This window comes from Parasteatoda tepidariorum, chromosome 6 (genome assembly GCF_982258835.1).
Source record: "Parasteatoda tepidariorum strain Cologne lab strain chromosome 6, Ptep-v5.0, whole genome shotgun sequence".
Lineage (NCBI taxonomy): Eukaryota > Metazoa > Arthropoda > Arachnida > Araneae > Theridiidae > Parasteatoda > Parasteatoda tepidariorum.
This window is the reverse complement of record NC_141760.1, coordinates 83,785,689-84,342,417: the sequence shown is the minus strand read 5'-3', so window position 1 is coordinate 84,342,417 and position 556,729 is coordinate 83,785,689. Positions and strand designations below refer to the sequence as shown.

General features: G+C 28.5%; 19 protein-coding genes and 2 long non-coding RNA genes across 30 annotated transcripts; 11 read left to right on the top strand and 10 right to left on the bottom strand.

Annotated features, from left to right (window-relative positions):
- The first annotated feature begins 28,608 nt into the window (after positions 1-28,608).
- LOC107443895 (L-gulonolactone oxidase) lies at positions 28,609-61,465 on the top strand. The gene is made up of 12 exons (XM_016057909.3): positions 28,609-28,795; positions 29,811-29,912; positions 32,837-32,962; positions 33,058-33,152; positions 34,406-34,496; positions 35,022-35,207; positions 41,267-41,374; positions 43,199-43,293; positions 44,265-44,414; positions 46,291-46,455; positions 47,182-47,272; positions 61,207-61,465. The coding sequence occupies exons 1-12, from the start codon at positions 28,715-28,717 to the stop codon at positions 61,345-61,347; spliced, it is 1,431 nt and encodes a 476-aa protein (XP_015913395.2). The 5' UTR covers positions 28,609-28,714; the 3' UTR covers positions 61,348-61,465.
- LOC147808190 (uncharacterized) lies at positions 48,772-55,280 on the bottom strand. Its single transcript, XR_015434764.1, has 2 exons — positions 53,491-55,280; positions 48,772-48,915 (listed from the first exon to the last, which is right to left on the bottom strand). It is a non-coding gene; the product is annotated as an uncharacterized LOC147808190 (long non-coding RNA).
- A 5,411-nt stretch (positions 61,466-66,876) lies between the features above and the next one.
- LOC107443903 (lethal(2) giant larvae protein homolog 1) lies at positions 66,877-99,163 on the bottom strand. Of its 4 annotated transcripts, none has more exons than XM_087166127.1 (26): positions 98,982-99,163; positions 97,725-97,822; positions 97,230-97,327; positions 95,931-96,012; positions 95,410-95,519; positions 95,187-95,330; positions 94,318-94,474; positions 93,715-93,841; positions 92,785-92,839; positions 91,073-91,227; positions 90,630-90,847; positions 88,447-88,662; positions 86,236-86,388; positions 85,136-85,311; positions 84,099-84,187; positions 82,913-83,060; positions 82,044-82,216; positions 81,010-81,126; positions 79,734-79,900; positions 77,895-78,000; positions 76,766-76,886; positions 74,952-75,149; positions 73,598-73,678; positions 72,787-72,845; positions 72,627-72,700; positions 68,405-68,647 (listed from the first exon to the last, which is right to left on the bottom strand). In XM_087166127.1, exons 2-26 carry the CDS (start codon positions 97,806-97,808, stop codon positions 68,546-68,548), a joined length of 3,210 nt encoding a protein of 1,069 aa, XP_087022253.1. In that variant the 5' UTR covers positions 97,809-97,822; positions 98,982-99,163; the 3' UTR covers positions 68,405-68,545. The 4 variants fall into 4 exon arrangements, with proteins under 4 accessions (XP_087022254.1, XP_087022253.1, XP_087022252.1 ...); XM_087166126.1 differs by having other exon boundaries at positions 98,978-99,150; XM_087166128.1 differs by lacking the exon at positions 73,598-73,678 and having other exon boundaries at positions 66,877-68,647; positions 98,978-99,150.
- Positions 99,164-105,950: 6,787 nt separating this feature from the next.
- On the bottom strand, positions 105,951-122,594 carry LOC139425203 (uncharacterized). Its single transcript, XM_087166125.1, has 9 exons — positions 122,262-122,594; positions 120,548-120,660; positions 120,246-120,474; positions 118,628-119,444; positions 116,362-116,682; positions 115,538-115,641; positions 113,001-113,269; positions 110,518-110,681; positions 105,951-106,283 (listed from the first exon to the last, which is right to left on the bottom strand). Exons 1-9 carry the CDS (start codon positions 122,519-122,521, stop codon positions 106,122-106,124), a joined length of 2,439 nt encoding a protein of 812 aa, XP_087022251.1. The 5' UTR covers positions 122,522-122,594; the 3' UTR covers positions 105,951-106,121.
- Positions 122,595-135,798: 13,204 nt separating this feature from the next.
- LOC147808189 (zinc finger MYM-type protein 5-like) lies at positions 135,799-136,593 on the top strand. The gene has a single exon (XM_087166921.1). It carries the CDS (start codon positions 135,799-135,801, stop codon positions 136,591-136,593), a length of 795 nt encoding a protein of 264 aa, XP_087023047.1.
- A 79-nt stretch (positions 136,594-136,672) lies between these two features.
- On the top strand, positions 136,673-137,434 carry LOC147808188 (zinc finger MYM-type protein 1-like). The gene has a single exon (XM_087166920.1). The coding sequence runs from the start codon at positions 136,673-136,675 to the stop codon at positions 137,432-137,434; it is 762 nt and encodes a 253-aa protein (XP_087023046.1).
- A 1,796-nt stretch (positions 137,435-139,230) lies between these two features.
- LOC107443846 (tryptase alpha/beta-1) lies at positions 139,231-173,827 on the bottom strand. Its single transcript, XM_043041741.3, has 8 exons — positions 173,687-173,827; positions 155,925-156,135; positions 151,904-151,979; positions 150,868-151,094; positions 148,582-148,679; positions 146,544-146,824; positions 141,003-141,154; positions 139,231-139,596 (listed from the first exon to the last, which is right to left on the bottom strand). Exons 2-8 carry the CDS (start codon positions 155,937-155,939, stop codon positions 139,432-139,434), a joined length of 1,014 nt encoding a protein of 337 aa, XP_042897675.3. The 5' UTR covers positions 155,940-156,135; positions 173,687-173,827; the 3' UTR covers positions 139,231-139,431.
- LOC107443855 (phenoloxidase-activating factor 2) lies at positions 173,780-188,456 on the top strand. Its single transcript, XM_043041780.3, has 6 exons — positions 173,780-173,918; positions 176,263-176,536; positions 182,957-183,136; positions 184,469-184,575; positions 186,655-186,923; positions 187,908-188,456. The coding sequence occupies exons 2-6, from the start codon at positions 176,285-176,287 to the stop codon at positions 188,252-188,254; spliced, it is 1,155 nt and encodes a 384-aa protein (XP_042897714.2). The 5' UTR covers positions 173,780-173,918; positions 176,263-176,284; the 3' UTR covers positions 188,255-188,456.
- A 3,477-nt stretch (positions 188,457-191,933) lies between these two features.
- On the bottom strand, positions 191,934-258,027 carry Gp210 (nucleoporin 210). The gene is made up of 45 exons (XM_043041779.3): positions 257,792-258,027; positions 247,951-248,093; positions 245,356-245,487; positions 244,523-244,610; positions 243,333-243,483; positions 241,720-241,849; positions 239,196-239,324; positions 238,125-238,193; positions 237,927-238,033; positions 237,708-237,848; positions 236,766-236,906; positions 236,295-236,468; positions 234,686-234,791; positions 234,517-234,603; positions 233,204-233,352; positions 231,737-231,845; positions 229,586-229,645; positions 229,458-229,501; positions 227,013-227,086; positions 225,287-225,374; positions 223,761-223,953; positions 221,444-221,547; positions 220,284-220,388; positions 219,098-219,199; positions 218,035-218,163; positions 217,696-217,823; positions 215,453-215,594; positions 214,595-214,657; positions 213,395-213,571; positions 213,224-213,304; positions 211,839-211,970; positions 210,871-211,029; positions 206,927-207,018; positions 204,802-204,985; positions 203,838-204,010; positions 203,482-203,566; positions 203,193-203,325; positions 202,340-202,473; positions 201,211-201,349; positions 199,689-199,838; positions 198,689-198,936; positions 197,347-197,563; positions 197,151-197,261; positions 194,986-195,084; positions 191,934-193,803 (listed from the first exon to the last, which is right to left on the bottom strand). Exons 1-45 carry the CDS (start codon positions 258,007-258,009, stop codon positions 193,646-193,648), a joined length of 5,778 nt encoding a protein of 1,925 aa, XP_042897713.2. The 5' UTR covers positions 258,010-258,027; the 3' UTR covers positions 191,934-193,645.
- Positions 258,028-262,814: 4,787 nt separating this feature from the next.
- LOC147808187 (uncharacterized) lies at positions 262,815-270,843 on the bottom strand. Its single transcript, XM_087166124.1, has 4 exons — positions 270,229-270,843; positions 267,147-267,318; positions 264,257-264,353; positions 262,815-262,953 (listed from the first exon to the last, which is right to left on the bottom strand). Exons 2-4 carry the CDS (start codon positions 267,307-267,309, stop codon positions 262,854-262,856), a joined length of 360 nt encoding a protein of 119 aa, XP_087022250.1. The 5' UTR covers positions 267,310-267,318; positions 270,229-270,843; the 3' UTR covers positions 262,815-262,853.
- Positions 270,844-275,776: 4,933 nt separating this feature from the next.
- On the top strand, positions 275,777-305,455 carry LOC107450118 (uncharacterized). Of its 5 annotated transcripts, none has more exons than XM_087166121.1 (24): positions 275,777-275,855; positions 277,626-277,794; positions 278,342-280,144; positions 280,967-281,031; positions 282,389-282,492; positions 284,812-284,929; positions 287,067-287,122; positions 287,507-287,577; positions 288,074-288,170; positions 289,979-290,064; positions 290,752-290,813; positions 291,719-291,835; positions 293,752-293,949; positions 294,912-294,966; positions 295,647-295,748; positions 297,123-297,315; positions 298,095-298,164; positions 299,633-299,725; positions 299,805-299,900; positions 300,996-301,145; positions 301,983-302,108; positions 303,049-303,159; positions 304,485-304,509; positions 304,786-305,455. In XM_087166121.1, exons 2-24 carry the CDS (start codon positions 277,653-277,655, stop codon positions 304,788-304,790), a joined length of 3,945 nt encoding a protein of 1,314 aa, XP_087022247.1. In that variant the 5' UTR covers positions 275,777-275,855; positions 277,626-277,652; the 3' UTR covers positions 304,791-305,455. The 5 variants fall into 5 exon arrangements, with proteins under 5 accessions (XP_087022247.1, XP_071034530.2, XP_071034525.2 ...); XM_071178424.2 differs by having other exon boundaries at positions 275,789-275,928; XM_087166122.1 differs by lacking the exon at positions 275,777-275,855 and adding an exon at positions 276,212-276,347.
- Positions 305,456-307,898: 2,443 nt separating this feature from the next.
- Positions 307,899-311,845, bottom strand: LOC122269319 (uncharacterized). Of its 2 annotated transcripts, none has more exons than XM_043041773.3 (3): positions 311,519-311,845; positions 310,758-310,864; positions 307,899-308,160 (listed from the first exon to the last, which is right to left on the bottom strand). In XM_043041773.3, the coding sequence occupies exons 1-3, from the start codon at positions 311,693-311,695 to the stop codon at positions 308,049-308,051; spliced, it is 396 nt and encodes a 131-aa protein (XP_042897707.2). In that variant the 5' UTR covers positions 311,696-311,845; the 3' UTR covers positions 307,899-308,048. The 2 variants fall into 2 exon arrangements, with proteins under 2 accessions (XP_042897707.2, XP_087022249.1); XM_087166123.1 differs by lacking the exon at positions 307,899-308,160 and adding an exon at positions 309,412-309,457 and having other exon boundaries at positions 311,519-311,831.
- An 8,803-nt stretch (positions 311,846-320,648) lies between these two features.
- LOC107450116 (short-chain dehydrogenase/reductase family 9C member 7) lies at positions 320,649-341,645 on the top strand. 2 transcript variants are annotated; one of them, XM_043041770.3, is made up of 5 exons: positions 320,649-321,037; positions 328,210-328,428; positions 336,285-336,467; positions 338,076-338,208; positions 339,899-341,645. In XM_043041770.3, the coding sequence occupies exons 1-5, from the start codon at positions 320,833-320,835 to the stop codon at positions 340,269-340,271; spliced, it is 1,113 nt and encodes a 370-aa protein (XP_042897704.2). In that variant the 5' UTR covers positions 320,649-320,832; the 3' UTR covers positions 340,272-341,645. The 2 variants fall into 2 exon arrangements, with proteins under 2 accessions (XP_042897704.2, XP_087022246.1); XM_087166120.1 differs by lacking the exon at positions 320,649-321,037 and adding an exon at positions 326,179-326,325.
- Positions 341,646-343,465: 1,820 nt separating this feature from the next.
- Positions 343,466-379,572, bottom strand: LOC107450117 (tubulin polymerization-promoting protein homolog). Its single transcript, XM_016065852.5, has 4 exons — positions 379,242-379,572; positions 353,567-353,824; positions 347,272-347,404; positions 343,466-345,906 (listed from the first exon to the last, which is right to left on the bottom strand). The coding sequence occupies exons 2-4, from the start codon at positions 353,809-353,811 to the stop codon at positions 345,724-345,726; spliced, it is 561 nt and encodes a 186-aa protein (XP_015921338.1). The 5' UTR covers positions 353,812-353,824; positions 379,242-379,572; the 3' UTR covers positions 343,466-345,723.
- On the bottom strand, positions 350,042-352,296 carry LOC147808186 (uncharacterized). Its single transcript, XR_015434763.1, has 2 exons — positions 351,835-352,296; positions 350,042-351,338 (listed from the first exon to the last, which is right to left on the bottom strand). It is a non-coding gene; the product is annotated as an uncharacterized LOC147808186 (long non-coding RNA).
- Positions 379,573-392,959: 13,387 nt separating the features above from the next.
- LOC107436866 (solute carrier family 35 member H1) lies at positions 392,960-409,872 on the bottom strand. Its single transcript, XM_087166119.1, has 9 exons — positions 409,344-409,872; positions 406,797-406,947; positions 406,045-406,108; positions 404,135-404,207; positions 402,587-402,755; positions 401,214-401,297; positions 399,994-400,169; positions 398,092-398,221; positions 392,960-393,674 (listed from the first exon to the last, which is right to left on the bottom strand). Exons 1-9 carry the CDS (start codon positions 409,590-409,592, stop codon positions 393,535-393,537), a joined length of 1,236 nt encoding a protein of 411 aa, XP_087022245.1. The 5' UTR covers positions 409,593-409,872; the 3' UTR covers positions 392,960-393,534.
- A 2,601-nt stretch (positions 409,873-412,473) lies between these two features.
- On the top strand, positions 412,474-412,890 carry LOC147808185 (uncharacterized). The gene has a single exon (XM_087166919.1). It carries the CDS (start codon positions 412,474-412,476, stop codon positions 412,888-412,890), a length of 417 nt encoding a protein of 138 aa, XP_087023045.1.
- A 20-nt stretch (positions 412,891-412,910) lies between these two features.
- Positions 412,911-415,411, top strand: LOC122273639 (uncharacterized). Its single transcript, XM_087166918.1, has 2 exons — positions 412,911-413,634; positions 413,949-415,411. Exons 1-2 carry the CDS (start codon positions 412,911-412,913, stop codon positions 415,409-415,411), a joined length of 2,187 nt encoding a protein of 728 aa, XP_087023044.1.
- A 4,304-nt stretch (positions 415,412-419,715) lies between these two features.
- LOC147808184 (uncharacterized) lies at positions 419,716-420,225 on the top strand. The gene has a single exon (XM_087166917.1). The coding sequence runs from the start codon at positions 419,716-419,718 to the stop codon at positions 420,223-420,225; it is 510 nt and encodes a 169-aa protein (XP_087023043.1).
- Positions 420,226-420,374: 149 nt separating this feature from the next.
- On the top strand, positions 420,375-421,406 carry LOC147808183 (uncharacterized). Its single transcript, XM_087166916.1, has one exon. It carries the CDS (start codon positions 420,375-420,377, stop codon positions 421,404-421,406), a length of 1,032 nt encoding a protein of 343 aa, XP_087023042.1.
- Positions 421,407-421,449: 43 nt separating this feature from the next.
- Positions 421,450-422,121, top strand: LOC147808182 (uncharacterized). The gene is made up of 2 exons (XM_087166915.1): positions 421,450-421,713; positions 421,759-422,121. The coding sequence occupies exons 1-2, from the start codon at positions 421,450-421,452 to the stop codon at positions 422,119-422,121; spliced, it is 627 nt and encodes a 208-aa protein (XP_087023041.1).
- Positions 422,122-556,729: the final 134,608 nt, after the last annotated feature.

Below are 556,729 nucleotides of genomic sequence, written 5' to 3'. Positions count from 1 at the left end.
TTCCTCGAAACCTCTTTTTGCTTTCAAAGTTTTACAAATATACATATGCAACATTCTAACTTAAAATACTATATAATGGCCAAACGTATGTAATCTATGGAAAACGTGCTATTTAAAATAAATCTGTTAAATTTACAGAAAAAACAATCAGATAATATGTCAGTATATAACCATTTAATTCGCAGAAAAATAGTGTTATTTAAAAACGGATAACAGTTTTTAAGCGGATGAGCATTGTTATTTTTAAAACACAGTTATTTTGACAAAACACTCTATAAAATAACTATATCAGCAATTTAGTCGGTGCGAGCATCGAGCAGAATTCACGTGAGCACTGAATGCCGGGATTCGAACTCGGGTCACCTCATTGAGAGACGAACGCTCTGCCTCCTGAACCACGACAGCTCTAGTGTTTGGTTATGAAAAAAAATTCCTGAAACTGTACTTATCTTAAGAGTCTTACTTAATGAAATCATATTTAAGCGTAAAAGCATTTAAAACTTTACTGGCCCACCTTTCTAAAAGAGCCTGGCTATTTTCCTTACCAAAAAACTATACAATTCAGACACGAGACTCAAATAGACGAATAATAATCAGATATAGTATTAATTCGACAATGATGTCAAATTGCAATATTATTTATACAATGCTTAAGACAGTAAAATAATTTCCGTCAAATGATTTGAAAAAGTATGAAATTATCTTACGGTAAGCAAAACTACATAGTGAAAACTAGAATTTGAACATTTTATGATTTGTATGAAAAATATAGAAAAACTGTTTCGTGAAAAACAACTTTATACCATCAAATATACCGAAAAAATCTGTAAAAAAAAATTTAAAAAAAAAAAAAAAAAAAAAAAAAAAAAGACGGGCATTTTTTGAAACGAGTGGGTAACGATTAAAAAAAAAAGAACAAATCTGTATTTATCATTAAAAAGTTTTTTCTATAAAAGAAAAAAAAATTATAGAATTTACAGGTATTTTTTGCAGTATCATTTTAAAATCTTTATTTGGTTTAAAAATTTTACTGACACATAATTTGCCTCATTCTGACTTTCATCAGATAAGCTATTGGCGAAATACATGTAAATTATAGAAGACATATGTGCATTTTACGACTTCGCTTACATGAAAAATTTTACAGATGCAGACTATCATTAAGTTACATTACATACCGAAGGCATTTAAGCTGCAGAAACTATAAAAATGTGATAATGTAAAAAGCAATTTATGTAGTATGTTATACATTTTACCTCGCAGCTACTGCTTACGTGTTTTGTGACTTATTTAATATTTAAAAGAAGTATAGAATACTTATTTAATATTTGAAAGATCAGTATACAATTTTTCGTAATTCACATTCCCGTCACAATTCATTAGTTTTTCTGTTTTGGAAGTTTTTGGTAACTTCAAGTATTTATAAATTACATCCCTACGATTTCATTTTCTTTTGGCAATGATAAGCCTTATAGCCAGACTAAACAATTTGTCTTTTAGTCTTTCCCCCATTTATCTTAGTATAACAGTTCCTTTATAACATGATTTATAACTAGTATAACTATCAGAAATATTATTTTCCTCCTTATTTTTGTTTAGAAATACTTGACAGAAATTCCTAACGCCCAACGCAATTTACTATTATCTTTGTATGAAGACACAATCGAATATCGAAAGATCGAATAGTGAGAGATAGCGTTCTTAGATAGAAAGAAAAATAGCTTTAATTTAATAGCTTTTGAGAAATGAAAATTTTAAAATAAAACAGTTCTGAAATTTAATTCTCAACTCTGCAATCAATTTCATTTGTTTAATTTTATTTATTTATTTTAATTTCGTGTTATATCATGTTGTTACTTAGAACAAATGTTATTAGGGGGATCGGAAAGTAATGTCGTTTCTATGCATTTGATATTTGTTGTCAAGATTTTATTTTTAATCAATAATATATTCACCCTCGTTAGCAACAACCTTTCAATGCCGGATCAACAATGAATAGAAACGGATCGAAAAAAATGATTTAGTTTTAAAGACTAACGAATATTTAATCCGCCGAAATGACATTACTTTCCGGTCTCCCTAATATAATTCCTGTGATTATGTTTTAAAATAGCTGAACTATTGCTGTATCTTTTGCAATAAACTTATACCAGTTAATTATGTTTTAGTTCTTTTATATGAGAGATTTCATTTTTCCGGAAGGAGCTTGTATTTTAACTGCAATGAATCACATCAAAAAGATCGATTACAAATAACTTTCGTCATGTTTAGAACTTTCTTTCCAAAAAATAACATTGGCATTTTTTCTAGTTTTAGATTTTGTCATTTAAAATTACAAAGTTTAAAATTATGTATTTTATATGGTATACCATACAATTCGATATTTCTCACATTTACTAATTAAATTAATCGAAACTCATAGATTATTGATAAAAATTATTTTACTCGGAAAAAGATTATCTTTAAATAAATTAATTAAATAGTTTTGTTCAAAAATTTTTTGATTCGTTTAAAAACTTTTTGAGATATAGTAAACATGAAAAAACTGAAATCAACATTAGGGGTCAAACGACTAATCTGATGAATAAACTATTGAGGCCATATTTTTCATATTGTGACTACCCCTCCCATATTTTGATAGCCAAAACCCCAAATCAATCTTAAAAAAAGTTTAACACAGAGAAAAAGATTTTGGTCTCTGATTCTGTAATTTAATTAATTATTAACACTTATTGATTAGCACAGTAACCCTTTAAACTCTTAATATTGGCGGTTATTCTTGCGAAAAAAACTTATCATTAGAACAAAAGTTGTGCATGATGATATCTTTTTTCTTTCGTGTTTTTTGCCCATAGTAATTCTAATTTAATTCTAAGTTTCACCACATAAACGTTCCAAATTTATGCTGAAGTATAAATAATTAGATACATTAAAAACAAGTAAACAACTTGAAATTATTCAAATAATATTAATTAAAAGGTACTTAAAGGTTTAGTTTAAAAAGCTTACAAGAATTTAAATGTTTTTTTTTTATTTTTTACATTATTTTTAGCAACAGTAATTTTAACTGAATTAAACAGTATGGTATATTTAATAACAAATGAAAAATAATTCGGATTTATATAGTTAGTTTGATATACAATATAAAAGCATAATTTGGAGTAGACATCTCATATTAAAGCAATTGACTACGCCCCTTACCGCAACCACGAGAAAAAGCGTCCTAATTTAAAGGCATGTTCAATAAACGATAGGCATCCTTTAAAAACTATGCGTATCCACTTATTCATCGTATAAGTTCTTATAAAATTATTGAAAATCCAGAAATTAAATTAAATCTGAACTTGATATTTTTTTTAAATAATATTTTGCATGTTGATAATAAATATCGTGAAATCAATTGGAAATTTATTTAATGAATCTTACTTCCTGTTAAAGTATTTAATAATACCTGATGGGGAATAAAGAGGAAAAAATTAGATGGCAAAATTTAATAAACATTCTAGTTTCAATGTAGCTTTTGCAATTTTTGTGCAATAATCCAAGCTGCAAATATGCTGCGATCGTGAGCAAAAGATCAGCTCTGTACAGAAATAATTAGGGGGAAATTGTAAACTGTTTTAATTGTGGTTTGGGCTCAATATGAAATTCTAAAGTTAGCTGTCTTCCGAGAAGTAAGCTTAAGCCACCATCTTGAATTTACAGAGGTGGAAAAGAAGGTCATTGGGGAAGAAAACCTAAACGATGCTATCCAGACAAAAGAGATATTGTTGCCTTTTTATTTTCGACATTGAATCCAGTGAATCCAAGAATTGAGATGACAGTTAATCCAAGTTGATAGAATTAATTGTTCAGAAGTCATAAAGAATTTAAAAAGTATGAAATATAAAAAAGTACAATCTTTTACTGTACCTTTTTAAGCGTCTCAAAGTCCTTACTAAACAAGTAGGATTATATTATCTCTGTACTTTTAAGGGACAATATTGACACTGAACACAAGAGTACAATTTTCTATTTTGACTTGTTAAACCCAGCAGAAAAAGTTATTGCTCTTTAAAAATTAGTATTTTATTCTTAGAGAGGAATCAGAATTTAATTTTTTTATATGTTAATTCTGTTTTCAAAAATAAGCAACATAAAATTGTATTTTTCGATCAAAATGATTGATAAAATATCTCAACACCCCAATTTCACAAAATCAAAGAACATGACTGGAAAATCTGAAATGGTCACCAATATAAAAGGTATCACCTGTTGTTACAAATAGTAATTTGAAACATAAAATGCAAAACACAATACTTCACTAGGTGGCGCGCGCAAATATTTATACTGGTCCTAGATACATGCCTACCAGAATACAAGACTTTATTAGATATGTTATGTAATGCTTAAAGCACCAAATTTGCCCTTACTTCTGATACTAAATAATTATTTTTTGATTAGAAACTGCAACTGCATACTCCTCTCTTTCAATTTTAAAATTTTTTTCTCAACATTTCACCATATATATCACGTGTTTTGGGACTCGAGACACTGCAACGCTGTTCTATATTCACCAGTTTTTTTCTCAACATTTCGCCATGTATATCACGTGTTATGGGACTCGAGACACCGCAACGCTGTTCTATATTCACCCGTTTTTTTTTTCTCAACATTACGCCATATATATCACGTGTTATGGGACCAGGACTTGAGACACCGCAACGCTGTTCTATATTCACCCGTTTTTTTCCCCGTTTAAAACTTAATTCAATGAAATTCACACTAGTTACAGTATTTTACCAAATCTATGACACATAAAATGTTTCGCTGATATAATCTAGTCTTCCGTTTTTCAAAAGCACATGCTTTTACTTAAAAAAAGAAAGTATATATTTCGGAAATGAACTGAAATAAAAATGCAATGTACGCTCAGCCTTTCACCTGAACAACACGAAAAAAAATTCTTTTCAAAAGCAAATATAGCCTTTTATGGTGAGTACATCCTGGCTATTAAATAATATCAATCATAAAGAGTCCATATCACTTTTTGTCATAATACAGACGATTTTTAGAGCACAATGTTTTTACTTTTATTAAAAGCAAATCTTTTAGCAATAAAACGTGGGTACGCTTTTTGTTCAAAATGTATTGAAGAAATGGGGCCAAACTGCACAAACTGAAGTGTCCAATGAACTTTCTCTGCATTTTTTTTATTAATTTTATTGTTATCGAAAAGCTATTCATCATTTATTACTTACTTTTTCCCAATCGGATCTGTTATTTTAAAGCTCCAGTTTTTGATTATCTATTCTTCGATTCTGCTTTCAATTTCAGAAAGGATTGGGAATCTGTTTTATTTCCTTCTTTGGTGTATCGGTGGCCTAGACAAACTGAATTCATACAATTAAATAGTTGCAACTTAAATCGCATTATTGGACATTGTAGAAACGGTTTTTTCCGAACGAATGAACTGAATAAACTTATTCTAAATAATAAAAATGAGTCATTAAAAAGCATAAGCTTATGAAATAGGAAATGGCATAGACGAATCACATTGAAAAAATTATGTATTTAATGCTTTGAATGTCAAATATGAAACAGATTTTAAGTGCAAAGCTCTTAAAATCTTTTCAGTAAAAAAGATTATGTTGAATTAAAATAAATATTTGTGAAATTAAAAACTTCCATCAACATTCAAATTTCTAAGTATTTATTAAAAAAAACATTTTCTAAAGATACATATATTTGGCATATTTAAAATAAATTTCTTGTTGCAATCCGTAATGTAGCTTAATTTCGTATTTACAATACAATAGCTTAACTTCTTTTTACACTACTCTGTAACTTAAATTTCTTTTTACCCTTCTGTAACTTAAACTTTATTTTTACACTTCTATAGCTTAGCTTCGTTTTTACATTCCATAGCCTGAGTTCTTTCTTACACTATTATCTTCTAACCACGTTTTTAGACTATTATATCCTAACTTCGTTTGATAAACCCTAGTAATCTATTTGTTTCTATACTCAAATTCAAATTATTATTTACTTAACTTATTTTATTTGTTAATATTTATAACGATGCAATTTTTTTTGTTTGTAGGTAAAAGTTAGAATACTGAATTTTTCAGTTTCATACAATTTTGTATTTCTGATGATTATTAATTGTTTCAATGCTATTCAGTTTTAAAAAACAAAAATACTACTTTTTTTAATTCCAATTTCTTAAAAATGCCTTTATATTCGTGTTATAAAATTTTAAGAGAAAAAATTTTCAAAACCTCTTGGGGTAATAACAAAGATTGCAAAAGATTGTAAATTTTGAATTTTAAAAACTCAACTTCATAATATTTTATTTAAAAAATAAATTGTGCAGTAGAAAATAGGTTTAAGCTCATTTACAATACATTCTATTTTTCATTCATTTCAAAATTTCAAGCATATAATATTAGTTAAATTATTAAGGGGGAGCAACACAGTGGAAACCTGTAAAAAGAAGAACTTTTAGAACATTTTGCAGCTATTGTGATAAACTTAACTTATTACATTTTTTTTATTTTATTGTACATAGTTTAATCTTAATTTTATCATGTTGCAATATACAAAAAAAATAATAATAATAATAATAATTAGAGCTTACATGATACAATAATTATACTCATTTCTCATAATTTGAAAAAAAATCATCCAAATTCGATCCCGTTTTGATTTCCTTAAACTAAATTAATGTAATTTTCGTTGCACGTAGGATTTAAAAAATAAAAAGAAAAAGAATTCCCAAATCACGGTGTTTTGAGGAAAAAAATTACTTAAAAATACGTTACATTTACCTGTATTACTCAAAATTACGTCTTCTTCTAGTTCTATTTGCATGACAGTCCTTTGTGGGCCAGAGCCTTCCCTTGAACCTTCCTCTATTCTGCCCGTTTCTTTGCGATGGTTCTCCAGCAAGAAATTCTTAGGATTTTAAAATCTTCTTCCACACTACCAAACCATCTGATCTTAGCCTACCTCTAAGACTAGTTCCCATTGGTTTGTAATTGAAGACTTTAAATATCAAGGAAGGAGGGTCCATTCGACAAATTTGACCAGCAAGCTTTAAGCTACTTATTTCGATGCATTTGTTGCTATAAGCTTCCTTGAATGTTCTATATAGCTCAAAATTATGTCGTTCTCTCCTTAAGACATCCGCATGATAATAATGATAATAATAATAATAATATATATATATATACATATATATATATATATATATATATATATATATATATATATATATATATATATATATATATATATATATATATATATATATATATATATATATATATATATATATATATATATATATATATATATATATATATATATATATATATATATATATATATATATATATATATATATATATATTATTTTATGTTACTTGCTCGTTATTCCTGACACTAATACTTTTAAGAGTGTGTAAAGGCCATTGCCCAGTGCTTACTACACAGACATTTTTTCGAACTTAATTAATTCCTATTCAAGGGGAAAAGAAATGATCCCAATTACTAAAGCAAAATGATTGAATACAACAATAGGAAACAAAAAGTAATACAAATTGTGACAAATTCGAAACGTCGAAAGGCTTTTAAATACCTTTTTTGTAGAAAAATCAATACTTTTCTATTGTGTCTGTTTCAGAAAAATAGCGTCATGCATTTTTTTTACCTTTCTGCACTTGCAAAAAATGTGGAGTAGTTCACTCCTATAGGAATGCAACTTGGAATTGAAAGATTAGCGCTACACACTTGATGATCTGTAATATTGCGTGCAGAGTCATAGGAGTCTGAAACCTGGGAATGGAGCCAACACGTCACAGCTGTGAGCTCGCTTGCAGGAAAGTGGTGCCCGGATGGGAATTCTTTCATGTACTAGAACAGATTTAGGTGGCAGTCGATCTGGGAGAAAGATCAGGACTATAAGTTAGAAGGAAGGACTTCTGCAGCTTCAGTGAAGACACTTCTGAAGTTTCTAGCAACATGATATCTATGATATTATGATCATTCACAACGATATTAGACTTCTATAATTACCTCCCTATCATTTTACGCTATAGTATACCTAGTATACTATAGCGTAACGCATAGTATACCTAGTATAACATATAGCATACCTAGTATAACATATATTATACCTAGTATAACATATAGTATACCTAGTATAACATATAGTATACCTAGTATAACATATAGTATACCTAGTATAACATATAAGTATACCTAGTATAACATATAGTATACCTAGTATAACATATAAGTATACCTCGTATAACATATAGTATACCTAGGTAGTACAACTGTTACGACTTTGGTGGTTCTTATTTTGAGAATTATCTAAAATACTGCCGCGTCTTTCGCAATACAACTTTCCAAACAATTAAAGTATATATATATTTTTTGGCTGTAAGAAACTTAGTTTCCAATTGATCTTACGATTACTACCTATATGATTACTTCCTATAAGTGTCTCTTCTCTTGTTGATGCAGTAACGAGTGCGCTCCGAGTTACCAGTAGCCCCTGAATGCCCCCTATGGGTGTGGGACTGAGTTAAGCCTTACTTATGATTACTACCTACGACTGATATTAGACTCCTATAATATTAGACTACAAAACGTATAGTATACTTCAGTAGTAAAAATGTTACAATTCGGAAATTTCATATGTTGAGAAGTTATTGAAATATTGCGATGTCTTTTGCAATACATCTTTCCAAAAGATTTAAATTTGTTTCTTTTTATGGGCTGCAGGAAACTTAGTTTCCAGTTGATCTTATGATTACCTATGATATTAGATTCCTATGATATTAGATTCTTATGATTACCTCCCTATGATATTAAACAGCAAAACGTATAGTATACCTCGGTAAAATAAATGCTATAATTCCGGAAGATCATAAGTTCAGAAATATCTGAAATATTGCTGCGTCTTCTGCAATACATCTTTCCAAGCAATTATATTTTGTTTTGATTTATGGGCCGTAGAAAACTTAGTTTTCAGTTCATTCTTGTAATTTAAAAATTACCAAAATACAGAATTGATTTTCGTGAAAATGTAAGCGATGCATCATAATATGTGCAGATATATATACAATATATATATATATATATATATATATATATATATATATATATATATATATATATATATATATATATATATAAGTTCAAAATGAAGAATAAAACAAAGAAAAATTATAGACATATGAAAAAAAGGGGGTGGGAAATAATAAGTAAAAAAAAAACAACAAACAATATTTTATTTAAGGAAAAAAAAAAAAAAAAAAAAGTGAAATGTTAATTAAAAAACCGGAAAAAAAAGATATAATCTTTTCTTCAGCCCACACGATTATATCCGCAAAACAGAGTGCTTTCTGATATTGTATCAATAAAGCCAAAGCAAAATATATTAATACAATAGTGTGAGGAGCACTCAAAAAATTTTTTTATAAAATAACTACGTAAAAATAGATCATAAAAAGTAAATATAACATGTAAAAACAGATAATAAAATAAAATAAAAAGAAAAAATAAAATAAAAATAAAAAACATTAAAAAGGGGGGACTATAAAGCGACTAGCAAAATCATAACAACTTACTTGGACAGTTATTTTTCAAGAATGATTTAAAAATGTTTTCGCAGAAAGATTGCCAGATTACAAAATATGAAAACAAAAGCGCAAATTGAGTGTAACAAAAGGGTTCTAAAGTGTCGTTCTTACTGCACTGCTGAAGTGATTTGTTATTCTGAGTTTTGATTTGTTAGTTACCAAGGATGGGCCCGAAATGGATGTGCACAAGGTAATATTATACTGGATAATTTTAAAAATTGATCATAAATAGTTTTAGAAGATAGATGTTTATTTAAGAAAAAATATAAAATAGAAAAGAGAAACATAAATTGCCTGCTTTGTAAATAATTTTAGCCGCGGATTTGCACGATATGGATTAGTACATAGAAAAATTATTTAAATTATCAAAGAAAAAATTTTAATAGATAATTTTTAACACGGATTTGCCCGAAATGGATTTGCACATGGAAAAATTAACAAAGAAAAAATTTTAGCTGATAATTTTAACCACGGATTTGCCCGAAATGGATTTGCACATGGAATTGTATAAATTAATAAAGAAATTTTTAGCAAACAATTTATCCACGGATTTGCCCGAAATGGATTTGCACATGGAAAAACTGTATAGATTAACAAGGGAAATTATTTAGCAAAGGAATTTTTAGTAAATAATTCTAACCACGGATTTGCCCGAAATGGATTTGCACATGGAAAGAAGATTAACAAAGAAAAAATTTTAGTACATAATTATAGCCACGGATTTGCCCGAAATGGATTTGCACATGGAAAAATTACATAAATTAACAAAGAAATTATTTAGTAAATAATTTTGGCAATGAATTTTGGCCTGAAATGGATTTGCACATGGGAAAATCATAAAAATTAACAAAAAAAAAAAATGTTTAGAAAATATATCCACCAAAATATACGATTAATTCAATGATTTTATATAAAATTTTATTACATTAGTTGGGTATCCATTGTTTTTTATCAGATTTTGAAAGAGTTTATCGATTTGTATTTTGGATAAATAAGTATTACTACATATTCTTTTAATTCTGTTCATTTCATTAAAAGTGGCATTTAAATAGATGCTCCTAGAAACATTAGAATTCCAAGTAACTAGTTTATTAATATTAAAATTAAAATCATTTCTTTTATCGTATAAATCAACAAAGCAGATATTTTCAACTTTCATAATACTCAAATCCAAAAAATTGAAATTAATATTATCATCATGATTACGAAGTTAGATTAATTCCTCAGGGTATATATCACTCAATAAAACAGTAAAATCTTGGAAATTAAAGATAATTAAGTCATCAATATATCTAAAAACAAATTTAATACTCAGAGTAAAATTTTTTTCATAATAATGCAAAAATAAGTTAGCTAAGAGAGATGAATAATTAGATCCCTGTGGTATTCCATTAATTTGAAGAAAGATATCCCTTCCATTGTAAAGATAATTACTAAAAAGACAAAAATTAATCAGAATTTCCCAATAATCAAAATCGCAACAAAGGATATTTTTAAAATCATGGTAATAATTCAAAAGGACATCTTTTAGTTTAGAAAGGGGAATGCTATTGAAAAGATCCTGGAAATCAAAAGTCGCAATAGAATTAATTTTATTATGTTTAATGAAATCTAAAATCGGTTGATTATTAGTGATTATCCAAGAGAAACCTTCTTTAGTAATATAGTTAATAATCTTATTTAAGTAGTTAGAGAAAATGTTACTTATTGTTTTTCTTAACTTTCTTAGTGTTTTCTTGTATTTATTTATTTATTATATATATATATATATATATATATATATATATATATATATATATATATATATATATATATATATATATATATATATATATATATATATATATATATATATATATATATATATATATATATATATATATATATATATAGGAAGGTCTGTATCGACAATTTACCTAAAAAAATCAGTGGTGAGAATACAATATCCACTTCCCATAGGGAAGCAGCTTGAAATGAAATTTCTGGCGCTGCACACTATGACATATTGGACAACAACACTTTATACCGCGTTGTTGCTTATAACAAAAGGTTCCAATTCTGGGTGTTATGTTTAAAAATAGTTGAGCTATTGATGTTTCTTTTGCAATAAACCTATATTAGGTAGTTATTTCTTTTTTCTTTTATATACTATAGTGAGAAGCTTCAATTTTTTAGATGGTGTTCAACTACAATGAATCACATCTTAAAGATCTATCAAAAATAATTTTCTTCACGCTTCGAACTATCTTTCCAAAAAATAACATTGGCATTAATTTAAATTTATACACATTTAAAAAAAAATTTAAATGCTACTCGCGTTTATAAAATCTTATACTTCTATAAAATAAATTTATCTTTTACTAAATTATTCTAAAGAACACATTTATTTATTCTTGAAGTTTTGCCTTATTATACTCACTTCCCTCCTTTTCAGAAGGTTTTTCAGAAACCTATAAAAAGATAAAAATATTCCTACTTTGTATCTTAAGCAAACAGAGACACTTAGATTGGGTTGTTGATAACTATTTATTTTAAGTTCGAAAAAAAATCTTTTTGTCTTCTCAATAAACGACATAAAATAAAGATGAAAATACTCTTTTTGAGGAAAAAAAACGGAAATAAATGTAACATTTTTCTTCATTTTCAACTTTTACTTTTATTTTAATTAAACTAATAGAAAATAATGTGCTCTTGAATAATTTTTTTTTTTTGGAAAAACTGACAAAAACGCTTTTTTTTTTAAACGTGAAAAACCAAATAAACGGAAAGAGAATGTTAACAAAACAAAAAATATAACATAAAAGCTTTTTTATCCTTATTTGTGATAAAAATTAATTACCCTAGCATTTTAACATTTCGTTTTTACTTACGTGATTATTACACTTTACGTTTTTTGAAGTAATACTATTTATTTTTATTACGACTGATAAGAACCTTAACATTTATAGAAAAAGTTTTAAAAAATAAAAGAGTCAAAAATCTATTAGAATTATTTTGAATTGCTTTTAATAATTTAAATTACCGGTTTATTTATAATTAACTGCTGTAAATCTAAGCATTTGCAGTAAAAAATCTGTGCTTAAAATAAAGCTTCGCTATATTGCAATTTGCCTGAATTAAATAGTCTATAGAAAATAAGTCGTCTTTAATATTTTTAACACAGAACAATTTTATACAGAACAATGCAGAACAGCATAGCAGATACAGAGCAATACAAAGCAGCATAGCCATAGCAGCAGCATACGTCAGAGCAGCATCGGTCAGATACAAAACAATACAGGGCAACATTACATGCAACCTAATGAGACATAAACAGCATGTTCCATTTCTTTGTATGATTTTATTAACTCGGTTTCGTGTCAATTAGAATGGAATTTTGCAATCAAACTTTCGACCACGTTCCGATTAGCTAGAGAACTCAAACCTTTATAGGAGCTCCACTCCCATATATGCATATAAATATATACTACAAGAAAAATGCTTATTGGATGTAAAATAATGCTAGGAATGCTTTATGAAACATTCCGTGGTTCCTCTCATATGCAACAGGGTTTCTTACTTAATGAGTCATGTATAGTTTGTCAATAGAAAGGACTCCCCTCGTCTCAAAGTCTAAGGAAACAAGACTATAGTGCTATGGAAACAAGACAATAATGCTGTGGAACAAAGAAATAGCGTATTTCAAAGAGGAGAGCTTCTCTGTCTTCTAATTCCTTTTCTCTCGGGTACCTGAGCCAAAACCTGTTTTAAATATTGACCCTACGCCCCAAATTAAAGTAGTGAATAGTGAATCATAGCTCCAGACAAATGGCGAGGAAAGTTCTTTCAATGGTCAGACTATAAGTGTTTATAAAAACATAATGTTTACTCATATTAAGAACAGTTCAATTACAAAAATACACACAACTTTTGACTTTCATTTTTTAACAGTGTTCATTTTTATCTTCTGGATAATAAAGCTTACCAATTATTTAAAAAAATAATAAAATAATTGACGTTTTACATATAAGATGTACGATTTGCACATATTTCGATGCATTATTTACCGCCAACCATTTTAAGCTAATTTAAATTTGTTTTTAAGAAATTATTTCAGCATTTTTTGTAATTTATAGCTTAATTAAATCAAAAATGCATCAATTATTTTAATTGTATCAAATAAGCTGAAATGGCTAAATTTTATTAATCCTAAACGTTTTTCAGCCTTAAATTATCGCATGAACTTTAATTCTTGCAAGTTTTTTTAAAAATAAAACATTATATCCTGAACGTTTATTTAACCCTCCTAACCCTCCTAACCCTCCTAACTATTTAACCCTCCTCTTAGCTTTACTAATGCGCATGTCTTTACAAATGCGTATGTCGCATGTACTAGGTGGGTCTTAGCGGCTCTGAGGATCGAACCACGACCTCTTCGGACCGTAGCTCGATGCTCTAACCTCGGGGCTACCACTTCCCATGTTTTCAATAATGACTGCTAATTATTTAAAAAAAAACTTAATGTGTCATATTTCATTGTGTTTGAATAGGACATATCAATCTACTTTGTCCTTAGCTTCTTTACAAACCTTCAAAATATGTAATATCCTAAAGTTTTCAGATATTTGAACTTTTTTTTTTTCTGAACAATACCAGATGAATTTTAAGATAAGAATCTTCAAACACTTTTCATTCAAACTTTCAACCGTTTTTACTTAAATAAACTATTGCGTTTACCAAATTTGCATACAATAAAAAACATTATATCCTGCACGCAATCCTTTGAGCTATGATTTCAATAATTACTACTACTAATAAAAAACCTTAAATATGTCATATTTCATTTCCAAACTTTCAACCGTTTTTACTTTAATAAACTATTGCGTTTACTAAATTCGCATACAAAAAGAAAAGCATTATATCCTGCACGCAATCCTCTTAGCTATGATTTCAATAATTACTACTAATAATAAAAAACCTTAAATATGTCATATTTCATTATTCTGGGATATGACACCTTTCAAACTATTTTGCCCTTGGCTCTTTGCGAACAACCTTCAAAAATTTTAATATCCTGCAGGTATTTTAACAAAGCAGGTATTTTAACAAAGCAGATATTTTAACATTTTTTTTTTTCTTATTACTCTCAGATGAATTTTAAGATAAAAAATTTCTGAGCAACTCTCATCATTTTTTATTTTTAATCTAGATGATATTCACACTTATGGAAGCAGGTTAAAAGCCACCCTGTCCTCGATTGGGCGTGTCATGGCCCCTGATCCCTAAATCTGATAAAATTGTTCGAAACTAAAACTTTCTTGGTCGAAGTATAATTCCCATATCAACAAAACTGGAGCAAGGATGCATACGGTAGCAGATTCACCATAGAATCATATAGCGATAGAAATCGGATAGTAAGATCGCTCGGGCGTGTGCTTTTTCATGCGGTTTGTTTTATCAGAACAGTAATCGTAGCGGAACTTTCCTTTTGAAAATCAATTTTGCAGTTACTTTCTGTACCGTATCAGACTGATTTTTAGTGCACCGTCTTCCGCATATTTTTCTCGATCCATTTGTGGTAAAATAAGGTAGCTATTTATTTTTTTAAGAGAAATAATGATGCATACAGCATCGTTATGATAGTATTTTATCGTTTTAAACTAAACTATATATTCTCCTCCTCTTTTGAAGAATCGATATTATACCAGAAGAAAACTTATGCTTTTAGTGAAGGGAGTATCGTATCTTTGATAATGATTGAGGAAATAGTCATAGCTTAAGTAAAGTATAGGTTGTTTAAGAATTTGTTGGTTAGAAGATTTATATCTGAAATAAACATAAATTAAAGCATTCTGAAAAGAGAAATATGTTTTCAATTCAGTATGGAAAAGAAGAAAATATTTCTGAAATGCTGTTCTTGCACACTTTACTACTCCCATCTTTTTCTTTCAGGTTACATTGTGCAGAGATTAGAAACTTATATTTTATTTTATTTAAGACGGAACACTGATTATATTATAATCTATTATATTACTTTAAATTTTTCATGCATCTAAAGATAGTTTTATCCCAGTAGATTACACTCCCCTTTTTATTCGTGTTGTTCTAGAGCTTCAAAACTTTGCACATGCGTGTATTCCTGATGAAAACACTTTTTTTCTTAAATTTTAAAAATTGAAGAATAATAAAAATTCAACCTTCCATAAGTATATATTCCTGTTAGAAATTCCTTTTTTTTGTTCTAATTTTTAATATAGAAAATAAAAGCAAAATGAAAATCGGCCCACTTGAATTTTGGATAAAAACTGAAAATAAACTCGTTCACCTTTAACACGCAACATTTTGTCGTGAAAAAATAACCTTATTTATGAAAAAAAGGTGAGATGATACCAGTGCAAAGATGAAATTAGAAATTATAATATAGAATAGTTTTTTTACAGAGTTTTCTTTTTATAAATGTGAATCATTTTTGTGAATTCTCATTTGATGCAGATCGGTAAAAATTTTCAAAATACTTTTTTGACAAATATAAAATTTATTTCATGCATCAGGTGTAAGACAAACACGTGGAATATGCCATTGGTTGAACAAGAATCTCTAACAGAGCCATTCATGATCGAAGGTGCTAATTTTGATGATTTTTTAATAACAAATTTAAAGATACAATAGCAAATTTCTCAGGACAAAAATAATGAAAAATATGCTTAAGGTCATGGTTAGATGATATGTATGCACTGTCTTATGATTTGTCCGAAGAAATCCAAAATTTAAAATAATTTTCCCTACTCTAAGCTTGAATTTCGTTACTTTTTTCAGTAAAATTTACAAACAGAAACTTTACAGATTGAAGTCGCTATCTTTTAACTTTAACATCGTTTCTCAAAAATAATTTTTAAAATATTTTACGTAACACTAACAAAGTAAATGCACTATTTAAATTTTGCTAAAAATAGTTCGATATATTTTAAGAAACTTTAATTTAAAAGAAAATTTCATTAAAAAGTAATTAATTCAAAATTAAATTTCTAATTTTTTAATTGAAAATTAATTTTAAAAAATTAAATTTATCATATTTCATTGTGTTTAAAAAATGACATTTTTCAATCTATTTCGTCTTTGGCTTCTGTACAAACCTTAAAAATATATAACATCCTAAAGTTTTCTGACTTTTGAATATTTTTTTTCTTAACAATAAATTAAAAATTTATTAATTCAAATTAATTTTTTAAAAAAAACTACGAGCTTTGCATTACAGTAGCAGTATAAATTTTCCTCCAAAGCAGTATGAAACTACCACCCAAAACTTTGCCAAACTTAAAGAATACAAAAAAAAAATTCATTCGCTATGCAACAACCCCTGCGAATCTCTTACATCTATTAAACTTCTCTAAATGTTAGATAATTTTATTCATTTAATATTTTCCCTTGCTATGAAGATCTTGTTTTCGATAACTCAGAATTAGCTGAGTGATGTAGTCTATTATTAATGTCGATACTGTTTTACTCAGGGAATAAGCCACAATTTTTAGCTCAGTTTTTCAATGTTATTACAAGGATCGTTTAACAAAAAAAAGCACGTTTAATTTTGATTATAATGAATAAGCATTTAGGGTTATGCGTAATATAAATTTTCAATGGTATTGTAGGCGCATTTAGTGTTATTGTGTCAATGTAAAAAAGTAGTTCCCAAAAGATATTTTGCAATAGGCTAAGAAAATCTGACGTCAAAAAAAGAATAAAGTATCTGATATATTTAAATATTTCAGCTTATTTCAGCTGATATGTAATTCGAATTAGCTGTTTTTGATTAAAAAAACTTTACACAGCAACATTTTTTTTAAATATACAATGTTATTTTTTCTTTTTTTATTTATACTACCTTCAATAATTTGCTCCAATTTCAGAACTTTTTTATTGACGTTTCTTTTTTTAACACTTTATAAATAAATAAAGATATCTGCTAATCAAATTAAGCTTTTCGATAGTTTATCTATAATTTGCGAGATATTTTCATGATTATCACTTTTACTGAATATCTTTAAAAAAATTAATGGATTTTAACTCTGTATACTTTGAATGCAACAATTTCAGAGAAACAAAACTTTTAGCAGAGTTGTTCTTTGAATCAATTTTAGCCTTTTTATTTTTGAATGTTGAAAGTAATGATTAAAGTTACTTAAAAAAGAATTTGGTTAATACTTTATACACTTATCGATCAATCAAGTTTTTATGTCCACGAATTTTATCATACACTTTAGAAGAAAAAAAATTACTTAATGTGTGGAAAAGTGGCCAAGAATTAGCATAGTAGGGTAATACCAAATGTTGTACAGAACAAAAGGGAACACTCTGAATAACTTTTACTCGTATTTTCACTTATTAGGACTTAATATCAATGGTTTAAAGGGGTGGCAACAAAAATGCTAATTAGTTAGAGCAGACGATATTTAAAATGCAAAATTCAACACAAAAGCGTACTTTCTTTTAAAAAAATATACCTTTTTGAGAAAAATTATGATTTCCGGCCCTCAAATTATGGGGGTAAATCGTAATCTGGAACATATTGTCTCACTAGTTTTTTCAGTTAAACGATCGAAATGTTAATTTTACTTATTGCGAATTTCGCAATTTAAAAAATTTTTGCACGCAAGCATGAGGGACGATTCTTTAAAGAAAATTCCATCCAAAAAATTATTTTTAATTATTATTGACAATTTATTTTAATTTCATTACATATTAGTCATTAAAAGAAATTGTATACAAATATATACAAACTTTTAAATCATTTTTCAGAAACAAAATACAAAATTTGAACAAAAACGGTCTAACAGTTTCTGAAGTAAAATTCGATTTTCCTACAGAAAATCGAATTTTAAAAATAGGACTTCCTTAAAATTTTATAACTCAGAAACTATTCAACCGATTCGTTCAAATTTTGTGCTTTTTCATATAAGAATGCATTCTTTAAAATGATGCAAAAATTTGCAATTTAATTTTTTTTACTATTTTTAAATAAGATATAATAAATAGTTATTAAAAATAATCATGATTAAAAAAAAAATTTCTGCATTCAATTTTCCTTGGCTTACGAGTTTAAAAAATTTGTGTGCAAATTTTTTTCTTTTCGAGTAAGAAGTTCTCGATATGATGGCATACGCAAAAAGTGAAATAAACATTAGGGCTCAAACTTTCGACCACTCTCCTAGCCAAAAAATTGGGAGGGGTGAAAAAAAAAGTTTTCGATAATTAAATACTACTACCTCCCAAAAGTTGAATATGGACTAGAATATCACTCGTGAATTTTTTCAAAATTCTTATGCACCATCTTCATTCCCCTCAAAGGTTTTAAAACTTGGAAATTTTTCAAAAAATCACAGAATTTATGGAGTTTATTAAATTTTTAAAAGTTTTCGAACAGAAACAAATAACTTTTCAAAAGTTGTTAATTGAATGAAATATTCCTAGTGATTTTTTTCTTTTTTTTCAGAATTTTTGTGCAGTATCTTCGTTTTCAAAAAAAGCAGTTAAATATTGAAAATTTACAGACAAAATCAAATTTTGAAAAGAACTACCAGGGATTTTATTAAAGCTAATTTTGTTTTTAAATAAGCAATACTATCGTGAGGTTCATAGAAATGCAACTGTTTACTGGTACGATGAACCATAAAAACTCACCCTGACGAGTTCTGCCTCTGCCCCTGTCCATCCCAACCACCCTACCATTCGGCATTGTATTCTCACTGTTTCATATTTTTCCGCAAAGTCCTTACTCTAGCCTTAAATCAGCATTGAAATCTGAATTGAATCAGCATTGATTTTGAACACATCTTTCGACAACCTGGGTGTGGCATGGAAAGCAGAAAATGTGTGTAAGAAATGAGGGACCTTCTTCAAGTCTTCGTATGATAGATAGGACGTTGGCGGTGGCTCTGTTACTTCACATTGCTGCAAATCGATGGTGTCAATGTAGTGTTGTACATTGACGTTGATTGTTGGCATCTTGAATTTGCGTATTGGCAGGCATGGTTTCCTTGCTCTTGACTTCGCAGCAAGAATTATCTGTCTCGGATGTGTTCGTCTTCATTTACTAGCATTGCTACCAATAAATTCTCCGGGTGTGTGGCATAACTATTACACTAAATAGAACCAACCACGATGCTCTTTAAGTAATCACTGAGGTATTGAGAAAACCAAAGAGTACGCCATAGGTTTACAGAAGCAGCAGTCTTTATAGTAGATTTGCATTTGATATAAAACTACATTGGAGCATACACTTTCATGATAAAAGAAGTTAACTCTAAGTTTATCGATAAATCTGACCTACTTATGTAAACTCGAAGAACTCTGTTAGCCATAGTGAGCCATCTTGCTTTAGAAAGCTTCCCAGGATTTAATGACGCCAGATTTGGAGAATATTTACCAAAAGAAATGGCTTGGTTTATATTCCACATATATTTTTGGTCTGTGCTGAGAGCTGAAATGTCATATTGTCCGTTCGCTGGTAAATTTCCTTAGGTTGAAATTAACAACAGGTAGGTTTTCACAGTTAATCAAGCTGTTGCCAATAGACCCAGAAAACCCTTGAAAGCTCACTATAGACCATTCAGATACTTCGTCGTGTATCTTAGCGGTATCTCGTTTGAGTGAAGCTCGCATATAACCCACTGCAAAGGTTTTTTAAACTATTTTTCAAGCAAACAAATAACACCTCTCAAGTTTCCCGCGTTTACTGCAGTTCCGTCGCAGCCAACCACATTAAGTTCAGAAACATCAGTTTCTTCTTTACTTAGAAAATTCAAAATAGTTTTTGCTATATTTGATGCTGAAGGAGCTAATGAAGAAACGTGCCCAAGATATACAGTTCCTGATTCTTGAATAATTAAGATATCTTCGTCCATTTTAGATCTGCGGGGGGAACGGCGATCTTTCGCCTCTCAATGACCAATGTCTTGGCTTTCTCTCCTGTCAAATTAAATACCTTAAAGCTTAATTTCTCTTTCTGCTGTTTAATGCTGCAGATTTCTTCCCATTTTTCTTCTTTCACTTCGAACTTTACATCTGTCTACGATGATCGGAGATGCTTTAATATTTGGTAATTCAGGATCATTCGCTTTTTTTTTCTCTATGCAAATCGTATATTAAGTTTGACGAGAGGGCCAGCTGCAGGTCTGTCTGGAATTCCATACCTGTCACACGTTCTCGCAAATGTCGCAAGTTGGATTCTGGTTTAAAATGTGACTCAGTTTGAAGGCAATGGGTAGTCTGGGCAACTGTTACTTCTTTAATATCAAATTCAGAAATTTCAGAATGCATTTCTTGCACTTTATTAGTAACTACAATATTCCGATTTTGCTTGTTTTCATAACATTTAGAAACTTGTAATTCGCCTGAAGATCGTTTCATTTTCTGTTTTTTAATTTTTCTATTTAATATTTCTGACATTCTCAAATCAACAGAACCAATATTCATTCGTCTCACAATGGATAATTATAGTCATTTTTTTTAAAAAAAATTCTAATCCATTCAGAATCCCTCATAACTCCCAGATAAAATTCTATTACTTTTCTAAAAGTGCTAATTATTAAATTATTTTTATGCAAAAAACGCTTACTTTCGTTTTTATCTGAAACTGGGAGTCACGTGATTATTCACGAACTGACGTCATCCGCATCCATCAGTCGTTCATTTACAATCGTTATGCTGTGAAATCCATTACATTCAACCTTCGTTTGAATTTTCTTTATGAAATCCAGCTCTTTTAGATTATAAATAACAATGTAAGAACAAAGATATACATAATAAATTGTCCCCTAAAGTAGCTTAATGAAAATGTGAGCTTACTCTAACATAATTTAATAATATTGTTTTGTTGAATTTCAATGGTACCCATTGAAACATTGTTAACAGTTGGCGAAATTTTTTTGTTCTAAATATTTAAGATTGTTCAGTTCAGTAAAAAAGGATGCCTGATATTACTTATTAATACGATGCGTTATAAATATAAAATAATTTCGTCACTTTACTTTTTTTAACTATGTTAAACTTAATTTTAAAGTATATTTAAAATTCATTTCGAAGATTTATTTTCTTGTTAAGTGAAAGAAATGTTGATGCAATTTTTTTATAGAATAGTTTCAAATTTCCAAAATATAGAAAAGCTTAAGTTATTAATTTTATTTATTTATTGTAGCTTGAATTTAATGCAGTAAATTATCTTCAGCATAGCAGTAGGCTTTTGAAAAAAAACTTGTGAACACAGCAAAACTTTTAATTCATTCTTACAAAGAAAATAATAATAATAAGTAAGAAGAAAAAAAGAAATTAATATATTCCAGTAGATTCTATTATCTTTATTTTAATTGCTATAATTTATGTTATAAGACTACTGAAATCAAACATGTGTATTTATTTAGTTCTACATAACAGAAACAGGAATTCAATTTTATGAATAACAATAAAAATATTTTTTCGCCGTAGCGAAATTCCTATTTACTCAAAGAATAAAAACTTTGAGAAAAGATATCAACATTATTGTCCTTTTAATTATTTAATAAGTAATAAAGAATGTGAATTGGAATTTCTTTTCATTTTACATATTTTTTTTTTTTTTAAAGTTCTTTGTATTTAGTGAAACGAAAACGTCTAGCTTAATGATATTTGCAGAAATTATGTTTCTAAACTAAATTACATTCTGCAGCAATGTGCAATCAACCTTTTGAGAGAAAAAAAAAAAGAATTCCGCGACTAGTAGTAGAAATCCATATTTATTATATTTCGAAAAATTTCTTTGTATTTTTCTTTTGACACTAAAATTTTTTTTGGAAACAAAACTGCAACGTATCGCAACATCTTGGAAAATTAGTGAAAAAGAATGGCGAAATGGAAGGAGTTGGTGGAAAATTAAAATATGTAAAAATATTTTGAAAAAATTTACTGGTACTATTACATTAAATGCAAAACGTTTGAGAGTTAATTTGTTTTAATTCGACAAGTTTTAAAGATTTTATAAATTTAAAAAATTTAGTTGTTTTTTAAAAAATTCAAAATTTCAGAATTTTTGCGGAGAATGAAGATATTGCGAGAAAAATTCTGAAAACAATCACGAGCAATATTTCACTCAATTAACAAATTTTGAAAAGTAATTTGTTTCTGTTCGACAAATTTTAAAAATTTAATAAATTCACAAAAATTGTGATTTTTTTGAAAAATTTCGAATTTTTAAAGCTTTTGCGGAAAATGAAAATGGTGCATAAAAATTCTGAAAAAAACGCACGAGTAACATTCTAGTCCATATACAACTTTTGGGAGGTACTGCTATTTAATTATCGGAAAAAAAATTCGCCACTCCACTCTACTCTGTCATTTATTATTCCGCCTTTTTGTGTTCTCAATAGATGCAAGAGTGTAAAAACCAAATTAAAAACTATTAATTTGTTTGTTTATTTTCCTTCTTACATCTATTGGGGATATAAAAAGGCGAAATATTTAACTATACATAATTGCCGAATATAATTAGCCTGTTCTTTACACGTCTTCACTTAAACTTTTCTAAAACCTTAAAGTTATACTAGAGCAAATGCACTTAAGGAAATCGAATGTTTTCGATGATTTATAAAATCCTTCAGATTCCTAACTACTCAGCCAATGAAAAAAAATCGTCTCAGTTACAAGCTTTTTGAAATCCAAATGTGTTTTTAAAAGCATAAATGTGTTGCAATTTGCATCTACATCTTCTTTTAAAATCATCAATTAGTTTATGTTAATAATATGAACATAAGAAGAACTATTTACAGTTTGAATTAAATCAGTACAATTCACTTTTATGATGATTGTATTTATTAATTGACTATTTGATTTAATGAATAAATAATAATCTGATAAAAAAATTAGAATTTTGTCAATTATTTAGACTAAATTTAATAGAATTAGTGAAATTTAATAGAATTAGTGAACTTAATGTGATCAAATTTTTTGAAGTAATCTTTTTTAAAATTAAATTACTAATTAAAAGTAGGCAAAATTTTCTTATTTTATAACTACAACTCAATAAAGCTTTATACAACAAAAAATATTTTATTATAAAAAATACACATTATTGACATGAACTTTCACAGTTTTGTACACTCATTATCATGGCAAGCAATATGAATACATACGTATCTAAGGTTACGCCTAAGTTCTCCACAGCATGCACGTTTGCAATTTTTTGAAGAACAAGAGAAAGTTGATCTCTTACATAAACTTGAATCAAAAGCTCCTCTCTTCCTAAGATGGCTTATAGTTTTTTCCTACACATTTAATCTCTACACGGAAGAAAACTTTAAATCAACTCCTGAGCAATGCTACCCTTCACTATGACTTAGTAAGTACGAAAATTAATCATGATTATTGAAATCGGGATCATTATTAAGTTTTTAAAACAGTTCCCAAAAGCATAACTGTCAAAATTATTGCAAGCTTTAAAAAATAATCTTCGATATAGTGTTCAAACTTAGACTAAGAACCTTATTGGTAACTCCCTTGCCTTGTTGTCTAACTTTATTGGTAAGCACCTTTTTTTTAGTATTTACCAATTTATAGCAAAAGTTTTCAAAAGTTCTAAATTCTACTTGAGCTCCCTTTATTACCCCAATATTATTTTACCCATCGGAGATCTATTAACATAGCAATTTATTTTAAGAAATGAATAAGATATATGAGAGAGAAATTAATGATAACACCTGAACATTAAATTCTGTCTATTACTAACTAATGTTGCAGGCTTTCCTGCAGGTAAATAGTACACAACATATCACATAGCATAACATAGCGCCTTGAGTACATTTTTGCTCTGAAACTCAACGCTATGAACGAATTCATTTCCCGATTTTGTCCCTTAAATTTCTATTTCCTTTTTTGATCTAATTAATATTAATTTGAATTTTGCTTTACGTTTTGGTTGCAATATAGTTAGGACCTTGGCGAACAAAAAACAAGGGGCGCGCTCAAATGATCAGAAAGTCGGGTCCACAATCGTGGTTGCCGGGAGAAAAGTGTTGCACCAAGCAGACTCCTCAATTCTGCTTTTAACATGTAAAGCCTATGGCGGGCTTGTCATACTTTGAATCGATTTTTCTTGTTCAAGAATCGGAGTGATCAATTAAAAAAAAATACTAATAATTTTTTCAATCTTTCCTATCCACGAAAATGTAGGTTTATTTTCTTAATCTTTATTACTTTTCGTAATATTGCCTTTGAAACACAAGTCACTTTCTACCTTTGAGTAAGGGAGGAAGGCAACTTCCACCCCCAAGTTCACTAATCTTCTCGGTGGGAGGTCTTGCTCCCTTTTGAAAATCTTTTTCTCTCTCTGTCCTTCTGAAGAACTGATATGGGGAACGCTTTAAAAACCGATAGCTTTCTTTTTAGTTATAAACTTGTAATTTATTATGAAAATTATATTTGCTGATAATTCGTTCATTCTATATACATTTTATTTATTTAGAAGTAATAATTTTCTTGTTTTTATTCATTTTGAGAATGGAATTTATTTTTTAAATACATGATTCCCCTTTTTTTAAACTTTGTTTCTTGTCTTTTAGAGATGTTTCAGAATTAAAAAAATTAGCTGCTGAATAAAGTGAGATTAATTAAAATCGAATAAATGACGTTAAGATCTTCCAATATACTATAAAGCATCACAAAACTGCAGTTTTCCTTTTTTTTTTTTTTAAAATATATCGTACACTCATTTGTAGGTTTAAAAAAACATTTACATTAAAAAAATTTAAAAGGTTCCAATTTTTTCATTCCATAAATAGTTTTAATTACTCCAATAGCTGGGATAGTATGTTTTTTCACGGTAAGGAAAAAAAATAGCTAGTACACAAGACCACGCATCATCCAAACATGAACAAGCACTTAACCCTGTTTTTAGAGCTTTAATGTAAATACACAAGAACGCTAAAATATTATGAAATTTTCATTTTAATCAGCAAATGAAGAAAAATATGAAAATACACGCATGTATTGTAAAATTCTTTTAAAAAAAAAAGGAAGTAAAAGAACATTAGTGGTCATAATTAATATTCACGAGAGAAAAATACAAACGGTATCAAAATATAATGAATCGATGCTTAGGAACGCAACACTGAAAATATTGAAACCAGTTTGATTGCCAGATGAAATAGAAAGAATGAGAAATGTGATTATTATAAACACCACGAAATTTCATCACGATAAATTAAAAAATAAAAATAAACTGTAATACTTAGAGTTAAGCTACTCTTTATCACTTCAGACAGTCAAACTGGTTTTGATGTTTTCAGACCTGATTCCTTAGATGATTCCCTGATCTGTAGTTCCTAATTAATACACTTTTTAAAACTTTTTTTCGCAATATTCTAAAAATATATATTAAGAGTAGTAATTATGCAATATCTTATGTATTTAATAACGAGAAATTTTTCGAATTCATATTAAAAGTGTATAATGTAATTTTTATTCATAACTTTTTGCTAGAACAAAGTATGTAATCAATGTGTTATTTTAATTTCTCTTCCCTGACCCTCTTTTGCCATTCATGGAGAAGAGTTTTTAGTAGAAATTTCTATACTGCAAACTTTAATTAGTGTAATTATAGTTAATTAAAATATACGAAAACTAACCGTCATTAGCATTACATAAAGAAGAAAAACACGAAAACCTCCCAGGGTTAGCCAGCATGCCATCTCTATGAATATATCTCCTAGATAACCATAATTTTCTGTATTTTTGTATTTGATAAAATTTTGTAAAGTAAACTTGTCTCAATCTGTTGTTATGTTGTAAGTTTTAATCAAAACCAATAAATGCCTTTTCTTTCAAAAATTTCGTTATCGTACTTTTTATAAATTAATTTCGATTATTTTGATAAATCTTTATATTAATTACAGTGAGCAGTCTCACAAATCTATGTACTAAAATGTAAAATAACATAGAATTGTTTTATTTTGTTGTTTTTAATGATCCATCGAAATGATCTATTAGAAAAATAAATTTAAACTGTCACTTCAGCTTATTAGTCGAAAATGTTATAATTTATTTCTACGACAGAAATAATGGTATTTTTTTATGAATCCTCAAAACTGAAATGAAAGAGTTACATCAATTTTCCTACAATATTACTTCTACGTTTAGAAAATTATAAAGCTTATCAAAGATAGTTTTTAAGGAATTTCTTAGAAATAAGTTATACTTTTGTAAGTTATTTATTTGTTCTTTTATTTACGACATTTACAAATAAAATGCGTTCATTACCCACTTTTACCATTATTCTTTGTTATTAGGGTTATAATAATTTAATTAAAAATGAAGTTCCTTTATTATATAAAGTAATCACAAGATATTACTTGATAAAAATTGTTTGATAAAATATAAATACCTTTTAACAAGCAAAAGCTGATAAATAAAATATATTCACTTTTTAATAAGTTATATTTTCCTTTATTCCTTTAAAATAAACTTCATATAAAACTGCGCTCTCAAAATATGCAGTTTAATAAATTTATACTAAATAACTGCTTTAGATCAATAAGGAATTTATTTTGTATTATTGTTAAATAATATCTCTGGCGATAAGTTTTTAAAGTAACTATAACTGAGAAGAAATAATGTAAGTAAAAATGATGAATGTTTGTGGGTGAAGTTTTAAATGTATCCGAGCTAAATTATTTGAATAAGTTAAGTGATATAATCTGAAACTAGATCTGTCTTAATATGATTTGAAATTTTGTGATAATTAAATCGAATAATTTTCAATTTTGATGTTTCAATTTGTTTGTGACAAATAACCCCGGTGTTTATTTTTTAAGATCGAATCATAATTCCAGTTCGGAGTTATTTATACAATAATAATTGTAGTTAGCAAAAGTAATAATTAAAATGAAGGGAGTTTTTACTGAAGGTTAATTTAGTTCATTCAAATTGCGAAATTCAAATATTTAAGTCTAAATCAAATTTACATAGTAAGCAACCATATTTGCTTAAACAAACAATGGATTAAATGTTAACATAGTTTTTTAAAGTGGTAGAATTTAATTAGTTTCAAAACGGTGTAACAATCTTTAAAAAAAATTAATTAAAATTAAAAAAAGATTGTGAAAAATATTTGTACTTGAATTGTAATTGAAAGAAGAAAATTAAATGCGTAATAAAAAAATAAAATCTTGAACTCAAGGTTTTACTTTAACATAAAAAGTTTTAAAAATTAGCAAATCAATTTTAAAAAAATTAACAAACTTTATTTGATCTATAGAGAAAATATAAATTTATTTTTAATGTAGTTACTTTATATGAATTACTTTCATATGACTACATAGTAAAATTTTATAAATTTAAATACTCTGGTTATTATTAGTTCTCTAAATAATCAAATCAAAATAATAAACAATTCAAGATATAATTAGAAAAAGTGCATGTTAAATAAAATGATAAAACTATTTTGAAAATAAATAAAGTCGTTTTAGAGTTAAAAAAAATATTTTTTAAGTTTTTCTTAGAAAGAGAAAAAGCATAATATAAGATGAAGAGTGAGTTTCTTCTGAACTCTTTTGAAAGCTAGTTGACCACCGCAGGTTGCAATCCCCCTTCTGTGACAGTGATTAGTTTCGGGTTACTTAACACACGCACCCCCACAAAAAATGTAGGGGAGACAGTGGAACGGGTTTTGGAGGTGCAATATATTTCGTCCCTTTTCGAACCTATCCTTACTGAAGGTTAGAATTGAAATGAAAAGGCCTCCTTAGGTATTCTTTGGCCAAGGTTAGGACATTCTGAATGAATATGATAGATAGATTTTCGTTCATTGTCTGGCTGGAGCTGGAGCATTGTCTGAATAGACATAAGTAACCTGATAACCAATAACTGGAAACCCAAATTAGCGCAAAAAATTCTTATAGTGAAAATAAGCCTTATTTTAAATAAATGTGAATTCTAGGCCTTTACAAAAGCAGAAACAAGTAACTAATAAGTATCAGAAATATAATTGATTGTAATCAATCCCTCAATCATTCATAACCATAACAAACCGAAAAACCGTGGGTGTTTGCTTAAAGAATTTTAATAATTCCCGGTAATTTATTTATAATGGCCGCATCTTATACAATGCAATCAGAGCGTCCCTCCTCTTTGAATATAGTTTATTCATCTAAGTCTTCAAATATTATGGTATGTTATTGCAAATACGGCGCATTTCATTAATAATTTTTGTGTTGAATTCACAACTTCATTTTTTTTTTAAGTTTAGTATTTGAACTTTATTTTTGTCGTAAATTATTAGAATCCTTAAAATTGAACCTTAAAATCTAAATCTCTCTACAGAAATTACTTCTGAGTTATGTCATTGTATTAACAAATTGATAATCTATGCTATTATATAACATTCAAATTTGTATTTCTATTATACGATTTTCATATCTCTTTAATGTATGTTATAATTTCAGTTACTATTATTTTGAATTTATATCCCTTTAAACGATATTACTTGATTTTTTTTTTCTCATTTGAAGCCTTGTTATTTTAGCTAAACTCTAAAACAATTAAACTGCTCTTTTATAAATAAATTTTTTCATTAAAAAAATCTTAATTTGAAAACTTAAAGGGAAGGAAATGTTATAAATCATTTCACTGATTAGAAAGTAACTTCAAAACTTTTTTGAAAAGTAAAATTTAAAATCAAAAAGTGAACTTCGAACCAAGAGGTTGGGCGACACTTCACCTTTGCGGTAGTTATGTAAAAATTCCGAAACAGAGATGTTTTGTTTTTTTTACTTAACACCATTTTATTACAGATTATTTAATATCTAACCTATTATTTATGCAACATACACCGTTTGGATAAATTAATTTAATAATTATTTTAAAACATTATTTCAAGTAATTCAATTTTTCCACGCTACACACCCAATAATTAAACTAATATTAAGGAAGAAAAATAAAATGAGTTACTCATAATATAACTTTAGAAGTCTGAGGAATCCACATAAGTTACAATAAATCTCTGCAATTGAACAGACTCTCACTTTTAAAAGAGATTCTACTAGAGATTATACAAAATGTTGTTTTTTTATATGTGATCCACCAGTTGCAATGCGTCTGCATTCTTAATATTTATTAAAGAATGTTATTCTTTACAGTTCAATAGACATGTTTCTATACTTTTTATGTTGCTTTCGTTTTACAGAAGACTGGAATTCAAAATATTCATGTAAAAAATTGGGCTGAAACATATGAATGTAGACCTGACCTTTTCTTTGCTCCAAAAACAGCAGAAGAAATATCTCAGGTTAGTAAATAACATTTTTAAAGCTCTGAGTAAATATTATAACTGCATGATCAGGATCTTTTCTGTTTTCCATTTTTAAACTTATAACTCTTAGTCAAAAAACAATGCATAGCATCAGAGGATAACATATTTTATGTCAATACTTGCTCTTGTTCTAAGACTCAAGAAATGAGATATGAGACCATGGTTGTTCTAAAACCAAAAAACGTGAATGAAGCACAATTAAAAGTGCAGAAAGGAAATGGTCGTACTATAGTTTAAGTTCAAGCCAGTGTTTAAGTACTAAACAGATGATAGAGAGTTAATGGAATAGAGTGGTTTATCCTCTAGGGACACAGGAACAAGTTTGAATAAGATAAATAAGAAAAAAAGGAGATATGAGAAATGGATTAAGGGGATTTGGTGCCATCCCAAGCTACAACAGATTAAATTAGATTAGACTTACAAATATTCTGAAATGGTTGGGTACTATAAAGCTAAACTAAATTATTAGAATTCTAACAAAAGTTTGGAGTAAAGACACTGAAGAAGGTTCTTGTATATTAAACCAAAACTATAGTATGTATTTTTTTGAACTTTCATTTGTGCTTTATTATCTTTTGTTTTTGTCTACATAGTATGAAGTATATCCTATCTTTTCTTAATGATGATCGTTCGTCTGTTTTTTTTATTTTATTTATTTATTTTTTGCATCACATTTAGTTTACATCATCTGATCAATCAAATCTGCTATATTGATGTTTAAGTTTGGTGTTATATTTTAACCCAGTTCAGCTATTATCCTACTATTAAAATCTGCAATTACTTTTAAACTGATCTTTAACATAATATAACAGATAATACTAACTAAACACTATGCTGCAAATTCAGGACATTTTTAAATGAAAAATTTATTAACTTTGAAATAAATTTATAAATTTCAATTAATAAACTTTTTTTAAAAAACTTTTCAGTTACTTTTCAATTCTGTATGCATTATATATATATATATATATATATATATATATATATATATATATATATATATATATATATATATATATATATATATATATATATAAAGTTTTTATTTAATTTTTTGGATGTCCTTTTTCTAATGCTAGAAGATATTAGTGAAAAGAGGGATTTTGCTGGACAAGATAATTTAATTCTTGGCTTCTGAAAATTTCTGTTTTATAATATTTATTTATTTAAGTTTTTATTTTAAGCTTTATTTTTTTTTTAATTGAAAAAATAATTATAATTAGTACTAGGGGGCTAAGCCCCCTGTTCGCTGCCGCTCACCAACCCCGATTATTGCTTCGCAATAATTGTCTTTTCTTGGCAGAAAACAATTTTTCTACTAAAGTTAAAACTATTCACTTAACATATATGTACTAAAAGGAATTCTGTTTACTTACTCTTGTGCCTCTACTTCCCACGTCTAAATATTACTCTCAAATATTACTTCACCCAAATATTAGATCTCTTGGTGAACGGAAGTGATTTTTCGAAGTAATCATTTTTTAAAATAACATTTATATTCTTATAGCATTGTATTGTTCAAACAAATTTGATGAGTTCACAACCATAATTTAATACTCTCGCTAATAGTAGCAGTACTGGAAAATAAGTTTAAATTAGGGATACAAAAATATTTAAAGAAAAACAATACCTTTACGACTACTGTTAATTTTGTGCTGATGACAACCAAAACAATATGGAAATGAATGAGGGAAAACTGGATCCTACCACGTGATTTTCTGGCCAATAAAAATGCACCGACAACAATGGAAAACTGCGACACCATCATTAGAATTTTATATATAGTAAGATTAGTTTAAGTAAAGTCAAAATTAAAAATATTTTTTTTGGTTTGTTTTTTGAAATATTACCTACTTAAATATTATTTGCATCTCAAACTCCTGTTTATAATCTGATGATTATATCAGCCATAATTATTCAAGCGTAAATAAAAATTTGACAAATGAATAAATCAAAATTATATTTAATTCAACACGACCATGAATTAAAGTACATGTAAAACTGAGTTTTCTAAGGGTTTTAATACCGTATTTTCAAAATAAAGATCGCATTAAACAGGTACAATTGTTTGAAAATAAATTGGAATTTTAAAAGAAAACTACATAAGAAACAAACTTTCAATCAGGCAGAGTTCTCCCTGGGAATAAAAAAGGGTAGGGCGCTTCCTTTCAGAAAAGGGCACTTTGAGTTTTGAAAGGGCTATTTATCATTTAACACAGTAAAAATTTATCAAAATGTGTAATATTATGTAACACCTTAATTTTATCCACAACAATTTTTAAATTACTCTCGTATACTATTTTATGTGCATATTTTAAAAAGTAATATTGACATTATCAGAGTAAGAGAAAAATTTGTAGTTACTAAAAATAATTAAATGCATGCTAAAAGACAATATCTGTGTTTTTTTATTTATTTATTTTATTTTTATTTTTTTTCCAAAAAAAAGTAAACTAAAAAAAATATATTAGTAATTAATAAGCAACTTGAAAGCTTTTTTCTATAATTTAAACTGAAAATTATGAGAAATTAGAATTAAACATATAAACACAGATAATTTTACCTATGTTTATATTTGTTTTAGGCTTATATTTCCAAAAAAAGGGTGCGTTTATTGGGATCAAGTGACAAACAGAGCAGGCCACCCTTCTAAAAACGCTTAGAGCGAACACTGAATCAGATTCGAATTCTAGCCACATAATAAGGCGGGATGTGAACTATCAGCTTTTTCTTTTTTCTCATTTTCAGCTATAGTCTTGCATTTCATTTTCAGCTATAGTTTCAGCTTGTAAAACAATAACTCTGGTATAATTTATTCTATAGTCCTGGTAGAAATGCAAAAAAAAATATTTATTAAACTTATAAGTTCAAATATATTTTCTTTAATATTGTATTTTTAGATTTTGGATGTAGCTAAGCAAGAAGAAAAACGGGTAAAAGTTGTTGGTTGTCGACATTCTCCTTCAGACATAGCTTTTACCAATGGAATTATGATAAGCTTACAACACATGAATAAAGTTTTAGAGGTAATAGTATTTGATTGATGTTTATATTTATACTTTTTCTGTTTTTAAATACTAACATTGCATTAATATTATAATAATTATTATTATCATTTAAGATTGATAAAAACAGTAAAAGAGTTAAAGTTGAAGCTGGAATCCTTTTGAGAGATTTGAATAAAACTCTTTATTCAAATAATCTTGCATTGTCAGTGTAAGTATAAATCTTGCTTTCTTATAGATTTCTTAACTTAACAAAATTTATTAGCAAAAATTTATCGTTAAGATGTACAATACGAATTGTATTTGTGTTTAATTTTTTATCTCAATATTTTCTGTATGATATATTTTTATTTGTAAATATTCATTACAAAAGATTAATTAGTATTGCCAATGTAAAAATCTTCTTATTTTCCTTTTAATATTATTGTTTTTAAACTTTTGTTTTGATTACTTGTTTGACCCTTGTTTCAATCTTAACTTGTCCTGTTGCTGTCAGAAATAAGAAATGTTACTAAAATTCAAAATTTTTCATTTTATTTCATATCCAGGGGTGATCCTAGTTTAAAGATTTTAAAAGGAATAACATGTTGAGAATTTTTTGTAGACATTGAAAAATAAAATAGATAATCTAAAATCTTTATGTATAAGCATGTTCTTTGTTATTATGAAACTAAAAATAATTGAATTATTACTTATATCTTTTTCAAGAATTGAATAAATAGAATGTAGTGATTTTATGTATGATTTCTTTTTATAATTCCAAACAGAGTATACAAAACTGAACCATGTTATCTACACTTTTGCAGTTAAAGCAAAGGTCCCAAAATGTTATGACTTAAAATTTGATTTCATCAATTTGGTATCTCCTTTTGAGAATTATGAACTTATATAATTCTCTGTCTTCTGTGAAACTTTTTTTAAAAGATGTTTAATGGAGTTCATGCATAAAATGCATTCATATGTTCTATTATTTATATTGTACTTCCTATATTATTTTCTTATATGTATATTTTAAAATTGTTTACAAAAAATGGGATTTTAACTTTAAAAATTTTTTTATTATTATTATTAAAGAAGAATACAATCACAAAAAATAATAGCTTCTTGAACAAGTTTTAATAATTTTTATGAATTGGTATTGATATACATTCAGTTTAATCTTAAATTGTTTGCAGCCCTAAGGGATGTTTCCCAGACTGTCGCCAATAGCCCATTGTGCAGCTCTAGTGCGATGTAAATAAACTACAACATAATTGTTGCAGTATATAGTTTTTGTTTTTGCTGATTTAGCAGTCATTTACGTTAATTTCTCTGCGAATTCGCATTTTAAAATGGTGCTCATGTGAGATTATTTTTATTTTCTTCTTATTTTGTTGCCATCAATTAAATTCTCTTTAAAATTACTATACACTTTTACTTTCGTACATAATATTTTATTTACTCTGTTTTTATTCATCTCCATAGACTTGGCTCTGTATCTGACATAACACTTGCTGGTGCAATGTGTGTTGCAACTCATGGGACTGGTTTAGAATATGGTACCATATCATCTTATGTAAGTATTCTATGTGCTCTCTTGCAATTTATTATTAGATAATAGTTTTCTTTATTTATAATTTTTTTTTAAAATTAATGGTTTTTTATTTTATTTATCAGTTAAATTATGTATAAGATAAACCAACACATACCTAATGCACTAACTACACTTTTTTAAGATATATGGTTGTTCTAGTTTATGACATGTTATATTTTGTCTCTCTGTCATAATATAAATGCTGCTACAAATATATACGCTCCGCTATTATATTGATTAATTTTATTTCTTCTATATTAATACCATATTATAATGCACCATTTTTCAATTATAATTGTGTGAGCTGATGACGGATAGCTCTGCTCTCTCCATTGTTAAATTTTATCATTTTTTCTCCCTTTGTTTAAATTCTTTTCTTGTTTCTTTTATGTATTTGTAACTTATACTACCTAATTATTATTTATATTATTATTGTTTATATCATTATTGTTTATATCATTATTATTTACAAATACATATATATTGTTTTACTGTTATGATTAACAGGTCACTGAATTGGATATGATGCTGGCAGATGGTTCTGTAAACACATATTCAAGTGTAAGAGATGGAGATATTTTTCAGGCTGCTCTGTGCAGTCTTGGGTCACTAGGAATTATTTTGACTGTCACTATACAGTGTGAAGAAGCTTTTAATTTACAAATGAGGCAATATGGTCTAAGTTTAAAAGATGTATGTTGAATATTAATCTTTTAACTATTGAGTTTAATTGCTTAAATCAACTCTCAATTAGTTTCAAAATACTGTTTAACTATGTAAATTGCAATTAATATTTACTATTTAAAAAATATAAGATATTTTGAACAAATTATATTTGAGTATATTTTATACAAGGAAAATAATGTTGCACTTTTAAAAAAGTCTATCTATCTAAATGTCATTAATAACACTTCTCGTTGCATTCTTATTTATGTTTCTATTGGATTTATGTTTTTAGTTAATTATTTGCAGTAATTTTAATCTTGGTCCAAGCTAGTATAAAATAATTTAAGTGCTAACAAGTTTATAAGCTTATTATCTTGAGGTAAGCGAAGATAGCTCCTTTGAGATACTAATATTTTATTTAACATATTTACATTTATATACAAGTTGGTTTGAATTACAAGAACATCATCACGGCAAGTGATGGGAGAAATTACTGACAGGCTGTCATGTGCGTGCTGGTATTTATACAATTCTAATATGATGACGTCAGAACTCTTATTTCAGTTCACTTCAAAAATAAGTAAAAACACAATTGATTAAAGACAAACAGATAACAATATGAAATAACCTTGATTTTACGATGAGCGGCGAACCTATCACCACACAGTATCCCCCCAGTGACAAAGTCACGATACTAATAATGATTGTTTAAAAACAATAAAAAAAATACAAAGTAGTAAATTGAAATATATGTCTTAATTAGGAAGAAAAAATTTTTAACTTGGAAATTGGAATACAATTAATAGATACAAAATATTTAGATGCTTTTATATTCCATACTCTTTAACAAAATATTTTGGGAAATGCACACGGCGACCAGATTTTGTTACAATTGGCTTTTCTTCCTTTGTTGGAGATAATTGCTTTTCGACCATTGGAATTTTATTTATTTTTAATTTCTCAGAAATTTGAAAAGCTGGTTTAATTCTATCTATTGAGACAGTTATTTTCTTACCATGAAAATCAATAATAAAGGTTTTTTCAGAACGTTCAATTACCCGGTGTGGTCCAGTGTATGCAGGGGATAGTGGAGGACGAATTTTATCTACTTTTAAAAATATATGAGAACAAGATTTTAAATTAGGATTAATATAGAACTTATTTTTACTGTGTGCTGATGCTGGTACAGGACTTAATTTTCTCATTGCGGGCATTAAATTTGTGACATAATTTTCTGTTACTGGTGGAGATAAAGAATTTGCGTTTAAAAGATCCGAAGGTAGACGTAAGGAAGTACCATAAACAAGTTGTGCACAAGTTGCATTAATATCAGCTTTTAAAGCTGTGCGAATACCTAATAAAACAATTGGTAAAATTTCGGTCCATTTATTATTTTCCTGTGCTATTATAGAACTTTTAAGCTGTCTATGAAATCGTTCTATCATTCCATTACTTTGCGCGTGATATGAAGTAGTATGGATGTGGTTACTGCCTAAGATATTCGAAAGAGGGTGAGATTTCGAAAAAGAGTTGATTCAAAATTTCGGCCTTGATCGGTAGTTATAGTAACGGGAGTGCCAAATCTAGAGATCCAACCGTGAATAAGTGCTTTTGCGGTGGTCTCGGCAGTCATATCCGTAGTAGGGATAACTTCTGGCCATCTTGTGAATCTATCTATTATTGTAAGGCAGTATTGCTTACCTTCAGAAATAGGAAGTGGGCCAATAAAATCCAGATGGATATGGGAGAATCTTGCGTCGGGTTGAGCAAATGTACTAAAAGGAGCTTTAGTGTGTTGAAAAACTTTAGCTCGCTGACATTTCTCACAAGAACGAACTTTATTTTTGATATCCACTTTCATGTTGGGCCACACAAATCGTTTAGAAATTAAATTCGTAGTTGAATATATTCCAGGATGAGAAAAATAATGTAAATTATCAAAAATAATTTGCCTGTATGATTTTGGAATAAAAGGTCTAGGGTACTTAGTAGAAAAATCACATATTAAATTAACATCTTCCAAAGAAAAGTAATGTTTTTCTAATTTTAAAGATGAATTATTTGAATTTAATATTTCTTTCAATTCTAAATCTTTATTTTGTTCTTGTTCTAGTTTTTTAAAGTCTATAAATGGAGGTTTTGAAATTGCATTTATTTCTATTCGCGATAGAGTATCAGCAACTGAATTAGATTTTCCCTTTACATGCTTAATATCAGTTGAAAATTGAGAAATATAATCGAGATATCTGAATTGGCGAGGGGAACATTTTTCAGGTTTTTGTTTAAACGCGTAAATTAGAGGTTTTTGGTCAGTAAAAATAGTAAAACTTCTACCTTCAACCATGTGACGAAATTTTTTTATTGACGCGTATATTGCCAATAATTCGCGATCGTATGTTGACCAATTTTGCTGACTTTTATTTAATTTTGTTGAGAAAAATGCAATTGGTTCCCACTCATTACTTTGATATTGCATTAAAGAACTGCCGATTGCAAAATCAGACGCGTCAGTCCACAGACTTAAATTAGCACCAGGTTTTGGATATTTTAATAGAGTTGCATCGGCTATTGCTTGTTTTGCATCAGAAAAAGATTTGTTTGAAGTATCGGTCCAAATTAACGGTAAATCAGATTTTTTTGATGATTTGTTAGATTTCTTAATATTTCGTTGTCCTTCTAAAAACTTGGTTAAAGGTGATAAAATATGAGCTGCATTAGGAATAAAGCGTCGATAAAAATTAAATAATCCTAGAAATCTACGTAATTGAGTAATCGTATTTGGTTTTGGAAAATTTAGAATTGCATTAACGCGATCACTTAAAGGTTCAATACCTTTTTTGGAAATTTTAAAACCTAAAAATTGTAAACTATTCTGACCAAATAAGCATTTAGAGGGATTTATTGTTAAACCAAAATACTGCAGTCTATCAAAAAGTGATTTTAAATATTTTACATGCTCTTCGGGGGTTTCGGAAGCTATTAATATATCATCTATGAAAGCGTAAACGCCTTCCAAGCCTCTAGTTACTTCGTCAATAAAGCGTTGGAAAGTACTGGCTGCATTGCAAAGTCCGAATTGCATACGAGTACTTTCGAATAATCCGAAAGGAGTTATTATTGCAGTTTTATGTACATCTTCATGGGCTATAGGTATTTGATGGAAAGCTCGAATTAAATCAATGTGAGAAAATATTTTAGTTCCATGTAGTTCACTAGTAAAATCCATAATATTAGGAATTGGATATTTATCTTTAACAGTTTGAGCGTTTAAAGCTCGATAATCACCTACTGGACGCCAGTCCAAACTATTTTTCTTGGGAACTAAATGTAAAGGTGATGAAAAATTACTTTTGGATGGGCGCATGTGGCCTAAATCTAACATATGTTGAAATTCCATTTTTGCTATTTTTAGCCTATCGGGCGCTAGACGCCGAGGTTTAGCAAAAACTGGTGAACCAAAAGTTTCTATATGATGTACAACATTATGCTTAACAATTTGGTCTGAGCAAATAGGTTTCGTTATTTCAGGATATTCGTTTAACAATTTTTCATAATAATTTTCACCAAGAACAGTTTTAATTGAAATAATATCAGAAGTTTTAAAAATACAATGAGAATTTAAATTAGTAGTAATATCATTTAAGCAACGTTTTCTAATATTAGGTTTAAGATTAAAATAGTATAAAAAATCTGCACCTATAATATGATTAGTTATATCACAAATATAAAATGGAAAATTAAACTTTCGTCTAAGACCGAAGTCTAAAGTTAACAATTTCTTACCGTATACTTTTATGATGGTAATGTTCGCAGCTTTAAAAGTCTGAATAGGAGAAAGAGTTTTTTCTTTTTTATTTGCTGGAATAATTGAGCAGTCACTTCCGGTATCCACTAGAAATTGTTTGTTGGATTGTCTGTCTCTAACAAAAAGGCGACAATTTGTTGGAGGCAAGATGTTAGTCGCATTCACTCTTGCCTTTCTTGGTTTTTCTGGTAGATGCAGGGTTTGACACACTTTCTAGCATCAGATTTAAATTTCCGATGATAGAAGCACATTTTGGAGTTTCGATGTGGAGATGAGGATTGGCTTTGACGATTACGAAACTGTGCATAGTACCGGTTGCGAGACCTACTGCGTGTCCGCAATGCATCTACTTCTTTTCGTAGTGCTTTAACTTCTTCTAAAAGCTCAAAGGTGCATTGTTGGTTTGAAGAAACTTCGCTAACTTCACTTGAAGTTGACACTTCCATTACTTTATCAGCAATTTCTGCTGCTCTAGTTGAATTTAGTGAAGGAATTGCGGCCAATATCGACTGAACATGCTGCGGTAGCTGATTTAAAAATAGTTCCAAAAGTAGAGAATCTGAGATTTGGTGGGATTCAGCTCTTCTCTGCATAGTGCGCAAGAGTTCAGTAGGCTTTCTATCTCCTAGTTGCTCTCCGGAGAGTAAACGTCGAATTTCCTGAGACTTTGTTTCCCCGCAGCGTGCAATAATTTCTTCTTTCATCTTTTTGAAAGGATCGTCTACGTCAGGAGTTATAATGACGTCCCTTACAACTGCGGCTACTTCAGGAGGAATATGGGCGAGGCAGTAGTTAAACTTTGTTTTGCTTTCCGTAATCGGCTTCGGTGTCGCAAGCTGGAAAGTTGCTTCGACCATATGGAACCACAGGTGCGGATCAGAGATATTGAAGATAGGAATTTTTACTGCAGACGATTCCGCCATAGTTGCAGTTTCCTATTAATTCGATGATGAAAAATGAAAGTTGCTTGTATCGTCAGACATCCGGGTCACCATTGAGGTAAGCGAAGATAGCTCCTTTGAGATACTAATATTTTATTTAACATATTTATATACAAGTTGGTTTGAATTACAAGAACATCATCACGGCAAGTGATGGGAGAAATTACTGACAGGCTGTCATGTGCGTGCTGGTATTTATACAATTCTAATATGATGACGTCAGAACTCTTATTTCAGTTCACTTCAAAAATAAGTAAAAACACAATTGATTAAAGACAAACAGATAACAATATGAAATAACCTTGATTTTACGATGAGCGGCGAACCTATCACCACAATCTCTTGCAAAAAAAAATTCCATCTGTAGAGAAATATGAACCAATAAAAATCCAAGGAAAATATAAATTGTATTAATAAGAATTTGATGCAAATATGAAACTTTAATATTTACAATTGTATCATATTTTGCAGAAATCCAACATACTATTTAATTTGATCATCTAAAATGTGTATTTATTTTTATTGCAGCCATTAATTGTGTAACAACAAAAACACACATTAATTGATAATGAATACCATTGTATATTCTACAAAAAATGTTTTTATAATTTTCTTTAGTGTTTGATGTTTTTTATTTGTTAAGTTGAATTTTTTAGAATTATCTTGATTAATGAAATATTTTTTTACATGGAGATTGAATAATATGCCTTCAATTTTTTCTTCTACTCAATAAGTTGTTAACAGTTTAAGTATTTAAACAGTCTTAATATAAATGTTTGAAGCATAAACTTTAAATAGTAAAAGAAAATTTTTTGTTTCTGTTGTTTTAAGTATGAATATTTTTACGTTTAAAGCCTTTATATATTACTTTTATTTATTTTTTCAAATTTAAAAATGAAAAGCATAAATGAATTCAATGTGATCAAGTATGCCAAACACTTTTCCTTATTTTCTTTAGCTGGGATAGCAAACAATAATAAACATCAATGTGCCTTATTATCAAACCAAAAATTTAATAATTTAAGAAACTTATTTTTAAGTGATACTTTTTCATAAAAATTTGTTTTCATATATTATTTTTAGTTACAAGGTGTGGCTAGTAATTTCCAAGACGAAAATCCCAACATCGGGATTGAAGAGCATTAAAATGGTTATTTCTAAATCTTATAGAAGTACATTACAGCAGTTGGTGGTTACTTGGAAACATATTGAATGGATGTGTAATTCTCATTATATTTTTAAGAGTAATTAAATTGGACCCGGAAATAAATATTTGCACCTCATAATATAGTGCCGTGAATTTTATATGTTAATTTTTAATTAAATGGTTATTTTTGCAGGTCATTGAAAACCTAGAGGTACATCTCAATGGTTCCGATCATTGCCGATTTATGTGGTTTCCATACACAGATAGTGTTGTCATGTCTCATGCAACTCGTACAGAATTAGTAAGTTCATTTTAGATTTGTTCTAATATTGATAGTGATTGATATTGATAGAGAAATCACTGCCTTGAAATCCTTTTCAATCTTAATATCTTTTTATTTTTTTAATTTTATTGTTCAAGTACGGTGGAAGAAAAGATACTTCCATACATCATGTTTTATAGTTTTTCTACTTTGATAAGATTTTATTTTTAATTAGATTTGTCATTTCTTACTTTTGAATGTTTTTATATACATTATATTTTTTAAATCTATAATTGAATTTTCTTTAAAATCTTTATTTTAGAGGAAATAAAATAATCTTATAAATGTTACTAGTTTTTGGATGTATTTATGAATGAAATACATATTTTGTTCATGCTTATGCCAAAAATAAATATTTATCACGTGAATGTAATTTTATGAATTAATGTAATTCCTATTATTATATACAGTGTATCCAAAATAAAATGCGACCCAGAAAAATGAAACATGTACTACTGAGAAAAGAAATGTTTATTTAATGCAAATTATGTGTACTTAACGTTTTTAATAGCTATGAAGATTATCAAAGATCAACCTTTGTGGGGAAAATTTTTTTATTTCTTCTTAAATTCTTGTCTTTAGCATACACAACTTTTTTTAATTGTCCCCACAGAAAATAGTCTGAAGGAGGTCACAACTTTGGAATTCAGTTAGAAAAACTCTTTTAAAATAGATATGGTTGTTGCAGATTTATGGGCAATGACTCCTTCCTGTAGTAACCAACACCATCTTTTGCTCGTTTTAACAGACTAATAAATTGAGACTGTCTCGATATGATTAACTATTAATTGTGTTGTCAAAGAACAAGATTCGCTTACGGGAATTTCCTGATATTCGTGGGTTGTGTTTCATTTTAAACATACCATATATTTATATAATAGTAAACATGGCTGTATAGACCACAGAAAACTTATAAATAAGTGAACACTATGTATAATTTTAAATTAAAAAATTTATAGAAATACCTGTTAAGAAGAAATTATAGAAATACCTGTTATGTTCTGCAAACCCAGCAGATACTGGTCAGCCATATATAGGTTCTCCTAAAAAAAAATAAAGCAGTAGAGAGCCCTTTATTCTGAGGTCAGTAAATCGAACTGTCCGGAACCAGATAAATTGAATACAATGCATCTCTTTTTTTTCTTCTTGACTTCTCTAAATTTTTTGTTTTCTTCATAAAAATTTACTTATCTTTAGATTCTCTGAAAACAGTCTAAAAAAGGACAAGAAAATGCCATTTTTTTCTCTTTGGATAATGATGCACACTCCTTTCTATGGAGATCATGCTAGGCATTGTATTTGGTTAAGAGTTAGGGTGTTATTTAAACAAAAATAAAACTGCTTACTTTGTTTAGTTCTTTGTCTAAAATGATAATAATTTATTTGTGCAACTAACTTCATTATATTATATTTAAATTAGTTTCACTTTCTCAATCAAGATTCCAAATTTAAACTTTATAAATTCCTGTAAATTTGCTTTAATAAATTTGATTACATATTCAAACTCCTAATGCCATGAAAATCTGAGAAATTGCTGTTCAACAAGTTAAATATAGTAAATATCCTGTTAATGAGTTCAACTGTTCATTGAAATTAAAACCATCAGGTATAGTTGGAATCACATTAAATAGTAGACACATTTATCACTAGTATTTGCATATCACTGCAAATGAGATTTTGTAACTTAAAGTTAAATTGTTATTTTTATACATTAGTTTAATTATATAGTTTAAATTGTTATTTTTATACATAATGCATCTTAATTTCTAGAATATAAATCATATGATTAAATTTTAATTTTAGCCAGCATTGAAAGTAACATGGATAAGCAAGATATGGAATATGATATTTGATTATGGTGTTGGTTATCACCTTTTAGAATTTTGTTATTACATAAGGTAAGTAGCAAATATTAATGCAGCTTAAACTTAATCTTTTTATGCGTTTTCATTTGTTAAATATTAATGATTTGTTTAGTTCTCAAAATCATCTATCAAAGAAATACAAGGATACTTAACGAAAATATTTAAATGAAATTTAGTTAATGTATCACAACATGTCATAGTTTAAGCAATTTTAATCATTTCTTGAATCGATATATTTCTATCATTTGACTGACATAATGAAACCTGTTGTTTTTAGTTTGTCTTTTTCATTGATCCCTCAAACACTTAATAATTTATTTTACAATCCTTAATTCTTAGCATTTAATTGTTTTGTTGAATGATTTAATTTTTAATACCATTGTGTATGTATTGCAGATACCCAGTTATTAGTTTTAAATTAAAAATAGAGTTACGAAAGTATTACTAAACTTATACAACAAAATATCACCGAATATCTTTTAATATTTTTTTCTTTAATGTGACAGCACAAAAGTATTACCTATATGTTTGGGTACTATGATGCCGACCAATCATTTTACGTGTGCAATTTTGTTGTTAGTTTACTAAACACGGTTTATAGCAGCCATCGAAAAATTTGTTGTTCAGTTTGCAAAAATATAGTATATAGCTGTGTCACAAAGTATAATGCACCTCATTACATTTCTAATTTCGAAAGTGCACCATAACAGAAAAAGTTTGAGGAACTCTGTGGTAAAACATCTGAAATCTTTGATGGCTGTTTTTCAAAATATCTTTTAATTTTGAAGCGGAAAAGCTTCTTGTGAAATAGTGAAATGAGAAAATGTTGTTCTTGTTGAAATGGATTGTTAGTGCATGTCACTGATTATACACTGAATCATTGTTTCTTAATCATTTTAATATATGAATGTAAAAGCAAAACTTATTTTATTAGAAACTAATATTTTTATTAAAACATGTGATTTTTAATACAAAATTCTTAATTCGCTAATTTTCTTTTCCAGCACGTTTATGCCTCATATAGTTCCATACATAAATAGATTCTTTTACTACACAGTTTTTTCTGTTTACACTAGAAAAATTGATAGAAGTTATAATGTATTCAACTTTGAATGTCTTTTTAAGCAGTATGTTAATGAATGGGCTATTCCTATGTAAGTATATTTTGTTTTTCATTCCTTCTGCTGGAAATATTCAAATCAATTATTTCTCCTATTATATTATCTGTGTCATAATAGGTGTTCTAATAAGACAAAAATTTATTTCAGATAAGCAGTTAAAAGTTTGAAAACTAAATTTTACACTAAATTCATATGACAGGGCATAACTTTTTTCTCCCAAAATTTTTCGTTTTAGTTCAACATTTTTTTAACAGGTGAGGCTGCAGATAGTGAATATGTAAATTTAAGATAAATTATTGAAATCCTAATCATAATTTTTCAAGGAAAAAAAATATATGAACAAAAATCAATATTTTCGAAAAAAGAATATAATACATCACACCATGCCAAATTAATACATGTGAATGATAGTGATGGTGGATGTTTTGAAAATATTGTAATGCAATTACTCTTCTAAAAAAAAAAAAACATTGAATAAGTTTTCAATTATTTTTCTTTAACTTTCCTACTTACTATCTGCAACACCATCTAATAAAAATAAAAAATTGTGAAAAACCAGAAATTCTTGAAGGAAATAAGTATCCAGTTGCATACAATTTTTAAAATTTTGTCATTCAAATTTAGGACAATGTATAAATTGATTACAGTGTTTATTACTTATAGGAGATTGAAATTAAATATAGAAAAATTGAGATTAAACATAATTTTTAATATATAATCCTAATGTTGCTCAATATTGTGCAGTGGCTTTAAATCCTACAATTGTCAGAACAGAATAGTGTGTGCTTAAAAAATTATTTGTTCAATGTAATTCCATAAATCTTTATATAAATCAAATTTAAGTTTCAAATTATTAAGTTCAAATAATATTTGTAGATTATTTTTTAGTTTGATCTTAAATTATTCTCTCTCAAATTCAAAATTTAAAAAAAGAATCATTTCTAATTATGTCTCAATTGTTTAGAATATAAATACATAAAACCCTTCGAAATTTGATCTCAGCTTAACAATATAAATTAAAAGCATTTTTTTGCCACATAATAATTTTTAAAAATCTCAAAAATGTAGTCTTGTAATGTCAACTTCTTGCATGCATGCTCTGGAGCACTTTTTTGGAACATTAAAAATTAAATATTAAATAATATTAAACTCAAAATAATGCTACTAATCTTCAGGAATTATGACTAGAAACATCTTAATATACATTTATGTAAAATCAAAGTTGGCAAGGTTTAGGTCATAATGGATTAATCCATGGTTCAAACCGTCCTGTCCAAAACTGTTTTAAACTGTCCAAAACATTTTTATTCAAATTATGTCACAATTTTTAAAAAAAGTATTGTGAAAAATATAAGGTTAATTTTTGAACAAGAAACGAAATGAAGACAAATTTTTGTCTTATTAAAATAGTTTATTATTATTTTTAACCTTGTTTTATTTATTCTTATCCAAAAAAATAATTTATCAGTATTAAAAGCATATTTATTCAAATTTTTTGTTGTTCAATGAATTGTGGAGCTTCAAAAGTTATAAATCTTTTTCCTGTTATATTATTTTCTTTTAATAAGTTAAAGCAAAATGTATAAAAAGTATCAAATATTTATTAATCTATGTAATTATTATGTGTACAATGGTTACACATATAGAATTTTTATCTTTTACCAATGTTTAAGGTTTTAGACACTTTAAGACAGTTTTAGTCATTTTAGGACAGTTTTAGACTGTAAAACACATGTGTCCTGTCCAAAACCAGTTCAGGATGTCCAAAACCCCAACCCTGTGTAAAATTCTACAAAACATTTTTGATCTTTGTTTTGGTGTTAATTTACTTTCATCGCATCTGGAATTATACTTAATAATTCCTTTCAAGCCTATTTAATAACCATAAATTTGTATTAAATAATTTCAGTGAAAAAACTGGCGCTGTTCTATGGGAACTTAGAGAGTGGATTGAGACTACCCCAGAAGTGTATGTTCATTTCCCCATAGAAGTTAGATTTTGCAAAGCAGACAACATTTTCCTTAGTCCAGCTCATGGAAGAAATACATGTTATATTAATATTTTAATGTACAGGTTAGTTTTTGTTTACTTTTTCTCAAGGAAACGTTTCTGTATGTATGTTTGTGTATATATATATATATATATATATATATATATATATATATATATATATATATACACACAAAAAATCGAAGATTAATATATATCCTCGATTTTTTTTTTAAATTGTCTAGTCAATTACCAAAATATTTTAATCTAAGTAAAAGTATTTAATTATATATTTATTATTTCCTTAATCTGGTCAACCCCATCTTTTTTAGTAGCATTATTTTTAAAGTTTCTTGCACAATATTTTAATTATAATTGTTATAATAAACCCCAAATGCCTATGCAGCACTTTTCTATTTAATGTTACAAAAAGATATTCAAAAAACTTCAAGAAACAACAAGTTGTAATAAATTTGCTATAATAAAGAAAAAAATATTTGTTAATAATGGTGGGATATTAATGATGAAACAAAACATTGCTGTAAACCTATCACAGTTCGCGAATATTTATTTTTATGTATTAGATGTAAGGAATCTATTTATAGGATTTCATTTCCACATAGTTGTGAAGGTTTTTGAATAGAAGATATTAATTATTATTAATTTATAGAGAAAAGGATTAAATTAATTTTTTAAATGATAAGAAATATTTAATACCTATTTTGGCATCATAAAAATGTTCTTAATTGAAAATGCTTGTTATTAATACTTGTTAATATTAAAACGTGTTTTTGTATTTACTTACATTAGGCCATATGGGAAAGACGTACCTTATGAAAAATATTGGGCAGCATATGAAAAGATAATGATGGAAGCTGATGGCAGGCCTCATTGGGCTAAGGTAAGTGTTACAATTTATTTCATAATTTAAAATTTTTAGTATTTTAATTAAGTATAATGGGAAGTTGTTTGAAATCTATTTTTTGTTTAATTTGATTGTTTAGAAAGATAGAATAAAAATGTTTTTTCCAACTAATTCTATATAAAAATCAGTCATTTTTATTGTATTAAGAATGAGAATTTTTATGTAAAATTTTAAAAAAAGTTGAGCTTTTTTTTGACATAAAAGCTAACAAATATTACATAGTTCCCATGCAGCAGAGATAAGTATTAATTACGTGAAAATAACGTTATAATGCCACAAGGTTAAAAGCAAAAAAACGTTTCCACCGAACGTTTTATTTACGTTTCAAGTGGTAGTCTCGAATCCGTTAAATAAACGTTAAAATTTGGGTTATTTTTAACGCAAAATTGACGCTTTTTTGCCTCTAGTTTGACTATGGTGAATTTGGATACCAATCTTTGACGTTAATTTAACGAAGTTTGTTTCTTTTTTATCGTATTTTTTACGCTATTTTAACTAAGTTTTTAACGTGAATTTTCAGTTTTATAAGATCCGTCTTTTTCACCATGAATATTTACGTGTTTTTAACGCTTATTTTTATTAAAATAACGCACATTTAACGTTATTTTAACCAAAATACAAACGGATTTAATCCGTACAATTTACGTATTATTATCAATATTTTTAACCCTTATTTTGAGTTAGGTGAATTAATAAACTTTTCGCGTAAATTTAACTAAATTAATTTCAATTTTAACGTAATTTTAATTTTTTTTAACTAAGAAGGGAAGAAACCATTCCGTATTTTAATGTTTACGCTGCACTAAAAAATATAGCATTTAAACTTTTAATTCTTATCAAACTAAAACTAAAATAACGCAAAACAGCCGATATTAATGCTTTTTTTTAAGAATCCTAGAAAAAGCTTTTTGTTTTTAATCTCATACTTTTTGTAAATTTTTACAATTCAAATTATAACTCAACGAATAAGGAATGCAAATCTTACTACCTCTTCACAGCAACATACTAGTTTATTTACGAAGTTTCATGTCTCTCAGGAATTTTTAAAATTTTTCATGCCTAAAAGTTTGTAATATAAAGAATTGGTAGGAGAAAAAATTACTCAATACTTACATGATTTTCCAAACCCCTATGGAAAAAAATTTTTTTTTTAGTTCAAATTAATAATTAAGAAGTCTACTGCTCTCCTTAAATCCATGTTTCCAAATTGCTTGCTTGAAATTATCTACTCTTCTGGAATGCTTTTGGGTTCATTATTTTTTTTTTAGTTTTTAGCTTGAAAAATTTAACTAAAATTTACTTTAACACACACATGAAGTAAAAAAATATATATATTAACCAAATTTACCTTTTGATTTGTTTACTTACAAAAATTAAAATTTTTCTAAGTCGTATGTTCGTAAAAATTACAATTTTTAATCCAGATGAGCAGTTAACTTAATAATTTTAAATACAGAAAAAAACATTAAATCAAATAAGATTTATTAAGTTTTATTTATTTTACAACTATCATACAATATACAGATTTACAATTATAACACATCGCCACAGATCTGAAATATATCTATTCATAACTTCTTCCACCCTGCTGTTAGTATCACCTCTTCACTGCAATGTACCTGGAAAACAAATAACTATTTTAGCATATGAAAAAAAAATATGCCGGACAATAATATTAAAATGTTTCAACCAACAGTAGATTTCTAAAACGAAGCAATACTGACTAGATAAAATACAGAGTTAAATAAAATGTAAAAAAAAAAAATATTAAAACTGTTTATTATTTTCATGGAATTTCTACTAAATATATATCGATTGAGTACATCCAAATATTTAGATATAAGAAAATCTATTTTACAAATTTTACTCACATATTACACGACAAAATTACATACATATACAGCACAAATCTGAATTAGAATAGTATTTAACAATTTTTTTTATTTTTTATCCTAGCTAAATCTTACATTGAAGCCAACAGCAAGTTATAAACAAAACAAACAATTATTTTTTGTGTGGCTCGGAGGAGAACTCCTCCAGGCTTTTAGTCTGGTGTTGTCGGCTGCTATGGTAACAAGTAAGGGCACATTTCTAATGGGGGAACAATGGAGAAATAAAGGTGTCAATTGGTTTACCCCCACTGATCTAAAATCAAGACAAAACTATTCACAAAACACCCCTATTTGAAATGACTTTTTCTCATAACCACAGTACTTGCCACGACTTTCTGTTTATTTACTTATCATCAGAATTTTATTTTCCTCTCTAATTTTTTTCTTGCTCCTTAGCTGCAATTTTCATTCCTCTTCAGAATATTTTGCAAGAACTTTGTAGTTCAGAAACACAATTCCATTAGTTTCAGTTACGTAATTTTTAATTTCTCATTTATTAAAACAGTAAAAATACTATGCCTTTTAACACAAACAGTATCTTTAATATACAAAAGGAGTAATTTTAACAAATTCAGTAACTTATTAAACTATATATTATTTAGTTCAAGTGAAGAATTACATTTTACAATTGCCTCTGTTAAAGCTTTTTTAAACAAAAAATGGTTAATTTAAAAGTTCTTTAATTTCTGGAAAATCACTGCTAAAACTTAACACTTTACTCCAAAATACATTAGAAAGCTGTTTGGAGATTTAGAAATTCATTTCCACAACGGGATTCTTAGTAATGGTGGGGCATTAGCTTCCAGGGTGGGAAAAATAGGTTCTGTGTTCCTTGACCCTAGTGTGTTACTATCAGGTTGCTTGGGGACAGTAAATACCTTATTTGTTTAAACCACTTTAAAAGGACAGGATAAAAAATTTTAAAAAAAAATTTACACACAAAACACAGTTTTTGGAGAAATATTTTAATAAATATTTCTTCGAAAAATGTGATAAAATGAAAGGAACACAATGGTGTTAGTTAATTGTAGCAACATGACAGAATGTTTGGAGTAATGCAGTATAGCAATTTTGGACTATAGAAACAATTCGGAGGAACAGCTTTAAACTTAAAATTGTTTAACAAAATAATAATTTTATTCTTGGAACTAATTAGAAATTATCGTTCTTAATGCTGCATATATATATATGAGCAAAACAAAATTACCAACTTTCCACACCCTTGCAAAAAAATTAAATTAAAAATTTTTTTGAACAAGTATAGAGCAGATATATCAAAAAAAGTTTTAACTTATTTAAAGATGTGAAAACAAATATATATTTTTTTGTCAAACTGTAATTCATATAGTTTGTAGTAGTGATAATTTCCATTGCATGAACTACTTAACTTACGAGATATATAAGTTTTCTGCAATATTAGACATTTAACATAAATTTTACTTAATAGTTTTTGTTAAAATAAAAAGTTTGAACATAAGTATGCTAAATGTATACAGTAAAATGCAAGAAATTATAATAAATTAATGAAGACTAGTCAGGCTAACTCTTTTAGAAAAAAGTAAGCATTTTTTGCAACCTTGATATACACAATGAATCGCGTTTTAAAACATATTAATCATTAATACTTTAACACCAAATAATAAACACAAAAACATTCACTTGGTAAAAATAAGATATTTAGATAAAAGATGTTTTCAAACAGTATGAAATCAAAAATTTTTTCATTTAATGTAAGCATTATAATATAGTGCAGAAGTTATTGAAAAAAAAAACTTTATAAAAATAAAAGTGATTATTAATATTTTTTATTGTGATGATTATTTACAAAATGCGAAGAAGCAAATAAAGTGTGTGTTTTCCCACCAACAAAATATGAGAATATCACCCATAATGTGATACTATGATACTTTATAAAAATAAAGTATCATAGACAGATATGTCATATAAATAGAAAATATCATAGGTATAGTCATAGATATAAAATCATTGATTAAAGTTAACAATATTGAAAGTTCAATTTCTCATATGCGGAATTGTAGAAAACTGCAGAAGTACACAAATAAATAAATAAATATAAACATATATACAATTGGCTTTTTTAAAAATTGAAACAAGGATAATTTGAAATCTTGTGGCAGAATGTTTTTGAGCTATCTGCGACTAAACTCTGCAGCACTAATATCTAATTGCAAAATACATTTAATACAAACAAACACACATGTTGCTAATTTAAAATGGCAAATACTCTGTGTTAACAAAAAAAAAAAAAATAATACTGATTTTCTTAATTTAGCATGAAATATTTCTTTTTAATATTATGGGTGATATTCTCATATTTTGTTGGTGGGAAAACACACACTTTATTTGCTTCTTCACATTTTGCAAATAATCATAACAATAAAAAAATATTGAATATCATGAAATCCATAGTAGTAATTGCCCCCCTCCCCCCCCCCCCAAAAAAAAAAATATATGATGTAATTATGTAAATTGGACTGCTCAAAAGTGTGTTACACTTTGAAATTAGGTTGTAATAAATAATATCGTATAAAAAATATTAGATTTAAAAACTAAGGAGAAATCAACATCTATAACTTCCAAAAATTAGATAGAATTTCAAAAAAATAAATAGATAGCCTTAAAAAAATAGATACTCAAATGCACGATTCGAGTTTTCCATATTGTTTAAATATATCAAGATGGTTAAGAACCAAATGAAAATCAGTATCAATAACTGCCGAAAATATCATCGAAACGTTACGTCGATTTATGATATCAGTGAAAATTGAGTGTGCCAAAAACTGATTATCAAAATGCATGATTCAAATATTGCATGTTCAAATATTTCTGTAAAAAAGAAATGTAATATTTTCTTCTTTTCAAGAGAAAAATCCATAGCTGCAAACCTCTAGTTATAAAAATGCTGATGATAGACAAGAAAAATGCAGAAGGTTCGCAACTGCATACTAATTACTAATAAATTTATTTTTAAAAAAATACTCCCCTTTTTTTTAAAACAAGAAAAGGTAAAAAAAAATTTTAAAAATTTTGACCAGCTACTTGAAGGTACTATATTCATTTATTAATTCTTGATTAAAGGGAAATATATAAAATTTTAAGACACATTAAAATTAGTTTAATTACACTATAATAGTATGCACTATATATAAACTCAATGGAAATTATGGAGAAAGAATTACATCAAAAAAATTTTTTTTTGCAAAGATCCTTTAGTAGCACCTTTTGCTTTAACTAAAAATTCTTTCAAAACAATGTATTTCTTCTTTAGACTTAATTATTAAAAGTTTTTCGAGCAGACTGCTCATCAGACATTGATGAGCAGAATTGAGTCCTAGTTTTTTTACCACAGAAAACAACCTTTCGCATTCAGCATTGCTGTGGGGTATAGTCAATACAGTCTGACTTAAACAAAATACTAGCTATCGGGCGACCGGGTAAAATGCAGAAGATCTTATCTTCTGAGCGTAAAAGCAGAAAAAAATAGCTAAAATAAGTAAATATGCGGATAGCTTCTGCAAAATGCAGAAGGGTTGGCAGCTATGAAAATCTCTATGCAAGAACTATGTAAAATTCTGCAACAATGTCGCCGTGCCGTTGCGATTCTGCCACGGAGATTTGAAATACTAAGCAATTTGTATAAATCTTAATTCCCCGAGAATTTCCAATTAATGTTGTTAATTCCTTTTATAATTCATTTGAATGTTTGGTTTGAGTAGCCTCAGCCTTTAAATGATTCATCATGTATGATCGCTGAAGAATTCATAAAAGCAAAATAGAAGTTTCAGAATTTGTTTAAACTTATCAAAGACTATGAATAAAAAGACTAATTTAATGCAGATAAAGCACATATTTTTTAAGTGCCAGTGAAATAAAACATTGGAACAGCAAATATAGTGGAGGTAAAAACAGTAACAGTTTACCATTCTACTTGATACTAACGGTGAATCTTACACCAGAAACTTTTATTATAAATATAGTGCAAATGCTGATGATTGTGCATCAAATCATTAGGATTCTACAGTACATGTAAAATATATTTACAATATATGATAATTCATTTTAAGAGACAAGTTTTTGAGTACTTTTATTTGTTGTTATTGAAGCATGGGCAGCCTATTTAAACAATTTTTAATTACTATTTTTAATATCAGTAAAAGTTATTTGAAATAATTTTTAACAGTTGATTTGTTCATGTTTATAATTTCAAGAAATTTTTTTTACCCATTTTTAAGTACAAGAAAAAAGGAAACAATTCAAATACAGTTATTTCTTTAGACATACTTAATTCAGGAACCTTCAAATGAGACTTGATGGAGCTTCATACTCAAAGCCAGATCCTTTCCAAAGACCTTCCTCAGAAGTACATCAATAGATTATGAAAAAGAAAATTCATTCAGTTAATATGTTTAAAAACATAGAAATTATTCAAACATATTTTGTTTTGTTTATACGGGCATATTTATTATTCAGAACTAGCGAGGTAAGGAGTAATGGTTTGGCAGAATGTTAGCTAAAAAAATGGTGAAATGCAGAATATATTTCTATAGCAATATTTTTTTTTAAAAAAAATTCATTAATAAATATTTTTTACGAATAAATAAGCTTATTTATAATTGGAAATTACTCCATGCTTATCTATATTAGTGGAATGGGCTAAAGGGAATACAAAAAATTAAAGAAGAAATACTTATAAAAAAACTAAAGTTATAAAGTAAAATAGAAAGAAAAAAAAATATCATAATTGTTACAACAAAGCTTCTATGCTAAGAATAATATTTTCTGCAAAGCAGTATCCATAAAGCAACATTAACTAAAATATAATCTATTAGAAATATGTTATTAAAATGCTGTGTTACTAACAAAAACAAAAGATTATATACAAATGTAAAACAGAAAAATCTATTTTAATTCTCAAAATAAAATTTTAAAGCTTTACATCTCAGCTTTCCAATTATCATATTTTCCAGATAAGAATAAAGTCATTAGAAACTTTCTTAATTACTGTGTCATACACTTAATAAAAACAAAGTTTTTTAGAAATGTAAAAAGCTAAGTAAAAACCAAGACAAAAATTGTTTAAAAGAAAAATCTAGCAATAAAAATTTCAATTGAACTTTTTCACCTACAAGGGGTCTGTCTACGTTTTTCTGAGAGGTACCTATTTTGTGAAAATTTAGATATAATTTGTGAAAAATTAAAAACTATATTAAAAAATCAACACAAAAATATGGATTTATCGTTTCTTAAGGAATACAAAAATAAAATTATAAGAAAAAGTATTTTGTGAAACTGTTTTTCCTAAAGTTGATTTTGTGAAGGTACCGCTAAACGGTAGTAAATTCGGCCTAGACAGACCCCTGCCTAGGCATGTTTTTAGAATACAGTAACTATAAAAGAATTAAAAAAGTTTTAAACAGCAATGTAAATTTAAATAAAAGCTTGAATAAGAATAATTCTAAAGATAATTTAATATTGAAAATTAGTGCAATTATTTTCCTTATCGTGTTAGCTGATAAATTACAAAAACTGTTTCAAAAATAAGAAGAAAAATTTCCAGTAAATGTTCAACTGGGTGATTTTTTTATTATTTTTTTTTAAAGATATCATGTTGCAAAATAAATAGTCAAAAGACTATTTTGTCCATGTGAGATTTTCTCTTGCAATAGCTTGTTAAGACGATACTTCCACGACATTTTGGCTGAAGAACCATCTGCTATACTCTTGTAAAATTTATACCAATCAAGCGTGTTTAACCCTCGGTTCTTTAAAAAGGTAAAGTTAAAAGAAACTGCCATGAATCACAACTGCTACTACTCAACTGTTTTAAAAATGCAACAACTAATAGTTTTTATACTTTATAAGACAATAGTAGGTAAGTAGATAAGACAGCTCAAATTAATAACAATATGACAGGACTGTTTCACACATAAAACTTGTCTCGTCTTATTTGCTAATAAAAATACCATCTCGTACTGAGTAGGCAAAACAGAAATAAAAATGCCCGTATCATGATCTGCCGGTGAATAATCACTATATCTTCTAAGCAACTTCCATGCAGCAACCAGGAGGAACTAAAAAAAATTAACGGACGGAGATCAACTTGAAGAGTATAACTCGTAGCTACATTTTGCACACCTTTACATATTCTTTTAAAAAGTTAGCAGTTGGCATAACTGCTCACAATACAGAAGTAACCCTAATAGGGGATTAAAAGTTTAATGAGTATTTCTATGTTGTTACCTATGGCTAAATATTCATAAACTTCCAGCGATCCACGAAAAATTAAATATCTCAGAATGGGAATAACTCAAAGAATATAAGTTGTAGCAACCCTCAGGAAAACTTCTACTACATACTTCTTTTTAAATTTTTGCAAAGTACAAAATCTTATATTTATTTTTTTTTTTTTTTGCTTCAACATTTTTAGTTGGCACAAACTAGTTCAAATAGGGAAACATCCCCTTTTATTTGATTCATTAAATCAGGGGATAAATGAACAACGGCAGAATAATCGGCACGTGTTGGCAACTTCTGGTATCAGAGAAACTGAAAGAAAGAAAAAAAATCACAGAAAGGGACCAACTCGAAAGATATAACTTGTAACCATCTGGCAAACATTTATGTTTTTTTTTAAACTTCAAGTTTATATCTATTTGGTAGCTTGGCTATAGTAGTTTGTGCGACAGATTAAGATACGGAAATATCCCCTAAAATTAGTGAAACTGAAAAATTTACATTATAAATCTAGCTAAAATTCTTTTCTACTCTGGAAAATTTGTTTATCATCACCTGTGGCAGAATAATCAACAAGTCTTGGTAACTTCCAGTGGCTATCATCACACTGAAAACAAAACATGGGTAGAAACTAAGGGTATATCTTGTAGCCACTACCCCCTGGCAAACCTCTACATGTTTTCTTTTTTAAATGTATGCAAGTTTGAAATCCACAATAGTAGGTACAGTACAACAAATCACAGATGGAAAATATCCCCTCTACTCATATTTTTGTGTGTGAAGTCAACCATGATTAATAACATTTAAGTATTATCTTCAGAATAATGCTTATAATTGTTACTTTTTGTTAATTGTTATTTATTATAGCAACAAAATTTGCCAGGTGAATAAAATAATGCAGCATTAATTTAATAATTTTGATAATTAAAGCTTTAAAACGGAAATTTTCTTTACATAAGATCGCAACTAGTTTAACTTATTTCAGATTAATATTCCTTCATTAAGCTTAGGTGCCATCAGAATACTTTTAAAATATTCATGATTTTATTAAAAATATCTCAACTGCATAACAATCGTATATAAGGGTCTGTATTTCATCTCTTTACATTTTATGCTCAGTAAATGAGAATCAACAAATTCTCTTGCTTTTTTCCAAAATCGTTACGTTTTGTCATAGTTTGTTAAACTTCGCAAATGATAGGCTTAGAATATTTGTGTTTATTTCAAGCAGAATTAACTACAATAATTTACTTTCTTTGATAGTGAAGCATTATAATGAATTAACATTCTAAATAGTAATAATTAAAGTAAGGAATAAAAGAACTTACCATTGAATTCGGCGTATGTAAATACACTATAGAATAGCTATATCACGCGTGCAACAAATGTAAATAAGCGTTGTCTAGTGTAGGGGTAGCAGTCCTTGTGTAGAAATTGTGCCCACGGAAAAGGAGTGAAAAGTTGAAACTCAGTATCATTTAATGCATTTGTAAAACAAAAACTCAAATAACTGGAAGCAATGTGGAACATTACTTTTGAATCTATATTGTGAATCAATTTATTTCTCGTCTATTTTTGATTTTTCATCTTATTTTTCTTATTATTATTCTAATTAAACCTGGAATAAAATGCTACATTGTAGAATAACTTTCATATAATATTTTTAATAAAGTTAAATAAAACTGTCGAGCATTTTTAAAAAATTATTACTATTTTACATTTTTAAAAAAGTATTACTATTTGTTATGTAGTGTTATTATCATTTCAGAGATATAATAGTATTTTATTTTAACTAGTATAATATTATTTGAATAGCTTGTACATAAAAAACCCCAATTTTAATGCTTTTTATAATTTTTATGAATTCATAAAAATTGCTGTTTTATGCTCTGGAAATGTAAAATTTTTATAACAATAATTTATTATAAAAGAAAAACATGGATAAATATTATAAATTAAGATAACTGCTCCGGAAGACATACAAGATTATTTAAAATACGTGATTATTCATTTTAAAACTTTACACTTTTTTGCTTCCTCTAACCAGTAACTTCATTTCCAATCGAAGATTTGATAGTTAGAGGATCGTACTATAGTAATTTAACTAAATGAGACATTAACTATGTTATATTTTAAAACTGTAAAACTAACAATGTACATTGATTTTTTTGTGCATCAGATAGGCTGATCAATGAACCATAAATTGTAGGATTTCTATTTCATCTGAAATGAGAGTAAGAAAGATATTGTAGAATACATTCTACGTTAGGTCTTCCATCAAATCAAAAAGATTTAATCTAACTACATCCACCAATATAAAAGTTTTATCGAATAACATAATATGGGATCAACATGTACATTTATTTATCTCTGGTTAATTTTAATTATTATATCGTGATTACACGTTATTTCTCAAATTTCGTGCTTATTTTTTGTTTTTCTCGCCTGCGTGGGTAAAGATTTTACATACATTAATTGGCATGCATAAATGCATGGTCTCATGATTTAGGTATCATTTTTAGTTGTTGGTGATGACCGTGTTAAAAATAATAGTTTGAAAAAATTCCTAAAATATTTATTACATAAAAAAATACACATTTAAATAAAAAGCACATTTTAAATCACGATTTCAATTGAAAAAAAGAAAAAAAAGAGGTAATATAATGGATTTGAAAACTTTATTATAACAAAAAGGGTAAAAAAGGGCGTCGAGTTGTTAACATTCCCCGTGGATCAAGTTATTTTCATATAATATATTAAAAATTTTATATTTAATTTTAGCTGGAAGGATCCATTTTCGTTGAACGTTCCGTTTCCCCTCTTCAGTGTTTTAGATATAAAAAAAAAGGAAATTTTTATGAATCTGTTTTTTCGCTTGCTGATATTTGCCTTCCTTTTAAAAGCAATGTATGTATATATTTAAAAGATTTTGTTGAAATTGTATTCCCAGATAACACAGAGTAAACAGATAATTTGTCAACGAACTAATGAAGGTAGGAGTTTCAGTTGCGTCGCTCTAGAGCTGTACATTAGGCTTATCATCCATTTAGACTTAAATCTGAAGGGGTAGGAAATTTTCTCCAGATCCCTGTACATTTGGCACAGCAATGCGACCGACCACAGGCCTCTCGATTCCACAGATTTTAATAGCACATATATCGCATGTACTCGGTGGTGTCGAGAATCGAGCACCGCCCCCGTCAAGGACTAGAATGGCCCTTAAAACCCCTATTAAGTCGGAACTAAGTTTAAACGAAAAAATCTTGGTCAAAGAACATAGAAAAAAATTGTTGCACTAATGTCAAAATGCAAAAAGACAAATATTTAAATCCTTTTCTTTTTTTTTTTTTTTTTAAAGGTGGGTTTGTTTTTTTAGAGTCTATGTATTAGCATTGCAAAATTTAGGTCTCAACTAAAATTTTTGAGGAACTTTCTCTTTCCCTAACTTAAATTTTTTTCTTTTTTCTTTATAGGATCTAAATAATTAAAAAACAATTTATTTAACTGCATTAACTATTTAAAACCCTCCAAGCATTGTGTCCATAGGTAAATTCCCTGTTATGTAACATTATTGCCCGATATGGAAAAAAAAACAACAAAAAAAACAGGCTATTCAATGCAAACTAAAACTGACAGTTAGGAAAAAGAAACCGAACTAACGCTCAAACTATTTTTAAAAGTACTTTAATTTCACATACACAAAAACTCACTCATAAATAATATTCTGCGAAGAAATAAAGAATTATCATTACTTGCTCCGATAAAAAAAAAAAAATTTCTGACATTACAACAAAACTTACAATTATTATTTATATTTTATGCTATTTTATATTATTTTTTATATTTTATAAATTTATATTATTTTTTACTATATATGATTTTCATAAATAATTTACTCATTGCAATTGAGATTTTATATTTAAATAATTTCTAGATTATAAAATTCAAGATTCAAAGCAAAATTCAATAAATTTGTAAAAATGTTGTTGTGTTGTAAAACGTTTTTTAATAACAACAAATATTTTAAAACTTCCTACACTAAATTTTATTACGAAAACTAATTATGAGAATTCCTTTTTATCTGTCTTTTGATACGTATGCTTTTTTTCTCTTTCAGTAATGAATATATATACTACTTTAAAGAAACAAGATTGATACATTTTTTAGGCGATACAAAAAAACATTAAATCATTATTTTAAAATAAAGTAAATGCTTCTTTCATTGCAATAAGAACATGGAATTTAAAAGTAGATAAATTTCTTTGTAATTTATTATAATTATTTTTTAAAAACTCATATGGAGAGCGATAATTTCAATATAAAAAAAAGAGAATTAATTTTTACATAATTAAAAAAATATATAGTCTTTTAATTTATGATCTTTGAATAAAAAAATTGCAAGATCCGGAACTCAACATTCCACCGAAGTTCCGAGTAGGACCGAACCTACAACAACGTACCTTTGAGGCGAACGCTCTAACCACTACACCACGACTCTTGTACCTGACAAAGAAGATTTAAATTTAAATCATGTGTTTTTACGTTATTATGTTCGTTACATGACAAGTTGTAACAAATTTTTACTTTGTTCAGTATTTTGGAAATTCTTTAATTTCATCTTAGTTTAGTTTCATAAGAATTAAAACTCATAGTTTCCTTGTCAGATATTGACAATGAGCAGACTCAATATTATCAACAAACAAATATTTATCTCCAGTTTAAATAAACAAAAATAATTATAAGTATTTAAAAATAGAATACAAATTGTAATAAAAATCTACACTGTTCAGTTTATTCAAATTTAAGAGAGACGTAAAATAATATCCTTCTTGGGCACTCACATTCTTTTTTAGAAACATTTTTACCATTGAATTTACGTTTATAATCCCAAAAAATTAACGTAAACATAACTATGCAACAAAGCGTAACTTTTTCGTTAATAAAACGTTTTTAAAAATCGGTAAAAAAATGGGTAAAATGTACACGTTAATATAACGTATTTTTAGTACTCATTTTTAACGAAATATTTAAAGGGAAAATTGATAGCGTTAAAATACCGTCATTTTAACGCATACGTTTTAACGAATGAAGAAATGGTGAAAATCATCACGTCCAAAACCTTATACCGAACGAACGTATTTTTAACGTTTATTTGCCCCTTCATGCTGCATGGGTTAATTATCTAATAAGTGAGTATTGTTTTATTATTAAAAATTTATCTCTTTACAGAATGATTTGGGTTTTTCATTCTTTAACATGCTTTAGAAATTCGCCAAAATAACAAATTTTAAGGGAAATGTTTTCTTAAGTCTTAAAATAACCTTTTTATAATTAAAAATGCGTTATAAAAAATAAAGTAATATCCTCTGAAAATTTGTGATTGGGTTATTACAGCTTGATCTCAGCATAAAAAAATTATTTCAATTCATGTAAGCGTAATTTTTATTTAAGCTTAAATAACTCTAATATATTTCTGAATATTTTTCTATGTAGAAAAAAAATAGATTATCGCAAAATGTGAATATATATATATATATACCAATACACACAAAAAGTTGTGCCTGCTTATTTTTAATTTATGTTTTACTTGTTCTAGCGCACTGTAATTTAGGGTTAGAACTTATACTTACACAGATTTGAAATTTCAATTTTAAACCAGTAGAAAATCATACCATTATCATACAGATGTAGTAAATTGAGAACAATCGACCTATTTTTGTGTCTTTCTTTTACTTATTGCTTTATATTTCTCTATTTCATTAGGCACATTCAGTGACAGCTGATAAATTTAGACTGATGTATCCCTACTTTGGAAAATGGTGCTCAATACGACAAAAGTTGGATCCAACAAATATGTTTTTTAATTCTTACATGGCAAGGATTTTTTCTCATAGTAGACTATGATTAGGACACTAATTTTTATTGTAATTAAATTTCATAAACTGTAAATTAGTCATAAGTTAATTTTCATTACACAAATTGAAGAAATTTAATAAATTAGACTATTGTTTCTATTTAAAAACGCTTTTCATTTCATTATTATACAATTCAAGTCTAAAAACTGGAGGGTGAGCCTTGAAAAAGATGTTGAGTTTCAAATATTTGAAGGTGAGTATTGCTTGTAAAAAGCTCAACGCTATCCATGCTAATGTGTCAATTTAAAATAGAATGCGAGTTTTGACTTATCCCAGGAGAAAATCATTTTTAATGTGGATTATGCATTTTCATCAATGGAAAATACTGTATTTAAACTAAAGTATTCTCGCAACAGCCCATTGTGAGTCATGGATAAAGCTCCACAATTCCGTGACCAAGAACGCAATTATGGCAATGTGGACAGCACTACACACAGGCCACTTTTATTTACCAGACAAGCAGAGCAGGCCTCAAACCGCCTCTGGGGATCGCAGTTCTTCAAAATTATAGTTCAGTACCTTAAACGCATATCCATTGCGGCTCAAATGCTATATTTAAGGATTTGAGTTTTATTATTTCTTATTAAATTTTTGGAAAAACAAGTTCAGTCATTGTAAGTTTTTTTTCATCAAATACGAGAAATATTACAATTTATACAAAACTTGTGATATATATGTGCATTTTACCACAAATTTGCTTTCTGTCTCTGTTATTAGTAGTATTATTAAAAGAACACAAGACAATAATAAAGTTTGAAATTGTTTTTATCACATAGATGTAAATGTATTGTGTAGTAAGGAAGCAAAATTTTCTCAATGAAAATTTATTTTAATGAAAACATATGGAAATATATATATATGTACCATTTGCCTTAACAAAATGGGGAGGAAAAACTATATATACAATGAAATAAAATCATTTTAAAAATAGTGAACAAATTATTAGAATTAAAAAGCTAATAAAATTTAGAAATATAAAAAGGAAAAAAATCAGTCTTATACAATTTTAATGAATAAAAACAATATTTGAGCATTATACATAAATCTATGACTTCTAAAGAATATCATTACTAATAAAATTAAAAACTTGCATTTTGTCAACTGCTAAAAAAAAAGTCTCTAGCTTTCAACTTAAAGGTAAATAGGATACTGGTTTAAAAAAAAGTAGACCATAAATATGAATACATAAAGTTTATCCTAGTTTGATAATAAATATTAAAAAAATTATTCTTGGATATTGTAACATTCTAGCACATTATCTTATACATTTAAAATAATAATAAATTCATAAAATGTATATTTTTGCAGTATTTAATGTTAAACATATATTAACTGCAAATCACTAGACTAAGAGAAAAATATCACATGTTAGGCAATTTGAGTTAAAGAAATTAATTTGCATATTTTCTCTAGTTTATTAAATTGGTTAGACCACTAATAGATGTAATATAATATCATTAATGTATGAAAAATATAGCACATCAATGTTGTACTATATTTATCATTCAATGAAATATCTATTAATCCAAAAAAATTTCTGATAATAAACTTTTAACTTAGTTAAATGTACTCACTAAGTGAAAAACTGTAATAAGCCTCCTTGACTGAAGTTTAACCCTTAAAAAAAGTATTAAACTTATAGTTTTAGCCGTTTGATAATTTTTTTAAATGAATGCTAAACCAAGTATCCAAGTAAACCAGAGGTAACTGATGACAATTTTGTAAGGATCAAGTTAATTAAATGTTTAATTATATCCCTATAAAAATTTATAGAATATGCTTAGGAGAGCCACTATGGATCATGGATTGAAATCCTCTTTCTATCAAGCTATCCATGGGTGGTTTTCCTCTTTCTGTAATGCAAATGCTGGATAGTTTTGTCAAAAAGTCCCAAGTTGATTGTTCCTATTGCTTGATCCAGGAATTTCCATGTCTTCTGTATTAGGTTAAAAATTACAAGACTACGGAGTTGAACATTAGTAATCGTAAACTCAGAATGAGGTTGGCTGTTCAACGCCGGTTATAAATAACTGATATATACTTAAGAACCTTTTCAAACTTAGCAAATATTTATCTTTTGATCTCTGTATAGTGAAATAGTAAGTTCAAAAATCATCTAGGTGGTGTGGTCAACCAGGTACTGAGCGGGATCAACAAAGGAAAGGTATGATGTTCCATCATCAAAATCTAAGAAAAACTCATAAGAAAGTGATGTCTCTATCAATTTAATTCATTAAACTTCTACGTATAGATAATCTATGAACGATAAAGAAGAATGGGGATTACATAACATTTTTAAAATTTACAGAATGAAATCATTAAAATTTAAAAAACTAATAAAATGAAATCCAAAATATATATATATATCAATTACTGCGTCTTTAAATTCTTGGCAGATTTTAAACTTAAATTATCAAATTTCTAAGGAATAGAATTTTGCAACTTTTTTACAGTTATGTTAAAAAATAAAAAAGGCAATTTTAAAATCTTACCTTACTTACATTCTTTATGAAGAAACATTTTATGAGTCATAACTAACACACTTCACCATCCTACAAATGTGTTGCCTATTGATTCTTCTCAGGGCTCTGTTCAGAAGAAATTTGGGTCTGATAACGGACCTTTCACAAAATATCGACCCTTCACAAATTTGTTTATCTTCATTATTGTTTTGTTAATTGAATAAACCCTTCCTGAGGGGGGGGGAGAAAGACAGATGTATGAACTAAGTTTTGTCTTCAGCAGACGCTTCTTCCTTTATTCGTCCGAAATGAATATTCTACATTCAGCAGTATAGGCTAAATACCAAATATTTGTATGTTGCATCTCTAATTTAGTAGCAGCAATTGCTGTTTATTTTTAAAAATTTAATTTTTTTAATTATAATTTTACAGTGCTGAGCACAATTTTGTATCTATTTACAATTTAAAAACTCCTTGAAAAAGTTTTTTTGCAATAACTGCTTCTTTTTTTTCACTTGCATGGGTCTCTGTTTTTTCCATTGCTGCTTCAGAAACTTTCTGACCCTTTAAGTCTCAAAAACAATGGGGTGATCAAAAATTGGCAAACCTTGTTAATAGCACAACTTTTTCGCTTAAACTTCTATTTCGCACATGCATTCCTCCAAAATACAACATGGATTCTCAAATTCATTCTTGTAAAAAATGAGAAAATTTTCTTTGTCTCTTTAGTTTAGTTTCAGGATAGTATTTGCATACTTCTTTATAATCTGTACACAAGTCACCTCTGGTTTTAACAAAAGAGATAAGTCATTCTGTAACTAATAAATAATATCCGTTACCTTCGAATATATGATTTAGTATAGTAAGCATATAATTTAGTATAGAGGTATATAATTTAGTATAGAGATTTTTTTATATCAGACCATATTCCTTATTTATGTAAAATCAATAATAACAAACTAGAAAATACAATAAGTTCAACAAAATGTTTTGTTTCAAATGAGAATACTGATATTACACATCTGAGCATTTCTAAATATATTTCACTCATTGTTTATTGCAGAATGTATTTGTTAAATTATAGATTTTTGTTAAAGCACGAATTTTGATAAACTAAAGTGATATTATTTTACACTAATTTACAACATAAAGAATGTTCAGGAAGAAAAATCTTTTTATTTGATTGCATAGGTGTTTTGTAACTAAATAATTTAGAGAAATATAGAAACAGGCTTTCGATATTGTTTTCAAAAGATCTATCCAAGCACACAGGGTGATTCAGAACTAATATTCAAAAATTTACGGCTAGGTCAGAAATACGATTAGCAAAATATAAGCAGTGCTGATGTGCTAAGCGTTTATAAATCAAGAGACTTAAGAAAGCTGGACAGGTTACAAATAATGATAATTTATTATTCATTAACAAGTTTATAAAATTTGAGACTGTTTCAAAACATTTGAAGTTCCACTTTCAAGCAGTGATGCATAACTCGAATGACAATACATTGATCACAAGAAAGCAGTTTTAATTTAATTATTAAGCCTTCATTGTGTTTTTGATCATATATTCATGTTACTTGAACAATAGTTCTGGATCACGCGGACTATCAATACATTCATATTTTAACTTTAAAGAGATTCCAAGTATATTTCATTACTTAATCTCATGAGACCAGAGTTTTATATAATGGCAGAAAATTCGATTTTTACTTAAAATTATGTAGTTTAGAAGAAAGTTAATTCACAAATGCAATAAAATATTTTTTAATAAAAAATTCATTTAATTATTATTTAACTTTTAGTTATATTTAATTTTTAAATAAAATAAATTTTAATTTTTTGCAATTAGGATATTTTTAATGTGCATTTCTTTACACTTTGTTCATCAAACAAAATTTACTGAATTCAAATAATAAGATATTTATATGCCATAAAACTGTCCAAACAAAAGCATGCTTAATTCTTGAGGTCAGTCAAACTTTCTTTTGAAGTTTCCTAATCATGAATCGACAGAATATTTCTTTCGTATTATACATACAAATAAAGTCATTCCAAACTCTATGATCAATTGCACAGTGTAGTTAATATAAATCAGAATTGAAAATAAGCCAGAATGTTCCAGTTTAAAATTGTCAGTTAAGAGTAATTAATGCATATCCATCTACAGGGCAAAAATTCGCCATTTGTATATTGCAGTAAATTATTGAATATCATCACTTAGTCAACTGACATTGTGGATAGTGCTAGATGGATAAATGTTAAATTAAGCTTTAAAACAATTTGACCTACTTGGCATTTATATTTTTCCCCTTGAAGGACAACTTTTTATATACTAACTGTGTTACCTTTGTAGTAACTGAAGTTATTTACAATGTAAAATGCTATAACAACTACAAAGCTTTTTTTCAAATAATAAAAATATATGTTTAGACAAAACATATTTATATTTTAGACTTTCATGCATATTATGTGTTCAAACATGTTATATGTTAGACTTTCATTTTTCCTCATAACAATAAACAAGGAAACCATACAAAATCGGTTCGAAATTAAGAGTCATTTAGCTTAAAAGACAAATAATTGCCTTTATTTTTAGACACATAATATAAACTATGAAAGCCTAAAAATTAAACAACTGAGTTAAGTTTCACCCACATTGGCTTGTAATTGGCATAAAAAGAGACTTCAAATAAAAGTGAGAATTAGTTTTGAAAACAGAAAATTTACATTTTGTTTCCATAAAACATTCTGCACTTTATATATTTGCTTTTATCGGTTCGAAATTAAGAGTAATTTAGCTTAAAAGACAAATAATTGCCTTTATTTTTAGACACATAATATAAACTATGAAAGCCTAAAAATTAAACAGCTGAGTTAAGTTTCACCCACATTGGCTTGTAATTGGCATAAAAAGAGACTTCAAATAAAAGTGAGAATTAGTTTTGAAAACAGAAAATTTACATTTTGTTTCCATAAAACATTCTGCACTTTATATATTTGCTTTTATAAAGTATTGGATTTAAACATTTAAAACCTAACAAACATTTATGTAATTTTTTTAAAAATCTTTGTTGAATCAGACAAGAAGATAATAAACATATTAAACACACTTAACCCATATTAGGGTTTAAACACAAGCATATACATCTTATTTACAGAACAAATATTTAAAAATAAACATGTTACACAACAATAAGGTAACAAAAATTATTTGCAGTGAACTAAATATTGCAAACATTTTCACATATCGCATTTATATTTTAAATTCAATATCAAAAACTATACATAAATAACAATCTTAGATGTCTGGTTATATGCAGGCATTGTATTAAAAAAAAATTTAAGAACTTAAGCATAACATAACTAACTATTCCTGTCATAATGTTGTAAAGTTCTTCCTATGAATTAAATAGATGCTAATGCCTTACAAAATTATTACTTCAAAACAAAGATTTACAAAATTAGTTTTGCCTCCTTTACATGAAGAGAACCATAAGTTATGCTTACTTAATACAGAGATAAATAATATTTGATGTATTGTCTAGCTATCATGAGATGAGATATCTGTAACACTACTGTCAGTGAGGACAGGGGTTCATCTCGTGATTGCCATCAATACCTAGAAAATAAAACTTAGAAATTTCGACTCTTTGTTTATCACCAGTGTTGTACAATGATTCCCAAACTTATGTGATGAATGGTATATTTCCTAATTCTCATTTTGGATAAGGCATCCTAAGTTAGCTTCTGTTTGGGTTATATTTGGAAGAAAAACCAAGATCATAAGATCAAACAAAAAAATATATACATTTTGAGGGGCTAAATTTATATTATTAAAAAAAAGTGATTTCTAAATTATTTTGTACTAATTTATTACCTTGAATCAAAGGTTTACAAAATAAGTTTCTCCTTTATATTGGCAGAACCATAAGTAATGATTACTTAATAAAGAGATAGTTAATAATTAATGTACTGTACTGTCTAGCTAATTATTTTCTTTGGTAACAATTTTCAAATAATCTGTAATTCAAATCATCATAGTAAATAACATTATCTTTGATTTTAGTATTATAAGTTTTGAAAATTACTGTTATGATGAATTAAGTCTCTACCTGTGTATTGAAGGCATCAGACACTATGTCACAATTAGTAAGTTTTTCAAGGAAACCCATTATATGATTCTTTCACAAGTTTAATTGCACTATTAATACCTTTTCTAACTGACTAAATATGTAGTTTTTAGACTTAGGAAAAGAAACACTTTTTGGGTTTAGCAAAACAAGAAAAATTACTTCGAGAAAAAGAAATAAAACTACAATTTCGTAAAAAAAAATGGACATAATGTCATTTACCTCCAACACAGATATCTCTTAAAGAGGAAAAGGAAAGAAATACAATACCTGTTAATATTTTTGTATGTAAAACAGCAAATAAATAGGCTTAATTTAAAAAATAAGCATACAAAATAAAAACATGTTTAAAATAGGTCTCGAAGAAGGACTACACAAATAACATAATAAAAATTATCAAAACATACAAAAAGAAACAATATTCACGAAAATAAATAAATTTTAAATTATAGAAACGAAAAATATAATCGTATACTATATATCTTTACAAAAGTAATGATAAACAAGAGATTCAAATATTGAAAAAAGTGTGATACTTCTCAGATCTAGATTCATTATAAATGTTTTGAGTATTCAAAAGCACTCTAATTGCCTGCTATGAACCACATGAATTTCTAGGTGGATTACTGCTTAGATTTAAGTGAGATTCATCAGATGAATTGAGTTCTTCAATAATGGCTAATGGTGCCCTTTGCAACTAGGAAGTCAAATGGAAAGAAATTAAAAAACATTGCATATCACAGAGTTTTTTTTTTTTTTTTAATTATTGCATTAAAAGTTTATGAATATGCCTTTACACAAGACTAAAAAGAAAGTTTTTGTATATTAATTTGAATTAAACAATCATTCAACTGTTTCAATCAGTTAGCATAATGCTAAAATCAAATGTATAGCAAAATTGTGTAGATATACAGAGTAGTTATAATTAAAGTTATCATGTTAAGACCAACGTTGAGCCCATACTGTTTAGACAGAGAACTGTAAATGAAATTGCTATATACAATATAAGGACTACAAGGAAAAGAAACTGTAGGAAAAAAAATTAATTCAATTTTTCGACCAATAGACGTTATCCATCTCTGCTATTTATTGAATTTGCTTTAAAATTGTATTTGTTGCAAGCATAATTTTACATTTCTATTTTATGTTTTTTGTTCCTCGTACACCTCTATACACCTGATGGTCAAAATTTGAACAATTTTTTTTTTCTAAATCAGATTTCTTTTCTTATTGTTATTATGCCACTATCAATGATGGAATTTAATTACTACATACAATGCCAAGCAGTTTTAGGTAAATTATGAGAATTATTGTATACTTTACTTTGAAATTGTATACAATGTTAATTGCTCTTTAGTCAAAGTATGAAATATGAGAATCACAGAAAAAGTGATTTTTTTTTCTAGCTTTCTTTTTTTCAACAAATATTAGTGAGTTAAAAAACAAAGAAAAATAAAATTTTCTTTATTCAATAAAACCATTATAATTAGCGAGGATATGTGATGACAAGCATGGCTTTTTACCTGGGGAAAAAAAACAGAGTAGAGAATAGTGGGCATTAGCCTATATGCCCTTGCAGATACTAATACTAATAAACCATAATTCAAAGTAAGAAATACTCATATATCATACTTTGCTCAGTTGTTATTTTCATTCAACATTGTATACAATGCTTAATTTATTATTTTGTCTGTTTGTTGTTTGGTTTTGTTTACAATGCAGGATTTCTTACTTTACTATTAGCATGTATATCAAATTTCATAGACATCTGTTTACCAGAACAGAATATGTAGATCAGAATAGTGTAACTTGAATTATTACCCTCCCTGCATCATAAAAATATCCTTCATTGGAGTAATGTCAATTCAACAATAGATATGTAATATTTCTTGTAAAGGAATTCAAAAACCAAAGAAGAAGAAAAAACATATACACAGGAATATAAAATAAAAGGCAATATTCTCTTCATTGCATGACAAATAAAAGGAAAATTTATTAATTACATGACAAATAATGAGTAATCTAAATGCAGAATTTGATAGTTTTATTTATCTCTGTAAAAGGAAACTTGAATATATCATTGATATTGCGTTTGAAGAAATTTGGTTTCCAAAATTTAACAAATATTGTAAACAGAAAAAATTATTACCTTTCATATTGTGTTAATCCTAAAGAAAGACATGTAAAATATAAAACAATGCCTTAGATATTAAGATATTTAAATTTGATGAAGTTCAAACTACAACATAGAAATGCTACCAAAGAAGCGTTAAGGAATTTGAAGGATATAATAAATTGGTCAATTTTAAGTAATCAAGCTACTATTAATTTTTAATTGTTTCTACATGGTTTTGTGATAGATAATTATAAGAATTAAACCAATGAGCTTTATAATTAATTTTTAAATAAATGAATAAAGTGATGAAAAAACTTCTTTTAACTTTTTGCTCATGGTGCACAGCAAACTTAAACCTTTTTTTCTGGTTTAGAAGAGCAAAACAAAAAAGCATTTGCTTAAATAAATTTTGTTCCAATAAACGCTTATTCATGCACTAAGTAATAATCTTAATAGTTCAGAGGGTTGCACAAAATATGCCAAATAACTAATTGTATCTTATATTTAAGTTATGAAATAAGGCACAAAAACATACTTTCTCTATATAAACACACTCTTACTCTACAGATTTAGATTTTTAACCTTATCTTCAAAACATGAAAAAAGGGTGACCACAATCCAAAAATGTGGTCTTAATAGCTTAGCCAGTACAACAAGTAAAAGTTAGGTACCCTTAATGTTAATAATATGATTGAATATAACTTTAAAAGTACATCTGTAAAGCAAAACTTTAAAGGAAAAAAAGAATAAAAAATTATTTTCATTTTAATCACAACAGATGTCTCAAATGTACATTTGCACAAAATTGTTCTAAAGTCTTATGATATAAATAAATTATTGAATGTTAAGTATAATTATTCTAGTGCCAGATGAACACTTTATGAATTTGTGTCTCATTTAGATTTAAATTGTTTATCCATATTAAAAAAGGCAACAAAGAAAATATATTAGAATGAGTCTAAAATTAATTGGCAAGAAAAGTTCTTTTCAAAGTGATAATAAATTAATCAAACAGTAATTTAATATATGCGTCGAATGCAAATTGATAAAACCATTATACTATTTATTTATTGAATTCAAAAACAATTTTCTAGAATACTCAAATATGCAAAACCTATTTAGAAGAAAAATTAATTTGAAAGGTAAAGGGCACTTCTCATATGGTGAAAACAATAACATTTCTAGCAGCTGTTATTAATGGTATATACACTGATTATTCACTACTTATTCAATATATTTTTCAATTTAAATCAAGATATATATATCTATTTAAATAATTGGTATACTTCCAATATATTTCCATTTAAATAAAATATATTTCTATTTAAATAAAATTATACTATGATAACTTTTTTCATTGAATTTTAGGGCATATCTTATTAAAATTATAAGAAAAACTACTGGCCTTGCATATGATACGCAATAAAACTTCTAAAGAATTAATTTCAAGGGAGGATAAATAATTTTAAAGTGCTCACTTTAATTAATCTTTTGTAAAAATAATATCTTGGTTTTGTACATTATTTTTTCTGCCATGCGTCTAAACACTAAATTGCGTTTCCTAAAAATCTTTCACTAAGTAAATAACTTATCTATTACTGTCATGTGTTAAGAATATTATCAAGTAACCATCCTATTTAATATTTATACTATTATTTTTATTTGTAAACATATAGACATGATTAAGAAAAAATTTGGTGTTCCAAGGTTCAGTTTACATCATGAATGTTCAAAATTGGTCTTTTTGTATGAAAAAAATATTTTTTTAAACTTATGCAATAGTTTATGTTAATTCCTGCAGCTAGACAGAATTATTTATTTACTCTAAAACTTTTACTGTAAATTAAATTTAAACTTAATTTCAGAGCTTAAAGTTTAGATCTGTTTTATACTCTAACCTTTTGAGAACTGTGTTTAACTGAGCTATTTGGTAGTTGGTGGTGTTTCATTATTTTATTAAATGGAGTTTATTCTAAAACCTTTACTGTGAATTAAATTTAAACTCTGCAAAATTAATGTCTAAATCTGTATTATGTTCTCACCTTTTGAAAACTGCCCTTAACTGAGCTATTTGAAGGTTAGTTGTTTTTCATTATTTTGTTAATTTAAACTTGTATAATTCTATTCAAATTAATAGATTTTAAGTACTAAACTGCAAAATAGATATGAAATTCTTAGCTTAAGTGCTAAGAATACTATATGCACCCATCATAGAAACTACTCTAAAAAAGGACTAAAAACTAACATTAAAAGCCAGTTTCGTATGTTTGAAACTTAATTAATTCACAAATTTTCAAGACAATTCTATAAACTGCATCAGGAGGACTAAAAACCGTATATATTCAACAGATAAACACCAATTTTGCTTCTTTTGAACTAAATTCAAAAATTAGTAAATTTTTAAAATTCGAGAAAATTTTTTAGGGCTAAAAAATAAAAATTAAAAGATTAAAAGTAGATACTTAAGTCAGAAAACTGGACATCGCTAAACTTTCTACAAAACTTTGCAAAATACAATGTTAAATTAGGAAAATGAATACATAATTTATATGCTATATACCTGCTGTTGCGAGACAGTTTCACTTGAGCCACCATTTTGATTTTGTAGCTCTCGATTTCTGTTACTTAAATTTTCTGAAAAGTATTGAACAGTTTTCATAAGTTCTTTTGCAAAGTTTATTTCTCCGTAAGTTATAGCTTTTAATACGTATGAATCATACCTGCATCAGTTGTATCATTTTGATCATTATTTCTTAAACTTGATGTATTTGACAAACGTCTAAAAAATAAATATTAGCCATGCTGTATTAGATAACTATTATTTCAATTTTTTGAATATAAAATGTGTAGTGCTATAATCAACTATATATAAAATAAAATAGTTAAACTAAATATATAGAAGCATGTAATAGAATAAGTAAATATATTCAGACTGTAACAGATAAAAATATTGAATGTACAATTTAAGAACAAGAGCCAGGTATTAAAAACTTACAGTCAAAAAATCAAACATATTCTATAATGTTTGAAAAAAATGAAAAATGTGAAAAATAACTGAAGTACCTATACCTAAAGTTGTGTTGTGTTTACTGTAAAAGGTAAAACCATACAGGATATAATGAATAGAACTTTTAAAATATTTGGATAAGTCTAATGAGGTAGTATGTACTCATTAGTTTTAAGAAAATATACTGACAAAATGAAAAAGATGTTCTTTCTTAGTTGTTTAAGCAGAAAGCAGTAATTTTTGAAGATAAAATTTTGATTTTACATCATAAATCTAACTATAAGCATTGTTGTGATATATATTGCAATAAGTTTATTTTTCAATTGTATTAGTAGAGTAATTCAATTTGTATTAATAGACTACGTTAGTATTAAAGAAATAGCTTTTAAGTAGTATAATTCCTGCAGTCATTTTTAACATATTTTCTACACAAAATAGCTAGTCAACATTATAATGTAAAATAACAAAAGAATATAAACTTTAATTATCTTTAAAACAAAAATTTATAAAAAGTTTATTTTTACCTAGCTTGTTCTACATTGCCATAACTATTCACTTCACTTGATGGTTCGATATTATTTGTATTATTAGTATTGTTATGATAACTGAAAAGAAATTTAAAGAAAATAAGGGAAATGTTCACATTAATAATTAATTGTTTCAAAAATATATTCAATATAACTACTAGGTTGTGCAAATAAAAAAGAAGTTTAAACCAATTTTACATTTCTATATTATTTCTACTTGTAGAAAACACATACAGACCAGAGGTTTTGCATCAATTTTAACCTTTTGAGTAGTAGTTCCGCTTTTTTTTTTAACGCTAAGGAAAACATACTTAATAATGTAAAAAATTTACTTACAAAGAGGGCCTAAAATGAAGGAGGGCAAAATGAACATGCTTCTAGCACTCAAAAATAGGGGCCAGTTCTCAAACACTCGCCAGACATAAAAGAGAAAAACTAAACAGGAAATGAAAAGTTGACAATGAAAAACAAAGTAAGGAGAGAAAAACTAGAAAAACATCATTCCCATCAGACCAGTCTTGAGAATGAGTGTCTTTTTTGAGCACTTGAACATAAATAATTTTTTAAGTAAAGTTCTTACAGTATCAAGTATGTTTTTCCACTTCAATTTCTTGGGATTAATAAGATTATTTATAGGTCATTCTATTTCTATCAATTTCATCCAATTTTGGGCAGAGTGATAATGCTTAAAAGGTTAAAGTTTCAAGAGTTTTTTGCCTTAATCTAAATGCAGTTCAATGCATAAGCAAATAAGCAATTCATTTTAGAACTTGAAATTCTATAACAATAGATTTTTTGATAAAATCAGTGAGTAATCATAACTGACATGTAACAAATTAAACATTTTGAAAACTTCTAGCTTGGCTTTCTAGGTATCTTTTAAAATTTTTAACATTTAAAACATTTATAACATTTTCAACAGTCAAAAGATCTATTAACATTTCTAATAATCAAAACATCTACTAACATTTTTAATATTCAAAACATCTACTAACATTTTCAATACATAAAACATCTTTTAACATTCTCAATGTTTATAACATCTATCAACATTTTCAATAGTTAAAACATCTGTTGACATTTGCATTACTCAAAGTAGTTATCAACATTTTCGAACTATCAAACACAGTAAACATAAATGTTTTCCAAAGAGTATAAAATCCGGAATATTATTTTAATCAGCACATCTACTCATATTAACCATATAGACTAAAGATAACAAAGATCAATTCAAGATATTATGCTTAAACAGCATTTTCATGAAAAGGATCACAATGGAGAATTATAAATAATTTTTCAAAGTAAAATACAACTCTGGAAAGAATGTAATTAGAAAGGAAAAAAGTTTTACCTTTGAGGTGCTATGTTCTGCATTTCCAAAACAATGCTCTCTAGAGGTCTAAAGGGTTTTCTGGCACCTTCTGGAAGTTCAATTTTACAAACTGGTTTTGCAATGATTGAAGCAGAAAGGGAAACTATTTCAAACTCAGACATAGAATTCAAACATACTAGTAGGCCGCTATTCAATAGGTATGCCTTGTGTAAATATCTAAAATAAATATATTGTTGCTACAAACTTAAAATGTCAATGGTGATAAGAAATCTATAAAATTTATCAATAATATGCCTAAGTTTTTTTATTAAGATAATTCATATCACAGTAATAAAAAATACAAATAATAAAACAGAACTATAATTATTTAGGAAAAAAGTTTAAGTAAAGCTATTTATAATAAGATTTAAAATTAGTACAATTTTAAAAAATTGAAATGCAAATTTGTGACAAAAATAGATACGGTGTTGATTATGAGTAATTGTAAACATTAACAATATAGAATTTCTTCATTTTTAACTTTGATACACTGCTTATGAACTAAATCAGAGCTTTTAATTTTGTGATAAATCATCAGGAGTCATTATCCTATTTGATATTTATCACTGCTCATAACCATCATATTCATGATATATCCTGAGAATATATTTTTTAAAATTGTTACTGTTATAAATTTTAAAAAATTCAATATATTTTATAATACATCAATACAATTTATCACTCAGCTCTTATCCAGATTATAACAATTACTGTACATCCTGGTGTATAAGTTGACCCATTGTATAAGTTGATCTGGTGTATAAGTTGATTCCCCATTTTTGATTATAGATAGCAAATTTCTGGTACGTTGTAGGTGCAAATCGGCCACTGAATAAACCAACTAGGAAAATTTCGAAAATTAGAAAACCTTTAGATCATCTAAGAACGAATCTGTTGATGGAAAGAGACAAAACTCAGACGAAATCAAATATTACTTGATCTGCTCCAATAGACCCCATGTGTCAAATGATAGTAGGCATGTGGCAAGTAGTAGTAAGCATGCAAATTCAAATGTTATTGTGACATCTTTGAAAAAGTGGACAATTTTGAATTACTTGGATAGGGACGAAGAAAAATTTTTATGGGACTCAACGGGTGAGGATAAAGTTGAATCCACTGCAGACTGGAATCTGTATAAGCACACTGCTAACATTACTGAATCTGACACAGATGATGTTCTGGAATTTTTACATTTGTAGCTTTTATAATATGCTTTAAAAGTTTTAATTATATGTTATTTTATAATACTTTTCCAACTTTTCCAATTTTTATTTTTTTTTTCAAATCGTAAATTAAAGAAGTATTGCTTTTATATTTTTTAAAAAAAACTTTTATATGTTAAGAAAATATGATAAGTAAAAATTAAAAATTGTGCATAACAGTATAAAATAAATTTTTAAAAGGATCAATTTATGCAGGGAAATTTATATTTATTTCATTGTTTATAATGTAGCAATTATTAAAAATCAATGAATGTCCCACTTCTTGACTTGAAAAGTTGACTAATATACCAGGATGTACGGTAAGTCATTGGATTTTACTTACAAACTTAATCTTTAATTATCAGCTCAACAATAATTTCTTTTTACCAAAATTAATACTTAATTATAAATTACATTCGTAACATATATTATAAGCTTAACTTCATTTTTATAAATAATAACCAAGCATTATGCTTAGCATAACATATATTTATATAAGTCATTGACAAAATAAAAAATTTACAAGTAGTTTAATATAAATGAAATTTTAAAAAACTAAAAGAACACTGAAGCTTATAGGCAAATGCTTACTCGTTGTCTTCTAAGGAACAGTAATTGAAGGAAATAAATTTTTTTAACTCGGGAGTACTGTACAATGTTATCCCACTGGATCGTGAAAGAGTAAGAACACAACACTCATATGTTTTTGGATCTGAAAGATAAAATAAGCAGTAAAATGTACATTTAACTTCTTAAAATCAAAGCTATCAAAATCAGCTTTTTTTTATTCCATAATTAACTTCTGAAATGATGTTAAGTTTTTCTTAAATAGAAAATTTTTTACATTTCTAACCACTCATTTTGTTTAAGAATAAAAATAAAATGTGTGCAAACATTGTAAATAGCAAAAAGTCCTCCTTCTCAAGGAAGTTGCATATGGTTCAAGTAATTTATAGAAACTTGTTTACTTTCCCCCTTTAAATTCTTAGAACAACTCTACCACCCTTATTTTCCTCTAACTATGGTCAGTTCTTATCTCATCAATCTGTCTATCATCATCAATCTGACAAGCCCTTTCTGAAATAGAAATCCCTCCTTTGAAAAGCATGTGCATTTTTACTTCATAGGCATGAATGAGTTGATGTAAGTTTCTAATCTTTTCAGGATGGTCCCTTCCAAGTGATTAGTCCTTTATTTAAAAAAAAAATAACCCTTTTCATGTTTGAAACTTATCATTTAGAAGGGTAAAAGTATTTGAATTCTAAGAAGGTTGCATACTTTTGGAGAAAACATTCGATTCAGAGAGAAAACGATTACTCTTGATTATGAGAGAAAAAGAATTGCTCCTAGTTTTCACTTTGGTTAATAAATAGTCTATTTTGCAATATTAGTATTTTTAATACATTGTTTCCAAGGAAATTCATTAAGGAAAATATAGATTACTTTGAAATTTTTGAGTTTCTATAAAATTGTATTTGATTGTCTCTGGATTTGACTGTAGTACTTAAATCATTATCCATTATACATGAGAGCAAAAAACCAGCAATGGAATATATATTATTATTAACCAAATAATTTCACATGAAATTAATAACAAACAAGTATATAGCATGTTTTATAATTTAATATCATACAAAGCAGGGTAAAAAAATATCAATATGACGGAAAATTAAGTAATTATTTGAATTGAATACATAAAAAGAGAATAACTGATTCTCACCAGTTCGATTAGGAAAACTACAGAATCCAACTTTACATATATGGTAGCCCTCTATCATGGAAATTTTATTCTTACAAAACGTTTTCATGCTTGGTAAAGTGAAAACCTGAAGTTCAAAAGATCAAAATAAAGTTCTAGAACCAATAACAAATATAAAAATTTTCTACATTAAGCAGTAAAAATTTATCAGACATTTTAAGACATGCATTTTTAAATTCTTTCCACCAAATAATTTAATATAATATTTTAACAATCAAACTAAAAATTGACTTTTATCTTGTTATTTTTCCTTGTAAAAGATAACAGTAGCGTATAAACAGAAAATGATTTAAGATATTTGTTTTTTGACTTTAATTCTAAAATATTGATTTTAAATATAAAGTTTTAAAAACTTAATAATTTTTTCATATACAAAATTATTGATTATTAATTACTGTCATATACAAAATTATTGAGTTATACAATTTGTTATATTATTGTTGACTTATACAATTATGTAAAATTGTTGACAAATTGTTCAAAAACAAGAACTTTTTAAATTAACTTATTACAGAATATTTGGCAATTGAATAAAGTTTATGTTTGAATAAGGCTCATATATATTAAAGATACTAAAAATTTCTAAACATGTTTACGGCCCACACAAGGTTTTTTTCATATTTTTATTTTTATTATGTCTTATTGTAACGAAATTTAAGTCAAACATTTAGAAATAAAAGTAAAAAATTCAAAAAATAGCAATTTATAATACAACAAGACAAAGTATAAATATCAATTTTTCAAAAGCAATTTTAAAACGAAATGGCACTAGCTATTTTTCGATACAAAATTTCTTTCTGAAAGATGCACAAACAAACCAAAATAACAGTTTTTAAATTAGAATGAGAAAAAAAAAATTATTATCGATAATGTATGTAAATAGCAGCAGTACATAAGATTTTTTTGATATTTCACAAGGATGACGAATGTTTTTAAAATAATTCTAAAATAAATCTCCAGAATATTGATTTTTAAAAAAAATGCAATAATTCAGTGTAAAGGATGTAAATTGAAATATACAGTTTAAATTTAAAATCAATTGTAATGATTTGTTTGAGTTAGGAGTTCAATTAATTTGAAAAATATAGCTTACAGAAAAAGCCGTTTAAATAATCTGGATAGGACCCTGAGGGGCTTTTCAAAAGCTGAAACTTTCTTTTACGTTTTGCAGCAATGAATATAACTAAATAAATAATCTTTAGAAACTGAAGTGGTAAGACATTACCTGATAGAAAATTTCATATGCTTCAAAAATATACAAAATTGAAATGACAGTCGACGTGTTTCAGGCGCATCAACAGGTTTTTCTTGTTTTTGCTTCTTAGCTTTATATTCGTTGGCAACTTTAAGTTTTTTTTTCATATCATTTTTGTTTCATTACATTCACGTTTGACAAGTCTTGAAAATGGGCGTCTACTTCTGATGAGCTTGAAACATGTTGCCTGCCATTTCAATTTTGCACATTTTTAAAGTGTATGAAGTTTTCTATCAGGTAATGAATGTCATTGTTGAAACACTTTCTCATATAGCAATGAGTATTCTGCCATGCAATAGAAAATCACCATAAGTGAGTGAGAATTTTTTACATATTAGGCACTTTGATATTGCAAGTTGCAAAAACAATTTTTTTTTATTTATTATCTTAAATTCTATTTTAGCATTGATAATATTAACAAATAAAAGGAAACTGTTTTTAAGCTACTTTCTTGAAATCTATTGTATATAAATCTATTGTACAGCTGTAAATTTGAAAAAGTTTCAAATAGAACAAATAGAAAAGAATATTGAAACTGAACTCACTTTAATTTGCTCTTCTGTACAAACTACAACCCTATGACTTCCACAAAGATCAGCTGGTTTTAATCTTTGACACTGAACATCAAGTGGATCAGGTAGTGGATATCCTCTATGATCAACAATGTGTATACCCAAAATTGGAGCTTGATGTTTTAACTGTACTTCTTTACCTGCAAAAATAACACTTGTAAGAACAAAACACATTTACAACCAAAAACAGATTCACATGATGTCCTAATTAAAATTATTAAGTGATGTCCTAATTTGTAAAAAAATAACTTAGGAACAGACATATATTGCCAACCTATCAATATTGATCGAAAAAATTTTTAAAAAATTATTTTATTTTGGCAAGCAATTTTTTAATAGTTTTGAATATAATTTTTTTAACTTTAATTTAAAAAAAAGATGAAGAATTTTTAAAAAAATAAAAATTAGCTATAATTTAGGAGTTGTTCTAAATTTGGCAGCAATTCTTCAGAAAATTTTTTATAAGGAAATAAAAATGTAGGAATAAAATAATAGGAAATAAAAATGCAAAATGAGCCAAACATGAGGAAACAAGAAAATTTTTATGCAAACCATAATAAAATTATTTTAAATATGTATAGACAAACCTGTTTCATGTGTTTTACAATAGCGTATGCATTCTATAATATCCATAAAAAATTACAAAGTGAAACTGCTTCACAACGTTAAGTCAATATAATTTTCAAACAGAACAATTTTAAATACTAACATAAATTAAGCAATATGACTAATAGAAGAGAATGAATGCTCATTCAGATAAAAGAATTTTTGGTGAAACTATTGCCCGAATATATTTCTTAAATTTTTACAGAGCTTGTTACATTGACACCATTGTGAAAGAATTAAAAAAGTTAAAATTTCCCATCTAAATAGAATTTTGTAATTTAGCATGAAGTTATAATTAAACTGAAAGAATTAAAATATTTGTAATTTTAACTAAACTGTATTAATATAAATACATTTCAAAAAACATATTTCTTGATATAATTTATTTGATAGCATATCATAGCATAAAAATAATAGATTAATAAAACATATTTTTAAAATAAGAAAAAATTGCAACATAAAACTGAAGAGGCCATTAATTTAATATGGGAAATCTAAAAAAAAGCATTTTAAACATTTGTATATAAAAACTTCCGTTAAATTTATTTTCATTAAAATTGCAAATGAACATTAATGAAATAATGAAACTTTTATTTCAAAAAAAAAATTCACTATTTCATAATAAAATTAAAATAACTTTTACCTAACTGGCATGTGATTGCATCAGACGTACGACAGTCACTGGCAGGCATTGTAATTGTATATATATAAATGCAGCCACAACTTGTACCAACCCATAAAGTAGGAGTAGTAATCACATCTAAGGAAGAAAATTATTTTAGTTTAAAAGATTACAAAACATACTCAAATAATAAAAATATATGTAAGATTTGGTTATAAAGCTGTAATAAATAACAATGATTTAAAAATATAAATAATTATAATAATAATATGAATCATCGAAACTTATTTGATTGTAAAATTCTATGGAAAAAGCATGGTAACTAACTAATGACTATTAAAAATCTATGTAGTGATTATTACCTAATGGGTGAATTTCTTTGACTAATTTCAAATTCAAAAAAAAAAAAAAAAAAAAAAAAAAAAAAAAAAACTATAAGCTTTTTACTGATAATACAAACCAATTATAAAATTAGCTGATAATACAAACCAAGCTGATAATACAAACTTGAGCTGATAATACTTGAGCTGATAATACAAACCAATTATAAAATTATAAAATATAATTAATTGGAGAATAAACTGCAATGACATTACAGTTTTTAATAGTTTTACAAAGTTTAAATGATTATGTACACTTATTACATAAACCTAATTATATACACCTTATAATTATATCAAAAAGGAAATACTTTTAAACATTTTGATCCAACAAAAATTTTTTAGCTATGAATGTTTTATGTATTTTGAATTAAGTTCAACAAATCATTAAAAGGTTCAGCATTAGAAAAAAAAGCAAAAAATAAAATCAAAATAATTAAAAAGGTAAATGAAAAAAACCATGATCTATTAATTTTAACTGAACCAAAATATTAAGTAGAACCCCTATGATCTACATAATGATTTCAATGTGTTTACAAAAAATAAAATAATTTATGTAATAAATAACTATGTTAATTACTATGTACTTGATTTTTAATGTTAAAAAGTGCTTAATCTTATAATATAAAATAGATTCTAGGCTAAATTATTTATAAAATATTTGCATAAACTTACTGTTAATAATAAAACTTTGTGCAAAATATAAACATTGAACGGAATTGATCACATCATCAACATGAGATTCACTATCCCCATCAAAGGCACGGAGTTCAGCTGAAGTGGAACTGGCTAAAGTTGGATCAGGACTGGCAGTGAAACTTTCTCGCTTCATGCTGTTTTCCCTCGAACTGAAATATAATTCAGGTTATACATATAAGTATTGGCGAATGATTTTTTCCACTGGAAAGACAACTATTAAATAATTAATTCGACCTGCAAAATTATCAAAATGAATTTTGCTAAACAAATCAGTATTTTTTTCATTCGTTTACAGTAATTTTCAGTAGATGTCCCCCCCATAACCAATAAGAAATGGGTCCAAATAATATAAGATTGAAACAAACAACTGCAAAATAGTTTTCTATGGCAAAAAAATTTTAAAGATTTGCATCTGGTGAAGGCTTTCAAAAATTGACGAATATTTTTTTGATATTTAGCTAATAATTTGAAATCCTTAGCGTGGGCCTATATATATATATATATATATATATATATACATAGCAAAATAAATAAACACAAAAAAACACAAAGAAAATTTAATTTCATTTCATTTATTGCCCATAAGCTGCAAGTAAATAGAACTCATGAAATAAGTTCAAAATGAAGAAAAAAAAATTTTTAAAAATCCGGAAAATAAAAGGAAGGAAAAAAAAATTTTAAAAATCCGGAAAATAAAAGATATAATTTTTTCATCAGAACACACGATTATATCCGCAAAAAAGAGTGCATTCCAATATTGTATCAACATAGCCAAAGAAAAATTATGTGAACAGATAACATGAAAGACTAATTTATTATTGAAACTAACTGCAAAATAAACTTACATATCTTCAGGTATATCACTGCATAAAGAGTCTGTACGCTCTTTTTTCAGAGATTTACTCCTGATTTTCAGCTTCCGAAATGATTCTCTAAATGACCTTTTTAAAGATTTAGCTTTTGGAGAGACATTTGCTATCACATTATTGCTATCTAAAATTCAAATAAAATTAATTTGATATAATGTACATAAACATGCTAATGATATACATCAATTCTTCTAATTATTTTATATTCAATCTATAATTATGTAAAAAATATCGAAATAACTGACCCATAGTTCAATCTTGTAAAATTAAGTTTAAATACTTTAGTAACTTACCAGATAAAATTTTTAAATATTTTTAGAAACTTAATATCTATTTATTTTTCAAAAAGAGTAAAGATAATTTTTTTAACATTTCATTTTTAATATTAAAACATTACTATCAATTGATTTAAATTAAGACTTGATTTTAGAAAAACAATATTTTTATTTTCCAGAAAAAATCAACTTTTATTATACTTCATTAAAGGGACTTAATGACCTTATAATGACCTAATGAAATATATATATGTATGTATTTCAATAAAGAAACAGAAAATCGCGTTTGATGAAGTTGCTTGCATTCAAGAGATATGTAAAAAATGCAGTAAATCTATAAAATAATAAATAGAAGAAATTTTAAGGCAAACATTTGCTTTGCAATAAACAAGCACTACTATCAATGAAAACACTAAACATGCAGAGAGAAACCTTAAGAGAAAAACATGCATAAATAATATAAATCCAAATGCTACATAATATTACATTTAAAATAAAAATATAGATTCAAATCGCCCAAAAATAAAAACTACGTGATAAAAAATTAACTCACAAAATTTTAAAATTCTGTTAACATTTTCAATAATTATATTCATAAGCAACTCAGGAAAAGTCTTTGATATACTTTATTTAAAAGCTCTTTTATAATTTTAATAAACCTTTTAATTACTTTTTTGTTTAATTAAAAATTCTTACATAATTATATAGTAAAATTTTACATACATATTTATATAAAATTAGATATATATATACATTTATATTTTTGTATGAAATGAAATCTCCATAACCTATCTTAAAGTACAACAGATTTAATATTTTTATAAGGTTGTTAAATTAAATAAATATAGAAGGAAATCATTTTAATAAGAAAAAATTCGAAAAATTACCTGAAATGTTTAAAGTATACCTTGATAAAACAGATTTCTTTTGTACTATGTCATACAGAAGAAACCCATGTGTAATGCCAGCAGCTAATCTAAGTAATAAAACACAACTTTGATTAAATTTGCAGGATTACATAAATATATCAAGATTATATAAATATATCAAAAGAATTAATTAAAGATTATATTATAAAACTATTTTCGTATTTGTTCATATTCATAATAATTTTTTTATTACAATTATAAATGAAAAATATTAATTTCAAGCGAAATCAAACTAAACTATCTCAATTTGTTTATTGTTTTTAACTGAATTATGTTGCAATTTTTTAATGACATTTTATCAATAACATAAATTAATTTTATTTCAATAGTTGCAAAATGTAAACTTAGGCAGGAATGCACAAATTCACTCAAAAATTCCTTTCATATTTATTTCCTTTTAAAAGCCATTTATGGTTTAAATTGCAATGAAATTTTTGGGAAAATAAACATTTTTGTTTTACATCCTCTTAAAAATCTCTAAACCAATAAAATAATAAATAAAATCACTAAAGCAATTCACATATTTAGAGTTACCAGTAACTATCAACTCTCTGTGTTATTACATTTCTTATATTTAAAGCAGCAATAAATTTTATGATATTCATTTCAATAATTAGATTTTTAATTTTATAATGATCTTAATCACCACTGCATATAAATAATTCAATTATACATAAATAAATTTAGTAAAACTAGAGTATGTTTAAGGCTCATTAAATTTAAATAATTACATTTACCTATAGTTGTATTTCACGTATCCCTTCACTATAATTTAGGATGTTCATCTTTGGTACATCCAGGTGTACATACTCACGTTACAAAAAATTTTAATATAACTTTATTTTGGAGACAGTTATTTTATAATGCTAAACAGTTAATAAAACTAAAAGCTTTATTAAAAAAATACAACGTATTTATGAACCAAAAATTTGCTAAAAATGTGACAAAAAAATAGATAAAAGGTAACATCAGATAAATTATGAAAATATACATACAAATTCCACTCTGCATGAAATGCTATAGATGTAACAGGAGCAGGAGGATTCAATTGAACAACACACTGGACATGAAAACCTTTGTCAAATTTCCTTTTACCATGTCGAACAATTAATGGTTGCGGATTACACCATATGTTACTATCGCATTTGTCACCAATTGTAACTCGTGTAACCTGCAAAGAAATTAAATCATAAAACTTGATGCGAAAGAACAAGATAGCATAAGCTACCAATGTAGAACAAAATTAAAGATCACCAACAACCTACTAAACCTAAACAAAGGTGATTAAAAATTTGTTTGCTAATAACAACATTATATCCACTTCTTTGCTGAAAATGCAGCCTATGTGCTCTAAAACATGTGTTTTCAACTTTGTATATTAATATTCATTACACAGGAAATCTGTAATCATATACTTGGAACATTCAGATGACAGGTCAGGTCAATTTTATATATTTTTCTTAATATCTGCCAACAATATTTACAAATAATTCAATTAATAAAACTTCATCATTATGATTACAATTACTTTAAATTGATTTTCTAATTTCTGGTGAATAATACATGAAAGAAATCTAAGAATTATTACTTCCTCATAATGATTACAGTTATTTCAGATTTATTTTGCAACATATAAATTTTATGTTGCTAATAAACAGAAAATTTATGTTGCATTATCGGTTAAAAATCTCGAACCCTAAATTTTATAAATTGAAAACATTACATAAAATTAAATAGCTATAAACAAAGTATAATAATTAGCTATAATGTAAGTATAATTAATATAATAATATTGATATAGTATTAATATATATTAATATAATTAACATAAACCAACTTAGAGAGGCCAGGAATGTTTTTCCTTATTTTAGAAATGAACCCTGTAGTGTTTATCATATTTTGAGAAATGCTTCAAATAATTTCAATAGTTTCTTTAATAGTTTAAAATTTTTAATTTTTGAAAAAGTGACATACTCATGGAAAGTAACAAAAAGTCTTAATTTTGCCCTACAATTCCAATAGTTAGTGGAAGATCTTAAATGTAAACTTTGAAAATAAATAATAAACATTAAAAAAAAAGAAAGAAAATATTTACAATTGTTTCCTTCTCTGCTTCAACATCTGAGAATTGAAGTACAAAGATTTGTCCAGCAGATCCTCCTGCAACAAGCGTTTTGCACACATCATTCAAAATGATGCTGCGAATTGCAAAACGTGAATCATCCAAAAGAGAATCGAAATTTCCAAGCTTAAAACAAAGAGAGAGATAGTAAACATAATATATTGAAAACTACAAATTGAACAGATAATTATTGTAAAAAAAAAGATGAAAGAAATCAAATGACCAAAAATATGCACTATTTTATAATTGTTTAGAAATATAATTATGTACTTATAAATTATCTTGTTATCTAACATGACATTTTATTATGACATAGTGTTCAAAAGACCAATTTAATGACTAGCTTTCATTAAAATTAAAAAAGAGACTGAATGAAATAATTTATAACTTTTTTTTAATGAAATTGAAGAATCGATAGCAATTTTGAAGGGAAATTAATTATTTTCTCATAATTTATTACATTCATAATTTAACACATTATACATCGTTACTTAATGCATTATTGCATTATTATTACACATTTTAAACACAGGCTACCACTCAACCACCGGGTTTCCATCACCAAATTACAGACAAGATAAATCCCTAACTAATAAACACAGATAAAACGTAATTTGAGCACCAAAATTCTTATAATATTTATTTTACAAAAAAAACACTGCTAGGAAGTGCATGATGCATAAAAAAAAGGGATCACAAATCATTTTGACCTTAATAAGATTGTTTTTAATTCACTTGAAATTTTAAGAGCCATTTCACACTAAGTAAAGAGTGAAAAAAATATTAAAGTTGCCAACATTTTTATCATTCTTCTCAATAAACTATTATAACAGCATTTTCCAGAGTCCAGCTGCCACCCTTTTTTCTATTAATGAAAATCTAAGTCCAACAAAATAAAATTGTTTATTCAGAGAAAGTATGCTTTTGTGTCTGATTAAGCAAATTAAAATAATCTCTTCACAAATTAAATTTAATTCCTAAAATCATTAAAAGTACAACTTAATGTGTGAAAATTAGATCATTAGACCAGTTTAGTTATGTCGTCTTTTGCTCTAATGATGGTGTTCTGTTTTTCCTTTTGTGGAAGGTATCTATGAAAAAAAAATGTTATTTTCAAGTTTAGTGACTTCATACAAAATTATTTCCTGAAAATAATGCTAACTTAAAATAAAACTTAAAATTAACTACAAGTTTATTTCTGTTTTTAAGCATAATGTTTACCTTGGAGTAGAAGCTTCTTTCATGTTAAACCCAATTAGTTTTTAAATTTGATTAACAATTAAATTATGACTCATATAAAAACACTATTTGTTAAAGCAAACTTTTAAAACGCAATGAACATACCACAGTTATTACATCATGCTTTTAAAAATACATGTTAAGAGTACAGTTGACACCTTAATTAAAATAAACTGTCAAAAATCATTTTGACTTTTTTCCCAATTCATGAAGTGAAAATCTTGATAATTATGACTTAAAAGTTTTCCTAACAATGCATTTTATTGAACACTACCCTATGCATTTTAATTATAATACAAACTGAAGACTTTTCAATAGGCATAAATGGTGTAAAGAAAAAAATATCGTGATGATGACAGAAAAAAATAGGATCAACATAAAAAAATCACAAACTACTTTAATATACTAGTGATTTATAACATTGATTCTGCTTTTTTTTTGTACCAGAAATTTTTGTAAAAAAGGATTTTAGGGCTTTGTTTCTGCTTTTAACAATACAGTTCTAATACTAGGAGAAGTGCTACAGATCAAGTAAATAGCTACTAATAAAAACTGGAATATTACTGGTTATAATAAAATGGACTGAATTCAAAAATAAAAAATAAAGATTTGCTATAATTGTCTAACAAAATGTAATGATTAATTTTTATTTTTTACCCCCGCTAACTAAATTTAGAGCAAACAACAAAAAAATATTATTATAATCATTGTTATTAATACTAAAACTATTATTATTGTCTCTTTTTTCTCTTTTGCTGAAGATGAAACAATTAAAATATAAGATAATTACAACTTTAACTATTTGATGATTAATCATTCTGTTACAATGTAAACCAATTGCATTTTGTTAAAATAATTAAATAATGAATTTTTATCACTGAGAACAAATAAATAAATTAAATAATACTTCAAAATGCATCAAAACCATTAAAAGAAACCATTTACCTTTCGAAATGGAGGCCATTCCTCCCCACCACTATCATTTTCTTCCATGAAATCAACAGCAACAAACAATTCTGATGTATAGAAAGTGTGAAACAACTGCAGCGATGTTGGAGTCGCATTCCAAATTTTTATGCACCCATTTTCATGACCAGTGACTAGAATGTTGTTTTCAGCATTATTATTCTGACAAACCTTACCACCTTTAATTGGCCACTCCTGCAATTATAAATTAATTCAATAGAGAGCTATGAAATTTTATATTATTTTGAATCCCCTAAAATTAGAAGAAATAGTTTAAGAGATAATATTTTGTCTCTGTTTATAAACTATTAATTCCTAAACTAATTTTCTTTACTACATTCATCTTAAAGGTGTTATAATTTTAAACCTGTTTTATAATTAAAAAGTAACTCCTGAGTCAATTTATCTATGTAAAAATATTTGCATCTCAGTTACATAAAAGAAGTTATTTTAAAGAGCAATATTATAGAAGATAAAAAAAATATTTCACAGTTAGTCAGACATAATAACTCTCTAACTATTAGTGTATCAATCATGAGGAACAATTATAGGTCAGCATTTAAGTTGATGCACAATTAAATAGAACTAAAATTTGCGCGTAACTAAAACTTGTAATAGAACTAAATTTTCTGCACTAACATTTTCCTTTAAACATCTATAACTTTTTACTTTTATATAAATGCTAGTAAAATACTCAACGAAAGAATGTTTAATAAATCAAGCATCATATTAATCTAGGTTAGATAAGTTATAAATTCCAGAAATGTAAAAAGTCTAAAATATTGCATCTGTGAAAAAGTCATATAATGTCCTACATACAGAATATTAGTTTACATTTAGTTATGAATTAAAAAGAAGTAGTAAACTTAACTACTTTTATTCTAAAATAATTTTTTTACAAACTCGGCAGCAAAATAAATAAATAAAAATTTAAAAAATTTATAAAAAAGTTAAAAATTAAATACATATAAAAAAATTTCCAGAGATTTAAAATGTCAAAAATATAATGCTCAACAAATTTTATCTACAAAATATTTTACCAATAATTCATATATATGTTCAAAGAAAAAAAATAACAAAGGAAAATATTTTCATTTAAATAACCATTACATACAATTAAAAATGAATATTTAATTATATTTTTAGATAATATTAAAAATAATAAATGAAAGTTGATTAATTATTTTTTAAAACAAATATTTTCTTCATTTTTAAGATATTCTTAATTATATTTTTTTAGAGCCAATTATCTTAGCATTATATAGTTTGACTAATAAAATAAAAAGCTTGTGAAAAAGTTTAATTGATTCTAAGCAGTAGTTTTTGGTTTTCACGTATAAATAAATTGAAAATCAGAGTTTTCCACAGATTTTACTTTTTTACTATCAAAAAGGCAAAAATGATATTCAAGTACGAAAAAAAAAAAGATCTGGTGTGTGTAGAGAATATTTATTAACAGTACCCCAGTGCCAAAACTGGTTTTCAAAATTTTGATTAAGATGCACAAAGAATCACCACGGCAGTTTAATCTGATAAAGACACAGAAAAGAGGAATAACTTGTGAGATCACTGAAGCATTAAATTTATTGAATTCAAACATCACGGTCATTTGTAAAACCTACAGTTCAATATCCAAGCTCGGTATAAGGGTTCCTCATTTTCTTATCGAAACAAGTTGTTCATTGCATTAACTTCTGTGATTTGCTTCACAAACATCAAGAAAATTATCCATTTTTAAAATTTTTCATCACAGGACACTAGAAGTGGATTGTCTAGAACTATGTTTTGGTCTCTACAAAACGTTTTAGATTATAAAACCTATTCTTCAAATATGGAGGTCAAAAATCACATGAATTAATTTTTTGCCAGCAAAGAACAAAAAATTTATCCTTGTGGAATTATGCTACTGACAGAAAGGTGACAAAAGGATTTGGACCAAGATGGACAGTATATGATTCAATAAAATATTTCTCTAATATAAGAAAATCACCACTTATTTTCATAAAAAAATTAAATTACTTTCCAAAAAAAACAAAAAAAAATTAAAATATTGTCTTAAAAAAATTACATTTTTTTCTTACATTATTTTATTTTCTTAAATAAAAAAAATACATTCATGACAGTGAAAAAAAAGTCTCAAAAAATATAAAAAATTTGCTTACACTCTCAGACTGGAATTTTGAGTTTTCCCTCTGGCAGCTCATTAAAATCCTCCACATATCTTTATGAACCTCAGAAATGTACTGAAAACATGTTATAGGTGAAGAATGAGGGATTTCTAAATAAGGATACTTAAATGGCAGCCAAGATTCAGACTCTAAGTCTAGTGCTATAAGCTCTTCTTCAAGCAATATGATTAACGCATGAACATTATCGAATTCTGCAAAGCCAAAACACAGAAAATGAACAACTTTTTTTTATTGCAATAAGACATATAGCATTTTAAAGCATTAAAGACGTCATAAATGAAATTAGATATGAAATTAAAAGTAAGTAACATATGAACCAAATTATACCTAATTTAACTTTGTTACTACCAATGGAACATATACATAGCATTGACATTTAGAGGAATTTATTATTTATTTAATAAATAAAGACATACCTGAATCATCAAAAACATCAGATATAGTAAAAAAATCTATAACTTTGGAGGATAAGTCCAAAACTTCATGCCTTTCACCACACATGATTGTCAAAGTATGTTTCTCTCCATAATTGGATCGAGGCATTCCACCAGAAAATATTATAAAATCATCCCTAAAATAAGTTCAAGACACGTCAATTATTTTACATTCATATAATAAACTTGGTTTTATTAGTCTGGCATTATAATTATTCAGAAAAACAAGTGACCTTCACAATGCTAGAAACAAAGGGCTATGATTCGCTAAAAATTGACTTTAAATGTCTCTAACCCTGCCTCTATGCAATCTATCCATCTTTTGTGAGGTCTTTTTTCTTATCCTGATATCCTATACACTTGCAAATTTCAACTTTTTAACAGGGTTCACATTGTCTCAGATAAAAATATGCCCGACCCGTCTCATATGATAAGATTTGATGACTCCAATATTAGGTTGTTTATAATTTCTACGGATTTCATGGTTGAACAAAATTATTCATCTATCATTTTCTCTTTTTGGGCTAAATATCTTTTAACGAATTTCTCATTCAGTTATAAAAAGTCCACTTTAATTTGTTTTTGTCAATGCCCAGTAATCATTGCAACTCAATATGATAGGTCTAAATATTTATTTTTGTCTTGAAATTTAGGGATTTAGATTTTAATAAATTTTTAAGCCATGAAAGCGTTTATTGGCCCTGAATTATCTATAGTCAATATCAAGTTAAATATTATTAAAATCAGAAATGATAGCACCAAAATATGTAAACCAATTGATACTCTCGAAAATATAAGATTTTATTTGCAATGAGAGGTAGTTATGCACGCTATTTGTTAAGACCAAAAATTTTGTTTTAATCTCATTTATAGTTAGTCCAATATCTCTGGCTGCAGACTCTAGAACAGATAATTAAATTACTTCATTTTATGTCACTGTAAGACAAGCAGTGAGCATTAAAGCCAGCATTAAACTACTTTTTTTATTTATTCTTATAGACAGTTTGTTGACAACTTGTGGACAGTTTGTATAGTTTTAGTGTTCCCTTTCAATTGACACAGATCTGTATTATAGTTGAGAGAGAGAGAGTGATCGCCAATAATAGCTAGAAGACATATTGCCTAAAGAGAGATGACAGTTGAACCTAAAAGCATCTAATATATAAGAAAAATACCATAAAAATTAGACCATTGTAACCAAATACCAAGTAAAACGTTTTAGTGATGAGATTATCATACTCAACCAATTATAATTTGGATTAGAGAAAAGACGTTTAATGCAATTACAGATAATTTTCCAGATAAACTTGTGCTGATTTTCTATATGTATGAAAATCCCAAACTTATAATATTTACTCACTTCTGTTAATACAAAAACACATTCACTCAAATAAATAAAAGTACTAAAAAATACTAAAATTGGCAGAAAGAAAAAGATTTTTTATTTTAAAAAAATTGTATGCTACATTTAATAAAACACATGTATTAGATTTACCATCTTTCAGAAATAAAAAGGTAAAAATATATCTTTAAAAAAAACACCACACTAAACAATTACATTAAATATTATTTAGATTAAATTTGATTTGTGTTTAAAAGAAATTGAAAATTAAAAAAAAAATTTAAAAAATTGGAATATATACTAAAAGATCAGAATTATTTTTTTCATAAAAATGCTGCATCATAATACTTACCCGCCTTTTATAGTTTTCCACAAGATCTTATCAATGGATTTACATGAAAATGGACCTATAATGCAAGGAAAGTAAACAAATGATTGGAGGCAAAACTATGTTGATGCAAAATAACTGTATAATAAAAAATAAATACTGATCATGAAAATTTCAATTGTATGAAGCCTAACAATAAACCAACTAAAATATACATGTAAAGTGAAAATGAGAACAATAAATGTTAACTCTTTAAATGTATAACAGTGTCATGTATAGCTCTGTAAAGCATATCTGTGTTATACACAAATGAGAACTATAAATGTTAAATTTTATAATAAATCACCTGCTAATTGTTACATTGGATTTGGAAACCATAAAGCATAAAAAGATAAAATAGCAATAGAAAATTGAGAGCCTAGAATAAGAAATTAAACACACTATTAGTAAAAATCATAAATGTTTTTCTTTTATTTATTGAATTTGTTTATCATTTATCTTTTATATAATTTAATTGGTATAACAACTTTATTTAATACCAATATATAAAAACATGAGATTAAACTTAACTAAAATTTTAGCATGAGAGCAAAATACTTTTTTTATCTTTTAACATTAAAATTGTATTAAACACAATAAAATAACAAAAACATGCATAATTTACTCAATTTTTACTTTATAACACACTGCATTTTATAAAATATGATTAGGTATTTTTGTCCATTACATTTTATAACTTTTTAATAACAAGACATAAATATATTCTGCTATTTTATACAGATATAACGTAAAACATTTCACAATATGCATTCAAAATAATTGTAAATTTTGGTATTATTAACCATTTTTATTATCATTATATAAAAACATTAAAAAAGACAAATTATTTCACTTCACTATAAACATTTGAAAATAATAAAAAAGTGTTACAACATAAGGATAGCATTGTCTTACCATATGGTGTCATGGGTACTTCTGCTGGTTTAGAGGAATCTTCAGTACTCCATACGACATAACTACCATCACTATGAGAACTCATAAACTTAATTCCTGAATGCTGCCATGCAACAGATTCTAAACTCTGGAAAAGTTTTAAAAAAATAAACAAACAAATAACTAAGATAACAAACTTATACCCAGACTTCATTTTTTTGTTTAAAAAAAAAGTATTTACTTTTTTTAAGAATTTAAGCACATTTTAATAATAATAGGGAAAATAATAGGGAAAGAAGTTGTAAGAAGTTACGAATAAATTTATAAATAAATCCAAAATTTCATTTATTTATCATATCTCAGGATAATTTAAAAAATTCTTTTAAATAAATGAAGTCTAGGGTCTAAAAGAGTACATTTTTAATACTTTAAATGACAAAATTCCTGATAAATATTTCGAGACAAAATGTTAATAAAGAAATTCTAGGTGAAAGTATTAATGTAACTTAAACTCAGTTAACACAAGTAATATTTTACTTTTATATAAACAGAACAATAGATTCTTTTCATAATTTCTTAAAGACCATCTTCAATATAATTAATATAGAAATTTTTGTTTATTACCTGACTACTAATAAATGTACTGATAACAACCAACTTCTTTACATCCCATAAAGCTAGTAATCCTTGCTGATAACCAATCAAAAGACAATCTGTACAAGATGGCTGACAAGAAATAATTTTAACTGCTCCTTGCTTCAATTTTTTATCATCTGGAATACTACCAAACAAATTACAGAATTAAATATAATTTTATATATGACAATATTAATAAACAAACTTTAAAGAACTCCATTTGGATGCAGAGTAAAAATAAAATAAAACTAAGTTTTAAAATGTTATGTCAAAAAATTTCTGTTAAACTATATAAGATATGGTTCCTTATAGGAACTTCCATTAATTTTTTTTAAATAATTTATCAATATTCCCAACATTTTACTAAATATTAAGATTTAAAACAAAAATGAGCTGAACAAAAACTTTGCCGTTAAGTTAAATTTTTTTCTATCACATCTAATACTTAATCAATGAAATTATGAAAATTTGTTTTTAAATCTTTTCTTAAGAGAGAAGGAAATTTCAGATGCATCATCATACAGAAATACCTTTTTTAAAACCAAAATTTAATTCTTCAGAATAAGAATAATGTGCTAGTAAGTACATATATTTCCAAGCATTTTTGTTACCTGTTTCAGCTCACTGAAATTACTCATGATAAGATAAAAATAAATATTTAGTTTCAAACATTCTTTTAATTAAACTTATGAACAGATTAAACAAATTTAAACATAAATACATTCATAGAATTAAAAATTGAAAAAATAAATAATAAAATACAATATTTGGGAATAAAAATACTTTAAACTAATATTTTGTTTTAAAGCTAATTTATCTTCTTTATCAAAATATTGCTTATTGTTAACATATCTTACTTTTGCACAACAACATCTTGGTAGATAACACTTTCAGCAATTTCAAAGGTTTCAACATTCAAGGTATAAATGTTGCCACACATTGTTCCCAAGTAAAGAATATCAGCAGAAGAATTCAAAAATATAGCAGTTATCTTTTTCATCCTAATTTTAAAATAAGTGAATTAAAAAAAAATTTTAAAAATAAACCAAACTCATAACTTTCTTTTAGATTCGAACTTACAATCCAACAAGAACAAATGACTTTATTTCTTCTAAGCACCATATTTCATTCTTTTCATTTAATTCCCATAAATGTAGACTGTTATCAGAGCACAAACAAATCAAACGAGCCTACAGAATAATAATGAACCAATATATAAAATAATAAACAAATATGCAAAAAACATCTATTTATATATATACATCTATGGCTTTGCTATCAATATGTACGATTTAAAAAGGAAACTTTCCTTAAATGTTAAAGGAAACAATAACATTAAGAAACTATAGAAATTGTTTTAAAAACTAGATGGAAGAAAATATTTAAACCAATAAATTTAAAAAATTATAATAATACAAATAAATTATATATTACAGTTTTTATATTAAATATATAAAAACTATAATGATACAAATAAATTTTAAAAACTTTGAAATATAAATCATGTTTATAAAAGACTGTAATAATGCGTATAAAAAAATTATAACTATTAATATAATAATATTACATCAAATATGTGTGCATAAAAAAGTCTACAATACCTTTTTAGAAATGAAAATTAAATCAGTAATGCACAGCTTTTGCCTCAGATCTCCAGAAAATAGAACACCAGGAGCACCATAACTAAGTGAGAGTTAAGTTTTCAAACGAATTTAAAACATGGTATTCTTAAAATAATTTCTTTCTCACTTATTCAAACTTAACTATTTAAATACAATAAATGTTACATAATTTTGTATTCAAAAAAATTACTTAAGAGTAAGGTTGCATAGTTGTGTATGGTGTTGATGATATCAGAGGAAAAGATCCAAAACTACCAAAAAGGAAAAAAATAACAAAATAGGTTAGGTTTATACTAAGAGCTATTATGAGAACTATGGTAAATGATGACCAAATAAAATACAAATAAATTAAGTCACATAATTCAAAAAATACAAATAATTATGCGGCATTAAAATATTTTTACAATAGTTTGAAAGACTTGCTATATTCAACAACTTGAAGGATACAAAAATAAAATTGCATGATACATATTACATGACGCTGGTGGCTAAATGAAAGCGCTTCATGTTTCCGTGCCACAGATCCTAGATTTGATCTCTGGGCAAGGTTGAGTCAGCCTTTCATCCCTTCAGTGTGTCAATAAATGAGTACCAAGCATGTTTGGGAACTAAACACTGAGGGTTCCGCGTTCGGCTGACCACCAGAACGTTTGCTCTTGTACTCCAGAGCCCAAAGGTCAAGAAAACTGAGATGGGCACAGTAGACCATGAATCTCTATGAGCTGTCGCTGCTGAGTTTAACATATATTAAGTGTGTAAATACAAAACATATAATCTGCTCAAAATTAACAGTGGTTCATTCGTCCCAGACGAATAAATTTGACTTTGACCACCACAAAATAATTATCACTTGTAATGCTTCTCCACACCAGAATTGATGTAAATGAATGGTATGCTGTGTTTATTTTTTAATTTTTAGTTTCCTACTTCAGTCTGTGTTATTATCACAAAATGAAATATATTATGATAATTGGGTAAATAGCAGTCTTTGTATTGTAATTTTCTATTTAAAATTACTTCATTAACTTTTCTTAAACAAAAAGTTCGAATTGAGACATGTAAACAAATCAGTGAAGATAAGTACAGACTAGAAATATCGTTTAGTCGCTTGCCCTTGGTAAATATTCTTAACTAAATATTCTTGACTAAATATTCTTAATTTTCACCTTTGGTCTCTAAATATGAAGTAAGTTATAATATACAAACAACTGTTAGATAGCTTGCTGTATAGCAATGTATACAGAATAATGTAAAATCTAGTTTAAAAAATAAGGATACATTCTTATAGACCCAAACTGAGTTCCAATTGCCATCAGACATAAATGAGGCTCCCATGCTAGAGCTGTAGGCTTATGAGGAAAACCAAGAGTAGCTATCTACAATTTAAAATTACAAAAAGAAAAATTACATAATGAAAAATACATTCAAAAATCAAATTATTTTAACAATACTTAAATATTCATAGTGATTTTGATAACTTATTTGTATCTATGGTATCTCTTTATTAGAAATGAGTATTTCTAAAATAAATAGGTTTAAACTAATGAAAGTTAGAAAATGAAATCTGAATGTAATATTGATTTAATATACAGAGTTTATCTTTATAGAATTTAAAATTCAAATTTAATCAGTTACGTAGATTAAAGTTTATTAGATTAGTTTAATTAAAGTAAAATATTAGTAGATAATGATTCAATTGCTTAAACAAATATTTTCATATTTATAAGTATCTTCAGGTATCTAAATGAAAACAAAAAATTAATTAACAAATACCTTGTTAAAAGAGACAAAATCTTCAACTGACTTAGCTATCTCAGTGTTTGACTGTTGAGTTTTAGAACTTTTAAATTTAAACATGGTAGCTGACAAGCCTGCAATACAAATGAAATAAAGTTAACAGCCTTAAATGATAAGACATTACAAAACATTATAACACTTATATTTAATTAATCAAGAATAAAAATAACCTAGTTATATTCTTTCAAGTCTCTAGAAGTATTTGCTATTCTATTGTTATGACATTTTGACAGCACCTGCAAAGTCCTGACCTGCTTTAAAATTTTGGAACTTGTTAAAGTATTTATATTTGTTCAAAGTATTTATTTAAATAAATTCACAAATTGTTTGAACTGAAATAATTTTTATTCTGTATCTCTTCTCAAAACTACTAATCCCTGACATTGTTAAATCGCATAAAATAACTTTAAAAATATTCAGAATTTTTTTAGCAAGGCAATTTTCTTAGTTTAAAGTATAAGTTTTTCTTTAATTAAACTCTTTAATTTCTATTAAAAAAAAATTAAAATTTACAGTTTTTTTAATGCTTATTACACTTTGCAAAATAAAATACTCATATAGTCATTACAAATTCTTGTTTTGCCTCACATATTACCATGACAAAACCAGGCGAAATTAGAATAATGTAGTAATTTAATAGAAGCAGTTTTATGATAAAAGTTTAATGTAGTTTAATGATACATAGAAAAGAGAAAATGACAATATGAACTATACCAAACCAATAGTAATGACAAACAACAATTTGAAAATCTTCATGCACGAATCAAATGCTTCTTAACTCTAGATGCTAAGACTGTATGGGTTTTTTTACCAAGGAAATAACTTTAAGAAAATAGAGATTAGTACCCTCTGGATAGATATGGGTTTTACAAATAAAGTTTGTTGTAATTCTGAGAAATTAGTAAAATAATATGCCTTTTCTTCAGAGAAAAAAAAATTACCCAGTGGAATTATAAGCATCGAATTACATCGTAACAAAAACAAAACATTTGACAGTAAATGAATGGAACTTTTCAGGTTTTAAAATACATATTAAATTCTCCAATTTACAAACTATTTAAAAAACTATTACTTAAAGCTGCAAATTTATTTAATTCAAGAGGAATCAGCACGAAAAATATATAGTTATATGTTTCGGCAACTTATGAAAACACAAAAACAAAACAGCTGCATAATATAAACAAATGTTATCCCAGAGAAAAAGATATATTACAGATATTACTATTTACCTACAACTAGTAATTAAAAATTTGGTACAGAAAAATTCCTTTACGCTACAGTGCTCTGCTGAGATATCATATTTATCTCGCAGTTTACACAGGATATTGTTTCAAATTTCTAAAATATTGATCAATTAACATCTAAAACATAAATAACAACAAACAGAAAACCGACGTACGAAGAGGGTTACAGTTAAAGAAAAATAATTTTAATTTTCTCTTAAAGTTCTGACACTTTCAAGGTGCTATTCTCACTGCTTAAAATTCAGGTACTTCCGATCCTCGTCGAGAAAGAACAAGAATCTGATTAGAAAAATTACTGTACCAATATCGAAAACTAGCTGCTTTTCCTTCCCAATTTAATATTCGGAAAGCATAAATGTCTCGCAGAGATTCTTTAATAGAAATAATATTTTTTTTTTTAAAATTGGAGGTAAGTTTTTGAATTGGCGATCGAAATGGGCTACAAATGGCGTAGAGCAGAACTCTGCACCAAATTTAGATATGCGAGGAAAATTCCATTCAGGGGGAATGACATTTTAGTGTGCGGACACCTTGCGGTCAACAGAAGACTAGGTGCTTCGGGAAACAGTCTTGGCAAATGGCTAAGTTAAACTTGGTCACCATCTTCATCTTTGGCTGGTTAGAGAGAACATGCAATTTACCTTTGCAAAGTTTCGTATATGATTTAGGTTCTTTAGTACTTTCAGTTATGTCACACTATGGCTGCACTATGGGCTATTGACAATGGTCTGGGAAACATCCCTGAGGATAATCTGAGACAACAAACATACGTCACATCCCGTTTTAGAGGGAGGACACATTCACAAACCAGCCATTCTTCCACAGATCGTAATTTTGACCTAAACTAGAGCAAGATGAATCTCCGATCCAGTACATCCAGAGGTATTGATCTTGACGAACAAAGAACACGGGGCGCGCTCAAAAGAGCAGAAAATCAGGGTCATGAATCGTGGTTGCCGGGAGAAAAGTGTTGCACCAAGCAGACTCCTCAATTCTGCTTTTAACATGTAAAGTCTATGGCGGGCTTGTCGTACTTTGAATCGATTTTTCTTGTTCAAGAATCGGAGTGATAAATTAAAAAAAAAATACTAATAATTTTTTCAATCTTTCCTATCCACGAAAATGTAGGTTAATTTTTTTAATCTTTATTACTTTTTGTAATATTGCCTTTGAAACACCCATTGTGCAGCTCTAGTGCGACGTAAAGTAACAACAACAACAACAACAGCCTTTGAAACACAAGTCACTTTCTACCTTTGAGTAAGGGAGGAAGGCAACTTCCACCCCCAAGTTCACTAATCTTCTCGGTGGGAGGTCTTGCTCCCTTAAGAAAATCTTTTTCTCTCTCTGTCCTTCTGAAGAATTGATATGGGGAACGCTTTAAAAACCGATAGCTTTCTTTTTAGTTATAAGCTTGTAATTTATTATGAAAATTATATTTGCTGATAATTCGTTCATTCTATATACATTTTATTTATTTAGTAGTAATAATTTTCTTGTTTTTATTCATTTTGAGAATGGAATTTATTTTTTAAATACATGATTCCCCTTTTTTTAAACTTCGTTTCTTATTTTTTAGAGATGTTTCAGAATTAAAAAAATTAGCTGCTGAATAAAGTGAGATTAATTAAAATCGAATAAATGACGTAAAGATCTTCCAATATACTATAAAGCATCACAAAACTGCAGTTTTCCTTTTTTTTTTTTAAAAAATATATCGTACACTCATTTGTAGGTTTAAAAAAACATTTACATTAAAAAAATTTAAAAGATTCCAATTTTTTCATTCCGTAAATAGTTTTAATTACTCCAATAGCTGGGATAGTATGTTTTTTCACGGTAAGGAAAAAAAATAGCTAGTACACAAGACCACGCATCATCCAAACATGAACAAGCATTTAACTCTGTTTTTAGTGCTTTAATGTAAATACACAAGAACACTAAAGTATTATGAAATTTTCATTTTAATCAGCAAATGAAGAAAAATATGAAAATACACGCATGTATTGTAAAATTCTTTAAAAAAAAAAAGGAAGTAAAAGAACATTAGTGGTCATAATTAATATTCACGAGAGAAAAATGCAAACGGTATCAAAATATAATGAATCGATGCTTAGGAACGCAACACTGAAAATATTGAAACCAGTTTGATTGCCGGATGAAATAGAAAGAATGAGAAATGTGATTATTATAAACACCACGAAATTTCATCACGATAAATTAAAAAATAAAAATAAGCTGTAATACTTAGAGTTAAGCTACTCTTTGCTACTTCAGACAGTCAAACTGGTTTTAATGTTTTCAGACCTGATTCCTTAGTTGATTCCCTGATCTGTAGTTCCTAATTAATACACTTTTTAAAACTTTTTTTCGCAATATTCTGAAAATATATATTAAGAGTAGTAATTATGCAATATCTTATGTATTTAATAACGAGAAATTTTTCGAATTCATATTAAAAGTGTATAATGTAATTTTTATTCATAACGTTTTGCTAGAACAAAGTATGTAATCAATGTGTTATTTTAATTTCTCTTCCCTGACCCTTTTTTTGCCATTCATGGAGAAGAGTTTTAGTAGAAATTTCTATACTGCAAACTTTAATTAGTGTAATTATAGTTAATTAAAATATAAGAAAACTAACCGTCATTAGCATTACATAAAGAGGAAAAACACGAAAACCTCCCAGGGTTAGCCAGCATGCCATCTATATGAATATATCTCCTAGATAACCATAATTTTCTGTATTTTTGTATTTGATAAAATTTTGTAAAGTAAACTTGTCTCAATCTGTTTTTATGTTGTAAGTTTTAATCAAAACCAATAAATGCCTTTTCTTTCAAAAATTTCGTTATCGTACTTTTTATAAATTAATTTCGATTATTTTGATAAATCTTTATATTAATTACAGTGAGCAGTCTCACAAATCTATGTACTAAAATGTAAAATAACATAGAATTGTTTTATTTTGTTGTTTTTGATGATCCATCGAAATGATCTATTAGAAAAATAAATTTAAACTGTCACTTCAGCTTATTAGTCGAAAATGTTATATTTTACTTTTACGACAGAAATAATGGTATTTTTTTATGAATCCTCAAAACTGAAATGAAAGAGTTACATCAATTTTCTTATAATATTACTTCTACGTTTAGAAAATTATAAAGCTTATCAAAGATAGTTTTTAAGGAATTCCTTAGAAATAAGTTATACTTTTGTAAGTTATTTATTTGTCCTTTTATTTACGACATTTACAAATAAAATGCGTTCATTACCCACTTTTAACATTATTCTTTGTTATTAGGGTTATAGTAATTTAATTAAAAATGAAGTTCCTTTATTATATAAAGTAATCACAAGATATTACTTGATAAAAATTATTTGATAAAATATAAATACCTTTTAACAAGCAAAAGCTGATAAATAAAATATATTAACTTTTTAATAAGTTATATTTTCCTTTATTCCTTTAAAATAAACTTTATATAAAACTGCGCTCTCAAAATATGCAGTTTAATAAATTTATACTAAATAACTGCTTTAGATCAATAAGGAATTTCTTTTGTATTATTGTTAAACAATATCTCTGGAATATCTTAAAGTAACTATAACTGAGAAGAAATAATGTAAGTAAAAATGATGAATATGAGTTTGTGGGTGAAGTTTTAAATGTATCCGAGCTAAATTATTTGAATAAGTTAAGTGATATAATCGGAAACTAGATCTGTCTTAATATGATTTAAAATTTTGTGATAATTAAATCGAATAATTTTCAATTTTGATGTTTCAATTTGTTTGTGACAAATAACCCCGGTGTTTATTTTTTAAGATCGAATCATAATTCCAGTTCGGAGTTATTTATACAATAATAATTGTAGTTAGCAAAAGTAATAATTAAAATGAAGTGAGTTTTTAGTGAAGGTTAATTTAGTTCATTCAAATTGCGAAATTCAAATATTTAAGTCTAAATCAAATTTACATAGTAAGCAACCATATTTGCTTAAACAATGGATTAAATGTTAACATAGTTTTTTAAAGTGGTAGAATTTAATTAGTTTCAAAACGGTGTAACAATCTTTAAAAAAAAATTAATTAAAATTAAAAAAAAGATTGTGAAAAATATTTGTATTTGAATTGTAATTGAAAGAAGAAAATTAAATACGTAATAAAAAAATAAAATCTTGAACTCAAGGTTTTACTTTAACATAAAAAGTCTTAAAAATTAGCAAATCAATTTTAAAAAAATTAACAAACTTTATTTGATCTATAGAGAAAATATAAATTTATTTTTAATGTAGTTACTTTATATGAATTACTTTCATATGACTACATAGTAAAATTTTATAAATTTAAATACTTTGGTTATTATTAGTTCTCTAAATAATCAAATAAAAATAATAAACAATTCAAGATATAATTAGAAAAAGTGCATGTTAAATAAAATGATAAAACTATTTTGAAAATAAATAAAGTCGTTTTAGAGTTAAAAAAAATATTTTTTAAGTTTTTCTTAGAAAGAGAAAAAGCATAATATAAGATGAAGAGTGAGTTTCTTCTGATATCTTTTGAAAGCTAGTTGACCCCCGCAGGTTGCAATCCCCCTTCTGCGACAGTGGTTAGTCGATTAGTTTCGGGTTACTTAACTCACGCACCCCCACAAAAAATGTAGGGGAGACAGAGGAACGGGTTTTGGAGGTGCAATATATTTCGTCCCTTTTCGAACCTATCCTTACTGAAGGTTAGAATTGAAATGAAAAGGCCTCTTTAGGTATTCTTTGGCCAAGGTATTGATTTGTTACAAGAACTTAGAAGACTTTGCGACCCCGACAGATTTAGCGTTCACTAATCACCATTTTATACTCAGGAAGTATTCGGCCGCCGGAGATCACAACCCTTCGGACATTGCCCCCACTCCCTACCAGCCAAGCTATCCCGGCCCCGGATATGATTTCGGAGCAAGGCTAAGCTGACCAGCGTCCTCAGAAAACTAAAAAAAACTGTAGTAAATTTCTAAACGGGTTTTGAAAACTCACTGCTCTGCTTTTCAAATTTATTATTCTGAGAACAGAAATCCCCGCTGAGATTCTATAATTTTTTCAAATAATTGGAAAAGTATAGAAGGGAAATTTCGAATATTATCTAAGAAATTTTACTACCATTTTTTTGATTTTCTGAGGATAGTGGTCAGCTTAAGCAAAGACTCATTTGGAACTTTTCAGACACTGTAATTTTATTATTCGTTTTATTGTTCCAAAGGAGACGCTTCTAAACTTCATGTCATCTTTTGGCGAATGAATAAACAATTTGTCATGGAATTCACAATGTCCTTGAATTCACTGCAAAACAATACATTTATTTTGAAAGCTGTATGAACTAAGCTGTCTGAACGAAACTTCGGAAAACATCATGAAATGACTGAAAGTTCGAAGCTGTCCCCACAAATTGCAAAGCTGCCCTTGAATCGCTGGTATCAAATCTCTAGAGAGCCTATTAAAATGGCATTGGACAGATCAACTCAAAAAAGAGCAATCTTGATGGCTAGCAATTCTAATTAACTAAATATTGCAAGCATTACCCATTAGCAATAACCACTTGCAGTTTGCAAACGCACTAGCTGAACTTACAAATAGAAAACGAGAACAGTAGACCCCCTCCCAGCAACAGAGAATCAGTAGTTCAAATTTAAATCAATCTGGCTGAAGTTATAAAATTTTAATAGTCTTTCTAGCAAGATAGGTAGGTACTCTACTTACGTGGCACTAAAGTTTCCACAACTGACTATCAGCGATGGTCGGGGAAACTTTCCTGAGGATGAGCCGAAGACATGTTATCACAATTTTGATTCTTTGCAGAGAGGATGGCTCCTGCACTTTGGTAGCCCAACGAACTGCGCTCGAAATCGGGCACTTAACGGTAGAACAGTTCATCGAGTACCAATACCGTGCACCCTCGGTCCCCACGCAGGCTGATTAAAGTGGTCACCCATCCGCTTACTGAACCGTGTCTTTACGATCAGTCTACTGCGAGACCCAATTAACAATATAGCTTAAGAAACAAGAAAACATTGGCTAGTTGGCATGGTAAAACAAACTTATCATCACAGGCGACGTGAATTAATCAAGAGCTGGGTGTCATTTCTATACAATTAGTCTACCACTGAACCTTCCTAGCACTATCAGATTTCAAAATCTAAAACTTTCTTGAAAACTTTAAGAATGAGCTCAAGACGCACTTTAAAAGCAAAGGCAAGGTGGTTAAAGCAAAGATGATGATTTACGCATCAAATCAAAGTATCCCTCTATACAATATCCTGCTCTTGTGTTTTAAGTTTTTATATACATTGAATCTCGCCAAGGCTCTAAATCTTTGGTGATTCGTTTCATTTCCTCCCGGCTTTTTCATGGAAAATTTATTTGATTAATCTAAAACCCTTTTACAAATACATGGCATTTACTGCAATTATTAGAGTATAGTGTTATAATCCCCTCTGATGAGACGAAGAGGTTGATTAAGAAAAATTTAAAAAAAAAGAAACGATTCTAGTGAACTAATGTTAGGTTCGGGAGGGACTACAAGGGATAAAGAGAATTGAGTCATGAGAGAGAAATAAATTAACTGAATGGTTTCATCAGGGTCTGCAAAGCGTAACCCCTTATATCCAGCGTCATGTCAGCATACAACTTGACGTTTAAACGATAGATACATTTCCTGCAATGGTTAAGAGACCCAATTTCTCAAATTTAATAAAATATGTCATTTAGCATATTATGGTTCGAAATGCATAGTTTTTTCTTCTATTTATTGAGCTAAAGAAAATTTTAACTTACACACCAAATACCTGCTTTGTTCTAAAAGTCAATGCCAACGGTTTTTTCCCTTTCTTTTTAGACGAAGAAGAAAAACAAGATTTGAGGATTCGAAGCAATAGCAAGTAGGAATAAATGAATTATAAAACACATTGCATGAAAAAATGTTTTATTTATGTTCAAAGAAAATTTACAAGTATGCAAACTGTCAAGAAAATAACACGATTTTGGATAACTATTTACAAAATGGTGGTAGGTAACATGAGTAAAAATATAAAATCACAAACAGTAAAATGTCGCCTTGAAGTATCATTCCTCCATCCTTAACTATTTCGAATTACTTTATTAATCCAGTCGGAGTAATATAGTACATTAACATATACGCCAGGTACACCAGCTTGGCCACATCCAATACCCCATGAAACCAATCCCACAACGTACCACAATCCTTTACTTTTGCACACTAGAGGACTACCACCGTCTCCCTGTAAAGAAAATTGATAGGCATGAATTGGAAACTTGTTTTTATTAAGTTGTAAATATAAATTAGGGCAGCAATTTTATACCCTTATCTATTGCTCTACTAGGTATATTTGTAGAAAATCTTTGATGTCGATTACAGTTTGTCCATTGAATAACTTAACGATATTAGCCTTTAAGAGCAATTCTCAGTGCGTGAGAAAAAAATCGGATCGTTTGGAGGTGCAAACGATTACCTTATTGTTGAGTTTTTCGTGAGAAAATGCACTGCACCAATTAGGTTCTTATTGGCATTAGTAAATTGTTCTCATTCAGGGAGAACGGTCCCTTAGAAAGCAGTGGGAAGTAAAGTTCTCACCAACTTCATTAGTTTTGAATTGTCAATCTGAAGCTTTCTTAATGATTTCTGCGGTAATCTGCTAATCGCTACGGGAAATACCAATATTTAAATAAACACATTAAAACAATGGAAGGCTTTATTTACATAATGAAGGTGTTGTTGGTAAAGTAAAGGTTTGCATTGGGTCAAGAAGATCAGCAAACACTGGGGAACTATTTCCTCCCTCTTGTGCATTTTGTTCATTTGATCGCTTTTCATCGGGGGGTTTATTTGTAGTTAAAAGAATGGAATTTATAAACTCAGTTATTCACAAGCACACAGTAATAACAGTAATTCATAAACATACAGTAATAACAGTAATTTATAAGTTCAAGGCTGTGGCCAATTCCTTAACAGTAAAGAGAAATGTGAGAATTCTACCCACCTTCCCACCAAAATAAATAAATAAAGTTTTAAAATTTAAATAAATTTTTATCAATAAAAAAATGAGTTTTTTTTATAAATCAGTCTTAATCCTTAAAATATTTTTACGTAGCGTAACTAGTAAGAAATGTCCTATAAAGGATTAAATAAATTACCACATAGAACGCGTATATAAATATATCATTTTTTATAAATCAAATTGATTCCGATTTAGAGTAAAAATAATTCGAAATAATAAAATGCAGTGCAGATTTTTTTTTCTTCATGAATGAGATGTTTATCATTGGAATTAAAATTCATGGAAATTCAAATTAAGTTAATAAAGCTTACGGAAAAATATAATTTTTTGTCACTTGAATTTCCATAGTGTCTTACATAAAATTATCAATAAATCAAAAGGGTTATAAAATTTTCCTAAGTAAAAATATGACATATCATAAATTATTTTTCTTTTATTCATAATCGAAAATCTAAGAGGAAAAATGTCGCGATCGGAAAAATGTAATATTCTGATCGAATTCCTGAACTTAAATGCATCTAAACAGTCTAAAAATATTTTTTCCCTCAAGCCGCAGTTAACCATAACATGCTTTCAAACCCGAAAGCAAATGTTTTTAAAATGTGACTAAATATTTCCTTTTTACAAAGGTTCTTAACAATAATCAACTTATAAAAAAGCCAATTGAAAAAACATCCGGCATTTAACATTTTTGTGTTTCATACTATAATTAATTTAAAATCCTCATGAAGTGTTTTTACAGTGAAAATTGGTTTGTAAAAAAAAGTTAACTCAAAATATTATTCAGAAAATTAACTTAACTTGTTCAAAACCATGATCACAAATACGTGATCAAGCAAATCCTTCTCCATTGCCCACGGTATCATATATAGGATTAGCCTATATCTGTCTCCAGCGGCCCATGATCACCCAGACGTGATCTCAATTTGGTACTCTCGTATTACAATTTTGTATTTGTACTTATACGTACTATGTAGTACGCATACTCCCAGAGCCTGACTAAGGCAGGGGCATACGGGGCAGTCGCCCCTGGCCCCCACATCAGAGGGCCCCCAAATCGAATAGAGAGTTCATTTTAAATTTCCTTCTTCATTGAACTTTTTTTAAACAAAACATCAGTACAGTGTAAAATTCGTCAGTTTTATGTTAGCTTCTTCATTAATATATCGTATGAACACAAAACATCTATATTTCTTAAATCCATGGGTTTCTAGGAGGGAATTCAGCTAAATTTTCGCAATTACGATGGACAAATTGGGCCAATGAAAAGCCTATATTTTTGTATATCGCAAAATGCAATCTGCTTACAAAAATACGGGCTTCTGATTGGCTTAATTGAGTTATCGTAATTGTGAAAATTTAGTTGAATTCCGCCCTTATGTCAACAAGGATATGAATTTTATGCAGCTAGATGACAAAGTTAACAATCAGAAAACTGTCTTCGCATGCTGGACGTGGAATTGTCAGAAAATCAATAAAATGGAAAGAACAATATTTCGTCTGACCATTGGAGGCGGAGGGGGGAGGGGAGCACTTTATAGCTATTTAAGGTTCTAGTCAATTTTTTGTTATATATCTATAACGAGGTGAACAATTTAAATAGCTCCATTAAGTTCAGCTCTCCATTACTGAAGCAGAGGGGGGCCCCAAAAGAAGTTTTTGCCCCGGGCCACAATTAGGCAAAGTCGGGCTCTGCATATTCCCGGAGTTGACGGGCCTGGGGAAGCGTTTCTTTCCTTCTTCTGTCCTGAACGGCTTAATAAAAGATACTTTATAAATATTATTTTTTCTACGAAGTTAAGAAACCCTCATACAATTTCTAAAAAGTACTAGGGTGCGGTGAAATGATCAAAATTTCACCTGTGTGCACAGCATGTGTTTTAGATACCATGAAGATAGCAAGTCTATTTTCATGATATAATTCACATGAAAATAGACTTGATATCATCTTCAAGAGTAAAGTTTTGAGAAGGATTCTGGGTGCAGGGAATAACGATGGTACATGAAGGCTCAGATATAATAAATATCTGTGCAGGCTGATTAGAGAGGCAGATATTATCAATCACATCAAATTTGCTGGACATATCTGGCGAATCAGCCTATACTCCTTAACCTCCAGATTTTTAAATTTTAAACAGGGTGGAGCATGAACCAGAGGAAGGTTCAGATTAAGGCGAATCGAGTGCTCTAAACGTGGTTTCGAAGCTCTAAAAGTGAACAACTTTAACACCATGTTGAGGAAGAGAGCAGAAGGAAGAAGGTCTCCGAAGAAAGCATTAGCCCACAAAGAGCTGTCAAGTCAATGAAGAGGTAGAAAAAGATCGGAGTTACAAAAGGGGTCTAGATGGTTTTGATTTCATCGAAAAAGCACCAATGCACAATTTTATGTGACTTATCTATAATTCATCTTAGGATTCTAAATTTCAACGGGAGTATAACATACGTACAGATATTATTTAAATGTTATCCCTTTTTTGTTATCCCTTTTTTTATAATTTTTTTTTAAATCTAAAATTTGAAGGGGAAAACATGCTATAACACCTCGCACGTATGATTAAAGTTATAAAAATCACGATGAGTCATAAAATCAGAGTCAAATATGTTCTTTCTAAAAACCATGCTAGCTCAAAGAAATTGGAAAATAAAAAGCATTTTTTAAATTAATTGAAGCTTAACTATTTGAATTTTAGAATTAAAAAAAATTTCGACTAAAAAAATAGCTGGGAAGAATTCTATACTCATACCAATTGCCAAGTTAACTTAATAAGTTAATTGGAAGACAAGAAATCTAGATATCTTATGATGAAAAAATCTGAATTGATAAAAACAGATTAAAAAACAAAACTTGGAATGCTTGAGTTTAGAGGCAATTCCAATTTTATTTTATTTTTCCCAGTGTTATTTTATGCTTGGCGTCAAATAGCTCAGAATAAAACAAGTCCTAACATATATTTTTTTCAAAAAAAAGAAGAAAAAAGAAGAAGAAAAAAAACGAACATTTTATTTGGAAAAACCCTATAAACCCCTTTCAAATAAAGAGTTGAGTGGATACGCCTTCCTGTTATTTGTTGTCCGCAAGGTTTCAATCAGCGAAATCTCACATGAACTAACACTCATTTAACGATTGCGCCATAGCGTTCGCAATCCTTTCGTTTTGATATGCTGCCGTGATGCTAAAAGAAATTTTTTTAAGGTAATTCGTCGACTTTTTGCAGTGTGGAATTTCCTCAAATGTCACTTTGAACTCTTCATCAGTTGAGATTTACGAAATTTAAACCCGTGGCAAATAATTTAATGTTCTAGAACTCAAGATCTTTCAATCAAAAATCTTTTTTTTTTCATTTTTAATTTATTTATTCAAAATCTCATTTATAACCTTCCTTCATTAAGCATTTTAAATAAAATCACGCAGGAATTTGGTTTTAAAAAAGCTCATTTAAAGAAAAATCCAACTTACCGTGCAAGCATCTTTTCCGACTTCTCCGCCAGCGCAAAGAAATCCTGGGTGCAAAACGAAATCAGGTCCAAGATTAGTACTTCTTAATTGTGAACTGCAAAGTGATCGGCTGATGACGGGAATATCAACTTCTTTTAAGACATTCTGATACTCTCCTTGTGACCCTATAAACAGAAATTGAAATTAAATACTAATTACGTACTAATTTACTTGATTTAGTGAATGCCTTACTTTTAAAATCGATGAGTTCCATGAAACAAATACGAATAATAATCAGAATTAATAAATAAATGCTTCTGCCTAAATTTTGCTATTAAGTGGTGGTACGACTAATTATTAGAGTTATTTGTTTTGAACATATAGGGTGCTCCGTAAGCTCTCCTGTTAAATACATATTTTTGGAATCCTGGATAAAAAAAAATAAACATATTCGGGATCTTAAATTAATATTTAAACGAAGAAAAAAGAAAAAAGTTCTTAAAATCTGGCGAATCATTAAAAAGGATGGTGAGAATAAGAAACAAAACAAATATCTATCAAAAATATGTTTGATTGCCGTAAAAATGGAGAATTGGGGAAAGGTTATTTTTTTAAACATCTTCAAATTTCGATCGTTAACTAAACAGGTTTTGGTGCTTAAACCGCGTCAATCCTAACACTGAATCCTCAAATTTCGATACCGTTTTTAATTTTTCCCGGCTTAAATTTTATTTTGCGGAATATGCATAAGTATTTTATTGCATTTTTAACATGGATACCAAAAGCATGAATTAAAGGCAAGGATTACTAGTTTTCAGATTTTCAGCCTTACCTTCCTCACATTCGTTAGATTTCAATAGCTAGTTTCTTTCCAATCTAAAATGCTCATTTGCTATACCTAATGTGTACACCTTTTTTACTTTTTTTAATTTAAAAAGAACTCTAAAAATATATTAAATGTGGTTATTTCGAACGTCCTTGTACATTCTGTTTTGTGCTGAAGCAAAACAATGCAATTGGGCAACTGCAGGTGACGTCACGCGTAGGTGTCGAACCCTGTCGTAGCTGTCAACTTCTGAATCGAGGCAATTTCTTATACCACAGTTTAGCAGATAATCAGGTTTGACACCTACGCTTAACGTAACTTGCTGGTGCTTAATCAAATCTGATCCGAAAATTTATTCAACGTGGTAATAAACCAAGCCTAATAGCTGTGACGTCAATACGCCATCTTGGTTATATATAACCAGCAATCTTCTTTTTTCGAGTTTCAGGTACTTGTTGATTACTTTCCCAATAAAATCTGAAATCCAAGGTAATTTTCAGGCGGAAAGTTGGCAACTACCCAAAACCGTTTGATATTTTTACAAAAATTAAAGGGGCTAATATTGGCTTGGAATGGCTCACTATTAAGTCTCAACTCAATATTTATATAGTGTATTGATAGTTTTTAATGTCAAGTTATATAACTTAGAAAATTTGGAACTCAACTCAGAAGACAAAGACGCATCTGAGTCGCATGTCGTAACAAATTTACTTTATTTAATGATTTATTTATTTTAAACATTACATACATAAAACGTATAAATATATAAAGAAAAAAAAAACTCATAACCATGAAGTGATATTAAAAAAATTTTAAAAATGTTAAAAAAAATTTAAAAATTTGAATTGTTGTTTATGCTCTTGTTCGCTTGTTGTTTCACTACTTACAGGAAGAAAAAAAACACTCAAATTGAGATTCAGAAACTAAAAATTTTACATTCCTGAATATGCTATAAACTTTAACTTTCCAAGAAAAGCGTAAAGGGACTGAATAAGCTCAACACATTTCATTCCCGGGAAATATCTTCCAGGAAAAGTGTAAAAATGAGAATTTGTGAACATATCCATGAGTAATTAATTACTGGAAAATATCTCCCAAGAAAAGCGTAAAAGAGGCCTACAAGAATGTTCTCAAAATATTTTTCCCGGAAAATATCTTCCGTAAAAAAACTAAAAATTGATATTTATAAAGATGTCACATTTATAAATATGTCATGAGTATTTTATTCGGGGAAAGAATCATCATGGTAAAATGTAATATAGGTAAATCCAGGTTTATAAATAGTATGTCATATTTATAAATAAGTCATGAGTATTAAATTACCGGAAATAATCTTTCAGATAAAGCACAATGGTGACCTATATGAATATGCCTAAAACCTTTCATTCCCGGGATATACCTTCCGGAATAAGGCATATATGAACATGTTATGAATATCCGAGAAATATTTTCCAGAAAAAGCGTAAAAGATACCGATATGAATATGCTCTACACATTTCATTCTGGGGTAAATGTAAAAGTTGTCATTTATGAATATGCCGTAGCTATTGAGCATTTAATTCCCGGGAAATATCTCCCAAGAAAAGCGTAAAAGCTGACATTTTTTAAAATACCACGAATGCAAACACAAATGTAAGAAAATAAATAAGTACCATTTAATGCATTTGTAGTTACTTACCAAAGAAATTTTTACCCCATCCTGAAACCCAACATTTTTGATCATCATATACTTGTCCGGGCGTTGGTAGGCAAGCTGGATTAATGTGAGGTAATCTATCAACGGGTTCCGTCAAGCGAAGCAATGCCAGGTCACCTTGTAGGGTTTCAGGATCAAAGTCTGGATGAACAACCATAGTAGTCACATCTTTCTCAGTGTATGGATAAATTTCATCTTTTCTCTTAACGTCCCATTCTCCGAGTCGAACAAGAAGAGGTGAATTGGCATACCTTTAAGATATACAAATAGGGTTAAAGGTATCCATATTATACCATCTACGATATTTATAAATTTATTTATTAAAAATTATAGTAATTTTTTTTAAATTTTTATTACACATCTATATATATATTTCTCTTACATGGTGACAAAAAAAGCTTCATTACAACTCCCCGAAAGGCAACGCTAGAAAATCGACCAATGATTGCCGTTAGAAATGTCACATGCCAAATCTAGCTGAGGTGGCTAAACATATAGCGTTTTTAAAAACGGAAACGGAAATAACCAGAGAGGGCATTCTCACCAAATCTGATCTCTTCAGAAATTCTCCCTATCAGCTGCGGCAACCTCATACTATTAAGCTAGGCAGAAGTGAGTAGTCTTTGTCGATAGATCTCCATTTTAGTATTTCGTCAAAAGCAATTCTTGCTGTAAATTTGTGCAAGAGGGCTTAAATGTTCTTCTCAGAATTTTCATTTTTGGTTTAAAAATTTTCGGACAGATGGCATTGCAGACAATAAATCCCTTAAATTTAAGAAAACTTAGTGAAAGTTAAAAGCAAAATGTTTAAGTATCTTTTACAAATTAAAATAAAATAACAATAGTTTTGAAATGTCAATCACCATTCGCAACCACTTGTTCGTGGGATGAAATCAGCAAACATAAAGTAGGAAAAGTATCGCGCCATCTGCTTAAAACTTTTCGAGCTAAATCAGAAACTCTAGGAATAAAACTTATGCTTTCGACTTAAGTTTGTTGAAAATATTTTTAGTTTAAGCCTTAACCGTTTTTAAACTATAAATTTTTTGAAAACTGTCGGTCTATTTTGGGCATCCTGTATACTATTTAAACGATTCTTTACTAACAAACCGTTTAACACCTAATTATTGATAATTAGATGTCATGAATTTCTTGTTCATCAGTCAGTTAGTCCTCCCTTGCGAGGACATTGTTTTCGTAGCTCATTGTTAATTCAATACGAAGCCGAACGTTATTGTTTCTAATTTTCTGCTTCAATAGGTTGTTTATGTTTATTGACGGTAATAACATAAATCTAAATATTTGTTTTCAAAGAAAATTTCGCGGCAAGAAATAAAAATTATAAGGAAGCAATGGAAGATCCTAAAATTCAAAAAAGAAAATAAACGTTAGAGCTCATTATTTATAACGAGTAAAGGTTTAAACACTTATTTGCTTTATGTTATTAGTGACTCTCGATATTAAAAAAATTGGAAGCGCTGTTGGCGCCTCCGTCGCTGTTTTCGTCGTCCAACTTAACGATACATTTTAGTTTGCTTGCAAAAACTACATGGCTTAATAATTTCAAATTTCGAAATTGCATAGAAAAATGAATAGGAATTACGATGGAATAAAAAAATTTAACATTCGATAATTCAATTGAGAATTATTACTTGTTAAACTTGCAAGAAAAAAATACCATGCGGCCGTTCTGTAGGCTGCAGAAATACAACAATAGAGTTAAAATTCAGCTTGCGAAAAGGACCATATTTGTTAATGAACTTAACACAGAGTTTTAAACGTAATTCTAATTTATTCGAAAGTTATTGTAATTTTAAACATTTTTTTAGCAAAATTTTTTCCGTTGCTTTTTATTTTGCAGCTCAAAAGCACTTAGAAACGGGGAATTACAAAGGTGTGTAAAAAAATGCACCATAAGTTTTGGATTAAATAAAAGATTCGATTATAGCTCTAGAATTTTTAACTGTTAAACTTGTGTTTAAAAAATGTCCTGCTGGCTGATCTACTGCCGGCTGAAATGTTACAACAGAGTTGTTGAAATTTGACTTGCTGACAGAACCACTTAAATATATCCGAAAATCTAGTTAATTTTATGCCTTGAAACTACTTATATAAAGTTGACGAGAGTTTTTTTTTTTTTCGAAAATCCTATTTGTTCGAAAGTTATTTAATTTTTAAGCGCATTTTGCTATTTGTTTCTCTTCAAATAACAATTATTCATCCATTGTTGTAGAAAAATTGCTTAAGTAAAATTAACGAAATAAACATATTAATAAAATGTGCTTGGATAGAATAATAATAATAATATATTTCATAAGTGAAATTAGCTTTTTTATGGATTTTTAACGAAAAGAACAAGGATGAATGAAAAGCAACCGCGGGGGGTTGGTGAGCAAAATGAAGAAGGGGAGGGGAAGCCTCCAAGTTCATATAAAAGTTAATAACTGCGTTATTAACTTTTAATAGTAATAATAGTTTGCTTAACTTAATGTTATTGAACATTTAAGAAATATACTTACTTGCTGACACAATGTGCCACAGTAGCTATCCACTGCGGAGCTACCAAAACACCACCACAAAGATAGAGGTTTTTATCTCCAACAACTTTCCTCAAAATAGCTATCTAAAAAGATATTTTTATACCACGATTACTATTTTGGCACAAAATAACATACATAGGTTATTGACAAATTTCCTTTGATTTACAACTCCTTCAATATTAGTCAACTATTTTGTGCTTAACCAATAACTGCTACATCATTTTGTAAAAAAAAGTTAATTCTTAACCAAGCTTATAACAAAACTTGAATATTTGCCTCAACTTTCTCCCAAATCTAAACAACACGGGCTATGGAGTGGGCTCGTTCCTCTTTTATACACAAACGAGCCGGGCTCGGTATGTAACAGAAACTGTTGAGCCTTTTTTCCTTGCTTTGAAGATCGGCAAAGGTTGAGGAGAATATTTAGATAACAGAAAGTAAGTCAAATATTTCCTAATAAGAAATTCAAAATGTTTTTTTTTTTTTTTTGAAAATTATGCACGCATAATAGGAAATACATAAAAAATATCCCAAAGAGCATCACAAAACGTTCCAATCCCTAGTCAACTATTTTTTTTTTATCTAAGTGTGATATTTACTATTTTGTTAACTATCAAACTATGCTTCCTAATTCTTTCATTGTATCACAAATATGGAATCACTTTCCCCTTTCAGTTCATTTAAAAAACGTGGTTTTTAAAAAATTTATATTATTGCTAAGAACTAACTTTAAACTAGTTTTTAAATAAGTTAAAAATAATTGATGAACAATGATGATTTTAAAAACAATAAATTCTAATTACCTGCCATGGATATTCTCCGAAATCAGCAGTATCAGTTGGATATTGTGCTTGTCTAGACCATATCATGTCAGAAACTCGCTGTACACCACAAGAATATGGTGCTCTAGGTTTTGCGGGATATCTTGGGGGTGGTGGGTAGACAGGAAGTTCTGGTAATGGTGTTGCCACTGGATAAACATTATCATTATTATCTGTGTCATCAATGTTATCAAAATAAATTTCACAGCAAACCTTGTTTGGCTCGCAAACTCCTTGATCTCGGCTTTGTCTCACAGGATTCGAGTTTACAATATTCGATTTAAAGGGTATTGCTGTTATATTCTGAAATAAATTCAATAAAATACTTTTTTAGTCTTTAAAGGTAGTATGAAAAAAATAAATCATTCCAATGTAATTTGCAACACCGTTTTTTTTCTTTCTTTACGAAAAATTAGGCAGTTATAGGCGTTAGGAAAAATCTTAAGTTTAAAAATTCATCGTCAAGGTAACCGTAAAAACTGAAATAGAACCGTTTATAATAATTTTGAATTAGAAATGTTTTTTTAGAAACATTGATACAAAGAATTCCATTGTAAAATTTTGCACTGCAAAAGTACGGACCATAATTCAAGTTGGAAGTACATAAGCAGAAATCTGGAAGCTTTTGTTCTCTCTTATAAATATCAGCAGTCAGAAGAGCAGTCAAGCGGTCTTGATCTACAATTATTTTGTTCTGTAATCGACGTTTTACAGGTGACACAATTCTGAGTTTACGGCTATTAACGTTCGACTTCGCAGCCTTGTAATTTTGAACCCAGCCTAGAAGACAAGGGAACTCCTTGATAAAAAATTGGGAGAAATTAGCTTTCGTGGAGGGCTTTTTGATGGAATTAACCCGCACTAGCGTTACATGGAGAGGAAATATACACGGTTATCCCGACCGTAGGTGGTAATTCTAACCCTCTTGAGGGCAAGAGGATTCTAACTTATGATCCCTCTGAGAATGTGTTACATCAGCGCTGTGGTCGGTGCGAGCCGGAAGCAGAATTCGTATCAACCAGCAACAGCTAGGATTCGAACCTGGGTCATCTCATTGGAAGGCAAACGCTCTGTCCACTGAGACATCGCTGCTTTGATCCACAATTTTATAATTACAGTAAGGTTATGAAACGTGTTTCTGAGCAATTGTAGAATACGAAAGCTAAGTTAAAAATAAAAAAAAAAAACTTTTAAAAGCCAAGAAAATTTTTCCAATCACTTTCCTTCACTTGAAAAAAAAATTTTAAAAAAATTAAAAAAAACTATGTTGGTTACTATTTAACTGTTGGTATAAGTGAGGTTTTTCATAGCTGTACATCTTATTATTATTGCTATGCTTGATGGGCTTTGAACATGTATAGCGATAAGAAACAGTATAACATAAATTTGAAATACTTTTTTCAAATGTGGCACTTATGAATCAAATTGTACCTTAGTATTGTTTCCATATAAATACTTTAGAAGTTTCCATAATTTCTATTTTATGAACACGAAAAATGCTCTCCATACTACTTTGAAAATTTGGCTCATCATTATATTTCCGTAAGCCCTGTATCACCAATATACATCCAGTGGGGTTCAGAAAGATAAGAGCTTCACGGGTAATTATATATTGAATTTAAAGCTGACTTACAGAAAAGTTTGGGGGAAAAATTTGTATAAGCAGTATGTTTATATATTTTGCTCATTGTAGCATTTTTTACTCGATACAAGCAGTCAAAATCATTTTCATTTCTTAATAGTACATGCATAGTGCTAAAATAAAAAAGTGAACTCACAGAATAACTTTTGATCCTATGATCGGATTTTCACGTACTAGGACTCAATATTCATGGTTTGAAGATGCTTATTAGTTAGAGCAGACAATATTCTAAGTTACGAAATCAGACATAAAAACGTACTTTCTCTGAATAAACATACCTTTTCTCTGAATAAGTATAACTTTGGGATGAAATTTGGTTTCTTAACCTTCAAAATATTAGGAGAATATTAGGAGAATTCAAGAAAATCTAGTACAAAAAGTTTAAGCAGGCGAGCAATCGAAAATTTCAGCCCCTTACTTCATTTCATTTTGTGCGTATTATACATATTACACATCTTTTAAACATTTTCTGTAATTTTTAGTTTTAAAGTCAAATATCTTAATATGATTTGCTACTTACATTAATATAATTGCAACACTCCTTCATATAAAATAGGACAATAATAATGCACAGATTTTAATATACAAATCACGACTAGAACTTACTTTATTTTGTCTGATGTAATTCAGAGATCTAATTCGTCGTTTACGAGCATCTAGAAGCCTTCCACCAGAATTCAAAACTCCGTCTTTGCATAAATAGTAAGGAACACAAATGCAGGATGTATATTGTGGGGCTCTTGTAACAGCTGGTGGTATTGGCTGTTTCTTATAATATCCAACAGGTGGATTTATTCCTGAAGGATGCTCAATCGGTAGTTCCTGTGGAAATATCTGGCCCTTCCCTGGAGGTGGTGGAGAAATATTTTTTGGTTGCTTATTAATATTGGTAGGAGGAGGAACAGGGGTGTTTATATTCACTCTAGGTTTGTAGGCAATTGATTTTTGTGGAGCTGGAGGTGCAGATGATTTAATAACTGGAACTACTGGCGATTGAGGAAATAAGTATTGAGGAGTTACTGGTTTAAGAGGTGCTTTTAGTGGACGTATAGCTTGTTGAGGACTGACAGGTTTAACTCTTGGTGGTGGATTAGGTGCAAGAGGTGGGTATTTGCCATATCCAAGTGACGGGAATTTAGAAATGGATTGTTTGTTATCGGATGAAGTTGTATCATCACTTGATTCGTTCGTATACACCTTAGATGCAGGGAAGGGAATATTCGATTTTGAGACATACTGATCTGATAAAGGTGGGAACTCAAATTTTTGTATACTGTTGTTATCATCTGCTAGATCTGAAGAATCATCGTAGCTATCCTCTGGGATATTTTGTGGAACAATTTCTTCAATTGAGTCCTGCCTTAAAACAGGGAAAGAAGAGTAAAATCCGAATTTTGGATATGGTTCTGGCTTACTTATGACTCTGAAAAAAAAAATGAAAAAATTTCTGAAGGAACATTATTGTGGGGTATATTTATTTATAAATCTCAATCAATTACATGCATTCTTTGAATTCTAAAGTAATATTTATGTTAAATAAATAGCAATACAATGCAAAACAACTTTAATTAAAAAGTTATTAATGTAAGAAAATTTTATTGGATGTTCGTTTAATGACACATTAACCGAATATGGCTACAACAAGAAAAATAAGTGGAAAATTCACTGCCGTAACTCGGAATCGTGGACTCCGTATCTACCAAAAAAATAAATAAACAAATAAATAACAGAAGCACTCTTTGATTTTTAAGAAAAAAGACAGGTATTTATGTGTGAATATAAAGTGTTTATTTGGTGTATTATAAACGAAATATATTGGTTATTTCGTATATTATAGCAGATCAATCTGTCTTAATTATTTAAATTCGGTTAGTTCCTAAATCTAACTATTCTTTAACTAAAATTGAAGGTATGATCTGGTTTTTTTATAAGTAATCTGTTGTTAGATAACAATAAAACTTCTATTAATACCTACATAAATCTTTATATTCTTATAATTCTGTCAAAATATGTTGATGGTATTTTCCGGTGAATTATTCTAAAAATGCATATTAAGGGTGATCTCTGTGGAACACCCAGTATGCATGATTCCAGTAATTTTCTTATTCTCAAAAGTAATAATATGGAATAGTAAGTAATATTCTAAAAAGTCTGCAAACTTAAAATATCTATTGATCAGTAATTAAGAGATAAAAGAAAATTAATAATAATAAATTGTACTTACCTAGATTGTACTTCATTTATCAAAAGTGGAGCTGAGGGAAGGGTTAAATTCAGGAATCTGCCACCTCTATTCTGAGGAAAAGTGAGAGGATAAACTATAGTGTATGCCCGATTCAATTGCCTGGGAGCAAAATTCTGAAATATTATTGTTTTATTGTCTTCAGAACTTGCAGGATCTGCTTCAGTTACAATTCTAGTTGACGGTGCATAAGACAGTTGAAATGGTATTCCTGCAAATTATTTTCAAATTTAGAGATTTATAGTTGGGAATGAGTTAAATTTTCTATGATGTAAAATACATACCAAAATTATTTGATAGCACTGTTTTCATCCATAGTAGTTGAAAGAAAGAAATGAGAATTGAAGTCTGCATTACATAAATTTTAGTTTCTGTTCCTTTGGAATCAATGAGACCACTGAAAAATAAATCAGAATAATAATTATTTATTACATAATTTTAAATTAAATTAGTTCATTTAAGTCTAACATAATATATAATCAAATAAATAGATATAAAAGCAAAGCAAAAAGATCCAAAAAGCAAATAGGCACAATTTTTCAAAATTAAATTAAAAACATCGGATAACTAAGAAATATAAATAAATTTCATAGAAAATCATTGATTTAATTGTCTACTAAAATTAATAAAAGAATATATATATACATAAAAGTCTTTTAGTTAGCTGGATTGATATCTTTGTCATATGTAAATTTAATTCTGACAGATCCATAACTAAATATTTCTAACTAACCAACAGCCTCCTCCAATATTCAATTAAATACTTAAATTAATAAAAGACAATAATTTCGATTGATTGAAATTTGTATTTGAATTTTGACTCTTATTACATATAAACTTTGAATTATCCAGTATAATCTATTATTACAATGCGCAGATCCAATTTTCGGGCTAATCCAAGGTAACAGATTAACCAAATGCTCCTTTCCTCCCTCTAAAAACTCCTTTAATGTGTTAATCCAATCCTCTTTTAATTTATCTGATTAAAAAGCACAGCAACAGAATATTAATATATAAAATCAATTTCGATATTCATTTAAACTTTTTAAGCTTTTCGTCTGCCTTTAGAAAAGCAACCGTGTAAAATACACTGTATTTTTCTCATTGATATGAATTTTATATTGATTAGCCTTTACTTTAGAAAGATTTCTTCAAAAGTGGATAAACCGTCTGTTACATACCAGACTAGTATAATAACATTTGATGTCAACTTTGTTTTTCCTGTTTTAGATGCAACAAAATAAAAATCTACCTTTATTTTCAACATCAATATCTTCTAATTGTTTTCTCCAAATAAATTAAATGATTGATTTATTTATTTTTAAAATTTATCACCTAATTGAAATTAGAAAATGAGAAAAAAAATTCGAAAAATTAAATAAAATGCTTCTACTTAGAAGTTGAAATTAAGAAATTTATTCGTTTGTCAGAAGAACCTGTAATTAAACGACATTACTAGTCCATTTATATTTTCCCTGGTCTGTTTACATGTTGCTATTAAATAACTTTTTTTTTGAAAAAAAAGAAGCTAATAAATTTAGTTTAAAAGAAAAATTGCTATACAGAGAATATGTAACTACAAAATTATTATGACACTTGCTACTGTGATACTAAAACATAGACCAAAACATGAAACTGAAAATCAAAAAACCAAAATAGTATACCATTCCTTTACATTTATTCCTGGTTGGAGGAAAACTGATAATTATTTTATGGGTGATCCGAGTCAAACTTTTGTGGTATCGGACCAACGAACCACCGATTATTTCAAGACCTGGCTCTACCATCGCAAATCCAAAGTAATAAGCTGAATGTGTTTATGGAACAACTTCTTCAAACTGCTCAAACTATCCAATTATCCATCTTCAGTTTACATGATGGAAAATATAACTATAACTCCCAAATAATGAGAAAATTTTAAGTTCTACAAATTACTTCACTTTCCTCAGTTCTATTTAAAATGCTATTTTTGCAATGAACCAAAATTACCAGACTCACCAGAGAAAAAGAACAGTGATTCCCCTTTCCAACTTTCTCTTATCCGGTGAAAGCTTGATGCGACACTTTCCCTGAACAGGTCTTTTAATTCTTTCAGTGATAACAGTTTGGCTTACTCTCACCCATATGAAGATGAGTTCGCTGCTTTTGACACAGGAATCAGTCTGAAATTTAAGAATGGGGTCAGGCAGCCTCTCAGAGCGTGTAAAATGCTGAAGACTCAAAGAAAAGGCGTCACCCCTCCAGTTGACAAGAGTCATATGGAAAAAAAAACAATAAAACTAGTAAAAAAAAAAGGGTTTGTTATTTGGAGAAAGTGTTTTTCGCTCCGTATGGATAGCTCTTACCTTGAGAAGGAAAAGAATATGTTGGACGTAGAATGATAAAGACTAAGAGAAATGGAGGTAAATAATCCTTTGTCAAGATGGGATATAAAATTTAAATTGCCCCATGACGACAGGTCTTGCCAGGTATGGTAAAATATGGCGATATCAATTACTCTTCGGGGTGGTTTTATGGAATAGACCGATGAATTTAACTATTCCTGGAGAAGTAGGGATACCAGAAAGTATAATCGCTATAAATCAAAACAAATGCTAAAAAATATAAACAATGGCGCACACGCTCCTAGAAGAATTTTATTTTTATACATCAGGACATACACCATTACTCTTTCTACAACGGGAGTTAACAAAAAAATTTGATGCTACACTCAAATACTGAACTTTTATTCTTGCCCCGATATTCTACATTTATTTTCATTAAATGAAAACAATTGTTTGTGTTTTTGATAAAAAGATTTTGGGTTAAAAACAGTCAATGTCATGCGTAATACCAAGGGAAATATTTTATAACCGTTATTTATCAATGATGAGCGAAGATGAAATTTAGGCAATCTGTGAATGTCATAAAATTGTTTTTCCTTTTCGGGAATTTCTATAAATAAGATGACATCAGCTAACCATCAAAATGTAAATTTCAGTTAGTCTAACAACTACAGACATCGACAAAAGTATTCGCATATATAGCTTGTTTTAAAGTTCAGTTTAATTTAATTAATAAAAAGTATAATATAGATATTTAAATTGAAATAACTTTTTACTCAGAACTTCACTTTCTACAAACAGTAAATATTTTAATTTCTTCAAAGATACTATTTAGTGCTCAAAATTAAAAAGATATCAGCCGGAATGACTTTTGTTAAAATTATTAGCTTTTCACGAACTTAATGCTAATCAAAATTATTCAAAGAGGCTATTCCGAATTTGCTAACTAATTAAAGTTAACTCTTAATTATGTTACGGAAACTGAAGCAACAACTTACTTCATCTGGATAAACATACCTATTTTTTCTGAGTTGGACTTTTAAATATCAAAATATAGGAGATAGCCACAGTCTGGAAAGTAGGTTCAGATAGTTCAATCAGGGCAAACGACTGGTTGAAAGTTTGGGTTACTTAGTATTAATTTTACTTTATGCGTATTCTTCATATTTTGGAAAAATTTTAAGCAAATCTAATTTTTTTGCACACAATTACAAATTTAATTATGTCATACAGAATTCCTTGTAAAAATAATTCCAAAATTTTTTTTATCATTTTTATTATTTAATTTAATAAGGGTCGAATTAATTTTAATTTGGCTTGGTAAGCAAATTATTACAACTCTAATCTCTATCTAAATGACAAAAATGCAATATTTGAAGGAAATTGGTGGAACATTTTTTGAGATGAAGAATTTTAAGAATATAACTCTTTTCAAATTATATAACTCAGAAATTATTTAATTGATTTTGTTACAAAGATTGTATTGTGTCATTTAAAATGGTGGAAAAAAAATTATGCCTCATAACTTAAAATTTTCTCAGATCTTTTTAAATAAAATAACAAAAGCTATCGAAAATGATTTTTTACATGAGATTAGCTTTGGATAAATTAAATTTATAATTCTGTGAGTAACGTTGCTCGCCCCCGTGACTTTGGTTCACAGGTGCCCACTGGGTAACGCTAAATGATCATTTAGAGGAAGTCAATCCCTTGATCTTCATAGGCAAAGATTCAAATTTTGTGCCTGCCATTGGAGAAAAAAAATATTTATAATTCTGTGCAAAATTTTTCGATTCACATAAAAATTTCCCGAAATGTAGCTAAATATGCAGATAAAGAAACTAACTTAAGAGTTTCATATTTTCGACAGTTTTCCTAAAAAAAATATTGGAGCAATATTTTCCAGATTGAATATTATTGCAATAATGTATACTTTGATTGGCAAAAATCTAAATCGTTGGTGAAAGTACATCTATTCAAAAAAACGTACGCTTTTGTATAAGTTTCTATAATTTCATTAATAGTTAGTATTAATTAATTAGCATATTTGAAGTTGAATATTGTTTGAGATGAAGAATTTTAAAAGTATAACTTCCTTATAACATAATTTCTAATAATTATAAAACTTAAAAACTATTTAGTAATTGATTTAGCTTAAATATCGTATTTTGTCATATAAAATTAATAGTTTCAAATAGTGAAGAAAAAAACTATGCCTCACAACTTAAAATTTTTTTCAAACCTTTTTAAATTAAATAATAAAACTTATCAAGAATTATTGTTATTTGAGATTATTTTTGTATATATTAAATTTATAATTCTGTACAAAAGCTTTCACTTTAAATTTTCCAGCGTGATGGCTATATATGCAGAAAGAGAAGTTAAAATTAGAGTTTCAAATTTTCGACAGTTCTCCAGCCTAAACTATTGGGAACATATTTTCCAGGTTGCTTCTATTATTGCATATTTTAATGATTTAAAATCTAAATTCGTTAATAAATGGCTATTAAAAAAAGTACGCTTTTGAGCCTTTTTCTGTAATTTCACTGAAAGTTAGCACTAATTAATTAGCATATTTGAGATCACTCCTTCAAACCATAAAGATTGGCACAAAAAACAGTCCCACCTCTCCGGAAAAAAATTGAATAAGTAAATAAAAAGTGGCCATCGGAAATAAAGCCGCCACCTCTACCAGTGTTATGAGTAACGTCTGATCCTAAACATTCGACTACAACTAGGAAGATTGATTTATGAGGTCAGAAAGCTGTCAAATACCTGTCCTATGTCAAATGTAGCCCAGGCATCAGAAAGTTACATTTTTATTTCTTCCGCACATTGCAATACAAAAGATATGCAGCTATTTAAGTTTTGATCAAACGATTTTTTAAGCAGTGGATTTTAGAAACTCGTAATTTTGAGGAGAATAAAACTCACCGAGAAATAATTTTTTAAACATATAGCTCAGCAGGGTTAAAAATATGGTGATTTTAAAATCTAACTTTATCGTAGAAACTAAGAATACAATTATTTTTTATATTTTAACATTAGACGAATGTAGCCATAGAAGTTTCTTTAACTGTGTAATTATCGTTTGCTTCAATTCTAATTTTTCTCACCGAGTGAATGGTTTAAAAATTTTGATCGTCTGTGTTTTGACTGTTGTTTATTTAAAATTATATTACTGTATAATCTTTTTAATTTCGATATTTGTTGAATCATAAGCTTTTTGACGAGAGAAATTTGTGAGTTTGCATGTTAAGCCTCTTACATAAGTTATTTTCAATTCCTGCTTAATACTTTTGTCATTCGAAGTAATGTCATTGCGACAACTCATGGAACTTTTTCTTAGTAAGCTTTGAATGTTACATTTAAAGACACTGTTTTGAATTCCATTGCTTATTTAGATGCTATAACATCTCTGGATTACTGAAGGTATGAATCACATATTTGAATATTGTGTGTGTGTTTTAAATGTAAGTTTATGAATCTGTACTTGAATTGTAATTTCATTTTGACTTCATTTGCTTTAATCTTTAAATGGCGAACTTGTAAAATTTTAACTACCTATACGTATTTTTAAACATTATCTTAAACGGCACTTTTTATGGTAGGATTTTTTTGTTCTTTATTATTTAGTGTCATTTAGTGTAAGGGGAAAAAAGATCCCTAAACTTTTTCTATAAAAACTTACTTGTGTTGCCCTCAGGGTCAGATCAATTTCGTCATTCTTAGACTTGATTTGCATAACTTATTAAAAATACTATACAACTAAGCATTCTTTAGCAAACCCAAATGTTTAATTTTTAGAAACTTTCTTTTATTTTTATTTACATAGTTCTATATGAATTCTATTCTAGAAAATTTCTCGGGTTGATTGTAACATACTAAAGGATTGATTTCGCATTATGATTCAATATTGTTGTTGATAAAGTGCATAACAAGAAACAAATTTACACTATTTCTATAAAAATATTTTTATTTTAACTCCTAACGGTTGAAATACTAGTAGTAATAATAGTTTTAAACGAAAATTAAGTGTCACGACATTGTTCGGTTTTTACAATTGCTTTTATTTTCCAAACTTTCTATCTATCTATCTGTCTGTCTGTCTGTCTGTCTGTCTGTCTGTCTGTCTGTCTGTCTGTCTGTCTGTCTGTCTGTCTGTCTGTCTGTCTGTCTGTCTGTCTGTCTGTCTGTCTGTCTGTCTGTCTGTCTGTCTGTCTGTCTGTCTGTCTGTCTGTCTGTCTGTCTGTCTGTCTGTCTGTCTGTCTGTCTGTCTGTCTGTCTGTCTGTCTGTCTGTCTGTCTGTCTGTCTGTCTGTCTGTCTGTCTGTCTGTCTGTCTGTCTGTCTGTCTGTCTGTCTGTCTGTCTGTCTGTCTGTCTGTCTGTCTGTCTGTCTGTCTGTCTGTCTGTCTGTCTGTCTGTCTGTCTGTCTGTCTGTCTGTCTGTCTGTCTGTCTGTCTGTCTGTCTGTCTGTCTGTCTGTCTGTCTGTCTGTCTGTCTGTCTGTCTGTCTGTCTGTCTGTCTGTCTGTCTGTCTGTCTGTCTGTCTGTCTGTCTGTCTGTCTGTCTGTCTGTCTGTCTGTCTGTCTGTCTGTCTGTCTGTCTGTCTGTCTGTCTGTCTGTCTGTCTGTCTGTCTGTCTGTCTGTCTGTCTGTCTGTCTGTCTGTCTGTCTGTCTGTCTGTCTGTCTGTCTGTCTGTCTGTCTGTCTGTCTGTCTGTCTGTCTGTCTGTCTGTCTGTCTGTCTGTCTGTCTGTCTGTCTGTCTGTCTGTCTGTCTGTCTGTCTGTCTGTCTGTCTGTCTGTCTGTCTGTCTGTCTGTCTGTCTGTCTGTCTGTCTGTCTGTCTGTCTGTCTGTCTGTCTGTCTGTCTGTCTGTCTGTCTGTCTGTCTGTCTGTCTGTCTGTCTGTCTGTCTGTCTGTCTGTCTGTCTGTCTGTCTGTCTGTCTGTCTGTCTGTCTGTCTGTCTGTCTGTCTGTCTGTCTGTCTGTCTGTCTGTCTGTCTGTCTGTCTGTCTGTCTGTCTGTCTGTCTGTCTGTCTGTCTGTCTGTCTGTCTGTCTGTCTGTCTGTCTGTCTGTCTGTCTGTCTGTCTGTCTGTCTGTCTGTCTGTCTGTCTGTCTGTCTGTCTGTCTGTCTGTCTGTCTGTCTGTCTGTCTGTCTGTCTGTCTGTCTGTCTGTCTGTCTGTCTGTCTGTCTGTCTGTCTGTCTGTCTGTCTGTCTGTCTGTCTGTCTGTCTGTCTGTCTGTCTGTCTGTCTGTCTGTCTGTCTGTCTGTCTGTCTGTCTGTCTGTCTGTCTGTCTGTCTGTCTGTCTGTCTGTCTGTCTGTCTGTCTGTCTGTCTGTCTGTCTGTCTGTCTGTCTGTCTGTCTGTCTGTCTGTCTGTCTGTCTGTCTGTCTGTCTGTCTGTCTGTCTGTCTATCTATATCTATCTATATATATATATATATATATATATATATATATATATATATATATATATATATATATATATATATATATATATATATTGAATTCTTACTGTTGAAGTAAGTTACCCCATATTTTTTTTTCTTTGTATTTAGCATACAATTTTTTAAAATATTAATTTATGAAAACACAAAGTGCAATTTTGGAACAAACTTTTATAACAATTAATTAAAACTCTAAAATAAATAATGATACATTCTTTAGTTTGAAGAAGTAACCCCGTTAAACTGTATTCAGTTTCTTCTTATGTTTGTTTCCCAAATAAAAAAAACAAATTACTAATAGAATTATACATAAAGTTGAAAAGTTGTTATAATTTTTAAATGAGCGACATTAATTTAACCTCAATATTATGCATTGTGTATCTAAATTGCGAAATGTGGGACTTTTACATAGTAATTTCTTTTTAACGTGAAACTTTTCCTATTTATTCATTCTGCTTCAAGTGTTTCAGGGCATGGCAGACAAACCGATTTTTCTTTTATTCTCGGAAAAAGTGAAATTTCGCATTTGCATGCCATCCATTCAAGAGACAAAATAAATTGTCATAGTGTAAGAAAGGGTCACGTAATGCGTCACGCTTCAAGCAGTCCTTTTTGATGACACTTTGTTGTATGTCACTTATTACCGTACGGGGATCTTCTGTTATGCCATTTTGTATTTCATAAGTACGTAATTTAAATTTTGCTGTGTTAATATATGTTAACAAAAGTTCATTGGACCTCAAAATACAACTGTCTAAATGTGTTAATGCTAATATATTCAGTTATTCGTCGGAGATTTCCTCGTTAAAAATTGTTAGCATATAAAAAATATCTACCAGTACCTCCGTAACTTGCAATCAGGTGTACGGAAAGCTCTCACAATTATACAGACCTTGATATACATTTATAGCTTAAAATACTTTACAGTTCTTAAAATTAAAAGTAAAATCATTTTAATTTATTTATTACTATTTATTTATTTTTAAATTATTTTAATAAACACTTTGAAATTAATTCAATATCTTTTTAGTACAATGAAATCTGTCGATTTCACCACTGAACTAAATTGACCCTACTGGAGCTGAATTTATTCTGATGTAATAAAAGGAGGTAAAATCTTTGTTAATTGTGTTCAAGTAGCAAGCAAACTGTCTATATTTGTATGTTGACCGCTGAAATAAGTTAAATTTATCTAGGGAAAAAGATTGGGGGGGGGGATTTTTTTTCTTAAAACTAGATTTTTTTTTAAAATAAAATATTAACTTTTTAGATGGAATAAAAACAAAGACTAATGAGAGGCAACCACGGGGGTTGCAAGCAGATGATGGAGCCTCCTAGTTTAATAAAGAATAATTTTTAGGAAAAATAATAATCAATTAAGAATAAGAATTTAAAGAAAAATAATAATTTTTATTTCTTTTCTTACTTATAGTCTTTGAAAATTAAAAATTAAAAATAAGAAAATGGTTAAAATATTACAGTTTGTGAAATGTTCAGCTTTTGCTCTTGCTTGTTTTCTGATATGGATAATAAGTCGAGAAAGATAGTTAAAAAAACATTAAAAATCTAATATTTATGTATTACACTTTTTTCTGATGATTTCCTGGTTAAAAAATTGAAATCGCATCGATTATGAAGAAACTGAAACATTTACAAAGAAGAAAGAGAAAGAGGAAGGAAAACATTTTATGAAAATGAGAGATAGGAAAGAGACTTAAGAAATAAATTTATAATAACAACATTTTATAAAAACACATGTACCGGAAAGGCACAATTTTTATAATGGCACAATTTTTATATTTTATTAAAAGGGATTAAAAGGAAATTGATAAAATTCTAACCATTAAAGATTAGTTTTAAGATATCTATACCGGAAGGAAGGTCTTGTTTTGTCTTCTTGAAATTTTTAAACTTTTACTTTGCTGCAAAATACTGAGGTCTGATTTTTACATATTTATGTGCGCAAGTTTGTATAAATAGTTGACACTATAATTAACTGCAAGATTCTCTTCAACATGCATAAAAACTTGAAATTTGCTTACACGTTATCCGGATGCCAAATTTAAACAAATCAGCATTTTTATTTATTTTCCTATTTTTAAGTTAAAAGGGAAATGCTTGATATGCTACTAGCAATCACAATAGCTACTTGATTGATGTTACTTACTTTGTAATTCAACATAACTCCAATTTGTCAGCAATTAATGATCAATTTGCTCATAAACTATCCACTATGTGCCTTTGAAATTTTGTTTCACAAAGGCTCTATTATCTTTATATATTTATAAGCATTTTTATTTCAGTAATAGTTGTAAATTTTGCTGTTTAGTGATAAACTGGAAGATGTCAAATAAAACACTATTGCACTGAAAAATCCTTCTTTAATTGAAAAAGTTAACAATCCATCAATAAACAAACTCCAGAAAAAGGTTTTAATTAGCATAAACCGGGGGACACCAAATTACACTGCCTTAGTATGTCATCTTAAAAGTATGAACTCTCAAGCATATACATCGTGAGTGTTTCAACTACATAAAAGTCTCCCTAATTTAACTGAGCATATGTGTATTATTAATGAGGAAAATGTAAGCATTTGGTAGCACATTATTCCTAGTGTATCAGATGGTTTGGTAAAGAACACTTAATTTGCATGCCTATAAATCTTCTATTTATTAAATAAATGCACAAATTTGTTGCTTTGTATTATGCTCATTTGCTAATTTGTAAAATTATAATGGGCAACGAAATGAATTTTGCAATTTGTCTTTTGAAATGGATTCACACATAAATCGTGATGGTTTTAATATTGTTTATTTTTGTATAAAAATACGCACCATAATTATAAAAATACGTAATAAATTTGTTTGACATAAAATTATAATATTTCCTTTTAATACTTTAAGTCGACGTTTGCTGCGGAAAAAAAAGTTTTTATTTTTAAAATTTTTGGGTACTTGTTTAAAGAACGTTTGTAAAATATTAAATCTCATTGTATGAAAGATTTCAAATTTAGTTTCGTATAATTTCTTCAGAAAGAAAATATATGTAAAAAAAAAATAGTGCGTGGAGTCCCTCCGCACGGAAGAAGTTAAACTTCGTAACCTGCGACGTTAATTGTAGAAGACTCAGCAGTCGTAGAAGGATCACTAGTTCTATTCAACGACTCTTTTTCCTGCTCCGCTCCCTTCCGTGCTCTGTAATCAGGGTAATATTGTGCATTTTTCCCTCGTGGACCTCTTGAACCAGTGGAAGTGCTTGTGGTTGCCTCATCGTCTCGCCATGGAAAATGTATTTGTATTAATAATGTATACGAATGCGTCATAATGTAATTTCAGAAGAAAAACAATCAATTGATATTCACAAGAGACGTACCTTGACATAACCTTAAAACCGTCGCATTGTCCGTGGGATTGTTTTCACTCATTTTTTACAATTGTTATCCACTAAATTTGAAAATAAAAAATATTACCCTAGTAAATTATATGCGTATCAAATCAAACTAAAAAAATATTTATAGAAAAAAACAATACTTTTATTATTTTTATGCTAGTGAGAACCAAAACAGTATGGAAATGAATGAGGGAAAACTGGATCCTACCACGTGATTTCCCGGCCAATAAAAATGTAGCGTTAAACGTTTAACGCAACCTTGTTGGAAGTCGCATAAGAAGTATAACTTCAATAAGTTTTTTTGCAAACTTTTAACATTTATTTGCACAAATAACTGTATATGTTTTAATGATGGTAATAAAATATTATTCTTCTCCGTGCATTAAAAAAAAACAAATATAAAATGCAGTTTTAATATAGTAAATGATTTTTACTATCAATTTGTGATAATTTGCAAATTCCATCTCCAACTAAATAAACTTCATTTCCTTATTCCTATTTGAAAAGCTCATATTTCTTTACTAAAATAATCTTTATACTGGGAATTATTGGAGCACTATTTAATCCTCCTGCAATTATTCTTTTGGTGAACTTAGACCTTTCAAGTTAAGGACTACTATTAAATTATAATGTTTTCAAAAATTCATAGTTGCAACAGTTGGCATACGGAAAGTGATTTTTAGACATCTTTGGATGCTTCATCCCATGGCGTATTTTTTTAATTTCAATTAGTACTTAGTACCAAAATCATTTACGCACCATTGGCGTCGATAATAGTTCCAATTATAACGTTTCTCTTAAAACATTAGCACCATTTAAGTTTTATTTTTATCATACAGTTCATTTAGTTTATTTTTTATTTCAATTTGTTTATGTTACCAAACTTAATTAAGCCTGGTATTGACGTCAATAATAGTAAGAAGGTTTTTTTGCTGTTCCTTTAAATAATAAGTATCTTTTCTCCGTTAATTTTGCTTTCTAAATCATAGCACTTTTTTTAATTATGTTATTACTTAATAAAATTTTTTATCAAGCATCAAAAGGAGTATACCTATTTTTTACGTTTCTCCGATTGTCTACGTATTAATATTCTTTCTCCATTGATTTTGCTTCTCAATACTTAACTTATTACTTTTTATTTCAACTGCTATTGATTTTAAATAATTTTGTTTTATGGATCCATGTTTCAAAGGCTTAACTATAAACAAAATAACTGCATAGTTTCAAATAACTTTAGAAATGCAAATTTGGTGACGTAATTCCCCAATGTTATCATGTTCATGTTGGTCAGTGAGTTTAACTGACGTAGCATTTAAGTATTAAAAAAATTAGATAAGAAGATATTAAAAAGATTTTTTTAAATATTCAGAAATTTAAAATTAACAGAAAAAAATTTAAAATCCGGAAAACAAAACAAGAAAAAGATGTAATATAGTCGTCAGCTCACACAAAAGAAGAGTACTTTCTAATATTGTATTTATAAAAAAAGAATATATATCAATACAATACTGTAGTGTGAGGAGCATCAAAAAAATAATGAAACGAAAAATAGAATATACTAAGCATAACATATATATATATATATATATATATATATATATATATATATATATATATATATATATATATATATATATATATATATATATATATATATATATATATATATATATATATATATATATATATATATATATATATATATATATAATAACAGGGCTACATCTCTGTTATCATAGGTGTATTCATATTAAGAAATGCAATCAAAGTCATAATAAGTTATCAAAAGGTTTATTAAAAGATATGCTGGTGGTTATAACAGTTCACATCCCCACTCCTGCAAAGGAGGGGGTGTGGACGAAACTACGGATGGTTCCGGCAGATGTTTATTGGAACACGTTATTAATCAAGAGACATGCGAAAACAATCGCTCCCTCATTAAATACTTACAGATTTTGATGTAATTAGGTTCCAGTCGTACATGCCTTTGTAACTCTACGCACTATGGAAAATCATTTAATGCTCCCTAATATGGAAGTGAAAGAGGAACAAGATTCTGAAAATAACTCCTCCTTTCAAATATAAATCTAATTATTATTCAATGGTATGCTTTCAGCCTTGAATTCCCAAAATAGAATAGCTCTACGCTTACTCTTTAACAAAGACATTTTATGAAACCGAAAGAGTTTTAATTCTTTTATTGATACAAAAGTATTTATTATTTTGTATTACACACACATATATATATATATATATATATACACGAATTTCCTATAGGAAAAACGATTATGAGGGAATAATGCAGAAACATTGTTCTTCCTTGAACATTATGAAGTGCATAGTTAACTTTGTGGGTCAGAATGCAAAATTAATATTAAGAAAAAAACGTGAGAAATTTCAATGTCTTTCTTCTGCTTACGAAGTAAATCTTCATCACTTAGACCAATTTAACACTGTTGTTTTCAAAATATTTGAAAGCAATAAAACAATAAAACAAGAAGAAATTATTAAAAAAGAAAGTTTATTATAAAACAACAACTCCATAACTTAACAACATTTATAATAACATTCAAAGATAGTGATAAAATAAGTTTGAAATAAATACAAGTAAAAGTTATTTAATTGTGTATCTTTCTGTTGCAGAGATGACACAATACACTACTCTGTGTATGAAAATAAATACAATGAGTTTTGCTTGGCTTATAATTGTAATTAATTAGCTTCTTGGGAAACTAAATGGTTGCACGTGATATGTCTTTCAAAATAAAAATCGGATATTAGAAGGAAAAAGAAACTCTAAAATATTTAACTTTGCAAATTTAATGAGAATATTTCTATGTTTGTTGAATGTTTTTATAAATCTCACATTCAAGAAATAAACGAGCTTTAATCATTTAAAACTAAAAACAGAATGTGGTAAAGTCAGAAAATGCTGAGACTGACCATATTCCATTTTTTGTTCCATATGTTCCATATTCCACTTTTTGTTAATTTATATAATCAAATGTGCATTAATAAGTGATATAACGCATAAAATAATTTAGTAACAGTCTTTTAAAATTTCATTTGAGTTTTGATGCTATGGTCTAAAATGAAGCGTTTCTTGGATTCAGGACAAAGCCTATTAAAAATATATATATTTTTTATCCTCATTTACGAATTAACTGAATTTAAATCAATTGGATAGAAAGATATACCAATATCGAAAAACTTAATTTTTAACTATAGGAACGCTCACTTCTACATTTTATTAACTTATCTAATAGTTTTGCTTAGAAAATGAAGTGTTTAAAAAAATTAAGTCAGATCATTTGATGGTGTTTCCTTTCAATTTACTACGCATAATTTAACTAACCAATATGGCAACTTAGCAAATCTTACGAAGCTTCTATAAGTAAGCAAAGCGGAACCGCAATGGCTCAGTAGTTAAAGGCACTGAACCAGTGGCGTACCTAGAGGGGGGCGGTGGGTGCGGTCCGCACCGGGCGGCACTTACCTTGGGGCGGCATTTTTTATATTTACTTATGGTTGTAAAAAGCAACTTATTCATTTCATATTTATTTTCTTTCTTGAATAATAAATGATTATTATGATTATTATAAATTTAATATTTGGTTTATATAAATTATGATTAACTATATGATTTCGAATATTATTCCTTGGTGTATATAAATGCATTTTAGTGTAAATTTTGAATTCTAATTCAAGAACAAGATAATAATTTTATTTTATTGTATTCATTAAAATTCGTTGAATTCGTAAAAGGATCTTTACGATTTTGTTCGGCAATTTTTCCTAACTAAAATTTTTTGATATCAGTTTATAAATGTCATTTCTTTTGAAAAGTTTATATGATTACTTTGAAGTGATATATCAATATTTTTTTAAATCATCGATTTTTCTTTTGAAAAGCAGGGCCGGCGGAAGGCGGTCTAGGCGGGAAGGCGGAAGACCTAGCAGACCGCCGGTCTGCTAGGTCTGCAAAGCATTAGGGCGCCGGCATAAGAGCTATCTTTTTTAAACAACAAAATCTAAACGAGACAAAATAAAAATACTGACGAAGTTACAACTTCAGGAATCGCAAATAGATAAATATACTCAGTCCGTTTTGAAGAATTGTATTCGGAATGATAAATTGCTTATAAACCATTTTGTTCATTCGCGATTCAATCTTTTAACAGTGAAGAGTGAAACAAATTATTAGGGTGCCAGTGCATTTGGAGAGTTTATTATAGGTAAGTATATTATATTACGTATTATAGATATAGATGTCATTCTAAATGCTATTCAGAGTAGTAAAATGACTTTGCCGTTTTCTATACATAATATACTATTTATTTCGACAAGTTATATTTTTATTATATATCCCTAGGATGAAACGAGTAAAAGAAAGTGGTGCGTCATTTAGAAAGAAAAGGAAGAGAAGGGAGGAAATACAGACTAAAAATACTGGAGCACTACTCAAATATATCTCCCACAAGTCAACTTCTAGTTCTTTTAGTATTGTTGCCTCAAATACGGGCGAAGAAGCAGCCCTCGAAGGCGAAAAAACATTTTCCAATGTTGTTCAAGAGGAAAGACCTGCTTCACACACTGGCGAAGAAGTAGAAAGTTCATCAAGTTCTGATGAAGAATCTGCTGCACAAATTATTCCGTCTATTTCTATGAAAGATATTGGATTATGGTCTAACAAAATTGACGACAATACAAGAGTATTTCTGGTACGTCAAGGTCCCTTTGCAATTCAAAGTTTTGACGCCGACTTCAGCGAAGGAGTAAAACGTCCTAATAATACAATCAGAGCCAAAGGTGAAACAAGAAAACTGAGTCAGGACTGGTTTTTTAAAATTTTGCCTAATGGCGAAAAGCTCTTAAGATCGTGGATGGTATATTCACCATCGAAGAAAAGTATTTATTGTTTCTGCTGCAAACTGTTTGATAATCTTTGTCAAGCAGGTTTTAATACGGAAAATGGTTTTAACAAATGGTGGAAACTTAATCCCAAAATTAATCAACATGAGGTGAGTCCACTGCACATTCGATCATATTCCAAATGGAAGGAATTAGAAATAAGACTTGGACGTGGCGCAACTATTGACAAACTACAACAACAGAATATTGATAAAGAAATAAAAAAAATGGAAGGAAATTCTAACAAGAATACTTAATATAATTAGATTCTTAGCAAAACAAAATTTGGCGTTTCGAGGACATCGTGAAAGTGTTCATCAGGAAAACATCGATTCAATGGAAAATAGAGGAAATTTTCTTGAGCTTGTTGACTTATTGGCTAAGTACGACCCAGTATTACGAGAACACGTAGTAAAAATTAAGATGGGTAATAAATATAGTATCTCTTATTTGTCGCCGAAGATCCAGAACGAATTCATAGAGCTATTGGGAGGCGCAGTCAGAAAAACAATTATGGATCAAATAAAGCAGGCTAAATACTTTTGTATTATATTTGACAGCACTCCTGACATTTCACACAAAGATCAAACCAGTCAAAATATTAGATATGTAGTTATTGATGGTAGCGAAGTTAAAGTTGTAGAATCGTTTATTGACTTTGTAGAAACTAAAGGAAAAACTGCTGGTGAAATCACAGATATGATTTTAACGAAATTAGAAAATGACGGTTTAGATATAAAAAATTGCAGAGGACAGGCTTACGATAATGCTGCCGTCATGGCAGGAAAGCACAGCGGTGTTCAAACTCGTATTAAAGAAATAAATCCAAATGCAGAATTTGTAGCATGTACAAATCATTCTTTAAACCTGGCATGTTTACACGCAGCTTCTACAGCTATCAATTCCATCACATTTTTTGGAACTATCGAACAGTTTTTTTCTTCTTCCACACATAGATGGAATGTTTTACTTTCTGTCACTGGTCAAGGTGTTAAACGCAGTGTAGAAACTCGCTGGAGCGCTAGAGCTGCCGTGGTAACTATAGTAAAAAAACATTTTTTTTTACATTTTAAGCGCTTTGGAAAAATTGACATCTGAAGAAGAAAATAGTAAAACGAGATCAGATGCTGGAGTATTACTCAATTCTATGCAATCTTTTTCTTTTCTATATTACCTTCATTTATGGGAACCCGTCCTTTTGGAAATTAATGACGCTCAAAAATACCTGCAAATAAAAGGGTTAAATGTCCACCAATGCCATATAAAACTAAATTCTTTACAAACACATTTCATAGAACAAAGAGATACGCTAGTACAAAACGCTGTTATAGCAGCCAAAATAATTTGTGAAGAGTTGGAGATATCGACTGAGCGTCGAGTTAGAAGGAGAAAAAATATGAGTGGGGAAAATTCGCGAGACGTGGGGCTATCCTTAGAAGAAGAAGTACGAAGAGAAATGTTTTCATCTATGGACAGAATTATAAAGGAAATAAAAGAACGCTTCGATCAGTTGCATGGCCTTGTAAGAAAATATTCGTGTATAATACCGTGTAACCTACTAAATGAAGAATTTGAATGTCAAATAAATGACTTGATTGACATTGATAAAGAACAGTTCCATATTGAAAGAAAAAGGATCCAGGTTTTTATGGCTGTACCTACACTAAAAGAAGAGGCAAAACATTGGAAAAACGGGGAGAAGGGCCCTCTTGATCTGCTAAAATTTATTCAGCAGTATAGGTTGGAAAATTCTGTTCCCAACATTGTAATTTTGTTAAGAATTTTTTTAACAATTTCAATCAGTGTCGCTAGTTGCGAAAGAAGCTTCTCAAAATTGAAGTTGATAAAAAATTATCTTCGTTCTACAATGAGTCAATTAAGACTACAAAATCTTGCAATATTGTCAATAGAACAAGAAATTACAAATAATATAAATTTTGAGAGCATTATACACGATTTTTCTAGTATGAAAGCTAGAAGAGTAGATATTATATAAATATGTTTACGAGTGCATGCAAATATTTCTAAAAAAATTTACTCTGTGTATTAATTAATATTGATTAAATAACTTAATAATTTATTTATGTGTATTAATTTATAAAAACCACTATTTGATTGACTTATAATAGAAAGGGCGGCAAACTGGAGATCGCTCCGGGCGGCAAAAGTTCTAGGTACGCCACTGCACTGAACTGTCATTGTAAAGACCTTTGGTTCGATCCTCAGTGACTTCAAACCTATTGCTACCAGCTTTACTTCCCAGATCAAAATGCCAGATGGTTTTTCACTGATGGACCAACATAATCTGGATGTTAACCATCAATAACTCCATCAAGAACCATTATATTTCTTGATGGTAACAAACGTAAGTAACCATTATCTCAATGCACGAATTCGGATTGATTTATGATGGTGCAGCACAAGAATAGCAACTTGTTTTGACGGTTTGTTGACGATGAACCATCACAAATTTCCATCATAGCGTCTTAGAAATCCAATGTTGGGACGATCATGAACCACCATCATCCCAATGTAGGAATTCGGACTGATTTGTGAGGATCAAACATTAAAAAAAGAAAAATTCTTTTGATGATATATTCCTGAGAACAAACAAGAATTCTCATTAAACCATTATGAAAATGTATAGTTGAAACCATCATGAACTATCACGGATTTTTGGTCCATGAGAGTCAAGCTTCTCTTGATGGTTAAATATCATAGTATTAAAATAGCATTTTCCATCATGAATTGTTTGTTGGCATATCTAAAACCATGTGACGTAATGGAAAATGTTAGAAGTTGATGACCATCAAATGATGTTGGACCATCATGAATCGCACTTAAACCAACATAAACCATCAAAATCTTTTGATGGGATCATCAAGAATTTTGACTTGGATGAGAAGTTAAAATGGTACTGTGCACAGTGCTGATCACATTGCTTGAATCATAGTCTTGAAATTGTAGAGGCTTAACCTCCATGAACCAACGGGATGTTGGGAGAATTGTTTTACTTTAAACGTTATAAAACGAAACTTCATGAATCTGCTTAATGTTATTGAGATTAAAAATGCAGAATGCTAGAAGCTGCTGTTTCAATGCGTAGTTGCAACTACTCTGTGTATCCAGTTGCTGTAGCTTTCTACTCTGGTGTAGATTCCAGGAGTATTTGGTTGCCCACATCCTATCCCGAACGATACAATTCCAACTTGATACCATCGTCCTTTCTTTTCACACGTCAAAGGACCACCACCATCACCCTGTTAAAATAAAAAATTATATTACATTTTAAAAATATTTACATACTATGGCATTAGAGAAACTATTGTTCGTATAACTTTTTAAGACTATCACGTGGCGAGTTAATAAACAAACAAAAAACAAAAAAAAATGCGGAGACTTAAATTAAATAAACAACCGATCACTCATTTTTATCACTTCTAATTTCTGTGAAAGGCATTTAATGATAAAAGTACAAAAATGCAAGAAGACTCTGGGAAACAGAATTTTCTTCAAAATATTTAATAAACTTATTCAAAGATTTGAAAATTTTTCAAAAATGTTTCAGAATCCATCAATTTGTGAGGGAAAGATTCACGTGGAAGGAAAGCTCTTTAATAATTCACATATTTCAAAGTTGTAATGATTTTTGCCTCCCAAATGTTTATACATAAAGATCTTTAAAATCAATATATTTAACTAAATTTTGTCGCAATTTCAGATTAGTTTTATCGTTGAATTAACTTTTATGGCCGTAGATTATTTCTAATATGATTTTTTTTAAATATATAAATAACATATATTTGATATATATAAATCTTGCATAAATTGAAATAACACGTCAGAGGTGCAATCAGAGAATATATATTTTTAATATATTTTTTCACGAAGACGAATAAAAATATTTCTATTTATTTACATTTATCTCAAAGACACACACATAAATTACCAAAATATTTTTTGACAAATGTATAAATTAATTCCACTCTTCACGTACGGAACAAAAGCGTGGCATCGCCATGTAGATATCTAAGGCAATGAAAATAGCTTCTAATTCGCTTGAGGAAAATATTTACCATACTTTGGTTTGAGATCCGTAGTGGCAACAGAGGATAAAACACTCAACCCTCATCAATAAGGAGACCCAGGTTCAATTCCCAGCGATGGCTGGTTGATTCGAATTCTGATTTGGGCTCGCACTGACCGCAGTGCTGTCACAAATGTATCGCGTAGATGTATCATGGGTTAAGTCCCTTGTTGGCTGGCAAACTGAAACAGGGTTTCTTCTTCATTTTATGCAAAACTCGGATTAATTCACATTAAAAAAATCCTCCACAACGGCTGGTTTGTTTCAATGCTTGCCACTGCAGTTCCCTTGTCTTTTGTGTTTGATTCAAAACTACAAGGCTGCACATGGTTTGGTTCAAAATTACAAGTGGAATGTTGATGGCAGGAAACCCAAAAACTGATCGACTGTTCAATGCCAGATATAAAATACTTAAGTGTTTAATTATTTAAATAATTTAAAAATAACTTAGTACTTTTATTAGGATGAAGTTATAAAATGGTATTTAAATTGACGAATTTGATAAAAATGGACAATTATTTTTGTCCCTATGCAGATATTTTAAGATTGGTGTACAGAATTTTTTAAAAATATACTTACTTCGCAGGCGTCTCTACCCTCTGCGCCTGCGCAAAGAGAAGTTGCGGGTAATTTATAATTTGGTCCAAAATGAAACCTCAGAGCTCGTTCGCAATCATCATTTCTCCACAACGGTACATTCACTTCTTTTAAAACGACTGTATGTTCATCATCTAAAAATAAGTCATTCGAATTAGATTTTACAGAAAAATAATACACATAATGATTTAAAATAAAAACAAAATTGCTTATTCGAGCACTAAATTTAATATTTAAAAAATAATTAAGGAAAATTATCCTAAACAGTATTGCTCTTTTTAAATCAAGAAGTTTACAAAATTTCCATAGATACTTATTTAGCGTAGCTAGTTATCATAAAACAATTCTTATTTAAAACCATATATAGATAGTTATGCAAATATTTGTAAAAAACACCATTTTTCAGTGATTTATTTATTTATTTTTGGAATTTTCGCCATGGATTAAATAAGTGAACTTTTGCAAATAAGGAATTTTATCACTTCCACTTACACGGGACACCGGTGTCTCTTTTACATAAATTTTTTCTGTCGTTCTAATTATTAGCAAACATATAATTTAGTGTTTTTTAATTATAAAAAACAGTCAAATAGTTATTAAAAAATTTGTTAGATTATCGGAATTATATTTTTACTAATACACAAAATCCAAAAAAATATAGTTTGAAAATTTTTTTTCATTCATATTCAAAAATTTATAAAAAAAAAAATTTTGTAAAAAAAAAAGTTTCAATTATGAATAACTGTTTCTCTTAGATCTAAATGACTGCAAATAAGTGCAAAATTTCAAAAAATTATTGTTTAGAAGTGAGCTGTGTCCTCAGAACAGAAGTGAAGATTGAAAGATTTTACCTTTAATAAAGAAAAAGACACCGGTATTTCAAGCTGTATTTCATAACCATAAATTATTAAAATGGTAAATATAATATTTTTCACTTATTTTGATCTAAATTAAAACAAAATTATGAAGAAAAGTATAAAACATGTTTAATAAAAATTCTGAGTCAAAGGGTTAAACAGACATATTAAAAATTTTTCTTGTTTATGATGCTGCAGTTAAAAGAATATTTCTTGTTAGTGATGATATAAAAACCCGTAAGACATGTATTTAAAAACCTCAAACTTATATTTAAAATGAAGTTATTTATTTCAATTCATATTAACTTTTATTTAAATTATTATTTCTCAATAAAATATAACATAATAAAATATAACATCTTAATGATCTATATTTTATTGAAAAATAATACTTTAAAACAAAGAAAAAAATTCTGCATCTAAAATTTATAAGTTTTTGAGTATTTGAAAATTTTGACGTACTTATTCCAAAAAATAAAAATACAAAAAAAATACAATAATATTTTTCTATACTTTAATATTTGGAATCAGCCTTAAAAAGACAAAAACAAAAATAAAATAAGTTTTCACAAAACACCGTAGTTTAAAAAAATTGCTTCAGTCCTCCATTCTGCTATTAAACTCAATATACTTTTGAATAATGAGTGCTGAAATTTCTTAAAAACAAATATTTAAAATACTATCTCGATCTTCCATATTTTAATAAACATTGATGCCTTAAAGTGAGCCATGATTGCATTGTGATAAAAACACTATACTGACATTAATAAGAATTGGTGTTTAACACCCGATCAATGGTTTGTTGCTCACTGAGCTTTAAATCGATTGGTGACAGCCTGTTGCATGCAAAGGTGACCGTTGCGCTGCACACATTGCCACTATCACGCTGTTGGTTTCTAAATTATGGAGCTTAACCTCAATGGTCCCCCATAACCTAGCAAAGGTTTGTTTGCTTTTTTCTAAGAGAATTGCACAACTTTTTATTAATATTTTTTTTATTTTAAATTTTACTATTTTACTCGTGAATTAATAAAAATATTAAAACACATTTTCCAATAAAAACAATTTCTGAAGCAAAAGCTCGCAAGCTTTTCGTGTTTTTTTCCCCCTTTCTTTTTAAGTTAGAGAATTGCTTTTTCTTTTTTTAAACTTTCTCATTTTACTTTGAAACTGGCTTAAGATATTAAAACATATTCGGCATAAAAATTTAGAATAAAATAAAGGTATGAAAGCACATTTCTCAAAAATAAATAAATAAAAATACTCTGCAGCAAGAGTTCGTGTTTTTTTAGGACGAGGCGAGAAATACATTTTTTTATTATTTTAAGCTTTAAGCTTTGTTTTCGAATAAAATAGAGATATCAAAAATAAAAATTTTCAAAAACAAATAAATAAATAAAAAATACACGGCAGCAGGAGTTTGTGTTTTGGGGAGAAAGAATAATTTTTTTTCTTTATTTTTTAACATTATAATTTCATTTTCGAATAAAGTAAAGTTATTAAAACTTTTCTTGCATTAAAAAAATAATTCAGCAAAAATTCGTAAGTAAATTTATAAAAGTTTTCTTTGGGGGGGGGAGGACTCTTTTTTAATTATTTCATCTCAAACTTTAAGATTTTAGTTTAGAATTAAATAAGGACATTAAAACACATTTCGTGTTAAAAAATATTCTGCGTTAAGAACTGTAATTAATTTTAACGTGCCTTAGAAAATATCTATGCTGTACTTTCCTACATTTTCACATAAGGAGCAAACATCCTTAAGAGAACTCCATACTAAGGGAGAATCTTTTCGAAACGAATTGGCGTCCTCTTAACTAAGAATGAAGATTTAAACTATCCCTAAACACCATAGTTTCTTTGTTTTTTAAAAAAATCTTCAATCAGGCATCCAGTGGTTAGGTTCAGTATTCTTTGCGGAAGTACATATTTGAATTTCTTCAAAACAAACACTTAAAGTGCGATCTCCAAATCACGTGAAGCATTCTTGTGTGAAACGTATTTTATTGTGCGTGAAACAACGCTTCAAGGGCGGTGGCGAAAATAAAAGGTAAAAAATATTTGTAATAGGATTTATAAATAAGTTGTTTGAAGATTGTGTCCTTCACAGTCATAAACTTCCCGATAATTTTATGGCCTATCCAAAAAAATTTAATTTCTAAAAAAAATCGGTGGAATTCCATTGATATCCTATCGGTTATGCTTTTCTGCGCTTAAATGCTGAAGATGTAGTTTAAGAATAGCAATTTAGTCCTTGAAGTAAACTACTAAAGTTTAAAAACCGTTAAATTGCTTGTCTTAAAAAACTCTTTATGAATTGATCGGAAATTGTGGTTAGATATTTTTGAAACGCTCCAGACATTATTATGAAACAAAAACAAAAAAAAATGCTTATTTAGTTGTTTTTAGGAAATTAAATAAATAAATAAAATGAAATGAAGATTTTAATTTAAAAACTTATTAAAATTGAATGTCGATGCACTTTCATTTAAATAAAAGGTATCTGTGTACGATTTCATTGCTTGCGCACAGTTATTAGTGACTTGTTTTATTTTCAAAAGTGAAAGACTCCTTAAATTATAAAACATACTGATGAATTATAGCTAATTTTATTTTACATTGGATTTTATAAAAAAAGTAGTCTTCCGACTCAATATTAAAAGCATTGTTATGCTTTGCTTACTGAAAAGCACAAAAGAAATGTTCAAACCGAACACCTTAATAGCTTTTGATCAGATGATTGGATTTCCACGTACTATCTTAACAATTCGAGATGCTAAACATAAATATGCTGACTTATATGTGCAGGCAATATTTTAATTACCGAAATTAGTCACAAAAATGTACCTGTTTTTTTCTCTCTTTTTTTTTTATTGTAACCAATTTAGAATTATGACTCTCAAAACATGAGGGTGATTGCAAGCTGGAAAATATGGTCACAATAGTTTAGGTGATCGCAAGTTTGGGCTCCAAAGAGTTAATTTCACCTCTAGCTCACTTCTTCGTATTTCTGAAAACATTTGAGCAAATCAAAAACTTTTTGTACCCAATTATAAAACTCGTTTATCCGAAAGTAACTCTCCATAGAAGATAAATATTTGTGATAATTTATTATTCATTTTCAAATATGGGCAAAACAAATTTTCATTTATAAGTTACACACATTTTTCCACCATGTTTAGTTATGTAATTTAATTGACAAAATAAAATATAGTAATGGAATGGGTTTGATAGTTCCTCAACTTTTTATTTATTTTCCGCAACAATTGTGAAATTTCAAACCTTTTCCAAATAATTACTAATTCCTTTATGATTTGTTTCATAAGCATTCAATTGAATTTCGATATTATTCAACAAGTTTTTTAAAGTACTTTTCTTTTCATTTTTTACTAATTTTCATTTTTAACTTGCGGTAACATAATAACATAATATAAGTGTTATTAGTTTAAATAAAAGTTTACAGTAAATAAAATGCTTTTTTATAACACATTTTATTCTCAAAATATTAATTAAATTAAATGCTTCCCATAATCAGTTTTATGACAGTATTTAAGTAAATTAGTTATTCTATTATTCTTACAAATATTTTTATTGCAAATAAGTTGTTTAATGGTAGTTTTTCATGGTACATATTATACAAGACGGCCATTATTAAAGTAGAGGTGTTTTTCCCCCGATAAAGAAAAAATTGTTAAATAGTGTTATTTAGACAATAAGAATTGATTTAAACAAACAGATACAGTTCTGTTTTCCACCGCCAGGGGTTACAGTAGCACTATAAAACAATTTTTAGAGTAAAACAAACAATGCAAGTACAAAAATGTTTTTAAATATTAATATTTTAAACGTATTTTGATTTTGCTATCGTATTTACAGTCTCAATTACGTTTTATACTTATATTTTATAAATCATTTAATCATTTTAGTAATCGTGTTTACCCTTAGCAGAAACGTGCTGCAAGCAAATTTTATGCAGAAACGAAGAGGTTATTTGAATCTGATCTTGCACCATCGGGAACACTCATTGCTTAAAAAGGAACAGCATGCTAGAACTTAATTTATAAAAGACTAACTACAAATAACCCAGTTTTCACGCGAAAAATTTACGATTGCTCAGGGAAATCATGATTACTAAAGTTTTTATACAAAATAAATACAAAAAGCATTTGGATACATGCAACTCGAGCAGAAGTAAAGTGATTATGCCTAACCATGTGATTTAAATCTGATTTAATTGGATATCTGCAAGCGACATCACGCGTGTGTGTCGAACCTGATTGGCTTTTGAATGGACCAATACCATGATTTACTTACGAATACGTCCCTTGCAGGCATCCAATTGTAAATGTAAAAGTGATGCTGATATTAAAATGTTTGAAAATGCTAATTTTCTGTACTTGCTATGCCATTTTATCACAGGAAAATATCCAGTATCCATACAATGCCATTTTAACCCCTGATAGAGAAAAACCGAGCAATATTTTTCATTTAAAAAATCTAATTTCTAATCTAAATAGTATCTACACCAAGTATGATCTGATTTGGTTCAGCCCTTTTTTTCATTATCGGGCATTAAGCACTTTTACTTTAATTATGGCCACTCTGTAGACGTTCAGAAGACAAGATAAAAGATAATAAAGAAGGCATAGAGTTGAAAACCTCTTACTTCCGATTTCCTTGCCCCAGCCAGTAACAAAACATTTGTGAGAAAGAATAAGTTCATTGTTGGTTGTCCCTTCAGAAGGCATGCATACCACATTTACATTAGCTCTCCGTTTAGCAGGTCTATTTAGTTGAACGAGAGCAATATCATGCAGCAGCGATCGGTTATTAAAAGTTGGGTACACAACAATCCTTTTAACATCGAACTCTTCATAATTGTAAGGCTCTGATGTAGAAGAAACATCGTGTTCTCCAAGGCGAACTTTTAAAACATTTGGAGAAGTGCTAAAAAAAAGATTAAAAGTTATTTTAATTGAAGTGGAAAACCTATAAAAAAACATTTTGAATAGTTGCAACATTTCCCTCAATAAATAATTGTGAGAGTCATGGTGGCTCAGGGGATAGAGCGATCACCTTCTAATGAAGTAACCCAGGTTCAAATCCCACTGATGACTGGTTGATACGAATTCTGCAATTTTCAAAATAAAATTTATCACGTGATATATAATGTAGTGCTTTGTTTCTGAACTGCAAGTTGGGGGAATGTGAGGTTTTTAATTTACAACTGCTAATAAGAAGTTTCAAAACAAATAGTACACATGAAGCTTTAAATTTTGGTTGCGTTTCTCAGAAATAGTTTTGAACTTTGTTGCATCGAGCTAATAGAAACTAGAAATTGACATTTCTTTTTTTCCAATGAAATAATAAACAAACAGTTTCTGACAGCATTGTACTGGATTCTGATATCCCTATTTTAAAGTTGTTACAAGTTTCGAAAACTTTTTTACTGAAAAATGAGCTCCCGATTCTTATAAATAACCCTCAGAAATAAAAATATGAAAAAGGCTGGATTGTACAAAATTTGACTTCGTATAGTCATGTTCTTATACCTCAATGGGGCACTTGATTTATGATATGAAAAATTTTAATTTATATTATTCAATAATAAAATTATTGCTAATGGAACAAACTTCACGGTTCAAAGAAATTTTTAATGCATAAAATTTTAACTATTCATTTTGATGCTCATTATTTTTTGCTTATTATTATTCATTTTTCTTTATTCTCATCATTATTTCATGTTCATTGCAATACTTAATTTGTATTGAAATTTTTTAATGTTCATATTAACGTTCTTTTTCATTTAACGATGATTTCATAATTAAATGTGCAATGGACTTATTTTTTTTCATAATCTTTTAACCTTCTTAAAATGTTATTTTCAGAATTAATGCAAGCAACAAAAATGTGTTAATATGAGTAATATTTCAAAACTTAATTAATTATTCTAGTTTATACTAAACTTAATTGATTATTAAAACACTATGGCAAAGTTATCGAGCGTAGAACTGAAATCATATCAACCGATACATGGATATCAGCTAAAACAGCTGGTGACCACATTGCCACCATAAAATTGTGGCTTCTTAACGTCTATTAGATTATTGGTCAATGGTTTACTATTTTTTGGAGTGCATTGTAAAAAATGGATACTCAAATCTCACGAACTTTCCGGTATATTCTCCGAGTGAACGTTTCGTCAAAGTGTCGAAATAACTATCACCACTTCTCGGTACCATTGTTGATCACTTTTTCGTAGGCTCCATATAGGTGGATCAACATCACCCCAACAACACAAGAAAGACAGATTGAACAAAGAGATAAATTACATCCATGCCCGAATGGGATTCGAGCCCGGGATCTTCCTAGTTTGATGTTAACTCTTTGACCACTATACAATCGGTCGACTTATGTCATCATTCTTCTAGTTTCGATCGTCTAGTTTTTATTTCAGTTTTGACATTCTAGTTAATTAGCTCCCACAATGCACAGCGTTTAGGTTCCAAGTCAAGGAAACAGTTCGCATTTCTTCCCAAATAACGTGATTTCTTGGCGAAATGATTCTCGATATTAACAAAATGCAACTCAAGGACTGCAGAATCGTCAAAAGTGAGAATTTCATTTTTGAGAGTTGACTTTACAATTTGTTTATACTTCATGAACATTTGAGCGATTTGTTATAAAGTAAACATATTTCTTACTATTCATCAACACAATGAGCTGCCGTAAGAATCCAATATTCATCGACTAATGATGCTCCACATACGTAGAGGTCTTGAGGTTTTTCCAAAATTGCAGCCTAAAGTAAACAAGTAATTTATGTGTTAGAATTTCGGTATTCTTTGAAAACGTATACTAAAATTTTGATACTGTTTAAAAACGTATATCAAAATTTTAATATTGCTTAAAAAAGTATATTAGAATTTTGATATTGTTTAAAAACGTATATTAGAATTTTGATATTGTTTAAAAACGTATATTAGAATTTTGATATTGTTTAAAAACGTATATTAGAATTTTGATATTGTTTAAAAACGTATATTAGAATTTTGATATTGTTTAAAAACGTATATTAGAATTTTGATATTGTTTAAAAACGTATATTAGAATTTTGATATTGTTTAAAAACGTATATTGGAATTTTGATATTGTTTAAAAACGTATATTAGAATTTTGATATTGTTTAAAACTGTAGACTCTAAGACGTTTTTAAGTGTAAAAAAAGCCTTTGGATAATATAAATAATAAAAAATTAAGGTTTTAATTGCATGTAAAATTTAATTGTATTTAAGAGATATGCACGGAAGGCTAAATTTTAAAGAAATTAGCACCATCTATTTTTGATTCAGTGATCGGAGAGACACTTACTAAACTATTCAATCTTAAGGGTTTGATTCTTAAATATATTATTCCTATTATTATTTCGAATAGTGTGCAGAAAAAAGGTGAACATTCTGAATAACTTTTCAGTTTTTTTATCAGCTTTTTACGTACTAGTGCTTAATCTTAATGGCTTGAGTACCTGACTATATGCGCATTACTGAGTGAAGAAGATATTGTAAGTTACGAAATCTGACACAAAACATACTTTTTCTTAATTAAACCTACCTTTTGGCAGCGGAATTGGACTTTTTAACCTCAAAAGATATCGACAATTTAGAAGACAAGATTCCAATATTTTAAGAAGATTAGAGATCGATTGAAAGCTTTAATCCAATTACCAATATATTCTTAATTGCCAATTCAAGCTGTTCGTTAATTACCAATTTAAAATGCTGTAAAATTTAGTACACTTAACAGTTAATTTCTTTTTCTAATAATATTAAATTTATTTATTATAAAATAAATAATTTTAAAAAATAATTTTTTGCTTGGAAATATTTTATGATAATTGAATTTTATAACTATATGAACAAAAATTTGTTGATTCATCTGAATAGTTCTAAAGATATATAGAAATGCACAAAAACTGAAATTGACTTTAAGGGGTTCAAACTTTCGATTGCTCTCCTGTTCCTATACAATTAGGATCATATTTTCCAAATTGCAGCCTACTCCCTCTTTGTGTTTTGTGTATCTAGAATCCAAATCCATCTAAAAAATGTTTCAGTTTATTTAGAGTATGAATGTATGACCTTTAGATTCTGATCTGATTAGATTAATCTTAGTATCTTTCGTTTCAAGCTTTGTATACTACAATCTTTTCACTTAAAAATTAAGTAATTTTGTTTATTATTTTTTAGAATATTAATTTGTGAATAAAAATGCTTCGTCGAAAACGAAAAAAGTTACAAAGGGAAATGCATTATAAATATGTTCTCAAAGTACAGTAGTTACTTCTAAAGTATTTTGTAACTAAATAAAAAAGTATTTTGTAAAGTATTTCGTAAAGTATCTTCTAAAGTATTTTGTAAGCAAAATATCAGTCTTACTTTACATAAGAGTTTGTTAGTTTGCAACATTTGGAAGTAACCAGTGAGTTGTTGAAAAATTTCAGAATTAACGAGGCATCGGCATTATTTGCATATTTATAATTGAATTTTAATGTATATACATATATTAATTATTCTATGGAGGATAAAAGCATTTTCCTTGTTTAAATGCTGAGTTAGACACTTAAAAATAAAAAACGAAATTTCTTTTTAAGAAATGACCTAAGGATTAAAAGAAAAATTTACACGTAATAAATTCTTATTTAATTAAAAAACTTGCGTTTTTACTTTAAAAAAACTACTTATATGGAAAAAAATTGCTTTGATAAAAATATTATGAACGTTTATTTAGTTAAAAATGAAATAAAAATAACGTCTTTTTCTACTATTTGACCTTAATAAAGCAAAAATGTCTCTCATCTCAAAAATAACTTATGTAAAGTGTGAGAAATTTAGAAACAGTAGACTTTGAAGCAGAATTTCAATTTTGTTGACCGAGAAAACTATCCTATTTTTCCGATAAAAAATATTAAAAAAAATTATATGTTTTCTTACATGCCAGGCCCATTCTCCAGGTTCTGTAAAACCATCTCTCTCATCATGAGGACCTTTGGTTCCACAACTTTCAGATTTCTTCTGAATAGGTAAGATTCCTATGGACACAGCATTCGGATCAATGAAGCAGCATACTTTGCTGCTGTATGAGCAATAAGAATATGGCTTTCCACCAGATCCAACGCATTCCCAGTATTCCATGCAATGACACTGACTTCTAAGAGCGGCTGGAATATTTAAAAAAAAAAGTGCTTATTTATCAGCGAATTGCTAACTTGTTATCAAATAATCAGAATTGACCATCAACAAACTGATCAGAAATGTATGAGGACTGATTGCCCACAAATCATAATTGATCAGTAATGTATGAGAACTGGTTAAGCTGAGAAAAGAAGTATGATCAAAACTACTAGAATATGGTAAAATTTACCGTGTTAATTTAAGATAATTTTAAGAATAAAAGACTAATTCCCACATCAGTATTCAACGGTAAAAAAACGGCTTTTTACGGTTCAAGCATTTATATTTACGGTTAAAGCACAGTTTTATGGAAGGATGGTCAAATCGTGTGTATTGTCGTTTACTCGCTTCTGCATAACGGGAAAACAAGAACGAGATACAAATTTTAACTTTCAAATTGACTCTACTTTTTGAAACCTTTTAAGAAAGTTTACACTCTGTTTACACAATTTAATTTTTCCAATTCATCACGTATTATTTGAAAAAGAAAACACAAAAGACTTTAAATGATGCTTCAAATTGTTCATATATTGCCCCCAAAAGTTGGTAAAAATGCACCATCTATTTAGTTAAACGTAATGTGGCTTTTATGATTTGCAACTCAAATCACTTTCAAAAAATACACTTTATAGCTTTAAAATATTCTTTTGCATATTTTTTTCTAATTACGTGAAAGGAAATAAAATAAGTTTGAAAGCAATTTCAAAATTTATTCAATCAGAATTCGTTGCCATCGATAGTAACAAAGAATAGACTTCAAATATGTAGAACATTAGAATATGTAATGAAAACTTACCTATGGTTGAAAGAAATTGAGTGAGCACTACGCTTGGGCTTAATAACCATATGATAATCATGTATGCAAAATGTATCTAGAATAAGAAAATAAACAAAATTCATAATATAAAAAGAAAAAATATTCGAAAATTATTTTATGAATTTTTAAAGCCAGAAACATAGAGAGAGCAAAAATCATCTATAAATTTTTTAATATCTTTTTCTCAAAATAAATAATTTAGACTTAAAAGTTTTAGACAGGTACTTATCTGAAATGGCGACTGCTTTCCCGAGTTGTCGCCAACACGAACATTTTCTCCCAGTAAACGATAACAGCCGAATTTTAATATCACGATGCATTGTCAACAAATATCAACATTATACCACGATAACTTAAATTAATTCATATTATTTTTGTATTAATAAATATTTTCGCTTTTCAAATAAAATATATCAACACTCACGAAATCAAGATATTATAGCATTAGATTATTATCGTTATCAATAAAGATCGTGGTATTTTCATATGCCATATATCCATAGCAATATGGCATACGGCAATATGGCGACCATTACTATTAATGGTCGCCATAATGCCGTATTTGATACACCAATGAGTATTATCATCAGTAACCGATTATCTGTATAAACTTCATATAACCGATAAGTGCCTTTTACAGGAATGACTTGAATATTTTTTTTTCCTATGCCTACTTGTATATTAACTTTGGTCTTTATTAGCAGATTTGCTGGCCACTCTCCTCTGGGCACCATAGTAGGCGGGTCAACATTGCTCCCTCAGTAAGAAGGACACATAATGCAGAGAAGAGAATGAAAGAACATCCATGCCTCATCCGGGAGTCGAACCCGCGACCTTTCTGACTCAAGGTCAGCTTTCTGATCACTATACAACTGGTTGGCACTTGACTGATTATTTTGATATCAATTGTCAATGTTCCTGCTTTTTTTTTTTTTTTTTTTTTTTTTTTTTTAAATTTGGGGAAAACAAAATGTACATTCGAAAGTTTATGAAAATTAAAAATATGAATATTTATTGAAGCATTTATAATTTCATACGGCACACAATTTTAAATCACAGTTCATCAGAAAATTATTAGAATAATTAGACATATTACAAAATTATTAGAATTACAAAACGAAAAGGAAAAGAAAAAAAAACTCTTTTGCTCTTCCGTTTTTATGACATATAGAGAAATTATTATAAATCGAATAACAACATTTAAAGTAAAACAAACATTTCAATGTTTAATCTATTTATCACGTAATTCATAATTTAATCCTATTTGTGCAAATTTTAAAATTGATAACGTTGATTAAATATTATAGCACTAATATGAATTCGTTTAAATAATTCATAAAAATGTTTATTTGGAAAACTAAAGCAGCCCTTACGAAGAACACCTAACTTTCCACGAGGAAAAGTATTGCATATTGTTTTCTACATAGAAATAGTGATAGCTTGATTATTTACTTTATTACATTTCGTATATTCTTGTGGTTGAAATGCTAGTGACATATCTTTGCCATTAACTTTTTTTATCCTAATAAAAAACTTTGAAAAGTGAAGCAATTTCGTTTGCATAATAAAGAAATAGACATAAAGTTACCAAAAAAAGGAGAGAATAAAGAAGGAACTAAAAAAAATAATACACCTTGTTTCTGCTTCAAAAATCCATGCAATTGTATTTTTAACTTCTTTTTTTGCTTATTTCTAAATCTACAGCAATCTCATACGTTGTTTCTTGTTTGACTTTTCAAAGTTCAATATATTACAGTCCCAAAGTATTTTTTTTTCTTTTTACATAACAAAACACTTGGTTAGAACAGAACATATATTTTGTGTCAGAACAAAAATACACTAATCTAAGCCTTTACTACATTTAATATTTTAATATTATGAATTAAAAACAACTTCCAATACAAGATACATTTACCATTTTAGTACTATAAAAAGTACGTTCGTATTTTTCTTGTTTTTAAATTATTTTTATTATATCATTTTTATACTATTTTTATTTTATTATTTTTTTATTTTATTATATATTTTTTTTATTATTATTAGAATTGCTTTAGATATAAACAATTAAAAGCCTTATTAGTAAAACATATCAGTTCTGAAAATTCTACTACATATTAACATTTAATAGAGAAATAGAAACGTAGTCATAACACAATTTTTTTACTTTTTTTTTTTGCATTCATAAAGAAAGAAGTTTTCAAGAAAGAAATTCATAGTTTATTTTTTTTTAGATTTTTATTAATCAACTTATTTGAATTTAATATAATTTTCGTTAATACAATTATTTGAAGATTTTTTATTACTAGAATGTTTTGGCCTCTGCTATTTGCTTCTTACTAACGGTCGGAATCAATAATTTTGGCTTCTTGAAGATTAATACATTTATAGCTCGAAACTGAAATTTATTCATTTAAAAGAACTCAAAATATTTTATTTCATTCATACAGATTTAGTTTTATAGATTTCATTTCCGAAACAATTGGGATAAAATTTAAGTCTAATCCTTTTTCTTGATTACCATTTCAACTTCTTCCACAAGTTAGCTTCTAAATTCTTATTCAATTTACGGTTACACTTATTTATTATTTAATAATTGTAAAATAGTAACTTTATATGTTTATAATAAAATGTTACTTAATAACATTATATTATCGGATTACTTTATAATGTTATAAAGGAACAACACCTTCAGTTACTTGTGAAAAAGATCATCATGATTGGTATTTTTCATTTTAATAAAAATATAACGAAAATAACTCAAATGATAAACGTTAAGTAATAAATAAACGTTATAAATAAACATTGTAATTGTTAAAAAATAGTTGAAAATAAATTTAGTAAATGTATATTAAATATAACACTAATCAAAATAGAAGGAAATGAAAATACTGTAAAATGAAAGATAAATATATAAATATGTGCAGGCATAGTACCGTTATAGTTTTTATTAAATCCATGTTAATGTCGTCTAATGAATTTCGGATCTTATTTTTTAAATAAGGATCTTACCCTAATTTTTTTTGCCACTACTACTACCCCAGTAACAATTAGCAGTGATTTTAGATCATTATCTTTTTATGTTATGTAGCGATATACAAATTTTTAATTTAAAATTTCGACTTAAACATTAGCGGGATAATACAGAGTATAATGAACCATAATGTACTGTAAGTACATTTATTAGGTTTGAACCACTTGAATATCCAAGTTGGTAAATATTATGGTAAACGAAAATTTAAGTCAACTTCACTAGGTTATTGGATTCAAGTTAAATATCTTACTAGTAAATTTCCAGAAAAATTTTAAAGATATTGTAGTTCAATATAACAATTATATGGTTCAGTATTAGTGTTCAAAAATACTAAAATATTAGCTCTGTGTCACTTTTCTAACAAAACAAAAACAAGAAAAATCAGTTTTTCGTATTCATAGATTAAAATAGTAAGTTTATGACTAAGTTCAGTTCTTCGTATTTATTGAATGTCCATCCTCGTGTTGTTGTAATTAACAATGTCAAGTATACAAAAACCCTGAAAAATAAGGTATAGTAAGTTAGTGAGCTAAGTTCAGTGAACTAAGTTATTAAAAGTCCCGTCTCCTATTGTTACAAACATTGTCAAGAATATAAAAACCAGCAAAATAATGTATAGTAATTTCACCAACTTACTTTACATTAATTCGTGTTGTCGTAACAAAAAATGTCTAGAATATAAACAAAGTAAAATAATAGTAATCTTAAAGTACATGTAAAAAAAAGCTGCATAAATTGTTTTAATCAAAGGAACGCATTCCTTCCCAAGATACGTAAATACCTATATAGCGTATACAAAACATTCATAATTTGATAAAAATATAATCACAATTCGAGTTCTTATATACTGCTGCCATTCCTTAAAGTTGATATAATTTATACTGATCTTCAATTTTGATTTATATTAAAAAATAAAGCACACATTTTGTTTACATGAGAATAACAATAGCTAAAACAATCACAAATTACCTGCATTGTATCCATTGTAGTGCACCCACTGTCTAAGCATGCAAGCACGGCCTCAAACCGGCTCTCTTTTGCTGTCAACTTTACCCATCAAGCACCCACGCAGGCCTGGGCTGCAAGTGCCTAGGCGATGAGGCTTCAAAACTGATACCTAGCAGCTGCGGGTTATGGGTCACTAGGACACACACACTACGAACCACCAACAGTAACACCTCTGCAAACAGAACAATAGATTGGATGAGGGAAGGCTCTAAAAAAAGCGACCAAACAGGACTAGATAGGAAATACTTTTAACTATAGTGTCATTGTCTTTTTCACACATTACCGGGGTCGCCCTTAATCAATATCACAATATTTAATTATGAATATAGGCCATTTTAAATAGATTTTTTTTTTCCATCAAAGTCGAGTAATTTTACATTTGATTGAATGAGATAATGAGGAGAGTGAAAATGCAAAACAAACTTATTTATGAGGTAAATCGGTCGAAGGAATGGTTTCATCGTGCGTTTGTTGTTTGTTTAAGAACATGGTTCACACTTTTGCATGCATGGGATTTTGGAGTTGAAGAATCGAATTTTCGTTTTGAGAAAACGCGTCGGTCAAGGTGAAGGTAGAAATGGACTGATCATTGAACTTAGTTTTTGATTTTAGCGCGCTTTTAGAAACTTAGAATATTTTCTGCCATCAATGGCTGAAATTATTGACAACCGTTTTCTTTAAATGACTGAAAAACTTTCACAGAAATTTCCTTCATTTCTAACTTTTTTTTAAAATTATTATTTATTGACGGTGACATTAATTCCTATTATTATTTGACTATTTCTTTAAAATGATTTTCCTTTTGATGATTACAATAATCAATTCTACAAATCTGAGCAATTATGTGATTATCGATTAAAAATTCTTCTATGACTAATTATGTAAAAAAATCAAAGAAGAATAAAAACCTTCAATCCATTCCACAAGTATAATATATTGCTAAAACTTTGATAATTTTTAAATAGTTAAATTAATTGCGCAGTGTTATTATCTATATCATGATGATTATAAAAAAGTGAACTTCAACGCTCTAGCTTCACTAGATAAAGGTCTTTGTGTAGTGTTAAAATAACTTGTTACCACGGACAAAAAAAAACATCCGCGTGAAAAAATAATATAAAAAAAAATTTTTCCTGCTACTTTCTTACCTGAAACTGCCCGCAAATTTTTAACTAATTTACATAGAGTTATATGAATATATTTTTAGTTTACTAGGGATTGCTTAAAATTTTAATAAATCAACCAAAAAAAAATTTCGATGATTTGATCGTTTTTTTGGGTATGTGACTTCTTAAACTACGATTTTAATCAAAATTTGGTCTTTATTCTACCGGGAAGTTTTTGCATTGTAAAATGCAATTACGACAATAAAAAAAGTGTTTTGACAAGGCAATTTTTTCTACTTTTATCCTACTTTCAGAAAAATTGAACCATTCTTGTGTTGTATTATTGCACAAATTTGTTGCAATATTAATAAAAAATAAAATTCAACCCTTTCTTTGCTCAAGTTGAGCCAAATGTTTTGCATAACCAACTTTAAAAAAAAGTACTAAGCTTGGTAACATGGTTTAACTTGGCTTTGTATTTAGGTGGCCGTAATTTTATTCACTGTTGTGGCTCAGCGTACTCCAAATTGCTTAACAGTGCAATGTTGTCTTTAAATAGTGTCCTAAAGATAAATCAAACAAAACCTCCTAAATGAAGTTCAAAATTCACCTACAATGTTAGCCGTGAATAATTTCTATGTAGATAAAGAGACATTTGTGGAATAAAATTCATTTAATGAAAAAATAAGGTAATGTCCCAATACGCGATCTACCTACTGCATTACACAGTTAGATTGCCTATTAGGACAATACCAAAAATAACACTTTATCAGGCATACTGGATATTTTGACAATTAGTTTCATTTAATAAATTATTCTGCATATATTTTGCAATTGTCTTCTTGAAATAGTCATGAAATCAATATTTAATAATTCTAGTATAGCTATAAGGTTTTTAGAAAAAAAATTTATATATTAATTAAAACTTTGAAGAAAATTTTTTTTGATTTGAATTGCAGAAATGTTAAAAACAATATTTTAAACCATAATAAAAGAAATGTTTTGATCCTCATTTAAAAACAATAATTTTTACCATAATTAATTGTAATTCACTTTGAATCTAATGAAAGTTTTAGTAATAAATAAAAAATTTAAGGATGCTTGTAATGAACAAAACCATTTCTATTAAAAACTAGTTTATAACAATGAAAATGACTAATTTGTCCAGATTCAAAAAGTCAAATCAAACTATAATATCAAGTATCAAATTTTAACTTAATTATGATACAACGTAGAAGGATATGTTTTGGAAGTTTAATGCATCTAGTAAATCAAATTAAATTGTTAGATGCATGAGAAAAACAATCGACATTGAGAAAAAAATATGGTTAAAACTACCAGAAAATGGTAAAATTTACGTGTTTCTAGCTTTATGGGAACACCAATAAAGCTCCGTAAATCTCACCGATGCGGTTCTGCAATGATTTTTGTAAAATTAACAATAAAATATGGTTTTATAATGTGTGTTAAAATTTGATAAGCGGTAAAATTTGGTAATTTTATCATGATACCTTAGAGCTTGTTCGCCAAGCCTTAGAGAATGGCATAAAAACCATTTATTCGATTAAATTTACGTTTCAGTTTTGAATTTTTTACTAAATGTGTTATTATGAGAACTATATTTTTGAAAATCAGAATAATCAAAAAATTTCCTATAAATCATTAACGGGAAAAAATTAAATTTTAAAAAATTTTTAATAAAAAAAATTTTAATTTAAAAAATTTTTAATAAAAAAAAATTATGCTGCCGTTTTTTTACCAGAAATGTTAAAACCATACAATGTAGTAACTTTATCAGAATTTTTTCACCATGTAGGAATTTTAAAATTGTTATATTTTAACTGCATGGTTTTTATTATAAACATAATCTTGATTTGATATCAAAAACATTTTATATGATATCCAGAATAAAATAATTTAATACTAAAATATAGAAAATTGCATAAGATCGTTAGTAAAAAAAAGCTATTAAAATTAAAAATAAAAAAAATTTATGAATTTTGCAGAATTTAAGTATGATCTTTTGTAAATAAAACATTTTAAGCCTAGACTAGAATGTTATAAATTATAATGGAATAAACATTTATCTATTTGTCCTCATTAGAACGCATAAATTGTTAATTCAAATTACAAAATATTACATTATTCATATGACGCAGAATAAAACAGTGTGAAATAAGCAATAAAATTTTAGATGAACTTTCCATTCTTTATATCCCATTTTATTAAACTTTAATCCTACATAAGAGATTAAAATTACTTATTAAATCATTTCATCACGCGAAATAATTTTTCCTCGGTCACAGTTCAATAACATTTCATTTCATTTTGCTTTGCTGAGAAAGCTGAAAATTTTAAAAATCAGTCAGAATTGTTCTTATATGCTATTCATCGAAATATTTCTATGCAATTTTTTCGTTTTATATATATTCCAAGAATATTCCATTTTATTTAAATATTAAAATATATTTCATCATAATTAAATTATTACTAGTTTTCGAAAAGATTAAAAATGCAAGATTTTAACAGTTCGTGATCAAATAAAATTGTATTTTATCTTTTTTGTCAGATACAAAATTTTATCATGAGTTATCATTTACTTGTAAATTAATTTATGACATTTTCATTAATCTTATAAAAGATTTATTTTTATTTATATTATTAAATAATTAGTGCTTGGAGATCAAAAATTCCAAACATATTACGCCTTTAATAAATTACAAGCTTTTCTAAAATTAATATTTCCCTTATTTTAACAAATAAATTGTTGAAATGGTATGTTACTACATTTACCCAAAGAGCCATGGAATTTTAAAATCCGGTTTTTAATATATATATATAAAAAGAAAGTTTAAGATCCTCTCCTATTGCGAAATATTTTATTTCGAAACCTGGTTTCGTATTAACTGTGATATGCTGTTTCAAACTAAATTTAACTTTTTATTATAAGTCATCTTCCTAATATATAACTCATGAAATCTCCAATATTAAAAAAAGCGATAATTTTTTCTTTTAAATATATATTTTTCAAGCATTTGTTTATATCGCTAATCATTAATTCATATAATATACAAATAAAGAAAGAATTTTGCGAAAAAAAGGGCTTATAAAACAAAACTTAAATAATTTATTCAAAATTAACCATTAAATAACTTATAGAATCATTCTTATAGAATAACTTGTACAATCAATATATTTATAGAATAACTTATAAAATCAGCATACTTATAGAATAACTTATAGAATCAACAAACGTTTAGTGACGCGCTTGACCAAGTACACTGAAAAATTTCCGGATCAAATTATGGAAAAAAGTCCCTGTACTTTTTACGGTGAAATTCATTTATACCGGGAACAAGATATTTGATGTAGTATAATATTTCCAATAATAGTTATCGGAAAATCACTGAATCGTTCTAATTAAATAAATATTACTGTAAAAATTACGGTATAATATTTCACAGTAAAAATGAATTTTAAGTTAAAATGGAGTTTCCGGATGATGCACCCAAACTGCCGTTACTTTATAACGTAATTTGATCCAAAATTTTTTACAGTGTAACAAACTATACAATATAAGAAACATATTATTTATAATTAAGAGTACTTTCATTCATAGATGCACCTTCAAATTTTGTTTAGAATGATATTTCCAGAAAGTACTTAAAAATAAGACGTAATCGTCAACGAATCATCAGGTTGATAGGTATGATACCAGGTTGATTAATAACGATTGAGATGAAGATCGAGTTATTCATTTTTTTCAAATAAATTAATAACTTTTTCGTCTAATTCAAATTGTATCAACAGTAATAATTTTGATGTGTGAAATACTTTTATTATTAGATTGTTTTTATTTATTGATAGGTATTTCTTAATTTCTTATATGTTATAAAAAATCTTGTTTACTTTATTTTTAAACCTAATTAAATTTTTATAATTTCATATATATATATATATATATATATATATATATATATATATATATATATATGGTTGCCAAATACGATTTACTGCAATTAATTCAATTTTATTGAACGTTTTTAAAGTTACAGCAAAATAATAAAATAATAAATTAAGCGTGTAAAAAATAATGAAAAAATTAAGACCTCAAAATTAAAAATTTATTGATAAAAAGCATTTGTTGAACATCTTCAATATCGTGAAAAATAGCACAAAAATTCCAATATATTTAAGACTTCATGGGAAAAATTTTGAAATTGTTGTTTTTATGGTAACAAAGTCTCACACCACATTTCTCAATCCTTCCTTAGCCAAATATACAATCAAGGAGATTGTTGTAAAAAAAATGTATATCCTGCAATTATGTGTGGAACAATTCTTACTAAACGCATTATGATATTGGTAGCTGCACCAAGATTTGGTTCCCCCGAGTTTGCAATATTTTCTTTACCTGAATTTAGTTCGATCTTATAGGTAAATCCACCTCATTATAGGATTGAATTTTCATGCATGTTGCAGATATGTAACGCGGTGATACGAAGGGTTAACAAATTGTATGCAAAATATGCAAAAATGTGCAGTTATTGTAAATAGCAATCAAAGTAATTAATGTCTTTATTTGCAATCAACAGTAACAAATTCTATCTTCCGAACGACTTCGAAAACAATTTTTAAAAGAATTGATTCTTTGTTACACACAAAATATTCTAAACGATAGCAACTTCGAAGAAGATATTAAAAAAGAAAGAAAAGAAAAACAGTTGAATGCCGTATTCTTTTTATCGCTTTCGTGCTCGTACAAGAGAAAGCAGAAAGAATTGAATAAAAGCTCGTTCCATTTACTTTACGATTATGTTCTGTTATCCAACAAAGCCTCTGAAAATGTGAAATCTCTTTAGCTTATCCAGTTTGTAATACATTGTTTGAGTTATTGTTTGGATTATTCCATGGGAATAAAAAAAATGAGATCATTAAATTGATTCGGAAATTTAATGAATAATAAATTAAACAACAACAGATATTGACTATTCTACATACGTTTCCTGCTTTTAAAAAGGCTTTATTTGCAAAAATTAATCTTCTGTTGCTATCAAATATTTATTTATAACATATCCCCAAAGGTAGTTAAAATAATATCGGTTTAAAATAGTAATTTAAGGAATACATTTATTAAAAATTAATTCTTAATAGATCTTGATAAGGCAATAAGAATATTTAAAGTTTATAGTATGAATAACTATTTATTATTTAATGAGAAAAGTAATCCGTGCTACTATTTCGAACATTATTTTTGGCATAAATTTATGAAGCTTTTAAAAGGATGTATCGCATTAACGTGACCGTAGTTTACTTATTTTATTGTTCGATTTTAACTGTTATGTGTTAGAATCGTGTCAAGCTATGCATAAGAATAAACTAATCGATAATTGACCTAAGAAAGAGAAAGTTAATTTTAAATTTAAAAATCAATATAATCTTAATTGTTAGTGTAATCCTATAATCCTCCGTAGAATTATTTTTTATGAGGGAAATAAAAATTTTATTGATGTCATATAAATGATTGAATTTCAAATTAAAAATACAAACCTTTTTTATTGCAGAAATATTTTTTTACATTCTCTTTTCCAAGAACTTAACTATTTCAATAATACAGTCTAACCCCGCTATAGTGAACCTTCAAGGGACCGAAATTTCAGCTCACTATAACCGGAAGTGCACTATATTCGTTCCGCAAACAATTTTAACTAATGGTTCCGAACTTCTTCCTTTTATTATACACTAGCCGCCTAAGGCGGCCAGTTGTCCGCCACGCTAAAGGTTTTCAAAAATAAAGTTTTTTAAAACATAACAGGAAATCTGAAGATCAGTGGACAATTAAAGTGTTCCTGTCCTGCAATTTTGTCTTAAATTCCTATTTTATATATTATATAGCTACAACGCTTAAGAAAAAAAAACTAAAATGCTAAATACATGAAACGAACACGAAAACGAATTAATCTTTTATGATATCAATTTCTATTTCTATATAATTTTTTATGGTATCAATTTCGATTTCTATATCGCTACAAAAATTATCGTCTTCGCTAAAGAAAAAAAAATAGAGCGTGGAAAGAAGAAGAAAAACTTATTATAACAATTATGAACAGCGACAAATATATCAAAGCGAAGCGTTCTATTTACGTATCGAATATGTTGCCACATTTTCAATAGAAAAGTTAAACTTTTCTCCACTTTGATAAATGTAAACTAATGCGAACCTTACAATTAAATTATTAATTCCTTCGTATATTATTGGTTTAATTTATCGAAAATTAATATTTCAATTGTAAGGTTCGCATTAGCATACATTTATAAGAGTGGAGAAAAGTATATGCATTTTTTAATAGTTTTTTGAATATGGCTCTTTGCATAGATTTTCATACAAAATGACTGATAACTAAAAAACTAATCCAAATTTTTAAAAAAGAAAAAAAAATACTTCTTCATTATGCTAAAACACAATTATGTGCCGAGTCTCGTGCCTGGGCGAGGCTTCTGGGGCGATATATTGTGATTACAGACACACACAGCCGCGTTTATTATTATGTATAGATTATTTAAATAAATGGCCAATAAAATGAAATACAAAAATGACTGATAAATAATACGTAGTAACAAAAATGTGTTGAATTTGCTTTTATTTTCTATTACTCTTCGTCTTGTGGACAAAAAAAAGAAGAAGAAGAAAAAATTAGTAATCTTTAGCTGATGCAGGGAAAAATTTATCCGTACATCTGCCTGGGTAGGCCTTTGTTTTGGGATGGAAAAGTGAGATTAAAGATGCAAACAAGAAAAAATGCTTATCGCTACATTCCACTCTACAGATGGTTTTAAAAATCAGTATGAGTATTTGTTTTGAAGTAGACATTTCAAAATTATTAAAAAAAAATTAAGAAAAATCAGTAGAAGACAGAAAAAAGTTCATAATATCCAACTTCCTCACTTTTTTAGTTCACGATATCCACACAAAAATAACATTATACGTGTATAGCAAGGCACGGGACAGAACATTTCGTTCACTATATCCGGGAGTTCACTATAAACCGTGCTCACTATAGCGGGGTTTGACTGTAATAAGAATAACCTACAAAATAATTATAGCTTTAACTCTCAAATCTACAAATTTAATCTTAAATTTCCCATTCGAAACATTTGCTGGGCTGCCTACTACACTGATTTTGGAAATTATTTTATTAAATAGTTGATAGTAAAAAACTAATGCTTTTCAGCTTTTTTTTTTTTAAATAATATTGCTAACATTTTAAAGCCTGAAACAAAGTGGTTGAATCAAAGTTTTGAATCATTTGTATGAAATGGTGTGTAAAATAACTTAAAATCAAATTTACAAAACAAAGAATCATGCATTAAAACATAAACTAAATTACCACTAGAAGAAAATTTCCCCATAAGCACAAAAAGTTGGCAGTCCTGCAGTTGTAGTTAAGAACCTTCTTTTATTTATTTAAAAATACCTTGGAATAATTTATGACTTAATCGATAGGTTAAAGTAACACCTGTTTAAGAAAGCAATTTGGGGAATATTTTGATTAAATATCAATTCTTAATTGATCTTGATTGGGTAATAAGATCATTAAATAAATTCGAAAACATAGTGAACAATAAACTAGGCAGAAACACTGATAATAATAATAATATAAACAAATTACAAATCTTCCATGTATTTTCATAATTGAATTCTCAATTTGATTTTAATTTTTCTTTGAATTGTTCTTAGCTTTCTTAAATCATAACGATGATTTTATCACAGAAAAAAGTCGAATAATACCGAATAGCTTTCTAGGTAGATGAGCTTGAAAAGTCAATCTTTTAATTAATCGTTTGTAATTCATAGACATTCTAATCGATTGACTTAATTTAATCACTTAAAAGATGAGCTTGCTAGATTTCAATGATTTCCAATGCTGCTATTCTTGAAATTGAAATCGCATTAAAAGATATCCTAAGCAAGGCAAATTCTTAAAAACTAAAGGCCTTGGAATAATTATCAAAATAAATTTCTAAAGATGGTGTTTTACTTGATTATTGAGATTTAATCCACTAAAAATTATAAATAGGCTAAAAATTCTAAAAAAAAATGATAGTTTGAATTAGTTGAAAAATTAGTACTGTACCTGTAATTTCTTTGAATTGCTCCTAGATTCCTCAAATTGTTACAATCTGTTAATACCATGTATTCTTCCAGTAAAAATTCATATTTAAAATATTAAAGCTGTTTTTTCTAGGCGATTGGCTTTGTTATTCAACTGTTCCCACCACATTTGACACTTGGTCAAGTAATTCGGCCTCTAAAGACCTATGAAAACAGGTCAGAAGTCATTTCCAATAGACTGCATTCATCAATTTAAAAATTAATGCAGATTTTATGTGTTTAAATAATAGAAATTTTACTTCCTGTTTCACGAGTGGAAAAGGCTTGAATAAATTTACAACGTAAATCATGCTAGCTAAACAAAAACGTTATATACGCGTATCTCGAATCATACTTTCAACTGATTGGCGGAGAAATTTAATTTTAACAGATCTGTGTCCTAATCCTCAATTTAATACTTTGCTTTGACAATTCAGGTAATAGTTTACATTGCCTCTCTTGTTTTAGGAGATTTTTTGACGCCAAGATCAGCGTCAAAAACTAATAGATTTTTGTTATGTGTTTTACTTCACTAGACTTTTAAAAGAATGGAAACCATAAACTAAATGGTTTACCATTTAATATTGATGTTGATTTATCAGCAAGAAAATAATGATATAATAAACGGGATATTAACAAACATGAATAATAAGAACAAAATATCAACAAAAATACTCACTTTAACTAAATGTATTACATTTAATATTGACGTTAATTAATCAACAAAGATGCAAAAATATCTATATAAAAAAGTTAAGAAATATTTTTTTTAAAATTAATATCATAAAGTTACCCTTTGCTCTAATTCAAAGAAGAAAAAATAAATAATACATATTTATTTTTCCAGCCACTCTTCGTTGCAGAAACAACAAAGATTACGATAGATCGAAAGTGAGCAAGGAATGGTAAAAGAATATATATATATAAGAATAATATAAGAATATCAGAATATATATATATATATATATATTAACTATGATAAACTATTCCTAAAGCCACTGGACGGAATAGTTTGGATGTATGACCTTTTATACTGGATTAGTTAAATATTTTTTAGTTACTTTTTAATATTTGTAGCCTCTTAAAATTAATTTAATTTTAATTGTCCAGTATAATAAACAGTTTATTTATTTATTTATTTATTTATTTATTTATTTATTTATTTATTTAATTATTTATTATTTTTGTATAAGTGGATTGGCTCTGGTTCGTAAAGAACCACCCCAAATGAATGCAGGTGATACGTGTATACTTTAAAATTATGTAAGGTTGTATGAATGAAGAATAAAACCTATAAACGGTTTTCTATTCCTGTATGCAGGCTCTGATTTTTAAATAAGTCACCCTATGAAAGATGGATATGTGTATTCTGTAAAATTATGTTAGAATTTATGAATGAAGGATAAGTCTATAAACGGCTTTCTATCCTGACAGACTGACTTTTAAATTAATTTCCCTATAAATGTTTTTTTTTTAAGACTGCTAATTTATTCAATCCGTTAAACATTTTTATTATTATTTCAATTTTATTACCTTTTTACTAATTGTTTCTCATAGATGGCAGCACTAATATTTTACCTAAACATTTTTTTCTTCTTCTTCGATCAAATGTTTTTTTTTAATTTTATTATATTCGATTCAAGCTATAAGCAATATTTTACATCTTCGCGATTTTTGTTAACTGTTTTATTATTGTACTTTTAAACCTAAACCGCGTTTTAATTCACGCCGGTAAGTTTGATTTCCTTTTACATTTTTCTTTTATTTCATGATTTTTTACAACATAGGGTTTTTTGCGATATCGACACATATAAGAATAATTTTTATCTTAGGATAATTATTCTTTATTCAGAAATATCGCATTTATAGCAATAGATGTGTCTTGACAACGACTATTTGCTTTTACCATTCTTGTTTCTCTACCATTTAGTTTTTATTTTATTCATGTTTTTCATGTTAATTTGTGTATATATATATATATATATATATATATATATATATATATATATATATATATATATATATATATATATATATATATATATATATATATATATATATATATATATATATATATATATATATATATATATATATATATATATATATATATATATATATATATATATATATATATATATATATATATATATATGAAAGCAAATAAAATCACGGTAAACGGAAGCGGAGTTTCAGCCAAATTGCTCAATTGAGAATTTGCAACTCGCGGAATCAATTTTCGGATCAGATTTAATCGAATAACTGCAAGCTACTTCATGCTTGCAAATATCCAGTTATTGAACCTGATTGGCTTCTGAATCATGGCATACAAATCCCGCAATTTAGCCACGCTGATATGATTGAGCATCATCACAGGTATCCAATTGCAGATATCAATTGAATATTTTCAAGCAATTGGTTACTTTTCTTGCAATTGAATTCTAGCAAGCGACGTCACAATACCTGCGAAACTATTTGCAATTGGATGTCTGCAAGCAACGTCACGAGTTGAAAAATCGTCGCATTTATTTATGCCACGATTCAGCAGCCAATCAGGTTTAAGGTTTAACACACACGTTTGACATCACTTGCAAGTATTATATTAAATCTGATCCTAAAATGGATTCAGCGTGATAATAAACTAAGCCTAATAACTGAACGTTATACACCAGGCACAACCATTTGATTAGGCCAAACCATGTGATTTCAGTGGCATTCGTCTTCTCGAGTTGCAAGTACTTGATTAATAATTAGTTTTTTTCTTAAAGAAAACTGCAGAGAATCTTTTTATATCTATAGAAAAGCTACGATTTTGTATTAAGGATCTTCAGAAACTTAAATTCTACAAAATATGAAAATAGGCTTCTTGTATTTCGAGCAGGCGGCCCGCAATAAATTTTGTCTCGGAGTTCATAAGCTAATTTACAATCCAGTGGTCTTAAATGACTCGTTCTCTTTTTTTGGAGCTTTTCCTTTTGGTTGTGTTATACTTGGTATCAATTATAATGCAAGCTTTTATTTTATTATATTAAAATTGTTACCTAAACTTTAAAAAAAAGTCAAGAATCTAGTTTTTTTTTTATTTAAGAAACTATCAAACAGGAGAGTGAAAGAAAGCGACCCGAAAAAGCTTTGTTCAGCTTTGGATGTAGTCGTCTTCTTCCTCCGCAGCTGTTGTTGTAGCTGTAGTTTATTTACGTCGCACTAAAGCTGCACAATGGGCTATTGGCAACGGTCTGGGAAACATCCCTAAGCATGATCCGAATAGATGCCGACGACCTGCACTTAAAGTGGAGTACTTTACGGTAGGGCAGTTTAACGAGGACCAATACCGCACACCCTCGGTCCCAACACAGACTAATCCAAGTGGTCACCCACCCGCACACTGACCGTAGCCAGTGATGCTTAACTTCTGTGATCTACTGGGAACCGTGTCTTAACGATCAGTCCTATGCGGGACCTTCCTCCGCTGCAATGCAGCTTGTTAATGCGACAGAATAATCGGTCTTACCCCGAGAGAAGAGGTTATCGAAACGAAACAGACTATTGGACGAAATCCTAATTGTTTCTCAGGGTACGAATCTTTAATAAACGTATAATAAGCAGGACAGAAAATAATTGTTGTAACTGTAAAGACCAATAACTAAGGTAGGTAGGTACTTTATTTACGTCTCATTAGAGCTTCACAATGGGCTATTGGCGACGGTCTGGAAAACATCCTGAGGATGATCCGACGACATGACATCACAATTTCGATCCTTTGCAGAGAGGATGGCTCCTCCGCTTTAATAACCCGACGACCTTCGAGCGAAGTCGAGCACTTACCGAGTACAGCAGTCGAGCACTTAACAGTTTAACGAGTACCAATACCGTGCACCATCGGTACCTACGTAGGTTAATCAAAGTGGTTACCCACCAGCTTACTAAAAACAGCCAGTAATGCTTCACTTCGGTGTTCCACTGAGAACCGTGTCCTTAAGATTAGCCCACTGTGAGACCCAATAAATAAGGATAGCTTAAAAAGCAAGAGAACATTGAATAGTTAGCATTATAAAACAAATTTATCAACTCAGGTACCGTGATTTAATCAACAACAATACGTAAAAATATTAGGTTCTTCTTCTTGACTTGTTGAGTGTAATTCAGAGTTTATCCGATAAAAAACAGAGCTAATTTCCACACAATCGGATTGCACAATTTTACATTACTACCTGGTTTTACCCCATTCTAAACTACATCCCAGTCGTTGAGCATAAAATAAATATTTAGTGGAAACCGCAAAATAAAAGCAAATCTTTCTCACTGCTTCAAACCTTAAATGAAAATCGATACTTTCAGATCAGGTGATTTATTTTACATCTAAATTTTGAATAAAATTCGTTCTTAATTATGTTCTGTTTTGACTCTAACAATGCAATAATGTTTATTGGGACTGAATTCTTTGTTAAAAATTACTTCTGATAAATATACAGAGCTTGAAATAAAAGTGTTGACTGACGTAGGTACACTTTATTGTTTTGTCTTTTTCTTCGATAGAATAATACTAGTTCAGTCATATGCATTCGAAAAAGATGTTTGGGCATGTAAAAATTTTAAAATTTTCTGAACCCCACATGAACATGAAATCACAATGAAACGTAAATGCTCTACATTCGTCAGGAAATTACTTTCACACGTTCTTATCTATGTCGTTGCAAGAAGTGAAACAATTTCTGAAAATAACAGTTTACTTTCTCTCCTTTGTGTCAGTTCAGATGCTGTAATGATGTTCAAATCACTCATTCCTGAAATTATTCCTCGGTCTAGTTGTAATCTATTCATATCATCAGAATACATAACTTTCTGTAATAACATCATGTAAGAGCATTCTTTGTGAAAGAGCTTCCGACTTTTTATCATTGGAACTTATTTGTAATGTTTTTTAATCGTGATTAGGAATTGTGATTTATAAGCTTAAAATTCATTTCTAGCAACGTCATTAAAACAAATTTACATAAAATGCTTGTTTTTTAAATTTTGAATAGCGTTTTACTCAACATAGTCGCAAATATAATTAAGAGAATATAAAGCGAATATTGGGCGAAGACCCTGGATAGCTTTTTTTTATGTACATTTTCATGAACATTAATGAATAAATTCATGAATATTCAATTTTAATAGATCGAGTTGGCTAGAACTGCACTATGGGCTATTGGCCATAGTTTGGGATACATCCCTGAAGATGGTTCGAAGACATGTCAACACAATTGTGAGCCTCTGCAGAAGGGATCTCATTTGTGAGGCCACTTCCTCAATTTCTTTCCCCTTCATAGATCTGAAGGGGGAGGCAATTTTCTCCAGATCTTTGTACCCACGGTACTGCTAAGCGACCGATCACAATAAGACTTTCGATTCAACAGGTTTTACGAGCATGTACTCGTTGAATCTTAGCGGTGTCGAGGATTCAATCTCGGCCCCTCCGGACCTGAGTCCGATTCTCTAACCACTGGGCTACCACGGCCGCTTAATGGATCGAAAGCCTAATGCTTTAAATTACGAAAACAACTTTCTCTAAATAAACATACCTTTTTTAGGCGGATTTGGATTCTTGTCCCTTAAAAATATTAGAGCGAGGGCAATCTAGAAAATAGGGTGCCAATAGTTTAGGCAAGAAAGCAGTTGAAAGTTTATAATCATTTTCTGTCTTTAGTATCAGGTCCCGCAGTGGACTCATCGTTAAGACACGGTTCCCAGCAGATCACCGAAGTCAAGCATCACTGGCTGCGGTCAGTGTGCGGGTGGGTGACCACTTGGATCAGTCTGCGTAGGGACCGAGGGTGTGCGGTATTGGTTCTCGTTAAACTGTGCTACCGTAAAGTGCTCGACTTCGCGCGCAGGTCGTCGGGCTACCGAAGTGGGGGTGCCATCCCCTCCGCAGAGGATCAAAATTGTGATGGCATGTCTTCGGATCATCCTCCGGGATGTTTCCCAGACCGTCGCCAATAGCCCATTGTGCAGCTCTAGTGCGACGTAAATTAACAACAACAACAACTTTGGTATCAGTCCAATAATTTGGTAAGACTTGAATATCTAAAAACTTTGAAACATCATGATAATCAGATTTTTCAGAAATAGGGCCAATGTGAAATTTGTATCAGTCATAATTCAGAAATCTTGTATTTTTTCAATTACCTCTGATTGGCTTGGTCTTTTTCAAGTAAACATTTTGTTCTTTATATATTTATTAATTTATTTATTTATTGAAATTACATACATTTACAGACTTGTGCCAATTTAGGCTTTAAAAATCTTTGTCAAATAGAAGGATAGATAGCACAGTACAGAAAAGGATAGCACAAAGATACATCTAGGATAACAGCGGAATTCGAACCCGCTGCCTCCACGCTTTGCACCACGTTTGGCGAGTAATACTGCTCAGCCAGGGTGTCCCTATTTGTTCCTTATGCGCCAGTCCCGCAGTGGACTGATCGTTAGGACACTGTTACCAAAAGATCACCAAAGTCAAGCATCACTGGCTGCGGTCAGTGTGCGGGTGGGTGTCCACTTGGATTAGTCTGCGTAGAGACCGAGGGTATGCGGTATTGGTCCTCGTTAAACTGTTCTACAGTAAAGTGCTCGACTTCGCGTTCAGGTCATCGGGCTACCGAAGCGGAGGTACCTCTGTAGAGGATCAAAATTGTGATGGCATGTCTTCGGATCATCCTTAGGGATTTTTCCCAGACCGTCGCCAATAGCCCATTGTGCAGCTCTAGTGCGACGTAAATGTACTACAATTACATCCGTCGCACTAGAACTGCGCGACGGATTGGGGAACACCCCTGAGTATGATTCGAAGAAAAGCATTAATCCTCTGCTCCCCCGCTTTGGTGGTTCATCGACCTGCGCGCGATGTTGAGCACTTTTTGATAGAACATTTTAACGAGGACCGATACCACTCACCCACGGTACTTTCACAGGCTGATCAAACTGCTCACCCACCCAGTTACTGACAGATGCCAAAGATATTTGACTCAGTGTTCTACTTAGAAATATGTGAGACTGCATATTTTTATGATTTAAAATTTTACATAAAATTTTCTATGTTTCATGTTTATGTAATATTATGCATATCGAACATGAAATATCTATATCGAATTGCAAAGTAATTCTCGCGATTGGACGTCCTTTCCATATATTTTTTTTAGTGAAATGAATATTTTTACGTTAATGAGATAACTTAAAATTAGTTCAAAAAATTAGGTATCGTTTCATTCCATATTCAAACTTTCTGTTGAACTTGGTTAGCCCTCTATAGTTTAATTACACGTTGAATTTAATTTTTACTGGGAAAAAAAACTTATTTTGCACAGACCAAAAACATTGAAAACATTCTGAAATAGTATCTTTACTTAGTTAAGTATTCAGTTAAATTACTTAGTTAAACACAAAAAATTTTTGGTAATCTTTAATGATAAAAAAAACAGTCTAATTTTCACTTAAGAATCTGTTTGATTATCAGAATTATATTTGTACTAAAATATAAAATCCAAAAAAAAAAAAAAAAGAAAAGTAGTTTAAAAATTTTTTCCCCATTCGTATTAAAAACTTATCACTAATTGGTTGTGTGAATTAAAAAAATTTCAATGATGAATAATTGTTTCCCTTAGGTCTAAATATCAGCAAATTAGTGCAAATTCGAAAAATTATTGTTTGGAAGTGAGCCGTGTTTGGAAGATTTTATCTTTAACACAGAAAGAAAGACCCCACTATTTAATAATCATAAATTCTTAACATGCTAAAAATGATATCTTTCACTTATTTTGACCTAAATTATTTTGTTATTTTGACCTAAATAAATACAAAATAAGTTAAAATGAAGAAAATATGTGTAATAAAAATTGCGCATCAAAGTGCTAAGTTTTTATGAACTTAGAAATTATATTACCGAAGGATATTGTTTAACTATGTTTATTGAATCTAAAAATAGGCTGAATGAATTAGTTTTTTTAAGGGGTGAAAAACTGGGAATCTTGTCTCAAAACGCCCCATAACTGTTGAATCGAGATTTTCTAATAGATTCAACAATTTTAATGAGTTTCTTAACTTATGAATCTAGCTGAATCAGACGCATTTACTGAAGAAGATGGTTTATAATTAAATCAAGATTTTAAGAACTTTTTAAACTTCATGATCACTAAATCTGACTAAATCTAGTTACTCAAAACTTTTAAATATCATTTATCACAAGTGCTTTTAATCAATCAAATCAGAATTACTCAAACAGTATGACAGTTTAATTCTATCTTGTCACTCAAACATCCCACACAAAAATATAAAAAAATTAACAAGAGCCATTTTTTTATTCCATTTAAGATGCAACAAATGCATTCTAACAGCTCCTAGGCACACGCTCTTAAAAGCGTTATTAATTATATATCTATTAATGTGTTACCAAAACAAGAAAAATAAAGGTGAAAATTTCTAACCTTTCAAATAGACAAGCTGTTATTGCGTAAATAGTTCTTTCAGAATTCCCAACATCCTGCCTTGACGTCACTAATTTTGTTGGCCAATGGATAATAATTCCCCTATAGCGACTATGACCTTGTGTAATCAGTTAACTAAAAAATACTGAAAAGATCTGCCTTGAAGAGTGAGGTTCGTCTGGTGTACTTTCACTCTTCAAATTTGGACGAGTCTGACCGGTCCAACTACCTGGTGAGTAAACTTACAATGAATTCGATTTAATTGTTCTTTTCTAAACAATGTAAATATTGGTTATCTTAGATTAAAATTTCTGTAACTAAATTTGGCTTTGTGTTGTATTTTATATTTGGAACGCAAAATATGACAAATTTAGAAATATTGAGAGGCCTTGAACCTAAGTTTATGTGAGACCTATATTTCCATCGAAGACGGTAAAAATTACAAAAATTCAAATGTTAGTATAACTGTTTTGCTTCATTTTAAATTTTATTGCAAACGATTTCTCCTCTATGTTTCAAACTACTTTGCGTCGAATTCCGAAAAAAAAATTATGAATAAAATACATATTGATTCATAATAATATATATGTGGAATAAATATGTATTTATAAAATATATATGCAAATATTATCATTTAGTTTCTAATTTTTGACGTGAAAGCCAGAAATGTCTATGCCACATTTCTCGTTTGGTGGGATAATTTAAAAAGTTTAGTAAAAATTTAAAATTTTAATAAATTTATAAGATAATTTAACAATATTTTTTAAAAAAAAAAACGTTAATTCACAATTAAAATTTAGTATCTTGAACTCTTAACATTAGATTCATTTCTTCGTTTCAAAATGGTATCAATCTAAAAGGAAATAATTTGTGGACGTAAATCGATTTTTTTAAATAATAATTATCAATCTTGTAAATTGTTTGAATTAAAATAATTTTTGATACTCGCACAATAGGAAATACAAGTAGTGCAAACATTCTCGGCAAGGCAATATTTTGTTTCACGGGATATTTATATTAAATGAAAATCAAATTTCGAATTATTGTTCTCAACTCAAAATTTTATGATATAAAACTAATGCATGTTAGCTATCATGCAAAATATAACAATTCTTGAAAACATATGTAGTAAGTTTAAAAAAAAAAAAATTCCAGTACCGACTTCACAGCGAGAGTGATTGTGCTCTTTATTCTATGCTTTTTTTAAGTTATATCGATTTCCATCGCAAACACAAAAGAATTATACTTCAGAATGACTATTGTTAATATTTCTTTTAAATTTACAATATCATCAATTTCTAATGCACGCTATATGTATATTGGGGGATCGGAAAGTAATGTCGTTTCGGTGCATTTGATATTTGTTATCAAGATTTCATTTTTAATCAATAACGTATTCATCCTCGTTAGCAACAACCTTTCAATGCCGGATCGAAAATGAATCGAAATGGATCATGAACTTGAATCAATACAACGATCAGAATTGTTAGACGAATTTAATATGTAAAAAAAAGACAAGTTTTTATTATTCAAACTAAAGAAGTTTTATAAAATAACAAGAGTAATCCTTTGTAATAAAATTTAATTTGATTAAAGACAATGTTTAAAAATTGCAAAGATTCATAATATTAATTTCACCATATTTGAATTTTAAACTGTTTTTAATTAAATTTAAAAATAAATAAATTTCCTCGGATTTTTTAATCGAGTTTAAGAAATATTTTAGAGTTTAATTACGAAATCTCACTCTTACCATAATTGTTTTATTCCATATTTTCATTTAGCTGCGATGAATCAGTGATAAAGACACTTAAATTGCCAATCATTCTTTTTTTTCCTCTAATGCCCGCCTGTGTTAACATCCGTCAATTCAGGTATCTACAGGGCGATTTTGTTGACCTCTCTTACAGGGGCACCATATTAGGTGGGCCAACGTCGCTCCAACAGTAAGGACAGATAGTACAGGGAAGGAAAGAACATCCATGTCTTGCCAGGAATTCGAACCCAGAACCTTTCTGATCCAAGGACAGTTCCCTGCCCCCTACACAGGCCGGTCGGCTAAATTGTCAATATTAAAGGTGAGGGTTCGATTCCCAGTGTAGCCCACCCAACTTTAGATCGATAAGTGAGATATTGTCTGGGACGCAAAGGCGGCTGCGGCTTGTGCGTAATGCTGACCACATTGCTACAATCATGTCATAGGTCACAAAATTGTGGGGCCTTAGCCTCCATGATGCCCCTGGCCCACAACAGGCTATTGCGGGAATGCTTTATTTTTTTTTATATATATATCATTACGTATATAAGTCAAAAACTCTGGTTCAGCTTTTCCCCTAGGGACGACAAAGTGTGATGACTTTTGAAAATCTGGGATTTATTTCATTAAACCATTGAAAACTGCGTATGAATGCTCTATTATGTGACTATTCATAAACTATTCAATATTTTTTCTCTAGAATCATAATAGTTAAAATGTGGCTAAACATTTGCTAAGTCGAAATATCTAATGTCCAATTGATACTAAGTGTTTCTGGTGTAATTGCTGAACTTTGTAACAGTTAGTGCTCATTTTCCAGGGTCATTTCGTCAGAAGTAATTATGTTGCCAAGGATTTGTCCATCAGTTGTAACTCTTTTCACTTGCTCTTTACTCTTCTGCAGAGCGCAGGTAGATAATCCAAGGTCTCTGGATAACAATGATGATTACGAGTCTGATTACTCGGAACCAGGTAGAGCAACTGAAGATTGTCTTTGTGTGCCATTCTATCTATGCGTGGATGGTGAGATAGTGGATGATGGATCGAACATTATTGATCCAAGACGAAAACCGCAAAACGAAGAATTAGCTTTGGTAAGTAAAAATTATAATGGTCGTAACCCTAATAGCAGAAATCTTTTTGCAGATTATTACAATATCTGCAGACGCTTTTATCACCGATTTAAGAGAAAAACTTCTAAAAAATTGCTGAGGAGATAAAGGGGAATTTTTTTTCTATCCTCCTTGATGCAAGATTAAAGACAATTTTTTTCCCTTTTACGTCTAACACAAAAAAAAAATTTTGAATTATTCAGATCTTATATGATGTATTCTCATATTCTGAACTTCGTATTTGCATATTATGAGCTCCTCGCAAATTTTGAAATGTCCTGAAATTTTTAATTTGAAACGAAAAATAGTCAGCATGTATTTAGATAAAGATCTTTAATCAGCTATATCTATATTTTCTCTTGAATAATATCAAAACTGATTAGAAGCAAAATTTTTTAATTAATAATTTCTGAATTATTTTTTTTTATTCTACTTAGTTTTGACTTATTTTTATAGAGATATATTCCATTTCAAAATATTAATGAATGTTTAAAATTCTAATTTACGTAACAAAAGCTTTTTATGTCCAATTTTCATTTTATTTAAAAGAAAAGGAAAAAAAGATTTTTTATATCCTCTTTGGCGTAAAATAAGGGACTATTTTTCCCTTTTTAAATTTGACACACAAAAAAAGAAAACTGGGAATATTCAGATCGCATATACTGTATTCCTTTATTCAGAACTTCTTATTTGTGTATTTCACTTTGCCTTTGCACATTCTGAATTATTCAAAAACTTATACATTCTAAAACGAAAAATAATCAGTATATATTTAGATGAAGATGTATAATTAGCTTTATTTTAGCTTGAATACAATTAAAAATTAAAAAAAAAAAACACGATACAAATTTTGTAAAAAAATTTACTAATTTCTAAATTATTTGTTATTTTATTTGGTTCAGATTTTTTTTTTCATCGAAACCTTTCCCATTTGAAAATATTAATGAATGTATAAAATTCTAATTAAAGTTAAAAAAATTTAATTATAAACTTTTTAATGATTAATTTTTAGTAATCTTTACAACTTTGCTTGATACAAGCTAAATTAAGCTGATCTATTACTGACAATGCTGCATTGGGATTACAAACGAATTTGAATCAATGAAGATTATGCAGCAGTTTGACTGAGAAAATTCCTTTTTTTTTTATGTTACTTTGTGCTCGTCATCATTACCAAAATTATCTGAAAGAAATTTATTAGTTTATTTTACCTTGGTTTCCTCATAAACTTTCACAATCTTACTTTCACCTTTTTGAACTACTCAAATGAAACCGCAAACACCGAACAAAAAAATACCTATTTTAAAATTAAATTTTATCACGATGTCTTATAGAAGTTAGGCGAAACAGGTCAGTTGCTTACTTTTTTCTTACAAGCATGTCCTTACTGATACTAAGAAAATGACAAATCTCTGCCCACCTTTTTCCACGAAGAAAATTTCATAACCATCTCAAATTTTTTTAGAATTGGAAGTACGAAAGTTAATAAAATTTAGTAAACATTAATCAAAGTTTAATGGAAAGTTAACCAAAAGTATCTTCAGATTATTTCTGTTTTTTTTTTTCAATAAATTTATCAAATGAGGAAATTCAATTTAGTGAAACTAAATCGATGGTCTTCAATTTTCCAATTTTCACTAATCTTCAAATTATTTTATCGATAAAAATAGAAAATAATTGATGAGCTACATTTTTTCGGGAACGCGGAGATTTACGACTTTAATATTTCTCAATGTGTTGGTGATTGACTTAATTGTTTGAATAAAATTTTATAATCACATGTTAAAACTCTTACCTTCAAACATCATTAGTTAAAATCGATTAAATTCATTGAATAAATTAACCTTTAACGGACCATAAAAACAGCATGACGTTTTTAATTACTGGGTCGAATCAGAGGCACCTCGAAAGGAGGACTTATGAATTCAGAGAACCACGGTACTCGTTTCGTGACGTCATGCATCACGATTCATCTACGTTTCTTTACTTTCTTTTTAAATTTTAGTAGTTAGAATGTTATTCTAAAGAGATTGCTTCATTCTTTAAATTTCAAGCTCTGCTAGAAAGGGAAATCTTCATTTCAACAAAAACATAATTGTTAAATTTCCTAAGTAATAATTTTAAAGGAATATTTATTTAGCTATTATTTTGTGAAGGAGTGCAGAGAATTTAGGAAATAACTTTTTCACCTATCTGCTATTTTATAATTCATAATATGAATCTTAAGCAGAGAAAGAAAAAGGAAATCTCAATACATTTAAATATTTCATCTAATAAATATTTTTTTTTTAGATTTATCGATAAAATGGAATACCACTATAGCCTCTTCAAGGCTTTGTGCCAATGAAATATGGGAGCAAACCAATCCAAAAATTAATCTCATAAAAAATATGAGCTAAAAAATAACAAGCGAAGCTATATCTTGAAGAATTGAACTATTTTCTTAGGCCATTTATGACTAAATTGTCAAATGTCTGATTTTCACATAAAATTAGAATTATTCATTTTTATCTTTCCAAAACCATTTGAATTTTGTTTCTATAACTATAGCAACAAAAGTTATTATCTAAGAAAAATCACCTTGAGGCCGAGATGGCAAGACCTGTAAGTTTAACCATAAACTCAAAACTAGTTTTCTCGTTTTATTACCCCTATTTTCAAATGTGATATCTTAAAATATGTTAGTCCTCATTTTTAGAACCACTATAAAACAATTAAAAGTGAAAAATAATAATTTATGACAAAGTTGGATGCTTTAAAAAAATATCATCTTTTTTAAAATATTTTGACAATTTTAAACACCTAACAACTTGAAGGGAAAAAAATCGTTTTAAACTTTTATTATATTAATATCATGTTTTAGTACATAATACATAAGCAAAAATTAAATTGTAAAGTAACTCCGATGATATTAGAGTACCTTAAATGCTTAACACTGTGTTTGATGGCATAGAATTTTCCATTTTATTTATTTATTTATTTATTTTTTGGTTTGATTTGACGCAGATTTCCCTTTTATATGTATCTATATAATATTTTTTTCTGACGCTCTAATTAAAATCAAAAATGTATTTAGGTATTTTTTTAATTACAAAAAACAGGAATAATTACCGAACAAAATCTGTTAAATTATCGGAATTACGTTTGCACTAAAATACAAAATCAAAAAGGATTTTTTTATTCATATTCAAAATTAATCGATAATTAATTTTGCAAATTAAAGAAATTTTAAAGATGAATAAAACTGTTTCTCTTGGATAAAAATAACTGAAAATTTGAAAAATTATTCTTTTTAAGTGAGCTGTGTTTGGAATTTTCTACATTAATGCTTTAAATGACACCGGCGTTTCAGGCTGTATATCATAACTATAAATTATTAAAATGCTAAAATATTTTTTTTAACCTACATTAATTCAAAATAATGAAAAAAGTATGACGAAATTCTGAGTCAAAAAGTTAACTCATTTAATCTACATGCACAGGAACATATAGTCTATGCAGATATTGGTGCAATGTGGATGTGTTATCAATGTCACATTATTTATCAGTGTCGACAGAAATAAAAATCGTGGAAGCGTGTTACGTTCTTGTCATCTCATAATAACACGGAAGTCGAAAAAGGAAGAAGATAAAACAGCAAATAAATATTTGTGTCCGCTAAAAGCTCCGGAAATTTGGAAGTCCCAATTTTCTAAGTAATTTGTCGGAATGAAAGGAAATTTAATCTTTGTACCAGTTAGTACATTTCGTATCTATCCTCCTGTGCTATTTACTTGACTTGAAATAGTCACAGTTTTACAGTGTTCATTCAAATGACTTGAAAATATTGGACATTTATTTCTGAATTTCATAGATTGTCTCGATTCTCGGTATGTGCGGCCTTAAAAATAAAAACTTTATTTGCAATAAAAAGGGATTAGCTTTTACAAAATATTATTTAGTTATCTTGGTTAAACAATATCATTGAAAATTTGTTAAAATCCACAAAAAAAGTTTTTATCAGGTTTTTTTAAATTTATCTTCCGTTTAGCTGAACTTAAAACGTTGTAAGTTGCAAAAGAAATGAAAGCTTTAATGTGTATTTTCCTGTAAAAAAAAACATTTCCTAGAATAGATTTAAAAATACATTCAACACCTGATATAATGACCCTCGTAGTCCGTGCGTTAGAAACATTTTAATGTGAGGTTGTTACATTGTGAGTGCACAATGTCGTCAATATTTAGTGATAGCTTAAAAAAAAAAATACTTTACCATTAATAAAGCAATGCTTTACTTAAAAAAAAATTTGGTAAATAACAAAAAAATTATTACTAATGCAACTTTTTTTCTTTATTAATATATACAAAGTATAGTTTAAAATAATATTGCATTGGTGAAAAATGCTTTTATATTGTATCCTTTGAAGAGAAAGTTATAAATGACCATAAATTATGATTCTAGGATTTAATATAAGAATTTAGGGGTTTATATAACTTTCCTTCCCTTCATTTAACATTTAAAAGGGACTTGGGTATGTTTATTGTGTGATAGCATCAAAGAAAATAATGATTTTAAGTCATTTCTTTGAAACTTTTTCTAAATTAAATGACTAAATTTCGGTCGCTATATCGGAATAAATGATTCAGTGCGGACGTTCTAAAGGATAAAACTAACATTGCATTTATAGAATAACAAACTGGGAGCAATGCATCGGTCGTTATAACCACTCCAGCCAGAAAAATTTTCCCATTCTTAGCAATTAGGGACTCGTACTGCTTAATTTCTTCATTTGAAATATAAGCAAATAATATTTGAGCTGAATACTCTTAGATGTATATTTTCAAAAGTGTGCTTTTTCTAAAAACACCAAAATAAGTTCTATTTTTTGTAATGAAAGCTAATGATGAACATTGACTTTCTATAAGCATCGCATAATTTAAACTTTATTTGAGATTACAAACGTTTCTCTTCTCACAACTATTAAAAATCTATTACGTTTAATTTTTGTTCTGCACTGTTGAGCATTTTTTCCACAAAGGAGCTTTTTTTACATTGTATCAATACTCTGAAAATTAATGTTGCTAAATTTGGAGGCTATTGTTCAACACTGTTTAGGGACACGAAGTTGTGAGTTCCAGCTGGTGGACGGAGAACAAAGTGGCAACCGTAAGTTCGTGAAGGCAGACCAATTACCAACTAGATTTTTTCGCTTATATAATATTTTAGGAAGTCAAAAAGCGGTGAAACCCTGAACAGTTTCTACCCATCGCCCATTTACACTTAAAATATTGTCGTATAGTTTGTCTATGGAAAGATATCCCCTTACCAGCAAGTTTAAAGTCGTCTGCTGTAATGAAAAAATAAGAAATAACACCTTTCAAAGAGGGCAGTTTCTCCCTCTCTCCTGATCCCCTTTCTCACACCGACCCCCTAGAGCCAAAATTTGTCTTTAAGATTGACCCAACACCTCTACTTGAAATAGCTAGACCTCGTAACTATAGTCACAGCCACTGCTCCAGAAAAATGGCAAGGAGGTTATTTCCATAAACTGACTATAGATTCAGAACAATAACACCGATGACAACAGGGGCTAACGTAGTATCATGAAGTAGTGAGTTAATGAAGACAGATCAATTTTCTATTGCAGACAGCTAGTATATAATATTAAAAATTTTATTACAGCTAACTATAATTGGCAGATTGTATTACAGTAATATAAAATTTATCTCATTTAAGCCATTCTTGATTGCCTAGTTTTTCACACCAAAACATAATCCTGAAACTTCTTTTCCAAAGTTGATATCCATTGCCGTTATAAAATCATTAAAGATATACATTAGAAGCTGTGAATTTAATTGCTTTGATAATACAGAAAATTCCTTGCCATACTGCTCTTTCACTTTTCGGAAGCATTTTGAAATTATATATATTTATCAAAATATTAATGTTTTCAAATGAATGCGGATAATTGAAAGTATATTTTAATTGTATCTTTTTGGTAATTTTAAAATTATAGTTTGTTGCCACAAAATTAAACAGGTTTCTCTCTAAAAAATTAACCCTCGGGATAACGCAACCTAGAGGTATCCAGATTAGTTTACAGTAACGTTTTATTAAGCTAGTCCGAATTGAAATATATTATTGGGGGGACCGGAAAGTAATGTCGTTTCGGCACATTAAATATTCATTAGTCTTAGATACCAATTCATTTTTTTCCCGATCCGACATTGAAAGCTTGTTGCTAATGAGGGTGAATGAATACATTATTGATTAAAAATAAAATCTTGATAACAAATATCAAATGCACCGAAACTACATTACTTTCCGGCCCCCTTAGTACTTTGTACCAAAACTGAATAATTGTTTAATATAAAATTTTTGTTGTCCTGTTTAAAATAAAATGTATATTGTTTAATTCAAAGGATGAAAAATATGTTCCTCCAGGGTGTGGACCATACCATGTATGTTGCCGTAATCCAGAAACTTCAACTATAGTTCCTTATGAGCACAAATGTGGAACAAGAAATCCAGGAGGTATCAATGGACGCATATTATCTGCACATGAAAGCGGAGAAGCTGAATTTGGAGAATGGCCTTGGCAGGTATTAGCTTCTATTTTATCAATTGGCTTAGTTTCAAACAAGTTGCAACAGCAAAATATTAATTTTTAACACTTAGTATGGCATCATGTGCTTTTCAATTTTAAATCCAGAACTATTAGTTTATTGTTAGCATCCAGTAACAATTGTCATCTAGTAAAAAGCAGTGCATTAAATTTTTAAAAATAGATTTAAGCATTGAATTAAAAATATTGTATTAACCCTTTGTCCAAAGAAAAGATGTACTTTATGCTTTCTGATAATTAAAAAAGCTATTTATGAGTTTTTATAATTTGTATACAAGGGTGTTTCCAGAAATAGCGTTGTTTTTGTGCAATTGTTATACGATAAGAGATAGTTAAAAACACGTTCGTTAGCATCACTACGTTACATTTAAAATTAAAATAATCCGGAAACTAATTAAAATCGCAAGAAAAAGTTTAATTTTCTGTTTTGAGCATCTACCAAGCCTGCCTTTTATTTTGGACACAGCTCAAGATGCGCGTTTAAGAACATGGATGTGGCTCTAAAGGAGGTTGTCATGTGTCCTATAAATTTATAATAGTGAAATTAAATTGATCTTGCACGAATTTAGATTTTCAAAACCCACTTCATCGTTTCGTGATCTGAAAACGAAGAGATAGTCTGAAAAGTTACGACTGTAATATACTCAGCCACCTCTACTCCAAAGTGATTATGCCTAACCTTTCAAAAAGTAAGCACGAAATTCCTTTTTTAGTTGTTAAATTTGAGTTGAATATTGAAAAGTTGCATTTTTTGCTGTGCCCATTTTCTCAATCAGGCATTTTGCGCCGATATATATATTTCCATAAAGTAAGCAATATCTTAAGTTGAAAACTATCCTATGCTTAATAGGAGTGTAAAAAAAAAATTTTTAAAAAATGATCCAGGCGTTTCTGTGCACAATTGACATAGCATGTGAAAAAAAAGATTTCTTCTCTATTATACAGCTAGATGGAGTCTCACTAATTGTGTGTGACGGCTACAGCGAAAAAACATCGCAAGTGCTTCATGATAGATTTCGAGAAAAGTGACATGACAACTATTTTCTTTCTATTGCTATCAACACCAAAACAGAATTTCATAAAACTACTAAAACAAATTTTTTAATTTGAAAACTTACCTTAATAAAAATTACGAGATAAAAATACTCCTGAAGCCACTTCGCATTTTTTTCCTGCAGATAAAAAACTATATAAGATGTTGCAATCAATCGAACACATTACTTGCTATTTGATAATTAAATATTAGTTTCAAATTGTTTCAGAAGAAAATTATTTAATTCTAAAACTGTGAAAATCTTTTTTATTGTAGGCTGCTGTATTAAGACGAGATGGAAATGATTTTATCTTCAAGTGTGGAGGAACTTTGATTGATAATCGACACATACTCACTGTAGCTCATTGTGTTGATAAATTCTTGTGAGTTTCTTATTGACTTACTTGTTAGACTAGATAATTATCAGGTTTTTTTTTTAATGATTGGGTTTCTAAGGTAAACAAGGTTCAAAAGTTGAGAATGTATTAAATGAATTTTATACACTAGTTTGAGAAGTTGCGTAATTAATGAGATATAAATTTATAAAATGAGTTGCTTTAATTAATGAGAAATAAAATACTGAAATCAGTAGATATTTCCGTAAGGAGAGAGGGACAAAGTTGCAAAAGAAAAAAGTTGTTTTGCAAGCAATTTTAAACTCTTCCATACATAATGCAACATCTTCATTGAAATATTAGTAGTAATATCACAATGCAAAAAATTTTTAAGGTAAAATCTATATATATATATTTCTCTTACACGGCACCAAAAAAAAGCCTCATTACAACTCCCCGAATGGCAACGTTAGAAAATCGACCAATGATTGCTGCTAAAAATGTCACATGGCAAATTTAGATGAGGTGGTTCAACATATAGCGCTTTTAAAAACGGAAGCAATAACCAGAGTGAGCATTATCAGGTTGTTCAATTCATGCCCTAAAAACATGATAATATTTAATTTAAACTCAATTAGGAATTAATCAATTAATTGAAGTGAGAATGCTTTAAAAGGCCGCTGTTGAATTGATATTTTTCTACTGGGAGCTACCTAAACGTCTAAGTGTTTGCATTGAATTTTTTTTATATTTCGTGTTTATTTATGCATTGAATTTTCACCCTTTAAAATGCAGAATATTAGTGAAGCTGCTAGGGCTTTTAAACGTAATGAAAGAAAACGTGTTCGAAGAGCCCAAGAAAGTGTTGAGGAATGTTATGGAAGACGTAGATTGCAGAGATCAAGTGCAATAATAACTTTTCAAGATGTAACAGTAGATGTCGAAGAGTATAATATTGGCTCAATGACGGAACAATGTAGTTATTGTAATGCTTACTTCTGGGCCAAAGAAAGAAATTCTGGCAAATATACGAAACAAGTTTTTAGTCATGAACAACTTTATGTTGGCCTGTCAAGAGTTAAGTCATTCGACAGTCTTTCAGTAATTGCCCCAAGATGCCAAATCTATAACTGTGTTTTCAAAGAAATTCTAAATGCTTAGTGTTAATTTCTTAGAGCTTTGCAGAAAAAAATGTTTTTTTGGAAAAAATTTTATTGAAACTTCTACTGGCAGTAGGTAAGGGTAACTGCCAAAATCAAAACTCCCCGATTAGAAATGCAGCATGGCGACCTCCACGTGGTATTTCTCGGGTAATGCTAACAGCCATGCATTTTAATTTATTGTATGCAAAACATCCTTATTTTGTTCTAAAATGTTATGTACTTTATCACAAATGTTAATTAATATAGAAATTGATTTCAATAATGCTGATCACCAAAAAATATTTTATTTGGCGATAAAACAAATTTTTGTGTTCTTGAAAATGAAAGACTTTTTGAGGGTTATTATCTCACAAGGAAAAGTTAGGGTTTAAAGTGTATATTTTTAAATAATAAAATTTTTTTCTAAAACTTTCAGAATTTCTAGCATTAACTAATTTATTATACACATTTAGTTGAATTTAGGTGAGTAACTGCAATATTTGATAATTTATTTTGCTGATATGTTTCTCATTTAGCTAATGTTTTGATTTTTTCACCATGTACAATCTAAATAGCTAATCTACTTTTTTAAAAGCCAATAAAAATATTGATAGAATTCTTCTACATAAGTACAATACTATGTCTTTGTGCTAGAACATTGTGTTCATTGGCGAGCGAGCGCAGAGAGCCATGGCATAGGATTGCGTAGCAATTCTTGGGGGTTGGCGAGCATTAGCGAGCAGAGGTGGAGCCCCGTAGTATCTTATAGTGTTGGTTTATTTTTTATACAATTTTAATTTTTAGAACTAAAACAAAAACGAGAGAATGTCAATATAAAGTTTTATTTCGAGATTCAATTTTAAGAATTCTATAGAACGTACCTAATATTTTTCTCCACAAAAATAAGTGAAGTCATAAAAATTAATTTTTTTTATTATTTTAACATATAAATTGATTTTAAATATTTTTTTCCCACTTCAATTAGAACTGACAAAGGAAGTATGGTTATTCGACTGGGAGAATGGGACACTCAAAATACAGACGAGTTTATGAAGCACGAAGATTATGGCGCAGAACAGATAATGCTCCATCCTCAGTATAGAGAGAGAAATCTTTTTAATGACATTGCAGTCGTTCGCTTGGATAAAGACGTCGTCTTTAAACCCCACATAGACACGGCATGCCTTCCCCACGATGAAGACGACTTCACAGGACATGAATGCATTACTACTGGATGGGGTACAGATGCATACAGTAAGTATTGAGCAACACTTAAATTTACTAAGATAAGTAAGGAAAACAGTTTTGTGTACTTTTATAATATTACGCAGAAATAGCTCAATAATATGAGATGGCTGGATTAGCTTAACCCATTGGTAGTGATCATAGACTAAGGACCAAATGGTGTAATTGTGATTGCAAAAATTATTTTTGCAGTAGCTGAATTTTACACTATGATATGGTGGAATTTTATCATACGCTTATTAATTTTCTAAATTGCATGATGATGTTCACTAATTTATACTTATAACACAATAAAATTCATTAAGTTTACTTAGGTTTTTAATTGTAAGATTATAGCTAAATGCGGCTCTCAAAACTAAAACAATTTTTTATCAGACCTTGAGATAACAAACCATAAACCATTTAGAATGTGCAGAGATTTAAAAAAAATTTCTGGCACTTGCGCCATGTCTAATTTTTGCAATATGACATTTTGCAGATGGCACTGGACTAATAACACAAAGCAGTCAACAAAAAATAAAGAGCTGCTTTTTTTAAAATAAAAAAAAATTCTGTAAAGTATAGTAGCAATATTGGATGCCATTAAAAGAATGGTAGTACAGGTAAATATCTGGACAAAAAATTGCAAAAGAAATGAAAAAATAATCTGGTGGGATTGCAGGTACTAGAAATATACATTAAAATTAATGAGGATACACTCTTTGATCCAAATATGAGAAAAGAAGCATTTTGGGTAAATATTTTATATAACAATTTTAATAAAATAAGGCTAACACCCGATTTTAGAGTAATTTTTTGATTATTTTTAAAAAATAAAACTAGTCATTTGTAGCACTTGTAATTGTTTCCTAATTTCATTTTCTGAAATAGAGCCTTTCACTTAATTTTCCAGCACATCATTGTATGCTAGGATTCTGTTCTTGACTATTTCATAGACTTCTGATTTTCATATATATATATTTTTAAACATTGGTCGTAATTCATTTTTTTCAGAAAGCGGACGATTTTCCCTGATCATGAAAGAAGTAACTCTACCAGTTCTAGCAAATGATGAATGCCAGGCGATGCTCCGAAAAACAAGATTAGGACCACGCTTCAAATTGCATGGAGGTTTCCTCTGCGCTGGAGGTAAAGCTGGGCAAGACACATGCAAGGGTGATGGTGGTGGGCCTTTGGTTTGCTACAGAAATGACAACTCTTACGCGGTTGCCGGACTAGTGTCCTGGGGAATTGATTGTGGGCATGAAGGAGTACCAGGAGTGTATGTCAATGTTAGAAAATACCTGGATTGGATCACTTCCCAAACACAGAAGCCATTAGAAGAGTACTGGAATTCCTGATTGTCTACACACGTCCTCACAAGTTCAAGAAATCTGCGAAATACTGCATTTATATAGTTCATTTGTTAATATTTCTGGTGTTTTTTCATCTTCTTGAAACTCATCAATATATATTGGTTTTTATTTGATTTCATAATTGTGTCAAAACGCTCATTCATTTAATGTACTGAAAGTTTTAATAAAACATAAGATTTTTAAACTATCTTGTTTAGTTTATGCATAACATTATAATACTGTTTCGTTGCACATAATGATAAACAGACAGTAAAATAATGTTTGAGGCAAAATTATGAGATTTTTCCTACTGTGTGCTTTTTTCTTACATTGAATATTAAGAGACAAATTGCTTTTAGTTTTAGGAAATCCTCAAGCTAGATCAGAAAAAGCTGGAACTAGCACTCTAACCGTGCCGCCCTAGGCCATTCAAATTTTTGGGGCACTTAGATTAAATTTTTTTCTCGTATATTTTTTATTTATTCAAATATAAAAGTATTTACATATCTTTTTAAGAAAGCATATTTAAATTAGAACTAAAAAATATTTTGAAAATTCATTGTTTTTCTTGAAATCAAATTTAAGGGGGCCATGGCCTAATGAGTCCTGCACTCAAAGGTAGTAGATAAAAAAATAGTGTGTTGAGCAATCTAAACTCAGAATTTCAAGAACCCAGTTTTTCTCCATGTTAAACAAACTGTGCACACTTTTTCAACTAGACTAAGTAGCACAGCATGAAAGATGGAGATCACAATAGGAGAATGTTATCTTGAATACTTCCCGCTTCAAAATAATCTGGAGGCAATACAAACAAAAGTTATGAAAAGTTTATTTCTTTTCAATCAATATGACAAAGATGGCAGTGGTATCTACAATAAGAACATTGCATTACAGAGCCTTAAACTGAAATTAACAAAACAGTTGAAATTCATGAAGTGGCCATCTAAATTAACCAAGTATGATAAATTATATTTACATAGATAGTTCAATATAATAGAAATAAAAATTATTTTTTTAAAAAATATATGGATTTTTGATTAGGGGCTGGGTGGCCCTGAATATCCCAATTCCTAGGTTCTATGAAGCGGTCGGCCCTTAGAACAGGACATGGTCTTATTATGAATTTCAATGACAGTAAAAATTTAACATTTTTTCGAGATTAAAAGAATTAGTTTCTGATTAAATAATTAAAATTTTCCTAGATCATAGTTAAATTTACAAACTTCAAAACAGATGTGGTGAGGACAGTTGGAATATTATTATTTACAACTTAAAACTTCTCGGTAAATTTTAGCTGAATGGCAATGTTGCTTTGCCAAGATGTTTGCAGTTGTATGAAAACAAGCTTGATAACTAGAATAACTTTAAAAATAGTTCTAGTGGTGAAAAATGCAACCTCAGACTACTTCCATTCGTTGTTTTTAATACTAGAAGATAACATGTAATAAATAAATGCAGGGTGATTCTAAAATTTTGCTTATGGGTATTATGATCCATGTGCACAAGAACAATAGTTAAAAACTATTGTATAGCTTTTGCAGTTACAATTACAGAATTTTCTAATGGCAACACCCACTTTTTTAATCGAAACAAAATTGTTACAGTAAAAAACCAAAAATGGAGTTGGAACAATATTTTTAGCAAAAGAAATTGTAATGCTGGGAATTTGTCAAGTGTCACCATTAATAAGAATAGTGCGATAAAAACCGACAAAAAAATTGCAAAGAAAGTGTTTGATATTTTTAAAAAACATTTTACATGCTCTTTTTCACATGTGCAGTTTCTTCAATGTCGGCATTGAACTCATTAATAGAGTCATGCTGCTTTTAATGCACTATTATCCATTAAGGTTAAACTCCACCCCCCTATTTTAAGCTTATATAAACTTCATATTTTTTTCCAATAAATTTTTAAAAAGCAAAATTTAGAACAAACTAATGATTTATAAACTACATAATTTTTTTCTTCTTTTCATTCAAAATATTGATTATTCGTGGAATTTTACAGTAATTGTACATTTTTATCTGTTTTGAGAAAAATATTTTACTTTTTGGAGAGCACTGTAAGTTCACAATTATTTATCATAAAGCTATTTCTTTTACAAATGTCATTAATTATATTAAAAAAAATTATTTTTATTTAAATTTTTATTATTTTTATTAAAAATTATTATAACTTTGAAATTTTCACTTTGCTAAGATTTATACAAAACTATACATTTAAAAAAAATCAGTAAAAATGTAAATGCTTTAGTTGGTAATTTATATTACATCAGTCTTATCTAACACTTATTATTCTTATCATACTAGGTGTATGTTTTAGTAAACCACTTCCAGAATTTTGACCAAATTTCAAATTGATAAGAATTAGTTACAAACAAAACAAAATTACAGATAAATGGCTGCATACCATGGCTTAACATTTTGCTAAGGTATATTCTTTTATACAAAAAAAAGGAACATTTAAAATATTTTTAAATAAAGTCATTCAAAAGATGTATTTTTACCATCATCATTTGCAATAGAAAATGAATTAAAAGTGAAAGTATCCACGCTTATCAAAACTTATGAGGAAAGTTCTAAGACGTAAATTTCTCTGGATGAAAACAATAAAAACAATGTGAAAAAAAGATAAACTAAAAAAAAAATCTAAGCAAAAGATAGTTATACTATGAACACATTTAATGACAGCTGTAATCAGAAAACTTTATGAAACAATACAAACTTTAATTCATTTATTGCATAGTTAAAATGTTTAATACAATTACATCATGTGAATTAATTTTTAGGGAATTATAGAATTTTTTATTTTTTTGGAAAAAAAATCCAAAAACTATATAGCACTAATAATTATAAATTTAAATTGACTGCATTGTTTTCCAATTGTAATTGGTATTAAATGAATTTGAATATAAAATGTTTTAATAACTTTTTTATTTCATATTCGAGCAGTGATTTTGAATTCAACTCATTTTAGGAAAAAAAATTTAATTAAAAAAATGACAGTTTAAAAAAAAAAAAAAATTTGAATATTTAAAAAAAAAAAGACCTATAAAAAAGATTTATCATTTAGAAGTGATATTTTTTAAATAATCAATCAAACCATAAACTGAGTTAAAAACTATATCAACACAGGTCCTCCCCCCCCCCCCCCCAGAAATTTTCCAGATTTTGTAAAAAAATTTACATTTTTTATTTAACTAGGATAAACTGACAGAATCAAGAATTGACAGGTATGTTTAAATTTCTAAATGCAATACAGTCAAGACATCCTTATATCATTAACTATTTTAATTTCTCACATTATCAATTCAAAATGAGAGTTAAAAATCAACAGAGAAGGTGCTGACATTTTCAAACATAACTGCAATCACCAATCGTGCTCCATAATAGATCCCACTGTGACCAGAACAATCATATCACAATATTTATAAGATAGTGGGGATCTAAAATGGTACATCAAAAATCAATAATAAACAGATTAGATTTTAAAGATTGATATAGCAGATAACTGAATCAGGGTAGCAATCTTTCAATACCGAATTTCCTAAAAGATTTTAAGAATAAAATTTTAGCAATTTTCATGATTTAAGCTAAAAATTTTCAAAATTTATTTCCAGGGTGATTACAAATTTACACATGTATATATTAGTATTAGGAATTTATAAATGCATAAAGAAAAAAAATTTTTAAACTAAAATTGTTCATTATTTCATGCCAAAAGTTTTCATATTAAAAAAGTAGTTTCAGATAGATGGGAATTGGTTTGCAATAATATTTATTATTCAACGGTTTTAAGATGTTAAACACGAAATTATAAGCAAATTATTTATTTTAAAAAAATCATTGATAACAGAACTGACAGGATGCATATTTATAGATATAATTAGTTACATAAAAGTGTCTAATATTAGACCAAAACAATTGCAATAAAAATATGTGAGCACAATATTATTAGTCATTGAAATGGATACGACAAAATACTGCTAACTACCAATGTTTCAAAAACTTCGAGCTTTGAAAATAAATTTCTCTGAAAATTCAAGTTTTTCCCTTTTTTAACATTGATGACAAGAAAAATAAACACATAAGTACTTGAACATATACAGTCGAACCTCGATCCATCATTCCCGCATCATTTGTTTTCCTACATTTAGCGTCCTGTTTTAATGGTTCTGCACAAATGCTATTCTTATAATGCTAACAATACCCCTTAGGATTGTTTTTAAAACTAGTAGGTTTCGTTTCTATCATTCGGAAATTCTACTGACATTTGAAAAAAATTTAAGTTAATTTGTTTTAAAAAGAGTAACTTCGTAAAAATCAGTAACTTTAGATGTTAATAAGGAAAAAATTGTGGATTTGTTACCGTTTGGGTAAAATGCTTTAAACAACAGGTATGGTGTTTAGCATCAGTTGATAAAAATGTTGAAACTTGTGGTGTTATCAGTTGAAGAAATGGTCGCAAATGCTAAAGAGGCACAAAGTGATACGGGTGAAAATCGAATTTAACACAACCAATTAGAGCAAACATTTGCAGAAAGCCTCAAAATGTTTAAAACAATGAGAAACTTTTTGTATTCACTCAAATTTCTAGAAAATAAACAACAATCAGGCAAATGTGATTTTTTTTTTATTTCTGAGCTGAGAAAGAAGAGAACAAAGTTTTCAAATACTTAAAACAATTATATTTACTTGTCTTTTTCTTGCATCGTAAACATTTTTGCAGGAAGTACTTAAATTTTTCAACTACAATTTTTTACTGTAAATTTATTAATTTTCATACTAGTCATTATTTGATATTTTAAGTTGTCCCGCATTCATTGTTTTGCCGTGTTTATCGATCATAATGAATGACCCCTCTAGAAACAATCAATCAAGATTTTACGATTATTGGTATAAAAAAAAATTGTCTGTTATTAGGCAGAAACAATTACAATAAAATTATGTAGGCACAGCGATATCATAATTCAATGAAATGAATGTGAAAAACAACACTGATAATTACTGGTACTTCAAAAACTTTCAGAGGTAAGGGTAAGTTTGTAACCATTATGTAAGTTTCCCTGAATGAGTGGCCACCCTGATTGCATATACAACATGAAAATCATAACACACCAAAAGTTTTATAACTTTTCCAAAATAGGAAAATTTGATTTAAAAGCCTCACTATATCATACAATTCAAATGATCATCACAGTAAAGATTTGCATTTCGCAATTGCTGTCGCTGAACCATTAACTTTAACAATACAAATATTAAATTAAATTTTCTAAAAGTCTCAACATACTAATGTCAATGGGATAAACAACTTATTTACATTTTTTACGACAAAATGAAGTCTTAAATACAAATGTGAAGATGATATTCTTTTTTCAATCAAATGTTTTTTTTCTTTTCACCTGAACACATTATCTAAATGCCTTCGTTGTTGTCTAGAAGGAGAAGTATCCAGAGTGCAGAGTCGTAAAAGAGGCTGCGATAAGTCCTCTAATCTATCTTCTGGAGGAGAAAGCCTCTGTGGTCGAAAAGGTGATGGTGTAAATTGAGGACTACCTAAAAATAGAAATATTCATTTAATATCCCAAACAATAGTTCTCATGTTATATTTATTTTAATTTACACTCCTTAAAGTTAAGTTAGAAAAGAAGTTTAAAATCTGGTCCCTTTAAAAAATGTTCTTCTTTTTCATGTTTCTCTCCATCTCTTGAGAACTAAGTATACAAATTCAAAAATGCTGACATCCTTTTTTAAAAAAACTTGTTTACCCTGAGAATTTTATGAAAAATATCAATTTAAATATTTTTTCTCACTAATTTAATAAAGAACATATTTTATAAGATATGAAAATTTTTTATTCTTTTCAACTAGGAAGTTTTAATAAGCAAAATTACCTTATTGCTTTTAGGGGGGAAAAAGTAATTAAACTTAGGAACTGTTCAACTTTTTAAGTTCTGGATTTTGTAATTAAAATATTTACTCATAAATTAGATGTTTAAATTTTATACTTTAAAATTCTGATTATAAACTACTAAAAAATTATTTTTTACATGGAATTAGCTTCAGGAAAAAAAATTTTTGATTGTGTACAAATGATTGTAAGCTTATAAATAATTTTGAAGTTTTTGCACAGTAATAAGTAAAAAATAAAATTACCATTTAAGTTACTCAATCTTTTGACTGTTTTTCTATTTAGATATTTTTTCAGATTGTGCCTATTCACCATATTTTAGGGTTAAAAATTTAAACCCATAAATAACGAAAAATAGGTTATTTAAAATTTTGGGTCTGATTTGATAACTAAAACTACACAGTAATTAGCTATAATATATTTAAGGTCTATTCTTCATACCATTATGTAATTGTATTGTAATAAATATAAAACCAAACTCAGTGGCGAGACAGCCCATAGAGGGCCAAGGCCTACTGTGCCAGTTTTCTCGGTTTTCTTGACCTTTGGCTCCGAGATGCAAAAGCAGATGTTTCGGTTGAGTAGTCAGACCAACCCGGAGTCCCGAGTGTTTAAATGAGTACCAAGCATGCTTGGTACTCATTTTATCGACCCACTGAAGGGATGAAATGCTGAGAAATATAAACCCAACTAACCAATTAGTTTAAAGTTGAGACATAATTCAATAAAACATAATGGAAACAATTTTCTTATACAAATTAAAAATAGCATAACAAAATTCTAAATTTACTTCAGAAATTACAAATATATCTGGTTATACTACTAACCTGGTGAGGAGAAACTGTGTGAACCATTATGACTGTTATTTAGAAACACAGGCTGACGAGTCACCATTCCTTTCCTGGCACTAGTTAACCACCGGAAAACTAAGGAGAAGAATAAGTCACAGAAACATATGTTTATTTATACAAATACAAAATAAATACAGAAAATAACTGAAGGTAATCACTTTTAAACTATTTAATACTTCTTCATGACTTGAGAAACCAAAGAGGATACATCAAAGAATACCATACACCAGGGAGCGCCAAACATTTTTAACATTGATCCCCCTAAATTTTTTTATAATTCTCTTATCGAACCCTTCAAATAAAAAACAACATAAAACAGGGGGGGAAATTCCCTGATTCTTAAATCCTTCATTTCATTTTGACAAAATCAAATTTTTAATTAAATCAATCAGATAGATGCCATTGATGGCAATGTTTAATTTCATATTTGTTAGTTTCAGTCTAAAATCGCCCAAGAACTACACAATCAATTCATTTATCCATTTTGTTAATTAACATGACTGAGGCCAGTTTCAACCATATGTGAGTTATGAATGCAATTAAAAAGAAAAACGCTGCATTACAAAGCTGTGGATATATTCAGTAACATTTATACTTGTTCAAAATTTACCCAGTTACATTATTAAAAAGCATCTTTGCTTCAAGGGATAAACAATCTCCTCTTGCAAATATGACTGGTGATGTAAAGGTGGTGCATGGTGCTCTACTAGCAAAATGGGGCAAGAAATCATTTCTCACAAGTCTGAGAATTAGTAACAAGTCATGAAACACACAAATTTTAAACAATAAGAAAATATGCTGGAATAGAAATTGAATAAGATATAATCTACTATAAAATATTTACTAACTATATAGCAATTACAAATGATATTCTAAAAAAAAATTTGAGCATACCAATAAATTTGCAATTGAATAGAATTGATATTCATTTATGATTATATATCGTACCATAGGGGTCAATATAATTTTGCTGACCCCAGCTGTACACAATTCTTTTAGAAAAATGTAAGAAGCTTTGTTATAGAATATAAAACAGTCAATGATGGAATTTTAATATTTTAGAAACTGACATGATCAAAAAAACTTTCTTTAATTTGTTAGTGTACCAACATACCCAAACATTAAAAAAATAATAATAAATAAATAAAAAATCAAATCAGATAATAAATTAAGTTATGAGCTGAAATAAGTTTGTGTAAATAGAAATGTAATTGAAGCCTAGAGACATAAATTCTTAAAAAAAATAGTAAAAATTTTAACAGTTATTGGTAATTTTAAGTTTGTCTCTCACATTGAATGAAATTTGTGTAATTTTTAGCTTGGTTCTGGATAGTGGAAGAGTTGACATGTCTCATTATTAGATTTTGACTAAAAGGGTTTTCAGAAAGCCTTGCACATGCATTTTCTTTACTAATCAGGCCTTGTCTATAGATTCTATCTAGACAAAGGTATCATTAATAGATTGACCTGGGTTCCTTAGTTACTGTAGTTGGAATCATGAACTTACATGAAATGAACATATATTTGGAGACGTATGAGGACACTCTGAACACTCTTCAAACTCTATGGCAATATTTCCAGGAAATCTGATTTCTCTTCCAGTAGAATAACTTCCATCGACTTATATAGCCACGGTTTGGCGAACTGGGCATTCAAAAGCTAGACCCTTTTATAGCCCCAATCTAAATCCCACAGAACATCTTAAAGACTGATTAAATGCAAATTACCCAGTCAGCCAAAAGGACTATCTTCACTGTGAACATTCACTTCAAGATGGACACCTGCAAGTCAATTTCTATCCCCCCCATTCAAAAGCTGTTAGAAACTCTCCCCAGACATGTGCAAGCTCTCATCAATGCAAAAGAGGACCAAAACTCTCCCCAGACATGTGCAAGCTCTCATCAATGCAAAAGGGGACCAAAACTCCCCCCAGACATGTGCAAGCTCTCGTCAATGCAAAAGGGGACCAGAACTCTTTCCAGACATGTGCAAGCTCTCATCAATGCAAAAGGGGACCAATATCATAATAACATGTGATATTGGCCCCCTCATTCGAGTTCATATTACTGGGTGTACAAATACTTGTAACTGTCAGAAAACCATTGCAGGCATTTATCATCCCTATAAACAAAATAGCTTACCATAAGAAATTAGAAAGATAAATACAACAGCTGTGGTTATCTTCAGAATGAAATACCAATCATACCAAATTTCGGACACAGGGGGAACTGGAGATGGCAGGCAGTAGCCACCTATTAAAAAAAAATTGGAATAATAAAACCCAAGAAGTAGGTGAAGAAGTACTTATAATCATTAATCATTTGTTATAAAACTTACTGCCATCTAACGGTACTTCAAGTCTTTTAATCCTAATAGGGACTTTTACTTGTTGTTTGGTGGATGGGCAGCTAATATCAACATGCAAAGATAATGCATCAATTTTCCATAAGACATTAAAATCGAGTAGCTCGACCAGAAAAGAGGTAGTGGAAGGATACATTGAGTTTAATGCAGCTGGCTTGATTTTTAAGGCTGATGGATCACTTGGAACAACCTGTAAATCAGAATTAAAATATAAAGATGCACTTAAATAATGTATTGTCATAACTGAAAAAATTAGTGCATATGCTATATAATAACATACATATGCTGCAAACACGCCATTTAGAATGTAAATTGCACGCTTAAGTTAAAGAATAATAAATGTAAAGAATAAATAAAAAATGGTCTAAATCAGTTTTTAAAAAAACTAAAAATAACCTTATAGCTTTAGAACAAACATTTCTATGAAGCATAAAAAATTTCTTTATTTTCGAATAAGGCGATTCTCCTTCCTGCTCATCAGCCAGAAAGACTATTGATGAATTCTTGATAATAATCGATAAAATTAACATCAAGTCCTCTAATTTTAATGATCCTAAAAAACTTTGTCGGAAAGACAAAAAAAACAAATTTTTTAAAAAAAAGTTGTTTTTTTTTAAGTCTTCAGTCACAAGTCATGGGTGCAATTATTTATAATTTTACAGCAATTACTTCTTCGTTTAAAAATAAAAATTTTAAAAAACCATCAATATAAATTATTTAATTAACCTAAAATTAAACAGGATGAGAGGAGTTACTCATTTTTAGACACAAGAGTACATGGCTGCAAGAAAATCATAATGTCCCTGCCACTAATTTCTACTAAAATAAATTACAAGGTACAAAAAAACTATCTTCGACTTTAACATGAAATAACATTTTTATATTTTTTTTATTTTAATTTATTTTAGAAGAGAGAAAATTAAGAACTTCACAAAAGGCGCCTTTAAAGGTTTTCAAAAAACAAAAATTGAAAATAAGCACCTTTCAGCACTTTTTAAAAAAGCTAGGCACCCTGCCATTACTAGTATGTCAATAAATTTTTTAGAAGCAATACTTTTAATTAATCAAAATTTTTAATATTTAAAAACAAAACAGCATAACTATAATACTACAGATAAAACTACATTAAATTATTAATTAATTTTTATTTTATAAATTTGGCATGGAAAAACGGCAACAAAAAAATATTTATGATGGATAAATAAACGTAAAAAAAGGCTCATTTATAAACATTAAAAACAAAACATTAAATTTTTTTAATAAGTGAAACTAATATGTATCAAAATAAAATTGATTGGTCAAGGATAAAAAGTACCTGAATGCATCGCTGTACAGCAGGTACAGCTGATATCACAATATGATTTGAACTTTGAACATCAGATAAAACTAATTCCTCTTGTTGCACATGAAATGCAGGGTAAAACGGCAACAGAAGTTGCTGGGAAAGAGATGAGGTATGATCCAAAGATACAAGATTAGCTATTAAAGAAAGTTGGCCCTCTAAAGTACTATACTCATCAATATGGTTTCCAGCTAGTGGTTCAATACTGCAGTAATAGGTACCTAAAATATCATAAAAAATAATTTTTTATAAAAAAAATTAAATACTATGATATAAAGACTAGATAATGAACCTTGTAACATGTAATATATGCAGTAAACATAGCAAATTATAATCATCTATGTAATATTGTAACCTCCAATCCCCCCCCCCAAAAAAAATGCCACACAGTTAGAAAATATTTTATTCTATTTCTTAAATTAATGTTTCGATCTCAGATCATTCCGATTAAATGTTGCCACCAAGTTCTTTGTCCTCAGGTAGCATCAATGTTAATTCTGCAAATGATGGCAATTTTGAAATTCTTGAGCCATAGTTATGCTAAGTTAGCAGCGCCATCTTTTGATGAAGTTCGTAACTAACTTTGAAAATTAGAGAAAATACATTTTGTTTTCTAATCAGATCACAAAAAACAGTATATTTTTATCTTTTTTTTTAATTGATTTTTTCAAATTGTTAGTCATTTTTTGAAAACCTGGTATATAATCTATGTAAATTAAATTTTTATTTTACAAGCTTAATAATAAATTAAGTAACAGAGGTGTAAGATCCAGAAGTTTAAAAAAAAAAAAAAAAAAAAAAAAAAAAAAAAAAAAAAAACAGAATTTTCTTCTTGGATGGTACAAATAATTTTCACTAGTGAAGAGGTAAGTAACAATTACCAAACTTAACACACCTTTTACTAAAATATGATTTGAAGAAAATAAACTCAACTGGGTAAAATTATTTATTAATATAATATTTAAAGCATTACCTTTCTCAATATCAAAACCACTTGATGTGTGGAACAAATCATTGACACTCACATCCATTGATGAACTGATAAAGTTTAATTCACAAGTGAATGGTGGTTGGATAAGAGGTAAAGGCATTGAATGTTCTGTGGCTGATGTACAGTTTTTGCCTAAAAAAACAAAAATTAATATTTATAAATTAATAAACATAGTCTCTCATAAAGTTTATAATTGCATCAAAAAATTTTCAATTTCTCCAACCAATAAGTATCTATAAGTATTTTATTATTAACAGAATATTGTTTACATTAAAAAACAGCAATAATCATTTTTTTTAAGTTTGATATTATTGTTAAAAAAGTCCACTAAGTTTTTGACATGTGTCCATCAAACCATCAAATAACCATCACATGTTTGTGTAAACCATTAAATGTAGCCTTGCATTAAAAACTTAGAGAAAAAAAATTTATGTATTGGTATGAGTATTTTTATTTTAAATTACACACTCTATGCAGAGCTTTAGGCCAAATACTAATTTTTTTGTGAAATTTATAGTATGTGAAAAACATTAACATAATTCCTTAAATTAAGAGGTATAATATTTTTATTTTTAACAGCAGAGTTTACAAAAGACAACTGCACAACAAAAAGGGCCAATATGAAATTAGAAAAATAACAAGGAAGAAAAAATAAAAGTGATGACAGAATAGTGTATTAATCAAGAATTATGATTGATTTTTTCATTTACGTTAGTTTACAAAAGACAACTGCACAACAAAAAGGGCCAATATGAAATTAGAAAAATAACAAGGAAGAAAAAATAAAAGTGATGACAGAATAGTGTATTAATCAAGAATTATGATTGATTTTTTCATTTACGTCGCACTAGAGCTGCACAATGGGCTATTGGCGACGGTCTGGGAAACATCCCTGAGGATGATCCGAAGACATGCCATCACAATTTTGATCCTCTGCAAAGGGGATGGCACCCCCGCTTCGGTAGCCTGACGACCTGCAAGCGAAGTCAAGCACTTTACGGTAGCACAGTTTAACGAAGACCAATACCGCACACCCTCGGTCCCTTTGCAGACTGATCCAAGTGGGTCACCCACCCGCACACTGATCGCTGTCAGGGATGCTTGACTTCGGTGATCTGCTGGGAACCGTGTCTTAACTATCAGTCCACTGCGGGACATCAAGAATTATGAGGTACATAATAAAATTTTGCAATTGTTAATCTAAATGGAGAGTTTAAAGGTACAAGATATGGAATTAGCCATACTCTAGCAAACCTGTAATTTTAAGGTAAGTCCTAGGCAAGTTCATTGCACAATGCTATAAGCTATGTCCGATTTAAAACAAAGTTTAAAGATCACTGGAAGACTGATTGGCAAACTTCGAGGAACAAACATTTGTAATAAATCTGTACTACATGTTTAAAAGACATATTGTCTATAAGCATAGACATATTGTCAACAACCTAAAACATAAACTTGAATAAATTATCAAAGATTAATTTAACAAAGAAGAATACAAACTAACCTATAATGTTATTAGTTCTCCGGGAATTCTTATTTTGAACAATTACAGGAATCTTGTAAGGTTTAGAGCGAGGAAGATTACTCACAACTGTAACACTTCCAGATTCTATTTCTATATGAGTTGCATCTTGAATAGTTACCTACAACAGGGAAATAGAAGAATTATACAAAATTTGCAACACAAAACGGAAATGTATAGCACTTTAATAAAAACAACCTTTTTTCTAGCCAATATTTCATTTCGTTTTAGCATACAATATGTGTACATTTTTAATGTAGTAAAAAGACACACAGAATGCAACAGGTAAGAAATTGCACCCAGCTGTTTCACCAGAAGTTTTTAAATAGAGTTTTTATAAAACTTTTATGAGAACCTAACATACCCATTTGTCTATATTAGCTTTATTACATCTGCTAAAACTATTTAAGTAGCGGTTGACAAATTTCTTTTAAATCTCATTCTTAAAATTATAGGATATTGACTTTGGTACCATTAGGAAAGCAGATTTCAGTAAAAACGGAAATGGTGTAGTGGTTTGAGGGTATGATATGGACTGTGCAAAGCATCACCAATTTCAAAACAAATCATTCATTTTCTAATTTATCAGCCAAAAAAAGCAATGAGTTCAAGCCTATTTAATATTTTAATGAGAGGGTTTAGCATAGTGATACTTTGCAATGATTAAAATGCTTCTTAAACAAAATATTGATAAGATACACAAGGTCTTTAGTTTAATGTGAATAAGCATTTTTCTAATTCTCCTCTTATTAGATGTTAAGATCACATTTTAAGTCACCAATAATATATACATATACCAATAATTTATATGAAGTACATAATAATTATAATATAAACTCTAAAATAATACATACTCTATATATTAATATACATAGAGTAGCATGTCAGTAATCCAGAGGTGTCAATTATAAATATCAATACTATATTTAGAGAGAGATTATAACATTTAAAGTTATCAATAATATATATAGAGTAGCATATTAATGATATATATAGAGAGAGAATTATCTATAATATATATAGAGAACAATATTTGAGGTTATCAGTAATTTATACTTCCTCACAGTTATGAACTGTTTCTGAATATATTTGGAATAAAAAATGAAATTACCTGTGTTGATGTGCTAAAACCATTTACTAATGAATAAACAATAGTTGTGTGTCCTGGGCTTAAGGCAACAGCTCCTCCGGATACTGGGTGAATTGCTATGACATTTTTGGAGCTAGACCATGTTCCACCATGACCTAATTATTAAGAGTATGGTAAAGTAATCATCACAGCATAATTAACATAAAAAAATATAAAGTGAGGACAACATAATTAAGGAATCATATTTTATTACTAGATTAAAGAATATCAAGAAACTACAACATAAATACTCAAAATGTCTTAATTTAAAAGCAAAAACTTACTAAATTTACAAAAGATAACTAGAAATAATTATAAATTAATTTTCTCTGTACAAATAATCAAACTTGATTATTTTGTAGACATGCCACTGAACGCAAACTAGAATAATGTTTCTTTAATACTTACATTGTTTTAATTCACGATTTAAACTTTAAACATGACATGATATAGTTTGAACATAATTGTTTAATGAAGTGCTGTATTATATATTCTTAGATGATTTCAAGAGGAAACTAAATTGACTTAAATTAATAATATGATAGAAATGAGGAATAAATATAAAGCAGAAATCAGCTTATGAGTCCGAGTATGAAATGCACATCACCTTACGAGTCTAAATATTTAGTGTAAATCATCTTAGTCAAAATATCAAGTGCAAATCAGCTTAAGTTTAAATATCAAGTGCAAATCAGCTTAAGTTTAAATACCAAGTGCAAATCAGCTTAAGTTTAAATATCAAGTGCAAATAAGCTTATGAGTCTAAATCAGCATAGAAATGTACAATAAGTAAATAAATAGAATAAGAGACAAAACAACTCAAGAATGTAATTACCTTCTTTAGTTACCAAGGGGCTGCCAAAGCACACAACATCACCAACAGTAAGATGAACATCATTAGGATCGATAGCTGAACCAGTTACAAGCTTAATATAATCAGGAGGGATAGATGACTGAGAATCCCAAACCTAAAGATGAAATTCAAAATATTTTTTAATGATATTTAACAGTAATAAAACAGTTTCAAAAGTATCTTCCATAGAATGTGAAAAATATACTAAAAATGATTGTACACATTAATTACCCTTAAACAAGGTGAATGGACAGTAAAAAGTAACACTTACTTTTAAAACAATAAAACCAGCCTTGACAATTTGAATGCTCAGGGTGTTATTTGCAGCTCCGGAAGACACTCGTGCTGAATTAAGTCTGAAAAAATAAACTTTATAAGCAATTTGCCTGAATAATTCTCACAAAAATATTCACCTTAGCTTTTTACTTATTAAAATCTGACACATTGATTTTTAAATATTTTAATTTCCAACTATATTTCTTTCATTAAAATTCCAATGCCTTTATAACATGTAAAAATAATAATCAATTTTCCAGTTTTTATTAACATATTTTCCTAGATATAGTTAAACACTATGATGCATAAGATATGAATCAGCATAAACATAAGTAAAAAAAAAAAGCCAACCTGCTGGTTCTGTATTGAAGTTCAGAGCTGACAGCATCAAAAACTTGACCAATATTATTATGATATGTTACTTTAAATGGAATTATAAATCCAACAGGCAATATATTTAAATGCCAATCTTTAGTTCTTATCATTCCTGTAGGTTTTAACATCATGTATGCTTTCTCTTCAACCTAAAAAAAATATAGGTTAAAAATCCAACTTTATACATCAACATATGACATCATAAATGGGATAAAATATTTAATAATCAGATTTGCTCAAATTAAATAAATTTTGTTCTATATAAATTTCAAAAGTCTAACAGAATGGATAAAAAAATTGCAATTACTTTACTTGAAATAATTATCTAAACACAGTGAAAAACACATGGGTGGAGAAAAAAACTAACTGTTAACTGGATTTTAAGCATTTTCTTAAACAATGCAAGTTTAAAATGTAACTAAATTTAGCAATTATTAAAGACCAATTATTTTACTTATATATCTCCTTTTATATTTTAACAAACATAAGACAAATGATTTGATTGATTGGATGAAAAAATTTAATCGTATAAGAGCTAAAAAAAATGATATTATTCTGATATAAATTATGAATTCACAAAAACAAAATTAAATCTTTCCGTAAACTATGTCTCACAAAAAAAGGGGGAAAAAAAGAAAAAGAACAATAATAATAAAGAGAAAAAGAAGAAAATACAGCTCAATCTCGTAACGTCGGTTTATGCAATTACCAAAGTCTCAAAAAAATCCAAATATGTTAATAATCTTACTAAATTACTAGCTAAATCTAAAATAAAAAAATGTAAACGTGAAAAGAAAAAAAAATCACAAAAGAACAGAAAACCAAATTGAAAAATCTGTATGAAAATTTAATTACTTAGATGACTTTTGTTTTGTTTATTAACAGAAAAAAAATTTGAGATGAGGATTAAGCATTTATTTTATAAACAGTAAATAATTACCTTAACTACAACAGATAAACGTTGAGTGACACCAAATTCTTCTACAGCAGTTACTAATAGAATAGCAGACCCAGTCTTTGATGAAGCAACTAAGTTTCCTGTTTCATCCACTTTAACAAGTGAAGTATCAGATGTTTTGCTTTCAGTCGGTGAGAGTTTATAAGTTATTTTAGCCTCACCAAACCTAACAAGAAAACATTGCACACATAGTAAAAAACATTAAAAAACAGTACTATAACAGGGCTGTAAGTTTAACTTAAATTTATCTTCTTAATAAATGTATATAAATAAATTTTTGCATACAAAATTATTGCTAAATAAAATGTCAAAAAAGTTTTTTTACAAATTGAATTTCCCCATTAAAAAAAAATTAGGAAATCGAGCTTCTAATTTTTATATTTTTTACAATTTTTTATTTTAAACCAAGATTTGTTGAAATGATAGAAAATTAGCAGCAGCTCAATCAGGGTGCGTAGCCAAATCTTTGAATCAAAAATAAGCACTTTTTAAAAACTTTTCAAGCACTTTACAAAAATTTTTAAGCACTCAAAAAATTCATATTCAATCAATGATATTATTGAAAAACAAAAACTTTTTATAAACAGTTTTAGCGTTTAAAAAAAAACCAAAAAAAAAAACAAAAAACGGGCGTAAATCGAAACAATCAGTACTTTCCCACATCACCGAGTGAATTCAACTTGACCCTGAACTCAGAACAAAAGTACTCTTATCCCCTACGCCAAAAAAAAAAGTGTTAGAAGTAAAATAAAATAAACAAGAACAAAATTAAAAAAAATTAAAAAGAAAAACATTTCATAAGGATCTGATATTCTTTATCCGAATTGGAGCACTCGGGTTACGGTTTAAAGTGTGCGCGCATGCACAAGTCATAACGTGGGTACGACATGAAGTCCGCATGAATGATTACGTAGCAAACTCCCCATTTTTCGTGAAATGCATGGGATCCATCAGATATCACTCAAGGGAGAAGAAAAAAATTTCAGAAGAAAAGCACTTTTTAAAAATGCCAGCTGAAAAAAAGCACCTTTAAAAGCTTTTAAAAACGAAATCCCCAAAAAAGCACCTTTAAGTACTTTTTACAAATGCTACGCACCCTGTCAATACCTCTGTTAACACCATGTTTTACATATAGATCTCAAACATTTATAACAAGAAAAGAAATAGATTAAAATCTCTAACATTAATTGACCAGAATTTGATTCTAAAAATAATTAAAAACAAATTTTTTATTAAATAAATTAGACAGCAGGGTGGAGCAAAAGTTTCGTTAATAAAAAAGCACTACCTCCCAAAAGTTGCATATTGACTAGTATATCGCAGGTAAATTTTAGATTTTTTATGCATCAAAATCTTTAAACTCTGACAGCAAGTCATTAAGAAATTCTCGACCTATGGACAAGAGTTTTGTCAACTATGAACACCTTTCAATAATAATTTTTAACAGATTGAAGAAAATGTTTTAGAAATGAGAGAGTGTGACACTTCTGATCTCAATACAGATCAAAAGTATTGAATGAATGTAATACAAGCAGTTTCTTACAAATTATATCCACAAAATCTGGTGTGGAAAAGCCCGGGGAAACTTTCGAATATGAGATAGTTTACTACGCTAAACAAATTCCTTTGAGTTTATATAAGTAACTTTGATTTATCGACCAACTTAATGGAATTAGCTTCTTCTATGCTGAAATGTGTTTTTATGTCAAATTTAAATCATCCATCAATGCTACATCTGTGAAGCTATAGCATACTCTTTAGTTTTCTCTAGCTTGTTTACTTTTGGTTGCATCTTTATAAGTCTCACAATAGCATCATTATGAAAAATATTTCATTCAATACTCAAGTTCGGAGTGGTAATTTGTTTTCATAGAACAAGTTTTGAAAATTTGATTGTATATGAAAAATTTCAAAATTTTAAGGTTTTTGTGGAAAATGAATGTTGCATAAAAATTCTGAAAAAATTCATGAATGATGTACTAATCCATATAGAACTTTTGGTAGGTAGTGCTTTTCAATTATTGAAAACTTCTTTTGTTTTTGTTGTTCCACCCTATTACCAGTTTTAATAAGGGGGGGGGAATTTTCAGAAGAAATAAAAACTTACCTGTTGCAGTTCAGTTTAAGCTGTGAGTTCGGAGACATCAAAATCATTCCATCATCAACTTCTGGATTTGTTAATCTTAACCTTTTAAAGACCTAAGTACAAAAAAAATTACAGCTTAACTAGATATTAAGATTTTATGATTAAGATGTGCACAGGAAAAATGTACAGACATTTAACCCAGCTAAAATAATAGTAATAAAACAAAAGACTACTGAAATATAAAGTATTATGAAAACATGTCAGTGAAACCACAGAAAAGTAGACATCCTCAGGGCCAAGAAAATTGCTTGCTTAGGAGTAGTGTCCAAAAAGAGGGATGTCATGCTAACTAAGAAATCTAATACTGTAAACTATTTAAACTAAATTAATATGACAGTTAAATAAATTCATAATTAGAAACATATAAATATTTATTTAAACTAAGTAAAATCATTATGATTAAAATTCAAAGAAAAATAAAATAATGAACTTAGCCTCACATATTGTATTTTACAATGATTAAACGAAGATAAATCTAATCAGTTTTCAATGAATAATTTAATCGCATCAGATGCATTTTAAATTCGTTAAACAGTTTACAGTCAAATTTATCATTTTTGGAGTATCTTAACATCATGTAACGATTTTAACTTAGTTTCTTTTGCAAGCTGAACAAGAACACAAGTTTCGTCTCTATCATAGTCGAAATCATTATTTATGATTATTTCTACAATTGTGCTCTTCCTTATATTTGGATGTTTTTTACACAAGAGTTTAGACGTAGCAGAAATCAATATTGTGCAAAATGAAAACTTTTTTACAGTACAATCATAATTCAATGTAGTGACATGGTATCAAATCAAATTTTTGTTCAATCAATCAATAATGTTTGAACAATCATTGAAAATCCATTAGCAAGTTAATGAATGGTTATGAATTTAATTCGTAATATGAAATATCATCTGACAGAATGATACACCACAGTCAGTGGCCAAGTGGTACAAATTCACTCTCCAACGCCACAGATTCTCGGACTGGACAAGGCTGACTTAGCCTTTCATTCCTTCAGTGGGCTGATAAAATGAGAACCAAACAAGATTGGGAAGTAAACACTGGGGATTCTGTGTTTGCCTGACCATCCTACCAAAACATTTGCTCCTGCACACCAAAATAAGAAAACTGGGATGGGCACAGTAGGCCTTCCTTGGGCACCATTAAGTTTGGCTTAGTATGATACAAAGATTGTGGACACATCTATCTGGAAGACTTCTGATGCCATTGAACACTTGAAAAAAAGTAATTATTTTATGTACCAATACAGTCATGCAAATTGTTTCTTCTTCCAAGATGACACTTGAACAATCTCTAGTTTCTTTTTCTTCTATTCTGCCACATAAAATTAAGAGGCATTTATCTTGAACAGATTTATAAATATTTTCTTGGATATAGATCAAGCTTGGTGAAGATAGCGCACTGTCAGCAGTAGGGAGAGAATATTTAAAGGTTTATTCATAGAAAACTGTCAAGGATTTAGAAAATTTTTCTTGGTCAGAGATGTTTGCAAGCTAAAGTAATGTTTAACAGTATTATATTAGAAGTTTAAACAAAAATATTCACTTCCCTATAATATTTTTATAAGAAACAAAAACTTTTCATTTTAATAACTAACAAATTAAAAAATAAAAATACTGTAAAAAATATATATAAATTATAGCAGCAAATAAGATAGAGCAAACAAAATAAAAAAGCAGGACATTTATTTATCAGGGATGAGATTAGCCAAAAGGCAAAAAAGCTGAATTTCCATGATATTAAATTTTACGCAAGCGCAACCCTTTCATAATAAATTCCAGACAGTTTAAGGTAATAAATAATGTGTTGACATACAATTGTGTACTAATCTATTATTATATAAATGATTACATTGCTACTTAACATTTAGTGAAAATAAAAATTACCAATTGAAAAAATAAAGCTGGAAATTATATTTTTCCTCAGTGCACATAAGAGACAATTATTACTTGAAAAACTACCTGGTTTAGCAAATTAAAACTACTGAGAGTATACATTAATATTTCATTTCTTTTAATAAATACTGTTATGTGATTTATAGCAAATATATCAGTAACATTACTTTTTAAATTATATTGGAAAAAAAAACTTTAACAATGGACCGAATCATTATGTTCATATTATAGTCTACTCTAATCTAACTAGAGCCCTTTGAGACATATCAATAACAGTGAAGTAGAAATATTTACTAACTCCTTAACATACAAAAATTGCTATTTTAGTTTGAAAAATTACATGACAATCAGCAACTGTTTAGATAATTGTTTTTTATTTGATAAGAATTTTGCCTTTTATAGCATAAATAACAGCAATTATAAATAAAATTTTGATGATGAGTTAATTAACTCTTTTTCCAAAAAAAAAGAATTAAATTAAATCCCTTTTTAAGTGATTGCTTTTGTTTACTATATTTAGTCGTTAGTCCATCTTCAAACATCTTGTGACAAATCCTATTTTTTCTTCTTTGCAAGCACAGAATGTAAGTTTTGAATATATTCCCTTCCAGTTTCTCTGATGTTGTAACACTTACATATACTAATAATTGTCATTAGAAAAAACAGTCACCTTTATAGTAACTAATTAAAAAAAAATTTACTTCTTACAAGAATTGCGATAGTTGATCTTAAAATTGCGTGAATAAGAATATCAATTATGGATTTTGAAATTACATGAATATGAAACTAGATATACGATTTTGAAAATGAGGAAATACAAACTGGGATATAGAATTTTTAAAACGCGTAAATACAAATCACGATTCATAATTTTTAGATCGCGTAAATACGAATCATGATGCATAATTTTTAGATTGCATAAATAAGAATGATGCATAATTTTTAGAATGCGTGAATGTGATTCACAATGCCTTATTTTAAATTTACGTATAAATACGAAAATTAATGTTTGATATTATAAACCGCATGAGCAAATCAAGACATTAATTTTAAACTTGCGTGAATACGAATCGCTACATAGGTTTTTAAAAAGGCGTAAATACGAATCACAATATCGGATTTTTAAATCTCGTAAATAAGAATCGCAACTTACAATATTCAAATCGCGTGAATAAGAATCGCAACGCGCAAATATGAAAAGCTACGTTTGATATTAAAATCGTGTGAATAAGAATCGAGATATTTGCAGATTCCAGGCTTGGGACCTCTAAAAGGCTTGTCAGAAGCAGCGTCGTTTGAACTACAAAAATCGGATCTATCTGGAGGGCGGGTAAAAATTCGGAAAATCTTATCTGCTGCGTGTAAAAGGGGAGAAAATAGCTATAATAAGTAACAATGAGAAAGGATTGGTAGCTATGTAGTGTGAATTTTCTGTTTCTTTTTGAAAATCGATGAATTTTCTGAAAAAGCGGAATACTTATAAAAAAAAAGGGAAATTTTTAGAAAAATCTGAATTTTTGATTAAAAAAAACTGAAATTTAAGAGATAAAAGTGAAAAAAGCGGAAATCCGCTAAAAAGCGGAAAAATCTCATCCCTGATTTATACATATTCTCCCATACATTCTAGATATTCTTAATTGGTAGAAAATTATCGATTGAAAAAACATACAAGAAATTGTTAAATTTAACCAAATTTTTGTAAATAAATTCTATTTGTAAAAATGTGTTGCCTGCTTTCATTGATATTAAATTAAGCTAAGGTTGATACTTAACATATCATGGATATATTCTTCTCTTGTGACAAAGTTGAATTTATGTATTTAATTTTTCCTTGAAAGTTTACAAGAAAATATTTAACAATTTAAAAATAAACATATAAGAATGTTATTGATTACAAATATGTATTTCTTTTCCTTTAAGCATATGATTAATCTGTCACTGCAAATTACATAAATATATTATTACAGAGAAAAACATAATGAAAATAAAAAAAATTACTTGAATTTGTATTTCACTACTTAGAACTTGAGGACCACCAAAAAATGAAGGAGATCTTTCTTTAGGAATAGTGACCTCCACGTGTACTGTAACTAAACCATCTTGGTGTGCATGCAGATTAACACGGAAATTATTTTCAGGTGATTCTTGAAGACCAACCTAGAGGAAGCAAATTCATTTATTTTTAAATAGAAATTTAACCTAGCAACAACAACACACAAAAAAAGAAAAGAAACTAGCATAATCAACTCAATTTTTTCTTTTAGCATAAAAAGTAAATTGCATGCAGTTTATAATATCAGTGGCAAGAAAGAAAAAAAACATTTTAAAATCTACAACTCAGAAACAAATCACCATGAAAATTAGAAAGAATTAGAATACAGCATTTCTGGCAACAGCTTTTTCAAAGATCAAAAAAATTTTTTTCTTCTTTTTTTACAGACTGTTTAAATATTCTCAAGGTCGCTTATTTAAAAGGCTCAGTTCCATTCAATAATAGATATTGTGGTAAAGTTTTTATTACAACAGAATTATTTTGAATAGATCATTAAATGTTTCAAAGTAATCAAGATATTCTCAAAAACAATATTTTGTAATTCTAATTCTAAAACACAAAACATTCGCTGTGATTTTAAAGGTAAAGTTGAATGGAAAAAAAATTACACTTACAACAATATCATAGATTGATAATTAATTTTAAGATTATAAAAGATAGAAAAGATACATTTTGCTTTGAGCATATAATTCATAAAGTATAGAAATCGAATTTTGATATCATTTTCATTATGAAGTTAGTTTTCAGACCTAAACATTGTTTTAAGAGCTTTCTCAGAATACAATGGCATTAATAGCCTTGAAAAAAATTATATTATCCAAAGAGATAGAGTATACTTTGAGCTAAGTAAACTAAAGTGAAAACAATGTCAATAAAGTTCAGTATACTACATTTCATTATACTTTATACTTACAGGATTATACATATTGAATATGGAGGCAACTTTATCATTACTGACAGTCCATTTAAAATAAGCAGGAGGTACAGCATTACCAAAAGCAAATGGGTTTAAATGTTCTGTAAGACCAGTTGCATAAATAGGCATCTGCAAATAATAATGAACAGATATTTTAGTTCATATTTTTTAATAAACAAAAAGCTAATAAAGGTGTATTAGAAAATTGAGTTTCTCACTTTGTGAAATATTTTAAAAATATAATATTATTTAATGATAGTTTGCTTTAAATTATTATTTTAAATTTTAAAAAAATATTAATGGCATATATGTATGAAAAATAAGTTATTTTTCTTTTTTATCTATTATTTTACAGATATTTTCAATAAATAGCTTAATATATAAAAAGTATAATGCAAAGAAATCACAATATGTCTGTCGTTTGATTTGAACGCCCTTTGATTTGAACAGGCTGTTTGGTATAAAAACATTTAAATAATCCTATCCTACAAATCTTTACATAATTTAAAAATGATACATATAGTAAAAAAAAATAATATGATTTGGTGGTAAAAGTTGTGATTAAATTAAAATAATTATAATAATAAAAAATTCATTAAATTAAACACACTTTCAAAATCGCCCAATTTTTTTTAAAAAGGAGAACAAAAAATTTAAGTTATTAAAACAAACGCAATTATTTCTCAATAGTATTGAATAAAATATTAAATTATATGAAAGCAATCTTTATATATCATGAAATAACACACAAAGAAAAAAAATATATTATCCATTGGAATTAAAAATAAACTAAATTTTTGAAAAAATTCATGTAAAGTAAAAATACATTTTCAAAATCACTTTTTTTAGGAAAGTAAAATATAAATTAACTTATATAACCCAATGTATAATTTATCAAAAATATTAAATAACTTAAATGCAACTGAAAAAATCATTTACTCTTCTCAAATTAGATGAGATTTTCAGATAAAACAAAACTTTTTTACAATTATTTAGCCAAAATATTATCACATGAATTCCAATATAAAATTAACAAATAACAAATTTTTAAATTGGCATTGTGAAAACTATGTACAAGTCGCACTTTAATAAAACTTAATGCTTAAAAAGAAATAAGTTTTCCGAGTTTATGAAGCACTTATTGAATTGACTAGAAAAAAGAACGATAAGCATCAACTGATTTATGCAGTAAAAATACAAACTAGATCATAAATATTATTGCAAATAAAGATGTCCTTATACTAAACCAATTCAGGCAACGTTTATAATAGAAGTTCAGAAATATGCAATGATCAAACTGTTGAAATTAACTTATAAAGTAGCAGACATTCGACGCCTGGGATTTAGGGAAACAGAACACTTGTTAAGAAAGAAAAATTTACCTCCGTTCCAGCAACCATTCTTGATAATGGTGCATGAATCTTTACTTCTTTTAGTGAAACACATGTCACAATTATTTTATCCTAAATAAAGAAACAGTCATAAATTTAATGCTTCATACATTTATAAATTCATAAGATTATTTTCAAACCATAATTAAATGGAGTACTTACCTCAGAAAACACAATTGTTTCACCTTTCTTATCTTGACCATACGATTTTGCTATCAAAGTTGTTTCTCCCACTTTTTTGGCTTCCACAATACCAGCTTCTGAGACAACAGCAATATCCTTATTGTCAATGATGAATTCTATATTCATTTGTGGATGAGGACCTCCAGAACATAATACCTATAAAATAGTCAACAAAAATTAAAACTTGAACATGAGTAATATTGTTACTTAGGTGATCTTAAGATAAGAAGATATGATGATAAATTTAACAGGTAAATAACAAGTTTAACGGGGGGGAAATGCTAATGTGAAATTGTTGGGATGTTTTAAGATACTGATAAGTTTTAACTATAACAGTTTTGTTTTTATGAAAAACAAAACTTTTTCCTATTCAAAAATTACTTTATTCAGTATATATACAGAAATGCCACATTTCTGGCACAAGTACGAACATCAGACACTAAGTAGTTGATCATACAATTATATTGGACCAATAATAAATCTTCTAAAACATAGTTTATAAATTTTTTACCAAAGGAAAAAGAGAAACCTTGCAAAACTCAAGAGATTGAGATATTTAAAAATGAATCAAGTGCTCATAAATATTACTTTATATAGATAAAACATGAAGGAAAGATTTATGTAATATAGTCCAAATCGAAGAAAGTTTATGTCTGGAAAAACTCATGAGCTTTTCATGTTCAAAACAGGTGTCTGATTAAGAATAAGGTTTAAAAAAAAATATTATAAAAACTATGATATTAGAAAGTACTGACATCAGAGGTTTGGTAGTTATGTGAAATTGGATGAAAACTTGGTTTCAAACAAAGCTGAAACTTTTAACAGAAAATTAAAATCTAGCAAAGTCACACTGATAAGAAGGTTCAAAAATGGCAAGACAATGGCAATGGTAAAACAGATCTATAACAGCAATAAGTAAATGAGACATAAGTTCAGGCATACAGATAGGAGATTCAGTTCTCTGTTATCACACAATTGGTAATGGAATCAATATGTTAAGACAAAAACAACTAATGATGAAAAGTTTAAGTCTGTAAGAACTCAGAAAAATCTGATGATAAAAAAAAGAAAATTCTGCCACTTAAAAATACTAGTGAAATAAACAAAATCAAATAAAATTTTCTTAAACTAAAACAGTAAAATAAAATAAGAAAATTTAAGTCTGCTTCATTAACTTACTTGAAAAGTTGCACCAACTATTAAGACAATTCGATCTGGGTCAACCTTCAAAGGTAAAAATACCTGCAACAAAGCAAAAGAAGACTTCAATCTTATGTCAATTATAACAATTCACATTAAATCAAAAAAATTTTTATAAAACAGCAGCTATATCATAATATATGTATATGTCATTTATAAAAAATATTTTCAAAATATTCCAAGATCAAATCATCAAAATTATAAGTTAGTTGCTTTACATTGATATTTTAGATAATTCCAATATTATTTAAATAATGATCAAAATTTTGAGTACATGAATCAGAAAATTTCCACTTTGCTTTGGAACTTTACATTTGATGCAATTTATTTATTCCCCCCCCCCCTTTCTTCATACAAGGAAAAAAAAATGTGGGCATAATTTAAGAATCCTTTGAGAGCTAAAAAATAAAAGCATGTTGGAATAAAGCACCTTAACTTTTCATTTTTATTTATTTGATATCAAAACTTTCTTTTACATTTGGTGTCATTTTTTGGAATACCAAATTTTAATACAAATTTTTTTTTTCGTAATATAATTTTAAAAGGGGTTTAAGTGCACAAATTATTTCCAATAAACTAAATTCCACTAAATAGTATTAATCTAAATAATGAAACAAATATAATTCATTCATCATTGAATTCATCACATTAACAATATCAAATTCATTATACAAATAGATTTAATTTAATTCATCAAACAAATAGCAATAATTGAATTAAGTACAACATTATGTTTAGATTAAAACATCAATTTATGCCTGAATCCAAACCTAAAAAGTATCAAAGATTCAAAGGCGTTGCATAAAAGATTTAACCAAAGTAGTTTGTACTACAAACCTGAATAGGGTATGATTCACTAGCATACTGTTCTTTGAAAACGCTAGCTTTTGTGCCAACTTTGAAGTTTGTTACTCCAAGTGATAAGCCTTTAATTTTGTACAGAGCTTGATATTGATGTGGATCAGGTTGTGCAGCTAATCTAAATTTTAAACATAAAGTCTATTAAAACATCAAAAATGGTGAGATTACACTAAGTTTAATTTTAATATTAAACTATGATAAAAAATGCACTAATACAAACTTGCCCATATATATATATATATATATATATATATATATATATATATATATATATATATATATATATATATATATATATATATATATATATATATATATATACAGTCAAACCCCGGCATAGTGAACATGGTTTAAAGTGAGGAAGTTGGATATAATGAACTTTTTTCTGTCTTCGACTGATTTTTTTCTTCATTTTTTTGTAATAATTTTGAAATTTTTACTTTAAAATAAATACATATACCGATTTTTAAAATCATCTACAGAGGAGAATTCAGCGATAAGCTTCTTTTATCTCACTTTCCCATCCTTAAACAAACCAAGCAGATGTTTCCAATCCAGGCAGATAATGCACCTGTAAGGTGTCAGTGGGGTTAATATGCATTTTCTGTCCGAGGGAATGAGTAAATTATTCATTATTGGTCAAAGGGTTGGACACTAATATGTGTTGATAAGGCCCTCATTTCAACTTCTTTTTGCTCTCAGTTCAGTTAAAAAAAGCCTGCAAACAAGTGTCTCAGATTTAACTATGGCCAGCAGTAAACGTAAAACGTTCTCCATTGATGATAAAATGGGCATAATCAGAAAACTTGAAAATGAATACAATTAAGCTGATATTTGCAGGGAATATAAACTATACAAATCTGCAGTTTGTAGCATATGGAAAAATAGGCAATTAATTATTTCTACTCAAGAAAAAAATTTAGATGGCAGAAAAATGTTGAGAAAAGCAGATCACAAGGATGTTGAAGAAGCATACTTCAGCATGAAAGCTTCAGCATTCAAAGAAGCCGCAATCTTCCAGTATGTGGACAAATGTCGATGAATTTGCTAAGCGATTTTATGAAACTACTTTTATGTGCTCGAATAGCAGGTTAGACAGGTTTAAAAAGCGGAATAACAGAAATTCGGGAAAAATTATCTGAGAGTCGGAAAGTGTTTCCATATCTGATGTTGAGGATTGCTCATCAGTTAAAGATAATTTTTTTTTATTGTAAGCAGGACGAAGAGTAATGAAAAATAACACATTTTTCGCTACTACATAATATTTTTCAGTCATTAATTTGAATAATGTGCAATAAAAGGGAGGAGTTTGGGAACCATTAGTTAAATTGCCTGCGTAACGGATATAGTGAACTCCCGGTTATAGAGAACCAAAATTTTGGTCCCTTGAAGGTTCACTATAGCGGGGTTTGACTGTATATACATATATATATATATATATATATACATATATATATATATATATATATATATATATATATATATATATATATATATATATATATATATATATATATATATACATATATATATATATATATACATATAGCATAATAAATAAAAACAAAAAAACAAAGAAAATTAAGATACAACATATACAATCTAGACTCTTTAGTACAGCAAACTGTAATGAATAATCCCCATTCGCAATGAATATTACATAAAATTTAGCTCCATAGATGATGTTTAGTAACTATTAGAAAATTTGCAAAAAAACTGTTTATTGTAATGTGCTACTTTCTTGTTCGCAAAAAGCAAAATGTTTATATTACTATCTTCTTTCTTATATTTTAAATATTATTTCTTAATCAGACGAAAGTTATATTCAGCATCAACTATACACGTTTCAAGTGCTAGTACTCCTGATAGGCATCATTTACCAGTTGCTAGCTAACTACTTTGCATAAACACACATGGAGAAACAAATTGTAATAACAGAGGGATTAAACATTAAACAATTAGACAAACACAAAGACTAAAGCCAATCAGTCTGCAAGTCCTGTGGTTGTTCTTTAGCCTTTCAATAACTTTTATAAATGCCACCTCAGACTGCCGAGCATATCCTGCATGCTCAGTATCTATTTGAACTAGCACTGTTTGTACAAGATACTGTTTGCTATTATGAATTTCAAGAAAAGTATGTGTCTTGAATTTTAGTTGTTATTATAATCAAAATCTCAAATCAATGAGTATGCATTTCAGAAAAATGGAATGGATACCTGACAGAGACGACATCAGAAGATAGTGCAGGTTGCAGATTCATCAGGCCAAAAACAGAAGCAGGTATACGTTGCATATCTTCATTTAAAACTTCAACAGTAGCTATTATAGATTTACCTAATTGAACCTATATTGAAATGAATAATTTGACTTAGTATTGATAATTATATTTAGCAGAAAAGGAAAATTTTGAATCCAATATTCTGTAGCAGAATAACTACCAAAAATTTAACTTTACGTTTAGTAAATGAATAAATAATATATAGATTATTAGATAACAATTGGTAATTAACTTTTTTTTTGTTTTGAAAAAAGAAGAGGGAAGACATTGTTTTTACCTTATCAATGACATCCACAACAACAGCTGAAATGCCATAAATTTGAATTTCAGCAACAGATTCATGAATGATTCCTAAACAAAGATCAGTCACAGTTATGGTCAGAATTCCAGTTTCAAGTGGGGTGATCTATATTAGAAAATAGTACATATAAATATTTTTTATTAATTGTTCACATAAGCAAAACACTACATAAAACAATAATTTTAGTAAAATTTTGCTCGTTATAACTCTAATACAAAATAACAACAGTTACAGAGTTAAATGTTTTACTTATTTAGTTCTTTTCAATTACAAGGAAAACATTCTTACATGTATCATTAATTATTCAAAGGAATATAGACCACAGATATTTCTGCAGAATATATGCTATGCTGTGATTTAAAAGTGGCACAAGACTTATAATAAAGAAGAAAAAATAATAAAGTTGCTGAAAACAAATTTGTATATAAAAATAAATAAAAAGAGCTAATTTTAGATGTAAGTGAACCAAACTTGCACAGACACTTATAATGCATAGATTAAATTTGTACTGATAGCTGTAAAATTGTGATATTAATTATAAATATAAGTACATTTGAAACTTCATTAATAAAAATGAAGTATTTTCACAACAATCTGTTGTGAGCTGGAAATGAGTCAATAAAGTTTAAGGATCCACAACTTCGAGCCCAATGAATATTAATAATGAAAACACTGAAACATATTTCAATGATAAAAAAAAACTACATTGATTTAAAACAAAATAAAATAAAAAATGTGATGAAAATTAAAAGTAATTAAAATAAACCAAGTAAAAATTTGCTTAATTTATCATTGTTAAAAATATTTTTCAAAGCATTGATATTTCAAAGGGAAGACAGATGTTATTATTTCATTTTAATAAACATTTTTAATGGATAGTGATCAAGATATTTAGAATCTAGATATGAAGTTTATCTAGGTAAATTATGCAAAAAAGAGTAAAATGGAGTAATATGTAACTTCAAAATTTTCTTTAGTATTTAAAATAAGAGGGGGGAAAAGTCATTACTAACACCTAGTTTCATACTGTAGAACCTACCTCAATTTGACGTGATGAGCTTTTATAGATAACATTGGCCTTATTTGATGAACTTGTTTCAATTTGGAAATGTCCTGACCCTTTTGTGATATTCAAATAGACCTTTGAAAAAAGAGAAAAAAATAAATCAGTACTGACACTAAAAATATTTACCAATCAAATTCATACTGTAAAGCTAAAAAAAAAAATTCAGAATCAGTGAACATTTCAACCAAACTTGAAAAATAACAGATACATAGAAGTGCAGATACATGCAAAAAAGATTAATTTTTTTAAGCTCAAATTTAATTTTCTGGGTACGTAGCTACATTTTTTATACAAAGAATAAGCACTCATAATGAGGAAATGCACACTTAAAATGTTTCTTCTTCCTATGGGGGTGAAAGAGAAGTTGTGATGAAAACTTTCTCCTGCAATATAAGGTCCTCTTAAAAAGAAATTAATGAAATATTCTTTATCTATAGTTTCTGGTGCTTTGCAATGAAGAAATCATAAAATTTTGCTAAATTTAATGAAATAAAAAGTGTTAAAATGCCTTTTGATAGCAGACAAAGCTTTGCACACATTATTAAAATAAAAATAAAAAATATGTTCTTAATTAAATAAATTTATTTATTTAATAATTAAAATTTATTGAGTAGAGAAATTTTACAATTACTTTGATTTATAAAAATTAAAAATTTTAAAATAATCAACCTAAACATGGAAAAAAATTAGTTACACTTAAGTTTTAACAAAGTCATTAAAATGCTAAACAAACAGGATCATATAATTATTTTTTTCAGTATGATGTACGGTTTGTATAACTTTAATTTCCTTTTTTAAAGAATAAATATATTACTTGGTTAAATCATGATACAAAAAAAAACAAGTATGACTAAATGCTTGAATGAATAAAGTAATGTGAAAAAAATGTTTCTAACCAAAATAAAAACTTAATATTAATGGAAGAAAGAGATTTACTGAAAACAAATCATAGTCTCATTTCTGTGACATAAAAAAGTAAACAGATTGCGACAATATTTGACACATCTGATATTTTTTATGACTATTTACTTAATAATCATAAATGGAAAACTATAGTTGGTGTTGGTACTTCACTATTAATTGTTAATTAGCGAAGTGAAAATTTAAACACATCAATTGAGAATAAACCGTATAAATTAAAAGTTGTGAAGCTACTTACCTTATTGGAAGGGCTGTTAAAAACAGACACTTTTTTAGGTTCTATTTCAGCCTTCTCTACAAGAAGTAAATTAAGTGTGGTGTTTATAGGTGAGATGTAAGTATCCTGAAAGAAAAGAAGAAAAAAAAACTATCAGAACAGATGGCAAAAATTGGTAATACACTTGAAGGCAAAATAAGTGAGTAAATGGGCATAATAAAATAATAAATCATTTACAAGGTAAAGTAACAGATCAGAAAGTTCAAATCATTTGTTAATAAAATATAACTTGCAAAATAGCAAAACATTTTTCCATTTCCACCACTAAAATAAAGTATAAATATTTATAGATATTTGAATTTTATTAAAAAATAAATAATTGAAGTCAATCCTTTTGCATTTGAACAAGTAATCGTTACATCATTTCTTATGCAGTAACATCAGTTTTCTTTAGTGAGATCAAATAATAATGAGACCCCTCTAACTAATAAATGAAGAGCAATGTTTCAACTATAAATCTTCAAATCAAACTCTCGAGTTTAAATAATTCCCAACAGTTATAAGAATTTGGAACAAATTTTTTTATTATCGTGAACGACCTTAGAAACCTTGAAATAATTAAAAACTCTAACCTTCAATTTAAATTAATCAAATTCTTCATAAAAGTGAGAACATTTTTTAAAAAAAACATTGTAAATAAACTTTCTCAAAGGACAAAAAAATTAGCTTTCAATAAAACATCCCAATAAAAAGAGTAAAATAAATATGTTCAAATACCATACATACATCAGTTTTGAGATTTTTAAATAACCTTACAATCTAGATAAAACCTTTACTGATGACTGAACCCTACTACTTTACTGATTCTGATGACTGAACTCTAACTATGCTCTATTTAAAATCATCAATCTGTAAGCCAAATTAGTACTCTTATTTACTATAGCTTTTGGATTAAGAATGTATTTGGCTACAAGAATTTTTATCATGTGCAAAGTAATAGTTTAAGCATCCAACAATTTCCCACATAACATGAAAAATATATTAATTTAAATATCATTAGAGGAAAAAATATAAATATTTTAACTAAGTGTACATAAATTATTACATACATTTATTAAAGACTTTTTTTTAAAGAAAAACAAAACTTTGAAAGCATTTCAAGAAATAATGAGTAAACTTACAATAAGGAAATTTTCATCTTGAATAATGTTGGATGAGTAACCTAAGATACTGGCTGAAACTTTCAGTACACCTTCGGGACCAAAAGGATAAAGGTCTTGATAATCTACAAGTGTAAAAGAAAAGTCAAACTAATAAATATATTCATGAATAGCAATTATATGTTTGTAAACAAAAATCAGGGCACACGGATACTTAAATTTTAAAAAATTTATAACATATTCAAAACACAGAATTCTCAATTATTTTATAAATAAATATTTAGACATTTTTTAATTATGTTTTAGTTAAGTTATGTTATTATTTTTTGTTTATGTGGTATAAAAGTTAGAATTAATCTTTATCTTATTATGGAAATAAAAAAAAATAAAATTTATTTAACTTTAACTATTTAAAAAATATTTAGAAGATAATGATTAAGACTAACAATAATGTAAGTTTAATAATAATTCAGAATCTTTTTTGCCATTATTATTTATTTATTTATTTACCGTTATTTATTTAAGTTTTCAATCTCTTCCTTCTAAAGCATTAAATTAATTTTTCAAACTAAGTAAAAGAGCATTTTTACTCCTCTGGTAGAAATAAGCAAATTAAAGTATACAATAAGTACCTTCAATATTAGATATTGGTAGCTTCAATGCTTACCAAATATTAAGATACTCAAATATAAAGGGAGTTAGTAATGTAAAATTTTACAGAATCAATAAATAAAATTTTTTTTATGTAATATACCCTTTAAGTTTGCTCTTCAAATTAAATAGTTTATTAAAGTTGGATAAATAGTTTAAATTCGTCTAAAACAAAAATCAAATCAGTAGTTTTTCAAAACAAAAAATCACAGCCCTCTTCAAAACAAAAACATTAAATATAAATTAATGCATGAAAATTTTATAGAATATGTTTATAAATCAAATCAGATTTCAAAATATTTTAACCTCATAAGAAAAAAAAATTATATTATATATATGGGTCATTCTCACAAAAACAGTCATTTTCATGTCCCCAGTATACTTTATGTCTGTTTTACAAGTTACGAAAGAAAAAATTTCAGGTAAAGTGTCCTTCAGAATGTCAGTCTAACAAAAGAATAAAAATAAAATTATCAATTTTTATTTTTTATTTATTTTAGGTAATTAAAATATACCAATATGTCATTCCCTCACTTGTCCCCACTGTTGATTTAAAAAAAGGAAAAATTGCTTCTGAAATAAAAAAATTCTTTTTACAAATTCGTGTTTTTTTTTTAAGAATATTGAAATATAGAATTCAGAAAATCAATTTTAAATTTAATTTCTGATAAAAATACTAACACAGCACTATTTTAAACTTTGTCCCTAGTGTTTTGCATCATTCCCTCACAACAATGTTCTTATCACCTGCAATCTTCTTAGAATAAAAATATTTTAATAAAAACTTTAGCAGTTAACAACTGGCATCATAGAACAAAATTGCAGTATGTTTCCAAATTCAACTTAAAGAAGCTTTGCTGTGGAATAAATTTGAATGAATCAAACCAGGTAAAATTTTTTACATTTGTCATTCCCTCATGTCCTTTTTTAGAGTAAAATAAAATACAACTTCATCGCGAAAGTGGATAATTATATGTTGCTTTCTTGTATGAATATAATTGTGTGTGATTGATTTCAGAAATTAATTAGGCCTAACTGTTATTTTTAAATTTTATTAAATTTGTCATTCCCTCACTAGTGTATAAAGTGAGGGAATGATGCTGAAGTGAGGGAATGATTCAAGATGAGTATATTATTAAATTTTTTGTGTTTAATCATGCCAGCCAATTTTATTTCCCAAACCTGTAAAAACTATTAAATATATGAAACTAAATTATAATAAATATAAAATGTACTTAGTATGTTATCACTTTCAAACTTGAGGTAGCTGTAACTTAGAAAAACATGTATTAAAATAAAATATCATTCCCTCACTATTAGTGTCATTCCCTCACTTTTTAAAAAGTGAAATTAAATAATTTATTTAAATATTAAGTATAATTTAAAGGATATATACTTTCTTTATAATGCCATTACATATTTCTATTAATATAAAAAGTTTCAGAGCTTTTTATTCACTTTACTTTTTTGGGATTTCATGAACTGAAAAATGAGAGTTTTCGTGAGAATGACCCATATATATATATTAAAATTAGAAGCACAAACTTTGCTGAATAACACAAAAATAAAATAAAAAAGAGATCAAAACATAATAGAATGTTATGCATAAAAAATAGGTTATATAATTAATTTATAATGAATTAATTTAAAATTTCTCTGTAATCATTTATACTGTTGTCAAACTTACATCTTGTTTTTAATTGAAAATCTTTCAATCTAACCAGCCTCATTTTAGTGCCTTGATTGTTTGCTAAAGATGCTAACTTTGTATCAGAGAGATACCACTTGATATCAAAAGATGATATATTATGAAATTCTCTGCCAAACTTGTCCTTAACAATAACTTCTATCTCTAAATTTTGAGCACTATGAACAGCAATCTGAATGAAGAGCAAAATAAAACACATACAATTAATTACATTTCATTTACAAAATGAAAGAATTAAAAGTAATTAAAGAAATAAATGTAGAATGCATGCTATAAAGAATATGAGTACAGTGAAATGAAAGGTACAGTTTTATAAAAATTATTTGTAGATGAATTTCTATTTAATTTTGTATCAAACTATCAACATAGCCTTGGCTTACTTACAAGACTAAATGTCTTTGCATCAAATGTATGTCTAACTATGCATAAAAATCTAATGATTGTTTCACTATTTTCCATTGTTGTCAGTACATTTATATGGCCAAAAAATCGCTAGATAGGATCCAGTTTTCCCAGATTAATTTCCATATTTTTTTGGTTGTCATCAGCACAAAGTTAATAGAAGTCATAAAGGTATTGTTTTCCAGTAAAACATTTTTCCATTCCATCATATTTAAAGGTATTTACCTTCAATATTATTTTTCTTGCTTTATTATTACATTTTTGATTTTGATTGTTTTCTAAATCAAGAGTTTAAAACTAAAGGAGTTGTTTCTATATTATAATGCATTAGCTTATTATGCTACAATTTAAGATAAACTTATTTGAATCAGTATCTAAGCTTATTAATCATTTTAAAACTGCTATTTTGTGGTGTAAATTCCACTAATTGACTATTAAAAATTACTATCACCAAACTGTCAATTTGCACTTCGTGAACGGATATACTAAAGCTCTCATTTTTCTGCGGGGCAAAAGACTTCATACAGTGCTACCGGTACATATATACAGTTTTGAAAGACAACATTATTACGATACGCAAAATTGTTAACTTTAGTTATCCCTTTTGACGCTCTTCCAATGACTTTTCTATTGTTTTTTCGATTAATAACCTTAAAAACGTTAAATGTACTTTAAAAAATCACTATTTCAGAAACTGTGTGGAAATGCGCAGTAAAAACTACCTTATTTGTGCAAACCTTATCGTAAATCTAAACTACTTTTGATCCTTTTTTATTGTTAGAATTTATGTTAAAAGGGATCTTTGTGTAAAAAATGTGATGTGATAAAAAAAATTCCATGACTTTTACCATTGTTGAAATTAATATTTCAATATATCTAAATTTTTTTCTGAATTTTTTAATAAAAAATTAGTTTTGCAATCTTTAATCTAAGACATTTTAAAAAAATTTATAACAATAAACATTTAAAAACAAATTCATTGGGACACACACAGCACAAATCATAATAATTTAACTAGTAAATATCGATAGGCAGGAAATTACGGCATTATGAAACATCAGTTTTTAATAATAAAGTGGGAAAAATAATTATCAATAACTTACATGGTTTTCTGTACTTCTTGGACATTTCCCATGAACTGTTGAAAGAATGGGTTTCAAATGCATAGATTCAGGTTCAGAGCATGAAATTCTAAAGAAGAAAAAGAAGAAAAAAATACCATAATTAAAACTTATATTCCTATTAAAGTTCAATTATAAGATTGTGCAAAATGGAGGAAAAACATATCAGTATAACATGTGAGTTGAGACTAGTTCATCAAAAGTGCTACAACTTTCTTTTTGTGAACCTTCTATTTTGAGCAATGGATTTGAGCAATGATATTAAATTAACTATTTGTGTGAGCCAACATTTTTGTCTCAGTTTTTGTGTTATTGATTAATTAATAAATTTTAAAAAATGGGGGATTGGAATGGGGGAAATTTGAGAAAAATATTAGTTTTAGCTTTATATCAATGTCTGATAAAAGAGGAAATCAACTATACAATTAAAAGAAAATTAGCATGCTTTAAGCACTAAGTTGTCGTTGGTAAAATAATAAATTAGAGATTTTTTCACAATTTGAATTTTTGCATGTCGCAATAATATTGTACTTAAAATATCAAAAACTAAGTGGTAGGTTCAACTTTCAACTGTTACAACTGCCAAAAACAACTGTAACAACTACTGAAAAATGATCAGGAATTCGTGAAATAGGATTGCAGTAGAGTTATTTCTTGAGTTCAAAATTCAACATTGCATTAAAAATATCGGAATTTGAAAGACGTGGCAATGACCCAAAAATGTTTTACGATTGCCGAAAAATATTGGGAAATGACGTTGATTTACTATGGAATCATTGTAAATAAATTCAGTCAAAAGTGATTACTTAAATCTGAAATTTGTGTGTCAAAATAACAGTAAAAAAATTCAAAATGTATAGAAATCACATGTAAATACAAAAATGGCTCGTATCTATGATGAAATTGAAACAAAAAGTGATAACCAAAATTTAAACATTGCATATCAAAATATAATCAAATTAAAAGTGTTGGAATTCAAAAAATGGTTGAAAAAATGAACAGAAAATAGCATAGACTTACGATGGAATCGTCTCATCAAAAAGTAACACTTTATATGTGCAAATTGTGTATTGGAATAAGTATATTAGATTTTGATAAACCTTGGAGGAAAGACTTAAAAAACAATTGATAGCAGCCAATAAACGATGGGGAACTAATGTGTATTTAAGATGGAATTTTAGTGAATCAGACGCTTCAAAAATATATAACTTATATACATTATTTCTGTTCCCCCTTTTTTTTCAATCTTTTAACCAGATTAATTCCTCGATGTAAAGACAACAATCCTTAGAACAAGTGGAAAAAACATGCAACTCTTTACTGATCAGGTTAATTGTAATAATTCAGTTCATTTAGATAAACTGTTAAAATACAATAAGTTCTAAATATAAATAATATAAACTGTATAACAATAAAAAATTACAACAAACTGAAATGTTAAAATATGTAGATTGGACAGTTTCATAATTACTCTACAATTAAAATTACTCTAGACATATTTAATATTTAAAATAAGGTTTAATAATGAAAAATAAATTTACAGCTTAATGATAATGTGTAAAAAATTTACAAAAACAAGTTGTGAGAAATTAGGAAGCTTAAAAAAATAATATTTTTCATTTAAAAACAATACATTTCTGCAATTCAAAATAAATCTCATATACTTAATAAAACTAATAACAATATGAGAAACAAAACTAGATCTTACTTGACCTGTGCTTCATTAACAGCAGGATTTTTATTAGAGTCACAGGGAAGATTACCAACTTTCAGTTTATATGCCTTAAAAAATGTAAACATTTCTTTTTTTAAATGTTTAATTACATGCAATACAATAGTTAAATATCAAATAAAATATACAGTGGGTGATCGGTTAACGAACAGATCGGTTAACGAACAAATCGGTTAACGAACACTTTCACGAAAGATTTTTGTGTTCGGATAACGAACACATATTCGGATAACGAACACTTTCAGGAAAAATTTTTTGTCGGACAACGAACGCATATTCGGATAATGAACAAAACGAATTCTAACGAACACTTCTCGACTTTAAAAAAAATTTATATTAAACATTTATTATCATTTTGCATACAAAATAAGATCACTGAAAAGAGAAATGTTTAAAGCATGCTTAGTATTGATAATTACTAAATGAAACTTGAATTATGGAGAATGAAGGAGTAACGAAAATCACATCTGCGAAGCAAAGAAGTGCCATCCATGATAAAATGGAAAGGTTGCTTTTAGTTTGGATAAATGAACGGGAAATGAAACGAGATGTAACTAGTATGCCTATCATTCAAGAGAAGGCTAGAGAAATTTGTGAGAAATTGAAAGAACAAACTCCAGGTTCGTCATCCGAGAAGCTAGAATTCAAGGCTACCACTGGCTGGTTTACAAAGTTTGAAAAAGGGTCTGGAATTAAACATATATTAATGCATGGTGAGTCTGCTAGTGCAGATAAAGAAGCAGCTGAGAAGTACTGTCTCAAATTTCAAGAATTCATTGAAACAGTAGGGTATCGTCCACAACAAATATTTAATTGTGATGAAACTGGTTTGTTTTGGAAGCGCATGCCGAATTGTACCTACATCACGAAAGATGAGAAAAGTGTTCCTGGGCATAAACCTATGACCCATTGACGTTACTTTTGGGAGCTAACGCTAGTGGATATATGAAGTTAAACCACTTCTCGTTTAGCACTCTGAGAATCTCAGAGCATTCAAAAAAATTCCATAACTAAGAGCAAACTGACAGTAGTGTGGGGATCGAATCAGAGGGCATGGGTCACACAGTATCTTTTCAAGGAATGGCTAGTTTGTGCCCCTAGCATCAGGGACTACCTTGATACCAATGATTTGCCATTGAAAGCACTGCTGCTATTGGGCAATGCACCAGGACATCCAAAGGATCTTGAAGATAATTTGTTGACAGACTTTCCCTGGCTGATAGTTCAGTTTTTACCTCCGAATACGACTTCGCTGATTCAGCCGATGGATCAGGAGGTTATTGCGGCTTTCAAGAAATTGTACACTCGCGCGCTGTTTCGTCGGTGTTCTGAAGCAAGTCAATTCTCCTCAACAATGACTTTAAAAAAGTTTCGGAAAGAAAAATTTGACATTCTTGAACCTATTCGTATCATTCAAAAGGCGTGGTCAGATATCACACAGCGACAGTTGATTTCTGCTTGGCGGAAGCTGTGTCCATCCTTCTTTCAAGGAGACGGAGGTGATCAGGGAGACACCTCTGAAATTTTGACAACTGCTAGAGATCTGGAATTGGAGGTGAATGGCATAGTAGATGACATAGAAGAGCTCATAATGGGGACATGAAGATGAATTGACGACAGAAGAACTCCAAGAAATTTTGAATGAAGAACACCAAGAAACACAGCGAAATGTCTGAACAAGAGGAAGACGAAAGAGGACCAATGCCGACATCTGCCATTAAAGATCTTTTGAAAAAGTGGGTGGATGTCAGAGCAATGGTCTTAGAATGGCACCCAAACTAAGCTGATGTCAGTAGGTTTGGGGATCTTTACAACGACAATGCTATTAATTACTTCCGGAAAATCCTGAGAAAGAGAGAAAAGCAATCGACATTGGACATGTTCTTCAACGCCCCATAAGCATAAAATGAAAAGGACTGATTCATATGCAAGACTGTATGCATGTATTATTTTTTAAGAAACTTAGTAAAAAATTATACATTTTTTAAAATTTAATTTTTTGGATCTCCAGAACGAATTAATCGATTTCACATAGAAGTCTATGGTGAATCGATGATCGGTTAACGAACAATTCGGATAGCGAACATATTCTTGGAACGGATTATGTTCGTTAACCGATCACCCACTGTACAATAATAATGAAAAGAATTGATATATTCAACAAACTTAATATTAAGAACATATAAAATTAGCATTAGCATACATTAAAAATTAGGGAAATCATTAATTTTCTAGAAATGTCACTAATTTATCTTCACACTCAAAGGAAGGATAAAAACTTATTTAAAGCAGCTGTATTTTTTTTAGGAATGACTTAGAAATGAAAAATAGAGAGGAAGACTGATGAGAACTAAAGCTTTAGATATTTAATAACTAAAGTAATTAAAAGTCTAAGGCATTAAACAGAAAAAAAAATCTTACTTTTTCGCCATAGCTCTTACAAAAGGCATGAACTCTATGGACATCTGAAATATTATAAGTAAGTCAGTACTTGTGTTAAACATAATAATAATGTGTATATTTATGTATTAAAAGGTAACAGCAATTACCAGATACGTCAGATTCATTTTTCACCACAAAAACATCAACAAAATCATAATCTGCAATTACTGTAAAAAAGAAGAAAAATAAGTTAGCAGAGGGAGACAAAAATATAATTGAAAACATATTCAATCAAGATCTTGAATACAATGGTTAATCAATATCGTAAACTAATTTATGAATTGCATGTTATGTTAATCAAATAAAATATTTCTTTTCATATATTTAAGGAAAGAGACGTTCTAAAAGTTCTCGTCAAAGCCCATAGCCGCATTCTAAAATAAATCATTATAACAACACTCCTATACCAATTCAAAAATTCGTCAATTATATATAAATGCTGTGTAACTATAAAAAAACTTTAAAAATTTAACATGTTCTTCAATATAGGTACCAAATTCTACATATACAAACTGCACAGTTGCCAAGAACTTAATCAGCTGGAACAATATAACTTTTAAATGTTTAATTGATAGTATACATAGTAAATCCTCGGTTAATCCGAGCCCCAACTTTTCGCTTTAATCGAGATATCAAATATTTCAAGGATTTTTTTTTTGGCTTTATATTCATTTTAAAACTATAGGAAAAAACACCCTTTTTTTCAATGATGATCATTAATATCATAAATAAAGAAAATGATGATGACAATAAGTAGCACTGAAAATCGACATATAAGAATTTCCCTGACAGGTGGACTAAAAGCAATCGAAGGTGCGATTGAAAATATAGAACAGAAAACACCCCACCAGTAATCCTTTTAAAAAAAAAAAACATGAAATATTGCAGCAGAAGACACCTAAGTAACATAAATCAAAAACAATTAAAGACTTTAAGAAAGAACTCACTTAAAAATAATATGAATTTGATGTGTTAATGTATGTTTAATTTTTGCATTTTAAAAATATACAATTTGAACCATTTATTTTATCTATAATTTTTGCGCTGACTGAGTTTTTTGGCTAACTTAATTAGTCTAGGTAAACATTAACTTGGATAATCAGAACTCTACTGTATTTTCTAGAGAAAAGCAATTTTATTTGATATCTATATTTCAACACCTTACTTCTATTGCACATACCATTTTGGTTTTTTTCTTCTTTAAATATCATGATGTTATTGGGTTGTTTAGAAAGTAATTTCATTTTTTCACAACAGAGGACTTAATATTTTTTAGCCAGCTTCACACCTAGACCGCATAATCAATGCAGTATTCATATCAATATATAAGCCTTGTAAATGATGCAGGGCTTTCTTGCAGAAAAGATAAATTGACTCTACACCGTAGTTTTTTGTTAGTGCTTTTCCAAATATGGAATGTTAATTAGTTGCATTTTTGGTACATATTACTTTTCTACTATTGGAAATGTAAAAATGCTGTTCAAGGAAAGGAAAAAATTATCAATATGTATTGAGAACAGCAACAGGAACGCCAGTGCAAAAACCAGCTTGCAAAATTTTGATAAATTAATTTTGATGTTGATGATGCAACCCGTTCTGAAAGGTAAGTTAAAGCTGATTAGAAACAATGAAGGCATTAATTGAAACAAATGGGCTACTCACGAGATCAAATTTATCAAATTTGAATTTGAAATGCTTAAGTTTATGGGTATAAGGGTTCCTCATGTTCTTGCGGAAAATGTTGTGTCATTGTGTTGACACCTGTAATTTGTTTCTCAAACATCAAGAAAATCATCCATTCTTGACAAGCTCTTCTTTACGTCACTAGAGATGTGAAATCAACAATGCTCCGGCCACTACCAAATGTTTGAAATAGTAAAACCTTTACTTTAAAAGAGGTCAAAAATCACCTGGATCAATTTTTGTGAGAAAAGGGCAAAAGTTTTACAAGCGTGAAATCACGCATCATAATTTGCAGAAAGAAAGTAGGAGAAAATAAAAGGAAAACAAAATATTCAAAATAGAGTTCTTACAAACTAAATGTTCTATTATTATACAAAAAAACTTAATTTAAAACTTTTTTTAAATTTGTATTGTTTTTCACATCAACAAATTCAGTCAGAAAATAAATGGTTTCCAAAATTATGTAAAATTAAAGGTTCTTCCAATATGAAATTCATAAGACAGGTAATTAATTAATAAAATTAAGTATATCTTTTCTGCCTTCAATAAATAATATGTGATGAGCATTCACTTACCATCAACAAAGTGAGAAGAACATGTTGGCCAAGGCCTTGGTCCGCCTTCAAAAATTATATTTAATGACGAACCAACTGCAATTACTGCTTCATTGCTTGGATTGACAACCTAAGAAAATTAATTTTAAAAAATTTGAGATATATCTGAGATATGGCTCTTAATTGCATTATTAAGTTGATTATCAGTTTTGGGTGAATTATGCAAAAGAAAATACAAAATATTTCATTTTAGAAAGAAAAAAAAGCATCAGTTCAGTTTTAACAAATAAATTTGATCAAAACAAATCCAGCAATAAAAAAAAAGCTCTAAACCCATGACAGCTTGAATTAGATACGATATACCCAACAAGAAGTATCTTAACGAACACTTGTTTCCTATCTCATGAAGAGTCAAGTCCAATTGGAAAGGAAACTTAATTCCCTTGGAATCAGTTTAACTGATTACCGATTTGAAAATAATGAGAAATATGAATATTTAATACTTCTATGTCTATATGTGTGCTCAATTTGTTAAAAGAATTATAATTAAAAAAAATAACCCAAAGAAATTTTCTTGAATAGTTTACAATTTATAAGCTTATTTTAAATCCAAAAATAAATATACTTGAAAAAACTTTGTTGACGAACTAAGTCTTTCAGAATCATCTTCTATTAAGTCATTCTAATAATATCCAGGATTTTAGAAAAAAAATCTTGACTTTTTAACACTTAGATACCGATTAACATTTTTATTAAAGTGATATACAGATCCCTCACTGTGACTTGTGTAAATTCAATCTCCAAATCCTAATATTGTGATTGATATAAGCATATTTTAAGAATCATACAGCATGAAAGGAATTAATGTGAACCATACATTGTGATTTAAATTCAGAAGTCACATATTGGATTTCCTAATAATATGATGCATGAATATAATGAAGTTTATATAACACAAATACAATCTGTAAATAAAATTCACATTCTTATAATTTTACAAAATACTTAAATTAACTTGGGAACCATGCATTGTGATTTCCAACAAGTATGTCTCTTGCTCATAAAAATATAAACAAATTGTTTCAAAACAATACATTTATTATTATTAATTAAACACATCTCTGAAGAAAAAGATGGTACATTGCATATGGATCTTTAAACAGAGAGTGATTACACAAGCACATGGAACAATATAATAATTTTTAAAAAAATTTATGAGATTTACTCAATTGCCCATTTTTACTTATATACTTAATGCTCATGGCCTGCCAAAATTGCTGCAGATAAAATGCAGTTCATAGAAATAATATAAAATTGTTATAAGTGCATTGAGATAGCAAGTTTATAAATATAACATAAAAGTAATTGTAATAACTATACTGTACTTATACTGCAAATGACACAGGCAGTAATAATAAAATTATCAATTCAGATATAATTTGTAGCTCCTGAGGATTATTAAATAAAATATTTAAATTTGATACTAACTCTCAATTTCTTGTAACATGCCACTATGGCAGCTTTCTTTAAAGATACATCCTCACGTTCATATTTTACACGCATGCGATTAAAGCCTTTAGCAACACATTTCAGTAAAATGTTTCTACAGGCTGTAGGTTTAACAGGTACATTGATATCTGTAAAAAAATAAATTCATAATATGCAGAGCGCTGGAAAAAGAGAATATTTTATAAACAGATAAAATATTAATGAAAATTATATAAGTTACTAATTATTTCAATCGATATCATAAATCACAAAAAAAAAAAGATTGAAAAATTGATTTGCTCTTCGAATACATTTAATTTGTAATGTTTAGAAAATTTTTACAAACATTAGATCATTAATGTAATAAATAGCAACAAAAAAATTTTTAAAAACTTAAAATTTATTTTTTTATTCAACCTTTTATAAAGTACTATACAATAGTATGGCAAAACTAGCTGCAGATAAATAATAAAATAATATGAAGATAAAATATTAACTCGATAGAAACACTGCAACCCCGGAATATTTCTTATTTCAAAAATGAAAGTATATTTTAAATAAATCATGAAATTGTACTATGTCAATGCAAAATTTGTACCAAATTTTTTTTTTATTATTTTATTTTTATAAATGCATAAGAAAAGTATATGGAAGCATAAATTTGCAATATTTCAAAAATGTTCATAATACAAAGATAATTTTGCATCAGCTGTTTTTTTTTTTTTTTTTTAAGAAATAAGCATGTTTAAAAACTGTTTTATGAAATAAATATTTAAGGGTTTAAACAGCAATGACATCGCAATTTTTATATATATTTCAGTAAGTGTATGTAGACATGTAGGTGCAATACATTTATAATTTATTTATAATTAAGACAGAAAAAATTAAGTAAACAAAGTTACCAACAAACAAAAATTAAGCAGCAGTTAGAGAATAAGTAGAGTAATTTAAAAATCTAATTCTAGTTAACTAGCTATGAATATTCTTTTAAGAAAAATAAATCATAAATGTAAAAAAAGATAAACTTGCTTCCATATCATCCTAATTTTTCAAAACTTCAAAAAATAGTTCACTAAAAGAACAGTTTGATATACAATATAGCTTGAAAATAGAGAATATCAAATATCCTACAATAACAATAATTCAAAGTTTTACTAAAATAAATTATTTTTTAACAACACATATTGCTGTAAAAAATTTTAAAAAATCATCTTCATAATTAAAATTAAATCTCATCTTTTAAAGCTTTGAAAAAGTTTTAACATTTATATTTGGTAAAGCTTATATAACTGAAGAAAAAAAAATAGTCATACCTGTAGCTTGAATAAACTTATGTAATTCATCAATTTCAACCATTAATGGAATGCTTGAACAGTTTGTAAACAATTGAACTGTTTTATCTGCAAACAAATAAGACTTATTAAAATAACCAGGAAAATTAAAAAATTCAAACAATAAGTAAAAATAAAAGAAGAAAATTACCGTATGAATAGCCAAACATAGCAACAGGCAAACTTAAACTGCCATTCAATTCAACTTCTACTTTATCAGGTAAAATTTTCATATCAATAATGCGTTCAACTGATACCTACAGGTAATAATAGAAATAATTAGAGTTAAGTATAATAACAAGGTGGCCAGAGTTCCAACAACACAGAAAATCCCTAGTTTTCAGAATTAAATACTAAGAATTTTACAGATTTTCATGATTTGAATTAGCCTAGCTTTAATTTCAGTTTCAAAATTTAAAAGTAAATTAACGATTTACAATAAATGCAGAAAATATTTTAACAGTAAAATTGCTCACTTTTTCCATCTTAAATTATTCACTACCTGATACATTAAAGTTTCGTAATATAATATAAACAATAATTTCTGCTGTAAATGATTCCTAATTACTTTTATGAAAGTTTTATTACTTTAATAAAACTATATTACTTTATTAAAAGTTTTATTACTTTAATAAAATTTTTATTACTTTAATGAAAAGTCTTGAGTGGGAGTTGCCACTCTTGATAAATATATTTTTTATATAACTTGTACATTAATATAAAGCGCAAAATAATATTTATGCAAAATTGTAGCAAAAATGAGTATAAATAAAGTCAAACAATATGAATAAATCAAAAATAAAAGCACAGAAATTGAAATACTTTATTTTAGGTTCAATAAACAAGAATATTCCTCAATGTCTAAATATAAAATGACAATAAGAAAGTAAGGATATAAACACTATGCATGATTGCCATAAACATTCAGAAAAAAAGTCCTTGATTTTAGCAAATTTACCTGACTTTTTGCTAGCAGTTATATAGTTGCCACTGCATCACACTTGCCACTGAAGTTAAAATAAAAAATATTTTGTTATAAAAATTATTGCGGGATCAACATTTTTGGAAAAATCTCACATTTGGTACCTCTAACAAATTCTTTCTAAATAATATTATAGGTATTTTAGTAAAATTCCCAGACTTTTCCAAATTGATAAAAATCTCTGACTTTTCAGAGTTTTGTGGTCACCCTGCTATGTGATTAGAAAAATTGCAATTGTTTATTTACTTTCTTACTGCTTTCAGAGCTGAAATTATAGCATGTTTATTTCTGTACCTTTATTTGTACCTTATTCACACACAGAACAAAGTATACACTACCCTCAATTTGAAATTGAGATAAAGCAGAATTCAAGTTTGTTTCTTTTTATAATACTACCACAGTTCTGCATATTTGTAAGTCTGACACAAAAGATACGCTAAGATTCCATATGATATGAAATTTTCATGTATTTAAAAAAAAAATTGTATACAGCTAAAAAAAAAACATTGCATACAGCTCACAGCGATAAAAGAGATAATACTGAACATATTATTTCTAATGACTAAAGACTGACAACTAAGTCAATAGATGAAAGTTCAGACAAAAAACAGAAGGGTTGCTACATAATATGAATTAAATAAGACATCAGTTCAAAAATAAATAACATGACACTCTTAATTTGGCATTATTCTATGCTTTAAAAAAATAATAAAGGAAAATGTTAAAGAAAAAAGTAATATTTATAGCAACTTGACTTAAAATAAGAAAAAAAAATTACTCTTCCAGATCCAGTAAATGTAGGGAGATTAGCATCAATAGCATGGACAAAAAAGCTGCCAACACCATAAGTTGTAACTTTTGCTTTAGGTTCATCCTCGAGATACACTGACTGAACTGACCCTAAGTGATTATCTTCGCTTTTCCATTTGAAGCTACCTGTACCACCCATAGCCTAAAAAATAATTTAAAAAATTGAACAATAATTAAACAAGAAAGTGTCTGTTTAGTAGTGGAGTACATAAATTAGTACAGCGAGCACAGAATTCAATAACTTCACAATAGAAAATAAGACACAGCTTTTATGAGGAGGTAGAATGCAATTCCTTTTTTAAAAAAATATAAAAAAATTTTAAAAAAACTTGCTGCCTTTAGATATTTTCAATTCAGTAACTTCATAAATTACTTACATTCATTAATATTTACTTACAATTATAACTAAGCAAGGATTTATAACATCAATAAAGTTTACCTTCAAGAAGATGGAATATACTGGCTTGGTTAAAGGATCCCACGGTAATAATGTTTCAGATGGTATAACTTTTATACTTTCATATATTACAACATCCTGTGATCCGCTTACACTTGGCTCAATCTTTTTAATAAGACCATCCTAATAGAAAAAATAATTAACGCAACAATGCATTTTGAAATTCTCAAAATTAAAAAAACAAAATCTAATAATAAATTGCATATAATACAGTGAAATCTGTTCCTCGGCAAATTAATCTGAATGATCAAGTACCAAACTGGCAAATGCAATTTACCATTTTTTCTAGGTAAATCATGATTTTGTTGTCCCACTGATGAGCAACTTACACAAGTTCACTAAAAAATGTATTGCCCTATATTTTTTTAAGAACAATCTAATAAATTGCACAATAATTATTAGTAAAAATAAGTCATAATTATTACTGTATACTGAAAACTATTTTCATACACAGCATGTAATCTGATTTTCCAAACAATTTCTTAAGTTGATAAAAAAATCCAATTTTCTTTCTAATAACAATATTTTTCACAGTATGTGGTTTAAAAAAAAAAATCAGAACTTCTCAACAGCAATAACGTTATTAAATATTGCTAAACAAATAAAATACATACTATGTTTAATTTCCCGCCTGTTTAATAGTTACTACATTATGGTAGCATTCCTTTATTAGCAATTATATAATCAAACAAAACTTTAAATTGTAGATGCTTACTTAAATCCCACAACAAAAGTTTTTTTTTTTTTTTTTTTTTGAAAGAAAGTATACATGCGACAACCAAACACACTATATAAAAAGTAAATTATAATAAAATATAAAATAAATATTAACTAATAAAACTTTTCCTCATGATAACTGAAAGAAAAACCTTTGAAAACTAGTAAAAAAAAAACTTTGTTTTTTTTCCATCAAGCTATAGTTACCTCATCAGTAACACCTAAAAGTTGGGCTGTAATTATACAAGAGCCTGGTATAAGAGCCTTAATTTCATGATATGTCCCATTTGGCATCAGAGATTTAGCTTGAAAAAAATTTGAAGGGAATTGCACTGATACTCGCACATCCTAAAAAAAAAAAAGATATTGTTTAATAAGAAAAATAGTCAATTGTATAAAAATAAATACTAAACGGATCTTACTAACTTTAGTCAAATGAATAGGATGACTGTTTCTATCATACAAATTAACAGTAACATAGTAAAATTTATTCTCCTCCAAACTCCACTTTTCTCCAGGATGAACAGATAATGCTGAAATAACGATATTTTAAATATGAATTATGGTTTCCAGTGAAAATTAACTGGTAAAATTATAAAAATTCAAAGCAATTATATTACTTACTCAGATAGGAGGGAGGGGTAACATGGATAACACCAGAAGGCAAATATGCAATTTCCTTGCCAGTAATATCTAATAATTGTTCAGGAAAAACCTACTACGTTATTATATTTATAACATTTCACTTTTACAATATTTTTCCAGTGCAAATACAGGAAAATAAATGATATGGTAGCAAATTTACAATCGAATTATAAGTTACTATAAGGATGTTTATTAATTACAAATATTTTGCTTTCATTACAAATGAAGATAAAGAATAAGGAGGTTCAATTTATGTCCATTTTAACAGAAAGGTCAATTGTATCACTGTTCGTTACATTTTGAGGATTACTAAGTTTTGGTAATAAATATGGTGGAAAATTGATTCTCAAGAGTTTTTATATTCGTGGAAAAATGGACTGTTCTTTGAAAAAACAACTCCCAAATGCGAATGTTTTTTCTAAGAGTCAGTTTTCAGGAATCCTTTCTTCCTTCTTGATCTTAAAATAAGAAAATGATCACTATTTTAATTCCATTTAAAGCGTAGCTTAAATGAAAACAGACCAAGTGGTGCTGCTACAGAGATGTCATGCATTTTAAATCTCTGGTTATCTCAAAAACATTTCCTTAACAGCAATGAATTTAATTGATCTTATGAAGCCTTGAATCCCTACACACTTAATATTGATGTAACCCTTTCATAAAAATTATTTACACCATTTGTTCTATATAATGTTTGCCATAAATAGCAGAAATTTAACAATAAGTGCTCACATTACATTCACCTTTCGCCACTAAAAGTTATATTGATGCTTGTTGTTCAGTTCATCACAAATCTTACTTTAAATCCTCTCCTGCAATCTGCTGTGCACTTACTTTTAAGAGTGCCACTGCTATTGTTACTGTAGTTCTAACAAGCACAAGGCAACTTTTATACAAACAGTAATAGTAATTAAATTTTTAAAACAACATTTAAATACAGGCGAAAGTTAATTTGAACATGTAACTTTTACATTTGAACTTTCAATATTACATTCCAATTTAATCTCAAGTATTTTATAAGTTTAATAGTTTTAGAATAAGAAAGGATACATTTGTCTTTCACAGCAACATTTGTAACTCCATACTTTAAAGCTGTCACAGTTGGAGTTTGATCATTTAACTTAGCAATGGATTTATCAACCACTTCAAGATAATATTGGTCAGATGGTAAAGATATAGCTAAAGAAAAATAGAACATGTATTATTAGTATATGCATGAAGAAAAAAATTTGTAGCCAGATTTGAAGTTGATCTGGTTTGAAATATATTTAATAAATTAACTAAAACAAACATTAACAAAATAAACATCCAACACCAAGTCATTTTGGATCTGTTAACTGACATTCTACAGATATTTCTATTGTTAAAACACATAAAATATTTTACGATAAAAAAAGAACTCTTCACAAATTATTTTATCATAAAAACGGACAAATCACAAAACATTTTAATTTAAAAATGGATCATTCACATTATTTTACAATTTGAAAATAGATCCTCCACAATTGAAAAATGAAGTGGATGGTGTTTTTTTAATCCTTCACAAATTATTGTAATTTAAAAACCGATCCTTCATAATATTTCTCACATTTTAAAACAGACCCTTCATAAAAATTCTTCTGAAAAATGGAGTGGATGACATCTTTTATTCAAAAATAAAGCCTTCAAAAAATATATTAATCTAAAAGTGGGTCCATCACAATATTTTTAACTTTAAAATAGACCTTTTACAAAATTCTTTAGAAAAATTTATTGGATATAGCCTTTTATTCTTACTTTCATATGTAACATAAAAACGTATTTTTCACAATATTTTTCACTTTTGGTTGACATCCTTTATCCATACTTTTAAAACAACTTCTTGAGATTTTTTTTTTCTGACAAAAATAGGTCTTTTGCAGAAAGAACCATATTCTATGTAAATTTACAGTTCAGAAAATTGTATGTAGATGTTTCACAAGCACACAAAACCAGAAACTTCAACAAAAAGAGTCTAAACAGACCATTTACTTTTGTAATTTGGTTGAAAATTACAATAACAGGACCGTACTTTCACAAAATTATCAGAAAACTTTTCATAATTTGAAAAAAACTGATCTTTCATAAAAAGTCTGGAATAACACCAAACACTAATAAAATCAGTCACTTTAAAAATTAACTCCAGAAGCACAGAAACTCAACATTTAAATATCTGAAGTCATAATCAATTTCAAATTGTGTAACACAAAAAACAATGCTCAATTTCTAAGTAAATTTTAAAAATGGGGTTCAATAAATATGTAAAAAAATATATATACAGTAGGGAACCGATTATCCGGAACGATCGGGACCATCGCTATTCCGGATAACTGATTTTTCCGGTTTTCTGAATCGCTACAAAAAGCCATTTTTTTAATTGTTAAACCCAACTAAAAAAAAAAAATTTGGAAATAATCTTAAAAAGAAGAAAAAAAGATGAAGTAATACACTAATGATTATTTCCAAAATGATGGTAAGGTAAACATCTTTCAAAAAAGAAAGAAAAATCCTAAAATCTTATGAGGAAAAAAAAAATTTTTTTTTTTTTAAAAATGGCGGGAAAATTAATCGAATTTCGTTCCGGTTTTTTTGGTTTTCTGATTTCCGGATAACGGATTCTGTACTGTATATATATAAATATAGTTGTAACAGGTGTTGTCATTCTAGCTGTGGGTTTAATAGTTGATTATGTTGGTAGATGAATAATTTATGAAAAATCATGATAAAATTTCATATAGAAATATTTAATATGTTAAATTAATAATTCCAATGTAAATTCAGTTTACAAACTTTGCAGTACATTCCGAGACTCTTTTTGATAACCAGCACAAACTGTAGTGGATCCTTAAAATAGTATTCACTCCTTAGTGTGTATGCATATTGCATATTCGTTAAGTTTAATTTTAAAACTGTTTCTTTTTTAACAGTAAGTCAGTTATTTTTAAAATCACATTGCTTTCAAAATTAAACGTACAGAATAAAAGTGAATTGTTAAACTTTGTGTACTGTAATTGTACATTTGTTGTTAAAAAATTTAATATAGATTTCGAAATTTAGAAATCACTCACATAATTTTTTTTAATCTTATGCCTTATCTAGGCCAATCAGACATGCACTTTCTTACTGTCCAATTACAAATGCAAAAGACCAAAAAGGGAAAAAGCCCAGTGTCAATCTTTTAATTAGGAGCACAGAAAGAGATATGCTGTAGGAGGTAATCAATCTGGAGGCTTGTCAACAATAAAAGGTAGCCAACAGCTATCTTCCTGGATAAATTAGGAGATATTTTGTTTTATTATTTTATAGAAGACACAACCAACTTTCTAAAGCAGCTATATTAATTACTATAATGTTCTTTTCTTTTTTTTTTTTTTTTGTCTTTATTAATGCTTTACATCTTTTTATGGGAAGGTGAAAGAGATGCAAGGGCAAACACATTTGGCTAGTCTTCCTTATTACGAAAAATTCCAACATATATTTTAAGTGTAACAACCAACCTAGCAAAAACATATAATTAAAAAAACACACACATAAACACAATTACATGAATACTTACGGAATGCTTTTCCTTGCTTTATTAACTCCAGTTGGTACTCAACTTTACTTCCTGGTAATAAATAAATGTGTGATGGTTTCAAATTAAGATTAGCAACAACAACCAGGCTAACATCATATGGTGGAACATGCTGCAGAAAAAAGAAAAAAAAAGCTTTATTTAAATTTTATTTCATAACTTAGTAAACTCATTAAGCAGATTATAGGTTTGTTTTTCTTTTTTTAAATATATACACAAAAATCTAACTTATTCGACACAACCAAATTTATAATTAGTAAACTCATTCAGCAGATTATAGGATTTTTTTTAAATATATAAAAACCTAACTTATTTGTTACAACCAAATTCATTTACATAAATAGATTTCTTTTTAAAAAAAAAACTACAAGAATTTCAGTTTACAATAAGTAAAATTTTATAATTTCTTGTATTTAATTTTCCCTTTATTGTCAGTTTTCATTCTAAAATATCGACAAGAATTATGTCATTTCAAAAGTATGGCAGTTTATTTCAAATTAATCCCTTGACATACCATTTCTTGATATAGAAATGATCTTTGATTGCACTGTAAACAACAACTCGCAACGGAAGGTTGATAGAGATGCCAACTGTTTCGGACAAACCAAAATAATTTAAAAAACGGCAAATAACTACAAACTAAATTTTGCACATATTTGACTATTTTTGATTCATTTTTAAAAGGTATAGCAGGACATAACTTCTATAAAGTGGCAAATTATATAAGCCTACGAATTGATTAGAAATAGTGTTGGATAAAAATCTACTAAATTGAATTTATTAAACCAAGAATCACAATTGATAAACTCCCACTTTAAAATATTTATTTGCTGTCTGGAGCAAGTTGACATCTCTGTGTTGAAGACATCTGAGACACGTCAATTATTGTTTTGACTTAAGAAACAAATGACGTCTCCCAAACATCTTCGTGTGTCAAAGGGTTAAGTACTAATGTAATTTTGGTAATTGAAAATTATTAACATTGTAATATATTTACAATAAATTTCTACGAATACAAAAAGTGAAACAAATTTTGAATAATTTGATTTGAACAAGCATGTCACAGCAGTCTTGGGAGAAAAAACTGAATATTGGATAATAACACATAATTTTAAAAAAAAAAATTCCAAATTACAAATTAAGCTATAATAAAATCAAAAATATTTGTTTGTAAATATATTAAGTAGTTGCTCTTTTAAGTAATATGACTTTTAGGTTGTTTCAAAATGTCATTACTTTTTGAATTCTCAATTGAAATCAACAAAGAGAATTTGAAGATTTAATATTCTGTTAATAAAATTGTCATTTGATTAACACTATCTTTTAATCAGAACTTAACACTGTCAATACAAGTATTTCACGAATTTCACATGCAACTAAATGTTGAATAAATATTTGTGAAAAAAATCCTAGTTTAACATTTTACTGTGGTTTAATGAATAGTAATTCGTCTTTTTAAATATCTGCCTGAAATTACAAAATTTATTGGATCAAGTACTGAATTAAATAATATATATAGTTCTGAACTGAAAACAGATAGTAAAAAGAGCATTTTAGGCATAAAATTAAAACTTTTTAAAATCATATAAGCATACCTTATAAGCCATATCAAGTGGCTTAACTGTAACTTTAGCTGAACCAGTTTTAGCTCCTTCCATTAAGACCATAGATCCATGCAAATTTTGTTTTTCCCAATAATCAATTGTTGGAGGAGTTTTATAAACTGAATCTGCAAACTTCAGAAACCTATACAATCAACAAGCATAATTATAAGCATTATAACAACTTCTAATTTACTAGATAAATTTAATGTTATTTTGGAGATGCTATAAGTTTAAAGAAGCAGAAAAACATTGGCATACAAGTTGTGATAATTTTTATCTATTTATAGAACAGTTAGATGCCTTTTGTTTTTTGTAAAACATTAAGGAAAGTATGAAGTGGATCAAAATATTAGTTTAAGGGCTATATAATATTGTATTTTATAATAAATGTAAATATTAAAGTACCAGGAGTGTCCAAAATTACTTTTATACCAGGTCAAGTTTTCAAGAGAATCTAAATTTGCAATAAAAATGGCAAAGTTGGCATGCACAGTGAGTGAAGATGAGAGGTTGCGTTTGGTATTATTGATTAGTTTTAAAGAAAATTTGAACACAACAATTTTTAATATGTGGATCTTATGACTATTTAATATAATTTGCATCACATTTTAATTTTCGTCAATTATAACACCATCTATAAACCGTAATGTTTGAACCTACAAGATGATTTTGATTCTTTTCATTGAAGAACCCAAATGGGCAACAAAAAATAAAGGTTCTTGGTACATGTCCTAGAATTTGAAGTTGACCCCCACATTCTAAAAGTGAGTTTAAATGTAATTATTCTTCAAGATACTCGACCATTTCCTTACTTTTTGAACACTCTATAAAAACAAAGTGAAAATTTGTTGTTAAATATAAGATCCTAACAAGAAACTACTATGCAAGCAAAATTTGTTAAAGTATACCTTTACCGAAACAAAGTTGAAAAAAAGAAAAAACATCTTTTTTATAAATCACTAAAATAATTGATTTAAGTTATTTTTTAAATATAGTTACAGAAAAAATATCATCATTCTATGGGAGAACTATTGCAAAATTTATCTCACAAATATGCAATGAATCTTCATATTGTTTTTTTGTAAATCCTTTTAAGCATAATAATGAATAATTTAAATATTCATTTCAAAATAAAGAAAATCTTATTTAATATAAATTTACATATATAAAATAATAATAACCTTAGGACACCATAAGCATCATTTTCAAGAGAATCACTCTCTAGAGACCACTGAAAAGCTACACCAGCTAGACTTGAAAAAGTATCACCTAAAAAATACAGTCATAGTAATATAAATACAATCACTATGTTTCACATCTAATTGTTTTGTAATATATACACATGAATGAACAAAATGTATGAAAATTTAGGAACCAGAACATTATGGAATAGAGAGAAGCGTTTGTATTTGCCCAATAGTTCAGTAAAATGTTGGCAAAAAAATAGTGTGTATACTTTAATAGGTGCATACGGAATAACAAACAGGACTCTATATATTGGAAGAGTTACTGAAAACGATTCACACTAAAGATGCCAGACTGTATAATAAAAAATCCTTACATCTTTATCAAATTTTGATTAATAATCAACCCTTTAAGCTTTCTTTCTATATTTTTAGGAACATAAGTTGCAGGTTTTCTTGACTCCAAAAGCTTGTTTCTCCTATATCATTATATGGAAAAGTAATGTGCAATAGGAAAACTTCAGTTCCATTTTAAGCAGCGGCTCATTATTTAAAAGGTGCAAACAAAAGAATATCAGCAAAAAAAATAGAAAATAACTTAGTTTTATCGTTTTATAAGAAATAGATTTTCTATGTGTCAAATAAAAGGTATTCACATAACATTTGAAAATATTGGGGGGTGAAAGTTTCTTTTTTTTTTTAAAAAAATAACTTTTTATGTGCATAAAGACAAAAGTTAAAATTTTAACAAATCATGAGGGGAAAAAAAAAACATTATTTGAATAATGATGATTATAGAGAAAGTATTAATTGATAATAAAAAAAATTACTTTGATCATTTTTTGCTACAACTTCAAAAGCTTCTGGGGCATCTTCCAAAAAGAGAACTCTAGTTGTTGTAACTATTTCAATAGAATGTATAGCATCGATCACTACATCACATCGAAGAAGTTGCCCAGACTCTAAAACGATAAACAAAAAAATTGACTCATTAATATATTTACATTCAAATAATTTTTCAATTTTAAAAATGAGCATTTTCCATGATATATATCTTTTATATGCTTTCATACCTTTTGAGTTTAAAATGTGTCAGAAATTTAAATGCCTTGTCGTTTTTTAAAATAACTGATAACAATTTTTTTACTTTTTTTAAATAACTGTTATCAATTAATTTAATGAAACTCTGCACAACTAGATAAAGCACTGATTTTCAGATAATAAAATTTTTCACAACCATGGCCTTACATTTTTAATTACACCACTTTTTTGCTCTGCTCAATGTTTTTAATAAAACAGAACCAGGACTTTTATAGAATTTGATAAGATTTTTCCAATTTGTAGCTTTTTTTTAAGTACTTAAAAATCTTATCAGAACTTTCTGCAATTATCAACTTCAGGGCTACTTCTATATAGTTATCTCTTTGCACCAAAAAAGCGCAATGACCTATTTTTGTACAGTAATTTTCAGGAGAAATTCCACACCATTGTGCGTGCAGCATTTGGGGAAACATATCTAAAATCTTCAATTATCACTGCTCGCACGGCCTTATATGTCCCATTCATGGGTGACACTCTAAAAAGATTTCAAGACTGAACTTGTTTTTTGACCAATTCTCAGGGTCTAGTGTTATTTTGCAGAACTTTTCAGAAATTTATAGTTCATTTTCCATGAGAATAGCTCTCATATTATATGAATGGCTTGGATTATTTTTCTCTTTAAAAAAAGACGTTTTATTTTTCCTAATTTTATCAGTTTATTTTGAACAGCAAAAAAAAAAAAGTTTTTACACCAATTGCTGAGTTAAACCACCAACTTTTTTCTTGGAACCATTTAAGTATCATTAATGTTTGGCTCTAGTGCCATAAAATTCATTTTTTAAAAAAATAATCTTAAGTCAACTTTATCCAACATCTCAAAATATCGGAAAAAATCACAAACTGACAGGAATTCAGGAATACAAATATTGTTTACCCAAGCAGATGCTGAAGGACAGTCAATCCAATTCTCTTATTTTAGTGTGACATCATTTGCAATAATTATGAAAAATAACAATATTTTCCTTAAAAAGATTAATTTTTTAAAATTTATTCTACACTGCATTTTTAAAAGCAAAATTTTGTTTATTTTGAAAACTTGTAAAAATAAAGTCGGAATTGAAGTTGGCTGCAGTTGAAAGGATAGGAATGGAAGCAAAACACAAACATGTGGCGCTAGTGGCATCATCAATAAGAATGGCAAGAAATTTCTTTCTCTTCTTAACCAACGTGCTTTGCCTAACCATCCACTGTTAAGAAATAATTTCTCAAAAGGATGGAAGCAAAACACAATGCGCCCATCATGTGGCTCTGATGAACTCAACAATTTCTTTATGTTCTTTTTCGCTCCGAAAATCATGCTTCACTTACTCGTCAACTTCCAAAAACAATCTCTTGCAGATGTGAGTTTGAATTTCCATTAGAGCTTTGCGTCTTTTACTTATTGCATGAATTTTCTTTTTTGTTTCATGAGATTGTTTTAATCTGGGACACAGTTTTTCTGATTACCCAGAACACCAACATTTTACAAGGTTCCACTTAATATCAGAAAAAAAATACCTGAATTTTCCAGGTATTTCAAGAAAATTTCAATGTAAATCCATATTTTATCTATACCATGTAATTTCCCATCAGAAAACTTTGATTTTTTTTATTTCTAATGTTAAATAGTAGATTTTGTGTGTAAAAAACCATTATTGAATGAAGATGGATACATGGAAGAATTTAACTAAAATGTGGAATTTTTACAGCAAATAATAGTTATAAATACTATAATAATTTAAATTCAACATCAACAGATTACTGTTACTGACAATTCTAAGATTGGTTATTTTCTAGGTATGATCTAGGAATTTTCTAGGTTTTTGTAAAAAAAAATTCAACTTTTCCAGACTATTCCCTGCTTTTTTGAGTCAAAATAAAATTCCCTGACAATTCCAGGTTTTCAATAAAAAAAATATTAGTTAAAAATTAGAAAATGTCTTTCTTCTGCTGAGCAATTTGATACTGATCCACTATGTTAGAAAATTTTTCGAAAACATTTATTTGATAAAAGCAATTTTTTGACTACAATTTTAGCCGCCAGATAGGTCAAATGGGTGGATACGACTCACATGACAAAAATTTTACTTTTTAACACAATTAGGCTGTGGCATGGAAATTACTGTATTTGCGATAACTTTAAAATATATATATATATAGTGGTTTGCATAAAGGCAGTAATATTTATAATTATTTGCGAGTTTTAACCTTTCTGTCTGCAGTTTTTATTCGCAGTCTGTCTGATTCTGTGATGTCTTTTTTTTTTAAGTTTAATGAAGTGAATTGATTAATTGAACAATTTGAATGATTAAAATATTTCTTCAATTTTAACTTTGACCACTTACTTTCATCTTCAGCCAATATAATAGCATTATCTCTATCTGAATACCGAGAAACTGCAGAAACTAATGCTGTTGTTGAACAAGAAAAAGGTTCTCCTTCTTTATGGACTGGAGTTACTGACACTAAATCATACCTACTTGAACTCCTAAAAACAAAGAATATTTATAATTTATAAAAACATATCACAAAGAAAAACTGTTAGTTACAGCATAAAAAGTGACATGATAGACACCACTCTACAAATACTATAAAACTGCACAATTTTTAATGAATTTGTTAAATGCACACTATAGTGGGTGAAACCTTCATTAAAACACTTTTTCATTACTTAATATTAATTAATGTATGCTTTAGATAGAGGGATACACTATTAATGTAAACTTTATTAATTATAATAAAATTACAAATAATATCAATAATTATTTATCCTTTCATTAGCACTTTCAAACTTTCATTTTTTTCATCTTAATCGACTTCTATTTTTACAAAAAGACAGTCTAAGGATTTCATTAAAATTTGAAATTGGGTTAAGAGTCTTTTAATGAAACCTCTTAATATTTAAAAAAGAAAAAAAAAAGATTTCAATAATTTTGAAAACAGTCAAACATTGAAAAAAAAAATACTTTGGGAATGATCTCCTCAGTAGGTTAAGTTGGTAAAAATAAAATTTTTTTAAAAAAACGGAATGAATTTTTATTTGAATTATAACATTTTTGTTAACATATACAGTGTTTTCACTATAGAGCGAGAACGCGAGAATCTCGCATATTCTTTTCTTTTCTCGCATTAAAAAATGATTACCGCGAGAAATTCGCTCATTCTATAAGCCAATTTCAAAATTCGCAAATTTCTCGCATTTTGGAAAAAGTTTCGAATTACGCCATTTAGAATAAAATCCGTTTCACTTTTCTTCCTGGATCTTTCATTATTTTCAACATCTGCCCCACCCTATTTACCAGTATTGTTCAGAACCTTTAAGAACAACAGAACACCATCTCTCTGAACCATGGAACCTCTTTCAGAACGCATTTCTCTGCAACCACGTGTTTACCGAAAGTAAGGTTTCTTCATGCAAGACGTTCAAATTTTTTGCGCATTAATGTAAGATGGACAAATACCTTGTAAAGGCAATACCTTCTACTCCGAAATGGACAAATGAAAATGAAACAAATATGGGTAGAAACGATCAAAACAAAACAAATACGCATTTGAGCAACCAAATGAGAATAGCTGATGAAAAAGTAGATGTAGAACATTTTCCATATGATGTGCAGCAAAAATATTCAATGCTTTAAAAATTAGAAGGTGTTAAAAATGTATTTTTTCCAAGTTTCTTGGTGTGTGCATGCTTTTTTTCTTTTCTTTTTTTTTTAATTTTTAGAAATCTTACTTAATTTTTTGAAATCTCACCCTGTTTTTGAGGAAAAGTGAGAAATTCTCACCCATTTTTCTTCTGTGATGAAAACACTGATACATCAATCTATTCTCTGACAAAATATATTGATAATGCTTAATATTACTCAAAAATAGAATTAATATAATTAATATTTATAATATAAATGGTTCAGATAAAATTATTATTTAAATATTATTAATATTGATAAAGAAAATAGTTATCTTTCAGGCTAATCATAAATTTGTAAAAGCAAAGATCTAATTTGTCAGTCAATCAGACAGATATGAAATAAGAAATAATAAATTAATTTCAATCAGAGAACATTAATCTAAATTACTCTCAGCGGAATTTCAATGAAATTTTCTTAATTTCTGTAAGTGCATTGCAGATTTAATAAGGTTTATTTTGCTTATATTTAAATAAACACAAAACTACAGGGATTTAAGAGAAAGATAATCATTTAACAGCAAATTATTCTACATACATCAAATAATAATACTCTCACTACTTTTCTATATAAAACCTTAATATCAATGAAATCAAGGTTTCTAAAAAAAATTTATAAATTATATTATATAAAAAATGTTTTAGACATAAAATACTTTTATTTCTTGAAAATTAAATGATTTAAATAAAATATTCTAAAAAAAAATTTTAGTGTTTATTATCAATATTTTTTTTTAAATCAGGTGATTCAAACTCTGTGAAACGTCAACAGGTATGGCATACATAAGGTTTAATAAGACTGAAATTAGTCCTGTGGAACTCTTGGGGAAATATCAAATAAGAAATTCATATTCTTGAAATTTGCTTTTATTCAAAATGCATTTTAAAAAATTGGTTATATTTTTTAAAAAAATGTTGAAGACACTTAAAATGCAATAACAAAAGTAATGATTATAAAACATGAAATTGTGTTGATTTCATAATGAATATCTACGATATGGTGCTTGTTGCTGAGAACACTATTCCGAACTTTTGTGAAAGGTCTAATTGTGTGAAAAATCTACTCATATTTTTATGACAAAGATAAAAGATCCAGTTTTTGCAAATGGAAAATACTAAGACCATGCTTTTCAAAGAACTTTAATTTTAAAATAGGAACACCATTAAATCTGTTCCTAAATAGAAGTTTTGTGAAAGCTCTACTTTTAAGATAAAAGATGTTTTGTCGTAAAAGATTTTTTTAGATTGATATTACGAATGATTTGTTTTAACGATAATAAGTTTAATGAAGAATCCATTTTAATGGGAAGATTTCCATATTGTGATTAGCGGCAGAATAATCGCCAAGTTCTACCTATATCTTCAGGACAGCGGCGAGAGAAACTAAAAAATACATCACAATCAGAGTTGGTAAGTTTTTGACATATGACGGTTTTTACCGGTTTATACCATGCTTTTTACCGTCATGTCAAAAAACCCTCTGTCAAAAACTGTCAAAAACCCATAATTTTTTTTAAAACTGTATTTTTATTTGAGTTTAACTGCTTATAATTTAAAATTAATTCATTTTTGGGCAATAAAATTAGAAAAAAAGTTGTTAAAGGATATTTAAGAACAGATTCTTGCATTTTCCCAACATGATTATATCAAAACATACCATTTGAAGTAAAATATTAGGATACTAAACAAAATTTTCAACATTTCCAAGCATCATTTTGTTTGGCATATTACATTACTGAAGAATGTTAAGTCATTCTTGACTTAGAGTTTGTTAGTAGTTACAAATTTTGAAAGTTTTGTTTAGCTTATTTCTAATATTTAAGAAATGCCAAAATTTAAATTCTTCTTTTTAGTTCTTGAATTTATTAATAGTTCCAAGCTTTTTTGTTTGTTTGTTTATTTCTAACAATGAAGAAGTGCAAAATTTTGAATCCTTTGCAAATCAAGTTATAATGATAAAAGTATCACTATTTTCAATAAGTATATAACAATATTTCTATATAAAAGTATATCCTTCTAAAAGAATACATGTATATAGTTGCAAAATCAATAGCAATCATTTACAACATTCATTTATAAAGACAATTATGTGAAAATAATATATTGTCCGCTATATGCCATAAATGAGAGAAAACAGTAGGTTTTTGACGGTTTTTACCGGTAAAAAACACGGTTTTTACCACTGTCATGTCAAAAACCAGTTTTTGACGGCAAAAACCCAACCCTGATCACAACACTCGTTTTTCTACTCGTGGCCACCTTCATGCAAACGCCTACATGATGACAGATCACAATACTACATGACAGACACGATACAGAAACCCCCGAGGCATAATTACAGCGAAATTGTCACAGAATGTTACTGAGGTCTTGCAGAAAGATTTTTCTTTTGAAGAGTAAAATATTTTAATTTTCTTTTCCACAGAAATTTACAAATAAAACTTGAATCGTGTGTTTAGATTATCACTTTTTGGCACGCTCAACTTACGCCGATAGTATCGTAATTCGATGTAATGTTTGGATTGTATTTTTGGCAGTTATTGATTTTCACATGGTTTTTAAATAGCCCGATATATATCAAACGATGTGGAAAATTCAAACTGTGCATTTGAGGATTTACTTTTTAATGCAATGAATCTACCGATTTTTTGGACTGTTATTGCAATGGATTACTCCATAGTTCTTAAATCTGATATTTTTTATACGATATAATTTATTACATCACCCTAATCTTAGAACCAGGGTTGGGTTTTTGACGTCAAAAAGTGGTTTTTGACATGACAAGGGTATAATAATGGTTTAAACCGTCAAAAAACCCGTCAAAAACTGAAGTTTGCCCAGAAAATATATAAACTTCAAAACTACCAACAGTTGCCATGCATTATATTGAAATTTAATTTTACTATAGGTAATCAGCAGGTTTTAAAATATTTTTTAATTAAAATTAAGGTAAAATAACAGATTTAAAATCTCAGAAATTTATATTCAAATGCATGTGCAGAAAAATTTTGCACAAAAATTGTTTAAATATTTATATTTAAAAAAAAAAAATTTTTCTTTTTGATACTTAAGAAAATTAAAAGTTTATTACTACGCATTTTTGACATATAAGGAACATATAACTAATATTTGTAAGGAACTTACAAGTTATGTTGTATAAATACAAACTTGATACAAGATACAAGTGTATAAAAAAAATTTTTTAATGTTATACCGAATATCTTTATTATCCAGTATGTTAATTTGAATTTAAAAGTAGTTATATTTATGAATAATGATAAATATAATTCATATTGTTTATTATATTTATTTATAATTATTACACTTATCATTTTAAAACAATTTTTATCTCTTAATTTTTTTTTCTCCACTCGTATTAAGAATGCAAATAATGCATATCTTGAAAGCAAGAAGTAATTATTCAACAGCTGAATATTTAGATATTCAACAAAACTATATCATATTCAGCAAAATGAATAGGCTTAATATACTGTAAATCGACACTAACTACTCTGTGTATTTAACAGAAAGCACTTAAATTTGTATTGTCTTATGTTAAAAAGATTATTAAGAAGATTTAAAAAAATATTAAAAAGATTTTTCTTTAAAAGAAGTTGTCTAATGTACAAAACTGCTAATGTTTATCTTTAAAAATGTCTAATTTTTAGTATAATCTATACCAGTGGTGCGCAAACTTTTTTCGACCGCGACCTGTTCACGACCTGTTCACAAATACGATGTATATTTCGAGCATTTCTTTCGTTTCATCGAATAAAAACATCATCATATTTGACTCATATTAATTTTATTTATAATTTTAAGAAAATACTTTTTGTATAACACAAAAATCAGTAAATTGCCCTTTAATGAGATGTATGTGGCTGCAAGTTTCTAATTATCTCATCGATGTTTGGATGTATGTTGCTAATTGCAATTCGCATATCATCTTCAGGTTTTAAACGGGAGTGGTATTTAGTTTTTATTGAAACTAGTTTGCTAAATCCAGTTTCACATAAATACGTTGATGCAAATTGTATTAACACTCTGATGGCATTCTTGCATAAAACGGGATATTGTTTTTCCACGGATAGCCAAAATGTTTGGCAAGGCTGAGTCTTAAATTGATTTCGAAGAGTATAATCACTAATCAGATCTATCAATTGCTCTTTCTCACTAATTTGAAGCGTTGAACTGCATATGTCAAAGGAAAATGGATCACGAATCCAACCAAGATCGTTTTCAGGAAAATCCTCGAATCTTCTCGAAAAATTTTTCTTTAACTTTTCAATGTGATTGGAAATGATGTTTTTAAATGTAAATATATCTATATTATTTTCCTTGATAAAATCGTTAAAGCAAGGGAACATGTTGGTGTTGTTTTTATTCAGTTCAGTTTGCCAGAGACTAAACTTATTCTTAAAAGCTTGAATTTTACTGGCTGTAGTTATGATAGTTGAATTCTCACTCTGCAGGCTCAAATTTGAGTTGTTAAGTTTTTCGAAAATATCAACTAAATAGCTCAGCTTCCCTAGCCAAACTTCATTGATATAATAACTTGCCAATCTATGTTTCTTTTCGATTTAGAACATGTACACTTCATTTCTCAAATCAAATATCCGCCGTAGTATTTCCCCACGTGAAAGCCATCTGACTTCGATGTGTAACAGTAATTTCTCATACGTTGAGCCCATCTCATTGCAAAGTATTGAAAAGAGACGGCTGTTGCATTTAATGTAGTTAATCGAACTAACAGCGTCTTGTAATACGTTGTGCAACTCTTCATCCATATCTTTTGCAACAAGAGCTTTCCGATGAATCATACAGTGATTAAATACCATATGAGGTGCCACCTTCTGAATTAAGCCCCTGAGCCCTTTATTCGAACCTGTTAATGCTGAAGCACCATCAGTACAAACCGCAACACAGTTTGCCCAGGTAAGGGACTTTGTTTCAAAATATTCATTTATTACTTCGTATATTTTTTCTCCAGTTGTTTTTCCTTCCAAATTTTTGCAACATAAAAACGTTTCTGTTATATCTTCATTAAAAATAACCTAACGTAAATAATTAGTTGTGACATTTTAGTAATATCGGTAGTCTCGTCCAGTTGTAAAGCAAATACAGATGAATTTTGTATGCGTTTTATGACTTCTGACTTGATATTTCGTGACATTTCGGAAATCCAATTGCAATTAAACAGTGAGTGATGGCGCTTCACTCTTTATATGTACACTGTATGGTATGCAGCATGCAGGGATAATGCATTTCATAAAAATTTGGCGACCCCCAAAAAACTTATGGCGACCACCACAGGGGTCGCGACCCCTAGTTTGCGCACCACTGATCTATACTATACACTAAATTTGGTTATAAATAAATTTCTTAATAATATCACTGCAGATTTTCAATAACACATGAAAATGAATACATAATATTACAAAAGATGTGAGTTTTCAAAAGTACAAGATTTTGGTTACTATTCAAAATATAAGTGTTTCTTCAAAATTTAAAATTTATTTTTTCTAGAACATATTTAGAAACACTATCCTTTAAAAAATATATAAATTTTATGTATTAATTAAATTTCACATATGAATATAGGTTTTTGACATTTTCGACATTTTTGACAATGAGGTTTTTGACGTGACGGTTTAAACCATGGTTTAAACTGTCAAAAACTGTCACATGTCAAAAACCTGCCAACCTTGCTTAGAACGAAACTTGCATTTGAGTAACCCATTTTTTGAAAAGCCTGATTTGCTTGATTTCGTCGATCTTTTTTTTTTACTACTATAGATTTCATGATTTTTAACTACTTTTTCTCAGGGTTCGTTGATTTAAATCACGATTTAAATCATGATTAAAATTAAATGATTTTTTTTTAAAAAACATTGATTTAAATCAACTGATTTTTATATATATATATTATATTGATTTTAAAAGTTAAAAAACAGTGCTTTAAATTATTGATTTTTTTATTATTTTCTTTTCTTAGTTTTAAAATTTATTTTAAATAAATTGCTGCATTAATTAATTTTAGTAAACGAAATTACTTTCTTTCTTGGTGTGTGTTAAACACATTTAAAACTACATGTTTCAAAATTTTTTGATTCTTAACATTGAAAGTACAGATTAAAGTAAATATTTAATGCTGTCTTAATATAGACTTGCATAGCTGTAGAAAGTAAATAAACATGATTTTTTTTCAAAAAGAAAAAAAGCAAATGTTAATAAAAATTCTACCTTTTGATTAAAAAAGCATGGAATTCAAATCTACATTATAGTTTATTGATGGAAATTTCTATATTTCTAAAGCTTGAAGTTATATTAAAAAGAAATTACCTTAATATGCCAAAAATAGAAAGAAAAAAAAAGCTGAGTTCAGATATTTTTTTCCTGATATAGCGTCATTCTTCCCTTTCAAAGTCTATTTTAGTAAACGAAGTTACTAGTTTAGTTATTTTGCCATTTTATAAATCATGAGGAAAAAAAAGATCAGGGTTTAAGCTGAGTCTAAAAATTCATTAGCAAAAAAGCTAAAATCTGAAAAAAGTTTTAGCAAAATGCTAAAATGCCATTAGGCTTATAAATATACTTTATATCAAACAAGTACTGTAAGTTATCTCACAAAGAATAGCTTAATGTACAAGAATATCAAAAAGAATACCTATAACAAAAAAAACACATTTATTATTTATCAAAACATTTTGGTTTATAATTAACAATCTTCCTTTCTTTCATGTTTGCCCATTTTACAAATGCTTCTTGAAAGTTAAATGCACTTTCAGGGCCCTCAATATTAATCATTAACAAATTGTTTACATGGTTGATTAACAACCTGTTTCGAATATTAGTTTTAGTCAAATTAAGGCAGCTAAAGCCCCTTTCACAGTCAACAGTGTGCATTGGTATTGTTGCACAATACTCTATAACAGAAGTTATTAATGGGTACTGTTCAGACACATCATTGGTATATAAAATCTTGTCTGATCAATCCTTCTTGTTTGATCAAGTTTTTTTCATGGATGTTAGCGTCGTGGTTTTTCGCGGAAGCTTTTTTTTTAATGGAATTTAGTAAAATCCTTTAGCGAAAATGCTTTGTTGAATTTTAGCATTTTTGAGGGGTCTTTTCGCATTTTGCGAAAAAAGCTACCGTAGCGGAAACCCTGAAAAAGATCACAATTTTAAATTAAAATTATGGTGTGCTAATTGAAACTTTGTGTTACTAGTTAAAGTAGTATTCTTTAAATTATCTATTTTATCTTGTTTTTTAATTTCAATCATGCCTTATTATCAAAATGGTCGCTATGCATTATAATGAAAAATTATTTTAGTAAGTTAGAGCTTCTAAAACATTGTTATAATATAGTTTTAATATTAATTTAATTTTGATTAAACATTTATAAAGTTTTTTCAATCATAAATTAAAGCTCTTATAGTGTATTTGAATAAAAATCAAAAAAATCTGATTTAAATCAAAAAAATCTGATTTAAATCAAAAAATTCCGATTTAAATCAAAATAATCTGATTTTTTTTATTTTTTTTAAAAAAATCAAAAAAATCACGAACCCTGCTTTTTCTATTGTGATGATTATTTACAAAATTCAAAGAAGGAAATAATAAGTGTGCTTTTCCCCCACCAAATGCAAGAATACCACCCATAATATTAGAATAAAAAATATTAAATGTTTAAACAAATTATACATCATTTATTTTGTAAACACAACACTTTTGTTATTTTAAAATAGTACCATATATGTTTATTATTATTAAAAGTATCTTGCAGAAAGACATTAGTGCTAGAGAGTTTTGTCGCAGATAGCTCATAAAAATTCTGCCACAGGTACAGAAATATCCCCAAATTAATAATAAACCGTATTAGAAAAGCTACGTTTTAACAGATCCAAATTTTTACTAAAATGACCCTCGTATTCTAGAATACCATTCAAGATGGCACACATTTTAATTTAAATTAAATGGTACTCTGCATTATATTATTGCCAACAATTTGGATTGCTATTCCCCCTTTTAATAATATATTCTGTTTGAAAATACAATATCTTATTGGTTAACGATCATCTGCTGTTTTTCCATTAGTTTAACACACGTAATCTGTAATAGAATATAAATATAATCGTAACATTTTTGAAGAAAATATTGCATAAAAGCAAATATTCTAATACAGATTAGGTGTTAATATTCTATTATGTGCAATTTTACTAGTCTTCGGAAAAATTGAGTGTTAATTCCATGTAAAAAAGGAAAATTTTAACTATTTCTCTCTTTATTAATAAAGTAAACGAATAAACGCATAGATGTTATAATCTTTTTAGGACATTTTTAGTCTTCAACTATATACAATATTTTTAATTGTAATATACAGGTACATTCTAGCTTTGAAGCATGAATCTGCGTACAAAAAGAAATTGCGTCTGCGTTATTACTCAGTCGTTTGACACTTATCTACTATAAATAGTAATTGAAAATAGAAGGAAACTACCATTTATAACAGCCTCCTTCTTTCACTTCTAAGGAGTAGTTTGTTGGGACACCTGTATTATATGGTAATAGTATTCGCGGAACTGATAGTTTAGCAGTTTCACCACTAATTAAGCACGATAAAAATAAGAATAATAGCTTAAGCATGATTTGCTTCGACACCGGTATAACATCAAAATTTACCGCCATCAAAACAACTGAACAGCACGATGTTTTCATTGAGTTAGCGGTTACGATGAAAACACTCCTGCTGAGAGTCACAGAGCTATTAGCCAAATTTTTCTAAAAAAAAAATTTTTTTGATCATATTAGTTTTATTTATAAAAATAAGATTGATTTTAAGATTTGAGACAAATAATTTTAAATTATTATCTTAATACTGAGAACTTTGCTTATCAGCAGCTATAATAATTAAATGCATAAATCTTATTGGCTGATTTTTATAATCATAGGGTTCAAAGCAGATCACAGAAGTCAAGCATCACTGGCTGCGGTCAGTGTGCGGGAAGGTGACCACTTGGATTAGTCTGCATAGGGGCCGAGGGTGTGTGGTATGGATCCTCATTGAACTGCTTTAAGGTAAAGTGCTCGCCTTAGCGAGGGGTTACTAAAGCGGAGAAGCCATCCCCTCTTCAGGGAATCGAAATTGTGATGCCATGTCTACGGATCATCCTCAGAAATATTTCCCAGACCATCGCCGATAGCCTATTGTGCAACTCTAGCAACATAACCGGGTGCAAGAACACGTGAGAGAAGAGACTTAGTATAGATAAAAAAAAATAAGCTTAAAACCTTATCAAAACCTAAAAATCTCCATTTTCTATAGGGTTTGCAGACTTGCAGTTTTTAATCCAACCCAGAAGACAAAGGAACTCTCTAAATAAACATTGAGACAAACTATCCTTCGTGGAGGTCTTTTACGGAACTAATCAGTAATTCCGTTACATGAAGAAGAGAACAGCACAAGCCTTCCATAGTTCGCCTAACAACATTAGGATTCTAACCCAAGACCCGTTTGCCACTGAAGATATTTTAGGCAGCACTGATGTCAGCGTGATCTGAGAGCAGGATTCGTATCATCCAGCAATTTCTGGGATTCGAACTTGCTTCACTTCATTAGGAGGCAAGTGTTCTCCTAATGAGTTCAGGGGGTAGAGCATTCGCCTTCCAATGAGGTGAACCGGGTTCGAATCCCGGCTATGGGTGGGTCGATATGAATCCTCATCCGGCTTGCACCGACCACAGTGCTGACGTGAAATATCCTCAGTGGTAAACGGAGCATGGGTTTGAGTCCCTTTTTCGTCAGGCTAACCGTGGAAGGATCTCGTGGTCTTCCTCTCGATGTAGCGCAAATGCGGATTAGTTCCATCAAAAAGTCCTCCTCGAAGGCAAAATTCTTCCAATAATCCAGAAGTTCCCTTGTCTTCTGGATCGGGTTCAAAATTACAAGGCTACGAAGTTGAAGTCGTAAACCCAAAAACTGGGTCGGCTGTTCAACGACGGTTATAAAATATAAAATGAAATCCACTTAACCCGGGGCCGGGATAGCCTAGTTGGTAGGGCACTGGACCTATGTCCAAGAGTTTGTGGGTTCAATTCCCGCCGACCGAGGACTCCCAATATAGTAAATGGTGACTGATGCACGTTAAATCTGTCGAGTTGCTAAGTCCTCCATGTTCCCAAAACAGATCAATACTTCTGGGGGTTCTGATCCAGAAGTTTCCTTGTCTTCTAGATTGGTTCAAAATTACAAGGCTACGGAGTTGAACATTAACCCAAAACCCAGTCGTAAACCCAAAATTGGGTCAGCTGTTCAAGGACGGATATGAAATAAAATGAAATCCACCATACCCAGAGCCGCGATGGCTGAGGGTACAGAGCGTTCGCCTACCGATGAGGTGAACCGGGTTCGAATCCCAGTTGATAGGAATTCCGCATCCGGCTTGCACCGACCACAGTGATGGCATGACCACATGATCAGTGGCAGACGGATCAAGGGCTAGAGTCCCTCGGCCATCAGGTTTACCGAGGGAGGTTCTCGTGGTCAACCTCTCTATGTAACGCAAATGCGAGTTAGTTCCATCAAAAAGTTCCCCACGATGGCAGATTTATCCCAATACTTCATCCAGGAGTTCCCTTGTCTTCTGGATTGTGTTCAAAGTTACAAGGCTTCGGTGGTGAATATTAGTAGTCGCAAATATAAAAATTTGGTTGACTGTTTAACGACGGTTATAAAATTATAAAATAAAATCCACTTAATCCCTCACGCCTTTCATACGAATGGTTTAAACAAAAATACAAATTTTAAGCCCTAAAGCACTTTTACGGACTTTTAGCTTCGCACGTGGTCACGATTAACAGCATTTTTTTTTTTAAATCGAGGGTAATTAGTATTTTAGGGACAAATGGGAGATGGGAGAAAATTGTGCGCAAGCATTTGATTCATTTTATAAAAATTAGAATAATAATAAATAAATTAATAAAATATTAGTTAAGAAAAGCGTTCCAATCTATGCCGTCGAAGACAATTCAATTAATGTAGTGTGAATAAACTGTTTCGATGTAAAAGTTCTCTATATGAAATTGGGTCGAATTATTAAACAACACTAATGTTAATAGCAGCATACACACAAAGAAAAATAAATCAATCAATAAAAAGATTAATAAATAAATAAATTTCGGAACAATTATTTTAAATTTTGTAAATCTGCCATAATTAAATTATTTGAAACTAGGGGCTTTGCTGACCAGTCCTCACATTTGCTGCAATAATTTATTTTTTCTTTTTTGACCATAGACAGTTTGATACATCTACATTTAAAGGTATTCAATTGAAGGATCCCGAACGTGTTATTGCATTAACATGGATTTGGTTTCACAAATTTTGTTTCCACTTTCATAGGGATAAAGTTTACAATTTATCATTTTGCTCAGTTGCCATGGAATCTTCACTTGCACCATTTTTTTTTCTTTCTAAATTCCTATTTAATTTTGAGTTATTATAAAGATCCCTTTAATGTTTCTCGGCAAAAAGATAATTTAATATTTATAGCGAAAGTTGATTTCTTATACACTTTAAAAAATTTTAATCATTATTTTCAATTGCATACATTATCTGAACATATTTTTACGCAAAGTTTAAAGTTAATTAAATTTTAATAATGTATATATATAATAATATATATAAGTGGTAGACATACTATATATTATAATTGAAATCAAATACATAATAATAGAAGAGAATATCAAAAAAGGACAATGAATAAATTTTACAGGTAAATACTGCTTAGTTAGGAATATAGAAATATTTCACGGTTAAACAATACCTTTACAACTTGTATTAATTTAATGTAAATGAAAACCAAAGAAATTTGGAGCTTTATCTAAGAGAATTGGATAATGAGATTTTCGACTTAAGTATGCTCCGACGACAGCAGCGAAACATTTAACGTGTATATATATTGCGAGGGGAAGTTGTCATGGACCGTGTCAACCTTCATCTATGAAAAGGTACCCCAACAAAGAATCGAGTTAACATGTCTTATATACTAGCGAATTGAAATTGCATTTTTGTAGTGGTAGACACACTACTGTACTACCCCACCAGAATTATAGCTCTGATAGAATTCGATGAATGGATACCACTAGTTGATTCATTGCTGTTTCGTGAAAAGTCGGGAGAGCTGTACTAAGATCGATCACCGTACTTTTGAGTGCTGATCTTTATTAAGTTCATGGACGTGGTCTCCTGTGTTGTCATTGGAAGAAGAGTGTATAGAGGGTAACATAGTGTGTGATCGAGATTGAGTAACAACAGTTCGAGGAGGTAGATGATGTCACAGTCGCAACCCAGATAGCAATATAAGGTTTTTTTCACCCAACAAAAACCTTTTCATGTAAACCTAAAAAGGGTTTTTTACACTGTTTACGTGTAAACCTTCTAACCTTAAAACGAGGTCTGCCACAATCTGCTCTATTCTACGCACATTACCCTAATCCAAAACCTTGGAAAAAAACCTTCTACATAACAACCATAAAACGAGGTTGTCTTAAGGTTTTCAAGCGGGAAAAAAACCTTGAATAAAGCTAGTTCTAAGATGAAAATCATCTTAAATCTACGTAATTATAAGGTTTTCGTTTGCAGCGTTTCGTATGCTCAGCTAAAATCTACCTTTTAATGAGATTTTCATTGACAATGCAATTTAATACTATTGCTAGTGTACGTCAGCTAAAACGTCATTCTGAACGTGATGTCATCTCTCCCACGATTGTATGACAGCGCGTTTTATTATTTGTTTTATATTTTTCTTCTTATAGCTTCTCAGTCCGAGGTAAATTCTCCTTTCCATCAATTTTGCTTGATTATTTTGGGGGAAATAGTCATTTTTAATCAGTCTAACTTACTTTGCTGTAAGAACTGAGCGAAAAAATTCCAAATATTTCTTCTTTGAGCTAAAAAAGAATGTTTGCATATTTCCCTACGTATAAGAAATTTCCTTGTTCATGAAGTTTATAAATATTGTTTTTATATTTAAATTTTAAACTCACTTCTTTAATACTGATTTTTATTTTAAAGTTCCTGTTAAAATTGATAATCACCAGGAAGTCATTAAAAATGATAAAAATTAAGATTTAAATGCTAAAATAGTTCAAATTTTTGTTCAACAAAATAAGAATGTTAAAAATATTTGAATTTTTTTTTTTGCAACGCTTATATTTTAAATCAATAAATTGGACACACAGAAAAATTACCTTAATTTTTAAGTATATAACAGGATAAAACAAAATTTAAACATTTAATTTATAGTGCTAACAACTGGCATTAATATTATTTTCTTTGATATTATGGAAAAGCATTTTTTTTTGTCTAGATAAATGGGAAACTTCTTAAAATATTATCTATAGAAAATAAAAGCCAGTTTTTATATTTTGTAGCTCAAATAGGTTGAAAATTTCTCAAAAACAATTGGATTTCAAATGTAGAAAATACAATAGCAATAAATAGATTTTTAAACAAGTATTTATTCCATAAATAATTGTTGTATCAAATAAAAAATTACACATCAATATAAAAATAAAAAATATGTCGAAGCAAAAATAAAAAATGAAGTTGTCAAACATTCAGAACATTCAGCAACTGAGGTTATTCCAGCTCTCGTTTCCCTGAAATATAAAATGAGAAAATTTACATCAGTGGAATTGAAACTACACTGTAAAAACAAACAGAAACCCTGTATTAATCATATTATAGAAGATCTCTGATTAGTAGAAAATTTCTTCGTGCTACTGGAAAAAAAAAATAGTAAATGAATTTTTTTGAAACAAAAACTGTTAAAAAAATCTTTGTAAATAAGATTTTTTCTTCCTGCATATCAGATCATACACAGTTCGGTAAAAGTCTGTACAGTTGATATCTAAAATTTTTATTTTGATTGTGGATCAAGAGATGGTGTTTACCATAGAAATTAGAATTGTGGTTGTCTTGTCATCTCATGAGAAGCGAGAGAACTTCATGCCCATTATGTGTGTTGATCATTGTAAAGGGTTGTGGAAAACAGGTTTCGTTGTTCTCTGGCTTGAGCTGAACTTGTTGAATATAATGTTTGTTGTTATTTCGATATCAAAGTTTTTAGTCGTCGAAGAGTAAAAACTTTGAACAAACCAAATAAATATGCATAATAATTCAGATCAAAACATTTTACAGTAATTTTTTTTTTTTTGTAATTTGAAAAAAAAAAGGTAATTTTTTTATAGAAATATCTATAGGAAAACTACAAAAATCTTTTTTAACAGATTTTTTTAGTGAAATACGAGGAAAAAAAACAATTGCACTAGAATCTGTCTATGAAGTTATACTGTGACTCCGTTAATAATTTAAACATGAAACTAATCAATAAAAATAAATAAAAGTATTCGCGCATCCTGTCCATATACAATAAAATAATAAGTCTACTCCTTAGTTTGTTTGCGTGCCTACTTGTAAGCATTAGCTACAGAATTTAGTTTGATTTTAAATTTCCACATGAATTCGCTAAATTCATAGAGTAATTTTTAAAATTTTGATCGGATTTCATTTTACAGTAAATTTAAGATTTTCAAATATTTTTATAAGATTATCATTTAACTGTTATTGGAATTTTTATATTAATTTAAATGTAATATCACACATAATTAATAAATAATAGCAGGTATTTTTATTACCATTAATGAATTATTAACAATGAAAAAAAAATTCTTAAAAGTATATATTTTTAAACGTCACTACAAAAAGATTTTACACAAATAAAACTCTTCATTTTTTTTTCATAATTTATAATTGCCAATAATTTAAAATATCAACTACAAGTTTCTTTTTATATATAAAGAAAAATATATATTAATGAACTAAAATTATATATTAATTATATATTAATGTACTATTAAATTTATCTGCTCAATAATATTTTAAAAACAAAATAAAACATACCTTCTCCTTTTTCTAAATTTGGCTTGTGAAAGCCAGTCACTTAAGGCTTCTTTAAAATAGTTTTCTTTAAATGTATCAAAAGACTGGATGCAAACATCTAAAAAAAGTGAATAAATGAATAAATGCGAATGAAATTTTATAATTCTTCTGTGTATATATATATATATATATATACTAGCTGTACCCTGCGTGCGTTGCAAAGCTTTCAGTTTGAATTTAAATTTTGTATTTAAGTGTGTAAATGAGATTTGTGATTATGATTTGAATAGAGAATTTTATTTAATGGTGAAAAAACCAGTGATAGTCTCAACAGTTAATTCTCGAGGATATCGTTAGTGAATTTTCAAACAGACATGTATGGTGATGCACACCGACTATGAAACATATTTTGGATGATGATCTGAAATAATTCTGGATCAATGGCGTCATGAATATTTCTGCTGATATGAGCTGACCAATTTGTCTTGGTGTGAGTTTTTCAATAAGCCAAATCATGTGGCAATTCTCTTTTTCTGCCGTTCAATAGAATGCATCAAACACCGTGTCTCTCTAAAAGCATGACTTTTTGCAATAAGACCAAGTTTAGAGCTTAATATTTGTTTTAACTCACGTGTGATAATGCATCATGAAGATCCGATGATGTTTGCCTAAGTTACTAAAGCTCTTTAATTTTAGCTCAAGCAGGATTGCATGTGAATGTAATAAATAACTCTAGCTGTCCATATGCGCACCGATACTTGTAGCAGCACCGAATGAAGTCATTTGGAAACACGAATGTACTGACCTATATTCGCCAAGAAAAGTTTCTATTGATTTGCTTGACCCGATAACAACGTTGATAATGGCTCGGCTGGCGACGTTAAATCTGGTAGTTACACTTTGCCTCCAGAACAGCAAATTCCAGCTGTTTCATTCTTAAATTTGAGAGCACTACAAAACATACATAATTGATCCATTTTTCCGATGATGACGCTTGGGTGAAAGACTATAGTTGGTTGTCGGATCATAGTGAAATGCACTGAGATTCAAATCAGAGTATTGGCAGCGTCTGAATAGCGAAGTGCGTTCTTGATTGATTTTTATTCTTGCATCCCGTTGCTCTGATGTTTCCGACGAACGGGCTTGAGTAGTGCGTAGTTGATTTGTTAACAGTCTTCTTTCCTGTTTCTCAGACGTTTCTAAGGAACGGGCTAAAGCATTGTGTTCTCGATTAGTTTCAAGTCTTTCTTCCCGTTGCTCCGATTTTTCTGAAACACGGTTAGTTCTCTTCTTGCGTGCTTGAGATGTTGATCGACTAAGAGTGATTCGTTTAGGCGGCATATTTTTGCAAATATTCTCTTTCAAACAAAAAGAAATGTAGAAGTTGACAGTGGTCGCAAATTTGCTAATTCGAAAATTCACGTATTTATTTTAAATAATAAAAAAGCAATAAAAATGAAATAAATTAAATAAGAAATATAATTATGATAAAATTTAAAACAAAAATCTATTTTTGGTAAAAATATACTTGTGGCTGCCCCTTGACGAAATTGGTAACTTATGTTTATCACCATTCCTGTTTGCGCGGAACACCGCGGTAACAGGAATGGCTGCCAAAACATAATGATATTTTAATAATACATTGGAAAATTTCAGCAAGACATCGGCTAAAACTTAATAAAATTGCAATGAACCCAATGTAAGCAAAATTAATAAACCCAATAAAATGCATTTTGAATCGAAATAAAAATTAATGGAGTAAGCACAGAAAGAAAAGGAAAAAAAAACTAACTTATTCATTAAGCTTTAATTTCCTCAGTTTTAGGTGCACAGAATTCTCTAATAGCAGTTAGATACTGTCTAAATTTATCATGAATAGAATCTGTGTTCCTCCATCGCCACATAAATTCGGCGAAATACGAATTGAAAATGGCGTCTGTGGTATCGGAATGGCGGTGACATTTTTTTCTAAAGTCCTTTTTTCATGACTGCCCACATACCTTCGATCCTATTGATCAGAAGCAATAGTAACCTAACCAGCCGGTATCCAACATAGAACTAACGGACTTCTGAAATTACATATACCGTTGAACATTTAAAAATAACGCTGAAATTTAAACGAATCAAAATCACGATTGGGATTCAACATCGGCCAGCTTGGAGATCAACCGCTATCACAACTTGGTGAGAATCAAGGGGCACCCTCAAATATAGTCTACTCCTATTTTTTAAATGAAATAATTAAAATGAATGTGAATTCGCAAACTTTGTAATAATAAACAATCTAATAGTTTTCAAATGACAACTGTCAGCAATGAAAAATTGCATACTAAATTGAACTAAAATTGCATACTAAATATAAATAATTATTAAAAGCGTGCAAGATGAATAAAATTTGCTTTTGCCTTGATTGTTATTAAACAGTTTTCACAATACTAAATCCGTGATACGACCAATGATTACGAAACTTATTCTCGTTGATTTTACGTGCTTGTGCTCACCTGAAATAAAGAACAGAATTATGATTAAATATTAAAGTATATGTAATTTACTTTTCTAAAAGAATAGAGCTATAAGATAGAAAATATCACTGTTGTTATCTTCAAGATATTTGAAAACTGATTCGTGTACAGCAAAATTTAAAACAATGGCTAACTTTTAACCAATCAGAAAATTCCATTTCGATTTTCGCTGATACCGCTGGAACGGTTTGTGGCAGATTGTTCTATTGTGAATCTAAACCATTCTCGAATCCTTCTGAAGGTACACAGAAAATTTCATTTAAATCAGTCCAGCCGTTTAGGAGGAGTTCAGTGACATACACACGAACAGACGAAATATATATATATATATATATATATATATATATATATATATATATATATATATATATATATATATTATTAGTTACCTCTAATCATCTTGTAAATGTCAGTCTTTTCAAAAGAGTTTTTCAATTGTCCACTTTTGCTTTTTCCAGTTAAACTGTAGCAGATGGCCACCTCATCTGTTATTAACCTTCTAAGAAGATTTGCCACAAAGGCCATACAGTCTTTACCATGGCAGCTAAACATGAAATCTTTCTAAAAAATATAAAACATTTTTAATTCTTTCATTTTCTGATGGAAATCAAATTTTTTTTTTTTCTTGTTCAATGAAAAAGTTGTGTATTGAGTAGAAATTTCCGTACGAAATTACAAAAATGTGAAACGCTCAGTCGGATTAAGAAAATTTTTAAAGTACTTAATTGATATAGAAAAACAAGCAATTTTTCAAACAAAATTACTTAAGTGAATAGCGTTGGGTAGAGGACTCAAGAATTGCCCTTCAATTTACAAAAAAGAAAATCTTTGACACTTTTTTAATTTTAGAAAAAAATTCAACATTGTACCAGATAATTAGCGTAGAAATATAACGTTAAATCTCGTTTTATTTTAAAATTTTGTTTTTTCTTCAAAAATACAGGAAACAATTGACAATTTTTCAGAATCAGATGGTCAAATAAAATTTTAATGTATTTAAATGAATATGAAAACAGGGCATTAAATTGCAGATTACAGACAAATTCAATACTATCTAATACTTAGATACAGTTGGGGTTATCCGTGGTATTTTACTAATGATCGCAGAAACTGCTCCTGACTGAGTATTTTATTACACGGTAATGATTAGTGGTTTATAATAACAGAGTATTATTATGAACCACTTAAAACAGGATTAAAAAGGGTAGTTCCCTAAAATAATAAATCTGTTGTTCTAAACCAGGGGTTTCCAACTTAGATGAGGCCGGGGGCCACAATTAAAAACACAAATCAAATGGCGGGCCGCAACTTTATCAAAATTTTATACTGGACTCTTTTATGTTTGAAAGAACATTAAATATTTCTGTCAGATTTTTACCAAGCTGTACAAAACAAAACTATTGAATTACAAATTAAAATAAGAAGTAGATTTTTAAAAATATCAAACTGCATATTAAATGATTCGGGCTACAATAACTTTAATGTGCAGCTATGTATTAAACAATTGATGTGCAACAGATATCAAGTTGTTAAGACATAAAACTTATACAGTAGCACACAAAATGTTCAATGAGAAAATTGAGGTTTGTCTACTGCAATCACCTGATAATAGATATTTGCATTTTAAATTTAAAATTTATAAATGTGTGCGTAAATATTTTCGCCGAAATTGAGTGGTTTCAAAAAGTTAAAACGGAGAATTTCTTCGAGAAAATTTCTGATACATACATGCTAAATTATATTCACAAAATACAAAAAAAAAAAAATATAAAATAAAAAAAAAGAGCAACATTCACGATTATTTTTGTATTTGAATAAATATTTTCTTGAATGCAAAACCTGAGAAATAAATATTTTTGCACCGCTGGTATGTAAAATTTCATTGAAACGAAGAATTTAGGTTTTTGTTAACGAGAAAAGTATTCTAAACCCATACAGATTTTGTACGAAAATTTCCCACAAAAAAAAAATAACAACTAATATATTTTAGTTCGCGGGCCACGAAAAAAGGCTTCGCGGGCCGGATGCGGCCCCCGGGCCGCCAGTTGGAAACCGCTGTTCTAAACCGTGACCCAAACTTGGTTCAAGGGCCTTATCTTAAATATGCTAATTTATTATTGTAGACTACATTTTAAATTATAAAACCAGACAACAATAAAAAAGTGTATCGTTGAAAAAACATGCCTCCTTTTAGTAGGATTTCAATTCCTGCCTTTAAATTGGCTGTCGTCACAATATTAAAAATATGGTTCTAATAGTTTAGGTAGGAGAGGAATCGAAAGTTTGGGTCAACCTTTAATGTCAATTTAATTCTTTGCGTATTTCACGTTCAAATAAATCTAAACTTTTTTCGCAAAATTATAAAATTCATTTAACCAAAACTAATTCTGGCAAAAAAAATTAATAATTAATTTTTTATTTTAATTAATATCGGTTGAAAAGTTTCTGAGTTGTTAGTTACACAATCTAAATACCCATTTAATAAACGTAATTAATTTAAGCGACGGTGTGCATGCATCCCGATAAGACGTTTAGTCTGAATTCGCGCACTAGCTAGTCGGGAAGGGGTTAACATTTCGATTTATGATGACTTCCTATCAGCCAATAATGTGACAATAAATTGTGCTAATAGTGGACAGAAAGCGATTAAAATATGTTTTGACATATAGCACAGAGTTCCAATTCTAAATTGCACATTCCTGCTACTAGGAAAAAAAGTCACATTTTCGATAGAAGATTATTCCTATAAGCAATAAATTCTACTTATAGTGGTTAGAAAACGAATAAAACACATATTATTCTGTCTAGAAATTAATGAGCTTAAGCTAATTGGAAAGTTACCGAAATTTAAATTGCAATCTTCTAGCCTTAAATAAACTCGAAAGTGCGCGAAGAAAGCATTATAAATGCTACGTTTGGCAAAACTCAGATTCAAACACACACAGTAATACACAGTTTGGATTTTAAAATCCTGATAAGTAGTCTGAAGCGTCATAAAAATTTTAATATGAATAAATCTCCAATTTGGGAAATATAATTTTTATTAGTTGAGCTATATTTTCATAATATTAATGCAAGTTTAATTAACGCTAGTATTAATTTCATTTTTAATAGTTATTTAAATTGTACTTTTTGCTTTTTTTTTGCAATGTCTCTGGAACTATTTACATGAATCTTCAGGCAACGTACATCCAAAAAAAAATTAATGTCAAATAATAATAATAAGAGTAATAAATTAAAATATTGATAGTTAAATTTAAATTATAGTTTCAGTGTTTACTTAAAATTTATTGAAATTAAGAAGAGAGCATAATAATCAATGTCCCTTAGGTTGTGTCATCCCAAGCATAAATTTAAGTTTTAGATTTCTAAGTTAAATGGTAATATTAATTGATAATCTTAAAAAAAATAACAATACGTAAATTAAATACTTAATAATGAAAATGAAATACAATCAAACGGTGTACCTACTTTTTTTGTTGAAAAGAAAATCGAATATCTTTAACTTGAAACAATATAACAGAATGTCAATAAAACTTAAACTCTAATTTCAATTTTAATTGCGAAAGCAAACTCCAAGAGTGATAATGATCACCAGCAGTAATATTAGTGCTTTGTTGCGCATGACGTAAGTTTTTAAGACAGTATTATTGGATGGAGGGGAATCAGGTTTACAATAATTTTCTAATGTTAAATTTAGTGAGATTGTTTCTTTTTTCTTTTTATTATTATTTTTAATCGAATGAGAATTTTGAAGTTTGAACATAAAGTATTGCCTTAAAGTTTCAGTACAGCAGGGCTAATAGAAGTTTTTCTAGTTTTTTAAAGAACTTTTTTTCAAAGTTTATTTATTGCTTTTCCGTTTTCATTTTATGTATTTTAGATATATAGTTGTTAGCTAATACAAATAAGACGTTAAAAGGAAAAGTAGAGATTTAAAAGACCAGATTTTTTAAACGACTTGAGTAAAATTTAATTAAGCTGACTTTTAGCCTCCCCTCCTCCTTTAGAAAAACGTGTTTTTTCTTATATCACTTCCTTTTACATTTTAATACTAATTTTTTATTTTCAACAGTGTTTTGTTGAAAATGCATATAAAAAAAAATTTCACTCTGAAAAACTGATGCAAATTATCAGCAATGGTTAAACATATACGTACCTGTTAACTCATAAACTTTTTAGAGAAAGCATTTTACTGTAGTTGCAAATTGTTTGATTGTCAGTTTGACAAATTTATTTCAAAATTATATGTAAAATCTCTACGTACAAATAACATATCTACAAGACTTGATTGTAATTGAATAATACCAAAACTAAACATTCAAACAATTATTTATTTACACCTCATATAAATGATATTAAATACAGTTCTTCATGCCTGAAACCTTTTAATTTTGAACCCAATCTAGGAGACAATGGAATACATTTGTCAAGTATTAAGACCATCTTGTGCTTTTATGAAAATTTGTTTCGATAAAATTTCACCACATTTGCGTTCAGGAAATCTCTTACTGTTAACCCGACGTCAAAGGGATCTCTCACACCAGGATGAGTTGGCCGCTTGCGTCATTTTTTGTCGCTGCTGGTAGACTGGGGCTGACCATCAGTTAGTTATATGCAATTCAACTTGTCGCTGTCCAGAATTAGGTGTCGATTACAATTGTAATTTATTCTAAATAATGATTGAACAAAAATAAATTACTAGAAATCAAAAACGATTACAAGCATTAATTACATTAGAAAAATGCTAATACAATTTAATTAGCTATTTTGTTTTCGATAAAGAAAAGAAATTCTTGAATATAATTTTATAAATAAATAAATTTTATTCTTCAAAAATAAAATAATCAGCATTTATAACTTTTTAATTTCACGGTTAAATTGTAAATAAAGTACTAAAAATAAAAACACTATATGAATAAAAAATAAGATTTATAAATATACCGATACATCCACTAATGCACTTAATATATTTTTAACTCTACCAAGTGAAATAGAGTTGAAAAATTCAACCTTATAACATTGATCGCAAAAACTGCAATTGATATTATTGAAATTTTATACAGAGTGCAAAAATTTAACGGACCATCCTGAATAACTTTTTATCTAATGATCAGATCTTCACGTTCTAGAACTATAACCTCAAAAATGCTTATTACTTAGTGCAGACGATATTTTAAGTTACGAAATCAGACAAAAATCGTACTTTCTCTAAGTAATTTCTTTTTCTCTCCAACTGATTTAGATTTCTGACCCCCAAAATCTAGAGGTTAGCCGCAATCAAGGAAATATGGTCTAAATAGTTTGGCCAGGAGCGCGGTCCAACAGTTGATTCCCATAATGTTAATTTTACTTTTTGCGTATTTCACCATATTTCAAGAGCTTTTTAAGCGAATTGAAAAATATTTGCACACAATTATGAAATTCGTTTATCCATTATGTTATGGAAGAAGTATATTTTAGTAAATATTTTTATTATTATTTTATAAAGTAATAGTCGGAAAAATTTTAAATTATGAGGTATGTATTTTTTTACATCCTTTAGAAATAGGTAATTTTACATGGCAAAATATAAAATTTGAGAAAAATCGGTTAAATTGTTTCTGAGAAATCGAATTTTAAATATACGCAGGAACAATTCAACCGATTTAACTCAACTTTGTGTTTTGCCATGCAAAATTACCTACATTAAAATTTAATAAGAAGTTGTATGCCTTACAATTCAAAATTTTTCCAGCTATTATTTAATAACATAATAAAAAATAATAAATGCCTACGAAAAATAATTTTTTGCGTGTAATTATCTTTAGAATAACGAATTTTTAAATTCTGTTCAAAATTTTTCAACTTGTTTAAAAAGATCTGGATATATCGCGAAAGACGCAAAAAGTAAAATTACAATTAAGGGATCCAAACTTTGGATCGCTCTCCTGATCAAACAATGTGAACCATATTCCCCAGACTGCGGCAACCCACTATATTTTGGGGGTTCAAAATCTAAATGCGTCTGAAAAAAGGTATGTTTATTCAGAGAAAGTAAAATTTTGCGCCTGATTTCGTAAGTTAAAATATCGTCTGCATTAATTAGCCTATGCCATCCCTTCGAACCATTAAAATTGAGTCACAAAACGTGAAGATCCGGTCATTAGATCAAAATTTATTCAGGGAGGTCTGTTTCTTATTTTGCACACTATACAGTGAGTTTTGTGCGCAAAAAGTTTTTAAATTCACTCCTAAGATATGATGAAATAAAGCTATGGGTCTAGGCTTTGAATCTACCCAGCTTTAGAGCAGGTACCAGCTTGTCGTGGAAATAAAAACGGAAAGTGCGCGATGCTGATTTTATAGTCACCATCACGCCGTTAGTCACAAATCGTGGACCATCTAATTCACAAGGGACTGTTGGGCGAATTTTTTGTATATTTTTTGTATCGAATATTTTAAATAAAATTCTCTTGGTGCGGATATTTTAGTGCTATACCATAATTAGTTCTGTAATGAGGTAAAATAAACGAGAATAGGCCACACATTTTAAAGGAACCGCAACGCATAGGACCCCTAAACACAATTTTTAAAAAAAATTTACATTTCTAAAGAAAAAAAATATTGAAGATCAAAATGAAATTTTTTAAAATTTTATTCATTTTTAATGTGATTATTCGAATGAAAAGTTTCGAAAAATTAACGTTAACTGTTATTTGTTGTGTTCACATTTTCTTAAAAAAGCAAAACTCGAAAACTGCTAAAGTATTTCTCGTTATAACAGGGAGACGGTAAAGCCCTTGACTTGATATGATTCAGACTCAACAGAAATGTTTTCCCAACTTTTTAAATCTAAACCGTGACTACAAGAAAACTTTAAAAAAAGGTTTTCGCTGCATACTTTCGCAGACCTTAGAAAACAATCCAAAAACATGGTCTTATACTCGTTTATTTGCTTTCCCTAAAATGAGGTTTTTTGCAAAATATTTTCTAATTATTTATTAATATTTTCGCTGGAAAGGTTAATATTTGCCTTATTTTCTTTCCTTGGAAAAAGGTTTCAGCTTTATATTTCTGCTGACCTTATCATGACAACGAACAAAAATGAAAATATTAAGGTTTGCCATTTGCTTATTTTTTAGCCTAAGTAACAATGTTTTTTAAAAAAGCTTTAAAAACCATTTAGTTTTCCTTTTAAGAAAAAAGGTTGGAAATTGCAATATTTTTGCTTTATTGAAAAAAGGTTTTTACTGCAAACCTTTTCGTGACAATGAAAATAAAGTTAAAACACAACGTTGTCGTAAGGTTACATGCTTTCTGGGAAGTAGCAAGTCAGCTTTTCAATGTGGACCATCCATCGAAGTAGCGAGTTCATGTCGAAGTGGTAGTTTCTGTCAAAGTAGGCGTGTTGCATCACGTCCGAAGGTCACCAATGTGGGGAGAGTAGATATCGACAATGTCAACCTTCATCTATGAAAAGGTACCCCATCGTAGAATCGAGTTAACATGTCTTATATACTATAGTGAATTGGAATAGTATTTTTGTAGTGGTAGACACACACTACATATATATATATATATATATATATATATATATATATATATATATATATATATATATATATATATATATATACACACACACATATATATATATATATATATACATGATGAGGGAAGTCTTTGCTTCCCCGTCATTAGCCGTATAGTTGATAGTGGTTTTACATGAATGTTCATTCAGGCCATTAATGAATGAATTGAACGATAGAGTTTCCAGGAAATAATGTACAAATCGTTGAATGTAATTTTAGATTTTATTAAGCATAATTTGTAAATTAGAAAATGGCCATTTCTTCATCCAAAATAAGAAATCCCTTAAAGGGATGAAATAATAATACTCTCTATTGAGAGATCACAAAGCCAGAACAACATTTCTGACCGTTAGAAAATTGAGACTGGGAGGCCCCCCCAAAGGGATCCCAGCCTCACCAATTTGGAAATTAAAAAAGAATATATTTATTCTCAACGGACAGAGAAAGAGTATGGGTAGGAGATCCAAAATTTGGCGATTTATCATAATATATCATAGCCAAAAACAAAGCCAACTAGCATATCCACATGGGTTTAAAAGAACACCTTGGCGATCACGAGTCGCCAACAAATTTATGTGAATTCTTATAACCATGCAACCGAAACATTTTAGCCGTTGGAAAATTAGAATAAAAAGTTATAAATAGATTTTTGTTTTCGATTAGAGGCGACAGTGAATTAATATGTCTGCAAAATAATGAAATAAAAAGAAAGTATCCGTTACATTGATCTGGAAGAGAAGAAATAAATATTTTATGTTCGTTTAAAAAGATTAAGTTTTTGATTTATTTTAAATAATAATTCTATTAATAAAAATAAGCTTTAGTAATGAAGGATATTTTAAAAGATAGAAAATAAATATGTGTATGCCAATTCTGGCATCACAATATATATATATATATATAAATCCTTTCTATTCGGTGTTCGATGCGATTTGATCATTACCAAATTATACTTTATTCTATTCGGGGACTATTGCGAAATTCAACTAAACAAATCAAGAGGTGTATTTGATTAAAAAGTCTGTCTGCCAAAACAACAGCTTATAAATATTCGCGATCGCAACGCTCGAATACGACATCTGGGGAAATGATCGGTTCCATGCCTTTATCTCTACCCCTTTTCTTCTCCTAATCTCTTCAGTTGTGTAGGAATGTTCTACGATATTTTCCCCCTTCTTAATATTTTTCGTTTTCTAGTGACGCAAATATTTTTCTAAAATTTCCGAATCACTTTCTATTAAAGCTATGTTCCATGCAGTTTACAGTTCCATATAGTTCCTAGCTTGAAAGTATTTAATCCATTTGAAAATCAAGAGAGAAACTTGCGTACTTTTTTCTCCTATGACTCTCCCCTTGCTAATGGTGAAAGCATGCAAAGTATTGCCATAGGTAAAGAGTTCTGCTTTGCGCCATCTATAGCCCATTTCGTTTGCCAATATTATTTTTTAAATTTGTTAGTTGCAATTCGGCAACACATTGTCTTGTTTACATCTACAATGCTAGTTGGCAGAAGATAATCCTTCTGTAAATATTAGCTTTAAGTTATATTTTAATTTTTTATTTTACTGAAGTCGCTCGAAATTTCTATTTAATCGATGCAAGTAACTTTTAATAAATGTTTTTTTTCTTGATATATATGTTAGATTTTCTGTTGTAAAATCACATTTTTCCCTGCAATACCGAAACTAAATATTTGCTTGAAATTTATATAAAATTATGTATTTAACAGTAAATAAAATTTTCTCCCTTTTTGAATTTTCTCTAATTTTACTCAGATGCATATTCATAGGCTTTTTAAATTTTATGTTATACAATGTACTGATTTTCATGTCAAGGACAAATTTAATTATCCGTGAAAATATATTTGTTTACCTTTAGTCATACGTTCGCTGTTTAGAACGAACTTAAGAATTTTACCTCAAATTAAAGAATTGTAAAGTAAATTCAGTTATTGAAAGTCAAATATTTCTTTTGAAAGTGTTTAACTTTTACATGTCAATTGTTATATAATAATTGGTTAGTTTTATTGTGATTAATTGGTTCGATTTTCGTTACTACCCGCATTTCCTTAGTAACATTTTTTCTAACTCTCTTTATTTTATGTCTTTTAATATTGATTATTCATTTTTATATAATAATTATTTATTTTTGTATTTATAATACTTGTCATTTTGTTATATTTTATTATACCCACATAGAGATCTTTATAATATTATTGTCCACTAATTTAACCATCAAGTATATACTTTTCAAAACAAGTAAGGATTTAATCACTGTTGTAATTATTTATTTATACAAATTATTTATGTATACAAATGTTTTCTTGCTTTTGCTATTTCTCTTGTGATCAAGTTTTTTTTTTATTTAAAAAAACAAATTTGGATTGATTTACTTCTGATCTTCAATATTACTATTATTATTTTTTTAGTAAATAAGATGTTGACACTTATATCATATTATATTATAGTCTAAGAAATTAATGTAGCATATTTATTTTTGTAATTTTCATTTTTAATTCTGCTGTTGCATTGTAATTATGAAAATTATAAATTGAACTATTTTATAACATTTCTTAACTGTCCAAAATCGAGAAAGGAAATCTTCACTTTATTTTATCAGTCCAGAAATGGACCAATTCTCAGACATCACTTTTTTTCCCCTTCTCAGCACTTAAATATTTCATTAACATTCTAATGAGATAAAGGCTAAATTAATTTTTTTCTTCAAAAATCTGTTGTATTATCTCAATTTTGATTATAAAGCGGTGTAGTTATGGAAGGGTTTTTGGAGACTAAGCTTCCTAACCTAAAAATTTTCAATACTCAAATTTTTAAAAAATATCATTTAATTTAAGTTTTTTTTTTTTTTTAAATGGGTGATTTTTCTTTACAGAGTTAATAAATTTACTTTTAAAAGTGCTATTTTTCATGAAAGCTCTTTAATTTTGTTTTTAAAAAGGCTTTTTTTTATTATTAATTGTAAATTACTTTGTAGTTTAATCTCGATTTACATTGAAAAAGTATGCTGCATTAAAAGTTTTTTTTTCTCTCATGATCAATTTATGTTTAGCAATACTCTTCAAAATTTTAAATATTCAAATTTAAAAGAGGCTTACTTTAATTAAAGATTTAAAAATTGGAAAATTTACATTTATAATTACTATTTTTCATAAAATTCTTCTTAAATACAGTTTTTATTATCATTATTTATAAATTACATGTTTGTTTAATTAATTTTCATGCCAAAGACATTATAAATTAAATGTATTTAGTTAATTTTTTATTTATTTATTAGGTTAATCTACTCACATGATCTTTAGCAATGAGCTGGTTTGACACTGCCGGTATTGCTAATTTTGCTAAAACTGCTTTAACTACTGCTCAGAAAACAATAGATAAAGCATTAGACATTCAAGAGGAAAAAAATCCTAGAACAGATAAAAAAGTTGGCACACAGAAATTGGGTAAAGTATTCATAATTACTTGTTTTATAATGAATATTAACTTTATAATTTTCAAGTATATTATTTGTTAGGGTTTTTGACCAAATGTTACACTTTTCATTGTTTAAGAAAAATGTTACACTGATACTCTGAATGCATATTTAAACTCTTAATGGTAAGATAAGAATATATATTTTGTGAATTTATTATTATTATATACTGTATCTAAGAGAACTTTTTTTAAATTCATGTTTAAACAGTTAAATATAAAAATGTTAGCGGGATATTTTAAAAAACTTTTTGGTGATCAACAATATGGTGTGAGATCAAGGGTTGCCATGAGAGTATTCGGCTAAAAGAGATTTCTTTTTCTATAAGTAACATAGCAAATATTTAGGGAAAATTTGTGTTTTCGGAATTTGTGATACATTTGTATTAGAAATATTGCAAAAAATTTTAGTTTAATAAATTAAAGTACAATACTTTAATAGAAAAGAATTTTATTTTGTAAGTAATTTGTAGTTTCTTTTAAATACTTATTTGATTTTTTTTTTCTCCACTTTTGTAGATTCTGAAAGTTTTTTTGAAGCCTTTGGTCTTAATGAAAAACCTTCTACGTCACAACCTACTGTTAAACCTAGTGACATAAGTTCTGTAAAGCCTAGTCAAAATGCTATACCAACTAGTACCTTAAAGGAAGGTGATGTACATGGATCAGGGTTTTGGTCTGATACTTGGGGGTCATTTTTCGATGGAAAAAACCCTCTGCCACAAACTGACTCAGAATCTGTTTCTAAAATTAAACCTACAGAAGACAGTAATTTATCTACTGAAAACAGCCACAGAATAGATAATGCTGTCCTTTCACAACCACAAAAAGCTAGTCTGTTTCCTGGAGAAACATGCCCACCTGTTAATACTTTTGAAAGTGAGACTGTGAGCTCTTCTGATCCTTCAAGTTCCTCTAACATGTTACCTAATATTGAGAAATCAACTAGTCATTTACCCATTGTTAGCAACTCAAATAGCTCTGCATCCCTACCTGCACATGAAATCAGTGAAAATAAAAGTGTTTTAGCCTCTGAAGAAGAAATTAGTAGTAGTACACTTACCATTCCTCATGATACTTCTAACCCAGAGGTAATTGACAAAAATATTGACACAAAATCTTCTGTTATCACTGAACAACCCTGTTATGAAACTAACTTAACTGTGACAGATGTGCCTATTATTGAACCAAATTTGGTTAAATCCTCTAAGAAAGGTGCCATACCTTCTCAAGTTGTTTCTCAACCTTTTACCTGTGATACATCTTTAGAAGAAAAAAGTCAACATGTTAATCCAAGGGGTGACAATAGCCATAAACTTGATGAAAATTTGCATTCAAATAAAAATTGTGATAAAACTATGGAAGAAAGTACATTCCTTGCCCTAAACTTACCTATTCCTGCAGAGCAAAGTATTGCTAAGCCAGAGTCAGAGTATGATGTAATAGAGTTAATGTCAAACAGCCAATCAAATGATCAAGAAATTAAACTGGAAGATTCTTTTATCAAATCTGGAGACTCCAATCATTCAATGTATGATGCCAGTGAATCGACATTGATTATTCCTGATTTGCCAGTTTCTATGCCTGAAAATATTGCAAATTGGGAATGTTGTGCTTTAGATACCTTATCACCCGATTTGTTTATCACTGATGAAAATGAAAATATAGCTCATAGTGAAGAAAATGATCAGAGAGATTCAAATATCTCTGTTCCAGAAGATTCATTTCATACTCTCGGTTCTGACTCTTTTGGTGAAAGTCGTCCATGGATTTCAAGCAAGCAAAGTCATCACCTAATGGAGGAATCCCAAAATTCATCCAATGGTGAACGAAATTCGCATCATACTGATGGTAGTAGCAACAGTAGCAAAGAGGATGACGATGATACTGATACAGCTGAAGTGAAAGAATTTGATACTAAATCATCAAGCAGCAGTGGCTCGCATACAACATCTAGTTCTTTTGTTAAATGTTCTGTTGAGGATAGCAACTCTACAAGAGGGCAATCTCCTACATCCACCATAGCTTCTGAAAGATCAGACGTCACAAAACAAGAATCAGAACAAACTACTTCTGGTGATGAAAATGAAACCGCTACATCTTCTGACATAGAAATCCTATCACCGCCAAACGGAGAAAATGGAGATCGTAATGCATCACCTCTGAAACACATTTGGCTGCCTCGTCCTCTTAGGTTTCGTAGAGCAGAAAGTCCAATCTCAGATAGTAGCAAAGATAGCATAATGCCAGTTGTCAGTGAGCTGGATGAAGTGTGTTATATAAATGAGCCAGATTCACCTCCAGGCATGTTTGGAAATAAAAGTATGTGAAATTTTCTGTGTTTTTTTTTTTTAAAAATTTGTCATCATAATTAGTTTATATTTATTCTGTAGATTTTTATTTTATTTAAAATTAAATCAATCAGAAGTGTTTAGTACCTTGAAATGTACTTAATTACTCACATAAAATCTTGCTATTGTGTATAAATAAGCAAATCAATCTGTTTCAAATTATTTTTATAAGTATGTTTTTCTTTTTTTAAAAGAAATTCAAGGATAGTTTTAATTAAAGCTAGTTATATAAAATTTACAAAATTGCTATCAAGTATTATACAAATCAATCTGTTTTAAATTATTTATAAGAGTATGCTTCTTTCTCCGGTCTTGTTATCGTAAGCTAATTTTCCATTTCTCCTCTTTTAATTCAAATTCCAAATGAGTGTCATAATTGATTATTTTAGTACTAAATTATTTTTAAAAGTATGCTTCATTCTCCTATCTTGTTATTCCAATTTACCTTTTCCCTTTCCTTTAATGTACCTTTTATTTTAATTCATATTCCAAATGAATGTCATAACTGACTATTTTAGTACGAAATTAGGTACTAAATTATGATTGAGATACATCAATTAATACTCAATCTATCTGTTCTGTTCTAAATCATACTTTTTTAGTGAAAATACACCAAGAGTGGATTTGCAGTATTGACATGCCATGTTATATTGGCATGGCTAATTTGATTCAAAAATAACTTCTTAGTGAATATTGAAATTATGTATTAAAAAAAGACTGATTAGTTTAATTTTTATGTAAATTAATATTGAAATGTCATATTTTTAAATTTTAAACCTTTCTATATTTTTAGATCAGATGTTATTACATCAACATAAAGATTATGAAGACAATGATAGTATTTGCCAACTGCTACAGGTATTACATATGAGAAACTTATAAGTTAAAGCTTTATTTTTATTCAAATGTCTGACACTAAAGTTTAGATCAGCATTTGTCTAGCAGATCATAACTTTATTCAGTGTAAAATATTAATTTCTATGCTGCCTCCCTGAGGTTGATTGACTGTATCATTCAATTAAAGCCTGTTTATATCAAAATTTGTCTCTATACCTGTTTCAGACAGCTTTGTATTTAATCATAAAAAGCAATACTGTTTTTTTTTTTTAAGTGTCACAATCAATCCATTGAGTAAGTTGACTCCCTGATTTTCCTTACAAATGGCAGATTTTGTGTGCATTTAATGAACCAGTCAAGCTCTGATTTTACATTTTTTGAAAATAAAGTTTTGATTTAACTATGACTAAAAAGTAAAAAAAAAAAAAAAAAAAAATTGTAAGATTTTTTTAAAAATAAAAAATGGTTTACTAAATTGATTTTGAGTATGTCTAATTTTATCTCTCTATCTTTTCTCAAATAAAATATTAGGAAATTAGGCTTTATGCCAGGTGAAGGTATTTTTGGGTTGTAGATATAAATAAAGAATAGGAAAAGACATCTCAAGTAAAATTGTTCTTCAGAAAAATGACCTTCATTAAAATTAATAACTTTTCTTTAAGAAACAGTATCTACTTCTTTATATATAAATATGATAGTTTAATTATTATAATTCATATTTGCTGAGTTTAATTTCAGTTCACAATGAAGCATTTGATAATTTTAGATAATTTCATTTAATTATCTAAAAGTGCTAGATTGACAATATTAATTTAAAGGAACCTAAAATCTATTGTACATAATTCAAATATACTGCGGCTTAATACTGCTGAATTAAACTGTTGTAAGCTTTATAACTTTTGGTGTTTTGCAGTTTTTATTCTGCCAACCATGCAGAATGAAAACGGTAGAGCAAATTTGAGATTTTAATAAAAATTATACAGTTGTATTCTGCTTATCCAAATTCACTTTAACTCAGAAAAAAAATAATTCATATCAGAGTTGGAACTCAAAATAATTTCGATTGAAATTAATTTTAAAAAATTAAAAAAAATTGTAAATGAAATTAGTATTGGATACATGAACTATTTCTGTCATAATTTTGAACTTACTAAATTTTAATGAAGCTATATAGTTTACTGAACAGCTACAAGTTTTGAACTAATCTATTCCAATGCTATTGATTTTATTTGATTGATTTTTTTAAAAGAAAATATAGTTGAAAATTATTTTTTATTTTATGTGTAATGTAAATTATATCCTATGATGAAATTATTGGTTACTGTGCCTTTCTTATGTGTCTACTGTTTCAATGTATTTTTTTCTTTTATTTAAATAGAAACAAGATGAATTACAAAATCGCCTTGACATTAGAGAAAAAAAACTGGTTGAATTGAGTAAAGAAAATATTGAACTACAAGAAAATGAACAAAGACTTAAAAAGTATTCTTGCTTATTCTAATTATCTTATAGAACCAGAAAGTGTTATTCATCTTTTTTTTTTTTTTTTTTTGTGTCTTGTTGTTTGATATGTTATGCTCAGTGTCAAAAACCCTATATACCCATTAACTGTTTTTTTTCCTATGTACCTTTTGCTGTTTATAAGCAAAAATTTACTTTTTAGTCGAAATTTTATTTATTTATTTTTATTTATTTATTTTTATTAATTTATGTTACTAAAGCTTGAAAGTAGCATGTAATTGCTTATTATTATTAATATTATTTACAATTATTTTATACTTTGTAGTCATTTATGTAATTATGGTACATTTGAAGGATACTTAAAGTATTTTTCTTGGCAAATGCAATAAATAATAAACAAAAATGTATTTTTTTAATTGTATTTTAATCTTTAACATTCAGAAAAAGTTAATCTTACCTTTACCATGCATGTTTGGAAATTCTGCCTCGTTGCAAACTGCCAACATCACTTTGCAACGTACCTTCAGGGCTTAGAAAAGAGCCAGTTTTCCCAATCAGTGTACAGCATAAATATTTGAAACATTTCACAAAAAAAATATTTTATTTAATGTTAAACTTATTAAATCTAACTTGGCATATTTTTCTCCCATCTTGTTAAGTGTTATATTTTTCAAGAAAGAAAGTTTCAACTTCTAAATAAAAATTATAAGATTGTAATTTTTTTCTTAATATTCTTTTTTCTTTTCTAAAGTTTAATTTTTGCATTTACGTCTATTTTATGCCCTAAATTTTATTTATAGAATACATTTCTCATATAACAGCTTTCTTATTCATTTCATTGATGTATTGTTTCTGCATATATATTGATAAACTGTTACATATTTCTTAAATTTTTAATGAGTTCATTATATTAAAATTATAAATTAAATGTTGCACACATAGGTTTGACAAAATGCTGCTACTAATAAAGTGTATTTCTCTTTAATTGCTTGTAGCATCTATAGACTCTTGCACAAAACATCAAACCAATGCTCCCTTTTTTTAATGGTTTCAGATTGTATTATATGTTAACCCTTAATTTAATAAAAAAAAATATGTAGAGTTGAAAAATTAAATTCTTATGTTTCAAATATAGATATAAAATGGATTGGAATTATGATACAGATCTATAAACAAAAATAGATATAAAATGGATAAATGCATAAAATGGAAAAAATAATTTATACATTTGAAAATTTACTTAATAGAATGAAGACGATGCAGAACATTTAAATATATTTTAGAAGGAGAGTTTTTTAGGGTTGTTTAAAATTCAGTTGTATTTTTATTGGTATCTCTGATTGTTAATTATGAGTTTCAAAAGATATTTGTTATTTAAACTCTATGGTGTAAGACAGAAACTTACTACTCATTTTTCAAACTTATTTATATACAACAAGACCGCAAATATTCTACTGCAACTCCAACTACTGCAATTAGGATTAATTTGATGTTTTTGTTGTAAAATCATACATGTTTGGTGCAAATGGATCACCTTGTATAGGATATTCTTTTTAACTACTCCACACATTGTAATAAATAATAAAATTGAAGAAAAGTATGCAGAGTTTTTTCTGTCAAAAGTCTTCAGTGTGTGACCCTTTAATTGCAGACAAATTTATAAACTGAAATAATGCTTCATAAAGATGTTCTTTCAGTGTTTTAGACATCAGTTATTTGTAAACAGCGTCTTAGGTATGCAAGAGACAAGTTATTTACCCTTAATCACATGGCCACTAAGATCTCCGGACCTTATGCCATATTATTTCTTATTATGCCATGTGATTTCTTTACATAAAAGGCATTGCTTATGCCTAAAGCACTGTAAACTCTGATGCCTGAAGCACTTCAAAGGCTTAAGGACATGTTTGTGTTGCATAAAGAAACAATTAAATTTTTTAACCACAAGTTTTGTTTTACAAACTCTATAGTAGTTAAGAATTTAGTCATCCTTGTGCATCCTAAAAAAGTGACAGATTGAATATTACTCACTAAAAATAACTTCTCTTTAATTTTTTGAATATTTTATTGTAATATGTGTCACAGTTCAAAAATATGAATGTTTGAAATACATACATGATAACCCAATATAGTGGTACAAAACACAATATAATGGTACAATGCACATTATGCTATTGGTACAATTTTTTTTTTAAAACTAGTCTTAGTTCTTATATTGTAATCCTTAGACTTTTTCATAAATTACCTATGAGTTTTAAGAAATTTCATGTTTCTAACTATTGTTAGGATTTTTGTTCGAGTTTCTAACTTATTTTATACTTAGTTAAATTTGTTTTACAGCTTAATTCAAAAAATGAGAGTAGAACAAGAAAAAGAATCCAGGGACATAGCTGCTCTTACAAGAGAATTCACCCAACGTCTTTCTCGTGTGGAGGAGCAACTTAAAAATACAACACGGGTAGTTATTTACTTCTAATTAACTTTGATTAAAATATTTTGTTTGAACATGTTAATAATTATATTTAAAGTATAAGAATTGGCCAATGAAACTAGTATTATCTGTTGCACAATAAATTATTAAACAATACACAAATCATAAGTTAAAAACTGAGAGCTGTCTTTGTACTTCAAAAAAGTGATATCATTTGTGCTGAGTTATTGAATGCGGAGAAATGTTATAAAATCAATTTTAATTTGTAACATACTGCCAAAAATGTACTTTTTTCTATGTTATACATAGTACAGCATTAACTGTTTGTTTTCATGTACATATCTATTAATTTTAACATACTTTCAGATATAAATTATTGTAAATTGTGGTGCATACCTTTAAGTCCTAATTTGCGAAATTAAAAATCAAAATTTTGCATTTATAAATTATAAAAAATATGTTTAAAAATTGTGTTTACAAATCTAATTGTTTTTGATATCCTTTCAGCATCTATATTATTTTATAATATGTCTGGTCCTTTATATGGTCTTAAATTTTTTTAACCAAAGTTAAACTAATTTAAAAGCATCTGCTTTTTTACCTAATTTTAAAACTTTTATTTAATTTAAAACTCATATTCTAACTGCAGTTGCATACAAAATAAAATTTGTAGTAATTAATGTCATTTTGTTGTAAAATGCGATAGTAAGTGATTGGTTTTGTACACTTTTTGCTATCTAGCCATAAAAGTAGATTATCATATTTTTATTAATAATGGTAAGTTATTTTTTGTTAAGTATATATTATAACTTTTTATTAAAATTTTATGCTTTAATAATTAAGATGCATTTAAATTTTGATTAATTGAAAAGAAAATGAAAATACTAATTTCTTAAAGATCTGGGCTTTTGACATGACAATAAAAACCATGGTAAAAACGGTCATGAATCAAAAACTTGTCAACCCTAGTAACGAAATGTTAACATGGAAAAAATTGCTGCATGAAAAGAAGAGTGAATAAGAATTGAGATTATAAAATTTGATTAGTTTTTTAAAAAAGGAATTTCAATATTCAATTTTTAATACTCAAATTACAGTTTTAAGATCAATATAACAAATTCAACTTTAGAAAATAAATGATTCTTAGCAGTTTAAAATTGTATGTATGTATATTTGTATGTATTGTATGTATGTATTGTTTGTATGTATTGTTTGTATGTATGTGTATTTGTATGTATGTGTATTTGTATGTATGTATATTTGTCTGTATGTATATTTGTCTGTATGTATATTTGTCTGTATGTATATTTGTTAAAACAGGTACCACTGTGTTTTAAATTTATCAGGGGTGATTGTATTCCGGAGAGCCAGGAATTCCGGGTTTTTTGTATCATCCCACCAGGTCTAGAAACTAATAGCAAGGCATGGAATTTTTTTTCCAAAATTGCGCGTATCTAAAGACCATTGATTTGCGGACTTCCACGTATCAGAATTTATAATCCGAAGAAATTTTTACCACAATTTAAAGTAAGATTTAAGTTCTACAATCTAGAATTTAAACTTTGAAACCTTCACTGAATCGCGTTAACGAGATGTTTTCAAACATGTGACTCTTCTGCAGTTCTAATTTTTGGTTTGTCAGACTTGCATAGTTTTTAATGTTTGAAGCTGCGACGCAATTTTAATATCTAACATCGATTTTCGTATTTACCCAATTTGAAAAGCGTGCATCGCGAGTGAGTTTAATATCCGATGTCGCTATTTATATTCTCTGGATCTAAAAAATCATGTGAATCGTGATTCATATTTACGCAATTCAAAAATCCAATAATGTGATTTGTATTTTCGCAATCTTGAAATCCAGTATCGTGATTAATATTCATGTGATTTTTAAATCCAATATCACGATTCTTGTAAGAACCAAGTTTTTTCTGAAAGTAGTATAAAGTAGTAGTATATATTAACTATGAATAGTATATAAATTGTTATCTTATCGAGTTTTTACACATAAAATTTTCAGGTTTTTTTAGTTTGTGTCAAAATCACCCCTGATTCATTTTCTTATTGGATTTTATGTGGTGAAAATATTGTTATGGCATGTAAATAGATCGTACAACAAATATGAAAATGAACTCATACTTATTAATTTTTTTTTACGTAACAGGAAAGAGATGATCTGAAGGTACAGCTTGAAGAAGTGAAACTAGACTTAGCAAGCAGGTAAACAATTGTTTTTAGTATCAAATTGTATGGGGACAAAATTAGGAAATTTTGTTACTGGCCAGTTGCAAGCTGTAGCATTTTTAGCAGTAGCCTATTTTTTAAACATGTAGCCACTTTTTCAAAAAATTTAATCCATTAAAAAAGTATTAATAAAGTAAGAAATTTTTTTTTAAAGCATTTTTAAATTTATGGTGAACATTACAAGGTTCATTTCTAAAATCAAGAAAAATGTTATGAAACGCGTATGAAATAGTAATATTTAGAGTATTATAATAGATTTTAATTCCGTAATTACTGAAAGTTAATAATAAAGTGCACATGCAGTGTGTTTTCAATAATGTGTTGATAATTCATGCTGATTTAAGTAATTTTTTTTTGTAGAATTTCTACTTCAGATTTTGATGAAATAATCAAAGAAAAAGATCAGCAAATTAAAGAACTAACAGAAGAAGGTATTCATTTTTGTGAATTTTTCCTTAATATTGTTTGCATTAAGAACTGTTTAAACAACCTTTCTGTATTTTAAAATTTGCTAACAGACCATTTAAAATTTTATAATTAAATAAAAGCACTTAAATTTAATCTATTTTTCTCAGTATGCATATACTTTTTATGGCTGTTTTTTTAGAATAATAATTCCTATTGTTTATGTTATAATAATTCCTATTGTAACAAACCATTTAAAAATTTATAATAAAATAAAAACACTTAAATTTAATCTATTTTTCTCAGTATGCATATACTTTTTATGGTTGTTTTATTAGAATAATAATTCCTATTGTTTATGTTCTAATAATTCTTATTGCTATTGTAACAAACCATTTAAAAATTTATAATTAAATAAAAGGACTTAAATTTAATCTATTTTTCTCAGTATGCATATACTTTTTATGGCTGTTTTATTAGAATAATAATTCCTATTGTTATTTTATTTTTGCGATGATCTAGGTCAGAAGTTGTCAAAGAAGGAGTTACAGCACACTACTATTATTAGAAAATTGCGAGCTAAAGAGGAAGAAAAGAATCGTACTATAAAAAGTCAAAAGTAAGTTGATATAAACTATTGTTCAAATCAGTTATAAAGTTATTTTTTTCTTTAATATTTCCTTTTAACTTCTTTTAAATTATATATTTTTAATCATTTGATACTTAACGTATAAATTACGAATAAAAATGAATCATCACCCAGTCAAATGATGATTTTATGTTATAATGTGTTTAAAAATTACTATTATATGATAATGATAAATTGCTGACTTTTTCTAATTATGGTAACTCATAATTAATAGGTCAAAGGAGATTTTATTGATGAACTAACAAACAAAGTTCAAGCAAAGTTCTAACTAACTTTTGACAATTATAAAATATGACCATTAACATACACTTTGCCTAGTCAATGTATGTCATGCCTATAAATTTTTCATTAATGATTCTAAAAAGTGCTTAGATCATAGATGACGAACCTTTTGCAATTTGTGTGTGAGTTAAATACGGTTTATCATTTCCAGATGCCCATCACCCCACTTGTTACATTTCTTTTTCAAAATAATCTTAAAATTGCTGCTTTTATTTTAATCTATAGAATTACTTTGTGTAATTGTATTTGCTATTTAGTTATTAACCTGCTTCAAATGCAAAATAAACAAGCAGTATCTCATAAGTATTTCAATTCAGTTTCATAATAGAATACAACGAAGTATTCTAAATCAGTCACCCTTTGCAATAAATAATAAATTAAAACTAAGATAATTAATATTAGATGTTTTTAATTTTTTATGGTAGGAAAGGTTTGAGGTATCAATTCAATTAAAATAAATTATTAAGTGCCTTTATTTTTTTCATTAAAGCAATGTGTCATTTTTAAAATGTTTCTCTAAATACATTTCTACTTTTCAAACATTCATTTAATATTGAAAACATATAACTACAATATTACACTCAAAATTTAATTTAATTTTATGCTATCTAGTGTGGTATATGTTGCTTATCAGTTACATCATTTACATATGTCATAGTTTGTTGTTTTAATAGCACAAGATTGATTTGTTTTTTACAATGGAATACATTGATGAAAGCACCTGCTCAATAACTTATAAAGACTCAAACATTGTGCATATTTACAATTGCAATTTTTATTATAATTTGTATATTAGTTTTGTTTTTTATTTTCCTAGCACTTATGTGCTTCCCAAAAAAAAGTTAGTCACCCTTACAATGTGAACTTATCTTGTGACTTGTGAAGAAAGCATAAGACACCCTTATTTTTTGTTGACATTTTATTTCAGTGAATGTAAATAAATAATAGTAAGTTAATATCTATTGTTCATGTGCCACTGGAATGCTTGTAATGTGCCACCTAGTGACACATGTGCCATACGTTTGACATCTCTGCCCTAAGTAATGTGTTAAATGTTAATTTATTAATACTTTGTTTGTTGAGTAATTATATATAATACCTAGGCAATGTGTGAAATATTAATAATTTCATACTTTGACTGACAATTTTATGCATTTTATACTTTGACAGTCAATTTTAGGCATTTCATACTATGACTAGGCATTATATGGAGTGCTGAATTTCATACATTGGCTATAATTTTTATATAGTATAGACAGATATTTTTAGATTATCATCAAATTGTTTCTAAGTGTTATTTATGAAATTATTTTCACATTCCGTTAGCTATGCTCTGTATATGTTGTGAAACAATTACTTGAGAGTTTTTTTCCCTCCAAATGATCTTGTTAGGTACAAGTTATTAATTTTGTGTTGATTCTAATTAATTTTAAACAATTTCTTGAAATCAATTTATAAATTTTTGGACATATTTTATTATTATTTATCTTTTATAGCGAAGAGCTAGTTGAAAATACAACAGAGGTCGAAAGACTGAGAAAATCCATTGGAGCAAAAGAAGAACAAGAGAAAAAACACATAGGTATACTTAAATAAAGGTGTTTGATTTTTTAGTGTTGGTTTAAAAGAAGTTCTTGCTGATACTCAATGAAACATAATGCAAAACATTAATTTATTTTTTACAATTCATTAGGTCTATTCCATGAGTAACTGCTGAGTATTTCAAATCAGCAAATCAATAAGAATATTGTAATATACTGAACAAAATTTACATTTTTTAAAAGATATTTGCTCTTGATTTATATTCTTTTTTTTCTTTCTGTTTTGCTTAAGTCAATGTCACAAGTAAATTTCCAAAAACCTTTCTGTTTAATTTTAACAAAAATAGTTTAAAGTATTGTAGTTGAATGGCATTAAGGTTCCATTAACCATTTTTAGTTTTAGTTCCATTGACCATTCCATAGGTCAGTAACCATTTTTAAATATTTTTTTTAATTATCCAAAAATCACTTTTGATATTCAATTATTTAGTTAAAAAAGGCAAACCAGGAGCAAAAATCTGAACAAAAAAGTTTATATTTTAAGTAGTTCATTATAATATGCTAATTATTTTACTTTGTGAATGTCAGTTACCTGTGGTATTAATCCATTAATAGTACAGTATGTGCTAAGTTGCTATCAATGTCAGATTTTAAATTTGTATGTCATAATCAGGTATATTTACCTGCTGTAGATTAGACTTGTGCAATTTTTTTTTTTTATATTTTAGATGCTATCAGAGATCTAACAAATACTGTTAAGAAATTAGACAAAGAAGTATCTACATTAAAGGTATGGATAATTATTAAAAATATCATTTATGCATTTGTAAATATTTATGTTTTTAGCTTTTATTGGCTTATTTAATTTATTCTTCAATTGAAGTATTTCATTTTATATTGAAATAAGTATATTAGATTATTTAGTATTACTTGAACAAAAGTAAAAAAACAAATATTTTAAAAGAAAAAAAGTTATTATTATTCAAAATTTATTGTTAATTTATTTTTAAAAATGCTTTTCTACTATTTATTTTCCTTTTCATAAAATATTTAATATGAAAAGCATTCTTATTAAGGACCAGGGGTGCCGATATAGGAGGTCGCTGTGACCTCCTTACGATTTTCATTATATGGCTAATTTTGTCTGGCATGTTTACAAAAATCGTATTGTTATAAAAACTATTCTCCTTAAAATTGTAATTATTGGAGGTTTTGTTCTCTTATATCTGAAGATAAAAAAATAATGTAAGCTTTGAAAATTTCACTCTTTATGTTTCTTCATTATATGTAAAAATAATTGCAGTCGCTAATTTATGAATTCGGTCAAATTTCATTCAGCTAATTGGGAATTTTCACCTTCCTGAAATATAAGTTCCCGACACCCCTGTCTGGGGTAAGTTAATACTTTTCATGTCCAAGCAACTGATTAATTCATTGTATAATCAATATTCCTCAGAGGGGAAACAATGAATTGAAATTAAGTCATATTTACTTTATTGTATATCCTAATTCAAATCTATATTTTTATTTAAGTAGAAAGTACACAACTTTAAAACAAACTTCTTTACATGAAAATTTATCCATAGATGTAAAAAAAAATTTCGAGTACCTAAAATAATTTGTATTTATTAATTAATTTTTGATAAAATAATTTTTTATGAATTAATTATCTTTTCTTTTATGCAATTTATTTAGAGTGATTTGGAAGATAGCAGAGAGAAAGAGCTCAGCTTTAAAAAATCGCTGGACAGCACTTATAGGGATCTTACAGAATTGAAAAAATCTTACGCATCAAAAGAAATTGAAGTTCAGGTAGATAGCTGTATTCTGACATCATCATTCAAAACTATTTTAATATATTATTTTTTATACTATTGTTTATTTATAGATTTAAACTAATGGTTATTAATAATATTAGTACAATTAATATTTTTTTCTCTATTTAATGGAGATTTTAAGTTTTAATGTGGAAATAAATATATAATCTTTTAAAGTTTAATATAAAAAAGGCATTAATATTCTTCCTTTATATAATTTTATTAATTTAATTTTTATTCTAAATGAGGTATTTTCCTAGTTATATTTCTGAGTTTCCATATCTTGGAAAAGATTTAATTTTGCCTGTTTACTTTAAAAATTAAGTAAATTAATATATTTTTTTAAATACCCTTGATAGTGAATGTTTTGAAATCAACTTATTACTTGCTGCCATTTTATAACTTTAATAATTCTTAACTTACCATTAATTATAAAAGTCCAAGAAATTTAAATAAGTGAATTATTGATTTTTTGAAATCAAATGTTTAAATCATTAACTAAGCATTTTTTTTTAAATTAGCTACTTTTCATCTCTTCTAACTTATTTTTTTGTAATTATATTTGAATTAATAAATTTAAGAGTACATATATATTATTCACTGAAACAATAATATATAACTGTGAGATATGGAGATGTACTATTAAATATTTTTTCCTGTCAATTCAATAGAAAGCGAACTCTCTTCCTTCGTAAATGCACTGCAAAATTTTATAATTGATACCTGATTCACATTGATACCTGAAAGTTTTAATTCCAATAAGGAGCTAATTCCATAATTGAATATTTTCTATACATTAGGAATAAGATAGTATTTTTTTCATTACGAATATAAATATGATTCGTTAAAGCAAATTCATGAAGTTTTATTGTCTATTTGAAATCTTAGTTAGAATTAGAGTACAAGCTATTTTAATTAACTTATTGTTAGTAAGGTTAGAGATGCACAAATTAAAGCCCGCTCCTTATATATTTCCTAATGCCAGTAAAAGTGAAAGAAAACATTAACTGTTTATAAAAGAACTAGTAAACAAACTAACAACTGACCCGTCAGCATTTTTAAGACCCTTCAGCATTAAAGACTGTCCCAAACCCCATCTCCCTTTAAAAGTGATAAAAATATAATCTAAGCATATTCCTGCGAGTAAATAATATAAGCATATTGCTGTGAGTCATTAAAGTAAGAGTAAAAACGAACCTGGTATTGTTATTCAACACCTGAGGACATCTACATTAAATGATATAAACATTTTATTTTAATTTTAACAAATGCCAGGCTTCAACAGTAAAGCCTTCTTTCTTCCTAATATTTCTGAACAATTCAATTAAAAATATTAAGTACAGTGCACATGTCAATATGGCACCTGTCTATTGTGAGTTTAGTGTCACAAAGACAGCAAGCCAGATAGTTTTTAAATCAAATTTTAAAGAGATGGACATTGAGACAATTGTTAAAAGTTGGAAAGTGACAACAGCATAATTTTGTGTAAGGTTTGGGATAAATAATCTTCTAGGACATATATGTTCCCAGGCCTTTCCCCTAGTTAATATAACAAAATACCAGTATAATATAGTATAAGCATAATAATGTAACATAAAAAAATAATATAAAGATTCCAACATAAATATAAAAATAATATAAGTATTTTTCTGTGAATAATTAAAGTTAATGCAAAGAAGGATTTGTTATTCAACCTGAGAGTGGCTTCATTTTACATGCTTTTTATTTTCTAACAAGCCTAATTATTTTTTGAACTTAATTAGATTTCTGATATTAACTAGTTTTGTTATGCCAACCAGATCCTCTTTATTTTTATATAAGTCATTTGGCTATTTATATACTTTGATTATCAATGTCCTTTCCTTTTATTTTATTATAATAAAATGAAATTATCTAATTTTTTTTTTAAAGGAATTGAAATCCAGTTTAGAGTTACAAGCTAAAGAAAATTTAGAACAATCATTAGAAAATGCGAAAAAGGATGCTGCTAGGGAAAAAGAAAGCTTACTTCTACAGATGCAAGACCTTCGAAGTTCTCTATCTCGATCTGAAGAGGAGGCAAATCTAAGAGAGAAAATGTTCAAATCAGAAATTGCAAGTTTACAAAAAGTTAGCATTGATTTTTTTTCTCAGTTCAGGAAAATTAATTCCATCCTGTTTGTGTACATTGTATTTTATGTAAATTCTAGTATATTTAAGTGTAGATTAAGAAACCTTAGTCAATATGTTACTTATGTCATTTTAAACTTGTAAAATTAAAAACAAATTATTTAAAAAAAATATTTGAAAATTAAACTTATTGCAGTAGAGCAACAAAAAATAATATCATGCATTATTCTAATCATGTGTCATAATATACTTTAAAATTTAAGCAAATATTAGCTTCTGTGTAACTATTAATAAATCAATATATTCTTAGCCTAAGGTGGGTTTTTTTTAATCTTGCCATACGCTAATTTTATTTTATTTTATATCTGTCGTTGAACAGCCGACCCATTTTTTTTGGTTTATGACTACTAATGTTCAACTCCCTTAGCCTTGTAATTTTGAACTAAACCAGAAGACAAGGAAACTCCTGGATCAGTGCCCCCAGAGGTATTGATTTTTTTTGGGAACTTGGAGGACTTTGCGACTTGACAGATTTAATGTGCATCAGTCACCATTTACTACACAAAGAGTATTTAGTCTGCAGGGATCGACATCACAAACTCTTGGGCGTAGTGCCAGTGCCCTACCAATCAGGCTATCCCAGCCTTGACATACGCTAATTGGAAAATTTGGCGCTTTGCAAATTGCAGAGATTACTTTGCAATCCTCACTGCTATTCATCTATCAAATCACATTGCAGTTTATAAAAGGCTGTAGTATTCATGTAATGTTTGTGCAAATCCAAGTACCACATTTCCTTATTATTTGAAAGAAACTTCTTTAAATGAAAACATTTTATTCACTCTTGAAAGTTCATTAAAAAAAATAGAATTAAATCATTGCCTACTTGTATTGTTTTTATAATTGCCTTTTTTCTATTTTAAAAATTCTTATGTGTCTTATTAAAAAAAATATTTTTTTAGAGATTGCAAGAAGCTGATGAGAGAAATGAAGATTTAACAAAGAATATGTCATCTGGTAAGCTCATTTTTAAAAATAATTAATATAATATTTATAATATCTTGGACCGTGTGCATTGATGCAATTACTTTTTAGGCATCCATTCTTTCATGCAGAGTATACTTGTTTTTGAATTAACGAATAATGGATAGAAGTGAAAAATTTTTACAATTTAGCCCTTGGGGAAAACAATCAAAAATGTAATTTAATGATATTTTTAATTTATAATGGAGAAAGTACCATTATTATTAATTTTTTTCATGTAAGTAACTAGTTATAAATTTAAAAGCTATCAATATCTGCATTAAACTAAACTGATAATTTTCCTTACTTTCATAATATATTAGTTAAATCCAATCCTGGATAAAATTTTGTATTTAACCAGAATTCCAATTTTTAAAATAAGTTCTAGATAGTTTCTTAATAGAAATAACTAAATTTTTCTTAACAGCTCACAAATAATTAATTGTGTATTTAAATATTTTTGAAGTATGAAAATATTACCGGTTTAATATATTAAAATAATAAAATTCTTTTACTTTATTGTGTACAAATTTAGCTCTATAATTGGTATTTAATTCTTGAATCTGATCACTTTAATATTTTGGGTACAGAAATTAATAGTTTTATTAAATATTATTTTGTGTGCAATATTTGTCTTTAAAATACAAACACATACATAACATACTTTTTAATAGCAACAAGGCCTCTGGTTCGACAGATAGAAAACTTGCAAGCAACATTTACTGCTCAAACAATATCCTGGGAAAAAATCGAAAAGAATTTGACTGACAGACTAAGTAAGTTTTGCTATTATGCACAATGAGTAACTCCTTATATTTTTGTTCCAGATCTAGAGATATTAATCCACTATGAGTGTTCCATTTTGATATGTAAATGTTTTTAACTAATTTTTGTTTTGTAATGAGATTTTATTACTGACAAAATGCTTTTAACTATTTACTGATATTCTATTTTCAAGATCTTGTTACAGAATCTTCTGGAATATATTTATTAAAACATTTTTTGTTTATTTCTGTGTTCAACAAGGTTTTTGTTAAAATTAAAATGTACTTACCAAAGTTTATAAAAAACTAATTAACAATGTATAATAAAAATAAAAAGTACACAATAGCCAGCTAAGGAAGTTAAAGCTCCACAATTTTGAGATCATTGGCATGATATTGGTAATGTGGTCACATTGCGCACTGACCGCCTTTACTTTCCAGTGAACTTGTTGCATTCATTAATTTAAAGCTAAAAGTTATCAAAGCTTTATTATCATCATTAACTGCAAATGGAGATGTAAGATTTTTTTAATTTTATTAGAGCTAAGTATGTTATACTTAAGGTAAAGTCTATCTATATGATCTTAAAGGACAGTTATTGGTGCTTTTCAATAAGCTGTGCACAAGTAAATTCAACAATTTTATTTTTTTAACATATAATGAATTGAAAGTCCCTCTTCCAAATAAATAATAAAATAATTAATTATAATTTGAAATATTGTTGAATCTATTTACGTCTGGTAACCGAAAAGTACCTAATTATTTAATTTCTTAAAAGCATTGCTGATATTTTACCTTATTTGGGTAAATGCAGATTATTTATTTCTAGAAACACCTTAGCAATCTTTCTTATTTTTGATTATTTGATTTTGCTACTTTGAGTATATCAATCTATTTTTCAGTCAAGAGAAGCATAGCTACTTTTTGCTTATTTAACTTAACATTGAGCAATAATATTAGCTTAAAGATTGATAAAACAATGGCATGCCATTGAATCACAACCTATTAATGCTGAAAGTACCTGATTAGAAAAAAATCCATCAACTAGTTTGTATCTAGTATTTGCATTCATTATTTTCTTTATTATCATTTTTTTAATACAACATTTATTTTAAAGTTCTGCTCACTGCTGAACTTTTCTGACTTATTAATGTTTACTAAGGACACAATAAAACTATATGCTAATTATTTTTGTTCATAACTGTAAAGCTGATTATTTTTCTTTTGAATGGTTTTTTAGTAAATGTGTTTATTTTAAAATTGAAGAAGTAATAGAATTATTACTTTACACTCTTATTGTGAAAAACAAATAATAGTTTTACTAAATATCATTACTTTTTTGTTTCTTCAGTTTTTAAATAAAGTATTGATTACATCTTAAATTAGGTGATGCCCAAAATCAAATTGCTGTTCTATCTGAAAGAGAGCGTGCAAGTGCTGAAAGGTTTTCAGAACATCAATCAAGATTAACCATTCTGGAATCTCAGAATAGCTCGTTAAGGCAAGAAAAATTGCAATTAACTGCTGAATTAGAAGATCTTAGGACAAATCTTCTTGTTTTGGAAGAAAATAAAAGCAGGTAGTTATATGTTTATGTTCTAGAATTTATATTTTATTGTTTGTCATTAAAAACTTACATATTCCTTCCTTCCCTTATTTATATTGTATATTAATTCTGCTTGATTTTTAAAAAAAATATTAGTGTTGCATGTAACAAATATTTATTCATTGAATTATCCATTTTATTTTTAACTCTAGCGTACTAGTTATCATTTTCTTACGCAACCAACTATTATTTTTTTTCTCTGTTTTATTCACTAGAGAAAAAATACTCCATAAAAAAAATTATAAAAAAATGTTTAGCATTTAAACTTTTTATGTTTCAAAATTCCTTCTAAAAACATTTCAACCATACGTTTTTGTATACTTAATTCAATTACAAGTTTAAAAAGATCAATTACTGTTTATAAAGCACATTAAATATTATTTAAAACTGAGTATATAATCATATTTCAAGTTTTAGGACAGAGAAAAGAGTTTTTAGCTGTTGACAAAAGTTTTGTACAAAGCAAAAAAATATTGAGAGAGACTAATATCGATTGTGTTCGGAGAAAATATGCAATATATTGCTGTATATTTATCATACATTCTATGTATTAATAAACTAGTTAGCATTATAACTAGAAGGATGACTAAAAAATCTGGCTCTAAGATTAAATAAAAATGTTAGAGGTTATTTATTAAATAATTATGTTCATTTTTTTAAACATTTTAATTAAATTTCATCATTTAATCTAATTAGTACCCAATAAATTGATATGCATTGTCTTTTAAGATATCTGCTTGATTTAATTATAGGGAGAATTATACACTCGAAAAAGTAAAACAAAACTTCAATGCTGAAATTAAAAAACTGAAACAAGAAAAAGTGAGTAATACATATTCTTTCATTAAGACTAGGTAATAATAAAATTTATATTTATATTTCATTTCTCACAACTTTTATTATATTCATGAAGTTTTTATCTATTTTTTAGATCTATTTTCAACTGTAATATCAATGTTCCACTCTTTAATTCTTATTTGCTTAAGCTTTTTTTTTCTTGATTTTACCATTTTTTTTCTTCCAAAAAAACTTTTTTACAAATATTATATTTTATGTTTCTGAATAAATCTCAGATAATTTTTTTTTAATTTTTAATTTATATTGACTTTTTCTTATTAATATTTATGAATTTTTATATTTACTTTTAGAATTTGTAAGTCTTCATTCGTAACTCATATCCTTTCTAACCCTGTAAATTTCCTTTACCTTTCAAAGTAAATAATCAAACTAAATAAGGAAAAAAAAAGATTTAAAAAAAAATTTTCTTTTTATGACACTTTATTGATAGTTATTTATATATTGTTTTTACTAATTTCTTAATTTTTAAACTTTAATGTTAAAATACTCAAGCCTTATATTGTAGTTAGTATTTTTCCTTACGTTGAAAATTTCAATTACCTTTCTAAAAAGAAAGAAAATCATTCTTTACAAAATTCCATTTGTACTTTACCTTTCCTTTAAAAAATGATTTTTTTCACCACTTATCAGGAATCATCTTAAAGTTTTTAAACAAATTTTTAATTCAGAATTTTTAAGTATTCTTAGTTAATTAGGAAACTTAATACATAAGTTTAATTATTAAATTCTTATATAATGACTGTTATTAATTAATAATGTAACAGACTTTGAGTTACATATATCCATTGAAGTCAATTTTTGTTTGTAATTCTTTGAAATTTATTTTTGTTTTCATTAAAAATTATTTTTGTTAATTTATCTGCATATTTTAATACATTTTATTTTATATAGTAACCATTTAATTATAACCAATTAAGTTTCATACTTGGTAAAAATTCAAATTTTCTTTAAAAAAAAAAGAATAAAAAAATTATTTTTGTCATACGATAAGTCTAAAATGATGTCATACGATAGACAAACAAATGCAAAAACAAGCATTTTTAGCTTTGTAAGTCTTCAAATTTTAACAATAATTTGTCTTTTCTCCCCTTCTATTTTATAATATATTTATATTTTATTTTTTTATATACCAGAAAGAAAAATTTAATATATAGGCTACTGTAAAAGCTTAAAATCTGATAAATCTTAGGATTTACCAAAGTAAATCCTTGGTTTTACTGCAAAAATTTGGTAAAAGGCCAAAATGAAATCATATTAAAGCAAACTTCAACAAAGCCACTTAGGTTTTACTGGTAAAACAATAAATTTACTAGACTTTAGACATTTATTGTAACATATTTACAAAAATAAATCATCTTAACTATCTAAATAAGTATATGTTAGTTTAGAATATATAAGCATAATTTTTAATATATTTTTTTCCATTTCTTAGGCTAACTTAGAAAGCACAATGGCTACATGTTTGGAGCAGTTAGACATGGAGAAAAGAAAAGTGGTAAAATTAGAGGAAGAAATCAAACTCAAGGTAAATGTGTGGAAATATTTTAAATCTTTTCTTTTATCAATTTTAAATAAAATTGACATTTTTACTTTATTTATAACAGGATGCTAGAGCAATGATATTGTCAAATGTATCTCCGTGTCCATCACCTACTGGTTCTGTCAGAAGTTCTGTTAGCAGCATTCATAATTGGTCTCAGGTAAATACAAATTGTTCCTAGATACTGGATATTGAAAACCTACGAATGCCATTAGTCCTTTAACACGTATGACACCTTTGTATTTTTCTAATACTTAGATAGTCTTGCACATAGTTTTTTTTTTATTATCCTATGTTGGGATAGAGGTCATATCAGGCCTACTGATAGCTCAATAAAGTTATCCTTGTTATGAAAGTTGTCTGGAGAACAGTTCAAAAAAGAAAGTGCAGGACAGTTTGTCAAATGATTAAAGTTCATAAAAACTTCTAGAGGGCACAGGGTGCAGTTAGAAGCATTGTCCTGCACATAGTTAATAGCAACTCAAATATGTTCAAGCACAACAAACTCATAGGTTTCAATTCTCCCGAATCAATCGGGAGAACTTCTGATTTTCAGGGTAATTTCCTGGACTCTCAAAAAAAAATTCAAATGTCAGTAATTTTTTCAAATCTTATCAAAAATTTAAAAATTTTTGTTTTTTAATTTTTTCCCCACTATAAATACTACATTACATTTTTATTCCATTCAAATTTGGTAAACATTTTCACTTATTAAACTAAACTTGTGACTACATATTCATTCAATTAAATTTTTATGAATATTTTTACTTGGTGAGCTTTAATTTTTATTATATTTTAATTTTTATTTACATTGAAAAAAATTTATCCATCTCAGTGCATAGTATATATAGTAGTAAATACATGTGTATATAAAATTTCAGTGCTGTTAGTATTTAATAGTATTAGAATTTTAAATTCACTATGCTGTAATTTGCTATCTTTCTGCTTACATTTGTAACTAAAAGAAAAAGTCCCTGGAAAAATTCGAATTTATGTTGTAACTACAAATTTAGTCATTAATATCATAAATTGTGCCACAAGCAGAATTTTTCTACTTTTGATTCTCCAGTGTTTGTAGTTTTTCCACTTTGGGAAATGATGTATGTATTATGAACAGTTCATGCAAATTTTTCTATTTGCAAAAGCTGTTGAGTTTTAAAAGCTATTTTATTTTTGACTTTCATGAAAATTATTTTTATTGCATATATTTTTTCATCTTTAAGATCAAATAATATATGCAAATCTTTCTTTATAGGACGAATCTCATGATATGGGCTTACATACACCAGTAAATAGCTATCGTATGTCGGTTTATGAATCTTTACGATTAGGAAGTGGTTCGTCATTGCTTGAAAACTTGCAGTCACAATTAAAACAAAGAGAGGGAGAAATATATCAACTGCAGGTAAAATTAAGTTAATTTGATTTATGCTCTACGTTTTAGTTATTACCATATTAACTGCAATGTTAAAAAAAATAATGAAAAAACAGTGTTTGAGTTTAAAGCAGATGTAATTAGTTTAAAATGCTAGACTAAGCTTTCTAAAAGTTATTTCTTATTAAATCTGTGACTACTATATATCAATAATAATCAATATTCTAAGCCGTGGTCCCACAGTAGTTAAGGCACTGATCTGTCCATCCTGAAAAACTGCGGTTCTATCCTCGATGATAGCTTGAAGACCACTGTGCATCAGATCAATTGGGACCAGATAGTATGTAGTAAAAGTAGCCAGTATGCAATGCAGATCACCATCATAACTTTTGTCATAAAATTGTCGAGTCATAATCTCTATGACCCCTTTGGCCAACAATTGGCTTTGCTTTGCACTTTTTTTAATGCTTTGCTTGATTTTTAATAAATTTGTAGCATTTGTAAGACACTAATACTGTCTTCTACGAATTGTTTATTTATATATTTATTTTTTGTTATTGATAAAAATTAAGTGATTTGGAAAAGTATTTCCTTCCGATTTCTAATAAAAACACTTTCAAATTTTCCTATCAGATCAAATTCAATTAAAAAAATATGTTTATACAAAGAACCTGAAATATTTGGACAAAAAATTTGAAATAAGTCATGCAGTGTCACTTTTTAATATTTCTCAAATTAATAAAATTAAACCCATTTGGGTTATTAAAATTTTTAATGAAAAATATCAATGCACTTAAAACAAAATATACAGACTGTCTAAAAAATAATGTTTTAATTTATATCTTAATTAAAAATTTTATTTTTCAGTCTGAAATATCAAAACTAGAACAGGTGAAAGAATCAATGACTTGTGAGTTGGTGCAATTATCAGAACAAAATGAAAATTTGGATAAAAGATTAGCACTACTTGAGTCATTAGAAAAAGAACACAAGGTATGTATTATCCTTAAAAATGAAAATTCAGAAATCTACTTTTTAGAAAAAATAAATGTTTATTTTGAAATTGTGATAATCTAAATATAAAAACTTTATAGTTAAAAAGTTTGTTTTCGTTTTTCGACATTCATGTATAATAAAAGATAATAAAAAAATATTTTAATCTAGTCAAGAAATAGTCGAAGACAATTTATTTACAGAAATTGTTTTTGTTGAAAAATTTTAACACAATAATATTTGATCACATTAGAGCTACATTTATGGACTATTAGTGATGCTCTATGATTTATCCAACTGACGCACTTTCACAATTTAGATTAAAGGGCAGTTGGTCGTAGTATTCTCCTGGTCTCTGCAATTCATTCCCCAGCCACTCAATTGTGGCTCTGATATCGCCAGAAGCTTTTCTTTAGAGTGGATTCCAAACCATTAAGATATTATTGGAGAAAGTTTTGTCCAATCAGACATCCAGCTTTTAACTCAAGGAATCAATCCGCTGTCCAGACTGTGGCAGGCAAAGACTAAATCTGCCACATAGCCTGAGCAACTCAGTGAGATTTAAATAGCATTATAATTTGGTACCTCTTGGTTTTTAGTGGGGCTTAAAAAAAATTGCTATACTATTATAAGTATTGCTGTAATAAATAATACTGGTATTGTGGTAATAGGTGTCTAATTTATTAATATGTGTAATAGGGTAATACGTTTTTACAGCCCTCAAAATGGATAAGTACTACGAATATTGGGATAAATGCAAATAAAATGTTTTTTTTTCCCATTTGGTGACAGAGTTTTAAAAATATTAATTTTAGTAAAGTTTTTAATACTTAATAATGATATTTACTCTTGAAATAAAATAAATGCTTTCAAAAAATATATTGAATGTGTTGTAAATAGGTATATATTATGTTAATTGATTAGAAATAATTTTTTCTAGGATCTTGATCAAAAATATAATACTCTTCTTCAAATGTATGGGGAAAAGGTTGAAGAAACTGAAGAACTACAACTGGATTTAGCTGATGTTAAGTCCATGTATAAAGCTCAGGTATGACATGTTTTTATAGTATTTTTAATATTAAAAATAATGCTTAGCTTAATTAGCTGTTTAATTAAATATATACTTAAAATATAAAAACGTGTGTTGGGAAAATAGATACTGTCACTAGTGAATCAAAGTGTCTAATAAGTCTGACAGTGAAATTTTTTAAAGTATATTTATCACATCATACCTGGTACCACAATATCACAATTTCTTTATGTAAGTTCACAACACTTGACTGATACATAAATGTGTTGGATTTGTTTCCTTTAAAAAATATGTATGCTAAAAAACGACTGCTTTTTAATTTGAATATTAAATACACATAGAATATATATTTAAAGAAACTATAGTTTCAGTTCAGAAGGTACCTTAGCTGTAAAAAAAAATTTAATTAGATATTTTTAAAGTTTAAATAGATGGGATAAATCTCTAGTGACAATACTTGATTGTTTGTACAATAACTATTTTAGATTCGCAAAGATAGATTAAATGAATTTTTGAAGTATTAAACAAATCTCTATTACGAAGTATAGTATCAAATACATTTGATAAACATAGTTATTTTGTTATCTAATTCAAATGTAAACTTATTTATTTTTTCACAGGAATGTTATAATTTACATACATTTTAATTTTAAAAAATAATAATAATTCATATTTAAATTGGTTTCTTGAAGTGTTAAGCATTCTATTAGATATATTGTTTTTAACTCTTTTTACGAATCCAGGTTCTGTTCCTCTTCGCCTTTAAACTTTTCACAACTTTTGGGAAATCACTCAATTATATTAAATAAATTTTAAATTGCAGTATAGCTGCACTTGAATTTTTTATCATTAATTCATTTTACCACATATTAGAATTTGTACTTGTTATTTGTTTATTAAAATTTTACATTCCTATAATCCTAGATAATGCAGTTAGAGACAGTGAAATAGTGAGTTTGTGGTTACCAAAGGCAGCTTGTACTATATAAACTTAAATATTAGCAAATTAAATAATTTACAAGGAGTAAAACAAAATAAAGCATTTAGTTTCTAATAAGGCCCTGTTTTGGGAGAAAGAAAATTAATTTTCAAACTATTCAGTCAAGTGTTTTATACTTTACTGAAACAGAAAACAATAAAGCACTAAAATTCATAAAAAATTTTTTTTTTTAACAAATTTCTTTTAAAAATGCACATGCTATTTATCGAGATAACAAACTAAAGAAATGTTCATAAGATCATTGATTCTTTATTACATATTCCAATAAATTTCCTATTTTTAATCATAATATGACTACCAATTATTACATACTGTGGTTTTTAAAATTCTCAATGTTTTTTAGTGTTTGAAGGATTCTGAAAAGAAAGGTAAACATTTTATCCAAATTTTATTGAGAAAATCAGTGCTAGCAATTTAAAAAAAAAATAATTTTAATTAATTTTTTTTAAAAAACTAATTTTTAATTTAAAAAACAACTAATATGCATAAAAATGTCAATCAATAAAAATACTTTTGTAAAACAATTTAGTTAGTTCAAACCTAAGCATCAGATATATTACTGATTTGTTATTGTAATAAAATTTTGTTATATTTATGTAATAAATTTTAATTTTTCTAATTGCTGTATCAATTTGCTTTTACAGATTGAAGAATTGCTAATGAAAAAATGATTTTGTTTAGAATTATTTTATGGGATTGGTATATTCTTAGAGTGAATAACTGCACTTTCTTTTCTCCAAAATGTATATTATAAATAATGTAAAATAAAACAAATTTGTAAAAAAAATATTAATTGTATGTACAGTTGTGGAATTTTTGAAAGTGTTAAAGCTGAATTTGTAAACAATGTTTATATTTATTGTGATAAGTTTTAAGTGCCCTACTTTACCATTATTCTTTTTAATATATTACCTAACTATTTATCTACTGTTTCAAATAAAATTCAGTTATAATCAAAATGTAAGCATTTATTCTAAAAAAAAAACTTGCAAATTATATAACTATACTTTTGTATTCTATCTAAATTTTATTCTCATATAATTCAGTTATTAATATTTAGCTCACCATTTGTGCATTTTGTTTTTCTTAAATCTTTTCACAAAAATTATGTAAGTTTTCTTGAGGCTGTGGGGCATCTCGTGTGTATCGCTTTTTTTCTCATATTTGCAACATTAAAATGTTGTTTTAAAAACTTCTCTGAGAACCCAGTGTGATAATTAGCACTTGCCTAAATAATTTATTTGTTGACTATGTTATGGATTATTTTGTATTCTATAATAGAGGTTTTTTAAATAAAGTTACTGATTTATCAGAGTTTTCATTAATCAATATGTTGACAGATGCAACAAACATACATGAACACAAAATATCTTAATTTCTTGAGAAAAAATACAAGAAAAAAAATCTTTTAAAAATAAAATTTGCATAGATGTGACAATATATTAAGGATTCAAAGCAATAATAAGGTTGTTTCTCTTATAAATAAAAACAATTCAGTTTATGTGTACACTGTGAGTTATTGAAAATTTCTGTCACTAGGCGTGGCAGTTACAGTTAAAAGAACTTGACTCGTTATAAAGGGTAATATAAGATATCGACCATTTACCTAATTACTACTAAACATGTTTAGGTTTTATAAAAAGAACTGGTGCTATGATTTTAAATCCATCCAGATATCGCATATTAACTCAATTCCCTGTGAATCAAATGTGATACATCAAGTACAGATATAAAATTCTGTGGAAGTTCTTAATAAAATGTTGATTTTTTTTGTGTGTGAGCATAGTTTGTCCAGTTCAAAAGCTCTTTATTATCAAATTATGCATCATAATTTCACAATAACTATATTACATTAATTGTATAAATATTAGTTCTATAATTTCTAGAGGAAATGTTAAACAAGTGCCTTGTTCAGCTATATTCAATAATGCTATCTCTAATTAAGATCAGGTGCAGTCCTTTGGTTGTTTATGCTAACATATCCCTCAAATGCACTCAATCAAAATTTAAAGTGGCACTAAGGTTTTCTAATTATGCCTTTTGGTAGCAAAACAAATGACTTTTTTATAATTGTTAGAAAGAAACCGCCCCTTTATTGTAGGAGTGCACAATCTTTTTGGGTGAAGGGTCACACACATATTTAGTAATGTTAGCAGCAAACATGATAATTTTTATAAAAACATTAGTGCTCTAAGCACTAAATATTTATATCAGTAAATTTAGAAGAATATTTGCAGAAAATTAAATACTTTTAATTATTTAAACCTAAAAAAACTTATGCATTTTTTAAAAAGTTTTTCACTATAATTAATACAGTCAATTCGCTATAACTCGAAGTACGATAACTCGAATATTACTATAACTCGATTTTTTTATGAGGTCCCGACCCTTTTATCTTCAATTTCATGTTAATTATTCTCGATTACTCGAATTTTACTCCCTTTAACTCGATTTTTTTGGGATCTTTTAAAGCAAGAAAAAAAACCTAGGAGCTGATATCTTGCCCCTTCCTTTGCAACACACAATGTCTTTCGCAATCTTCATGGAGGAGCTAAAGCTGTCCCTCTTGAAGTATGTGAACAGTGGTTAAATGAAACGTTACCAAATTTACTTCAAGGATACAGATAAAATGATGTTTTCAATATTGATGAAATGGACTTATTTTTTACATGTCTTCCAAATAAGACTATGTTACGGATGAAAACTGCTCAGGGGGTGAAATGAGCAAGGACCGTTTGACTGTCCTAGTTGGAGGAAATGCCCTTACTTGTTATCGGAAAATACCGAAATCCCCGATGTTTCAAGAATGTAAAAACATATCCTTTGGATTACAAGTCTAACAAAAAGTTCTGGATGAAATCAGTTTTATTTGAAGACTATGTAAGAAAATTGGATCGGAAATTCTTCGCTGAAAAAAGAAAAGTGGATTATGGATAAATGCACAGCGCATAGTGATCTACCTAATTTGAAAGCAGTAAACTTGCAGTTTCTCCCGCCAAATACAACAGCAAAATCGCAGCCGATGGACCAGGGTATCATAAAGTGCTTCTAACAGTCTTATCGTAAATGGCTTGTCAGAAAAATGATCTTAAATATTGTAAGCATTTAGAAGATTTGTAATTAATACGCATTACTTAAATAATGCGACAATATATTGAAAGTCCAAAACCGAAACTAACGGTAAGTCGAACTTCCGATATGTCGAAGTTTTTCGTCAGTCCTATCAGATTCGAGTTATCGCGAATTCACTGTATATCAAATATATATATACACGTGAAGGGGGATATAAATCCTAACTAAAAAGAAGCTTACAGAATTAAAGCTTACAGAAGCTTAAAAAATATACACATTTTTTTTTAATTAAAGAAAATGTACAATGTTTAAACAAAAACTAAATTTTTTTTATTGTGTTTAGAAGTTCCAACAGGCTGTACATCAACAGTGGGAGGGCCACATGTGGCCCACCGGCCATAGGTTGTGCACCCCTACTTTATTAGGTCATTTATAAAATTTATTGTTCTTGGTTGTAAACAATTTTGAAGTCTTTTTATTATGGAAATATGCAGGAGTCCCCCCAGCATTCTAGGATGGTGAGCGTGAAACAAGGAGTATACTATGAAGTGCCCATGACTAATCTAAGATCATATTAAAAATTGAACATATGATCAAAAAAAAAAAAAAATTCTCAATATAAAATGGAAAAAGGCAAATGGGTAAACAATATTTGTAACACTTATTCTTAAAACATACAACAAGAAAAAAAAATCTTCATTTTATTTTTACTATTACAAATATAAAATAAATACAAGATATAAAATACGGTTATGACTAGTAATAACAAAATGCTAAAAAAAAACTGTTAGCAAGCAAATATCTTATATGTTACAAAATAAAAAAACAGAGATTCTCATTGATATAACTTCATTTGTTCCTCCACTTCAGTCATACTAATATTTCCAAATTTATCACTTTGTTGCTGCATCAGTTCATATATTTGGGCCAGTTGTTTCTTCTTCACTCTAATTAAAACATTTAATATTTTTGGTTATTAAAGGAAAAATTAGGTACATTTTCACAAGAAAATATTTAATCTTAATAAAAAATATTGATCAGGAGCTATTCATATAGCCTTTTCAGGGGTCTGTTTAGAAGAAATTTGGGTCCGTTAACGAACCCTTCACAAAATATCTTTTCATAAAAACGGACCCTTCACAAAATGATTTTTCTTTTAATCGGACCCTTCACAAATTTGTTTATCTTCATTATTATTTTGTTAATCGAATAAACCCTTTCCAGGGCAGAAAACAAGAAAGATGGATGTAAACGAATTAAGTTTTGTCTTCGGCAGACGATTCTTCCATTATTCTTCCGAAATCAATATTCTGCGTTCAGCAGTATAGGCTAAATACCAAATATTTGTATGTTGCATCTCTAATTTAGAAGCAGCAATTGTTGTTTATTTTTTAAAATTTAATTTTTTTAATTATAATTTTACAGTGTTGAGCATAATCTTGTATGTCTTTACAATTTAAAAACTCCTTGAAAAAGTTTTTTTTTGCAATAACGGACCCTATTTGCACAAATTCATAAAAGCGGACCCTGGTGAATAATTTTTTCACAATTTCACGAAAAACGGACCTTTCACAAAATGTCTGGACAGACCCCTGCTTTTTGGCTCTAGCACCAGAAATCAAGAACTAACTAATTTAATCAAAAAGTTGATGAATGACCAAGTATGTATTTGAAATAAGCTTAGTTTTTAACAAAGGCAGCTTTGATTTATTGTGTCATAACTGCTTAAAAAATAAAGAGAGAGGGGGAGAGATTTGAACTAAAATTGTAAATATCAAAGAAAAAAATAATCAGTTTTTAAATAAGATTAAAAAAAAAATTACTAATGAGATTTAATGAAGTAAAATTATTATTAATATATTAATGAAATACTGATGTAAATTAAATATATTTTTTTAATTTTGTAACTAATATTTTAAGCAAAAGCACTGTTCTTAAGTTAAGAAGACAAATAAAAGTCAAAATTAGTTTTAATTATACCAATAACACAGACTCTATCAGGGGTGATTGTGAGCCCAAGTCAGAATTCCGGAAAATTTCTTGAGTTAAAAAAAAAAAGAAAAGAAGTTTAAATTGAAAAATTAGAAAAAAAATTAAACAAGTTTTTTTTCCTGTATCTCAATATTTCTTAGTTTACTTAAGATATATTTAAAATTTTACACTTACCTATGATGACCTGCAGAAGTAATTGAAATTTGCAAATATGTCTGTCTTTCTTGAGTTTATGATTCTAATAACTATTTACTGATAAAAAAATGAATATTAATCATGAATATAAGCTTATCATGAATAAAATATCTCTCAGGCTCTTCCTTACAAACAAATAAAATAAACTGTTTTTTTAAGTTCCACCTTTGAAAATTTGATTTCTGGAGACTTCTGTGATCATTGAATTTTTGAAACGTCTGGACCTTCGATCTCCGGAAACTTCTGGATCACTGTTAGTGAAAAATCCAGAATTTTTCCGGAGCACAATCACCCCTGCTCTATTGTGCAACCTCTCTTCATTTTCCAACCTGCATTGAACAATTACAAGTTTTTTCCCCCCTCTTGCTAAAGCACTAACATAAAAGTTTGTTAAAGCACAATAAATCCTAGTTAAAGTTTTCAGTAAAAGAATTTTTAACTATCAATAGCACAAAACAGCTTGCCAAAATATTAAAATTAATTGGGTTTTTTTTTCAGCAAGGAAATTGGAAGGATAATTGGCACAACTATATGGTCCAGTTCTTGTGAATATATATAAGGTCAGTTTGCCTAAATGCGACACGATTTAATGTAAGTTTGTCACATTTAGGTCTAACTTGACCTTTCATGGATATATTCCCTGAAAATGGCTGAAGTGTTATGAAGTTCTAAACAAATTTTTTCTCGCTGAAACTGACAAAAATTGTAATTTAACCAAAGATATTTCATTGTCGAAATTAGGGCATATTTGTCGCATTTAAGCACACTAAAGGTACCTAAATGCGACTTTACAGCAATTTTATTCACTTGTTTTTTGTTTCCATCAATGAAATCTTGCTATCAAAATTTTGAACCCTTTAAGACTAGCTTGAATGGTCCATATCCAAAGACAACACAAGTTGAAATCCTTTCATGATGAATGCTAACAGTATTTATAGTAAAATTGAGTTTATTGTCAATCAAAATTCGTTTCCTACTATATTAAATCTAACTAGAGTACATAAAATCCAACTGAAGTTCCAAAATGGGTGACTATGCAAGTTATAGTTTTTTTACTGCTACTTGCAGAATTTATTGTGGATAGCAATTTATCGATATTTAAAATCATAGAAACTTTAAAAATAACTAAACTCTACAATTTATAACTCAAAATTATTATCCTGAATAAAAACAGAAGTGAAAACTCAGGAAATCATCGCCCACAAATTGAAGTATAAAATCTAGTAAAAAAAAAAAAAAGTGGGGAAATCTAGAAAATGTGAACATAAATTTTATCTGTTCAGCATGTTTGATATAACTTAATGAACAGTTTAAATTTAAATTCACATTTAATAAAAATTAACTAAAGCAAACTTACTCTTGTTCTAGCCTCTTTTGTTCTTCGGTCATGTTTGCTTCAATTACTTTTTCAGCTATTATCGCTGGAGACCTTGCCAGAGACGATATTGCAGTTGCATCCGAATTCTAATAAATAAAATAACAATTAAAATGTAAAATAGATATGTTACTTTATTCATACAATTATACTAGTAGTTAAGAACTGGTTTGAAGAAAAGTAAAACACTAGTTGAAACTAACTACTAGTTAAAACTAACAAGTTAACTAGTTGAAACTAACAAGTTAACTAGTTAAAACTACTAGTAAACTTACATTAACAGTCAGACAAAGATTTCGTGAAAATTGAGAACTAATTAGAAAAATCTTAAGGTAATAATAATGTTAGGTAATAATTTTGCTTTAATGAGGCAAAATTTTAAAAATAAATTTAAGATTGCTTAAAAAATAATCAGCTATTCAAGAGAAATTTTAATATAAATTTATGGTCTAAACACGAAAAATCACCTTAAGAAAACTTACTATTTTCTTGATTAGATTTATAGTTAGCACAAGAGAGTTATAATATGATGGTGTATAATTACCACAAGGGTGAACAATCATATAAGCCACATAATCAGAACTAAAGAAAAATATCAGAAAACAATATAAAAAACCTTCAATACAAAATTTATAAAAATAGAATCCAACAAACCAAAGTGTTTGAAAAATTAACTAAAACTGCAACATTATAAAGATTAATTTAAAAAAAGAAATCATAATATAGGAAATTTAGGTACTTACATCACACTCATTGGTCGAATTTGGATCAGAAGAGCATATATTTAAGCAATTGTCAGAATGTTTATTCATTTTTGAAATAATAAAAGTAGTAGCCACTAAAAATACACTTATTATTACACTAAAGACATAGTGATCAAGCACAAGATCTATCCAAGAAGCGTACTCGATTGGAAACATTCCAAAAAACAGGAAATCTTTTGTCTTATATCATGAAGAAAAAAAATGCACAACACAAAATGAGTTAAAAATAATGCGTAACTCATTTATTAGTTTTTAAACATATAGACGTTTCCTTCATATATAGGATTGCAAAACGCTTAAGACTGTTTAGTTCTGTCCAGTTTGAACCCAAAGTTAAGCAGAGTACTTTTGCCTTAAAATATTTTCGTTAGCAAAAGCTAACAATAGCATTCGAACCGTTTTCCTTTCATTCAAAAAGACGGGGACTGCGTTTGAGAATTTGATTGGCGGATTCGCTACCCTCGGAAATAAACCAATCAGATTTTAGTTCGCAGCTTCGATTTCGTATCTGCGAACTTTTTGTAGAGAGTGAGAATGTAATGCCCTATTTTTGCATTGAAGTTGATATTTACTTGAAGAGATACTAAAACGTAGCAGTAGCAGTAAGGAAAATGGTCATTTGTTAATTGGCAATCGAAATGGGCTACAGGTGGCGCAAAGCAGAGCTCTTAACCTATGGCAAAATTAGGCATGGTTTCACCATTAGCTTCCCCATTTCACCATCATTTAAAGCAAATTGATTAAATTTTTTTTAAGCTAACTGCATTGAAAAATAGTGCTTAATTTAAGAATCACGGAAATTTGAAAGTGTCATCTCTACCAGAGTTGGCCAAAAATGTAATCGATTACATTTTTTGATTACAGTAATCAATTACTTGTAATCGTGATTACAAAGTTTGATTACAGCTGTAATCATGATTACATAGTCGATTACAGTAATCAATTACTTGTAATCATGATTACAATTTTCCAAAAATTTTGATTACAGCTGTAATCATGATTACAATTTTAATTACAGTAATCAATTACTTGTAATCATGATTACAAGTAACGATTTTGCGAACGAACGTAATTGCGATTACAAGTAATCACAACAAAAACGATTACAAGTAATTATGATTACAAGTAATCAAAATATATGATTACATGTAATTTGATTACATGTAATTATGATTACATGTAATCTAATTACACGATTACAAGACTATTGTATTCTTATAAATGATTATATTTTACAGTAGATAGTAGAATGTATTTTATAATGATACATTTTGCACGTATTAAGATGTAATGCATTTTGTACGTATTTGTATACGTACAAATGAATGTAACTAAAATGTATGTACATATGATTTTATCTAGTGCATATGTTCAGACATTTTAGTTTCACACACATGTACATACACTTATATTATAGGTATAAAATATATGTACGTATGTATATAGATAATAATTACGTATGTATGTGCAAACAATGTAGACATGTACATTTATACACAATGAATATATGCATTTTATGCAAATATTTGTGTATGTAAAATGCATATCTATGTTCATGTACGCATGTATATACAAGTACTTGTGTTTGTACGAACATACATACATTGTCTGTACAATGTATGTCCCATGCATGTATGTGCAATTTATTTATGAACAGTACAATATATGTATGCATGTACAATATAGGTATATCTGTAGGATGTACAATATATGTATGTATACATGTACATGATACGCATGTCCAGTGTATTTATGTACAAGTACATAATATGTTCATGCTCAATGTAAGTATCCAAATATGCATAATACATTTGTGTACGATTGAACGTACATTGGGCGTATTTAAATTTCCCATATATTCCTACATGCATTCGACATGCATAACGTACGTACATACACACATTTGAGATGCATATATTGTACAGATGTATATACATATAGCGTACAGATGTATATTCATATAATGTACATATGATGAAATGAACATATAACGTTCATATAATGTACATATGTGTGTACATATACAGTACATATGTGCATAAATATATTGGGCATAATTCTTTCGTACATATTTTACATTTGTACATGCATGCTATCCCTATCTATGCATACGGTGCAATGTATATGTGTCCAATGAATGTATCCACACATGTACAATACACGGATGTTTCATGTATGCATATCCATATGTACTATATATGCACGTACAATACATGAATGTATGTACATACATTTTACATGCGTTCATACATTACACGTATACATATGTACATTACATTTATGTCAAAATATGTGTACAATGCAATAAATAAAATGCATGTAAGTTAACTTTTAATGACTCAAGCAAGTTAAATGACAAAATCAAACGATATTTAAATTTAGTTTTCAGCTTTAATTGTTCTATATCATTTTGAAATTCTCTGAATAAAAAATTATTTTCAGGTATTTTCATGAAATGTTTGACAATACAGATTTATTTTTTTTATAAAATAATGCATGATTTATAGATATTTTTTAAATGGTAAGAAAAACGGTAAATTTTATGTGTGGAATTAATATTTAGAAATTCCAAATAAAATTATCGTTTGCTTTCTAAAAAATATGAGGTCGAGTTTCATATGCCTTAGAATAAATTTTAAAGCAAATTTTAATAACTTTACTCATATTAATTTCTTTAATGTATGCACAATGTATATGTATATTGTAATTACATATATTTAAATGCACGCATGTATTTGTACATTACTTGTAATTATGTACATGTATACGTTGTATGCACATGCATACATTGTGCATATAACTATTTTTTTGTATATCCATGCATTACATGCGCATAAGTATTAACAAAGTATGTAGTTATACAAGTACATACGTAAGTTGTACATAAGTACATACTTTGCGTGCACATATATCGATGTACATATAAATATGCATGTATACATGTAAGCATTTTATTTACGCAACTATGTGCATATATTGTACCTTTTAATAAAATTCTTACATGTTGTACTCAAATACGTACAATTTTATATACAAACGTACATTGTATATACGTGCTATTATCGTAAATTTATACAATATATGCACTTAAGTACATAAAAGCATGCAAACGCATAAACATTATTTTCATATACGTTCATACATACATTGTCTATGTATACAAAGATACAAAACATTGCCTTTTTGTACAAACTAACATACATGCGTACTTGTATCATAAATGAATAATTATATGCACTAAGCATATGCGCATTGCATTAAGTATATTACAATATAATTATGAATATTGTACGTACAAACAACATTTGTGCATACATTGTATGTATAGGAATCGCAAATTGTACGTTCATGCGTGCGTACATTCTATGTACATAAAAATATGTAAACACATGAATACTTACATAAAAAATTTGACTATAGTATACAATCGTAATAACTTGTAATCGTATAGTTTGATTACAAGTAATCACAATTACATGTAATCAAATTACATGTAATCATGATTACATGTAATCATATATTTTGATTACTTGTAATCATAATTACTTGTAATCGTTTTTGTTGTGATTACTTGTAATCTTGATTACAAGTAATTGATTACTGTAATCAAAATTGTAATCATGATTACAGCTGTAATCAAAATTTTTTGAAAGTTGTAATCACGATTACAAGTAATTGATTACTTGTAATCGTGATTACAAGTAATTGATTACATAGCTGTAATTATCTGTAATCAATTACAGTTGTAATCGATTACTGTAATCAACGGCCAACTCTGATCTCTACAAACTAAATGCGAAAAATATTATGCTAGGGGAAACATCGTAATATATTCCCATGCGTCTGATCAGAGATAGAGAAGGGAAGAGGGGGCTCTGGACATAGAATTGGTCATTTCCCCAGATTGCGCGTTCGAGTGTTGCAATCGCGAATATCAATCAATGCTCAATAGTGAAATTATCAAAGTTAATTTATTCGAAAGGGGAAAAAAAGTGTTAACGTAACTATAAAGCAAGGAAAAGAAAATTATAGCATTTTTTACACATCCTCCTAGGCTTTCTCGCACTCTGGACTCTCCAAGTTTTCCCCAACTTTACGCCTAGAAACCTTTTTCCTTCTTCAGAATCTTATTGTTTATTGCTTACTTTTTATTGTGCAGCAGATTTTTTTTTCTCTTATTGAGGAAGGTAGGTGTCAATTTCAGCGTACTCTAAAAGTAAATAAATAATTAAGTAAATGATAAAAAATTCCAAGGGACTGTAAACTGGTCGTAAATGAAAAACTGCGAATTTTTTATTTCGTCATCTTGAAATCTTAATAATTTTTGTTTTTCTCTTCAAAATTATCTTTTTTCTTTGCATTTTAAACTTATTTTACGGGTTGTATGTACTTGCAGCTTCTGTGTAATAAATTAAGCTTATTATTATTTTTTTCTTAATTTTCTTCGTTAATCTCCCTTTACTTTCATGGTTGTTTTATCTCTTTAGATTGTACATTATGTTATATTTATATAACATTAACTTTGAAGCTTCCAGAACATTTATTTTTGCTTTCAGGTCACCGGAATCAAAGAAAAGAAATGATTATCTAGGCAGTTGTTAAGTGTAACGTTCTTTAAATTATTTTATTTTATAACCGTCGTTGAACAGCCGACTCGAATTTTTGGGTTTATGACTACCAATGTTCAATTCCGTAGCCTTGTAAGTTTGAACCCAATCCGACATGGGAACTCCTGAGTCAAGTATTGGGAGAAATTTGCCTTCGTGGAAGACTTTTTTGATAGAACTAATCCGCATTTGCGTTACATGGAGAGGAAGACAACGGAAACTTCCCGTGATTAATCTGATAGCAAGGGGACTCTTGCCCATGATCCGTCTACCACTGAGAATGTTTTACGCCAGTACTGGGGTCAGTGTGAGCCGGATACTGAATTCGTATCGACCAACAATCTTTGGGATTCGAACCCGATTCACCTCTTTGGAAAGTAAACGCTCTAACACCTGAGCCACTGTGGTGGATTATTCCAAAATTCAATTATTCCATTTGCAAATTTTACAATTTTAGCTCCCGTATTTCTTACAATCACGCTTCCTGTGTTTCGCCCATCATTACCCTTCGGTTTTGACGCAAAGGAAAAATTCCTCCCCCCCCCCACAAAAATAAACAAAAACAATCAGATAGAAAGAATGTCAGAACAGCTTCAAACATTTATAAATAAATCTCTCACTTAAAAGAAAAAAAAAATTAAGAAAGAACCCAGAGAAAGTTTGTGCGAGCTTTGTAGAGAAAAAATGATTTTGATCTGTTAGAAAAGCGTAATAAATGGGATTTTCTTCAGTAGTCGAACGTAAAATCCGGGATTATTTCACATTATCGGTATAGGTAAATTTTCACGGACAAGCAGAAAAAGCGTTTGATTACGTAAAAAGCGTTTAAACACATTGAATGCGCAACAACGTTTTGGCTCAACATCTTATAACAGTTGGCGGAACTGGTGATATGAAACTATGTATATTACAACTACAAAAGAAGGAAAATAGTGATAAATCACCTGATAACAATCAAAAGGGGGGAAAATAATGTTAGTTATAAATTTCTGAATCATGAAAAATTAAATTTCATAAATACTAAAGCAAAATAAAAAAAATATGAAAGTATCTCTGTGAGCATTTATAAAACGGTATTTTGTATCACCACTAATATCAATAATAGTTGCATAACTGTTTTTTTCTTTCCTTTTTTTCTACTTTTTTTTTTAAAAAAAAAGAATGAAAATAATTTATACAGTCGATACTAGTAGAGAAATTCAAAATAATGCCATTCAAATTAGAGGAAGTGTAGATTTGTAACATAGCTCTGTTAATAGATTTGAAGCTGCACATTTTAATAAAAAAAGAACTTTTTACTGATTGCAGTCGTAAGTTTTTTTTTCTTTTAAAAAAGCAATTAAACTGTTCTAACGAGTAATAAAAGGGAAATACTACTAAAATTTCACGAATATATCTATTTAGAAACATCGTTTTTTTTTTTTTTTTTTTTTTTTTTTTTTGTTTTTGTTTAAGTCAATTATAAGGAGAGAAAAGTTATGCGTTGTGCATTAATGCTTAGGTCAAAATTTAAAGCAATTAGCCTATGCGATGCTTGAGGTGTTTAATTTTTTATACTGCTTTAATATTGATTTTATTCAAACATTTTACTACTAAACTATTTTCAGGTACCTGCAGCCATTACCTGCAGCCCAGGACGTCCGTCAACTAAGATCTCATTAATGTTTGGAATTTTAAGATAAAAAACTCAAAAATAGGAATTTATTATTCTTAATGAAATGGCAAAAAAAAAACAACAAAAAAAAAAAAAACGGAAGATTTCAGCATAGAATTTAGAAAACTATAGTATATTTAAAACAAGTACTAAAAGCTTTGCGATGATGATCACTTCTTGCTTATTAAATATTCCTAAGCTCATAGAGCATTAGGGCAGCAGAAAAACAACAGCATGGAGCAACAGAAGAATTAGACAAGTTATCATAAAATATTTTGTTGAGACCATAGAGCTGGAATAACAGTAGAGCAAGCTCGCAGGTTATATTTTCCAATCGCTCTTCGTCCCCTCTAGCTATCATATGCTCCATCTCTTTCGACGATTTTAACGAAAAAAGAAGAGCGTTTACCAAAAAAAGGAGCAATAGATTTGTAACTTATGACAGTTTGGTTACTATATGCAATAATGAAAAAAAAAATTTTTTTTGTTTGACTTGCGTTTTTTTTGTTATAACTTTAAAGATATTCAATAAAATTAAACAAAATTTTTATAGCAATTTTAAGTTAATTACAAAATTTCTGATTTAAAATTTGAAAAAAAAAAATTCGTTTAAAACTGCCCAAGCTAAGCCAATTAAACTTATTAAAACTGCCAATTAAAGTAGCTTTTTTTATACTGCGTATGGCCGAAAAATTTAAAAAAAAAAAAAATCTTAATTTTGTATTTATTATTTGGCAACTAATAAAAAAAGTACGAATGGAATATTTTAAAAAATTAAAAAGTTTCATGCAATTTTCAAAGAAGTTTTCGTACTTTAAAAAGAAAGCTCAAACAAAAGCATAAACGTATTTTTAAACATTGACGCATTATACGATTTTCAAACAATTGTAATATGCGCCCAACAGTTTTGAATTTCACAATATTTCAAATTGATAATTAATAAGGTTAAAAAAAAAAACACTTAGTCAAAAGTTCTGAAAATATTAACGTTTTTTTTCCTTCCTTTTTTGAGGTAATAAAATATATACATTCAGCAAGTAAGTTTTTCTTTGTCATTGCGTTGTTTTAGTAGACGTAGACACAAAAAATTAACAATGATAATTAAGAAAAGAAAAAAAAAAACATTTTGAGCGATACTTTTTTTTTTGCCAGCTCTCTTTCTATTCTGACCATTGCGTCTTGTAGAACACTCTTTTTCTTTCTTCTTTTCTTTTTAATAAAGAGCGATTAAATTAATGCATGGTAGCTGGGCTCAATGTTTAATTCTGTAGAGTAATCTGGCTATATATACATTTCGTTTATACTTTATTTTTGATTTCGTTTATACTTTTATTCTTGAATGCTCGGCTTCAATTCAAAGAAAAATATGATATAAATTAATGCTTTTAATTTTCAATATTAAAAATATATGACCTAACATACTTTTTGTATTTGAATTATAATTTTTTTTGAATATCATAAATAAGGCGGAGACCCGAATATTACAATAGAGGTGGGGGGGGGGATATTACATATTGAAGAAGTCTGATCAAATACCATACCCCATGACGGTTCTGTACGTAGCCCAAAATTCATATTCCCCCCTCTTATCAAGCTATCGCAAGGGGAGCGATAGAGTACTTAAAATTATTCACAAGCGTCTTTTTCTTTGAAAAATGCTATTAATGAATGCTATCCTGAATATTCTAACAGGTATGAATTATTTCCAAAATTAACTCAAAAATCAATCAAAAATCAATCCACATTACAATATTTTTATTCTGATGTTTCGCTTCTTTTTTTTAAAAAAAAAGGTAAGTACCAACATTTAATTTATTTTTTAAATCTCAGCTCACAAGTCTTAGCACCGGCCCTGGGTCCACTACATACTTTAACCACAGTGTTTTAAAATATCTCGAACGGTGATCATATCCTATTATTCGATAGTTTAAACGAAGATTTTTAGGGTTTCCGTTCTTAATTGAACACAGTTCAATTTAGTTTCATTCAAAAATTCTAGCAGAAAGTTATAAACTTGTTCGATGTAGGATGTAAAATTTCTTTGTCTATGATGGTTCAGAATTCGATGGATACGGAGGTAAACGTTATTGCTTCAAATTTTGACGAGGGTAAACTTTTCATGGACGGAGTTAAATGTAGTCTATGATGGTTCAGAATTAGATGGATACGGAGGTAAACGTTATTGCTTCAAATTTTGACGAGGGTAAACTTTTCATGGACGGAGTTAAATGTAGTCTATGATGGTTCAGAATTAGATGGATACGGAGGTAAACGTTATTGCTTCAAATTTTGACGAGGGTAAACTAGTTTTTCATGGACGGAGTTAAATGTAGTCTATGATGGTTCAGAATTCGATGGAAACGGAGGTAAACCTTATTGTTTCAAATTTTGACGAGGGTAAACTAGTTTTTCCTTGACAGAGTTAAATGTATTCTATATTTGAAATTTTATTTAATTTTTATATATTTTTTTTCTTGTTTTTCATTAATAATATATTTTCTAAGAAATAGTGATACTGAGATGCCGCTAACTGCAGCGGGCAGCGGCCTGGACGCTAACATCTTGGATATTTGGGATTGCTAGCTGAAATACCTTTTTTTTCGTTGCTATTTCTGTTATTAAAAAAGCAATAACAAATAACCTAAGAATAAATTCAAATACGAGACAATAATTGAATGAAATATATAAATATAATGAAAAAGATATTGTTCCGACTGATACCACTTAATCAAAATAGATTTCTATGTTTATCAAAAGGCTGAAAACAATAGCTATCTGTATTTTGCTTTCAAGTACAACTTTAACACTCTAAAAAAATGATAATAGAAAAAAACGAAGAACAAAACACGCCTTTTTATTTCTTCCAATCGGATATCCAGGAAACGAGGCGACACTCATCACTTAGGGCTGCCAAAGCGTGAAAGTAAATATTTGAGTAAGAAATCGTCAATTTGGAAGTGTTTGATCTTACTCAAGAAGTGAGGTAATAAAAACGCGCGGCCTTCAAACATTCCTTAAAAAAAGTGAGCAATATGTTTCGTGCAGTTGGAATATTCTTTTTAATTTTGGCGCTTTTAATAAGCGTCGCTGGCCGAAATAAATACATTGATATCATGTTTGCCACTGTAGGATGGATCGTGGTGGTCATGTATACGGCAAATATAATCTCTAGGTGGATATTGTCTGTTCTACCTAAACGGGTGGTCTCATCTGAGAAAAAAGCTGTTCTAATAACAGGTAAGACACTGTAATGAAATAAGTTAAAAACCGAGCATAACTAGAAGAAATTCAAGTTGAATACATATTCGTGTAACATTCTAAGAAATTAATAGAATTTTTTTCTTCTTATAAATAAATAATTTTAACTAGCAAGTTATTAAACCTGAGAGAAAAGCTGTATTTGTTTGAAGTGGAGCATTTTGTGGACAAAAACCAGAAATGAGTATAACGAAGAAAAGGAAATTATTTGAATAGATGTTTTATTGAATTCCCGAAAATTTGTAGAATACCTGCTTCTTAAACAAGTTATTGGATTGGTGTGAAAAGATGTGTCAGTTGTAGGTAAACTTGCAGAGCTAAATTTAAGCAAGAATTGCAAAAAAAAATTTTTTTTTAATAGACATTTTAAAAACATTTCCGATAATTAATGAACGAGTTTTTTTATAGTTAGTTAGTAATCTTCTTAAACAAGTTATTAAATTTTAATGGAAAGCTATGATGATTAATCATAAACTTCATTAAATAAAAAGTAAGAAATGCGAAAATAAATTTATTTTAACAGAAAATTTTAAGATTTCCAAAAATTAAAAAAACAAAAACATTTTTAATTAATTAGTAGTATAACTAACTAAAGTGGTTGTATACTTGAAAAAAAAAGTGCAAATTCGATATTGAACATCTTGATACTGAAGAAATAATTATAAACTGAAAATCAAAAAGTACGAAAATGAATTTTTTTGTTGACATTTTTATATTTCAAAAATTAATTATATATCTTTCTAATTATACATTTTCGTTAAGAAAACTTATTTAACAATAAGTTTTCTTAACAGTTGCGGTACCTGAGAAAATATTGATTTGAGATAAAACTTATAGGAGAGATAAACTAAATGAAGATAACATTACAGAGAAATAAAATTTTGTAGTATATTCTTACTTAATTAATATTTTTCTTAACCAAGTAGTTTTTTCAGGGGTAAACAGTTAGCTCATTACATGCGAAACGTTAAGCAATCTATCACAGTTTTCAAAACATATAACTTTAATTTAGTAATTAATTTTTATATTAGATTTAAATTATTGTTAAATCAATGATTTAAATTAACTATTAATATGAATATTACTATAATATGAATATTACTTAAATGAATGTTACTTAAATGACTTATTTCGTTCATTTTTAGTCTTCATTTATAAAATCAAATTTTTAAGATTTTGCATTTATTAGACCTCACGAACAAAATGAACATCAGCCTATATGAAACTTTGCAGAAAATATTGCAAATGACAAAAAAAAAAATAAATAAATAAAAAAAAATAACTACATATTTTCCTAACCTTACTCATGTATTATTTTTGTCTATCTTTTTTTATTTAAGTTTTGTAATTCAAATTTTTCTATGCTTTTTTGTTTTGATAGATCTTAGTTTAAATGTTCCGCAAAATGACGTGTTTCTGTAAAACGCATTAGAAAAAATAATAAAATTTCAAACAGAAGTAGAAGACCTATCATCTTGAATTACTCAATATTGCTCTCATCTGATTCCAAATACATTCTTTATTGGGTCAGTTCAAGTTTTAAATAATATGCCAATTCCTAAGTACTTGAAAAGGAAAATACAGTCTGTGAACAAAATAATGGAAACACTTCTATACTAAGACATTTTTTCATATTTCTACAGAAATGCTCGACGAATTTTTTTATAATTTCAGAAATGTTTAGATCATGCTATTTCTCATACATGGTATAGATGTGCTATTTCTCATTTAATGAAATTGAAAGCTTTTAGGGGATTGTGAAACCGACAATAAGTTACATAAGGAAAATAATGTTTTTGAACACCGCATGCCAAAAAATGTGGCAATAGATTTATAACTTCTGGCAGTTACCATACGGAATAATTACACAAAATTTCGTAAGCATAGCTTAAATATTTATTATTAAATTTTACTACATGGGAAAATGAAGCCTTGATTTTTATGTAGCTTTTTTTTTTACACCGAATCGTATGACACACAAAATCAAGTCGATAAAACTAATATTCCTTAGAAGTTATAAAGAATTTAGTAAGTCCGAAGTGTAAAAAATTACAATTACTGAATATACAAATTTTCGGCTTCAAAATAATTATTTGGGCGTATGAGGTATTATTTCCCATGTACTTTTTTATGCTAAATTGAAATAAATCCATGGAACTAATAGTTCAAATATGATCTTAGTTTCTATCGATAGGAAGTAGAGTTTTGTTTTTATAACTACCTACATGTCTTACTTTTGATTTCATTGAATTTCAGCCTAAATTGAAATAAATCCATAGAACTAATAGTTCAAATGTTATCATAGTTTCTCTCGATAAGAAGTGCAAATTTGTACTTATATCTACCTACATGTCTTACTTTTTAATTTCACTGAATTCAGCGTAAAAAATAAAGCTCAAAAAACAATACTGCATTTGTCTAGATAGCTATGTAAAATGCATAAATAGGCACAGGCATAGGTAGGCCCAGTGGCAGAACCCCGCCAGCGGGAGCTGCAGATTATTACAGCTTCTGCAGGTTATTTTTTCACGCAAGTTTTCTTCTTATTCTTAAAAAAAAAAAAAAAAAAAACAAATGGGGGGAGGGGTATCTAGGACTTCTTTTTAAAACGTCTCTAGACTTGTTTCTAATAATAATTAAAAAGCTGAAATGAGGGAAGACTGCAAGGAACAATAAGTAATTTTTTTCTGTTACTTGATTACAGGTTTAACTGTGTAGGATTTTATTCTTTTTTTTAATACCATTGTATAAAATTCAACTTAAATTTAAACATAAAGTTATAATTCATAATTTTTAAGGTCCCTTATATTAGCAAATTCGGCTAAGCGTATGTCAGATTAAGTTGAATTTTCACAATTTCGTTGACTGCGTTGAAGTCGCAGGCAAATCAGGAATAAGGAAAATAGTGCGGAAGATCAACACCATAAATTCTGCTACCGGAGGTGTAAGTACAAAACTGTTCTATTTATGCATAATTTTTGAACTATTACCGATTTTGCTCTGGTCTCATTCGATTAAGCAAACAAAGTTGGAGAAAATAATGCTTCACTTGTCTAACTAAACAAGTGAGGTATTATTTTCTTTAAATTTTTATTCCGTATTTCCGTGAGCAAAATAGGTATAATCAGAAATTGTACTTTTCATATTTTGTACTTACTAAATCCTTTATAACTTCTAAACTATTTGTTGAATTGATTTAATTTGATATCATATGATTTAGCGCAAAAAATACACAAGGACAAAATAATTGTTCACATTCTAAGGTTGTAAGTTCACCCTTTGGACCCCTTCTCCCCCTCAGTAATTGAAGGTGTTGGCTTAAACTCATTTTGGGAACTCAAGGTTTCCATATCGGGCCCAAGTGACAAATAGCAGTTTCCAGCTTCCCCCCAATTGTTCCCGAATTGAGTCTTTTTTTTTTCTTTCTGTGTCATGGAAACTGGCCTGAAAATGAAATTATGTCAGCTAAATTCTAGAAAAACGTAGCTCGTAAAACTTAATGAGCTTAAATTTTCAAAACCTTACTCATGAATAAACATATACAATTTTTTATGAAGGTCAAACTTAGGCATGAAGAAGAGAAGTTTCCTTACTGTTTTAAAGCATCAGCATGCTGATGTGTGTGATCTACACAGCGTTTATTTTTAGTATTAAAATTGGAGTCAACATTTTCTGAGTTAACGAGTTGTATGCAAATAAAAGTGGCGGTGCTGTTGGTTTCGTAAGCACAGGAATATAATCGGACCTAAAAAAAAAATAATAATTCGACTTGCAAATTTATAGCAGGCGAAACAGGACAAATTAATTACTAATGAAAAATCAGCAGTGCTCTTAGTATAAGTAGTATTTTTTCTTTTTAATAAGTAAAAATGCTGCATATTATTTTCGTGGGTGAAATTATTAACTTCTTCATTGCTGTTCTAAAATTGAAAAAGTTGTTTTTAATTGAAACTATTATGGAAATTTCAATTTTGAAAATTAACTACATAATTTAAAGAAACTATAAACCAGCATTTAATATAAAGTGCCGAATGACTAATTTATACGATTCAAAACAAGAATACTATTTTTCTATTAATTTTTTTTTATTATAATTTATTATCACTAATCGTTTATATAGTGGCGTTAATTTATTCTTTAATTACACTTTCTTTTTACTTAATTAGAATAATCTCAGAAAAATTTCAAATGGTCTAGGTGGTTTTGATTTAATTGAGGAAGCATCAATGTGCACCTTTATTTTGACTTTCCATAACTTATCCAAAATTTTACTGGAGTTTAACATGAGAACAGACATTAATTAAATGCACTAAACTTTTTTTTATAATTTAATTTCCTTTAGAGCTAAGGATGAAGAAAAAAAAAAGATACTATGACGGCTTGCGCGCACGAGAAGAGTCTTACAAACCATGTGAGAAATATGCACTTTTTAAGATCATACTAGTTAAATTTAAAAGTATATTTTAAGTTAAGAAAAACTGAATATTTTGGATTTTTCGTTAGAAAAATTATTTTGAACCATAAAATAATTTAAAATTTTTGTAAATATTTATCTACTTGTATGAACGTAAGCTATGCTTAAACCAATTATGAAGTTTCATCATAATAGGTTTATTAGCAGTCAAGAATTCCTACGCGCAGGGGAAAAAAGAAGAATTGAGAAAAACAGTTTTAAAGACAAAACTTAGAATAAATAACTTTAAGCAAAATATTTGAGTTTGCAAATGATTCCAATTTAGAAAATGGGTGTGTTATTTTTGTTTCCAGAGAGTGGGCTTCAGTATTTTTGCTGTAACTTTGGAAGTTTTTTAAGTATTATCTTGGTGTAAAATTAATTCAAATTACATGTATTTTTTTTCGAAGAAAAAAAAAAATCGAAAATTTTGTTAGGAAATACCATTTAAACTCCTTAATATGTGTTAGAAAATAGTATAGTCGTTGTGTAATAGATACAATATGTTTTATCTATTACATTATTTATTATTTAGATACAATATGTGTTATCTGTTACACAATGGCTATACAACGTGTAATAGATAACAATATGCGTTATGTAAAATTTGCTGAAAAAATTTAAAACATTTTTTATTGCTAATAATATATTATGGCATAGAGCAGGGGTGGTCAACCTGCGGCTCACGAGCCACATGCGGCTCTTTGAAGGATTATTTGTTGCTCTCGATAAATGTGCCCGAGTTCCCTTTTCATTTTTGTGCTATTATATTTTAATATTTTTCTGAGTCCATTTGAAATTAACATAATTCAAGGTGAGTTTTCCAATATAATTATGACCCAAAAAGTATCTGAAGAATTAGAATTAAGAGAGATGTAAGACGATCAAGCTCTACAATTAAAATATAAGTCGACGTTGATTACTGAATTTTGGAAATTTGTACTAGAATTAAAAAAAGGCTGCTTGTCGAATTATTTCAATATTCAGAACAACTTACTTATGTGAATCATTTTATTTCGCTTTAAAATTCATGAAATCCAAACACCGTTCACTATTAACTAACCAGCATCTCAAAGAATTACTGAGAAGTACTGTCACCAATTTTTCACTAAATTTTAATGAAATATCAAGAGAAGTAAAATATATGTGTTTAATTTTAAATATTTAAATATACACATATTTTGTATTATTATTTATGTGTTTTCAATAAATATAATTTCTGTAAAAAAAAAATTATATATTTTTTGCATACCTTTTAAATACGTATTTGATTGCGGCTCGGAAAAAATGTCAAATTTTGAAAAATAGCTCTACTATTAAGGAGCTTGGCCACCCCTGGCATAGAGGATGGCTGGATAACTTAAACATTGGATTACAGTCAATAAATCTTATAATATTTCTGTAGAAAATCTTAAAACATTGATTTATCTACAAAACATAGATCTATGCAATAGTTTTAAAAGAAAACTATTATTAGACAGTAAAAAAAGGGAATTTTTTTATCTCATTAAAACACTTGCTTGACAGGTGACAGAAACGATTGATAAAAGTTTTAAGAGCTGCTTTTCTGAGTATGAAGCATATAAGAATGACAGACGGTGATAAAATCTTTTAAATGAGATTATATTTGCATCTTATCTCATAGACGTTACTTCGTGAAACAGACAGATGCATTTTTCATTCAATTAAATGTATTTCATTATTTTTAGATCCATTGAAAAACTTATTTAATTTATCATCTTTATAGTTTATATTTTTCCACTTTTGACAGTGACTTTAACTACGAAAAAACTATTTAAAACCGTGCTAGTCAATACTATTAGTTTTAGTAATGTTAAGAGTTTAATATTGACACAACACGTAATTTTTCTTTTAATATACGTAGTTTAACTTAATAGTTTTTAAATTTTATGTATCATTAAACTGTGGAAAACTGGTTTGACTCGAGTCTTATTTTAATTGTTATACATGCATTTGATGAAAACATTTGATAAGGAGAAACTTTTCTTATTTATACAAATGTCGTAAATACATTTCTAATCGTTATTGGGGACAAAATGATATAAAAACTACTTTAGAAATACGTAACAAAGTTTTGAAATATCAATCTCCTTGTGTATTGAGAAATTAATATATTTGTTGATGCAATAATATTTGAATGCATAACTATGTAATTGATATTTTTGTTGGTACAATAATATTTGAATGCATAGCTATGCGTACAAACACTAGATTCTATTTGCAAAATTGATTGAGACACTTGAAACTTTTAAGTAACACATCCAAAAAAAGTTTTACTATTTTTTAAATTGAGTCTTTAAAGCTCAAGTTTAAATTCATGTTTAATTCCTCTGAAATTTAATTTTTCGAGAGGATTTTTGATTTAAAATTTTTACACAGCTTGCTGAAAAATTATTTAAAACCTTTTTCTAGCTTGCCTTACTCGCTCCTTTCTTATGTCACAAGAAGCATTAGCCCATTTAAAATTGCTTCTCTCCCTCCTACTAGGACAACGGGGGGGGGGATAAACTTTAATATTATTAAGAAAGTATTTTTTCGAAAAATAAAATGAACATGCATAATTTAAACCTTCTGTTCACCCTCCATTCATCATTCAAGAAACATTTTTCACATTTTGTACAATTTTATCTAAAATATCTCGTTATAATTTACTTAGTTTTGTTTATTGATCACTAAGGTTGTGACACTGGGTTTGGATTAGACTTAGCAAAGCGTTTGATCAGCAAAGGCTTCACGGTGTATTCTTGTTGTTTGTCTTTGGAAAGTGAAGGCGCACGTGAGTTGCTTCAGATCAAAGAATCATCAGATCTCGTAAGAATTCATCAGTTGGATGTTACAAAGTATAAGCAAATACATGATGTTTGCAGAGAAGTGGAAGCTGACTTAGGAGATAATGGTGAGTAGTGTAAGTTTATTTGACTTCTAAAATAATGCTCACTCAAAATTTTAAAATTTTCAGCTGTATAACAAAAGTAAAAGAAAAGTGTTATTTTTGTTAAGTGTTTATAAGGATTCGTTTTGTTAATTTAAGATATTATTAATAGTTTTTATAAAAATAAAAATGGTTAACCAAGACAAATCACAAACGAATTTCTTAACTAAATTAATTCAAAATATCTTGAATTTGAAAAATCTTTGACATTAAATTATCTTTAATTATGTAGGTTTATGTAACTGCAAAGGAAATATTAATTTAAATTACAACATTTTTTAAAAAAATGCTATTCCTGGTTATGTGTATAAGGATTCATTTTGTTAATATTAAATCTTATTGATTGTATTCATAAAACTGGAAATGGTTGACCGAAGCAAATCTCAAAGGATTTTTTTTTTACTATGTTAATTCAAAATATCTTAAATTTAAAAAAGTCACATATGTAAAAGTAAGATACACGAGGTGCTCTGTAGTCATTGGATTTTATATTTATATTTTTAATTCTTGACAAAATTGAAATGAAAATGTATAAGCAAAAATAGTCAATTTTTTTTTTGTTGCTAAAACGTTATCAAAATCTGGCGAATGATTATTGAGATGAAACTAAACACTTTTAGTAATTATTATAATCAGTTTTTAGTTCTTTTAGTTGTTTTAAAGCCCTTCCGTTGACTTCAGAAATTTGTTTCTCACGCTTTAAATCCCGGTTTAATTGGGATAAAATTTATTTATGCTTCATCAGATTTCCATAAAATTGTCGCTTTTCTTGGCATAAGCTCTAACTGAGCAACCCCTAATGTAATATTTGTATTTTACTTTTAATGAAGATTGTAAAAGTATCTGAAGTGAATGTGGAACACCTGCGCATTTTATTTTTAACCATTAATAAATTTCAATATTATTATTTATTTACTGACATACTAAACTTGTATTTTCAATATTATCTGTTTTCTATTAAATATAGAAACACAGAAGATTAGAATCTAGGTTATCCCAACACTTCGCATTTGATTATTATCTTTTCAAAGTGATGAAATTATCAATTCAGTGGAATAAAAAGAAGTACAGAGATTTCAGTTATTTCCTTCTTCAGAGTTTTCCTATCAGCATCCTTTAATGTTTCCTTTTCCCTTCATTTAAATGTAACCATTTGACATGATTATCAGCATCGGGGATAAACAAAGAAATGATATCTTATCTTATCAATATCTGCTAACATTGTTTCACCTAGTACTAAACAGTTTCAGAATAAACAATATGCAAATTGCAATTATTATTTTTTTTATTATAATAATAGCAATATTATTATAATTTATTATTATTATAATAATAATAATAACAATTATTATTATTATTATATTTATTCGCAAAGTACAATGGTTTACAAATTTTAGAATTACTTTATTATGGAATTAACAAATTAACATGCATTGACTTAAATCGATAATATTTAAAGGTAAAACTTAAGTTTATAGTTGAAAGCTGATAAAAAAATAACAGAGTTGAAAGCTGGTGAGTTTAGAATGGTTTTAATAGAATATCTCATTGAAATTTTTAATAAATAATGAAACCTCAATAATTTTATGTTTGTGTTAGTGAGGGATTTCTCTTCTGATGGTCGCTGATATTTTTATTACAATATAGAATATTTCGTACTTGCTTAGGTCTAAAATGTGAGCTTAGACTGTGAAAAGAGTTTGGTAAAATTTACTGTGTTTTCGGCTCTATGGGAATACCAAAAAGTTCGGTAATTTTTACCGCACCACTTCGGTAATAATTTTGGTAAAGTTAGCAATAAAGTATGGCTTTATAATGTATGATAAAATTTGGTAAATGCGATAGAAATATCTTAGAACATGGCGTAAAAACCATTCATTCTATAAAATTTACTTATCCATTTTAGAATTTTTTAGTAAATGTTTGGTAATTAGAACCCTAATCCTTAATACCAGAATTACCAGTAAACCGTTACCATATGAACCATGAATTAAAACATGAATCGTTAAAATACGTCCAGTGTAAAAGTGTGAACGTGAACATTAATTATATTCTTATTACATATTTAGTATTCCATGCTTAGGCAACAGCAGTTCTTGTGTACGATATAGATTTTGAGTTTTTAGAATAACGGTGTGCGTAAATTTTAATAAAAGTAAACAGTAAATGAACTGCGTTTTTTTTTAAAGTTGTTTCTTACATTTGTATACCTTTGGTTTTAACCAGAAATATGTTTCTTTTCTTTCTTTTTTTTAAATAAAAAATGTGTACTGTAAGATAGTTTTACCAGAATTTTTTTTCTCCACGTACTTTCTGAGTATAATATAAACATATTTGAAATTATGATATTGGTCCAGTTTAAGTGACGAGACGTACCGAATTTGGCGATTTTCTTCTATTACATATGAACTGTCAACATAAGCAAAATTTACTGAAAATTTATGTAACTAATTATTGTGAAAAATCAGGGTTAATTTGGATTGTCGCTCTATCCTTCTCTCTCTTACACCAGCCCTTGCATATTGACCTATCATGTGAAAGGGCAAGTCATTCCCGAAAGTTATTATTTAAGTTATTTAGATGTAACCTTCTACTGGTTATTATTATGTAGAGTGTACAGTAAATTGTCTCACGTGGAATGGCACTTTTGAAACGACTGGCTGTGACTCAAGATGGGGTAATAATTAACTTTTCTAAGTCTAACTTGCAAGTTATTTATTGAGCCTATTTTAACTTATTGTTGTGAGCCTTTAATTATAGCATCTTGTTCTGGTGTTGAATTGCTAGTATATAGCTACCTGTTCTCTTTTTATGCCCAAGAAGGAAAAGGTACGACTGCTTTCGATAGTTGAGTTGCTGCGATTTGTGTGTCTCTGTCATGGTTGTTTTGCCACTTGAAGAGTTTCGCAAAAGCTTTTTATCTTTATGCCGTGATTCTCGTAGTGGATTCTAATACGATTCCTACTTCCTTCGAGATCTTTGAGTTCAATAAGTTCCTACTGTGACTAGACTATGTGACTAGTTGGGACTGAATGATCGTAGTGTATCCCATGACACTGCAGTGCTGCTGTTAGCTAGCAGACTACCTAGTGAAATAGATGTTTTTATTCTACTAACATTAAAGAATGCTGCCCCTTTTGACAACGTTAAGCTTCTTCTTTCTTTTTTTTTATAACCGTATAGTATATAGCTACCTGTTCTCTTTTTATGCCCAAGAAGGAAAAGGTACGACTGCTTTCGATAGTTGAGTTGCTGCGATTTGTGTGTCTCTGTCATGGTTGTTTTGCCACTTGAAGAGTTTCGCAAAAGCTTTTTATCTTTATGCCGTGATTCTCGTAGTGGATTCTAATACGATTCCTACTTCCTTCGAGATCTTTGAGTTCAATAAGTTCCTACTGTGACTAGACTATGTGACTAGTTGGGACTGAATGATCGTAGTGTATCCCATGACACTGCAGTGCTGCTGTTAGCTAGCAGACTACCTAGTGAAATAGATGTTTTTATTCTACTAACATTAAAGAATGCTGCCCCTTTTGACAACGTTAAGCTTCTTCTTTCTTTTTTTTTATAACCGTATAGTATATAGCTACCTGTTCTCTTTTTATGCCCAAGAAGGAAAAGGTACGACTGCTTTCGATAGTTGAGTTGCTGCGATTTGTGTGTCTCTGTCATGGTTGTTTTGCCACTTGAAGAGTTTCGCAAAAGCTTTTTATCTTTATGCCGTGATTCTCGTAGTGGATTCTAATACGATTCCTACTTCCTTCGAGATCTTTGAGTTCAATAAGTTCCTACTGTGACTAGACTATGTGACTAGTTGGGACTGAATGATCGTAGTGTATCCCATGACACTGCAGTGCTGCTGTTAGCTAGCAGACTACCTAGTGAAATAGATGTTTTTATTCTACTAACATTAAAGAATGCTGCCCCTTTTGACAACGTTAAGCTTCTTCTTTCTTTTTTTTTATAACCGTATAGTATATAGCTACCTGTTCTCTTTTTATGCCCAAGAAGGAAAAGGTACGACTGCTTTCGATAGTTGAGTTGCTGCGATTTGTGTGTCTCTGTCATGGTTGTTTTGCCACTTGAAGAGTTTCGCAAAAGCTTTTTATCTTTATGCCGTGATTCTCGTAGTGGATTCTAATACGATTCCTACTTCCTTCGAGATCTTTGAGTTCAATAAGTTCCTACTGTGACTAGACTATGTGACCAGTTGGGACTGAATGATCGTAGTGTATCCCATGACACTGCAGTGCTGCTGTTAGCTAGCAGACTACCTAGTGAAATAGATGTTTTTATTCTACTAACATTAAAGAATGCTGCCCCTTTTGACAACGTTAAGCTTCTTCTTTCTTTTTTTTTATAACCGTTGAACAGCATACCCAATTTTTTAGCTTTACGACTACCAGCTCCATAGTCTTGTAATTTTGAACCCAATCCAGAAGACAAGGGAACTCCTGGATCAAGTATTGGGAGAAATCTGCCTTCATGGAAGACTTTTTGATTGAACTAACCCACATTTGCGTTACAGGAAGAGGAAAACCATGAAAACCTCCCACTGTTAGCCCGACAGCATGGGGACTCTAACCCATGATCTGTCGTCTACCGTTGAGAATATTTCACGTCAGCACTGTGGTCGGTGCGAGTTGGTGGTGGAATTCTTACCGACCAGCCATTGCTGGGATTCGAGCCCGGTTCACCTCATTGGAAGGCGAACATTCCATCCCCTAAGCCCCTCAAGCTACTTATTTAGAAAATGAATGAGCTTTGTCTTAAACCAATACTCGGTTAATAATTCTGATAAGGTCTGGTGGAATAATCCCTAAGTGGACTAGACGCAGGACTGTTGCCGAGTTTTTCTTGGCTGTAACATAACTCTCTTGGACACAACTGTCTCCTTAAGCATCTTTAACGTATTATTATTGACCCGCCCTGCGAGCTTAGGATGATGAGCGTGATGAGATCGCTAACCATCTTCGCCGCTGTTCAGCAATAAATGACACCTCTTTGTGCGACTGTTTCTGACGTGCTCGAGGCATTCTTGGTTCATGGACATTTCTGCAATCACGTCTCTTTCTTTCTTTTTTTCTTTCATGTTATTTTTCTATTGCTTTCTTTTTGCGATGAAATGGTCTTCTGTAACCTTGCTCATTGGAATTTTTTTTTTTATAATTAGTGCGTATACTACAGGTATTGAAATATGTCAAATTTTGGTTTTAAAAAAAAGGAAAGGCAATTTGTAACAGGATGTTTTGTCTAATCGAAATCTATGTTCTTTTTCTCGAATTTATTTTAATTTTTAGATCACAAAATAGAATTTCGAGTCGAGTAAAATGAATATTTTCGACACCTCTGTCTTTTTGCCTTTAATCAAGATTCTATTGCCGCAAAAGCTGACATTTGTGCTGTGTATGGTAAGGCTGCTATAGCTGAAAGAAAAGCTCGAGATAGTTACGTCAAGTTTAAAAATGGAAATTTTATCTTTAAAGATACATCTCGCTCTGGCCGCTCATTTGATTTCAATGAAGAACGATTAAACCAACTTCCCCGGGAAAATTTGCGTCAAACGACAATGATACTGGCAAAGATAATGAAATGCTCCACACTTTAAATTTTTAAAAATCTGAAAGGAAGAAAAAGGAAAAACAGCGGAAACTTAGTTGCTAGTCCAATAATAAAAAATAAATAAAATTATTATTATTATTTTTTAATAAAAAGGAACTAATTTTTTTTCTTTTAATAAAAGATTTCTTTATGATTTCTCCATTTCTTACAATGCATACTAAAATGTATCAGTGTTTGAAAAAATGTTATCTCATTACAACAACGTAATTTTAATTAATAACCTAGATGTACGTGTTGACATTTTCTACTTACACGAGCACACAAATGTTATGACATATGAGAACATGAGAGTAAAGTTGTTTATTGTGGACATTAATCTTCGCCGCCCTTTCTACCAAAGCACGCTTTATAACTGTCTCCCTTTTTTTGAAATAGGCAGCTCTAGAAGAATATTATGATTAAAAATTCCTAAGTTTTTCCTACGTCTTAATTTGAGTTAGCCAAAGGTTCAAATGAACCATTTTCAATTCGTCTTTGGTACATGTTATCACTCGTTTTCTTTTTTTAGACATTCATTACTTTATTTGGATTTTTTTACTGTATTTCTTTGCTGACTCAATTGTCAAACTGTCCTCTTCTTCATGGATGCTAACTACTAATAAATATATTTTTTCTTCCATTTGCTTTCCTTCCCAACTAAGTGTTTGTAATTCCATTTATATTTTAAATAAATAAATAAAATATTTTTTAATTAATCATGTAATTAAAATATCTTGTAATTAATTTTCACATTCTACTGATTCCGACTTCTCTATTTTGTTTCAAATAAATAAACTTCCAACAATAGCAGGCAGAAGGCATTTTTGCTAAAAATTTTATATTACTTAATATTATCCATATTTTATTAGGTATTCCCTATTGAACTTTAAAGGTTACTCTCAGTATCCTTTATCATGTAGTATTCCTTACTCAGAAATTAAATTTTTTTAAATATTAATACTTATCTATCACTTGCTTCATGAATTTTAACTTTTTATGTAAAAGGTAAATTAAGGTTTGGTTATTTTCTTTAAATTTTCGATAATGCTTGTTGATTTAGCTGTTTAGAGTACTCCAATTACAACGGGTTAATATTTATCAAGAAAATTAATCATGTTAAAAACATTTCGACGCATTTGAATTGATAAAAGTATAAAACAATGCAATTTATTACTATATCAAGTAAAAATTTGTTCAACTATCTAATTTAGGGGTACTATATTTCAATTTTTCTAAATTTAAGCCTCATTTTAAACTTTTTCTGTTTAAGGATTTTATTAAAGTGTAAATAAAAAATTACACAGACAAAAAATTCTAATTGTATTTTAATTCAAAATACTATCCACTAAAAAATTCAAAAGATAAATCCTTATAAGTAGGTCAATTAAATCTGCATACTGGACCTGTTCAACCGAAATGACTATGAACCACAAAGGGTTAATAATTTTGAAAACGTTTTTATTGTTTTTAATGTATTAAAAACAAATAAATAAAATAGAACATAACATTGTCTTTAAGTCAATGCTTTAAGTTAAGTTATAATTTTGCAAAAACTCATTGATCAAAATTTCTTTGTGTTGAAATTATTCGAACTTTAAACAATATATATGATTCACGATAATACCAGGGCACAAATTGTGACCTCAGTTCAGGACCACGTGAATCCTAGAGTGTCAAAGCTCTCTTAGTTGAAAAACAAAGTGATTTGCTCATTATAAAAAGTTTCGCAGATTGTTCGATATTTTACTTATTTTTATTTCGTCTTTATTGTGTTCCAATGGTGTATTTTATGCATTTAAAAATAAAACACGACTATATACCAACTACAAGATAAGCCCTGATCTTCAGAAAAGCAACTCGATTGAGAATTCATATTGTTTTTGCCAATCTATAGTTTATTTTTTGTAAATTTGTCTCTGTTTAGTAGAGACAACTTTGTTTTACTTTGTTTGACACTTTCAATAGTGTCGATCATGTTCTTTCAATTGAATTGTGTTATGAACAATAGCTATAAATATAGAATTGGTTCTTATAGTTATTGTTTATATTACTGCAAAGATAAAAATCTAGACAGTAAGAAATATATTTTGGTATTTTGATATAACGTAAGATATTATTATATGAAGTTGTTGTTATAGTAAAGATAAATATTAATTTCTATATAAATGTTATAACTTCTATACTAATTGAACTTAACCAAAACTCTCTGCATTTTCCAGATCTTTGGTGCATTGTAAATAATGCAGGAGTGGCCATCTTTTCAGAGTTGGAATGGTGCAGTATGTCTGTTATCGAACATATGTTCAATGTTAATGTTTTGGGGGCTGTTCGTGTTACCAAAGCTTTTCTACCACTTTTGAGAGCTGCAAAGGGACGTGTTGTAGTTGTTGCTAGTATTGCAGGTATAAAAATAAATATAATTTTTAGTTTTTATAAATAAATTATTAGAACTGATTGTCTTAATGTATCATGTGTGAACATAACATTTGCGATCGTAACATTTAGGACAGGAAACCACTATAGAAATTTTCTGTTTAGCACTGTTAAAAAGATACATTTTTTTTCTCAATTGTTAATGTCACCGAAAATCGGAAAGCTTATTAGATTGCACAATTGTAGATCTCGTTGCACTTGAATTGCGTTTATAGTTATCGGATGATCCCAAAGCAAACCCTGATAGATAAAACATTTTTCATTCATCACCACTTTATTCAACTACAGCCGAACAGTTTTCCCATATTTCTTACAGAAACTTTTTTTATAAAATTTAGTTTCAAAATTTCTAAAAATAAATACTTGTTTTTAGTTATATAAGCGCGCAATAAATTTCTTTAAAACAATAAATAGCTTGTAAAATATTTACTCGATAGAAAATTATATGATTCTTATAATATCCTGCATAAATGTTAAAATACTCAGCTAGGTAGCTGGAACCGGCTGGATTACTAATCCAAATTTTACCGGGAACTGGCCGGGTAAGAGAGTCAATTTTCACCGGATACCCAGACCCGGTACATTTCTAAAACATAATGCATGCATGCAGTTAGCAGAAAAACACTTTTTTTTAAGCATATGAGTGCTATTTGCATAGAATTATACATTAAAAAAAGGTTCATTTACATGACTTAGAGCAATTATTTACCATTTAAATTGAACTCTGAAGGAATCATTTACTGACTTTCTATTTCAGCATAGTATGATAAAAGCTTTGGCGTCTTAACAAAACTTTTTTTTGGTGTGTAAGTAAAGTGATTCCAAGTAGTAGTTATCTCTTCTTCTTCCTTTTTTTAAATATAACCTTCTTATACAGAATGTTTACTGAGCATGAATAAAAATATGGAGTATGAAATATTTTATACCTTGTATCTTATATTATTACAATAAAATTTTTCCTTTTTTTAAAATGTTTTATTTCAGCTTCATTATTTTGAACTCTTAGTATTGTTCCCCATTCACGCTATTCAGTCATTTTGGGGTTATTTCACGAATTTTGATTGCAAAGTTTAATTTTTTGTTTGACCTAATATCATACAACAAACTTATTATCAATGAATTAGAACTCTTCCTCTTTTAAGCAGTTTGAAAAGCAGTTGTCTTTTTTCTGAGTTATATTAACTTATAAAATATCTAGGATATGAAAGACTCATTTAAATAATTTAAATAGATTGTTCAAATATAGTCATCTGAGATTGATCAAATATAGTAATCTGTTGAAAAATTTGTATAACTACTATTTGGTTAGTTTAATTTATATCATGTGAGTTAAATTAATCTCAGCATATTATTTTGAAATTTCTTTTCAGAAGAAAAACCTTTTTCGTGTCTAAAAATGCATCAAATTTGAATACAATATAAACATTTTCAGCTATTATCCCATTGTTTGGCAAAATGCGTCAGAAAATATTAAAAAAGATGTATTCTCAACTTGTTCAGAATGATCCATTCGTTTTATTTACGTAATCATTTTATTTGACGTAAAAGTAATTCAAGTATTTTTATGTTGTTGCTAGGTCACATTACTTATCCCGGATTTTTATCCTATTCTATGACGAAACACGCTTTGGTTTCTTTTGCTGATGGATTGCGCAGAGAAATGCTGAAATGGGGAGTAAAAGTCGCTTTAGTGGAACCTTCAATGTATAAGTAAGATATTAAGGGAAAATAGTTTTGAAATAAATTTAATAAGATTTATTTGCATTTTTACTCCGCAATTTATATTATTATTATTAACGTAATTTAATTTTGCGAGGGAGGTACCTGAAATATTCACATGTAAATCAAGATTTAAGAAACATAAAAAATTTTATTGAAAAATTAAATATCTAAAACTTTTTTTTTGTCTTATTTTGCTTAAGTTGCGCAAACATAAAGAATCGCAGAAATTTCGCCACAAGCACAATGACAGTTAAAATAAAGTAGTATGTAAAGTATGTATGTAAAGTTGCAAGTATTAAGTCAATCATTTAAAAAGTACTAATAATTTAATAATTTACACAAAATGTTTTTATTTTAAATAAAATGCCTTTTTTAAAAATGTCCTATAAATTAGTTAATGAATTTAAAAGAAAACTTTCGCGATTAAAAACTGTGTTGGGGTACAGTGAGTCAAAGGAAAAAAGACGGACCACCCTGAATAACTTTTGATCTACCATTATGATTTGAGCATACCAATAAGTTTGAGTCCTACAACGTGAAGATCCGATCATTAAAACAAAAGTTATTCAGGGTGGTTGGTTTTTTTCTTCTTCACACTGTAAATATTTTCTTAGCACCTGAAATAATTTCCGATTTGATTTCAATATTTTAACTTCTCTCTAATTTTCTTGTTTTAAATTTATTTCTGTATAGAATATAATGTGTTTTTGTATATTTAACATGTACCAGCAATCCTTTTAAATTATGTAAATTACACATAATTTAAAATTACACTTGGCGATTCTTATTTACGCTATTTAAGATCGCGCATTGTATTTCGTATTTTTACGATTTTATATCAAATATCGCGTTTCATATTCTCGCGAATAAAATTATAAATCGGAATTCATATTCTCTCGATTTTAAAATCAAATATCGAGATTCGTATACAAGTGATTTTAAAATCAAGCATCAAAATTCGTAGTAACTCGATTTCAAAATTAAAAATCCAGATTCGTATTCGCGTGATTTAAAAATCACTCATTGAGATTAATATTCATACAATTTAAATAAAGTATACAAAATCTCACATCTATATTTTCATTAAAATACTGATAGCATTCTTAGGGTAAATGTTTCCTACATACAATTTTCTTGCTCAAATTTCCGGTACTTTTTCAATTTTCTAAAAAGTGTTTTTGCATATAACATGCTCGAATTTCTATTTTCATCCTTTTTGGTTTTTTACGAAACTCATCCCAGTGGTATGAATTAATATAGAGTTTTATAAAAATTAAACTTTCTTAAAAAATCCAAAAAGAAACAAAAAACAAAAAACGTGATTTTCAAACAGATTTCGCCAAAATAAGATAGCGACGAAAGTGTTGATACTAGTGAAAGAGTTAATGCTCACAGAAAGTTCTTTTAATTGAGATTTTGTGTTGGCAGGAAATTTTTCCTTTTATCGAAGTTTGCATAGGGCGTTTGCTTTTTGCGTTTAGGTAAATTTAAGAAAATATCACTTTGGTGATATAACTTAAATATTTTATGGAGATGTGAAAAGGTATACAAACTCAATACCAACAAACAATAATTTGTTTGTAGGTAACCAACTAATTAATAACTTTCTTCTATAACTAATTTATTTGAAAGTCATATTTACCATATTCAAATGTAGCTAATAAAATCAATTTTATAGAACCAGGATTTCCAGAAGTGATGTCCTTACAGGAGCCTTAGATAATTCTTGGGAGAAAACTCCAGATGCTATTAAAGAAGCTTACGGATTTCCTTATTATGAGGATTTTAAGGGTCGGATGCAAAAAATGGCCTTGCATGCTAGGCCTTACCTCGGAGAAGTGGTAGATAGCATGGAACAAGCTGTGACTGACATGAGCCCAGGTATCGTCTACCGTTGTTCTGGACCAACTGACAAAGTCCGTGTATGGATTATGTCTTTGCTTCCCATTAGATTGTTGGATATGCTAATATGCCATGTCATACAGCCCAGCCATCGACAACTATCTGGTACAAGAAGTACGAAATCATCAACATCATCTTCATCATCATGAAGTACTATTGATGAAAATTAGTGTTCGTTATTTTACCTCTCATGTGAGATAGCGCACAAGATTAATTACTTTAAAAATAATTTATTAAGTACCCCCGAAGATTATAAATAATCTTGTGTTTTTGCAGAATGGAGCTAAAAATATATTTTTGTTGTCATCAACTTTTGCTTTATTGGAGAGAAAGGGAAATAGGTAAAGCCCTCCTTTGCACTATTCAATTAAGAAAAGTACAAAAAAAAGGGGGATCAGGCTTTGGTATGTATTGGGTAGTTAATGAATAATAACTTGCCGTAGTCTGTTCTCTGTTGTCATAAGACCATCAGTTTATACTTTATACTCATTTTCACGAAATATGTTTGCTTTATACACACTAAGAAAAAACAACAACAACTAAATAACTGCTAGCCTTACGTCTTGTATTACTAGTTTTACGTTTTGTAATGGATAATTATTAGCAACGAAACGTTCACTTTTTGTTGGAGAAAACGCTCATGTGATTTTTTTCACTCTGATATACTCTACTGAATAGGAAAATGATGTATATTCCAATTTTTCATCACTGAAAGTGCACAAGTGGTGAAGTCAAACTCGCGCAGTCTTCGTTTATCCTTATAAAAACACAAAATTACTGCTTACTAAAATTATTGAAAACATCTTTTATAAGTTATGGCAATTAATGAGTTATGAATTTTGCTTAAAATTTTGATTATGTTTTTATTATTATGTTACTATTTTGAATGCATAAGTTTTTAAAATGTTTTGAATTCATTAAAGTGACGTCAATTAGAGAAATATATCTGTATTGATATACAGTTTTTTTCCCTTTTTTGAATTGAATTTAGGTATAAGTTATAGAACATGAAAATATTCATATAGTTGAAATATTCGTTATATAATATAAAAACAATATTTTTTCACTTTTCAAACAAGTTCAAGCAGTGATTATATCTACAAAATATTAATTCAATAGCAAAAGAATTATGTACTTTTAATAGATATATAGTTATTTTTTCTTAGTACTCATTGAAATCTAGCTTACAGCATTTTTTAAAATTTATGTGTTTCATTTTTCGTCTCTATTTTAATGATTCATGTACAAAAGTATTACATAGATTATTAGAAGATTACAGATTATAGAAATATTAGTAGCATATAAAAATTTTTTTGAACTTTGTAAGAAGCAAACTGTAACTATACTTGTAAATAATCTCCAATTTGTATGTTTAATGAATAATTGTTGTTTAATGTTGAACTTGTTGTTGAATACTTGTATGTTTAATGAAGTTACTGTTATGTTTAATGAATATATGTATATATATTATAATTAAGAGCAATCCTCCAACTTAGAACAGTAAAAATTGTTCCACGCTATAATCATTCTGTTTAGTAGTTATTTTACTTAAAGAATAGTATTTCAAAGGGATTAATATTGATAAATTTTAGAATCAATTTAAAGAATAAACCTTATATTGGAAGCCAAAGAAAAAGGAGAACAATAACTGGAAAAAGGTGAACAATAATTAGTAATCATAGGAAGCAATAATCATTTTGTCTAACAGATAATTTATTTAAAGAATATTTATTCAAAACTATTCATATAATTTAATTTTAGAATTATATTAGGTACTGTTTCTTATATTGGTAACCAAGGAACTCTAAAATTATAAAGAAAAAATGAAATAATAGCTAAGAAATCATGCTACAATAATCATTCAGTCAAACAGATATTTTATCTTAAGAATATTAAGTCAAAACGCTTACTATCAATAAATGTTTAGTAATCATTCTGTCTAATCGATATTTTATTCGAAGAATACTAATCCAAACCGATTAATATTAATACATTTTAGAATTATCTTAAGTGATTAGTCCTACATTGTTATTGGTGGCCAAACAATATAAAAATTTAAAAAAAAAATGGAACAATAGGTGAAAAGAGCGGGAAGAAAAATATTTAGAAAAAAAGATTAAAAAATTACCTGTACCTGATTCATATTTGTTTCTAGAGTTACTTTTTCGCTAATAAATTTCTCAAATCAAGGAAAAAAATTTGAGTTAGACTGGGAAGAAATTTTAAAGGTTTTGATAGATCATTTATGAATGGTAATTATTACTAAATTCATTACAGACTCGTTAAAGACACGCGAATCCAAATTTTAAAAAAAAAATCTATTATTTGCAGACGATATTCTATGGACTTATCAGATGACTTCTTAAATATTTATTTTATTATCTAACTTGAATAATTATTTTTTATTTTATTTGGCAACGTTGCATTTTATACCTTTTCTGACAGGTGGTTTTTAATTTTATGAATGCAGATGATTTAATTTTATTTTTGACTGAAAACGTTCCTTTTTTATTTAAAAGTTGACAACTAATTCATTATAAAAGGACAGCAGACGAATTTTCATGAAATCTCTGTTTTGATACGAACTTATTACAGTTCTTATTAAATTCACTAGCATACATAAGTCTTTACACATCTGATAATTCTAATAATATGAGATATTTTTAATAACTTTCTTCCCTATGTATTAAATCTTATAGTACGGCTGTTATTTTAAAACTGGAATTTTAATCAAAATTAACGTTTACGTTGTTGTGTTCTACAGTTTTATTTTTAAAACAGCTTAGTGATAGGTAGCGTTAGGCTTCTGAAACCCTGAACATATTTTTAGTTTGCTGCAAAATTCTGGCAAGACTCATTACTGAATTTTTTTATTACGTGATGTAGGATTAGGTCTGTTAATCTTAGAGTATAAAAAAATCCTTGGATGGCATTACTCTTTATTTAATATAGAGAATACACTAATTGTGCCAAAAATTACTTTTCTTTGTTTAAAATAAGAATATACACCTAATATTTTTGTGTTCTTAATAAACACATTTTTGAAAGATCATATTTGCTATCAAAATGAATGATTTAAAAGAAAAAAACTTAAAAAATGTTTTCAAAGGTTCAAAATTTGAGATTAATTCATCGAAAGGTTAAGTAGACTATTGTCTTACTTGGAAATGCTGGAATAATAAATAATTAGAATAAAGGAAACTACATCAATCATTTAGAAGATAAAAATCATTTTTGAAGTATACATAATTTCTATGCTATGTTTAGTTACAGTATGAAAGATGGTATGTTATGACACTGAAAAACAGTAAGCTCTGATTTTCAAGGAAAAGAAATTATCAAATTGAAGACACAATTAGTTTTATTTCTAATGGCTTACAGGGTTTTTATTTACCAAGAATATTTTCATGATATCCCTTGTAATCTTTGTTATTCGAAAAGTACAATCACATGTTTTCAATTAAGCAAATGGACTTTTTCAAGCTGACAAGATAGCACAAGTATTTTATTAAACATTGGGATAGCAGGATCAAAAGTTAGTAAAACTTAATACAGGTAAGAAAAAAAAATTAGAGTTGGTGAATATGACAAAGATTTGTATTATATTTTCATGTGCGTATTCAAACTTTGACAAGTAAATCAGCATTTTAAATAATGTGTTTCATAATGGGAAATTGGCGATATACGCCCAATTGTTATTAAAAATACACTTAAATCAAATGAAAAATTATTAGATATTAATTGCAAACTAAATATAAAATTAACTTTTCAGCAATAAATAAAAATATTTAAGTCGAGCATTTCATAATAAGAGAAAATATATTATTTTCAACCTTTAAATTATGAAAGGAAACCATTAGTTTTAAAAAATGACTGAAACAGGTATTTTTATTACACAATTTGCACAACAGTTCAAAAATATTTCTTAATTATTTAAATGAAATAGCGGTATAATTATCGAATTAATATTTGCCCGTTTAAAGTTTTTTTTCATAATTAATAAATTAATTTTTTATTGAATACTAATGATTAATCTTTAAAATAATTTTTATAACTCAAATTTTGATTTTTCCAGCATTTCAAATAGATTTAAAAGAGTGACTCAGTATAATAATTGTGAATTTAATATTAATATGTACCGTAAATTTGCATAATTTGATTATGATTGTTAGATTGCTTTAAAACTTGATAATTTTGCGATTGCTTTGTTTAATTTCATGCAGAATAGGTTACACGTATAAAAGCACAAATACACATATAAATAGTAGTAAGGAAATGCGGTATCTACAATGAAAAATGGAGGAAAATAAAAATACACACAATACTCAATAATTTCGTCGAATACCATCATTAGCCTTTTAAGAGTGCAATTTTTACTCAATTGAACGAACAGTAAAAGTTTAAAATATAGTACTTAGTAATAACCGTTAATTAAGTAACGTCAACATTTTTAACTATGTAAATGCTTCAAGAAATATTTACAAAAATTCTATGCTTAATTTCAATCAAGCTGTATCTTTAAAGTTTGTGCCATTGTAAACATAGATTACAACAATAAGATACATCAAGAGCTCAATCCAGTATTTAAAATGAAGAAAATGCAAGAAAGTAATTTAATCTTACTCAGATGCACAATTGACTATTCTATTTTGCACTCAAAATGCAAATAAAATGTATTCTCAATTCAGTTATATATTTTTTTTCAGGTTTCGATTAGATTTATGTTTTTTATTGCGATGTTTGATGTTTTATATTGCAGATTCTCATTGTAGTATTAGTACTAGTGTATCAAGAGAAAATCGATGAAAAGTTTGAAAAATGTTATACAGGCATTGCAATATGCATAGTTATAAAAATATTATGCAGTTTAGTAATGTTGTAAATTGTATAATCAATTCTTTTAAAAAAATTATCTAACGTGGCTAGAATCATCACATAAACCTTAGTTAAGAATAATTTATACAAATTAGTGTTTTTTAAAAATAATTTAGACATAGCACAAATATTAATTTAAACCTCCAATTGTTCTCTCCTCCAAGCTTATAGCCGTAAAACTATTGATCTATTTAAAAAATAAATGATTATCAAGTCAGTTTAGCATTAAATAGTTATTTCAATTTTTTTATGGTAATGAAATTATTGTTAATTTTTTTATATTTAATTAAGGATTTAAATTCTATTGAATCCCTTTTAAAAATTTTCATAAATTTTAAAATTATTTCGAACTATTGATAATTTATTTAGCATAATATAAAAGTGGCCATTCATTCTATAAATTTTTTGATAAAAGTAATTAAAACAGCGGCAAAGAATTAAAAAGAACTAATTTTAGCTATAAAGTATAGGCATAACTTTAGAGTTCTTTCGATATAAGCTTTTTATGTAAACACTATATAAATGTTTTTGGAGAAAAACGTATTGAAAGTTTTTAATTTCGATTTTTGTATTTATGCCAAAACATATGCAAAATAAGTTCTGATTGGTTGGATTGTGGTATGCCAAAACATATGCAAAATAAGTTCTGATTGGCTGGATTGAGGTCTCTCTGTATATCAATCTCTCGATAATTAACATTTCTATATACATAAAATATGTCTCTCTTTAATGAGTAGTCTCGTAGGTTCCTTGGTCCTTGTAACCTTGTACGTAGCCACCTTCATTGGGTCTGTCTTCGCGACCCTCTTTACCGCGTCCCTTACCAGTGTCGTCAAATCGAAGTTTGTGGGTACCAGTGTACTTGGTGTGATCAGTTAATCGACTGACTGCAGCCATGGCTGTAGTTGGCTGAAAAAGCAATTTGAATTACTTAATTAAAAGAATGAATTAAATTAAAGTTATTGCAGATTGCAGCAATCTGCTCGGAAGAAAGGTATTTTCAAAGCTATCAGAATATGGTGAAATTTACCGTATTTCGGCACTATGGGAACACTTCTAAGATCGGTAATACTTACCGAAGTGTTTAATAAAACTAACACTGAAATATTATTTTATAATGCATGATAAAATATACTTATTGTGGTAAAATTTGGTTATTTTATCATAATGCTACCTTAGAGCATGAATTTTATCATTTATCGGTTAAATTTACTTTTCAGTTTTTTTTTATACTTAATGTGGGGTTCTAAAAACTATAATAGTGAAAACCAGAATTTCTAGTAAACAGTTATCTACCGTATATTTTGGTTTTATTAATCAGAACTATTATTATTATTTCTTTTTACAACAGAAATGTTCATACTATTCAGTGCGGTCTTTCGTTTTTTGAAGTTATCATTCAATTTAATTCATCATATTTTCCCAGAATATATTGTCCATTTAAATTAAAAAATAAATAAGCTGGAAATTTATCTAAATGGTCCTTCTTTAAAATATTTTCGCATAATAGGTAAAAGTTTATATGTATGCACATAGTGAAAGAAAGAAAGAAAATATATTCTGCTATTCAGACATGAATGAGGAAAACAAACGAAATTTAAAACATAAAACGTAAGGTTGCCGACGAAAAAATAAAAAATAAATAAAGTGACTTAGAACTAATAGAGTGGAAAACAAACAACTTTACGTTTTCTGTTTTAAATTTCTTTTGTTTTTCTCATTCACGTTTTCTGAGGAAAGGCGGCAATTTTTCAGCGATAGCAACAAGCTGACGTAATCCACATTTATAACTTTTGAAACAAATGAAGTTCTTATATGATCAAGTATATCTTTCCTCTAAGTTTCTTGGGATTATTTATTTAATTCAGTTTTTCTTAAAATTTTAACAAAACTTCTTTATCTGATTTGAGAGTAAATTAACATTATACTGTGCACTTAAAATAATTTATAAATTTTATATATTTTTTTACATATTATAAATTTTAAAAACAAAATAATATATATATTTTATAAATATATATATTAATAATAATATTTAATAATAATATTATATACTAATATTATATAATAATAATATATATTTTATAAATTTTAATAATATATATACGTTTATAAATTTTAAAAACAAAACATATAGTTAAAAATCATTGGTGTCACGCTTACAGTCATAAAATAATTATTGTGGGTTTAAAATGAATTTTTGGAACCAATTTGAAAAATGTGAGCCATAAGCATTAATGGTTCCGTGTCTGGCAGACTTATATGTATGCTTACCGTTGTTTTAGATGTAGCTGGCGGGCCACATGATGCCATTTTCTGCTTCATTTGTGCTATATCCACCTTTTTGTTTTTCGCTAACTTGTCCAGGAATTCTTCATACTCTTTAACGGCCAGTGACTTTTTTGCCCTGACAAAAGATTTATAAGAGAAAGGTTAAAAATTTGGATAGACACCAAACAGTATAAATAGGCATTATTGATTAGGAGTATGCATGGAATTATTCATCGAGCATGCAAAGGTGAAATTTGTTATACACTTGGAACAGTGACATTAATAGACTAAGAACAGGGACAACAGCATACATTAAAAGGAAATCAAGCGTAAAATTAGTTTTTAAACGTAGGATCAATTTAACCATTCCCCTACTTTCTAAATTTTTTGCTGTGAACTTTGTTGATTTATTATTTTTTAAGATTATATTTTAAAAATATAAAGCTATAAAATAATTTTTTTAAATTTACCATATATACTTAATAATAAAACTTGTTTTGGATGTGAAAAACGAAGAAAAATTTTGCTTGAAAAACGAAATGAGTACATTCAGAATCTAATATAGATAATTCTCTTATGTGGCTCCCAAAGTTTGGCTGTATTTCTTTTCCGCCGGTGGCAACGTTTGCTTTGTTTTGTTTACGTTACTATTTCTCTTACACGGCGAATCGACCAGTGATTGCCGCTAAAAATGAGCTAGCTGAGGAGGCTCAACATATAGCGATTTTAAAAACAGAAACTGGAATAACCAGAGAGCATCAGCTGCGGCAATCTCATACTATTAAGCTAGGCAGAAGTGAATAGTCTTTGTCGATAGATCTCTATTTTAGTATTTTGTCGAAAGCGCTTTTTTTTCCTCATGAATTTAGGCCCCCAAATTTTGGTTATATTTCTTTTCCGCCGGTGGCAACGTTTGCTTTGTTTTGTTTAAGTAACTATTTCTCTTACACGGCGAATCAACCAATGATTGCCGCTAAAAATGTCACATGCCAAATCTAGCTGAGGTTGCTCAACATATAGCGCTTTTAAAACGGAAACTGAAATAACCAGATAGCATCAGCTGCTGCAATCTCATACTATTAAGCTAGGCAGAAGTGAGTAGTTTTTGTTGATAGATCTCTATTTTAGTATTTTGTCGAAAGCGCTTTTTTTCACGAATTTATGTATGGATTTGAATGATTGCTTTGAATTCTTAAAATTTTGTGTATTTGCAATGTACCTAAGTTAGTAGCGAGCGGAGCGAGCTTGGTTTGCAAAGCAAACCATATAAGATTGCGTAGCAATTTTCGGGGGTTGGCGAGCGTTAGTGAGCAGGGGGCGCAACCCACTAGGACAAAGGAAATACAAAGGAAATAAATTTTCCTACAAATGAATGAATAAAATTAATTGAAATAAATAAAATGAAGTTGAATAAATTTGGGAAAAGATGACTGCTCATAATTGAGAATTGTTTTTCTCTAAAATTTAACTTATAAATATTTTTTTATTTCATTAGAAACTAACTTTTTCTATTAATCATTTTTATGTATATCTGTAACTAATATAGAATTCTGGTACAAATTCATTCGCTTATGTTTTTGTAGAATCAAATTAAAAAACATATTCCACTCAAAATACACAGAAATAATATGGTAGTACACAAATAACCAAGTTTATTTTAACCATTTCTAAACAAAAGTTGGATTTATCACGTTAAAATATTTCCAGAGAACTTTAAAAGAGAAAAAAAAGATTGCGTTGCATAGCTCCACTATTGTATGGCTTCTTCCCATTCTTTTCCATTGGAACCTTTAACCTATATATTTACAGAGCTGAAATAAATCTGTTTAAGCATACTTTTTATTAAAAGCAAATTTTCTCAATGCCAGAAAAAAAGAAGAAAATATTGTGTAAGTAAATGCAAACATAAATTATTATTTTTTATTGTGTCAATTTGAAATTTAAAAAAAAATATTCTAAACAAAGACAACAATTTTATTCATAGTGCACGCCAGTTATTCTAAATTTTATTCATTGGATATTATGCAGTTTGAGTCTAAAATATCAATTCAACGTATTTTTTTTTATGCCAGTTATACAGAGTTTGAAGAAACGTCGAACATGTTTTTTCTATTCGTAAAAGTATTTTTTTTTATCTCTTTATAGGATGACTCAATAAAAAGATTAAATAAAAGAATTCTAAAAGAGAGGAAGCGTAATAATACTTAGAAGCACAGAGCAAACACGTTTGGCAAATATCACCCTATCAGATGTTTCCCCTGATATTCTTTTCTTTCATTCCCCCCAAATTTTTTTTTCCGAATCACAGTGGAAAATAAGATTTTTGTTAAAAATAACCTATATTAAGAAACTGACATGCTAAATTTTGAAAAGCAGCTTAGAATTAAATGTATATTGCTACTATAAAGTAAAGCTTAGACCGTTCTTATTATTAATAAAAAATACTTTTTAAAACAAACATAAATGATACAATTAATACATAATGATACAGATACATAATGACGTGATGAATGATAAAATTTATGTTTCATAAATGATGCATAATGATTCAATTTACGTAAATGATAAAATTTATGTATCTAAAATGTATAGCTTATATTTAGTATTTTCTTAGAACTATTTCAGATTTTTATATAAATGCATGTAGCTTATTTTTAAGAGGGTTGAAGGCTTCATTTCTAAGAGAACTTTTCTTTTCGTGAAAAAACGCGTGCATTGTTTTAAATTTTTTTCATTTTTGTACCATACTAATAAGTTACAGAAACATCGATGATTTCTTTTGTTTTTTAAATTATAACTAAATATGTTTGTTTTTATGTATGTTTTTAGTTTTATTACATGTTTGAAAATAGTCGGCTTCATTATTAGACTATTTTGGATTATTTTGAATAAAAGAACTATACTTTAATGTATCTCTTGTTTCCTGATTAATGTTTTAAAGAATTTCTGAATTTAGCATTTGTCAATTTTAATATTTTTTAATTAAAAAAAAAAATGAATCAGAAATTTTTTTTTCTGTTTCTGAATTTAAAATTTAGCATTTGTCAATTTTAATATTTTTTTAATTAAGAAAATAAATCAAAAATTGTTTCTCAAATTTCTTGAAATTAAATTAAAGCAAAATAATTAAATAATATGCATTTCAAATTTCGTGTAGTTGTCTTTAATATGTTTTAGGATATAAAGTTTTAAAATTTGCAAAAAAAAAAAAAAAAAGATGGCAACATGATCATGAACAAAACAAATCTAATTTTAAGAATCAGTAGTAAAATTTTTCCCGTTTTCATAAAAAAAGATAACTATTCGAAAGATAACTTATTTTATTAAGTAATAATATAATATGTGTTGAGATAAAGTGTCTTAAAATTAAAAAAAAATAGCAACATGATCATGAACAAAAGAATCTTTCTGCGTTTCAGAATCAGTAGGAAAATTTTCTCGTTTTCTTCGAGATAAAAAATCACTACTTGAAAGGTAACTTTTTATTAAGTAATAAAATAATGGTTATGATGATTTTTAAGATTTTTGTACCCCTTTTAAAACCAAGTGCGGAATTTAGGTGATAAAGGACTTCTATCGTCATTATTTGTGTAAGAAATGGCGCAATGACTAACTGATTTTATTCACTGCTGAGCAATATTTTTTATTCATTTATTTTAAAATGACTCACATAATGTTCAATTAGTACACACAGTGGCCAATGAATTTGAAACTTGGGAAACTCTCTTTTGTCTTGTTCGCGATGTTCGAAGATCTGGTGCAAGGTTAGGGTCTGGTGGGATGGTGGGAGTATCATGATGTGGGACATGTTCTGCTGGTATGGAGGCGGTGCCTTGGTGTTTCTAGAGAGTAAGAAGAAGCCATGCAACATTTGCACTATAAAATATGTTTCCTAAACTATCACGAAACTTTCTTCATTTTTGACGAAACCGTTTGCTCCGAGTAGAAATTTCGCCAAAGTGCCGAAATAACTATCATCAGTTCTTCAAGAAAACGAATTTCGCCCAAAATTCAAGAAATATTTCATCGTTCTATTTTTTTCCCACAAAAAAAAAAAGAACTCGTAGTACCTAGTGCAGGGATGGCGAACCAATGGCACGCGTGCCATCTATGGCAAGCGACACAATATTTTGGGCACGCTACCGATCACGATGTTCCGATATGAAGCATAATAACAATTAAATTAAAATTCACAAAAAACTGAACAATTAAGACCAAAAAAGCAATTAATAACCATAAAAAACAAGCTAACAATAAATAACTAGCAAACTAATTAACAGTTTTGCTTAAACAAACATCTTATAACTCTAATATAAGTTATTTGTCATCCAATCTGCAACAACAGAAGTCACACTGTTGTTACTTTAAGTTGAATTACGCGTATAACTGAGACATTGCAAAATGTATTTTATTTTGTAATAAATAGTTTTGAGTTGATGGTATTTAGTATTATTACTTACGCTATAATCACGAGGTCAAAACTATTTGTCGACACGTCTATGACAAAATTAAAAATTTTTTTAGAAAAAATGGCACGTTGGTGCATAAAGGTTCGCCACCCTTGACCTAGTGTATCTAACTTTTCTAATAATCAATTTAACATTGGCACCACATAAGAAGGGTAAATAGAACCAAGAGATAAATTACAACAATAACCGAAGCGGGATTCAAACCACTGATCTTCGTAGAACGACGCCAACTCCTTGACCACCATAGAAGAAAGCAAACTTTATTTTCAATCTTTATTCTAGTTTCGTAATTCTAGTTAACAATCTCCCTCTACGATGAGGTTTCGACTTGAGGAAACATTTTCGTCATATATTTGAGAGTCATTGTTTTTCTCAAATCACGTGATTACGTGACGAAATGATTCTCAAGCTTAACGAAATACTGCTCAAGGATTTCTGAATCGTCATAAGTGAGAGTAATATTTCTTAGAGTGTGGACACGCTAGCTAAACAAGTTCATTCCACAATGTTAAATTTTTCACCCGAAGGTGCGGATACGTCATGGATGATTAGTTCATCAAGCTATAAGTGTGCAAAATTGGTTCTATGAACATCAATCTGACTCCAACATAGACCTGAAAATTTAAATTTTTTGTTAGTGGCCGGTAGACTCAAATAACTTAGTAGTCGCTTTTTCCTCAAACCTATTGAGTCTGTGACCGCTATTGAAGAGGGCATTTTTTTATTTAATAGCCACTTTTTATTTGCTTGGATAAAATTATATTTTTCTTAAAATCATATTAGAAATAATATACTGCCATAAAAAGTTAATTCAACAATGAAAATAATATAAATATAAGACAAAATTTAGTTAAACATGCTGACTTTAAAGAACTTTGTTTAAAAATATTTAGGGAGGTGAAATACACTTAATGTAGACATTAGAACTTGGAATTATGTGAATTATTAAAGAGTTCTTCTTTCACATGAATCTTTCCATCACAAATCGATGGATTCTGAAGTATCAACATTTTGAATGGAGACATCTGACATTTTAGTGTAAATTCTGTATTCCAGAGCTCTTCAACATTGACTAATTTCTATCATTAAACAATTAAAAAAAAGATGATAAAAAGTGACCAGTGGTTTATTTAATTTAAGTCGACACTTTTTTTCGTTGACTCGCCACGTGCCGAGTAATTATTTTCAGGTCTACTCCAACACCTTTCTTTGCCAACGCAAAATCCAGATTTTTACCCAATAATAAACGTTTGGGATATGTTGGAAATACTCATTCAACAGCTGTCTTCTCTTCTATTTTAATTTACAGGATCTTAAACTCTGTGTAGCAAAAGAATGGCATTCTTTTAACTTAAGTGCACTCCAGAAACTTGTAGAATCAATACCCTGGCGAATACGGGCAGGACAGAAGGAAGTTCGGAAAAAAATCTAAGGTTTCTAATTCATTGGCTAGTGTGTGCATTTCTCATTAGGTTGACTTATATTTTAAATTATTGACTTATATTTTCTGTTTAAAAAAAATCAAAGTTGAAATTTTTCTAAAAAATTTTATGAGTTTTAAAACATAATTAACAAATTTATAAATACTAAAATTTCGAAAGTTTTAGTATTTTTTGCAATACATATTTACTTTAGTCATCGATTTAATATCCTCTTTGACTTGTTCTCCATATCTGCATGCCACTAAATAGCTTAAAATAATTTAAACTTCTTGGCTTAGCATCATGTAATTATCAAACAAATATAGCACTTAATGTTAGCAAGCGTTTATAGAAAAACGTTAGGAATAGTTAAGATTATGTAACAAAGATTAGAAGGCATTAAATTACTTTGCTACCATCTTGTAGTAGATACCAGTATCTGTAGTGGTCAGTTTCTTGTCAATTACTTTAGCTTGTTTCATCCATTTGTCACTGTTAGACAGTGTGATGGCTTCACCCGTACTTTTACTGTCCCCGAATTTGGCAAATAATTTGAATTGATCCTTGAAAGAAGGTCCATCCAAGGGAGCAGGTGATTCGCCCGAAGTATCGTTCGCCACCGTGGCGTCACCTCCTTCCACGGTAGCAGCCATTTTGCTTCAGAATCTAAGAAAAAAAAAATTCTTGTCATTATTAGAAAATGAAAATCTGATCCAGTAAGAAATTGATAAGGTACAAAGTTGATAAATTAACATTTTTGTCATACATTAATCAATACTTATTGCAGACATTAGATAATATAAATTAAATACTATTTAAGTAAATATATTGAATAATTTTAAATATGGCTTTAACACGCTTAACACTGAACTTTCTGATTAGCCGCATCAATCATCGGCGACTGACAGTGTAAAATATGACGTAAAACTATATATATAAAAAAAACAACAACATTGTTTTAAATAATTGCTGAAAATTTATTGTAAATTTACTCAAATTTTTATTTATTTCAATCTGTTGGTAGTGCGCTTTGCATTGCCTCACCACAATACGTGTGCTTCTAAGCAGCGGAGGTGGTTTAGCGGGGATTTCGTTGCAAATACACGTGCCTCACAGCGTGTTAATATATACATTTGAGATCCTTGAATAAACTGAAATTGTAAATGCTTACGAAATCATAAATTAATTTATGATTTCGTAAGCATTTACAATTTGAATTTTGATTGAGAAGAAATGCTATTCAGATCTGACGAATCATTATCAAGATTAATCAGGGTTAAGGGCGCGAAGACTAAAATAATTATTTAATTCTCTATGTGTCAAATGAAACGGAAGTAAAGAAAGCTTAAGGTCTGGTTTCTTAGGACAAGCGCCTTATCTGGGCGTCGGCGTGACGTCAACGTCCCGCTGACGCCAACAAAATACTGGTTTGTTAGCTCAAGGCCTGGTTTCTTAGAACTAGCGCCTTATCTGGGCGTCAGCGGAAAGTTGATGTAGAGCGGACGCCAAAAAAATACTTTTTTGTTAGCTCAGCCTGAGCAATCGGTCCAACGCAGACATTATCTCTCATTGCGCATGCGTTAATAACGTAAACAAATATTTATTTTGAATTTGTTTTGATTTTGTTATTGTCGACCACTGTTTTAGAGTACAAATAATGACTTTGTCCAAGAAAAAACACATTATAGCTGAGCTAAATGAAGAGTGCTATGTTTAATGAAGAAGCTATGTTTAATATCAAAATCAAAATCTTGGCTGATTTCAATGTGCTGTTGGATGTTGTCCGCCATTGCTTCTGTGTTAACGTCACGTTGTAATCCAACTGCAGTTGAGTTGGACGGCAATTGTAGTTCAAGATGAGCGTTCGATGACGTATACTATCAAGCTCACAAATGGACCAATCAAAGGTTAGCGCTGATTTCCAGCTGACGGCGTCCTGTCCTAAGAAACCAAGCCTTTAGAACGCTTTTTATTTTAGTTGGCAAACATGGGGAAATTTTTTTATAATTATTTTAATTTCACCTTTGTACTAGTTGACCTCGATAGTGATTCATCGGAATTTCTAGATATTTTTGTTCTATTATTACTGTAGTTTATTTTTGTAACTTCTAATGTGTATACTATTTTAGATTTCTTTTAGACGATGATGGACTTTTTTTAGAAGTATTATTTACAATTATTGTTATTAATTCAAAATATTTTTTACTTTATGTATATTTTTAAAAAAAAAAATTGAATCATTCAAGAGTTTTGTCATGCTCTGTAATTAAAAGTCATTTTGAAACATTAATTCACTTTTAAGACCTAATTAAACTTAGCGTGAGAAAATAAACCAGCGCAAATATCAACGTCTTCTAATGGCTTTTTAAAAATTTGTTAAGCAAAAAAAAATAAATTTTTTTTTGTTGGTACCTATTATTTATTATATCCAACTCAATCTTTCCAAAATTCCTATTTTATTAGTTTAAAAGCAAAAGGTGAAATAAAAAAAAACTAGTATGTATAAATCACTTTTGTAAGAGAAGCTTTTCAATTAAAAAAAAAAAGTCAAAGATATGTAAAGCATCAAATTACAAATTAATGTCGTGAGGTAAACTTTAAAAACTATTAAACTTATTTAATTAAAAAGTACCGTCCTCGTTGCAGCTTTAGTAGCGAACGCGTGATAAACTCGCCAAGTATTTCATTAACAAAACTGCAAGCTTAGCTAGGCAGGTGAAATCTTCAAGGATTTTGGCACGCCTACATTCGTCTATATTCCATCATCCAGCTCTCTTTACCCTTTTTTCGAAAGGAAAAAAGATATCGTTTGTAAAATGAGTTCTCGTTAGGAAATTGTTTGAATCGTTTTCAGACGATTTTTTATCACTAAATTAGTATCTTAGTTTGAAGTAAAGAAATGATATGAAGTATATATGCCAAAAAGTGAATTATGTTTATATAAATGGAGAAAGCGGTGATTATTTGGGAAATAAGACAAAACAGATTATCTTTCAATATATATATATTTTGATAAAACTTTTTATGCTGAAATTTGTATGTATGAAAATTGTGGTGTCACAGCAATCAAGAAAATAGCTGAAACGCTCGGACGTATGAGAAATATCACGTGATAAGATCTCAAGTATACAAAGAAAATACTAATTAGTTTGATTGTCATCAACATAAAATTAAGAATTGTTTAAAACAATCAATCAAACATCAAGCATATTACCAGCATGAACTAATAATTGTTTTTATAAAATTTATAACATTATTTAGCCCTAATTTATTTATTCAATCCTTATTTAATTGTATTTTACCAGTAATATTTGTTAACCATCCCTTCCTAACATTACTTTTGTTATTATTAATTTTTCAAATTAGATTATTGATTTAAAATTTAAGACAAAAAAGTAAAAGTCATAATTATTTAGTAAGTTACAAAATAACCACGTTATTGTGCAATGCATTATTAGTATGATATTTAACACTTTCATATATGTCTCGTAGATATTTCTAAAAAACCCACCCTTATGAGCTAAATAAGTCTGAATTTTACACGTACGCATATTCCACTAGTTTTCTGTGGTAATATTAACATTTTACTCTAATAGGCAGAATATTGTTATTTTTACCTTATTTTATCTATTAAAGTCATAATTTGTCTTTTTATCGGAAAAGAAAGAAACTGGTCTTGAAAGGATTAATCCCCGTTTTGTGATTGCTAAACAGTAAATAAGTTACATTTCCCCCATAAATAAATTTTTTATAATTAAAAATAAATTTCATGTAAAACTGTTTTTCAGTCTACCTTTGTTATAGAAGTAATGTATACAACTATTTGAAATTATAAAGCAATGTAAGGAATTAATAATTTCGCCCGATTGTCAAATAATCTTAGGCAAAAGGAAATTTTGGTGCTTTTATAGCAACCAGAAATCAAATGAGAGTTTCGGAAAAAAAAGTATGTGGATAAAGATTAACGAGAAAAATAAACAGGTTTAAACTATATTTCACTAGAATATGAAACTAAATATGCTTAAATACAATTAAAAATATTGGTATGTTTCAAATAAATAATTTTGAATTATGAAGAAACAATTTGCTTAAAGAAACGAAATTTTTTACGAAGCAATCTAGGTGGTTGGTGAGCGAAGCAAGCAGGGGTGGAAGTCACCTTACTATCAAAAATTTTATTTAAATTATGTTCCTCTCTTTTTCATATTAAGCTGATTACCTAAATAAAATTTAATGAAATAATATCCATCTATTTTATTTTCATATGTTCAGCAAGCTTGATATCATTAATAGGGCAAAAACCTTAAAAGTTTGATGACAGAACATTTGAAATTATATTATAGTAAAATTAAAAAAAAAAGTATTGATTTTTTGGATATTAGTAGATTTTTAACAAGGCATGTTTTTCCGTATGAAATCGCATTATTTGAAGACTTTTTATGATTAATTAGTTTTCCATACATACAACTAAACATTAAATGCACTCACAGAGAAAGTATAAAAAATTAAATGCGAGAGAGCGTAAGAAGTTTAACAAATATGATAAGTTCTTGTAATTATTATACATAATAATTAACGCACCGGCCCGCTCCAGCGATCTACGTAATTGCTACATAAATGTGAGACTTAAAAATGATTCGCGCAACATTACTTTTAACTACATAGATAACTGAGACATAAATGACTACATAAATGCTTCTCGTTCAAGGGAAAAGGGATGTTAGAACGAGAGGTCGTTCGTATCGTAAAAGCACATAAAGAAAGTAAATATTTTATTCGTGTTTAAAATAAATTAGACTAATTTGGGTAAAACAATGTGATACTTAATCATGAAACTAAGAGAATAATAGATAATAACGTAACTATACGTATGAGTTCCTTTTAAAATAATATAACGCTAAGAAATCGCATTTAAAATAACAATTTGATTGAGAGTTGAACTTACAGATAAATAATAAAATTTAAATAAATAGCTTAAGGGGAGCAAACAATTTACACAAAGAATAATAAAGATTTTAAAACAAGGAAGAAAGAATGATTAATAGATTTATTGTACACATTGAAAAGAAATTTACTAAGATTGCGAATGCATATTTTTAACCTAATAGATGCATACCGGACTAATGCTGATTTAGGTATGACGAATCAAATTTATTTATAATCTAGTAATTTCTCAATTCTCTTAGCGACTTTCAATTAGCGACTTTCTTTTTCTATTTTTTTCTTCTTTTTCTAAAAACCAGGACTCAAAATTGACGGTGGTCTGTTGGTATAGAACAACTAAAATTTGATTCGGAGCACCAAATTGGTCCCCGGGAAAAGTAATCGATGTGAAAAGATAAGCTGCTTTAATCACAAAATAGCGTATATCTCCAGAGTTGTGAAAATTACACATTCTGAGTTTGAATTTTTATTTACATTAACTTTATCAATTTTTTAAAAATAACATCTTTTAGAGACACAAGAAGAGATAAGTGAAAATGCGAATAAACTAATAATATCTTTTAGTCACTGGGATTATGAACCAGTGACTAAATTTTCTTAATGTCCACCCCTGATAAAATCTGCAATTACCTTAATTTCCTTATTATTTGTAATTATCTTTTTTTCATAATTCTGGGACCAGAAGCATTGATAAAAGCATGGAAATTTCTTATTGCAATAAACTATTTAATAAAATCTCTAAAAATTTTTTTTTTATCAGAATCTTTTTTTCGGTTCTACACTGAAAAAAATTCCGGATCAAATTACAGTAAAAATACCGCTACTTTATAGCGAAAAATCCATTTTTGTTCGAACATATTAAGGAACAAAAAATCTGATATACTTTAACTTTTACAGTAATAATTACCATAAAATCACTAAATCACTCTAATTATATAAATATTTCTGTAAAAATCACTGTATAATATTTCACGGTAAAAATTAAATTTTTGGATAAATGGATTTTACGGATAATGTACCCCAAACTGCCGGTACTTTATATCCAATTTAAACTGGAATTTTTCACTGTATACCTTTGCAGTTTTAGCATGGATGTTTTTGTAGAAATAATTTCTTTAAATTAAATAAATATTTAACAATTCGGAATAGTTTTGAAATTTAATGATTCGGAAATTACTTCCCAAAATTATGATAATATGTAATAAGTTTATTAATATCAAATCATGTCATTTTTAAGCATGTCATGACTGTAAGGTTTTTAATCTCGACAAAATCTCACCACACCTTTAAAGAAATGATTCATAATCACACTAAAGAATAACGAATGATAATTTTTTTTTTAATTCTATCTCCGTCAGAAATGAATGAGCTCTATCAATCAATTCACCGTCTAGCGATAAAAATAACTGTTCCAAAAAACAGTTCTTCGTCTTTTCTGTGTGGGTGGGTAAAGAAACTAGTTAAGACTTTCAGAAGGATAACTCTCTAGAAGGGCTAGATTACTCACTTTGTTTGACTAAAGCAGATTACAAAACGAGAACTGATTAAACTTAACCCCACGGACAAGAAAAATGAAAAAAAAAAAAAAATCTGGAAAAATTACCGTACTGTATGGTTATGACATTTCTGATAAAAAAACAACAACGTAATTCTGGTAATAAAACCAAAATAATTGGTACTTAAACCATTCATTTAATAATTTTTCTTTCGCATATAATCTGTTAACAGGATATTTTGGTTTTCAAAATTATAATTCTTATTACCACACATTTTGTAAAAGATACAAAACCGAAAATTAAATCTAACTGAATAAATTATTCTCATGTCATGCGCTAAGACAGTGATTCCCAAATGGTGTTCCGCGAACTTTAGGGTTCCATGAAAGACGTAAAGCGGCTTCTAAAGTTAATAATTTAAAAAAAAAAATTATAACGTATTTCTTTAACCATTTTTGATATCTGTGATTAAATTTAAATCCGATCATTAATCCATTAATTACTTAATATTTCGATTATTTAAGGTAAAATGCTTATAAAAAAGAAACTGCAAATTGTTTTTTGGGGAAAAAATACATTATTTTTCAAATAACAATTGCATTAAATAAACTATGAAAAGGACAAACTTTTGTAAAATATCGCATTAGTACTTTCCATCGCGCTTTTCAAACTAAAATTAAATAACTAGATAGTAAATAAATATGTTTCCTTTCTAGCAATTATCAACTTTTTTCAGTAATTCTTTTTCGTCTTCATTTTAACAAAAATCATAATTCTGCTTATTTCAATCATTTTCAGCTAATGCATTTACACCAAAAATTATTTCCTAATAAGACTTGATTCAGCTCCAGAAATTCAACTTTCGGATTTTAAACCTCTTATAAGATTATTAATGATAAAACAATGAAAAAATGATCTTATTAAATATTTTCAATATAAAGCAGCCTTTTATAGTGTTAAAAAGTTCACAGTTGTCTTAATATACTTCAATTATAAAGTCTGGGTTTCATCGAAAGAATGTTGATCCTTTAGGGTTCCATAACCGAAAAAAATTTGAAACCGCCGTTTTATCATGATAAAATTAATAAATCATCATTAAAAATCATGATAAAATTAACCATTTTCCATATCTTATCACATACTGTAAAACCATATTTTATTGTTAATTTTGCTAAAATCATTATCAAAGTACTTACGGAAAAGTTATCAAACGTTTCTGTGTTCTGGTAAATTTTTACCATATTTTGGTGGTAATGACGTTACTTTTTTTTAAGTGTAATTTGAGGTATTAAGTTAAACAGAGCCATCACGAACTAAATAAAGTGAGCTAGTGTTCGAAAATTTGGATGTCCTACTAGTTTTTGACAAATTTTAGAGGTTACAAAAATTATACGAGATAATTATTTACTTCTTTTGGTTTTTGTTAGAGAAAAAGCATCATATTTGTGTTTTTAAGATTTTTACTTTAGTTTGGTAATTTATTTTTCGTAAAAAATATTTTTTAAAATAATATCTATTCAAAAGTAAATTTTAATAAATCGTCTTTTTATGTATTTATATGGTTATACCATAAGCATCACATTTTTGCTTTTAACATTGTTACTTTAGCCTCCGTGTACCGTATTTTTCATAAAAAATGTTTTACAAATAAAATTAATTCATATGTAGCAAAACTTTCATGAATGGTCCTAAATGTTTTTAATAGTTACAAATAATTCTTTACGAGTTTCTGAGACATTAGCGGTCTTAAGAATGAAACTGGATTATGAATGATATTGATATTAATTATTATCACTTAAATGTTTTGTACTCTACGCTCTTACATCAATTAAATAGAATTAATCTATTATCATGGTTTGAAAAAAAAAAGCAGATACGAACAAGGTTCTTATCTTGGACAAATTCCAACTCGATATCCGGTTCTTTTTATGAATGCCGGATATGTAGCACTTGAAAGCTGTGAAATATTATTTTTAAGTACTTCTTGTGAACAAGGTAAAGAAACAAAACAATATTATAAATGATTTAGTTTCTTTTCAAAGCTATTTAGATTTGTTATGTGGTATTGAAAATATTTAGTATTAAAAAATAATAATCTTAAATTTAAAAAAAAAAGAATGTGAAAATGAAACTAATGAAATATGAAATTTACTAAAATGTACTTTCTAAAGGGCTGTTCATGAAAGGGGTCATGCTTGGAGGGAGAAGGTTCATGAAACTGTTCTTAGTTACAGAACTTAGTCTGCATCTTGGAGGTTCCTCCAAGATGTGGAGATGTCACTTAAGGGAATCATGGTTTCAACCACAATCACAATGAAAATTTATTTTAATCTGATTTTCTTTTACCGTTTTCCTGTACTTGTAGTGGTATTTCTTTTAAGCACTTTCAGCAAACTTCAACCAGGTTATTCATTTGCATGTTATTTTTAAAAGTTAAATTTGCAAACAAAAATAGATAGTTTTTGCTGCGCAATGTAATTGTTTTCATAGTCATGATCGAATTCATTTTGCATGCATCAACAAACTAAAAAAGTTGCTCCTACTGTAATTTTTAAGAAAAAAAAATCTAATAAGTATTTTCTAAAAGTCAGAATAATATATATTTAAATTTTTTTTCAATTTGAAATAATTAATAATACGGCACATAGTTAATAAATAGAGAATAGTAGAATAATATCACCATTTTTCAACAGATTATACAACTAATTTTTAAATTTGGTGAAATAAACCTAGATTATTGAGATAAAAGCAGTAAAACGTACATTTCTCCTTTCGTTTTTCTTTAATAATCTTTTTAAAAAATAGTGGGTTATTTTTAGGATACCTAGTACCATATAACAGATTATTTAATTCATAATCAATTTATTTTTTGCTTTATTGATTGTTTTTGCATAAATTATCGGTATATATTTGCTTGTAAGGTTTTATAATTTTATTATTCAAGATGTTTGGGGGAAGAAATTGCATGCTACTGTTGTTGTTGTTGTCGTATGCCATTAAGGCAAAGATGGTGCGCTCTTTCATGTTTTCCAGTGGCGCCATCTATGGCCAAGAATTCGATTTCTGCCACACACATGCGTCCCAGCCTGTTTATAAGGCGGACAAATTCATACATCCACAGATTGCAATTTCGACCTGGACCAGAAAATGATCAATATCCTATTCAGAGGTATGATTTGTTATGGGAACTTGGAGGACTTTGTAACCAGAGAGATTTAAAGTGAGCTAGTCACAATTTACTGCAAGGATTGAACTCACGACCTTTTCGACAAGAGCCCAACTCTCTCCCGACCCTGCATCTTACCGTTGAAATGTAATATAAAGAATTTTGAAAGCTGTATTCCCAAATAAAGTGTGTTTGCGTTCTAATTAATTTTATTTGGTAGCAATGAGGAAATTTTTTTTAGTTAAAATATATTTTGTTTCTTAAGAAAAATGTATTTGAAAAATAAATTTAAAACTTCGTTAATTACACTTGCGTTAATTACATATTGATTAGAAAACGATACACGATGAATATTTCAATTTCAGAAGTATTAAAAAAATTTCTTTAAACAATTCAGAAAAATTGCAGTCAAAGCAATCTTTCGTATAAAAAATTCTAAAATTAGAGGCATATATTAATGAATCTATTTTAATCACTCAGAGTACTTAAATTGTGTAAACAATATATTTGAATTTTTGTTTTGTTTTTGAACATTTACATTTTATCGTTAATGTCCACCAATAAATTCTTCAAATTTCGAACAAGATAGATTAAACTTATCCATACATCAATTTGTTTATGTGATAAGAATTTTTTAAACACGGATCTCTTAAGCTTTTTGAATCCTTTTGACAATAAAAGATAACAAGAGCAAAAACATAAATGGTTAACACAGGTGAAAAATAACTTTTTACAAGACCATAAACACAACGATAATTTTATCAATCAATATCCGTAATGCAAAAATATTGCCCTACAAATTATGCTGAAATATTCTTAAAAACACTAGACAATGGATGAGGCAATTTTTTAAAATTATGCGCCCAGGTAAAAAAGTCATTTTTTAAATTTCGATTACTCAGGAACTATCCGACCAATTTCATTCAAATTTTGTATTAAGGCATGTAAAATTGCATTCTTTAAAATGATGTAAAAATTTGTACAACAAACAATTCCTAATTTAACATACAATTCCTAATCATTCTTAAATAATTTAATAAAAAATAATAAATAATTATTAAAAATCATTTTTTGTATGAACTTATCTTTAAATAAACGAATTTTTGTGCAAATTTTTGCAAATTGCGTGCAATTTTTTTTCGATTAACTTGAAAAGTTCTCGAGACATAGAGAAATACACTGCAAAATAATTTGCAAAAATTGATAACAAATAATTGCTTTTTATAATTTTCATTAACGTGGAAAAATTGGCTATTTTCTTAAAAAAGTTTCACAACTCTAAAAATATTTAAGCTATTTGTTTGTTTTGCATCGCAGATAATTCTGTACAACAAGATGATATCACACAGTTTAAAAATATAACTTTGTTTTAAGAGTAAAGCATTTCAACTGGAGCTTATTTTTTTCCCTCTTGGCGACATCGAAAAACACACCTTACAAACTTTCCTTTTCTCTTTTTACGTACACAATTCTCTTAATAAATTAATTTTTCAGGCATTTATAAGTTTTTAAAGAGACATAGCCCGTTTATAAGATATTAGGAAAGCCAAGTAATTGCCTTTTCAAATTTCTTACCGCAAAACATATTAAAATTCTGAAAAGAGAAAGTGACATAAATACAAATTATTACAAATTTACCAATATATAATTTTGAAAAACATGGCTATAATCATAATTAAATTACAAATGTAATTGTAATGGAATGAAAATTTGAAGTATCACTAATTGTTGCATTTTTCATTAACTTTAATGTTAGCTGATTTTAAATGTATAGTGGTCTGTGCTATCGCTTTCACTGTAAAAAATTCCGGACCAAATTAAGGTACAAAGTACCGGTACTTCGGGTGCATCATCCGCAAAATCCATTTTACCATAAATTATTGTACCATAATTTTTACAGTAATATTTATTTAATTAGAGTGATTCATTGATTTTACGGTACCGTAAAATACTGATCTATTGTAAACATTAAGATAGATTAGATTTTTTTTTTCAGTTAAAGGACATGTTAAACATTTACGTAAGCACTTTACTGTAAAAAATAGCTCTTTAAGTGCCAGTACTTTTATCGGAATTTGATCCGGAATTTTTTACAGTGTAGTCCCCCCCCCTCAATAAGGGGGGGGACAAACTACGAAGATTTGATTCCATCAATATGCGATCTATAAGTCTTTAGAAAGATATCAACCAGAAAATAAAGATAAAAATTACTTTCGCAAATGTCATAAAATTTCTCATTCATCAAAACACGTGTTCAAATTTGTTCTTATATTACAAATGAATTGTTAAACACCCCGAAGACCATTATTCACCCACATGCAACAGACCGTATCACTCCCCTCCCGGAAAAAGGTCATTAAACTGATCCCCAAAAAACAATTAATGCCGCATTACCAAATCAAAAGACCAGAACCGTAAAATTGCTGCACATAACAAAAACATTCTTTGTTTTTGACCACAAGATGCCCTTACAGATTTTGTGTAAAGGCGTGTCCCCCGGTGAGGGTACCCCGTCGTCCTAGCAACTACCAATCGATGGTTAAAGTGAAGAGTCAAAGATCCCGCATAAGTTGATATACCATTGCATGCTTGATACAGCGAGAAAAAAAAAAACTTGTTTATGTGCCCAGCAGGAATACCTAATTTAATTAACACCTGCTTCCGGAATGTAACATGGGATTCTGTTCTGCATTTCCGACACAGAGAATTGTCATAAACGAGGATTTTATATGTTTTACTGGATATCATATTTGTTTTGTATAAGTGGTAAATTTAAGATTGTACTTCGAAGCTCTTTCGACAAAGAAAATAAAAATCTATTTTGGTGGAAGAAAATTGTCTGATCTTTAAATGGGACAAGCATAGCTTATACATTCACAAATATATTATACTTTCTGAAATCCCGAAAATTTCGCTCCCTTTTTGTTTCTAACTGGAATTAGTTTAAAAAATAAATAAATAAAATAATAACAATTTTCACTTTTTTTGCACAAAGCAGCTTTTGGTTTACTCTACAAATATTAAAAAGCGTGTTTCTAAACGCAGTTCACTTTGATTTTGGGTCTTCTTATTTTGATACTTTTCGCCATTTTGATAGTTTGCAGAGAGGACCTAACTAAACACTAAACTTCACTTAATAGTCACGAATAACTGTTACAAATCCACGACATATTATCTATCTAAAAGTTGAACTATTTAGTCTAAAGATTTGATTTTTGTTTCAATGAAAACGTACAAACGGTATTGTATTTTACGTTTTACTGTATTTAGATGATAAAAACTTCATCATAATGCATATAATATCATATCATTGTTTGGACTAGTTTGACTTAAAAAGGCACAAATATCGCAAGAATAAAAAGGTGATTTTAATCTTTATATATATATTTCGTCTGTTCGTGTGTATGTCACTGAACTCCTTCTAAACGGCTGGACTGATTTAAATGAAATTTTCTGTGTACCTTCAGAAGGATTCGAGAATGGTTTAGATTCACAATAGAATATTCTGCCACAAACCGTTCCAGCGGTATCAGCGAAAATCGAAATGGAATTTTCTGATTGGTTAAAAGTTAGCCATTGTTTTAAATTTTGCTGTACACGAATCAGTTTTCAAATATCTTGAAGATAACAACACTGATATTTTCTATCTTATAGCTCTATTCTTTTATAAAAGTAAATTACATATACTTTAATATTTAATCATAATTCGGTTCTTTATTTCAGGTGAGCACAAGCACGTAAAATCAACGAGAATAAGTTTCGTAATTATTGGTCGTATCACGGATTTAGTATTGTGAAAACTGTTTAATAAAAATCAAGGCAAAAGCAAATTTTATTTATCTTGCACGCTTTTAATAATTATTTATATTTAGTATGCAATTTCAGCTCAATTTAGTATGCAATTTTTCATTGCTGACAGTTGTCATTTGAAAACTATTAGATTGTTTATTATTACAAAGTTTGCGAATTCACATTTATTTTAATTATTTCATTTAAAAAATAGGAGTAGACTATATTTGAGGGTGCCCCGCCCCTTGATTCTCACCAAGTTGTGATAGCAGTTGATCTCCAAGCTGGCCGATGTTGAATCCCAATCGTGATTCTGATTCGTTTAAATTTCAGCGTTATTTTTAAATGTTCAACGGTATATGTAATTTCAGAAGTCCGTTAGTTCTATGTTGGATACCGGCTGGTTAGGTTACTTTTGCTTCTGATCAATAGGATCGAAGGTATGTGGGCAGTCATAAAAAAAAGGACTTTAGAAAAAAATGTCACCGCCATTCCGATACCACAGACGCCATTTTCAATTCGTATTTCGCCGAATTTATGTGGCGATGGAGGAACACAGATTCTATTCATGATAAATTTAGACAGTATCTAACTGCTATTAGAGAATTCTGTGCACCTAAAACTGAGGAAATTCAAGCTTAATGAATAAGTGAGATGTTTTTTTCCCTTTTCTTTCTGTGCCTACTCCATTAATTTTTATTTCGATTCAAAATGCATTTTATTGGGTTTATTAATTTTGCTTACATTGGGTTCATTGCAATTTTATAAAGTTTTGGCCGATGTCTTGCTGAAATTTTCCAATGTATTATTAAAATATCATTATGTTTTGGCAGCCATTCCTGTTATCGCGGTGTTACGCGCAAACAGGAATGGTGATAAACATAAGTTACCAATTTCGTCAAGGGGCACCCACAGGTATATTTTTACCAAAAATAGATTTTTGTTTTAAATTTTATCATTATTATATTTCTTATTTAATTTATTTCATTTTTATTGCTTTTTTATTATTTAAAATAAATACGTGAATTTTCGAATTAGCAAATTTGCGACCACTGTCAACTTCTACATTTCTTTTTGTTTGAAAGAGAATATTTGCAAAAGTATGCCGCCTAAACGAATCGCTCTTAGTCGATCAACATCTCAAGCACGCTAGAAGAAAACTAACCGTGTTTCAGAAAAATCGGAGCAATGGGAAGTAAGACTTGAAACTAATCGAGAACACAATGCTTTAGCCCGTTCCTTAGAAACGTCTGAGAAACAGGAAAGAAGACTGTTAACAAATCAACTACGCACTACTCAAGCCTGTTCCTTGGAAACATCAGAGCAACGGGAAAGAAGACTGTTAACAAATCAACTACGCACTTATCAAGCCTGTTCCTTGGAAACATCAGAGCAACGGGAAAGAAGACTGTTAACAAATCAACTACGCACTTATCAAGCCTGTTCCTTGGAAACATCAGAGCAACGGGAAAGAAGACTGTTAACAAATCAACTACGCACTTATCAAGCCTGTTCCATGGAAACATCAGAGCAACGGGAAAGAAGACTGTTAACAAATCAACTACGCACTTATCAAGCCCGTTCGTCGGAAACATCAGAGCAACGGGAAAGAAGACTGTTAACAAATCAACTACGCACTTATCAAGCCTGTTCCTTGGAAACATCAGAGCAACGGGATGCAAGAATAAAAATCAATCAAGAACGCACTTCGTTATTCAGACGCTGCCAATACTCTGATTTGAATCTCAGTGCATTTCACTATGATCCGATAACCAACTATAGTCTTTCACCCAAGCGTCATCATCGGAAAAATGGATCAATTATGTATGTTTTGTAGTGCTCTCAAATTTAAGAATGAAACAGCTGGAATTTGCTGTTCTGGAGGCAAAGTGTAACTACCAGATTTAACGTCGCCAGCCGAGCCATTATCAACGTTGTTATCGGGTCAAGCAAATCAATAGAAACTTTTCTTGGCGAATATAGGTCAGTACATTCGTGTTTCCAAATGACTTCATTCGGTGCTGCTACAAGTATCGGTGCGCATATGGACAGCTAGAGTTATTTAATACATTCACATGCAATCCTGCTTGAGCTAAAATTAAAGAACTTTAGTAACTTAGGCAAACATCATCGGATCTTCATGATGCATTATCACACGTGAGTTAAAACAAATATTAAGCTCTGAACTTGGTTTTATTGTGAAAAGTCATGTTTTTAGAGAGACACGGTGTTTGATGCATTCTATTGAACGGCAGAAAAAGAGAATTGCCACATGATTTGGCTTATTGAAAAACTCACACCAGGACAAATTGGTCAGATCATAGCAGCAGAAATATTCATGACGCCATTGATCCAGAATTATTTCAGATCATCATCCAAAATATGTTTCATGGTCGGTGTGCATCACCATACATGTCTGTTTGAAAATGCACTAACGATATCCTAGAGAATTAACTGTTGAGACTATCACTGGTTTTTTCACCATTAAATAAAATTCTCTATTCAAATCATAATCACAAATCTCATTTACACACTTAAGTACAAAATTTAAATTCAAACTGAAAGCGTTGCAACGCACGCAGGGTACAGCTAGTATTATTATATTTGTATAGAATCGATAAACGAATATTTTCTTAAAATTTATTGAAATAGTAATAATAATCAAGTTTTTTTCCTCGAAAAAGTGAGAAGTTATTGTTTAAAATTAAGTACTTTAGCGTTCTTTTAATGAAAACTCTGTAAAAACTCCGGATCAAATTGCAGTAAAATGTAGAGACATTCAGGGTGCCGATATTTTTTACCGCAAAATCCATTTTTCAGAACATGTTACGAAAAAAAAAGAATCTAATATACCGAAATTCTTTCAGTAACAATTACCGTAAAATTACTGAATCATTTTAATTAAATAAATATTACTTTAAAAGCTATAATATTTTATGGTAAAAATGGATTTTACGGATGGTGCACCCAAACTGCCGGTACTTTATACCGTAATTTGATCCGAAATTTTTTAAAGTGCAGATACTCGATAAAAAGAAAAATAATAATAAAATAATTTGTGAAACTCTATTCTTCTGTATTTTTTGATAAAAATGCATTTTATAAAACTATACCTAAAGACAATTTTATAGCGCAGTTACAAATGCATTACATAGCAGAGTTCAACACATTAAATTATTTTTCTTTTTATAGAATTTTAACACATTTTTATAAAAAATAAAAAAATTTCTTTTAAAAAGATTTTTTAGTATGAGTATTTATGCAGCATTAGAACAGACATAGAAAGCGTATTAAGAAACTTGTTTTGTGTGTAATAAAATTTTTAATCGGTCTTATAACAAAATGAAAGTATTTTTAAATCAAACGAGGTGAAACAAAAGAAAAAAAAACAAAATACATGTTCAGCTCATTATCAATGATTTTAAAAATTCTTTTTAACTGAATGAAAATTGATATAATAGTTAACGCTGCAGCCAGACGAATTACGTTACATGATATGATATACAGGATATCAAAATACGCTGACATTTAAAATGTTATTACAATGTTAAATGCTTTCAAACGACATTGATCCTCATTTGTAGGTTATCGTTTTCTGAGATAAGCATAAAAGCAATATTAAAATAGAATTGTGTGTAGTTTTAAGAGTTATAACATATTTATAGTTTTTACTAGTACTGTAAGTTTTACTTCAAATGCTTAAATCAGCGACCACATTTAAAAGGAATTTGGCGTTGTGTATTATGTTTAAGACTTTAAATAAATTGTTTTTTTTTTTCACGCGTGGGATTAGCTAGAAACTTGACAAAATAATTAATGTCTATGATAAATAGAATGCTCGATAGTTTATGCCCTAAGTATGGAAGCAATATAAATAAGGACATCATTTCTGAATTATGTTTTTTTTATTGATAGGGTGAGTGATTATGTGAAACGTGTACTAATACTAATTTAATCTAACACTATGGATACTAATTCTGTCTAATTTTTTTCCGATAATGTTTCATAAAATACAATGAATTTTTTCTTCTTTAAAATTTTTGATGTTGACATAGTTACATTATAACTAAGAATCTATGCAATAATGTCAGCAAAGCACTTGTCTTTGTATTAACCTATTCGAAACTTAAGAAATAATAATAATAATTATTGCATTATTTTTCCTGCGATTCCTGTTTTCCTTTATTTGCGATCTCATTTAATGGAATTATTAATTGATGGAAATTATTTAAAACATTATTATAATTTAAATGGAATTATTTAAAACAAAATCGAAGTTTATAGAAATTTTTTAATTCCTTGCTATTAGAAACTGCTTCCCTGAATAAGTTTTCAATATTTTTATAAAACTAACTACATATCTTTTATATGGATAGCTTGAACACAAAGATAAGATTTCTAGTATCAAAGATAAAATAGCTCATTTTTATAGCCTATTAATTTTAGATACGTAAATATTGCTTTAGATCTTTTTCTTAAACATTCTTTGCAAAAACTTTAATATTTACTGATAAATTCAACTTAACTTTGTTTTTTAATTAGTATTTATCAGCACTATTATTTAATTCGTGTTAGTGCAGTGCCATATAAAAAAATCTCTGTACTCTTGCAGTTGTAGTGACTTTACAAGATCCATCACTTTCACAGGTTATTAATTATATAAAATATAAAGGTCTTATTATAAACATTACATAACTATTGTAACTAGAATAAACATTTCATATAAATTAAAGATTAATATTTTATTTGCATATTTCATAAACAAGCTATTTATTATTTTCTATATTTCAATATTTAAACGAAATTAGAAGCTCCTGCAAAATCGACCAGAATGTAAAACAGAGTATTAAGTCCGCTGATGTTCCCACTTTGAATTCAAACTTAAAGTTAATTAAAGATAACTCTAAAAGTTTTTCTAAATATTACATAAATTATGTAATATTTAGAAATATTTAAAAAAAATTTACAATTAGTACTTTAAAATTGACTTTAGTTTCTATGAATAATGGCCATTTTATCCATATAATGAGACGCATAAAAACTTGTAAATTACCTGTATAATCAAAACTGCAGCTTTCTTCTAGAATGCTTACCCCCCTTTTTCATGTTAACATACGAATTAAAAATAATATGTGTTTTTTGTAATACAAATGTATTTAATTTTTATTATTAATTTTATTTCTCTTTTCCGTTTTATTTACTTCATTTGTTTTTGTTAACCATTTGTATTTAATGTTTTATTACTAAATATATTGAATATAAATCCAGGAAGGAAAACATAATCTAGAAATTGAATATCCCATATTTATAAGGAACTCAAATATTCGAAATTTACTTTTAAATACTATTCAAATATCTTAAATCAAAGAACATGCAGGTATATGTTATTTTTAAATATTCATGCATGGAATTAATAATCTTACTGTTGGCATGCGAAAAAAATAAATTTTATTAAGGTAAGAGAAAAAAATCTAGATTTTAAACACATTTTTTAAACTAGATATAAAATTGATTTTCGAACTAGGTTTTTAACTTGTATTGCCACTAAGAATTTAACACTAGAAAGACAGAAACTTAGTAAATATCTATGTTGCCCAAAAGCAGTCAAAATGACTGCATGAATATCTAATGTGTAAAGAAATTTGTTTAATTAATTTTTAATATTTTTTAATATTATTTACAGTTATATAACAAGTTATTAGTATATATTAACAATAAAAAATATTTATACATTTTGAGAAAAATATAACTTATGCATTATTATTTGCACATTTTCTGCAAATGAAAAAGCGGTTAAAAAGCAGTCAAAATGACTTCCTTGGGCAATCTAGTGTTAAACATATCTTGCTGCTAGATTTTAAACGTGTCCGTTACTTAGATTTTAAACACAATTTTGAACTAGATTTTGAAGGCATCTAAGATTTTAAACCTATTCTTCAACAAGAATTTAAACCTATATTTCAAACATGCACAGAGAAAAGAATTCTGATAAAATTCCCGTACTGAATGGTAATGACATTTCTGGTAAAAATAATAATAATAGCAATAATAATTTTGGTTAATGAAACTAAAATATACGATATTTAAAACATTAATTTTTTAATTTTTTCTTTCCTGCGGTAAAAATATACCGGAAATGATTTTCAAAATTATAGTTCTTATAACCACGCATTCGGTAAAAAATATAAAACTAAAATGTAAATTTAATCGAATAAATGGTTTTTCGCCATGCTCTAAAATATCAAGATGAAATTGCCAAATTTTATCACTTTATTATAAAACCATATTTGACTGTCAATATTATCTAAATCTCGGTAAAAATTACTGAAATTGTCGGTGTTCCCCTACAGTAAATTTTACCATATTCTTGTAGTTTTAACCATACTTTTTTCTCAGCATATATTTTAACTAAGATTTTAAATATATGTGCAAACTTAATTTTAACTAGTTTTTAAACATGTGTATTAAAATATTAAATATTAAATAAATATTAATCATTATTTAGAAGCAAAAAAATGATCCTTCATCCACTGGAAAACTTTTTCTTAAAAACAGACAACCTTCAGATGGCTGGAAACAACAAAGAAGTAGGATGAAGGCAGCAGGTGAAAAGAACTTTTCCTTTAATCACGACATCAGCTGAAGATCAACCGGTCAAAGTCAAAACATGTTAAAAAAATTGCTTTTTCTCAAAATTAGTTTTAGTAATGTTAAAGCATATTCGTGACATAAATCACTAGAAATGTAAGTTTGGGCACATGCGGTAAATAAAAGAAAACTTTCTATTTTAAATAGCAATTACTATTATTTTTTTTTTTTTGTATGATGGAAAAGAATGCTGCTCTTTTGTCTCTTAAAATAATATGTATTTTATGTACGAAATAAGTGCCCAAATATAATTTTAACTATTATTTTTTTCCTTAAAACTGTGATTAAGCATCTGTTTAAATTTTAAATTGAGAAATTAATATTTTATTTGAAAAATGATTTTTTTTCTGAATAAAATATATTTTTTTATGTACAAATTATTTGATATTTTGAATTTTTTTTATAAACAAAACGTATTTATTTAATATAAGCAACTTATTTGATAGTTTGATTTTTTATTAACAAAAACATTTATAAATATTTTTTTGTTTCTTTATAAACAATTTTCAATACAAAATTAAAAATTATCTGAAAATCAATAGAAAAATGCAATAAAAAAACATATATTGTTTTCAGAAAAAAAGCAAGTTTAAAAGAGCAATTCAAATTTAAATACAGAATTTTTTGAAAACATTATTTTATTCTGCAATTTCTTCCGAATGTATTTGACATATATGCAGAAAAAATTCATATCCAGGTTGCTAAAAAGATCCTGAGGGCATTTTTCTCGAGCTTAATTTCTTCACTAATATTTAATATATCGGAATCTGATGATGCAATATGCGTACAGGATGAGTCTGAACAAGTCGTAAAAACTTTAGGGGGCGTAGATCACATCATAAGGATTAAGAGTTGCATAATCCTAATGATGTGCCCTATCTCCCCTAGAAGTCGTACTTGCTAAGTGGCGCGTACATCGCACGCCAAACTTTTTGTTCCTGTGTCTTCGAATAGATATTTTTCATTTATCCAAATTATCCTAATTTCAAGTATTCTAATGATTAAATATCTAAAATGACATTTAAATTAGTTCGGTATTAAATTTTTAATCCAAATTTAAAGATTTGACGATTAATTTTGGAAGCTCTCGCTAAATCTTTAAATTAGGATTTAAAATCTAATGCTGAACTAATTTAAATACTATTTTCGACAATAATTATTAGAAAAAAATAAATCAAGATAACTTAGATAAACAAAAACACCTGTTCAAAGACACAAGTAGAAACAGTTCCTAATAAACAAGAGCCCCTAGCGACGTACGACGATATTTCCTGTCATGGGTTCCTGTGCATTTCTTAACCTTTATGATGTGCTCTAACTCTCCTAGAAGTTTTTACATATTATTCAGACTCATCCTGTATATATTTACTAGGTAATGAATTATAACCTACAAATGCATTGAAATATTTTCAGTGCAGCAGTTTTATAGCATAGACATTTGGACTTAATAATGTGCGTCAAGCGTTAAATTAACTGTCGTTTTTATCATATTTGCAATAATTACAAACCATTTTTCGATTAGAATGTAAACAGCTATAATGCATTCTAAGAGTTGTTCTTTCAGAAATGGTGACGTATACACTAAATTTGTTTTCATCATAAGTACTTTCTGTTGCAAATTGTGTATATGCTGTAATCGAATTTGTCTTGCGTAATGAATAGTAAAAAAAGCTTATGATAGATAAGAATAATACTTGATAAGATTTCTCTCAATGGTTGCAACCATTGAGATAAATTTGGATAAGTTTACCTTTGATTGTTATTATGGATCTGTTTGTCATGTTTATCAAGTGTTAATAGAATACGATGATGTACTTTTTTATTTATAAAATGTGAAAATTAGGAGTATAATGGGCAAAAAATAGTGCTTATAAGTATACAATATACGTTAAAAGGCTTTATTTTTTTAAAAAAAATTAAATTTTAATAAGTTGTTAGTCAAGATAAATTTATTGTATATAAAAAATGTATACGTTAATGTACATAATAAATAAACAAATATAGTAATATTTATGTTTTTAAAAATTAATAAGTTTAAAGTATTAAATGTGTTACGATAATAGTTTGCATTTCATTTAAATGGAAGTATATTAATGATTGTGCAGGACTCGAAAATATTTGTATGAATTAATCAATAGAAATAGTTCAAAAAAAAAAGTCTGAGTGTAAAAAAAAATGTTCGTTGAATTAAATTCAAATAAAAATGGCCTTTTATTTGATAATATTTAGAGAAACCATGCCTAAATGTTTAGGTTATTGATCATTTCACATGGAAAGATTATTTTGCGTGATATAGGTTTTTACGAAAATCAATAAAAAACGCGTAATTTGTTTCAGAGCTTAGTAGGAAAGTAAAATATACGCAATCAATTCTGAATTGAGTACTCTGTTACACTTAAATAAGTTTCTCTGTAACAAAAGAAATTCAGAAACATCAATCACCAAGGAATGAAGCTTTTTAATTTGTAAATATCTACATACATTTAATTTTCTTCTCCGGAATATCTGTAATTAACAGATTTTATTTATAGATATTCCGTGATTTTCAAGAAAACCCGATTAACTATATTTATTCATTAAAGCTTTATTGGCTGTACTCAAAAAATTATATATACTTGTAAACGGAGAAAAAAATTCCAGTAAAATTACCGTACTGTATGACATTTCTTTTGAGAAATGGTAATGACTTTTTTCTTCTTTTTTAAAAAAACTGTAATTCTGTTTCATAAAACCAATTTATACGGAATTTAAACCATTCATTTGGTAATATTTTCATTCATATGGCAACAGTTTACCGAAATTCTGGTTTTCAAAACTAGTTCTTATTACTGCACATTTAGTAAACAATACAAAACTGAAAATCAATTTTAATTGAATAAATGATTTTTATGTCAAGCTCTAAGGTTTCATAACAAATAACCAAATTTTGCCACATTTTTCAAACTTTGTTACATATTATAAAGCTATATTTTTTGTTAATTTTACGAGAATCATTACCAAACAACAACCTTCGGTAAAAATTACTCAGCTCTTTGGTGCGCCCATAGAACCAGAAACACAGCAAATTTTACCATATTCTAGTAGTACTATTTTTCTCTGGTAGTACAATTTTTTTTCTGGTAGAATTATTTTGACAGTACAATTTTTCTTATCTAAGATTGGATTTATGTTGCGATGCTAAATGGCTTGATTTTTATATCAATTTGATTTTAAAGGAAGATTGATACTAATTTAATGCAATTTATACGTTTAAGCTATTCACACATTGTAATTAAAGGCACTAAATGTTAGGTAAAGAGCGTTTAACAAATTATTCTTTGTATACATATTTAATTTCATTTCATTTTATTGAGATCTTTAGTTTATTAATTAATTACTTATGTAGTTTTAATCAAGAATTAAATAAGTGGTTTGCTAGCATTTATATTGTTTAATTTTATCGTTCTAATAATTCATTAATTTCTTAAAAAAGCACATTTGCAAAGTTTTTTTAATCAACAACCATTTCAAAAAGCATCAACAGTTAAATAGAAAATTTTACATACTGAAAGAAAAATATGTTTCTTACTCTATTGAGAAAGATATTTTTTGATGATTGTGAAAATTTCTTCTTATCTACTATATATTTTTGGAAGATAAATAGTAAGAGTAGTTATATATAGTAAGATTTTTATTCTTTTCCACAAGTTACAAACATTACAAGTTTCAACTTTATTGAAACGGGAGATATTTTATTCAATCATGAGTAAAAAAAAAAATAAATAAAAGAAGAAGGAAATCACAAATTTGAGAGTTTTTTTTCAGTTGTCGAAATTTTTTTTTCTTTAGATTTTTATAGGCAATTCCATTTTTAATATCTTTTCGATAAAAAAAAGTAAAGTTTTAACTAGATAAATGTTATCTGGTTTATTTAAAATAAGTTGAATATTTTTAAACGAAGTCATAAAATCATTTTTTTTTATTTAAAGTTTTTTTTTTTAAACAGTAATGTTTGTGATTTGTTCCAATAATACCGCACGGAATTTTCTTCAATTTCTCAGAAGTTTCAGAGGGGGAATTCGCTATCCAAATTATTAAATAAATTTAAGTTTCGCATCATTAATTTATGATATTTTGTTTTTAGTTACTAATTTACTAGATATTTCATCGTATTTCCATTCAAAGTCAGGATTGATTAGAGTAATTTTTAAATGAGGTTTTTTTTAATTGTATTCTCACTATTTTAAACTCAATTCTTAAATATTATAAATCAGTTTTAATGAATATAAAAAAAAGTTCTGTCCAGAAGGGCTAAACTAAAAAATTACAACTTTTCATCTAAGCGGAAAAATTTTATTAATTTTGTTGATGTATGTTAATAATAACCAAATTTTCTATTTTTATTAATTGAAAATTATTCTTTTTAATGAAATTCAATTAAAAAAAGTAACTCGAAGTGCAAAAGTTCTCATAAGCATTTAGAGAACCTGCTTACAAGAGAAGCGTACGTAGATCTGTAAAATCAGTATTAAATTAAATGAAATTGAAATGAGCGTAAGTTTAAAAAAAAATGCTTAAAAACCTTGAATAGGGTAAAAATTTGTCTCTAATGCTGACCCATGTCGTAAAATAGTACCCCCCCCCCCCAAAAAAAGTTTAAATTTATTTACTTGCAAAATAACGAAATTTTTTTTATCTCCCTAGGATTCGTAGAACAACGGTGAAGCTATTCGCCCTCTGAGATTAAGGGCTCAAATCCCAACTCAAACAATTGATTTATATTTCTAGATTTATGATCTAACAAAAAAAATGGCAGCTGCTTTTTATTTTTTAATTAAAAACCGTGGGAGGTTTTCGTGGTTTTCCACTCCATGTAACGCAAATGCGGGGTAGTTCCATCAAAAAGTCCTCCTCGAAGGCAAATTTTTCCCAATACTTGATCCAGGTGTTCCCTTGTCTTCTGGATTTTGTTCAAAATTACAAGGTTTTGGAGTTGAGCATTATTAGTCGTAAACCCAAACATTGGGTTGGCTGTTTAACGATGGTTATGTTATAAAATAAAAATAAAAAATCTAAAATATGCTAGCTTAAAACTTCATAGCATCTAAAAAAAAGAGTTCCGTTAGTTTTCTTTTTCAAATACAATATACTGTAGGTTTATTCGCTATTGTCTTTATATTAAGGGGTGGAGGAGGCATATTACGCATTTTCCTTTAAACAATTCTAATTTATGAACGCAGGATTGATTAAAATGGTGATGGTTGTGGGAATTATTAATTCCACTCAAAATTATATTCAATAATTTCTACAGCTCAAAAATACGATATTTGTTATTGTTTACCAAGAAACTAAAAAAAGCAAAGAAAAAAAAACATCAATGTATTATTGAATCTCATATTCTGGTATCAATTATATTCATTCTGATTTTAAACTAAGCTGAATTCAAATTTTAACCATTAAATGTAAAGAAAATTTGCTTTTTTTTCTACTAAAAAAAATAATTTCTTGTTGTACAATCTAAAAAGGATTCTAGATATCATAATTAGCTTATAATTAAGAAAATTTACAGAGTAAAATTTCATCTCATAACCTTAATTCATTTTCCCAATCTTAAATTCAATCTTTATATTCACTGGAAATAAAAAAATAATAAAATTCCACTCAGGCACTTTAAGCGATCTCAGATTGCTACAGAACGTTTAAGTTTTTTATAAAAGTAGAATTTTAAATATAAAGCCAAAATCTTCTTAACGTTTTCAAAGAAGCGATGAGTAACTTTTTGAATATACCTTATTATAATCCCGAATAATTTCCAATTTTTTCCAAGAAATTAAAATAAAGAAACACAAAATAAAATAATAGTAATACGCATGCGCATGTCCGGCCTGCACCACACACAACTTGCTTTCAATTTATTTATGACCCTGAATTATTTTGACAGTTCATGTTTACGTTTTTCTTTTTCTTTCTGGCAATCAATAAACGTGGATTTTATCCCTAAAAATAAATAGTATTCGCAATAAACGTTGCCCTTTTATAATATTGCAAAAATTATACTTACCTTAATACCAATAATCCTTGTTGTATTGAAAACTAAGTATCCCTGAGCAGGATTCGAAATAAAATCGTCTTCTTTATTTTTCTTCTATTTTCTACACATTAAAAAAGCAAACGATTTTGTAAACATTCTATTCAAAACACGAAGGAATAAAAAACGTAAATAATTGCTCTTCAGGAAGGAAATGAAGATGCAATGAGATGAGGAAGAGTCAGAAGATGGTGAGTGGGAGTGTAATCGGCACTGCAGAGTTGCGCCCGTAAGGAAAGAGCTACAAGAGCACAGCGGGGGTGAAAATATTGGAGATGAGAAAGATGAGGGGAACAATCACAACAAACGCGGCCGTTAGGTGGCGTATCAGTAGAATGACATCATCCTATTAGCATTATTTTTTTGGATTACGTCATTTGATTTTTGTGTATAAGTGCAAATGATTATTTTACGGATCAAGAATTTGCCGAAAGAATAAGATAAATAATTAATGAAAATTATTTCTACATTTATAAAAAAACTTACTGAAACAATGAAAATGAACACAATGCATGTAAAAGTCTCAATAATCTAATTAATAAACGATACTACCTTTTAAAAATTATAAATAAATCACTAAGTTCCCATGCATTATGCTCTTGCTTAAATTTCATAAAAGTAGTAAATACGAAAATAATAATCCAATCTAGTTAAGCTAATTAAAACTAATTTAACACTTACAAAATTTGTATCATTAAAAACGATGACTTAAAATTGTTTCTTATTCGATGCATTCTTATTTGTCAGAAAAGTCCTATGATGATGGAATCCTTAGTTAACAAAAAAGATCGAGATATTTTGTGTTGTATGAACATAAAATTATTAATAGTTATAACGGTGTATTCACCTACAAATTATTCATTTGTCTCCTTTTTAATAGTTTTTTTATATTCTGTTCTACTTTAATTACAGAAATATTTAATATACATTCGTTGAAGAATTTTTCAACAACTTTTAATAATTGAATTATACTATTTATATTAAACTTATCTTGTCATTTCAGTAATTTTTGATATAATTTTATTAAGGAAGAAATTAACAATCACGAAAATTTTATTTAAAATAACCTTTCAAAATTAAGGGCTTAAAACAAGTAGAGTTTCTTTATCATATTATAAATTCAAAAAATCTACAATTGCCGTATAACGCAAGATTTTATTAAAAACATATTGAATTACCGTTTTATAATCATTAAACAGTAAATAAGTTCGATATATTTTTAAAGTACATTCTCTATAAGAAAGTGTCAACATATGTAATTAGAATAAGTAATTACAAAATATTTACACTAGGGTATTTAATTAAAAGTTTCACTTAGTACAAAACATGGTAAGTCAAAAGCATATAATGGCGATGACATAAAGGTGAATTCTCGAATCCTTTAAAGAGCTTAATTGACTTGAAGATGCCCACATATTAATTGATGGGCCCAATATTTTTCGAAAACGACCATATTTGTTTAAAATTATTGAAAGAATTTTTTTAAATGTTTTATTTAGTTTAAAACACCCAATGACAAGAATTATTTTGCGCCAATATAAGAGTGAACACTTACAATTGTTTAGAATTTTTTAAAAGGCGAGATTTATTTGAAAATAATTTCATATTAAAATATGGGTGTCATATTTTCCGAAAATACCCATATATGTCTAAATTATTTGAGGAGAAGTTTCAGGGAAGTTTTATTTATTCAAAAACACGGAAAGTCGGGATCATATAAGGCTATAATGTAAAATTTGGTCAATTTGTGATATTTTAATAATTTTTAGCAACGCTAGATTTGTTTAAAAATGCTTTCATAAAAAATCTTGGTGTCATATTTTCTGAAAATAACCATAAACTGTAAAATTTTTCGTCCATCTTAACACTAAAAATGGTGATAATTTTTTAAATCAAACTATTGTAAAGTAGCCGCCTCTATTTTTTTTTTTTTTGTATTCAGAAGCACTAAAATTTATGATTACATTGAGAAAAGATACACACACAAGAGTCAGTTAAATTATTTTTACGATACAATAAAAAGTAAGAATCATTAAATTGGAATAATTATGCCCACTAATTTTTAACATAAAGTTAGTTTGTAAATTAAACATAGCACAGAGAGATTATCAAGATGATCGAAATTTGTTTTTTAAAAAAAATTAGGACTTTATTTTTTATATTTTTTTGTAACATGGGATTAAAACTTATTACATTCTGAAATATGAGCTTCATATTTTCCGAAACTACTACGAGGCGCATCCAGAAAGTAAGTTTCCCTATTAAAAAAAAAAAAAAAAAAGAACTCACACTTTCAGGAACATATTTATTGGCAACAAGCACAGCAATATTTCAGCTATTTTTCAACATAGCCACCACCAGAATTGAGACACTTGTCGTATTGTGGGATCAACTCCCCCCCCCCTCAAGGCATTGATCATTCATATCATGCGTAATGAATGTATGAATGATCCCTTGAGAAACTATCGATCGAGGTTCTACACTATTTAGTGAATAGAAAAATATACTATTTTTTAATCATTTACAACTGTCATAGATCCAAAAGCGTAAAATAAGAAACCCAACAAGACTGTGGAGATAGTTTAGCAACTTTATGGTGTTGCCATCCATGCGCGAATAAGAGGTATCCTATTCTAATAGCCCAGAGTCACAAATTGGGGAGAGTCATGGAAACTCTGTATGTGTTGACGGGAATGGAGGCAATATTGTGTTGTCAACGCTGTAACTCGAACTCCCTGTCTGTTGGTCATAAAATTTACAGATTACCTCTATCGGTGTTATGACATGTGAACTGAAAGGAACTGAGAGGCTTTGTTAGATGGGTCTAGTTGGTGCGATAAAATTCAGGTTGTTTAACCGTATTAGGCGAAAGCTGTTAATAAGCGGTTTTTCTTATAGTTAACAGTTTGAACACCATCTTATTAATGGTTATTTGACTGTGTTTTGTTGGCATATGGTAAAATAACAATTAAGTTATTTGTTATTTAACCAATTTTTCGGAGAAAATTTTAACAGTGTGGCGATAACATGAAAAGAAATTCTGGAATATTTTGAAGAGTTGTATTGTTTTGAAACTGGTCACAGATTATATTGATTGTTAAGCCTTATATTTTTCGAAAGTGACCATCTATGTATAAAATCATTTAAAAATATTTGAAAAAAGTTTTATTTAGTCTGAAACACAATGAGTCGAAAATGTTTATGGCGCTAACATAAGGTAGGCCACATGTTGAACTATTTATAATTTTTTGTAACGCGTGATTGATTTTAAAGTTATCATTATTAGTTTAGATTCAAAAGTTATCGTATTTTCCGAAAATATTTATTTGTGTCTAGAAGTATTTTAAAAAAGAAGTTTTATTTATTCCAAAACACGGCAAGTCGAGAGCATAAAAGTAAATAACATAAATGTGGGCAATTTGCAATTTTTTTTTATAATTTATAAGAAACGCTTTTTCGATTAGAAACTATTCATATATTAAATTATAGGTTCTATTTTTTTCGAAAATGATCATATTTGTTTTAAAAATATATAAAGAAAAGTTTTATTTAATACGAAACACGCAAAGTCAACTATGTAGACTGGCGCCAACACGAGGGTGGATAATTAGCAAAATTTACAATCTTGTACAAACCATCATTCAGTTGTTTCAGCTTAAAATATTAACTTCATTTTTTCCTTGTTTTAAAAAAAACCCCTTATGTCTAAGGAATATTTAAAGAAAAGTTGTATTTAGGTCCAAAACAAGGAATGTCGAGATTGTCTAAGGCAATAATTAAGTTGGACAATTTGCAATTTTTTTATAACATTTTGACATGCTGAATTAATATGAAACTGATTGTATTTCTTTTTTTTTGTTGATAAATCCTATATTTTTCGAAAATGGTCATGTTTAGAAATATTTGAAAGTAATTTTTAAAAATATTCAATTTAGTGAGTAACACGGAAATTTGATGCCATATTTTATGGTAACACAATTTGGGGCAAATAGCGACCCTTTAGTAGTTTCTTTGAGGGTCGACGGTACAGTCAGAAAAATTCACTCTGAACAAGGGTGTAGTGAAATAGATAGGCATGGAAATAGCGAAAACTCACAACGCATTTTTAATGAAATCTTGCGTTTGTCAATTTTACAATTTAATTATATTTTTCGTTTTATTGTAAATTTTTTTTCATGTCTGATATTTTTTTATGTACTGTAAATTTTTAATTTTAAAAACAGTGGTTAAAAATTAAAGCTGTGTGTGCAGTATCATTTCTTGCTATATTTTATACAAAATACTAAAGCTATCTACCAACTACCAAGGATGAAGAGAAAAAACCTTGCTGTAAAACGGTAATAATTAGTGTGATAAAAGGGTCCATTTGTTTCATAATATTGCTTCTAAAATTAAAAAAGGTTTGCAGCAATGGGTGATCGTTAGCACAAAAAGTAAATCAAACACAACTGCCACTACTGACACTTTTTATTGATATTTAAGGTACAATTTGTACTTTTTCTGTAACGCAAAGTTAACTACTACGTGCACCGGGCCCATGTCCGAGAATTCGTGGGTTCGAACCCCGCCGGCCGAAAACTCTCCGAGTAGTAAAGTGACTGATGCACGTTAAATCTGTCAAATCGCATAAGTCCTCCATGTTCCCATAACAAACTGGTACTGGATTGGAACTGGTACAAACTGGGGGTACTGGATTGGAGATCGATCGCTCTCTGATTCAGGTCAAAATTACGATCTGTGGATGAATGAATGGATCTATGAATAGGTCCACCCTATAAACGGGTGTGACGTACGGTGTGGCAGAAGTCGAATTCTTGGCCATAGATGGCGCCACTGGGAAACAAGATCAATCGCACCCCCTCTGCCTAAAACAGGCATACATCAACAGCAATTACTACGAGCAACCACCGAAGTCAAGTATCACTGGTTGCGGTCAGTGTGCGGGTGGGTGACCACTTGGATCAGTCTGCGTAGCGACCGAGGGTGTGCGGTATTGGTCCTCGTTAAACTGTTCTACCGTAAAGTGCTCGACTTCGCGTGCAGGTCGTTGGGCTACCGAAGCAGGGGTTCCACTTCTTTGCAGAGGATCAAAATTGTGATGGCTTGTCTTCGGATCATCCTCAGGGATGTTTCCCAGACCGTCTCCAATAGCCCATTGTGCAGCTCTAGTGCGACGTTAGTTAACTACTACAACAACAACAACTACGAGCAACATGCAATCATTTTAAAAGGTACGGTCTACCGCCTAACTATGCTTCCACTAAGTCAGTGTTTCCCCAAACTTATGACTTTTGTGTATCCTTTCTACATTTTTCGTAACGCTGTGTACCACTAAAAAAAAATTAATGCATTTTTTACTGTTAAAAAAATTATACAAAAGTTAAAAATCACAAATGACTGTTGACACCACTAATTATTAACTGTTAGCTCTGCAGAAAATAGACAATAGAAAAATACGTAATCGTAAATTTTCATGTCTAGCTTTGTTTTTAAATAATTTTTTTTAAAATTTTCGTTTGTTGAAAGATATTTCGAATAAGAACGCGTACCCCTGGGAGTATGCGTACCACACTTTGGGAAACACTGCACTAAGTGATTCCGTGCTACATTTGACTATGCTCGCGGTTACATAACGGTGGGCAATTAACAATTTTTTTGTAACGCACGTTATATTTAAAAATCGTTTCAAATTAAAGTATGGGCATCATGCTTTCCTTAAATAATCATATAGTAACCATGAATCACATTTGCTAATCTCGTATAAAAAACATCGATCCAACTTCATTTTAAATTTTTCTTAATGATAATGAGTCTACTAAATGAGCTTACTTTTTCTCCTGTCGATGAAAATAAGTAGGTTTGTCACTTGAAAATTTCAAATTTTATTTACTGTAACAATTTAAAATTTGATTATTTTAAATCATCATCTCAAATAACACTGCATTAGTTTGATCTTAATTGGTAAATCGGATAGGCTGTTAGATGTCCCATATAGAGCACGTTTTTTACGACTACCACAAAATTGGGTCTTTTTGCAGTCAGAAACATTCTTCTCCCTCGACTAGATATAACTTTTTTAATCGTCATTACTTAGAAACAATGAATTAAATGACAATAAAGCACAATGGGAAAAAGTAATGAACACTTGCTTCAGCAACTGATTCTACTTCATTAACTCTCTACTTTAAAAATTGCAGGTTTGAATCCACACTTGAGGTATCTGACTAGTTTCGACAACTTTTTTAAAAAAAACATTTATAAAATTTTGAAAAACTAGTTTGTTTTATTATGTGTTAAAAGTTATAAAACAAACAAAAGAATTATCATTATTTTTCTTTTATAAGGCCACATTTAGGTAAAAATACGGTATTTTTTTTTTTTTTTTTTTGCATTTACGTTATACACTGTAAAAAAAATTTGAATTGCCTAAAAACAAAAAATTTTCGGATTTTACTTAGAAGGTTATCAACTATATTTTGAATTATTATCTTAAAAGCAAGTGTAAATACTACTGAGTTAGGGATCAATGTAGTTAAAGTAAAATTTTAAAAAATTGTGTTTGCGAAATAACATATATAAAAAATGAAATTAAACTCCCCCCCCCCTCCCTTAGCCAGTAGTTCAAAGCATGTGTTCTATAATCATAAAGACACATGAAAAATTGCAGACATTAAAATCAACACGAGATGTCGTGCTTAAGGTGGTGCAGAAAAAAATCTGATTTTGAGATAAATGCATTTAAAGACTAAAAATCATTAGTTTACCCACTGTTATCACCTTGCAAAAAAACTGCTCTAACTTTGTAAATAATTGCAGTAAAAACAAAAGTAAAACATTTTTAGAAAGTTACAAGTAGAGAGATTCTAAATTTATAATAAACTCAATTTCACCCATAATAATGTTATTGCCCATGTCAGATACTTTAAAGACATTTTCTCAGCCATTAATCTGACAAACTCCTTTTAGCTTAGCTCCATTAAAAATTTCTTCAAAACTTTGAAATTAGCAGGCTTCACAGAGAACTGAACAATAAAATGAGTATAAAAGAAAGTCACATAGAAACGCAAATATAAGTTAAAAATTAATCCATTCTTTATTATCACACAGGTACAACATTACAACAGAGTCACTTGAATATATAAATTACAAGATGGTTTTCATAAAAGATATCACTGTGTTTACAAATGACTAGATTTAAAATTTGATGTTTTCCATTTTTTAAATAAATATGTTTTGGTCCAGAACGTGGTTTTAAAATTCAGAAATTGCTCGTTGCTACAGATCACACACATTATATTTTCAGTTATTCTCTCATACAAAAGGAATGTTTCAGACCATATTTACATATATTTTTTATTCCAAACATCATTTGTTTTCCAATGCAACAATAGGAATGCAAAATAATTCTCAATAAATTTTAAGAACATAATGATATACCTATTTCTCAATCTTGAAGCATTTATTTGATAAATCAATAAAAACTAAAATATTAAATTGCAGGAGTTAACAATATGCACTGCTCACTGTACTTCAATTTTGGAAGTGGTCTATAGTTTTAAAACTCACACACAAACTTGTAGTTAGAATTTAATCACAGTATTTGCCAATGAAATATTTTTCTATTTTATATGCTTTTTAAAAGCAAAAATGGGTAAGAAAAACCCATAAAACTTTTAATAAAGACAAAGATAGTGTTGGAATTCTACATAGACGATTAGGGAGAAGGGTTAACTTCTATTTAAAAAAATTCAAAATTACTATAAGCTCCCCTAAACTATTTGTCTTTGTTGCACTAATATTAATATCACACTTTCTTCCAATAATACTGACTTTCGATGCTATAATTTGTTTTGTGAGGATTTGAAACTTGAGAATGAGGATTAATTGATGGCTGCAGTGTAAGTTTATTACAGTAAATAATACACAATCCTCCCCCTAAAAATTAAAAGATGGCGTACATGCATAATATTTTTGAAATAAAAATATTTCAAGTTTTGAACATTTTGTATTCTTTAAATCAAAATCTTAGCAGATTTCCAATTATCTTCGTAAAAAAAATATATTTTTGTTTTTACTGTGTAAATATTAATTACATCTTTATTTTTTAAAGTTAGTTCTTGAATTTAAATTTCTTTTGAATATGTTTAATCAAAATAAATTTTCTAAAACAAAAGCTACTTTAAACTGTTAGACATTTTGTATTAGCATCTCTATAATTTAGAATTTAAATTAGTTTGGAAAACAATTATAAAATTTATAATGTAGTTTTTATCTAACAAATTTTTTATAGAATGACAGAGGTACATACATTGACTCAGTGAGCCACAGGTTGTGCACCACTTCCAATAATTGACCATTATATTGTTTGAAAAATATAACTGTCTAACAAACTAAAAAGCAAGGATGAATGTATAATGCCACATGAACTTTACAGAAATGTCTATTAATAACATGAAATTATATGTCATCATGTAGAAAAAAAATATAAGCAAGTACTAGGTGAGGATTGCTTGTTGTATATTTCTATACTATATTATGAAATAAATGATTAAAAATATACTTTGATGAATATGGACACTAGAAGTCAAAATTTGCATTGGCACAAACAAATTTTCTAAAGACTAGAAAATTTCAACCTAGATGAATAGTTGATGTTCAATAAATTTTTAATAATATAACATTAAAAATAATAATAATATATCATACAAATAATTTTTATATATTTCAGCGGAAGAAGGAGCAACATAAAACAAAATGTACAATAGCTGTGCATATTATTCATTTTTGAAGTACCTATTAAAAAATTTGGAAAATATTCTTAATAACATTTCTTAGCTTTACCAACCTTGGTTTAGTATAAAATAGGAAATAAAAAAGATACTCAATTTAAAACTCAAGATATTAAAATAATAAATAAAATTAAATGACACTTCATATAATTACAAAAAAAAAAATAGATTCAAATATATAAATGCTAGCTATAAAATTCATTAATATACTATTAAAAAAAATGGCATAAAAGCACAGAAATATTATACAATACCATATCACTTTCTTTTGTAATAAAATATGGATCGCTAAATTTTTGGAAGATTTAAAATACTTATTACATTAAAATTTCTACATGTACTTCAAATAAACTTCGAACTTTAAACAAAAAACAACACTCTAGCACTAATATTTTGAAAAAGTTAATAACATACAGATATGGAAGAAAACTATTTAAATATCTTTACATTTGGCTTATAATGAGACCTCTTAATGTTTAATAATAATGGATAGAAAAATTAAATCTTGTGTTAAAATGCATAAGCTGCTAATTATTTAATAGAAAATTAATAATATGCCTTTCATTTATATTCATATTCAAAAAATAAGTAAATAGATAAAACTAAATTCAAGAAACTATTATATTTAGATTAAAAAGGTTCAGAAAGAGATATAGTAAAATATTTTTCTTTTAGTATTTAAAAATTTATAGTTCAAACAGTAATTTTGTATAGATCAACAACTAAGTTAAAAGTTTGTCCAAGATATAGAGTTTTTATGTATGGAACATAAAAATAACACAGTATAAACAAAAGGAATAAAGTGTACTCTTCAGTAATCAATTTATAAATACATACAGTGAAGAAAATAAAAAAAAAGGAGTACTTCATTAACTTTTAATCTAATAATTAAATTTTCACTTACTAAAAGACAATCTTAATAGTTTGTGAGGCTAATCAATTAGTGCAGATATTACTTTAAGTTGAGAAATCAGAGTATATTTTTAATTATCATCACAAGAACACATTTTTTTGTGTGGATAAACATACCTTTCTTATTTATGGATTTCAATCTCCAAATGGATTTTACCTCGAAATATGCAAATAGCAAATTAAATTTTCTGAAAAACGTTAATTTTGAGAAAATCTCTTTAAGATAACATATATTACAAAAAAAGTTTAACATACAATTCTTTGAAACTTTGTAAATAAATTTTGAATGTTAGCTATGTTATGAACTAAAAGCTAAGTTCTAATACTGAATGAATTATTTTTAAGGTAATATATTATTGATCTATGAAAAAAAAATTTGATACTTAGGCATAACAATTTGTTTGCATGGTATAAAAAATTATTTTTATGCTCAAATTTGCCCTTATTCTGAAAAAACATTTAAAAAATTTTCTTTTTTAGATTTATAATGTAAGGACCCTTATATACCAAAAATAAAATTAGAATTTTAATTTAGACTATTTACAAAACAATATCTGCCAAACTCAGTCACTTACTTTAAATTGTAAGGTATACAAAATTTACGAGTTATGAAATTTAAAAAAAAGTTATTTTAAAATTTTCTTTCTTCAAAAGCAATTCAACCAATTCTGTTAAAATGTAAGATAAAATTGCCTAGTTTTTAATACTTTTTTGAACATTATTAAAATAAGTTAATAACAACCAATATAAAAGTTTTTATTTTCTTTTAGAACAGGCTACCTCTGAATAAACAAGCTTTAAAATTGTTCACTCAAGTTTCAAAATTTTTTAAATTATCTTACATACTGTTAGACTTTTGCCTTTACTATAGGTACCATATTTTGAAATGGGTCCATAGTTGAAACTACCCCCCCCCCCCACATTTTAAGGATCAAGAAAAACCAACACACAGAAAGGTATGCTTATTCAGGGAAACTATATTTTTGTTTCTGATTTCATATCTTTAAATATCATCTGCACAAGGAAAATTAGAGTTAATCACTTGAATAACTAAGATTGGATCTAAGTACTTGACATTATAATCACAAAACCAAAAATTATTAAGATGACTAGATTTTTATTTTATGCTCTATATATTTAAAAAAAATAATAACTTTTAAGAGGATGTGTTTATCAGACTTAATCTGAACATACAACACGAAGAGCATGAAGAGTACTATTTTGCGACATGCAATTCAAAACACTTACGAAAATCATTTTAAACCCAAGAATATATAATTTTAACCTAGTTTAGTTACCACCAAAACATACAATTATAGAAAAAGACAAAATGCAAACAGCATTTAAATGTGTTTTCACAGCATGAAACATAAATAAAAACAAATATATGATGTTAGATTTTAAAACAGAAATCTTTACCTTAAATCTTAATACATTGAAAGAAATTGAGAATGTTATAGGGCTTCTTAATAAAAAGAAGTATCAAAAATTTTTTGGGTAGCCAGTGGAATACGCTTTGACTTGTTAAAATCATTTAGGGTTCATAAATGGCTAGAAGACAAAAGAGTTTAAAGCAAAGGAAAGAAAAAAGACTTTCATTCCTTACTTTTTTTATTTAAACAATTTAATGTTAAATGAAATGTCTTAGTACCCATACCTTTAATATTCACATGAAAACTTATACATATGGGGAAATGGAAAATCTGATTGACATGATATGGGCAGACTAGTGATACCAGACATTGAGGGAATGTTCCCTTAGTTTATGAAAGTTATAAACCTATTATTAGTTAATTTATAGTTTTTAATCTATACTGTAATATATTTTTCAGATGGTATAATTTCAAACATTGAAAACAAAACTAGCAAATTAAGATAGATGGCATCATGCCAAAACTGTGAACATGTTTGTTTGATAAGTCAGTCGCATAAGAATGAATTAAATTCGAGAATTGGAACAAATCAGAGCAAGCTCCATTTGCTCTGATTCTTAAAAGGAGCTTCAATTGTAAAACATTAAATTGGTAAACTAAAAGTGTATTAAATGCAAAAATAACATGAAAAGAGTTATAGATTTGTAGGGAAAATTAAATTGTTGGAACAAATTCAAAGGAATATTTTGCAATCAAATAATGATTAATAAAAATTTAATATTTGAATAAAGTATAAATATTTCAAAGTCATATAACAACTAAAACATATAATGGGAAGTAAAAAAAAAAGAAAGATTGAGTAATTTTTGCTACATTATTCATTTTTTTAAAGAAATAATAACATTCACTGTCACAAAAAAGCTAACAATATATGCTTTTAAATAAAATATATCTATATAATTATGATATTTTGTAAAAATTATTTAATTAAAGGGGCTTTTCGAAGCTCCTTTGGCAAGAAAAATAAAAATCCACAGTTTTCAGAGGAGTATTAACAAGAAGAAAAACTAAAAGTATAAACTAAATTCATCATTTTGCTGAAAAGAGCTATCAGGAATTATACAGGAAAAATAGATTAGTTACTAACAAAATTATTAATAATTTATCACCCATTTTTCATAATAAAATATTTTCCATAATGAAAGATTACCCATTTTTCAAGAATTAAAAAAGACAAACATCATTAAAGTTTATTAATAATTCCCAATTTGTTTTATTAAATTTTACAAAATTAGATCAGAAACGGTTTTTAATTTCACAAAACTGTGGTTGGTTTTCACATTTCTATTAAAGAGAGCACTGGACACAAGCAAAGCTTAACCTGACAGTGTTGAGTAACTGTTAGAAACTCACAATAGGTTTAGAAATAGCATGTTATTCGCTAAAAGGTTTAAAAATTATAAAAACTAGAAAAAATTCATTTTTAATAAATCCACTTTTACATTATAGTATGGAACAGTAAGAAAAAAAGAACATTTTTGCCACTACATTTAATTTAAAATTGCATTTTAAAAAATTTGGCTTACTCCAGAAATGGAAAAATAAAAATATACTTTACATTAGATTAACTTAGCAGAGTGTAAATGGGTTGTTCATAGGCATCGCCTGTTGAAATACCTTGTTTTCATTTGTTAAAACAGTAGTATGCAGGAAAAAAGGTAAGGGGACAAAAGCCCTAAAAATCTCATCTAATCAACAATTAAAGTAAAATTTGATTTTGACTTAATTTCTTCAAACAGCAAAGATGTAAAATATATTAATAAAAATTTCAGACTTAAAATTATGCATAAATTTAAAATTATCAATATAAGTCAAGATTTTTTAAATTCATTTTAATTTCTAATAATTATGAAGAGGAGGCATGTTTACCTCAACAGGGCAAAAAATTTTCAAAATAAAAAGTTATCTAAAATGGTAAGCTAAACAGGATACTCGTAATTTTAATGACATGATTTATTCACTAAATGTTTTAATCCATTGTTATTTTTTTATATGACATTAAGCTTTTTAACAGATAAATATTTGGCTGAGGGAAAATATTTTGTGATGAGTACAATATGATCTTAAAACAAATGCAAAAAGGAAGTTTCTTTGAATTAAAATATTGAAGAGAGAGATCTGCAAATAATTATTTACCACAATTATAATTATTACTGCAAATAATTATTAACTGCAAATAATTATTTACCACATCATTATTTTGGAATGAATTTATAGGAAAATTAAATTTAAAATTTAGATTAGGATTTTTATCAAGAAATATCTTTCAATTAAATAGGTTTTTATCACCCCAATGTAATTTTATTTGCCTCTTTTTAAGGGCAACTAAGCAAGGAGTTTGACTTACGCACCCACATCCCTTTACAATGCCCCTAACTTAAAATGATCCACAATAGTGTATAAGAAGTACAGATATAAACATAGCTACCATATTTTGATATTTAAACAGCATAATAAATGTTAATTTCTTAATTTTGATCAAATATAAATAATGAAATTATTTTTTACCTATAGTAGAAATTTCAATAATTAGACAAAATTTTTCTTCAATATGTTATTGGATAGCGCAAAAATCTTTTTGTTTTAAAAAGAAAAACAAAATTAATTATGATAATGTTTTAACCTTAAACAAATTTCATCACCAGAATATTGTCAGTTCAAATTTCATTTCTTTCTCTCCGATCTACCTTCAGGGTTGTTGAAACTTAAACAACTTTTGAAACTCATCAATGGTTGTGATGAATAAGACTCAATTTAAACAAAATATTGTTGAAAAATCAGCCTTGTTATATAGCTAATTAATATACGAAGCTCATGATTTGAAATTTTTTCTTAAAATGCCTCTGAAATCTAAAGAAAGAAAATCTAAACATAAAGATAAATAGTTATTTAGAGCAGCATTACAGTATAGCTTCTGCAACACTACCAAGTTAAGCTGATGTAAAGTATAAATACTAAAAACAATTATTGTATCAAAGATAATAAGAAATTGTACTGATAAAATTTATTTCCTAAGAAACATTTTGAAGAGATTCTTAACATCAGGTTTCTGATAAAGGAATAGTAATTGAGCATAATTGCTTAGTAAAAATATGAGGCAAGTTTTTTTCCCCCACTGAGCATTTCAAATAATCATCGATGTGAAACAGAATTTGTCTCAAATAGTATATCCTCCTCATCATCATCGTAAATTGTTCCATTATTTGCTAGTAACTGCTGAAGACCTTGAAGCTCATGTTGCTCTCCCTGAATTACTCTGTCTTTTATTAGATCTAGATTTATACATAAAAGAAAGTTAGTACAAACAATAAAAATTTATGATATAAATACTTGAAAAAATTTAAATAAAGTGTAAAATTTGAAATTGATAATCACAACTCATTTACAGTATAACAATAGATATGAAAGACTAAGTATATATGTAATAAAAGATTACAATAAAGAAAACTAATGCTAGAAGAAATGTAGTGAAAAGTAAAATTTTCAAAATTTAATACAATAAAACTTTGAAGAAGTTGTGGTGGCTTAGGGGATAGAGCATTTGCCACCTATTGAGGTTACCCAGGTTCAAATCCCAGGGGTGTCTGTTTCATACAAATCCCACTCTCGGCTTACATGCACCACAGTACTTACAGAAAATATCCTCAGTGGTGCAAAAATCTTAGACGAATCTGGGGTCAGAATAGGAGGTTTTTGTTGTTTTCCTCTCTATGAAATGCTAATGTGTGTGTTTTTTCTTTCTTTCCAATGCCCACCCGTGTTACATTTTTTTCGTCAATTCAGGCATTTACAGGGCAATTTTGTTGGCCTCTTTTTCAGGGGCACCATATTAGGTGGCCCAACGTTGCTTCCACAGTAAGGACACAGTATTGTACAGAGAAGGAAAGAACATCCGTGCCTTGCCCGGGATTTGAACCTATAACCTTTCTGATGCAAGGGCAGTTTCCTAATTCCTACACAGGTCGGTAGGCCGGTAATGTAGGTTAGTTCCATTATAAAGTCCTCAACAAAGGCTGACTTGTCCTAATACTTGAGTCCAGAGTTCCCTGTCTTCTGGGTTGGGTTCAAAATTAAAAGGCTATGAAGTTGAAAATTGATAGTTGTAAACTCAAAATTGGGTCGACCGTTCAATGCCAGTTATAAAATGTAAAATAAAATCAAACTTCATAAATTTAAAAACATCCTAGTTAAGTTAGCTTAATACTTTATTGTTCATGTATATTTTAAACTCGTACATGCAGGGAGGTCACTTCTTAAATGGTGAGAATAATAGTCCTAACAGCAGCTAATTAGATATTCTATTGATATTTAGCTTATATCGATTAAATATTCACTGGTGCAATATACTTTTCTATTTAAATAAAATCAAATCTATAGTAACTTTTTCATCAAATTTTAAGACATCAGATTACTTTAAGGGATATATTTCTGGGATAAACTATCGGCATTGCATACATTACATTTTTTGGACAATCCTGTGTTTCACGAGTAAGAAAATGGGGTTTTGTTAGAGATACATTTCATAAGAACGTTAGAAAATATTCAAATACTTTAAAATTATTTTAAGGATTTATAAATAATTTTAGAGTATGTAATTATTTTAATTTATTTTTTTGTTAAAATAATAGAAAAAAATTACTCATTCATTACTTTTCTGGACATGTATCAAAGCACTAAATTGCTTTAAAAAAAAAAAAACCTTTCACTCAGTAATATAATTTATCTATTGCTGACATTTGTTTAGAATATTATCAGTAACTGCACAAATTAAAGTTTTTAAAAGGAAACAGTTTTATAGATAGATACTATAGCAGTTTATATGAGGTAAAAAATTATTTGCTTTTAGATTTTTAAAATGATTTCAAATATTCCAATATTTTCAAAACTCATGCACAATGAAGAATAAGTGTATCAAGTTTCTAATGACACTTGGACAAGTCAATCTAGCCAGTCATTGGAATTTTTCAAATTAAGTCAGGGAGGTGCGCCTTTTGTTTCACAAGAGAGCACTGCAAGGGTGCAAGCACATCTTATCTCAGAACCCCACAAATAGATAGCCACACCATTCATTCATCAGGCCACTTTCTCAATTTAAACAAACAGATCTGAAAGGGAATGAAATTTTCTCTAAATTCCTATACCCATAGTACTGCTCAGCGACTGATTGATTCCACAGATTTAACGAGCATGCAGATTGCATTTACTTGGCAAGGGCTTAGCAGAGTCGAGGATTAGATTTCAGTCCAATTCGACTTTCTAACCGTTGGGCTACCATGGCACAAAATGAATCATAATATTGATAGATATTAAATACTATTACTAGATGGTTAAAACAAAAAACACTTTTACAATTGAATAAACCTTAATAATATACAATCTATACAAATGTTAACAGTATTTTCACTACAGAGCGAGAATGCGAGAATCTTGCATATTTTTTTCTTTTCTTGCATTAAAAAATAATTACCGTGAGAAATTTGCGAATTCTATAAATCAATTTAAAAATTCGCTAATTTCTCACTTATTGGAAAAAGTTTCGCATTACACTATTTAGAATAAAATCGGTTTCACTTTTCTTCCTGGATCTTTCATTATTTGCAACATTTGCCCCATTATCTAGCTTCCGTATTTGTTCAAAACCTTTTCGAACAATAGAACACTACCCCTTCGAACCATGGAACCCCTTCCGGAACGCATTTCCCTGCAACCACAATTTACCATAGGTAAGGTTCTTCATGTAAGAAGTTCAAATTTTTTATGCACTAATGTAAGATGGATAAATACCTTGTAAAAGAAAAATGCAGCAAAAATATTCAGTGTTTTAAAAAATAGAAAATGTTAAAAATGTATTATAATTAAAAAAATGAAGTCTATTCGTGTTTTTTTTTTTTTAATTTTTTGAAATCTCACTTAACTTTTGAAATCTCACTCTGTTTTTGAGAAAGTGTGAGAAATGCTCACCCATTTTTTTTTTCTATGATGAAAACACTGGTTAAATTCAATAAACTTTAAAAAACAGTGATAGTGATGCTTAATACAGAAATGCCAACTTTTTTTCCAGCACACCCTGCTTTTTTTTTTCATTTTAATAATCCTTGATTCCTGAAGTAATTATTAGTGATTAATAATAATGTTTACATTTATTGATTTATTTTTAAATACAATATGAAATATTAAAATAAGCGATGATGTAAATTTAAAAAACAAACAAATCATACACTATTTTGTAAACATTTTTTTCTTCATAGTATGAAAATTTGCCTATCTCAATCCCTTCATATACATAGAGAGTAACAAGAAAAAAAGCTGGCAACCCTGGCATAAGAAAAAAAGAAAAGATAGAGAAGAATACCTTAAAGTCCAGAAGGAAAGAAATATTGAAGATAATTTAAGATAACAGGAGACAATGAGGTTCCCCATAGGAGAATTTTCTTTACCTAAGAAAAGGTTAGTGAAATTCAGAGAGAAGAAATTTAAAGAGACTTGCACAGAATGCATTAGACAATGCAAGCATTTTTATTCCCATTTTATTAGTGATCAAAATAAATTTAATATTTCCCAGGGTTGCCATAGTAAAATACAACAGGAAGTACTGCTTATAAACTATAAAATAAGATTGGCTACAGTTATGAGGGAAAAAGTAAAACAGAAAGACAAGTTATATGCAACAATAAAAGTGTTTAAGAGGCATACAACAATTGCAGTGCCACAGCCAATAATAATCAGAATGATACAATACATTTTTATCATCAGTTCATTCTGTACTCTGGCACTAATTATGATTACTTATGGCACCCAATCAAGAGTATGATTTTATCTATGTTTTCTGTTTTACTTATAGCTTTAATTGCACTAAAAAGTATATCTGAACAAGTAGATGTTCTGATATAGGACAATAGAAATAAAATACTGTGTCATTAAAAAATGAAAAGTTAATTTTGGATTTCAGTATTTCTCTTCGAGAAGAAAAGCTTAGATAATAAAAAGCATTAATAAATAAATGAACTAAATAAGTTGATTTAATCTAAAATTTAAACAGAGTTTCAAAGACTTTTAACTAGGAGCTATTTTTTAAATTGTCTGCTTCAACTTCAAATTTTTTATAAAAAAAAATAAAATTAAAAAAAAACAGTGTAAGTGTGATAAAACTAAAGTAAAGTGAAACTACCAAGTTATTTTCAAATTATTAATATAATAAAAAATGTAAACTTTAATGATAGTCACATTGCCATAAGATTAAGCATTTTTTTAAAATAAGTAGAATAACGATAATTACAATTTTAAAAACATACTTATATGTTATCTATGTTACCAAAAAATACTTAAGTCATTCTTCATGATAAAGTGCTAGAGATATTAAGATTATGAAACAAAATAAAATATAAATCCAGGAAACACTTATATTTTTATTAAAATAAAAATTAAAACTTTGAAATAATTTTTTTTTTTATCTAACATTACTTTTTTTTTTTGACATGCAAACAAATTTTAAATACATACATCAAAATATAAGTCATTAAACTAAATAAAGACCACATTTATAATGTTGCTTACATTTTTCTTCTCAAATAATGGGTATGATGGGATGGTCTATTCATACAGAGAAAGAAGAATTCTTCTCAAAAAGAATGTGACAAAGAGAAGAATACAAAAGAAATTAAGAGCACTTGGAATTTGGCACAAACTTACCATCTGAATGAAGAGCTTTAAGAACAACGTGAAGGGTAATTCCAATAAGGCACACTAACAACCCAATAAAATTAAGAGTTGACATATGATCTCCTGTATACTTCACAGCTAAATAAAGCGTGCAAACTTCCTAAATAAAGTTTAAAAAAAAAGACTAAGTACAATTATATAATTTTTAAATGAATAAAAGCCAATTCAAAATGTATATAATTTCTTTATTGATATCAAATTGGCCTAATTCAGTAAAATAAGATTAGGGACAATATTTCAAGGGGTGAAAAAATTACTTAATTTTTTTGAAATGATTTATTCATTTTATATTAATAGAAATTTTTAAAAAAATGGTGAAAGCAATTAAATTCAAAGAAGAAAATAACATCCACATTTAAAGCCGCTAAGAGTTGATTGTAATCTTTAAGTGAAATGATTTTATTATTATCTCTTTTTTTTAAATAATTTGGATTTCAGTTACATTCTACTTTATCATTTTTGCTGCAACCTAGGAATTATGAAAATTTATACGGTTTGTTATATGTTTACCAGAAATGTTAAATTACACTTATTTAAATAAATGTTTCAAGTAAAAATACCACTTCGAAAGACAATTGCATACATGAACAAGTTTGTTAATTTCTTTATAAGATAAAAAACCAGGGTGCGTACCCAAATTTTTCAACACTGAATAAGCACTCGAATAATAATTTTAAGCACTCGAAAAATATTTTTATTTCCAATTCAAAAAAAAAAAAAAAAATTCCTAATCAGGATTTGTGCAGTATTAAAATTTTTTTTCTTTCTATTGTTTAAAGTTTTTAATTTATAAACATAAAATCAATAAAACTCAAAATTTTTTTTAAAAACTATACTTAATCATGATAAAATATCTAGTTTCCGATAAATATTGCAGAGAATATTATGAAAATCATGTATTTTTTGTAATTCAGAATGACAATAGACACGGCGAAGAAAGAATTTATTTTTAAAAGATAGAAAATTAAGCACTTTTTACAAACTCCGAATAAAAAAAGGCACCTTTAAGAGTTTTTAAAAAACGTAAATCAAAAATAAGCACCTAAAGCTGCACACCCTGCAAACTATAGTAAATTTTTCAGTAAATATAAGATATAAACTAACAGTAATTAAAAAATATTAACAATTTATTTAAATAATCTAACAACACTGACTGAAAAACTATTACCTTATGTCGTTTTCATATTTTTTATTGTACAGTGGTGAATAAACTACGCACAAATAGTAGCTTAAAATTAGTTTGTTAAAAATAAATCTATAAGTCACATGTAGCAAATAATTAATGAGTTTTGTTTACTTTCTAGACATAGTTTGAAATTTTTTCTAAATAGTACAAATTTTGAGTGAAATTCTTTTACACACTTGATAATTGAATTGTGTAAATTATGTAGTTTTTTAGATTGCAATTTTTATATAAAAGTGAGCAAACACCAAACTAAATAAAGAACATATAGAAAGCAGAAAACAATTTCATTCATTAAATATAATTAGGTATTTCTTCCTATTCAACATCATTTTTAATAAAATGTTGAAAAATACCACATAATAGAGCATCCTCAAAAATTATATTTTTGTTTAAGAGTAAGACCAACTTAAGAAACATTAGAATAAAATTTTCATTAAAGAAAGTGAAAAATAACGCTGAAAGAAATTCAAAATTTAAGATTCAAAATCTCGATATTTTAAAATCTAGATCATGTTACCCATATGTAATACGTTTATATTAGGTAAAAAGAATAATTTTAAAAATATGCCTTATTTCAAGCTATAACGAAATGTATAAAAAATAAAACTAACATAAAATTCTACATTTCACATTTAATGACATATATTTAATAATTCATTTATTATTATAATTAATAAGCACTTTACCTTAAAAACACCAGCTATGGACAGAGTAAGACTTGAAGTAAACAAAAGCAGTAAATATTCACTAAGCTCCATAAGAAACGCAAGAAATGACCCAAGAAGTATATAACCTACTGTTGTCATAACCATGCTTACTTCTTTATAGCGAAATACTTTTTCAGTAGTTGCAATAGGAATACCTAGTAAGCAAACCAAATAGCTTTATTCAAAACAATTAAGCAATGTTTAGGAGTAAAATTAGATTGAAATTTTTTAATTAAAATAATGTGCATATTATCTAATCAAATAAATAAATGTAATAAACTAGACATTTCTTCTTTTATTTTTCTATTAAAAGCTTGTATGCAATTGGCAAGTTCCGATTATTAGTACAAAATAATTTAACTTTAATATGCATCTCAACATCTTTTAACATACATATCTTTGCATTTGCACCCTGGAAACACATTTTTGAGGTTAAGATCTTAAGTTTTTATCTACAGTTTTAGGCATTTTAATTAACTCTTCATTCCTGAGTGCCATTTCTCTTGTTCTTTACTTCTTTTTCCTCTCTATGTTTTTTCTCGATATAGTTCTTCGTATTTGTTGCTGTAGGTGTTTTTTAATCTTGCCATTAGAAATAAATAAAAAAATACATCAAAATGTTATTAAATAATATTTATCAAAGAAATTTTAATTTATCATTAAGTTGGCTGATTCTAATTTGCATTTTGTAATTGGCGTTGAACAACCAACCCAATTCTGAGTTTATGACTATTAATGCTCAACTCGATGGCCTTGTAATTTTGATCTCAATTCAGGAGACAAGGGAATTCCCGAATCAAGCAATGAGGCAAACTAGCCTCCTTGGAGAACTTTTTTGAAGGATCTAACCCATATTTGTGTAACAAGGAGAGGAAAATCACGAAACTTCCTATGTTTAGTCCAAAGGCAAAAGGATTCCAACCCATGAGCCATTTACCACTGAGGATATTTTACATCAGCACTGTGGTTAATACGAGCAAGTATCTCCAGCCACAACAAGGATTTGAACCTGGTCATCTCATTGGGAGGCATATATTCTATCCCTGAAATCACTGGGGCTCAAGTTGCCCGATTAGAAAATATTGGTGAGTTTCACAACCAGTCAAGAACATTGCAAAATAACAATGACAGTTTTTAAAGGGCTGGATAATTCAAATAGCTTATGACACATACTAAATATTTCAAAAAAACTTAATTACCTTCAAATACTATAGCTAAGGGCAAAAGGCCAATAACCATCCAGGGTTGTACATGATAAATCATATCAACTGGATTACTTAACCCTGAAAGCAACATTCTCATTAGAAACAAAATTTTTATATAGTTTCAAACATACAATAAGAAAGTAAATGTAAAATACTTGAAGCAAAATAGTTTAATTTTCAATGGAAAAAGATGATTTATTTTCATTTACAGAGGTTGTTGAACAAAGCCCTCTGGTTTTCCAAGAATCAAAGCATAAGGCTGCAGATTTATTGGTAATAAATTTTATATGTTTTGCACTTAATAATATCTTGAATTAAAAAAAAAAATCTTCCAGCACATTTTGAAACAAAAATATTGTTAAGGAATTTAAAAAAGAAAGAGTTGGTCTTACAAGTCAAGTAAAATATTAGAAGATTCATATACATGTAAGTTTTATTAATGTCATTATGTGCAGACAAGAGTGCAACGTTAATTATTGATATTAATACAATAACGTATTTTTGTTACCAAATCTTTCAGATAGTTTTAAGCACTAAACTAATGTGTGAATATTAGCTTAATGATATTTTTTTGATCTTATAATATACGATACTTTGTCTAAACATAATTATATTCAATAATAACGAATTCAATCAAATATTTTAAAAGTGTTAAGTTTTTAACAAACTTATCAGAAGCTGTAAAAAAATTACTATTTCATGAAACACAAAAGAAATCTAACTATTGTGAAGTATTCTTAAATTTTACACAGACAGAAAAGTAACATCAATACAAGGAGAGTATCAAATAATAATAACAAAAATGTGAGCGAAAGTAGTGGAATTTAAAAATTTACTAAGCATATAATAATAACAAAACAATTGTATCGCATTTTTTACTGTTTTTTCAAATGGCAACAAAATATATTTAACAGAAAAGCATCTAAACTTAAAAACTTTAGTTAACCTAAATTCTAGTTTCCGAAAAGAAATTGTAGTACAAAATTATATCATAAAATACTTATTTTATTTTAATGCTTGAATAATAACATTCTGACAATAAAAGAATTATTAAAATTTTCTAATAGATGAAAAAAAAGAAGATTCATACTAATTTTCAGAAGTTGAATGTCCACTGTAAGACAACACCAAAATTATCTAACTTATTATGAAATATTGAAAGATATAAGTTTGCAGATTGTGCTCTTCAGAAAACAGATAAGATTAAAACAGTAGGCCAATGACTGTAATTATTGTTAATTAAAAAGATAAACGAATTTAGAACATTATATAAAGATCAAATTAAAAAAATAAAGCTAAATTGAATTAAAATAAAAAATAAATAATAAGTTATAATAAAATAAAAACAGTATATGAGAACTCATTACCTAGCTCTTTCTTTTGCACAACCATTTGAGCTAAAGTCCACCTCAATCCAGCAAGAAAAGAAGCAGTAAGTACCAACAGAAAACCATCCAAATTAAATTGAGTTGATTGATATGTAAACATAAATAGACCAGCTGCTATTAGAGCAATGACTATAATTAGGGAATACCTCTGCATGGGGAAAAAAAATAATGTTTGGATAAATGTTCACAGAAGTCAAATGTACATCACACACAATTAAAATACTTATATTAACTGTTTTAAGAAATTAATTAGTTTAATAAAAAAAGGTTACAATAAAAATATAATCATTAGCTCATAGCTTGAACAATAGTAAGAGCACCAATCAACATGAAAAAGTTCATCTCAAGCATTATTAAAATGAAACAAAATTTATATATGCATATATAATAAGGCAATATGCAACAATTGATTGAGCAAAAATTAAAAAAGCATTTAATGCAAAAAATTTTTTGCGTAAATATTTTGGAACAAAATGAAGTTTAGAATAACTAAGGTATAAAAATGAAATGGTAATTTTTTAGAGCTAATCCATGATATTATAATTTTTTTAAATTTTTACAGATATCAGCTATTTTAAAATGCATAAAAAAATAATAAATTATACTTTTCATTGATTTCTGTGATAACAGTTTTCCTTATATTCTTTCGAATGATTTTGAAATACACAAAAATATATTCAGTCTATTGATGTATAGCTGAAGACAGTGAACACCACAAAAAAATTTCAGAGTATCAAAATTTCCTCAAGAGAAAAACAATTTAAAGTTTGCACTCATAAAGATCGTATATGAGCCGCTCAGAAGCCAATGCGGTTAAGTCCATTTTTTGATATTTTCTGATTTTTGGAAATTTTGATGAAATAAATAATAATCTTCTTAGTTATTAAAGGATTTACTCATTGGTTACTTTTTTCTTGGTTAGGCAGCCCTTTTTTTAATAGCTTCTGAATATATTGTATAATAATTTCAGAAGCCATTGTGAATAAGTCCACCTTTTATCAATATTTTTTACATAAATTTCTTATCTTTTTCAGCTGCCAAAAGGTATAAGTCCTAAAATTTTTAAGATGCTGTCATTATTTCAATAAATACTTACGTTTTTATTTACACATCCTGTACATATCTTGTTTTTTTGCAGAGTTTACACCTCTAAAAAAGACTTTATACACTTTTCTAATTAAATAAATAAACCAAGAATTTTAAAAACTAATGTATCAAAAAACATTAATTTTCTCAATTTTTGTGTTTTGGACCGTATTGGCTTCTGAGTGACTCATATATTATTAAAACCAATAATTAAAACCAGTTACATTGCATTGCAACCAGAGATTTGTCTTTCTCTAAATTAAACCAAAGATATTACAAACAAAGTATGTCGGATCATAATCTAGTACACTTTTAGTTCATTTTCTAAAAAAGGGTACACTGCAATATTGTTAAAGGAAGTTCAGAAGTAAATACACTTCAAATTAATTATACCTAATAAATTTTTCATAAAAATTGGAAAAAAAAAGTACTTTATTTTACCTTTTTTTCTAGTCCAAATAAAATTGAAAAGCCTAATATAAATATAATACATGTAGATTTTGTCATGGTATACCTGAAAAAAATTACTATGTAATAATACTATTTAAGAAGAAAAAACAGGGTTTAAAGGAGTTTAACATTTCTAGTAGTCAGTGTGAAAAATAACTTATAATAAAAATAACACAATTATGAAATATTTTTACTTCAATAGATTTTATACACATCAGGAATTTTTCTATTCAATTCATAAATAAAAATTTCATTTTAAGTCAGAATTCAGGAACCAATATATAAATTGAAAATACACGAAACCATCCATTTTGAAATAAAAAAATAAAAGGTTGTCTTAAACATAGCAACAAATAATCTTTGAAATAAGATAGATTTTACTTTAAATTAATTAAAATATCTTTTAAAATTGCTATTATAAATATAATTGCTAAAAAATGAGAAACAAAAATAATTTTTCAATCAGGGTTGGCAAGTTTTTGACACATGACGGTTTTTACCGGTTATTACCATGGTTTTTACCGTCATGTCAAAAACCCATAGTTTTGGTGAAACTGTATTTTTATTTGAGTTTAACTGCTTATAATTTAAAATTAATAAATTTTTGGGCAATAAAATTAGAAAAAAAAGCTGTTAAAAGATATTTAAGAACAGATTCTTGCATTTTCTCAACATGTTTATATCAAAACATACTATTTGAAGTAAAATATTAGGATACTAAACAAAATTTTCAACATTCCCAAGCATCACTTTGTTTGGCATATTACATTACTGAAGAATGTCAAGATTGATTACTTTCATTCATAAAATCTTGCTTTGAGAAACACATGTACACATAAAAAGAAAGCCTCATAAAATAAACTTTTCTTATCATTTTTGTTTTCAATATTTTACACAGAAATGAGACATGGAAAAGCCTGGGAAATCCTTTTAGAGTTTCCTTGCAACATTGCAATAACCTTTTTTTATCATTATCCTCAATGACAAGCTTCCATTGACAGAATCTTCTCGAATTTTGGACTCATCCATACTAAACTCAGAAAGCGACTGGGCAATGAAAAATGCGCAAAATTAGTCACTTGCTATCGTATGCTTCGGCACCGTGACCCCGACTACTGAACATGTAATTTAGTTTTTAATTAAGTTTTGCTTAATATGCTTTTTCAACTGAATAAAAGCTTCTAACTTGACGAAATAGCAGTAATTCTTGACTTAGAGTTTGTTAGTACTTACAAGTTTTGAAAGTTTATTTTAGCTTATTTCTAAAATTTAAGAAATGCCAAATTTTAAATTATTCCTTTTAGTTCTTGAATTTATTAATAGTTCCAAGCTTTTTTGTTTGTTTGCTTATTTCTAACAATTAAGAAGTGCAAAATTTTGAATCATTTGCAAAACAAGCTATAATGATAAAAGTAAGTATCACTATTTTCAATAAGCATATTACAATATTACAGTATGAATGTATATCCTTCTATAAGAATACATGTATATAGTTGCAAAATCAATAGCAATCATTTACAACATTCATTTATAAGGGCAATTATGTGAAAATAATATATTGTCTGCTATATGCCATAAATTTAAGAAAACAGTAGGTTTTTGACAGTTTTTACCACTGTCATGTCAAAAACCAGTTTTTGACGGCAAAAACCCAACCCTGTTTTCAATAATATAAAACTAATATTAAAAAGTTTTATTTTTTGTATATAAAAAGAAATAGAAGGAAAAAAATCAATAAAAATCTAAACCCAATATTATTAGTTTAAAAAAATTATTTTATATATAGTGCATTTTATGTATTAAAAATTCTATTTATATATAATATATTTTATATATTAAAAACTCGATTTAAACATTCTATAATATGTACAATATTCTATTATATTTACAACAATACTTACAAAGACACAGTTATAAATTCAAAGCTCCAGTTAGAAAGGCCAATATCTAGAGCACTAGCTACACCTATAAAATAAATTAATCATTATTAAGTTTTGATTCAGCAAATAAATTTTAAAAATCATGTCTTTTAAAAATTAACCTTCCCATTGAATTTAAAGCATTATATAATCTGCAGATCAAATTAATGAAGCAATCTGAAACAATCTGCTGCTCATCATTATAATATGTAGAATGGGCATTTCTGTATGGTTTCAGTAACTGATATTTTAAAAGACTATTATTGATAAATGAATGATTAATGTTTATTAACTTATTAAAAATAAATATCAATAAGTTAAGGTTCTTTGTGAATCAAATGGCTGATATATTTATTTTAATGAAATTAATAAATAATGTCAGATTTTTAACAAATTTTTTTTTTTAAATGCTTTGAGCTGGAAAAAATAACTAAGTCATTGTCAAAATCAAGTTTTCAGTGAATAAATGAACTATACATTACCTGTAAACAAGAAACAATTCTTAAATATATATTCATGCATAATTTCATTTGATAACACAAAATAATAGAATATTTCAGAGACACTTTCGAATACATTCAAATTTAAATTGGCATTAAGTATAAAATTGATAGGCATTTTTAATTTAATATTATTTTTAATTTGCATAATATGTAATGCATTTGTAATTTAATATGCATTTTTAATTATTCATAACTCTAGAATGAAGTAATTGAATGTATAAAAAACTTTACCAGTTGGCGCTAGTTGCTTAATATATGTTGGCCAGTCTAAAACCACTCTTTGTCTGCCTGTAATAATGTGATATAAACATCTTAACATGCCAGAAAGAATAAACTTCACAACCAAATGGCAAATCACAACAGTAAGAGGAAAATGGAAGTCCTTAAAAAAGAAAAAGTTAATAAATCTTAGGACTTTTCAGATTTGACAACACTGATAACTGACAAACATAACAAAACAAAAATGCATAGTATACAAAAGATACAAAGTAATTAAAGAGGGAAACAACCAATATACAGACTTAGATAAAATGAAAAAAATTTCTGCAAGCACAAAATCTCAAGTAAAAATTTTTCTGCCAGCAATTTTTTAACTCTTGTAACTAATTTTAACGTCAACCTTTGTTCTTCCTAATTTTGACAAAATTTGCTCAATTTTTTTTTTTAAAGATTTTTAAAACTCAATATTGATTACGTAGCATCATAGATATCATTAAATTTAGTATTTTTTTGACAGTATAAAACTAGTTATTGACTTACCTTCCTCTCCCCTTATACTTTCTTTTTTTTGTATTTTTAAAATGTTACTTAGTTACTAATGCGAAGATTTACTAAATATTTTTATAAAACTCACTTCTGTCCATTCACTTTTTGATGCCAGAATGGCAAATATAATTTTAACTGCTTTTTTAAAAAATATATATTAAGGTATACCATAAATTTTTCCTGTGAATGACAAATTTTTCATGAACAGTATTCGTACATTCATGTATAATATGCATATCTGCATTTCAATGCAGTATAATATGCATTTTTAATGTGTGCATACATGACATGATACTAACCTATTGCAACATCTAACACTGTTTTAGCATTAAGTTATACATAGTTTAGTAATAGGAATAACATTAGTTTTGGAGTAAATTTTGAAAGTGTTTAGAAAATTCTAAGTTTGGAAGTTGCATTAAACCTAGAGCTTAAAGTGAGTATTCTGAAAATTTATTGCTGAAGGCAGAAACACATTCCTATACTAAGGTGTATTCAAAACAACCTACATATGATGCTGAGATCTTTACTCGAGTTCTTATTTAATTACAAAACCTTGTTCAGCACAATACTTATTTGTTCAACATTTTGGATAAAGTGCAAAAAATTGTAGTTTGTTTACCTTGCATTATTGTAAAAGGAATGCATACTTTTCCTGCATCTTTGTTGTGAACATGTATACAGATTACTATATAGTTTGTTTAAAGAAAGTACTCCCCTAGTCATTCGTCTGGACCTGTGGCGGTAACTATGATAAGAAGGTATAAGTATTTCAAGTAGTGGTGCAGGGCTGTTTAGGACATTGTTTAAGACAGGTTTTTGCTCTTCTTCCGATAGGGAATCTTTTTCTTCAGTCAATTGTGTTAGTCCTAGAGTTCAGAGAAGCTACCCTCCCTCAAATGCGCTATTCTTGTTTCCATAGCAGCAGACGGCCTCAGATCTTGTAACAGGGGGATCTCTCATGACAAACAAATTATATGTGACCAGACAAAAAATATGTAAAAATTGTAGCCTGTTTATTATGTAATCATTCATTCTAGAAATATATTTCTCGTGTACTTTTCTGATATATACAATTTCATCTAAATGCAAGTCACTACAGATAACTAGCCAAAAATAAATAAAAAGTTTATATATGTTTATTTGTTTTCATTGTTACATACACATTTATATATTTTTTAATGTGTACACACATTTATAAATTGATCATTATAGATAGCTTATTAAAAAGAGGTAAATTTGTTTACTATGTGTGTGTTATATTTTGTTGTGTGCATGCACATACACACACACATATAGTATATAGTTTTTTATTGTATACATATAATTGGAACACTATAAATTAGAATTGAAGAAGAATAAAAATTACAGCTTGTTTACATTATCTTCTAAAAAAATCATATTTGTGCAATCTCACTGAGTGTATGTATCAAAACATAGCACACTATAGAAGTAAACAAGTATCTACAAGGACAAATAAAAAACAGATGGGCAATAACATCAATAAATAGTAATAAACAATAATAGATAAATAAAAAAGATTAAAATGTGATAGAAAAACAAGAATGCAATGAAGACCATGAATTAATTTGGTGAGGTAGGTACATTAAACATTCTCTTTTCCCAAAATCAAATAATTTACAAACCAAACCATTGAAGTTAACAAATTTAAAGCAAATATTAATAGTCATGAGTACAAAAAAAGCTTTTCTCTAAAAAAATAGAGCTAAGTTTGGTATCCTCTTAAAATTCAAATATACACATATAGACCTGTTACAATAAACCTTTGTTAAAGGTGGTTAAGTGAAAAGGCAGAAACTAACCATGCATTTAACTTTTTATGGAAGTAATTGAATAAATAATTAAACTAAGATTAAAAATAAGTATAATGAAAAAAATTTAGAACTGAATTTATATGGGATGAAATCCGACATAAAATCAGAGACAACTAATTTTATAAATATGAATTAACTTTGTTGAAATGTGAGTAAGTTTAATAGCGATTATACTCACTTTTATAAACCATTTCTGATAAAAAGTGATACCAATTGAAAAACAATAATATAAGCTGACTAATCCTAAAGTTCTTATGCACATAAGAATCAAACGAACTGTGCAAAAGCTGTCGAATCGCTTCATTTTGGGATTGTACTCTTCCGTACAAGGAAAACAACATACGTTTAAATGTTGAAGATAAGATTGAAATGTGGCGGGTTGATGATTTGGAGAACCAGATTGCGGGACCTCTCTACGTCTCTTCATAATTTCAACGCACAGAACCGAAAATATTACATAGAAGAAATTTAGAGTGCCATGTATGCAACATCTAGTTATTTTAAATGTAACTATTTTAGAAAGTTTTTAAATGTCACATCTATATTTCTAATTCTTGCATCATGTTATTCACCAGAAATCGATAGACTGATATGAGACTAAGCAAATAAAATATTCACAATTTCTAAACTTAGTATTTTTCTAAAATTTACAACACTATCAAATTTCGAAAGTGAACATGAAGACAAAATGCATAGCAGAAAAGAGCAATGTTGTTGCCATTTATATATTTTTCCACTAATTTTTGTTGAAGAGATAGGGGACTTCTGTGGCCCAGAACAGTTGTTGTTATTCTCACTGATGCGTGGTTTACGCTCTACCAATCGACGCAGAGAAAAATGGAAAAGCCTGATTGGCGATCGAAATGGGCTGAAGGTGGCGTCGAGCAAAACTCTCTACCTATGGCAACACGTCACATGCTTTCTCCATTAGCGTGTGAAAAGTCATAGAGGAAGGAAGTATGTTAGTTTCTCTCTTGATTTTCATATAGATTACAATCTTTTAAGTCGAAAAACTATATGGAACTGAAAACTGCATTAAACATACTTCTGAAGAAAAGTATCACGGAAATTGTGAAAAATATTTTTATTGAATAAAAAGGAAAAATATTAAGAAAAGGGAAAATATCGTTGCACATTCTTATACAACTGAAAAGAGGAGGAGAGGGAAGGGGGAAGGGCTAAAGGCAGGGCCCCCATCAGGGGGAAAGGTGGGCGCACGATGCTCCCATTTAAAGCTTTGGGAGGAATTTTTACATTAAATAAAACGAATAGTTTGGGGGGGAATTTAGACGAGAGAATTTTTCTTTTTTTAAGTACATAAATAAAAGAAGCAATTGGCAATGCAAGCAAAGTAGCACTATTTCGAACAAGCTAACATGGAAGGGGGAAGTTAGCAATTTTTTTTTGGGGGGGGGGAGAATGCTTCCAAGACCTTGGGGGGATGGGGGACACTGGCTAAAGGCATGAAACTGGTCTCTCCCCAGATGGCGTATTCGAGTGTTGTGATCGCCAATTGCAGTGATAGACATCAAACAGAAATTTTAGTCATGACTGAATTTCTTCGGAATGATTATTCATATGCCAATTTAGTCATTATTCATCATTCATTATGCAACTTTTTGAAAAATGATTGATGAATAAATTCAGGAAATATGACTAATTTTCGTGAATATTTTTTTTAAGAAACAAGAAGGAAAAATGCGCAAGAGTTATGCCATTTTAATTAAAAATTGCACATCGATTTTAAATGTAAATAATTGTAGATATTAATAACATATAGTAATAAGCTCATTGTAATCATGATTACAAGCAATCACAAAATATAATATTAATTCCTCATTAAAAGTTGTTTTGATTATTTCTAATAACAGCAAAAAAAAGAGGAAAAAAATGTAAACTTTGATTGGAAAGTTTCAAATTTAGAGGCTAATTTTGAAAGAAGAGATAGGTCATGAGATAACTTCCTCAAAGTTCCAACTATAATAAACACAGGTGTTTCTAAATTCGATGATGATGCAAATATAATAAAAAATAAAATTAAAAAAAAATCAGGTTAAAAAAAATTCTGCGTTTCCTACATTTAATGTATGAGGCTGATTGTAAAAGATTGGTCTCCAAATCACTGGGCAATTTTTCGTGCGGCTGTTGGCACCCCTGCTGCATTCGTTGCTTCCCTCATTACCATCAAGCATGCTCGCACGTCGTAGCTAGGACGATTAGTCTAGCTGGGTTGCCGTCAGTAATGGAGCTCCCGATTACTGCGATCCACAAAGCGTGATATTCACGCAGCTATTCAGTTTTTAAACTCAAAAGTGACTAAAGCAATTGAAATTCATCGTCAATTGGTGGAAGAGTATGGCGAGTCGTGAATGAACATAAAGAATGTCCGTAAGTAGAGAAGAGAGTTTGATGCGTGATGAAAAAAAAAGAACTATGAGACCGTCAATTTCCGACGAGACCGCAGCTAAGATTAAAAGAGTCATGCTTCAGGATAGGCTGAATAAGGATTGCATCTCGGTTCTCGAAGTGTCCTGCATCACTATTTATCGGGAAAGTTGAAATATCGGAAAATGTGTGAATGCTCATGGAAGACCAAAACGGTAAAGAGTTGACTCTGACAGTGAATTTCTTCACCGCCATGCTGACGAAGAGAACAACTGTGAAATATTATGTGCTTATGCGCAGCCTATTTTTGTTCCTATTTAAAGATGGCAACGAGAAGAGTTTTGGTGGTTGCCATGGTAAGTTTAGAATGTAAATAATAGTTTTTGAGAGAGTTTAAGATTTGTTTTTTGAATTTTCGGCGATTCTGTAATTTTGTTGTAAATAAATCTTCCTTTTTATAATAAACGTAATAGTAGATGTTTCTTGATTATTTGATTCGAAGTCTTTCTTTGAGGTCATCTTTTTATTTTGTGTATTTTTTGACATATGGCGTCCGTGACAGGACTTTGAATTTCTGTTGAGATTTTAGAAAACGACTATTACTGAATCTGAGTGAAAATGGAAGTATTGAAACAAGGAGAACACAGCATCGTAGATTGTTTACTCAGTCATGCAATGATTTTGCAAAAATTGAGACTGAAATGAACGATGAAGAGAAATTGTTGAAATTAAGAATCATGTCAGAAAAAGGTAAGCAATTACTTATATCTGAAGAAAATGTAAGAGCTGAGTTGTTTTCGGAAGTTCGAGATGAAAAAGAAATTGATAAAGAAATAGATGATTCCGAATATTATATTGATAAAATTAGAGTTTTTGATATTAAATTGGAAAATTTACTTTATTCTATTTCTGAAAAACATAATATGTCCGTTACTAGCCATTTAGTTGTTGGTCCGACTAATTTGCAGTATCCAAAGATTAAGCTTCCAGTCTTTGATGGAAATTTGAAAAACTGGCTCAGTTTTTGGTGCCAATTTGTGAAAATTGACAAAAATCCGAATATTGGCGACCATGATAAATTTCTTTATTTATCGCAATCCATGTTAAAAGGATCACCTGCTGATGAACTTTTAAGGAGTTTTCCTCCGAGTGGAGAGAGTTATAAAGCTGCAATTAATCAGCTTAAAACTCGGTATGGAAAGGATGAATTGCTGATTCAAGTGTATGTGAGAGAGTTATTAGCTTTAGTATTACAGAAGCAAAGCAAATTTGAGAAATCTCTGCGGAAACTTTATGATCAACTTGAGTCAAAACTTCGATCACTAGAAGTGTTAGGGTAACAAGAGAAAAATATGCTGCAATGTTGTTTCCTCTAGTCGAGTCATCAATTCCGGAGGGAACACTCAAAGCATGGGAAAGATATCGGACTATAAATAAACGGTCAATTATTCATGTTGTTCCAAATGTTGAAGGAGCTGAACCAATTACCAAGACTGAGTTGGATACTTTGCTAGAGTTCTTAGAGGGTGAAGTAGAGGCTGAAGAGAGGGTGAACATGGCATCTCAATACTTAGTGAGAGGTACAGATGATAGTAAGAAACGAAGAATTCCCACCAATGGTAGATTCCAGTTGAAGCAAAAATTTGGTAAATCTGCACAAGTACCTTCCACTTCTGAATTGCTTACTTCACCACATGAAAAGAAAAAGTGCCTTTTTTGTGAAAACCAGCACAATTCTTGGGATTGTGAATATGCAAAAAATTGGAGTTTGAATGATAGAGAAACGGCTGTTGCAAGATCACGTTGTTGTTCCTTATGCTTACGACCAGGGCACCGAGTAATAAATTGCAGACGGAAACCATGCTTTAATTGTGGTAAAAAGCACAATATACTTCTTTGCAGAGGAGTTGCGGCCAGTAATGAAGTTCAAAATCCAGAGAGTAAGGCAACCGAAAGTGTCGTTGGCGATAACGTCCTAACTAGCCAGTCTCGTCATTCTGAAGTTTTATTACAGACTCTAGTCCTGCGCATAAGAAATGGAAATAAAGACAAACTTGTGAGAGAGGGCCGGGATAGCCTGGTCGGTAGGGCGCTGGGCCCATATCCAAGAGGTCGTGGGTTCGATCCTCGCCGGCCGAAGACTCCCCGTGTAGTAAATGGTGACTGATGCACGTTAAATCTGTCGAGTCTCAAAGTCCTCCATGTTCCCACAACAAATCAATACCTCTGGGGGTACTGATCCAGGAATTTCCTTGTCTTCTGGATTGGTTCAAAATTACAAGGCTACGGAGTTGAACGTAAGTAGTCGTAAACCCATGAACTTGGGTCGGCTGTTCAACGACGGTTATAAAAAAAAAAAAAAAAAAAAAAAAACTTGTGAGAGCTATTATTGATACAGGTTCTGAGAGAACATATATTACGAGAGACGTAGTCAAATATTTGGGTATAGAGAAATGCGGAGAAATTAAGTTAGTACACAAGTTGTTTGGCGGTGTATCATCAGGTGAGAAGTATCATTCTCAATACAAAGTTACTTCAGCGAGTATGGATAACAGATTTAATTGCAAAGTACTTTGTTTAGATCAACCAGTGATTTGTGATTATGTCAAACGCATCCCTAATGGTCCATGGATGAAAGAGTTGAATGAATATGGAATATGTGTGAATGATACTGAGTACAGTTCTCTAGGAGTATCTAATGACGTCAAATTATTACTTGGAGCTGATGTGGCCGTCAAGCTTTTCACAGGCAATGTAAAATGTTTGATTGAAGGTCCTGTTGCCGTTGAGTCACATCTAGGGTGGACTCTTATGGGGAAGATACCGAAAAATGATATTGATGTGACGACAAATTCTTCTCATTCATTGCTTTTAACTGAAGCACCAGTGAATCAACTGTGGTCGTTGGATGTTTTGGGAATCACAGATCCATCTGCGAAGAAAGTGCAGGCAGAGTTGCAAAGAGCTACACAAGAGTACTTTTTGGAGACAATCAGACTAGATGTAGAAAACCGTTTTGTGGTTAGCATGCCTTGGCTGGAAGATCATCCTCCATTGCCAACCAACTATGACCTGGAGTATAAAAGATTGAATTCGACTGTCCACCGCCTTAAATTGCAGTCGATTTATAAGGAGTATGAGCAAGGTTTTAATGAATGGATGGAGGAGGGAATAATAGAAGAAGTAAAGGATAATTGTGAGGAAAATGTACACTACCTACCTCATCGTGCTGTTATAAAACCGAATAGCACCACCAAAATTAGACCCGTATTTGATGCTTCAGCTAAGGCCAAAGGTTTTCCAAGTTTAAATGATTGCTTAGAGAAGGGTGAAAATCTTATTGAATTGATACCAAGCATTTTGATGCGGTTTAGGACTGAGAGAATTGGTGTCGTTTCAGACATACGTAAAGCCTTCTTACAAATCGGACTTACTGAAACTGATAGGAATTACTTAAGATTTTTATGGCTTAGTGATACAGGCTTAAAGATTTACAGGCATTGCAGGGTAGTATTTGGAGTAACCTGTAGCCCATTTTTGCTGTCCTCAACTATCAAATACCTCCTGATGAATGTTTTGAAAGAAATAAGGGAACAAAAGGCTACTTATCCTGAATATGCTGCACAAAAACTAATGAAACGTTTTTATGTAGACAATTGTGTCACGAGTGTCAAGGATATAGAAGAATTGAATATGTTTGAAAGAGTTGCTGCTGAAATAATGGCAAGTAGAAAAGTCGATCTTAGAGGGTGGGACGTCGTACAACGTCTTAGAGTCGTACAACGACTTAAGCGAGGAAAATTCACAGCCACCTACAAGCACGTAGGTATAGTTTTTTCATGGGGGGTGTTTTGTGATTGAGGAATTTATTAATTAGATGTAATTTAATTAAACCAGTTATATACATGCAAGTAAACTCATTTTGGTTTTGATAAAATAACCTAATACAGAAATTTTCACTGTAAGCTTCATTTAAAACTAAAAATCACAACCAGTGATCTAAATGAGATCAAAATAAAGGCAAGACATAAACGTCGTTGATCGCTTCCCTTCGATTGAGAGATAAGCGAAATTCAAATAAAAAGAACATTAAAATAAAATCACCGTTATTGTCAAAAATTCACGTATAAAATATCAATAAAAATTCATCTGTTCAGCGCAAATTATAATGCGTTTAAGCAGCCAAAATAATATATAAAAAATGAATTCTTTACGAAGTAGAATATATGGGTAATTTTCGGAAAATACGACCCATAGGAATTTTTTTTTAAATTTTTTAACCTTTTGGATTGGAAAACTATATTTTTTTTAAAAAAAAATACTAGTTTATTAAGGTAACTCTAATTAATACCTTATAAAGAGCAATGTACAATAGTTAACAAGCATTTAGCAGTTTGCAATTATTCCTTGGCATTCAAGTGCCAGAAAAATTACAATTTGTTATTTTATAGCTTTTACTTCCATGTTCCATTTCTTTTTAGTTAGTCTCTGTGCTATTAATCACAAGACATTATTAAACAGCTCACTTTGAATAATATAATTTATATTAATTATTTAGAGAACGCAGGAAAATGACAATGTGTAAAATCATTCCAAAAAGCTAATAATAATGGTGTTAAATAAACTTTAAAAAAAATTGTCATTTTATTCTATGATATCAGATTTCAATGGCAGTTACATTAAATTGTCGCATTTAACTCGTAGATATAGGGTATATTCGCAGAAGTCGGTAAATGAATATATCTTCGCACAAATTTTTCTTTTTGTTTATTTCAATAATATCCTGTTAAACTACGTTATTAAATAGGAGGTGTAAAACTTTAATAATGTAACAAAAAATTATTAATAAATACAAAAGATATACAGCACAGGAAAAAAAAATTAGATACAAAGCCTCAAAATATTTCGCAAATAAATTGAATGAAAAAATCCGTGTTTCGTAAGGTCGTGGACTATCAAATTTGGATTTTGATGAAGTGGCAGCGGGCATTTCAACATTTAAAGAATTACTTATCAAACTAAATTAAATTTAAATGTCACAGAAACAATTAATTCTTTTAAGTTTGCTGACTTTAAAAACAAGTTTTCGTTACTTAATCAGTATAATGCATTATGTGTTTGTCCCGCAGTGGACTGATCGTTAAGACACGGTTCCCAGCAGATCACCGAAGTCAAGCATCACTGACTACGGTCAGTGTGCGGGTGGGTGACCACTTGGATCAGTCTGCGTAGGGACCGAGGGTGTGCGGTATTGGTCCTCGTTAAACTGTGCTACCATAAAGTACTCGACTTCGCGCGCAGGTCGTCGGGCTACCGAAGTGGGGGTGCCATCCCCTCCGCAGAGGATCAAAATTGTGATGGCATGTCTTCGGATCATCCTCCGGGATGTTTCCCAGACCGTCGACAATAGCCTAATGTGCAGCTCTAGTGCGACGTAAATTAACAACAACAGCATTATGTGTTTAAATGTTTTATACGCGCACACACACATAATATATATATTATAGTTAAGCAGGGCTGAAATATATATATATTTCAACTCCTGTCTAAGCTTCACCATAGAATGGAATACAATTAATATTCTTACCATTCTGATCTTAAATTTTTGTATCATGTACAACAATAATGACTTGATGATATATTTTAAAGCAATTTCTACTTAAATTTTATTTTTAAAGAGAAATAGATGTTACCCTTACATTTTTAATAATCTTAAAACATTTTGCTAAACAAAGATTTTTTTTCATTAGTTTGTGTTGACGATAACTCATAATTAAGGCGTTGGATACTTCAAGTCAAAGCATAAAATATTTTCAAACTCTTAGAACTAAAGTATTATTTTTAAGGTAGTATACTCTTTTATTTAACTTGATTTCTTTTTTTATTCAGTGTCAGACTTAGTTTAGTGCAGCGTAATCATTGTTAATTTTATTTGCTTACACTGTTTACACAAGATTATGGTTAACAAATAAAAATTTTGAGATCATTTATGAAAAATTGAATGCAGTTGCAATGATAAATTTTTCATATCTGCTTTGTTATTCGTTAAGTGATCTGAATTTCAATAAAATTTTCCTAAGTTAAACATAAAATTATTCATTTAAAATTAAAGAAAACCAGCATTCATTATAAAGAATTACTAAGCAATAACATACTCATGATATATATATATATATATATATATATATATATATATATATATATATATATATATATATATATATATATATATATATATATATATATATATATATATATATATATATATATATATATTACTGCATGTAGAATCACTAAAAATAAACATTAAATGCATAATTTTTAGTTAGTTCAGAACATGTTGTCACAATCTTAATTATACGGAAAATTTACGAATTAAGTTAAATTTATTATTACGAAAAATTTATAATTATGAAAAATATATTATTACGAAAAATTTATTATTGGTTAATAATTTTTTTCATTACAGGTTAGAAACTCTTCGATACTATTCTGATATTTTGTAATTTAAACTGATATTATTTAATAAGTGGGTGTAAAGGTTTCCTGTTAATATGTTGTGTTAGGGTAAAATATTCATTATTTACTAAATTTCAGTTGGCGTATATTTTTTTTAAAGATTTCTTCACAAGGTCTATGCATATAATAGCTAAAGAAAAAGGGGTCTCGACTCTGCCATAAATATATTTGAAATTAAGTAGACAAAAAAAAAATCTATTTGAGCTGATTTAAATCATTCTTAGAAAGTACTGAATTGTTTTTTTAATTAACAATTTCAGTAATTTTTATGATAATTTAAAGGTTTGTTGACATTTGTTTTAATTTTATAAAGCTGTTATATATATCGCTACTTTTGATTATGCAATGAAGTATTATCGTTTAAAATTTTTCAATATTATAAGTAACTTCCCTTGCAATAAGATCCCAATGAAGGGAAAGCTAGTAATAGAAAGTTTTTTTAATTTTCTAAAAAATAGTTAAACTTTAAGTTACACTTACACATTTATACTAAGATAGTTTAAATGATTAATTACTCTAAGCTATTCATTTATTAAATTTTTGTGTTTTATTATAAAATTAAATGTAACATAGATATTTCAATTCTGACTGAACTATAATAAATTTGTCTTAATTTTCAGTTTAAAATTTCAAAAATTTTAAGTCCGATTTCATAATCATAAAATAAGAAAAAAAAGTTGTGAATTAAAAATAAAATTATGCATGAATAATCAAATTTACTAAATAAATCTATTTGTTGTACAGTTTAAATGTTACATATATGCGGAAATATAAAAACATTATAAATGTTACATATATGCGGAAAGATTGATTTAATACAAATATTTGCTTACCTCCAATATTTTTGATGCAATTTTTTATATAGCCAATAAAAGATCACATTTTATTTACAGAAACAGAATTACACAATACAAATTAAAAATTAATGGACGAAATTAGCAAGTAAAAATTAATCAGAAAGAAAATATAAAACGAAATTTTAAATAAAATGCTACATTAAACAAAAGGAAAAATCTAAAACTTAGAGCTTTTAGGATGAGTGTCTAAGACAAAGTTCCCAGACAGAATGACCGAAAAAATTGCCAAGGAAGTTTTTATGTCCTGAAAAGGTTAACATATCAGTCCTAGTTAAAAGGCAGTCCTAGAAATCCAAGAGAATTCTTTGTTTGAGGCATGCATTTTATGACCGTAAATAGGATCTGTGTATAGCCGATATTTTAAAAAGTGGATGAGATAAGATAGAACCCATTGAAAGAACATTTTCCCTTAGAGTAATATGAGATGGGCTGGCTACTTTTCTGAGGGGAGAAGTTTTGTGGGTGGTAAATCAAGAGGAAAGGGATGCTATCTAATTTAATCACTGAAGATAAGCGTTTGTTGCTCTCTTGATGAATGGGTAGCAAAGAGGCAGCAGTGATTATTTTATTTCTGTCACAGACTAATAAAAGCCTCAAAATAAAATGTCATGGGAATTCTCCATTTTTTCCCCAGTAAATAAAATATTTAAAAATTTTGTAAAATTAAGGAAAAATTATTTATAGTATTAAAAAAAAAAAAAGAAACATTGCTCTGTACAATGGGGGGTGTTTGAACACCCTGAACACCCCCCTTACCTACGTCCCTGGCCACCTACAAATGTTCTTGGTATGAGTTGGGATAAGAAATATGATACTCTTCAAGTGAGTACAGGTTGCATTAAAGAGCTTAACATTGAGAAAGTAACAAAAAGAACCATCCTGTCAGCTGCACTTTTTGACCCCTTGGGTATGATCTATCCTGTAACGTTGATCCCAAAATTGCTTCTTCAGAGCATTTGGAAGTTGAAACTGAATTGGGATGATGATGTTGAGGAAAACATCAGAAGAGAATTTTTGAAATGGATTGAAGGTGTACTGTATATTGAGAAAATTAATATTCCAAGGTATTTTGGACTAAGTGGAGCCAAGAAGTCTTCCATTCATTTCTTTTGCGATGCAAGTAAATTGGCCTATGCTGTGGTTGTTTACATTAGAGTGGAGTCTGAGAATAATGTACGAGTTCAATTACTACAGGCGAGAAGTAGAGTAGCCCCTACAGGAAAAGGAGAAATTACCATAGCACGACTTGAACTTCTGGCAGCAACCATTGCATCTCGTCTTTCAACTTGTCTGAGGTAACTCATGATGAAGTGTTTTTTTGGTCAGATGCCACAACTGTTTTGACCTGGATCAAAAGAAGTGAACCATGGGCCATTTTTGTTTATAATCGAGTGCGTGAAATCAGAGAGCAGACTGATGTTAACACCTGGAGACATGCTCCTGGGACGATGAACCCAGCTGATTTGCCAAGTAGAGGATGTTCTGCACAACAACTTCTGCGATTGCAATGGTCAGAGGGTCCCAGTTGGTTGCACTTACCTCAAGATTTGTGGCCTTCGTCTGAAGATGTCGTTAATGAGGAGGAAGTAAACTGTGAGAAAAGAAAAGGTGTCACAACCTCAATGATAAATTTTGAAGTGACAAAACTTTTGAGTTCTAATATTTCTGACTATCGAAAAATTGTACATACTATGGCATGGGTGAAGAGATTCCTTTTTAATTGCAAAAATGAAGAAAGAAGAAAAGGAGATCTTTCTGTTAAGGAATTAGAAGAAGCTGAGAAAACTACTGTATACTTAATACAGCAGGAGTCATTTACAGGAGTTTCAGATAAACGTCTTAAAACTCTAGATGTATTTATTGATGAGAAAGGAATCTATAGATTAAAAACAACTGTATATAAAAGAGATGATTTTGAAGAGTTTAGAACACCTGCTATTTTACCTGGAGAGAATTCTATAGTAAAACGTTTAGTACTGTTTGAACATAAGAAAAATGGACATGCTGGTGTTTCCTACACATTGAATTCTCTTAGAGAAAGAGTTTGGCTGCTGTGTGGTAGAAGAACAGTAAAATCTGTATTGAGATCTTGCGCAGTCTGCAAGCGTTTTTCTGCCAAATCGGTAGATCCACCAACTGCATCACCACCAGCTGATAGAGTTCAAGATGCAGCTGTTTTCCAAGTAACGGGAGTGGACTTTGCTGGTCCTGTGATTTTGAAAGACAATTCAAAGGCCTGGATATGCATTTTTACCTGTGCCGTTTATAGAGCTACGCATCTTGAATTAGTCACATCACTATCAACTGAGGCATTTTTACTATGTTTTCATCGATTTGTTTGTAGAAGAGGAAAACCTTCGATTGTATACAGCGATAACGGAACGAATTTTACAGGGAGTGCAAAGGCATTATCTTGCATTGATTTTAAACAGGTTTTTGTTAAGGCGAGGGATCAGCAGATTACCTGGATTACCTCCTAGTGCTCCCTGGTGGGGAGGCTTCTGGGAAAGGCTTGTTGGAATGATGAAAGGTCTGCTGAAGAAAACCTTAGGTCGAGCGAGTTTAACGTATGAAGAAATGCAGACAGCTTTATGCAACTGTGAGGCCATTTTGAACGAGAGACCTTTGACAACTGTGTGTTCTGACGCCAGTCTTACTGCTCTTACACTTGCAGACTTCCTAAAAGAGATAAAACTCAGCTTTGTTCCAGACATCAAAACCAAAACTGATCTCAATCATTTGCGAAGGAGAATACAATACCTACAAACAATTAGAGAAGCTTTTCGAGTAAGGTTTCGTCAAGAATATTAAGGCGCCCTGTGTACTAGGCAGAAAAAGAACACCTTTCAACCATTGAAAGTAGGTGATATTGTAATCATTGGAGATGATAACAAGAAAAGGATCTTATGGCCACTCGGAAAAGTGATGGAAACAATGCCGGGTACTGATGGAGTTGTACGCCGAGTGAGAATGAAAACTAAACAAGGAGAGCTAATCAGAGCAGTACAAAGGGTGTATCCTTTAGAAATTTCTTCCAGTGAAAGTTTGCCAGTTGCTAAATGTGAGAAATTTATTACCAATAACAGTAGAAAGGGCAACATTCCAGTTTTTTTAAGAGATAAGAGCTTTGCAAAAATTCCCGTTGTGACTAGGAGTGGACGAGCTGTTAGAAAACCTGACAAACTATCTTTATAAAAACTCCATAGTGATTTAGAGCTTTAATTTTTATTTCAAATTTTTGTAAAGTGCCATTTTAACATAATATATCTTTAGGCTATGTAAGTTAGCTTTGTTAATGTTGTTAACTTAGGTGGGAGGATGTGAAATATTATGTGCTTATGCGCAGCCTATTTTTGTTCCTATTTAAAGATGGCAACGAGAAGAGTTTTGGTGGTTGCTATGGTAAGTTTAGAATGCAAATAATAGTTTTTGAGAGAGTTTAAGATTTGTTTTTTGAATTTTCGGCGATTCTGTAATTTTGTTGTAAATAAATCTTCCTTTTTATAATAAACGTAATAGTAGAGGTTTCTTGATTATTTGATTCGAAGTCTTTCTTTGAGGTCATCTTTTTATTTTGTGTATTTTTTGACAACAACTTATTGAATTCAATTGTCACGGGGGTGACTAAACCTGGGCGTAGTACTTCACACCTGAAACAAAACAATAATCAAGTCGTCAGTGACGGCACTCTTCTTCAAGCTTCGAAAGCTCAAGCAAACACAGTCTGCCGGTTAAGTCATCGCAGCTGCGTTTTGGGATCGAAAGGGAGTATTGTTGGTTATTTATATAGAAACTGGAACCACAATAAAGAGATATTGGGAGAAACTGAGAAAAATTAAGCGGGTGATTCAGAACTGGAGAAGAGGGTAGTTGAGCAAGGGTGTAAGCATTCTCCTTGATGACGCTCTAATCCATGCTGCCCGATAAACAGTATCTCAACTGCAGCAGTTTGGATGGAGTATCATTACCCATCCACTCTATAGTCCGGACTTGGCAACCAGTGACTACCATCTCTTACCAAAATTGAAACAAAAAGCATTTGTCTGGAAAGCGCTTCAACAGCGACGAGAACGAGGTGAAAGCTAAGGTTCGAAGTTTCCTGAATAGCATAGAGAAGAACTGGTAAAATACAGGCATATAAAAATTGCAACTGCGCCAACAAAAATGCATCGAAGGAAATGGTGATTATGTAGAGACATGAGTAGGGGAGAGTGGGGTCAATTGTAACAGGGTACGATTGTAACAGAGCAAAAATTTCGAGTGTCGGGTTCTAGATTTCGTTCCTAGGTGGCGCACAAGGTGTATTTAATAAATCTACGTGTACACCCCTGCTGGCAGCCATTTTTATGTACTTTTGAAAGAGTTACATCACAAAAGATATTTTCACGCTACGCAAGTAATTTTTTTGGTATCAGAATATTATATTGCAACAAAGTAATTTTGTTTAAATAAATAAAAATTATTAACCGAATATGTAAGTGGACACCTTAATTAACATTTCAGAAAAGAAAGATTAGTTTAGTTAATTAACTAGCATTGTTTTTAACAAATGAAGCTGAAATGGCGTCTTGGGGACAATTGTAACAATAAGTAAAGGGACGATTGTAACAGCTGAAAATAAATAATCTTATGCTTACAAACAATTACTTAACTCTTTGAAAACCACCAATAGTTTCCTATATCATTTATATTATGTTGCATGTGCATTATTTTATTTGTCACCTTTCACAGCATAAATTAAAATTTTTAACCCCTTAAAGTTAGAAGTTTAACCCTTTAGGTCTCTGCTCATTATTATTTTTACTCCTAAAATATCACTACCATTTTGATCAATAAAAAAATATATCACAACTATGATAATATGTATAATTAACTATGTTTTAGTTGAATTTATGAACTGTTACAATTGACCCCGTAAGTGGGGACAATTGTAACAAGTGCACGACTGTCGAAAATTGCTAATTATTAATATAATAACATTTAAAAATAAGGTATTTATTTTTTTTTTCTAGTAGAGAATAGTCTACTTTACTCGTCTTTCAATTAATACTGATAATATATTGGATTTTTTGTTAGTTAAAAATAGTTAAGTAAAAAATGTTACAATTGACCCCACTCTCCCCTACTGATTCAACTGATGTATCCGAAATTGAAAATAAATGTTTATTTTATATTTTTAAACATAGGAGACCTTACTTTTGGAAATACCCTCGTATGCTTATATCAGTTAAAGGAATTAGTCTCTTCTGTTTTCTAATTAATTTAATAGCTGCGTTTGAGGAAGTCGTTGGCGGAAACTTTAATATATTTTTTTCACACTGAGAAACTCTTAGAAAGTATTTGACACTTCAAGAGATTTGATATTGCATTCATTATAAATATGTTATTAGGCCGGGATAGCCTGGTCGGTAGGGCGCTGGGCCCATATCCAAGAGGTCGTGGGTTCGATCCTCGCCGGCCGAAGACTCCCCGTGTAGTAAATGGTGACTGATGCACGTTAAATCTGTCGAGTCTCAAAGTCCTCCATGTTCCCACAACAAATCAATACCTCTGGGGGTACTGATCCAGGAGTTTCCTTGTCTTCTGGATTGGTTCAAAATTACAAGGCTACGGAGTTGAACGTTAGTAGTCGTAAACCCATGAACTTGGGTCGGCTGTTCAACGACGGTTATAAAATAAAATAAAATATGTTATTAGGGCCGAGATAGCCAGGTTGGTAAGGCATTGAACCCATGTCCAAGAGTTCGTGGGTTTGATCCCCAAAGGTCGAAGATTCCCAGTGTGGTATATGGTGACTGATGCACGTTAAATCTGCCAAGTCGCAAAGTCCTCCATGTTCACATAACAAATCAATACCTCTGGGGGGTACAAATCCGGGAGTTTCCTTGTCTTCTGGATTGGTTCAAAATTACAAGGCTACGGAGTTGAACATTGGTAGTCGTAAACCCAAAAACTGGGTCGACTGTTCATAATTATATCGATATAATCATCATAGTTCATCGATATAAAATATAAAATAAAATATGTTATTAAGTAACTTACAAAAAATTTTGGTTATTGTTGAGACCCCGGTGGGGGGGGGGAGAAATCATTAAGTATTTGCAATGAAGAGATGTTCAAATTTTGAAATGAAGTTTGATTCAACTTAAATTTGCATTTAATTCTTAATTTAAATAATATGTTTTTTCAAAAACTAATTTAAAAAACGTTTAATTAAGGACTTAATTGGAAAAACTTTCTTAGTAAAAAAAATATTTTTATTGACAATAATTGTTTTCATAAAAAATTTGATTTAGGTGTGAGGAGTGTAAAAAAATCCCTGGTTTCTGTCCAACTTATAATTTCTTATAGTCCTACATTTAATTTATGAATTATTTTAATTTTTACGTTACTGATTTGAAATTTAGCCATTGCATTCATATTGTTACATACAACTGGTTAATTAGAAAACAATTGTTTATATTATCACAAGTAAGACTACGCCGCATTTAAATGTGTACGCTAATATTGTTTTTTGGGTGATTATACTATATTAAATATCGACTTGGTATGGTCTTAGTAGGTAGTGAAGAAATGAATTTCCCTTTTATTTATTGCTAGGATCATAGCTATTTATGATCTATATCTGATATAAACTGTTTTAATTAGAGTTACCATACTAACAATAGCATAGTCATACATTTTTATATTTTCCATGGAATTTAAATTTCCATTGCAGAATTCTTTTCGACTAACTACCACTGAGATTTGAACTTGGGTTACCTCATTGGATGGCTAGTGTTCTCTCCGCTGAGCCACCACGACTCAAAATACTTTAGTATTTATATTTTTTTCTAAAAAAAGGTAAGATTCAAAACAAAATCAATATTATATTTTTTTCAATAGAAGGTAATCAAGCCGAAGGCCACCAGTTTGCAGGACGCACCAGTAAACGCCCTAGTGTCTCGGTGGCCAGTCAATCCCTAGTAGGCCTTAGTTCTCTTTGGGCTGTCGAGTCACTGAAGTTTAATTTAAGCATTTGGAAAGTTTCTTAAAATTCGATTGAGGATTAATTTGATTTGAGAATTTAAATACTGACCATAGCAAAATAAAGTACCAATCATGTTTCTTATAAAAAAAACTGCAAATTATGCAATTTGTAACTCTGTTCTGGTCCCCCGGGAAGGCATTCAAAAATTTGTGCAAGACGGTTTAAAAAAAACCTCCACAAAAGCTTAAATGAATTGGCACAAGTTTACTATAAGGCAAAAATCCCTTATTAAAGCTGCAGCTTAGGTTCAGGTAACGAAAACCTTCTTAAAAACTGTAGTTTTCTAAAGGTTATATAACCTTTGCAGATATTTTGCACATAATTTGCTTTCATAAAAGTTTCAACTTTTATTAAGTATTCTAATGATTATAAACGTTGCATTTTTTAATGATTTTCTCAACGGAATATAAGCTGCAGCCTTTTATAAGTTTTTTTTCTATTCTTTTTGAGTCAATTCTTTTTAACATAAAGTGTTTTTTTCAAATTTTCTTTAACAGACCTTTTTACTTTTAAAATAGCTGCAGCGTGTAGAAATTGAATATTAGAAGAGTTAATTTAAAAGTATTTTATTACTAAATATCATTACATTGTTTATTTAAGCAGTTTACCTACTGAAATGTTGCATTTTTTGCTGAAAAAATTTAAACAAGAACTATAGTTTCCCCCCTTTTTTAATGACATTTTCGTATGAATCCAAACATAGTTATAAAAAGGATTTCATTTAAAAAATATAAAACTATTTCAGGCACATAAATTGAGTTTTTTTCTTGTTTTATTTTCTTTAGATTTTTTTTGCTACATCAATGTCAAAACTAATATTTTTGCATTACGAGGAGATCATGTTCAAAAGTCAACTCATTGAAGATTCTTATGTAAAAAGTTGTCACGCGTAGGATTTTCTTTCTTAGAAATGAATTCAATTTATAGTCCGTTGCATATAGCACATGTTTATTGAATTTCAATGTTTGTTTTCTATAAAGAACCACACATTCTTAATAGGTCATACTATTGCACTGTGAACTATTCAAACTATTGCATTTCACTGAATATCTGAACACAATCCGTGAAAATCTGAAAACTATTTTTATATGTGATTCGATGATATGCATTTAATTTTAATTTTAACTTCGAATTACTTAAAATTAAATTGAAGTAATTTATTTTTACAATCATTAAATTTTTTTCGTAACCAACTCAAATATGAATCTTCTTGCAGCGCATAGTTGTTATTAGTGGTGTGCTCACGCAAATTGTTCTGAATTTCTATTATTTTCGTAGGATCGGAAGTTTGCGTACTTTCAGAAATCATTTTCTTTTTCGGGACAGGTTTTTGGTCTTTGGCAAGTTCATCAATTTCCATAAACTTTCTTAGTTCCCGAACTTTGTTTTCCAATGATATATTTTTGCGTTGTAACATTTGATACTCCTTATTTAAGTCTTCAATTCTTTTCATCGATACATAAGTATGCTGGCAATTCTCACATTCTGTAAGTTCGTCCTTTTCAGTTGTTTGCTCGTATTCAGAGTGGGTCTTTTTTGCTTGCAGTGGCTTTACAAGGACTTCAGCAACCCGCTTTACTCCTTGATTTCTATGCATACTAATTATTTGGTTTTCCTGTGTCAAAAAATCCAAATTTAAAAATGACCTTTCAAATTAAACTTAAAGGACTTCGAATCAAACAATTAACAAAATTCTACTATTACGTTTAATAACAGGGAGATTTATTAGCTCAACAACAAAATTATAGCATCGCCGTTCCAAATACAAATCTTGCACTCACTCAAAAACTATTTACATTCCAAACTATCACCATGGCAACCACAAAACTCTTCTTGTTACCATCCATAAACTGATATATAATAAGTAAAATACTTAACAAAAAATACGGTGCGCATAAGCACATAATATTTCGCATCCTCCCACCTAAGTTAACAACATTAACAAAGTTAACTTACATAGCTTAAAGATATCTTATGCTAAAATGAAACTTTGCAAGGATTTGAAATAAAAATTAAAGTTCTAAATCACTATGGAGTTTTTATAAAGATAGTTTGTCAGGTTTTTTTAAGAGCTCGTCCACTCCTAGTCACAATAGGAATTTTTACAAGGTTTTGAGCTTTAAAAGAAACTGGAATGCTGTCTTTTTTACTCTTATTGATAACAAATTTCTCACACTTAGCAACTGGCAAACTTTCACTTGAAGAAACTTCTAAAGGATACATCCTTTGTACTGCCCTGATTAGCTCTCCTTGTTTAGTTTTCATTCTGGCTCGGTGTACAACTCCATCAGTACCTGGCATTGTTTCGATCACTTTTCCAAGTACCCATTAGACCCTTTTCTTACTATCATCTCAAATGAGTACAATATCACCTACTTTCAATGGTTGATAGGTGTTCTTTTTCTGCCTCGTACTCAGTGCTCCTAAATATTCTTGTTGAAACCTTACTCGAAAAGCTTTTCTAATTGTTTGTAGGTATTGCATTCTCCTTCTCTGATGATTGGGATCAGTTTGGGTTTTGATGTCCGGAGCAAAGCTGCGTTTTATCTCTTTTAGGAAGTCTGCAGGTGTAAGAGCAGCAAGACTGGCGTCAGAACAAACAGTTGTCAAAGGTCTCTTATGCAAAATGGCCTCACAGTTGCATAAAGCTGTTTGCATTTCTTCATATGCTAAACTCGCTCGACCTAAGGATTTCTTCAGCAGACCTTTCATCATTCCAACAAGCCTTTCCCAGAAGCCTCCCCAAGGGAGCACTAGGAGGTATCAATTTCCAAGTAATCTGCTCATACCTCGTCTTAACAAAAACATGTTTAATATCGATGCAAGAAAATGCCTTTGTACTCCTTGTAAAATTCGTTCCATTATCGCTGTATATTATCGAAGGTTTTCCCCTTCTACAAACAAATCAATGGAAACATAGAAAAAATGCCTCAGTTGATAGTGATGTGACTAATTCAAGATGTGTGGTTCTATAAACGGCACAGGTAAAAATGCATACCCAGGCCTTTGAATTGTCTTTCAAAATCACAGGACCAGTAAAGTCCACACCCGTTACTTGGAAAGCAGCTGCAACTTGAACTCCATCAGCTGGTGGTGATTCAGTTGGTGGGTCTACAGGTTAATATAAGTCTTCCTATACCTGTAATGGTGGGTATTCGAATTACTGCAATAAACTACACTACTATAAATATACTCATTATAAAATTGCGTTTATCTTATATTTAACAAAATAAATTTTAAAATTATGATTTTATTCAAGAACGGGTCTATTAATTTTATTTCCATAAATTTTTATTATCATTATCATACTTTGGTTGTCAATCCGTAGTTAAAAAGTTTTTAAGCAAAATCGATGGATATTGTTACCTAAGTATAAGCTAAGTTACCTTTATATATATATATATATATATATATATATATATATATATATATATATATATATATATATATATATATATATATATATATATATATATATATATATATATATATATATATATATATATATATATATATATATATATATATATATATACGCCCACAAAAAAGTCTTGCTATCAACTTCTGCCCCACTCCCGAAAGATGGACAAGCTTCTGGAGGTCTATACATGAGCGGCAATCCAGGATCATCCCTGCAAGACAAAAAATTGATTTTTATCTAATGCATTCAAAAACCACCTAAAGTAAACTGGGACACTATCCATATTGTAAATGTTTGAAAGTTAAACATCATCAGCCTCAAAGTAGCAAAGAAACCAATGTGATTTTATAGAGTTATAACGATTAAACATAATTTAGAAATGTCAGCTTGAAATGTGCATTTCGTATTTCATTGTAGCAGTCTCATTCTATGTTACAGTTAAAATTTATATAAAAATGACAGAATACATTTATTTACACTCCGGAAATTGTAACTATTTCATTCTTAACAAAACATTTTAGGGTTTTTTACCAGTTCGTCGTTTTCTTATTACCTTAATTGCCAAATAATTTTTACTGCTGTAAGTGGTTTTTAAACCTTTTATAGTTGATTCAGCTCTAACTTAAATTATTAGAAGTTATTGTTAATACTTAAATTATTTTAACTTTATTTCTGATGACACATATCTTTCAGTATTTGGTATCATTTTAATGTGACGCTCAGTACTGATTTGTTGATGATTTCCTATTTATTTTCATCCCATTCGAAGAATAGGTTTTCAGTTATTATTATGATAAAATAATTAGTGGCGCGAGTTATTAAATTTTGCTGGCGAAGTCTATTTTTATTGAAGAATCTATTTTTAGTTGAATTTATTAAATTCAGTCTAAAAACCAGAAATCTAATTTATGAAGAACAATACTTTAACTTTTACCTTTTTTGTATTGTTATTTATTTATGTGCTAATTTTTTTTTGCATGACAGACGAATAAAAGTCGGATGACAAGTAAATTTTCATAGATTATTATTATTGTTATTATTATTTTTAAGTTTGATGCTCTTATCGTTGTTGCTTTTCAGTTTTTGTTTTATCACGATTAAAAACTTTTCGTCTAAATGACAAAACGCTCTTGCTGTGACGTTATATGGTGTCGCCATCTCTTATTCATGAATTGCTTTCTTTTTATAAACGCGGGAAAGACTAAAATGAAAATGAATCGAATTTTCTCATTCAAATTTGTCAAAGCACATATTTTAACCACTTTTATAGTAACTTGCCTTCGTGTATGTCTGTTCGGGTGGAATTTTGTAATCGATTTTAAACTAACTTCCCGACTAGCTACAGACTTCAAATTTGGCACATAGTTCAGAATTGGATGATAATGCATGAAAATGAAGAGAAAGAAGACATACGAAGTAAAATAAATTAAAATTAAAGAAAAATTAGTATTTTCGTGATTGTCTCTTATTGTCGATTCGATTATTTCAAATTAGTGTCACATGTTAGTTGAAAAGTTTTGTGTACAATGAGTGAAAATTTAAGATTTTGGAAGTGAGCACAAAAAAAAAAAAAAAAAAAAAAAATCAAAATAAAAAATAATATTTTTAAAAATCACGTTTTTGTAGTGGAGAATAACAATTAAAAAATAAAAATTTGAAAAACGAGGGTTTGCAAGTAATACATAACTGTACATATACACATTTTCCTACTCATACACATACACATGCACAGCCACATCAACATCCACATATACATCCACATCCACATACATATACAGAAACATATTCCACATACACTTCCACATTCAGATACAATTACAGATATACATACACCTATTCTCAAGAGCACACATACACACACTAATATAACTTTACTGTTGTGTCATGCGCCCCACGCTTTTCGTTTTTCAAATTTTTATTTTTGAATTATTATTCTCCACTACAAAAACGTGGTTTTTAAAATATTATTGTTTATTTTGATTTTTTTTCAGCTGATGAAGTCTTCTTGAAGAAGTAATTCAGAAAATAGAGCGTTTTTAAAATTGTTATTTCAAAAAGAAAGTATTATATTTATGCTATATTTTATCCATTTATATAAATGCTAATTCATATATTTCAAAGAAAAGTATGGACACAGAAAAAAGAATCATAAAAGTTTTAAAAATTTAAATATCTATATTATTGATAAAAACTTTGTTTCTTCACATTCATGCCTGGCAAGTCTTGATATTGGGTGCCTATTTTTTAAAGTGCTTGAAACATGTTGACTGTTATTTCATATTTTTATATTTTTTAAGCGAATGAAGTTTTCAATCAGGCAATATATCATTGATTTCCCAATAAATTTAATTTATTACACATAGGTTTCAATAAGCTAAGAAAAGAGAGGCTTTAATGTAAAAACCTTATAACAGGTTTATTGTAATAAGCCAAAGTAAATACAGCCTGATTGAGTCATTCTTTGCAAGTTTCCTTATAAGCCAAATAGGCATTTACACTGATTGTAATAAGTTTAATAAATATCAGGCAGTTTAGAAAGTACTGAATGATTTTTTAACTAGCTCCAAAAAATGCAAAGTGTCGATTTTTATCACTTTATAATGATAAAATTATGCCTAATTGTTAAGCAAGAGAAATTCGAATTTGGCTGTTGTAGGTCGCCACTAAAATGAAAGAAATTATTTACTAATTAATTTCTGCTACTATTCTGAACAAAAAAATCAATATATTAAATAAATGAATAAAATGAATAAATACATAAAATAAATAAATAAAACAAATAAATAAATAAAATAAATAAGTAAAATAAATAAATAAAATAAATAAATAAAATAAATAAATGAAGTAAATAAATAAATAAAATAAATAAATAAGTAAAATAAATAAATAAATAAATAAATAAATAAATAAATAAATAAATAAATAAATAAGAAAACAAATAAATAAGCAATTATATAAATAAAATAAATATTTTTTTATTATTTTTTTATGAAATGATTGGAAGCCACGAACTTGAAAACTAATTTAAACCACAAAAGTTTGAGAGTGACTTATTTCAATCGCAATGCAAAGTGCGCAAATTGTAAAATTGAGATATTTATCATAAAATTTTTTATGATACTAATCACAATTAAGTTGCCTACGGTCATAAAAAGTTATTTATTAATAATAATAAAATTAAAAAAATTAGATAAAGCAAGTGTGAATATAAACAGGATGCTTAGAACGTTTTTAGATGAAACAAAACTTTTTGGTATTTAATTTTGATGTTACGAGGTTAATTAAATTATGTAGTTAAATTTTTGAGTATTTAATTTAATACAGTATATTTGTCGATCGTAGATTGTCCAAAATTGTAAAACAATAAAACTATGTGGTAGGAACTTATGAGTTATTAATTCAATACTGTACAGTGCGCAAAAAAATGAAAATAATAATTTGAATAATTTTTGATTTAGTGATCGGATTTTCACATGCAAGGACTCTAACTCAATATTTTAAAAGGAGTGACTTTAAATTTGCTAAGACATTTGGATATTTGTCTCTCGAATTATGGGAGAAACCGCAATTATGGAAATATGGTCATAATAGTTGTGTTGGGGGAGAGGTCGAAAGTTTGGACTTTTAGGTTTTTGTTTTACTTTTTTCATATCTCAAGAAAGATTAAGTGAATTGAAAAGTTTTGGCCCATTGCATACAATTTTAACTTTTTTTATACCATAAATTTCATGCAAAAAGCAATTTTGTAATGATTACTTGTTATTTTTTAAAATTTTATTTAGTTATAGTTCAACACATTTTGAATCGTAAATTATACAAGTTTTTCGAATTATTTTAAGGAATGCAGTTTTATAGTGCAATGCTCAAACTTTGAAGGAAATCGGTTGAACAGTTTTTGAGTTATTGAGTTTTAAAAGTGTTCTATACATAAAAATCAATTTTTCATAAATTATTCAACCAATTTTGCTCAGATTTTACACATTGCCATACATTTTGATTACGTTCTTCAAAATGATATAAAAATTTGAATGCGTTGCAATTCAAATATTTTTCGACGATTACTGCATATAATAATAAGAAATAAGAAATAATTATTAATTATTTTTGTGGTATATGTTTTTGATTTGGATGAACTAAATTTATAATTATGAGCAAACAGTTTTTAATTTGCATAAAAATGTCTCGAGATATGGCGAGATACACAAAAAGTAAAATTAACATGAAGAGGTTTAAACTGCCGCTTGCTCTCTTTACTGCCCTATTTCCCAAATTGCGGGTATATATATACCCCTCTCCCATATTTTGAGGATCAAAAATGGGTTTACACATATATACAAAAAAAAAATATTGTTTAATCAGAAAAAGTACGTTTTTGTGTCTGATTTCGTAATTTAAAATATTGACTCCATTTAAAGTTAGGCTCTCGAACCATCAAGATTGAATCTTCGTACGTAAAAATCTGATTACTAGATTAAAAGTTATTCAGAATTTTTTTTTTTTTGCGAATTGACCATTTGTCAAAGCTTAGGTTTCTTAAAATTTACTTAAAATATTATTTAAATTATCAAAACGGAATTTGGATAGTGCTGAAAAATGTTTTTTTTTTTTTTAAAGTAAATTATGCAAAACTAACATTTATCAAAAATCTAATATCAGACAAATGCATTATGCTTAACTACATTTTTCTCAACTTTTTGCCGATTGTAGATTTTTAATGTTATAATTGGGTACTTGCACTCAAGAAGAAGACCTCCCATACCCACACATGCGGCGTATTACGTCAGCCCCGTCTAATCTTCATCATCAGAATGACGTGTTAAAGTTGGGCAAAGTTTCTCTACTACATAACTTAGAATGCTAATTAACTAAAAGTTAATTAAATACAGATCCGCATCTCACATCGAATAAGTTGAAATGTAATTCTCTCTCGTCTACTTCTTTTATTCACCTTAGATTCATCATTTGTTTATGTATTTTATTGCAACCATTTCATATTTTTGTTTCATGTACCTGGCAACTTCAATTCATAATTAGTTTGCTTATGTTCTAAATGGCTTTGAGCCTGCCTTCGTGTTAAAAATTAAAATCTTAGCGAAATAATCTTTGTGAAGGAATATAGAATGTGTAACCTAAGAATATTGATACAACTGGACTAGTTTACACGAAATAGAATGGAAAGAACAGTTGCTAACTTAAATGCCATATTTCAACAACCAATCAGTTACACTATGTCACTTGCAGATATCCCATTTAGTGAAAGAATTTAAGTTCGAAAATATCAAAAGCAGTTTATTTTTTTAAACTCTAAATCGGTAATGATTGTTGCATTTTACGTGTTTTGAAAGATACTGTCAAGTAGAGTGAATATTCAAAACTAGTTTATTTGTAAAAATTAAATGAACAGGATTAAAAGTGCATTGGAATACATCCCATTCCGCTTACAGCTTTTTGACGGTTGAGTTGGATTGGAAGACTGATACATCTTGAATTTATATCTTCATACTCTTTACGGATCTTAAAATTCTGAACTCCCAGTTTATGTAAGAAACGTTAAAACTATTATTCGAAATTAAACTGTTAACCAACTATTGCTTAGAATGATAAAATTGTCTTATTCATGACATATACAAGCTGTTCCACAATACCGTTATTACAGTATTTTTCCGAATCTTTTGAAAAGAAAAATGAAGTTAAAAAAAACTGTACATTATAAAGTCACAAATTAATATACAATTAGAAAGAAGAAAAGTCTTTTTAAGTCAATAATTTTTGTAGATGAATTTTGTCATAGAATTAGATTTATTTGATCATGAAGAATAAAAAATGAAGATATTCAAGTCTCATTAGACAACCACACTAATTTTTGATGATTTGAATTCAACCTTTCGGTGTCAAGTGGTGATTGGTCAAAGTTAAGAAACGTTTTTTCTTCTTTCATTGAACTTTTAATTTTCTACCAGTAAAGTGCAAGGGTTTTACTGTATTTTTTTTTTCGGATTATAAAGTTCAAAATTAGAAACCAACAGAATCATTTGCTTAAAAAAGTTGCAGTTTTATCTCTTTAATATATTTTTTCCAATGCCCACCCGATTGATACTCGACATTCAAGTATCAGTAGGGCAGATTTGTTGGCCCCTGTTGCAGGGGCACCTTATTAGGTGGGCCAACGTTGTTCCCACAATAAGGGCAGATAGTACAGAGAATTAAAAAATATCCATGCCTTGTCTGAGATTCGAACTCAGGACCTTTCTGATGTGAGGTCATCTATCACTTTAACATTACTTTGAAGAAATAAAAATACGATTGTTTTAAGCAAACGATTCTGTTTGTAACGAGTTTTTGAAATTGTTTCCTAATTTACAATTTAATTATCAATATATGAGTATGAAGATATTGTTTTAATTGTAAATTATTTTACAATCAATAGTTTGCAGATAGAGAAAACTTTGAAAGTTTATTGCAATATATTAGTACTAATGAAAATTTAAATTCAGCAGATTCTTTAACTTCTAAATCAGAAATACACCCTTAATTTTCATGATATATGTAAGGTTAGGCATCATTTCATGGAATATATTACACATATAGATTTTCATATCAACAATCAATCCTTTTTATTTCTTTTACTACAAAATCATCATAATAAATTAGAAATGTTGATAATACTTGAAGCTGTAAAACCATTTCAAAGTATCTAAACAGGTAATAAATAATTTAGTTTAAGTACTTTGAATAATATTTTGTCTTTTTATTGCTTTTACACACGAAACAGCTTTTAAATGAATAAATCTGTTTGATGTGGAGAATAATTCAATTTTGTAGCAATTGAAATTAATATATATTGAAAGCTGCATTATTTCTTAATTAATATTTTCGAATATCACGTAAAAGTGTTTTAAATTTCATTAACAGCAAATACTTGAAATAAAATTATTTTCATTGTTATTTCCTCAGCTTTTAATATCTAAATAAACAACATTTGCTTCGAACAAAGATTTTGTCAAAGGAAATATGTAAATAGATAACAGAAATGTTGCTTTCAGAGAAGATAATAGTATGCCCAAGGAATGAAGGGAACATGAAAGCGTACTCCCTTTTCTTGTTCTTCCTTTAATGATCACATAAAAGGAACAAACAGGAGATAGCGAATATGTTGTACATTATAATTACTTTGATCAGTTATTTTTTTTTCGCTGCGTTTCTCGTTCATCGATTGTACAATTAAAATAAATACAATTAATTTTGGAAATATGTTAGAAAACGATCTGCACAGCTTAATTTCAAATAGTAAATTAAATTTTACGCAGCCTGAAAAAAAAAGAGAGGAAAAAACCCAGAATAACTTTTGTTCTGATGATCGGGTTTTCACAGACTCAATTTAAATTAGGCCTAATTTTAAAAAATGCGTTTTAACTGGAGCAGACGATATTTTAAATCAAGAAATCTGACAGAAAAAAGCACTTTCAATGAATAAACATATCTTTTTGTTCGATGGATTAGGATTGAGTCTCAAAGTATGAGGAGTAGCGGCAATTATTGTTTTCCAAAATTGACGTGATGGGGAGTTTCAAGCGAAAATTCTTATTAAGTTGAAATCTATTTTCTTAAACTCAAGCGAAAATTCTTATAATGCGTTTTCGTTTTAATGAGATTCGACTGTTCCTAGATTTTCACGTTTCAACAATGAATCATAATACGAATTAAAATTGCTTTTTCTTTAATATGTGGTTAAATTTTCTCATAGTATCGTGAAATCATGTCCCAGAAGGATTATTTTGTCCATTATTATTGTTCAGCTTAACACTATATTAAAAACTATAACATATAGGGAACGGATTACGTTATCATTCTATTTTACATTGAAAACATTACGGAACAAAAATTCTGTTACGTAAAATTTTATGTATTATTTACGGTAAAATTTTATGGAACAAAAAATATCTGACATACAGTAATTTTTATAGTAATATTTACTATAAAATTATTGAATCACTATTAATTTTTATGATAAAAATGAATTTTATGTTGAAATAGACTTTACGGATGTTGCACGCAGGTTGCCAGCACATTTTAATTTAACTTAATTCGAGATTTTTTACAGTATAGAGTCAAGAACTTTTATTTCAGCAAATTTGAGAGTTATTTTGTTTCAACGTGTTACCAAATGTTCAATAGTGAAGTATAATTATAATAATATTTTATCTCTTTTTCAAAATTTGTTTTGACTTCTACCAGAGTTGATTTTGGAAAAAACTCCTTTAAATCGAAACAAATTTTGATTAAAATATTTTAAAGCTTATAGAACAGTTAAAATTTATTTTATCTGTATCAATATTGACATAGGTATTAGAAAGGTAAAAAAAAACATCATCATGATAAATATGAGGATAAACGATAAAAATCGTCGCGTTTTTTCTTCTTTTTTAACTCGAATCGTTTCTAATGAGAAAAAAGGTGAGTTGTTTCATATTCTTACATGATAAAATAACGCAAAGCCTATTTTTTCAAAAATTTGACGTTCAAAATGAAGATTCTAAACTACATAAGTTTATTTTTATTCACGAATTCGTATTTTACCTTGATGATATCAGCGCATATAATAACATCACTAGGAATTCGCCTGACACTAATGCTGGAATTTATATCTTTCTGAAATAGAGATTTATTGGAATTCTCTTCATTTTCTGTATATTTTTACTATTTTGACTTGTTTATATGGTTACTAAAATGTATATTTGATATTGGAAGAAAATGAATTATTCAAATAAATAGGGAAGTTATTTATTTATTTTTGCAACTTTTAAAAACCATATACTTCGGGAAAGATATTCTCCGTAAAATGCAGCTCGAAACCCTATAAAAAATAAATAAATAAATTATAGTTTGAAATGAAATGTCAGAGGAATATTTTTGCGCCAAGTTAGAATTTGTACTTATTTAAATGATCAAATATTTGGCATATGTTATTTAAAAGTTTATGTTTCTTTCTAAAAATTGCAAGCAAAAAGTCTTAAAAATCGGTAGAATGTTGAAATTATGATTTATTTATTATGATGAAACTCTCACTTTTGACGATTCAGTAATTCTTAAACTGCATTTCGTTATTTTGAGAATCATTTTCTCATGAAATCATGTTATTTGTGACGAAACGTGAACTCTCAAATATATGACGAAAATGTTTCCTCGACGCGGAGCCTCATTGCTGTACATTATAGGAGATTGTTAACTAAAATGAAGACTAGACGATCGAAACTGGAATGAGATGGAATGATGGAACAAGCCGATAGTCTTGGCCAAGGTCTGGATAATGGTCGAGGAGAGGATATCATATTTAGAAGGTCTCGGGTTCGAGTTTGTTTGGGGCATGGATGTAATATTTCTGCCTGTCCTTCTTGCTCTGTTGGTTGTTGGGATGCGTTGATGTACAGTGCACAAAATAAAAAACAGACCACCCTAAATAACTTTTGATCTAATGATCGAATCTTCACGTTCTAGAACTCAATCTTAATGGTTCGAGGGGGTGACCTCAAATATGCTAATTAATTAGTGCAGACCATCTTTTAAGTTACCAAATCAGACACGTACTTTCTCTGAATAAACATACCTTTTTTTTCCGACGAATTAGGGATTTCTGATCCCTAATATATAAGGGGTAGTCGCAATCTTGGAAATATGGTTAAAATAGTTTGGTCAGGAGAGCGGTCTAAAGTTTGAACTCTTAATGTTAATTTTATTATTTACGTATTTCGTCTTCCTTCGAGAAATTTTTATGTGAGTTGAAAAGTTCTTGTTCACAATTATAAAATACGTTCATCCAAAAATAATTCCATGCAAAATATAGCTTTTAGTATCTATTTATTATTTTTTATTATTTTATTTAATAATAGTCGAGAAAATGTTTGAATTGTAACGTATGCGATACTTTGACATAATTTTAAAGAATAAAATTTTAAATAGCAGAATACAAATCTATTCGAAATCGGTTGAATAGTTTCTGAGAAATCAAATTTTGAAAAGTATTACTTTTAAAATTCAATTTCTCATGAACTATTCGACCGATTTTGCTCAAATTTTATATTTTGCCTTGTAAAAATAAATTTTTTAAAATGATGTAAAAAATTGTATATCTTACAATTCAAAAATTTTTCAACTATTTTAAAATAAATTAATAAAATATAGTAAATGCTCATTAAGAGTTATTTTTGCACGGAATTATCTTTGGCTAAATAAATTTTATTATTTTGTACAAAACTTTTTCAATTTGCTAATGTTGGGACCATATTTCTCAGATTGATGCTATCCTCTATATTTTGGTGATCAGAAATCCGAATATGTTGGAAAAAAGGCATGTTTATTCAGAGAAAGTATTTTTTGTGTCTGATTTCGTAGCTTAAAATATCGTCTGCATTAATTAATTAGCATAGTTGAGGTCAACTCTTCGAATCATTTAGATTGATTCCTAGAGCGCGAAGATCTAATCATTAGATCATAAGTTATTCTTGATGGTCAGTTAATTTTTGTGCGCACTCTGCCTCTATGGTGCCTAAGAAAAAGTGAACAACAATATCACCCGATAGATACCCTGAGACATTAGGAGCGCCTTATTGTATTTTCTTTTCTTGGAAAAAATTGAATGATGAAATATTTTTTCACTTTTGACGAAATTCGTTTCCCCGAAGAAGTGACTGTAGTTATTTTGTCATTTTGACGAAATTTTATAGGAATATGATAGATACGACATTAAACAATAAAATGTATTACTGTATAAAAATTAAAAATTCTAAGTTAAAAAGCGCAAGAGCAAGTTCGTTAGTATGTTGTTGTATACATAAAAATACTATTAATATATCCGTTTAATAATTAATTTATAAGCAGGTTAAGAATAATGGAACAAATTTGAGTTCTATACATATATAATTAAAAAAAAGGTTCTTTTTCATAATGATTATTTCTCCTGCAAACAAGAGTGTTGGATGAATGCAAAAAAATTTTTGAGAATCAAAACATTTGCTCTAAATATATTTTATTTTAATTCACATGCTTTTTTCCCCTTATTCATTAATTAATACAAATTAAATGATTCATAATATATATTCAGCGTTTTGTGCAAGAGCACTCATTAAACTAGTATTTAGGGATAAATTGTTTTTGTAAATTTTTTTTTAATGAAAAGTAAAAATATCGTCGATTTATTTTTAAATGCAGCATAATTAATATGAATGTTTTCTCAATTAAAATTTACTTTGGAGAAAAATGAAATAATTTTACTTCAGTTAATAATGAAAATGGTGTTTTAATTGAAAATTATTATCTCCGAAATGGAAAGAATTTTTTTTATTTATGATTTGTTGCGCAATACAACTTTTTTTATTGCTTCTACATCCTAGAATCAAGTGAAACTGATATATTATAGCTATCGAACAACTTATAATTTAACTCAAATAAAATGTATTAATATTATAAATTCGAACACAAAGGTTTTAGATCCAAGTTTATAGGGAAGGTAGGGAAGGGCGATTAATATTATTTAACCATTAATATAAATGGGATAATAAAATCCTAGAAAAAAATCCCAGAATAATTATTATTCTTTTATAATTTCTTCTCTTTTTTTTTGACTTCATATTTTTCTGAATGATTAAAAAAAAAGTTTTGCATTTTACAGCTGTTTAGTGAATTTTATCTTTGTTATGTATTTTAAATTTTTAAAAGAATAACAATAGTAAAAGAATAACAATAGTAAAAGAATAACAATAGTAAAAGAGGTTATCTGGTGCCTTAGCAACAAAAGAAAAACGATAGTATATTTTTCATGGCTTAGTTAAGTTTTAGCACTTAGAATTATAGTTACATTCTTTCTTTTATGTTCGTTGAATGGAATTAATCCATTTAATTTTTTTTAGTATTAAGTATCATTTTAGATAATTTTGAAAATCCTGTCTTTTATTTTTGGTTGATGTTACATTGCATAAACTATGTATTTATTAGGCCTTATGTGTAGTTTTATATTTTATTCTTTATGATGGGGACTTGGAATAAAATATTAATATGTTTCGTTAATTTATAATACAAAAAAAATAAAATTTTTAACAAAAATTCGTATGAGAATTAGCTATTTTATTAGATTAGAGCTTTACAAATGATTTATTAGCCATACATATTTGAAATGTAACTGAAGTAATTAATTTATTTTTATGAATTTATTTCAAAGTTTTGTAAGTGTTCTTTAAGTTTCCATATAATACGCATTAGTTCTTTCCATGCTCTCAACTCAAGAAGTAAGAAAGAAATTCTTTTTTAAAAGTATTCCGAAATAAATGAGCGAAAGCAAGCAATTGATTCGAAAAGCCATTTTTTTCTAAATTAGTTAATTATCTAGGCATAAATTTTGTTCTTAATTCTTCTAAAATAACCCGATTTTGCTGATATTCTTCATCTCGAATGATTTTTATGATACAATAGTAAAAAAAAAAAAAGAGAAATTCTTATTGCCACTTTTATTATCTAAATAAATATTCTGGTAATAAAATGATCACATTTTGTTGTTTCATTCTTTCCAGACTGATAATTGCGCATTATGTTTCGTTTTCATTGACTTTTTTTGCTACGTGAACTTTAATTAGTGAAAAGGGGGGAACAAAACACAATTTAAATTCCAATCATTAATCATATAGTTAGATTAAGAAGTAAAATGGCTTAAAAAATTATCATAACCATTAAAATTAATTTCTGCAAGAAAACAAAATTTGATTGTGTAACTTTTAAAGCAATCTCTATTTAAAGCGATTCAATGTCAGATACATGCAGCAACGTTATAAAATTTTATAAATTATATTTTTAATGTTTTCTGATAAATTTAGACATATCAATCTTGTATGAGTAAATAAATATTAACAAATGAAATTGTATTAAAAATTTAAAAATTATCTTTTTTAAGTAAATAAAAATGAGAAAATAATTTATTTTGGTTGGATCTAAAAAGGAAAGCTTAGAGTGAGGAATTTCTGATGATAATTGATGAATGAAAAGTTGATGAATACCTATGAAAGAGATGCGCGTTGCGTACATATTTGGATCGACAAAAAGAGTGATTTTTTTCTCTTTTGTCTACTTGTAAAACATAGTTATTAACATTTTCATTTTGTTTTACTAATTGTCAGTTTTGTGTCAGTTTGTCCCGAAACTTTTGATAGACGATAAAATTATGGGCAATAGTTAGAAAATGATAGTAAATTTCTAAACTGTTAAAATTTTCATACCAACATTATGGTAAAATAATTGGCAGCTGTTTGTCCATCCGATTAACCGTAAAGTTTACGGTAAAGAATATTTTTTTCCTTTATGGTTTTGAAATTATTTACAAAAAGTATGGTTATAAAACCATGAATACAAAACTATGCGGTTTTTTAACCATTTACAACTAGCATTTTTCAAAAACGTAAAAAAAAAAAAAAAAAAAAAAAAACTAGATACAGGAGCTCGGCTTTTTGTAAGGTAATGGGCATTGGAGAGTGCCGGACCCTGGAAATTCTTAATGTGTTAAAGGGAATGGAGGAAATATTGTGGTGCCAATACTAGGAACCGAACTCCAGTTCTGCCGGTTGTGAGATTGACAGATAAGCCCTGTCAGCTACAATATGTACGCATTTGCAAAGAACAAAGTAGCTTCATTAGATCATTCTAGTTGGTGCGATAAAATTCTGGTTGTTTAACCGTATTAGGTGAAAGCAGTCAATAAACAGTTTTTCTCAAACTTAAAAGTTTGTTTACCATTTAATTTATAGTTATTTGACTGTTTTTATTAAATATGGTAAAATAACCATTCAATAAATTGTTATTAAACCATTTTTTCCGAGAAATTTCTAACAGTGTATTGTTATCTAAATTAGAGCTTTTGCTCTATCGAACAATCTATTTAATAAGAAAATCCCAACGATAGCTGGTCGATACAAATTCCGCAACCGGCTCACCCCGGCCAAAGTACTGATTTAAAATATCCTCAGTGGTAGACGGATGGTTAGAGTTTCTTTGCCCTAAGGCTAACTGTGGGAGGTTTTCATAGTTTTCTTCTCCATGCTAATACGGGTTAGTTTGATTAAAAAGTCTTCCACGAAGGCAAAGTTCCTCACGTATTTGAGCCATAAGTTCTTTTGTTTTCTTGATTTGGCCCAAAATTACAAGGCTGTGGCGCTGAACATTGGTAGTCATAAAACCCAAAATTGGATCGGCTGTTCAACGACGGTTATAAAGTAAAATAAAATTAGTTGAAAAATAGACAAAATTTCGAGCAACAATAAATTTCTGTCAGTGATAAAATCTGTTTTTAGCAGTTAGGAATGGTCTAAATTGATATTCTGACAGAAATTGACTCAAATCAAGATAAAGTTTGAACATTGTATACATTTAAAAACAGATAAATATTGCTATAGATGATAATTTCTATTGTTGATAATAAGATGATAAATTAAAATCATAGCGATTGAAAAACGATAAAACCTATATTGTTAGTACTCTCAAAAATTTTGTAGTGATTTGGGGCCCTAGCTAGTCAAAAACTTGTTTTGTTTCCGAATTTTACTACCATAGACTAAAACAAGATAAGTTGCTTCGATTAAAGTGTGTATTAATTTCATATTTCATTTACATATTTTATATTTCATTTACATATTTTATATTTCATTTACATATTTTATATTTCATTTACATATTTTATATTTCATTTACATATTTTATATTTCATTTACATATTTTATATTTCATTTACATATTTTATATTTCATTTACATATTTTATATTTCATTTACATATTTTATATTATTTTCACTATCAATTTCATTTACCGTTAAGAAACTTCAATAATATTGTTTTTAATATAAAAGCATGATTATCATTTTTAATTCAAATTCAGTAACTAAATAATATACACTAGTCAGTAATTAGTTTATATTTCGTTTTAAAAAAGTTTTGTTTAAGTTTGATTAACTCTACCTTTGATATATTATTTGCCTAAAATGTTTCTTTGATAACCTTTTTACAGTTAAAAAAAGAATCGTGTGAAAAATTGGCTTTCGCATTTCCTTGAAAATGACATTACTTTATATTTTCAAACGAGTTTAAAAGAATTTAAAGAAAAAACCTGACACAATTGAATTTTCAGTACATAAATTTCACTGTATTGATTTAAACGTAAATATAAATATCTAATATATAATAAAAGACTGAAATTTACATGGAAAAATGAATCCTAATATAGAAAAATACAATTAAAATATTCAGTTTTAAAATAAAATTTGCATTTTTTAGGATTTCATTTAGGTAAAAGTTTTATTTATCAAAAAGCAAGTTTTCTTTATACTAAATAAAGCTTGTAAATTTTATTCTAACATTTGAGTAATGGTACACCGGATCATTTAAAATCCATTACACCCTCATGTAAGTACCTTTAAGTACACTGGTTAAATCATTAACTCGTACAAAAAAAATAATAACACTTTCTGGCAAGCAACCATATGTTTGTCAGTATATTTTTGTATTAAAAACTGAATTAAGCCGAGACTATAAATCAACAATAAAAAAATCCCATTAAGCTGGGAATGAGCCAAATCTTAAAAACAACACTAATGTGTTTATGCTTGGCAAAAACCATACGTATGTGATAGAAAAATATGTTTTTATAATATATTTTAGGCATTTTTTAAAATAATTTACTTTGTTTTTGTGATATTCACTAAAATTATGTATTTTAGAATTATTTTATGATTTTATTTTTGACTTTACTTGATTCTAGGTTATTTTATTCACATTAAGCGTTAAAGAGAATGTTTTTTCGGTTTCATAAAACTCATTGAAAAATATTGTTGAATAGGTTATCGTTCACTCACTTATATTTGAAAACAAAAGTAAAACGTTTGTTCATTTTGAAAAAAATTGAGTTAGAACTATAAATTAAGAATAAGAAAATAAAGTATATTTACAGGGAGATAAATACGCATTCTGGGGAAGTTACGGTATTCTGTGGTATTGATATTTATCGTAAAAAAAACATCTGGTTAATAAAAATAAAATATACGGTAGTTAAACAATTTATTTGCTTAGTATTTCGTTCATATTTACCATATGAAACGGTTTATCTGAAATTCTGGTCTTCAATATTATAGTTCTTATCACCACACTTTTAGTAAAAAATACAAAATTGAAAGAAATTTTTAACCGAATAAATGCTTTTTACGCCATGTTTTTAAGCCTCATTATAAAATTATCAAATTTTCCCACATTCATCAAACTTTATCATATATTATAAAACTATATTTTATTGCCAATTTTACTAAACTTATTAACAAAGCGATTCCGTAAAAACTACTGACCTTTTTGGTGTTCCCATAGAGCCAGAAGTACGGTAAATGTTACCATATTCTGGTAGTTTTGACTATACTTTTTTTCTGAGAGTATAATTTAAATTGGAGTAAAACGTTTTTCCTAATGCATGAAAAATAATAAACGAAAAATTACATACATTTTTTATACCTATGAAAAGTAACTTGAAATTGAAAAACAAAAAAATAATATTTTTGGAATTTTTCTAATTATAATACTTAATAATAAAACAATACTCAATAACAATATTCTCAAAATAAAATAAATGTCTTGCGTGGGGAATATTTTAATTTTTTTTTGTTTTGAAAATCAATATTGTATATGTCTTCAGGAAAAACTTTTTTTAAAACTTTTTGTGAAGGTATAAAGGAAATGAAATATTTTATTATCTCAAAAAAATAAAATCTATAAGAAAAATACTTTTTTAAGTTTACTCGAGAGTAAGTTTCTATTTTTTCAAAGATAATTAGGGGTACTTTTTGTTTTCAAAAATTGATTCGTTTATGAAAAAATTGTTCCGCAGCAAAATAAAAATAAATTTTCAGTTGCTGAAGTTTTATTTTGGTTCTTATTCTGATGCTTTGAGTTTTAATAAATACCTTAATATGGAAATAGAGGGAGATACTTCAGTTTACACTATAATAACGTCAATCAAAACATTGAGAATGTTTAAACAATTTCTTTCGGAGACAAGAAAATGTAAGAATTATTAAATTTCTGAAAGCAATAAGAACAATTTGTTTTCATATTTAGTTTAACACTAGAACAGCCTAAAAAATATAGTATATAAGGGTTCTTATAGATTAGAGAATATGTTTTCGCTATTTTTCTATTAACTTTATGAGGATATAAGAATTTAGTGTAACATTGTATTACAGACTATGGATTCGCGGGAGCCATACGTAAAAAGTCATATGATAAAAAACGAAAGATACGAATATAAACAATACGCATTTGTACACAACAGGTATTTAAAGTATGGAAATCCCATCATCAGTTAGACAATAGCGCTGGCGTACTACAGTATATTGCTTGGCAGCAAAACATCAACAAATTGATTTCTAGCCTCTCGCATAGCTATCAGAAGTAAGATTTTGTAGTGTTGAACTAAACTCTATTGATTATTTACTTTCTTACTTTTTACCCCGTATGAGGAATGGGGTTTCAGCAAGTAATTGAGGCATTACAAGTAGACAAAAACCTGACTTTTATTAACTATACATTTCAGGTAGCAGACAACCCTATGAAAAATGTTGTATTATGCTTTTTATTTGGTTGGCCAAGAAAGGTTGACTAATTAAGCCTTTTTTTAACACTTAGTTGAAATATTAGCATGCAGTTTGTTTCCGTAAAAATTTAATAAATACATGCAAAATCCTTTAAATAAAACTAATTTTTTAGCTTTTATTTAGAGGTATAGCAAACTTTGTTTTGTGCCTTTCTCATTTTAGCTTTATCCAGGCTATCAAATGCAACATTTTGTTTGCGTTGAAAACTAAATGATTTGGCTAATCTTCACTTTTAAAGTATTAAATAAAGTATATAAAAACCTCTTAAATAAACCTTGTTTCAGCGATGGTCATAAAATCTAAAATAAGGCTTGAGAAGGCATCCTTGGTTTGAGAATGCTTTCTACTGATGATGATTCATCCGCGATATCAGAATGTTTTTCTAGCCTTGTTTTGTAAAGGTAGATTCAATCTCGATATAAAAGGGTTGTTTATGTTACCTTTATGCTAATCTCATAGCACGTAAACAATTATAGTTAAATTTAACAATGTTTCAAGCTTGCATGATTCATTTGTTAATCATTCATGAACTTTGTTGAGCTTTGGGATAAAGGTAGTTGCAGACAATTAAAATCAAATATTCTTTGATGCTGTTTCAATCAATAAGTTATAGTATATTGTTTACTAACTGATCACATTCGAAAAGAAACTGAAAAAAAATTAAGGAATGTTCTGTTTTAATCTTGAGAACATTCTGTGGAACGTTCTTTGAGTACATTCTTTATCTTTTCAAAAAGAGTTAATGGAAACATTTTTTGGAGGGCAGAATAAAACGTTCCATCCTGTTTTTCTTTTAATTTGTCAAAAATGCTTAGCTAAAATTGTTTTTCTTGAGAGATGAATTGTTCGTAGAAGTTACTGAAAGCTTACGGTACTTTATCTATTCAGATGATTGATACTAATGGAGAAAGTACTTTTCGGCAAAAAGATGAACCTTAATTTGATTAAGCCTAGCGGTGTGAGAAGGAGATGAAAAATAATCCAAAACATTTGGCTAAGATTTATAGATCTTCTTTGGAAATTGACAGAAGGAAATTCTTATCATTTTTGATAAACGAAATATTCGAATGAAAAATTATTTGATTCTAGAAGCAAGTAAAATTTTTGATATTTTTTTTAAATGATTATTCGCAAGTGTCGAGTAAAGCAAAAATAATGTTTCATCACTTAATGTGCTCTTCGAAATATTTAACAAAAATAATTTATTCGAATACCAGGACTGCATTATTTTCTCATTTTTAAATTGAATATTACTTAATCTTAGAGAAAGAAATTATAAGCGACATTCCAAAAAATAACATTTTATGTTTAAAAACACATCATGGTCAGAATTATGTATGCTACGTAATTATTTCTGCGAGGTCTTTAAATAAGATGGGTTTTGTAAGAAACTTTGTTCCGTTGTTGTATGTTCTAATGATTATGTTTCCTAATTTACTGTTTTGTTACTCTGAAATTTCTGCCCCCAAGTACTTCAATTAATACACACTCTAAAGTCAGAAGTATAAATTCGTTATTTCAAATGTGAAAATGTTTTTCGTTTTCCGTTTTTTCAAGAATAAAATGAAATAAATCAAAACCAAGCAAGTTTAATAGATTTAAAAAGCAAAAATTAAATATGCAATGCATCTATTACATTAAAATCAATATAGTAAGCATGAAACGTTCACGTGGCATTGCTTGCCTAAAATTGAAGAATATTTTGACCTAGATCCGCTTTATTAATTTCTTTAAATTGATTTATGGCTCAAGCCTTTTGAGAATTTACGAAATGACGTAAATCCGAATGACGAAAATGGCATAACTTTGCACAATATTAAATGCAAAAATATACTATTTTTATCATGATAAAAACAAGAAAAGATGTATTTTAAATGCAAGAAAAATTCCTATTTGAGTTTCATCATAAATGATAAAACTTCGTAGAATATCAAGCCTTTTATGTCAAGTTAAGCCTATCTTTAGCCAGTGCCATTTATGCTAATTTTGAAAATGACGCTAAACATCTATCTGAAGAAAAGCCACAGTTTTTTTTGAAAATGAAAAGCGTTTGATATTTAACTTCTTAATGTTCAAACAGTTGCTCCGTCACTGCATTTTCAAGTGTAAGGCCTCAATCTTTTTAGGTGCGTTGCTGCTGGTCTGGCGACACGTATTCTTAAAATATTGCAAACCAATAAAAGTGTATAACTATTTGTTTTAAAAGGTTCACCATTTTTCAGTAACCACTATTTTTCAAAGAACATAAGAGTTCAAGTGTATCTGTTTACAAGGAATTCATGGGTTGTAGGGAATTAATTTAAATAACTATCTTTGTGAAACTTGTAACTTTTGTTTCTTTTTTTATTTTTTAGCTTTGTAATTTTATTGTAAATAGTGTTATTTTATTGTGCAGTTGTTGTTACTTATGACACTTGGTCAAACCGAGCTCACCAGTCATAGGCCTTTTGCGAATTAAATCACGAAGGCGCGCCTTTCCATTGACAAGAGAACACCACAAGGGAGAAAATACGCATTGGCTAAGGAAACTCAAGTATAGATAGCAGCACCACTTGTTCGTGAGGCCACTCCCTCAATTTAAACAAAGATCTGAAGGGGGTCGTAATTTTCTCCAGATCCCTGTAATCGTGAAAATGCTCAGCGACCGATCACAGGACTTTTAATTCCACAGATTTTAGGAGTATCGCATGCATTTGGTGGGTCTTAATGGAGCAAATGATTAAATCCTGGCCTCTCCGGACTGGAGTATGATTCTCTAACCACTGGGCTACCACGACTCTTATTTTATTGTTATCATTTTATAGTATATTTCAACTTACCTTAGGTTATGTGATGTGTAGTCTTGTGTAAAGTATATGATTAGTTTCACCAATTTAGACATGTCCTTGCAAACCACCTCCTATAAGAATTTTTGATCTATAGTCGCAGTGGCTAACTTGCAGCTTGCCTAAAAGTTTCAGTCAAATTTTGCTCGGCTGAAAACGGCGTGGCCTTTACTTGGGAAAAGAGATTCAAAAATTTATTCATTGCAGTATAAATTTTCATGCAAATCATTTATCAAAAAAAACTCCACCCTCTTGTTTTTCTTTCTCCCTTCATTGCTCCACAATAAATACTTGAATTGCATTTAAAATTTAAAATAAGTGTTAAATAGACATATTTGTATAACTTTACATTTATAGAAAATAGTGATAAATATTCCCTCCGATACATCGTTAAGACAATTCATGATAATTCACACAATTACTCATTAAGATAATTCACACAATTCATTTTTAAAAGTGTCTTCAAGGTTTACAGCCACTTTCAACAACAGAATGAAGACTATATGCTCTGAGAGAAAAAGTATATTCAGAAATCTTATGCTTATGTAAACAAATTTACATGAACATAAGATTTTATAATTTACAATCGCAGTGGCTAACATGCTGCTTGTCTAAAATTTTCAGTCAAAATTTGTCTCGCCGGAAAGGGTTAAACTGTTATTTTACTAAGTAAACTAGGGAAAAGATACTAGGCTTTTACTAGGCAAAAGAGTTTCGAAGAAATAATGTTAATTCACTGAAGTGTAATTCTTCTCGAAATTTTTTTCTTCAAAAAAGTCCACCTTTTTGTGTTTCGTTTGCCTTACATTGCTTCATAATAAAATCTTCAATTGTATTTAACATTTAAAATAAGTGTTAAATAAATATATTTTTAGAACTTAATGATGAATTTACATGCATAGAAAATAGTGATAAATATTCCCTCCGATACATCATTAAGATAATTCATGCCATTTTCAAAATTGTCATTAAGGTCTCCAGCCACTTTCAATAATAGAGCGAAAACTATACGCCCTGAGGGAAAAATTCTATTCAGATATTAAATCCTCAGTTGCCGTTAAATTTAATGGAACTGGATGTTGAGTACTGGTGTAAGCAGTGTGCATTAAATTTGCGATTCTAATGACACCGTCGCAAACATATGGCAGTCAGAAAAGTTCTCAAAACTTATTATTTCCTTTGAATTTGAGAATAACTCGAATAAATGATAAGGAATGAGTAAGAACTTAACGAATTGAGCAATTCTTACATAGCGGACTCTTTCAAAAATGTCGAAGTTTTTCTTTGCAATAGATTTGAAAGAACATAACATAAGGAAGGTTTTTAAAATAGACAAATAAAAACTTCAACTCTAGATAGGGTATTTCTAAACTTTAGTAAGTAATTTTTTTTAATAAAAAACTCAAATTTTTGATAAAAATTTTGATTTTTATTGATTTATGTATATATATAGTGCGAGATTGTGAGGGACTGGTATATCGTGTAGAAATAGCATATGCATCATATAAGAATAGTATATGTGAATGAAGCACATATGCATAATACATTGATACAATACCTAACATCATATGACAATCCATTCAACAATTGTAATAACCATTCAACAATTGTAATACACACGCATGATCATGCTTACATAGATTGATACAATACCTAACATCATATGACAATCCATTCAACAATTGTAATAACCATTTAACAATTGTAATAACCATTTAACAATTGTAATACACACGCATGATCATGCTTACATAGATTGATACAATACCTAACATCATATGACAATCCATTCAAAAATTGTAATAACCATTCAACAATTGTAATGCACACGCATGATCAAGCTTACATAGATTGATACAATACCTAACATCATATGACAATCCATTCAACAATTGTAATAACCATTCAACAATTGTAATACACACGCATGATCGTGCGTACATAGATTGATACAATACCTAAAATCATATGACAATCCATTCAACAATTGTAATAACCATTCAACAATTGTAATACACACGCATAATCGTGCTTACATAGATTGATACAATACCTAACATCATATGACAATCCATTCAACAAGTGTAATACACACGCATGATCGTGCGTACATAGATTGATACAATATCTAACATCATATGACAATCCATTCAGCAATTGTAAAAACCATTCAACAATTGTAATACACACGCATGATCGTGCGTACATAGATTGATACAATACCTAAAATCATATGACAATCCATTCAACAATTGTAATACACACGCATGATCGTGCGTAAATAGATTGATACAATATCTAACATCATATGACAATCCATTCAGCAATTGTAATAACCATTTAACAATTGTAATACACACGCATGATCGTGCGTACATAGATTGATACAATACCTAAAATCATATGACAATCCATTCAACAATTGTAATACACACGCATGATCGTGCGTACATAGATTGATACAATATCTAACATCATATGACAATCCATTCAACAATTGTAATAACCATTCAACAATTGTAATACACACGCATGATCGTGCGTACATAGATTGATACAATACCTAAAATCATATGACAATCCATTCAACAATTGTAATACACACGCATGATCGTGCGTACATAGATTGATACAATACCTAAAATCATATGACAATCCATTCAACAATTGTAATACACACGCATGATCGTGCGTACATAGATTGATACAATATCTAACATCATATGACAATCCATTCAACAATTGTAATAACCATTCAACAATTGTAATACACACGCATGATCGTGCGTACATAGATTGATACAATACCTAAAATCATATGACAATCCATTCAACAATTGTAATACACACGCATGATCGTGCGTACATAGATTGATACAATACCTAAAATCATATGACAATCCATTCAACAATTGTAATACACACGCATGATCGTGCGTACATAGATTGATACAATATCTAACATCATATGACAATCCATTCAACAATTGTAATAACCATTCAACAATTGTAATACACACGCATGATCGTGCGTAACACTCGTTGGAGTCTGAAGGTATGAAATTGCCACGGGAAAATTCTGACCAATTGCCACAGGAAATGATAAACTGCTTTATTTCAAGTATGAAATCATGCTGTAAGGCCAGTATATCTGTAAGAGGAAACCATATCCCCAATTATCCATCTTTTTTGTTTATTCTGCAATCGTGGTTTCATACCTTCCGACTCCAACGAGTGTTACGCACGATCATACGTGTGTATTGCAATTGTTGAATGATTATTTGTTTTGTAGTGTATCAATGTATGTACACATCAAATTTCCTTAAAATCGGTCCAGTAGATCTAGACCAAGTCTCTAAATTCTGTTAATTTCTTGCACCAGTGTATAAGAATAGCGAAAGTATGGGAATAGCATATGCGTAACATAAGAATAGTGTATGTATAATATAAGAATAGCATATGAGTAGGAATAATATATGAGTACAATGTAAAAAAATCTATTAAGTTTGCAGAAAAGTATGTATAAAACTGTTATTTTACAAACTGTTCATCCGTGTACTGTTTATCTGTACAGTATAAAACTGTTTATTTTACAGAGAAATACTGTTATTTAAAAATGGAAGATAACTGCTGTTTTTACAAATAAACTCTGCTATATAAACAAAAAAAACTATATTATTTAAACAAAAGATTATTTTAATGACGAAGTGTAACTAAGTCAGCATTGCGGTTGGTACAAGCCGAGAGCAGAATTCGCATGACCAGTCAACGTCAGAACTTGAACCCGGATCACCTCATGGAAAGGTGAGCACACTGTCACCTTAGTTAAGGCAGCTTTGAAGAAAAATATGAAGAAAAATATATATGAAGAATATGAAGAAAAGGATATGAAGAAAAATCTTAAATTGTCTTTATCTTAAAAGTCTTACTTATCAGAGGTAGATTCGACAATGAGTTTGAATCGCACTTTTATTCATATGCTGTTCAAAGCCATAATTTTTTTTTCGTAAAGTAAGAATGAATTTAGAAAATAATCCTGAAATGGCTTGAAAAAAAAAAGAAGATAAAGTTATTTTATGGTAAGACAAACTGCACAGAAAAAACTAGAACTTAAATTGAAGGTTTATGATTAGGATGAAAAACAGAGAAAAACTGTTATGTGAAAAACAGCTTTAAAGAGTCAAATATACGGTATAAGTCTATAAAAAAAATGAAGAAAGAACAGGAATTATTTTAGCGCGAGTAGCGATTAAAAGCAGGAAACATTTGTGTTTATCTTTAAACAGCTTTCTTCTGTGTTTTTTTTCTTCTGCAGAATTTGCAGTTACTTTTTACGATGCAATATAAGAGTATCACATGAGTAGGAATTGCATATGTGTAGTATACGAATAGTAAGTGTGTAAGAATAGCATCTATACAATGATATAAATGCAGTTTCTAGTTTGTTGGAGCATAAGCTTTTTGGTTGAAAATTCTAATGACTGATTTGCGTTATTGTGATTTCTTCTCGTAAATATGGATTTTGATCACAGTTCGGGAGACAGAGGAACTCTTGGATCAAATATTGGGGGAAATTTGTCTTCTAGGAGGACATTTTGATAGAGCTAACCCTCAATTACGTTATATGGAGAGAAAAACCGCGAAATCTTTCATGGTTAGCCCGATGAAAAGGAGATACTAACCCATGATCTACCTGATGAAATTTTTCGTCCGTCGGTGCGAGCCTGGAGCAAATATTTGCATCAACCAGCCAACGCTGGAATTCCAACCTGGGTCACTTCATCACTCTCTCTATTCCTTGCGAAACCATGGATCCACAGATTAGTAAATGTTATTTCCAATATCAAGAGTTGAAATAGAGATTTGAGAAATAAAATATCTATCAGGACAGTTCTTTTTTATATTAGTGACTGCCCATTTTTAATTCCTGATAAATTACTTAATCTTTCGATATTCAAATGTTTATTTACCCAAGCAAAGTGCTTGTAATTTTGTATTAGCAACCGCATCGACTGCTAAATTCAAAATGTTATCACTTTAAGCTTATGTAAATTTCTAGATGTATGGGATAGGGGCCGCTGCGCCCAATTTTTTGTAAATAAAGTAAAGTAAAGTAAATTACTTAATTTCTTTTTAATATAAGAAGAAAAAAATGCTTTAACATGAATTACTATTTTAATCAAGCGTTTGAGGCAAATAAAATACTCCGGTCAGTTAAAAGTTTTTCTGAGAATGAAAAACTGAACTTTTCCTTATGAATTGAAAAACTGAAATTTTAACAATTTGTTTTACAGACTTCGAAATCAGACTTGAATATTTTTATCTTAAAAAGAAGAAATAAACTTGTCTTGCTACCTAAATTGAATTTTTCTATTAAAAAATTGTTTTACATTTTTTTTGAGGAATAAAATATATGACGGATTTCATTTAAATAAAATCAACCAAAACCTGAAATTTCAGAAGGATTTTTAAGATGAATGGATATGCAAAAGTATTTACTTAAAATAAATAAGAGTTCCACAAGAACCCTAAAGTAAAAAAAAAGTTTCACTCGTAGCGAAGAACATTTGTTTTTATAAGTCATTTATATAAAACCTTTTCTTTAAAAAAAATTACAACACTCGATATTATAAAAAACACATTTCCATTAAGCAGAAAACGTAAAAGTAAACAAATAAGTTAAAAAAAATCTAAGAGATCGAAGAAGTAAAATTTAGAATATGTTAACATTCCTTAGATGTTTTGTTTATTTTCAGAAAAAAAATGCTTTGGATGTTTTTAATTTTAATTATTTTTTTTAAAACTTAAATCAAAGTTTTACTTTACTATACTACTCATTTACGAACTCAATTAAATATGCACAGATACAGTAACAAACTGTTGTTTAATTTAATCAGTGAAAATTCTAAGCATTATAAGGCAGATTTTGTGTTTAATTTGGTGCATAGCGTAGTTTTTTAAAAAAAATAAAATTGCTTTTACCTGTTGATAAAAGATTTTTTTAAAAGTAAGTTTAGAATATTTGGCTCACTAAAGATTTAGGAAAATCAAAATGTTGCATGCTACTTCTTATTTACTGGAGATTTGTTTCTTCTCATAAATAAAGTAAATCGAAATTTGCAGTCACTAAATTTAATTGACGTTGACTAAATTGCAAAACTGCAACGAGGGAATAGACTTAATGGGTTTGCAATGAAGTATCGAATTACTACATTTTGACACTTCCTTAGAATTACTGCGTCTCGTTTTTAAAGTAAAGAGAAATTAAGAAGCGATTTACTAAAGCCAATTTATTTGTTGATTGAAAACTCTTATTGCGTCATTTTGAATTTTACCAAAGTTCGAAAATCATTCAGTTATTTTTTTTCACAAAAGCCATAAATATTCAAGATTCCAATTAAAATATTAATTTCTGAAGTTAATGGGTAGTAATGCTTGGAAATATATCCATTAAGAAAATTCCCAAAATTCCCTGTACTCTAAATAGCGTCATGTTTTTGAACAAATCAAGATCTCTAAATTTTCTCATTCGGATGAAGTTTGATGACGTTAAGATATTTTTGCAACCAAATTCCGTCCCCCTAGATAACTCCCTAGATAAAAAAAAAAGAAGGAGGCTTCCAAAATGCGTGACTTTTTTCTAATTTTCATGGCTAGAGCCAACTCCCTACATTCTTGCTGTAGGAAACTATCAACGTCAAGAGAGGGAAAATCCAACATAAACTGAGAAATAGACTTAATCTAAAATAAGATGTCTATGTATTAGAATTAGTAATTCATAGCCGAATTAGCGTCATGTTTTTGAACAAATAAAGATCTCTAAATTTTCTCATTTGGATGAGGTTTGATGACGTTAAGATATTCTTGTAACCAAATCTCTTCCCCCTAGATAACTCCCTAGATTAAAAAAAGGAGCCTTCAAAAATGCGCGGATTTTTCAATTTGTCATGGCTAGTGCCAACTCCCAACATTCCTCCAGTGGGAAACTATCAATGTCAAGAGTGGAAAAATCGAACATAGGCTGTGAATTAGACTTAAACTAAAATTAGTTATCGATTTATTAGAATTAGTAATTCATAGCCTAAATAGCGTCATTTTTTTGAGCAAATCAGGGTCTCTAAATTTTCTAATTTGGATGACGATTGATGACGTTAAGATATTCTTGCAACCTAATCCCTTCCCCCTAGATAAAAAAAGAGATAGCCTTCCAAAAAGGAGTATCTTTTTTCAAATTTTCATGGCTAGAACCAATTTCCAGCATTCCGGCTGTAGGAAACTATCAATATCAAAAGTGGAAAAATCCAACATAATCTGTGTAATAGACATAAACTAAAATAAGATCTATGTATTAGAATTAGTAATTCATAGCCTTAGAAAAACATTTAATGTATATATATATATATATATATATATATATATATATATATATATATATATATATATATAAATAGAGATGTGACTCTCATTAGCTAGAAGCATCAAATAACTAACTTTATTTTTGATATTACTCGCCTCTTTTAAACGCTCATTTTTTTGCTTCCATAGCAGCAGGTGGCCTCAGACGTAATGGCAGGAGGAGTTCTCCGGTTCGACAAACAGTATCAAAGTAAATTTTTTACGTAATGGCAGGAGGAGTTCTTTGGTTCGATAAACCGTAATAAAGTAAAATTCTTACTTGATCAGTCACGGTGCGTCAGATAACTTCCTTAATTTCCATCAGGTATACTTACAAATTGAACAGCATATATATGAATGCCATCATATCCTTTGCATATAGTATTAACTTCAAAACATATTTTTTGCGAAATGATAGCCTTTTGAATGAAAACAACTTTTAAGGTCGGATTTAAAGGCCATCGAAATCTCGTGCATACGGAAACTTCAGACACACTTTTAAAGTTTCTGATGTCAAAATATCTTTTTTCCCATTGAAAAATTTTAAGAGTGCATCTAATCAATTTAATTTTTTTTCCTTAATGAAATAGGAAAAGCACGACCTTTTGACCTATTGACAAAAATGACGCTCATTCTTAAGACAACACGTGACTAATGATACCATATTAGGAGAGAAGATGTCGAAGAAAGTATCTTACCGAAATGAAACTAGACAAGAAATACAAATTACCGGGTTCTAATTATTGTTTACACACATTCTAAAATGAATTTCTTAAATTTTGAATTAAATAAAATTTAAGATTTTTTTTTTATAAATAGTAAACATGTTTTCAAAGATATGTAACAAAAATTGAGTCATAAAATATTTTACAAAAATAACATTGGGCCTTTTGTTTTGCTGGAAATGATCAAAAAACTTTTCTATTTTTAACAAACAAAGGTAAATAGAAGAAACAAACTATTTTTTTAAAAGTCAAGTCAGAGAGAAGACTTTTAAGAGTAATGAAAGGGCATGCAGTTATTCAAAAAACTTCAAAGGGCAATACAGAAAAAAAATCCAAGTAAATAAAAAATTTCTAAGAATGAATGAAATCGAGCCGGTAGAATCCTTATAAATAGTCTGTCAAGGATTTAGTAAAAAAAAAATATTGAACAGAACAATGTAAAAACTTTCTTGTAACAGGAAGGGGAAAAAAAAAGTCGACATTCTGAGAAATTTTTCCAGAAAATCGATGAAAGTATGAACAAGTTTGGAAACAGGAGTATAACACAGAATTTCTTTCTTTTTACATTTGCAGGAGGTAACTTTAAATAAGACCTATTTTTGTGGAAACCTGATTGAGTCAATCACAACCTTTTTCTGGTAACTCAAGTCTTGCAGCATTTTTTTTTTCAGAATTGAAGGAATGATAAAAATAGTAAAACTTAATAAAACGGGGCTGTGAAATATTTAAATAAATCTTTCCCCTTTTTCTTATGATTTAAAATAAAAGTTTTTTTTCTTTTTTACAGTGTAAGGCGTACAAAGCTAAGCAAATGCAAGTATTTTAACAATAACTATTAAGGACGAACATGGAAAAGCACCTTCATATTTAGATGTAAAAGTTAAATAGTGTAAGAAAGTATAACAATAGCATGAATTTTTGTACTGTAAATTATATTATCAACCCATTTAGGTTTAAGCTTAGAAATTTTACAAAATGTGGTATTATTTCATTGAAATATGCTCAATTTACACTTATTAAGACTTAGAAAAATTTTTTTGCATAAGAAAATAATATTTTATTTAAGAAATAAAATGATGTGCATATGCACCATTCACCAAATCAAACTTTTGTGTTAAACTCTAGTTTTTTTTAATGAAATTCGTTTTACTTTTATTTTTTTTTACAGAGCTTGCAATTTCAATCCATTGTAAAAACGTATGATCAATCTCAAATGGAATATTTTGTACATTTTTAAGAAGTTGAATTTGTCAATAACCGTCTCCAGTTAGAAAACTAGAGTAGTTTAAAAATTTCCCAGATAGTGTTTACTCCAATTGAATTACAAATATTTTATTGATATCTTCAGAGCCTCTGACATTTTATTTTATTTTATAACCGTCGTTGAACAGCCGACCCAATTTTTTTTGGGTTCACGACTACTAAGGTTCAACTTCGTAGCCTTGTAATTTTGAACCTAATCCAGAAGACAAGGGAACTCCTGGATCGAGTACTGGGAGAAATTTGCCTTCGTGGAGGACTTTTTGATGGAGCTAACCCGCATTTGCGTTACATGGAGAGGAAGACCACGAGAACCTCCCACGGCTAGCCTGACGCAAGGGGACTCTAACCCATGATCCGTCTACCACTGAGGATATTTTACGTCAGCACTGTGGTCGGTGCAAGCCGGATGCGGAATTCGTATCGACTGGGATTCGAAACCGGTTCGCCTCATTCGAAGGCGAGAGCTCTATCCCCTGAGCCATCGCAGCTAGAGCCTTTGAAATTAACCGAAAAGTAAAATTAGTTGAAAATATTTGTTTCAGTTATGATAAATAATATTTATTGAAATGGTGCGTGTAAGCACCTATGGCTGAAAATGGGTTAATGCTTTATTGTTGTATTAGATATATGAATAACATTTCTATATTTTTAATGGCAATTTTCTATCATGAATTTATGTTAGGAATGATATTTTATTTCACGAATTACGAATGACATTCTTTTGTGCAAGAAATATTTTATATTATGAATATCATTTTTCTATTATAAGTAGATTAATTTTGAATCCTGTTTATAAAATATAAGGGCTATAAAGGTACGTGAGCTCAGCAGGTTTTTCAAAAATGTGATGGTATTAGAAATATGCTTTTGAAATCAAGGTTTCACTTTCCACAATTTCATTTTTTTTTAAAAGTTACTTCCCCGTATGAAGCTCAATATGAATATCTTCTCTGCAATATAAATATACTGTTATTTCAATTTTTCCTAGCTTAATACTTTTTAAGAGAAAAACCTTAATGAACAAGCTTTAAAATATTTTGCAACACAGAGGAAAGTTAAATCGAAACATTCCTTTAAAAGAAATTTAAATATTATTTAAAAGAAATTTAAATATTATTTAAAAGAAATTTTTCTAATATTTTCTATAAGGCATATTTAATATCGCAGGCAATTATTTAGTCAAAAGTAATTACAATCAGAAGATAACTTCTCATTAGAACTTTACTTAGACATATTATAAAGCTTTGCATGACATTGTCTAAATTGCGTGCACTTTATTCTTTTATTGCTAAAGGATTATATATGATACTAATTACAATACAATACGATGCATATTTTTGAGAATAAAATATAATTGAACTTATTAGAATTGACTGAGGAACTTAATCTGCAATATTTCTGTTTTGAAAGTATTTAAAAAAGACCTGTTACGAAGCATGTTGACAAAGTGGAGCGCTTTACTTAAAATTACGAGAGAATTTCTTTAAAATGTTCAATGCTTCTTGAAAAAAAAATGTATGTGCATCATTTCTCTTTGTTTTTCAATTTTTTTAAAATTGCATGTCAGTTTAAGTAAAAATTGCCTCAAACATAAATTGTAAAATGAATTTCGAAATAAACCTTCTAAACATGTTTTATAACCGTCGTTGAACAGCTGACCCAATTTTTGGGTTTACGCCTACTAATGTTCAACTCCATAGCCTTGTAATTTTGAACCCAATCTAGAAGACAAGGGAACTTCTGGATCAAGTATTGGGAGAAATTTGTCTTCGTGGAGGACGTTTTGGTGGAACTAACCCGCATTTGCGTTACACAGACAGGAAAACCACGAAACCCTTACATGATTAGTCTAATGGACTCTAACCCATGATCCGTCTACCACTGAGGATATTTTACGTCAGCACTGTGGTTGGTGCAAGCCAGATGCGGAATTAGTACCGACAAGCCGATGCTGGGATTCGAACCCGGTTCACCTCATTGGAAGGCGAGTGCTCTATTCCCTGAGCCATCACGGCTCTTCTAAACGTATTAACAAGCACAATAAGGTGAGATGACCACAGGCATTCTATATTTTATTCGTGTGATAGACATTTGACGACATATTAAAATTATGTCACCATGAACTTCTAGTGATTTTTTTTTGCAATAAAAATTTAAAAAAAAAAATTCAAAAGAAAAAAAAATCTAAAAAATGTGTTCAAATTGAATTTTAGGCATGCCATTAGTGTTTCAAGTAATTAATCTTATAATTTTACAAATCATGTGCTGAACATTTTACCCACTTTTTGATTTCTACTTTAGATAATTCGTAGTAAAAGTAAAACGTTCCTGACACTGCCCACACGTCTCCCAATTATGATCAAATCCCCTAGAATAAAATCTTGTAAATCTTCTTTGCTTTTTTAGATAAAAAATAGTTCAGAAAATTGATTTTATTATTCTGATGTACAAACAAATTATAAAGTTATAGGATGAATATGATTTGTAAAGTGTGAATTCGGTTAAAATTGAAATTTCTGTTTTATGAAAAGAAGTAGTTTAATAAAATAGTTTTTTTATATTGTTTATACTGATAATCAAGAACTGAATCTAATTCCCTAAATTTTTTGTTACAGCTAAATAAATATGGCAATAAATTTACATATATACAATTTCAAATTCCTTATTTTAGTACTTACATTAAAAAATACACTAATATTAAAGCTGATTTTTATCAAAACAAAATCTTATATGATATGAAATTTTCCCCTTCTAAATGTTTCAATATAACCTTTTAATTAAGCATAGAGCTTAAGAAATATTACAATACTTAATTCTGAGCTTCATATAATTTGTATTTTGAATCCTGATATTCAAATTTTAAATTAATAGGAAATTTTCATCATTCGCATATTATCAATCATTTTACAGACTGTTTCCTCATGGCAATAAGAGATGGCGCTGTAATCGAATTGTTTTTTATTTGTTTTAATGGCGATTATAAAACTTGATTTTTATGCGAAACGTAACCTTAAGACAATTTTAAAGAATTAATAGTGATACAATTTTAGAGAAATTCTAACAAAAGCTTAGATTATTTCATTAATCTAAATGTTTTTCAAAATACGTTTTATTTTTGAATAATTCTGCAAATTAGGAAAAAAAGCAAGGTATTTTAAACTAAAAAACAATCGCATACTTAAATTTTTAATAAATAAAATTAATTTTAACATTATATATCCATTTATAATTGCTTAAATAAGTTCAGAATTGCAAATTTTTAATAAATATTTGTTTTTTGTACCCAAGAAGCAAAGACAATATTTTAGAATGCCATAACTCGCAAAACATAATTTACAAATCATAATATAATTTTTTGTATTGTTATGAAAGAAAAATTACTTGCATTCTTGAACTAGTCTAATAAGTTCTTATGATTATGGTGTATAAATTTAGCCACAGAATAGTAGTAGAGGCACTAAACTGTCATTATGAGGAACTGAAGTTCTATTCCCAACTGTGGCTTAAGCCCCATCAAACTTGATGGGCACCGGTGGCTTTTATGGATGTAAAGGCGTCTGGTGCCCAATGTGAACCGTTTTTTCTCTGTCATACCATTGATTTTAGGTTAATAGTAGATTTTTTAAATGGCAAATTCTGCTACGTATGTTAATATTGTGCAAAAGTGCGATTGTAAAAACCAATAAGAGAAGTAAAGAAGGTAACAAACTGTCACGTGTCACTCCCTAATATTGATGCCTTTTTGGTGCATAATTTATAATCATGGAATAATGTGAGCTTAAACAAATATTTTTTAAAGCAAATTTAAGAAATTTAATTTTATAACTAAGTTATTTTTAATTTATTTGTAATTTATCTGTACTTCGGATTTAATGCGAGTGTATTCTTGTCCCAAACGATTTTTAGTAGGATTGTCGACTTCCAAGTAAATTTGAAATCATCAATTTTATTTTTATTTTCGAAATTTTCTACTTTAAATAGCAAATTTGTCTACATATTTTACGCATTGTTATCCTGATTTTTTAAAAAAGTATTTGTATGCAGAAAATATTTTTGTTTACAATTTTCTCTGAAACGAGTTTTCTACAGCATTTGTCAATTTCAAGTCAATTTGATGTCTCCAACTGCGTTTTAATAAATGGAATTTTAACTTAACACTGTAAAAAAATTTGAAATCGAATAACGGTATAGAGTACCGGCACTTTACTTGCATCATCCATGAAATTCAATTTTACCGTAAAATCCATTTTTACTATAAAATATTGTACCTCAATTGTTAGAGTAATATTTATTTAATATATATTCAGTGCTTTTATTGTAAAAATTACGGTATGTTAGATTTTTTTCTCGATAATATGTTGTAGTGAAAATGGATTTCACGATAAAAATTACCAGCCCTAGAGTGCCGGTACTTTTTAACTTAATTTGCTCAGGAATTTTTTACATTTATCTGCCTTTTACATTTAGTGTGACAATTCACTTTGAAATAAGTTTCTAAAGTATTTAAGACTTTTCAAGTAAATGGAAAGTTACTAATTTCGCTTTTATTAGAGGAAATAGAAAAGATCCACATATTTGTTACTTAAATAGCACATATCCTCATATGTTTCACGTATCATATTCTAAAGTAAAAAAAAATCTATTAATTTTCAAAAAAATTATATAATATGCTTTCTTGTACACTGTAAAAAAATCTGGATCGAATTATAGTAAAAGTACCGGCACTCATGCTAGTACTTTTTATCGTATAATCTATTTTTACCGGAACATGTTAAGGAACGAAAAATCTGAAGTACCGTAATTTTTACAGCAATACTTACCACGAAACCATTGAATCACTTTAATTAAATAAATATTACTGCAAAAATTACGGTATAATATTTTGAGGAAAAAAGGGATTTTGTGGTAAAACGGATTTTATGGTTGACGCACCCAAGAAGCCGGTTTTTTATACCGTAATTTGATCCAGAATTTTTCACTGCTCATATTGAATTAGGAGAAAATTTAAAATGGTTTCTAGATTTTTTTAAAAAAAAATTACATCAAAACAAAAACTGCTAAAAGTAAGATACCATACTTGCATCTCTTACTTAATTATTTTGCGCTATTTACTTTATGAGAATCAGTTAGAAAAGCAAAATTAAAGTTTTAAAAATCCAACCAAAGTTTAAAATCATAGAGTTGATCAGCAAAATGAAATGCAATTGAGTCATTTAAGCAAATAGAGTCGGAAATAAACACCAACCAAATAATATTCAGAAAATTTTAGAGTAAATATTCAAATTTATTAATATTAAAAAAATATAAACTACTTTAAAAAGCCAATTTTACGCTTTTAAGTAAAAAGTATGCTACTTTGAAAATTCTTTATTTTCTTTAGAAGTCAAGATAAATAAAACCTAATTTTGTGTGCAAACGAATTTACAATCTTCTTTTTTATGAAAATACTTTCTTAGCATGCATTTTAAGTCCCGGATATTTTAAATAATGACAATAAATTTATTTGCGTATGGTAAGACCTCTTCTAAACTTCGCAAAACAAACATTTGTTTTCGAACGCAATTTCGGAATTGAGTTATTAGCATAAATATTTTATTACTTCTATCTTCTTCGATCGTATCTTCAAAAAATATGGAAATCGAAAAAAACCCCGTTTATTTAAAGAACATATTCAGTAAATGATTCATAAGAATTTTCATTCGTTGAGGAAAATGAGAAAAGTTAAAAAAACAGTCTATAATTTAACATCTCCTCCAGGGAAAAGACATTCCTTTAATAAAGTTAGTTTTATCTCGAAGGGTATTTGTTATTTTTATGAATATATTTGATTAATTTGATTAGTTTCAGCAAGAAATTAGTTTTGATTTTTAGTTGACAGTTTTTCAGGTATAAAACCAACCATAAAAACAATATCTTTATTAATGTTAAATTCAAATGCTATACTTTGAAATGGTTAATTAAATTATTCCTATTTTATTATTGATTGTATAATAAAAATATTTTATTATATTATTTATTGAAATGATTTTTATGATCATGAACTAAATTGAATTAATTGATCTCAAAAACAATCCTCATAATAATGAAATAATCTATATCTTTATTAACGTTTTTTCTTCAATATTTTTATTAATGTTAATTTCTACTTTTACATATCGAGTTGGTTAATTAAATTAGACATACATTCATTTGTTACAATAAATTGGATTATTTGATTAAAAAATAAAGTCACATTATATATAATAAAATAATGTAAAGTTTTTACAAATTACGTTTTTTAAGAGAACTGAAAAGGATAAAAATGTTCTACTTTTGTTTTACTTAAAACGAGAACGCATGACAGAAGATTTTTCGGTGCTGATTGAAGTTTATTACACTCAACGTTTTTCGTTTTACGTGAGACAAAAACAAAATTGGTTTCTCTTTTTTCCTTCCCTTGAAAGAAAAGTTTTAAAAATTTTATTTTATTTTATTATTTTTCTGCTACAAGTTTTGTGTCCATTTTTCTTATCTCGAAGTATCTTTTTTATTCAGTTGGGGATACATTTTTCTCGCAACGTTACGAAAAGAGTTGTAACTTGTACTGTAATCCAACATAGAGTAGAGTGCATATTTGAGAGCTCTATTTAGTCAGAGTAAAGTGATCAGAAGTTTAATTGGCGATCAATTGTATTTATCAATTGCAATTTTGCTTATAATAATTGAAACCTACATTGTTACCAGGTACTAGGTCCCTATACTGATTTGAGTGCTTTAGGTCATAGGTCAGGTGGGGGCGTTAGGATTTTCTAGAGATTGCATCAGGATTTCAGCTTGATCTAGAGATTATATTAGGATTTCAGCTTGTAAAAGAAATTATTTTTGAATATTGGATACATTTTAAAAATAACATTTTACAAAAATTGAAATAGAATTTTTAACTCTGAATACGCAAATAAAGTGATTTATGAGAAAAATAATTTTAACTAATTTTATAGCGAAAAAAGGAACTCCCACTCTCATATTCTCATCATCATCATAGTTGGCCAGACAGCCCAATGTGAGCCAATGCCTTCCCCTGAAGATTTCTCCATGACGAACTTCTGATTCACCTTTTATCTCCAATTCTTTTCATTAATTGCGAGAAAATCAGACTCCACTGATTCAGCCCATCTCAACAGCGGCCTTCCCCGCTTTCTTGTTCCAGTGGGTCTAAAAAGCAGTATCGTTTTTATTGTATTGTCATCACTCATTCGAATCACGTGGGCCATCCATTTCATTCTATTTATTTTTATGTATTTAATAATATCAGGTTATTTAAAAATCTTGTACAGTTCTAAGTTAAATCTCCTTCTCCAGTTATTGTTTTCATTTACACCACCAAGTATACACCGCAAAATCTTTCTCTCAAATGTTGCGATACAATTTTCCTCCTCTTTTGTCATTGTCCAAGCCTCAGAAGCGTATCTCAAGACAGGCCGGACAGGAGTTTTGCAGATTAAGAACTTTGTTTTTCCAGAAAGAAACCTAGATTTAATAAATCTTCTCAACCCATAGACAGTCCTTTTTGCCAGATAGAGTCGGTTTTTTATTTCAGGAGTAATTCTGTTATCAATGGTAATAATTGATCCTAAGTAAGTAAAACTCCTTACTGTTTCAAATCTATGAGAATTTATTTCAAGATATGGGTCTGGGACTCTGTTTCTTGAGAAAACCATATATTTTGTTTTCTCTACATTTATGACTAAGCCCATTTGCCTTTCAGCCACCTCAAGGGCAACTGACTCTTTCAGGGCAGGAAGGGAACGAGCAATTATATCGACATCATCAGCATATGCAAGTAGTTGTACTGATCTAGTAAAAATGTGACCACTGGTATTGATGTTTGAATCACGAATAACTCTCTCAAGTGCAATATTAAAAAGAAGACAGGAGAGAGAATCTCCCTGTCGAACACCTGTAAACGTGTCAAGATTTTCTGACAGAGACCCCAGAAACTTAATCTTACACTTTGTATCTTTCAATGTAAGTCTCGTCAATTTAATGAGTTTTGAAGGTATTTTAAAAGTATTCATTGTTTCAAAAAGATAGTTTCTATTGATATTATCAAAAGCAGGCTTGAAATCAATAAAAAGATAATGTGTTTCAACGTTAAATTCCATTGATTTCTCTAAAATCTACTCTCATATTCTACATAAAATATTTTCTCCACTAAAAAGTCTGAGGCAGTTTTTTCTGCTTTTAAAACTATCTTGATTGAAAAAAAATCCTGATAAAAATATCTCAATAAACTATCTAACTATCTCGATTCAATTTTTAACAAATTATTTAAAGCAATTTTGCTTTTAATTCATTATTAACGCATCCATCATCTAACTATTCCTTATGATGGCTAGAGATCTTAATACCTAATAATTTGTTTAAATTTTTCATTTTACGTTCTAATTTAGATCAAAGTGAATTAATTATTAACCGTTTGAGTCAACTTTAATTATGCGAATTTATAATATAAATTTATAACATAAATTTGTAATACAAATTTATAATATAAATTTATAATATAAATTTATAACATAAATTTATAACATAAATTTATAATATAAATTTATAATAAAATTTATAATATAAATTTATAATATAAATTTATAATATAAATTTATAATATAAATTTATAATATAAATTTATAATATAAATTTATTATGTGAATGATAATATTTAATAGATTGTTTAAATTGCATGATGATAGAATGATTTTATTTTTCATGCAAACAATTTTAAGTAGGAGCTGCTTTTTTAAAAATTGCTAAAATAAAGCTCTTAATATGAACGTATTGGCCATTCGGAATCTTTAATAAATGAATGGTATGATTTAAATGTGATTCTTGAAAGAAGCTTTGTTTTGAAGAGTGAGCTGTAAGCCAAAAAATGTTTGGAAACAATGCTATAGATCAGGGTTTCTTAAACTTTTTGATGTGGAGACCATTTAAGGCATAGAACAGTGCCAAACATTTTAAATAATAACAGCAAGCCTATAAATGTAATGCAATAATAAAAATAAATTAAATTACTAGGGTAAATTCAGAAAATAATTTGTGTAAAAATGTTTGGTCATTGTAAAATTATAATAATAAGTTAACGAAATATCAAAATTTTGTTTCCGATCCAGATTCGAATCGAGACCACAGTTTAAGGAATATTGCTCTACTTGATAGTCAAAAATTGTTAAAGAGTAGAATGTAAGATTTTGACCCCACAGACGCGTAGAAATAGTGATAGTGACGTAACTATTTTTTTAATACGGGAATATCAATTTTATTTTACAATATATTTTAACAGTTATTTATAAAAAATATTAATTTATTGTGTGGTGTATTCATAAGCATTTAAAGGGTATATTCCAGCTTTATATTTTCATTTTTCAGATGCAAGATTTAAAAACTTAAAGCTTACTTGATTTTTAATTTAAATCGAAAACTTACTTATTTTGCAATTTTTTTCATATTTAAGAGAATTTAGCTAATTTTTAAGTTTCCACTGACTAGAACCTTTATTTTAAATTTAGTTTTTTTCTTACAACACATAAGTTAGTATTTCTTTTTGATCTTTTTTTGGTTTACTACACTTTATGGTCATTTTATTTCAGATAACGAGATAATATTTTCCGTGATATTGATCAGAGGGCTTTTTGAATTCCTATACAAAAGAAATGAAGGGAAATTCTTTAAAGAATTGTAGAGAATGATACAATTACTTGAAAAGAATGTTCATAATTCTTTATTTTCCAATAATCGCTTCAAAAGAATGCATTTATCCTAGAGTTCCAGCACAAAATTAATTAATTAAGTCACTGGATTTCTTTTTTGATCTCAAGTGAAGAAAAGAAGGAAGATCTGATCGTCACAGAATAAAAAAAAATCTTAATTAATTTCCTTTTTTTGAAGACAGTGGTGTTTGATTTTCAAGCAAAATTAAATGCTAATTATAACTTGTTTTTTTTTTCTTGCTGGAAAAATTAGACTCTTCGAATAGTATGAAAAAAATTGAGATTAAAATAGATGCAGACTTTACTGTCATTAAGAATAGAGTGATCTAAATATAATGATATCACTACAAAATTGTATAAGACAGATTAGTAAATTAAAATGTCACATGTGTTCATAAATTTGGGTCTGAAGTTTTTAAAAAAAAATGCAAAAAATTTTTCTTTATCAATTTTAGTACGGTACGTTTTGATAAATGTGTGAGCAACATATGAGCTGTTATTTTCAAGTGTGGAATAAACTCATTTGTAATTAAAAAGTAGTTTTTTTTTTCAGGATTTTAATAAAAATTGTTTCAATTTGATGTTTCATCAAATTATAGTGTGTTAAACATTGCCTTAATTGATTATCTTTGCCGATTAAATAAATAATCTCAAGAAACTGAAGCGGTAAGGTATTATTTAATTAATAACTTCATTCGCTTAAAAAACATGCAAATTGAAAATAACAGTTGACACTTTTTCAGCACTCATGTTTCGGCTACTGTGATTTTTCTACTTTTGTTTCTCACTTCCATTTTTCTATTTTTCCATTGCATTTTTAATTTCAGATTACTTTTGTTTCTTCTCCTTCAAGTCTGGCAAGTCTTGAAAATGGGCGCCTATTTTTAAGCTCTCGAAACATATCGACTGTTGTTTTCAATTTGAATATTTTTGAAGCAAATGAAGTTTTTTATCAGGTAATATATAATTGATTTCTCAATCAGTTTATTTCATATCAAATAAGTTTCAATAAGCTCAGAAAAGAGAGAGTTTAGTTAAAAACAGTAGGTTTATTGCAATAAGCCAAAGTAAATTCAGCCTGATTGAGTCATTCTTCGTATGTTTTTTATTAGTCAAATAGGCATTTATACTGATTGTAATAAGCTTAATAAATATTAGGCAGTTTGGAGCTTTACCCTTAATACCTTTGACAAACGTTTTATATTTTTTCAAACACAACCCTTAAAAGCCTCAAAAATGAAAAAAAAATTATTCTATTTTTTAAAATAGCGGTACTCATCGCACTCCGGCAAGAACAAGTGTCATAACTCTAAAATGCAGCATTTGAGAAAAATCAACTTAAAGAATACTTTGATGAATAATTCAGAATAAAGAAAACTTATTCTGAATGAGACACAACTGCTCTCAGCTGGATAAATTGCGAGTTAGAGATGTGACACATTTTGAGCTTGATGGGACACTTCATACGCATTTTTTATTGGCATAATCTCAAAATTGCTGTTTTTGGACTTGTGTCACTTTTCCCGCCGGGTTGAGTTATGCTCTTTGACAGACACTAAAATGACATTCCTAATGCCACTCGCTCCATGACCTGTGAAACATCTCTACAGTTACAGTTTCAGTTTCGACTATGAAATTAAGCAGAAAAGAATTATTTGGTGACTAAGATCTACAAACCAAAATAAATTTTTAACAGAGTGAATAACAAAATAAATTTTCATTTTTTTCCTTCATAAAATCAAGCTCTTACCACATTTTAAAATGTTGTAATTAAATTTTTTCTTTTTCCTTCTTTTAATCTCCATACATTATCATTTCTGATTTCGATTAAAAATAAATTTTTTCACTCCGGGTATTTACCATTATATATACAAGGTGATTCTAAAAAGATGGGCAAAATTTTAGGAAGTGATTCTCTGGAAGTGAAATTTCTCCTTTTTTTTCTCAATCTCTATTCATTATCATTTCTGATTTCAATTAAAAGTAATTTTTCATTCCGTGTATTTACCGTAACTATTCACAGCCTTACAATAATGGAAGAGACACTTTCAGTTTTTGACATTTTTTTAAACTTCTCAAGTAAATCTCGCAAATACCTAAGGATTATTTTTACATTAACTTTACATGAGTTTAGTTCATGCGATCTTTCATGCTTAGCAATAAAATTTAAAGCTTTCAGCGGTTTGTTAGACCTATAATAAATTACGAAGGAAGACTAGTATTTTTGAGCACCCTATGGCCGAAAATCAAGCAATAGGCTTGTAATTTATATCGATTACTTTAGTTATTCTTTTTAATATCTGCATGAAGTTTCGTAAACCTAGAATAAAGGTTTCTGTAAATATGGGCATTTTTATAAAAAAGTTAATTTTTTTATTGTGCGTTTTTTGCTATTACTTTATAAATATTCAATAAAATTAAACAAAATTTTGGAGTAATTTAAAATAAATTGCAAAATTGTTTACTGAAATCTTTAAGAAAGTTCGTTAAAAACTGTGCAAGATCTAAGTGTTTCAAGTAGTTCTTTTATACTGCACAAGCGCAGAAAAAATTTAAAAAAGTTTTTTTCGTAATTTTGTAGTGAATCGTAATCGGCAACAAATGAAAAAAGTTTCATTTGAATCTCTTAAAAATTAAAGAAGTTTCAAGCAATTTTCTAAGCAGTTTTTGTACATGTTAAAAGAAATCTCAAAACGATGAGGGGTTTTCCACAAATTTCGTTTCGTACTATTAAATATAAGATTTATTCAAAATGAGACCAGCATTTCATGTTTTCTTTCCTTATACCATCGCATTTTGGTGATTATTGCAACCGGTGATATTCCGGACAATTATTGTAGTATTATCACTTGTATTGACGATTATTAAAGGTATTATCACTTGTTATTAAATTTTGTCTTATGATAGAAAATATAATTTTGGGAAACCCCTGATCATTTTGAGCTTTCTTTTAAAAAGTACAAAAATTACTTAGAGAATTGCTTGAAACATTTTAAAATTTTAAGATATTCAAATCAAACTTTTTCTTCTTTATAAGTTGCAAAATACGATTTACAACAAAATTACGAGAAAACTGGCATGATAACTCTAAACTAACTCGCGCCGCTGAGTTTAGTTTAGAGTTCTCCTAACTTTTTTAAAAAAAATCTATTTCCTGAGAAATTTAATTTTTCCTGAGAAATTTTTCCTGATAATTTTCCTGGGAAATTTCTATTTCCTGAGAAATTTAAAAAAAATGTCAAAACTAATAAGTGTTTCTTCCATTATTGTAGGGGCAGTGTACATTTCATGCATTTAATTAAGTTTTTTTAACAAATGAAAGCCTCATAAGGGCTTGATTTTATGAAATTCATATTAGACTTCATAATTAGGATTTCATAATTAGCAGAATTAGGCTTCATAAAATCAAGCCTAATTCTGAATTTTCAAATTTGAGTTTCATTTTTTCCATTTTCTTCTTTTAGCCCTCATACATTATCATTTCTGATATCAGTTAAAGCAATTGTTTCACTCCGTGTATTTACATTAATGTATATATTTCATGCATTTAAGTTTTTTTAACAAATGAAAATCTCGTAAGGGCTTGATTTTATGAACATTTCGTCATAAAATCAAGTCTAATTCTGCATTTTAAAATTTGAAATAAATTCTTTCCATTTTCTTCTTTTAGCCCTCATACATTATCATTTCTGATATCAGTTAAAGCAATTGTTTCACTCCGTGTATTTACCTTAATATATATATTTCATGCATTTAAGTTTTTCTAACAATTGAAAATCTCATAAGGACTTGATTTTACGAACATTTCTTCATAAAATTAAGCCTTATTCTGCATTTTAATATTTGGTATTGAATTTTTTTATTTTCTTCTCTTAATCTGCGTACATTTTTGATATCGATTCAAGCAATTTTTTTACTCCGTGTATTTACCATAATATATATATTTCCTACATTTAGTTAAGTTCTTTCTACGAATGAAAAACTGCATATGATAGATAGATGGCTATTACATACATATCGGTAAATACGTTTTTTTAAAGCTAAGCACATTAAAAATGTTTTTACATATTTATTTATTTTGAAAAGCAATCATTGATGATGATATATAAAAAATATTAAAATAACTATAGTAAGAAAAATAAAGCTATTTGCCTACAAAAAACAGATATTTTTATTTAGTTGTTTAGCAAAGTTTAATTAGTAAGTATTAAATTTGAATGCAGTTAAAAAAATAAACATATACGCAATATCATTTTTTTAAACACTTTTTCAATATACATAAAACATAAATAATAACATTCATTGTAGTTCCTATACTTTTTTTAAATACTTTTTATAGACAAACTACATGTAATAATTAACATGAACTGAAAACATGAACTAAAAAAATAAGTTTGAATATTTTTGTTTGAATTCAGACATTACTTTTAAAACTTTAATTTTCTTCTTATTTTTTTATTTTATAAAAAATTATCGACTGACAAAAAAGGTGCTTAGGAGCTATAGTTTTTACTTTTTATAGAAACGAAGTGGAAGAATGAAGAAATTCTTGATTTCTATTGCTATTTATATAAATAGATTTTTTATTTGCTTTAGGGTTTATTATTTTAATATAAATGAGAAATTTTACTAAGAGTTCGATATTTTACTAAGCTTATTCATTACATTTAATTGTGGCTTTGTATGTAAATAACATTTTTTATAGAAATTAATTAGTTCTTAATTATTTTTTACAGAAATTAATTAGCTCTTAATTAAAAACTAATTAATTTCTGCAAAAAAATAATTATTTTTTGTAGAAATTAATCAGTTATAGAAATTAATTTTATGATTATATTGTGTCAATGGAATGCCGAAATACACCGTTAAAAACTCTGTGCTGCGTTGCACCAAAAATTGGTATTCATTTGCTGGCTACATATAATGGAGCTCAATTTTACCATATTTTGGTACTTTCACTTGCTTTAAATATGAGTAGAAGGTTGCAGCAAAAGTAGGTGATTAGAAGAAACAAAAAACCTATTTTCATTTTTTTTTCTTGTATAAAAGCAAAAGAAAGGTTGTTCAGCTATTAGGTATTTTTCAGGCGCTCAAATGCAGACAAAGATTGCTATTTACCGTGACAAAACTATTTAACGAAAGTAGGTTATTTTATGACATACCACTAAACATTTTGTACCGCAAACCAAATTTAAAAGACAACATAAAAGAAATGATCTTTAATTTATGCAAATAAAACATTTACCTATCTAAATAAGTTGATACTTGAAACAACATACATTCGCACGCAGAAACAGAGAGTTATGAAGAAAACATGGCGTCGTAAAAAAACATCGTTCAGTTTACAATCGCCGTCAAAGTTTTGTGTCGTTTACTAAATTTTCGTGCAGCAATTGCACCATGGAAGTATTTGTCCGATCTTACTTCACAATTTATGGTGCAACTAAAATGAAATGATCTTTCATTTAGCGGGACTTAGGGATAACGAGAAACTTTGCACCCAAATACTGGTCAAAGATTTACAGATTTTTTTTTAAAACTTTGTACGTAAAATTTATCGTTACTTCTCATAATTTTTGAGGCTCGGTGGTTGAGCGGTAGCGCTTCGCGATGTCCTGCCACAGGTCCCTGGTTCGATCCTCGGGCCGGGCAAGACTGACTCAGCCTTTCATCCCTTCAGTGGGTCGATAAATGAGTACCAAGCATGCTTGGGAACTAAACACTGGGGGTTCCGCGTTCGGCTGACCACCTGACCGGAACATCTGCTCCTGCACACCAGAGCCCAAGGTCAAGGAAACTGAGATGGGCACAGTAGACCTTAGCCCTCATGGGCTGTCGCGCCGCTGAGTTTAGTTTAGAGTTCTCCTAACTTTTTTAAAAAAAATCTATTTGCTACAGTTTGAATGCCACTCTTAGTTAGATAATAACTATTAGATATACGGTGAGATAAAATTAGGTAAAAGAATTATTTTAGATTATTGAAAAAGAAAAAGAAAGAGAACAACAAGTTAGTTTAAAATTAAAATTAACAATAACCATTATTATTATTTATTAAATAATTTTTGTTTCAGCCATGATAAAGAAACGAAATGTAAAATTTATGTTTATTTCAGATCTTTTAGGCTCGAAACAGAAAATAAAATAAAATAAAGGACGTAAGAAAAAAAATATCAATCGAACGACACTGTAAAAATTTCCGCATCAAATTACGATATAAAATACTGGCACTTTGGGTGCATCATCCGTCAAATCCCTTTTACCGTATTATATTTTTACTTCTACCTTACATTTTTACCGTAAAATATTATCCCGTGATCTTAAAAAAAATATTTGTTCATTTAGAGTGATTCAGTGATTTTACAATAATTATTGCTGTAAAAATTACAGTATGAGAGATTTTTTGTTCTGTAACATGCTCCGGTGAAAATGGATTTTACAACAAAAAGTACCGGCACCCTTAGCAGTGTTTTCATTACAGAAAAAAATGAGAGAGAATTTCTCACCCTTTCTCAAAAACAGGGTGAGATATAAAAGAGTTAAGTGAGATTTCTAAAAATTAAAAAAATGCGAATAGACTTGGGAAAAAAATATTTCTTTAATTATAATACATTTTTAACATCTTCAAATTTTTAAAGCATTGAATATTTTTGCTGCATCATCATATGGAAAACGTTCTATATCTACTTTTTCATCAGCTTTTTTCATTAGGTTGCTCAAATTTTTATCAGTCATTTTTATACGATATTTTGTCTTAATTCGGTTTTGAGTGCTAAATGACATTGCAACAGATGCTGAACAATTCGGAATCACTTAGTAAATTTGTAGCATTGAAAAAAATTTAAACGTCTTACATGAAGAAATCTTACCTTCCGTGAAGACGTGGTTGCAGAAAAATGTGTTCTGAAAGGTGTTCCGTCATTCGGGGGGGGGGGGCATTGTGTTCTGCTGTTTGCATCGGTTCTGAACAATACTGGTAAGTAGGGAAGTTAGATCAACCATAATTTGAGACGTAATTTCTTACAGTGTATTTAGGCAATGAATAAACACGTAAGACGTAATTTCTACCGTTGTATTAATGTCACAGAAATCATAATTTTCTTCCAAATGTATATTGTTAGTAAACTCTCAGTTTCACATTGCTATATCAATTAAACATTTTTATTCAGAGCTTATTTAGTTGACACATCCCTGTCCGCTTAGAACCAAATCCGCGAAGTATGACACATAATCATGTTTTATTTCTTGCCGTTTTTTCCTTTAGCATTATTTGTAAGTCTTAGACAATGTGTGAAATAATTAATCATTTTTAACTTTATCAGTATGGTAGTTATACAAAAATTTCCTAACAACTTAGGAGTAAATATCACAGAAATTAAATTAAGCTGACTGAACTAAATTTATTGCTTTCTGAAATGTAAATACTAATTTTAATTTACTTCATTTCCTTGGAGATACTGGATGATTTTGTTTGTAAATGTAATGAAGGCATTTCAAATTGTCAAATAATTACAGAAATCTTTAGTCTCAAATCAAAATGAACCTTTCATCTTTTAACTTTAAATTGTGATAACTTCTCTATTATGAATCATTTTTTAAAAATTCTTTGGTACTTACACATTCGTAACGTTACTACCAATGACATCATTCCAAAACTCATTTTCTCTACTAATATCTATTAAAATGACGACGTCAAATAGCTGAAGGGTACTTAGGCAACAGATTCTGCTATTTTCGCTTATCATAGCAGCTGTTGTAAATTGCATCTGAATGACTTCAACTATCATAAATCCTAACGAGCATGAATGCAGCTTCTTAATAGCTATAATTCCAGAGTAATGATATATTGGCCGAATTTAAACTACACTATTTAATATCAAATTTTTTAATGTTTTTATGAAAGTAATCGTAAGTAATACTCAATGGCTTATTATAATATTTTGTGAGCAATTTGTAACTGCAAAATAGTAAAAGTTAACAAAATAGTAAAAGTTAATAGTAAAAATATAAAAATTTTTAAAATTAAAAAAAAAAAAATTATATTTGTCTCCCCGAAAATGTAATAAATAAAATATTGCTTAGCTGCTCATAAAAAGAAATTTTACATAGTCTTGGCTCATCTTCCAAATATTATGTGCGTTTCTGCAAAGTTCATCTTAAAATGTGTTGCACAAATTTCTTATAACAATTAAAAGAAAGTTGATAAAAAGTCGGTAGTTTATTTGGTGTTATAATTGTTATTTGAAAACTATTAAAAATGCTTTTTTTCAAACTACTTTCTTTATGAATTCTTAAAACTAAGCTTTCTTTATAATATTATAAGAAATTCTTAAATTCAGGCAGCACATTCTAAGTTAAAACTTTGAAAAAAAAATTAACATAATACTTGGGAAATTATCCGAGAATATTTAAAGTCGAAGATGCACGCAATATTTTATTTAATAATGTTTGATTCAAATCCATTTTGTTTTTTTAAATTTTTTAAACTTTAAATTTTGTGAAAATTTCTAATTTCTTTTGAAGCTGATCTTTATTTTTTCTCTGAAACATGTTTCACAAGCAAAACTTCAAAAACAAAAAATAAACACGTGGTTTCACATAACTTCAGGAGTGCGAATTCAGTGACGTAGCACTGATCCACAAGCCGTTCGCGTTGATGACTATAAACTTGAAACAAAAATAATTAAACATTAAAGAACGAAGAATAAAGTCTTAAACAAAATCTTTTAAAATTTTATTTATCATTTTATGGCTAATATTAAACTAATGTGAAATTTTTTTTGAAACCATTTTAAGTACGGAATAATTAATATTTTTACACAATTTTTCGGATCTGATTTTTCGAATTGTACATCGCAGTCCATGTTCAAAATTCAGAGTCCTGGTGTCAACGGTTCTGGAGTTATAAGATATTAAAAATAGTGTTATTCAACAAGGACAGACAAAATACAGAATAAACACAAAAGAAAAGTTGAAAACTCCTAGGTTTGATTAATGCATTTCATGTTTTTAGTACATTAGTGGCTTCTGTGTATAATGATCCAATTTATCTGGGTTTATAACATATGAATTATTTTTTTTAATTACACAGCATATTTGTAGGTTATTAATTAGAATTTTTGAATTAAAAGTTTGATCAGAATCATGTAGATTGAAAATTTAAAGGTTTTAATGATACAATTAATGCTATGAAATATTTCCGACATTAATAATGTGTTAAAATAAATATTTATTAAAGCATATGTTTATAAAGCCAATTCAACTTCTTTTTCTAAATTTGTAAGTAAAATTAAAAAAATAAATAAACTCACGATCTTATTCATTTACCGTACATAAGCATTTACATTAGAATAAGTGAATAAAAACGGAATCAATAATACATCATAAAACAACTTAACATTTCGGGTGTAAGTGATCACTTTAGTTGCAAAAGATATAACACTTTTTCTACTGATTGGTTCATAAAGGGGTTCTGATCTCGCTGCTCACTTGTCATTGGAGGAAAGCTGGGAGAGAAATGAAGACGCTTCTTAGTATTTGACAACACACGGCATTCTTATGGATAGTGTTTTCAATATAAATATAAACAACAACAATCTCGAGTTCTTGACCCGATCTACTTCTAGTTAGAAAGTACACTGCTGCTTATTACAGCTTATTCTGCGAGGTTTGATATTTTCAAAAAATATAGCATTGTTTTTAATAAAAGAAATAAATTAGATACTTTCTGAGCTTGTTGTATTTTATGTGATATTAATGATATTAAGTAATTCCAGTGAGTTTGAAGTGAAAATTTGTTTTATTTATTTAGAGATATATTGTTAAAAAAGGTTACATGGTTGCTAGATTTTGAAAGAATTCGCTTTTTTGGCAGTTATGATTTGGCCTCTTTTTGCTTGTTTATTACAGTTAGCTCTCGGTGCAAGCCGTGCACCATCATACGCTAGTGTCAGCATATTGTTCGAACAGCGAGATTAAGTTCATTATACAAATTATAATTTAGGTTTAAATTTTAAAGTTGATATATTGTTAACAAGGTAAGGAGTGTCTTATAACGATTCTTTTTTTCCAAATGACAATTCTTGCCAATTCCAAATGACAAAGACAATACGTCTTGAAATGACAGGTCCTCAAATGACGATTCTAATAACGATTCTTCTTTTAAACACAAATATTAAATCAGGTAGCGAATATACGCATACTGGAAATGCTACTCAATAAAGTTTCAAAACACGATTGATCACGTGAACCAAATGGCTTCAAAACACACCAAAAACAGTAACCCGAAAGTATAGGTAGTCAAGAGCTTACAGCGCTCCCTAGTGTAGAAAATACCATGCATTGCAACAATGCTTATAGCATCCGATTCACTAGACGGGAGCACTAGAATACTTCTTTGTCACATTCCATTCATTGGTTCTTATTATTAAAGGTCAACTCTAGATCTAATCTGGAATAGAGAAATCCCTTATGGCATTTCTATCAACCACACCATTCTCTAAATGAGGAGTAATGTAATTAGACTTTTCTCGTAAAGCAATTAAGTTATTCTAAAGTAAGTTACCATTTCAGCTGAGGAGGATAAGGCATTTCTTGTTAGAATGAGATATAGGGTTCTGTTCTAATCGTTGTTGAAAGAACTGAAGTTCTCGATGATAAATTGGTATGTATCTTCTGAAAACAACTGAATAATTTCCCTCTCTGTAAAAATTTCCGAATCAAATTACAATATAAAGTACCGGCATAGTTTGGGTTCATCATCAGACAAATTCGTTATGCCATAAAATTCATTTATACTATATTGTTCCGCAATTCTTACAGCAATTTTTATTTAATTGGAGTGATTAGGTAATTTTAATAACTAGTGGGCTGTGCCCCCTGCTCGCTAACGCTCGCCAACCCCCGAAAATTGCTACGCAATCTTATATGGTTTGCTTCGCAAACCAAGCTCGCTTCGCTCGCTACTAACTTAGGTACATTGCAAATGCACAAAATTCTAAGAATTCAAAACAATCATTCAAATCCATATAACAACTTTTTTTTAAAAAAAAAATTACATTTTTTTAGTAAATACTAAGTCATTAAAATAAATTTGAATTCAAATAAATGACACGTAATTCGTTAAACCTATTAGAAATGTGCTATAGTATAAAATCTTAAGATAAAATTTCTAAAACTGATATCTCTTTAAAAAGGTTAAAATTTTGGCTATAATTAAGTCTATTAAAAATTTAAATAAGAGAAATTGCAATGGAAAAACCCTGCATAAACAAAACATTGAATTTCGGAAGAAATCTCGTTTGGTGAGAAACGAGAGATCTCTTGTCAAAAAATACAAAATAAACTGACCTCAAATAAAACTCCAAGTACTTCGAATCAAATAATTAAGGCAACTACTATCACGTTTAATATAAAAGGAAGATTTATTAACTAAACAATAAAATTACAGCATCGCAGTTCCAAAAAACAAATCTCACACTCACTCAAAAAAACAATTTACCTTCTAATTAGTCACCATAGCAACCACAAAACGCTTCTCGTTACCATCTATAAACTGATATATAATAAATAAATTATTTAACAAAAAATACGATGCGCATAAGCACATAATATTTTACACTCTGGTTATTTCCGTTTCCGTTTTTAGAAGCGCTATATGTTGAGCCACCCAATCTAGATTTGGCATGTGACATTTTTAGCGGCAATTATTGGTTGATTTTCTAGCGTTGCCATTCGGAGAGTTGTAATGAGGCTTTTTTTCTTATCGCCGTGTAAGAGAAATATATATATAGATTATTACTGCAAAAATTACGCATATCAAATATTTTGTTCCAATTACATGTTTCGGTTTGGTAGCATGTTCCGCTTTTACGGTAAAAAGTACCTGCACTTTTTATCGTAATTTTAACCGGAACTTTTAACAGTTTAGTACTAAACAATAATTCTTTCATTAAATATAGGCTTATGATGAATAAGTAACCCCTCTTGATGAGGACTTGTAGCTACATTATATGAAAGAACAGAAATAAATTGAGGAGAAATTACAACGAGCAAATAAAGTGTTGAAATTTTTGTTTTAAAATTACGGTAAAATAATTGGCAGCAGTCTGTTCATCCGAATAGCTGTAAAGATAACAATAAAGAGCATTATTGAAATAAGAGTGATTCTCACGAAATATGACAATTTACAGTCCCTTGCTCTAAAATTTAATACTTTACTACTAAAAGAACTTTTTCTTTTTAAATTTTAATAAACAGCATTGCTGTTAGTATTTTAAAATGACCTTGTCTAGCATTGACTGTTTTGTACAGTTAAAAAATTTATTTAATTGAATTTCAAAATGTCATTTTCCTGGTATGTCACAAACAATATTTCCAATAAAAACTAGCTTCAAAACTTCCCATAAATTTTTCAATATCTAATTTTTTATCTCAATCATTGTAAGCATTTCTAGAATATATGCAGGGGGTATTATTTACAGAAACTTTGTTGAAATTTTTTTTTTCGTCACTAATTTGTTTGTCACAAGAAAATCTGTCATTTTCCTGGATACTTTTATTTAGTGATTTATAACCAAAATAGATAGCTCCAGCAATCAATATCTAATGTTAATAGATTGATTAGAATACTATCCTATCTGAACATGTCTTGTTGCATGAATAAAGTACCAACTTTCTGGTTCAAAACCTATTTCAAAAATTTTTTCAAGATGAGTAGATTTTCATGTTGTCATTTTCCTGTCTTCCTGAAATCATTAATAACATAAACTACATAGATTTACCTGAGTTATTTCAAGAAATCCTGTTGTTTTCTGCGGAATGTAAACATCTTAAACCGAAATGTTAAATTAAAGTAAAGTTAAATGCTATATAATGGCAAATTGTCCTTATCCTGGCTGTCTTTTTCCTGGATTATGAATGCCAGGACATTGAAACAGTTACCAGAAAAATTTTTAAATTGAAAGATTGTGGTGTAATAAGAAATATTGTGGTGCCAACGCTGATGTTCAAACCCCGTTCAGCCAGTTATGAGATAGACAGATTAGCCTTCTCGGCAATAAATACGTACCCAGTTGCGAGGAACTAAGTGGGTTCATAAGGTGGGAGTAGCTGCCGGAGGTAAAAATCGTTTATTGACTGTTTTCCCCTGAATCGGTTAATTATTAGGTGAAAATGATTTTTCACACAGTAAACAATTTGAATAACATCATTTCTAGGGTTTAACCATTTTGGTTGAATGAGGTCAAATTAAAATGATATAAATTGTTATTTAGATATTTTTAGAGAAATTTCTAACATTGTATTTGCTTATCACATAAAAACTATTCTACACTAGGTAATACCCAGTACTTTTATACTATCCGTATTTGAAGCTTTAAATATAAAATTTATTTATACCATTATGCGTTTATCTCATTTGTAGAATTTTGTATCAATCTTTCAGAAAATAATTTATGTTTATGTTACTTATTACATTTTATGCGGATTTCGTGTTAACGTGCAAAACAATTTTTTAATGGAATTCGTTAGACACGAAACCAGCTTTTGAAAATACATTTTAAATAAACTAGAAGGTATTTTTTTGGTTACCTTTACACTTATAAATGAATGCATTCGAATTATTGATTTTTAAAAAGAGCGAAATGGGTTTATAATGACCTGAAACCGCATTAACTAAATCTTAGGTAGTCTTTGGGATCAAATAACTTTTCTTTTTCTGCATATATTTGATGAGAATTCTAAGCAAAAAAGCGAATAAATAAATAAACATGATAAATAATATTATCCTCAAATTGACAAAAAAACCCTGGCATTAATTGTTATGTAACAACTCATTTATCTATATAATGCTCTCTAATTTAATAGTTGATAATTAGAATAAAAAGAACTTGCAAAATGGCTAAATTATGAAAAACAACATTTTTAACATTTTCTACTTATGATACATTCTATTTTTTACCTTGAAAAATATAAAGAGACGATGTTTAAGGGTTTTGTTCGGTATCATTTTATTATTTATTTGAAAATTTATCTGTCATATTATTATATTGTCTTGTTATATCAAATAATTCAGAATTTTAACACAAATTTTGAAAATACTTTAAAACTAATATAAACATAAATTAAGCAAGATTTTAATTAGTAAATGACAAAATATTCATATTAAAACCTTTAAATATATCATGGTAATCCAGTAAAATGATTAGATTTAAATTTTATCTCAATATAAGATTAAATCTATATTAAATAACGGAAAATTTCAATTGAATAGAAAATATCTCATCAACTAAATAAATTTCTTACGTTCCGTTATGGCGGGCTAGTTTAGCATATTACATAAAAACGTAACACTTGTATTACTAAATAATTATCCATAGTACTCAGATGTACTGCAACAAATTTCGTATTAAATTGCGGAATAAAGCTTTGAATGCATCCGTAAAATCCATTTTTACCGTAAAATATTATACCGTAATTTTTACAATATTATTTATTTAATTTGAGTGATCCAGTATTTTTACGGTAATTATTTCTGAAAAACTTAAGTTATTCGCCTATCGCAACGCTAGAATATGCCATCTGGGGAGAAGACCAGTTCTATGCCCTGACCCTCCTCCTCTTCTCAATTGTACTACGATATTTCCCCCCTTTAATAATGTTTTACATATTTAACTGTCGAAAATGTTTCCTAAAATTTATTTTTTTAACAATTTTTAGTTTCATATAGTTTCCTAACTTGAAAGTTTTTATTGTATTTGAAAATGAAGGCAGAAACTAACGCACTTCTTTCTCCTATGATTATCCACACGCTAAGGATTAAAGCATGCGAAGTATTGCCATGCCCATAGGTCAAGAGTTCTGTTCTACGCCACCTGTAGCCCATTGATTGCCAATATCGTATTTTTCGTTCCGAAACATGTTCCCGTAAAAATGGATTTTCTGGTAAGAAATACTGGCACCTTGAGTGTCGGCAATTTTTACCGCGATTTGATCCGTAATTTTTTCCAGTGAACATAAGTTAGTTTTTCGTAAGAACATAAGTTAGTTTTTCACTTTGTTGCGTTTTGTGAACAATGTGACTTTTAAAATCCGCTAATGAGTTCTAAAAATATCATAAAATTTCTGTATGTTCTTTTATTTATCCTGAATTAAAACCTTTTTTTTGTTGACATTTATTAAACTACCATTATGTTGTGCACATCATAATTTCTTTAACTAAAAAAAAAGTTATATCACAGAAAAATTTCTGAAAGCATACGCATCACTATATGAATGCTTGGGATAGATTACAAATGTTTCTTAAGAAAAAGAAGTAAGTTTGTATCTTATCCTGCGAGATTCAATGCGAAATAAATTAGAATTCAGTGTATGTCTTATTGTTTCAATTATATTTAATTAATAATCTGAGGACGAAAAAGAGAAATTTTTCTTAAAAAAATTAATTTTCTTTCTTCTCTTTTCTCCAATAATACTCTGGAACACAATTTTTGCTGAATTTTTACACATACTTATACTCACCTAGCTTGGTTGTGAGAGCTTCAAATCTAAAATTAATTTTGCTATGAAAGATGAAGATTTTTTTAAAATTGAAAAACGACATTTTTATTGAAATGTACAAGTTTAAGAGCATTATATGTAACAGGGAGTTGCGTAAATGATGTTGCAAAATTACAGGAGAGTTAGGGTACACCATGAGGGTTAAAACTGCATAGGGACGAATATCCAGAAATGCTGTCGTACGCGGACAGGGGAGCTTTTCTATTCTGACCTGTTCAGAAGCACAATCAGAAATAGTTCATACTAGAGAAGAGCATATAGATCGCGCATGATGACATTTCCGGGCATGGTTTCCTATGCAATTTATCCAGATGATGAGCACTTATTGAACTAGGAGTTGGTCAAAACATTTAAACATTTACGCTACTCCCTACTATAAATAGCGTTCATAAACATGTACCTTTCGACAAAAATTAGACTGAAGCGGCCATTAAAAAAACTGAAGAAAGAAAATATTTAAAATCAGTTAGGAGTTCTCATGCAACAGGAAAAAATTCGTCCCCAGTGTAAATTATTCATACTATCCAGCTTTCAGAATAAATAAAAATCTATAAATACATAAGTAATTTTTCCTATTCTTTTTCAAATAACATGGATTTTTAAAAGCAAGGCATCCATTTTTTACAAACAAGATCATTAATTATGAACTTAAAAAAAGTCTTGATTTGAAATCGAAATCTTTAAAATAGCTTTCATTTGTTGTACAAATAATTTGTACTGATACTCGTCCCATGAAATGCATATATTATTCACTCCCCCTAGATTTCTAGAAGCGATATTGATAACTGATATCTTATTTTTTTCACTTTCCTAATGAATTGATTGATTTGGACAGGAAAGATAAATTTTTCTTCCTCGACCGTAGACATAATTTAATTTACTGTTACTAAAGAAGGTAAAAATACTCATCCATTATTTTTTCGTGATGTTATGAAATTTATTTTGATTTTATGTACTAGAATAAATGACAACTAAATTTATCTTTTCCAAGGAAATAAATCGCTGTTATGTGAATATTGTTGCAAAACTTTTACTTTCTAATAATTACTTAATTTACACTGTAAAAAATTCAGGATCAAATTACGGTAAAAAGTACCGGTACTTACTCAGGGTTCCGGTACTTCTTACTGTAAAATCCATTTTTTTGGAACATGTTATCGTACAAGAAATCTGATATAACGTTACTTTTACAGTTATAATTACCGTAAAATAACTGAATCATTCAAATTGAATAAATATAACTGTAAAAATTGTGGTATAATATTTCACTGTAAAAATGGATCTTACGGATGATGCAAAGTGCTGGTACTTTATACCGCAATTGTTTCCGGAATTTTTTTTACAGAGTACGTTGATTAGATTATTGTTCATGGATTTGTGCAGTTGGATTTTGGCTTTGCATTTAACTGTGAATGGTAAGAATATTTACAATGACACACGTCATCTGGAGAATGATTGGATTACAAAAACATATATTTCCGCTGCTGCTTTGATATTTTTTAAGCACAAAATATTACAGTTCTATTTGCTTTTCTCAAATAAGCAGCTTATAAATTCTCTTTGAGTCAATACACCAGTAATCATCGACTTATTATAGTAATGATACTTAAAGGACTTCTCTTAATTCAATTACTCCCTTAATAGCTTCAGTTATGTGATCGGTGCTTTCTATACTCCGTTGCAAGCTAAGAAAATCCCATTATCCCAATGGAGAGAGTCTGTCTGCATTTAAGTGCACGCCAAATGGATATCAAGCTTCCAGCGAGAGCGTATATCAACATCGACAATTCTTAAACCGACGTTGCACTGCACCCTCCTTACAAAAATAATCAACTAACCAGTAATATGAAATAATAAGAATGTTATCTAAATATCGTAACAAATATACGTCTTTCTTTTTGCATTTCTTTCTTTTGCAATTTTTTTATATTTAAAGAAACTGATGAAAGAATAATAAATACTGTTTCTTGCAGATGATTTTCGGTGAAAAAAAGTAAAAACTCTTTATCTCGCATTTCATTTGTTAAGAACATGTCAGCATAAGGCGCGCCATTCTTAGTGGCCCACAACATTATATAGATATTTCTCTTCAAGAGAAGATAGTTCAAGATATATTCTTTGTAGTTTAAGAATGAATGTTCTCTTTATTTAGCGAGTTATGTCACCAAGTCTAGGATTCCAGTGAGACTACAAAACTATAATTTTTCTTAAAAAAATAATTCTATGATATACATATCGTAAAATATAGCATGAATTAAATTTCTGTCCGAAGTGTTTAACTTTTAAAAGTTTTTAAATTGTTTTGAGAGCAGATTTGTATAATTCAGTAATGAAATAGAATGGAACTACTATATACAATCGCGGATGATTACTTAAATCCTATACCACAATGGTCCTTTTGTAAAAATTTAAAACGGGAGTATAGAAATTTACGTAGTTAATGTATTCTGAATCTTTTTAGTAAAAATATAGATTTCGTAACATTTTTGATAGTTTTGAAACTTTGACACGATGTTGAAGATATTTTAACAAATTTTTTAAGTATTATAGCCAAAGGGCAGTAAGTCCTCAAATAACACAGCATGTAATAAAATTAAATTACCGAAGGAAATATACACAGGTTTCATAGGGGGAATCAATATTTTCATTGTTTGATTTAATGTATAATTCTTTTTATTAAATGTACTTCTCGCTGTTATATCATTGTCATTCCACAAATTTAATTCTAGTGATTTAAAAACGCAAGAAGAATCAGGACTCATGTCTGAATGAAAAGTGGCACTGATCCTAATTCATGATCCCGTGTCTGTTCCTAATCTAGTAGTTGGTGTTCCGTGGTGTTCCAAAATGGTGTTCCGTGGAGCTGTAAGGTTTCGTTGAAGAGTAAAACGGGTTCTGAGAATTAGGACTTAAGGATTTTTAAGCAGTTTTGTTAACATTTTTGAAAACTGTAATTATGTATTTTTATATAAAACCAATAATACTTTATTTACTGAATATTTTAGTTGACTTTACGATATTATTTAGAGTAAAATGTGAATAAAAAAAAGTAATTTTTTTTGTGGAAAAAAATACTAAATTTTTCAAATAACAATGTATTGAATAGACCATGAAGAAAGACCTTTTTTTTTAAAATATTGAATTAGTATCGCAATTTTCAAGTCAAAATAGAACAACTAGAATGTTGATAATGAAATACGTCACCCTAACAGCCGTTTTAAACGTTTATAGCAGCTCATCTGAGTTTTCTTTTCAATTTAAACCATAATTCGGCTTATATTTCCTTCCTTTTCAGCTCATGTTTATAAGCCGAAAAGAAATTCGAAACGATACTGGATTCAGCTCCAGGACTGCGAGTTTAACTATAGAATATAAAATCTAATTTAAGATTATTAATGAAAAAACTTTGAAAAATGTCTTTCTTCTTTTTAAATATTTTCAAAATAAAGCAGTCATTTGTAGGATAATAAGTTCACAATTGTCATTATATACTTTAGTTATAAAGTCGGACTTCCGTCGAAAGAATGTTGATCACTGGTTCCATAAGCGAAAAAAATTGGGAACCTCCGGTAGCTAGATCAAATGCTATTAAGGTACCCATTTTTTAAATTTTTTTCTCTATAACTTTAAATAATATCATACGTGATGTACATACTTGATGAAGATTGTTACACTATGCTTGTATCACTCCTTCAAATAGCAATCCTTCAAATAGCTCATTCAAATAGAAAAATAGCAAAAGCAAAAGCTAAAAACCCTGTCAGCTACACTGTAAGAAATTCAGCATCAAATTACGGTATAAAGTACTAGCACTTTGGCTGCGTCATCTGTAAAATGAATTTTACTGTAAAATACTAAAGCACAATTTTTAGATTTATATATATTTAATTAGAGTAATTTAGGGATTTTACTGTAATAATTATAAAATACAAGATTTTTTTCCGTAACAAGTTTCGGTAAAAGTAAATTGCTTGATAAAGAATAATGGCACACTTTTAACCGTAATATGATCCGGAATTTCTTACAGTGCATTTTTGAACTCTACAGTTTATAAAATGTTATTTCGATTTCGTATTAAAAGATTTTTTTAATTTTATTTTCAAATGTTGCTCAAATTTTGTTGCTTCTAAACTTTGTTTTCTTACAGGATAAGGAATTTTTATAAGAGATATCGTTAAACAGATTAAACTGAATTTGACACAATTTGCCTAAAGCAAATACGTTTTAAGAAGTAACATTCGCTTCCAGCTGTCTTGTAAAAGATTATTAAATTTTATAAACCATAAAAAGGGCAAAGATATTTAATTAAAAAATGACTATTTCTATTAACTGTAATTTGAATTTTAAATTAAAACTAAAATCGTTGCGTGTTAGAAATTTTTCAAACGTTAATTTGTTGGTACCTCATTTTCCGGTAAAAGATTATTTAAAAAGAAACAATTAACTTTTACAATTGACTTTCCTAACTTTAGCTTCCAAAATAAAGAAAAGCGAATGAGGGTTTAAATTGAAAAATTGAAACGAATTAATTATTTACCGTGAATTATGTCTTATTTACTGCTTGACATCCCGGTAGTTGCATTCAGTTATGCAAAAATAGAAAATAAAAGAGTGATTTATTTCTAACCATAAACTAGAAAATGATGCTGAAATTTAGTGTAATCTATTTAAAGTAATTAGAAAGAACGTAAAAATGCATATAATTTTAAAGGTTAATTTGTTTAAATGTCATTGTTCAGTTTTTCGCTTTCTTTAAAGATATTAAATGATTTTAACTTTTCTCATTTATTTTGCTATGCAAAAATACTGCCACAATGAAATAAAAGTAAAAAAGTATAGTACATCACTTATAATAAATGAAGTTTTTTGAAAACATAAAACTGTTGTTTTAAGCAGAAATATTAAGGAAAGTTTTTTTTAAAAAAAGTACTTCAACCAAAGAAATAAATATAAAAGGAAACAATGTTTAGTGCTTGAACATGAGACAGGGACTTTGATTTTTTGAAACTTTTTCCTGGAATTATTTTGAAATAAAATAAAAATTAATCTTAACTTATAGTAAATGAATTTCTTATTTAAAATGATTTTGCTTGAGTTTTTAATTTTTGATAGACAACTACAGAGTATTTAGAAACATAAAAAATATGCATAAACATTACACTAGAAAATCAGAAACTTTGGTTTAATATAATTCTGAATATAATTTCGAACAACTCAAAATTTTTTGTAAAAGAGCACTTTATTTGATGTTAGCATCAAATCAAGCTAAAATATAAATAGTTAAAGTGCTAAAAACGTACACCAATCTGACGCCCATTCACAGTAAACGTTAGTGTCATTTCGGTTTCCGAACGAGCCAATGTTGGCACACTCTTAATATCGTTATTAGATTGTTTGCAATTTCATGAGTAGGAGTCAGTTTGTTGCTGTCTTTTTACTGTATTAATTGATTTCATGATGCATAACTTCTATCCGCCTATGCTTTGTTAAGCCTAGTTTGAATTGGTCGTAATATTTTATCTATGCTGAGCCTGAGTTTGTTTTAAAAACTACACTGTAAAAAATTTCGGTTCAAATCCAATTTTACCTAAAAATTCTACGAAACAAAAAATTCTGATAAAACACAATTTTTATACACTACTATTTAGTGTAAAATTACTGAATCACTGTCATTTAATAAATGTTACTGTACAAATTACTGTGAACAATTTAAAAAAATTAATTTGTAGTAAAATGGATTTTACTGATGTTGCCCTCAAAGTGCAGTGCAGTACTTTTTACCACAATTTGATCAATTTTTCATAGTGAAATTTTATTTTAGGAATTAGTGCGTGACTGAACTAAGTGTTCTCACTTTAATTTGTATCATACCAAACTGCTGCTGATGACTCTTATGTGTGTCGTAAATTACTGTTATTACGAATTTTAGTGTGACTTAATGCTAAAAATAGCGGCAGCTACTTTGCTCAAAGTAATATAAAAGAACTTTCTTGGTGTTTCACTAAATTAGAAAACGTCTTTGGTTCTTGGCGCAGTGAAACACCAAGTACTAAGTACCAAGAACTATTTAAGGAGTTCCACGACACCACTTTGGTGTAAAGTCATATATTTGGCCACCATATTTGGTGTTAAAATGTAAAAATTTTTTTAAAGTGCATTATAATATGGGATGACGGAAACTAGATTATAAAAAGTCTGTTTAGAGCAACCCTCTCTTCGGAGGCTTAGAATTTCTCCGCGTCATCAATAGTATGCCATCTGCACCACCTAATTCAAAATTCGAAAATATACAAATATTTAACACTTTAAAGAAGAAAAAGTAGGCAAGAATTCCTAAAACAAAATGCTTTCTAAAGTATAGGTAAAATCAATTGAGAATCTTTTGCAATAAGAAAAATTTTAAGAATCTTTAAATTGATTATAAATGTTTTATTAATGCTTTGTAATTATGTTCTTTTTGTTACATAATGAATTTCATAACTGGAATAAAACACTGATATTATGCGTGATTTACTTGCTTCATTACATATTTTGTAAACGAAACTAAACGACAGCTGTATCTAACAGTGGAGGTATGTTTGATTATTCTTTTTATGTAATAAAAAACACTCGATGGGTATGAATTGCTCAACTAATTTCATATTTAAAAATTAAAAATAATAGCCGTAGTCTGAAATTATTACAAATTATAGGTTTAAGAACTTTTTTTATGTGTTACAAACTAGCTGATTCAATGATTTGCTAATTTATTAATTCTCTGCTTTGTCTTTTTGCTCATTTCGGACTTCCTACGTTATTTATAAATCGAATTATTCATAATCCCAAATGAAGCAGCAACATTTTGAAATAAGTACTCATATAATTGAGGATACAGCTTCTTTTTTCATATGACATCACGAGGTCTAAAACAACTTTATCTGATTTTAAAACGGGATGTTACAAGGGTTAGTGTCCTCGTACGTCAAACATGTTACTCAGGTAAGGATTCTAATGAAAAATATGAGCTCAGTTCTTGCTATTCCTTTTATTTTGCGCTGAATTTTCTAACTGATACTGACAATCCGGTATTTTTAGTACTAATCATAATACTTTTGACGAAATTCGTACCCATCAAAAAGATAACATTACTCTAAATTTGACGAAATATTTGCTCTAAGGATTTTCTAGGTAACGGAATTGCGAAAAACGACGAAAATTTCGGGAATTTTTAGTATCTGTTTTTCACAGTGTAGTAAAAGATTTCCATTGAGATGAGATGTTAATGAAGAATTAATATATAAAACAACAATCTAAAAAATATAAATGGTTTTAGTTCACTTTTATTTGACGTGTGTTTAACGTAGCCAATTACGAAGATCTGAAAATACTATAGGAAATGCCTTCGTGATTAGTGAGTTTATGATCTTCTTAATCAGCTTATGTAAGAGGATAAAGATCGGGATAATGATTCTATTGGGATGTTTATTGATTAAATTGGATGCCATGCACAAATACAAAAACTACCAGTAGAACTTAGATCATCTTGGTAATGAATATTTGTTTTCAAAATTATGTATTCTAAACAAGCTATTATTTAATTAATGAAGTTTATACTAATTAGATTCTTAATACGTTTCGTTTTTTATATTGTCTCGTTTTTTATATATTCTGATTAAAAAAACATGACTAAGTACTAATTTATGAAACTGATTTAAAGATGATTAATTTTACTTTTTAAATAGTACTAATATTTGAGAAAAAAATAAGTTGTTATTTTTGTAGAGTAAAAATTAAAGGAAAAACGTTTTAAAGCAGAACATGCGTATGTTGAATACAAACTCCAGCTAGCTCCAATGTCCAATTGAATTTCATTCTTACGGTTCTGGAACCATGAAAGTGGTAAATTGTTGAAAAACCGTAGAGTTTCATATACATGCTTATTTAACAGTAAAATTAATTGGATGGAAGACCTATGGAATGGAATTGGATGAACAGTTAATGGGATGTACAAACTGCTCCCGATTTTATTTTACCGTAATTTTAGAATTCAAATTCTAGCAGTGTATGTCTGAATTTCAGACAAAATCTTTAGCTTCATTTAAGCATAGAATTTTATCCCGTTAGTTCCTTTTCACCTCGGGTTCACTAAGTCCCATATAAAACTTAAATAAACATCTTCGGCAGCATTTCATATCATTTAATATTAATGTAAAAATAAAATCAAAAATAGAGTTTGATAATTAAACGAGTTTTTAAATAGTTTAAAAATAAATGTATAAAAATTATCGAGATTTTTGAGTATGAAAAGTTTCGAGATTTTGGTGTTCCCATAGAGCCAGAAATACAGCAAATTTTGCCATGTTCAAGTTGTTTTGACCATACTTTTTTCTTCATTGTGGTAAAATGAGCTAAAAAAATGAGTGCAGTTACACGGTGCCCTGAATGCCGGTACTTTTTACCGTGAAATCCATTTTTACCGTAACATGTTTAGGAACAAAAAATCTGATATACCTAGTTTTTACAGTAATAATTGCCGCAAAATCATTGAATCAATCTAAATAAATTAATATTATCCAAAAAATTACTGTATAATATTTAATGGATTTTATGGTAAAATGGATTTTATGGACGCACCACCCTAAGTTCCGATACTTCATACCGTAATTTGATCTAGAATTTTTTTTACAGTATACGAATATTGTAAAAAATATTTAACCGATACTTCTTTATCTCACATTTAAGATACTTTTGTACATATTTTATTGCAGACTCTTTATTTATCCAAAAAGTATGTTTATTTTTCGCATAAAAATAAAGAGTCAAAATAAAATACTCCGTAACTTAGAATTACGGCTAGAAGGGCGAGATAATTTGTCTCCTCGCTCTAGTCGCAGCTCTAGACAAATGGTAAAACTCTATCACTATGAAGTATCACAAAAACAAAATGCTTTTCGTCTTCTATATTTTATCTTGGATATTAATGGTCTTTCTTTACTAGAACATGTTAGAAACTTTTTAAAGATGGTCATTTTGGTGCTGTTTTTATTTAGTTTTAATATTTTTAAACGAGCTTTTTTTTAACTGCTGAGGAATTTAAGAATATGTTTGCAATAATGTCGTTAAAATAGTTTCATAAATCTGGGAGAAAGTCTCATTAAATGTGAAATTATGATTATTAAAGATAATTGGTGGTTGCTTTTGAAGTTAATGTTGGCTTGTTATGCAGAGAGAATGGCAAATAAACAGGGTTTATTTTTAATTTTTTAAAGGAAATTTAACAATGTTTTAAACCGATATGATTAATACGACATCTAAATAAATATTTTCACATTAGATTCATGAGTAAATAAAAACTTGCACTGTATTTTTGGAATAATCTAAAATAAATAAATACACAATAACGGAATACATACACCGAGAAAAAAAACTACCAAAATATGGTGAAATTCATCGTGTTTCTAGCTCTATGGGAACATTAAAATGTACGATAATTTTAGCAAAAGTTGTTTGGTAATGATTTTGGTTAAATTGATGGTAAAATGTAGTTCTATGCTAAAATTTAGTAAATGTAAAAGTTTGTAATTTTATCACGATAGAGCATGAAATAAAAAACCATTTATATGGTTAAGTTTACTTTTTAGTTTTGTATTCTTTACTAAATGACTAGTAATAAGACCTACAATATTGAAATCTAGAATTTTGGGAAAACCGTTACCATATGAACGAAAAAATTATTAAATGTATGGTTTAAGCACCGTATACCAGAATGTGTTTTTTACCAGAATTTTACTTTACGTTTTTTTTTTATCACACAGTACGGTTGTTTTACTAAAATGTTTTTCTCCGTGTAGAAATACATGGTGTTTGCTTTTGACATAAACATCCCAGATTAGAATATCGTTATTTCGGCTAAACTATTGAGCTTTCAGTATTGTTAATCTATTATATATAATTCTCTTACGTGGCTCCCAAATTTTGGCTGTATTTCTTTTCCGCCGGTGGCAACGTTTGCTTTGTTTTGAAAACACCAAAGCATTCTGCCTTTTAATGATGTGTTTCTGATCTAATATATATAATTCTCTTACGTCAGCGATTCTCAACCTGTGGGGCGCCCCCCCCCTAGGGGGGCGCGAGCACACTAGAGAGGTGGCGCGAGAATATTCAAGAGAAAATATTATTTTAAAAAATTGATTAACTGGATAAAAGGAAAGCGTACATACTAATAGAAAACAAAATATATTTCGACATATTTAATAACTTATTAAAGTGAAAAAACTTATTAAATCAAAACTTAAGGTGCTTTGAGGATTTTTCCTAATTTTCTGATTAAGTCTGTGTGGCTGAATTTTTTTCTGTAACATCTTACATCTATCTCTAATATATACCACGTAAACTTTTAATTGTAAAATAAAATTTCATTTATTTTGTAGTATAATTTCAAAACTGTAGCTTCTGTGCCTAATGTTTCCCACAGGTTCCAAAGGTGAGCCATATATTGAAATCACTTTTTCACTTACTCAAATTATCTTTAGCGAAAACACTTGGACTGGCAAACCTCTTTTAAAAAAGCACTTTAAGTGTCTTGCTGGTAGGAACAAGTTTCCCGACTTTAAAAAATATATTTGTTTTTAGAGTGCATAATTTGTTTATTGATTTTACATTGATAGTCCTTGTGTGAAGTCACTAGCGATTCTTTTGAGTTAACTCATTAGAATTAATTAAGAATTACCAAGTTAATTTTTTCAAAAGGATTAACTAACAAGTAAGAGTTAAATAGCCATACTAGAATTAACTTACCTAACCCATAACTAGTATAAAAATACCCAAATTTACAAGAAAATACCAGAATCGACCACGAAAACACTCATAACTGCCACAAAAATAGAAACAATACCTGAAAAATAACTTTAAAATGCAAACAAAACAAAAAACTTGAAACAAAATATCGCAAACTCTACTAAAGTGCAAAGACAGTCAAAATATTATAAAAATTTAAAAAATACCAAAGTTTCACAATTGCTTAAAATAAATTAAATCAATTGGCATTCAATTCAATCATTCCTTTTTGCGAAATAATATGCTACGCAATGATTTATAATTAACACTTTTATGGATTTCACGTTTGTTTCCGAAGGTGGCCCACGTGTCCCCAAGGTGGCACCGGTGTCGGGCCTTCTTGGGAACATGCATATGGTCTCTCTCACCATTTGCACGATTTAAAACTATTAATCTGATAGATTAATTCGAATTAAAGTAATGTGGTTGAAGGAAAAGAAATAAATTTTCAGAAAACATATCATAACTCAAAGTTCTAAGAATTTAAACACATATAAATTACAATATCTTCTCACCCGGAAATTAGAATGACAACTGCAAAAATTAAATCACTTCATACAATGCGGCCATTCAAGGAAATATCTTCCAATTAAGCCTCGTGCACCTCAGATACAAGATTTACAATGCAGCAGGGACATCTTATGATTCAAAATAAATTTAATTTTACTTCGGGGGATGGGCTGCGTTAGGAGCACTGGCCACCTTTGGCTTACCCACCTTACTTAATCAAAACATACTAAAATTTAAAAAAAAAATAAAAAATTAGTGAATTCCTTGGGCCTGTCTTGCAGAACAAAAATTTTTGAGGTGAGGTTTAATATTAGAAATAGACACTCTCAGTTCTGTTTCTATATTTAGCCGTGATCTATATTTTGTCTTCAAAGAAGCCACGGCAGAAAATCCAGTTTCACAAAGGTAGGATATTGAAAATGGTAATAGAATGCAAAATGCCCTTGTTTTCAGTGCAGAAAAATCATCCTCCTGTCCAAAATTCAAATAGTTATCTATTACTAAATTGTATTTTGGTTTCGCCACTTATCGTGCAGTCTATGAATTTTCCCTCCTCAGCAATTGAGAGTCCTTCGGGAGTCTTATGAAATGGATTCCTAACCAACTCGTAACTTGCTATCAGTTTGTCGTCAGCAGGAAAATACTTTTTAAAATTCTCTGCCAGCATGGCTAAATGATTTTCAATGGTAACAGAAACATATTTTACATGTTCTTCTTCAGCCTTTTAAGTTTTAGTACAATTATCCACATTTGCAAACATTGTTAAGTTTTTTTGCTTTAAATTCCTGCCCTACAATTCCAATTTTCTACAAAAAGCATTGACTTTATCACTCGTATCCAACATATGTGTATTTGCTCCTTGGAGTTGAAGAATAAAGTTATTTAATTTCTTGAATATGAAGACCAAGTAGCTCAATTTCATCACAAATAAACAATAGTGAAAATTCTTGGTTTCCGGTCTGTTATCGTCTTTTAAGAAAATGGCGATTTCTTCTCTTAATTCATAAACACGTTGCGGGAATTTCTCACGTGATAAGCATCTTGCCTCGCATTTAAATAGTAACTCTGAATGTACTGAACCCGTGTCTTTACAAAGTGCGGAAAAGATTCTCGTTCTCAGGGTTCTCATTTTTATATAATTTACAACATTTACAACAGTAGTTAACACAATATTCAAACCAGGACTCATTTCTTTCGAAGCCAAGGCTTCTCTGTGGATCATGCAATGTGTCCAGACGCATTGAGGCGATTTTTGTTTTACAAGTGCTTGTATACTTTTGAACCTTCCTGATATTGAATGAGCACCATCGGTGCATATTCTGATGCAATTTTTGCATTCTATGTTTGCCTCATTCATAACATCATTTAAATTAGCAAATAGTGCTAGCGCTGTTGTTTTGAGTTCTATTGATTTGCAGAAAAGTGGTTCTACTACTGACATAATATCACAAAATCAAACTTAGGCAATTAAATGAGCATCTTTATTAATATATGTTGCTTCATCAAACTGTATTGAAAACATTTTGTCACGCAACATCGAGAAAAGCTGACACTACATTTTCAGCTGTATCAAGCAACAGTATCATTTGAAAGAGGTATGGACTGTAATTGTTTTGAAAAATTAACTCCAGACAAAATTTCTACAATCTCAATTGCTACAGGTTTTTACTTTACTTTTATTTTGGCAGCTAGGTAAAAATAATTTAAAGACAGAATTCAAAATACTCAATATACATTACTGTTGTATACATTTTACTGTAAGTGGGGGGCGCGATGAAAATTATGATTGAAAACTGGGCCGCGAATACTGAAAGGTTGAGAAACGCTGTCTTACGTGGTTCCCAAATTTTGGCTGAAGTACTTTGTACAACTAAATAAGATTCTTTTCACAACAGTTAAATATTTACTTTATTTTCTTCATTCATAGAGAAAACAGTCGGCAAAGAATTCTGTTAGGTTAAAAAACATTACGCTTAAAAAATAACGAATTCTAAAAGAAATAAAAATAAACAACTTAAAAAATAAAAATGCTGTTGCCAGCCATGGAATTTTTTGAAAGTTTAGCAACATAAATCAAAATGACATAGAAGCGCAAATAGATCAAAATTATGATACCTATGAGCGCTTGACGTAACAAATCTTTCAATTCTAAAAGTGTTGTATCGCCAAATGCCCAAATTAACAATTGTGTTCTTTATGAAATTCTATAAAAGGTTTTAAATAAACAACCTACTTCTACAACTGCTTCTTGAAGAACTTGGTTCATTGATTAAAAATATTGTTTTAATTTTACAGTACTAACTTTATTTCTACTTTCATTATTGCTATGACCCTCTTTCATTACATTTCATAACTTCATGCTAAATTTGAGGACTTTAAGTTGTTTTGAAGTTGAATACTGACATTTAGAAATGTGTACATAAAAAAAATAATGTTTAGAGGTTAAGAGTTGCCTCAGAAAAATTTGAATTGTTGACATTGAACTTAACAATGGAAACAATCGTTTTTGTGAAAAATTGAATTGTATTGTTGACATCAAAACTAAAAATATTGTGTTTCAACTTAACAATACTACCTTAATTTATACTTTAGAATTGCCTCGGAGAAATTTGAATTGTTAGCAATGACTTAAACAAAAAGTTTTATTTTAACTGACAAATACTATATTATAATTTTAACATTTTCTATGACTATACTCATTTTCTTACTCATTTCTTTGCCTTTTATACATTTTATATTTTTGTGATAAAATAAAAACTATAATACAAACTTACTTTTATAACTTTAATACAAAACTTACAACAGTTACTTTTCTCAGCAACTGAAATTTAGAATAGTGTGATTAAGAAAAATATGTAAACTGCTTGCAATTTCAAACTAATATTGAAATGTACAGGTTTAGAATTTTCTACAGTGAAAAGTTTTCGGAACTTCAGTATTCAAAAAAGTATACAAAAACTAGACGTTAAGAACGCATCCAATGAGGGAGCTAAGCGAGCATTGGATTGCGAAGCAATCCTAAATGAACTGCGAAAGCAGTTCCGGGGTTGGTGAGCGCCAGCGAGCAGGGGGCGAAGCCTCCTAGTATCAAATATTTTTAGACGAAGTTTGTTTGAGATTCATTGTTGTCTTGCTAACAATGAGAGGTTGTTGTTTAATGTGAAACGTAAGGGATGTTTATTTTCATTTCTAAGGTTCGCCAATTATTTAATTTCGCCTATATGTTTGACTTAATAGTTTCATTCTATTCTGAGTTGATCTAAAATTGCAAAGATGTAGAGGCGAACGTCTATTTCAAATTCAGAAATAGAAAAGCAGATTCATGAGTGTAAAAATAAAACAAGTGTTTTTAGATAAAATTCTTTTAAACTAGTGGGCTGCGCCCCCTTCTCGCTAACGCTCGCCAACCCCCGAAAATTGCTACGCAATCTTATATGGTTTGCTGCGCAAACCAAGCTCGCTTCGCTCGCTACTAACTTAGGTTCATTGCAAATGCACAAAATTCTGGGAATTCAAAGCAATCATTTAAATCCATATAACAACTTTTTTTTAAAAAAAATTACATCTTTTCAATAAATACTAAGTCATTAAAATAAATTTGAATTCAAATAAATGACATGTAATTCGTTAAACCTATTAGAAATGTGCTATAGTATAAAATCTTAAGATAAACTGATGTCTCTTTAAAAAGGTTAAAATTTTGGCTATAATTAAGTCTATAAAAAATTAAAATAAGTGAATTGCAATGGAAAAACCTGCATAAACAAATAAAATCTAGTAAAACAAATAAATTCGTGATACAAATCAAAAATCGTCAAATTAATTCGTAATATATAAATTCGTGAAAAAAAGCGCTTTCGATAAAATACTAAAATAGAGATCTATCGACAAAGACTACTCACTTCTGCCTAGCTTATGCTCTCTCTGGTTATTTCAGTTTCCGTTTTTAAAAGCGCTATATGTTGAGCCATCTCAGCTAGATTTGGCATGTGACATATTTAGTGGCAATCATTGGTCGATTTTCTAGCGTTGCTATTCTGGAAGTTGTAATGAGGCTTTTTTTTTGTCGCCGTGTAAGAGAAATATATATATATATAGATAGTTAAAAATATTAGCGTAAAATGAATAATTGATAGTTGAAAATGATAAATAACTTAATAATTAAAAATTATAAATAATTAAATAATTAATTATTAATATCAATAATTAATAATTAAATAATTAATAATTAAAATCAATAAATAATAGCTAAATAATTAATTGTTAAAAACATTTAATTTAATAATTAAAAAGTAATTTCCTAAAACAATAATCAGATGCTTTTAATACTTTACTAATATTTTTTAAATATAGCTTATTTATGATGCTGGAAAAAAACAGTAACCGAAAAAAAACCATTTCCTCTTAGACATTAAAATTTATTTTATGTATCTAAATTATATTAAGAATATATTATTAATAAAATTGACTTACTTTTTTAGACTCCTATCTTAGAAACCATCACATCTGACCAAAATGAAAAATAAATCTTTTTTTTTATTATTATTTATGTCATCAATAATAGAAAAGCCAATAAAAATGTTAAAATAAAGATTTTTTTTATTATACAATGAATAAATGAGCTGTGATATCTGATCTCTAGGTTATCAAATTAAAGGTGAAAATGAATAATGATGCTTTTTGTGTTCCTTATCTTTTTTGCCAGGTTGCATTGAATCGATAAAACAGGAAACTTTTCTAAAGAAAAACAAACTGAATCAGTGTGCTTAGTGTTTTTTTTTTTCATTAACAAATAGGGCTTGCTCTTTAAGCAATTTAGTAGTTTAGTTGTCACAAATGACGTATTTTTAAATTAAGATATTATAACTGGTTAAAATAGTTTTTTTTTGTAATTTTCAAATAGTATGCACCTATGTATATTTACTAAGAAAAACACTGTCCATGTGTGATATTGATTAAAAAGCATAAATAAATATAAAGCAGAATCCAAATAATTACTGTTTTATATTCCTATATATTGAATGAATTATTTTCATCATGATTAACAATTACTGATTTTAAAATATATCATTTTCGATAAAAATAATCGCTTTTAGCATAATATTTTTTTTTTCAATATTAAAACATTGTAAGTGCTGCCACCTCTGCTTTGGGGTCAAATTTTATTTTACATTTTGTTTCAACGCGCAAAAACTATAAACTTAAGAACTTGAAATTGCGATGGTGTACAGAAAAATACGTGGGAAGAACTAGGAAAAGAAAAAATTGTAACATTCGGCAATTATTTTGAAAATTGCTATTAAACTTCTAGTAAAAAATGTCCTGTGGTCCACTCTGCAAGCCGCATAAATGCAACTAAAGTGTTGTTATTCAGCGTGCTGAATTCGTTATTTTTGTTTAATACTGTTTTTATTTTCGAAATTTCAATTTGTTCGAAAGTTATTAAAAAATATGCTCCTTTTGCAAAATTTTTCTCTTTTTGTTACGCTTCATGTGTAACTTTTTATTCTATTGCACAAAAGCCAGAAATCTGAAATTACAAAGATGTGTAGAATAATATATAAGGAGTGGGATAGAAAGAAAATCTATTATTAGTTTAAGAATTGTCAACTGTTAAACTTGAAATAAAAAGTATCATGCTGAACGATCTAACACCCACTGAAATACAACAACAGAGTTGAAATTTGATGGGGTGAAATTTTTATACACATTTATGAACTTTACGTGGGATTTCCTTTAGTCCTCGTTAGTCGCAAAAGTTACTACAATTTTAAGTAATTTTAATTTTTCAATTTAAGTAATTTCATTAAGTAATTTTTCATTTTTTTGCTTTAAATGCAGACGTTTTCGACATTGCTAAAGAAAATATAATATTTTGCTTGAGATCTTCACTTAATAAGCTCGTGCTTAATTTCATTTCAAGTATAACAAAATAAGATAAGAATAAATAAAATTTAAAAAATTAAATAACAGGGAGTGCTTACATATTGCCAGAAATAAATGTTAGCATTTTATCTAATATTAAAATAATCTATAATTGAGAAAAAATAAAACTTCATACAAATCTTTCTTTTCCTCGTAAAAATCCATACTTAATTCAGCGTAAAGAAATTTCCTTGTAGGAGAAAAAATTCCTAAAAATTAAAACACGCACATTAGTAAACATACTTCTGTTTGCTTACACTAATTCTCTATTGCTGTCAAAAATTGTGATGCTTTCATTTTTCTTAAACATTCCCTTTTTTTCTTAATAATCTTGACAAGAAAAGAAGAACCTTAATTTATTTTCTTTTTTTTTACCCTGGCTTTGTTTCATCAGTGACAGAAATGCAGAGAGAAACACAATATGCCATTTGTCATAGTGAAGTATCACAACTCTAATCTTATTGAGTTCGATTTGGTCGAATGTAATTCGATTTATTCTCTGAGCATCAAACATGACAAATGAAAACTAGATCCTGGAGATGAAAAACATTATTTGTTTCGTTATTATTAAAAAAAAGTAGGAAAAGTGTTATATGTTATATTCTAGATAGAAGGAGGTCTTACGGTAAACGCTGTAGTTTCAGTTTTATTTGATTGTCATAGAAAGGTAGACTAATTAATCCTTTTTAAATTTAGTCGAAATATTAGTATGCCAAATTTGTTTCTTTAACCCTTTGACGAAGAAATTTTACTGAACATATGTTTTTATACTTTTTTTTCTCATTTGATATAAATTTAGGTTGAAATAAGGGGAAAATATTATATTTGGTATCTTAATAATTTATGGCTATGAAATATAGCATGAATTATCTTTAATTTATGCTTAATTATTAATCTCTTTTTTATCCTTTATTAATCCTTATTAATCCTTTATTAATCCTTTATTAATCCTTTTTTAATTCTTATTAATCCCTTTTTAATCCTTATTAATCCTTTTTTAAATAAATTTTTATAATCATAATTTTATTAGCCTTATGTTTTTAAACTTTTTTCCTTATTTGGTATTAATTAAGTTTGAAATAAGAGGAAAATATTATGTTTGGCATTTTATAATTTATGGTTATGAAATATAGCATGAAAGACTGGCGTCTTTTTCTGCGTTAAAGTAAAAATCTTCCGAACACGGCTCTCTCCCAAACAATATTTTTTCCAAATTTGCACTTATTTACAATCGTTCAGGTCTAAGAGAGGCAGTTATTAATTAAAATTTCTCTAATTTAGAAAAAAAAATTGATAAATTTTAGAATATGAATGAAACAAACGTTTCAAACTATTCTTTTTGGATTTTGCCTTTTAATAAAAATATAATTCCGATAATCTAACATATTTTTTTTTAACTGTTTGACTGTGCTTTACAATTTAAGAAAAAAAAACGAAAATCTATTTTACATGTAAATACAGAGTTATAAAAAAATATGTATAAAAGGAACACCGGTGTCCCATTTGCGTCAAGAAGTAAAGGATTGAATAAAGGCGAAAAAAAACCTTTACAAAAAATCCTATTTTTTTTAGCTTTTATTTACAGGTACTGTAAACTTTCTTTCTGCGTCTTTTTCATTCTAGCTTTGGTCATGCTCTCAAATGCAACACTTTGTTTTGAAAACTTAATGATGAGGACAACCTTCGTTTTTAAAATGTTAAAGAAAGTATATTAAAGCCTGCTCAAATAAGTCTTGCTTCAGTGATGAGCATAAAATCTAAAATAAACCTTGAGAATGTGAATTTCTCATCGGTTTGAGAAGGTTTTTCTTGCCTTGTTTTCTAAAGGAAGATACCATATCGAAATAGAGGGCTGTGTATGTAAGTTTAATACGCTTCATGCTTATGTAAGCTTCATAACGCGTAAACTAGCATAGTCAAATTTAGCAGTCTTTCAAAATTTCATGATTTATTTAAAATCATTTATAAAACTTATTGGACTTTGAGATAAAGAACATAGCTGACATTAAGGTTAAACTTACACTGCTATCTAGGAAGTCTTTATATTTAAAGTAACTCATTTTTACTACTATATTACAAAATCATATTTTTTTGAAAAACAGTAAGTTAAGCACGCGTTCTCAAAAGAATGTGCATTAAAAGTTTGTACTAAAAAGAGTATATTTTTAGCTTTAAAAATACTTTTACCTTTTCTTTACAATTTTCAATAATTAGTTTAGTTTATTAGCTGCAAATTTAAATTACTGATACCTTTATTACTATCTCAAAAAACTGAATAAGTACATTGGTTTACATAGCTAATTATAGCTCGAATAAGAGAAAAATAAGGTTCAACACTCTTATAACTGTACAAAAAACTTATCTCATGATTGGATGTTTAAATACTAAAAAGCAATCTTTATAATTCTAAATGCAGGCCTTATACATTCAAGTTTCGGCGGACGAATTAAGATAATAAATCGTACATAAATACATAAAAAATATTTTTTCCTATTATAAATTTATTTTATCCTTTTTGTATGCTTTAAATAAAAGAAAATGAACCGTGGTGGCTTGAGGGATAGAGAGCTCGCCTCTCAATGAAGTGAACGGGGTTCGAATCCCAGCGATGGTTGGTAGATACGAATTACTCACCCGGCTCACACCGACCATAGGGCTGACGTGAAATATCTTCAGTGGCAGGCGGATCATGTGTTAGAGTCCCCTTGCAGTCAGGTTAATCATGGGAGGTGTGTGTGGTTTTTCTCCCCGAGTAATTCAAGTGCGGGTTTGTTGCATCAAAAAGTCCTCTGAAAGGGCAAGTTTCTTTCAGGAGTTCCTTTGTCTTCTGGATTAAAAATTACAAGGATACGGAGATGAACATTAGTAGGCGTTAACTCTATAATTAGGTCGACTGTTCCACGACGGTTATAAAACCAAAGAAAGAGTATGCAGTTTAAAAAAAAAAATGCTGTTTTTAATGCTAATAATAATAATTGTATTCAAGTTTGTTTTAAATTCTATCAAACTAAAAGCTAAAAAAAGGCTGATTTTAAGCAGATTTAGTAAGTTACAAAATACAATAGTTGGTTAAAATTTGTATTCTATAGTTATAATGAATATATTCTGTGGGGAATGCGCTCGTTGCAGTCTAAGACTGGTTTTAACTGCTCCACGTTTGTTGTGTAAAGCTTTGATCGTAACAATGATGAATGATGATAATGAGGCTGCTGAATTGAACTCTCAGACTACTAATTAAAGAGAAGCAGTGTTTTATCTAAATTAAGTTTTTATAAATGAAATGAAATATATGATCTTCCGCTAATAAAATCAGAATTTATGGAATTCTCTCATTTGATAAAGTTATGCTTTAATAGGTAACATCCATCAATGTTATATAAAGCAGTGAAGAGGATTTAAAAATATTTAAAAATACCTTAGGATTTAAAAATATGCTGAGAAAATTTTAAAATATACAGGCTTGTTAGACAAAAATTGCATTCAATATATAATTTAGAGTTCTTATCGTAAATAAGGACAAAAAGTATATAAATTGTAAATCACAAGTAAAATTTTTGACGCGTAAAACAAAGCTGCTATTGAAAAAGGAGTTATTGAGAAAACGGAAGTACAAAAAATCAAAGTTCGATTGTTTGCCAGAGGAATTAAAAGGCATTTATTCGAATTTTAATGTACTAATTTGAAGTTTTCGCCAATAATCAAACAAGTTTTGAAAATTGATTACACGCATCTCAATTTCATAAAAAAAGCTCAACATGTCCAATTAAATTGCAAAGATATGTGGTCAGAAAAAATGAAGAGTTTGTCTATCGCTGTGCATCTTTAAAAGAAGATTAGAGATATTTAAAGGAACTTTCATAGTGGTTCAAAATTTTCTCATTGATGAAGGTTAAACTGCAGATGATTCTGTTTGATTGTATATTTTGAACATAACATCAGCGATGCTTGCTAGCTTACATCTCTCATTAACAAAAAGAAAATACTTTACCTCACGCTCGTTAATATTTAAATAATTTTTATTCGATATGTCAAATACACTTGTCGCTTTGACCACCTACGTCACCAAATTTGTATTTTGGAAGTTGTCTAAAACCACGTGCTTATTTTCTGAAAGATATGCTTTTGAAGAGGTCTTTATAGCTCTTCGGAAGGTATAAGCACAGCGGAAAATTTCCTGAATGTGGGGAATTTTGGCTATCATAAGTTGATCTCGTTCAACGTTGTCGTGCCAAAATATACTGCTGCTCAAGATTGACAGATAAATTTTATTTTTATGAGATGTACCACTAAAAACTAGTTTTACTCAATCTAATAATGTAAAGCCACTAGGAATGGCAACAAATAATAATATATCTTTATTTTTTAAAAATTTAATTACTTAAGTTTTATTAATTGTGTCGGTTTATGTCTTTCAGTTTTGTGCTTTATTTCATAGTGTTAATAAATAATGATTTATTGATTATTTACTATTTTTCTGCCAGTACGAAGAACGGGTATTGAACTAGCATTTAATAATAAAAAAAGATCAATAATTTAACGATATAAAATGAAGTCATATTATCAACTTTTATAATATAATTAAAAATATAGCAGTTTATAATAATAATATTGTAGTTTATTATAATATTAATAATATAATAGTTTATAATGTTTAATAATATAACAACATATAGAGAAGATGTAAAATTTAAGTATATGTTAATATTTAAGTTATACGTCCATTTTTGGTCCATGAAAAGGCGTCGTTTTTAACATTTTGGGCAATATGCTACCTAACATACACAAAATTTATAAAATTAAAAGAATTTGCATCCTTTTGTTACACATGACCTTGTCAATTCAGATTTTCCTACATTCTATTGCTGCCAAAACAATTAAATTCAATTAAATGCTGTCAAAACAATTAAAAACAATTATTTGAATGAAAATAATAATAATAATAATCCTGTTAAAAATTAGTACCATTAATCTTTTCTCCATTCTTTGAAGAGAAACCACATAATTAAAAAAAAAATAAAAAGAAGTGCAAAATGTTGAAAGACAGTTCTAGAAATAAATGGAGAATAAATATTCTTAGTAATAGAGAAAAGTGTCAGTAATATAATGCATTATTGAAGAAAAGATGTTTTCCTTTTTTTTTTTATAAAAAATACTGTTGAATTTATTTTGATTTCAAATTATAAGCGTAATTTCGAAAGTAATTGATAGCTGCTGCAATAAACATAAAAATCTGGTCCTAAAATGATTTTGAAAACATATTCATAAATACTATTATGTTAGCTTTTGTTTTATTTTTTATCGCGACCACAAACTAGTTGAGCAAATTTTGACTTTTGATTATTAGAAATATGTAAAAACGTCAACAATGAAAACTACCATAATTACTAGCAGGTATTAACAATATTGAAAAGTAAAATGTAGTAGTCGTTTTATTCAAAACAGGGGTGTATTTTATTTTGGTTTCAAATCAAGCACGAAATTTTGGAAGAACCTGAAGACAATTACAATAAACATGGCAAAAACAGTTTTTGAAAGATATTTATTTGTACAAATTTTTTGTTGCATTTATGCAAATACTTGATATTGCTTAATTCGTGTGTCGGGATTTTAAATTTTAAATTAGTTTTGCTTCTAAAGCTTCAAATATTTTTTAAATGCGATTTTTAGTCTATTTTTTGTCTAAATGTATAAGTTTAAAATGTCATATATAACAAAGAAGTACATAAATGTTGCGCAATAAACCTTTAGGGGAGTTAGATAACATCATCAGGTTTAGAACTGCATAGAAACCGATTACCGGAAATGTCATCGTACTTGGCTAGTGGCGCTTCCCTACTATGACCTATTCAGAAGCACACGATGAAACAGTTCATAATAGAGAAGCGTCTCTAGCGGCGTATGACAACATTTCTAGGCATGAATTTTTATGCAATTTTAATCCTTATGATATGACCTAGCTCCCTTAGAAGGTTGTCGTAACATTTATGTAACTCCCTTGCACAGCGTTTTGAAGTTTGCACATTTCGACTAAAAATATACTAAAAATGTAAATTAAAATTACCCGTAACTGTAGCTTGGAGAGAGAAACCGAATACATAGTTGAAATCATTGACACGAAAATATCTAAGATCAGTTAAAAAAAATCATGTGACATAAATTTTTTTTATCCCCTAGCGTTATCGTTGGCGAAAGATGTAGCTTTCAAAATTTCATTGATAATGTATTCACGAATGCTACTAGATTAAGCTATAATTATTTAATGGTCACATTTGTTATCGAATTATGACCTTTATTCATAAAAGTATGTAAAAATGTAAACAACGAAAACTTCAGTGAATACCAGCAGGTAATTACACTGTATAACAAGTCTCTTGTTAAGAACTTCTACTTGACAGGTACACGGAAGCGAGACACTCTTTTCATGTCACTTTAATTCTCTGCCTTTGGATAGTTGCCAGTAGAACATTCTCTAACTATTTGATAAAGTCACAGCTGAATTTATTTGCGTATGGTAATGCTTTTATAATTTCCTTTAGGAATAAATTACTGCTGTGTAAGAATGAAGTTTTTCTTTTATAAGTATTTCTGTGTGAAATATTTAAAAAAAAGAGAAATAAAATATTACCATCTAAAATTTGAAATAGATGCTTAAACTTGTAATAAATTTTTTTCTTAGATTTTGATTGAATTATCTAATAATTCATTTGATATAAATTTACGTTGATATGTATCTAACGCATTCTTTTATATTTATACAATATCCATAGATTATATTTGTTGGTGGAACAGATTAAAAATAATACAGAGAATTAAAAATTTAATAATTTAATTCGAAGTTCTATTTCTGTTTTATATACTTCATTTAAAATGGTCTAAACTGATAGTTTTAGGGATATTATATTAAATCAAAGATTTGCTAAATGAGGTGGCGGCTAAATGATCATTCATGGGTGCAGTGTGAACGTTCACCTTGAATGTTACTAGCTGAAGTGTCAAACATGTCGCTGTGTCTAGAATTAAATGAGTTATAAGGACTTCAATAAATCAAAAATAGGAAGTCCGATGATTTTCCAGCCATCCAAACAATGTATGCATGATGATATCGTATGTCGGTAGTTGGCTCCTTTCCAATATAGGCATTTGGATTGGTACCTTTATTGTCCTAATTTAATTCGGTTTTTTTCAAACTTGACGTTTTCTAGTATTTTTTGTAAAAAAAATTGCTTTTAATTAAGCCTAGAAATAGGCTTAATTGAATGAATTGGCGAATTGCTTGGCGAGCTTGACAAGCTAGATGCCAAAATCATTAAATTGCGTTAAATAGTATTTTCCAGGGCGTTTTTAATAAACTTTTGGAGAGTAGTTTCTGAACAATCTGGCACATTAACATAAAATTAAAATATGGTAGAATAAAAAGTACTAGTTTAAATGCGCACGGACAAATAGTTCGAAAATTAGTGGCGTAAAATTAAATTTCCGGTAATGAATTAATTGCTATTCAAATCTCAACATTTATAATGGGATCTAATTCTTTTTCAAGCTTCTAACCGATGTAATGAATCACTCTGTATTCAATTGCTCATAGTTATTCAGTTACTATTTCTATATGTTTTAAAAACACTGAGTGCAAAATTATTTTTCAATTGAAAATAAAGGCTGTCGCAACGTTGATGTTCCGCTAAGGTAGTCATTGAAATTAGAACCCCATAATGTCAAAACCAATGGCATGATGATAGCATTGCATTGACCCTCTTTACTTCCTGAAAATTTGGAATCTTTCGAATTAAGTTGGGTGGGTTTCCAGTTACCACAGAAGATGGAACTTTATGTCTTCGCAGTAACAGCTTAGAGCGTTAAACACCACGGCTCATTTTCAAAGTAAACTGTCTATTACATACTCCCATTGAAAAAACAAATAAGACATTTAGAACAAATTTGTAACAATAAGAAAATTTCACTCTGAATAAATTATTTTCTTAAATTCACTCTTGGGGAATACAACTATATTTATTTTAGCTCTATTCGATTTAAACAATCCATTAATCAATATTTTTCGTTAAAAATAGAGGTTAAACAAATAATCGATTGTTTGATGGACGTTTTCGTTTCAATTTTCTGAGGATTAATGATTTCTCTGATAAACTAACTATCTTTAAAAGAAAACTTAATGGATTTTAAATGGCGGAGAATTCCATCATCCAAACCACCTAAATAAAGATGAATGAATTTGTAGAACACATAGAGAATTTTGAAAATGCGATCGACGACATTTATGGCATTATTGTAATATTAAGATTAAATTGAAACAAATGGTTGTATTTTGCATGTTCCATTTTTGCTTTTTGGAATGATGGAAATGCAAAACAAATGTGCACAGCTTAATGACCTGTATCAGTTTAAAGAAGAAAATAAATAGAATGCAATTCAATAAGTCTAAAATTTACTAACAAAAAACAAATAGTTTTGTTTCCTAATTGTCTTCAATAAAGTATATAGGGATGGTACTTGCTAAAGTAATTAGGCTCTCTCTTCAAATTCGAGCGATTACAGCTTAAGTTGAGAAAGCACTGTCTAGGTATAGCAAAGTGGGTGTTCGCTATAAAATGAATACTTAAAGTGGCGTTTAGTGAAAAATTGCAGTTTCTCTACATTTTTGCGAATTGTGGACCACATGGGAAGTGCTTTTTCAATTGTTGCGGCTAACCTGTTTGAATCGAGTGCAACTGCAGGATGGCATGCCACTTCCAACTTTTCCAACATCGTAAAATGCAAGAAGAGTGAAAAAAAAAGTTTGAAGTTAATTATGAGATTTTTAAGCTATTAGTACATATTCCTTCTTTATGCAAGACTGAGTAGTCAAGATTTAGAAAATAAATTTAATGAATGAATAAACTTTTTGTTGCTAACATATGTCTTCAATCTGTTCGATTATGCATCAAATAAAAATGAATTGCCTGAATTTTTTTTAAACTTATTATTTACTAGTCTTTATTATTGCGGCGTTTGAATTTATAGTTTATTTGACCAAAGTTTTGTATTTTTAGCTATATGTGTGCTAATACGAACTATAATTTTGAAAACCAGAATTTTCGGTGAAACAGTACCACATGAATGGAAAAATTGGCAAATGAATGGTTCATATCCCGCATTTTTGGCCTTTAATACCAGAAGTGTGTTTTATTTATTATTTCTTTATTTTTTTATCAGAAATGCCATTATCATACAGTACGTTAATTTGACAGTTAACGTTAATTTTTTTTCCTTCGTGTGCATTCTTATTAAGTTGTTAAATTGCGGCTTATGTTGGCTTAAAATCAAAATTATGCTGGTTGGATAGCGAAATTACGTTTAAAATAGTATTATTTACACAATATGATAGCTCAACTTTTAACCAAATTAAGATCACAAGTTTTTTCTTTATTATCATACAGTAATCCATGTGAAGATGACAGGTTATTTTCTCAAATTTTGTAATTTTTTTCTCAAGTTTCCGCGTGTTACTCTAATAAACTCAACCCTGCCACACTGTGACATATGTGGTATGGGTTAGCTATCACCGGTCTACATCTTTATAATTTACTTTTTCACTTATCTCGTGCTTATTTTGTAATCGGAGCGCTGACTTAATAGGTTTCTGTCAAGTGGTGTTGCAAGCGGTCTCACCTTTCAAAGCATACTTTACCGAGGTGATACTGACGGTATCGATTCGAAACCAGCTCAGACACAATTTTACTTATTTACAGCTAAATTAAAACTTTTTTAATTCTAATTCTCAACCATTATCTCAAGCAAGAACAAAATTTTTTTTTTAGTCCCAGGTGATATTTTTTCTTATACGGTTTATTCCGTTATAGTATGTATTCTAAGGAGAATGCATGACTAACTACTTGACGATTTTTTATAATTTCAATATAACTATGTAATTTTAAATATAAACTTTTTTCTATAAAATATTTCTGATTTTTTACGTATTTGTTTACAATTGTGGCAATATCATATCGTGTGTAAAACCCTACAACGAAACTTTTTTTTACATTTCCAATGAGCTGCACAATCGGTCTTGCCGATGAGCAGACCTAGTGCGTACTCCAGAGGTGGTATCCACTCTTTCAGGACCACCACAATGGGTGAGATACCGTTGATCATGTTAATTTGGACGTCTAGTTTCTGCCACACTAGATGGCAGCACCGAGACTCTATTTCAATTTATAAGTTTAAAAAGCATCACAAAAACCTCAAGAAATAAATTACTTTCTAAGCTATTTTTAAGGATAATTCTTGTTTCTTTATAAACGTGTGATATATTTAATGATGATAATAATGTTAGAAATGTTTGAACTTTTTTTTAAACTTATTTTATACATCATCAAAAATAACTTACAACAGTTATCGATATTCCGTAATTAGCTTTTCTTTGAATCCACTTTTGTTCCATTCGCTGTGAAATAAATCCATGATTTCTTTTCAAATTAAGGAGGAATAATTCAACTGGATGGTTTTCGCGATAAAAAGATTTTTCAGCTGATTGTTTTTCTTTCTTGAATTCCTCTTTATTCCTATTATCCTAATTATCAAAGGAATAGATAGTTCCTTTGTCTGTAGTTATCAATTTTAATAGAGTTTTTATATTTTATTTAAGGAAACAAAAGGTAAGAGTTAATAGAGTTGACTTTTAATGGTTAGGAAATTAGTATTTTAAAACTAGTCGAATAAAGGATTTTAATTTAATTTCTATTGTAATTGAGCCCTACTTATATTTCAAAATTATTTAAAAAGCAGATTAAAATATAGGTCCTTTGAGAATCTTTAAACGCTAATTTTCCTTTCATTTTTATTAATTCTATTTTAACAAATTTAGATTTCATTCTTTATTAAATTTAATTCCATATTATCTTATCAAAATTGATATTAAGATTGTTTTAGACTACGATGGCTGTAATTGAATGAAACCTTTGAATAAAAATAATTTGCATTAATAAAAATAAATTGAATTGAGTGAATATGAATTAAATTGAGTAAATATGGATTGCACTGAGTGAATTTGAATTGCACTGAGTAAATTTGAATTGCACCGAGTAAATTTTGATTGCACTGAGTAAGTTTTGATCGCACTGAGTAAATTTTGATTGCACTGAGTGAATTTTGATTGCACTGAGTGAATTTTGATTGCACTGAGTGAATTTTGATTGCACTAAGTAAATTTTGACTGCACTGAGTAGATTTTGATAGCACTGAGTGAATTTTTATTGCGCTGAGTAAATTTGGATTGTGCTGAGTAAATGTGGATTGCACTGAGGAAATATAGATTACATTTCATTCCTCAATTTCTGAAAATTCAAAACATTTGAAGGTTGTGTATATTTCTGAGAATTTAAAAATTTGGTCCTAGTTTTTAATGCTTAACTGAAAACATTCATATTAGAATGTTAAATTAAAATTCGAAATTTGGATCTGCAATGATAACTATAGATCCAACTGAGATTTATATATTTGTCATTTACACTCGTTCCAAATGTTGTCTGAAAAGTGCTACATAAAAATTGAAACCGCGGTAAGCAATTTTTTCCAAGTTACTTTCCTACAGTTGAGATGGAAAACTTCCGTGTTTTGTACTCATATAACTTTCACTTAGAAAATAAATCAGTAAAAATGAAAGCTATGGAAGCAATTTTTTGAAGAAACATTCTAATTTCTACTTCAACCAAATATTTTTATCAATCTTTTTAAACCAATATATGATTTCCTATGCTCGAAATGGCATAAACTCTGAGAGAATGGGGTTTAGAAAAATGGTTTGGAAGAGACACGATGGATGATTTGATAAACGTTATAAAAAATAGCTTTCAGAAATCTTAGCATTTTTCTTGTTAAAATAACTTTGGAAAAACTGATTTTTTCTAACCTCAGGCGTTCCTTGGATAAGAGAGTACTTCGTTAAAAACAATTTTGTATCTTGTAATGTGTCTTTTAGTTGGAAAAAAGTATAAGAATGGTCTAAAGTACTTGCAATCGGTGCCGCGAGCAATGATTAGAGCTACTCAAAGAATTGCCTACATTACTCGAAAGTTTTTACATTTTATTAAAAACATTTTATTTTAAAGTGGTAAGTTGCAAAACTATTGGAGTTAAGAAATTTTAAACATCTCATACATTATGTTTTATTAGGATATTCTTTTAAATACAGCATAATGCAATTTTTCAATTACGTTTTTTATTATAAGACAGTATGAAAATAACAACAAAAAAAAATATTTTTTCTTTTCATTTTACATTAAGTTAGAGATCACATTTTTTTTTTGTAAAAGTGTAATAACTCTTCCATATACGAGTGAAATTCAATTTTGATTCTGGCTAAATTGTGATCTCGATTGATCGCCAAGCTGTACAATGTTGAAACCCAATCGTGATTTTGATTGGTTTAGATTTTAACGTTATTTTAACGATATATGTAATTTCAGAGGTTCGTTAGTTCTACGTTAGATACCAGCTGGTAAGGTTACTTTTGCTTCTGATAAATAAGATCGAAGGTATGTGGGCAGTCATAAAAAGGAACTTCAGAGAAAAATGTCACCGCCAGTCCGGTGCCACAGACGCCATTTCCGATTCGTATTTCGCCGAATTTATGTGGCGATGGAGGTACACAGATTCTATTCATAATAAATTTAGACAGTATCTAACTGCTATTAGAGAATTCCGTGCACCTAAATCTAAGGATATTCAAGCTGAATGAGGAAGTGGGTTGCTTTTTTTCCTTTTCTTTCTGTGCTTGCTCCATTAATTTCTGTTTCGATTCAAAATGCATTTTCTTGGGTTTATTAATTTTGCTCATATTGGGTTCGTTGCAATTTTATAAAGTTTTGGCCAATGTTTTGCTGAAAATTTCCAAAGTTTCATTGAAATATCATTATGTTTCGACCGCCACTCCTGTTACCACGGTGTTCCGCGCAAACAGGAATGGCGCCAAACATAAGTCACCAATTTCGACAAAGGGCACCCTCAAGTATATTTTAAAAGTGTGATAACTCTACCATAGACGAGTGAAATTCAATTTAACTTATATAGATACATTGGATGGTACCTAAAATGTCATTTTCTTATATGACATGTATATAGTTGAGAGTTTTCTGTCCATGTGAAATCCTAACCTTCGTGTAAGGGTTCCTCAACACTAGCATGATCAAAAACGGTTTGCAGCCGTGCACCCATTTCTTCTATTTGGTTTCAAGTGTAGACATTTGTTAAAAAAATTTACATTTCGATAGTAGTCACAAGCTTTGTGTAAGAACATCGTTCTAAATTAAATTTTTGTTCGGCTAAAAAAAATACTATTTATGCAGATGGAATGCAGGTATACACTCCAACTCTACGAAAATGATTAATAGAAATCAATAAAAAAGAGTAAATTGTTTGTACATGCAAATTGAAACAATTACAAATCCTTAAAATTTTAAGGATTTTAGAGTTTTCGATTGACAAAAATTGATCAGATGGTATATTGAATTCCATAAGCGCCATTCAACGTTTGACAAAAACTGGTATAGACGAACAAAATACCTATTGATCAAAATTTATTGATACAAGTACGTTTTTCTGGTGTCAGTTAAACTCCGTTGACATCAGTGCATGCATTGATAAAAACAAGTATAGGCCAATAGAACACTTATTGATCAATATCTATTGATAACAGTAAACTATTGATGTCAGTTGAAGTGTGAATAGAACCAAGTAGAGACCAATAGAAAACCTACTGATCAATGTCTATTGATACCAGTGAACTACTAATGTTAGTTGGCATCAGTTGAAATGTGGATAGAAACAAGCACAGATCAATAGAATTCTATTTACAATAACAAATGTTTTTATTGATTTCGATTGATCATTTTTTGTAGGGAACTACTGCGGATTTTTGGTAGTTTTAGAAAACAATTTTTTCTGTTGGTGTAAAGGTGATGTATTGGTATTTTAGTAAATTAGAGGTAAGAGAATTCCGTACATCATTGTATGTAAAAAATTTGAACACTCATACTAAAGGCCAGATAGAGAGTAGGTTACGCTCAAGGGTCTTTGCATAGATTTTAAGAGATCTTACAGTTCTAAAAATTTTGGTTTTAGTATGATACCACAAATAAATATTTTTATCACGGTACTGAGAGAGTTACTTTTGGCATTTAATTTTGCCTCTCTCTCAACAGAAAAGGTTTTGTTTTATGGCTTCCGAGGTCGGTACCCCCTGAAGACGTCGGCTTCGGTGGTCATATTTTTATTTTTGTTTTCTTTATTGCTATATTTATTCTTTCTTTTGAAAATTCTGCTGCTTTTAAGCGCGTTTCTTTCAAAGATAGTTTTGTCAATATAGAATTAAATATTTTTTATTCTTTTTCTCTTTATTTTACGTATGAAAAATGTTTTCAGTTCAGTAATCAACACTTTCTGACCTTGCGCCATGCTTATTTACAAATGATGAGCCAACACGTTTCAACTTTGAGCATGTCACTATACTTAACAAAAAGTACATGTAATTATCAAATTTGACTATAGATGTTTCGGTGCTATTTGCGCTGTTTTTGTTCAGTTTTAAGAAACCCTTTTTAGTGTATAAATTTTATTTCCAAGAGCTTTTGGTTTAAGTTCAAAGGTTTTCCGGTAGATCAAAGTGTTTCGATACATTTTGATGTGTAATTTTTTTCTTCTTCTGATTACGACATCTGATTGTGGCTGATGGTGATCATTTCAAAAATATCATAGATTTTCATTTCATTTGAAGCATTAAAAAGAATTTTGCTGTTTTTCTTTGATTTGAAAGTTTGCTCATTTCAGCGAAATGTGTGGAAGATACTACAAGTATTTCAACAAGAGCTATGAGACGAAAACTTCATGCCCTGTCACATATGTTTTCTGCAATTTTTTTTCCCTTCATAACCTTAAGCGTTTTCTTATTGTAAATTTTTGAGAATCACATCTGTAAGTATTCCCGATTCCATCGACTCTCGAGATTTTATCTCGTGTGACTCGAATGATGCCAAGACTATTAAGAAGTGAATTTACGTCTCAAATTTTCCGTATTGGAGAAAGTTATTGATAAAATGGCAAACATTTACTTTACTTCAGATTGCGATTTTTTCCATTACTTCCTTATCGAACAAAAGTAAATATCTTTTCTTTACAGTGTTAAAATTTTCATTCTAAAATTATGGTAAAATAACTGGCAGCTGTCTGTCCATTTGATTAACCGTAAAGTTTACGGTAAAGAACATTTTTTTTCCTTAATGGTTTTGAAACCATTTTCAAAAAGTATGGTTATAAAATCATGAATACGAAACTATACGGGTTTTTAGCCATTTACGACTAGCACTTTTCAAAAACGTAAAAAAAACGTTAATTATTTAACTAGACATAGGAGCTCCGCTTAAGGTAATGGACATTGGAGAGTGCCGGGCACTGGAAACTCTTCATATGTTAAAGGGAATGGGGGAAATATTGTGGTGTCAACACTAGGACTCGAACTCCAATTCTGCCGGTCATGTGATTGACAGATAAGCCTCCCCGGCTATGATATGTACGTAATTGCAAAGAACTAAGTAGATTCATTTGGTGGTTCTAGTTAGTGCGATAAAATACGGGTTGTTTAACCGTATTAGGGGAAAGCAGTTAATAAACAGTTTTTCTCACAATTAACAGTTCGCTTACTATTTTATTTATTGTTATTTTACCGTTTTGATTAAATATGGTAAAATAACCATTCAATAAATTGTTATTTAACCATTTTTTCCGAGAAATTTCTAACAGTGTAGTAAGATATTTACGAATTACGTATTTATTCAGAATATATTATAATGGAACGAAATTTATATGAATTCGAAGTATTTTACATTAAAAATATTTTTATGCACTTCATAATTAAGTTTTTGTTTTCTCAATCTCTTTACATTTAGTACTCTCTAAAGTCATAGGAAAAAAAAAGAAGGAAAATAAGAAACATTTTTAGAGAACTTCCAGAAACATTTATTCCGTGTTTAAAATCGATTTCTGATTTTGATTGCTTGGAAAATCCATGGCATCAAGTGACGTATACAAAAGAAAATGAAAGAGCTCTTAAGCGTTCCCCTGTGAATTGAACTTCTATTTTGTAGCTCCCATAGGAATCTGTTTGTGAGACAGGATTATGTATGTTTTCAGGATTGCATTTGGGATGTCAGAGTGAATGAAATTTTCTCTTGTTGAAATAAAGTATGAAAGACATTTTCACAAATAATTTTCGAGCCAAAGGCTGAAATTTGATAATTCCGAAATCGATGCATGTTAATCTTCTAAAAGCTTCTCATATGAAAACAGAAATGTCAAGCTTAATTTCATAAATACATAATATACAGTTCACACTAAATTATTCTGTTCCAATTCTTAAATTATTTTTAATTTTAGACGAAATATTTGATAGGTCAACTTTAAATTACTGTGGTTTATATGACTTCATTGCTAGCTAAATTTTATTCTTTCGTACACCGAGAACAATTTTTTTTTCTAATGCCCGCCTGTGTTAACATCCGTCAATTCAGGCACCTACAGGGCAATTTTGTTGACCTCTCTCTCTTACAGGGGCACCACATTAGGTGGGCTAACGTCGCTCCCACAGTAAGGAAAGATAGTACAGAGAAGGAAAGAACATACATGCCTTGTCCGGGATACGAACCCAGAACCTTTCTGATGCAAGGACAGTTCCCTGCCCCCTACACAGGTCGGTCGGCACACCGAGAATATTGGATGTTCGAAACTACTGGAATAAAGTGAAAATTACAGTATTTCTGTTTGTATAGGAATACCAAAATATTTTAAATTTTTACCGATTTTTTTTTGATAAAAATTATGTAGAATATGGTATTAAATAGAATATGGTTTCAAAATGTGTGATAAAATTGGGGAGGTTAGGTAAAATTTTGTAACTTTATCATAACATATTAGCATGCCATAAAAACAATTATTCGTTAAATTTACTTTTCAATTTTGTATTTTTTATTAAGTGTGTAGTCATAAGAACTTTAGTTCTGAAAACCAGAATTTCCGGTAAACCAATACCACATTAACGATGGTCATGTTAATAAGGACGTCTAGTTTCTGCTACACTAGATGGCAGCACCGAGACTCTGTTTGGATGCTAAAGATGGGGGAAATTAGGGGCCAACATAATATAGAAATTATTTAAATCAATCTGTAAATCAAAGGTTTCAAATAATGTATAGGTTGCATATTTTTAGAACTTCATTTTAAAAAGAGTATTAACATGCATAAAAAGCTGGATTAAAACACAGAAGTATCTAATGATCTAGCGAAATGAGCGCGAATCGGGAAGCAATTCGAAAAGAATTCGTAAAGCAGTTCCGAGTGTTGACGAGTGCTTTGAGCAGAGGGTGGACTCCCCAGTAGATGAATAATTTGGTGGAGGAAAAAAATGGACGAGAGTTTATACAAAAAAGTGACGTGTAAGCAAAAAGAAATAGATGAGTACTTTAAAAATGGTTTTTGCAGGTAGTTGCTATGGCAATTGAGAGAAAAAGGTTGTATTAAAAATTCTATCCCAATTGAGGAGATGCTACCTGTGGAGTCAAATATGTGTTAATACACTCAAGAAATTTTGAGATCTTTTAATTAAATATTTTTCATTTTTGAATTAATCTGCTTAGTGTAAAAAAATAATGGAATCAAAAAAGAGATAAATTCAAAGACGTTCCGTATAACACTGAGCAAGGATAATTGTGTTGTAATCACAGGATTTGGTGGGCAAAGCAATTAGTGATTTACCTCAGGTACAACAGTAAAAATAATTGTCTAAGACACGATTTTAACGATATTGTAAATTATAGTATTTTATGTAATTAATCTTAAAACGAAATGGCCAAACTGACGAGTAAAATTTGTGGTTAATGAATGTTTCATACTAATCTTTTTAATTTCAGTTGTTCAAATTTAAATAATTAAAGTGGGCCAGAAAAATTTGAATCAGCAGTTTTATAATGTCAGTTGAGCATAATTATTTCTCCTCAACTTTGCAGAAAGCGCGTACCAAACTTTTCACACAAATTTAATTATCCCCTTGGCAATGTAGTTGCAATTTTGCTAGCTCTCGTTTCACGCTAATTTAGAGATCTTCCTTAACATGTGTTACAAAATTCCTGCCGATTTAAAAAGAAGATTGCTCTTCTGTGTCGTGTTTTGACTTAATCTAGTTTTAATATCACCATTTAAACAAATTACGTGGCGCAATAAGTAGGAAACCATTTCTAAGTTTCCCGGATGTTGTTTAATTTATTTTCGTTAGTTATTACAGACGTAACAGCTAATAGATTTTTAAAACGTGGTGTTCCATGTGATACTCATAAGATTTTGACATGCTTTCTTGTTTACGTCAATGGAATCTTCAAACCGACATTACGATCACTTTCTGACTATATGAAGAACTCAGCCACAGCAGTGGTTCCCAAACTACAGCAGTGGTTCCCAAATGGTGTTCTGCGAAACCCTCGGGTTCCGTAAGAGAGCTAAAGTGGTTCCAATAATATATGAACTAATTTTTAATTTCTGAGTCAATCGTTAGCTCAAATTATTGATGAGTGCTGACATCTACTTTGAAATAAATTATGTCTAAGCACATGGCAAATAGACTGGCACTGCTAACTGGTGTATATATTAAGAAATAAACATGATTACTGGCACAATAGCATAGATTGCTCTAATCTTTCTGACGCGTTACAATTGAACACGCCAGCCCGGAAATATCACGGGCACGAGAAATAGAGGGAAAACTTCCCCCCTCTATTTTTACTGGAGCAAGAATGAAGGGGTTAAATATGTGCATCCATATGAGTTAAATGTAATTTATCAATATTTCATTTCTTGAACAAAAATAAGGTGCGTGGAAAAAATAAGCGTTAACACGTTTCTGATTATTTTTACACCTTTCAGGCGTTGTTTTTACACTTTCATGAAACTAATGTTTAGCACACTTGTAGAAAAATTGTCTCAATCTTGAACCCTAATATCGTACTTGGACAATAGTAGGGGGCAATTTCACTGCTAGCTTAATAAGGCTTAAAAATCTACCATGTTTGTATCCACGACAAACCATAGTGATGGAAAAGTTCATTGAAGAATGATGATATAGTTCAATTTATCATCATATTAAGGTTTTATCTAGTTTGAATAATATTTTGGTTCAATATGCTACACATTATCGAACATAGCAAATGCTTCACAAAATACCAGAACATTTTTATGTTTTATTCGCAAGAAAATAATGATATTTTAAAACATAAAAACCACTTGAGATTTTTTAAACTTTATAACTCATGTTATATAAAATTTCTTAAGCACTTCTATAAAAGTGGTTAGTATTCAAGTTCATACTTTGTATGAAATAGATAAATTACAATTATATAAATGAATAATTTAAAACGTAAATTAAATAATTGCAAAGAAAAAATATTTATTTTATGAATATATAAGAGTTTTTCCAGAATTCCTTATGTTATGAAAGCCTTTAAACAAACTCTAAAGGTGTTTATGATCTGTTATTTTTTGAAGAAACCGGGTTAGAAGAAGGAATGTGCTGAAAAGAAAAAAAAATAAATTTCCATTTATAGTGAAAAATTTAAGCCCTAAAAATAGCAACGATCAACTTTTTCAAGAGAGTAGAAATCTTTTGAAAAATACATGAATATCTAAGTTATGTATAAAAGAAGAAAAAAAGGCTCACTTTTTGCTAAAAATATTTTTGTAAAATTCTTTTACCTCTGTAAACACGACAAAAAACTTGTTATGCATCAAATATGTGAGAATAGACTTTGGTTGGATAAACTAAAACAGGTATAAAAAGCTTTTGGTGAGATTTCAGCTGAAATATTGTTCTTTTAAACTTCTCTTCTAAGAAATGCTTGTTCTTTTCAAACTTCTTTATTTACATATTTTGAAAATACATTCTTTTACGTTAAATCTTATTTTCGTTCGAAATTCAGTCAGTTTACTTATAAAGCCGTGATGCTGTCATTAAAAATAAAAATTGATGGGATTGGAATCTATCTTGAAATTATATCTTGAAAATATTAAACTAGCAGGGACAAGTAATCAAATATATCAAGTTGTAATTCTATTAATCATTAATTTATATCTATCGAAATTCGATTGATTATTATTATATCGATTAATTATTATTATATCGATTTATTATTAATTAGGAATGTAGAAATAAATAAAAGTTTGAATTTTTTAAATTGTCATCTTTGATGAAACAGTGAAAGCAGTGCGATATTAAACAAGTATTAATAGATAAATATCAAAAAAATGTTAGAAAATAAATATTAATAGCCAATATAAATAAACAAATATGTATGAATGAATATTACTTTATAAATTTAAACTACAAATTCTTACTAATACGAAAACTTTAATTTTTTTGTCAACTTATGTTTTCTCATGACTGAGTGAGTAAGCGGAAAAATAGTAGCAGATATTTAAATATAGCTTTTTAAAGCATTTTATTGGAAAATTAAATTTTGAAAATAAATTCTAGTATGTATTTATATACTATGTCTTCTTTAATCTTGCATTGAAGTTAAATTTTTGATTAAGGATACAATTCTTAACTAAACGTAATGAAAGGGTGATTAAAAATACATTCAATACAGTTTTATTACAAAATTTGGAAAATTAAATAACTTTTTGTTATATTTTATGTAAATTGCATTAAGTTACTTAATTACAAAATTTATAATGTTTACTTAGTTAATTGTACAAATACTCGTATAAAATACGTATTTTCATTTTTAAGTAGCAATTGTATCAAAAATAATCGAAAAGTGTTATCGAGTCTCAAGTTTAGGCTACGTTACAAAGTTAAAATGTATTGATAAAAGTATTTTTTACTCGTATTTCTGAAAAAAAAAAATTATTTTAAAAACTCTTATATGAGGTAAGTCAAGTTTCACTGAATATTATAAATATAATGCATTATAGCTATATTCATATTATGCCACATTATATTATGAAATCATAGTAGAATAGTAGTTGTGACAGTAGTTGTAGTAGAATAATAGTAGATGAGAGTGTTATCGAGTCTCAAGTTTAGGCTACGCTGGAAAATTAACTTTTTATGATGAAAGTATTTTTTCACGTTTTCTTAAAACAATTTTTTTTAAAAAAACTCAGGATGTAAGTAATATCCACTGAATATTATAAATATAATGCATTATAACTATAATCATATTATGCCACATTATACTGTGCAATCATAATCGAATAACAGTAGTGTCCTATAATTCTAGTAGAATAATAGTAGATGTGAGTGTTATTGATTCTCAAGTTTAGGTTTCGCTACAAAGTTAATTTTTTATGATAAAAGTATATATATAGTATTTTTTCCCCGTATTTTTAAAAACAAAATATGTTTTAAAATCTCATGATGTAAGTCAATTTCCACTGAATATTATAAATAATAACTAAAATCATTATAACTCTAATTATAAATTATAACTATAATCATATTATGAAACATTATATTGTTCAATCATAGTAGAATAGTAGTTGTGACAGTAGTAGTAGTTGAGATAATAGTAGATGTGTAGGAAATTGTAATAATATTTTTAAATTTAATTAATTTTTATAGAATACCTAAACGTACAAAAAAGAAAACTGAATTCTTAAAATGATTAATTTTAAAAAATGAAGTCAAATTTTGAAGGGATTCTGTTTAATTGTAAAAAAGCAAAAGATAATATTAATCATGAATAGTTTTGAAAGTAACCTATTTTATTTAAATTAATCTTTTAATTTAAATTTAATCTGAAATTTGATCTATTTTAGCTGCATGTAGTATCAATCTATAATTAATATCTCATTGAATATTCCTCTCAGTTAATTATATACAGTGGCTTGATGCAGTAAGAGATTACAAGAGTTAATATTTATTGTGACGGTTTCATCAGAATGCATAATGAGGTAGCATGGTTTGAAATTACGCAGCTGCATAGAATATACATCCTATTGAATTCCAATAATAACTAAATCTGGACTCCCAGTATAATGAAAGCCGATTGCTATAAACTTAATTCTGATGTTGGTTGTGTTATGACTGTTTCACTGTTCTATTTAGGGCCTAGGACAATACCAAAGGGAATGAGTTCATTGATATATTTCAATTACATAATAGGATCTACTTAGGATAATATTACGTTACATCAGCGATAATAATTTTTTTTATGTTTCGTTTGAATTGTGAATAAAAGCAACAAATATTGGTTAATTCACGAGAATGAAGTGGACAAAAGCACATTTTGAAGGATTTCAGTTCAATCCTATAAGACGGCACAAAATTTACTCAGTTTCAGTTCTATGAGTACCAACTAGACTGTGGAATAAAGGTGTTCCATGCATATTGATGACCACGTTAACTACCTAACTAGAAACGGCGGTGGCTCAGGGGATAAAGCGTTCGCCTCTGAGGCTACCCTGGTTCGAATACCAGTGGTATCTGGTTGATTCGAATTTTGCTCCCTCCTCCCATCGACCGCTGTGTTGGAATAAAATATCTTCAGTGGTAGACGGATCATGGGTAAGAAACCCTTTGCCGTCTAGTTAACCACGGAAGGTTTTCCTCTCCATGTAACGCGAATGAGGGCTAGATTAACCAAAAAGTCCTAAACGAAAACTAGTTTGCCCCTATGTTCGATCTAGAAGTTCTCCTATCATTTGGGTTGGGTTCAAAAGTACAAGGCTATGCAGTTGGACATTAGTAGTCGTAAACTCAGAATTGGGTCGACTGTTCAATGCCGGTTATGAAATAAAATACATAAGTACAGCTGACAAAGGTCAAACACCTAATCCAATTTTTCAGAGCTCTATCTTTAAACAACGATGGTAGGAGTGCCACATAAGTTTGATTTCAGTCAAACGACGAGGACAGCTTCCGAACTGGTACCATTCTCTCCAAACCTCTGTACTACAACCAACGGGAAGATTTTCCTTCATGACAAATTAAACGTGAACCTAGCTGAATTTACACTCCGGTTGTTTCGACGGATGTCAGACTCGAACTCATGACATCCAGCTCTTCTCCAGTAGAGTGAGAGATGCCTTTACTTTGCCAGCGGAGCACTAAATGCTGATCCCATTGCCAACATCATGTAAATATAGAAATGCTTTTGAAAATTTGGAAAGTCCCTTCACAGCCGACTATCTATTTCTGGAGTGCTTTGTGTATATATTAAAAATAGTTATTTAAATCTTGTCATCATAATGTGATTCACATTAAGATGATAAAATTCAACTTGAAATTAAAAGCTCATAAGGTGAATAAATTATTTCGTGTGGGTATGTATGTATTTACTCTACGACAGCAAGTATGTTAGTTGAATCCGAGAGATAATTCTGGAAACAACATTTTATTGGCGTAATTTTGTTAAGTAATATTAACTATGCTCTTCCTAGTATTTCAGAGCAACTTTTACACGTTTGGAGTGTATTCTACTCTGTCTACCTTTTTTGTTCCATTCCTTGAATTCAATGAACAATTGAAGTTAATTTTCGTCCTGCAATCATTTTTTGTAAGTCTTTTCCTGCAGATATCCATAGATTGTCTATGTTATTAAGATTCGGAGGGTTTCCTGACCCAATTAGAGTCACTTTTTTGATCAGCAATTTCTATTTTTTCGGGGGGGGGTTGAGGGAGGGGGAGGTGATTATGATAAAGCTCCAAAGTTTGTCTAGAAAAAGTTCTATCTCTAAATAGAAATTTTTATTTCACTTTGGTCTCATTCAAAGATTTTCAAGAAATGGTTGCCATTAATCTTTCTTTTAAAAAGAATATATGGTCCTTCACCATCGTATGAAAAGCTTTCAAAAAACATTTTTGGGCTCCAAAGTTATGAAATACGCTCTTTTCTGTAATAACACTCTTAATTCAATTAATACGATCACTACTGTAACAACTAATTTTGTACAGTACGCAAAAAGAAAAGCCCTGAGTAACTTTTGTATTATTGATTGAATTTTCACAAACCAAGTGCCAATCTCAATGGCTCGAATTGATGACTGCATATGCTTTAAAACTAATTATTGCAAATGACATTTTTTGACTACCCGTAATCTAATATGAAGAGAAAATAAAATGCACTTTTAAATTTTTGTTTCTCGGGAACTTTTCGACTGATTTCTTTCAAATTTCGTTGTAATTTAAAATTAAAAGTTTAAAAAAGTGTGTGTGTAAGAGCTTATGCTCCTTATGTTTCAGAAAATTGTCGAAAATTGTTAAGTGCAGAAAGATTAAAATAATAGTTATTAATTGTTATTTTTTTACAAAGCTTAACCTATTTTTACGTTTTCTTCTACAAAGCTTTGTAAACATAACTTTGGAAAAACAAATAATATAATTGTATGCAAAAATGTGTTGATTTATGTTAAAGCTTTTTGAGAACAAGGAGTTGTATTCGATAAACTAAATTTAATAGACTTGCTTATACAAGTAAAAGATGATGTCTTTTCAAATTTCGCACTTGGCGAATAAGTTTGGAGATAGTTTCCCTACTGCGAACATACAAATCAGGGTTGATTTAAATACGTGTTCTACATTTCGTAAGCTTTATTTTTTGCTAAATTTTGACATAGTGAGTTCCTTGTTAGTCAAGAATGCCTTTAAGAAGACGGAGAAGCCATTGTCAACAGCTCACTGACTTTTAACGTGGTCGTGTAATAGGGCTGCGAGAAAGTGGACTTTATTTCCGCGATATTGCAGAAAGTCTGGCGAAAAATGTATTCACTGTGCATGATTGTTGGCAACAGTGATCAATTAAAGGTACTGCTTCAATAAGACCAGGTTTTTGGGATGCCACTTTGCACTACTCAGAGGGGAGAGCGCTGTGTACGCAGTATAGCTGTGGTGCACCGTACTGAGTCTGCGTCAGAAATTCAAGCTGCAGTTGGCCCTACAGGGGCACAACGAACTGTTAAATATCGGCTACTTTGAGGACAGCTCCGAGTGAGACGTCCTATAACTTGTATTCCACTATTCCCAAACCACTGCCGTTTGGAGGATAGAGTGAAAATCTATTGTGTTTTCTGATGAATGTCGCCATGTGAGCGCCTGCTATTGACCTGTTTTCGGTCTGGACACACTGAACCTACACGTGAGGATCAATTTTATATGAAAGCTGGAGCACTCTCGTGCTTTTCTACGCACCTTGACAGCAAATTTGTATATCAACCTGGTGATTCAACCTGTTTTATTGCCATTCGGGAGCAGCATTCAAGGGGGTATTTTCCAACAAAATAACGCTTGTCCTTATACTGCTGTTGTAATCGAGCATGTTCTGCAGAATCTCGACACGTTGCCTTAGCCTGCTACATCACCAAACCTTTCACCAATCGAGCACGTATGGGACATCATTGGACAACAACTTCAGAGTCATCCACAACCAGCATTAAATATCCCCGTATTGACTGATCAAGTGCAACGGGCATGGAAATCCATCCCTGAAAAGAACACACTGCATATGTCAGACACAATGCATGACATTTGCATGCTTGCATTCAAAATTCTGGTGGTTACACCGGCTATTAAGGTACCAGTATTTCACATTTGAAATGGTTTTTCTCTTAATTGCATTAATCTGCGATTTTGAAACCTTACTCAATTAAATATGTTACTCAGACAAACGCATTACTGAAATTTCTTTATTCTACAGTATTATATATTTTTTTAAATATTCTCTACACAGTAAAAATGCCATTTATTAAGCTAGCTTCTCGAACCATTAAAACTGAATTTTAACGCGTGAAAATCTGATCAAAACAGTTATAATTTTCTTCACAAAATTATTGTTAACTCTTGCAGTAATCTGTTCATTTAATTAACCGTAGTTAACGGTTAGAAAAATTTCTCTACCCTAAGGGTTTCGAAACCGTGTACAACTAGAAACTGTGAATACAAAACTATACGATTTTGTAACCATTTACAACTTGCATAGTTTCTAAACCGTAAAGTGGAAATTTAACTAGGAACTAGAGTAGGGTTGTAGCTGAGTTGTGTTTTGCCAAACAAACAGTGAAATACGGATAAATTAGTTTAACTGATGGGGCATGAGTATTGATCGTGAGAGAAATACTTGAATTTTTTTGTGTTAAGTAGCTACGTGGATCTGCCAGCTATGCTCAAATGAGAGTTTCGTATTCTTACAGTTCATAGTTACCAATCAGGGAGTGCAAGGAACTGGAAGCTTTTTACGTGTTGGAGAAATAGAAAAATATCCAGGTTACATTGCTGGGCTTCTAACCCTAATCCAGTCCGTCATGAGATTGGTAGATCAGCCCTAGCAGCTATAGTATGCACCCATCTTCAAGGAACTAAGTGGCCTAGTTGGCGCTGATAATTTTCTGGTTGCTTAACAGTATCGGGTAAAAATAGACAATACAAAAAATCTCTTACAATTAAAAATTTGAATACCATTATAGTTATTATTTAACAGTTTGTGTTAAATATGGCGAAATAACAATAATAATTATCATCGATCCACTTTTCCGCGAAATTTATAACAGAATATATCAAGAGTTTTCAGAGTATTCTTTTTGTTCGTTTTCGTACTGAATAACAATTAATTAAATGTACTGTTTTAAAAATGCTTCGTAAAATCAAAATTTTCTAATCATTATCATATGTTGTTTGGATTTAAACTCAGTTCTGAATGAATAAAATTTTCCTTTTGTGTTTCATAAAATATAGTTTTTGTTGTGTGAAAGAAATCCAGAAAATAATGAAATCAATGCAAAAAGAACAACCTTTGTGAAGAGTGACCAGAATTCGCAATTGGTTTTTATTCTTTCACATTATTACATGTATTCCAGCCTCATACTCACGTAAAATGTATTTCTAAGCAAAGCGTTTGGAATAAGAATCTTAGAACAAATGTCTGCTGACAAAAGAACCTATATTTCTTTTTATAGCTTTTAGATGTCTTAAACATCGTTTAAATTATAATAAATTTCTGATCTCTTCAATTTTAAAGTTAGCCCAGAGAGGGTATTTCCTTCTGGATACTTCTTTTTTCTGAAAACTCTATTTAAAAAATATATTACACTGTTTGTAATCAAATTAAATTAACAGGGAAAACAATTATACCTTAGGGCACTTTTTAGATCTAAATATTAATTTCAATTATAGTTAGATTTATAATCTAAATTAAAGACTTAATAAACTTTAATATTAATTTCTTTGTATAAGGTGCAATATAGGAAATAAACACCCTGTTTAGCTTTTTATCTAATGTTTGGATTTTTCTGTACTAGGACTCTATCTTAACGGCTCGAGCGTCTAACTTTAAATATCTATACTTAAATAGACTTATTAACCTTAATATACATAATTTTTTAACTTTGCAACCTTAATCGTATTAATTATATGTATACTATATTTTAAGTTACGAAATCAGACAGAAGGGGGTAGCCGCTATCTGAAAAATAAGGTCTCAATTATCAAGATAAGAGATTAGTTGAACGTTTGGAAGGCTTAATGCTAATATCTTTTTTTTGCGTATTTCATTTTATATCGAGAACTTTTAATGTGACTAGTTTTTGCAAACACTTATAAAATTTGATTACTTGTTAGTTTTTTTTTTGTTATATTGTTGTATACAAAGGTAATTCTATACAAAACTAGTTTTCAATGACTATTTTTTTCTTTTCTTTTATTTATTAATGGACGAAAAATTTAAATCGTAAAGAAAACAATTTTTAAAAGACGTATGTATACAAAGTTTGACTACTCGTTAACTATTCAACTAATTTCCTTCGAATTTTGTACATTATTATTAAATATTAACTAATGAATTAGCTTATTTAAGGTTAGCGCTTCGAGTCGTAGTTTTTTAGTATGTGCAAATCCGATCATTAATTCAAAAGTTATTCAGGATGTTATATTTATTTTGTGCATTGTACTGTATTGTTTTTACACAAACAAATTTAAAACGAAAAAACTAACTGCCATTTTAAGTAGAAATTGCAAATTTTCAGTGATACAACTCACTGTAAGAAAGTATTGTCAAAACGTCAGTATATGGTAAAATTTGCAACATTCCTGACTCTTTATTACCATACTGTTTGGACAGTTTGGTAGTAATTTTATCACGATATCTTAAAGCACAGCATGAAAACCATTTTTTGGGGGTAAAATTTTCTTTTCAGTTTTGCATTTTTTACTAAGTGTTTGGTATTAACACTAGAAAGACTGAAATACCTATATTGCCCAAAAGTAGTCAAAATGACTGCATTGGGAAAGAATGAATGTATAAAGTAATTTGGTTAAAATTAATTATTTAATAGTTTTGATATTATTTTCAGTTATATAACAAGCTATTAGTAAATATCAACAATAAAACTAATTATAAAAGTAGCAAAATTCTAAGAAATTATGTCATTATATACATCATTGCTTTTCTAATTGAAATTAAAAAGCATTCAAAATGACTTCCTTAGGCAATCTAGTGTTAAGAACTATAATTTTGAAATCCAGAATTTCAAGTGAGCCGTTACCATAAGAAGGAAAACATTACTTAATAAATGGTTTAAATACCATAAATTTTAGTTTTATTACCACAATTACGCTTTCTTTTTTATCAGAAATGTTACAATACAAGTACGGTAATTTCACCAGAAAATATACCAGTTTTTTCTCCGTGCAGTTAGCTTTTTTTTATAAAGAAAACGAGGTATTGTGCCTTGAAGCCAATTTAAGGCCGAAAAACATTTTGTTTCTTTAAGAAATTAATTTAAGGAAATTTTTATTGCAGATGCATTGAACAATGAATGAAAGTTTTAAATTTATTTAAAATACGGAGAAAAAAATATGCTCTAAACTATGGGGGAACACCGAAAAGCTCAATCTTTTTTTCCCGAAAAGCTTTAGTAATACGCCATCATATTGATCATTAAAAACTTGTCATTTCTAAATTCATTCAACTGACTCAAACGCAATAGTCGAAAATGTAATGGAAAATAAACTGTATTAATCAATGCAGTTTAATTTAAATAACAATTAATTAAATTCAAAACCCTCTTGAAATCTAGAGAAATTCCTGGAGCAGCTTAACTAGATCCACTGTTTCGTCACAATTACAGTATATTAATAAAGTTTAAGCACCAAGAAGACAACTTTCAACAACTTTGAAAGGATACTTAACAAGCTGTAACCTAACTCGAAATATATTTAGCCGAAGGCAATCTAGATCTAAAGCTTATCTTGCAAACCATAAAGTTAAACGAGGTAGATAGCTACAAATAATCAACTTTCTCAAGTTTTGTTTCACAAGTGATTCTTTTCGTGCTTAAAATAGTTAATGATTCTTTAAATAACATCAATACTCGTTTTATGCTACTTTATAAAAATTAAATGAAGGATTACATTGTAATGAAGTAATTAATAAAACATGAATAACTATTTTTATCAAAGATAGTGACTAAAGTTTGCATGTAAGGCTTTCATTAAAATTATTTATAGAATTTAGGTTAGATTATTGATATTTGATTTCTTAATGTTTTTTGTTTATGTTTTGTTATTCACAGACTTTTGATGATTGCGTATTATTTCAACAGTAAGATGATTTTCAATTAAAACTTGGACTCAAAAATTTTGTTAATTTGTATTACTTTTACTATTTTGTATTAATTTCGCTCAAAATAAGTGAAAAATATTACATTTAACATTTAAGCAAGTATGTTTATAAAATACAACATTGCACACAGATGTTTGTTTCCACGTTAAAGTTAAAATCTTTTAAACACGACTTACTTCCAAATAATAATTTTTCAAATTTGAACTTATTTGCCGCTATTTAGATGTAAGAGAAGCAGTTATTATCCATTGAAATTTCTGTACTTTACAAAATCAGTTAATGATAAATTTTTGAATATGATTGAGAAAAAAATTAAACTACATATGTAGGATTTTATAAAATACAAATATGATTTCTAAAATAAAACAGATTTTTTAGTAACTGTTTTCTTACAATTAAAATGTACCAAATATAATTATTTCTTGTAATTAGAGAGATTAGAAAATATCTAGAAAAAATATCACAGTTTCGCCTGCGTTAAAGGGCTAAAGTCCGCGTTTAGTTAGGAAAAAAATAATAATGCTTTATAATTCTTTGAAATTAAAAGGATTTTTTTTTAGATTTGTAAAGCAGTTAAGTTTAGTGGTTAATTGTTAAGGGAATATATCAATACTGAACATTTTTGTGTTTTAATATTTCTTAAATTTTCTTTTTTAATTATTTAAACTAATGAAAATTGCTTGTGTTGAGCTGAAAATTTGAAATTCCGTAAATTTTGCAGATGCAAAGGTACTTATAAAAAATCTAAGAGCAGACAAATATATAATAATTCTTTATCATTAAAGTAATCTGATTTCAGAATGGTATTGGTATAGTTTTAGTCAGAAAAAAGAAATGAATAAAAAACTTAAAATATCGTGTGTTCTATTTCCAAAATTGTGATTCAAAAATTGACTTGTATTTTAGATTCTTCGAAAAATAATGCCAAGAAATGTAAATATCGAATTTCAGTTTAAATGTGAAAATTAAATAATGAAGATTAAAATCATGTTTAAAATTTTCTGCCATTAGACTGCTGATTCCGTTCGGGTTAAAAGTACTTAAATAATTAAGCACATATCACGAAATGAGATTTAAGAACAATAGTTAGTTATTAAGTGGCTGGGTGGAGCAGTTGGTTTGTCGTCGGCCTTCTGAGCCCAAGTCTGTTAGTTCGATCCCCGGCCCAGACACCGGATTTTCGGGATGCAGAAAATCCTCAGCGGTCATGTCGTATGATTATGCGGCATGTAAAAGATCCCTGGAGTCCCTTATTGGCTCTTGGCATTTCCGGCAAAATTAAAATTCCTAGTGCACTTTAGCATACAAATAGAGTCTCGGTGCTGCCATCTAGTGTGGCAGAAACTAGACGTCCAAATTAACATGGCCAACGGTATCTCACCCATTGTGGTGGTCGTGAAAGAGTGGATACCACTTCTGGAAAACGCACTAGGTCTGCTCATCGTGAAGACTGATTGTGCAGCTCATAGGAAATAAAAAAAGTTAGTTATTAAGGGGGTGGAATTTGCTGGAAAATAAATTTGATTCGACGATAAATTGAAGCAAAATTTTATTGGTGATGAAATGATAATCAATTCTACTTTTAGAGGTTTCTAAAGGTTAAAATTTGCATTGTCATCAGAGATGATACTCTAATTAAAATTCGATTGCTTTAGATTGTCGGAAGAATTGCTGAAATATCGAGTGTAATATTCCACACTCAAAGATACAAAAGTGAGTTCGCACACTGCGAGAAAAAGTACAGTCAAAACTATCAGAATATGGAAAATAAATTTTACCTTGTTTCTGGCTCCATGGAAACATCAAAAAGCTTGGTTATTTTTAGCGAAGCCCTTAGGTAATGAATTTGGTAAAATTAACAATAAAATATAGTTTTATTATATGAGTCAAAATATGATAAATGTAGACATGACATAAAAAATATTTCTTGGATTAAATTCATATTTCAGTTTTTTATTTTTCCAAATGTGTGGTAATAAGAACTATAATTTTAAAAATAGAATTTCCGGTAAATTGTTATCGTAAGAACGGAAACTGTTACTTTATAAATGGTTTAAATACCATCTATTTTTGTTCTATAAACTAAATGCATATTTTTGTGAACCGGGAAAGTCTTTACCATACTGTGTGTTAGTTTTACCAGAATTTTTACCTTGCAGCACTATATCGTAATTACATCTTCCTTAAATAAAATTTTTGCAGGCCGAATTAATTGTATAAAAGCAAGGAACACTTTACTTATCTTATACTAGTTTTTTTCATTTAAAGAAAGGAAATAAGAAATATTATTTTCTTTAAATGCTTATTTTTTGTGATAAAAATAATACATTAAACTGAACGTAGTTTTATGATGCATAAAACAAAATGCTCTTTTCAAACCAGGCAGCTAAATATTAAAATCAGAGAGAGATATTTATGCTTCAAACTAACTAAATTTATTTATATTTCCACATACTCTTATCCAGTCTATTTTTTCGGAGAACTACAAGTTTTGTGTCTAAAAAATTTCCCTCGTATGATTTTTCAATTTTGAAGGAATTCTTCCGACTCGATTGAAATTGAAAAACATAATATTTTGATAACAATCTGTATAAAATGCCTAACATTCTTAAATAATTGAAATATTTCGTAGCTTAACTATTACCTAGAGTATAGTTCAAGTATTTTAAGTTTCTAGTTTTTCTCATAATAATTTTCAGAATATATATATATATATATATATATATATATATATATATATATATATATATATATATATATATATATATATATATGGATATATGTGGATATATTTACTAAACATTTTTTTTTGTTAATTTTTATAATTTTCCCATGTGCAAATCCATTTCATGAAATCCATTGCCAAAATTATTTACTAAATAATTTCTTTGCTAATTTGTATAATTTTTCCATGTGCAAGTCCATTTCGGGCAAATCCGTGGTTAGAATTATTTACTAAAAATTCCTTTACTAAAAAATTTCATTTGTCAATCTATACAGTTTTTCCATGTGCAAATCCATTTCGGGCAAATCCGTGGGTAAAATTGTTTGCTAAAAATTTCTTTATTAATTTATTCAATTTTTCCATGTGCAAATCCATTTCTGGCGAATCCGTGGCTGAAATTATCTACTAAAGTTTTTTTTCTTTGTTAGTTTTTCCATGTGCAAATCCAATTCGGGCAAATCCGTGTTAAAATTATCTATTAAAATTTTTTTCTTTGATAATTCAAATAATTTTTCTATGTGCTAATGCATATCGTGCAAATCCGCGGCTAAAATTATTTGCAAAACAGGCAATTTATGTTTCTCTTTTCTATTTTATACGTTTTCTTAAATAAACATCTATCTTCTAAAACTATTTATGATCAATTTCTAAAATTATACAGTATAATATTACCTTGCGCACATCCATTTCGGGCCTATCCTTGGTAACTAACAAATCAAAGCTCAGAATAACAAATCACTTCAGCAGTGCAGTAAGAACGACACTTTAAAACCCTCTTGTTACACTCAATTTGCGCTTTTGTTTTCATATTTTGTAATCTGGCAATCTTTCTGCGAAAACATTTTTAAATCATTCTTGAAAAATTTTCTGTCCATGTAAGTTGATCTGATTTTGCTACTCGCTTTATAGTCCCCCCTTTTTAATGTTTTTTCTTTTTATTTTATTTTATTATCTGTTTTTACATGTTATTTTTACTTATTTTTAATTTTTGTGATCTATTTTATTTGTTGTTATTTTTATAAAAAATTTTTTTGAGTGCTCCTCACACTATTGTATTAATATATTTTGCTTTGGCTTTATTGATACAATATCAGAAAGCACTCTGTTTTGCGGATATAATCGTGTGGACTGAAGAAAAGATTATATATTTTTTTCTCCGGTTTTTTAATTAACATTTCATTTCATTTTTTTTTTTAAAATAAACTGTTGTTTGTTATTTTTTTTACTTATTATTTCCCACCCCCCTTTTTTTCATATATCTATAATTTTTCTTTGTTTTATTCTTCATTTTGAACTTATATATATATATATATATATATATATATATATATATATATATATATATATATATATATATATATATATATATATATATATATATATATATATATATATATATATATATATATATATATATATATATATATATATATATATATATATATATATATATATATATATATATATATATATATATATATATATATATATATATATATATATATATATATATATATATATATATATATATATATATATATATATATATATATATATATATATATATATGACGCCCGGTAGCTGAGCGGTAGCGCTTCGCGCTGTCGTACCACAGGTCCTTGGTTCGATCCTTGGGCCGGGCAAGGCCGACTCAGCCTTTCATCCCTTCAGTGGGTCGATAAAATGAGTACCAAGCATGCTTGGGAACTAACACTGGGGGTTCCGCGTTCGGCTGACCACCTGACCGGAACATATGCTCCTGCACCCCAGAGCCCAAGGTCAAGAAAACTGAGATGGGCACAGTCGGCCTTGGCCCTCTTAATGGGCTGTCGCGCCACTGAGTTAGTTTTTAGTTATATATATATATATATATATATATATATATATATATATATATATATATATATATATATGTAACATAAAAAGCTTCAATTAATCTTTTTATGTTAGTTTCTTCGTTATAAAACAACTCCTAATTTATTACTACTTAATTCTTCGAATCGAAGCACTTTATGATACTTTTAACGAAACCACATCCTGTTTCTAAATCTATTTTTAGCCAACTATACATAAATTTAAATGAAGATATTTTTCCTTTTAAGCCTTGTGAGAATCGCGTGATCTATTTAATTAACCAATAATAATTTCTGAGATTTCCCTCTTTTCCCTAAATAGAGGCATTTTCGGATTTTTTGCAAGATTTTCCCTACCAGAAAGACTGTTTGCTGATGGAGTAAACATCACTTCTTCGCTCCCACTCAACTAAGAATGATCAAATAAAAGTTACTCTGATTTAATTAAAATCCTGTGTCTGTTTTCCTGCTCGGTCCGACTGCATCATTTTACATATATATATATATATATATATATATATATATATATATATATATATATATATATATATATATATATATATATATATATATATATATATATATATATATATATATATATATGTATATATATATATATATATATATATATATATATATATATATATATATATATATATATATATATATATATATATATATATATATATATATATATATATATATATATATATATATATATATATGTATATATATATATATATATATATATATATATATATATATATATATATATATATATATTTTCTATTAGTTATTTAGTTCAACAAAGGTGTATAACACAAACTGACTTCTCACAACTGTAAAACTTCATCTACACAATAAATACCAATGTTAAGCGCGCACAAACACGTTAGTATACGAAACTACTGTATGTAATTATTTGTGTTTCACAGTCAGTAGCTATGTCAGCGGCATCGATACAGTTTCTCGTTTCAAAATTTGTAAGTACAAGAAATTCGTTTTTTTTTTAAATATCTTGTTAACAATGAAGAAAGTATCTTGAAAAAAATTAACAGATGAAAGTGTATGTAATAACAAAACAAAATGTAATAACAGAATATTTTTGAAATTTTTTTTTTTTGGGGGGGGGGGGGGTAGTTTGTTAGAGGATTGCCTCCCTTTTATATTATTCTAACGGTGCCCTTGGTCCCAAACGCATGCTTATGGTAATTTGTGTGATTTAATTGGCACTGAACAGGCTTTAAATTATTACTAAAATTAAAAACAAAACTTTTTTTGGCATTATCACGGATTTCTCTCGAAAATAGTTAAAATTTAAATTAAAATTCTTCCTCTAGGGCAAAGCAGCCCACAACAGCTATACGGTTAAAACAATTGATTACTATGCTTTTACAATTAATGCGGTACATTAATCTTGGTTACCATTAAAGTTTATTTGTTGTACAAAATAACTTTGAAAGATGATCAAGCTGGTCACATAAGGTGGCTAGTATGTAGATAGTGAAGCAATTAAAAATTCTTTAAAAAAAAAATTGCCATTACATGAAACATATTCTTAATTCAATAAAGTAATAGCATTATTAAAGCTCTTAATTACCATTTCCTATTATGCATATGAACAATTCTAAAATATCTAATTTTATGACTTGAATATAATGTAGTTTTTCGATAATCATTAAATATTAAATCAAATTATTATTTACAAATTCTTTGTACATCGTAACTTCTAATTTGAATCAGAGCTTTCCTTCGGACAGGGAGGCATTAACTTAACTTTATGGCAGATGTTTCGCAAAGAACACGGCGAAAACTCATAACAATATTCACTTCAATTTTCCTGAGATGTTTACATTGTGTCCCTTCTGCAGCTTTGGAGAGAGATAATTTAGACTTTTCTCGCGAACACAAAATCTCAAAATGATGACAAAAGGGTTGTGAAAACTGAGTGTTAGCAGTAATATGTTGCCATAAATTTACATTAAGGAATTCTAAATTGTTTTGTCATTTCCAGACTTTAAACTTTGATTAAAAATTTGTTAAATGAATGAGCAATCATTTTAAAGTTTCATTGTATAATAGTTCAGCAAGATTGTTACACTAAATTGTAAAATACACAAAAAATATTGTGCAGTTGATAGTTTAAGTTAATTGTTTCACCTTAAAAACAAAAAAAAACTTTAAAAACCACATTATTTTAAAGATTAGAATAACAATTTTTGTGTCCATTACTGAAATGCTTATAGTAATAAATGAATAATAATAAATGAAAAATATAATAATCAAATAATAATAATAGAAATAATATTAAACGAAATAGACATTGGAATCATTTTAGCTTTTTTAACTTCTCGGTATTTGCCTTTCAGTTTTGCTCATGAATGCATTAATAGATATTAAATATACTAATATAAATGCAAAGTTCACATTATAAGTTTAAATTTCAAGAATAATGTTTCGTATTAAAATCTTTGTTGGAATAAGTTTATATATAACTACATGAAAAAATATAACTACAGGATAGATATAACTACAGGAAAAAAAACTGCTTAATTTTTGCAAAATTGAAATATCATGAGCAACAGCATTATGACATCAGACAATCTTTATTGTGACACAGACAATCTTTATTGTGAAATATGAGCAGCTGAAAACGTGTTTTGCTAAATCTAATAATCAAATAGTCACCAGGAAAGGTAATGAATGAAATGGACATCATAATTATTTTACCTTTATTAATCTCTTGATATTTCTCTTTCAGTTTTGTTTATGACTTCGTAGCGGTGTTCAGTACTGGTTTTGTTTTAGTAATTTGCTCTTTTCCCCCCGTACGAAGTACGGATATTCAGCTAGTATGCACTATTATTATTATTGTTGTGGATTTACATTTATTAAATAATAAGGCCTTTGCAATTGCATTTGCTAATGTTTAAGTACAGTGCTTTAATATATTTAATACTTCGGTTTTTTTAACTACAACCAAAAGAAAATTTCTACCATGCTTCATTCTTCATTATTCCTCTATTGATTTATTTTCTCATGAAGTTACAATATATTTAGGCTTTAAATCTCTGATTAGCTTCTTTTTTAATATTCTCTCTTTCTTTTAAACACTTTCCCGTAATTTTTGGCATGAACTTTTCATTAAATCGACGCATGACGCCTTTTAGTTATGACTGGCATCGGTGACAAACATGGAATCCCTTTTAAGTTCATTAATGGTGAGAAATTCCCTGTGGTAAAGTTCTAAATCCACTTAAGTGTTTCAGTTTTACGTTATTATTAAGTGCTTTTTTTAACGCCATGAAAATTTTATTTCTCCACAAATATTCTAAATCACATGAAAAACTATTCGAAACAATGTCGAGAAAGATATTTTTAACGAATCTTAAATAGTCAAACTATATACATTTTTACATTTTCATATACATTTTTAGATTTTTCCAGAAGATATCGTAATGTTTGTCTATTGTGATGTGTTTGCTTACGTTAAACTATTTCAATCCTATCATCTCGGAAATGGACTTACATGGAAAACACTTTAGAATTTTCATTTTAAAAGTAAAATAACCACGGCAGTAGTCTACCCATTCGATTAATCGTGAAGTTGACAGTAAAAAGCATTTTTTACCTTTACGATTTGGATGCGTGGCGCAGTTGGTTTGTCGTCGGCCTTCTGAGCCCAAGTCTGCGAGTTCGATCCCCGGCCCAGATACAGGATTTTCGGGATGCAGAAAATCCTCAGCGGCCATGTCGTGTGATTATGCGGCGTGTAAAAGATCCCTGGAGTGCCTTATTGGGTCTTGGCATTTCCGGCAAAATTAAATTTCTAGTGCACTTCAGCATCCAAATAGAGTTTCGGTGCTGCCATCTAGTGTGGCAGAAACTGGGCATCCAAATTATTATGGCCAACGGTATCTCACCCATTGTGGTTGTCCTGAAAGAGTGGATACCACTTCTGGAGAACGCACTAGGTCTGCTCATCGGGAAGACTGATTGTGCAGCTTATGGGAAATAAATAAAAAAAAACCTTTACGGTTTTGAAACCGTTTACAACTAGTATGATTTCACAACCATAAAAAAGAATTTCAACTATACATAGGAATCAGACTTTTCGTTAGGCAATGGGCATTGGAAAGTGCAGGATACAAATTAGAGGGTGTACGACAGTGGAAACTCTTTATGTGTAAAAGGGAATCAAGGAAATGTGATGGTGTCAACGCTGGGATTCGAACCCCAGTTCCGTTGGTCATGAGAGTGACGGAATAGCCCTCTCTTCTATAATTATCTCTTCTATAAGAATTACTTGACTTAAGTAAGCACTGAATAATTTTTTTACAGCATACATAAATTTAAATTTTTCAGCAATGGATTAAAATTGATTTTCTATTTGTTATTCGAACAGTTTTACTTTTTGAGGTATGTAAAACATTTTTTCTTATCTACTACTAGAAAAATAAATTTTACCAAGGAGAAAATAATTTTACGCAGATAATGTTAATTGAAGAAGATTTTTCATTTTTATCAGTACGTGGTTCCTTAAAAAAGAAGAGCTGTCTTTTTTATCTTTTAATTTTCTTTTTTTGCATTTTGGTCGTTATCATAAATTATGCTTTATAAAAAATTAAATATGAAATATTTTCCTTTGTAATTAGTGGCAGCCATCATTTTTAGCATTTTTCAGTTAAGAAATTACCTAGAAAATAAAATGAAAACTTTGGAAGGAAGTAAGTTAGGAAATTTTATTTTATATTTAAAAAAAATATCAGTTTTAAGAAAAGTGAATAAAAAAATACAAACTATTAACAAAATATTGGATATTCACTATATAATAAAATAATGTATCCGTTTGTCTGTGAATTTACCTATCTGTTAATTTGAAAAAATTATGCATGATACTAAGGTCAATAGTAAATTACTCATCTTGAAAAACGATTATTGATTGATTTGAGTTTCAAAACAATCGATTAAATATTATGTTAATAGCACATGATAAAATGTTTCGGTTATAAGGATTATATTATGTTATGACATGGTATTTGATAATTTTAAATTATATTACATAACATTTATGTTACTTCATGATATTTTATGTTAAATGCAATTGTATTTACGTTGTCTTCATGATAGTTTCTAATTTCCTTAGGGTTGCTTAAAAATATTATTGTAAGATATTTTGAGTTAATATTTGAATAATATTTTAAAATTCATAGGTTGACTTTCGTTTCCTGCTTTAATTTTAATTTAGAGTAAGGGTGAAGAATTAATATTTCATTAAAAATTATTTGAAAAACTTTACTATTTAAACTAGGAAGTAAAAACATATAACGTATATTATGTTTCAGTTGTAATAACTTTGAAATTATTTTTGCTAGGTCGGAAGTCATTGATTTAAACTTAATGAATCGTTTTAAAAAAATGATTCATTAACATAAACTTTAGAAAAGGAATATTAAGTAAAAGAGAAGTAAAACTGTTCATAATATATTGCAAGGAGTAAAAAAAAATGGTAAAATTTAATTAGTTATACTTAGTTATTGCTTGGTAATTAGTAGTTTTTAGATAATTTTCTTAAACATAAATCTGGTTAATAAATCCAAAATGTAAGGTATTTAAAAAATTCATTTGGTAATTTCTTTTATTCGCATTTATTAATGCTGATTTTTGCTAACATAGTTATAGTACAATTAATTATGATAAAAAAAGTTACATCAATATTTTTTTTAAAAAATTTAATTAAATTCAGTGTTAATTTTCAGGATGTGTTGTTAAAAACTTTAATGTTGTGAATTAATGTAGTCAATAATTCGAAACATCACTTTTCATAAGCGTTTCTTCGTTGTATGTAACAGAAAAAGTTTTGAAAAGTGTTTCTTAATATTGCAAGAGCTGCGTGAAAAAAAAAAACTTCGCTTCGTATGACAATCTAGCCTTCTGAGAATGGATCATGTAGCTGAAAAATATACTCACTGCTATGTGAGTTGTCAGAATGAGTCTACGTCCTCTTGTTCCGCTATATTCACCTCAATTTAAGGCCAGACACGGCCTGAAGTCAGAAACATTTTCCTAGCATGGGTGGCAGCAGCCCTGATTAGCAGTCCTGATTAGCAGCAGCGGAATCTTTTTTATGATAACTCTAGTATTCTCATCGCATCAGCTGTAAACTAACCCTTTTTAAGGCTTAATTAGTTTTTAATTACCAGCTTAATTAAATTCTAACTATCGATAGTTGATTTGTTTGCCCTCTGCGTCGAGCAGCTGATCCTATTTTAAGTTTATGACTATCAATGTTCAACCCCGTAGCCATGTCAATTTGAATCAAACATAAATGGCAACTCCTGGATCAAGCATTGTGGCAAACTAACATTTAAAGAAGACTTTTTAATGGAACTAACCCGCATTTACACTACATAGGGAGGAAAACCACGAAAAACCTGGCAGCAAATCGGGAAAGGGATCCAAATCCATGATTCTACCACCTCTGATGATGTTTTGCGTCAGCATTGTAGTCGGGGCGGTCCGAAAGCAGAATTCGATTCAAACCTGCGCACCTCATTGAATGGCGCACACTCTATCTCCTGAGCAACTTCGGCTTAAGGGTATTATATACATAAATCTGGGTAATAGTAGAAAGAATTATAACACTCTTTCTTCAAAGAAGGAGTTGTAACATTGGGAAGCTTTTTTCACTTGTGCGATATGAGTTGGTTCATCTGATAGTTTCTCATCGAGTTTATTTGAAGTTATGAGCACACTAGTTTATGTTAATGTCCTAAATTTTGCTGTACTTAAATTATTGGAAATTTTCGAAAAATTTAACACCAACAATCGAACTAAATTTGGGTAGTTTGCTAAATGAACTCAATCCCAAAAAATTTATAACATAACCTATAAATTTCTCTCTAAAGGGTTCACTAAGTCATATTCTATTTTTTAAAGATCTTTTACAGAGGAGCGATTTCACTAAAACTCAATTCTGCAACAGCAAGGCTTAGAATTTTACTAAGTTTCATTGGTAAACTAGGTACTTTGGTTTCCTAGACTGTCATCTACAAAAAGGGAAAATGAAAACAAAAATCAAACTGAGCAATCAAATTTGTTTTTTTTTTTTAATGGCGGGCACTTGGGGATTGTCCCATTAGCCACAGGAATGCCAGAACTGCTACTCTTTTCTCGTTATCCAGTGGGCACCTGTGGCGAAGCCACGGTGGTGGAGCAGCGTCACCCACGTCACACAACCACAAACCCGTTTATAGGGCGGGTCACATTCACACACAAAGGAGAAAGGACATAGAACACACAGAGAGAAAGAAACATCCATGCCCTGAGCAGGACTGGAACCCGCTGCCAATGGCTCCGCAGTCGGGCACGCTAACCACTCGGCCACCTGGTCGGCTGAGCAATCAAATTATTCTATTATCTGTTGGCATAGAACTGTAGCAACATTGTGGGATAAACATGGGAACCAAATTTTTAAAGGAAGAGAAGAAATTTTTGCTTAGGAAACTTTAAATCAGAAAAAAGTGGTTTGAATCATGATCAAGAGTGGTTGAATTATTGTTTCATATCGTCTCTGCATGTCATACAACATAAAAATAACATGTATGTATCGACTAATATTTTGGAAAAATAATATTGAAAATACACACAGAAATTTTTTTTAGCAAAATTACAGTAATGTTTCTCGTTAATAAAACCAAAATATAAGATATTTAAATTATTATTTTCTGATTTTTTTATTTATATGGTAACGGTTTACCGAAAATTCTACTTTTCAAAATTATGGTTCTTATTTTAATATGGTCTACTAAAAATAATACCTGAAAATAGTTATACTCCTCATGGAATATACATATAAGTAAGAAATATACTTCTGTGTTCCTCTAAACTATGCGTAAATGTAATTTTATCATTGTATGTAACGGTAAGCAGCTTTTTTTTATGGAATTTATTGTTTAATACTTTTAATACCATTAAGTCGATTTAGTAAATGGAAGAAAACAATCACGATAAAAGAATTTTTTAGTATCGAAAGGCAGATGTTTCTTTCTGGTACGATAAGTGAAAGCAATCAAGTGATTCAACACCCCCTATCTAAGGCAATCATTGAAACCAACCCATAGTCGAGTTTTCTCATTCCTTTTAACGAATAATAGTTTTTTCGTATTCTTTGAGGACCTTAATCAACGCTAAAGAATTTCGGAAGAATTCTTTGGTCCTAAAAAAAATCTGAACTCTTTACTCCTATTGTTAAGCTTAAATGAAAACATTAAATATTAAATGCGCTGAGTAAAAATAAAAAATGATTTTTCAACTTATTTGAGTTTGTTAAATGTAATTTCATCCTAACTTTTTAAAGCGTGTCTTTATGGTATATACCCTTAAATTCATTAAAGCTTGGTTTCTCACTGAGACAAAAAGTAAGGTGAAAACTACCAGAATATGGTAAAATATACCGTGTTTATGGCTCTATGGGAACACCCAAAGCAAAGTACGGTTATCTTATCGTAGCGCATTGGTAATGATTTTTGGTAAAATTAACTATAAAATATGATTTTTACTATGCTGTTTGATGGTAAATGTAGTAAAATGTGGTGATTTTTTCGAAAAAGTTGGAAGTTTTAACTGTGTTTGTGTAATTGGATGTAACGCAAAAATGTTCATCTTGAAACACCTGTTGACTTTGCTTCCTTGTTGGTTAGCTGCCTTCTTTTTACGTGAGCTATAATCATTCATTTGAAATACACAGAAAAAAAGTATATTATATAGTTGACTTTTCCGTTTTATATTTTTCAGTAAATATATGGTTATAAAAGCTATAATTTTGAAAACCGTACTTTCTGGTAAACTATTACCATATGAACGGAAAAACTTTTAAATACATGGCTTAAATATCGTATCGATTGTTATTATTAATCAGAATTATAGTTTTAATTTTAACCAGAAATGTCATAAGCAGAATTTTTTTTATCTGTGCATTGTTAATTAAAATGGATATTTGATTGTTAATCAGTTTTATTTAACTTTTTAAGCCTAGACGTAATTTTTTTCACTGTTAAATTATTTTGTTTTCTTATTATTTAGATCCAGGATTCATGACTTAACTGATCTAGGCCATAATTGGAAAACGCACATATATATTTTTACGTTTAATAATATTTTTACATTCCTAGTAAAAACAAGGTATATTAACAAAATCTTGTCTTTTTTTGTTGAAAAAAGAACCTTAAAATATAGACATTCTCATATTTCAAGAACATTTTAGTTTTTCAAAGTAAATGTTGAAGATATTCTATCTGTAGTCTTCATATGTTATTGGAGGGAGATAAAATGAAACGAAAAAAGGAAATAGACTTTTTTCTTTTCCTTTTTTTTCTCGAAAATATCCTATACTCGTTTTATTTCCTTAAGAAGGAAATGTGTGCCGTTTCTATTTAACTAACTGGCGAAGGCTTGATTTTAAATTAAAATTTTTCTTAAAAAGTACATAACATGAATTATTGGGCTTGAGAAGTTAAAAATTTGAAAACTGTTACAGATAAAACAGGTTACTGCTAGCTAGACTCAGTTTTACATAAAGCTTATTATAGCAGTAAATATGACTTACTACTATAATAAGCTTTATGTGTTTTGTATTTGTAAAGCATTTAAGCTAGGTGATTTAAATATGATAATATATCATAAAATGTCGCGTATTAAGATATCATCTAATTATTATAATAAAGGAGCAACGATTTTAGTTTCAAACCTACAATTTAAAACAATAATATCGAAATCAAAAATGTAATACTGATAAAAGATAATGCTGAAAAGGAAGTTAAATAATAAATTTTGCAGACAAATACTTCCATATAAGCGAAAAATACATACTTTACCTTTTAAACTTTATTAATTTTATTCTGGTGCAAATAAAAAAAGTCTAGATCATCTTCGTTCATTAAGGAACTATAACATGTAAATTTTCTTATAATACCATGCACATTCACTGTAAAAACTGTAATCTATTATATATATTCTCTTACGTGACTCCCAAATTTTGGCTGTATTTCTTTTCCGCCGGTGGCAGCGCTTGCTTTGTTTTGAAAACACCAAAGCATTCTGCCTTTTAATGATGTGTTTCTGATCTAATATGTATAATTCTCTTACGTGTCTCCCAAATTTTGGCTAAAGTACTTTCTACAACTAAATAAGATTCTTTTCACAACAGTTAAATATTTACTTTATTTTCTTCATTCATAGAGAAAACAGCCGGCAAAGAATTCTGTTAGGTTAAAAAACATTTCGCTAAAAAAAAATATCGAATTCTAAAAGAAATAAAAATAAACAACTTAAAAAATAAAAATGCTGTTGCCAGCCATAGAATTTTTCGAAAGTTAACTTGGCAACATAAATCAAAATGACATAGAAGCGCAACTAGATCAAAATTATGATACCTGAGCGCTTGACGTAATAAATCCTTCAATTGGGTATAATATGAAAAAAACACAACTACTTCGATTTAGTAGGAACAACATATGACGCAATGCTAAACGAATGGAATTTAGTTGTTGTTTATTTAGTTATTGTTATTAGTAGTTGTTGTTATTTGTTTTAGTTGTTGTTGTTTATTTAGTTGTATTTAGTTTCAATAACTTTTCTTTATAATGCAATAAAATCTGACGAGCAGCTATTTAAACGATCGAACACTTCGTTTGTTTATTTGTGGCTTGAAGTTAGGCTCGCAGAAAATGCCGTTCATGGGTTAAATTTAGTAGGAACAACACAACCTGTGACGTAGGCTATATTATACCCAATTCTAAAAGTGTTGTATTGCCAAATGCCCAAATTAAAAATTGTGTTCTTAAAGAAATTCTATAAAAAGTTTTAAATAAACAACCTACTTCTACAACTGCTTCTTGAAGAACTTGGCTCATTGATTAAAAATATTGATTTAATTTTACAGTACTAACTTTACTTCAACTTTCATTTTTGCTATGACCCTCTTTCATTACATTTTACAACTTCATGCTAAATTTGAGGACTTTAAGTTGCTTTGTGGTTAAATACTGACATTTAGAAATGTGTACATAAAAAAAATAATATTTAGAGTTTAAGAGTTGCCTCAGAAAAATTTGAATTGTTGACATTGAACTTAACAATGGAAACAATGGTTTTTGTGAAAAGTTGAATTGTATTCTTGACATCAAAACTAAAAATATTGTGTTTCAACTTAACAATACTACCTTAATTTATACTTTAGAATTGCCTCGGAGAAATTTGAATTGTTAGCAATGACTTAAACAAAAAGTTTTGTTTTAACTGACAAATACCATATTATAATTTTAACTTTTTCTATGACTATACTCATTTTCTTTGTTTTTTGTACATTTTATTTTTTTGTGATAAAATAAAAAACTTATAGTTGTTCTGCTTCTGAGCACTAATGAAAACACAAAATGATGGGCTTCATCAACAATCAAAAATATATACATTTATTTTACAAATTCCATACTATTAAGGTGGCGCCCTTCAGAGAATTAAAAATACAAAATTATCTTCATCAAAGCCGATGCTTTACATCCAGCGTTCAGTGGCAGACTACTATTTTATATTGTTTTGCAACACATGGCTTTAGCCTTCTGGTGGGAAAGACTTTAAAACAAAACTTACAACAGTTACTTTTCTCAACAACTGAAATTTAGAATAGTGTGATTAGGAAAAATATGTGAACTGTTTGCAATTTCAAATTAATATTGAAATGTACAGGTTTAGAATTTTCTACAGTGATAAGTTTTCGGAACTTCAGTATTCAAAAAAGTATACAAAAACTAGACGTTAAGAACGTATCCAATGAGCGAGCAAAGCGAGCATTGGATTGCGAAGCAATCCGAAATGAACTGTTAAAGCAGTTCCGGGGGTTGGTGAGCGTCAGCGAGCAGGGGGCGAAGCCTCCTAGTGTAATATATTTCCAAATATGATGCAGACCAACCCGAAATATTGTGTGAAAAGAATTTTTTTTTTCTTGTTAAAACCAAATCGAGCTTTCATACACAAATTAAAGGGTGATTTTTAAATTTGAATACGTATAGTTGAATAAGCTTCAACAAACACTCACCTATTTCCAAAAAAAGAGAATTTTTTTCATTTCCGAAAACACCGATGTTAGCGAGCTTTGACTGTCGCCTCTAGAATGTTTACATTTGAATATAAGTTGACTCAAATTAGTAAAAATCTTCGACGCTGCTAAACACCAACCGATACAAAATGTTATCGTTTAAATATGTATGAATGTTTTTAGTCGCTTCTGTTACATTTAAATTTTTGAAATCTTTGGGGGAATATATTAAGTGATTTTATTATGCAAAATTTCACTCCGATTCCGTTCTGTTCAGCCTGGTTCAAATTCGTCTAAATATTAGCGGTGTGCTAAGAGTATGTTTGATTTACAAAGTAATTTTAAGCTCATATATGCATTCTAAATTAATGATTCTTACTTTATATTGCACTGTAATAATAATTTTTAATCTTATGTGTATCTTATCTTACTTTTGTTATAAAATTTAATACTGCTGCGCACAAAAAAATTGTGGCGGCTACTTTGCAACAAAATAGTGAAAAAGAATATTATTGGTGTAATGAAACATTTAGTGCAGCACCACTTTGCACTGTTAGAAATTTCTTGATAAAAAGGTTAAATAACGATTTATTTAATTGTTATTCTACCATATTCCAATATAACTGTCAAATAATCATAAATAAGATGATAATCAAATAGTTAACTGTGAGAAAAAATCGTTTATTTCTTGCTTTTATTTTATACAGCTTAAGAACCATAAATTTACCACACTGATTAAACCCGCCTAATGAAGCCACTTAACTCCCCACAACTGCTTACATACTATAGCAGAGATGGCTTATCTGTCAGTCTCATGACCGACGAAACTGGGGTTCGAATCTCAGCGTTGACACTACAAAATTCCTCTATTCCATTCAATAAACATGCAGAGACTCAGCCAAGGCCTTGCACTGCCCAATTTATGTTCTGCACGCTCTGATGCTAATTACCTAGAGAAAAATCCAGTTCCTATGTCCAGTTAAATTTATTTTACAGATTTAACGTGCGCCAGTCTTCGGCAGACTGGATTCGAACTCCCGTTCTCACGAAAGTCAGTCCAGTGCCACCCAGATAACCTGGCTGGCACTGGACTGACTGGACTGACTTCCGGGCCACTTGTAAGTATTTTAAAATAATATTTTGACTAAAACTAAAAACAGTCTTGCTCTTAATGAACAAAGTTCAGAATTTAAGAAAAGTGGGTGAAAATGTGAAGAAATATTGAAGAAGGATCATTATAATTGTCGAGTATTAGAAATCATTTAAATAGCTTTATGTTTTGCTCCTTTGTAGGTACAAAATATTGAATGTTATCGGGAAAAGTTATTTTACAATTCGTTTCATGTGACGGTATTAAAACTTATGTTATTTAGTATTAATTTTAAATAATTATAGTTTCTTAACGGAATATTTTGTTTCTTATTCCTTTTTTACCCTGTCAAGCATTTAGTACTCAAAATGACCAAATTCAAATTTAAATCTATCTTAAAGTTATTTTCACATTCATAGATAGATTAGAAATGAGCAAAATTGTTACTTTTCACCACTTAAGAGGTCCTGTATCAAATAAATTTCCAAACAAATCCTTTTTTTCCTTTCAAATTATTAGAGCATAAATAAATCAGGAAAATTTTACTGAGACAAATCGGTGAAGTTTCCAAAAGAATATCACAGCAATGTTCCAACAACTTTGAGGCACTCTGTTTAAACAGTCATTATATTTCTTATCAGTGTAGAATTTCTCCCAAACTTACTTTATTTAAGCAATACAAGGCTTTTGAAAGCTATTAAAGTTCCTCTCTTTCTTGTACTCATATTTCCTATTACGGGCAGTAGCGCATTTAAGAAATAAGATACCTCCGGAAAAAAAGTCGTTATACGTTTGTAACTTTTTGGCTGGATGAGAAATCATAAAATTTAAGGAATCAACGAAAAAGATAATTTCGTATTTTACTGCGGGCGTTTGAACGGAGCAAGTAAAAGTTCTAAAGATTAAAATCATCTTTGTGTGCTAATTCTTCCTATATATAAATTTTTTGTTAAGGCAAGTAACGACTTAAATGTTCGTTTATTTTTGATTTTTTATCTTAACAATAGAGAATAAATAGATATGTAAGGGAAAACAGGGTACTTAATTTGAAATACATTTTATGATAATTAATAGTTAATTAAAAGAGCTGCTCAGGTTCCCATAAGCACATTAAAATTTCATATTCTTAAAAATACAATAATATTTTCATCTTAACAATAGAGAATAAATAGATATGTAAGGGAAAACAGGGTACTTAATTTAAAATACATTTTATAATAATTAATAGTTAATTAAAAGAGCTACTTAGGTTTTCATAAGCATATTATAACTTCATATTCTTAAAAATACAATAATATTTTCATAAAGTTTTATGTATTTGTTTTATTAATATCTTTACTATTCCATCCTGTCCCAGATATGGGACAGAACGGAATAGTTGGAAAATGTAATTGTAAAAAATATTTAAAACAAGCAGAGATGCAAGAAAATAGTGTGCTTTATATATTAGTTTTAAGTGATAAAAATACGATTTTAAGGAGACTTATCTCATAAGACCAAGCTTACAAGAGAGCACGGTAAAATTTAGCAATGATTAAAAAGTGGTAGTACATTTATTTTAAAGCGGGTGGGTGACCACTTTGATCAGGCATCATAGGCACCGAGGGTGCGCGGTAACGGTCCTCGTTAAACTGTTCTACCGCAAAGTGCTCGACTTTGCGCTGCTACCAAAGCAAGGGAGCCATCCCCTCTGCAGAGGATCAAAATTGAGATGGCATGTCTTCGGATCGTCCTCAAGGATGCTTCCCAAACCGCCGCCAACAACCCATTGCACAGCTCTAGTGCGACGTAAATAAAATACCTACCTACTTTTAGTTTAAACTATGTTTAAACTAAATGAACGTTTCCTCCTCTTTACTATCATTTTAAGTTTAAAATAAAAGGAACAAATTCTTCTTTACTAGCATAAATATAGGATGAATAAATAACTTACCCATTTCGCTCTAGAGAAATTATTTAGGTTAAAAAAAGGTAAGTACGCAAACTATAATACATTTAAAACAATTAAATGCACTTTAAGCATTTACTAACTATTATTGTGATGTTTATAAGCATATGCACCTTACCTTGGTAAAAAAAAATTCATTTAAAAGTTATAAGAAATGAGTAATAATTTACACAAGGAAAAAAATATGCAAAAACCTATATAATAAACAAACGAAGTGATAGAAGGGAAATAAGAAAGCAGTTTTGAAGGTTTTAGAGGGCAGCAAACAGGGGGTGGCTCCATCCTTGATGAATACTAATTGACAAACAACAACTAAGAAATTTAAAGTAATAAAAAAATTGTCTGTATCTTTTTTTTAATCTTTACTCGATGTGAACTTCGTTTCTTTTTTATCTATCAAAATAACTCGAAAAATAAAAAGCTTAAAAAGTCATTTATCAGTTTTGGTAAGAAAAGAAACGATATTTAGATAAATATTGCAAGTAAAATGTATATATGCCTTTCGCTAAAAACACGATCAGGCAGAAAGGAGTGATAATTTATCATTTTATCTTTCTTATTTGTTGTTGTGAGGGGATAAAAAAAAGTACTTTCTTCCAACTCTGTGTCATTGATGCTCAGAAAAGATAAATGATATGGTGACGATCTTCAGAGAAACTTTTCCAGAACTGATCAAAATTAATGAAGTAAATTTGGTAGTTATTCTTTTTTTTTTTTTTAATACTTTCTTTGGAATTTCCGGAGACAAAAAATTATCTTTTTATTATTTTGAGTGAATTTGTTTCAGATATTTATTTATCACTAGAATCGTTGTTTTACGCTGTAAATTAAATGTTTTAATATAGAAAGAAGAAGAAGACGTTAGAAATTCGAAATATTTTCGGTGTTTTTTAATTTTTTTCATGTACTTGTAAAAGAAATCCTAGTAATTTATTAAGCCTCTCCAATTGAAAACTTAAATTTCAAAAGAAAATATCTATTAAGGAAATAATAAATTAGATTTCAGAAAAAAACAACATTCAGAGAAAAATAACTTTTTTTAAAAAAATATTATCAACTGAAGAAATTATAAATTATTATAAAGAAAAATAATCAAAGTTAACAACAGGAAGAATCAACTTTTTTAAAATTTAAGCACGAAATATTAACTACAGAATTCATAAAGATATCAATCAGAAAAAACCAGCAGCGTCAATTGTAAGGAGAATCACCTTTTTTAAAAAAAATTAAACACGAAATATCAACTAAAGAAATCAAAAACAAGATATCAGAAGAACCAGCAAAGTCAAAAACCAGATTACGTTTCTTTTTAACATTTGAATTAGACATTTCAACTAATTAAATCAGAAATAATGTATTAGAAAACCAGCAATGTTAATAATCATAAGAATCATTTTTTAAATTTAAAAAAGAAATATCAACTAAAGATATCAAAAATAATATAACAAAAAAACCCCAGTAAAGTCAATAATCTGAAGAATTATTTAAAAAAAAATAGACAAGCATTATTAACTACAGAAATCAGAAATAAATTATCAGGAAAAAAGCAACGTGAATAATCATAAGATTCAAATAAGATAAGATTTTAAATTTAAAAAAGAAACAACAACTAAAGTTATCAAAAATAAGATATCAGAAAAACTAATAATCAGAAGAATAGTTCTTAAAAAAAATATCTAAGGAATAACAACTACAAAAATAGGCCGAGATAGCCTTTTTGATAAGGTGTTGAACTCATGTTCAAGAGGTCGATTTCCATCGGCCGATGACTTCCCGTGTAATAAGTGGTGACTGGTGCATGTTAAATCTGTCGGGTCATAAAGTCCTCCATGTTACCATAACAAATCATTCCTCTGGGGATACTGAATTGGACATTGATCTTTCTCTGATTCAGGACAAAATTACCATCTAAGTATAAATGAATGGATGTATGAATGGGTCCACCCTATAAACGGGCTGTGACGTATGCGTGTAAGAAGTTGAATTCTTGGCTATAAATGGCGCCACTAGAAAACAAGAAGAAGGACACCCCCTTTGCCTTAATGGTATACGACAACAACAAAAACTAGCGAAATCAGAAGTAAGATATCGGAAAAACCAGCAACGTTAATAGCCGGAAGAATAAATTCTTTTAAATTTATATTAGATACATCAATTGCAGAAATCAGAAATAGGTCATCAGAAAAAAATCATTATATAGAGACAGTAAATGCTTTTATGGAATTATTTCAAAAAAAAAGTTTTTGATACGAAATATTTTAGTTTATTATCATATATAGTGAAAACCAATACAATGTATACCATTACTTATCAAATATTAAGCTGAAAAAATTACATTTCCTCTAGATTGTTATAAATGGCTATTGATATCGTTTCTGTACGTGCCCCAATAAATTGATTAAACCTGGCAGCAAAAAATAATTTTTCCTTGGAATGCGGAGATAATTAAATTTCCAGTTGCTATAGAAGAGAAAAGAATACCTATATTTCCGTTTAATGTTTCTCCTTATTTTGTTGTGATAGTTATAGTTTAGTTTAGTAATTGGAAATATCTTATTAAATAAGTATTTGTAGATAGAAAATTATTTAATAAAACTATTAATTAAAAATAATTAATCCTATTCTTAACAAGTTCTTACAGCGCCTGGGTAAGAGGATTGTATTTAATGACAAATGTCAACTCTATTCAGTGTTTTCTCTGAAATAAAATTCTCATTTTAAATTATTCATTCATATTCACATCTTTGAGCTGTTATTCTAGATTTCTATTGAAGCACGAATACTCAAATATATGGCATGAATCTTTTTTCACTCTTATGACATCTTATTGTATTCTGAGAGTTGTTAATTTTTTTTATTTTAAAATATTTTCCCTCTGCGACGGGATGGTATAGTGGTTAGTGTGCTTGTTTAGTTCAAAAAAGAAAAAAAACTGAATTTTCATATTCAATTTATTTTATATTGCACTTTATCATCAGTGAGTTTTTCGATATGTAGCATGCATGTTTCTTTTTGGACGAATTGTCCCCTTAAAAAGCTGAAAATAGTTATTTCCGCAATTTGTATGAATTTTTCTCGGAGCATTTTCCAGAAAGTAGTTTCATAAATTTTATACATTTGAGGCAACCTCTTATTTTTTTTATATTTAAAAATCTTATACTTGACATTTTAAAGCCAAAAATTACTGACCAGAAACCTATTTTCTGTGCGGTAAAAAAATTTGAAGAATTTTGGAAAAAGCGAAAAACACAAAACCTTTATTTTTTTGCGTTGAAATGAATGATATTTAACGCAATGAGGAAAAAAATGAGAATGTGATGAATCTCATACTTCCTTGTAAAAAAAAATCTTAAAACTTTCCAAAAAAAAACTAGTTTAATAAAATTTGTAAGAAAGTTACCAAAATATTTTCATTGTTTTAATAGCTTAAAGTATACGATTTTTGAGAGAAGGGGAACTACTCAAAAAGGAAAATTAGCATTAAGGGTCTTCAAATTTCCAACAACTTTATCTTGAACAAACTGCGGGTACCATAGTTTGCAGATTGCTGCTACCCCCTTAATTAGAAGTTCAGAATTACAGATTATGAAAGAAAAGATCTATTTCTCCAGGGAAAATATATTTTTTGTCTGATTTTGTAACTTAAAATATCGGCTGCACTATTTATTGGCATATTTAAGCTTACCCGCTTGATTAATTAAGATTGAGTTCATGTATGGGAAATTCCAAACATTGAATCAAAAGCTACGCAGGGTGCTCACTTTTTTTATTTTGCATTAGGTGCTTCGAAACATAAATAATATGCATTAAATTCACGCAATATTTCAAGGAACTGTGAGATCTGACCTGGAAATTAATAGTTGCACCTTGTATTATGAATATTATGAGTGCAGAAAGTTAAGACCAGAAATTAATCTTTCATTTGCGTGAGAATGCTGATGAGTTGGAGAACTTTTGCAAGCTTAGTTTGGGGACTCAACCCATATATGCATTTGGGATGTACCATGTTTCCAGCAGCTACTTTGAACCAGGATCCTGGCGTGATTTTCAACACCCGGATATTACCCAAATATGGACAAAAAAAATTCCTACTCGGTTACAGGTGCCCGGATCTAGTTTTTAGTCTCAAGATTTGGTATGGTGGATTAAGCCTGTAGTTCCAGTTTAGGTTCGAAATATTAAATACTTGTGCATAATTTTAATTGAGATAAATCTTGTTGAAATGAATACGTTCGTTAAAGAGTGGTAACTGCTTAGGAGAAAGGCATGCAAATCGAGAAATTTAATGCTGAAAACTATTTTAACTATATAAATGAATACAAGATTAATAGTAAGTAGGTAGTTAAATGAATACAAAATTTGAAATACGGAATAACATTGATATTCAAAATTAATAAAATCATAAGGAATAAAAGACAAAGATAGCTGCAGAAAAAAATGCTATTTATGTAATATTCTCCTATCAGTTTTGATTTTAGTTATGCAGTATCAGTAAATGCAGGCAATATGTTTTTATTATTTGAGTTTGTAGGTTTATCATTTAATAGAACTGTAATGAAATCATCTGTAAACAAAACGTTAATATTTTTCTATAAACATAAATGACGTTTCCTAATTTTATGATTGATTTCGGCATCATTGAAGATGAATTTTCTAGCAAATAAAAGCACGTATTAAAAAACAGAGTAAAAATAACGAAACTAAAAATAATAATTTACGAAATAAATAATAATAATTAACGAAAATAAAAATAATAAAAATGGTAAATAACTTTTTTTAAGTACCTCTTTTTTGAAAAAAAAAAGACCTTTTTGATTTTGCCTCACTCAGCAAAAAACTAATCTGGAAATACTTTAATTTTCAGTCTTAGTTAATTTACACTTATATTGAAAAAGAGGCATAAAACAATTAAATTGGTCATCTGTAAATTTAAAATAAACTTTTACTTGAAAGCGGGTTTCTTTCTTTTTTATTAAATGCTTCCAATTTCCAACCAGTCTAGTTGAAGGTCTCTTAACGTCGAGGTAATTAATGGGAGGTTTTCGTGGTTTTTTGTCCGCGTAATAATGAGTTAGTTTCACAGTAAAAAGCTTATCACGAAATCAAATTTGCCTCTTGCTTGTTACTTGATTTAGGAGTAACTTTTTCATTAGAGGGCTCAAAATTACATAAATACGAGATAGAATAGTAACATTAAGGGTAGCAAAACCGCTATATAAATCTTTTGTTCAATATTTGCCATAAGATAAAATTTTTCACCGAGAATGGAAATGTTTAAGAGATTACACAAAGAAAAATTTCATTACACGTAAATTACGATATGTTTATAGGATGACAAGAATAGAGCCCTTATATTTAAAACGTTTTTCATGCAACTTTTTAATTTCGCTAAAATATTTTTAAAATATCCAATGTTTCACAAGAGACACAATATGCTTCAGAAAATTTCTGTGAAAATTTCAAAATATTATCAAACGTTTTCCTTTTTGACCAGTTTTACGTTAATCATTCTACATCCGAACGGTATTGATCCTTAAGTTATTTTATATTGAGGATTTTGTTTTTTGATTTCAGATTCATGAAT

What these genes read in the sequence shown, in the direction of transcription:
- LOC107443895 (XM_016057909.3), top strand. Translation starts at nt 28,715, where the DNA reads ATGGCCGCATCTTATACAATGCAATCAGAGCGTCCCTCCTCTTTGAAT. An exon ending in CAGCAGAAGAAATATCTCAG is followed by an intron (nt 29,913 to 32,836) that starts GTTAGTAAATAA and finishes TTGTATTTTTAG; the next exon opens with ATTTTGGATGTAGCTAAGCA. An exon ending in ATGCAACTCGTACAGAATTA is followed by an intron (nt 41,375 to 43,198) that starts GTAAGTTCATTT and finishes TTTTAATTTTAG; the next exon opens with CCAGCATTGAAAGTAACATG.
- LOC107443903 (XM_087166127.1), bottom strand. Translation starts at nt 97,808, where the DNA reads ATGTTTAAATTTAAAAGTTCTAAAACTCAACAGTCAAACACTGAGATA. An exon ending in ACAAAGTTTTATTATTAACA is followed by an intron (nt 81,127 to 82,043) that starts GTAAGTTTATGC and finishes TTTCTTCCTTAG; the next exon opens with ATGTGATTACTACTCCTACT. An exon ending in AAATGATACAACTGATGCAG is followed by an intron (nt 72,701 to 72,786) that starts GTATGATTCATA and finishes AATACTTTTCAG; the next exon opens with AAAATTTAAGTAACAGAAAT.
- LOC139425203 (XM_087166125.1), bottom strand. Translation starts at nt 122,521, where the DNA reads ATGACTCTTGTCAACTGGAGGGGTGACGCCTTTTCTTTGAGTCTTCAG. An exon ending in ATCACTGTTCTTTTTCTCTG is followed by an intron (nt 120,661 to 122,261) that starts GTGAGTCTGGTA and finishes TTTATTTTTCAG; the next exon opens with TGGTCTCATTGATTCCAAAG. An exon ending in TCGGAGAATATCCATGGCAG is followed by an intron (nt 115,642 to 116,361) that starts GTAATTAGAATT and finishes ATATCTTTTTAG; the next exon opens with ATAGCTATTTTGAGGAAAGT.
- LOC147808189 (XM_087166921.1), top strand. Translation starts at nt 135,799, where the DNA reads ATGAAACGAGTAAAAGAAAGTGGTGCGTCATTTAGAAAGAAAAGGAAG.
- LOC147808188 (XM_087166920.1), top strand. Translation starts at nt 136,673, where the DNA reads ATGGAAAATAGAGGAAATTTTCTTGAGCTTGTTGACTTATTGGCTAAG.
- LOC107443846 (XM_043041741.3), bottom strand. An exon ending in TCAATTTCTTTCAACCATAG is followed by an intron (nt 151,095 to 151,903) that starts GTAAGTTTTCAT and finishes TAAATATTCCAG; the next exon opens with CCGCTCTTAGAAGTCAGTGT. An exon ending in AGGGTAGAGACGCCTGCGAA is followed by an intron (nt 139,597 to 141,002) that starts GTAAGTATATTT and finishes TTATTTTAACAG; the next exon opens with GGTGATGGTGGTGGTCCTTT.
- LOC107443855 (XM_043041780.3), top strand. Translation starts at nt 176,285, where the DNA reads ATGTTGCCAAGGATTTGTCCATCAGTTGTAACTCTTTTCACTTGCTCT. An exon ending in TTGGAGAATGGCCTTGGCAG is followed by an intron (nt 183,137 to 184,468) that starts GTATTAGCTTCT and finishes TTTTTATTGTAG; the next exon opens with GCTGCTGTATTAAGACGAGA. An exon ending in ATGGGGTACAGATGCATACA is followed by an intron (nt 186,924 to 187,907) that starts GTAAGTATTGAG and finishes CATTTTTTTCAG; the next exon opens with AAAGCGGACGATTTTCCCTG.
- Gp210 (XM_043041779.3), bottom strand. Translation starts at nt 258,009, where the DNA reads ATGAAAACATCGTGCTGTTCAGTTGTTTTGATGGCGGTAAATTTTGAT. An exon ending in GTTAATGAAGCACAGGTCAA is followed by an intron (nt 225,375 to 227,012) that starts GTAAGATCTAGT and finishes TTTCTTCTTTAG; the next exon opens with AATTTCATGCTCTGAACCTG. An exon ending in GAGAACTAATAACATTATAG is followed by an intron (nt 199,839 to 201,210) that starts GTTAGTTTGTAT and finishes TTGTTTTTTTAG; the next exon opens with GCAAAAACTGTACATCAGCC.
- LOC147808187 (XM_087166124.1), bottom strand. Translation starts at nt 267,309, where the DNA reads ATGTTTAGCTGCCATGGTAAAGACTGTATGGCCTTTGTGGCAAATCTT. An exon ending in CATTTACAAGATGATTAGAG is followed by an intron (nt 264,354 to 267,146) that starts GTAACTAATAAT and finishes CACTTTTTTTAG; the next exon opens with ATGTTTGCATCCAGTCTTTT. An exon ending in AAATTTAGAAAAAGGAGAAG is followed by an intron (nt 262,954 to 264,256) that starts GTATGTTTTATT and finishes TTTATATTTCAG; the next exon opens with GGAAACGAGAGCTGGAATAA.
- LOC107450118 (XM_087166121.1), top strand. Translation starts at nt 277,653, where the DNA reads ATGAGCTGGTTTGACACTGCCGGTATTGCTAATTTTGCTAAAACTGCT. An exon ending in AAGAAGTATCTACATTAAAG is followed by an intron (nt 290,814 to 291,718) that starts GTATGGATAATT and finishes CAATTTATTTAG; the next exon opens with AGTGATTTGGAAGATAGCAG. An exon ending in AGTCCATGTATAAAGCTCAG is followed by an intron (nt 303,160 to 304,484) that starts GTATGACATGTT and finishes AATGTTTTTTAG; the next exon opens with TGTTTGAAGGATTCTGAAAA.
- LOC122269319 (XM_043041773.3), bottom strand. Translation starts at nt 311,695, where the DNA reads ATGTTTCCAATCGAGTACGCTTCTTGGATAGATCTTGTGCTTGATCAC. An exon ending in ATTCGACCAATGAGTGTGAT is followed by an intron (nt 310,865 to 311,518) that starts GTAAGTACCTAA and finishes TTTATTTATTAG; the next exon opens with AATTCGGATGCAACTGCAAT. An exon ending in CAAAAGAGGCTAGAACAAGA is followed by an intron (nt 308,161 to 310,757) that starts GTAAGTTTGCTT and finishes TGTTTTAATTAG; the next exon opens with AGTGAAGAAGAAACAACTGG.
- LOC107450116 (XM_043041770.3), top strand. Translation starts at nt 320,833, where the DNA reads ATGTTTCGTGCAGTTGGAATATTCTTTTTAATTTTGGCGCTTTTAATA. An exon ending in AGTTGTTGCTAGTATTGCAG is followed by an intron (nt 336,468 to 338,075) that starts GTATAAAAATAA and finishes TGTTGTTGCTAG; the next exon opens with GTCACATTACTTATCCCGGA. An exon ending in GTGGAACCTTCAATGTATAA is followed by an intron (nt 338,209 to 339,898) that starts GTAAGATATTAA and finishes TCAATTTTATAG; the next exon opens with AACCAGGATTTCCAGAAGTG.
- LOC107450117 (XM_016065852.5), bottom strand. Translation starts at nt 353,811, where the DNA reads ATGGCTGCTACCGTGGAAGGAGGTGACGCCACGGTGGCGAACGATACT. An exon ending in TACTACAAGATGGTAGCAAA is followed by an intron (nt 347,405 to 353,566) that starts GTAATTTAATGC and finishes ATCTTTTGTCAG; the next exon opens with GGCAAAAAAGTCACTGGCCG. An exon ending in CAGCTACATCTAAAACAACG is followed by an intron (nt 345,907 to 347,271) that starts GTAAGCATACAT and finishes TTGCTTTTTCAG; the next exon opens with CCAACTACAGCCATGGCTGC.
- LOC107436866 (XM_087166119.1), bottom strand. Translation starts at nt 409,592, where the DNA reads ATGAAGAGACGTAGAGAGGTCCCGCAATCTGGTTCTCCAAATCATCAA. An exon ending in ATCAGAAATGGTTTATAAAA is followed by an intron (nt 406,948 to 409,343) that starts GTGAGTATAATC and finishes TTCTTTTTTAAG; the next exon opens with GACTTCCATTTTCCTCTTAC. An exon ending in TAAGCAACTAGCGCCAACTG is followed by an intron (nt 406,109 to 406,796) that starts GTAAAGTTTTTT and finishes TTTATTTTATAG; the next exon opens with GTGTAGCTAGTGCTCTAGAT.
- LOC147808185 (XM_087166919.1), top strand. Translation starts at nt 412,474, where the DNA reads ATGTCCGTTACTAGCCATTTAGTTGTTGGTCCGACTAATTTGCAGTAT.
- LOC122273639 (XM_087166918.1), top strand. Translation starts at nt 412,911, where the DNA reads ATGTTGTTTCCTCTAGTCGAGTCATCAATTCCGGAGGGAACACTCAAA. An exon ending in GGGCCGGGATAGCCTGGTCG is followed by an intron (nt 413,635 to 413,948) that starts GTAGGGCGCTGG and finishes TTATTGATACAG; the next exon opens with GTTCTGAGAGAACATATATT.
- LOC147808184 (XM_087166917.1), top strand. Translation starts at nt 419,716, where the DNA reads ATGAGTTGGGATAAGAAATATGATACTCTTCAAGTGAGTACAGGTTGC.
- LOC147808183 (XM_087166916.1), top strand. Translation starts at nt 420,375, where the DNA reads ATGAACCCAGCTGATTTGCCAAGTAGAGGATGTTCTGCACAACAACTT.
- LOC147808182 (XM_087166915.1), top strand. Translation starts at nt 421,450, where the DNA reads ATGAAAGGTCTGCTGAAGAAAACCTTAGGTCGAGCGAGTTTAACGTAT. An exon ending in CAATTAGAGAAGCTTTTCGA is followed by an intron (nt 421,714 to 421,758) that starts GTAAGGTTTCGT and finishes TGTACTAGGCAG; the next exon opens with AAAAAGAACACCTTTCAACC.